The sequence below is a fragment of the Rhopilema esculentum genome, chromosome 8 (genome assembly GCF_057945365.1).
Source record: "Rhopilema esculentum isolate cy_ngs chromosome 8, ASM5794536v1, whole genome shotgun sequence".
NCBI lineage: Eukaryota > Metazoa > Cnidaria > Scyphozoa > Rhizostomeae > Rhizostomatidae > Rhopilema > Rhopilema esculentum.
In genome coordinates, this window is record NC_142822.1 from 3445407 (window position 1) to 3910336 (window position 464930).

The 464930-nt window shown below is 35.9% G+C and overlaps 25 protein-coding genes, 2 long non-coding RNA genes and 2 pseudogenes across 43 annotated transcripts; 15 read left to right on the forward strand and 14 right to left on the reverse strand.

The window, feature by feature from the left end:
* Nucleotides 1-1337: 1337 nt before the first annotated feature.
* LOC148959809 (uncharacterized) lies at nt 1338-14985 on the reverse strand. Of its 3 annotated transcripts, XR_016143920.1 has the most exons (6): nt 14893-14983; nt 9115-9230; nt 7116-7227; nt 5694-5894; nt 2898-3036; nt 1338-1466 (listed from the first exon to the last, which is right to left on the reverse strand). It is a non-coding gene; the product is annotated as an uncharacterized LOC148959809 (long non-coding RNA). The 3 variants fall into 3 exon arrangements; XR_016143921.1 differs by lacking the exon at nt 9115-9230 and having other exon boundaries at nt 14893-14985; XR_016143922.1 differs by lacking the exon at nt 5694-5894.
* Nucleotides 5757-21671, forward strand: LOC135694853 (transcription elongation factor A N-terminal and central domain-containing protein 2). Of its 5 annotated transcripts, none has more exons than XM_089109645.1 (5): nt 5758-6274; nt 15666-15720; nt 16076-16179; nt 16822-17154; nt 19421-21671. In XM_089109645.1, the coding sequence occupies exons 3-5, from the start codon at nt 16078-16080 to the stop codon at nt 19616-19618; spliced, it is 633 nt and encodes a 210-aa protein (XP_088965771.1). In that variant the 5' UTR covers nt 5758-6274; nt 15666-15720; nt 16076-16077; the 3' UTR covers nt 19619-21671. The 5 variants fall into 5 exon arrangements, with proteins under 5 accessions (XP_088965770.1, XP_088965771.1, XP_088965768.1 ...); XM_089109642.1 differs by lacking the exon at nt 5758-6274 and adding an exon at nt 15050-15169; XM_089109644.1 differs by having other exon boundaries at nt 5757-6274; nt 15666-16179.
* LOC148959810 (uncharacterized) lies at nt 8173-11266 on the forward strand. Its single transcript, XM_089109646.1, has 2 exons — nt 8173-9232; nt 10461-11266. Exons 1-2 carry the CDS (start codon nt 9202-9204, stop codon nt 10946-10948), a joined length of 519 nt encoding a protein of 172 aa, XP_088965772.1. The 5' UTR covers nt 8173-9201; the 3' UTR covers nt 10949-11266.
* A 273-nt stretch (nt 21672-21944) lies between the features above and the next one.
* LOC148959811 (receptor-type tyrosine-protein phosphatase delta-like) lies at nt 21945-58646 on the reverse strand. Of its 2 annotated transcripts, XM_089109634.1 has the most exons (29): nt 58631-58646; nt 44259-44732; nt 42075-42365; nt 41213-41515; nt 40729-40986; nt 39946-40236; nt 39193-39486; nt 36165-36446; nt 35547-35843; nt 35116-35315; nt 33867-34590; nt 33070-33179; nt 32267-32477; nt 31731-31830; nt 31011-31451; nt 30363-30591; nt 30055-30142; nt 29681-29754; nt 29240-29374; nt 28791-28910; nt 28417-28571; nt 27704-27839; nt 26961-27107; nt 26302-26398; nt 25980-26056; nt 25321-25455; nt 24337-24462; nt 23568-23722; nt 21945-23277 (listed from the first exon to the last, which is right to left on the reverse strand). In XM_089109634.1, the coding sequence occupies exons 2-29, from the start codon at nt 44320-44322 to the stop codon at nt 23076-23078; spliced, it is 5742 nt and encodes a 1913-aa protein (XP_088965760.1). In that variant the 5' UTR covers nt 44323-44732; nt 58631-58646; the 3' UTR covers nt 21945-23075. The 2 variants fall into 2 exon arrangements, with proteins under 2 accessions (XP_088965760.1, XP_088965759.1); XM_089109633.1 differs by lacking the exon at nt 58631-58646 and having other exon boundaries at nt 44259-44849.
* An 8718-nt stretch (nt 58647-67364) lies between these two features.
* On the reverse strand, nt 67365-73194 carry LOC148959812 (uncharacterized). The gene is made up of 3 exons (XR_016143923.1): nt 73067-73194; nt 71140-71232; nt 67365-70451 (listed from the first exon to the last, which is right to left on the reverse strand). It is a non-coding gene; the product is annotated as an uncharacterized LOC148959812 (long non-coding RNA).
* A 101-nt stretch (nt 73195-73295) lies between these two features.
* On the forward strand, nt 73296-153333 carry LOC135695131 (uncharacterized). Of its 2 annotated transcripts, none has more exons than XM_089109636.1 (35): nt 73296-73401; nt 77365-77497; nt 77780-77907; nt 78188-78243; nt 78686-78766; nt 79653-79783; nt 80519-80622; nt 89356-89392; nt 90342-90541; nt 91347-91426; nt 92400-92615; nt 93281-93421; nt 95410-95482; nt 96068-96178; nt 96446-96756; nt 98003-98114; nt 98798-98890; nt 112788-112995; nt 113501-113607; nt 114632-114766; nt 118173-118292; nt 120668-120823; nt 121553-121663; nt 122079-122164; nt 123864-123936; nt 124404-124473; nt 124948-125105; nt 130273-130440; nt 131314-131400; nt 132541-132648; nt 141567-141653; nt 143262-143330; nt 146381-146461; nt 150356-150493; nt 152061-153332. In XM_089109636.1, the coding sequence occupies exons 2-35, from the start codon at nt 77431-77433 to the stop codon at nt 152097-152099; spliced, it is 3942 nt and encodes a 1313-aa protein (XP_088965762.1). In that variant the 5' UTR covers nt 73296-73401; nt 77365-77430; the 3' UTR covers nt 152100-153332. The 2 variants fall into 2 exon arrangements, with proteins under 2 accessions (XP_088965762.1, XP_065070185.1); XM_065214113.2 differs by lacking the exon at nt 73296-73401 and adding an exon at nt 74512-75115 and having other exon boundaries at nt 152061-153333.
* On the reverse strand, nt 99465-107975 carry LOC135695140 (uncharacterized). Its single transcript, XM_065214123.2, has 3 exons — nt 107771-107975; nt 101109-101768; nt 99465-100316 (listed from the first exon to the last, which is right to left on the reverse strand). Exons 2-3 carry the CDS (start codon nt 101569-101571, stop codon nt 100048-100050), a joined length of 732 nt encoding a protein of 243 aa, XP_065070195.1. The 5' UTR covers nt 101572-101768; nt 107771-107975; the 3' UTR covers nt 99465-100047.
* On the reverse strand, nt 101777-107751 carry LOC148959813 (uncharacterized). The gene is made up of 2 exons (XM_089109641.1): nt 105790-107751; nt 101777-105157 (listed from the first exon to the last, which is right to left on the reverse strand). The coding sequence occupies exons 1-2, from the start codon at nt 106268-106270 to the stop codon at nt 104571-104573; spliced, it is 1068 nt and encodes a 355-aa protein (XP_088965767.1). The 5' UTR covers nt 106271-107751; the 3' UTR covers nt 101777-104570.
* Nucleotides 153334-153553: 220 nt separating the features above from the next.
* On the forward strand, nt 153554-166234 carry LOC148959814 (uncharacterized). The gene is made up of 5 exons (XM_089109635.1): nt 153554-154755; nt 157766-157889; nt 158595-158824; nt 159190-159243; nt 159870-166234. Exons 2-5 carry the CDS (start codon nt 157803-157805, stop codon nt 163864-163866), a joined length of 4368 nt encoding a protein of 1455 aa, XP_088965761.1. The 5' UTR covers nt 153554-154755; nt 157766-157802; the 3' UTR covers nt 163867-166234.
* A 1727-nt stretch (nt 166235-167961) lies between these two features.
* LOC148959815 (uncharacterized) lies at nt 167962-183628 on the forward strand. Of its 2 annotated transcripts, XM_089109624.1 has the most exons (10): nt 167962-168461; nt 171838-172127; nt 173505-173635; nt 176106-176154; nt 176997-177149; nt 177937-178028; nt 178663-178747; nt 179281-179367; nt 180383-180469; nt 180980-183628. In XM_089109624.1, exons 2-10 carry the CDS (start codon nt 171846-171848, stop codon nt 182201-182203), a joined length of 2190 nt encoding a protein of 729 aa, XP_088965750.1. In that variant the 5' UTR covers nt 167962-168461; nt 171838-171845; the 3' UTR covers nt 182204-183628. The 2 variants fall into 2 exon arrangements, with proteins under 2 accessions (XP_088965750.1, XP_088965749.1); XM_089109623.1 differs by lacking the exon at nt 167962-168461 and having other exon boundaries at nt 168482-172127.
* Nucleotides 183629-183778: 150 nt separating this feature from the next.
* LOC148959816 (hydroxymethylglutaryl-CoA synthase 1-like) lies at nt 183779-189009 on the reverse strand. The gene is made up of 6 exons (XM_089109625.1): nt 188853-189009; nt 187204-187639; nt 186540-186665; nt 185998-186334; nt 185430-185612; nt 183779-184299 (listed from the first exon to the last, which is right to left on the reverse strand). Exons 2-6 carry the CDS (start codon nt 187628-187630, stop codon nt 183918-183920), a joined length of 1455 nt encoding a protein of 484 aa, XP_088965751.1. The 5' UTR covers nt 187631-187639; nt 188853-189009; the 3' UTR covers nt 183779-183917.
* A 2379-nt stretch (nt 189010-191388) lies between these two features.
* On the forward strand, nt 191389-225411 carry LOC135694554 (uncharacterized). The gene is made up of 24 exons (XM_065213351.2): nt 191389-191751; nt 198219-198467; nt 199257-199535; nt 200262-200604; nt 201261-201647; nt 202161-202354; nt 203068-204898; nt 211667-211914; nt 212372-212618; nt 213596-213843; nt 214435-214581; nt 214830-214968; nt 215829-216067; nt 216435-216649; nt 217209-217242; nt 217910-218017; nt 218363-218432; nt 219179-219278; nt 219717-219806; nt 220313-220459; nt 220880-220922; nt 221099-221163; nt 221499-221586; nt 222178-225411. Exons 2-24 carry the CDS (start codon nt 198276-198278, stop codon nt 225226-225228), a joined length of 8505 nt encoding a protein of 2834 aa, XP_065069423.1. The 5' UTR covers nt 191389-191751; nt 198219-198275; the 3' UTR covers nt 225229-225411.
* Nucleotides 225167-231946, reverse strand: LOC135694560 (serine/threonine-protein kinase STK11). Its single transcript, XM_065213359.2, has 9 exons — nt 231464-231946; nt 230847-230930; nt 230399-230488; nt 229951-230083; nt 229533-229669; nt 228871-228998; nt 228096-228153; nt 227436-227602; nt 225167-227108 (listed from the first exon to the last, which is right to left on the reverse strand). Exons 1-9 carry the CDS (start codon nt 231778-231780, stop codon nt 226990-226992), a joined length of 1233 nt encoding a protein of 410 aa, XP_065069431.1. The 5' UTR covers nt 231781-231946; the 3' UTR covers nt 225167-226989.
* A 147-nt stretch (nt 231947-232093) lies between these two features.
* Nucleotides 232094-238670, forward strand: LOC148959817 (kelch-like ECH-associated protein 1). Its single transcript, XM_089109748.1, has 6 exons — nt 232094-232983; nt 234998-235183; nt 235644-235833; nt 236446-236718; nt 237282-237447; nt 238041-238670. The coding sequence occupies exons 1-6, from the start codon at nt 232390-232392 to the stop codon at nt 238336-238338; spliced, it is 1707 nt and encodes a 568-aa protein (XP_088965874.1). The 5' UTR covers nt 232094-232389; the 3' UTR covers nt 238339-238670.
* A 720-nt stretch (nt 238671-239390) lies between these two features.
* Nucleotides 239391-243611, forward strand: LOC135694559 (uncharacterized). The gene is made up of 2 exons (XM_065213358.2): nt 239391-241130; nt 241920-243611. Exons 1-2 carry the CDS (start codon nt 240274-240276, stop codon nt 242395-242397), a joined length of 1335 nt encoding a protein of 444 aa, XP_065069430.1. The 5' UTR covers nt 239391-240273; the 3' UTR covers nt 242398-243611.
* A 149-nt stretch (nt 243612-243760) lies between these two features.
* On the forward strand, nt 243761-256289 carry LOC135694556 (tyrosine-protein kinase SYK). Of its 2 annotated transcripts, none has more exons than XM_065213354.1 (13): nt 243761-243880; nt 246492-246910; nt 248266-248785; nt 249867-249935; nt 250196-250369; nt 250840-250949; nt 251378-251444; nt 252070-252151; nt 252477-252525; nt 252901-253041; nt 253940-254080; nt 254462-254574; nt 255032-256289. In XM_065213354.1, exons 2-13 carry the CDS (start codon nt 246506-246508, stop codon nt 255114-255116), a joined length of 1956 nt encoding a protein of 651 aa, XP_065069426.1. In that variant the 5' UTR covers nt 243761-243880; nt 246492-246505; the 3' UTR covers nt 255117-256289. The 2 variants fall into 2 exon arrangements, with proteins under 2 accessions (XP_065069426.1, XP_065069425.1); XM_065213353.2 differs by lacking the exon at nt 243761-243880 and adding an exon at nt 244038-244343.
* A 1217-nt stretch (nt 256290-257506) lies between these two features.
* LOC135694565 (protein SMIM7 homolog) lies at nt 257507-260938 on the forward strand. The gene is made up of 5 exons (XM_065213369.2): nt 257507-257629; nt 257972-258013; nt 258437-258486; nt 259943-260033; nt 260745-260938. The coding sequence occupies exons 1-5, from the start codon at nt 257598-257600 to the stop codon at nt 260758-260760; spliced, it is 231 nt and encodes a 76-aa protein (XP_065069441.1). The 5' UTR covers nt 257507-257597; the 3' UTR covers nt 260761-260938.
* A 2549-nt stretch (nt 260939-263487) lies between these two features.
* LOC148959818 (melatonin receptor type 1C-like) lies at nt 263488-264666 on the forward strand. Its single transcript, XM_089109793.1, has one exon. The coding sequence runs from the start codon at nt 263488-263490 to the stop codon at nt 264664-264666; it is 1179 nt and encodes a 392-aa protein (XP_088965919.1).
* A 9591-nt stretch (nt 264667-274257) lies between these two features.
* On the forward strand, nt 274258-301938 carry LOC135694564 (cAMP-dependent protein kinase catalytic subunit alpha). 3 transcript variants are annotated; one of them, XM_065213364.2, is made up of 11 exons: nt 274258-274383; nt 291896-291957; nt 295056-295184; nt 295815-295913; nt 296357-296439; nt 296721-296798; nt 297155-297203; nt 298120-298215; nt 298573-298695; nt 299342-299506; nt 300084-301938. In XM_065213364.2, exons 1-11 carry the CDS (start codon nt 274299-274301, stop codon nt 300207-300209), a joined length of 1095 nt encoding a protein of 364 aa, XP_065069436.1. In that variant the 5' UTR covers nt 274258-274298; the 3' UTR covers nt 300210-301938. The 3 variants fall into 3 exon arrangements, with proteins under 3 accessions (XP_065069436.1, XP_065069439.1, XP_065069438.1); XM_065213367.2 differs by lacking the exon at nt 274258-274383 and adding an exon at nt 277721-277839; XM_065213366.2 differs by lacking the exon at nt 274258-274383 and adding an exon at nt 291563-291777.
* A 1249-nt stretch (nt 301939-303187) lies between these two features.
* LOC135694563 (lysine-specific demethylase RAD23B) lies at nt 303188-313944 on the reverse strand. The gene is made up of 11 exons (XM_065213363.2): nt 313785-313944; nt 310823-310901; nt 310416-310501; nt 309894-309956; nt 309059-309189; nt 308021-308091; nt 307575-307702; nt 306874-306943; nt 305844-306001; nt 304885-305064; nt 303188-303868 (listed from the first exon to the last, which is right to left on the reverse strand). Exons 1-11 carry the CDS (start codon nt 313848-313850, stop codon nt 303758-303760), a joined length of 1143 nt encoding a protein of 380 aa, XP_065069435.1. The 5' UTR covers nt 313851-313944; the 3' UTR covers nt 303188-303757.
* Nucleotides 313945-316939: 2995 nt separating this feature from the next.
* On the reverse strand, nt 316940-338421 carry LOC135694558 (trafficking protein particle complex subunit 13). Its single transcript, XM_089109750.1, has 13 exons — nt 338317-338421; nt 333678-333746; nt 332481-332580; nt 331340-331424; nt 330236-330360; nt 329321-329393; nt 328934-328978; nt 327067-327327; nt 326248-326337; nt 323758-323858; nt 323161-323239; nt 320858-320932; nt 316940-320305 (listed from the first exon to the last, which is right to left on the reverse strand). The coding sequence occupies exons 1-13, from the start codon at nt 338387-338389 to the stop codon at nt 320198-320200; spliced, it is 1284 nt and encodes a 427-aa protein (XP_088965876.1). The 5' UTR covers nt 338390-338421; the 3' UTR covers nt 316940-320197.
* A 1336-nt stretch (nt 338422-339757) lies between these two features.
* Nucleotides 339758-360286, reverse strand: LOC135694561 (glutamate-gated chloride channel alpha). 2 transcript variants are annotated; one of them, XM_065213361.2, is made up of 9 exons: nt 360201-360286; nt 359397-359457; nt 355075-355184; nt 354077-354144; nt 353161-353378; nt 344521-344603; nt 343327-343464; nt 341307-341656; nt 339758-340578 (listed from the first exon to the last, which is right to left on the reverse strand). In XM_065213361.2, the coding sequence occupies exons 2-9, from the start codon at nt 359432-359434 to the stop codon at nt 340354-340356; spliced, it is 1230 nt and encodes a 409-aa protein (XP_065069433.2). In that variant the 5' UTR covers nt 359435-359457; nt 360201-360286; the 3' UTR covers nt 339758-340353. The 2 variants fall into 2 exon arrangements, with proteins under 2 accessions (XP_065069433.2, XP_065069432.2); XM_065213360.2 differs by lacking the exon at nt 360201-360286 and adding an exon at nt 359552-359696 and having other exon boundaries at nt 339759-340578.
* Nucleotides 360287-363912: 3626 nt separating this feature from the next.
* Nucleotides 363913-371987, forward strand: LOC135695037 (uncharacterized). 2 transcript variants are annotated; one of them, XM_089109755.1, is made up of 2 exons: nt 363913-364114; nt 370833-371987. In XM_089109755.1, exons 1-2 carry the CDS (start codon nt 364033-364035, stop codon nt 371258-371260), a joined length of 510 nt encoding a protein of 169 aa, XP_088965881.1. In that variant the 5' UTR covers nt 363913-364032; the 3' UTR covers nt 371261-371987. The 2 variants fall into 2 exon arrangements, with proteins under 2 accessions (XP_088965881.1, XP_065070049.2); XM_065213977.2 differs by lacking the exon at nt 363913-364114 and adding an exon at nt 367020-367251.
* A 13954-nt stretch (nt 371988-385941) lies between these two features.
* LOC135695034 (exosome complex component MTR3) lies at nt 385942-388935 on the reverse strand. Its single transcript, XM_065213971.2, has 2 exons — nt 388705-388935; nt 385942-387288 (listed from the first exon to the last, which is right to left on the reverse strand). Exons 1-2 carry the CDS (start codon nt 388877-388879, stop codon nt 386627-386629), a joined length of 837 nt encoding a protein of 278 aa, XP_065070043.2. The 5' UTR covers nt 388880-388935; the 3' UTR covers nt 385942-386626.
* A 20-nt stretch (nt 388936-388955) lies between these two features.
* LOC135695019 (DNA repair endonuclease XPF) lies at nt 388956-428541 on the forward strand. 3 transcript variants are annotated; one of them, XM_065213953.2, is made up of 31 exons: nt 388956-389288; nt 390733-390829; nt 392304-392386; nt 392936-393058; nt 393529-393586; nt 394559-394671; nt 395214-395253; nt 395917-396030; nt 397209-397301; nt 397683-397738; nt 398828-398881; nt 399102-399171; nt 401614-401672; nt 402243-402262; nt 402918-402992; nt 403370-403431; nt 404527-404599; nt 404910-404959; nt 406510-406592; nt 407712-407805; nt 421096-421170; nt 421482-421544; nt 423403-423540; nt 423978-424064; nt 424457-424542; nt 425263-425350; nt 426313-426393; nt 427275-427334; nt 427661-427756; nt 428035-428078; nt 428403-428541. In XM_065213953.2, the coding sequence occupies exons 1-31, from the start codon at nt 389107-389109 to the stop codon at nt 428524-428526; spliced, it is 2541 nt and encodes an 846-aa protein (XP_065070025.2). In that variant the 5' UTR covers nt 388956-389106; the 3' UTR covers nt 428527-428541. The 3 variants fall into 3 exon arrangements, with proteins under 3 accessions (XP_065070025.2, XP_065070027.2, XP_065070028.2); XM_065213955.2 differs by lacking the exon at nt 428035-428078 and having other exon boundaries at nt 428403-428527; XM_065213956.2 differs by lacking the exons at nt 388956-389288; nt 390733-390829; nt 392304-392386 and having other exon boundaries at nt 392945-393058; nt 393534-393586.
* On the reverse strand, nt 413095-417659 carry LOC135695026 (uncharacterized). Its single transcript, XM_065213964.2, has one exon. It carries the CDS (start codon nt 417302-417304, stop codon nt 415901-415903), a length of 1404 nt encoding a protein of 467 aa, XP_065070036.1. The 5' UTR covers nt 417305-417659; the 3' UTR covers nt 413095-415900.
* A 3437-nt stretch (nt 428542-431978) lies between the features above and the next one.
* LOC135695031 (retinol dehydrogenase 12 pseudogene) lies at nt 431979-432956 on the reverse strand (annotated as a pseudogene).
* A 2859-nt stretch (nt 432957-435815) lies between these two features.
* Nucleotides 435816-437335, reverse strand: LOC135695032 (retinol dehydrogenase 11 pseudogene; annotated as a pseudogene).
* A 1943-nt stretch (nt 437336-439278) lies between these two features.
* Nucleotides 439279-460867, forward strand: LOC135695024 (nucleoporin NDC1). The gene is made up of 22 exons (XM_065213962.2): nt 439279-439561; nt 440380-440500; nt 441878-441979; nt 442549-442711; nt 443519-443573; nt 444166-444231; nt 444690-444761; nt 445698-445734; nt 446280-446328; nt 447083-447212; nt 448115-448204; nt 449030-449111; nt 449313-449474; nt 449616-449696; nt 449994-450043; nt 450491-450541; nt 451707-451770; nt 454955-455013; nt 456276-456317; nt 457705-457819; nt 458360-458411; nt 459777-460867. The coding sequence occupies exons 1-22, from the start codon at nt 439445-439447 to the stop codon at nt 459838-459840; spliced, it is 1824 nt and encodes a 607-aa protein (XP_065070034.2). The 5' UTR covers nt 439279-439444; the 3' UTR covers nt 459841-460867.
* The last annotated feature ends 4063 nt before the right edge of the window (nt 460868-464930 follow it).

The window sequence follows — 464930 nt, forward strand, 5'->3', positions numbered from 1 at the left end:
AACAAGGTTGGCTCGAAGCCCATAAAGCTAAGCCTCCAAAATGTTAAACAGGGTCGGTTTAGGCCGAGACAAGCTAAGGCTATACGATGTTAAACAGGGTTTGCTTAAAACCTATTGCAGTGGTGTAACAAGGCATCTATAACAGGGTTGCGACCGTTTAAGAACGAGAATAACGATAAGCTGTCTCAAAACAACACTTTGTTGTAAGTCGAGCAATAGTTTTCATATAATCATGTTAAACTATGATATTTAAGCTTCTTCGCCAAATAATTTTACTAGCAAAAATTGAATTGACTGAATTATCAGTATGTGCATCCACACCTAGCTACACCACTGTATTAATGACCTTTTTAATCTTCAAATGCAAATAGTTAGCGAGACATCCATTTAAAGAGGGAACCATAGCAGATTTGCTTTCTGTTTTGACACTGAAAACATTTCAAAATAGGGTGTCGGGTCTTTGATTCATTCTAATACCATAATCTTCCTAACAGGAAATCGACGGATTTTTAAGGTTTATCGCTTAAGATGACTGTGCGAAAACAACAAGGAAAAATTAAAGGTGAGTCAAAGCCAGTTTTAAAAATGATAGTTGAGAAAAATACAATAAATAACTCAACTTCCTGTATTGAGGAACTGATTTAGTGCCGTCATAACTAAATATCAATATTTTTTCCTTTTACTTTAACTCGGGATTTACTGAAATGATATTCATGGTATGATAATAATGATAAAAAAGATAAACAAAGAAACTAAATTCATATCACATTAATTTTTAATAAGCATTATGTTTATAACTAGTTTGGTGACACTTTTCGAACGTTGTTCCTTCTCCATCATCTTCCCAAGAAATGCAAAAGCAACAATCCACGCAATTCAATCCAAATTGGAGGCACAGGTGAAAGCTGTAAAGATTTTTCAAGCTTCCCTGTTCTTAGAATATATCTCCATAGTTAAATGTGAACCACTAAAAGCTACCATGACAGCTACCAAGCCCAGCAAAACATTGAAGAGGAACTTTCAATTAGGAATAACAAGCTATGGATTATAGATAATATGGACAGAAAGGATTAATCAGCTACAAATGTACCAAAAAATTTAAGTCTTTCAACATTCAAAAACATGCTTGATCCGCATAGTTAATGTTTCATTGGATCTGTTATTGTATATTTATTTTTCATACGATTGAAGTCTTTAGTTGCAGCATGTTGAGCTGTGAAACAGCCGTAGTAAAGATATCAAAGCCGAAATTTGCCGAATTTTCAGAATAGTCACATAGGCTCCAGACATCTAATGACTCGCAGCGATATATTACTAACAACTTTTTATTCAATGGAAAAATAAAGTTTAATGTTGAAAAAAGTTTGACAATCATGGCATAAAATACACAGCATTTTGTCATGCAAGGATTTTCAGCCGTAGTCTTGAGTAAGTCCAATTGAATCTCATCAACCAAAGCAATAGACCTAGTGGCGTAACCAAGTAATTGACGTTATATTCATCAATGAGATAAGTGTGCAGCAAATTAAGGACAGGTCACCCCATCATTGCAAGAGTTTACTAGAAATATTTCAAAACAGCTACAAGAAATTCAATAAAACACTAAGCCTTAAATTGAAGTTTATAGGTAGCCGGCAGATAACAGTAATGTTGACTTAAAACATATCACAGAGTTTCAGGTACTTTTTCTTCAGGTACAATGCAGAAATCGTAAGTATGGTCAACGAAAACAAGTTTGGAGTACCACACCTACATCACATCCGGTATTCACTGTTGGTTGAGGAAGTTTGGAAAATGTAAAATTAAGTAGGCAAATTTCACGATTCAAACAATAAACAAAGAAACAAGACAGCAAGGAAGAAATCAGAAGGAACAGCCTTGGCCCTTGTATGGCTCTGTGGCATTTTCAGTTGCTTCTGTCATTGGCTAGTTACATGCGGGTGAGGAAAAGCCAAATTCATAATAAACCAGGCTTATGGTAGGTCTGCATTTACCACTTCACGCCTACTCCTTTCTTTCTGACGAGAAACTGCACGGTTTTTCTTCAAAGAATTGAGAAAGAAATATGTGACAGAACCAAATATGTTGCACGACGGACTTCCTGCTGGTTGCAAGTCTTGTTTGGCATTTTCTGGATCCACATTTACATCACACAGGATTAAAATTACAAACAAATCATAGCAGATATATCTCTTGCCTTTAAGGTGTCGATATTCTTACAGAAGGCAGGTAAACTCTGCTCTCTTTGTAGAGTGTCGACAGAATAAGGACTAGAGTAAAACTAATGCAACTGCCCATTGTAGAATATCCAATGTATGAAGTTTCAGTACCCTTGATTACCTTTTCAAGGCAAAGCAAGTCTTATGTCAAGGCGATCAAAATGATAAAGGCGACGTTTGTTTTTAGATGTACAATGCCTGCCAAAAGTACTTGGAACACCCAGCAATTTACGCTGCATTTGATATCTTTCATTCCTTTCATGAAAACAATTACTTCTTCTGCCCCCTTCCCCCTAAAACAATGCTGATGCTTTAGAGAAAATATCATAAAAGAAGCGCAAAAGAAAGTGCTTCCTAAAATCAAAACCGTTTGATAGTAAACCAACATTGTTATGTAGGGGAGAGGGGGAGGATTGATTTTGACTTTGGAAATTGACGTCAGTGTTCCAAGGCTTTTGGCAGGCATTGTAGTATGGAAGTATATATCCTGTTTGAATGAACTGGTTCACAAACACTCATAGAAATACGGTTATGATGATTTAAGACATCGATAACATATCCAATTTCTAAACAGCAATATTTTACAAAACTTTTCCGTTTCTTTGCTTTCATAAAGATTTACATCACCTTGCTTCTGCTTCATAAAAACTTCTGAAATTACATAGAGTAAGTGCTTACCACATTAGAAGGCAATTGTCCCATCTTCACTGACGCATTTTTCATTTGTAGATGTCAGGCACACTTGCCTGTCAAACCACAAGTCAAGTCCTATAATATATCATCGTGGAAGCCAGAAGCATGGCAGCATGCTGTTTTTCTAAAATGACAGAAAATGAAACCAAAATAGACAGAGGGTGAAGTTCAAAGTTGGGGCAGGTTTAATCATGAAAATGCATCCAGTTTCATAGTAAATCAAGAGTTCTATTTGTTCTAAATGTTGTTCTGGAATTGCCAGCTTCTATTAGCACAAATTTTTAGTCTTTTCTTGCTTATTTTTGTAACCAGTGCTTTCAACGTTAATAGTTCATATCTGTTGTTGAATGCACTTAAGCTACAGAATATTTTTAGCAAACAAAACAATCAAGGATAAATAATATCAAAGATCAAGGATGTAAAATGTCTATAGTTTTGTTTATTGCAACATTACTCTGAAACTTTAACAAAGAGTATTGATATCTAGAACTGTGTAATGAAGATATCTGCAGGGTTTCATATGCGACTTGGAAAGGGTTATTGCACAGCTCTAAACGTCTATTCCTTGAAGCAAAAAATGTTTTGATTGCAAAGGGCTAATGCGAAATGAAAAGTGTCTGTCTGTTCATCTGCCTGTCAATTAGACTGTTGAATGCTCATCTGCCTGTTAAATAAATTACTTTCTACCAACAACTCGTCAGTGTCAAAATAATGATTCCCATGAACAGCCTCAGTCAGATTATGTCTGTAATGTTTCTACAACAATTAGCTAAGATTATGATATGTTTCATGTGATTTGTGCCAACATGCCTTAACAAGGATAAGCTGCAATCGTTCAATAGTCTGCCATGTGTTCTTCGTCTGAAAACATCAGTATAGGCGATGGGCGTGGAGACGAGTCTATCCAGTAAGATTACTTTAAGTTTCATGTTTCTTGCTCAGACTTATTTTAAACACAAGCATGAGATTTTTTGCATTCTGTGAAGTACTATGCAGACAGTAGCAAAACTTGCTTTTAAGTTTCCTGATCGATTGAAAAGTAAAGGATTATAGTGGATTGATTCTGATTCAAGAATAGAATTTAAAAGAGTAAGAGCACTTAATATACAGATCGTCGTGTTTTGAGGTCTAGAAATAGATGCCATTGCCTAATTCCAAGAATCAGTGGATTCTTAATACCTATTACTTTTGACATTAATCGATAATTTTATCTGTAACATGGGAAAATGATCAATTTAAATCCTTAGTTGAAAAGGCTGTGACTTTGAAGCCATTTTAATCCCAACCTTTTGCAAGCAATTTTCAAAGAAATAGTATGTTGTCAGCAGCTCTGAAAACTATAGAACTATGGGTAGACCTTCTTAATATCTTAAAAAAACAACGAACTTTCCTCCTTTCCTTTCATCTTGTTGACCTGTTTTTTCTCATAAATTTCAAAAGAGTTCATTTGAAACTAAGAGTTCATTCGAAAGGGGAATATTTAGAGGACGTGCGCAACAATGCAAAATCCTAGCTTGCTTCTTGCTGTTAGATAAATCACTTTTTTAGTAGGGTCACATACATTTTTAGCATAGATAAGCTGTGTGATATCCTGATATCGTTGTAGACAATTAAAAGATATGATAAGATGAATCAGTGAGCTATGTGACAGGAATTTACTAAGCCTAATGAGCCAACTCTCTTAAGGGCAATCGAAACCTTAGGCTAGAGTTTGTCAAGAGCAGTTTAATTGGATTATCAAAAATTCTTATTGGCCTGATTCATCATTTCATTTAAATTCAGGCTCTGTTTTACATCATAACCTCTCAGTTGGGCTGTTCTTTAAGTCATTGTACACAATTATGGGCCGACCTTTCAGCCAGACTAGGTCGAAAATACTTTAGTAGCAGTTGGTGATGTCATGTGTACGCAGACAAATGCTTTCTGTGTAGTAAACAAACTTAAAAGCGACATTACGCTTTAAGAGACATCAGTGAAGGATATGGGTAAGTGTGGTTCAGTTAACCCATGCCTTTGAGATCCCAATTTTGGCAACTGTCAAATTCACCTCATTACCAGACACAGTCCATATACTGTATAACAAGACTAGCTAAGGTTAAAACTAAGAAAGCAAAATATTTTTAACGTAAAATTGATGTTACCTAAAGCCCTGAATAGGGTCTGACAGGTAGCACGAGGGTCTCTCTAGGGGAGGAGGGAAGATCGTACTTGCTTTTCTTTTCCCTTTGAAAAAATAAACTGTTACTTACTTCTTTTTGAAAAAGGGACTTTTCAGGCTTTGTCAAAAATTAGCATTTATATTTAAAGTTCATTGGAATTTTATCTCCCTAGGCCCTACTTATCAACAACCTGGATTTTCATCATTAATCGAGAAAGAAACGCTATGCTATTGCCAGGCAAATCATATAGGTTATAGGATAATATCAAACCCTTTTTCAAATTTAGGTACCATCTACCCCCATCTTACTATGCAACCTAAAGTTTCTTAATGCGCTAAATTAAACATAATCATTGATAAATCTGCGTTTACGTTACCTTTTGGCCCCCATGGTGCCAATACTGAAATATGATATTTTTACTTTAATGCTTAAAAGGATGTCCCTAGATAATATGTTCCATCATCCTATTCCATTTTTGCAACTCAAAGACCTTCTTATACATATTTTACCCATAAGCCAGAACTATCAAAAATATAAAAAGAGTAAACTATTTGTTTGGAAATGTTTCGAATTTCCAGCTAGACTTTCCCTAATTTTTATACATAGATTTAACAACACCCACCGCTTGGTTCTTGCAAATAGGATGCTGTAGCACAGGATTGCACATGATTGACCAATCACAAGTCTTTGATTAAAACGCAATTACTCATTTGTCATGTCTGGGCTCTGCGCCCTTATCTGAAGATTGTCGAGCGTCTCCAGACGAGGCGTACTGCAGAATGCAATGCAAATCAGATGTAACTAGAGCTGTAACTAGAGGCAACTGGAAAAGAAATGTGTGAAGTGTCTGGATTGAAAAAACTTATCTTGAGTTTAAAGTATTGAATAAAATTAGACGGAGACAGGTGCAGTGTACTTAGAAAGGGCTACTGGCAATGAATGAAAGATGTGTTACAACTTAGTTCAGTATTCTAAGTATGAAACTACTTGAAAGGTCAAGATCACCAGCATTCTTGATATAAGAGACATATCAATGGAAAAGGTGGTTGCCAGATAGAGCCCATATTCAGAGGCGTCATAGCAAAGCTAGGAACACTGAAGTTGACGATACAAAAGCTTTTTCTTACATCGTATTTGGTACAAATATTTGCGGGTAGGAATTGGTTTCGCAAGTACCCATGGATGTGGGAAGAAAAACTACAGGTGTTGTTTTTTGGTAGATTCAGACGCAGAATTATTTCCATCATTGTGCAGCGTTTAATCATTTTTCAGGAATTTTTTGTGGCGTTGAATAGAAGGAGGTGTTTACTCAAATAAGGCATTTAACAGAAGAAGTTATTTAGTAAGAAATTGAAAAAAAACTTAAGATGCTAATTAGGGAAAATATTTAAGAGATAGACCATTTGGATTTGTATGAACGAATACTTGGCAGATTTAGATGATTAGAAGCTTAGACTATACGGCTATTCTAAATAATGACAATGTAATTCAGAATGTTGTTAGAAAAAGAGGAAATTTGAGCCCACTTTGTAAGTTGGATGGTTTTACAAGCAGGGAATAAAAAACACTTTCTGAATCTAACAATATAGTAGTAAATGATTTGCAGGGAAAAACACATGAGAAGCAGGACTTTTTGAAAAGTTAGACATTTATTTACAAGTTTCGGTGAAATAGGGAAGGTGTTTATGGAAAAACTAGGGATCTTGTAGGAATTCGCTGGAGGCAATTCGATCCCATTTTCCTCTGTGGCAACATGTAGCTGGCTGCAAAGTGAAAAGGTATGTACCTAGAAATCAATGGTCAACTAGAACATTGATGTTTCAAATGAAATGTTATCGTCCGAGGACACTCTAACCTCCTTTAGATATGCAAATTTATTGTTAACGTAAAACATCAATTTTGCCTAAATTTCGCTTCTGATGAAGAAAGGTTGTATTGCGATAGATCTGCCAATCATATAAAATGATAAAAAGCTCATTTTTGGAGTGGATTAGCAAGGGCAACAAAAAGGCCTTTTGGCAACACTTTCAAACCGCATTCTTACCGCATCTTTTTCACCCGATTCATAAATCTTCGCCTCTTACTTTTACACTCGTGGTATTTTCTTTCATCATTTTCAATGGAATCTATGGGCTGACATGAGGTCAACACTTCACCTGAAAGAAATAAAAGGACTTATTCAAATGTGATGACTTTCATGAACAGAAATATTAAAAGATTCTCACTCTCAACAGATAATTCAGACATATTGTTGAAACTCATTCTATCATAGCCTAAATCAAACTTGCGTAAGCATTTCTAAAAGTCCAAAATGAGAGCCATACTTGTGATATAGGTATTGCTATTGCAACTGCAAGTTCAAATGTCTCTTAACAAACATAGTTTTGCCAGTTTTTGAACAGACCTGAAGTAAAAACAAGGGGTGTTTTCAAAAACTAACAATTGTGGGATGTTAGTGCTAGATCTCATGTGATGAACACAAATAAGTGACTAAGTGCAGATTAAACTAATTTGTATCATTTTCTACTCTTTTATTTCGCACTTTTACGCTTTTGTCTATATTTCCAGTGTGGCAATACAACAATGGCGTCGTATTTCCTATGAAAATTAAGAACTGCATTCTCGTGTGAGAAGATGAACAGAATTCGAGACGGTCAAGCACATCATCATCTATCAGACATTATCACCAATGCACTAAAAAATCTATATTTTTGCAAATGATTTTGACACAACATCATAAAGAAACAACTGTAGGTTTGATTTTATTGCTCTACACGACACTGTTCATTTCCACAACCTTTTTCTTGAGTCTACTAAACATAGAAAGCTATTACACATCTCTATGCCATTACCAAAGTGGTGCCATGACCATTATTTGTCAAAACTCCCTGTCCGCTTTTGTGGCAGGCAAAGAGTTCACCTCTCTATGCGAGCTGAAAAAGTTTTTCCTTATTTCGCAAATTTATTAAATATTAGCCTAGCTTATACCAATCTGTATTGCCTGTTTGTTAATAAAAGTGTTTCTACATCGATAAGAATTTCAAATAAATACAGAATGCTTAAAAAGGAAGGGTTTAAATTTTCTACAAATATATATGCAATCATAACAGAGACTCTGGTATTTCATTTATTTGAAACACTAGATATGGTAAAGTCGTTATCTAAATACTCTACAGAGCTTTTAGGAGTGGCGCCAAACGAATCCTATTTTTTTAATATTTTATTCCTAACCACATAAAGAGTAACAAAGAGGGTGTTAAGAGAAGTGTTAGAAAAAACTCCACCACGAAATTGCAATCAAGCAAAGCATATAGCTACCCACAGCCCAGAAAGGCGTCATCTTTTTTCCATGGTAAATGTGCAAAAAACTATAAAAACGAGGTGTGAGCAAAGTGCGTCTAAGGGTGCTAGCTTTTTTTCTTAATATTAAACTTTCCTCGTGAATGTATGACCACAATCTTTTTTCTCTTGAGTTGATAATATACTTGACAAACGTCCCAGATGTCAAAATTTCAAAGTGAAAGCAAAGTTTATGGTATTTAGACTTTATTCAAGGATTAAATCTACAAAGTCTTTATCAAATTGTGAGCCACAAATACAACAATCTGGCTTGGCAATTTATTTTAGAATACACTGGCTACATTATCGTTAGGGCTAGTTCTCAAAAAGCATCTATTATCTTTATCTGAAGAAAGGCATTATCTGAAGTAGTTGAAGCTCAGTTACAATTATAGTCCACATAAATACTGTATCAATCACAGTTCAAATAAAATTTTTGGGGCAGGGTAATGTAATAAAAACAAAAACAATTGATTACCGCATCGATAGCAAGCCTAGAGAGAAAAGTTTTCAACGTTTGGTTTTGGAAGAATAGATACGCGAAAATGTACTTAGCACACGCCTCAGCAGAGAGACGTAGCAGATAAATACGCAGCCATGCAAAACTATCCTTTTATGGAAATGGCTGGTGACCAGTTTAAGACAAACAATTTACTTAATTTGCCTATGGATATCAAGCCTTATCTGGCATAATCACAAATCACCTGCATTTGACTGCCTTCTTGACCAGTTTGACTTAAGAGATCGATCTTGTCTGGAGCTTTAAAAGTCATTATCCATTTTTGATTACAATGGTCTCCCAGTATCTGACCAAATCCTCCTGTGAGTATGGAAACATAATTTGCCTTAAGATACATTTACATATCTACAGTTAATAAATCTAACTGCTTTAAAGTTGCATGGAATTTTAAATGCAAAAGCTGTTGGATTAACCGTGGATTAATTAGCCAAACCATGCTTTCAAGGAACAACCACCGAGAAATACATTTGAATACAAACTGTGAAAACTTTAAACTTTTTATATATAAGGCATAAAAAATGTTAATAAAATTGAAAAGTAAAAGCATAAAATTTAACAGAATCAAAACGATAGCTGCATGGCATTAGGTGGTGGCGAAGCTAAAAAGAGAAAGTCTTGTTTTATAGAGCTTTATATTTAGTAAAGCAGTCGTTTTACGATCCAAAACAAAAAACGGATAAGCAACAGGCCCACGCCACGAAGTTTAAGGTGGGGCCCAAGGCTAGCGAAAGTTGGGGGTCAAGGCTTCTTTCACCTTCTACTGCAGCTTGAAAATCATTTGCTTCGCAAAAAAGCGGGGAGGCCATCACCAACCTGACCAACGTCAAAATTAGGGTCCGAAAAAACACGATGAAAAATATATACCCAGTTCCTTCCAACGTAAGAAACAAAACCGCCCCTCAAAGAGAACAGCCTCCTCGATCTTATAGGTCTAGAAAAACTGTTAAAACAAATGATTCTGCCATCGGTCAATACCTTTTAGACAACCCAAATTGTGCTAAACTCTATAAAGACGACATGTTTCGGATAATTGGCAGAGCCCGGTGGTCTTTCCATCTAGGAATTTTGGAATCGATCTACATGCAAACGAAAAAGCCGCTATTGTGTAGACAGAAGGAGTTCGTTTTCTCGTAGACTCCACTGGTGATTTTTCTTTAGGCACGCGGCACCAATTGGACAACTATACCGGTTTTGCGCTTGTGTCTTTCTGATTGGCCTATTTCTATCCACAACTGGGTATGTATTTTTATTCTGACGTTTTATGCTATGGGGAGTGTCAGACGAAAAGCTATTAGCCAATATGTTGTAAAATGTTTGCTTTTTTCAAAGCCGTTATGCTTACCATGAAGTCACGCTTTGGAAGACAACAGAGGCTATTCGCAAAGTTGTATTCTTAAATTTCTGCCTTCATTCAACAGTGTTCAATTTCTTGCGCTTAAAAGTCTTCCTATTTCCATGCTATAATCAAACCAATTAGAACTCTGGAAGCGGTTATATGGTTATGATAGCACGTTTTTCTGTTGTCCTTAGGGTCCTTTGTTTTTATCGATATTAAAAACATGGTACAAGACGATTTACAAGACGACACCACAAGAAGTGTGACCAAAAAAAATTATCTTGAACCAAACAAAGAAACAACCTCCTCCTTTGATAAACTTCTAGTAAAAGATAAGCCAGTATCAGTTCACCAAAGAAACTTGCAGTTGCTTATGATAGAGATATACAAAACCAAAAACAGTTTAAATCTATCTTTCATGGAAGATATCGTTTTCAAAAGAAAGAACATAACATATGATCTTAGAAACAATGATGGTCTTCTGGTACCAAGAGCAAATACAACTGCTCATGGTATAGATAACATACAGTATATTGGATGCAGACTTTGGCAGACGTTACCAAGTGAAACCAAAGATTCTCACACTCTAGAAATCTTTAAGGGTCTCATCAAGAAATGGACTACAGACAAATGCAACTGCAAGCTTTGCAAAACATTTATAGCAAACCTTGGCTATATCTAGCCAGCATTGTATTATTTTATTTATATTCTTAGATTTTAGAATCTATGTTAATAGGCTCTTTTTGTATAAAGTTGGCTTTAGTTAGCACTGCTCCTATTATGGTTGCCAACTAAAAATAAATTGTAGTATCATTATTATTATTATTATTAACAAAATTCCAGAAGACGGGTTCAGTTTTTTTATTTAAAGGTAGCACTAATGATAAATTGAATACAACTGCAGAACCCCCAAACTCAATGGTTAATGTCAGCTACGTCTCGTACACAGTTTTTACAAGGCGTGAGCTCGACGCAATTCAAGGTCTCATATTTGCTCAATTTTAACACAACGTAAAATTACTGGAAACAGCTGAACAGTCAGTGTTCGGTAGCAATCAAAAAGTGTAATCTGGGCTCTACGTATGCTATTTCTCGCTTTTTGTGACGCATTAGGGCTTTTACCAAATTATAGAGAATGAATTTTCTTGACAAACACCGGTAATACCTCGTAGATTCTTTTTCAACAATTACATTGACCGTTCAATCCTTATTTTTTTATAACCTCACCTTTACCATGCAGTTAATACGACTTTAGATGGTTCTATGTATTATTGGTGATTCCAGGTTTTGTAAGTTTGAAAGAAAAAGAACGAAAACAGAAATCTTGTTTTTGTTCATAAAACCTTCTCCATTTCTTGGGCAAAACCTTTTTCCACCACAGGTTTGTAGGTCTGTAGGGTTTTTGCGAGTCTGCGCTAAACATACAAAATTATTCTCGTACATCAACTTTTCGATTTACGACTTCTTCTCCTTCTTGTGTTATGGCATCGAATGCCGTAGACGGATCATGGTGGTACTTTCTCCTTCCTCCTTTTTTATTTCTTGCAATCTCGCCTAGTTGTTTTTTACCTCTAACACCCAATATCTTTATCATCCAATCGAACATATTCAATCTTTGCCTTCCTCTTGCTCGCTTCCCGGCCACCTCAGCCCCTATAATTTTCCTTTCTATCTCCCCTTCTCTTCTCTACTCATGTCCAATGAAACCCCATTGTCTTTTCCTGGTGGTGTTCGACAGTTGTCTTTCTCTCCAATCTTAGCCAAAACTTCTTCATTCGTCATCTTTTCAATCCATGAGATTCTCATCATTCTTCTCCAAAATCACATTCTATCGCTTCAAGCTTGTTCTCCATATTCTTACTTATTATTCTGACTTGCATCCACACAGTAGCACGGCTCAGATATAACACTTTAACAAACGCTTTCTAACACCCAACCCTGTCTTCCTTGTACACAAAACATTCCTCCTACCCATAAATGCCTTATTCGCATTTGATATCCAGATCTGATCTCCCATCGGATGTTATCCAACTGCCCAAGTGATTTACGTATTTATTGAAGATTATAAAACACTACAAAATTTGAATAACTAGCTGCAAACGAATTCTGATGCATGAAACCACCCCTTTAACATCTATTACAGAGACTTATACTGATAATCACCCAATGCATTAAATATTACTCTCTAAAATGCAATTACAGTATTTGATGCAATTGTTTCTGGAGTGAAAACCCTTATTTCTACCCGAACTTGTGCTAGCAGAAAGTTAATCAGGAATTTTAAATCAAATAATCATGAAATTTGATATGATATTCACATCCAGCCTGGCTGTGTTTATTGCTTTAAAAATTGGTTGCAGGTTGCCTGTAAGAAGCTGTAAGTTTATTGTTGATAATTCTTTTTGCCTTTTCTCTGGAAGTTACCAATTTTATGCCTTAAGGATTTTGCGTGTATGTTGGTCTTTATTTCGAAATGAAGTTAATCGATACTGGTCAATACAAAACGCACTTTACTTGATGCAAAACCAATAATCACCAAAAAAATCAGGAACAGGTTGGAAGAAAAAAAAGGTATAGATTTATGGTGTATGCCTTGTCCTATGCTTAATCAGGAAAAATAGTTAACTTTCAGAACGATTGTGGAAATGTTTCCGCATTAATAAAGGCAGCTCGAAACTAGAGTATTTTGATCTCTAGCTAATTAGCTAGCTAATATTTTAGACTTATTATCAGTAGGTCTTGCCAGGATGACTATAAACACTTGAATAATTATAATCTTTTTATAATTTGTCCATTGTCTGTGTTTTTAATAGCTTCATTGAAATATCTTAGCTTTTATATTTCTCTTTCAAGAAAGCCCTATGATTTTTCTGTTCAATGTAAACTTTGTATAATAATTCTATAGGAAGGGATAATTTGTTGGTTACTTAAAAGGAGTCGACAGTAATATGCATGTTTGTGTAATGAAAACAAAGTTCAATCAAAACTAGATTGACTAAATTAATAAGATCAATATTCTCAAGACTCATTATCATAAGGTCTTAATTAGGTGGCTTCAAAACCATGGCTGTTTGATGATGGAAATTCAGTTGATTTGGATTGTTCAAGTGACTGGTTAACATTTCACTTGAAGAAATATTTTTTAAAACAGCAAGTGGTTTCGAAAAAGAAGAACATTTTAGTCATGAAAGCTAAAATGCTAGTATTAAAAACTAAGGTAATAAAACACACTTTTTGAGAGCAATTTACATGGTCTTTGACACAAGTTGAAAAGTGGGGGAGGGCCAAGGAAAAATTTAACACCCATAACATAAGATTTTGTGAAAGTTATTTTGTATAGGAAGAAACTGGGGATGGCTATGGCCCCCCAGCCCCACCTTCGTTGGAGGCCCTGATTTAACGCAAAGGTACATGAAAATATTTTTAGATTGAAATCTCAATCCTACCCTGAGCATGTTTTCAAAGAATTTAAGTGCTCGTAATACAAAAAAAAATTTGGAAATGTTAAAACATTCGTTACAAAAGTCACACAGTTCATGTCATGTATAAAAACGATCTAGATATCTGATCATTACAAGGTGCTCTGCATATTAAAACCTAGGTGTCTTCCTATATGGAATATCTTCTGTTACCCCATATGCTATATAGGCTTTTCATTCAGACTTTCATTTATATTGCAATGTCAAGGATAAAACAATTTTACAAATTTTTAGGTATAAAATCATTATAGGATGCTAATTAACCCATAGTCAAAGATAAAATATACTTGAAGTAAAACTTGGAACACCAAAAAAATATTGCTTTAATGTTTGAATTAACTTGGTTTAAAACTTTTCATTAAAACCTATTTGAATGTAGAATTTTCTAGAAAAATTTAAGCAAGCAAATATGGCATACTGTAAAAGCTCTATTAAGCCCTGCAGGGAGTAGGGCTTATTTATTTTCTCAGTCCTAGAGAGGGCTTAAAAAGAGGGGACTTATTAGCGAGGAAGGTTATTAATTATCCAGAATAAAACATATAGAAATGCCACAATGCTGGGGGATTTCTTCAAAAGAATCAACATCAGTATCCACTTGACTTCTAAGGCTCCAAGAAAATCATGGACTTCATAGTTTTCTTTGCATAAAACAAAGAAAATTAATTTGTTGGAGTAAAGGCGGATGGGTTGGTTCCCTGTATTTGGGCAGCATATTTCTAATAAACAACCATTGTTGACACATAACAACGAAAAGGAAGATCATATAGTTTCTGTTATGCATTGTATAATAAAATTTTTGGCATTGGCATTAAAATGTAGAACCTTGGGCGCTGCTTCATAATATGTTCAGGGCTACACATGAACCAGTCACCAGTCTGCATTTAAGAGCCATTTTGTGCCAGACTTGCGGCGACCACGATCTTTTATAAAACTCCCCAACTGTATTTGGTAAGTTTTGGAGATCTGTAGTAATGCCAGGCTATGTATTGAAAATTTGCAAACCAGTTCAATTGGCGAGTCATATTTTTCTGGATAAATTTTTTCTTGAGTCTTGTGGCAACAAGCAGAAATCTAAGAATTGCACACTGGGGAAAATCTAGGGATTCTCTGTCCCTTTTTATAAACAAAATTTGAAATTAAAACTTACCCAGTAGAATCCATTTCTAGCTATTTGCTTCGTAGTGATAAAATTATTTTGCTTCTGAAAAGACCTCCATTTTGACTTTCCCATCAGAAATTGTAAGGGGTCAGCAATAAACTAGGGCATTGGCGGGACTTCAGAAAGAGGCCATTTAATAATTTCCAAACTGTTGCTATTGCTGTTGTTAGATTAAAACCGCTTTGAATTTTCTAGCACAGAAAAGAGATATCCCGTCTCATAAGTAGATCGCAAGAGGTTGGGGGACTCTTCCCCAGCTACAAGGGTGAGTGAATAAATTAAGTAAGCTTCTTTAAATGTAGGTACATCTGCATACAGAGATAAACTCCAACATCGTTCAGCATTGCTTCTTTAGTTTCCCGGTTATAAGATTTAAAGGGCCGTAAAAGTTTAACATTTATTGTAATTCTAAAAATCTAAACTTTCTAGGCTAGCAGTTTTGCTTTGAGTGGATCTGAACTTCTTGTAGGCCGTATTCTATTTACTTTCAGTGGCATTTTAAGAAATGCACTGTTGAGGGGAATAGGCCATGTTAGAAAACATGAATGCTTTTGGCATGCATGTTCATAAGTGAGCATTGGTGAAAACATTGTAAATCCAACAAAATTGCAAACTACTGGCCACACTACTAGTAAAAAAATTAAAGCACATTTTCTAGTACTTTGTAACCTTTGTGAAACTTATCAAAAAACTTGTTTTAGCAATGTTGTTAGATTTAAATTATAATATATTTTTTAAAATCATTCAAATATCAATTGCAGGTATTGGAGTAACAAGATTGCATTTATTTTGTAGAAAGAATCACATTTTTACCTGGTTTGTTGTCAACTTTTTCAAAGTCTGAAAACTTTTCAGTGTCCCACAAGGAGATGAATAATAGACCTCATTGTTTTTTTTATTTTGTTTTTGCATAATAGTCTCTGTTCATCACATATTATTATTTAACAAGGAGACAACTACTTCTTGTAATGACAACTTTAAGATGATATTTCAAAATTCAGAGAAGAAATATGGCTGTATTGCATTAACACTGAATTGTGGAAGAGATATGATATTCCCAAATTTACTTATTTTAGTTATGCCACTCTAACAAGTAGGTTTTTGGCTGCACATGTAAATTGGTAGTTTGTCAAACATTTTCAATGATCAAATGACTGTTTGTCTTTTTCAGGTATGGATGCATTTGTTGTAAAAACAAAAAGGCAACAACCAATTAAGATAAATAAAGAGGAAAAAAAGAAAAAACTGAAACAAGTTACAATTGAAGCATTGCCTGTTTGTATATTTTGTGAAATTATGTATATTCATAATTTCTTGCATTCATGCTTGAATTTGGTTATTTGAAAGCTCTAACTGCTTGTTGATAATATCATAATAGACCTTATAATCTTTTAGACTTTTTAAACTTTGGCAATAACTTAGAAATGGTTTTTGGAAACATTTTAGCATTTTATGATAAGCTGGTGTGATGCCTCCTTGTAGTTTGTTTAGTAGAACCATTTGTCAACTTAACATTTAAGAAATACTACATATCAGTCCTTTTTATCTCTATTCATTTAATTTTTGAAAAAAGTTAATGCTTGATTGTGGTTTTTGAGACTTATTTTCAGTGTAATATTGTTCTATCATACTTCGCAAATTTTAAAAGCTACTTAAAAGTAAACATTCAACCAACAATAGCTTAACATATTTAAATGAAAATTCTAAATTTTATTGCCCTCCCTTCAATTGATTAAAATTTTGAAGAGCACTATTGTGGTGACACTATGCTGGTCAAGTTTTTACAAAGTATCCTTGAAGACAATACATCATCAGTTTTATAAATTTTGTCGTCTACGTTTTGAAATGAAAGTCTTGGTATCTGCCTCTAGTAACTCTGGAATTAAATAATGATACATAGATCTTTTGATGTTTCAGAGAGTTGTGGTTGTTGAAGATATTGAAAGACTATCACTTATTTTACAAAACAGCAATGATGCTGCTGCACTTCATAATGCTCTTGAAGAGCTTTCCAAGGTGAAGCCATCAAAGGAAATTTTATTAAAAACCAAGATAGGACATATAGTAAACAAATTGAGGAAACATGAAGATTCTTCTGTTCAAAAAGTTTCAAGACAGCTTTTCCATGACTGGAAAAAGTTTTATAAGGAACAAAGATGTCGACCAGTTATTGAAGTAAGGAGTGATGCAAAATCAGAACTGACAAGAATGAAAGCAAGGAAACTGATAGCAGGTGCTGTTGGTATGGAGGTAAGCATATGTTACAGTGCAATTGTTTAATTAATTTAAATATACAACTAATCACCATCACAATCACTGAAAATAATTTGTAAGTTAATAAATCAATCAGGACATTAAAGTTGCTCTTGCTATTTTTTTGCATTAAATATGTTATCAAGAAAACTGAATTGGTAGTTGCATAATTTTGCCAGAATCAATTAAACTGTAAGCTGGAAATCTCATATAATATATTTCCACAGAAATAGTTTTCATTTGTCCATCTTCCTCATCACACAAAGTTGTTCTTATTTGTAACAAAATCGTTTACTGTTGGCTTTCTTTACATTTTATTTCACGTTGATGATCTAGATTTTGGTGGATGTAGTTTTACTTTTACCGTCGCAACACTTCTGTTTTTCTAAAAATTTTCGAATGAATCTTTGCCTCATTAACTCGATTCTCGTAAGTTCTTTTGGCTACAAATTCAAATCAACGTATGGGAACGAGCTCACTCAATCTTTTTTCTTGATGTGTACCACGAAAAAGCACAAACTGCAAAGACCACACAGGCTTCGGTTTAACTCATTGTTTACGTCTTTGTCTTCTTTGTTAAGCGTAAGACACAAAGGAAAAGCCACTTCATCCTTCTATGGAGCCTGATGTCCAAAGTATTTCATTCTTCATTTGAATTAGAAACAGTTCTTTGCTGCAGTTGACTCAAATCATGTACTCTCTTCCTTGCAAAAATTCTCCGCACCATACGTGTTAGTACCTGTCTTGCACTCGGATGCAATAGAATGTAAATGAAAGGATCTATGAACATATTGAGTCTGTATAAAAATAATAAACCAGATAATGGTAGTTTTTCTTTGATCTTCATAACCCCATAAAGTATGGTAAGGCTGATATCAGGGAAGATTTGAAAGAACAGAAAGGCGACCAGCACAAAAGTGACCATTCTTTTAAACCTGTTCCTGCCATTGCTCGCATTGCTCCTTGTTGTGCCAATGTTGTTTTTGAGGTTTCGACAGTATATTGTGGAGTAAGTTGTAACAAAGACAACAAGGAAGACAAGGTCTAGAAGTAGCCACACATACCTTTCAAATATAACTCTCCATCTGTCATGTTCCGTTATACTATTTATTGTTATAATAGCAAAGCCAATACCCCAAGTGGATAATATGACAATCTTATACTTGGAAGACAATACTCTATACCTTACAGGAAAGTTAGCGCATAGAAATCTGTCTATGGTCAGTAGGAAAATATTCAGATACCGAGTGAAATAGGCTCCGATATTCGCTGCTATTACAGTATTATAAATTCTTCCTTGGTACTTGAAGCCAATAGCTGATTCAGCATCACGGAGGAACCATCCAATTCCGACAGCGATATTAATTATGCTTATTCCTTTGATGATCAGCCATTGGTTTGTTCGACGAAATTCTGGTTTGGAAAGGACGTATAGACCAACTGAGTTGAATAACATAGCATGTAGCGATAAAACTGAAAAAGCAACTGCAAGCATTCGCTCCATAGTTGGAATAGGATTTGTAACTTAGATCAGCAGCTGTTGGAGACTGCCAGCACAGTATTCAGAGAGAAGTGCGAAGCAAATTGTTTTAAGCAATCAAAATGTAAAATTGTTTACTTTGACTGACGAAAATTTAAACATTTTGACAAGGCTACCCGAATTGCACATTTTGGTCGAATAATGCAAATAGAAATTAAATATGTTGATTGAAAACCGGAGGATCAAGATGTTAAATAAATCCTTTACAAGTATTGGGATAATAATGACCATTACAACTGGACGTTTCTGAGCGCGGAAACTTTGCTAAAGCAATGAAATTTAACTATTAAGCAGGCTTTTTACTAAAAGAAGCAATGAAGTGGGTGTGAAGAGGAAGTTTCGAGTCTTGAGGTTGAGCGAAGGCGAGTTTACATCGTCGTTTGATGAACTTAATGGACCTAAGACTGAAAATGAAATCAAACCAGAGGGCAGCTTTTTGAGAACTCCTCTGATTTCAACTTTTGTTTTTTTGTTCCAGTTTGCCACTTTGCCAGTCATTTGTTTGGCTCTCTTACTTCCTCTCTGGTTCAAACTTTAAGAGCCAAAGAATCTATCGAGAACCAAATAAACATAATGTTATCTCTCATTGCCAATCCTTCTGGATATCTTTCTGGGATAACTCCCTCCTTCTTACAGCCCTAGACATGCAACTACTGCTAGAAACCTCGATGCACGAAAGTTTATAATGAATTTGTGTATAAAGAACAATAATTTGTTTTTTAGGTGACCCATAACATTCCAGAAATGATTGAAAGAGAAGTATTCAAAAATGCCAATAGAAAAATAGATGTTAATTACAAAAGAAGAATTCGTAAACTTGTTTTTGACTTGAGGAATAAGCAAGGTGACTATGATAAGTTTTTTGGTGATAAAAAACTGAATTCAAACCAAGATGGAGCTTTAACAGATCAAACTAGTTGAATACTTAGTTTTGTACTTCAAACGTAGTAGTTTATTTTATATTTCTACAAATTTCAAGATAAAGAATAATTGTAAAAAACCATGAGATAAATTATGTTACTTATTTGCGTAAAGACACTTTGTTATTCTTTAGTTTTGTTATTTTAATCTTGTTTGTTTTTCCAAAAGCTAAAAATTTTTGTTAGTTTGTTGTCGTTTTTAATATGATTGTATATATCTTTGTTGCGTTAGGAAATACAATTCCAATTTCCAAAGACTGAAATATTTCGAGATTTTTTTGTTGTGTTTTAGCAATTTGCACAATCTAAAAATCCTTACAATGATTATTAGTTAACAATCTTTTGGTGGTACAAAACTTGTAAATGGCTTTGAAAAAAGCAAACATTTAGTAAACTAAAGCTTTTCGTCTGACACTCTTCAGAGTTTAAAACGTCAGAACATAGATCGAAAACTCTACGCTTAGAAATATATATACCCAGTTGTGGATCGAAATATTATTAGTTAGTTTCATTGTTATGAAATATAATCATTCTAAACTATCTATCATCATATCAACATAAGAATCCATTTGATATTGTTTCTTCAGTTTCTGGTCTTAAACTATTCCATGGAATCAAGGTATTCGATACCCGATGAGTTGAATTGCTTTTCTATAGAGGATCAAAATGGACGGCATTTTTAGCATATATGACTAGGCATAACACGTAGCATGGCATACGGCATACCACATATCATTAACGATTAGTCTAATAAAAGTAAATTAAGTTTATTTATTATTGAAATGTTCTTTTACTACCGAATTGGTGTTTCCTAAATTTAAGCTCAAAATATCGTTAGCAATTATCCTTTTGTTGGAGTTAATCATAACCTTCACTTTTAAACTAACATTTTGAATGGCTACTCGATTTTTTTTCCTGAAAATAATATTTTCGATGCGTAGGATAATAAAGAAATGGAATTGATTTTAAAAGGAAGAAAGTTGCCTGCATACCTTGAATGTGTTTGGGATACCAATATACGCTTGTAATATTATTTTGACACGCAAATAAAGCATGTCCTCCCCTAATTGGTCCAGCTACTGGTTTTTTAATCTTTTTCTGACCCATTTGTACCATTGGTTTGTACTTCATCTCATGAGCTACCGTAAAATTTTCTTCTCAAACTGAGGGCATGCGAGAGAGGGAATATTTCAAGGGATTTATTTTTCTGCTTGTAGCACATTTGACTACCGTAGATTTATATAAATATTCTCTTGATATTATCAACCATAAAAATTATACTTCTCCAAAATCTCTGTTGGTGCATAAATCATGAAAATCTAAGAAAGTTGCGTAAATCTTTAACTGCAAAAAATGACACCCAATTTTTTTTGCAATTTTGCAGCAGTGAATCAAATTTAACACTGCTATCCTCTATAATTAGTATACGTACGTAAATGTAGTATTAATTATTCAATACTGATAACCTTTCGAAAAACAGTGGCCTGAACTGGAGCCGAAGGGTTTCCATAATCCCCATTTTTTCTGGGCCACTTCTAATTCAATTTAGAGTGGCTTTCTAATTAGCTCTCGCTTTGAGTGTTCTAAGTTTGAAAATCAGTTGGTGCCTTTCCCACTCAACTATATTAAACCATTTGTTTCGTAATTCATTTAATTACGAACCATTTGCCAAACTTTCTTAGATACACTCTCAGAATGTAAAGATGTGCGCTGTGCAGTCAAAAGGATGCGTTAAACAACAGATAACTTTCATCGAACACATCCAATAAAGAAACTACCGTCGCGATGTTAAATTAAAAGTAAGTTGCTTGGAAAAGCGCCCCGCGTAGTCAGAAAATACTGAAAAATAGTCGAGAGATTTTTTCTACCTGTTTTATATCATTTCAAGCAAACTTATGTCAAAAACCTATGGTTTAGAGGTGTTAATTTTTCCAATTTCATACTTTTATTTTTTGCATGAAACAGTGAATCCTCGCCTACAAAAAGTGGCCATCGCATTCTGCCACCACATGATGATTTTCAATCATACGTGAAGGATAAAAAGTATAAACAGATTGTAGTAATAATTATGGAAATAGCTAAATAAACAGAAATAAAATGTCAGAAAGTACAGTTGCACCTTTCCACAAAAACAGTAAAGAACGCAATACACAAAGAGAATTTCTTGATTAGATATGGATGAATTCGGATCAATTTGTGATCCTTTATGCGGGGCTCGTTGTAAAATCATTGATAAATGTTCGCCGATGAATTTGCAAGCGATGAAAATCGCACTTAGCAAATCCAAAACAAATGATCGGTCAGATTGAAAACAAAGAAAAACGATATAAACACAACATCTGTATAAACGGTATCAAACAGGTAAAACGAGTATTTAAACATTACATTAATTCATACACGATAATCACGTTTTGTCAACATTTACATTTACTAACTTTCTACATAAAAAGCTTTTAACAAGCGATATTACGATTTTTGGTAAAAAAATTTACCAATTTGAGAATATACCAAACTGCCAGACAATATGGCATATTCGATACCTGAAAATTAACTGCAGCATAAAAGAATTTAGCAATGCCTCTTCTTTGAACAATAAGACATAGAACAAATTATAAAATCCTATCCTTTACAAAGAAGCTCTAAAACCAATGGTCGAGGCAACACCAACAACACTAACAAGCAACAATCTTATTATACTCCTTCACTATAACGAGCAATCCGCTTAAAAAGAAGGTAACTTCCATCTATTCCTTTTCTAAGGGGGCAGGTAGGACATATCAATTTGCCATTTCTAAAATAAAATTTTTATTAATAGCAGTATAGAGCTCTAAACAATTCAAAGCTGCAAAACTTTGGAATTTTTGCCTGTTGGACAGCAATTTGTACATTTTTGAGCAAGATAAAAAGCTGTTTCATCTACGCCCCTAAGTTGCTTAATTATTCCAACCTAAGCAGATTTTGACTCAGTCATTTCCTATTTTCCAAACCTGGGAAATAAAACAGCAAACTCCACCCGAGATAAAGAAACATAACAACCTTTAATTACTTTACACCTATAGCTAGTGTCATACACATTGCATTCTCTGTCACATTAGCAGACTAGATTATCTTCGAGATAATGTGGTATACACCCTAAGGCCATGTGCGCCAAGAAGTCCATGTTCTCTTTCTGTTCAGCGAGTCATGAGACGACCCACAGGCTAAATAATATACGCTGTCTAGACAAAGCTTAATGAAAGATTATCTTAGCCACCAATCTCAGATCCTTGTAGTTTCCAATTGAAGGGACAACCTCAGCATGGCCTTGCAGTCAACGATACAGCTGTAGAAACATTCACAATGCCTCTTCGTCTTCGACAACTCGTATTGAGCTATGGACGGAGCGCTTATTAAAACTTTTTGTGACTGTTTCAGCCAACTCTTGTGTAATGAATGCCGGAACTGCATTGATCGGTGAATCATACCGGGAAATTAAAGCTCCGTAAATAATCAATAGCAGCCATGAAACAAAAACGATACTGTTCGACAGTTTGTACCATGAATGGTCTTTCCATTCGTAGGCTTTTCACAGTCCTGTGAATGTCTATAACGTTTTCTGCTTGCAGTCTTTCCAATACGATACTAAGAGCTATGAACACGCCAGATCTGCCAGCTCCAGTACTGTAAACAAAGAGAATTCAAATTAGGACAAATACGTTGAGGCTGTTTTTTTAACTTATGATGGCTGATGACGATGATGTTGATTATTATTATGATGGTGTTAATAAAGATGATGATGACGATTATCACCATAACGAGGCCAGCACAATGAAACTTTTGATTACGGTTGTTATTATGATTATGACGATATTTAATACTGTACATTGCAACTTTGCAACTTTTTATTGAAAATATTACAACTTTATTGTAAAGTTTGGAAACTATAATGTAATTAGACAACCGTTACTTACTTGCTATGGCATACTATTGGTCCCGAATTATTAAGTTCATTTTTCGACTTATCAACTTGTCCTATGAGTTCAAGAACACCCTCTGACGAAAGCGGTACACCATTTTTAGGCCAATTGATGTACTGAAATTGACGAATTGTTCGCGCTTCTCCATCCTAAAGGAAAGAAATATCTAATTAATTACCATCTACGCGGAAGAAAATAAAACTTTTCAGGCGCTAAAATCTCCGCAAATGGATCAATAAATCTACTTAAGTATATATATATAACGAAAATGGAATACAGAAAAAGAATATAAATTCAAGCGCTATCTCTAATATTAACGAGTTTCATAAGGGTTAAGTTCAGCGGGCTTTACACTAACGAGAGATTGAGCAAAAGAAATGAAGCAAAAAGGTCTGTAGTCTGGATATAAATATATTTCAAGAATTGATTCCATAAGATTAGTTTCACGACTCTAAAGCCTCGATATATGATTATCAAAACTTTTGAAGTATTACCTTTTGTCTAAAATGCTACAAACAAGTATCAGAATACATTGTTCGCTTAAGCTGAAATCAGACAGGCTTTCTACCAATTAATGTTTTGGGACAAAAGCCCTTTCATGCAATGTATTTGGCAATTAAATATAACGGCCGAGAAGAATTTGAAATAATACATTGTGATTTGCTAACAGACATGGGATATTTATCTACAATTCAAAATTTAATTTTGGGATTATTACAAAGAAGCGAGATTAAAACGCATTGAAAGATTTCAATCGACTCACCCTCGCATCCATTACTTTGAACTCTCTAACACAAAAGTGCGCATGTCTGGTCTCGTTTACAGGTTCGATGACGTAATAGAAATACCTTTCCGATTTCTCAGTTGGCCAGTACTTGTGACACATTTCCTAGAGCAGGGCAAACACAGGATTAGAAATAAATATCATGATCAATAAATGTTTACAAATGGTTAAATCTAATGATATATCTTCACCTCAAGAACGGCAACTTCCAGAATACAATGCCACATGTTTAGGCAAGAATTACGCCCAACACATTGCAAGGGATTATAAAAAGAACGACAGAATAGAGCGGCAAAAGAAGGGATCGGGTGGGATCTCCTTGTCAACTCTAGAGAAACAGCCTTTAAGCTGCGAAAACTACTTTTGGATAACTGCTCCTGGGAAAGTTTAAAAAGCATACCAACATTCTATTCTCATGTACAGAAAAATAATCCAGGGATGTCAACATAGTTATCATTCAAGATCATTCGAAAGAAGAGTGCCAATACACCAAGGGCCTAGGTTCGAAACAAACAATTCCATTCTAAAGAAATCAATTTTTCTTATTAATGAATATTAGACTTTGAGCTGTTTCTTTGGCATTCTTTTCGGATGCAACTGCAACTTACAATATTGTACTTTCTCAACTCTGTTCCCTAAATCAAATCTCTTTTGTATATTTTCCAGTTTTTTAGCTGAATCCTGAACTTTCTGGACTCCTCTCGTGCAAACTAGGATACAAACTTAAAAACTCTAAGCCCATAAAAATTAACAACAGCGAGATCAACAACAGCACCCTTTTAATTACAGTCAAACTTGATGTTGTATGCTCCCTGGCGGAACCGTGAGAAAAGCGAAAAACTTAGTTTGGTTCTCATTCCATCATCAGAAATGGTTCAATCTGATATCACTCCATATTAACGTCTCAGAAACATCAAGCTAACACAAACTATCATCGAAAACTAATATTGAGGTATCATTCACCTTTCCTTTGTCTTCTAGATTTGTAAGCATGACAATGATAGAGCAGTTGTGTTCCATAATCATTCGCCAAAACTCCTCAGTGTCTTCTTCTTTGGGGCCTTGAGAAGCTATGAATGCCTTCCTTTCTCTGTAACCCTACATTCGATAAAAGCAAATAAATTAGGCCTATGCATTACAATGCACTAATAGATTCACATATAAACATCGGTTTTAAATACCAACGAGGTTTACCGAGCCAAAGAAGGATGTTTGTACCAACTATTAAAAGATTGGGTGATTTATGAAAAGTCCTCGACTGACATTCGTACTATAAAATACCTAAATCAGTTATTTAATGAGCAAAATCACAGTTGATCAACTTGGAAATGCTGGCTTTTTTAAACAAAATCTCAAGCTTATTGATAAACTACCTGGTCATTGGCATTCATTAACTTTAAGTTGTTACTTTAATGTCAACCTTTAGCCTTGTTGGCTGTCAATTTAATACTGGCATTTATTCATGTTTTAAAAAAAGGGAAATTTAAATTCAAAATATCAAACCCACGTCTAACGAAAGTTACAAAAATTGTAAATAGCTGCAGAGGTACGTTAGTATAAATTCTGAAGACAAGAGAATTAACTCGAAGCTGAAAACGATGCTTGACTGAAGACGAACTTACATCAATGTAACTTGCGTTGACGTAATCGGATCCATCGTGGTTACGAATCTGTTGTAGACAGACACGATTTGATTCGTCTGCAAAAACAAATCATATAAAGCTAAACTTAAAACGACACAAGGATAAACGTTTGTACCTTAATAATACTTATATATCAAATAATACTTATAGTACATATAAATAATCAATATTTTTAACCTGTAAGCGTTATTAAATGAATTCCTTTTTAAATATTTGGCTGACAGTGTTTTACTTGTCTGTTTTTACTTTTTTGCAATGGTTTTGCAACTTGAACATAAAGAAAACATAATTATTCACTTACATGGAACAATTGACTGGCATCGATTCTTTTCCTTATTAATTGATAAATGTGCTGATGTGAAATTTCCAGTGTTCGGGACTGTTGCATCAACAATAACCTATTTGAAAATAATCATAACATAGACTTGACTAACGACCAATGTTCAAATAAAGCATCGACATTTACTGAATTACGTGCTACGACACGTTATATTTTCAAGCAGAAAAATTTCTAAGGAAATAAAAAACTTCGTGAAGAAGATATAGAGAAAACCCAAACATGTCAAATAACAAAGTTATTCTATGTTACATGGAGAATCGGTATTATGTGGGTTACTTTAAAGGCAATCGACAGAAATATAATTTAACATTAACAGCAATCGAAAGAAACTTAAATGGCTTCAGCAGTCTATTAATGAACAATTGGCCAATCAATGAGTGTGATATTTAATAAGCCACTGTTGCCTTTAATTAGCACGTTTTGCAAAACATGAGTTTTCACTGTGCCAAAAATAAATCTAATATTTGATATAGCTAGGCATTTGAAACGAAATAAAGTTAATATTGTTTAAAGCTGCTTTACAATTAAGGCCGAACACAGCAAATACGGTTGCTTGACAATTGTTATCAATCTTATGGATCAAAATTTAACTGGTATGTAAAAATGGTAATCTTAATTACCCTAAAATCTTCTTCTAAATCATCGCCGCCTCGTTTGTTAAGGCTTGTCAGTGTTTTGAAATAGTTGACGAGTTCACTCTCCTCCACCTCAGTCGATCCTGATACGATGGCATCCATGACGGCATCATGGACAAATATATACTGCTCCTATCAAAGCAAATGAACGTCGGCTATTTATATATAAATTTATACATATCTTTTTACATAAATTCCAAAAAATTCCCTGGTTTAGGATACAGCAATGTAAAGGAGGAGCAAACTGGAAATTGCACTGAACGTTAACTGATGATGTGATTACTGCTCATTGGATGATGTCATTACTGATCAACAAATCATTCGTTATCTGACTTTAGTTTCCTGTCAAAAGACAATATGCTCCCACATACTGTCAATCATTGACATAATGCTACTGTAAACAGGCGCCCCTCCCCTTAAGACAATCCCCGGATGCCTATTAGTAGAATCACGTTTATCATAATTTGAATTATAGAAACAGGTAAAAGGAAATCATTTACTATGTATTAGGGTTACTTGAACCATTAAAATGCCAGTTTTTGAGCAACAAAAACAGAATCCTCGTGCATGTCAGAATTGTTAAGACGATATGATTTAAAAATTTAAGCCCTATTTATGAGATACCCTTGGATTCTTCCTACCCTTAGATAAAAGCACATAAAGGTTCCACTTAATCTTCGAGTTGGTCTATGTCCAATATTGACACAGGAAAAACAAGAAACACTTACATCATTTTGAACCATGAAATCTCGCTGCGACCGAAGCATGGTCACATATCCATAAATATCTACTGTATTATCACTGTCGATCCTTTCCAGCATTGAATCAATTACAATGTAGCAGCCTGTCCTTCCAACACCAGCACTAAAAATGCAGAGGGTTAACTTAGCTTAAGCTATAATTGTATGATGGATGTTATTTATAAAAAATTGGCTATAATTGTATGCTGGATGTTACTTATAAAAAAGGCTATCATTGTATGATGGATGTTATTTATAAAAAATGGTTATAATTGTATGATGGATGTTATTTATGCAAAACAGTGTATGGTAATGGAAACAAGGGAAAAGGACTTAAGAATCGTACATTTCTGTTAAGTTTACTACAAAACATTCACACGATCTGAAACACTACCATACTTTTCAATAACATGCCGCCCTTTGACAGGCTTTGCTATCTGTAGATGCCACCTAAGGTCCATAATCTTTTTGCACAAATATTTAAAATCTTCTTCCCAACCCCCACTCTTTCTCCCTTTCTCCCTTTCTCCCTTCTCCCTTCTCCCTTCTCCCTTCTCCCTTCTCCCTTCTCCCTTCTCCCTTCTCCCTTCTCCTCCCAGTTATGATAGCCTTGCAACAAGGAACTCATTGGCACTAAGGAAAAATATCCACTCTGCTTTTGTTCCATTCAAATACGATATTTAAGAGATATTTCTGTTTACCTGCAGTGGACAATAATTGGTCCAGATCCCTCTTCGTTTTCCTTTTTGACTCTTCTTATAAATTTGAGTAGCGGTGCTGGGTTTCGTGGCACCCCTGGATCGGGCCAAGCTGTGAACTGGAACTGCTTCACCTCACGCGTTTCATTTCCGTCAACCTGAGGAACAGAAAAGGCATATACAGATTATAACTGTGACTCGTTGGAAGCAAATTTATTTCACTAGACTTTAAATTGATCAAATGGGGAAATTGCTATCATAACGATGAGAAAATACGTTCGGTTTATTTGTGGACTCCTTACATAGTTGCTTTCATGTAACAAGACAATACGAGTAATGTCGAAAAATCATCTGTTCCTGCTTATAAGAATACTAACCTCGGCTATCTGGAATGTCCTTTTCGTGTAGTTTGCAAGTTCCAGTTGATCGATTTTCATGACTCTGATTCGTCCATAATTAGCAATGTCGTTACTAGGCCAGTACTGCTCACATTTACTCTGCAAATAAATATTCACGCGTTCTTAGAACGATGTTTAAAATAACTGGTCATGATACCTTTTGGTGGCAGAGTGATTGACTTGAACATTGCATGTTGCCTGACGCCTGAACAAGAACATAAAGTTGCCTGATGATCGCATTATGCGTGAAAATCAGAGAAGCAGCTTAAAACCGCCTTTTTCTGTGCACCAAAAGCGTGCAACCTAAACATTGCATATATATTCTTTAAAATTCCTTTTCGATCAAAACAGGCTGACGGCTTTCAGAGGCAAGAGGGCCCCTTTTGAAGAAACCGTGTCCTTTTAAAATAAGTACTTATCAAACTCACCCTTCCTCTTTCTTCTAGTTTAGTCATCATAACAATCGTTCGTGTGTTGTTTTCCCAGCAAGCTCTCCAAAAATCTGCCACCGTATTTTCCATTGGTCCTTGAGTTGCTATGTATGCTCTTTCTTTGCGGTAACCCTTAAAAATAAAAGGCACATCTTTAATATAATTACCTTTAAAACAAACACCTCTACATACCAGCTCTGGATGCTGAGGAGATTAATTATGTTACTTAAAAAATTAGAATCATCGATCAAAAAAATAGAAATTCAGAGCTGCACCTATGTAAGCTAAAGAACAAAAGACTATCTCAGTGGTAAGCTGCAGAACAAAATCCATCATATAGCAAATGGGCATACCAGTCTTCGTGTCAAACCTTGTTATCCAAGACTGGTAAAAGTCCACACCTACAGAATTTTGAAGGAACCAATAGATTAAACTTACATCAATATAATTTCCGTTGAGATAATCTGAGCCAGGTTCACCAGTTGATGACAGAACTACTCGTGTCTTGTCGTCTAGAAAAAGAAAAAATGTTTACTTCATGGGAAACCTTTTAGTGCCTTTATATGAGCGATGCAATTCACAACATATAAATTGTAAATAATGAAAAGGAAAAATTGCCCAATGATACATCAAACTTGGAGTAGCAACTTAAAACGGTTCTATACTGTAAACCAAGAGTAGAAATGGTGCATAGACACAAACACCAGCTCATCAGGTAACAGTTGCTAAGGAAACTTTATGAAGTATCAAAAGCCAAAAATAATATCATAAAACACTTTTTAATAAAAGATTGACATGAAAAGGCGACTTACAAGCAAGAAGATTTGGATATCTATTTTTCAACTTGTTGTATGGTTGATTTGATTCCTCTGAAATAGGCTTCTCACCAGGTTTAATGGACTAAAAGGAAATTGCATCACAATCTAAGTTTCAAATTTACAATGAAACTAATTATCATTCACAACTACCTTACATAAAAAACAACACTTTTAGGTAAAACACACGATTAAATAAATGATTCAGAAAGAAAATGCACTGAAGCAGACTTTTGATCGACAATAAAAACACAACTAGACTGATGAGCATCAAGCTAAATCGAAAGCGTCCTTAAGGCAATTACCTCGAACTCTTGAATAAACTGTTCAAAGTCTTCAGTTTTGAGAAGATCCAGTTGTTTTGCGAATTCTTCTACGGGAATTGGTGGGTGGCTCATCATTTCAACTGTTGGATACGTCATACGATGCATTTCAACTAAATCCTTAGGTTTGTCATATCTGACTGAACCACTTTTCTTCTGAAGGAGGATTTTGCTGGATTCCTCGTCGCGCGGTGGACTGGGCTTTCGTCTTCTACAGAGGAGAAAAACATAATGCATATTTGTTGTACAGTTATGCTGATAAATTTTTCAAAAAAAACAGCAGTGCAACACTGCAGTTAACACTGGCTGTAGAGAGAAATAAGAAAGAGCTCAGAAAATACATATATCATAATAGAGGGAGGCATAATGTGCTTTGGATACAGCCGTTGGTTGATTGGATGGCAGAATGGAATATGACCCTAGAGACATGAGGAATGGAGGATAATATGCAGTGCTAGGTATATGTTATGATTGGCAAATATCCCAATACCAAAATTATGAACATCCGTTTATTTTGTAAATGTCCTAAGGCCCTGAACCTAGCCTTTAGCAAACCCTAATAAGATTTCTTTAATAAAAGAAGCGTTAAACGCTGTCCTAAACCTAGAATACACAACAATTTGGACAAACCTTATGAAAAATGTCACAGCGCCAATAATCAACAGGACAAAGATGACACCAATTACGATAACACCGATCAAAATGCCATTACTACCACCGCCAGAATTGGACGCGGCGGAGCCTTCCTGTTTAGCATTTGTAACTTTCTTGTCTGGCTCAGGCATGGGTAAAAAGACAGAGTCTGTGACTGGGCTTGTTCTGTTGACGTATCTGGAACCTTGTCTTACGTGTACATTAACAAATAGTCTGTATGTGTGACCAGGACTGAGTTTCTTGTTTTTATAACCCCCAATCTTGTTTCCTTCTCCAACTAAAATACCCCGAGGAAGTTCTGCTGGTTTCAGTTCTGCAGTTACGTATGTTTGTGTTTTTATAGAGGATCGTCTTTTTCTCACTCCAGCTGAGGTGCCGCTTTTTTCTCCGAGATCCAAGACACACAAATGGTAGAACCTGTTGATCATTAAGGTTGCCATTTAAACAGGTGTGTGAAATATTTTATCTAAAAACTAAGCATTGCGACTTTTAACGGTTTCGATACACTAACCCGAAATGAGAACTAATATATTTCAAAATGGTGATATAATAAAGTTTTTTCAGATTGAATACATTGAACTTGTTTATATAATATTTTGTATATACAAAAACTAAATAGGTTAACTGACAATTCCTTGACTCGAAAACTTTTGTAGTATTCTAAAATGGTGAACATAAAATACAAGAAGCGCTTACGCTATTGGCCCATTAATGTCTGAAGCAGGCGACAAAACCACTGATATGAGGTTGTTCTTCACAATTTGCACACTTCTAGGGGGCTCGGCTGCTGGTGGGGCTACAAACGCAATAACCATTAATAATTTTATGGCTGAAAACTTCACAACGTATAGAACAGCTTATAAAAAATCACTGTTTTACCTGTCTGTCATATAGTGCTCGATGGCGAAAGATGATTAAATGATTACTGATGCTACATTAAGCACTTAAGATGAACAGAATACGCTGAAGGAATGAAAACACGATAGCTGAAAAACAATAAATGCAACTTCAAATAATTGTCAAACATAACGCTATCTCCGGTAGAAAATCGTTGAATATTATGACGTTTAAAAAGACCGATCCGAGGTTCACAGGTAAGCTTCCAATGAAAAATTTTTTAAAGATAATCAACATTTTTGGCAGTCAGTCTCTCTTGATTATCTTAAATTCAATCGATTCGGATCAATGATGTAGCTACAAGAATGTAATGTGTTGTAGGTGTGTAAACTTACCAGCACTATTTGTTTTGAAGTTAGCAACAGTACGTTGCCCTATGCCGACAGTTGTATTAATCCTGACGGAGACGGTGTAGTGGAGAAAAGCCTGAAGGTTTCCAAAGAAGGCCGAGGTGGCAGGAGGTGTGATTTGCTTTTCAGCAAAGCTGCTAACCGTTTTGATCGTGCTTGTTTCATCTCTGTATGATCGGGAGCCCGCCACTGAGACCTTGGGAATATCAGAAGAGCATAAATTAGCTAAAAAAAGGATCTGTACATGAGAGCACTGACAAATATGGAAGTAGGTTCTTTAACCAGTTTGATATCGACAGGGCCGCTTTATTCTTCCCCTTTCAAACGCCGCTTTGAATTTTATTGTTCACACGATGCTCGTCAACACTAAAATTTATCATGATTTCTGGACTCTTTATCTTTTCATCGAAAAAATTTTCTAACTTAAAAGAAAAATACAAAACTGTTGAAAACATTGATAAGTCGAAAGATATCTTGTCTCAACACAGAATCAAGAAAATTGTTTATCCTTCCTATGACCTATGAGCCAAGACGTAAAGATATGCCACAAACAGACAAACAAACAAACAAACAAACAAACAATGAAAGCAGGGCGTGGCCTAGGAGTTGTAAATGTGATTTTTTTGCTTATGAAAACATTTTCCCAGTCGTTAATCGCACGACAGCCGTTCATTTGAACTCCAGAATATATCCGAGGCATAAAAACAGACACAAGTTACTTGAAAAACATTTTTATTGCTAAATTATTGGCAGTTGAATAGGAAATAGATATTGCAAAAGGCAAGTACCTTGTAGCCAATTATTTTGAATTCGGAAGCTTGTGAAGGTTGCTTCCATTCAACATATACTGAATCACTGGTCACATCACCAATCTCCACTGATGGAACGACGGGTAACTCTGCAGGAGAGGAATTATTAAGCTCAAAAATGTGACTGCCATTAGTAATGAAACAAAATCGAATATTCATTAAGGCAATAGATAAAATTCAAAGGATGGTGGAGAAACTGGTGTTTTTAACAATATGGATTGTGAAGTCACAAAGTGCTCAACAAGAGATCTAGATATCGGCTATTAGGAGGTCATAAGAAAATAACAAAAAGCCATAGTAAAAAGAAATGTCTGAACATGTTAAACACATGCACAACTTTATCTTTCATGTCCCAATAGAAAATAATGTAGCAGACAATAGCCATGATAATCTATGGGTGCACGTTTGTGAATGCTGTGTTCACCGAAATGCATGAAAAACATGTGTCTAGTGTCTCTCAAAAGTTGAAACTGACCCATGCTGTGGCCACTACACAAAGTATACAGATTTGCATCTCATTTTGAAGGCAGCGTGTTCATACAGATTGCAGTTAAAGCTGCCAATGAAAGGCTGACATGAGTTCAACTGTTATTGCTAGGTGATTGGTTAAGACCAACCTAATTGTCTTTGATTGGTTCAAACCAACTTACACCTTCCTTTGAAGCATGCTACTTGTAAGGACACACTCACTACCTTTAACAGAAAAGTTTTCAACTATATATATTTATATATTTATATAAATAAAAAGTATGCAACTGAATTAACAAAGTTCATACTTTGATCATCTGTCTGCGATCTCACTTCCAAGCTTGAAGGGCCTGGTCCGACAGAGGTGAAAGCACGGACACTGAACAAATACATCGTGTTCACTTGGAGATCCTCGACAATCATTTCGAGACGCGTATCACTAGAACCCGCTGTTAACGTCTTTCGCATAGTTTCTCCTCCAGTCACTTTCTTATATCTCACAACATACTTGGTGATTTTTCCATTACGCTGCCATGGATCAGGTGACTCCCATGTGACTTTAATTGAAGAAGCCGACCCGGTTACTGCACGTACATTTAACGGTGGCCCAGTCGGCTTTCCATCGGGCATTTTCACCCAAGTCTGTGCTTCTGATGACCAATCTGTTGTAGTTTCAGCTGACACTTTGAAGCAATACCAAACACCATAGTCCAGGTCGTTAAATATCTTGGTTCTATTCGAGACACTGACGTAAACTGTCCGTTCACCAGCTAGGCTGTCGTATTGAGAAATGGTTTTGCCATATACAATCTTATATCTAAGTACGGCCATCCTTGGCCTCCAGACTAGTTTGAGACTCGTGCCCGTTTTGCTGAGTAATGTAGTTCGCCTGATCACCGGGGCTGGGGGCAGACGCTTTGGGGTCTTAACGTAAACAGCATGGCTTCGAGCCCCATCACCCTTTAAAGTGTATGCAGCAACGGTGATACGGTACGTCGTTGAAGGCTCCACATTTTTAACAACAACTGCGTGCTGCAAGACAGAAATTAATTTAATTTTCAGCGTATTTCAATACTTCTAGCTAAATATTGGACTTCATATAACTTACATTTGCAGCAGTGTGTCACTATAAAATGCTTTGCACAACTTTTCATTAATATTATGCTCTCAACGAGCACCATTGAATGTTAAAAATAGGATAACTTCGCTAAGCGTTCAAAGATTCTTTTAAGATATTATTAGTTTATAAAGACATTTGTGAATACAACGAATTTGTATTTGCATTCGCTTCCTAGCATCCGAAGGTAGGAGCACTGAGAAGTTGTGCTGATCGAGCAGTGTCCTGGTCCTTCCTCTCGATGTGACCACACCTCGGGACTCCTAGACCTAAAACTACAGAGAGCTGGCGACTCTCCCCACACTACGTGAAAGTTAGGTCGTGCCAGGGCCTCGAACCACCGGCCTTATGATCTGTAGTCAGCGCCTCTAGCCACTGAGCTATCCTCGCATCTAAGAATAAATTTCACGCGCAACAAAAGATAAACAGCCACTACTTACGCGATCTTGAGAGCTGTCTGCATCGTAGGAAAATGGGAGGGTCTTGTCGGGAATAACCTGATAGTCATCGGTGACTGGTAAATAATACACAAAATACCCTCGAATTCTTCCACTCTTTTCAATTGGTTCTTGCCAGCTCACAGACAACGCGGAATCATTCAAAGCCTGGGCTAGAATATCTCTTGGAGCACCCTCTGGCACTGCAAAACAAATGTATTTATGTTTCATTGTTATTTACGTTTAACATATGCGTCAAAGTTGCAGGAATTTACTTGAGGTACTGGTCAAAAAACCCAAAAGCGTATTCTTAATGTGAAAATAAAAAACAAAGCAGCTTTTACCAAACATAATGATAAATTCTGATTCAATGAGCTAATGAGGCACCATCAAATACTCAAGTACATCGGGAAGATATAACAAAAACAGCATACCATCTTCGTCCGTGAAAAGCTCAAATTTATTTGTCGGTGGTCCCTCTCCTTTCGAATTTTTTGCTGTTACCCAAATGGTGTATTTAGTGTATTTACGCAGGCCAGTCAAAAGAGCAGACCTTTGGGCTCCATCAACTGAAAGTACAGCAGGTGTTGCATCTCTGATAGGAGTATACATGATATTGTAGCCATTGATAATTCCGTTTTGGTGACGAGGAAGAGGGGGTTGCCAGAACACTTTGATCGATGTAGAGCTTCTCGGCCGGGCACGGGCACTTTGGGGTGGTCCGGTTGGTTCTTCAAGAAAAAATTGAGTCAGCGATCAAATTATTCACAACCTTAAACAACAATGAATATAGTTTTCTTTAATGCAAGGATTTTTTCTTGAGAAGGACAACTAGTATCTTCAAGCAGTAAGCTCTTTGTTATAAATAGCAGATAGTAGTGTTTGCAAATATCAGGAAGGAAGAATACGAAAACTTAGCAGATATTCCCCTATTAGTGGCTCTCAAAGCAGACAATGGGCATATTTTCTGCGACCACATATATTTACAATCGTTTAGAGACCCTTAGAAAGAGCATTCACTCATGATATTTAAACTATACAAGTAGACTTACTGTCTTCGAACGTCGTTACTTTTTGTGGCTCGGATGGTGGTCCTATGCCACTGAACGACTTGGCCAATACATAAACTGTATATTGTGTATACGGGGATAATCCAGTAAGGACAAGTGACTTTGAGCCAAATTCAGCAGTCTTGTTGAAACGACCAAAACTTGACTCGTATTGCACTTCATACACGTCTAGGCCACTTCCGTGGTACGTTGGTTCAGTCCATGAGACAGATATTGATCTTGCTCCCATTGCCCTGGCAACAACGCTTTTAGGTTGACCAGGAACTAAAATTAATCAAAGGAAACATTAGGAAGATGTAACTTACATAGAAATACCATTACGCGGATAAGATTATTGCTAAGAGACCTTACGGAATAAAACCTTTGTTTCCAGTCAAACGGAACTGGAAATAAATATTATATGCACCTATCGGACAAAAATGATGAGATCTGCAACATTAAAACGGAGAGTGTTAAGTATATATGTTTTTCTAAAACGCTCGCAACAGACAAGTTTATAATAATTTCATCTTGCCGCTTCTAGCGGTAGTGCAAAAGAATCTAATGTCTGCAATATTCAATCTGAATTTCGCTTTCTTTTGTAAGAAATAAAAACAAAAATTAACATGACGAGAAAAACTACAGATCGCAAAATCGTTTTGGGAAACAAGGAATCACTGATTTGGAAAATTCATCGATCGGGCACAAGAAAGTCTGCACGGTGGCCGCAAATTTATAAACGTCACGATTGAAGATCCCAAAACACGCAACCTGTTTGAAAAAGTTCAAAGCAAAGACTGTTTATTTTCTCCAGATATTGTTATCTTTATTTTCAAAACCGTTTTACAGTTGGATTTAAATGCGAGCCAAGCTGTTTAAGTGCACGAAAACAGATTTTTGTACTAGGTTCTTAATGCGCAATTATTCCCATTCGAGCACAATACTCTCCGAACGATTGCCGTCTGCATCAAAGGCTTTGCATATGGATCATTAACTGTAAACATGCTCAAACTCTATCAATAGGTTTATCTGCTACACGATGTGAAGTCTTCTTTCTTACATGCTAAGCGCATATGGGTGGGCGTCACGCCTAAACATAATCTGCAAATGCAATAGCTTTGCACTGGTAGCAAGCTGCACAGACGTTTAACAACTATATCGTTTGTACGAATCCTTTACGATAACGGCACTTCCCATTCTTTTACGACATGAATTCCGGCCTAACAAAATATTGGATACCCGATTTCGAAGCAACTGCGTTTTTACAATCTATATCAGAGTAATGCGATTGTTAAGGGTGGATTTTTGTGAGCTGCAACGTAAAGTAGCTGCCGAAGGATAAACACACGACCGAGTGTGAACCCTGCCAGTGTCCAGACCTCTGATCGAATGCGACTCAAAGAATACAATTAAACATTACTAAAAATGTGTTTTCATCTTCAATAGATTAATTGCATGTACTGTTATCAGATTGCGGACAAGTTATCTAGAACACAACGAAATAATCCACTCGATGATATCAGCATCGTTTTGAAAATATTACAGGGCGGTGTGGACTGCAGCATACAGTTTAGGCCTATGATGTTCATGATTTGTTTGCGGTATGCAAAGATAATGGAATGGAGATAAACACAGTTAACATCATCGAATCATTGGCGTGGTTGCCAATGAACTGAGGTGGAATTTTCTTGCTTTCGTGAAGATATCTATCAATTACTTGTAGTACATGAAACTGATACATTCTCGTTTTGCTAGGAAATGCATACAAATTTCTAAAATGTCTCGGCTTAAGAAGAGCTTGATCCTTTCACAAAGGGTAAAACGCACACAATATGCACTAAACAAAGTAGGAAATTGTATCATTTCGTACACAAACAAGGTTAACTTTGATCCGAAGACAAAATCGGGCTGGGATGCTGGGGTCGCAATGTAAAGGCTTTGGAATAAAGCATGTAATTCATTTTATTAACCACGAATGTTCATTTTCATTAGAAACTTTTGACAGACTCTTTCTAATCTCATGGGAAACTTTCAATCAAGCAGCTTCTACAAGCTAGGAACAAAACAGTGGAAACAAGTGTTAAAGAATCCGTTATTCATATCTCACTCATCTAATGCGATTGAAGGCTTGTTCAGCTCATTAACGTTACAAAAGCTTATTACCCTAGTATCTTTTTACGGTCAATGCCATAATCGTTGTTATTAACTATGGTAAGCGCGAATCAGACGTCAGGAAGTCTTGTATTCTGAACCAAATCCTATTCAATGCATTTATTTCTAAAGAGCATTTACACTGCTTAAGACGACAGCTGCGGAAGCTGGTTATCTACATTGCACGTTACTGACATCAAATCTTGCTTATAATCAAAGCTAGCTTTCAAGAACATGTCTGTTTGAGTAAGCATGTTGATTGTACTTAAGCGCTAACTTTTCTTAAAAGCGTATTGTTTCCTAATGTTCCCCTGTTTTCATTACCTCAAAGTTTGAAGAAAGACCATGTGATTTGTATTAAAAACAAAGTTTTGAGCCCGGTATGGGCTGATCTGGTAGCTTGACCAAGTCAAGAAAGATAAACTTCAAGTCAAGTCAAGATAGGTATTGTACATTAGTCCTGGACAGGGACTACCGTAATGCCCTGACTTAAATTTGTGATACACAGTTGGCTTCAAGTGCACCTGTCAATCTCAATTGCATAAAATTATGATGCTACACAAACAGATTCTGATAACATATGTACGTACAATTAAATCTGTGCTGAGAGGGAGTATCTCAGAAGTGTATTCATTGAAGTTTCGTGCACTAAATTCAGACTTTGTATTAACATACGACTTTTCGTATAATAAGTATAAACTCAAGGCCATTGATTGACTGCCTAGCTCATGCTTTATCTAACAGCTAATACATAATTATGTAATGTTGATAAATTTAAGGATTCATATCTTGCAGTACCATTTTGTCTTTGACGCTTATTATCATTTCTTATGATTTGCATGGCTACGGGGAATTAAAAACGAATTAGCGAAAATCTTACCACCAGCCTGTGCCTTCACAACAGCTATTTCTGACAATGGTCCTAGCCCCGCAACACCAACAACCTGAACTCTAAAATAATAAACCATTCGGTCCTCCAGCCATCCTATTAGCTTCCATGTGCGTCCAGCATAAGCAAGAGACCAGTCTGACAGCTTCTCCGTTCTGTCTACAGTATAGTATACTCTGAAGCGCTGTATGCGACCATTTGGTACAAGGGGCCTATCCCAAGTTGCATTGAAGGATGTGTCACTCACACCTTTTCCAAGAAGGTTAATTGCTGGGGTTTCAGGAGCTGAAAATGATTTGCAATCATAATCAATAATTTGCAAAGCGGATAATAAATGCCTGACAATGAATGTGTTTTAAATAATTTTGTGATTAATGTTCTTTCAAAAAAAATACAAGACTATTTTTGCTATATTTTTTTAACCAAGAAAACTCTTCCTTCCAACAATAGAAAAACCGAGACCAATTCTCACCAATAGAGCATGGGAAGACGGATAGATCTCTCTATTGTTTACAAATACCTTGAACCATTTAATTGGTTGCATCAAAACACGAGAAACAGTTGATATATTGTAATGAAATTATTCAAAAGCCAAATCTATTCTTTTACACAGCTAAGTCAAAACAAATACCTTCAAAAAAGGGCAATTGAAATTAAGAATGAACAAAGAAATATCAGTGAACCACAACACATTTTTATAGCTTCCTGGGTCACTTAAGTAAAACAAAACAAAGCTGAACTTACGAGCTTCTCCACTAACAAAGTAATCAATCTTCCCTGGCCGGCTCTGGCCTGCATCATTAACAGCAATCACTTGAAACTCACAAAAAGTGTAAGGTTTGAGACCCCCATATGTAAAAACCATTACAGGTGCTTTCACAAGCTGCTGGCTCCAAGCAGTTGTTCCCTTGATCCTGTATTTTATTATATATCCTGTGATTGGATTTCTTTCACGATGATTTGGACTCCATGTTACTGTTATTGATGTCACAGTTTTGTTAACAAGCCGAGCTTCAGATGGTCTAAAAGGCTTTGCTGAAAATCAAAACTTTGCATCAATTGAAAGAATTTTAAAACATCCTTCAAAAAATTCAGAAAATAAAGTCACCCTGAAACCTCTTTTCATTGCAACATAAGATTTTTTAAGAACAGAATAATCACAATAAATTATAATAGCCCTTTATCTATTCTTTGAGAATAAGTTGCACATCTGATTTCACCTATTTCCAACAACTTACAACTTGTTTGCCTACCAGAAAATCTTTGAGGAATGATAAGTTCATGACCAAATACTTAAAGACATGCTTATCCTTAGCCTTATTAGTAGAGGCAGTTGTCTAAATTACCTTCCAACACTATAAGCAAAGCTAAGAAGCACCAATGGCTTAAAGTTGGAAAACTATTGGTATTTGCAAAAACCTAGCATATATATATCAAAATGACAACAAAATCATGTGCCTTTTGATCTATGATTTTTGATCTTGGAAAATAAGCAAATACAAAGAGCAATAGCAAAATTCCACTTACGCCTTACAATGACTTGTGATGTGCTCTCAGCAGTACGTTTAGCATCATTTCTTGCTTGACATGTGTAATTGGCTGACTCCCGGATATATCGAATATGGAAATAGCCATCAGTGCCACCTGCCTGAAGCATGCCATTTTTGAACCATGAAAAGACTGGCTGGGGTTTTCCAGTTGCAGCACAGCTCAAAGTCACATATGATTCAGGGTCCACAGTTATATCTTGCTGGGTCTTTGTGAAAGTGGGACTGATTCTTATTACTGGAAAAAATTTTAACACAAAATGTTCATGCTAATGAAAAAGCATTAGGATGGCAAGCAATAAAGTATGGAGATTTAATATTTTGCTGCAAAGATGGGCATGACTTTCATACTTTCATAAAGCAATCTTTTTGGAATTGGCGACAGTCTAACCATAGAGGTCTTTTAGATTATAGGTATAGGATGCAGTCTTGCTACTTTAAAAGTTATACAAACTGTTGCATACCTTCTCGTTCTTTAACAAATATTCCAGCTCTTCGAGATACTCTACTCCCAATGCTGTTTGAGGCCTCGCATTCAAACAGTCCCATGCCTGTTCTAGTGACATTAACAATTTTCACACTGCCATCAGAGAGTAATGATACCCTAGGATGTGACAAATTAAGTGGCCTATTGGAGACAAACCATTTGATCTGTGGTTGTGGATTTCCAGTTGCAGCACATCGCATTATAGCTGTTTCCCCTTCAATAAGGTAAGCTGACTTTGGCGTGACTACCAATCGAGGAAAGCCACTTGGCAGATCTTTTTCTAAAAGGTACAAAATAATGTACTTTTAAGAAATTCTATGCTCATCAGTTTTGATGTAAATTGCAGGGGTGGGCTCCTAGTTTTGGGAAACTGTTGGTTAAAACACATTTTTAATGATTTTCTGTTGGTAACTTTTTTCATTTGTCAGTAAATTTGTTTGTTTCTGTGAGTTTTGCCCCCCCCCCCTCCCCCCCCCCACCTGAAAAATTAATTTCCTCCACTGGAATGAGACTGCTAAAGTCTATCAAAAAATAAGGTTTCTTACTAAGCAACTAAATCACAAAGACTTATCATCAAAAGACAAACATAGTTATTTTATCAGCATTTTCCTTGAAAAGCCTTGTGAACAGTTTCAGCATTCAGCAAGGAAAAATATGGGATGTTTGTGGAAGTATTGCCAAATATGGTAAGAATTGCGATTGGCAAAAGATGCTACATAAAAACCAATCTGAAACATCTGAAACCAAAATCGAATAGCTAATCAGCTCTGGTCATATTTCATCTTTACTACCAGGCAAAGATTTGCATGTTACAGCATATATATTTGTTTTCTACAAACCTTCCTTGACTGTAAGCCGGAAACCTTTCCTTTTTGTAGTTCCTTTCTTATCGCTGGCAACACATTCATACAGTCCATCAGATCTTCCAACAAAAAGGGGGCGTATCATAAGAATACCACCCTCCGTCCAACTGAGTTTGTATGGTGGAGGTCTAACAATAGGCTGTCCATTTATGGCAAATGACACTGTTACATCATTCTTGTCAGTTCCTGTTACTTTGCAAAGGAAATACACTTGGTTGTATTTCACTGCATAAAGATCTTTGGATAGGTTGACTTCAATCTCAAATGCTAGAATTAAAAAATCAATTCAAGTTTTCTATTTTGTTTGATTACGATTAAGAAATTGTTTGTATTTTGTCAAGAAGAAACTAGATAGTTGTAACTATAGTTTCTTTTTTACTGGTACAATGCCTACTCTAAATGGACAGAAGAGAATGTTCATTTCTGGAGGGGACAAAAGCAATCTCTTTTCGGCATGCTTGGTACTATCCTAGCTTATAAGATATACCAATCCTTTTGCAACATATAAGATATACAAAAATTGTTTCCCTTCTTTTAGCTCCTAAAGCTAAGTTGAGTTGTACTGAGTAGGCTCTTACAGAAAAGAAAAAGGCAGTAAGGAATGCCAAAGATCAATTTCAATCTAGAATTTAAGAAAATGTTAATGGACTGACAGAAAATCAAATATTGGGTGCCAAAAGGTAATTAACATTAGGGAATTAGGCTGCTAAGCAAGATTCATGTCACAGAAGACAAAGAAATCTTGAATGTTGACTCAGATATTAGTTATCCTCTAGCTGTAAATGAAGGTTGGTAAGGGAAAATCTAATCCTTGGTTTCTGATGTGATTGGCCCCGATTTAATAGCTAACCATAATAATCATAATTAGAGCTATCTGATACCACAATGAGAGTGCCCCAGGCAAGATCAAACAATATGTTGCAAGGATTTGCATAGCTTTGCTGACAGGGCAACCAATTTGATTTCAAAGATTCAAAGAAGCAATTCTCCGCCGCTGATGGACTGACTATTCTAGGGTTGGCGAAGAGGGTCACTCCATCAATGGGAACATAAGGAATTTTGGCAAAAAATCCTGTCCGGGTGGAAAAAAAAGAGCGATGGATAAAAGAGCATTCCAATTTCATGACTCTCCCTCACTTTTTCAAACGTCTCGTGGAAAGACACGCAACTTTGGCGATAGAAATTCTTTTAAGTTTCGTTTCGGGTTGGGGATTTTAGAAGGTAAGCTCGCAATAAGCCCGGCGTTACAGTTCAGTAATATTTCGTGAGATCTAAGCCAGGATGAAATCTCTTATCTTATTGATATGATATTGACGCAAAAGCGGGCAATTCTTTTACTTTTACGTGTCAAAACATCACTTGGAAAAACAAAGTAGGGATCCTCTCCTGGCGGGTTTTCAGTAAAATGTCAGGTACTACAAGGTAGGTGACAGAGGCAGGGAACTGTTCTGAACTAACTGTTTCGTGTCCGTATTTACTTTGGTAGTCATTATCCGAATGAAGTTGTGGCGGCTAGTCATATGGGGCACCCTTTAAACATAATTTACTGAAGATCAAAATTCCACACCCTCTTTTAGAAAAGATTTCATTTACGTTTCAATCCTCAAGTGCGGGACAGTCGATTAGGAAAAGGAATTTGAAGTAAGTTTATTTTAAGTTTACTCATGTCCGGGATCGGATTTCTAGTTTTTTTCAGCCTTGCTTTTCGAATCCTACCAAAGCCAAATTGATTTAAGCTGGGGTCGTCTCGCGATGATTCACTGCCATTAAAAATCAAACTAGCCAAAAACGGTTTAATTTATCCCAAATCATAACAAAAGGTAAGAGTTTGGAAGGACACCAGTGAAGGTTTATTTTTTTGTATCGATAAATCTCAGTGGCCTTCTTTTTATACGTGTGTACCTTTTATGTGAACTGAAAATTGACAAATGTTTCTCAAGGAAAGCTCACGGGAAGCAGATGGCAACCTTCATTTTCCTTGTTAGATATCAAATTTCTCAACTCGCACAAGAGTATTTAGTTTGACACTAAATGGTTTATTTGGGGCAGAATAAATTTATTACCCTTATTTGAGTCATCGATGTGTTAGCTCAACGATCAAAACACGACCGTTATTCGACACGTTTGCGTTTAGTTCTTAGGCCGATATAGCTTACTCACCATTTACTTGCCAAGAATTAAGCCAAAAGCACCATAAAATGAGGATTACCAATCCTTTCTCCATCTTTAGATTAATCAACCGAGATTTGAGTAAGTAGTATCCTCATTTAATAGTGAACTCTTTAGTTCGCCAGAATATCTCCTTGATTCTTGACAATACACTCAAGCTTCCCTACTTCATTCGATATCGGATGTGGTTCACGATTACGATTTCCTGTGTTCTCAGTTGCTCAAAACCTAACAACTCCTTTTGATTCTTTATAAAAGCGAACGCACGATAGCACGAGTAAGCTGTTTCCACTGGTGGTTTTCATTCAAGAACTGGAATTGTTGCAGTAAGATCTTGATACTCAACTACAAATCCGAAGCAGCGGCTGAGCGACAAAGCTCCCAGATTCAGATGTCAATTTGTCAATAATCCTCCTTCTGCAATTTTTCTAGGCTTGATATCTTCGCAGCCACCAAACTAGTTCCCTAAAATAGCAAAACAGCTAAATATGCAGGATAACAACAAAAATTGATCCTCGTCTTAGTAACTACCTCGTCGAAGCTTTCAATGACTTGTTTTCTTGACTCAGACAAAAACGCATGCCCACTATGCTCATTTGCATAAACTAATATCATCTAACAACCCGGAGGGCCAACAATTCAGGGGGTAAGCCTTTCAAAATTGACAAGGATCTTGAATAGATTTTTGAACAAATTCATAATTTACCAGACTAAAGATGTTTTTTATAATCTAAATAAAGCAGTTCTCTATTACGGAGCTTGATTTACCGTTTTTATAACTAAAAATAAGATTTTAAGCAATCAGCTCGAAGTTCTACTTGCAATAGGCAGCCTCCCTGAATCCAATTCAAATAATAATCCGTTGTATTATTGACAAGGGTTCTAGAGGGCACGCCAGATCGACATGGGAAATGGAGATCTCGATGACGTTGGGCGGACGGTTTTAGATGCGAAAAAATTTGAATTTTGGACTTTTTAAGAGGCCGCAATATCGGGAAAATCTTGCGAAAATATAAAATTGCGTTTCTATTTTTCAACTCGGAAATCTTATCTTCGACACTCCTGCTATTGTTTCATTTTCCTTCGAAGAACAAAGATAAAAATTTAATTTCACAACAAAACATAGCATTGTGAAACTGCGTCATTCCGGGTCCGGTCCTCAAGTAACTGCGAACAAAAAATCCAAAGGGGCGGTGCATTGGAATAATCTCAATTGTTCCAAATCAAACATGGCTTTTATCATGCACCCCAACGCAGCATGGAATGCTATGAAATTCCAACATGAAATTCACAAGGACAATTCACGCCTATAGGTGCTGACCAAAGGGCAAATTCTTTATTGTAGGGGAAAAGCTGGGTTTCGGGCTATTTGACTTTTTTAGGTTTATTTGAGTGTGAAATTCCGCCTTCGAAGGAAATTCCGTCGTGAGGCTTAAGCCCCCTTCTACACCTTGCCTGTTGCCCAAACAAGCTTTTGTGCTAATGTCGTTGTTGTTTTCTATCGTAGGCCTTTGTTCTTAGAAGAATGTCACACTAAAACGCTTTCACGGGGTTTTGACTAATTTATCTCTAAAATTATCGTTCATGCCTTGAAAACGACAAAAACACGCACTAATGCCCTGCGCTTTGCTGGTTTTTATTGTCAGAAACCTCAGGAGGAATCTAATCTTTGTGGTCAGAACATGATTCTAAATAAAGAATTTCACCCAGCAAGCGTATATATGGCCACTGTGTCAATGTAAAGCTAAATGATAGGTCAGAAGTCTAAAAGTTTTTCCCAAAAAACTCAGTGCTTGAATAAGCATGCCCAGAAATATGAGACTAAACGTTATGTCATATTTGGGGATTAAGCAGCGCTCTTTGCCTGATATGCTTTCCAAAGGCCTTGTGGGAAAATCTAGCAGAAGCACCATACCGAAAAGCTTTCCGATAAAAGGAAGTACATGAATATTTTTTCTATAAATCAAATGCATAGATATATGTGTACATGGCGATGCTCCTATTTTTGTTTATGAATCACTCAACACCTTGAAATAAATGTTATAAATAGGCATTCCTTACAATTATGAGCTACATAAACGATTTGCCAATCTGTCACCACTTCATACAGTTGCTAAATCAGGTAACTAGACAGAGTGGCGAACTGGAGCGCCGACCAGGATCAAGGAGAAAGAACATCCAACAATCTACTTTACGACACTATATCTACGTTAATCTTTTCCAGAAGGCCTGGCGAGGAATGGTACAGATGGTATTTTTGCATATAGGCATTTTGGACAGAGAATACCTTATTAAAAAAGGCGTGTCACAACATTGAGAAAATTGATATAAATTTGCCATATCTCAGTATGCCTTGTAATATTATTTTGATATTTGGCTTATTCCAATGCATCTCGTTATCCCTTCTTGAAGAGACCATGTTAGAAGAGTGTACACCCATGTATTGTGTAAGAAACTTGCTATAGGTAACGTACTGTACATTTAAAAATTTGGGAAGGCATAAAAGACTTAACAGTACTTTATGAACTAATGCTTAAGAAGCACTTTTATTTTGGGATAGTTCAGAAAATACATTGAACCAAAAATAAATCTAGGGTCACAAGTGTGCAATGAGTCTCTCGTACTCCTCCGGAGCGACCGATTTTAAAAGTAAACAACATTTGATGTATACTTCTACCGTGTTCAGTTTCATCCCATAATCCTATTGTGTACCAGACATGCATCAAAAACTAATATTTGATACGTCTCAGTGTTAACGAATTTTACGAATGATGCCAATAAAAGTTTAAGGTGACTGTCCTTTTGCCCCAAAACGCCTACCAGTCAAATTCATGACGTATAAAGGTCATCACGCTCTGATATGGTCCTATACTATACTTGTACCAGAGCAAACCACAAGCTTCAGTTACACAGTTAGACAAAATAATATTCTTCTAAAGACAAAATAATTCGTTTTATTTAGTTTATTATATTATTATGATCAATATATTAAGGTACCAAGCTGGGTGTGATATCGTCACATTGTAACGCGTATCCTGCCGATCAAAAACTTAAAAATTTTTATATTCATCCCAAGCTGCAAAAAATTCAACTAGATATAGGCCCATCTAAAAATACGTGAGAGTGTCGGTAGTTTTTGAGGTTGGTTTATAAAAGACTGCGAAGTAGTGGGTAAAGCTTTTTTTGTACCTAAAAGTTTTTTATCTGTCGTCGCTGCTGGGGGTGAATTGTCCATATCGTTTCACTTTTTCTAGAGAAAAGGTTCAAGTGAAGGAGGAGGGGGGACTAGTTGTCTAACAAATCCCATGGCTTGATTCTTCCAAGAATATTTCGAATGTTATTGATTGAACAGCTGAACTGTCCACGAATCCCAGGAACACGCCGTTGCTACGCTATGAGCAAAATGATGGTATTGCATTTCGTAATCTTGACATGACGTTTGTGACATAATACAAACGGACCATGAGTCAGGTTTTCCTTTCTCTTTTGTTTACAACAGAAGAGTTTGAGTGGTTAAAACACAGCAAGGCCACTGTTTGAGGAGTCACTCCAAAAGAGCTAGAAAAATTGACATGGTATGTGAATATTTGGTGTAACGTGGAGTGGCTTAGAGACAGAATGGAAAGAAACTTTGGAATATATGGTGAAATTACAAAATAACAAGTAATTATGAAACGCTCTAGGTGTCCGCTGCCTGTAAATCTCTTCTACAAAGCTGGGACTACAGGGCAGAATATAGAACTATTTGTCCGTTTTCGGAAGGTGTCTGTATTGGAAGGTGTCCGTGATCGGCAGGTGTCCGTTATTGGAAGGTGTCCGTTATCGGCAGTTGTCCGTGATAGCAGTGCCGTCGGAACGAAATTCATATTGGGGGGGGGCTGCCCATTTTTTTCCTTCTCATTCAGTACACTGTTATAAAGGAAACATACTACAGTTTGACAATTATTGGGGGGGGCTCCAGCCCCCCCAGCCCCCCCCCCCCCGGTTCCGACGGGCCTGGATAGAAATGTGTACCTATTATTGGCAGCTATCACACTATTTCCCTCTGAGAACTTAAGGTTAAGGTCCATCGTTATAAATATTGGAAAATATTGATAGGAGTAAATATCTAATCATAAACAACTTGCAAAAACTAACGAAATTCTGGACATTCTAGAAATATCCCAAAACATCAGTACTTGGAGCAAAGCGTATTGCCAAGTTTTTTTCATCAATGACAGGTATTTCGAACTTAACCAATGACAGCATATCTGTTATTTGTTACATTGAAGCAATGATATCATTGCTTGCAAGCCTCCTATCAATCTCAATTTATATCATCATAAAAGATGTTGACATCTTAACGGTCCAACTTTACAATTACTCATTGACAGGGGCCGTGTGCAAATCTCGAAACAATTGTGCACTTTCCAGTGTCCAGGAACTGTGCAAAAGCAGAAGCGGATATGTAGCTAACAGAACTTTTGTTAAAGGAAAAAAAGGACTCTTTTTATACAAAGTGTTTGATGAAAACAAGAGTCTCAAAACTGAGTCAAAAATTAAGAAGAGGTACAATAAAATACAAGGAATGGATAAATAATTCGTCACTGGTTTTGTCTTTATCGTCACTGGAAATGTGTCTTTTGCATTATGACAACTGAAATATGGCTAAAATGCTGCAAAATCACAATATCACCCTCAAAAGGGTGTCTCTATACATTGCCCTTCTTATGCCTTTGCTAAAAAGACCTAAATGAACCAAGCATAAATCTGAAGGTGATTTTCACTAAATGTATATAGTTTCTGCAAGAGATCTTAGCATGAACACTGGCGTCGCCGGCCTAAAAAACTGGGTAAGCCAAAAGAAAATTCTCGACCACGCCCATCAGACTCTCAGAACACGTGGGAAAATCTTTTTTACTTTTTTTTATCTGTGTCGAAATTTTCGAAAAACTTACTTTCTCAAACAGCATTTTTTTTGCAAGAACGAAAAAATCAATACCGACATATTCAGCCACCCCCTGCGTCGAAAGTTTTTCAACGGATTTCGAGAAGTTAGCAACCCGACCTCTGGGAAAGCTGGGCTGGACATGTCAACTCCAGTCCACCCCGTGCTGACGTTACTGAGCATGATATCACTTGCAAATTTGTTGTTTTGGATTTTCTTCTGCAATTAGATAGAAAACTGCATCCCTGCCACTAACTGTTATTGCAAAACCCCAGACCCAGAGAAAAAGAAACTCAAATACTTATTTTAGACAGTATATAAAGGTGAAAACAAGGAACAGAGATGTGAAAACCGAAGAGTCTAGAATAAAAGTAAGGCTGAAGCCATAAAGTCCAAACAACTTGTTTGTGTGCAACAATTTTTTTCAAATCTGCAAAGTATTCAACAAACAAAAAGATTACATGCTTATTACAGACAATCATTGACCTAACGGTGAATCCTGGGTACTCGATATTCGCACGATTAGTTAAAAATCCAGACAGATAACACAGAGGAAGAAAAACAATGAGCTGATAAAGTCGCATGTTTCTAAAGTACTGTTTTGTGTTTTGAAATGACGTGTACGAAACCCAGGACTTTCTTGCCAAGAATGTGCGAGGAAAACAACTTGTGTACAAGATGTATGTCACGTGATAACTGAAAACATATATAATTTCATCAAAGGTCAAGCGAATGTTTTGAGCTTTCTATAAAAGAAGAAAATCCTGTTGGCATATTGATGTGAAAATTCTAACGCCAATACTCATACATTAAAAAAGCGAAAGACAAATAGAAAGATAATAACTTCGTGGTATTGAGGATGAAATTAAAGTCGTTGCCATGGCGATAGAAAACAGAGTAACACAATTCGGTGTACCTCTCTTGTGAACCTCGTTTATAATACATTTGTCCCGAAGTCACATCGACTGATGGTTTACATGATATTCATAAATGTTTCGATTTTTCCATGAAATTAGCTTTAATTAATTTGCTCAGAGCTCTCTGTGGGGAAATGACGTCACGAACGGGGATCAATGTATAGCCCAAGAATCCAGTACATTCTTGAGAGGGTTTTTAACTAGACCCCTTGATTTGGTGTTCTATCAATATTGTTCGAGCGACTTCCTTTTGCAAGACAACACTTCTCGAGCACATGAATAGTCGCACCTAAAAATTCAACAACCCTTTCCTCCATAAATTCGATGCATGAAAAGGTGCCAAACATGTGTTTACGAGAAGGCAACCCGTTAGACAAACAAAACTCTTGAAAGGCAATTTCACATCTTTAAATAGAAACATAATCTTTCGTTTGCATAAGATCGGTGTTCAGGAAGCTTTGTGCAAACTACGTGGGTTTTATGGATGACTTTGGTTCCATATGATTTCTCCCAGTTTAAATAAAGATATAAATTAGCAGTGTTTAAATACTTCACAATCCGCCTTACAAGACTTAATTAGTTGCATCATACAAAATCAAGTTAACGAGATGATTTCATGAGGGTAGAGTCAAGTCTTTGCATAATCCTAACAAGGACTTAAATGTCTTCCTGAAAAAATTGATTCACCAATCTTTCTATTTTTATGAAAACAGCCCAAAGAAGCGGGTACCTCCGACGGTTCATTAGCTGGCGGATAACTAACTGTAGCGAGGGCCATTTGAAGAGAGGCGCGGCCCGTAAAAAGCACGCCATAAGTACAAGAAGATCAAGGGCCATCAAGGTTATACAAAGGTTACGATTAATTTTAGATCAAGTGGCCGTTATGCCACAAATAAATCATACGTGAATGTCAAGCATACGTCTCTAAAAGCTAAACGAAATTGGAAAACCAAAACATTCTTCCTGTAGCTTGTCCTGGCGTTCACTTACAGGTATTTCGCCAGGAAATCGCGTATATAAACGACTTGTTTGCCATAGCCAAATTATGTAAGAAGCTATTTGTTCCCCGTTAGGTAAATTTCATTCCCTTTTACTCCCTATTAAATATGAATTTGCATGATAAGACATGTTTATGAAACTAGCACCCTGGGTTCCAGGCTGCCAATTGGGCGTTGCGGGAGAGTGCGGAGGAGGAGAGAGGAGAAAACTCAGGTACTATGAAACTAGCAGCGGAAACAGGGGTCATGCCCCCCCCCCCCTAAAAAAGCCTTTATACAAAATCTTTTGTTATGGACCTTTAACTTATCCTTGTCCTCCTCTTTAAAAATTACGCGAAAGCCCCTGTGAACTGCAAGGTTACAACAGGAACGACATTCCACTAATCAACCACGCTTCCATCATTCGCAAAAAACAAGTTTTTTCCCATTCCCAAGGTCTTTCTTGGGGTGTGTAGAAAAGTCAATAATTCACCTGTTACTATATTATGAAATATCTACTATCAATACTCTAATCCTTTCCATGTCCGTATCGTTAATACAGCCAGTTAATACAACAATTAAGCATACAAAACGCACACCTTTTATACAGGAAGCTTTTTGCTGGATAGATTCTAGAAAGAAAAACTTTAGAGTTTATCGGAAAAGCACAGGACGAATCGTCTGTCGTATCATGCATCACAAACCGGACTTTAAAAACAAAATTTCAATGGCTGTGAGCATCAATGCAGCGTTGGCTTCATTGTGGTTACTACTATGAGTTATTGCTTTTACGTTGAAGCACGAATGCTAACCATAACACATGTGCCATAATATGTAATTAGTTTTGAAACATTTAATCTTAAACACTGGGTCATTGTATACCTCGTTGGTGGCGCACGCTCTAGATTCGATGGTATTGCCCTGCGTACTTTCTCGATCCGATCAATCAAAATATTACGCTTTTTATCACAAATTATATCATTAGACCCTCATTATGTCATTATTAAAAACTTTGCTTCATATTGGTTTGATCAAATCTATTAGGAAAAGGCAATAAAAGGAGCATTGCAATATTGTTGATAAGGTTTTCCGGAATTGGAGAAAGATGCCTGGTTGCGAGACAGTGATGATTGGGATAGTAATATAAATTAAAGTTTTATACCATGAGAAGGGTGCAATCTGCCTTAAAAGGCTTACCACCCCTCGTAGTTAGTTTGTATGTATGCAAGTCATATTTTACCTTGGATCATCCCCAAACCTGTATCTTTTTAGAGTTGCTCTAAAAAGATCGCTTAAAAATCGATCAAAATAAAGGGAATCATTGTGATCAGACACTTTTGATTTATCGCTATCCTGATTGGTTAAAAACCAAACATTACTACGAGAGTGGGTGATGGTTAGCTCGGAGCAATTCAATCCACCTCATTGGCTTAGAACCATTATTCCTTTCTCTCTGATAGGTACTCCTCTGTTTCTCCGCTCCTATCTTCTATTTCCTCGCTCGAAAGTTTGTGGCTCTGGTACAGAGGGCATCCTTATGCAAACTAAAAGTCTGGTTCCTTGGAATAACGATATAATAATCACTATTGCGATCTTTTATTCGTTGTCCGTACAGAATTCGTAAAAGTGGGATTCCACTGTATATTCTGTAGCTGCTGCTTATTGGCCCTTATTGTGGGCCTGACACACACAAAAATTTGTACGACTTTTAAAGCTCAGCTAAAGAGCACCTCCCGTCAATGTATGCCTCCTAAAATATTTATACAACGGACAAACAACTTTGTCCCTAGCACTTAGACAACGGATACCTCCGTACAACGGACAGTAGCTATGTTCGCTAGTTGGAGCTTGCCATTTAATGTACATATTGATGAATGTTCTGTGTATCCTCTATTTGCAGCAAAGCTCCTGAGAGTACATTCGTATGACAAAGTACATTCAATATCTTTTAGAGACACATTTAGAATAAAAAACCAATTGCTAGTATTTATCCTGGAAGGCAAATCTGAATCTTAAGTTATTACATTAGTGGTTAGATTCTGATTGCTTTCTTGAATTGGATAGAGTTAAGAAAAGTATTCGAGCATTATGATCAATCTATTAGCTTGGCAATATTTGTTGAAGAAGCTAACATATTTCAATAAAGTTGAAAGATCAGATATAATCTGGGCGGTACACAGTGAAATAAAACTACGTTAATAAAATAGCTTATGAAATTTCTAGAGGTTACATTGTAATAATCTAAAAATTTTGAATATGAACCAGGGCATTTTAGCTGGGATTTTTGCCAGTGGCCAAGAACGAGGCTCTTTTGAGCAAAGGGAGACAAGAAGTACGATTGTGCCGTCGAATGTGCTTGTTTTGTGACAACACCCTTTGGTTTAACTGGAAATCCATTTCAGAATATTTTTAACTTGAGATTTTCAGATTGCAAGAATTACTGGGATTTGGTAGACAAAATAAAGCTTGGATTTGTTTAACGCAGTAGTTCCCTCTTGTCACTGCTCTTGATTACCAAGACATTCGCTGTCTTAATCAGAAAAGCAAAAAGTCAAACGAGCTTGAGGACAAAGACGATAGATAACACTACTGGCCTCGTCCCTCAGTACTGCAGACGACACGGGCCTCGGTCAGGTCATAGAGTGGTAGCGATAATTATGTTACTAGTCAGTAGTCAGTACTAACTCGTCAGAAACTAATTCACAAGCAAAAAAAGATCTGTCTTTCCAAATATGCAAGACATATTGAACAGCTGGTTTGACGAACCAGAGTCAATGATCTCTGGATTACTGAGGCCAAGTTATCAATTTAAACGAGAAGGCACTTAATCCAGCATGGGTTTGATTAAAGAATGTCCTCAAAACCGGAGCTACTAAACTAGCGTTACATGCTCTTTGCCTTAGTGGAACCCAATTATCCCGTGATCCTCGGTCCAGTTGCATATTTATAGAAACCAAACTGCATGTTTAGGAGTGCCAAAAACCCAGATTCACAAAGAATGCAAAGCAGGACCAGACAGGTAACAGGGCCAGACGTTTAATGCAGCACCAAATGATAAGTTACCAACATGTGTAGATCGGATATAGGCTTGTGTTGGTGCAAGACATTTCAATATATGGCTCTCAACAAGGTGTTTCGATGTGAAATATGTTAAAATGAGCAACAGGTTAAATAATTTAGAACTATTAAACTATTAGCAGAATAGGTAGATATATATTTTTGGGATATGTGTTAGAAAAAGGTTGCTTGGAGTTTAAAGGGTAGACTGGAAATATAGAATAGAAGCTGAAAAATGGATGATTTAGATGGTTTTATATAGGCGTTGTTTGGGTCTTAAATTGGACCCATAGCTTTTTTTTGAGTCATTAAATTGTACAATTCCTTTAATGGGGTCATGAAGTTCTGAAGTATGTTTTGGGTGTTGAATATGAGAAAAGTTAGAAAATAAAAAAAACATGATTCACAAAAGAAACGCAAACTTACTTATTGGGTCTATTTTTTGTGCTATAAATTACTTTTCTGGGTATATGGTTTGTACCACCATCCTGAGCACCTATTAATATGATCTTAATTTTTCGGAAGTGATAATCACTTTAGATCTTCCATCGACTCGTTTATTTGAGTAGAGCTAGTCCGTAGCTTGTTACGAAAATTTGTCATTTAACAGTTATTCTAAAGGAATTCATATTTAAAGTACTGGTGTCTGGGACATAAAAGGCAAGCAAAGGCGACTTAATCTTTCAAATTGCAAAGTTTACTATTTTCGATGCTCTGTGACTGTTATTGAAAACTTCATAATTTAAAAATAGTCGAAACAGAACAATGCTTCTAGTGAGGGACAGAGTGGAATAAAAGAAAATTAACGAAAAGAGCAAATATTGAATGCGTTGGAATGCTAGAGGTGCGTGTGGCAAGTTTGCTTGGGAATTTCATTTTGTTTACAAAAAATAACAATATTTACAAGCAAAATACCACAACATTGCAATCAGAGGGAAAAATCTATGCAAAATTAATTTAAGGTTTTAGGCGTTAATAAGGGGATTATAGCGAATAATGGTCTGGTAAATAATGAATTGTTCTACAACGACAGACCACGAATCGCGAGTAAGATTGTCGCGTTTTCGAAGGTGCTTTTATTTCTAATAAGAAGTAATTAAACTGTTTTGCTCTTCATATGAAATGCCTCGAAGTAAACAGGCTTTTGTCTTCCTTGTTAGAATGTGGTTTCTGATTTCCACTATCAACGTAGGTGGAAAAAAGAGATAAAAGCAATGAATTTAGAAGTGTACTGTCCAACTGTGAGTAGATAACGGGTGAAAAGAAAAATGTCTGCTTAAACAGTGTTTTACAAATAACGCACTTAACTTCAAATTTTGCTTGAAGAACGAAAAAACCTTACAAAATGGTTGAAAGCTAAGCACAAAGTTTTACTGAGGGGGTTGATGCAGTAGGGTTGATGTCCCTTAGGTAAGAAACCTTTATTTTCATAAATACAGTATACTCGTCTAGTCTAAATCAGTACCTGTCGCTCTTCTGTGTTGAATAAGTTGGTCAACACCACATTCTCCCTGTTTTGTACGAAAATTTCATATTAAGGGGCGTCATGATTTTAGTTTGTAGGGGGTTTGGGTGGGCAGTCAGGGGTGGGTGATTGATTTGTGCACGTTTCGGACGCTTGTGAGGGATGCTGACCCCTCTCTCACGACACAGCTATTCATACTCATGAAATTAGGTAACTGACCCTGCGACCTTCTACAGAGCAATAGTACCGAATATGATCTGTAAGGAGATTTCGACAAGATCTCGCACGTGGACAGTAGATCAGTGGGACAGTCATTTCCATCATGTTTCTCGGGTCCAGTCCTCCTTGTGCCAATTATATGGCATGCAAGCATAGGCCTTTCCATAGCACACTTTGCACACTGGTAAGCACGCACTCCAGAGAAAGTTGCTTCCCATAATTTTTGAGAAAAATAAGGAAATATCATGACAAGAATAAGATCATGACAGCTTGTGAATAAATAACCAAACAAGCATAAGTTTTCCAAAGAACATCACAGGTTCTGCTGCTGGTGCAAATGCTTATCAATGTGACTTGGATGTTGATTATGCTGTTTCAACTGTCAAGTTGGCATAATCATGATCATAACTAAGAGATCATAAACTGCGAGCTTTGTTCTGCAGGAAGATACGGTTTATCAAAACGCATTCAGTGGGAATAACCACAAAAAGTAATCACCTTATTTATGAATTAATCATTCCATATCCTGATTACTGTTTATTTAGACTGAATTCCTTTGCATTATTATTACATGTTGACTCAAATTGTGTACAGATGTACTTTATCGACGATGTAAATCAATCAATCATAACATGAACGAAGCTTTTTACACTAAGCTCTGAATGGCCTGGCATGCTTATGAGAGAAAACAACGTTTCTTTTGACTGGAGGTGGTAGGCCTGTTATTGTTCTACCCTGTTTTCAAAGGATTAGAAACGACTGAGCATTTGGATTACGTTTTGGTTATTAAATGGTGCTAGAGTAGAGCGAAGGCAGTCACGTACATTACTAGAATACCACTGCCTGAAGAATGCCTTGAGGTCATCAACGTATCTGTGTTGACGTGAATGATGCCATGCAATTAAAAAGTTCAGAACAAGAAAATATATTTATTATCAAAAAGCATTAGACATAAGATCGCTAGTAGAAAAGGAAACATCAAAAGCAAGTAAATTTCGTCAGTTTGTGACTTGTCACTAAACCATAAAGGGTTTTCTTATGAATTTTCTTCATCTCAACAACACTAGTAGGAGACAACTATAATAATGAAACGTTTGATATTCCGTTAAAAATCCAACTCATGCCTTTTGATACTTTCGATACATTGTAAAGATAAACTATCACAAGACGGCAAAAATAAATAGCTAGCAATAAAGATTTAAGAGAAAGAAGGAAAAAAACAAATTTATTTTCACACAAACAAGCAAGAAGCAGGCATAAGGAAATGAATAGTGCATCCCTGATGCACGTGAGAAATTGAAAAGGCATCAGAATTGAAAAAACGCAGTGTACACTGTTCGTAGACTTTCTATGTGAATACTCGGCAGGAAAGCACAGTCGTGAGAAGCTTTTTGTTATGTCTGAGTAAGGCTACTCGTGTGAATGACCGTTATAGCTAAGAGACTCTTGCATAAACAAGACGTTAACAACAAATGTCTCATTGATATGTTGCTTCATGTCCTCGTGACATCACTGTGAAACTCTTTTTACGTAGCAGCATAGTCAATGGTAGCAGTGGGCTCTCACTCAGAAAGAAACTGCGCAATGTCATGCCGCAAATAAAGGACCATTATTTAGTTTTTAATAATCTATATAATATACCTTGTTTTCTATATAAACAACAGAAGAAGCACATAGGGTCTTCAATTGTCTTTTGCACGCCCCTTCCGGAGGCACACGCAAAGAAACGGTGAGTGCTCTCATCTTTGTAACAGTTAGATGACGTAATCGTTTTCAATTTTAACTACTTATTTGTTGTGATATTGGGAAAATAAACAATCTATGGCATAAAGCTGGTAGTCAGTTTGATGGGTCGAGGCTATTTCTGAGCCAAAGACGCGCTGATAACTCAAGAAAAGCTTTTTTAACGTAAATATTGTTACCACTTTTCCAAAGTGATTCTAGAATTCAAAGGAAAGGCGATGTTAATTAATTTTTAATCATAAAGTGAGGTTGTGCTCATTTTCAAAAGATAAAATGTTTTAACGGCAGTGACAACTTTCGCTACGAAACCTAGATTATTTTAAAAAGGCTACAATCAGTCATCCAAAGGGTCTGAATCGTTTCAACACAATTACAATGTAAGTAAGCAGAATCTGCAGAGCTTCTTGTTTTTCTTTGGAATATTAGAGACAAAATGGTCCTCCGCGGAGGTCGACACCCACAATGTGCCTATGACGTCATAGCTGTTTAAATCTTCTTCACGAAATGACCCGAGTGACACCCGGTAAAATATTCAAAAATGAGGAAGGTCAACACGTGTCTCTGCCTACTAGAAGAGTGTATTTTCTAACTAATTTGTGCTTAGTCCATAAAAGCTTTTGTATCACGAAAGCGACAGATTTGTTAGCTATAATGACCAAAATCTAAAGACCCTAGGGTAAAAAGCTTGTTTTTCAAATCATAACATTGTCGTGTTTGAATTTGGAACGAAGTTACATTTGTTTACTACATATTTTTGTCTGTTTTTGCTGTAGTTTGCGATAATAACTGCGGGAAACGAGATCAAAACTTAAACAAAAGAGCACGGCACATATTACAACAGGTATATCAGAAAAGTCGAAGGATGATCTGCTAAAGGCAGATGGCAGAGCACGGATGGAAACGATTAGTAGAACCTCAATTGAAAAGAAATGTTTTACATTTCCTTTCTTCTGCTATCTCGCATCAGGTTTAGGCATTTGGAGACCTATCAAACAGTTATCCATAAAGCATGCAGCATATATAATTCAAAGACGGCTTTAAAAAGGAATCGAACTTACTTTAAGTCAATCCACTTTACTTATGATCAATCTGGTTAAGGATTCGTTGAAAACTTCAAAACAACTGGAAAGAGAAGAGGAATGTGATATCAGAAACAAATTGAACGACGATGTGGATTTTTAGATAGTATTTATGATGGCCCTTCACTATCAATCAATATAGATCGACGAATAACAATTAAAACGACATACCTAGATCTATTATGATGTGTCTGTTACAACCAGAAAATAGTTAATCAGGCCTATGTTGTGAACTAAGTAAATTGAAAGGTTGACTTTGCAATTAAGAATTTTGCCACAGAGCTAGTTCGAAATGTTTTATACAAAACCATAATCGCAGAAAACATCGTGTTTTTATGCAGAAGAAATGTGGACAATGTCTCGTTTTCATTTTAAACGCTCTCTGGATCGAGACAGATCAGTGGTGCCTGCCTATTTGCTATCGCCTCTTTTTCCACGGCATAAGCTCCATTCAAATGTTGGGGTTCTTGAAATATTCAGCTCTTTCGTGTGTTAGAATGCCACGAGTTATTTTAGGCTCAGTACTGACTCCTTACTTTAGTATGGATATGTATTTTTGTTTCCACATTATAAGAGGATTAGGAATCACGATTCGAGAGTATTATGATATGTCTGATTTAGCACCATTATCAAAACATCACGATTTTGATACTGCCCAGCTGAGTGTAGTGAGATACAGTAAGATATCGCACAGCTCTTCTGAACCATACTGAACAACTTAAATCGAAAATTACTAAATATAAAAATAATAAAAATAATGTAAAAAGAATAATTTAAAAGAACCATAATTAGTATTAGGGTCTCAACGGCTTTAAAATGTAAATTCTAGCATTTGTAATTCTTTGTTAACCCAAACAGCTCTACAGTGTGAAAGTATTCAACGATGATTTGATGTCGCCAATGGTTGGGTGTTCCCATCTTCAAGCATCTTCTTGCAATTTGAGCACTCTAAGCACTACCCTGCGTTGGAAAATATATTTGCAAATCTAAGCTAAATTTTGAAGGTTGTCGACTTGTAGTTTGAGCGTCTGCCTTGTAATCAGGTCCATCACTTAAAACATTGACAACTCCTTTTCTACTTAATTTACTTTGGATTAATTTCCGTGTCCATTTCTACGCTGCTGCTTCTAATAAGAGAAAATTCAAACATTTACTGTTTTTTTCCGGTGCTCTACAGAACCAACGTATTGAGAAACATCAATTAAAAATAGCAATTAACTGAGGTTTTAAAAATGTTTGAAAAATCTTGTCACTCGAAATGAATGTTTTGGGATCGAATAGTTACATATCAAAACAGAAAAAAGCTTAAACGTCTAAAAGCACTTCCCGTCCTTTCATGTAGTGAATGAAAACAAGAAAAATGATATGAACTTTCAGGAAACTATCGGTTACAAACGATTGAATGAGCCCGTGGCACTCAAGTTTGATCAGATAATCAAACAAGGTTAACATGTTTGAATGTAGCATGGTTATTCTATCATCTTATTTGCCAGACTCATAACAACTGCATATCTGATATGCCTCGGGGAAGGGTAGCAATGAGTAACTGCACGGCAGATGACAAATCAACATTTGATTATTTTGAGTTCTGCGTGAAAGCAAAATTTACTTGGCCTAAACAGAGCTGATTATGATCAATAAAGGTGCCAGAAAGAAAGGCTCCTAAGATTACTCGAATTAAATTAGGAACAAAAATTACAACAAATAATACTCTAGGATGCCCAATTAGAGGGTGTTGTCATGGCAGGGGACAGTGGCAGCGTCAAGAGGTATGGGGTAAGATCTTGCTTGACATGTAGACAAATTGGGAAAAGATGAATCACTTGTTTCGTTGCATTTCGTTTTGTCTCCAATAGGATATTTACAACTATCATTCCCTATACACGTGAGCATGACCACATATGTTAACTTAACCCTATTCAGTGGTGGCGCCAGGGGAGGGCTAGGAGGGGGCTACAGCCCCTCCGTCGGAAGCATCTAGCCCCCCCCCCCCCCCATCGGAGGAAATTTTTAGGTTATTATCGGAGCAAATTTGACAAAATAGCGTACGAAAATTGCTTATTTTAGTCATTTTAGCCCCCCTGTCGGAAGCTCCAACCCCTTTGTCGGAAGATTTCTGGCACCACCTCTGACCCAATTCTGTGCCCGACGTATGCTATCAAAAATGAAAGTTTTTATGATTCGGTTTGGTATACAGGAAAGTATACAGGGAGCAACACTGTAACTGGTTACTTGAACATGTCACTTGCATTAAACTTAGTATAAACATAAAATTGAAACAGCTTTAAAACTGGTAGGGCGAAAGAATGAAAATTCTGTGAATTTGCAAAGCTATTTTCATTAAGAAATAGAATAACAGTAGGGGCAAAAATAAATTCCTTTCACCCCCTTCCTCTTCAACTCCTTTCAAAAGAACTTAATGTTCACTACACCACTGGGTTTTTAAAGAACTGAAAGCAATGTTGGGTTGGAAGCCATAATTTGCAATTCACTTTAAGGGGAACGAGGCTATACCTCGACTTCGACAGAGACGATTCATAAGCGGATATTCAATACACCAAGCCCTTTAGAGCGAATAGATCTCAATCTGTTTCTGATGTTGAACAGGCCAAATAATTCTCTATGCTTGGAAAGTGAAAACATATATCTGCGTTAATTTGAACGAGTGCAAGTGGCCTCCCCGCTCCTTATTTAATAAGGTTCGACAGTTTTGAAGCAAAATTTATACGCTGTGAATGCATTCATTAAGCCTGGTTTCGCTAGTGGTATGACCTGGTTCTCAAAGGTCCAACAAGTTTATTTTCGAAATTTGCAAATACATAACAAATATAATATGACAGACAAATCTCCCTGTTCAAAATGACAATGCTCCCTTAGTGAAGCATAAAACGGCTCAAACATGATTCCTTAATCAATTTTGGTCAAAGCGCTCAAAACTACTATGGAGGTCATATTCTCGTTAGTTTTGCAATTGTGATGAAAGATAAATGCTCAAAATGCTCTTTTCAGCCATGGATACGGTGATACATTGATCGTTTTGTGGGATTTTCTTTACCGAAAGCTCCAACTAGATCCAATTGTCTCATTCTTCAGTGGCTATTTTAAACTAACGAGATTGAGGATGAATTTGATACAATTAACCAGAACTTGCGATTTCAGCATAAGTTGTCTGATCAGTTACGTGTATTGATGCTTAAAAGAGAGTGACTGACATCATCAAAGGCCAAACTTCATTTGTTAATTTGCTTAATTTAGAACTGACTTGCTTGGGCTCATTTGGCAAGATATGCAATAACAATGGGCCTACTGTTTGTTCTGCTGAATATACTTTCTTTAGGAAATTTGTTTCTGGAAATATCGTGCAAAAGGTTATGATGTTCCTTTTTATTCAGTTTAGATAAACAGCCCTATGTAAATATGTGGAAGGATGAACGTTTATAAAAAGACCACGTCTGTCGTTCACGACAGGCACCAACCTAAATTCTTTCCCTGAACATTATTGATTCTATCACCTTTTAGTTAGCACTGGCATGAGTCACCCTGTCCAGGCTTATTTATACAATAGAGCCACGCCCACTTTCTCTCAGACCCTTCCACTTCCAGTGCTTGCAACCTCAGCCCCCTCCTACAAGAGTACAGTACCCCCCACCCCTAGTATTTGCAAGTGTCCTTTTTAACAGATCTCTTCGATGACTTGTTACCATAATAGGTGCCCTTCCAAGCACCGTGCCCTTCTTCGTTATATTTGCTTACTATGAGAGAAATTAAATGAAACTAAAGGCCAAAAAGCGAGACGATTTTGAGAAAATTAGGTTTGAAAACGAATAATAAATTAGGAAATTAGGAAAGTCTAATACAAGTCTAATACCAACAGGAAAGCTACAAATTAAGTAATTTACAATGAAATAAGAAGCAATGAACCCCGCCCGCATGCTACGCTGCCTGGAGTCATTTATTTCATTATAAAGACTTGTCAGGAACGATATTATTCTGCACTAGAGTATACACCATATAAAATGATATAAAATTTTCAAGAGCATCTTTAACTTGCTGTTGCAATTCAGAATGAAATTTTGAGGGCAGGACATTAGAAGGAAAATAAAAGCCATTCGACTGAACCTTAACGACCCCCACATTGCTGTAATGGAGCAGGTCCCAGGCCCCCTGGGTAATGCATATAGACTTCATGTTTGTGGACATGTGTTGTAGTGGGATTTCTGTATGACTGGCTCATGTTTTGCCTTTCACCTCGATATACAGGAATATTGTAATGGCAAACCACTGATGTTGACCCGTTGAGTAAGACCATTGCCCAATGTTTATGATAATTTTGGCGCCAAATTATGCAGCTTAGGTCGTAATAACTCAAGAGGCGCGGAATTATTTAAAAACTGCCTTTTCTGCTTCAATTAAAGATTAGTATGATATCTAGTGCCTTTCTCATTACAGGGACGATTCGGCATAGACCTATACCACTAAACAACGGCAGATTTCCAACCCATTAAAAGTCTGTCGTGAGATCAAAGGATTATTATATATGATTTAGCCCGGTGGTATTCCGTATAGACATGCTTCCGAATAGCATTGATGCAAGCGAAGAAACAAATGCGGGACCCTTGACGGGATTTCATTTCGCTTCTCAATGAATAACGGAGAATGGATTCTTTATTAGTTAAAGGGCCCCAATGTTGTTGTAAGCATCTATTGTAACAGTCCTTGGCTATCATACCAAATGAGCGCGCGGTTTTGTGAAATCTGCGGTTGCGTAAATCCTCAAATTGTCCCCCCCTCGAAAAAGCCGCTCCTCGAAACCCCCTCCCCCCCCTCGAAAAAGCGCTCTCTCGAATAAGCCCCCACTGCTACCGTAAATCCTCGAATTGGCCCCTTCGATTTGTTGATTGTTGCCATCTGAGGTAGCCTATGCTCCAGACCCCTACTTTCAAGTTAGGGGTCTGGAACAGAGGCTAATCTGAGGCTGCCTTTGGCGTTTTATCGAATCACCGCAAAATTCATTCTTTTGGTAGCAAAGTTCATAAAATGTTCATAAATGCTCATAATGATTAAATGTGCATAAAGAAATTCCTATTAAAATATATGAGGCCTTTTATTAATGTCTTCTTAATGTCTGCAATAATTCTATAAGCCTCCCCCTTTTAAAAGCGCCCCACGAATAACCCCCCTTCCAAAAATATTAAAAATAAATAAGCCCCCAGGGAGCAAAAGCAAGTTTGAGGGGGCTATAGCTCGCTTTGTCAGCATAACGCCCGTGGACAGACTGGTTTGCGAGGCTTGCAAGTTTGCATCAAAACCTAATACACTCTATACATCCAAAGGCTCTGATGTCATGGTGTTTGTTTTGTTTCGCCTAGCTTTGTTCGTACGATTTTAGTGGTAATGCGATTTTATTTCAATAGTGAAGACGACTAAATACAGGAAGACAACAGCACTAAATTAAAGCGAATAATAGTTAGGTGGATTTGCAAAACATTTTTTAATAATAATCATAGTTGATTCTGGGAAATAGATTATGATTTCGGCAAATTAATAGCATATTTTTCGGACGGAGATTTAGTGATGTCTTCGTAGATGACAAGGAAAGACGTGGTTATTGAAATTAAGGTTTGCCGCCATCTTTCAAATCGGTCTTTGGCTCACTTTAAAAGACCTAATAAATCTGAATTCTTGGCACCCGAACAAAATATCTACGTCATTTAGCAACAAAACATTATTAGAATATACAGGATAAAGAAGAATTCGTATATGTAAGGCTGCATTCCTTCTGGTAGTAACATAGAGTTCCGAAGATAAATCCACTAGATAATTTGCTAGAATCCAATGAGATTGTACTGTGAATTTGTAAAGATTATCTAGATAAATAGAGTATTTCTCTCGCTGAAACAGCTCTCTTACCCCTTTCTTACATCAGCTTTAAATATGTTTATAGGGGTAGCGTACAGTGGTTGTCTTACAACAGTACTTTATTTACATAGTGGATTTCGAAATATAGCAACTCATTACGTCACAGGTACTTCTACGGGGCCTGGCAACTACAGTTCGAATTCTGATGACAATTTTTGTATATTTCAGCAGTGTATGTTTTATTGACTGACATTATAAGATAAAAACAAGTTACTTACAAAACTTTCCTCGTAATCTACAGATAGCTTACAAAATCATCAAGTATTGAATTCAATCTCTGTCAAATCATCAAAAAATGCATCTAAACAAGACAAACTGCATTCCCATTCACTTTGTTTACTACGACAGTTGTAAACAGCAGCTACACCGCTAATATTCGAATTATTAAATCACTCAAACAAGACTATAGATCAATGCAATCATGAATTGGCCTGGGCGGGAATCTGAACTTTGTTTGTCTAAAGTAGGAGGCAAAACCTTGTTATCTTCTCTATGGTAATGTTGTTATCATGATTCAGGGGGTAAGCAGCCTCATCTCCAGGGCACTCACCTTTATGAAGCCAAATCGAAAAACTGTCAATACTAGGAAATCTGTTTAACTAAGAAAAAACGAAGCAGTAGAAACCTCTCTCTTTCACAAAACATGTTTCAAGATTTCATTCTTAGGTTTTTTATGAAAAACTTTGGATGGAAAGTAAGGCCCTTTTACGGAAATATCGGATGTGCATATAGAAATTCTTTAAGGTTTCAATTTTTTAACTTTTGTCAAAACCTTGCAAGTGCGAAAACCATACTTTCCTTAACTTCTAACCATACTTTCCTTATTTTTTAACCATACTTTCCATAGCTTCTATGACTTACAAAGCAAACGGCGAGGGCGTGTCCGTTAAATTGTTGAGCAAAATGCTCCTTGATTAGCTGAAAAAGCCGTCGCACAGCCCAACCATTAATTATAACATTTGTGATTTTTAGACTGCACTGATCGTTCAGTACGATTAAACAATTTCATAGCGAATTTCATAGCTCTTTCACGGCTCTAGAATGAAACTAGGCATGACCAACGATCGATCATCAACACATAAAATGCTATGTTTACTCGGTAGCGAAAATCTCTTCAGCCTGTCTCCCTGATTCTCTTGAATCTGGAAATCAAAGAAGCGAAATAGCATAAATCTGCTTTGGATGTTCACAATGAATGCTTATTAAAGCATTATGCCTCTGCCTAATACTGCTTAATAAAGTGTTCAAGTTTCATTGCATTGCTCTGTACTACACTAAAAGATTGAAAATCCATTGAATTAGACCTAAACGTCCAATAGATAAAATTTACCAAGGCACCATGGACATTTGTTTTTGCTCAGATGACAATAACTGTCTGGTGAGGGAATTATACTATATTGATTTCCCGAATTTTCGTCGACAATTGATAATCACATCAAAGAAGGCAGTTCGCAATGCATCTTGGTTACAGCTACGTGTTTGTCTGCTGGTACAGTGTCTGCCAAAGTGTTTAGTTGCTATTATGAGCACTTTCATTGCTTTAGTTCAAATTTATACATAAATTTTGGCTTTCATTAAAATTATTTAAGTATACACAGTTTTTATTTTAACAATCAAGTGGTTAAGTAATTTTTGTTTCAGAACTTTATAATTTTATGTTCAACATTCTGGTTAAAAGTTTAAAGCTCAGGGTATGACTAAAGTGGCAAACTTTTATTACGGATATTTGCTTAACTTGTATCTCGTTAAAAGTCAACATATCATTCAAAAACCTTTGAAAGATGAATTGAACGATAAAATACTACTTTTGAGAAATGATTTATCTCTTTAAGGACTGGAATAGATGAATGATTTTTAAAAGATAAAAAAATGTTGTCTTACAGGGGATTACATAAGACGACAAACTTTTTAAAGTTATCGTAAAGATTCTAAAGATTCCTCTCGTAAAGTTTCTTATTTTAAGTTACCTCTCTTTGCATTCTTTTCTTTCAACTGCCATTGTTTTTCTGCAGGTATCAATCTTGAATTATGTCCCATTTAAAATTAATTTTTTTCATAAATCAACCTCTTTTGAGTTTTACTAATTTGGGTTTAGCGTCGAAAGCATTTCCTTCTCCGTATCTTTGGGTTTGGTTATCAATTTCCTGGCATTACCTATCTCATATAAAAACGATTCGATTTACATGACCTCTTTAAATAGAGAATATTTCCGCTCGATTATCTACAGTGAGATTTTGAATTATCTCCAAAAACGTCAACGGACAGAACTACTGACTGCCTTATTGGCTGTTCTATGACCTTTTTTCTTTCTTTTTGGCTCTGAAATAGGCCAACAATTTCTCAGCTTCACACTGGTTTCTAAATGGAACAGACAATAGCAGAACATCTTGTACCACGTGTGTTCAACAACAGCTGTTGCCGAATCCCGAGAACAAAGTTCTTACGACTTTAAAGTAGAATTGATAACAATGTTCTTGGTTCATTAACTTTCTCATACAGGACTATAGCTGACCAACAGGAAAGGTGAATGACGCATCCTTCCTCATTTGCTCGCCTTCGTTTCCCAGGGGGGCCTATAATCCCGTTTTGGTGCCAAGGTTAGGGCGGAATCCATGGCGTAGATTGTGAACGATATTGGGCTAATAAGCAATATGGCCACTGTTCTCCGTTAAAGTACTTTATTTTTTGGAATCATTGTTTTTGGTTTGTATGTTGGCTTTACCCAAACCCTATGGCTTTTCAAGTTTTGCGGTTAATTACTCTTGCCAATGGAGAGAAGGCACCAGAATTGTAAAAAATTGGTTTTTTATCCCTTTTATTGATTTCGTTGGATTTAAAGCGTTCCCATTTCCAACAAAAAAGGCAATTATCTGTCTACCTACCTATTCTATTGGGTTGAGAAGTAAATATACGAGCTTATCATATAAACTGATATTGCAGAAGCTATGACTATATGTATGAAAATTAATTTGTTTCTTTATGAGAAAAAATGCCTGGGGTTTGATTAGAAAGTAAGTTTTCAAAGTAACGATCAGAAATGAAACAACAAGCCACCACCAAAGTGAAATGGTGAGTGACGTTATGTGTTGGTGAGTGAATCACTGTGGTGAACTTTACATTTTTCATTCGTTACGGTTTGCAGGGATCGAGATATCATTATATCTTAAGAAACACGCTCAGCAGCTTCAAGTGAGCTTGTAATCACATTTTGCTTATCTTGCCAAAAGATAACGCTAGGAGGGGTTCATTGATAAAGATTAAACAATTTCCATAGTGGCTGGGCACTTTAAATAGAAGAAGGTAAACAAGTTCTAGGAGGAAAGAATTTGCGGGTTGTAGGCAAATCAGCAATTGGCTGGCTGCCTCCCTTTGCTCTCTAGTTTTATTCAATTATCCTTATGCTGCTACATGCCACAACTAGCAACAGTTAAAATCCAAGAAGGGTACGACCCACTAGAATGCTTAGAGCGAGGGGGTACTAGGTTTGTGGTGTAAGAATTCAGATATATGAAAACCTTTCTGCTATAAACAGAAACTTTAAAAATATTTGTGACTCTAAGCACAAGATATAACTTAGCTTCAGTGTTCACAGATCCAAAAGTTGTTGGCAATGTCAATTTATGCAGGAACAGGTACAGAGAAAATATCCATGGCACTGAAACAATTTCTCTAAGAACAGTTCTTTTGTCTAAAACTTGACTACAGTGATTTAGAGATAAAAAAAACAGCAGAGAACGCAAAGAAAAATGAAAACAGAAATCAATTGTTTTTAATCAAGATATGGAAGATATTGATATAGAGACAAAACTGTTTGTAGAGGCTGATAATGTAATGAATTCTCAAAATCGTTGCTAGGCCGTACTGATAACACGTTCTTCAGTTCTTTAAAAAAATGTCAACAGACTTTTTATGTCGCTCTAATGAGAAACATTATTTTTTACATGATCATTGTTTGTAAGAATATTCAGGCTCAGATTCATATAATTTTTAGGAATTTTATAAAAATATTGCTCAGCCTCAGCTCACATATTTGTGTATCATTTTCCAGCAGTAGCCTGATTTGCTATGTTCACAACAAAGAATAGCATGACTGACAAAACCCGTTCTACAGTTTTCAATATAATGTCATCAGAGTTTATCTATTGCATTAGTGTGATAGAAGACATATCTAAATGAGAATGACTGCCAAGACAAGCGTGGATAAACGATATTGTGTACCAATTACATCATTTCCCAATAACACAACCCCAGTGCAACAAGACATGTTTCACCTTGCATTTATCAGATTGGATAATGAGAAGGCAGGCAGCTTACAGAAGCTTCTTCATATGAGATCTTATCTAAAAAGTGGGTCAAAGGCATCCCGTTCCCAACATTTGCAGTTGAATCAAAGGATCATTGAATAAGGACCTCATTTGAATATCATAATCTATCACAACAAAGAACACACTGTCTGCCTCTGCAGAAACTACAAAAAAATACCCTTGCAAATTATTTCAGCAATGATTCGCATTACCAAATCGATATGACCTCGTTTTGAGGCGTAGGCGGGAAAAAGAGATTATGAGTTGAGGAAATCCAGTTATTATGTTCTCCTGCAACACCTTCTATAAGGAAAAACAGTTGCAAGTCAATAGGAAACGACGAAGATTAAGTCCGATTTCTTTCGAGGAATTTGACCCAAGAATTATTGCTCGTTAAATTCTTATTTAGAAAATCAATCAGGAAAAGGAAGTTTTAATTGGTTTGGATTTTTCGGTTCCCATCATTTTAAAGTATAATTTCACAAATATGAACCGCTATGATTTTGAATTATCTGCTTAATATTTTTAGAGAGGCCAGGTTTAACGAGAGAAGCCAGGTTTAACGAGAGATGATAACATGATAACATTTGGCGGTGAAAGAACCTGAGTTTCCAGGAAGTTTTCCAACAATCATACAAACAAAGTATGTTTTGCATTTGGAAATAGAATTCCAGGACAATTTGGAAAATCTTCACCACCAGATATAAAAATGAAAATAGAATTCTCACTTAAGCATCCACTAATTCTCAAAATTTGCTTCAAGCATATAACGAATGAACTTGGTCTTGGCTTTAAGCCCCCACAAACACTTTTCAGCCCCCTCAGTTAATAATATTATCAATGTTACATGTTTATGCCCCTGCTCTCTTATCACTCCTTTCCCGGTGCAAACTTTATCTTGTACGAAATTTAGATACAAATTTCAATTAAGATGAGAAAAGAATGTCCGAAAGACTTCTAAAATTTTATCTCTAGTTTCTATAAGAGTTTAAAAATTGCATTCATTCAGAACAGTTCCTGTTGCGTAGTCAAATAAAACGTATGAAATGATCCAAAAGACTTTTTCTTCTAGATAATTCAAATGCAATTTCTAAGCTTATAACATTTTAAGCTTTTAAGCTGATGAATTTCATTTAATGTAATACCAATCTACGTAGATAAAAACCTGAAAGAATTCACAATAACTCTCTACGAATCGAAACTAACTATCAAAAGAAATCACTAGGAAAGAAAAATGGTTGGCCAAGGTGATTGACGATTAACAGTTATTGAAAACAGAGCTTGTTCGGGTGGAATAAAAACATTTATCAGTTTATCATGTAACATGATAATTGATTTCAAAATTTCTTGAAATAATTCTTTAGCCACTGTAATCGTATGAGCAACACAATTTAGTTATCTGTGGAGAAAAAGATCTAGCAATAGGATGGTTAATGAAGCCTGTTTGCTTATCAATTCTAGGTCAGAACATACTCAACTCCCAGTGTACAACAAATCAAAGGAAGAAGACCATCTTGGCTCCCGTGTGAATGCTCCCTCCTTCTGTATACATAGATACTTTCTGGGTAGTTAAAATTCTGGCGGAGGCAAGACGGTGCATAAGAGACATCATCATTAATGTAATGAAAGGAAATGATTTACTGGGAAAGACAAGATTGATTTCAACCCTTCTCTAGATATTCACCTCAGATTTTTATTTGCACTTAAAACACTCTAGCTAGAAATAAGCTAAGGTTGGCCCAGAGATGAAATACTGCAAGTAGTAGATAATGTCTACTTGAGGGACCTTTGTTAATTGTAGGAAGAAGGGCCTTTCAATCACGGCATTGCTTTTGATGAAGTTAGGAAAATCGAATTTGTTGTTAAAATGTAGAAAAGACTGATAATGAAATGTAGCATAACTATTCTTAGCGAAGTTTTTGGACATGTTATGTAATTTGCAGGTCATTTTAATTGCAATATATCTGAATTATCTCCACTTTCTAATTTCAAATTTTCTTTAAAAAATACCCTTGGCTTTATCACCAGCTGATTATAAAAGCAGCACTATGTGCCGCTATGGGCCTAACCTGCTCAATAAATGTGTAGGAAATTTTATCAATTTGAGAATACATTGAAAGTGGTATATTGAAAGTAACTAACTTCCAGTTCTTAATATTTTGATCTTCAAGAGGAAGAGGTTTTGTAAAATAAACTTTAAATACGTCACATTCTATCGATTACATACGTCACATTCTATCGATATTTACAAAGAATTTTGTTTACCTACTCAAATTCCGTGTTTTATGAGTCGTGTTCATTTCGCCTGTCTTTAACCCTATTACAACTGCAATCAATCTATCTCACCAGGCCAAAGAACTGCAAAAAATAGTGGATTACAAATGTTTTCTAAATGAGGATTTCTTCGAGTGTATTGTTTATCTTGAACGATTAATACCTAAATTATAGGATTATCTTGAAAGCACGAAAAACAAAAATTTTGTTTCCACATATATGTATGTTTTCTGTGTTTCCCAAAACAGTATAAACAAATTCCAAAACATACATTTTCTTAAGTGCTGTTTTTCAACTGCTTTGCACTCTTTTCAAACTTTTAAAACAAAATAAATTTGTGTTCGTTTCTCAACAATATTATCCTGCTACGGCCAAATCTGTAATAATGATGTATCTTCTATACCATCAGAGCCTAGAAGCATGCGCTATGAGTTTTGCTATGTTTACAATGAATGTTGATCCTCTGATCTTGTTGACAAAGAATCGTTTCCAATTTTCAATGAATGTCAGAAGTCCAGCAGTTTTTAAATAAACATTAGATTCGAAATTCATTATGTGTTACGTTTCAGTCAAAAAAGGGTCTAGCGATTCAACTCGAAAATTATGATATGAAGCTATGGAGGAACTCAGTCAACCTTTTCCCGCCCTTTTTTAAAATTAGAAGACGTATGTAGATTTGGTTGTCGTGCAGTCGAATCATGGCTGCTTTACAAACACGAGCAAAGATTCTAATTTTTTTTCTGCAACGCCTAAATGTATTTAAAGTTTCACTGGACAGTAAGTTTATGTGCATAATTTGAAACACGTTATCACTTGGTTCGTTATGAGTGGTTCAAAATCTGTCCCATCTCCTCTTTGTAGTTTGGATTGAAAATATGCCTATTGGTTGATCCAAATCATTGAAAGGATTATATGCTATATTCTGAGAGCTTCCAATGGATCTTATACTAGATACAGCTGAAGACATCTGCCAATATTGGTTTGGTAATCGATATCAGGGCCCGCACCACCGGGGGGGGGGGGGGGGGGGCTTGTTTTGGTGGCCATGTGCGAAGCAAGTAGTTTAAAAGCTGTATTAAAAGAGGTAGGAAGCCTTGGCCCCCAACGTTTTTAGTCTTGCCTCCCCCCTCCACTTTCAAATTCGTGGCGCTGGCCCTGTATATGAAATCTGAAAAATACATCACACATGTCCACCTTACAAAGCAAAAATAGCTTTTTCTGTTGAATTTTTTTGTGTCGCCACAGTTACAGTGGCCTATAGGTGCTTGTAGTGTAGCCTTGTACTGTACTATATGTACTGAACTTTTAATTTAAAGAATCTTCTTTTTGCCTCTAATCTAGCCTTGTTACGGTGATGGATGTTTTTCTTATCCTGGGCATAATATTCAAACCACCACCTTCAATTGCAAACTCTGTTGGTGCAGAATCTAATCTCTTTTTTCGACGGACGTCAGATTTTAAGACTAATCTAGGTTCTAGCTATTGTATGCTGTATCTCCTATTCAACTCGCCTGAAAATATACTTAGTCTTTGTCTATTATATATTTCAAAACTATTTAGGCATAGATCCAGATTTTAGTTCTTTTCAGGGTGGTTCAAGATACGAAATAAATATATTTCAATTAAAAGGAGTTTAGGCTATACAATTTGGTAACTGTTAATGAATAACTTACATTTAGCTTGAAAAATTGACAAGTAAAGGCGTATGAAGACAGTTTTGGTTATGATGAGGAGATTTCCAACTGTAAAATCATCTTTTTAACTTGACGTTAGTCGTTACAATGATAGTACTTTGAATAAAACAATAAAGCACCTTTGGGAGGGGATAAGCCTAGTTTTAGAACCATCCTAAACGACTTGTCACATTAATAAAACAATACATATTCATGACTTTAGAATCTACTTAAATCTCAGTTACCTCTGGCTTGAACAATGTCGCTTCTTTTCGATGCCAGACAAGAGAAACTTTTGCAGCTCATTATTTATTGCTTACTAATGTTGCATCGTTTATCTTGTGGCTGAAACAGAGTTCCCATTAACCTAAAAGGCTTCTTTTGGAAGTGTAGCAAACTGAAATAGCGGGATTTAGATAGGTACTTATCAAGCACGTGTCTGGTTTCAGATATTTTGACCAGTCCTAATGCCTTATCAAGATTTAGCTCCGCAAGAGCTCAGTTTTACGGCTCCAAATGCGATATGCTTCATGGACACGTTGAATTCATTACTCAAGATTTATAAAAAATTCCAAACAAGGTATTCCGCCTGATTTTTCATTTATAATTCATATGTCATAGTTGAAGAGACAACAGCTATTGAATAGATAATACAGTTATATCAAGGGAGCTTTTAGAGAGAGCTATTAACAATTTATGAATCTATTGGACGTGTAGTTTGTCATTATAAGACAGTATTAGGCTTTTCTTTATATGCAAGTAATTATTCAGTATTGACAATGTTCAGTGTGCATGGTTTAATGATTTCAAGCACATTTTTTTGAGAGTTTGAAAGAAATAGCTTTATATTGGAAAAGAGTAGGCAAAAAGATAACTCACAATGATTTAAAAATCATTGAAGCTACTGGCTGAAAGATTTTAAGAAATGGTATTATTACAGTCATAAGAAATCATGCCATACATGTTTTTTAAATAGGCAATACAAGCTCAGCCGGTCCCACCATGGTCCCACGTGTTTGATGGGATGGAATGTCTCCATTGATGGGATGCTATTTTACTGATTTAACGTTGTACTGCACTAAAATTCGTACTGAGTCAATTTTCTGTTCTAATTCTTCCTTTCTTTCCAAGAGGGTAAGGAATTTTTAAGAAACTTTGGATTTTAAGAAATTGTTTACCTATCTCCGTTTTATCATCTCTTCGGAAGTGGCCAGCCTTACGTCAATGAATATGGCTTAGTGTTAATAACTGAAACCACTCGACGAGAAGTTAGATTATCTTTCAATATCAACCTTCAAGGAATAAGCTCTAGATATCCTTTCTTGAAATCTGGTCAGCAAACCTTTTCCCTACATCAAATTTATCACAAAACATAGGCCACACGTGAACAGGAGTTATTCCATTCGAAAAAATTGAATGTTTTTTTAAAACTTAACGTGTACGCTGAGCACAGTGTCCGTGCCGCACGGGGCCTTGCGTCCTTCAACACGAATGGACGTTGCCGGTTGCGTTCTAACCTTTTCAAAGTGCTGTTTAAAAAAGTAAGATTCAATGAGTTTTGAAACAAGTCTCTTTAGCTTCTTTGTCGGAAAATTTATTTTGTTGTCCCCTCCTCTTAGTCCTCTAGAGTTCTAATCACTGCCACGCCCCTGGAAAGAGTTTTTGCGGCCATATTGGTCTCTTGATCTTCGCAGCTACAACAACACAACGGTTGCTACCTTGGAAATCAATTGCGTTTTTGAGTTGAGAATCAAAATAAGCAAAACCCATGTGGCTAAAAAAACGCGAAAGCTGAATGCCTTTTGCATGAAAAAGACCTTTATGTATCTACTTCGAAAATTGAGTGCCTGTAGTCTGGAAATGTTTGTAAAGCTCAGCTATGGTTATCATGCGATAAAGATTTTGCGCCGAGATAGTAGGCTTAGCTGTAGGTGTGATGCATGTTGTTTTGCTGTCAGCCATGGTAATTGGTGTTAATTGATAAAATATTTAGGTTTATTCTTAAACAACACAGATCTATCAAGCAAAATATGGATCAGGAACCTGCAGATTATGTCTGCCTCGAATGCAGTCTCCGATTCAAGAATTCAGGAACTTTTGAAAAACATAAAAGAAAGTTTTGTCAAGGACAAGGGAGGAGCAATAACAATACATGGGCACCCTCTCCAAAAAGTAACAGGAGAATATCGAATGGTCAGCCAGAATTTCCTCTAAAAACCGCATCTAGTGCAGATTTTTGGGCAGGCAAACCTGTATCAGATCGTCTTGTTATATCCTCTCCAGCCATTTATCAGGTACGAGTCATTATCTCAAGTCAAGATTGATTTGTCTTTAAAGTTTTGGAAAGGCTCAGTTCAGTTCAGCTCAGTTTCATTAATTTTAAATTCGTCGACATACAAAATTCAGCATCGAAATAATAAGAGGCCCATATCTTTTCCTCATAGTTTTAATGATATATATATATATCATCATCATCATTATCATTTTTGCTATAGCTGTCAAGACCCTGGGCACCCCCAATTTTGCACAAGCTCCCGCCACCACCTGTCATTGGTTGCTCTTCTTATTCTCTCTATCTCCCATCCTCCACTTCATTCCCTCTGGTTGTCTTCCCATTGCCTTCTTGGCCTTCCTCTTCCTCTTGTCCCTTCAACTTTCCCTTCAATCAAAACCTTTGCCATCGTTCCTTTTCTCATCTGGTGGCCATAGTACTTCGCTTGATGATTTTTCCTACTAATTTCGGTTTCTTGCATAGTATCTCTGTTACTTTTCTCCATACAAAATCATTAGTCTTCTTTTCCTTCCACGAGATATTCATCATTCTTCTGTCACATTTCATCTTGAAGGCTTTGAGCTTATCCATACTTTTCTGACTATGCAACCAACGGCCTTAGTGATCTGTAATCTGTTCTTCAAGCTGACTCCTTTGAGAGTCCAAACAGCACCAATTCTATATATATAAATATATATATAAAGAGGTAAAATCTAAGCTCTTGTTTTTGCAAATTTGCTCTTCATGGAAAATTTATGTTTGCATGCTTTGTTATTGGAGGTTTGCAAGCAGAATTATGTAGATAAAATCACTTTGCATGTGAAATATCTTTTATGGAACAGCCATACTCTGCAGACTGATCCAAGAAAATGTTTTTTTCCACTTACCAAGGACCCAAAGATTTGCTTTAATAAAAATTTACCCTTCCATTCATGGTTAGAAAAAGAACAACCATTCATTCCTGGTTAATAATCAATGGCAGACCTACCAAGTGTCACACATTCTGTGTGACATGCACACTAAAAAGACAAAGACACGCAGAAGACACGCATTCTGCCTGAGACATATTTTGGTCTACCCTTAAGCTCACAGGCACCAAAGCAAAATTCTCATGCATTCTGCAATAAAGCTCTTGGTTTATTCAATTTTTTTTCATATTTTATTCCAAATCCTAGCAAAAAGCCTCAGTATTAACAAAGAATAGCAAATGACCTGATAACAGCAAATCCACACAGGTCAGGTGATGTCATTTTTATCAAAGAGCTAGTTCAATGTACTCATTTCTTTTCCTCCATTCACGAAACACAGGTTAGCTATATCTCAACTATGACACACAGTAAATTGTTTGGAAATGTACTAGAGGAGCATAATCTCCCTTAATCAACAGAGAGGGGTGAGTTTTCTTTGGAGTGACATTTGGGGTAGCAGTTATGCCCTCATTCCTCTCTCTGCACTTCTGGTTCTTAATTCAGTGCACTTTTGCAATCTTTGGTGATGTCTTTGGTGATTTGGTGATGAGTTAGGTATTGCTTTAAATTCTTTCTCAATAAAAACTGCACAAAATTGACAAAAACAACACTGAAAATTCAGAGACGGAGAAAAGTGTCAAAGCATGTTCATCCAAGTACCATCTCAATGTAACCATTTGGGAAAGAATAACATCTGAATACAAAAATGTTTGTTAGGATGATTTTCATTGGGTATTACACAGCCAGCCAAAAATCTCAAGAATCACTATTGTTCACTAGTGAGCAATTTGTCTAAAGCAGAAAACAATAAGAAAATAGTAGGTTTTAAAGTATATCAGGTTGGTGCGGTTACACTGCAACAATCCTCTACAGAGTGACTCCAGAGTGTTTTTGATATCACCTCCAGAGCAGAGTTATTTTCATGTAATTACTTGACTGATGATGTTGGTATCCTGGAAAGGGATCTCTGTTACAAGCGTTTACTCAAAGTGTCGTTTCTGAAAAACTAGAGGATGAGGTAATGGAAAAGTTTCTGGAGCTACAACTTGGACCCCACTTTTGTGGCAGTTAGGATTCATTCTGAACCCATCCCTGATGTTGTGAGCCTATGGCAGCCCAAACATTTTTCCTTCCTTTTCACAAAACTGAAACTCAAACCTGAATCATTTTCAAAACTGAAACTTGACAGGTCTGATATGGACTATTATTATATGCAATTGAACGTATAACAATTTAAAAAAACAATCAGCCAAACCATTTTGCACATCAGTGTTAGTTTTGAAACCTATTCTGTACATTTTAGGCAGCTGATACAGTTAGAAGACCAACCTCTAATGGTTATGGCAATCTAAATCAATTAAATGTAGGCATGAAGTTTAGTTCTGTTCTTGAAGACCTGCAACTAGAGAAAGGAAAACTGGAGGAGCACAAAAGAGGTATGTGTTAAAAAAATTGTAGAAATATGTCAGTTTTATGAAACATTGTAAATCAATAGCTAGATTCCCTATAAAAAGCTTCTTTGAGGCTGTAGAATTTTGTTTAAAAAGTATGTTGTCTAAATTTTGAATATTTATTAGAAAGATAGAGAGTTCATTAGAACCAATTTTGTCAACTTATAATATTATATACTTGAATATTTACTGAAGTGCAAAGTTGTAATTCATTTATTGCCTATAATGTTTCTTTTAAGTCTATTTTCCTTTTTTTGAATTATGTAGCAATTCAAGAGAAGCTTGCAAGAATTCATGGAAATGGAGGATCTGCAGATAAACAGCTCAAAATTTTGAATGAGCAAGCCAACCAACAATTTGTTCAAAAAGAAAGAAAAGAAAGAAATGCTGCAATGGTAGATAATAAACCAACTAATATACCAGATTCCTGTTGATAATTTACCCATCCAATAAGCTAAATTTACATAATCAACATATCAAATGCAATTTTTCAAAAGTTTAACCTGTTCTACTCCATGAATTTGAAATTTTTGGTGTCCATGTTTTTGCATCTGTTGTTTTCTGCTATCTTCAATTCTTTGTTAGCTCCAACATTAATGTTTGGTAATTGGCAGAGCAGAGTGTGAAATATGTGTGATGTTAATCTTTGCTGTGATATGAAACTTTTATTTTTAGGAGGCTCATCTGGAGGATCTCCAAAATTCCATCTTGAAACATCAGCACTTATCAAGGTTAGCAATGGTCCTAAACCCTTGGCCTGAATGTTCTGAATATGTGAATAATGAAAAAATGAACACATTATGGGAAAATATTTTTGAATTTAATACATAAATCTGGAAATCATTAACCATTTTTGCTGCAGATCAGATTACTTTCTAGACATTTATCAGAGCTGTCACGATTGGCACAAAACATTTGAAAAGTATACATCAAAGACCAAAGTGCTCTTCAAGATCAGGTTCTGGAAACATTTTCGAGGCCTCTTTCCCTGGATAATTGAAAATGGGTGAAAAGGGTTTTACTATGACATTTTAATAAATATAATCCAAAAATCTGTTTTGGAGTTATTTGCCATTTAATATCATTAGATATTTTGGAATTATGTTTTGAAAGAATAATAGTAGGAGATATTATATTCAACATAATGTAAATGCCTATCTTCTTGTCTCTTAGACATAACGGTGGAAAGGAATACTACTTGCATCCTTCTTCATCAGAAAATGATAACACCGGGTTGCTGTTAGCTCATATAAGGTAAAACATTTAGATTTTGCAAAGTAAAGAATTTTTAATCTAGGCCAATGACTATGTTAAATTGACAGTACTGTAGTTGATTTTCAAGTCTGATCCCTGAACCATGGGATGCTTTTTTACGTGGCATTCCTATCCCATTTCATTTTGTCAGCAATTTATGGCATCTTCTGCTACCCAAATTTGGATCTATTCCATTTTTGCCTTTTCAACTCTTCGCAACTTCATTTTTCTTAGTTCATAACACTTTGCTCTTGGTAAACTTCTTCTTATTATTTTTACAAGTATATGAGACACTTCATGGTTCTTGAGAAAATGAGTCTGTACATGCTTTAGTGTAAAAGGCAGAGGGTGGTTCTAAGTTGAAACTGCAATTCTTATTCTTACCATGTTCATAAGACAGCTATAAATGAAGAAATAAAAACAGAAAAAGAATAGATGTAAACGGTGAATTATTTATTGTCTTATATACGTCATCATTTATACCTATTTTCGACTTCTTATTCTCACTTATTCACACTTCTTATCCTATACTGCACCATCGTCTAAAATGCCTAAAACATTGTGTAAACTGTTAATCCTTAAAATGGTGCAGTAATCTCCTGTATTCTTTGCTAAGTTCATTTTAAAACTGTTTTATGGAGAATAAACTGTGTTTGTGTTTTGGAAATATAGATGTTGTGAAAACTATGCACATTGCTTTACTTTTTAAGTTGAAATGTCATACAAGTGATATCTGGCAAAAAAGTTTCTCTGCTATAGTACAGTGTCTCTTTCAAAGTACAATTCCTGTTGGTTGTTTTGTTCGACTTGAATCTGTTACATATACAGTGTAACCATTTAGTAAAGAATGCATCACAACTTAGCTGAAAAATATTTTCAATGGCAGGAAACTGAAGAGGCGTTACATGGAAGATGGTGGTGACGATGTTCGAATATTTGAACTCTTTCATGGGCTGGAGAGTGATATTTACAGAAATAGACAACCCTCTTCAAGAAGTAGACACTACAGAAACACAGGTTTGTTTTTAAGAATCAGCTATAATTTTGTGTTGTAAAACCCGATAAGTATACCCAACGTTTACTATTCCTAGCCACTGTGTTGGCGTTTTCCCCAACCAGATGTACCTGGTAGCTACCGATCTCTTCAGGTATAACCAAGGGGTAACCATGTGCCGCTGTAGAATAGCAGGCATGAGTTCGCGTCTGGATTTAATCACATGATCTACAGCATAGAAGTCAATTGTGCCTGCTCCTAAGCATCCTCCCCGTTATGTGTGGATCAAATCATCCAAGTCAGATAAAGGCTAGCTGTGGTTATTACCTCTCGAATGAAAGATTCTGAATTTGGTTTTCAGTTTCTGACATGCCCATAAAGTTGCAGTTTTCATTCGAATGGTGTTTACTGAAGAAAAAGAAGATGAAGAAAGAAGAATATTGTTCACTGTTGGCTTTTTTTGACTTGCTGCTTGCGTTCTTATTAACTCTAATTGTATTGTAAGATGTTTGTTTGGAAAGTTAAAATGTTTCTATTTGTTTGTTTATGCGGTTTGTAGTTCTACGAAGCGATAAACGTATTTTATTTTAACATGTACGACAGCTATTTGCTATCACTGACCTCTCACTGACTTCTTTTTTTTGAACTGATCTAGCTTCCAATTGTTTGTATTGCATATCTTGTACCTAAAGTAGAAACACTTAATATCACATAAAAACAATAAGTAGTAGTACCATATAATGTGTTGTTCTTCCTAGAGAAAGAGTCTGAAATGGTGCAACAGCTTCAAAAACAACTTCAAACAGCCCAGCAGACGAATGAGTCACTGATGAAGGAGTTACAAATTCTAAAAGTCAGTAGGGTATGACATCTTCTCTATTTTTCAATTTGAAGTTTCTTATGGAATAATGCTAAGGGTACAATGTACCTCGAATTCATGTTCTTAAAGGGCATGCATAATCGTACAAGCCCATTGCACGCATAAAAGGCAACAGACAGATGCTAACGTATGGGTGGTATTACGGTTACTGATTGGCCAATTTTGACTGAGAGATGGCTTTAGCCACCTTAGTTTATGTCGATTGCCTTTAGCAAGACAATATGATTCTCTTTTTAGCGTATTTTTTCTAATGGCGTACTTTTAGGGGACTAAATGCCAGACACTATTCTTGCCTCAGGATAATCTAAATGTCTTTTTGAGGTCAGTTTTCAAACCATGGTTCCTTTGGAGCTTCTGGTTTTGCATTTAAAAGGAGTATCTTCAAATTAAAGCAAATAGTTTCACTTAGCAATATACCTTTTCAATTAGATAATTTTGTGTGAGCGCAATATGTGCAGGATGTTCCTGATAAACTAGTTTACCAATGTCATCTGCATTCACGGATAGGCTTTGAAACACTTTGTGTGAAATGTTTCGTATAAATGCATTTTTTAATGTTACATTGACACAGTATTATATTCTGGGATACATGAAAGTCTCCTTAAGCATCTCATAAGGAATGATAAAACTACTATTTCTCGGACTACAGATTTTCCTCGTACTACAGAGACATATAAGTCATAATAGTGTTTACAAGAATCTATTAGATATACGTCTTAATTTTTATGGGAAAGATTGCTTTTACTATGTGCATGTGCTTTTATGAACCGTCTGTATTGACACTATAATTAAAAAGTCGCTGGGTAGCAATATTGGTATATAGTTTGCCTCCAGCGGCCTGCTTTTAGTACAAACATACGAGAGCCGCAATGTACCTTGCTTGAACGGTAAGATGTTCTAACTGAATGAGAAGTTAATTGCAAAGTCAAAGTCTGCACATATTGTGGATTGGGAAAACATTGTTCTTAAAAATTGCGCAGCGAATAACAACTGGTTTGAAAGGTAGCTTAGATACAAAACTGTATTTACCTTTGCAAAAGAATGAGCCGGATATTAACCATACATTGGCCTATTAATTTGACTCTAACTTCATTGGGTAGGCACCTTTGCTAGAAACCCGAAGTCTAGTGAATGGAATTCACAAGGCTCTAAATGTCTGCCGAAATGCTCATTATTTAATAATAGATTGATTTATAAATATAACAAAGTGTTATAGCTAGTCTTTGGTGTTTAGAGTCATCTAAGCTTGCGGATAGATATTCTTTGCCATTTTCTTGCACATTCCAGAAAAGCCTATTGTGCTTTTATATTGTCCATCTTGGAGACAGTGGGAGCACTATGAGAATATTTGCTTTTTGGTTGTGTTGTGATTCCGAAGTATTTCAGAGCCTGGATAACATCGCGGAAAAGGGAGGGGATGTTCAATTTTTTTTGCTTGTTTCAATGATGTATTAAACCGTTATGGTAAAAAAACTATAGGGTAAATGTTTTTGGTATTTTGTGTTGAACATTTTCTCCACTCAATTTTTCTTTTCTTATGATTTTCTGTTGAGCAAATGTGTCATTTGTTTTTGTCCTTGCTGGGATTTTTGTTGAATGCATGTTCCATTGCATTTTGTTTCGTTTGAATTTTTTTTGTTGAGTGAATGTTTCATTTTTTATCTTTATTAGGATTTTTTATTTTTGTCTTCTTTGGAGTCTTTGAATGTATGTTCCACTCAGTTTTGTCTCTTTTGGGACTTTTTTACTAAAAGGCAAAATAGAGTCTGTGATGGCATGTTTATTTTTTAAATTTTTAGTTGCCAAGGCTGTAAAACTATCCAAATTTTTCTAAATTTGCAAACATGTAACTTTATCATTGAAATGAAGGAAATTGAATCCTTTCTCTTATCCTGTTTTTAAACACACATTATTACACCAATCCATTTAAACGGAAAAGCGGTTGTTTCGTCATATAGACACTATTCAAGGATTGTTGAGGCCTCGTAATCAGAGTTGTGCTCGTCGTCATCGTTGCTCTACCGAGGCTGAAGGCTTGCTTCGAGCCGTATCGTACTTTTCTCTTGGTGTTTTTAGTTCATTGACCAGAAGTGGGAAGATTTTATGCTTGTTGATTATATCTGCACGGCCTAAAATCTCATTACTTTGATTAGAAAACTTTGAAGGATGTTTTTCACTTCACATTGTTTTCTTGACTTCTAAATCTAAAGTTGTCTTTCATTTGAAACTTAGAAACCAAATAAACAAAAGACAATTTTGATTGAGGGAAGTAAGTATAAAAGCTTCAATCGACTGAAATTAGTTCAAGAAATGAATCTAATTCAGGGTTAACCTAATCTTGATTTAAAGCCTCTTTTAAGTAGATAAACTTGCCAACTTGGATTGCTTCATGTTGGAACTAAGCCCATCCTTGCAGATATTAAATCTTCTTTGATTTGTTGTGATATTCTTGGTAATTCTACGTCAATGATCCTTTATTCTACAACTAATGAATTGGGAGAAGCAGCAAGGATAAAATGGAAAATGGACAGTTTTAATTCTTTTGGTAATTTGATTTTGAAAAGAGGAAAACCTCAGAAGATTGAAAGATGACTGAAATCTTAATTCAATGAATGGAATTGTCAGAGAAAATGTAAACAAGTTTTACAAATATACTCGCCTAGGAATTCGTTTTGTTTTTGTATTAAGAATTGTTCGTACCAAGTCTTTTGTGACTTGCTTCTCTTACTAAATCGAGATTGGTAAGAGCCTGTGATTCAACCATCAGAAAACGATGTCCTTCATTTTTTTGTTTTCTCTTTTGCATTAGTTCTACATAACGATACAGGAGTATATGGGGTTATCTCAATCCAAGGTGGCTACTGTCTGCCTACTATTTGATTTGCTTTAATTTACTTTGCCATTCTATCTTTTGCTACTCTAAGCTGCCCTATTTTGGCTTAAAATACCCTATTTTATCCCATCCTATCCTATCCTTTCCTAGCCTATCCTATTCTATCCTGGCCTACCCTAAGCTATCCTATCCTATCCTGTCATATCCTATCCTATCCTATCCTATCCTATCCTATCCTATCCTATCCTATCCTATCCTATCCTATCCTATCCTATCCTATCCTATCCTATCCTATCCTATCCTATCCTATCCTATCCTATTAATCCTATCTTATCCTATCCTATCCTATCCTATCCTATCCTTTCCTATTCATATCCTATTCTATCCTATCTTGTCCTAAGCTATCCCATCTTATATTTCCCTATCCCATTCAATCTTATGCTGTTCTACTCTATCATATCCCGTCCTATTCTATCCCATTCTATTCTTTGCTATTTTACCCTATCCTACCCTATTCTATCCCATTCTATCTTATGTTGTTCTACCCTATCATATCCTATCCCATTCTATCCTATCTCATCCTATCCTATTCTACCCTATATTATCCTGTCCCGTTCTATCCTGTCCATTCCATTTTGTTATAAGCTGTTTTATACTTTGCCGTGCTTGGCAAGTAATATCTTTCAATTCTAGGCCAAGCTGTTTCATCCTATATTGTGCTTGCTTTAGGTGAACAACTCTAATGGAACTGCTTTTCGGAGGCTGAAGCCGCTTATTTTGTTTGACTTACTTGTGGCGCCATGTAAAAATGGAAGCTGCCCCGAGAATAAATCTTTGGTTCTCTTAAGCATTGCAAAGTCTGGCGCCTGTTAAATAACTTCATATTTAGCAATTTAAAAGTGTATCTTGTTATATGAAGATGAAAGCCTATGATCCAAAGAGCGGTTTTTCCAAGGCTGCCACTAGGATTTCGAAAACCAAACCCTATCAGGCTTGCTTCTGTTTTCCCAACATGGAAATGGTTTAGATTATGCAGATTGGAGAGTGAATTTGTATTGCTTTGGCTTAATCTGCAAGCATTCGTTTACATAGGATTTTAATGGGGTCTGCAGAAACCTCAAGGCAAATTCCCTTAATGGATAGAGACAAGATCGAAATCGCCCGTGTTTGACCAGGAAAAGACACTAACAATAACCAAGTTGTGTTATTAACTCTATTTACTCAGGACTTATTCCATAAAGGTATGGGCAGACAAAGTTAGATTTTGTAAGCAGCGTGTTTGCCGATTAAAGCACCTTGAAAGTAACATTTTAAAGCCTTTTGTTTTATTGCTATTTTTGAAGTTAAACTGAAAAGAGAAAAAAGCATTTGCAACAAAAACTTTTAACTTCACATATCACTTAAATGTCTCCTGTATTGTTTTTGAAAGCAACCAGCAGAAAGTTCAGTTGTTTTTTAGCCAAACATTTAAGTTGTCATTGTCTCCTTTCTTGAACTTTTTTCGACGTCCCAATACCGCATTCCTTTTATAAATTCCCTGAACGTTCATGAAATGTTTGACAACTATAGTGACGTGTCTGTTAGAGGACGAGTCAAATAGATGGAGGAATTTCAAGTCTTTACTTGAGATGTTACTTAGGTTAACCATTTAACAATCAGACTAGTTAGTTTTGCACAAAATAATATCGTTGAAATAAATCGTTAAAATGATTCAATATTTAGACAAAGAAAGTATTATAATTAATATTATGTTGGTATTTTCAGAATTTGTTTGGTCTAGAGATAAATTTGATAAATTTAAACACATAGCTTGTTTAATTTTTGCTTGATGACAATCGAGTAATCAACGATTTTAATGTGACAGCTAAATAACAAAGGGTTTTCATTTTTAGGCAGAAAAGTAGTCGTTAGAAGTTTCCATGCTATTATTAATATGAACGCAACTTTCAGTGTATGAGGCGTTTTATAGATGCAATTTCCATTATTGTGTTCAAAGGGAGCGTTTGTTTCAGGCTAGGGGCTTGCTGGAGCAAATACAGTCCTGGTTCTTGCTATCTGGTGAAAATGCCAGAATTCGGCCCGGACATTAACAACCGACAATACAGCCAGCGGGTCCAAAAAACTTGCTAGATATACAGAAGCAAGACAAACACAGGGATCCGAAAGAAAGCTTGATTTTGGGGCTCGAAACATCGAGTTTGACCGTTGAGATTATCTATAGAGAGTGCTGTATTGTCCTGTAATGTCATCGTCCACGTAGTGTCGCTGATCACCATGATTCGTGCCACGTGCTTTGATGGTTCACTACTGAGCAAGGCGGTCGGAACTTCCACTTGAAGCAAAAGCTGTGGAGGATCCTCAGAACTTTTAAGTGGATGGTGCGCCTCCTGGCGTGCTGGAAGCATGCACGGTTTGCATCAGAACTGCTTGGTGGTCCCAGTACAGGAAGCTCTTATGAGAACACACTTTAAACGAAGTCTTCATCTCTAATTTTGTAAAGCTTACAGAGAGTCTGGATTGCGATTACTACTTTGTTTACCAAAACAGGCCGTGTCTGATCAAACTGCATGTTAAAATGATGTATGAATAATTGACAATGCTTTAAGTACTGTACCTGATTGTGCATGGAATATTTTGGCGCACAATCCACTGTTATGCTTTTTTTCAAAGCTCATAATTTGGAAATTAAGAAAATTATCTTTTAAGAGCTTAAAGATGAGCTGAAGTTTTCGATAGGAATTAAGCTAGAAAGAGAACAGACGGTTGATGCCTCAGGTGCTCTGAATCGATACTTCTGGCAATAACTACACTTCCACTAAAATTACGTGTCATTCTCCGATGCTGGCGTCTTGTCACTGTTGACACAGAAGGGCAGAAGCGCCTCCGTTTTAAGATGGTATTAACCAAACTGCGGTTTTTCATTCAGATTCGTCGCTTGATCTTTTGACTCCCAGGTCATGTTTATATATCACTAGGTCTAGCTTCGTTGAAATGCCCAAAGGAGCAACCCCAGCAATCGGATTACACCGAAATGCCTTTTCTTCATCTATTAACTTTCGTGGTTGCAATGTTGCTATGTATCGTTCTTTGATCGTGTTTCAGTTAGTTTAATGCTAGTCGATAAATTAAAAGTTAGTTTTTAGGAACAGAAACTGGATTATGCCATTTCATTATGTAAAAAGCACCCCACCCCGGTCTCGTGCTGAGTCCAAAGGGACCATTGGTTTTCCCATGCCCCTTGTGCCCAACATTTCTGTTGGATTTTAGGATGACGAAAGCCAGAACGAGATTGTAAATTGATGCTAAAATATCCACGGAAATAAATATCCTATGTTTTGAAGTGCGAGGGATAAACAGATGGCAGCTAGTAATCTTCGTCTGAGATGAGTAGTTGACAGCTCAGCAGGAATGATATCTTGCCAGACTAGGATAATCTTTACAAAACATGGCGCTATCAAAATTGTGTTTATCTATAATACCCTGGGGCTGGAAAAATGCTTCCATTTTTGACTAAATTGCTCAGCGATCATATGTTTCGAGACAGTCTATCACTCATTCACAAAGGAGTTCCGCCCCAAAAAGGAGCATTTGCAGTGTCTTTCCGGGTCACAAGCAGCTCCCTGTCCGTACTATTTTTCTTTTTAATGATTCGGCGTAGCTGTGCTAAATTCAAAAGAGTTTTGGGCGCAGTGGGGCTAACTGTCTCACTGGGCCGATGGACATTAGGCCCAAATCAAAGTATACTGTTTTAACCGGACAAAGTACCCCTTTTAAATGCAGCGAAGACATAGGCTGCAGATACTCTACAGAAAAATAAATTCAACCGCCCTAGAGGAAGATCTTTCTATTGCCTGTTGTAAGAAAATTGTAATCTAAATAAAAACCTAGGGTGGTCATGTCCTGCAAGTTTGAGAAACCGTACTTTTCTTTTGACGCCATAACTTTTCTTTGTACCCACGGCTGCATTGACTAGACAATGCGCCGTCTTGTCCACATAAAATCCCCCTCTAAACGCGGGATAATCAGTTTAATTGCATGCACTCCATAGTCAAATGTGATCTATACCTTGAAAGATATAAAGATCGGACAGCCGACCATAAGACGGTCTGACGGTGTTTTTGTCCGGAAGCATGAAAACCCGATCAGGAAAGAACCGAGCCACAAGGAATTTAACGTCGAGACGCAAGTTGCAGCTATGATAACAGTCTTTTTACGGTACTTAATGATTGGGAAAAGATTGTCTGATCCGAGATGAGATTATCTAATGCGATTTTTTACAATGATCCCTGAAAAGAAAGGTATCCACTGAGACCGAAAGCTCAGCTTTGCTTCAATACAACACTATTCGGGTCACCTTGAAGCAGCATTTGCAATAAGAGGTCCAAAAGGAGTCGTATCTTAGGCCCAGAACTGTGTGGAGAGTGACCCTAAAGAAATAAAATATAATGCTTAACTCCGGCCACACCTTGTGCTCTTTTATAACCATTTCTTAACCAGGTAACACGTATTTTGTTTATTGATAAAAGGTGTCATAAGGGTTTTTTGACCTCTGTTTCACATTTTTCAGCGCAGTGGGAGTGGAACTCTTCACGGGGCCGAAGATAAAATTTTTCCGACAATTTCCAAAAACGTAGCGTATTTTCCCAAATTTCTCAGAAACTTCGGGTTTGGGGTAAGGTGTGTACCTGCAACTGTGCCCCTAATTTCGACCATGGTTGAGACTGACAGAAGGAACCGGCTCGTTTCTTTTCTCAAGGAAATTTGCTTTCATGCTGTATCCTGTATTCTGCACCCAGAAAACAAAGTTGCCTGTATTCTGTACCCGATGCTCCCACTCGTTCCCTAAGGAAAACGGCTTCTTTGCTACCATTACCTAATAATTGGGCAGGAAATATTTAGGAGTTTTTGCTCCTAACCCAGACACTGCTGGAATTTCTTTGGTAAATATAAGTTCACAATATATTAAAAGTTTTTGTCAGAAATGATAGATTCTTTAAATGTGTAGACGTCATTTTATTATTTTATCTAGTGCTTGTTATTTCGCTGTTTTCCTCAAAATTATTTGCGCAATCTTTTCTATTTGTTATTTGGAATGTGAATAATTTATTTTTAATTTCATCTAAAAACTTGAAATGTAATATAAAGCTTTCTCGTGTATTTTATTGACAATTATACAAAAAGAATGGCTTGAAAGTGAAACATTTTATTTACCGCGAAGAGAAAATCATGATAGGTTTTGGAAAACTTAGTTTTATCTATCTCAGCCCATCCGAGCTCGCCATCGTTAAATTGACGGAAATTATTTAATCGACTGTACCTTTAAAAAAAATATTGGTATGTCGAATGAAAACTAAGCATATTTCAGTTTTATTATTTTGTTTGGGTGACATTCGAAATAAACCATTAATTTCACGTTGTTTTTTGGACCGGCATCTTTGTACTAATTTAATGAAAATATTTCAATACTTTATGGCGCCTTCCATGCTCGGAATATTTTGGCTGCATCTAAACGTCTTCCATTGACTGTAAGAAGAGTAAAAGTTTCCATTATGACAGAACCATGAAAATACTTATTTAGGTATTCTTTGTTTTAAGTTGTTTACATCATTTTGACTTTCTGTGTCGTTTTTGGCTGTCTATTTATTTAATACACTTAATATTATGTAACTCATATTTATATTCTTGCTCAATGTCCATAAAGAATCATAATTGATACTTTCTCATAAGGTTATGAGTTTGTTTATCAAATTGACAGTAGATACATCGAGATGTCACGAAAACCCACCTGGTATCTTTTAATAACCTTTATTCAAAATCATACCAGTTTCGCTATACCTTATGATAGTTTATTATGTAATTTTCGTTTTTTTCATTGCTCCTAGGAAAGGCAGCGAGAGTATCGGTCCAATCAAGTGGGTGGTGAGTATTAATACGTCTGGAATTTATTTTTCGATGGTAATTTGAGCTAATAGAACAGCCTTATTTGATATCATTTTCAATCAGAAAAAATCAGACTTTACTCTAATATAACTAATTTTCGTCATTAGAATAGAATCGAAAAATAACTAAGTTAATAACTTCAGACATGTGTTCTTTAAGAAATACTTTCATATTTTCTCTAAAAATTTAAAAAGGAAGAAAATCTAAAGCTTTCAAAGTGGTATGATTAACATACATTCAAGCTACTGTAAATCTAAGTTGAAGTTTTAAAGCTGTAGGGAAAACTTTTATGAATAATTTGCATTGCATGTATGAGCCTGGCTATTTTCTTAATTTATTCTTAATTATAATAGTGGCTTCAAAGTCTCAATATTCTTATAAGTTATATTCTTATTAAAAGCATGATGCTAAGTGCTTTTTGAGAAAACTTATAAGTCGATTTTGAAAAAATCTTGGTAAAAGAATATTCTCTTCAGTTTTTTTTATCGATTAGGTACAGTTTTTCTTATTTCGTACATGTAATAGAGATTTTTTTGCTTGTCACGATTTTGCTATCGCATCAATGTCAACAAGTTCTGTCAGTTCTAAGACATCAACTAAGGTAGCTTGTTATAAATTTTATTCAAAAAACATGAAAAACAAGAATTTATTTCTTTTTAGTTTTTCTCTTTTGTTTATTAAAATTTTAAATGAAAATCAAAATGTTCGAATCGAAATTTCTAAGAGTTTCGTTGACTACGACTTCCATGGGCTTAGAGAACGTCTTGCCTTTCTTGCGAAGAGCTGCACCCCTTTGTGAAAAACTGTGAAGAACTGTTGATCTTAATTTGATGACTTTAGCAGACATTAAACATCGATTTTTTTTTTGCCTGCATCGTCTTACTTCGGTCGCTCTATTTTCTTTTCTAAATTAAAATAATATCTTTAGAACGATCGGTGCCACACATTGATATTGGTAATTTCCACGAGAAAAAACTAATGGAAATGAGACAGGAGGCTGAGATATACAGGCAACAACTAGAACTTGAAAGGCTTAAGAACGAGTTGCAGAGTTTGAGGGGTCCTGTGCCAAACCTTCCTCAGCTACCGGCCATTCAATATAATCAATCGCAACAACGACATAGCTTGGTAAGTAGTGATCTAGAGAGTTTCTTGTGTAGTTATTTCAAACTGTTTTGTATTTCCAGCTATTGTCTACCAGCTGCAATAGATCATGAAATTTATCTATGTAGAATATGTGTTGCGTGAAAATTTCAGCCAAGTCTGTTCCCACTGACAATTTTGTGTCGTTTCTGAGAGAGTGTAATTGCAAAAATGCAAGCATTTTCAGGAGCAACCAAGCCATTTAATTGAGGAGGCGCTTTTTAAAAAGAATATTCAAATATTCAACCAATTTGCCAAATTTTGAAATGCCTTTTTTTTATGACAGAACAATTTGCGCATCTGTTTTGCCATATCATAGTCAACATGGCATCATCACATGAAAAATCATTATTCTTATTTCACGTGTCTGTCTGAAAGTGCATTTTGAACTCAAGTTATTTCGATCTAACATCCCATGAACGGTGAACTGAAATATTCCTATCCAAGGGAGGTTTTTTTTGCAGGCAACCATTTGCCTACCAGTTTCCATATCTCCAGTTTTTAAAACTCGGTGGTTCTTGCATACGTTTTTTTAATTCTTGCATGAATTATTTCAATTTTTTCAATGGTGGCTCTCAGGTGCGGCATTGGTGCATCTTTCCTGATTCACCTGGTAGTTTTTATTTTTTCTATGTTAATTTACCACGGGGTTGTCATGATCTATTGCTCCCCGTGGTATCAACGTCGTTGTAATGTTTGTTGAGTAATTAGTAGGTAGCGTAATAGGTAACTTGTCTTGTAAACCTTTAGTGGAATATATAAAAAAGAAAAAATTTTTTCAACTTGGTAGGTCATGTCGGAGAAGGATATGTATCAAATTTCAAACGAAAAAACAGAAGAGGCATTTCAACCAGCGCCTTACGACCCAGGGTGAGATTTATTACTGTTTAGGTTTGATGTGAAAGTTATAAACGATTCATTGATTTTGAAAATTACCAGCAGTACAGCAGTGGAAAGTTATGTATAAAAATTGTGAAAGGTGAAAAAAGGAACAAAAGAAGCTCTGTCATTATTGACTGTGTTTAAAGAAATTTTTCGGTTCATTCTAATAAATTCTAAACATGACAGAGGTTGAGTGGTTTAAGATCAGCAGCTATACATTTCATGATCAAATTTGTTGTTTAATTCCTGACATGCATGATTCATGTCTTTGAAGATTATTGTCTCCTATGTTTTTATTTTGCATCATTTTTACTAAAAAGGGAGATTATTTTGTGCTGTGATCAGCCTTATTTGCAAAACTGGTCTTCCTGATATGAGGTACCTATAAATTCGAACTATGACGTCATAAAACAACTCGATCAAAATGCTTTGTAAAAAAAGGACGGAAAGGTTAATGTTGATGTTTTTAGATAAACAATCGCAAAAACATACTTGGTGTCATATCAGAGGGTATTTTTGTATTTGTTCCTGGTTTTTTGAGACGAGATGTGCTTTCAAAGAGAAGAAATATGTTTAAAGAAGAGATAGCAAGAAGGGATTAATACATAATACTGCAATACCTTTTATAGCATAGCATTTTTTTTCTTATCAGCAATATCGAGAGTTCTAAAGCATCGCTATATACGCAATAAACTTCTTATTTTTCAATCCAATATTTTGCAACTATATATTGCCAATGTATCAATTCATGCCTTTTAAAGAAAATCCTAGTGTTGCCAATGTTTGAGTTCGTGTAAAATGACGCGTTTTAAAATGTTGTCTTTGTTTCGTAAAATTACCTCATGGTACGTTTTTATGACATCATGGTACGTTTTTATGACCTCATGGTAAGCGTTTCTTCGTTAAAATTTTTCATTTTATCTATTTTTCTATTTCGCAAAGTACAAAATTTCGTTTTCAGAAGTGGTTTCGCGATTTTCTGGGATTTTATCTGCGGCATAACACAGGCTACAGATCAATGCAGAATCGTCGTTACGATGTTCAAAGAAAGCGAGGCTGTGTCCGACTCGAAAGTTTTACCTGCCGTTCCTTGCAGTCCTTCAAATGACAATGCGATGCCCTATGCAAGATATTCCGGCCGGATCGCGATTCTCGGAATTAAGCAAATCTTCCCAAGGTAACAACCTGAAACTGTAGGCATCTTTGCAATGCTTGCTAATAAGACGTAGTCAGCAATAAAAAGGTGTTTAATTAGCCATTGCTTTTGCTGAAAAGAATATTCTACCCGGTCGCAAATTTTATAAAAGCAGTGGACATGTGCGTTTTGAGTCTTAATTATGAGCAATGGGGGGGGGGGGGGTTGGGTTGGGTTGGGTTGGGTTGGGTTGGGTTGGAGGAAAGAAATGCGAGAAGGTAAAAAAGAGAGGAGAAGGCCAATTTGAAAGGATGGTCAAAGCCTGGAAGGGGCTTGGATGAAACAATCTAGTATAGAACTCGAATTTCTGGTGTTAACGGGTGTAATCCCAAACACCAAATCGACACCCTGAATATTCATGAATTGTATAAGATTTCTAATGCACCGTGTAGCCAATGATACAACACCAGTTAAGACAGTGTAGCCAATAGCGACTTTTATTTGTTTGTTTTCTTTCGTAATCCATTTTAAGAGTGATATAAAGGCCCTTTTATAAAGATACTCTTAATTATTTCAAACACACTATACGAATGATTTTGAACTAAACCAATGAAGAAAATCAATCAACAAGAATCAAGTCAATCTTTTTATTACCAAATTTTTTACCAATTTTGGGGGTTTTCATCATTCTGACCTCTTCTTTGTAGGTGCCTCCCTTTGCCATCATTGACTGTTGTTGTGCAAGTTCAAATGGGCAGTGAACGAGACGTTGTATTTGAGGCTATGCAGGAGGTCGGGTGGAGTCAAGTCAACATATTTGATAGTTTCAGTCAAGTCATCGCTGGAAGGTATTTCTAAATCCAAGGTTTATAGATGCGGATAAACGCTTCCTTATCCGATATTCGGTATGAGCGGGAACGGAAGGGAAATCCTTAAGATTTGTTCACGCGAATGTAGAACATTTTCATGCATTTGCCAAGAATATGCCTTTGAATAGAAATTAACGCATTTTTTTTTGCTTTTGCAAACGAATGGGCTTTCCAAATCATGCTCAAGGCAAAAAAAACAAAGGCAACAACTAAATGTTGGTGTCAGGAAATCTGACAGGAATTCTCAGCCTCGGTTTGAGATCACTTATTGTGAGCTACCGCGAAGCCGAGGTTACTGCTTACTGCGAAACGTTTACTTCTGGTATCTTCTGCTCAAAGCCACAGCAATAGCTGTGCAATTTCTAAAAGCTTTACTTTCTTGCTAGTACCTGTTCTTTTTTGTTTCGTTCCGCTCTGGTTCGTTTCCCCTTTGGATAGGACTATCACTGCAAAAATAAATTTCATTAAAGCATTGTATGGATTTATGCTTGTGCGTGAAAAAAGATCCTTCAGAATGTTTCAAAAGGCAGCTAATATTTCAAATACGTCATGTTGAAGAGAAAGGTTAGTACCCTCTGGGCTTTGTTGCCAAATGCAGAAGTTGATATGTGTAATAACTGTTTTATATCCAATATAAGTAGGTGTTGTGGGTTTTGGAGCCCACTTGAAGACTTCGTTTGTGTCATGAACGTGAGCTCAAGGAACAGTATAACTGTTTTGTTGTTAGCAACTCGTATTAAAAATAGACCTGTTGTGAAAGGTGGCTCTCCACTCTGACGTGCGTTGCCCAACGGTTCTTTAGGTGTCAGTGTCTTAGGGCAAGAGAAAAATTCTTGCGACCACACTTCTAAGGCTCCAAAATTAAATTTCATGTGCAAACAATTTAGCCATTTACACTTGTCAATATGATTTTGTAATCGTCTTCTGAATTGTAAGGTCCCCTTCCCTTCCAAACAACAACAGAGGCTCTGCACTTATAGATAAATGTAACAATTACCATTTCTCTTGGCCTTGGCTTCACTTTCAACATATCAACTTCCTATTTACCCTTGTGCAAGTAGTACGTCTTATGGGTCAGTTCGTTATCACCCAACCGATCAATGAGCTTAATGAGTCCCCTTAAGTTTGTTTCATGTTTTTTACATAAATGATCATTCAACCCTGATTTTTTAATGCCTACATTTCACACGAGGTCAGAAGCTCTACTGTTATTTTGTTGTCATAACAATTATCAATGCAGTTATTAAAAAATAATGGAGTTTTTGACAAGGAGGCTTGTGAACACCGTTACAGTCTATCAAAAGTTGGGCTTAATGTCTCTGTATCTGAAATGTGTAAGAATGCTAATCATACTTCTGATGATTAAGTGATCATTTGATTATTAAACCATGGTTTGCCGTAACAAGATAAAGATATTTTATTTTATCTTGATGTTATTGAAGCTGCTTTTATCATTCCGAATAAAAACGCACCCAGCAAGAAAAATCCGACTCTTTGCAGGAAAAGTAATGGCTCTGTCCTACACGCATTTGTTTTATAAACAACTGTCTATAAGAAATTGAGCTCTTACCCTTGACCTTAAGAAACTACTCGAAAAGCCAGGATGGAAATTATTCTTTTCAACGATCATGCACCTATTTCTTGTTCAATTGAAATCTTGGCGACCGATTCATTGTTCTATTTCATGTTATTTTGTTACATTTTTGTGTTTTTAAGATTTGCTGTTAAGAATTTGGTATTTAAGAATCCTTTAAGAAACTTGTAGTACTAAAATCAACAAAAATATTGACAAACTGAAATATAATCTTGAGCTTTGTTTCTCAACAAAAAATTAATGTAGTTTGGTATCACTTTTAAAAAATTTCTATAAAAGGTTGAATGGGTCTTCTTAAAATCCTTCTTTCATCTGAGTTAGATCTTATTCTATACTCGCGTTTCCAGATTCTCTAATGAGATTTTTCATTTAGATGGAAGATCCCTGTAAGAGTGCCTCCAGTGGCACCACAGCTGACTGCAGCTCAACTAAATGCAGTGCAACAGGTATGACCCTTCCATTCATGGATACGTTGTTTTGCCTCGCCGTATTATTACTAATGAGTTTACAATTTTTATTCGTATATAAATGTAGGCTCCCACGTAAATATTTGTATATAAGGTGAAAATGTAGGCTTCACGTAGAGATTTGTATATAAGGTAAAAATGTAGGCTCCCACGTAGAGATTTGTATATAAGGTAAAAATGTAGGCTATCACGTAGAGATTCCCTCTGAACTACAGATTCCAACTGTCCTACTTCAGGTTCTTTTAATCTAATCTATAGTTAGTCTGAATGAGTGCTGTAGCTTGAAGCGGAAATATCACAAAGTCTTTGCAGTGAAGCACAATCAGGTAGACAAAAGAGCAAAGCGTGTCCGATTTACTTTCTTTACTGATGGCAACGATGCAATGCAGCTTTCGCCTGTTTGAAACATGACTTTCCAAAAGTTCTTCAGCTAGCCACCTGCTTATTCAGTTTTACGTGACTTCTATGCTGATATTGATGAATACATTTAACTGTAATGTGCTTGCAATATTGCTAGCAGTATCACTAGCTTTCTTTGCAATCATCTGTAACAATATTTTTTAGCTGGATGGGTGTGAGTTGTACTATCGACTAATTAATGCAAGAGATGTAGAGTCACAAGAAGGCCTGGTACTAGCCTCGCAACAAACAAAAGCTTACAAGTATCCTCATTTGGTACGTATATCTTAAAATGGCACCCAGCAGTGGGAAAGTTTTTCAAAGAAATTCACATTGTCCTTTATGAAGTTTGGCACTCCTCAGAGTACAATGATAATGACCAAAATGTGAACAGATTTTCCAATTCACTTTGGAATCCTTATGTCCATGGAGTTTAATTGACCTGTACCAAAATACCAGTTCTAGATGCACCTTTATGTGTTCCAGATTTGATTTTATTTAATACAATATAGATAGATGAAGCTTCAGCTTTTTTAAATTTAGGATCACAAAGTCGTTCCACTTTCGAATGTATCCCTTGAGCCCAGAAGACCCATCATCTCAAGAGCAGACAGTCCCCCGGTGCGAAAGAAAACCAAAGCGAAAAAGCCGAAGACTCCTGTTCAGTCTCCTGAACCCGCCACTCCTCTGCCAGTTTCATCATCACCTATAAGAATTGCGTCATCAAGAAGAGACCCGACACCGAAACCTGCAATTCCGACCCCAGCTGCTCTGCCGGTACGAAACCCTACTCCCAAGCATCCGTCCCCCATATCAGAGCCATCTCCACAACAAGAAGTACCTGAGATTCCAAGGTAATTTTATACGATATATTCTGACGACAAAATTGGGAATGCAATACAGAGTTGGACCGATTGAAAAATATTTCGAGAAATAATTGCCTTGTCACCTTCTTGGTCTAAATTTTCATTGTATTTTAAGCACAAGACTGAATGTTTCACTTGAAAATATTTGGAAAGTTTAGAATTCAGTTTCCTCTTATGTCATTTTTCAAATGAATTGAGCTTCTTCGAAGAGAATGCCATTCTTTCCAGAGGTCAAACAGTTTCAAGGCCCAGTTTCAATCGCCACCATTGCTCCAAAAATGTCTCTTGTCTTTTTTCTTGCACTGCGAAAGTTTTGAACAAAATGATACAATATTGACAAGCATCTAACTAACACGTTCTTTCCGCATTCACAAAATTAGTAAACTCTGCTCCAAAATATCGTGATTTTGGATCTTGTAACTCAGTGGATTAACAGAGCGAAGCAGACTAGCCCGAAACAATCTGAACCCTCTTGCTGAAAAATCTTACTGCAAAGTTTAGTTTTACTGTCAATTTGATTTGTGATGTCAAATATAGTGACAGAAGATATCTGCTTCGCTGTCTAAATTCAATTTTGATGAGCACTGTGTTTGAGAATCCTGTTTTTTTACGTCTTTTAATTGTCACTTCGTTAAAAAAGGTAGACCATTTTTCTCCGCGTAACAGATTAAAAAATTGGGGGGGGGGGCATATTTAGAAATGTTTCCAGGAATATGTTTGCAAAGCATTCTTTTTAAAAATGTATTTGATTAGTTTGGATTTTTTGAATGAATTATCTTGTTCATGATGTTTTATAACTCTGCACTTTTTATTACTTTTCCGAATGATGGCTATCACAATTGTGACTTATAGTAATTTCTAAATAATGCTTTGATCGTTAAACGAACTTTCTATTTTGTTCCAGTTTCATTGAATATTCGTTTTGCATTAATTATCATTAAGCATTAATTAGTATCTTCTAAATAATGCTTTGATCGTTAAACGAACTTTCTATTTTGTTCCAGTTTCATTGAATACTCGTTTTGCATTAATTATCATTACCAGATATAGCAATTAGGTTGCCCAACACATTCTGAGCTATTTATGTCCATAAGCTTTATTGCAGTTAAAATATGTCATTTTGTTTTTAAATGAATTTCAGTTCGAATTTAAACAAATTGAATGCCAAAAATACCCCAATTCCTGTACCAGTTTACCCTTAATCAGTAAACGCGTAATGCATTTCCTTTTTTAGCGAGAATGAAGCCAATGACAAATATTTTCTTGGCTTTCAATTCGATAAACTGTATGATGTGCATGAAGCCACTGCTCGATTGCAAATCACCATATTTGGAGGAAATGGCAAGGTACCTCAACTTTGCTTTTAATCGGAGCTCTTTACATGACGTTATTATTAATATTTGATATTTCTAAGACTTAAAAGCCTTAAAACAAGATTTTTGCGATCAGATAAACACAAGTGAATTATTTACCGCTTAACTGACATGGACTTTTAGTTTTCTTATGCACAAATCATAATCAATTTTCTTCTGTGACTATGAACGAACTTAGCTTTGAAATGTCTCAATACTGTCGTCTTCTTGCCTAGCAATAGACCTTCCCCTTATTACGTCATGGCGCAATGCATTCTGGTACTTGTAGATAAACCCGCGAACATTTGTGTATGTTTTCTACGGCGATCAGACGAAGCTCTGTTGTTATTCAACGCGCTTTGCTCAAATTATCAAACAAATCATGGAAAATACGGCAGAATGTACCATCGCCGTAGTCTTAGAAAACATAATCCAATGTTCGCGGGTTTAATTACAAGTACCAGAATTCATTGCACCATGACGTAATAAGGGGAAAGGTCTATTGGAAAAGTGTACGTTTATCAGCTAACATGAATTAGAAAATAATACCTGCTTAATGCATTTTATCTCTCTCTTCAAATTGAGCATCCGCTTTAGATTACTCTGCGTTCCCTTTCTTTCGCTTGGCAATCACATTTAGGCTACAATCCCCTGTCACTTTCTCTTCTACATTCTAGGTTGCAAAGTCTGAAAGTGCCTCCGCCTCAAAACGTACACTTTACTGCCGAACTCCATTTTTGAAATCAGTATTGGCATTTGCCTTGCAAGAGGTATGTCTTGTTTAGATTTGAAATGGTAATAGAGCTGCTTAGTGTTTTGAAATGTTTATGAATATGTACTCTATAAAATATCACCAAGGGTGGCAAATCATGCTGGTTTGTTACAAATTGGCCTAGAAATGGGCTCATAATGTCCTCTCTATCAAATCGCTGTAATTTGGTAGTGGTTCTGATTTATTAACTAGGCCAAAACAACAGTAATGCATTAGCAACACGGGCATTGAGAACTTTGCACAGTTCCAACAGCAATACTGGACCGGGATATATTGTATTCAAACCACAAACCCTGTTAGCTAGATATCATACATAACAGGGAGCTTTGAAGTGAACTTAGCAAGTCACCACTTGCCTCGGGTCAAGGCCAGCCCTTCTCACAAATATGGCATCGAGCTAATTCTGCATGATCCGACAACCAATGCATTTGTCAAATGCACCCGAAACTTAACCTAGTAAATAAGAGGGACGTTTTTGTGCTTTATAACAGAAACGCCCTTCTGTTTCTTTGGGCCAATAAATAGGCCTGTTAGCAGAGAATCAGTAAAATATCAGAAACGTCCTTTTTATTTGAAAAAATTGCCATCTAAATCACAATAGTTTTTTAAGTAAAGTACTTGACTAATTTCTAGGGAAGATGGTATAGTTCAATATTCGTCGCAAAACTAATATCTCTTCGATGCTTAGCATATTGCTAAAGTGTCATTTAGTGCATCAATGCTTCTAAGTGCGTATGCAGTTTACTCATACAATGACTATTTAGGCTATTCCTGTTGCACTTACACTGAAAATGCTCAAAACATGCAACTAAGATTATATTTCATTCCGATATAAACCGAGTCATTGCAACAGTTTCTAGACGATTGATTCTATCTCCTGATGTAAAGAACTGAATAAACTATACGCATTGCTGATAAATTTGTTTGATATTTTATTGTAATCGAACCCCTATCTCATTTAAACAAACAAAACTATTTCTTTAAATGCTTCTCTGTCTTGGAAAAATGGAAAAATTACAGCCTAAGGTGTTTAGAACCCCTCATTAAGATGTCAATGACAATGATGGATGTGCTACCGTGCATTGTATTGATGTCGTAAGCAGCCTGCAAATGATACTTCATAACTCTCTTCCCCATTTTTTCCCTTCACAAATCCTACACCTCTTCAGGTACAAGGCCTTTCTGCGAATTTGCGAGAATCCTTTTCTTACATTTCCACTTGGTTATGTATTCTCTGCTATTCTTTACTGTTCTTCCATTTTCATCTTGTTCTATGCTGGAGTTGTTCGATTCTACCTTTTCAAGGTGATATTCACCAATTTGTTGGCTACCGTCCTTGAACACGTATCGCCCTGGTCCAAGCATTTTGTCCTCAGCAAACTGGCCTTCATAGAAATTATCACCAAATATCAGTTTCCCGTCACCTGTGTAGGCAAACGCAAAATCTTATTTGGTATTACTCAATGGCGTTTTTTTTGGTATTACCTGATCACAAGTTATATACCAGGGGGAAAGATTAGGCACAATTCACATTTAATTCATTCACAACAAAGCATATAAATCTTGTATCTCGGGTCGGTTCTCAGCTCGACAGCCAAGGCAGTCTTTTCTGCTGCCTCTACAAGGCCAATATATCACCGTATTCTATCTAACCGTATATAAGCCATTTTACCTAACTTCAGCGTTATTACCCTCGCAAAAAACGTTTCGTATGGCCCCACTTGCAACAAATTTTCTTTTTTGTTTAATATTTTCTTGAAACTTTCCGAATTAACTGCTCATTTTTATTGTATTTATTTCCTCAGATATCTAAACTAGGTTTTGTTTGTTTTTCTTTTGTTTATATGTTATAGATTCATTTCAATAAGATATTGTTGCAAGTGACGCCAAGATTACTAATACTTTATTCTTAGCTTCTCCTCAATCTCCAGTACTCATACAAACATTCTATTTTCTACCAGCATATACATACTATCATACTAAGGCTCTACTTTTTTCATGCCTCCGTCCACGAATGCTAAGTCTCATCTTAGATGATTTAATAGCAACGTCTTGCACTTTACTTGCCGTGGGTGAATTCGAGGTTCCTTGGCAGAATGTTGAGCCTCGTTTGGTACTCACTTATATCAACCTTCATCTTATTTTATACACACGCACATGCACAGAAACAATAAGTTAAGTTGTTAGCACATCTCAACCTACACATTTTTTCTTACCGTGCCGCTTTCCGTTTTTCCATAGCCCTTCATAAACCATCATATCCGCGGCGTATTTGTAAGTCCCTCGTCCGTGCCTTTGGTCATTCACCCATTCCCCTCCGTAAACGTCACCGTTGCCGTAAAAGTATACGCCAAATCCATGCCTTTTATCATCTTTCCAGTGTCCTTCATATTTTGACCCGTCCGGATACATAAAGGTTCCGCGTCCGTTTTTCCGATTGAACTGATACTCGCCAACATATACCGCCTTGTTCTGCGAGTTGAACACGTATTTTCCTTTTCCGTGACGCAAGCCGTGCTCATATGTTCCTTCGTACGTATCCCCGTTGGGTAATGTTGCCTTGCCTTTGCCGTGGCGTTCACCCTGCGTGTTTCTGTCTCCTTCGTAGTTGTACGTCTTTACGTGCGGTCCTTCGCCTCCTTGAGTGGTTAGATCATCTGTATCTGAACTCTTATCCATGACATGAAATTTCAACGTAAATTAACTAAAGTATGAAATGTTTTTCCTGCTTTATAACTGTTTTTGAATTTAAGCTGATAGCATCATATCGTTTATCTGTATTTGCTCGGTTCAACAGCTTACGGAGCCTTGTAGTACAGTTAAAGGTACTTCAGTTTTGGAGTCTTATCTTGTTGTTGTCTTGAGTCTTGATTATTCTGTAAAATTGACAGGTATTAGCATCTGTGAAAGAACATCTGCATTAGTGTTACAAGGCAAAGTTGCCATGACAAAAACACAACGCTAGTTCTCCTAAAGAAAGCCCAAAACATGTGACAGTTTCGTTGAATACGAGGCGTGGTAGACTTAAATGTGTTGTTGCCATGGCAAACGTAAGCCAGGTACCAGAATGACATTAAATATGCATAAATAGAAACTTACAATTTGCTACCTATTCGCTTAAAAGAATCGTTTTGCATTCAAAATATCAACAAGCAGATCTTGGAGCTGACAAGAATTAAGCTGGAGCTTTGAATCTAAATAATTTGGAAGCTTTTTTTGCTTGTGTTAATGGAAAAGATAAAAAACAAAAAATTACGTCTTTTTCAGCTTTCCTGCTAAAAAGGATTTTTAGAACCTTTCTTCAGAATCTCTTTTGGCCTTACTAACATTTTCTCATAATATGACATATGCCTTTTCTATACACCTTTTCTAAAAATTTTAAGTCTGTTACTATTGGAAATGAAAAAGATTTTTAAGAAATACCGGACATTGCATTAACTCCGCCCATGATGCATTGAGGGGATGTACTGACATCGTGTAAACTTATTGGCCAGGTCCAGGCTCCACTTACAAAAATTTTATCTCTATCAAAAATTCTAAGTGCAACAACTGCTTTTTACTTTCTTCTTCACATCTTCTTTACAATTGCCTTCCAACTTTTTCCTCTTTCCCGCTTCTTTTTTTTATTTCTTTATTCGTCTTTTCTTCCTTTCTCTTTTCTCTCTTTTCCCCTCTTCTTCCTCTTCCTACCCTCCTTCTTTCTTCTAATTCTTTTTCTTTTCCTCTTTCCTTCCTTCCCCTTTCCTTTCTTTTTCTCCCCCTTCCTTCCTCAATTTTTCTTTTCTACCCCTTTGCTATTTTCTTCCCCTTGTCTCCATCCTTCCTTTCTTTGCTCTGCCTTCTTCCCTATTCCTTTCCTCGCACATTTGTGTCTCGCGGGAAAGCCACATATGCTTTTGTGTGTCTCGCGGGAAAGCCACAAATCACCATTCTTTTTTGTTAATTGATGTTGTTCAGCGTGTAGTACGTCGAATGAGATAAACACAAACTGTTATACTTAAAATGTGACCTTGTACATAGAAAAATTGAATATCGTAATGATGTTTCGAGCATAATTCTTTGACAGGTAAAAAGAATAGATAAAGCAACGGTTCAAAAGCCTCTTAAATGGCGTTTCGAGCAAAACTCTTTTGATTGGATAAAGAGTGTAGGAAGAGCAACGGTTTAAAAAGAGAGCAGAAGGGTAGATTCGAATGAGAGCATATATATAACGCAGAGAGAATAAGGCATAGAGTGTAAGGATGAGATGGAAGAGATGGGGAGGGGGAAAGCAAATACATTAAATAGTATAAATTATAATGTATAGCTACATTATTAAAGATAGTTGTTATGTCCATTTGGAATGAGAGTACCAAGTATAGGGTTACTAAAGATTGTTTGTTAAGTCCGTTTGGAGTAAAGAGTGTCAAGTTTAAGGATTCCAAGTTAGCAAGTAAACAGTATGTAAAACGCATTAGTGTTCTTGCCTAAAGTTCTTGTCTGTCAAATGTGAAGATTTGATATCCCTTTGCTGTCATTTGTGCATCCAGATGGTTTTTGTACGTTTCCCTTTAAATTTAATTACCTTTGCAGAGATGTCACAGCATTGGACAAGGTCAGCGTTTTAAACCTAATAAATTGAGTGGGTTCAACGGAATTAACCCGATTAAACCAGGTGCCCCTAATCGTACCGCTAGCATATTTTCGTCCAGAAATTTGTGTATCTTGATTGATTCTTCTATGAGCCTTGATTTAATAAATTTACGGAAATAAAAATTATTAGAGATTCGATAAGGCCACCCCTAAATTTCTCTATCTCTTTCTTTCATATATATAAACAATTTAGTAAGCGGAAATTATTTATGGTAAATCAAAAGCCTCTTTATTGTTTACATTTTCTTCACTATTTGTTTCAGCTTTAGGTACTGTATAATCTAATTCTAAAAACGCAATTGGTCACTGCATTTGCGGTGCAGAAAAATGAGATGAATTAGTAAATGATCATGAACTAAAATTGTTTTTTATTGTAAATGCACTAAACATACAAGTATCGATAATTTTGAAAACAAAGTTTAGACTGCAGGTTTGATTGAATGGGCCACTTTATTTGTCAGCATTTTCATATGAACGGGATTTATAACGGATCGGATTTAAAACATCATCGCTATTGAAAGAGTTTTTCTTCCTATTTCCTTTCGTCTCTTTTGCTAGGAAGCTTCGGTTGGTAGGGCATCTCGATTATCAGGGAATCTCGATCATCAGGGAATCTCAATCATCAGGGAATCTCGATCATCGGGGTATCTCCACATCAGAAAGTCTCGATCAGTAGTAATTTGTCATTTAAAGACCTGTAGTTTCGAAAGAAGCGCCTCCTCGACGAGCATAAAATAAAAACAAGTTTTTTATGAAGAGCGTAGCACCTACTGTTTTCTGCTTACGAGAGGCGCGTGTGCCCTTGGCTATCTTTCTTAGCGCAAAGGTTTAGCTAGGATCCAATGCGTTTGAAGCACACCTCTCCTCTATGTCATTTCTCAAGGTTTATTAGTTTACATCTCCAGCCTTCGGCATTTCAAGGACCACTTTTAGTAACTTATGCCTTTCAATACCAAAGATTAACACTATGCTACCAAGTCAATTAAATTGTGTCATGTCTGAAGGCGAATCAAATAACTACGAATTGCATAAGAATGACTCTAGATTTATATTGATGGCTCATCTTCTTCATTTTTGTTTCCTCCATAGCCACGAATTTTTTTATGACATTTCCATGTTATTATATATTCATCTGTATTGGCCGTTTTATCTTTTTGCTTATTTCTATTGTTTTTTTCATTTTTATTTTCTTGTTCTTCTTTATCACTCTTATATCTATGTTGCTCTGTATCCTCCGCCTCCTTGTCGCTCTCTTCACTCTCGTCCCGTTCATAGGCGTTCCTTTTCTCCTTTCCCCGGCTCATATCCTCTGGACCAGCCTCTTCTGAGTGACGTTCAGACTCGGTTTCGCTCTCATAATCCGCGCTATATTCGGCCTCGACATTTTCGCTTTTCTTCATATTTGCTTCGTCACCTTTGCCATCCAAACCTTCATCAACTTCAGACTTCTGCTGTTCATCTTCCTCCTCTGCATTCTTTTCTATTTCTTTTGGGTCAAGAATCTTTTTACTTTTCACATATTCACCGATTTGTTTACTATTATCCTCAAAAGTGTAAGTTCCTGGTCCAATCATTTCATCCTCTACAAACCGACCTTCGTACGTGATTCCATCAAATACCAGTTTCCCTTCACCTGCAATTTTGAAGAAATTTTTTTTAAGTTCTTCTTCCAGTGAATGCCATTCTATCTACGCAAATTTATCCCAAAACGTCCTTCAGTGAGGGTATATATTCATATTTTTAAGAATGTTATCGAAGTTGCTGCTTCAAAATCTTTCAGCGTCTATCTATGTACCTTTCAAAATTCTTTCGGCCTATTTTTTGTCATATTTAGAAAACCTTTGAGGACATTTTCTGCTGGGGACATTTACTAATGACTTTGATAGACAATGTTTTTACCCGTTTCTCAATTATAAATAAAAAACTGCCATTTCACCCTTAACTTTTATCTTGATGACATATTTACAAAAGTACTGGTACTGCCTGGATATCTCCCAAATAAACATATTGCTGATATGCATTTCGGCATTTTTTTCAAAAGATAATTAACTTCCAAACAAGCACAGTGAAACCTCATATTTTGCCCAGGACACCTGTTGGACCAGATTTCCTGCCCGGTGAACAGAGGTCTCTGTTTCCTTGTGTCTATTGGTCTGGCGATTAGACCTTGAGAAAAATCAGACCATTTTATCTTTTGTCTGCAATATGATTGGCTATTTTAGCATTTGTTTCACTGTAGTCGTAAAATGTAATAATTATAATTACCGTGACGCTTTCCTTTTTCCCAGAACCCTTCGTATGACATCATATTTGCTGCATATCTGTACTTCCCCTTCCCATGCCTTTGGTCGTTGTTCCACTCTCCCCCATACACGTCCCCGTTCTTATAATAATACACTCCAAAGCCGTGTCTCATGTCGTTCTTCCAGTTCCCCTCGTATCTTGACCCATCAGCATAATAAAAGGTCCCCTTGCCATCTTTTCTGTTAAACAAATATTCCCCTGTGTACATCGCTTTGTCTTGCGACGTGTACACATACTTCCCCTTGCCATGCCGTAATCCATGCTCGTAACTTCCTTCGTAAACATCACCATTCGAAAGGCAGGCCTTACCTCTCCCATGTCGCTCCTTGTTATCGTTTCTTTCGCCAGTATATTGATAAATACTGACACTTTTTCGCCGCTTATGAGCTTCTTCGAAATCGCTTATTGCAACGTCCCTTCCAGAATCGCTGTCAGAGCTCATCTCTAGCAACACAACAACCCAGTATTTTTTATAGCAGCAATTTCAAAATGTGTGTTTCCAATCAAAACTCTTCGACACACTTTTGCCGAACTTCGAAATATTCTTCACCTGAACATTTGTTTATGCAGTCGCTGGGTAGCTATCTCGAGCTTTGCAAGCCGCCAACCTGTATGCTGTATGCCGACACCTGCTCTCATCCTTCTGACTAATTTTGCAATCCTACCAACAAGTGCAGGTCATGACCTGCTAGGCCCTCCCGGCCAGCTCTTTTTCGCTACTTATTTTGATGACGTAATTCTACATATTCAGATGAGAAGCACCCTAGCGATGTAGCATCTTGATACAGTGGGCGCAACCAAATTTATGTTAAATTTCAAATGCCATCGCTCTTCAAAATGAAGATGCTTCATATAGAAATCTCCATATATTTTGTTTCGTTTTTGTTGGGTCAATACTAAAATCTTAGTGCAAAAACGTAAGCCTGTTTCCAATCTCTTTTCCGGCTTCCTTAAATTTGCTCCGGACACCTGGTAGCAGAATTTGTTCTTTTAAAGAAAGATGTTCTTTATACCTAACTATTACAGTAATGATATTGCGATATGAGCTTAAGTTTTATTTTTATTTATTATTTCAAACCTTCCCTCACCAATTACCGCCACCGTTTAATTAGAAAAACCCTTCCGATAATTTCAAGATCATGAGGTCTTTCCTGAAACTTCTCTTCTACAAAATAGCGTTAACTTCAATCATTTACTAACTTAATTAAAGTTAATAACGGCTATATGTGATCTTCATATCAGTATTTAATTTTTTAGATTTGAGTCTTTTTAACTTTTTATCTAAATTTGATAATAAAGTTTGCTTTTTATCATGATTCAAAGCTCGATAAGAGCAATTTTAATCTTAGATTCATATATAAACTTTATTTCAATTTTCCACCGCATAAATCTTCAGTTACTTACAGCATCTAATTGCTAGTTAATTCCAACTTTTTCAGAATTCTCTAATACCATTTTATTTCAATAGACCCATTTGTAACTTTTTTTAAATAATATTCTGAATGTTAGCTGCTAATTTTCCCTTCGCCCATTTATTTTTGTGTATAATTGTAAAGATTGCACTTATATATTTGTTCACTAGACAACCTTTTATTGCTTCGTTTATAGCTTTAAAGGGTCCAGCAATGTTGTCAAGCCCACTTATTAGATATTTACGATTAGTAGCTTTCTGATTATTTTCATAACCAGCTGAGTTTTCTGCTATTGTAGTCTCAGATTCTCGATGTTTTAGGATCTTCAATACAATCTAATATATTTTCGACACATTGTTTCCATATTGTTTCGACAAATCATCCTTTTTTTTCGTTTCTTGAATCAACTTCTTTTTAACTGCCTGTGATAAAGCTTCCATATCTCAGACTTGCTCTATTCGATTCAAATCACTGTTTAGTTGTAATATCGATTGAAGCTATTTGGTTTAAAAAGAAGATCGACAACAAACCTTTCTCTGAAGATCATTCACGTGTCTGTTTCCATTGATTGGTTTATCTTCCAGTTTACTTAAAACACTGTTGTTATGCTGAGCTTTAGCTGCTGCCGTTCAGTGATGACCCATACTAAGCAGCTAAATGTCTCTTGTCTCATACCCTAGATCGACAAGCTACCACTTTTCACAATTTGTGTTTCACCTCGCGATCAGCCTTTGTACACGCTGATTGTTTTGGAAAGAAACGATTTTCTTTTGGAATTGTGGATTGTTATGAGCTAGTACCTGTAGCTGCTCATTCTCGTAAATTATAAATGAATTCAGAATAAGAAATTTCATTCGAAGCTGTTGTCTGATTCTTGCTGAATATTTAATCACCCAAAGACCGATACTCGTTTCTTGCCTATCCATTTACGTAATGTTTTAATTCTCTTCTATTTATGAACAGCCAGTCATTGCTCAAATCATCCAAGCCTGCTAATATGAATATTTTCAGAAGTATATCCATATATTTATGGGTATCTTTACATGATATCTATACATGAAATTGTATAAGTCGTGTAGTTAAAAACCACTACAAATGCAAGCAAATCACTTAATATTAAACCTAATGATTACTATTTTTTCTTCCACGAAGTGGTATCATGACTTTTTGTCCGGAGAGGAGTGGCTGTTGTCAGAATACTATGCAGAATCGCTCGTTATTTCACGCCACCACGAGAATTTTAGCCGTTCAATGTCGTCTTTGCAGTAGAAGAGAGTTTAAACGTGCCTTTTATAAAAATGTTATTTTCTGATCAATATTTTTATTCATGACAAGACTATCAGAGTATTTTAGGGTAATTGACATCCACGAACCCAGACCATATCTCTTTGGGGGTTGAATTAAATGTAGCCAAATGTTGGCTTGGTCAACTTGGCCTCTTTGGCAAAAACTGAGGCCAATTAAGATGATTAGTTTTTCATTTGGAGACACTCTGATCAAGGCCACGCCGAATATCATATTTGAAAAAGTAAGTTAACAGTTCATATAGACTTATATCAAAAGAAGCAGCAGAAGAAAATGCCTTGCGGTATAATACAGTTTGACAAGCTGCACTGCAAACTGTTTTTATTAACAAAACAATCTAATTTGATACAATACTACTTTTTATCGTAGTATGTTTTGCGTAGTCAGCACTGTATCGGTTTACAGGTTGTTTTCCATTGCCTATAGTTACTCTTTTACCTCAAGTACCTGTTACTTTCTGTGCAGAATGCGAATAAGTGAGTTTGTTAGTTGGCATTGTGTAAGAAGGACTTCCTCTTTCTTTACATCATTGCTCTAGCCGTTAGTAAGGTCATGTGACTTTCTTTCACCATCCTCATATATGAAGTTTCTTTAGAGTTGGCTATCAAACTGGTTACTTGCAGATGTTTCAAGACTTCAAATAAAATCATCTTTTCTTACCACAGAGCTTTTGAAAAACCCACAAGTTAGATTTCTTTTTCAAAGTTGGATTAATGAAGATTAAGAAGGTTAATTCTACAAATTAAGACTCTTTTTAATTTAAAATGAGGTGCTAATTATTAATTTTCTTATCAACCAAGAAAGTGGTAAAAATTTTAGTTCCATGGCCTAAATAGCCTGCGTATGCATAAGGTGATATCAATACTTGGATCCTAGTGAGAAGTAATTTGGGCGATACATGGTGGTTACTGCAGATCAGATGTAGGTAGGGGTCATACATAAATGACGTCACCAAAATTTGAAGATTTTTAACCCCCCTCTTCCCTGTCACCAGTGTGTCACCCGCTTTCTGACCCCCTTTGTATTATATTGCCAGTGACGTCACTTCTCGTGAACTGCAGTTACCCCCCACTTGCTAAATATTCATTTAAAAAGAGAGCAATACAAAAAAAGCATATTTATCACAAAAAGTTGCGGAAATTCAATTTTGCAATAATTGTTTTTTCAAAAAGTTGCGAACATTATATGTTGCGATAAATGAAAATTTTTTAAAAAAAATTTAGCATTCTTGGTTTGCTCGGCGAAATTTCCCGAAACGACCGGACTTTCTGTCAAAAACTCAGGATGTAGAAATTAGCATACCTGTTTCGCTAAATATCTACTTTATATTTAATAAAATAAAAGTTCTACGTATCAAAGTCGGGTGTGATTTAGACAGTTGTAGATAGGGGCATAGCCAGCAGAGGGTGCTAGGGAATGTGACACCCCCAAATTATCGATGTGTAGGTAGGTGAATCTCTGATGGTCTACAAAAGATGGTCTACAAAATCTTTACTTGTCAGTAAAATCGTCTATCGGTAGGTAAAATAGCACATTTTTTGTCTTCAATGCTACCACAATGACTGTAGAACGTTTCGCTTTTTTGATAGATTACAATTTTTACATGAAAACAAGGAGTATGTATGGACAATAAAAAGTTATGATAGGATCATGGGGGTAGTCGTCGTGAGGTATCGTAAAGCAGTTCTGATGAAGATTTCGAAGAGAGTTTTTTCTGTACCTTTATATTCTGCTGGAGATAAACCTGTTGCTACTAACCCTTCCTTTATGCAAATAGCAACTTGAGTCTGTCTCCTTATAGATATAGCTCAATGCAATTTTCCTTAGAAGAGATGATCCCACTTTCACCAAGGTGACATCACCAATTCCCTACCAGGCAGATTATTGATTACTCTTTCATAACTGCAGTAAATCTGCATAGAGCTTCGGCCAATTAGCCGTTGTGGGCAAACTCCTCCAAAACATATCAATACTTCTTGCTAACAACTTGAATGCCTTTTCACAATTTTGCAAGTTTTCATTGAATACATAATGATGTTTCCAGCATTTAAAATCCTCTGTTCATAGAATTTTCTCGCTACCGGCAGGTTGCGTTAGAATCCCGGTCCTTGGTTCAGTTTGGAAAAAGGGCGCCATATTTTCAAGTTGATTAATTATACAGGGCACAGAATCAATATTTGGCTAATTATTATGTAACAGTATTTTTTACGACCCGAGGTGTCGACCTTTTATTATTTTTCCTTTGTTCAGAACGTCCATCAGAAATGTTTTTTACTGAATCGCGGAACCAGCGTAACTACTCTTTCACCGTCGGTGGTGTACAGTCTGTTAATTAACGCTAATTTCATGTTATCTATCTTCAAGCTCTGTATGATATGCCCGCATTTTTATGAGAAACTTAGCCCGAGCTCAGAATATTATTGATTTTTGTACTAAAAGTTTCTTAAAGGTTCCCTAAATACCAAATGCTAAAGTGCTACGTTCAGAACACAAAACAAAACATAAGATAGAATGATATAGAACACTTATTTTTCGCAGAATAACGGTGCCTAATCCTCATAAGGAACCATTTCACTCCACTTCTTTAATAGAAGGAGTTCGAGCAGTTTCTCGAGGCTAGGGGTGATCAGTACTGTGGTGTTTTAAATTTTCATTTCAGGGGTCAGGAACATGTAGTCGGATTTTAAAATAGTGTGTAAGGTTGTTGTAGTTAAGGGTAAGCAACTATGATATGAAGGGTAAGCTAACTATTGTATAATGATTGGTTGACTATTTGTGCTGGGTAAGCTGGTAAGCTATTGGCAAGGAAATACACGTTTTTGTGTTAAAAGTATCCATACGAGAAACACGAGGCTTATCTCTGTTGAAAATGAAGATGGAAACTATGCAGGCGGTGCTTGGAGAACTTTTTTAGGGAACGAAAATGTTGTTTGGAATAAAATGTTTAGAAAAGAATCTACTTTTTAACAATGTTTTCACATCTCCAAATGTTTAGTGATAACATGTTAAAAATATGTAAGAACCATTTAAGCTGGAAAAAAGGTTATATTCAGGATAAAAGACAATAATTAGTTATCGGTAAAACAGTTTTGTGGCATACGCAAAATTTAGACGAGCTTATGACAAGACATGGGAAAGCAAATGGTGAGACGATAAGATAAAGGTGGCTTGTGGATGGAATGTTTTTTATCATGTGAAATATAGCTGAGATGCATGCAAAGTAGTGGTTAGCTATTGGTGAGCCATTGTTACGTTGCTAAGCAAGATGTAAGCAATTGGTAAGCAAATGGGAAGCAATTGATTAGCAATTAGTGAGCATTTGATTAGTTATTTGTGAGCAATTGGTAATTAGTAGATAGGCATTTTTTGAGCAATTGGTAAGCCATTGATGAGCAATGGATAAGCATTTTGTGAGCAATTTGTAAGTAGTTGATAGGCAATTGTGAGCAATTGGTAATTAGTAGATAGGCATTTTTTGAGCAATTGGTAAGCCATTGATGAGCAATTTGTGAGCAATTTGTAAGTAGTTGATAGGCACTTGTAAGCAGTTGGTTAGTAGCTAGAAGGCAATTGATGAGCACAATTGGTGAGCAATTGGTAAGCCATTGATAAGTAATTTGTGAGAAATTAACAAGTGGTTAGTAAGCAATTGATTAGCAATTAATGAGCAATTGGTAAGCAATTTATTAGCATTTGTTAGGCAATTTCAAGCAATCGGTAAGTCATTGATTGGGAATTGATGAGATGTTGGTGACATGCTTTTAAGTATATTTTAGTTTTTGTCAGTTATTTTTTTGTCATCAAATTGTGTTTAGGCCGAAATTGCTCACATATATCATACTACTACTGAGAATACTAATTTTTAAGTACAGGAAAAAGAAACTTTAATACAATAGTATGATTAACAATGATAAAAGCAAAAAAGGTATATGATAGAAATATTACAATATTACTTGAGGATTAGTTTTCATTTGCTGTTGAAGAAAATAATTCAGACCAATGATAACCAAACATTTGATTTTGGCATCTCATTTTTTCATTTCAAACTGTCATTTCATCTGTGAAACCCTTTATTCATATACCGTGTCAAAAGTTTTGAATGAATTTGGGTTGCTGAAGAGCTGTTTTTGAATGATTATAAGCGACGCGTTTGAACTTTCCACCATCAAAAAGATGTGTAACTACGAAATTGCTACCATAATGGTGATATCATTGTGACTTAAAGATTTCGTTCATTTTCAGGTGCAGTTTGCAGAGCTCACGCTTGATGCTAAAAGCTTCGTAATAATTGAGGTTTACACAACTGCCTCTGGAGGTTTTCTCGCTGTGACGCAAGCAGAGGATGATCCAGAGGAACTTGCCTGCTGGACATTCATGCCTTTGTGCCAGCCGTTTGCAACTTCAAAGCAGGCCTCGCGAAATTCACGAATGTCAACAGCATCGAGGCTAGGTTCGCTGCTCTTTTCTGCGAATAATTAAAAAACTTAGCCTTTTCTAGCAGTTTAATTCGATGAAATTCTTGTCCTTAGCGATGACATACAAAGTTTTTATATTTTATGAAAAAATGGGTTTATTTACCTTCTTTTTTTGCCTTTCTCAACCTAGGTTATAGATGCTTACAAAATCTAAATTTAAAAAATGCTATATACGTTTAGGAGAATGTATTAAAACAGTATAGATGGAACAACAGAAGCTAAAAAGTCCTTTGAAAGTCAAGAAACCTGTAAAGGATTGATACATATTCATGATTCCTTCTTTTTTCGGCTTGCCTTTGTTCTTCGTAGTGTCCTATCTTATACTGATATAATTTGGTGAAATGGATGTAAAATTAATTGAATAATTAGATGTAAAAACAATCAGGAGTATTTGCTATTCACAATTTTTTTTGCTGTTGAATAACTTTTGAATTTCTTGAAATATGATTAATTTTATGATCTCCGTTCTTAACTGTGTAGATGAAAATGAGACTTACAACCAATTGAAGGCCAACACCGGAATGCACGAAGTAGGTCTTTACAGCCCTCCTGTGTTAGAGCCACGGCAAATATTATCAGGTTTCAAGGTGAGTACGAACCCTGTCGTTACATGGGCAAAAATCCTTTAAATTATGCATTTTTATGCATTTTTATTATGAATATTTCATATTTATAATATGGCAAATTATTTTAGGCTTCTATTTAGATTGCAGTAGAAAAACACAAAACAAATTTATCGTATTTAGCAATGCAGTATGGTTCTCAGAATAAAGCCTTTAGGCTTTTCAAACGAGTGTCCTTTTCATCTGCTTAAAAATAAAGTTAATTACCTACTACGTATTGTCTTGGAGGCTTGTTGCAAAATCTATTAGTTTTTTCAGCTACAATCCTTGCCAAAATAACTGGAACGCCTTCCCATTGCAGCATGCAAATAAACAAAGCAAGTCTAAAACTACCTTACCTAAATAATGACTGCCGCTTCACAAATTTCGGCCCCCTCCCCCCGTACAATGTTGATTTATTTACTCAATACTTTCATACAGCTATCAGTGAAGAGAAGTTTTTACCCTCAGGATCAAAACAGCCAAATTGAGCAACATTGTAATGGGGGGTAGGGGGGGGGGGATTTTTCAAAAAAAGCTTCAGCTTTGCGCAATTGTTCCAACAATTTTGGCAAGGATTGTAGCTATTTTCTGAACACATTTTAACAAATAACTGGCCCTTAGTTTTGTGCAAGTTTACTGTACTTGCCGTATAGTATAAAATATCAAAAAGTTATGGCAAAATTTATAAGGGGACGATAAATCTGGATCTTGTTGCTCAAAACAAAAACATTTTGCTGCTTGTCTTTTCAAATGTTTTATGAACAAGAATTATTCGTTTGTGTACTGAAAATGGTTTTTTTTGTAAGATTGGATTGTGTCATGTTGAAACGTTTAATGTTGGGCTCTTTGACTTTGATTTGCCCGTCATGAAAATGGGTGTCTGTTGTTTCAAAAACAAAAGTTTATCGAAACAAATTAACTGGCAGAGAATCTTGATGCGAAATTTTATATTTTGATCATGCTATGTATTTTCATTCTAACAAGATCTATCGCTTTTCTATCGTAGAATCCTCAAATATTTGATAGCTGCGAGCAGTTTGGTCCTGCCTATATAACTTTCTTCGTCTTCAACAAGCAGGTATTGCCACCAGCACTGCCATCCGACCTGCCTCAGGTTTCCAGCGAAAATGAATGCCCCGAGGTAAGATGTTTGTCTAGAGTTTGTCTTAGAAAATTGTCCGGCGGGTCTATATTTTCGAAAGATTGTCGAGAGTTTGGTACCTTTTTAAAGTCAGACGATAAAATGTCTGGAAAAATCAGTTAAGTTCAATGTAAGCAGTAGCGGACTGGCCCACCGGGGCCCCTTTTTCCAAATATGAGGCTTTCCTTTTGATGTTCCATTACTAATAATGGACATCTCACAATATGTCACAAGTAAGGTTAAACAGGCCGTATCCACACTTTACCAGATTCATTTAATATCGGATTTACTTCTTATCATTACTATCTATCCAATATAAAAACTGAATCCATTTAAGACTGAACAGGTCTGTCATAGTGTGAAAGTCAATAGAGGCAGTTGCGGCCTGGCAGGGAGGGGCCATAACCCCAAGCTGTCTTTTTATAGGGGCGCAAAAGCTTGTAAAAGACGTCAAAAGCTCCAAAAGGTTTGATACAGAATCAATTATACGACCGACTTGTCTGGTTATTAGGTCTCTTGGAGACCAGCAGAGACAAAGAAGACACGTTAAAATTCAAATTTTCTGAGGGTGCATGCCCCCAAATGCAATCCACAAAGTATGCAGATATCTTCATTTTCTGCGCAGTAGTACGGGAGTACAGCTTGAAAATCCTCACATCTTATTATTTGCTTTGGTTTAAGCAAGATTTCAGTCTTTAGCCTTTGGCTAGCCTTTTCTATAAGATCAGAGAACAAAAATATTCCTTTGATCATTTATTTCTTAGATAATTCAAAAATTAGATAATTTGCCTTGCGCATTGTTTATGTTGTAAATAGCAACTGGGGAAGGATGGACTTTTAAATTCTCTTAAAATCTAGTATTACTAAATAATAATTTTTTACTTTTCCATAAATCTAAGACGGGCAGTACTTTTGTATATAAATATAAAAATAAATCAAGGTGGCACCAAAATTCGATACGGGCGTTGATGAGAATCAACTAATTAATTTTATGGCCTTAAGTTCTTCGCGGACGGTTGAAAATTCTGAGCCAATCCGCCACTAAATGTATGTGTTTGTCATGTCATTTTATGATAGACGTCTGGTTCGATCCAGCTATCACACTGGGATTTTAAATACAAGGATTAAAAGCAGTGTGCTTTTATTGATTGCAGTTTCATGCACGATCGTTGAAGGCGCTGATGAAATGCTGACATGAATTCATCCATCTAACTATTTGATTGGTGAAGACAACCTGCTTGTACTTTGATTGGTTAAGAACCGACTAATATACATGCCCTCCCCGAGTATCCTTCCTTCCCCATATTTGTGACAGGTTCATTACATTGGGTAAATATTCAGATTAATTGCAGCATACCAAAGAAAAATAAATCCACATTAATGCAATCATTCATATAAAAGTAACAACAAGTTAAATGAAAAATATAATGTACAAAAGTGAAAGGAATTATCGAATTTTCAGGCTCTGTCTATTTCAAAGCAAATTTTCAATCTCTTTCTACTTCAAAATGAGTTTTCGGTCTCTTCCATAGTTTAGCAAGACAAAAAATAGCTAAATTGTTATCTTTAGAACAATGGAATTTCCGAGATTACATATACTGCGTAGTAGTACGCTGGTCGAACTACCGTATCTCTCTAATGAGCGCTCTCTCTCCAATGAACGCCCCTCTCTAATGAACGCTCTCTTTAGAGCAAAAATTCGAATGACCGTCCCTCTCCAATGAGCGCCCTCCCAAATATAATGGAAACAGATAGAGACCAGCAAATCCTCGAAATAGTCAGTCATCAGCTAAACATATTTAAGAGAAGCTATGCTGTTTGAGCTGAAAAAGGTTTGCTTCAAATCCTGACAAAACCAAACAAAAATCCATTTGATGGTTTTGAAAATTTAGATATTCAATTTGCAACACCAGTTCATATACAGATAGACAAGGGTTCCGACTCACAAGAAATTGAAATCTTGCAAATGTTCATTAGAGAGAATGTGGTGTGTAACCGGCTGAGAAACAATTATCGAGATAATGAGAAAAATTTTTTCCCACCGGAGACAGTCTGCTTCGCATTAAATGTTATTAGAAATTGTGAATTACAGGAGTATCACAGGAGCAACGCCTTGATTTAAGTTGTTTTACTTGGTGTCTAAAGGCGAAATATCTTGCTTTAAAAATAGAATTGTTGTCTAAAAAAATATTTGTGGAAAGCACCTTGTTTACCCCTAAAAAGGCTTGTCTCAAGAATGAGACTGCTTGCAGACACCCAGAAATGTAAGATAGATGAACCAGTTTTAATCGAGTTTAATTTCTTAATTTCTTTTTTTCTTAACTGTGCTTAAGCTGTGTCTAAATTTTGCAAAATCAGATAACAACATAATAGAGGATAAGAAAAATTAGTTGGATAATAACTGCTGTTTGGAGTTTGTCTGATATTAGTTTTGGAAAGGCTGCTAAGGCACGTTTCTTCTTTTTATGATTTGATAGAATGATGCATTCGTAGTAAACTGCCTTTACTGACAAATAGAGGAATCTCCCGATTAAGTTAAAGAACTACATACAGTTTTAGGGTACCCATTTGGCTTTTTTGTTCTTTCGATTTAAACTACTGTATATTACTTTCGTTAACTTTATAAGACGTTAAGAAAACTGGCCAGGATTTTGTTAGAGGCACGATCACAGAATAGGAATGTCATTTCTATTCTGTGGCACGATATACTAATCTTTTCTTTCGATTCAACCGACTATTTCATAAACTTTTCTGAGACTGCAATTTTAAGGAGACTGGCCAGGATTTTGTTAGAGGCTCGATATCCTAATTTTATATCGTTTCAGCCAATCTTTGGCCCCTTATTAAATTCTGCTTTGTCTGTTTGACCATTTTATACCAACTACTGAGCAACTGTCAAAAATTGGGGTGTTACATCCCCACACTACCCTGGTAGTCACACCCAATCTTATTTTGGACCCAAAAAATCTATTCAAAGATTGCAGCTTTCGTTATGTGAAAGAGTTTTTCCGCCCAGGATGTTTGAAAAATCTATTCAGGATTTTTGTGACGTCGATAGACGAAAAGTCTTGAAATGCTAATCAAAAGGTTTGAATCGTTAGAAGGTATTATATCGTCGTGTTAAGAATTTATATGCCTATTAGTTAGCAAAAACACAGCAAGAAAATCATACAAATTTTACTTTTCAAGCTGCATCAGAAAAATTTCTTATTGATAGCAAAGTTAACCACCGTCTTGAATTGTCCTAGAGCTCAGCATTTAAAATTGAAGCTTTAGTAAATGTCCTAATTTAAAGCATTTTCCACACCTCTTGACTGAATATGAATTCATTTTATGATTGTTACAAGTAATTTATGCATTGATTGAAAAACAGTTGTAACATGAATCTTTTCTGATACATTTTTAGAGTGCATGGATACCTAGCGAACGGAAAGAGCCTCTAGAAACACCCTACAAGAATGGTGATGGATTTGAGCTTTATATAGATGCTGGAAGATTTTTCCCTGACAATTGTGCCTTTGTCAAGGTGATTGTTTATAAAGTTATCGTGTTTCAAGAAACTAGGGCTAGTTCACATGGAAACTGTTGCGAACCCTTCCACATCGTTCCGTTCCAAAATGTGAATTGATCTGGGCTGCGAAGGAACGACACATATATTTTGAAACCACGAATTTAATGATCCGCTGGTGGGGCAAATACTAAGTAATTTACTGCTGACGCGAGGTAGTCAGTGTGGGCTTTAAGGCAGATTTCTCCTTCACGCTATGAACGGAAAATGGAAAACGGTATACGGTACAAGCATGCACAGAAGATATTTTGGCATTCAAGAACGGTACGCTTACCGTACCGCTTTCCGTTTTTGAAAGTTGAAGTCATATCAAGGCAACTTTTTGCCACAGAATTCGTACCGTTTGACCTCTCAATCAATTATTAAGTCATAACATTAGCAACAAGCTGTGCTTCGAAATAAGTTACAATCATTCTGAAATACTTGAAATAGTATTACCTATTATCGGTGGATTCAGGCAAGTTTTAGCCCCCCCCCCCCCTTGTAAATGCAAATAATGAACCCTTTTCTACTTTTTGCTATCCTATTTGAGAAATTTTTCGAGAAGGCCCCTCTTGTATTTTACATAGGAACACTTTTAATTTCATAGTTCCCTGGGTGGAACTTTCCTTTTTTATTTTTTCTTGAAACGTGTTTCATCCATATGCGCTTCTCGTATTTCATTCTCTTTTAACTTTTCAACCTTCTTTCAGAAGAAAAAGCATCATTAAATTGTTTAGCATAACCTTTAGCACTACCGTTTTCCTCGTTCCATCCATACCGTGAACTGGAAATCCACCTTTAATTATTGATTTCAAATGTTTTTAATTTTTTGCCTTGCCTATAATCGTGCAGTATGTGGACATCATTGAAGCCTAAGTGGCTGTAATTTTTTGTCTACTGACTGGCTATCTCTTGTTTTTCCTCCTTTTTTAAAACAGTACTTCAAGCTTTTGCTAGACATATTTTCATTGTTCAGTCAAGAGTGTTGTTTTTCATTTTCTATTTCTATTATCTATCTGTTCACGTATTTTCCCAGCCTACTATCCCGCCATACGTCAGAATTGATAAGACTTATGTGGTCCTAATTTTTATGTCTCCTAGCTTGATAGGTATTCTAGATACTCCTTATCTAAATTTTGTAGGATGGCATCATAGAGCACTTTAGAGGCCATGAAAAAAATCACGTATTTGGCTTTAAGCTGTGTTTTTATATACCAGCTCAAAGCAAAATAGTTATATTTGTATTCTACGAGCTCAAAGCAAAAATGCGCATTTTGCATGTATGTTGTTCCGCGTTTTCTGTGAGTTCTGCGTGTTCTGCGTGTTCTGCGTGTTCTGTGTGTTCTGCGTGTTCTGTGATTTTCGCATTTTCGATCTGGCCATGTGATATCTGTCAATTAATTTCACATTCCTCAAGTTGACCCATGTATTTGAAGATTAAAAAAGCTATTACAATTAGAATATAGCTAATAATAGATAGGATTACAAAAATGAATTACAGAGTATTTAAATAGCCCTTGAATTTAGTTTTAGACTTTCAGTTGAATAACCTCAAAGTGTCTTCAAACTTTGCAACATATTATGTTTCTTTTTCTACCTTAACAACTTGATTCAATCTGTCTTTCGATCTTTTACTTGCTTTTGTTCAGAACTCTACTGCCTTGATTTTCCAATACCATCTACTAACGATACTACAATACTATCTACTATCTAATATCCTAATTTTAAAGACTCTGTAAAGAAGAAATCTAAAGAGCGGTTTTTGGCTAACTAATTGATGAGCATATTTTAACTTTTGATAAGCTGTATTTACACTACACACAATCGGAGCTTGTGTTCCCGGTTAAAGTGTCCCAGGCTAGATTTGGCAACGCAACTATTACGGGTTTTACCCAGCTTAAACTTACCTGCATCTTCTGATGAGTTCGTCCTGACTTATTTTGTAAAAATGGAGTCTAAATATAAACTTGGGTCAAAACAAGAAGGAAATAAGCAACCCCATATCAACGCTTACACCATAGTTAGGCCAAATCTAACCTAGATTAGTTTCACCCAGAACAAGCCCTGGTTGGTTTAACCCGGGGTGAATTAGGGTTAATTTTTCCCGGAGTGAGCCTGGGCTCGTATTTGTATAGTTTTATTTAAGCGACAGCCATTGCACCGCTTTTAAAAGACTTCTTCCTTGTTTCGTAAGATAAAACTTGTTCTTTACTTATGTAGCTCTCAAGACTGACTCCATCCACCCTATCCATTGCATTAATATGTCTGGAATATCGTTGATTCCATAGGACCTTGTTTATAGTAAACCAAAGTAAGTAATGTTGCATTCTTTCATCTCATTTGCTCAACAGGTCTTATGCCAGCTGTATGATAACAAGTACACGAAGCTCAAAGATGAATATGATACGGATATTGATCTTGATTTGAATCCGTACAATCCAACATTCGATCTGAAGTTTGAATTCAGGGAGTTTAGTTATCCGCCGACAACAACGATGCTCTTTAAGGTTATTTGATTTACTGCTATATTGATATTGTAAAATTCACCGTAAAAACACATTTTAAAGAGGGTGTGCGTCTTGTGTTGCTCTTTTTTTAAATATTGCTTCATGTCATTTTTCTGCGGCGCTTCATATCATTTTTCCATCATTTTTCCTCCGCCAATATGATGTGTATATGCTCAACTGACTGTGTATATGAAAGTTTATTCAATCAAACTTTGAGGACCTTTTTGTCATGAGCATGTGAAAAAGTCAAAACCTGGGCAATCTTAGGATATCATGTGCGAATAAAGGAGAGGCCACGATAGCAGGCTGCTCGACGGACTCCGGAGGAAATCTTGCGACGAAAAAACGATAAAATAGTAGTGTATAAGGAACACCGCAAGGCGACGAGAATAAACAACAACCAAAGCATGTACAGCTTTGCTTATACGGCATCCAACAAAGCATAACAGACCTGCAAATAGTATCTTCATTAATTCTACCAAATAAAGAGAGACTATCATTTTTCCTACTGTCTTTGCCTCAGACCATAGAGCGAAAAGGTGTCCACAACGTTCCTTGTAAGTCGTTGTTTATTCTCGTCGCGTTGCGGTGTTCCTTATACACTACTATTAGGATATCATGTTTGCAGTAATTCATTGCTTAACATATTCATAGTATAGTATATTATATATTAGATTATAGAAGAATTATTGTGAATTTGGAGCAATTGATTTTTATTATTCTTTCCAGGTGTTTATAATAGACTCAGTCACCAGGCAGGCTTTTCGACTTGGCATGGCTGTTTTACCTGTGTTTGTAAAACCCGGGACTTTTGACAGAGCTGATGACCTAGATTCGAAGGTATATGTTTTTTACCGTTTCATAGTAAAAAGACTGCCATAGTAACGTGGACGGGCGCTATTAGAGTAGAATATTGTGGAACGGGATGAAACTAGCATATTGGGAAGGCAATAACACATTAATTGGACACTAGCAAGGATTGTCGTTGGTTCATGAAGCTTTATTAGTATTTCATCAAAGTCTTCAAGAATGGCTAAACATATCCTATTTACAAAGACCGAGATACAACTTTTGCTTTGGGGTGGGGGTGCAGCCCTGATAAGTAAGTATTTTGCAAATTTTACTTAAGTTTTTTAAGGGAGCCAAGGCCCCCCCCCCGCCCCTCCCCCCGATATCTTGGACCTTGCATATTTATCTTTATTCATCCTATATAGCCGCGAATTTGGGAAATATTGACATGTTACTTTCATTCCAGTTTTGCTTAAACGAAGGATGTTTCCAATTGAAGCTTTATAATGAACTGAAAAATGTAGACCGACTTACAAGGAGTGCTGTAGAAAGGTTTGTGGACACCTTTTCGCTCTATGGTCTGAGGCAAAGACAGTAGGAAAAATGATAGTATCTCTTTTGTTGGTAGAATTAATGAATATACTCTTTGCAGTTCTGTTATGTTTTGTTGGATGCCGTACAAGCAAAGCTGTACACGCTTTGGTTGCAGCTCCACAGTTTCACGCTTACAGTTGTAGGCAACAACAACGGGTAACAACAACAAAAGCATCAAAGAATTTTAACTTGGAACCGTTCTTTTCCACATACGAAAGCATGCTTGTATTTTCTGAGAGCATTATGTTGTCAAGAAAGCTTTATTTTAATTCTGTTAATAGACAATGAAAACCGTATACTTGTGTTTCTCATTGTGCTAATTGTGATTTTCATTGTGATACTTGTCATATTCATTGTGACACATATTATACTCGCTGTAATATCAACTATTGTACTTGTGATACCAATTATGTTACTTGTTATACTAACTGTGATTCTTGTGATACTGATTTTGAAACATGTGATATTAACTGTGGTTCTTGTGATACTTATTTGGTTACATGTGATACTCGTTGTGATACTTGTCATACTCATTGTAATACTTTTGATACTTATTTTGAAACATGTTATTCTAACTGTGATTCTTGCGATACTCATTTTGAAACATATGATACTCACTGTGATGCCTGTGATACTTATTTGGTTACATGTGTTACTCACTGATATACTTGTCATACTCATTATGATACTTGTGATACTCATTTTGATACATGTGATGCTAACTGTGATTGTTGTGATACTAACTGTGGTTCTTGTGATTCTTATTGGGTTACATGTGTTACTCACTGTGATACTTGTCATACTCATTGTAATACTTTTTATACTCATTTTGAAACATGTTATTCTAACTGTCATTCTTGTGATACTCATTTTGAGACATGTGATACTAACTGTCGTTCTTGTGATACTCACCGTGATGCCTGTGATACTTATTTTGTTAAATGTGTTACTCACTGTGATACTTAACATACTCATTATAATACTTGTGATACTCATTTTGATACATGTGATGCTAACTGTGATTGTTGTGATACTAACTGTGGTTCTTGTGATTCTTATTTGGTTACATGTGTTACTCACTGTGATGCTAACTGTGATGCTAATTTTGAAACATGTGATGCTAACTGTGATTGTTGTGATACTCACTGTGATACTTTTGATACTTATTGGTTACATGTGATACTCGTTGTGATAATTGTGATACTCATTGTGATACTTGTGATACTCATTTTGAAACATGTGATGCTAACTGTGATTGTTATGATACTCACTGTGATACTTTTGATACTTATTTGGTTACATGTGATACTCGTTGTGATAATTGTGATACTCATTGTAGTACTTTTGATACTTATTGTGATACTTTCGATACTTATGAAGAAACTTCGATACTAATTCTTATCTCTGTGACACTTGACATGGGTATTTAGAAAATATATTTGCATACTTGTGAACAGGGCTATAGTGTTTCGTCAGATCATGATAGTTTGTATAGTAAGTAACTGCAAAATGTCACAGTAGAAACGAGAGGGCAAAATTTTTTAAATGCAAGACGTTGAACAATATATAAAGAGCTGATGTTCATTATTTAGAATGATGCCTAATCATTTGCCTAGCCTTTCGTTTCGTAAAGAAAGATTTTATCTTGCTTTCATAGTCCTGTTCCGTGTGCCTCTTTATTAGTCAGGATCCTCCGAGCCCCATCCTATCCAGATGGACAACCAAAGCAGGTATGTTGAGTAATCTTTATGCTTTACCAGCTGGTCATTTTTATGCCATGTTAAAGGCAGTCGACAGATACTAAAGGGGCTTAAGCCATCTTTTAGTCAAGAATGTTGACTAACAGATAGCTTAAGCAATTTTGCATCTGTCTATTGCCTTTAAGTACGTGATTGTTGATAAAATTGTTCCTGCTTTTTCTACCTTTCTACCTTTTCTACCTAGCATTTGCATCCATACATACTGTAGTTTCAGATTATTTTTAATTTTAAAATCAAATGATATAGAAACAGCCTTGTCTTTTTACTAGCCTCTCCTCTTTCCTTTTTGTCTCATGTCACCTAATCAGCGCACTGCCTCACATCCTATTTGCAGTACTGCAGTGATAAATTTTGGACTCCCTTTATCTTACCTATGCATATGTCCACCGAATTTGCTTGTTATCAACAAATGAATCATTCTTCCTCGTACCCCGTAGGCCAGTGATTTTCTGGAGGACCAGTGGGAAAGTGAAGGGCTACTTGTACCAAAGCCAAAATACACCGACGGTATTTTTTTTTTTTTTATTTTTCTATTTTCCTGTTAGTATCATTGCTGGTTGATGACAACCGACGTTTTATCGATGGCAATTGGTATGTGCAGCATGTGGTATGTGCAGCATGCCATCATCTAAGAAAATTAATTTTTGTAGTTTGTGATAGAATATGAATTATACTGATCTGCAGCCTATTGTCCGTGTTTCAATACCTTCTTGGTTTATGAATTTTCATCCTTTAAACTTGAAATCATATTTCGGAAGCTATCTACAAAGCAAATGGCCAGGGCTAGCCATTTGCTTTGTAGACATTTTCAAGGATAACTATTGACAGTCATTACAAATGAGTCACGCGTGTTGACGTTTACCTGTCTTTTCAGGGCCCACAATCTCTGATGCTTGAATTTAGAGGAAGTTGGAATCAGGGTAGAGAAATGATAGTGTAAAATTAAGTGTAGCGTTGTAGTTTTTCCTAATCTATTTGTAGGAGTGTATGAGTCAAAAGAATGCAAGCCTAGCCTTTCTGAATGCCGATTGTTGCACGCTTACTTGAATCGTAAATCAACATCAACAAGAGAAGCAATGAAGCTTATTACTGAAGGGAGGAAATCCAAGAATGACCAAGGTCTTATTGACACTGTTAAGGTAAAATTAGTTCCTTGTTTTCTTTTTATCAGTACATAATCCAGATACAAACAAAACTATGATTGATCTTTATAGAATCCACTTGTTACCATCACCTCAGGATTCAAGATACCTGACCAACAGATTCCAATCAGTTTTTTTATAAAATACTTTATAAAGAACACGCATAAAGGTAAGCATTCATAACAAACAGTTTTATTGAAAGTCAGGGCATAATCTCAAAACTTAAACAAGTAAATAATCTCAGAATTGTTGACAAAACATTACTTTCCAATTAATAGATGATATGTTGAGTTTCTTCATTATTAAAGTTCAGGTAGATAGTGGTGTACCCTGGGTACCAGACTCACTATATAAGAATATTACTGGTACCCAGGGTAATAATGGTGTGAGTTCCAGCAGTTTCCGTACAAAATACGTCTGTTAGTTTTGCAGAGTAAGCAGTTGGAACATGCATCTAAAAAAAAATTTTTCTAGCTTTAAGTAAAAGGCTACAAATCATATTCCGCTAATCCCATCTTCCGAAGCAGTCCCTGTTTTCATGACACTAACTCGTCGATCTTTTTCCCAGAACAAGCAGCAATTGGGTACTAGCTTCTTTGCTGTGGCTAGTGCATTTTTCTTCAAAATGTGGCAAACTGTGAAAATTGAGTTTGGGTTGTTAAGTTTTAAACTTTAGTTTATAATTATGGGCAAGATTTGTTGCTGCTAGGAGGACTGGGTCATATAACTTTGTAACCCTGTGGCATTGACACCTTACCTAGCGTCTACTTTTATTCATTTATGTGATTGGCTAGTTCAACATGGGTGTCTTGAAATCTAGGCGTGATGATATAAAATTATTTCCAATTTTGAAATATCAAAAAACTGCAGATAAGGGGGAAGATGCGCTGATATTGAAATACCAGTTAGCGATTTATTGTCCTTTTGGAGATTCAAAACTGGGAGAGATCTGCTGCAAGAAAATGTAGTGAAGATTTATTTTTAATCTTATCATTCAAAAAGGAATTTCTTTTGCTTTTTTTTCTTGAATAATAAGTTAAAATCTATTGAATGATAACCTGCCAGGGGCCTTATTTTGCCGCTAAACTGTTTGACTCGTTATCTTTTCTTGCAATATTCAATTATTCACCATGCTATAGAATAATTTAGAATATGACCAGAGAATATGACCTGGATAGTCTTGATCGAAGCAATGTCTTCTCAATGATGTGAGAAAAATATTTTAAGCTCCATGTCTGTCTTAGTAGATTTAGTAAAAGGTGCGGCTTTTAATTATTTGCAGTTTCTGTCTTCTAGTTTGACACGCAGCCCAATAGTGCAATCGTTGTAATATCTTTGCAATGCCTGAAAATGCCTTACCACTATCATGGATTTTCCCCGATATCACCAAGTATCCCTATTATTTGAATTCTCCGAATACAATTAGGATTGAGTTTCCCCAATCTTATTGGGTCTTGCCATTATCATTGTTTTCCCAACATATTATTGAGGTTACCCAATATCATTGACATTCCCTTATATAACTGTGCTTCCCTTCCATGATTATCTGATTAAGTTTCCTCTGTATATCATCGAGCTGCCCGAATTTTCTTTTCCCAGTGTCGTCGAGCTTCCTTTTACCACTGAGGTTTCCCAATGGCATTAGCTTTTTTAATCGTGTTGTTTTCCCAGTAACATAGACTTTCTCCAATAACATCGAGGTTTCCCCAATCGATTTATTGTGCCTACATTCCAACTATTGAAATTAAAGAATAAGGTTATTTTCAATGATTTTTATATCGCTGACGTTGACAGAATAGACAGTAAAAACCTTCCAGCAAAAACGCAATAGAATGGTCAAGCTAATTTCAACCAGGCTAGCTCCGCAAGATGTCCATTCCGATCATTTTTTGTTTATCGCCTGGTGTTTGGTATCTTGTATATTTACTATCTTTCTTTAGAAATTTTCAAACAAGCTTCTAATAAGTTTTTGGAAACGTGCCATCGTTATCAACAAAGTTCGACGACAAAATTCAAAGAACAAGCGGTTATTTGAATATTCTGACGGTGAACTACGAGTTATTTTATTCAGGTCCATTATGAAGCGACATTTAGGCTCTTTGCTTTAGCAAGAGTGTTTCGACAGTAAGCAGACATATCGTGACTTTTTGAAATAGTGATTGCTCAACACGGCGTAAATTCCGATGTTTTGTACCTCGCAGTTTTGAATATTTCCTTTCCTGAAATATCCTGTCCTTTTTTGAAACTTTTTAATGTGTTTAAGTTTCTAATATTTCTGAATTTCGTTTGCGGAGACACGCCAACAAGACTGTAAACATCTCCTAACGGTTAGAAGCATCTTTGGGATCCACTTTAGGGTTTTTCTGGATAGTCTTAAAAATAGATTTACCTTTTAGTGTAACGAGAATTGAGCCTTGTTATGTGCGATTCGTTCACTAATAAAATCATCCTTGACTAACGTGTCATTTCCAAACCCAGCGTGTCTTATTTTACGTGCAGAGAACACGGAGCCAGTGAGAGAGACAGTGTGTTGCCTGTGTAACTCTGATGTGAACTGAACTGAACTGAACTTACATAAAAATTAACATGCTTATATACAGAAATGAATTAACACTAATGCTGTAAGGAAAACAAAGGATAGGAAGGGCTAGGCTAAGTGTGAATAGTTTATGAATTGAGATTTAGGTAGATGTGTAGGGTTGATGAGGGCCTAAACAGTGGTGGCGCTAGGTTTCCTCCGACAAAGGGGCTAGCACTTCCGACGGAGGGGCTAATTTTTTTAGAGAACGATAGGGCTAGGGGGCGACAAGGAATTGTAAGGGTACTGGAGACCGAAGGCGAGCGTTGCGAGCCGAAAATTCGGGGGGTCCGGGGGTACTCCCCCGGGAAAATTTTGGTGGCTACACCCATTAGATTGGCTAAAAATGCTATCAAAATGGTGTAATCGTGTTTTTTACTACGTTTTTTGACATATTATTAAGGGCACGTATTAATCGTATTAAAAGGACTTAAATATTAAAACGTATAACATACCACGTTCGATTTGCTCTTCGTCTTGAATTTTCGAAATTTCAACTTCTTGTTCTTCGGGGTCTTCTGTTGTTCTTTCAGTTTCAAAATCATTAACCTTTCGTTTCTTTGGAAAAGTACCGCCTTTTGATTGAAAAAATGTTTTTATTTTTCTCTGCTGCGAGTCCGTTTCAACTATTGCCGTCGTAGGAGCAGTCCTTCCCATTGCAGCCAAATCTTTGTGCTTGGACTTCGTGTGGCGGGCAGCGTAATCATTGTTAAATACGTCATTACATATACTACATCTAACACTGAAACGGGTAACATTTGTTGCCATATCGCTATCGCACAAAAATATTCCGATGTTGTAGGTTGGTTATAGCAAGCAAGATTTGGACGAACTGCACTATCCATAACATAAGATCAAATTTAACAGCATGCGGAAAACACCTGGTACTGAACATCTAAACAACCAATTCAAACTTCTTATAACAGATTATTATTTACCATGAAATTGATGTGTCGATGAGTTGTTTTGGGATGAGCTTCCTGAATTCTGATAACAGTCCTTTTAGAAATTTCTATTTCCGCCAAAACTTAAAAAATTCGCTCCGACAAAAAAAATTCAAGCATAATTTATCTTCCGACGGAGGGGCTAGCCTCCTCCGACGGGGGGGCTGTAGCCCCCCCTGCCCCCCCTCTGGCGCCACCACTGGGCCTAAACAAAAGAGAGGAAATGTTGACATAGTGATATGTTCGTAGAGTGTAGTGATGAGGTAGTGATGTGAAGAAATTACTGTAAGTAAAATAAACAAAGTAAAAATGGATGGCGATAGGTGAGGAAAAATTAGAATGAATGGAATCACTACATAGCTCCCCCCCTAGAATGCAAGCGATAGCGAAGGATTCGATAAGTGTTAGTATGTGGTTAGCTGCGAATAATTAAGACGATAGAAATATACGTATAAAAATTACTTAAATGTTCGAATGTCTATTTGTTCGTTGACTTGCTTTCGTGTACCTTGCGAGGGTCTGCAAGCAGCGATGAAAATTGCCTTGAATTTGCGACGTAGTCCGATGTTGTGCAAGGTTTTGTGAATAGGTTTACCAGGAACCTGCGATGAGTGAATTGCCAAGGTTTTGTGAGTTGGGTGACCAAGAACCGGTAGAGTTGTTTTGCCAAGGTTTTATGAGTAGGGTAACCAAGAACCTGCGAAGAGCGTGAGACACTGCCGAGCACCGGAGAGTGCCGTGGAGCTGCCGAGGATGTGAGGCGAATAGAGACACTTGTGTCCGAGTGCTGTGTTGTCTAGCTGAGCTCGAGTGTGTGACAATCCAGTTGAGTGAGTGAATGTAGCTGACAAATTCGGTTGAGTTGAGTTGGGTTGAAGATAACGTCGAAGGATGTTGTTTTTAGCCATGTCGGGTCACGTCGTGGTCACCATTTTTAGTGTAACGAGAATTGAGCCTTGTTATGTGCGATTCGTTCACTAATAAAATCATCCTTGACTAACGTGTCATTTCCAAACCCAGCGTGTCTTATTTTACGTGCAGAGAACACGGAGCCAGTGAGAGAGACAGTGTGTTGCCTGTGTAACTCTGATGTGAACTGAACTGAACTGAACTTACATAAAAATTAACATGCTTATATACAGAAATGAATTAACACTAATGCTGTAAGGAAAACAAAGGATAGGAAGGGCTAGGCTAAGTGTGAATAGTTTATGAATTGAGATTTAGGTAGATGTGTAGGGTTGATGAGGGCCTAAACAAAAGAGAGGAAATGTTGACATAGTGATATGTTCGTAGAGTGTAGTGATGAGGTAGTGATGTGAAGAAATTACTGTAAGTAAAATAAACAAAGTAAAAATGGATGGCGATAGGTGAGGAAAAATTAGAATGAATGGAATCACTACAACCTGATCATCATGTAGCAAACGAAGAAAATTTATGTTCTACAAGATTCAAAAGCTTTAAACACAATTAACAGAGGAAATTTATACAGAATAATAGACCTTTAAAGCACGATTCTACCTTCCTTACGTTCAACTGTTCTCGAGTTCGTTCGGTGCCTCGTTCTCCCTTTGTCTAGCAAATCAACTCTTAACTAAAATTATCTTTTTCGAATTGGTATCCAATTACCTTGCCTTTTTAGAATTTGCTGAAGAATTGCCAGAACTGTCCAAAGGCGGATTTGATGTATTTAGCAAAATACAGCAGCAAACATGGTGTCGTCATTTCAGTGGACAGCGCCCAAAACCTTCCTTGGTCTGGATTCACTTTTGCGACATACTGTTTTTCACCGCCAGCATCATTTTACAAGGTGATGTCTTAAAAAATTTCAATTGGTTCCACTGTTTAAGCTGGATCATCTATGATTTACGAGCAAGCGAGTCTTCTTCTATAGTAATCTTGTATAAGTGAACTAAAATCAAACCCTGCCTAGTTTTCATTAGTTTTCTAAGTAGGTTTCAAAGCTTTTGGGGTAATGTCCGGAGAACTGATGGACTCCTTCGGTTTAATCACGCAAGTCACAGTTCTACACAAGGCAACCAAATACAAGTTGTGTAATGATCAATTTCACTTAGGAAAGTTGTCTATGAAAAATTAAAATTTTTCCTTACTTTTCCTTACAAATGTTCTACTCTTCGTTTCCAAGGCACTTAAAATTTGCAGTTAAAGTAAGCTGGGTTCTAAATTCGACCAAATGAAGCGATTCCATCAATGATGTCATTTTAGCCTCTTTCAGGGAAAATTTCAGGGAAAGCACATTTTTCACAAGTGCCCCGATTCTTTAGAAAATGTTTTGGATGTTATTTTTATATAAATTTTTTAGATCAAGTAGATATATTCATAGTAAATTGTTTCCCTATCTTCAGCCTCGTTTGTTCTATATAGCGTAAAGATTGTCTTCCTATTAATTCACTGGTATTGGGCCATATTTCCAACACAAGGTTTAGATGACCAGGAATATTTGTCCTGATTTGAAGCTCATTTTATGAAATGCACCACCTAAAGACTATAGGATTAGGCCATAATAGGATTAGGCCATAATTTCATTTTGAAATAGTTAACAAGGCCAAATTGTTTCTGGGGTCTTCCATCTGATCCCCATGTGATAGACCACTGCATTATTTTCGATTTTATGTTCTAACGCTTGCATTCGATGTAAAGCACGCATATCTGGTTATTTCAGGGTAAACTCGATGACCCGGCGGTCCTTGTAACAAAGCTCGATTTGGATGGATGCATTCGACTCCCAAAGTGGGCGGATGGAATCAAGGTAACCCTGCTGTACATTGTCCTCAAACCAAGTAGCTTTCAGTGGGCAAAATCATCTTTCTCGAACAATCTTTCCCCCTGTTATCAAGCTACCATTTGGCACCAGTTAGAGAGTTTGTTTTTTTTGACAAGTTTCCATTCTTCACAATACTTTCTTTACTTAGATTTTTAATAATATTAAATGAAATGATCAGTAAAGGTTACTTTGCACAGCAGACCGATTTGTACGCCTCTATGACAACGTTGTAAAAACATACAAGCATAACAACACAACACACAACATAACATAACATGACATGACATGACATGACATGACATGACATGACATGACATGACATGACATGACATAACATGACATGACATGACATGACATGACATGACATGACATGACATGACATGACATGACATGACATGACATGACATGACATGACATGACATGACATGACATAACATAACATAACATAACATAACAAAGTTACCGGCAGTGGTTCTGTTCATGTCGTTGGGGATGAGGGTGTTTGCCAAGCCAATGAGATATTGCTCTTTAGCTCGACGAACACTCTCTCGTTTGTCGTTGAAGTTGAAGTAATGGTGTAATGGCAAGGTCGTTGATGGTATGAGCTGGGCTGCAGAAATGTTCTACAACACCGGACTTGTCTTCTTAGGTTTTGTTGACGCATAATTGCTTATTCAATATATTGTCTCCGTTTTGCCGATTCCATCCGCAGTTGGCACCTAGGGTTTAACCTTTATTGCCCTGTAACCTATATTGCCAGCTATACATTTTCTGAAGAAGTGGGGTTATGACTCGGTTCACGAAGGTCTTTAGTTTTATGGGTTATGTTTTCACTGATGGGCCTGAAATACTGTACCTTAAAGGGAGAGGATCTTCCTTCAAAACTTTATTCGACGAAACACTCAAAGCAAAATATTTCTATGAGGTGATATGTCTTTACACGGCTAATCTGTTAAGTGTTATTTAAAAAGGGCTATCAGCCAGATCCTTATTTCCGTTGAATTTCCCTAAAAATTTTCGATAGACATCATTTTTCCACCCACGAGCTTTTTGTTGGCCAAAACCACTGACCCTCTGCCTAGGACATCGCCTATGCTACCTAATATGATACTGAATTTCTTGCAGGTATTTCCAAGAAGAAGGTCTCATAGCAATCTTGTCGTAATCGTCCACCTTTATGAAGTGGTGCTTTCACAAAAAGAAGGTCGTATTGAGTTCTCCTTCGGAGCTCAGGTAGCGTATTTGTTATTTCTACATCACTTTGCAGGGCCGCCGGACGCAGGCTTGAACGGGGGGGTCAAACGAATGAAAAGGGCACGAATTTATTTTTCTGAAATATTAGTAAGTGCCAAAAATGGTACAGATTTCATTGTAATTTAGAAATTGATAAAAATAATGACACATGGTGGATATGGTGAGAGCTATCTTCGCTGAAAGTAGACATGGTTATTTTCTCCATTTAGGGACCATGCACTCTTGATCATAATTAATTGTATAGCTTCACTAATGCGTTTGTTGCTGAAGACATGCCAAGGGAATTTTCTCGCGAAAATGGCAGTCTCCTTCGCAGTTAATATCATTCATCACAGGAACTTAAGTTTTTTGCATCAAGACCAAGTAAAAATTTAAGGAAATTCAGTAAATGGTCCTCCAACAATGCCCAGAGTTATGTTGTTTCACCTAGTTTCTTAAGGCAGAATATCTGGCATTGAAAAAATACACGCAATTTATTTATCAGAAAGGGGCACTTGTTTATACTTTTTGCAAACAGGGGGGCCTGTGCCCCCGAGCCCCCTGGCTCCGGCTGCTGTGCTTTGTAGCTTAATGACCTAATTATTTTTCTTTTTAAATATTTGCATATCTTTAGCAATATTTCCTCTCTGTTGCCAGTTTAAAACGGACAAAGTTTTGCAAACATAATCACCAACGAGGCACGACAGAGGGGCGTCGTATGAAAGGTAGTTCACCTAAAAAGAGCAACAAATTTTTTTTGCAATCAAAGTAGAGATTCTAGTTGTTCTGTGCCCATTGCGCGCTCAGTGCCATGTTGTACCAAAGGTGGAATGAACTGACCGGAAAACTGTTTTAGACTAGTCCAAATGCCCAACCTGTTTTGGTACTTTCGCCTTTTTATTTGTGATCATTCTCCAAGCTTTGACAAGCAAGCAAATATGCTATTTTCTTAGATATTAATAATGCTAGCTAACTGCAGTGCTGTGAATGGTACTTGACCCTTTTTACATTTTCGGATATGATTGGCACCCACCACTCCTCTCGCAAGCAAATATTTTACTAAGTGAGCTAGCCTACTTTTATGGCTATAAATTTGTCATAGATTGTTTTGTGGTAGAGGGCCTTTGTCATAAAGCTGATGAGTTGTGTGTGAGCACGAAAGCTTCGCCTGAAAAGTCTCAAAGAAGGTTCACCCTTCATAAATTTTAGGATGGCGCTTCTATTAGTCTTTACTTTTTCTGACACAAGCAACAATTTTAGTTGTGCCGTGACTGGGATATTGGTTGGAATTTTATTCAGTCGTGGTGAAGTGCCTTGTCACATCAGATCTCATGGACATCACCGGGTTTCGTGATATTTGTGGAATTAAAATGCTTCGTATTGGTCTTCGACCTCTCCACTTTATTTATCACGAGAATACGGAGGGGATTGAGGCATTATATCAGCCTTAGTTCTGGCCACGACACGCAGATATCTCAATGTGTTCAAATAGACGACTGTCTTAGATATAACGTTGGAATTAAAGTACAAAATCATAACCAACAATTACAATAATATAAATAGTGAACAGTTTTTTGGCGGTACAGAACTAACGAAAATGCCGCCATTGTGTAGACAGAAGGAGTTCATTTGGTCTCTTGGGCTCCAATGGTAATTTTTCTCTAAGCACGCGACACTGATTGGTCAACTATAGTCAACTATACTAGCTTGCATTTTTCTGATTGGTCTTTTTTCGATCCACAACTTGGTATATATTTTTCATCGTGTTCTTTCAGACCCTTATGCTGACGTTTTATGCTCTGAGGAGTGTCAGACGAGAAAGCTTTTAGCCAATTTAAATGGTTAATTTTAGATAAATTCGATAGATAGATATATTCGTTATTGAAGCTACAGATTCTTTAATCAGTTTTATGATTTCTAAGACAGCTAAAGTGCTAGACAGACGATTGTGAAACTTTTTACATCGATCTGCTTCAACATTGATGAACTTGCTATTCTTAAAACATATCCATAATTTATAACAAGGTGAGAAGGGAGGAAATAAATGGGAGGAGGGTGAGGAGGAGAGGAGGGGGCGATGAAGATAGGGGAGAAGGTGAGGAAGATAGAGTGAGAAGGAAATGGGAGAGGAGGAGCGGGGAGAGGGACAGTGGAGAGTGGTAGGGGCAGGGTAAAGGGTGGGGAGGTGAAAGGGGAGAGGAATTCTTGTACTGAACATGCCAACAAGCCTGTGTGCAGGTTTTCTTCAATTCACAGGCCCCTAACTGGAGATGAGAATGAGGACTGAAAATATTGTTACGAAAGGGGGTTCATTTCATTCTTAGCAATGGTGTTCAAGTGCTGATGATGTATTTCAGTTTCAACTGAGCGCATCACAAATGTTTTTTGATAGAGAATTTCGACGTCTGAAACCGCTATTTATGAATTCCCGTTTATTAAATGGCAAAAAATATGCTTGTTTCTAGACATAAGCTATAAGAATTTTTCATTTAAACCAGCAAGGAATTACAAGGAATTACAAGCAACGAAAAAGTAAAACTTATGAAAACTAGTAAGTAAAGTAAAGTAAATTAAAGTAAAGTATAACTAATGAATGAAAGAACGACAAATTAGTTGACTTGGAGTATGATGCCTAAATCGAACGGAAAAAAGTAATAAAATTGATTATTTCTAAATAAACCAAATGGTGAAATTAAATTAAACTTTGTAAAGCAAATGTCATCATTAGCTTAGAACAGTTAACAAAAGTTCTTATCACGATAACGAGCTTGAAAAGTTTCTAGAGAGGTAATTTCCAACCAAAGTCTATTCAAATTTATTAGGTTTGAATATTAAAAGGTTTCCTTAAGATTTGAATAGCGTTTCGTAATTCTTTGCAAGTCTACATATTTAAAATTTTCAAAAGAAAGGAAAAGTGAATTCCCAGGGAGCCATTTGTTGAAATCTTTAAACGAGAGAAAATGGGTTTTTAATTTTTTAGTGTAATTCTGGAGGAGCTATCTTGATATAAATTAACTTGATTATCGAAACTGATCCCAGGATTGTTGATAGGCAACAGAAAAGGCAGAAGTAGAGCGAACCTGTGGGCGCGACTCAGTTTCCTAACCTAACCTAATATGATGAGAGTGACTACTTTGATTTCAAGTGCTTCGGGTACAAACGACATTGCTTATTGGTTTTCAATAAAATGTTTTATTTCTAGAAACGTTGGTAAATGCAACATGTTCGCTACTTGCGATCAAATAGAGTTACTTTCTGCCATTAAAATACAAGATAATTATCTACCGTGGCTGAATGTACAAATCCACTCCTTTCCGCTATGTTTTTCTTTCTTCGACATCTTGCCTGACTCCATCATATACCGCTAGTTGCTTGGCTCTATACCGTCATCTGTATTTTCGCACTTCCATTTCATACATTCACAAGCCGTCGCTGATGAGAGTTTGACCATTCTCTTCACCGTATTACCATCCTGTAAACAGTTAACACGCACTGTTTTGAATGTAATATTCCTAGGCTGACATGCATTGCATGTGTATCCGTTATTGAAGTCATAGCCTGTCAGGCATTGGCCCTGGCAAGCCGTAACCGGTATGAGAGCTTTGCACTGTAAGCCATTCTCCCTGTGACTGTACCAGTAGATGACTGTCTTAACCATACAGCTTGAAGTAGGCTTCTCTTGCAATGCAGTTCTGCATTTGATCAGGATCATAACAAATAGTAAAGAGATAATGACCTTCATTTCTTGCCGCTTAGCTTGAGAGTCAACAATTTGGTGCTTCTGTTGTTACTTTTCCTGAATGCTCTGGAAACTGAATTACACCAGGCGGCACCACAGCATTTATACCCACAACGCAGCCTCGTTCTATTTTTAATTAATACTCTAGCGACTATCAACCCATGCTGATATCGTACTGCGAAGTGAGGCAAAAAGCCGTGTTTGTCCTATTGAAAACGAGTTTGTCCCAGTTTGTCTAGATGTTTGCATTGTTTTAACCTCGATGGATAGTTAAAAGACAAATGTTTTAAGCTAATTTTCAAATGATTTAGTAGCCCACCACACCCAACAACCCCCCCCCACCCCCCCCCCCCCCCCCCCCCCCCCACCGCTAAATCCGTCCCTGTATCTTAGGCACAGAATAGATATTCTGTGCCTTAGGTGAGAGTTTTTGCATAATTTCTAATCAGGGCAGCAGAGATGTTTCGGAGTTCCAAGGGCAAAGGGCACGGCCGAAAGTCGAGGCTCCCAGCGAGAGGAGGGAGCAGAAAATGTTTGTGACCACACCCTTCAGATAAGCTTAAAATGCATTACAGAATATTTCTTGCAGTCATTTCTTGCAGTCATTTCTTTGAGTCATTTCTTGCAATCGTTTCGTTTTAAATATTATACTTTCTCGGGCATACTTTAGCTATGTTTAATTAATGGCTTTCCTAAAGTGGAATTCATTACTTATCAGGCCTCCTAGGGCAATTTGCTTATCATGGATATCTTTTCAAAACTCTTTCAAAGGGAAGGCAAGCAAATGGGAAGTGCTGTCATTTCTGCAGAAATGAATGTGCATTGAAATGAAGCGATTTCTTGAAAGAATGATTCCAAAATTGTTCGGGAAATGAATCATGCTCGTTTTCCAGACATACACTAGCCCCCGTTTCAGGGTCATTGCACATGCGCATTATCACTCGAACACTTTTGCGTGGAGAACACAATCTTTTACCAACTTTACGCCTTCTTCGAGGTTAATAAGTTGTTCTATTCACATCAATCCGGCTTCAGAGCCCTGCACTCAGTTTTGACGTGCTTATTGAAAAATAGTACTCATTATTCGTACTCATCAAAATCTATAGCCGAGATAAATGAAGCAGTTAATTCAGGCCTTTAAAGGCTTCAGATTTGGTTGGAAGGTAATAAACTTTCCCTTAATGTAGCCAAAACGCAAAGCATGATCCTTGGTTCCTCGAGTAATTTGAAAAAATCATATGGACAATAGAGATCCTGTGATCAATCTCCACATAAACGAGGACAACCTAGATATGATTTGATCAAATAAGTATCTGGGCATTCAGATTGATTCAGAACTTAAGATGAGAGAACATTTAATTTTTTCTATAGGCAAGATTTCCAGAGCAGTGGGCATGCTTAAATATGTTGAAAAATATCTCCCATTGGAAATTGTAAAAAACATGTATACAAGTATAGTTGAACCGCATTTCAGAAACTGCTGCTCGTTGTGGGGTTGTTGTGGAGAAACCCTGCTCGATAAGCTGCAAAAGCTGCATAACCGTGCCGCACGAATCACTACTAACAGTTCTAACGATGCATCATCCCTTCCATTGATTGGAAGCCTAGGGTGGTTGACTATAAAAGAAAGGATTGAATTTGAAACTGCAATTGCAGTTTACAAGTCTCTCCAGGGATTAGCTCCTGAATATATGCAGCTAGTGTTTACAAAATTGTCGGAAAACAGTTCACGGTCTCTCCGTAATACAGACACGGATCTTAGAATTCCTCGCTTTGCAACCTCTTACGGGCAACGTAGTTTCTCATATCGAGGTGTGAATGTGTGGAATAAACTAAGCACTGAAATAAAAAATGCCCCTTTACTGGCTACTTTCAAAAGTTTGCTGAAACAATCTTTGAAAAATCAAAGGGTGTGAGAGTTCTTGTACAGCATCAAACATTTTATTTTTTTATTTTTTACCTTACCAGAATAACTTGTATATCAATTTTGGTTCAGTTTAGGTTTTCAGACAGGACACATTGTAAATCAGTTGTTATCTTTTCATTACTGAATGTATTACCCTGTATAAATAATTAAAAATCAAATCAAATCAAACCCTGGCGGGAAGTTCAAGAGTTGTAATCTCCCAGACAGAACAGCTGTGGGAATACTGTTAGTAATGCGCATGTGCTATGACCCTGCAACACTGACGGTATTACTAACAGTGCAATTACTAACTAATTCCCAGAATCGGTTTTCGGCCCAGAATAGTGAGTTTTAGTAAACTTGCTTTGCCATGAATGCAGAGCCGTTGGTATTTAGGTGTGTGCATACCCTTGAAGTAACAATGCACAAGATAGAAAGATTAAATACTGTAAGGAGGATTTTATACGGACGCATTTAGGTCGCGTCGAAATTAAATCAATGAGTGCGGCATAAAAGCGGCATGAATGCAGCAGTCACTTTAAACGTGTTTTAAATGCCGCGTTAAATTCAATTTCCGCCAAAGTTACGGATAATTGCGCCAAATTTGAAGAGAAACAAATACAAACATGGCTCCTTTTAATCAAGACTTGACAGTAGCGTCGGTTTTGTATTTTCAGCAGAGAAATAGTCACAAGAAAAGCAAATTTTGGCGCCATAAATCTGTAAGGCAACAATCAACATGTCCTGATGCACCTCACAATCACTCCCCAATCTCTCGGCTTCCACTTAGATTTTTGACTAGCTAATATTTATCAAATCAATTAAGAACTTCCTTGTGATTCATTTGCACTAGCTTCATCGTCAAGTCCAACATAACTTCGAGAACACCAGAGTTGCACCAACGCAACACAACAAAGCAACGAGCGTTTGCCAAATGTGATATGCACATGCGCACTTTGCCGGTCTTTGCATAGTCATGTGATCCAGCGTTTTCAGTTCAACAAAAACTCGACCTTATAAAGCCATGCCGCATTTACGTCACGGGAATAGAAGATATGAGAGGAAGGGCGGAGGAGCGCCTAGCACCTCTACATATGTGCTCGAATTTTTGTGCCTCTGGCCCCCAGGGTAGACATCATAAAAATATATTGATAGAATCTTCGACTTTTCGCGCACATCTAAAAGAACATCATGAAATACCAAAGTAAGCTGAATATGTTTAAAATTGGGCGATATATGGCCAGATACTGCCAGAAAAAGGGCTATGGCCTAATTCTTCTAAAAGAGAACACCCATCACTAATTTATTGGTCACGTAAGGCCAGTTTCAAAATGATAGAATCACATAACGAAGTATGTTTTGTTATATTTATTGTTTGTCCTCTAATATTTTTTAACCGAATCTGAACGAAATATTGGGATCATTTATTGAACAATTGTGCACGGGGTACGCAAGGGCGTAACTCCTGCTTGTCGCTTAAAGGCACTATGTCCCGACGCACTTTGCTGGCCAATTAAATTTCCCATTGGTTGGATTACACAATAGACCTATTATTACGTATCCAATCGTAAATGTAAGGCTAAATCTCAATGTTTTCTCGATGATAAACACGTTGCAAAGCCAATTGTTAACTCTGAACAACTGACTGACGGGAGATTTTAGCATTTTAGCTAAATTTCTTTAATATTTTAGCTATTTTTTTAAGAGTAAATTTGTCGCTCAGAAAAAATACCTGTTGAGGACTTGTTGTCACTATGAAACCGGTATGAGACGCATATAACCAAAGGTAGAATAAAGGAACTTGATATCATACACCCAGACTTTAGAGCCCCGTTAAAATGATCTCATCATTTCACTGAACATATGGTTCGATCGACTATAAATAACTTCTGTGTAGTGATCTTGTTGGAACGCGCCGATCTACCCCACAAAGAGATTTTCGTCGACGATAAGTTAATCGCCATGTTAAGAAACAGCAGAGTAGACAACATTGGAAATTTCCTCTACAGAAGACTTGCTTTGAACTATGCAACAAGCAAAGGAAGCCGACCAGGCCCATACATAACAGGATTATCATTTTCTACCAAAAAGGTCGTCGTGCATTTTTGGGAAGTTAAAGGAAGATTTTTCAAAAATTTAGGGAAACGTATCTTAAAATTGAAGGGCCAAAATTGTAAATACGTGGAAACAAGGACCGATATACCGGCTGCTGTTCCACTGATTTATCAGGGCTGCCCCCCCCCCCCCCCCCTCCTAAACAAAAAGTTGTATCTCGGCCTTTGCGTGAAAAGGTTTATTGAAGACCACGAAAATATTGAGAAACGTGGTGGCTCTCGTGGTCATTCTTGGGGTGGCTAAAAACTTCGTCTAAGATAGATTTTGACCGAAGGAAAATCTGTTGCAATATTTTCAAGCTTTCATTCATGACTATGGCCCACAGTTTTAGCGATTTTAGACATGAAATAGGAAAGGTCTTAGAAAATGCAAATAGCAATGTTTTAGAATAACCGTTTTAGTGCTGCGCGTTCAATAAGAATTTTCTACATTGAATAAGAAATCAAAATAGGATTGAAAAATTATTAAGAAAAATAGGATATATTATTTTGAAAAATTCCATTGTGCAAAATTCTAAGCATTTTAGAGATAATGTGCTTCTAATAAAATCGACTCTAGACTTTAAAATCTTCCAAACTGGGCTGGATAGGAGCTAGTTAAAAACTATTTCTAATAAAATTTACCATTACGTCTAGACAGGCCCGTCGTGAGCTATTGTGCTCAAGGGGGGGGGGGAGGAGGAGGGCCTGTGTCTAGAGTTTCAAATTAGATGCTTCGATTATTTTTTGCCATCTAGAGGTGCTTTGTCAATGAATTTTCAAACTTCGGCAAATAAAGGATCCTTCTTTCACTTTATTAGCAAATTGGACCTTAACATTCCCCTTGAGCCTAAAAGCTAGTTATTGCGCTGCTTACACACAACTAACTTGAAACTAATCAAGAACAATCCAGCCTTGTCTACAAGAGTTTTGAAAAACTTAGAACAGCCAGCCTGAAATTTAAGTTACTGGTTCTTTTAAAAAAGATTGTATAGTTGCAATTATGGTTGTTCAAATAATTGTGGTTTTTCAATAAAGAGTAAATAAAAGTATGAACTTAATAAATAAAGGTATGATTTTTAGCCAAAGACCCGAGCGAATACAAATAGGCTTCAATTAAAGCAATATATGAGTTCTTATTCAATGATTATCTCTGAATTCGATATCTATTTGTTTCAAGGCATGGACCGTTGTTCCAGTTTGCTACCAGGAATACACCTATCATGGCTTGTTTCAAGTAGGAATCTTCCACGATGCCCCATCCAACGTGAGTGTTCTTTCAAGACTTCAGTGCGAATAGGCAACATACATTTAACTATCTAATTTTAATAATAAATTGTTTTTTATGATGCCTAAAGAATATAAATTTTCGATTCAAATTACGAAGATACCAGGAACATTGCCATGCAATAGGGGCCGCAAAAGTGTTCAACGCGGATCGACCTTCAGGCTTAGCTTTAACGTAGTACTACCCTGGGTACCAGACTAACTATATAAAATAATAGTGAGTCTGGTACTCAGGGTAACGTAGTACAAGCATCTATAAAAAGATTATCCAGGAAGTGAGCCCATCAATGTCATACCATATTTTCATCTGTATCCTGTATTGACTGGCCTAGGATGAAGGCGTTGATTAAGTCATAAGTAGATGAAGGCGCCTTTGATTAAGTTGTTGCCGTGTCTATGTCGTATTATTTTCTGCGCAGGATGCATTTTTTCTCAGCCGGTGATACAATATAAAAACAGATATAGGTGCATTTGTAATTCATTGTCAACAGAAATGATGACTGCACCTTTCTTTATCGACTTGGTATTTTTTGCTTCTCCTCGTTTCAATCGAAATTGAGCTGTGGGTATTCCAAGTATTGGAGTTTCTTGAATTATGGTGGGGCAGTAGGTCGGGAAATTTTTTTTATAATATCTATTAAAATTTTTGATTAATTGTAATTTAGATAGTTACATTTACATTTCAAAATAGTTTACTCTACACCAGATTAGGGATTATCCAATTATCGGGTTTATTTTCCTATATATGTAAGGTATTAATTGAAAAAAATAAGCTACAAAACTGGCCTCTACTTGTTTTTGCAAGTGGTTTTTATGGTTCCTATTCCTGTCATAAGAATACCTTGGGTCGAACAAACATATACATTTATATCAACTGTTATATAAAGTTATTATAAAATGTCCGCTCTTTGTAATCATAATTAATCATGTTTTCACTTTGATCAAGGTTGTATCTTTTTGGATGAACTGAAAATGAGAAGTGCATCTTTTGAGGGTCTCCCAGGGATTGATACTCGTTCCCGTATTCCCATTGAAGAAAAACCAACCAATGTCCCCATGTTCCCTATCAAAAATAAAAAAATTCCCTTTGTCTCTTTAAGGACAATGATCATTATGTAATTTTAATCATTATAGACACTTTTGTGCACGCAATTATTTCAATATACCAAAATTTTGGCAAAATCAATAAACTTGGAATGTGATGAGGGCTTGATATCAAAGGACTTTTCTGTGCTTAGGCATCAAGATATTTTATTTAGATTTAACATATTTTTGTTTGCTTGAACTTTTTCGTTCTAAATAAAACCGTTTTGTTGAATCAATGTTTTAATGGCAAATATTGTTTCTAGGCCCACCCTCTTAATAGATACTGGAACGATGCCTTGTGACATTTGACTTGCGGGGAAGGGGTCGATCGTCACAAGCGCGTCTGTTTCCAAACTCAAATACTGAATAATGTTGATGAATTTAATTCTGTTATGATTAAATGAATTTACTTTGCCAAGTATTGTAGCTGCAATATTCATCTGAAACGTCATAGCAGATATTACCGAATCAAAATTTATTTCTTATGTTTTTTTCTTAACAGGCAATCATCGACCAGATTCAAAATGAACCATTGGCTCAGACCATCACGAACCTGCGTCGAAAAAAGATCGTAAGTGCCTTCACTTTTTACTTGATGCTTACTGGCTAATAGGATGTTTTTAGGAGCCAGGGTCTAGTTTGCTGATTTAAGCTTTATGAGAAGATAACCTGAGCGCACTAGGGAAGCAGGAAGGTAGCAACTTTACATGTTCTGAAAAACAATTAACACAAGACAGGGCCAGGCAATTGAATCATTTCTAGAATTTCAGAGTTTCAGAGAAGCAGAAATGATCTCTCTAATATATTTGGAACAAGATAATTGTATTTTCTATCACTGTAGATTTGGTAATAGCTTATGAATAGGGGTGCAAATTAGGGGACGTGGGGTATCACACCCCTCCCAATTTTTTCCAACCAGTCGGTCCCAGACTAAATAATAATTGTGAAAAGCTTGTCCTTTCTACGGCTCTGGAACTGGGTTATAACATTATGGCAAAAGAGATTATTGGTCCATTGACTAACCAGACTAAAAGAAATTGTGAAAAGTCGGTCGTTTCTACTGCTCTGGGAATGGAACGTTATAGGCAAAAGAGAATGTTGGTCCATTGACTAACCAGACTAAAAGTAATTGTGAAAAGTCGGTCGTTTCTACTTCTCTGGGAATGGAACGTTATAGGCAAAAGAGAATGTTGGTCCATTGACTAACCAGACTAAAAGTAATTGTGAAAAGTCGGTCCTTTCTACTGCTCTGGGAATGGAACGTTATAGGCAGAAGAGAATGTTGGTCCATTGACTAACCAGACTAAAAGTAATTGTGAAAAGTCGGTCCTTTCTACTGCTCTGGGAATGGAACGTTATAGGCAAAAGAGAATGTTGGTCCATTGACTAACCAGACTAAAAGTAATTGTGAAAAGTCGGTCCTTTCTACTGCTCTGGGAATGGAACGTTATAGGCAAAAGAGAATGTTGGTCCATTGATAAGCACGAAAAAATTGTCAAAGAGGATAGTCCGGCCTCAGGCGCGTCGGTCCTTGCCAATATGTGGAGCTTATTGTTATTCGTTCTACAAATTAGTGCAAAACATAGATCTATGGTATGAAACGACTATCTGGAAAGTTATTCTTATCTTGAACATGAAGTCAATGTATTATTGTAATCAATTTATTAATCGATAATATAGTTAGCAAATAAATTGAGTACCAAAATGAAAATATGTAGTTTGATTGTTAAAACTATGTACTGTGTTTTTAACAATCAAACTATTATATTTTCATTCTAGTACTTTATTTGCTAACTATATTTTCCTTATTTTGGATGAAGTACCACATGCAACGTCCATATCTGATTTATCCTCTTTTAAAAACACCGTAAAGGTAGGGTTCATTTAGTTTTAGCTTTGCATGCAGTTTGTTTTAGCATTATTTCGTGTTGTCTAATGCACCTACGTTCGTGGGCGTGACTTGAGAAGACAGAAAGATTCAATAAAGGCTAAAGTAGAAAGATTCAATTAGACAGCCGAATTGTCTGGTTATTAGAGTTTTAGGAGGCCAGCAGAGCCAAAGGAGATGCCTTAAAGTTCAAAATTTCCCTGAGGAGCATGCCCCCGGAACACCCTAGTAAAATTCCTCCTCAGCTCATTTCCCTGTGTCCCTTCAGTGCCGTATTCTCCACACAAAAGATTTATGCTTTTTACTTATGTTACGCACAATGCCTGCCAAAAGTCTTGGAACACTGACATCAATTTCCAAGGTCAAAACCAATCATCCCCCTCTCCCCCACGGAACAATGTTGGTTTACTATCAAACGGGTTAGGATTTTAGGAAGCACTTTCTTTTGCGCTTCTTTTCTGATATTTCTCTAAATCGTCAACATTGTTTGAGGAGGAAGGGGGCGGAAGTAGCATTTTTTTTTTCATGAAAGGAATTAAAGATATCAAATGCAGCGTAAATTGGTGGGTGTTCCAAGTACTTTTGGCAGGCATTGTACATGTTTTCTAAAAGTAACAAGTGTAGCACACACAAAAGGTCAATATTTTATCTGGTTTACTTAGGCCCTCTCGTAGTACTAAAGGCCTACAAATATTCCCCATTTTGTTTTACCTAAATGCCAAGGAAATGAATTACCCATTTTACCAACTCTTGTCATTTCCTCAAAAGCTGTCTTCGTTCATTTTTCTTCGTTCATTTTCCTTCATTGAATTACCACAACAAATTCCTACATTGGTAGTAATTAATTAAATGCTCGTAAAGAAAATTCCACTAAAATAAACAAGGTCTTTTACTAATGTCTTCTTAATGTCTACGATAATTTTGTAAGCCCCCTCGTATAAGCCCCCCTCGTATAAGCCCCCCTCGTATAAGCCCCCTCGAATAAGACCCCATTCAAAAATATCAAAGATAATCAAGCCCCCACGGGGCTAATTCGAGGATTTACGGTATACATCAATGTATACAAGGGTAATACAAATACATAAGGTTACGTCATGTCAAGGGCAGTGCTCGAATCATAACATGAATACAGGATGTGTCTAATTATCCGAAAGTGGTACTTCCTAAATGCGTATGTTGACAAAGATGCGATTACATGTGTGGGGCAACATCACTAAGAAATGCTGATAAACGACTGTGACTGAATGGATAGGAAATTGAATGAATGGAATTGGTGAAAGTCTTAGCACGAGATTTGCATGGCCAAACATATAGAGTATTACAAGTTTAAGTCGGTTCTTCTTTTCACCAAAACAATAAGTTTCTCTTTACTACGCGTCTTTACTACGCATAAGTTTCTTTTTACTACGCAATTTCTTGACGATCGTCTTCTGTGACGGATTCAAGAGGCAAGGATTGGGGGTGGGGGGGGGGTGGGTGATAGATTATTATTGGATTTTGGTGTCACATTTTTCAGGTGACTGGAAAATGATGGAAACGCCCATTATTAAAATTATATTTCTAACTTCAAGATGAAGAAGATAAGAAGCTGATCACCGAAGGACAAAAAATATGGGGGATGTCACACCCCCTACACCCCGTCCCGGTAAATCTGTCCCTGATCATCTTAACATTCTTCTAGTGGGGATCTGCCTTAACTTTTTTTAAGCTTTGTGATCTTTGTTTGTCTCCAGATCAAACTGGTGGATGGTGCATCCATTTTTATTAGAATCGGTGACACTAGAAGAAGAGAAGAGCTTGAGGATCCCTCAAAGGTTAGTAGATCTGCGACGTTGCTAAAACGAGGAACAAGCGGAACAACCTAGTAACAAGCGGAACAACCCAGTAACAACCCAGGAACAAGCGGAACAACCCAGTAACAACCCAGGAACAAGCAGAACAACCCAGTAACAAGCGGAAATGTGAAGTTATTGTTTTGTAAATAACACATGGGGGCGTTTATAAGCCAACTCTCTAAAGTTCGTGTGGGTTAGCACGTGCACTATCAAGAGGCCGTCAAACACTTCCGTTATGTAATTTTTTGGCAGTTCGCGGCCATTTTCCCTCCTTTTCACACAACCGTACATAGTTTGATGGATCAGAAAACCTGTCATTGTGGTTTTTTACTCGAATCAAACACCGACATAGCAAGGCAAGGGCTGGTACACAAAAAGCCCAAATTGACGGGTCGAAAATTGAGGTGGGGGATAATATTTAGAATATATTAATGGCAACCGAAGGGGCAAAAGGACCGGGGGGTGTGGGGGTGTCACACCTCCCCGATAGTATCTCAATGAGAAATTTCAGGTAAAATCTCAATAAACTAACAACAAATGTTGCCAAGTTTGTACGAGAAATAATCAGACAAGGCAAAAAATTGGAAATTCTCCTGTGAACTGAATCAAAACTCCATTTCTAGGCATAGATTTTTACTAATTTCTTTTGATTGTACACTATTAATTGTCGCATTTTTTATGTTCAAAATACAGTCACACAAAAATGAAAAAAATAGAATGATATCTATAAACCTACATTTTCAGTAGAGATTCTTCCGAGTTTCTTGTGAGTTAATAACAATCTTAAAAAGTACGTCTATTGGGATGAAGATAGATTTTCAAAAATTAATAAACGAGGAAGAGGGCCTCTTCAGTTTTCAACTTCAGAGTAAGCCTTTATTTGATTATTTCTGGGCAAACCATCAGTTTCTCGTAGGCACATCAATGTCATTTTCTCCCCAGGCGATTGAATGGCACAGTATCGTGAACTAATGATGGCAAGGTGACAAACACGCAACCAATGTTTGGCGTTTTCATCATCATCATAAAAAATTAATTTATCTAAATACACTTAGTTGAAGAGCCATTCTTACATCAGCTATTTACGTTAATCGAGTGCTTCTTCTTACAAACATAATAAGCAACAATTTGCAGCAGATTAAACAACAGTAGCAACATAAAAAATGCGACAATTAATAGTGTACAATCAAAAGTAATGAGTATAAATCTATGCCTAGAAATGGAGTTTTGATTCAGTTCACAGGAGAATTTCCAATTTTTTGCCTTGTCTGATTATTTCTCGTACAAACTTGGCAACATTTGTTGTTAGTTTATTGAGATTTTACCTGAAATTTCTCATTGAGATACTATCGGGGAGGTGTGACACCCCCACACCCCCCGGTCCTTTTGCCCCTTCGGTTGCCATTAATATATTCTAAATATTATCCCCCACCTCAATTTTCGACCCCTCAATTTGGGCTTTTTGTGTACCAGCCCTTGCCTTGCTATGTCGGTGTTTGATTCGAGTGAAAAACCACAACGACAGGTTTTCTGATCCATCAAACTATGTACGGTTGTGTGAAAAGGAGGGAAAATGGCCGCGAACTGCCAAAAAATTACATAACGGAAGTGTTTGACGGCCTCTTGATAGTGCACGTGCTAGCCCACACGAACTTTAGAGAGTTGGCTTATAAACGCCCCCATGTGTTATTTACAAAACAATAACTTCACATTTCCGCTTGTTACTGGGTTGTTCTGCTTGTTCCTGGGTTGTTACTGGGTTGTTCCGCTTGTTCCTGGGTTGTTACTGGGTTGTTCCGCTTGTTACTAGGTTGTTCCGCTTGTTCCTCGTTTTAGCAACGTCGAGTAGATCTGGCAATATCTTACAGAAAGCGCCACTACATAACACTATTTCAAATACTGAATAAATGCTGGAACAGAGAGAATTATCCTTGCAAAACCTGTGATTTAGAAAGATCAACTTCTTTGCAGTTTTCTCTACTGACTTAGTAAAAGAAGCTCCCCTATAAGATCATTGCAGTGGTAAACTCAAATCACAGGCTTAAGTAAATTGTAATTTGTTGTATAAGCGTACGTAATGCCTAGTACCCGCTGCGACCGAGAGAGCGCACATGACAAAACGCCATGTTTGCACTCCGACCCTGATCACAAAATAGCTGTGCCTGAGTCAACAATAGAATTGCTTAATTCCCCTTTAACCTCGATTTCATTAGACGAACTTAGCCATGACATATTATCATTAATTAATCAGATATAAACGAATTATGATACATAATTGAATTTGTTCACTATCATGGGGCATATCGTCCCAAATAAAGTTGTCTACTTTCATTCTTTTTCAAAATTTCCCCGACAGATACATGCTAAGCCTCGTATAAGTTAACGCATACGCTAGTTTTTTCAGGCTTCACCTGATAGGCAGGAGTTCCCCTTCTGCCTAATTCCTATTCTGTGCCTGAGTCAACAATAGAATTGCTTAATTCCCCTTCAACCTCGATTTCATCAGACGAACTTAGCCATGACATATTAGCATTCATTAATCAGACATAAACGAATTATGATACATAATTGAATTTGTTCACTATCATGGGGCATATCGTCCCAAATAAAGTTGTCTACTTTCATTCTTTTTCAAAATTTCCCCGACAGATACATGCTAAGCCTCGTATAAGTTAACGCATACGCTAGTTTTTTCAGGCTTCGCCTGAGAGGCAGGAGTTCCCCTTCTGCCTAATTCCTATTCTGTGCCTGAGTCAACAATAGAATTGCTTTATTCCCCTTTAACCTCGATTTCATTAGACGAACTTAGCCATGACATATTATCATTCATTAATCAGATATAAACGAATTATGATACATAATTGAATTTGTTCACTATCATGGGGCATATCGTCCCAAATAAAGTTGTCTACTTTCATTCTTTTTCAAAATTTCCCCGACAGATACATGCTAAGCCTCGTATAAGTTAACGCATACGCTAGTTTTTTCAGGCTTCGCCTGAGAGGCAGGAGTTCCCCTTCTGCCTAATTCCTATTCTGTGCCTGAGTCAACAATAGAATTGCTTTATTCCCCTTTAACCTCGATTTCATTAGACGAACTTAGCCATGACATATTATCATTCATTAATCAGATATAAACGAATTATGATACATAATTGAATTTGTTCACTATCATGGGGCATATCGTCCCAAATAAAGTTGTCTACTTTCATTCTTTTTCAAAATTTCCCCGACAGATACATGCTAAGCCTCGTATAAGTTAACGCATACGCTAGTTTTTTCAGGCTTCGCCTGAGAGGCAGGAGTTCCCCTTCTGCCTAATTCCTATTCTGTGCCCTGATCTAACCCCCAAATTCAATCCGAGGCTAGTACAAAATGATTTATGCCTAATAAACTACATAATTAATAAAGCGTGAAAACTAACGCAAGAATTTTAAAATATATTGATCTATTTGCTCTAAATGAGATACAGTCCTCAACTGGAATGCAGTTTTGCAAATTATATGTGAATTTCAGTTAATTATATCATTGAAGTTTTTTTGCTTATGGCATCTGTTTTTCTAGATTGTAAACATACACTTGTAAACTTGTAAATTTGTAATTTTTTGTTTTGTGTTTGAACTACAAGATGAATTTGAAGGATTTGAAATGCTCTTGAGCCTATGAAGCTGTGTTACTTTAAGGCCTTTCACCTCATCGTAGTTTTGTCTTAAATTAATAAGTGACATCCATGCAGACTAGAAAATTGTGTTTAAAAAGTGATAGCTGTATAGCAAGGTTCTTTGATATTGCTGTCAGAATTAGAACATTTCTACCTCAATACTCTTAAAGCAGTGGACTAAAACTTTAAAGATGGTCTTATTTTGATTGACAGCTTACAGTTCGAAAGACGTTTCTCCCAAGAGGTAACAAATATTTAAACGTCGCACAGTCGAAAAGATTTGCCACCATCATCCCCCCTGACCAAAACGCCGAGGAGTACGGAAAAGTGCTTGCTTCAAAGTTCAGAATGGTGAGAGCGTGTATTTACATCTTTGTGATGTTTGTAAATAACATTGTTTGCTGCGATGTAGCTATCATCATTTAAAGTTTACTATATAGAATACATAATAATAGCAAAATATAATACAATACAATACAATACATTACAATACAATACAATACAATACAATACAATATAATATAATATAATATAATATAATATAATATAATATAATATAATATAATATAATATAATATAATATAATATAATATAATATAATATAATATAATATAATATAATATAATATAATATAATATAATATAATATAATATAATATAATATAATATAATATAATATAATACAATACAATACAATACAATACAATATAATATAATATAATATAACTTTAATGTAATGTAATATAATCAGTGGCGGCTCGCAAATGTAGTCTAATGCATAAAACTTTCGAATTGCACATGAAGTAACGTCAGACCTGGTATGGCTTCGACTTCGCCGAAATGTCGTCTGGAACAAGGTCTTTTTGTAGAAAATTGTTTACGTTGCAAATCATCTTGAGAGCGGAATAAAAGATGCGCTCAAAAATACTGAGCTTGAGTGCATGGTGTAAGCGGGGTATTATATACCTTTACAAACCTATTGTTCTTTGAATAGCGGGTTGAATCATGTGATTGGAAGATATCTCCTATCAGAACGTAATAAATTGTGCTCAACACAGTAACCTCGATGCGAAGAGGAGGCGAAGTAGATAATCTAAATTTACACCAATCTTCCTTCTGGTTTTAATTTTTTATATGCAGTCGTTTGTTCAACGCAAATGGCCAAAACGAATCTTGTATGAACTATATAAACAACCGTTCCGTTGTGAACCTTGTCATCATTTTGTTTATTTTCGTTTTCCCCTTTTCTTTTGTAAGTTTTTCTTTATCCTGGCTATTTAGAAAGCCCTCTGTTGTTGTTTCTGGATAGACATAGGGATTGACATAACAGTCTCCCAGTCTTCGCCATTTTGCATTTTAGCAGCTCTTCGTCTGTCCATGTAAAAAATAAACGCTTATCGTTGCTTGCACATGTCTCCATATCATATCATATCATATCATATCATATCATATCATATCATATCATATCATATCATATCATATCATATTATATTATATTATATTATATTATATTATATTATATTATATTATATTATATTATATTATATTATATTATATTATATTATATTATATTATATTATATTATATTATATTATATTATATTATATTATATTATATTATATTATATTATATTATATTATATTATATTATATTATATTATATTATATTATATTATATTATATTATATTTTATTTTATTTTATTTTATTTTATTATATTATATTTTATTTTATTATATTATATTATATTTTATTATGTATGCTATATGATTAATGATATATTATACAATAATAGATAAGTGCGATTCGATATTTGATAATATACTTGAAGAGCTGATAGATAGAGAGTTTCAAATATTTCCAAATTATCTTTCTTTCAGCGTTATACTGAACCATTTCTCTTTTTCTCTTCCTGTAATAGCTCGCTGGCCAAGCATTCCAGTTTAGAATACCGAAATAAGAGAAGACTATTTTTTGAACGCCACTGCTTTCTCTACAAAGACAAGTATTTAGAATGTTTACGTATTAAACGAGAGTTCTACAGCATGTTAAAGGTGTATATAAGATACCTTGCACGATGTAAATATTTTGATCAGAAATCTTCAATTTTTCCATAGCTTCTAGCTCTGTTGAAAACGTGCTTGGTGACTATATTTCGAAAAGATCTTATTTAGAAAATGACTTTTTCGTGTATTTCAAAGTCACTTTCGAGCGATACGATAACAGTGCTTATAATGTTGAATTTTTAAGACTGCTACAGCAATTATTGCATAATACTGTTTTCAGTATAAGTCAGTTGACTAAAATGAATTGTGCCAAACTGGATGTCACTGAACTAAAGCATATTTTTTGTTAACGGTAGAATTCTTTCTGATATTAAAATACAACATTAGCGTTAAGCTTAATCTGTTTTGTGTGTGTACATTTGTTGTTGTAAAAATGTTAATAGAGACTTTTAGCTTTTTTAAAATTATTTTGCGTACTTTTTAGCATACCGGTGCAAGTTTATAATGAAATTTTTTTTGTTAGGCCTTATAGACACACGAATTAATTCCTACTTGGCGGGACAACTTGGAATACCTAGGGCACCTGTCGTTATTCTTCTTTGCGAGGTATACAGGCCGAGATAACTTCTAATAACAATATTGTAGTGAGACAGCGAAAGATGTGATAAATTTTTATGCTTACATTAACAGCATGTTTGTGAAATTTTGAACAAAGAAACTTTTTTGGCCGGTTGCCTTTGTGAAAAAAATTTTTCATGGATATTCACTCGAATAATATAAGCTGCAAAGAGCCGACAATTTCGATCCTTCTTGGGTTCAGGCTTGACAAGTTATTCTCTTATACCTATACAAGCTCTAGTCAAATTGATACTGTGCAATGATTTAGAAAATGGTGTCACATAGTTGGAAATAAGGTATGCTGCCTCTTTTAGCTCCTAACAAGCTCCTGCCAAACTAAATCTATAGAAAGCGATATTGGCCTAGTTCGTAATATATTATTTAGAGATGACACACCATGATGTAAATTGTTTATGTATATTATCTATTTTGAACATTTGAAATTAATACCCAAATCTTTTTCTTATGTTATTGCTCTCTCTTCATTCCTGATATGGATGGTTCCCCTGTTTCTAGTACCTTTTCTAAATGATTTTAAGAAGTTAAATTAAGATAGCCACCTCTTTATAATTAAGAAGGTGTTTTTGCATTCATCTTACATCGATGAAATGTAACTCAAAAAAAATAATTTTCGATAATTTTGTGATGATTTTAAAGTTAATGAAAATGAATGAAGATGTAGTTGCACACGGAATCAGAAGAGTCAAACATAACATACAAGTAAAACTCTAAAGAGGGCTGCTTTTTGAGTAAGCCACCCTATGCAAATTAACCGTATTTCACAAGTACATTCCTTGAAATGAGCTCCTTGGATGTTTTTAGAAGAAGTTGTCCACCTAACAACCATAACTAACCTGAGAATGGGCGAGGATTGTTATTTTCTTCATCATTCTCCTGATATGTTTCGTTTTTCTAAGATATTCCCCTTGGTGTCTGTTCATTCTTGCTAACAGTTGAGTTGCACATAGATGTATTCATTTGCTGTCGCTGTAGCAGTTATTTTGTTAACTCTAGTGCTCGATTGCGCAAAGAATTCATCTGAATTTTGCTGAAAACATGAGTCATTCAGCCAGAAAGGGTGTGCAGGGTAAGAGGCTCTGTGAAAGTAATGCGTAGTCACACACTATATCCTTGTGGAAGTGAGCAATGTCATCTTTAATAATAAATGTGAATATATAAGAATCAGGAATATTTTTGTCTAAATTACAATCAAATATCTATCAACGACTACAAAGTTCATTGATTTTCCTTCCCCATCCACACAAATTTTTTCGTTTTTGGAAGTATCATGGCTTTTGAGAATTGGACTTCCGTTTATCTCAGGACGCTGTTGTTGGGTTATCTGTAATTTCTGTATGGCCCATCTTACGCATTCAATGAATTAGTTTGCTAGCTTCTTGGAATTTTTTCGAGCCATCCAACTTTCTGCTACAAGGTTAGGAAGTAATGGATTTTAGACATAAATCTATTCTAAATACCCTTCTCTATAAAAGGGAGATAGTGATCCCAGAACAGTTGTGTTTTTTAACATCATCAAACTCAAAAAAGTAGAGAATTTAAACTCCCTACAAAAGAACGCAGATTTCTAAATGTTAAAGACGCAGTTCAACATTTAACAGGAAAAATAAGGGTAATGAAGAATTCAGCAAGATTAATGAGGATGCATGGGCTTGTAGCCTGGTCATAAATGTGGTCTGGTCTTGTAAGATCATGTATGAGAAAATTGGGGCATCAATCTAAATTAAACAGAAAAAGCGGGTGTATGAAATAGTTTCTTGTTTATTCTCTCTACGGAAAATTCAGGCAGCTTGGAATTTTTGCTTTATAAGGGGACTCCGCACAACCCCCTGGACATCTCCCTGGACATCTCGATTTCTCACCTGCTCCTATGTGGAATTGGTAGACATTTCCATTCAACCTCGTTCTCAGCTGCTCAGGCCCCACTGATATCCGAAAATGGCGTGCGATCTTGGTTGGGTTCAGCTTTGCATGGTAAGCTTGTTCAGTTTTACCTTAAGCATTTAAGCATAAAATTTATTATACATTTTTTTGCAAACGAGGGATAAGGTCATTTTAAGTCATTTTGTGTACAGGAACATAGTTAAGACAGATTGATTGACCTAAACAGAGAAGACACCTTGTTCCGGAATAATCTGTCCGCATGCTAATCGACAAAACATGGCAGCATACTTGGAACTTATTCGGTACATCAAAACTATATGCTTCTTTCGTATATTTAAATGTCCCGGTTTTTGTATTTGGTCACGCATGTACCTTTAAGCTATTGTGTTGCACGCTAGAGACGATAGGCCTATCTATCTATTATTTACTGTACATTAACCTATAAATAGGCCAGAGTGCAAAGTATTTTTTGTGCGCGGGGAATTATTTTCTGTCGCTTACGCTTGCGCGGGAACAGATCATGTTGCAAAATGACAGGTTAAAAGCTGCGGGATTTCATTTTTAAATAGTACTTTTAGGGCTCAAGATTAGGCTATGCACGGAATTCACACGAAAGTCCATGTTCTAACTGCTCGGATAAATCTAAATTTGCAAAAATGCGTGGACAGCATATGAGCAAAAAGTTATTGCGCGGGGAACGTACAATGGTTAGTATGTTAGTATAATTAAGTTAATTAAGTAGTGAAAACAAAATAAGATAAAAGAAAATATGAATAATAAATATTTTGACAGTGTGACCCCATGAAGAGCATGAATGAGGGTAATATTGTAGTTTTACTGCAAATTTAACCAGGAGCGTGAGGGGGCTATTCACACCATCCACAGGTCCTTGATTGTACACATTCTAGAATGGTCCTATGCCATTTTAACCAAGCTTGCCGTGTATACATGATCATTTTAGGCACATTTTACCCATGTAGGACACCTATTTCCTTTCATTTGGTTTGCAATTTCAAATTTTTTGAGTGGGTAACCAACTGATCTCACACTCTGCATCTGTCATACTCTGCAGTCTGGTCAATGTGTAGGTTTGGTACAGTACCTAGAGTTAATAGACGTCATACTTATAAGTTTCAAGTTTCATATAATTATCAATCCATCCTACATTCAATTCTACACAACTACAATACAATTAAATAAATTACGATGTTAAAATTAAATACAACAATGCTTACAAAATTACAAACTAAATAAAGAAACAGACATTACATGATTGTATATAAGATAGATTGATTAAGGAGGAGCACTCTATATAGATAAACTAATCTAGAGAGAGCCTTTGGGACATAGAAAGTCTAAATTTGGTCTTATTTGCAATGATCTCATATTCAACAAGGCTCTATGGCAATGACATGCCAAACTTCAAACTTTGTTTGAGGCCTGAAATCATTCTTAGCTATTTTTAGAGTTAATATTGTTCGTTTTCATTATATATATAAAGATTTTGTGTGTGGCAAAAAGGCACACAGATGTGTGCACAGGCAAAAAATTATGAGCATGCAACAAAGTTTTCAGCCTGAATGTCATGTATTCAAGATGCAAATATTTTCTAAATGTACTGTCTAGAAAACACAAGATGCAACCCATCTCAACTCAGGGATCCTTAACGAGTAATTTTGTCCCAGTTAATGAATTGAGCTGTTAATGGCTGAAACCTGATAGATAATTTCTTACATGCTTTATACTAGACCATGTTGAACCTTAGGCAGATCTTTTTTTGAAAGAAAGTAGTGGCAAACTGCTTCTAGGATAGTCAAGTTAAGCCTTTAAGGTCATTAGAAACATATAAGGCTACATTAGCTATGCGCCTCTCTGTTTGATCCATTTTAATTTCTATTAGTGTTCCAAAAATACCTTGTTCTTAGCATAAATTTTTTAAACCAAAACATTGCAAAAAATTAATGTTTCAATTTTGTACTGAAGTTATGCATTAGAGCAAACTATTTGCATTTTCAAAATTTTTGCTGTTTACTTTATTTGCAGTCAGAGCCTGCTTTTTCAATGAAGTTCAATTAAAAAACCAAAAAGCACCAGATTGTAAAATGAGAAACATTAACTCACAAAAGACATGTAGATTTTTCTAGATATCTTTTTTTATTTTCAAAGGCCCATATCACTTGAAAAACTCTTTCCTTATCACTCCTGGTTTTATCAAAATGCATGGCTTTTTGTGTCACAACAAGGAGGCTGTTATCACAAAGCATATATGTAGGAATGTCTTCCTGTTTACCCATATACAAAACATAAAGTAGTTTACATTTCACATAGTAGTCTTAGTTTCTTTTAATAAACAAAAAAACAGTACAGTATGATCAGGGATGCAAGAACAAGTGGGGCTCTCACTCAAATAATGTTTCAAAAACAATACTAAAAGTAGAAATTGGCTTCTTGTAGCATTAACAAATTAGAAATCTGCATATTGTTGTGTATTCATTTGAATACTGTATCGTGTGAATAGGGTCTGAGGCTATGTCTTCACAGATATGTTCTGCAAATGTTGCTTTTTGTCTTAATGAAAACAAATTCAAGGTCATTTTGCAACTACTCAAATATCATTGCATTTTCAAAAGATTCCACTCTCAAAGAGCTTATGATGTTCTGTGTTTTCCATCACAGATATACCCTTTAAACAATGGGAAAATGTGACATCATCTTATCAAAGCAATAGGCTTGCACTCTACCAATTTTTTTATGTAGACCGTAAGTAAAAGTTCATAAAAAAATGTTTTAATTTAAAAAGCAGATATATCATGTTATCAAAAAATTAATGGTATTGATTATCTCTGCAAAGATGGTTTAAGTTTTTTAAACATTGTTTCAAAGCATTATTTTGTTTGATGCTAATATTATTTTACGTTTTCGGGGGGTCAATCAATTCCTCTCTATAGCTGCTTGAGGGCAAGACCTGTTTACAGTGTTGTTTTGAATTGTTTGTCTTGCCCTGACTTCAAATTTCCTGCATTTTCAATAATACCTGTTTTCAATTTGGAGCAATGCTATTTGTCAAATTCTAGTGCCTATTTTTAAATTCGTTTTCTAGATTTGGTAGTATTCCCTTTTGCTGATGTGGTTTAAAAATGACAACAATAATTGGAGGAAAGCTCATGCAAATAGACAAATCTGCCTTTAGAAATGTGGTGAAACACACAGATACACACAATCGGGTAAACACCTTATATTATTCTATGCTTTATTAAAATGGCTTCTATTATTAGACTTGTTTATTTTCCTTAACAAAGTTCTCTTATTGCAAGTTTTTTGATAAATTCTTGAAAATATCAGATCAATTTGCAGACTAGTTCTTAGGAATCCTTGGAAATCTTATGATGATTGGGAATTCCTCTAAGATTGATTCAAAATCTGCACACTGAATAACAAAAAATGTTTAAATGTTACCTATAAATTATTAGAAACTTTTTAGAACTGCATGTCATTGCCTAAAAATTAAGTTCATAGCCACTCTTTTACTTTGCCATTCTTTTACTTAAATATGCTTGCCAACGTCCAGTTTCATTTTGAAAATTTGACGGCTGTATTTTTTCATTTGGAAATGAGAGAAAGACAAACTCTACTAATTTTATGGAAAACGTTATTTTCTGGAACTTTAGGGAAAATAGCTGTATCCTAATTGTTTAATGGTTGAGTGATGTTTCCTCAGTTTTTGTGAATATTAGAACTCCAAACAGAATCTTAACCAAATCTCATTTTGATTAACTCTATTTTTTGTCAACAATCATATGCAAAATCACAACAACCATATTTGTTGCAACAACCTTTATTTGCCTTTCATTCTATTGATGTTTTGATCAACGATTGTATTGGGTTATCAGATATCCAGTTGTAAACATTTAAAATCGATCCATGCATAGATTAAAGAAACAGATGAAATGTGGAAACAATACGAGAAGGGTAAAAATGCAGACCGGAGTGACGATGATGATTATGATTACCACAGAAGTCGCAAGATTAAGAAAGATGATAAATTTAGAGGTAGGATGTACAGTGACGATGTTAGAGATAGAAAGCAAATTGCTGCACCTACAAAAGCTGGAATTTGGACCAAAAGGCTAATGGAATTTGAAGAAAATGATCCAGACAGGTGAGACTGCATTTTGCACCTTAACATTTTAGTTTCATTATCAACGCTTAGTCTGTATGATTTTTTTAATTTTTATGTAGAAAGTTAAAAGACGTTTTTTCTAGTAAATTATAGCACGTTTATATATTTGAAAAACTTGATTTGAAAAGTTCAAAATGGACTTGATGTATATTGATAAAAAAATATGATTAGATAAAAAATAAAAGTAATCAATAATATGTACCCTATGAAGTCATAATAGTTCGTAAATTTTGCCTTTTGCTTTTTTCTGCTAATTTCTAATGTTTTCTTTCACTGTTAGTTCTATCTCAGTTTTTGATGTGCATCTATGCAACAAAATGCTTTATAACTGTGTCTGTTTTTAGATGGGGACATTCAGGATTCAAAGAGCTTTATCCAGGAGATTTTGACAGTGCAGAGTAAGTCAGATCTGCCATTTTTATATCAATGTAAACTTGTGGGTAGAAACCAGTTAGAGTTTCTCCATTGACTATAAAGCTAGTGACTACGTGGTTTTCTTTGTGTATGGGTTTGAAACGATGAGGTAATAATGTTGAAAGTTTCGAAATAGAGATCACGCAGACTGGTGAAAAGATAGAAAAATATATGATGCATTTTAGTTCCGTTTAAACTGTTAATTTGCATACAATTGATTTGGTTGAAATATATTTTAGCGCTGTAGCAAAATGTCTTGAACTAGCTGAAAATTAAGCTAGTAAAAAATACTTGTTAAAAGTAACTACAATTGCAGAAAGACGGTTTTGAGATTGCCCTTTCAACTTTTAATTGGGGGAAGAGGATTGGTTTCAATATTTGTTGGTCTCATGGCCCGGATTGTAAGTGAATGTGAATGGAATTGGGAATACGAAAATGATTTTGTATCCATTCAAGAAATTTTATTCGAAAAGTGATGATGACGAAGAGTGTCATTTACTCGTGATTTATATTGTGACGAGTAATAGAGACGGCAAGGGGGATGTAATCCTGACGAAAATGCCCAGCCTAACCTTAAAGCTTATGAGTGAATCAATTTTCAATTTTACAGAGAGCAAGATGCTATCAGACCAGAAGAAGAGACCAATGACAATGAAAAAGCCAATGAAGATGATGATGATAAAGATGATATTGTTGAAAAATGGAAAAAAGGAAGGTTCAGACCAAGAGTTGAAAACCGTAGACCGATTGGTGGCAATTTTCGTGGTAGAGGAAGAAGAGGAGTTGGAAGAGGTAATTTTGGGGGAAATTTTCAAAGAAGTATTTTAGATGTTAGGCGTCAAGAGGGCAGGCAAAGAAGAGACAGAAGAGAGCGGCCCAGATCAAAAAGTCATGAAGCTGATGATTCTGGTCGTAAGAGACTTCCTGGACGCTTTGATAGAAGAAGAAGTCGAAGTGAAAGCCAGGAACATGCCCTTCTTAAAGATGGTGAAACTGCTAATAGACATGGTAGAAAAGACCCTGTTGAAGAAAGAAGTAATAGAAGACCTGGTCACGCCGGTCAAGACAAGCCAATTGCCACAGAGAGGAAAAGAAGGCCTATTGAATCAGAGTATAAAGGAGGTAAAGCAGATAAGAGAAGCCGTAGCAGAGAGGGTAAGGGAAGGTTTGAAAGTGATGGAAAGGCTATAAGCGGTGAAGGGTGCGAAAAGACAGAGAAAAAGCAAGGTGATACGTCAGCTAAACGACCTAACCAGAGGTGGGATCAAATTGAGAAAAGTGAGGGAGATCTTATGGGGTTGAAGAGTGATGCCAGGGAAAAAGAAACAATAGACATAAATAGGGAAGAAATGAAAACCGAGGCTCAGGAAAAATCTTTCAGAGGACGATGGGATGAAAATGAGGATGATGACGAAGATGCCGGAAGAAAATTGCTAGATACATCAGAGGGTAGATATGTTAGAGAAAGGAAAGATGGTGAAGATGAAAACATGCAGCAGAAAGCAGCGAAGGTTGACATGTTTGGACGAGATATTTCTAAGCGTTATGAATATATTGAGAAGAAAAAGACCAACAATCGACCTAGGGAGGCTGTTCAGAAAGATTATGATTCGAAGCGTAAGGGTGCAAAAAAAGAAGAAATTGCAATTGTAGAAAATAGTGAACATCCTAGTTCCATGAATCGGGTTGGAAGTGTGGGGGAAGATGTAGGTTCTGAATCCGATAACGATATTCGAAAAGAAAAAGAGAAATTGAAAAAGAAAAAGAAACACAAGAAAAAGGAGAAGAAGAAAAAGAAACACAAGAAGAGAAAAGAGGAAGACAGTGGTAGTGCTGATTCTGATAAAGAACGTGATCCTGTTGCAGGTGATACAGCTCATGACAGTAAACGGACAGAAGCAGCCATTGCAGAGTTGAATAGGATAGAGAAAATCCAACAAGAACAGGAATTGGCAAATCCGGTGGATGATCAACAGAAGCCAGGATTCTCCATTTCACTGGACGCTGAAGCAGAAATGCGAGAACGTATCAAATTGAAAATGAAGAACCGCTCAAGGTCTTTGAAGAGTGAGAATGTTTTGAATCTGGAAGCGTTTTCGAAGAATAATGAAGACTCGATCCATTTGAATGAATCTGCAAGGGAAGAGAAAAATGAGCACATTGTTGGTTACATGGAAAGAAGCCCTGAGTTGGCTGGCACAAAGATACTAGAGTTGAATGCCTCTGAAGGTAGGGTTTATAGAAAGAATGACAGATTGAGTAGGTCGGCTCGAAAAGAAGGATTAAATTCAGATAATTCTGAAGTGTTGGTCATAAGTTCAAATAAAGAGCATTATGTGCGTAGTATCGAAGATTCTCGAAGGTTGTCGGATCATTCAGCTAGTGGGGAAGAAAATAGTTTGGAAAGGACATCTCGCTCAAAAGCTCGAGGAGAGAATGACAGAAAAAACCAAGAGAGTAGCTCGAAAAGAAAAGCGAGAGTTGTAAAAAGGTCAGATTCAAGGGAAGAGTCAGAGTCCGAATATCATCAAATAGCGCGACAAAGTATTGGCAAAAAGAGAGGGAAAAGAGAAGTGAAGGAAGAGAGAAAGCGCAAGATGGACGATGATCAGAACAGCTTTACCTCTGATGAAGAAACAGAGCAGGTAGCAAGAAGGAATCGCAGACAGAAAAAGGAAGAATACGGTAAGGAAAAGGCGCACAGGGACGCAAGCAATGATTTTCATAGTAGTGATAGAGAGACGCGAAAGAAGAAGGTTGGTAGTTCCCTCGGTCTAACATCAAAAGGAAAGAAGCACAACTCGGATTATTCATCTTCAGAGTCGATTGAAGTAAAGGGGAAGAGGAACAGAAAGGGAGAATTGCGTAAATATCAAAACGATTCTTCAGAGAGCTTTTCATCAGACGAGGAAGCGCCTAGCAAGCAAGGAGGTAGCTATACTCGGAGGGGAGGAAAATCAAGAGAAAAGGATGAGAGGTCCGTAGCCAAGAAAAAGAGAAGTAAGGGATTTGAAAGTGAATCAGAAGATGAAACAAGGAGAGTTAAAGACAAGGAGAATTACAGTAGCAGGCGAAGAGGAAGGCAAGACACAAAGAAAGTATGGAGGGAAATAACTGCCAGCTCTAGTAATAACACAGATGCGGGGAGTGGTAATGAACAATCAGACTCGTATGAATCTCGAAAAGGGTCAAGTAAGCAAGCATCAAGAAAGAGGAATATCGAAAAACAGTCGCGTGAAGGTTTAATTCACAGAGATTATGACGATAGAGAAGCCAAAAGGAGTAGTAAAAAGGAGGTAAAAAGACAAAAAGAACACAGCAAAGGGAAAAAGAGACATTACTCAGATGGGGACTCAAGTGATGATGAAGACAGAGAACAGAAAAAGTACAGAGATGAAGCGAAGAGTAGGTACCATAAAGCACCTAAAGAGAAGATTAGGAGGAAGAGGGAGAGCTCAGCTAGTGGCCTGGAAGATCTAGATAATGAAATTGAGACGAAAAAGATAAGTAAGGAAAAGAATAAGACTAGGAATCCTAAGAGAGGGGATGGAGGTAAATATGAAAGTGATAGTGATTTCGAAAAGGTTAATGAGCCAATGAATGAACAAAAATTCGAAGCAGAAGCCAAGAACAGCTATTCAAAATTTTACGCTGACGATGGAAGCAAGTCCCTGAAGCGTGGTGGGAGGTGGGATGTTACACGTGAATCAAGGGAAGTTGAAGAGCCCAAAAGTGGCGGTCAAGGTATAGGATCAGAGGTAGTTGCAGGTAGAGAGACAAGTCGGAAGCTTGCACCCAAAATACGCCAAGCAAACATTGATGAAGACGATCCGTATATCAGCTATGATAAGAGCTTGCTTGCAACTAAAAAGGATTCTAGTGATGCACTTAGCAGCAGTATACTTTTACCATCGTCAAAGGATGGGTTCAATATCATTAGTCAAAAGGTTAAGATAATTAAGAAGGCAAAAGATTCTGGTAGCTCAAGTGACGTTTCATTGTATGGAGACATTGATATAGAAGCATTATCAAGAAAAAGAAAACATGTCAGAAAATCAGAAGATAGCACAGCCGTAGTGAAACTGCAAGATCGCGCTCACAAGCAACGTAAAAGTGTTGATTCTGATGATTCGTCATCTGATGAAAATGCAAAACCCAGCAAAAGGGAAACCAAGGGAAGACAACTTAGGGACAGTGAGGAGCGAGATTCTCGCTTGCATAGTACAAGCTATGAAAGTGGCAAGAGAAGCGCTAAAACACGTGCGAGCAGAGAAAGTTCACCACCAAGAAGAAAAAGTCATCGTCATCGTAGTGATAGTCGTAGTTCTGCATCCGAGAGGGAAAGCAGTAGAAGGAGGCGCTCGAGAGATATGACACGAAAGAAACACAGGCGAAGTCGTTCACCCAAGCAAAGATCTGCAAGTCATTCTTCACTCAGTAGCAGTTCTAGTGCTGAACGCTGGAGGCGTGGTAGTAAATCAAAGAGAAGTGACGCCAGAAAGAAGACAAAGTCTTCAAAGACACGTGACAGGGACTATAGCAGCTCTTTTGAGAGTAGTACTTCTTCATCTTCAGGTGCAAATCGCCCGAAAAAGAGGCGCAAATAAAGACGATGTGTTGAAAATCGATTCACTGAACATGGATTTTTCGTGAAATTTCCAAAGAGAAAACAATGCATATGCGGAAAAAACGTCACGGGAATTGTGAATAAGCACAATCTTTTTCATAAAAACCGCTAAGTACTTGAAATTGCAATAAGCGACACTATTTGTGCGGTATTGATAGGTTAGCATAGACACTAGACATGTTGCTTAGTGTATGACAAAGGTAGGTGCATACGAAGGTAACCAGGCAGATAAAACAGGCAAAGCAAACCCAATAGAAAGATTTGTCTTCCATGCTTGTGTATATTCTTTCTTAGTCTAGAACGTAACTTGGTCTTGTTGAGTTCTGCTTTAGATGAAAAACACGTCAGATGTCAAGCATGAATTTTAATTGAATATTTCAACAATGCAAGCTTTTAACTGGGTCGTGTGTAAGCATTAGAAATCAAGGTTGAAGCAAAAAGCAACTCCGTTAAACCTGTAGTTTGATTTAGCGCATATGATTTAGACAGTATTTGGCGTGACTTCCCCCTCCCCCCCCCCCCCCACCTTCAAGTGAGCACAAACATCTCTGTTGGCACTGGTCATTTATTTACTTATGCAACCCTAAGTAATGCCATGTGTTTTGTAATTATTTATCTTAATATTTTTTGTAGGCACCTTTGTCACATATTGCAACCCCCTAACCTTAATAAGCTAATGAATAAATTTTCAAAGTGACCTTTTGAAGCAATGCCTCCCTCCTCCAAGAAAAGCCCTCTTCATGGCAAGTTTTCTTTCACCACGATCTACTCTTCGTCTCCATCTTCCATTCCCAATTAAAAGCGTTCAAATTTAGCCAAAGAGAGTTGAATCAATAGCTTTTATTACGTTTTTGTCAGACCTCCTATTAAGATCTTATTAAGATTTATATTGCGGTACGATAATTTTTTCTCGCTTTAATGAAGTTTTTCTCACTGCTTCTTGGCCCTGAGATTTTCGACTAAAGTTTTTCCGCCTTAATGTTGATTTGTTGGCGTGTACAATATTCAGAAACGATGGGATTTGAAAAAAGTACAAGGTATAGACTGTATTTTGATGGCATAAAGAACACATCGCTGTTTCGCGAACTTTTCGCATATTAAATGGCACAATATTAAGCAGATTTTAATTTTCAGGAAATTTTGCAAATGTGAAATATATTTTGTCTGAGAATAGCAGGTGTAGAAATAGGATTGTTCTGCCTAATTTGCTTAAAGTATTGAAAGGATTTCTTTAAAACTCCCAAAAAGTATGAATTCCAATCAACAAAAAGACACTGCGGAGGCGTATCATGGGCAGCGTCATGTTTTCCATATCTGCGAAGACCGATTTTATTGAATTTCAGCACATTTACAAATGAATACCAACAACACTTAAATTTTGGAAAATATGGTGACCTAAATTAAGAATGCTTCCTATTTTCGCTTTGACCTAATTTGGATAAGCTGTCGAACATGAAATTAGTTAAACGAGAAAATCCCATATTTGTGGCCACTTTCTTTTGGTTACGTTATCTAATTTCAAGAAAAAATGTGGAGTTTTGGGTTTCTTAGCCAGGTATAGTCCTTCCTCGTATTCATATAACTTATATCGTTCAACTTCTTAAAAAGGATTAACCCTGAATATGTTTTGTCTTTGTATGTGAAACACTTCATTTTCCGAACTCGTGGTTAGTAGAAAAAACCAACGCATCTTTTGAAACAACATTTGTACTAGCCGAGTAAGACACACATTTGGCAACAACATGAGCCAGGATTTTAGATTTTAATTCGCTCAGGCAACTTACATTGGTTTCGGATAGGTAGTATCAAAATCAAATTTCTTGTATTTTCTAGCGATTGATATACACAGCTCTTTGGGTTTTAAGGTAGTGTGAAAATACACCAGGATTAGACATTGCACAATAAACACGTTATAGCCAGGAAAGGAACAGGCCCTATTAACTGCGAAAACCTTGCTTTCAAAGTTGAGGCAATTTTCAGCAAAAAAGCTTCATGTCTAGAGATATTTAGACGGGGGCAGCCCATTTGGAGGAGCATTATAGCACGGAAAGGAGCCACAGGACCAAACCTTGGTATCAGATCTGCATACCTGCATGGGTACGCAAAACGTTTGAGGCAAACACACAGTGCTTCAACTGGCCCCACTACCACTCCATTTGAGCCCTTGAAAACGTCTGGAATGTGTAATGCAGCAGCGAGCCTTTTTGTTATTTAAACCGAAACTTGACCTCACACTCATCCTCTTGCATCCCATCCAGGTCAAAACGTTCATATTTCCAATATGGAAGTCCAACATGCAGATTTCCGTGTCTATTTGCCTCTTGAGAAACAAGGAATTCATCATCATCGATCACCTCGTCATCGTGCATGAGAACTAACATTTCCTCCTCCATTTTCGATGCAAAATCAATTTTGTCGTCTTCCGTTAAATTGAACACGCGAATGGGCGTGCCTCAACTCAGTTAGTACCCAGACCTCCATGAGCCGTCTTCACTTCAGTCGTCTTGTTTGCCGAAAGAATCAAGTACTAGTTTCGTCACTCGTCATCCTTCCAGCAATGACAATGACCAAACATTGTCTTGCAAGAGCCCGCAATTTTTCTTGCCCAATAGATGACGTTATCCAGGAATTACTTTCTAGGGCCTTATTGTTGCATGGCTCGCAATAAAACAATCACCCCTTTATGACAACTTATAATAGAAGATACGGATATTGTTGCAATAAAGGTTTTTCTTGGTGAAAATACAGGTTGTACTGTAATACGGAATCTATAGAGGGACCTAAAGAAAAAATCGTACTTGACTGGAAGTTTATGATTCGGCGCACGGGTAGAAGTTTCCAGAAACAGTAATTAGGAAATCTTCTATTGAAAATCCGTAGCATTTCGATTGAACTACTGATTTTTTTCTTTGATAAAAGCCACTGTTTCCTATATTTTTTAAGCTAAAAACAACTATATATTAGAGCTCGTTCCAAATCTTCGATTTTCTGAGAAATAAACGTGTTAAATGTGCTGAAAGATAACATAAATTTTTAAAAAAAATTGAACCACTAGTAAATTTATGAAAAAACTGCCTTTGTACTCAGTCAAAATTCTTCTGCGACTGTTAGGCATCTTTGTTATTCTCGTAAATCAGAATAATGTTCTTTGGAAATCAGAACAATGTTTATTGGAAAAATCATGCTCGAAATTGTTCAACTCGAAATTGCTCAGCCCCAGATCACATATTTAAAATATTTGCTCTTTTTTAAAATGTTATGAGAATTTTTTGATTGCTATAATTGCTAAAAAACTTTCGTGCGTCCATTTCCTCATTATGGCATAAAGTTTCTTACTGCTATGTTGCCCTTGAAGGCAATCTGTCACGACGATGATTGATTATAAGAACAAAGGGATTTTTAATTGTTTCCAGTCCTCCATCAATTTTTGACAATGTAAAAAAAATGGCGGAGCGCTGGAATCGTGTTTAGGCTATTGTTCCAGCTATTGTTCTCGTTAACCAATCCAGAACGAGACAGATTGCCTTTAAATCATACCAGATTGGAAAGAAACAAGATTCCTTTCAATTTATTTAGACTTAAATAGAACAATTGTTTAAGAACATTAAGGCTGGAAACCTTTTTGGTATTCTTATAAACTGATTGAGTGTAGGGACGTGGACTCTTGGTTAAGTTCTTCGTTAAAATCTTGGCAGAATGCGATTCTGCAAGAAACTTCTACAAACACTGTGCCAAAGACAAAAAATCTACTAAAATCTACTTAAAGACCTCGCAGTGTATTATGTAATTAGCCCATTCAGGCTTCAGCTCATTTTGAAAGATCTTCTGTCTCATTTGTGGAAGGTTACTCTTATCATGTAGATGACTCATATTTATCAAAAATAGCACAAAACAATGAATGATCTAAAAAGCGAAACAATCTTAGGTTTTTCCAGAGTTACTCTTCACATACAAAATGCGACAGGTGTTATTGAGCAACACTGGGTTAGCCCCAATTCAACTTTGCTCAATCAAGAATTGATTTATTTGCACGGGTTTTCTTGTAGATTAGATCATGAAAGATTGATGTAAACCACCATGGGACCCTGGATGATGCGGAAAACAGTAGGAGCTCACAATTTCCTTTTCGATGCATTGAATAGGGCTTCAGAAAGCTAAACTGTGTGCTGAGGTAGAAGCTTTGCTTTTTAAATAAAAAGCGGTCTGTATTAGACTCAAATGTCTGCTGCAACGACGATCAGATTTTTAAGGAGTTCATTAAAATAATACGAGGTGAGAAAACCACAAGGAGTTTTAGGGCAATCTAAACTGCTGCAGATGTGGCCCTCTGCACATCATGCTTTGAATCCTCAGTCGGAATTCGCGTTCAACACGGAGGTGAAATTGGTGCTATTGTTTATTCTCACTTGTCGTTGACAGAAACTATCGATGGTATCGGTGAGATAAAACGCGCTCAATTTGGTGCAGATATAAATCCAGACACGAGAAAAACAACAGTGGCAGAACATTTCTTCTGTTTTACACGGAAACGCAAAGAAAAGACCAACTATCTCAGAAGTTATACGCAGTTTTATGGTAAGTTGTTTTTGGTTTTTGTTTCCAGCAGGAAGCAGAAATATTAGATGCAGACTTTGATAAATCTCAGGAAACCCACCAACCCATTCGGTCTCAGTTTTTGATATTGTAAAATCTTTACTCGTCAGTAAGATCAGTCAAAAAGACAAGAACCTTGCTGAGTATTTGCAAACTGGATGCCTACTTTCTTCATGATTATGGGTTATCAACAACGAAGTCATAGTCTCTAATCATTATTCTGTCTATGCTGATCATTTTCAAATATCATATCAACGATTCTGGTGCGGGCAAAATTATCTATTGATATTTCTATTAGTTTCGTTTTGTATTTGTTTATTTATGTACAGAACGTTACTTGCTATAGGCCTAACTAATAACAAACGCAAAACGATTTCAAGCCAGCAGATGTTATAGAAAGCCCACAGAGATCGTTGTAACTGACGTCCGGGATGCGGCCTGAGTGTGGAGATCAAAACCAAATGTGCAGATATATAAAAATAAAATTTAAACGTATTTTTGTCAAATGTTTCGTCCTAGCTAGAAGGTTGGACTATGCTATTGCATTCTTTTAGCTGCCACACCTATGGCCACACCCTATATTTTGTGATAGCTACCCTCTCACATGGACAACATGGATTTAAACGTGATCTACGGTAAATCTATGGGTCAGTTCATATGTCAATATGCTACGTAAAGGATTCGCTTTTTTAGAACAAAGGGGTTATAGGGATTTCAAAAGGTGATTCTGGATTTATAATAATGGGTCTAGTTGCGCCAAAGTTGTCACTTTCAGTATCAAAGTCTTCGAACAAACAAGTATGGGCTGCCACAACCCGGGAATCACTGCGAAGCCCTGAAATCTTATCATCGATAGCCTATTTATGGTAAAAAAAATTAAAAACTGCACAAATTTCGAAAGCAATGCCCAAGTGAAAAGGACAATTGAACTCAACGAAGGGCGCTTGCACTCGCACCAAACGGCCTTTACCAACAACCCTGTGTAGGCTCGTTGGTAGAGTCAAGGCGCCTGTGTCAGGGGGTAGCGGGGCCAGTAGCCCCACTTTCTTACAAGTGTCTTTATTGGTTGGAACTTCCAGTGTCAATTTAAATTTTCTGCAGTTGGCACTTTCATGGAAACGAATATGAGTAACTTGCAGTGGCCGACGTTCTATTTTTCCGATTACCTGATGAATATTTTGTGTGTTGGTCTCGATTTGCAAGTTCTTAATTCGAAAGCAGCAGGAGCTGTATCAAGATTACCAAGAGGGGGGGATCCAGGGGTCAATGCCCTATCCTAATAGCTGCGACTCTGTTGACCCTGCTTGATACCAGCGGCGTAACGGAGGCATCTGGGCAGGGATCACGGAAACGGGGCGGCTGAAGAGGCTTTAGCCCCCCTTCCCGCCCAATAATTTCCAAAATGTACTTAAAACCACACAAAAAGATGCTCTGCTCTCGGTTTTCAGCATTTTTAGCAAAAAGTTGCCCTAAAACGTTTTAACCCCCTCATCTGTAATGTTCTCAGCGGCCCTTCATCTGGGACCCTAAGGAAAAACTGAGACGAGACCCATATTTAAGTATTGCAAGAAAGTTCCATCCATCACTGTATAGAGCATGTCAAGCACACAGCCAGATGTAAAAAATGAGAGCCCAAGCTGAGATATAGAAGCTTCAGTTGAATGACATGGATATAGAAATAATTTGATGGCCCCTGTTGGTCAAGTTTGGCACAAGCTTTGGCTGCAAATTCTGAAACTAGTTCGTTTTTCAGTTTGAATTAAATATGTTTGGTTATGAAATATTATCCAATGAATGATTATCTAAAAATTAGTCCATCAAGAAAACAAACAATCTTTATATGCATAGACATTGTCACGCCGGCAAGCTGTGTTACATTAAACGAAATTCAGCTCCTTTCTTAGAGAGTTTGCTTAGGGTTTTCAATTCATTCAAAACTTCGCTGCACACAGCACAGGCAGCAACGGTTTTAGGGACTGCTGGGCCCGGGGCCAAAAACATCTGCGGGGCCCTTGTTCTTTTCTATCTTTTTTTTAGGTTTGGGGGCCCTTTTGGCTACCATAAGCGCGGGCATGGGGCCATGGCCCCCGGGACCCCTTGGACCCCCTCAAAACCGCCACTGAGCACAGGGACTCTCATATAATATGCCTTAGCTTGTTGCGAGGCATAGCAGCTGGATATGAATTTAAGCCCATGTTTTTCTTTATGGAGGCTTTTAAGAATTAAAGCGTAAGTCGTTTTTTGAGGTGGTATAAATGACAGTGTGGAAAGAAAAGCATTTTCGGACATTCTAGCACGAATTTACAAATGAATTTGATGGTGCAAGTTCTATTGCACGTGTTCATTTATGAATTAATTTTTCTCCGGAATATCAAGATTATTTTTAGATAGGCCTGAAGGGAAGGGGCTTTACACATGATAATATACAATATTTTTATTAGGCACTTTGCAAAATCCTGACACATGAGTTCCTTAATTTTTTACCAAATTTTGATACAAAATGTTTCTTAGCGACTGTATAAACACAAAGACCTAATTATACCGCCAGTCACTACATTTAAAGCATTATTTAGCATTCATTGAGTCAACAGTAAAAAACCGCCACCGCCACATTTTTCGTAGGAGCCCAAATTATATATAGAAATAACAACTCTGAAATTCCTTATTTCAGGAAACAATTCGAAAGCACGAGGAAGATACAGTTTGATAAATCAAATCAAACATTAAAAGTTTGATAATGAGGCACCAAATTTTTAAAAATTATTTTATAGGTTTTAGGTATAAAAATTGATGTAGTTTTAGTCTACTCGTCTGCCCCGTTATTTGAAACAACCAAAGAAAGTTTAGAAGTTTTGAAGTATGATGATCTAAATTAAGCAGCATCTTATATCCGTTTGGCTGCGTTATAAACATCGAATGGTGGAAAATTGTTGTGAAATCATAAAAGCAACCAATTGTATCTCCATAAAGGCGGTTTGTTATGGGCGATGACTGTCATATGTCCGGCCAAATGTCGTTTGATTATTTATGCTTCCTTATGAATTCAAAATCAAATTAATACTTGTAAGAGTGAATAGACGAAAAGATTGCCAACCAAAATGTGTGTGCCATAGGGATCCAAAAGCGAACTGAAGAGAATGACAATCCGATTGGCTGATTTAATCGTGTTTGGTCCCCTGTATTTTTGTCAAAACAAAGTTTGATTTCCTGCTTCGGCTTAAGACTGTCGCATGGCGGAAGATGTGGTCTGTGCTGAAGGAAGACTGAAAGCGCTTGTCCGTCTTAAGGGGACCTATCTGATACTATCGGGGATTTTACCCGCATCCTTGCATTAATGAGCTGTTGATATGTTTCATAGGGCTAGCAATGATGTTGATATATCCAAACCAGACTGGCTTATGCAGCCGGGACCAGGACGACAACAAATCCACGATGGGTTTGTCAACAGATTCCAACTCGCTTGCTCCCAAGAGCAATTCCAACACAAGTTATGGAGAACAAATATACCACATGGAAGATATGCATAAAAAAGAGGAAAAGGCAGATCCCGCTAAGACTTTAGAATTGCTTCACAATCCACATATGTGGAATTATGATGACTTTTCTTTTGAGCAAATTGGTGAAGGGTTTTTTGGCAATGTGTACAAGGTGAGTGTAAAGGAATTTTTGCCGACTAACCAGCTGACAACTGTGAAAAACTCCAATAATATCTTTTCTCGTTCGTTGTTTTGGACTGTAGACTCCAATAATATCGTATACGTTACAGTGCCTGAGTCAACCAAAATTTAATAATTTCGCCTCCATACCGTAATTAATTTTGTATTCCCCTGTCAAGCAGCAGAACCTGGACAAACCAAAATAGCTTTCTGTGCCAGGTTTGAAGTATATTAATTTTTTTTTGTTTTCTTGTGAAAACTTTGCCAGACAAAAGGAGGCATAATGAAAAAATGTTATCGTTTCACTATTTGCAACTTTTTGTAAATTTTGTGCTTTGAGTTTGCAAGTAGTATTATTGATAGACAGGAATTTCAAATCTAGGAATGGAGGGCCAATCTTTTGAAACCGTTTTTGAGGATGTTTTTGTAAAGATCTATATCAGTTGCCCACAGCATCACCGGGTAGTGGATATTTTGAAGTAAAAGTTTTGTAGATAAGGCCTAAGAGATACTTGAAACGCTAATTTTCAAAGAGATACTATGTCTTCCCGAAGAATGTTTTTTATTTTGTTGGAATTTTTATTCGACAAAGAATGGGTTTTGAAGCTCTGGAAAGGGGAGATTACATGAACTCTTCTCAGCTAGATTACAAGATGAGATTCAATTTTGCTAATTTTCTCAGTTGCAAATAAGAAGCAATAGGTTTTTAATTCAAGGCATAACCCAAAAACTAAAGATACCTTCCTTCTTGAGAGTTTTGATAATGTTCATCTTAAGATTTGATGAGATAGTATGGGAAATACTAGAGATTGTTCAAAAAATTTTGAAGCTTAGAAGAAAACTGAGAGTTTAACAGAAGAGGCATTTTGCAGGGCTTCCAATCACCTCTAAATTTGGATAAAAAGAATGTTTGCGTAGGATTTTCTCTTGTTTAGCTGCCCATGTGTACATATACATATTTTTTAAAGTTGTATGTTATGAAAATTACTGTCTAGTTATCTTTCATAATGTGCTTGATGTCATATAGGCAGTGCTTAGGTAATGCTTTTGGTGTATATAGCAGGACAGACAGTTCTAAATTGTTACTCTGAGCTTCCTGTTTAATGAAACTGCCATGCTCAATCAGGCGTTATCATCAGGCATTAGGAAGAGTTGTCTAATAATCACATCAAGCATGAAACTCAGAGCAGTAAATTAAAACCATCCTGTTCTATTTACCAAAAGGGTATATAAATGGTCATTTGTAATTTTTTTAGCTTGGGTGCATACAATATCATCCACACTTAAGTCAAAGTTTTGGTAGTCTGAGACAACAGTATGGGTTATGTTTTCACTGTTTTTCTCATTCTCCCTTATTTTCTTTTCACAGGTAACCCATAAGCTAACAAGTCAGGTTTTAGTGTTAAAGGAACTGAAAAACACAACTGATGAAGACCATAAGACAATGTTTTCAGAAGAAATAAAAGCAATGCACAGACTTTGTCATCCAAATGTGTTAAAGTATGTGGTTTCATGTTTTTTATATCTCATTGTTGGGATTGTTTAGAAATAGGTGTTATGAGCTTTATGACATTTTTAAACAGCCAAATGAATAGTTAAGAAACATTCTGTATCATCCTGGGAAAGAGATTTGGTCTCTTGAGCTGTATCAAGAAGCAATTTAAACCCTTTTCATTGTATCAAGTTTTTTCTAATTAATTCTCCAGGAAATACAATACATATTAGTGATTTCACATTTAGCTTTTCAATGAGCAATAAAAACCTTAAGTGTATTGGTTAGGTACCAAAGCCCCACCCAAAATTGTTTAAGAAATCAATCTAAGTTAAGCATATCATGTCTGAATTTTTTGCATTTTTCTACATTTTGATTCCTCACCTCCAACAAAGATTCACTGTCTGCTAGTTGTATTGTCTATCAACTTGAGCAGGTTATGGAATTTACTTGATTAAACAGCAAAGGTACCCTGGGATACATTCTGTTTAGCATTAAAAGCAACATATCTTGTTTTCATGGGGTGTTAGCTCCTTCTCCTCCACCAGGGAGAGGGCACTGGACTACCTTTGTGTAAGAAGGTATGCTACACAAGAAAATGTTACGTATGCCACCAAAGAAGAATAAGAAAATATATATCTTTTCTAAGCTTTCTTAACTGCAAACAGTTTCTAATGGTTCTCGAACCCTGAGTGGGTTCTTGAGTCTAAATAGTGCATATTGCATTGTTTTTTGGAAGCCTTCCTGCAATAGGAATAATTTTATACTACTGAAATATATCTGGCTTCCAGAGGCCATTATTTTATAAATTTATCTATGATCTTTCCATCTTCCACAAACCAGGATTTTCAAATATCCAGTGTTTAGTTTTGGTTGTGGTTAACCAGTTTTGATCAAACAAAATCTATCCAGTGCAGATAAGATCTCATTCTACCAAAGGTCTTCAGCTTGGTTTATTTAAGGAAAGAAAAAGGTTTTTGTTTAGATAAGGAAAAACAGTTGTTTGATTTTGTCTGCAGATTAGTATTGTCAAATAATCTTGTTTTTTGATGACAGAACAGTTAAGAGCAGAACAGCTGTGCAATGCAGCACCTCTGCTCTTCAGTGGCATAACTAGAGGGTTCGTCAGTGCGGTAGCACTACCAAAAAGTTCAATAAATAAAAATTTTAGTGTAAAAGGAAAGAAAGCTTCCATTCACACTGATTAATTTCTCCCTTTCTATTGACATTAATTAATGTTCAATAATCTTGTTGAAATCGATTTTGTTGAAATCAATAAAAATAATTATTTTCTCGGCTTGAAAAGTATTATGTGTCATTTCTAATACAAAGTGCTTCGAATTTCACTCTTTTGAAAAAATCCTGGTTATGGCCTGTTTTCCCCATTTTTAGTCTACTGACCTTTTTTAGGTCTTTTCAGGTCTGCTGAGCACTTGAATTGTAAGCCTAATCTCTTCAGTTTAAATACAGGCTTGGATATTGCATCTATTTCACTAACATTTTGAACATTCTTCAGTGGGTTTAATAAGTGTTGCTGAGACTCAGTGTAATGACCCTATACTATGTAGTTATTAATTCCTATATGACTCATGGTACCAGGAAAACAGGGACAGTATATTTTTAAAGGGGTTAAATGTCAAAGAACCACAGCTTCTGAAATATTTCCACAAGTTTGGTGCTTATGGAGGGGGCTAAGGGTCACACTATTCCCCAGGTGCTGTGCCCATGGCTGGTATGTTAGTTGGATTTGTTTTCCTTAGAATGGAAAATATAGAACGTTGAAAACGTAATCAATTTTTTTCACGAGAATCAACCATAGATAGATCACCAATAATTTGGTTAAAACTAATTTACTTTGACTATTCAGAAGTATATTGAAACTCCAGAAGTTTTTGTTGAGTGTTAAAAGACTACCTGCGAAAAATTGACAGAAAAAGAGCTAAACGTAAATATTTTGATGGGATGTTTTGACTTTAAAGAAGTCGTGACAGCTGACTGTCTTTCGGCATGACGAATTTTTTTTCAAATAAGTCTATAATTTGAAAACTCTTAATTTTAGTTTCTTTTGAAATCTTCTTTTTGTTTTGGTAGCACTAATGCTATTTATTCACACTATACAGCGTGTATTGACCTTGAGGGCGTGGTTTTTGAATTGCCAATCCCATCACCTGCACCCACATTGCTGTCCGTGTTAAAGTTTAACAAACCTTTAAGTCGCCCACTTATTCACCGCAGATCATATAAGCTCCATGTGTTTCAATGTCTACTTTTCCTACCTTCAGTGTTTCTCTTATAAAGTTAATTTGGATAATTGTGTATGTTACGGCCTATAAATCAGTATTTCTCTGTGATCTCTTAACGTTTTCAACTCTGTGATTGTGGAATACACAGATGAACTGACTTTGAATGTATCTAGGCTGTCGTTATACATCTGTAGTTCCTATCTCTGTAACTCTCTATGGTCTTTTAACTTTTCAGATGCGAAGGGCTAGCATGGCACAAGAACAGCCTATGTTTGTTAACTGAAGTAAGTATAATTCGTTGCGATTTCGCATTTGAGATCTTTCACCTAGCTATTCTTAACGAGAAAGACAGTGATCTGCTGCCAGGGACGCCGACCAATGGGCAAGGGCATTTGAAAAAAATTCACAGCTTCAACTAATTCTTTTGTAGCTGTCATTTTATTTCGATTTTCTGTAGGCATCTTGAAAATTTTGTTGCAAGTTTTGAGAAACTTGGTCATGAGTACGACACTAAAGTTGGGATTTCATATGAATCTCTTTGATAATTCCAAAAGGCCGATGTCAAGGACACTTCTATGAAAAGGGCACTTTGGCCCCTTTGCCCCTTCTATCAAAGGACAAGAGGGGCTGTTGACTCCCCGTGACCCCTCTCCGGCGTCCCTGACTGCTGCAGGAGACTAGGAGCGAAAATTTGTTTTTACCACCGCACCGTTGATTATAAATCTACCAACATATTGATTTTTTAACCTTATAACTATATGTTGTGTAAACTTGATAATAATAAGGTTGCATTTGCATATAGATATCATTTTAAGCTCTGTTAATCTTATTTGCATTTCCTTTCGTCGGTTGTACAGACCTCGGCACCGACCATATCCCTCAAAAATTGTGTCCTTGCGGAAATAAGTCTCTTAGGCATTTGCGAGCAGTGGCAGCTCTGCGTGAGAGTCAACGAGTACAAAATACAATGTAACATGATTTAAATACGATAGATTTATCTTATGAATTTTTTATTTTCACCCTGTTGTATACGAATTGAAATTCCTGACAATATTGAATTTAGTTTTTTCTATGCCAATAAAGCGATTCTCAACTGAATAAATTATTCCTTTTTGTTCACTTTTAGTACATTACTGGTGGATCCCTCGACGATTTGCTGACAAAAAAGAGCCCCTTATTAAGCACTTGGCAGGCGAAGTTATCCGTCGCGCTCGAAATTGCCCGTGGCATGCATTACTTGCATTCACAGGGTGTCATTCATCGAGATCTTGCATCGAAGGTATTTATTGCTAATCAATTCTTTTCGTGGATATCTGATTGGCGAATTATTGAGTGACGCAAGGCCCACTTACAAAACGCTACTAAAAATTTCCAAATTAGTTATTTTATTTCAGAAATTTCCCTCCCCTGGAGGAAGTTTCCCAGTTTTTCTTTTCTTCACCTTGCAACTTACACTCCGAGCCCGCTGCCAGTTTGCAGTCTTTGGTATGCGCTGCCAACTGGTAATTGCATTATTTTTGCTACAGATACACTGCATTTCCCAGTACATTCGAAAAACTTAGAAGATGAAAAGGCACACCAAAAACTTTTATGTTAAAGAAGCATTGGCATGTGTGAATTGAATGCTACAGGGGTGAATTTAGTTATACGAATGACTGCTGACTTCGTCACACAAGTCACCACATACTTAAATTTTCTCAATCTACAACACTCTGTACATTAATTACTTTTCCGTTAACCTGCAACTATGAAATATTTGTCTTAATGGCAGTGGCTGCATATTGATCTTAAATACCGTCTACAGTTATGCAATGTTTCCTGTTACATTGCAAAGTTGATGCTTTCAAGGTTCTTATTTGCTAAAATTGCAGGGCTAGACAGATTTTTCTTTGACGCAGTTTGAATAGCATTTTGTTATAAAGGATCGATCAACGTTCAATTGATCGACAAATATTAACATGAAAATCGTAAGGATTTACATTCTTAGTCATCCAAGCATTTGCCATAGTTGTAAAAACCAGTCTGATGTCTGCAGATATAGCAATAGAGTTTGTTTTGCCCTGCAGAACATTTTGATTAGACAGAAAGACGATTTTGGATTGCAAGCGATTGTTGCAGATCTCGGCCTCAGTCGCACAGTTGCAGGATTGGCTCTGAGGTAGGTGCCCTATGCTTTTTTGTGCTTTTTTTGTGCAAATTTGCTTAGATAAAGTGTTGGTTTATCCAGAAAGTAGATGTCATCTGTGCACTATCTTATCAGAATTGTTGGGAGAGGATTCGTGTTTTAATTTTATTTTGTGGTTCAGGATGGTGGTTTCACAGACAATAAGCTATGGCAGATGAGGAAATTTCTCCTTAATCATCGGCACTTCTTTAGCCCAGTTTTAGTTTGTATTTAGACCCTTGCCCCCATATTTTAAAACTGTTTTTGCCAAGCTTTTCATGCAAATTTTCCAAGATTTCCATTGACTAATTAAAAGCAAGGTAATCCACCAGCACTGAAAATCACTCGAATTTTGTCAAGCTATTTTCCTCTTTATCAAATGTATTTATTCTTATTCAAAGTTCCAGCATTGCACAAAACAGCAGAATCACATTATTTTATGATAATAAAATTGCTTTTGGCATGTCGGGCTAGAATTAAAATGATGAAAGTACAACCAGTTTGTGTGAGTTTTAAGTTTTAGATACTCAGATTGAAGGAACAGTTTTGTCTTGGAATGAGAATTTTTTTGGTAACCTTCGAAACGATCCTTGTGTGGATATTTCTTTCTATTCTCTTTCTATTCCAGCGAAGACGAATATTTTTTTGAAATAGTTGGATCTCCTTATCACATGGCACCAGAAGTTTTGAACGACAAGCCATACAACATGAAAGTAAGTTCAACTTATTGATTCGATCTCTAGCTACTTGAAATCGTTTTCTCACGTCTAACGATTTTGTGATCTTTTGTGTAGTCTTTAATGACCGCAATTAAAAAATATTGTGTAAGTCTGCTCTTTGAGTGGTTTCTGACTTAATGTTAATCCATAGATTTATGTCTTCTCCGTGAGAATTTTTCGATGCACCAAATGCACCCTATCATTCGAGAGGGGCATAACACATGCCTCTATTTTTCTAACATTACTTGTAGCCTTGTACTCTTTTATTAATTACAAACTGATAAAAAAACATCCATCTTTTGCCGAGATCTTTAAAAAGTTCCATAGCATCATTTTATATTGTACTTCAAAGACCTCTTTGCATTATTTTAAGACGATAAAGCCTTTAGGTGAAAACCTTACCCATTTCTGAACGATTTACACCTAAGGCCTCTTTGCTCTAATAAGCAAATTCTCAGCGAGGCTTCTCTAAAAGGCTACGCTTGCTATTCTTTCTGTCTGATATAAATTTGTTATTCTTATTTTAGGCTGATGTTTTTTCGTATGGCATAATGTTATGTGAGATGATTACGATGTGTCCTGGAGCAGATCCTGATGATGTCCCTAGAAGTGATGTATGTAATGCATACTTACTTTGTGCCGAGTTCTTTTGTATATATTGTGTCTTCATTTTTATTTATATTTTCAGTGTACATTACACAGTTGAATCCAGGGTTCTGAAATATTAGGAGAGTCTAGCCTTCTTGCTTACTTTAATTTATGCATAAGGCTTCAAATTATAGCATTTTAAAGTAGTCTGTCCCTATTGTGCTCAACTTTCATTTCACTGGAGTGAAATTCACGCACCGTTGAGCTTGATCGATAGTTAAACGAGTTAAATCAGAATCAGATACAACATTGATTCCGGAGCTTTTGAATCAAATGGCTGTGTTTCCATTGCAGTGAAGGTGTGGCTAGAATAAAGTTGGTTCTCGTTTGGTTTGTGCGACATGTATCAATAGCGAAAGTAATTAAATCAATTCTAGTAATTAAACTAGCTCCCCTACGAAGCCCGCTACGCGGGCTTGCCAGTGGCCCTACGGTAGGGTACTTAGATTAGCCTCGGAAAAGACAAGAGGTGTATTAACCTCGACTGCTTGCACTCTTGTGCGCATTAAATTCGTACTCCTGTGACTAACGCTAGGAAGGGGGAGCCTGATAATCAACATTGAAAATAGCACACGAAAAAATACGTGGTTTTCATCTAGATGGATATATATTTGTTGTACACTGGCTTTGTTAATTAAAAAAGAAATTTTAAAGTATTAACGGTTGAGCAATATAGAAGAAAATATGTATTTATGAGTAAAATATATCAATAAATCTCAAGTCTGGAGTAAGGGGTTTTTTAAACACCTTAAGTTCACGAAGATTCATTGAATTGGCTGCTAATGTTTTGTGGAATATAGCGAAGCTGCGTTTAATGGCTGAAAGATTTTTTGCGCCAATGGTTCTTGCTTTCGCGTTTTTTAAGAATAACTTCAAAATAAGTGGATTTTTGCATTTAAATGTTTTTCACAAATAGATTCTAACCTTTTTTACAAGCAACTAATTTTTTAAATATTTATTACTTCTTCTCTTCCTTTGTAGGACTTTGGATTAGCTGTGGAGAATTTTACAGAAGTTGCTGCTGACTGTCCGTCGAAATTTCTTGACTTGACCATCAGATGCTGTCAGGTATTTAATAGGCTTTTCTTTTTTTGTTTTGATCAAATTTTCTTCAAGCGCATTTCAGACTAACTGTTTCAGTCAGCTTGCTGAAAAAACGGTGTCTTTTTCCAATAGTAGCACCTTTTTGTTTGAGCTTTTAGACATGTTATTTAATTTTCTCCCATTTGTTGTCTAACCAGTTATTCTAACAATGCTGGCTCCGACATGTTTTTGGACATTTGTTATTAGCAGACACTTCTTTTCTCCCTTTTCCTTTCTCTTTTCCCTTCTCTTCCCGTTACCCTTCCCTTCCCGTTATCCTCCTCTTCCCGTTACCCCTCCATTCTCTCCCCTTCCCCTCCTAGATTTGCATGAAGATAAACAATTTTAAGAGCTCATAAATCCCGTTTTTCCCCATATTGAGTCACTGATCCACCCAGTTTATTGGATGTGGCCTACAATTTTCTTTGATATAACCGTCGTATATAATTATCAGTGCTACTTTATAAGCATGATATCAAAACTCCGCTTTGATAGATGAATCCCAAGGAGCGGCCATCATTTCAAAATATTGTGAAGGCATTGGATATCATTCTTGACAAATTCATCGAAAATGACGAAGAAGCACAGATCGAGGACAAAACAAGTTTTGATTACGTCATCGATGCCAGCCTCATGTGCACGTGTCGCTCGTTTGAAAAGGGCGAGGTTATTGACGACACGCTAGGGGTTGAAAACTTTAAAGATCGTTTCGGGTCTGTCCGAATGAGAGCATCGCGACGAGTTATAAAATCCAAACTTGCTAGATGCCCGCACTGTGGCGGAAGAATTTTGAAAGGTCAGGGTATTGGTACAGAAGACGAAAAAGGCTCGGAGGTTGAATCAGAGAAAGGGACTTCGATACAGGCTGTAGTTCCCCTGAAGAATGAAGACAGTGCATCCTCACCAAGGAACGAGTTCATTACTGGCGCATTATTGAATGAATCTCAAGGTACTCTCGAGCTATCACAGCTTGTTGATAATACTCCCGGTAAATTGCCAAGGTTTTTCAAAAACCTTCTCAAATCTAAGCGAGGAAAAATCCGTTCGAAAGATGTTAAAAGGAGATGGCGAAAGAGTTTACATGATTTATTTTCACCAAATTCAAGTCATACTGAAGCCGCACTGAAAGCAGAGCAAGTTGGATGTGAAAATGATGATGTCGCGTCGGTCCCTGCCGGTATGGGGGTTTCGCCAACGCGGACTGACAAAAGCGATAAAGGCGAGAAACAAGATAAGCCCGAGAAACACCGAAAATTAAGTAAATTTCGAAGGAAATCGGAGCATAAAACTCAAATCGATTTACGCAAAATGTCTTACAGCAATGATGACTTTGATAGCGGCCCTTCAGCATCGAGCTCTACGGTGTCCAGTCCACGCTCACCTAGTGCAGTTGAAGATGTAGATTCAGGGACTGTTACTGACGAAAATACAAAGACGCTGGCCCGATCTTTCCCTTTGCAGTCACACGTTCCTCAAGAAGCATCTTTTGCGAGGGCACTCGCTGTTTCCGTCGATTCTTTAGATAAGCTCGGTATCGGCGAGTCTACCGAGAAACCTCGCGATCGTCGGTACAGCATGCCGAGCCGAAAAATGCGTCATGGTCGAACCCGTTCGGTTGAGTCACCACACCCACCGCTTCAAAAGAAAACCTCCAGCTCAAAGCTTCTCAGCTTTTTAAAGAGGAAGTCTTCTGGAAATCTACGCGAACAAAAGTTGTAAAGTAAGAATTAACGTTGAAAGAATATAAATGTGCTACTTATAAATAATAAAAAGTTTAATTCATATATCGATATTTTATGTTAAATTGTACAGTTGTATGATTTAATAGTCTGATAATTGCTCCTGATAATTTGAAGGGGCCCCACTTTTTCCGATATAATAACCCGTGTCTACTGACATCAGTATCAAATCACACCCCATGATGCATTTTTACAACTTTCCACACCACCCAGCAGTTTCTCCAGCAATACCACTTGTGAATATATGTAAAATTCTTCGGTATTACCTCGCGTTTCTTTTTCATTTTTAAAAGTGTGCATTTGCCAATTTCTTTGGAATGCGATCTTTTGAATTATCACACTCAGGAATCTTCATTTGTTCAACTTTTCTTGATTTCATTTTTTAAACTGTAGACCACATCACTACCGATTGGAGCAAAGGATTTTTATTTTCCCTTCACTTTTTAGCCTTTCATTAGTTTGTTTATTCAGTTTAAATGGTTGGAAAAATTTTTTACATGTTGATTTTGCAATTTTTGCAGCCAACACCGCTCTTACTGTAGTCGTGGGCGAATTTGAGGCCTCATTGAAATCGTTTGAAGTTTGTAATTACATTTTTTAGATGCGTAGATACTAAACTTTTGAACTGAAGTATAGAGCTGAACTGGCCAGTTATTCAAAATAGCCTTAACCTCACGTAATATTTTACTAGCTTGTGCATTCCAAGAAAATATTGTCTGTACAGTTTTAGGGCATTGTGAATTCCTTTTCCAATTCGGATAGTTGTAACCATCCCAAAGCTGTAGGCTTTAAAGTTTTATGTGAATTTTTTGAATTCAGGCTCCTCAAAGCTTCCAAATTAAACATTTTCGATATCTGGCCAGTTCCTTATGTTATGTCACTGGCTCTGCACTATCAGTCATTAGTTTTCTTCATAATTTATTTCGTGGACTATTGAATAATTAACTAATTATTTTTGACAAGCTTTCTGTACTTAGATCAATGTAATTCTGTAAATAACTAATCTAATTCGGGGTTGTATAGTTCTAAATTATTAACACTAATTTATAATTTTATTGTAGAGCGTTCATAAGTATATATCATGAATAATACAGGCATTCAATAGGAAAATGGAATGCAAACCATAATAAAATTGACAGGCTGATTCACCTTGTTTGTAAACATCTGAATAGTCAAAAACACAATGATAAATTTGTCAAAACATCAATTTGTCTAATTTTTCTTGCCTTATTTTGCCCTTTGACTCGCATATTTCTATTTTCCTTCAAACTTTGCACTATACAGCAATCTTCTTTTCTTTTTTGGGCTTCCTTTGATCTTGGATCAGGTCCTAGATCGAAAAAACAACACTTGCTCTGCTCTCCAGTCACGATTTCTTTCACATGCCTAACGATTTTTGTCAGTTTTTGACATTGTCTTTTGACATTCGACCAAAGTTTGAAAAACATGTCTCTACAATTCCAAACTACATTGCATTTTTGCTGAGGATGTATCTAATATATTACACTTATGTAATGTACAGCCAAGAGAAACACGACAACAAGATTTGCCTGTCCGAAAAAAGGTCAGTATTCCTCTGAATTATATTAATAAACTACAAGGATTTAACAAATAACACTCTTTCAGTACAAAACTGCAAAAGAAACCAATAATTTTATTTAATCTAAATAAGTAAAGGTACAAGGCAATGATAATCATAAAAATTCACATGATTTTTCTAATGATTCTGATAGCTTTATTCTTGGTTTCCGAGAATATGACCTTCGAAACTCCTTATCAACGCTGGTTAGATAGTAAGTTCCTGGCCACAAGTAATCAGTGGTTGCAGCTGGAGTGTAGTTTGGTAGATGGTGTATTTCTTCTCTTCTTTTTAGAATTTTCACAAAGTCCTCTGGCTCAATTTCTGTTCTTTCATTTAGCCGTGATTTCACAGCCTGCATTTGGTAGATTATGCGTGTAAGTTTTGGACGAAGATATTCCTCAGGACAAACTTTCAGAGAAAACATTGTCGAAGCAAGGCCAGATCCATATGAGAACAAAACAATTCGCTTTTTTACAAGTTCCTCTTCATCAATACTAAAAAAACAAAGAATAGAGTTTACAGAAAAACTGGTTGCAGCTTGATTTTAAAAAGCATGCAGCAGGTAATTTATTTTCATGATTCTTCCTTGCAAAATTAAGACATAGTGACCAAAAGCTTGTATGCTTTAAAACTGTCTGTACTTGATGCCAAAGTGCAACTTTTTCCAACTAAAATTGGCCATTCAATTAATTAATGTAAGGTTAGTCCCATGTTTGGTTGACTCTGTTTTCTTATGTATTTCATACTTATGTAGAAAATTGTGTTTTCATTTAGAAGTTCGTGGAAGCTATTGCAATAGAGTGAAACATCAGTTTTTGGAGCCCTATCAAGTCTTGGTGAAATCCCTACAATGCCTGCCAAAAGTACCTGGAAAACCCAGCAATTTGCGTTGCATTTTATATCTTTCTTTCCTCTTCTGAAAAAAATTACTACTTCGCGCCGCTTTCCCTAGAACAATGTTGATAATTTAGAGAAATGTCATAAAAGAAGCGCAAAGAAATCGCTTCCAAAAATCCTAACCTGTTTGATAGTAAAACTGCATTGTTCTGTAGGGGAGAGGGGGATGATTGATTTTGACCTTGGAAATTGACATCAGTGTTCCAGGACTTTTGGCAGGCATTGTAGCCTTTATTTAGTTTGAATCCATTGATTAAGTAGAAGCAGTAAGTTGATTGTGCAGCAACAGAATAATGTGCAGCAACAGAATATGGTATACATACTCTTGGCTAGAGCGATATTTTGATTATTATATGAACATGCACATGCCTTTCCTTCCATTTAGAGAAAAACCCTTTATCGCCATATCGAGTGATACATGCCTTGCTATTCAATCAGCCTACTTCTCACAATAATGTGGCAATCATAGAATCAAAACTACTTTGGGATGTCTTTGATAAATCTGGAATTAGAATACTTCAAAACCTTGGAAACTGATAGAACAGCCTTCAAATTTTGCAAATTTGACTTCCTGCTGCTTTAGAAATCTTTAAAATAATTTTGGACCTTAAAGACAGTTGAATTTTTTGAAAATTGTTTTTTTTGCATGTGTGATGTTTTCCACGCCTTTTATTACAAAGACTGCTAATGTGAGCTTTTAATGACCAAATTATGATGTGTCACTTACTTGATTAAGATACTGGCAAGTCCTGAATATAAAGATGGTGTATACATGTTGCCAGTGTTTTCAGCCAATAGCAGTGATGGCTTGGTCATTTTTTTAAAAAGCTCCTTACTGCACTCCACTGCACATTTTTCTATTTCTTTGCTTGATTTTTGATCTGTCAAAGTATCTTCCAATTTCATCTCCCTACAACAAATAACAGCTGATAAAAAATTTTCAATGCTTAATTGATTACCTGTCTGTGCATGTTGTTTTTACTTTCTTCAAATTAAACTTATTTCAAACTGGTTTAAATTACTTTCATTTAAAACATTACATGGTAATTATACTAAAATATTCATACTTCAATCAAGATCTTGAAGTCAAAGATGTTGGAATGATATCTACTTTGAGAACAAATTGTCAAATTTTGATATTTAAATGTCTATGACACATTTAATTTCTGGATCGCATGTAACCAAAGTTTAATTGCACTGCTTTTGTCCAGGTGCTTATTCAAACAAATAAAAATGAGCCAACTTGCACAAAATTAGGCTAATATAATAGGAAGTCGGAACACATTCAAATGTACCTGTATTCCAAAAGACTGCTATATTTTGACTTTTGCTCTTCTGTTAGTTCACCATCTTTCAAACTGAACAGATCATGTAGCATCAATCTTCCAAAAGATTTCTGTACTATTTTACAAAATGGTGTGTGAAAAATGAAGTAATTAAAAGACTCCATATTTGGATCACATTGCAGATCTTTATGTTGCCTACGAAAACTGTTCTTGTATAACTGATAGCACTTGTCTAAAGCAGTGAAGTAACATTGAATGGACAGCTTCCCATCAACAACTGGATACTCAGAGACCATATTTGGTTTGTAGAAATCATAACAATGCTGCATGTGGGTACCTCTTAGTCCTGGAGACAAGAAAAGAGAATTGATTATTTTATGCAGTCTGAAAGTCAATCAGTGGTACAGCCTACTTGCACTTTCCCCTGCAAGAATTGTATCAGGCCCTTTGAGAGAAGAAATTTCCCATCCCTTGACAGAGAGATAGTTGACAAAAACAAGAAACACGATAGTTTAAATGAGAGCAGAAGAAGGTAAACTGAAAATACTCACCTCTATCAATGACAAGGGGTGCATCCTTTCCAACAAGAAAAGCGATAGCTCCTGCCCCTCCAGTACATCGTGCATTTCCTTCTGCATAAATGGCAATGTCTCCCATCACCACAATTGCATATCTCCCTATCAGAGCAAGTTTGTTATGACCATATATTCTAGAGGAAGCTTAATATTCACCTCTTTGATTATGGTATTTAAGAAAAATCTGATAAGAAAACATGTGCCGAATACATAAGCTTATAAGTTTCTAATTCCACATGGGTAGCAAACTGAAGTTTAAACAAGTTAGTTTTCAGAAAGTTCAACAACCTTGTAGGTTTTTTCATTGCAATTTGAAGGTTGTTTTCTCCCATTTAATTCCATTCTCCAGGTACCATAATGACTAAGACTAAGGCAACAAAATCAATATATGAGGTATCATTAAACTGAAATGACAAATAAAGAAACAAAACCCAACATTAAAAAATTGAGCATTGCATACTGGAACCTGTCTTTGTGCCTCAAAAAGAGATTCCCTTAAGAATATCCCAGTTATTCATTTTTTGCTACAAATAAACTGCTAAATTTCCTGGCTTGGAATAATATTAGAACCATTCATAATTCCACATTCAATGGTTTATTATGAACGGCTGTTTTATTATGAATGTTTTTGCATGCTTACCATCCCACGCACTACTCTCAATCCAATTCAGTGCATTAAAAAGTGCTGCTGTGCCACCATAACAAGCATTTGTAGTGTCAATCCCTTCAATGTTACTGTTTCCTGATTTCTCAAACAGTTGCATAAGAACAGTTTTAATCGATTTTGATTTATCTATTATTGTTTCAGTTCCTACTTCTAGCCTTCCAATATCTCTTGGGTCAATTCTATTCTTCTCCAGTAGACCCTTGACAACAGTCAAACAAAATGAATATATGTCCTCTTGATCATCACAAAATGACATCTTTTTTTGCCCTAAACCAATAGTGTATTTTCCTTGTCCAACACCATCATGCCTTTCAAGTCTGTCTTGTGAAACAAATGTTGATGGAAAGTAAACTTCCATTGCAAGAATGCCAACATTTTCTGGCCACCTTTCTGCAGACATTGTAAAAACCTTGAGAAAGAAAAAGCCGGTTATAAAATGGTTGCCTTTTTCATCTAAGTGTCACAATCTGTTAATCAATTACTTGAATCTGTTCATTCAAATCCTACACGCCAAGCAACTAATAATGATATTTTTCTAAATCAGAAAAATACCCTTCAATATGGCCTTAGGTTAGTTCGTTATTTTGGAGCAAAATGCTGGAATAACAGTCCCTTGGAGATAAAAAGTTCACCATTTACATTTCAGTGACATTAACTGGCATATTATCCAGAAAAGAAACTGTATGAATTGTAATTCCAGGCCTAGGAATCATGAGGTGTGGTCACATCAAGAGGAAGGACTAGAACACTCTGAGTGTCCTAAAAACTACCTTCCGATGCTAGGTAGCAACAAATACTAATACAAATTTACTAAGTTTTTCCTTGCAAACTTAAAACTTTTTTCTTTGGAAACAAATACTGATCATGAAAAGTCCCCATTTAGCCTCTGTTCGAAGTTAGATGCATAAATTGTTCAAAGAAATTTTGAAAGAATTAGCTAGTCAATTATAAATAGGGGGTGCTCTCTCCTTGATTAGCCTAGTTACTGAGAGAGCCCCTCCTTAAGAAATTCCCCTACGTACAATTTATTTGTCTTCTTGATGTAATAACATATATTGTTTCTTTTAGATTTCTTGTGTAGTATTTATCTTGTTTTAATTAGTTAAGCATGTTATATTTAATTGTATTTAAAATTTGTCTTTTTGGATTGTATGTAGTGGAATTTTAAAATTATATGATAACGGAAACTGAAACTGAATTTGAAAGAATAAATTTTAAAGCTGAATACAACTATTTCTTCCATTGCTCTGAATTAGATTGGCAATTTTATTCTATGGTGTTAATAATGCCTTGGAAGAGAAGTCCAGAAAAATATTTTAAAGTATTTGATGATTTATGACATTTGACTATTTAGACTGTACAACATATATGTTAAGAGTTTATCTTCTGTTCTTTGTCTTCTAATGCATTTATGTTTTGATCAAATTTATGAAAACATAGATATAATTTTCATAGATCATTCACCAGCCAACTGTTTCATCACATTGTCTTGTCGTGTTTAATCTTGTCAAGACTATAAGTAACTTCCTTCTTTTTTGTTACCTGAAACCATTTTCCTAACTCGCTGTCTCAAATCGAAGAACATTCGAGGAACAAAAAAAGGGAAATTCGATAATTCCTACCTTTCTTTGGGACACTGAAAAAGATGTTCCCCTCTATCTCAGAATTATTTCTGGTGCGACTTTGGGTTTGTCACAGCGACGTGTTTACACCATTCCAATTACATGACACACTTACGCAACAATTGGGCCTAGCTTTATATGATAGAGCAACCTTTGAACCCTGTTTCCAAACCGCGTATGAAGTGGCATGGGTACCAATTGTTGCTAAAAATAGAAATCTCTAATTTAACTTACTTCATATTTGGTAATTTTTTGGCAAAATGAAACGTTGCATTCTTTTTGCAATCTTGTTACTAAAAATATTACACATTTAATAACTAGTAACCTCAGTTGGTATCAGTTGGTACGTCTGAATCGGCCCGATCAGCCGGATAGAGGTCTATGAATTAGCTCTGCTATAAGATCCCTTCCCAACAATTTGGTTCTTTTTTAAAATTTTCAATTTCATTAATTTAATCACTTGGTATCATAAATTATGGTAAACCTAGTCCAATTCATGTAGAGTCACGTCGCCCTTATGGAACGATTCGATTTTTCATGAGTTCTGACTGTGCAATGATAAAAATAGATATGAAGGAGTTTAGGTTTGTTTATCTTCAATAAACGCGCGAAATTATTTTGCTGACGACATTACTTGAACCCTTTGCTAATTATCATTGTTTAATTTTGTTTTTAAAAGCTAGGATAATATTTTAAAAGTAAGCGGAATGTAAACGAAAAAGTTGTCATTAGACCTTCGACCCTTCTTTTTTTCCTGCACCTCAACTATTTTGGTCATTCCCTCGGTCGGTTTTATAGCTAAAACAAAATCAACCCCCACAACGTGTTTCTTCATCTCCCAAAAACGAATATTCGTTGAAACCCAAACAATAGCTTGCACAATTTTCATTCACCGGGATTTTTTATCAGGAGCACTTTCATTGGCCTAGTGACTTCTTCGATGGAACGGCGGGCTCCCTGTTGTGATTCTCAACAATTCGTGAGTGGCTGAACGTGTGACACGTGATAAAGTCTCATTCAAGTATAAAAACCAAACTCAACGAAAATGGCTCAACGAAAGTCTGATTTGATACTGCCGAAAGATAAAGGTAGAAGCCCATGGGGGCACTCTGCACATAGACATACGGGGGGGGGGGGGTAAATCCAAGAAATTTAAAGGCCACCCAAAAATATCAGCTCATTTTCAATAAGACCCAAAAATATCAGTTTTACTTATATCTTGTACCCAAAAATATCACAAATTGGAATTTTGGGTGAGATAATATGACATAGCTGTAATTTATAAGATCTGCAATTCAAAAAGCCGTAAATAGTTGCAGTTGCCATTACCACACATGGAGCAAATGTTCAATTTGGATATTCACAACAATTGAAACTATCTCTAGCATATTTCGTGCCATATAAAGTTTACAGTGAGTACAAAAAGTAGCATTAAAATTTCCAAAGAGTATGGTAGCATGACTCCCGACGTGACTTGAAGTGGGTAAAATAAACCTCAGCGAATTAGATCCATGAACAATACATTTGATTCGGATATGGAAATCTCACGAATGCCCAAAAATATCAATGTTTCTAAATTTGATACCTAGAAATATCAGAATTGTATCTACTATTTTCGCAGGACCCAAAAATATCATTTCTGACAAATATTTAACCCAAAAATATCACTTTTGGCAAACATTTGACCCAAAAATATCGGACTGACCCCCCGTATGTCTGTGCCAAGTGCCCCCCTGGAAAGAAGGAAAGAAGGCAGAGTGCCCCCCTGGATAGAAGGAAAGAAGGCAGATCATAATTCCCGGTTTTTCTTCATTGTGCGCTTTTCTGCATGCCTAAATTTGAGTCGTTCCATAAGGGGCGATGGCCTAAGTTTCTCACTAAGAAAAGTAGCCTGTAGTAATGTTGCTCGTGCAGAAAGAGATAAAAGCCGATAAGACTGTCTTTACACAAGCATGTAAATTATACAGCAAAGAATGTGCTTGTAGTAATTTTATTTTATAAGGAAATACCAAAAAGCTGAGGAAACAATTTTTACTGAAATCGTTCCATAAGGGGCGAAGTGACTCTACTTTTTATTTTATTTTTTATTATTCATAATTTAAATTGTAATTATTTTTGGTTGAAATGAAAACTCTTATGTCTTATGTCTTATGTCTTGTTTTGTTGTATTACCACTTCAGGTCCCACGGAGCGTTGAGAAAAGTGGGGTCTAGAAAAAAGGGGGGGACCTAATAAAAACAACAGGCTTGACTTTAGATCAAGATAAGAGAATTTAAAAAATATTCTTGTGACAGAATTTGAATATAGAAACATTCTGCACAGAGCTACGCCCATCTTGTCTTCATGTATTTTATTTTATCGATCTATCTTTTAGAAACAATTATAGATATGAGAAATTGTATACCCTTTGCTACTGAAAATGTAAACAATACAGTTTAAATGATTATATTTGTTTATTATAAATGCTATTCTCACATGCATTGCAAGACAAAAACGTCACATTGACGGCATCACTAAACAAAGGAGAATGACGTCCGTTGCACGAGGCACCCTGTGATAGCTGATCATTTGAGACAGCATTTCGAAAACAAGGGCCGTGAAGTTGGCGGTGGAAAAGAAGACAAGTTTTAGGACACAAAGCGAATGAATTAAATAGAGCGTTGTTTTTCGTTAGATTTACATATGCATTAAACTGCATTCTTGGAAAATCTGTTAACGAAGACTTGCAACCAGCGAGTTTGGAAATTCCATGTGGTTGTTTGTAAAGGAATGTGACGAAGAGGCAAGTGGCACGTTTTCAAGAACAACATAACTGAATTCGCTTCTTCGAACAAGAGTCACTACGAATTTCTCGAAAAGTTTCAACCCATTGCGGGTTGCAAAGGATAGGAAGTCGAAGGTAAGTTACCGGACACGTCTTTGGCCTATCTGACAAGGGGAAGACCTTCTTTATCGCCAGTGTTTGACGGACCGTTATCAAGAGAGTTTTGGTATCCATGATATACGCGACGAAAGATATTATCTTGAATTTGTTATTGCAATAATATTGAAATGTTCTGAGCGATGTTTGTCGAGTTAGGGTCGATCAACGACAATTTTGGGAACGTAAACTTGGCCGCCTCTGCTCTCATGAGGGGTTACGTCATTCCAGCACAGTTTGCCAAAAGGACCGTTGTTCGTGTGCTGCCGCCCGAACTCAGAATTTGATACTTGCTCACGTGGTCCTGTTAAAGCCATCTCTATGGTTGAAGCACGGTTCTTACAGCCAATTATAATGGAGAAAACTTTGCAGACAACACAACTGGCTGTGTTCTAAAATGACCAATTAGATTCTAGCTGTTGTTTGATTCTGTCTTCAGTACCAATTGGAAGGACTTTCAAATTTGCATGCAATGGCAAGAATCAATTGACTGAAACTCTACTTAGGCTAAAATGTAAACATTAAAATTAGCTTATTATAATTTACCTTAATAAACTATGAAATATTATAATTTTTATGTTGTTTTGCTTGGAAATTGCTTAATTCTAACTGTTCATGCAAAGTAAAACCATAAAGAGCAAACTCTATTGATTAATAATTAATTGATAAAGTTTTTTTAATTGAAATGAATAACAGATGCATAGTTGATAGCTTTTAATGTTTTTAACTGGTATATCAGGACTAGGTTTTTGGCATTTTGATGTTGGGCACAGTTGGGCACATCCAACAGTGTCTTCTAGGTAATGCATCCCTTGCTCCACAATTACAATAAAATGAAAAAATTAATGTTCATTTAAAACAATAACAAACGTTTAATGTTCGTGAATATAGCAGTAAAAAAACTCAGAACCATCTGTGAGTGTAAGTTCATGAAATAATTTAAATTCATACTTTTTCTTTTTGTATCCCACATCCCTAAAACTACATTTATGCAATATTTTATGTATGTTTAACATTTAGTTAATGATAAATAATTAGTTTCTTTATTAAGAAATAATTTTTGTCTGGTTTTTGCTACTTTGATCAAAACACTTTGTTGTTTAGATTAAATTAATTGTTCTAGTGACATTTAAAGGTGCCAAATGATGACATTACTATAAGCTTACATTTTGGTATGAAATATCCTACAGTAACTGTTTTCTATTCTAATTATTGATTGTTAAAAAAAACTCATAACATATATTTGAAACTATGCATAAAATTTTATTATAATGTCATATAGCAGTTTAGTATATCAAATAAAGTTAACTTGTACATATATCATTTAGATTTAAATATGTATGTTATGTTCTCTTTGTATATGATACTAAAATAGGACAACTCTTAAACTACACTGCTAGATCAAAATGTCAAAATTGATTAAATTTGGTTTGATACAGCTTAGGGGCTAGACAACAACACAAATTACAGTATAGTGTTGTGACATCACCTTTGCAAAATAGCATATGGTTCAAATAGTCAACCTTTAGTATTGACCTTACCAATGAGTTAAAGATAGGAAGAATATCAATGGCCAAGAAAAAAGAATTATAACTAGATCTGAATCTCGAGTAGAGATTTTCGAAGAAAGACAGATTTGTGCTCAACTGCACAACAGAGAAACTGTTGTAAATCTCAGCATTGTGAAAGCAAAACTTCCTGATCATTATCATTGGAAAGCGATTCATGGAACAGCATTGGCAGACTTCTCTTTAGAGCATTATTGCTACCATTGCTTTATGCAGCCAGTGTTGATCATTCAGGCCCATCCTGAGTGTCAGACAAGTATTTTCAACTGTACTAGAAAGAGCTAGAAAGAGTTGAAGTGCAAGCTAAGCAGAAATCAATCCTGTACTGTATTTGGTCTGAGATGAATTTTAGGCAGCTGTGAATAAGCTGTTTGGCTTTCATTGCTAGTCTAGAATTTAGGAGAAGATCTGCTTGAAAGAAATAATGTTTAGAAGAATTTTTTGAAAGAAATATATTGGAATGTCTTCCTGTTTGCTCTACTCACTTGCACATTTGGATGTGCCAAACCATGTTAGCAACAAATGAAGGCAGATGTGCTTTGAAGCAAAAATTCTTGGTTTATTTAAGACAAGGCCAATTTAGCCTCAAGGGACATGGTCATGGTATTGATAAAAGATGGAACTTAGAACCTCACAATTACTATGGATAACATTTGAGCTTGAGGAAATCTGCAGAATAAAGTCATTGTATGTTGGCAAAAATTTGTAGCAATTTATCTGGCAAGTATTACAAAAGCTTCTCCAACACCTTCATTTTAAAGGTTGTGGGCATCCTGGGGCTTAAAAGCTGCTAAGATAAAACTAAGAAAAAATCTTGAAAATGAAATTTTTTGAAGAAACTGCATATGATGACAGAGAAATACACCAAAGTCCTTTGTGAAGAATTTGAGTTGCTTTTTAAGCAACCAGGATTATTTGGAGATTTATTGGTTGTTTATTTGGTATCCCACAGTTGATTGTCGGTAGGTAAATGTTGTAGGTAAAGCACAAGTCATCTCTACAGCATGAATTACTCAGAGAAGCACTTTGAATTCAATAGATAAAGATTCCAAGCATTGTCTAAGCAATGGTAGCACGAAATAGGTCCATGGAAATAGCAAAGAATTCGAAAAGAGAGATAATGAAGCTTCAAGAAGATGAAATAGTACAATCAGCAGATTCACAAATATACTGACAAAATGCAAGATCAAAGTTTACAATGTATTGTGATTTGGAGTAAAAGGATGTATGTATTCTTATATACTCAAGTGAAGAAATTTTGAAAAATCATAGTATACAAGTCAATTTTTCGTTGGCTGAAATGACGATTTTAGATCACTTCAGTGATGGGCGCTAACGAAGTGATCTTTATTATTACATGTGATTGAAAAGGGATCAACAGTTTACCAGATAAGCCTACATAAGCAGCAGAAAACAAAACCGTATCATTGCACATAACCTTGTGTGATAAGAGGGGACATGATTCTAGCACCGTCACTGGTATCTCTTGGTTTGCATTAATTGAAAGCTATATTGATCATAACCCGCTTACGTCACCAAGTTTCATTTATCTTACATTTGATGCGAAGCCTTTGACCAGCTATTATACGTTCAAATGCTTTAGACATTGCCCAAATGTTGGATTTTATCAATCGACACACGGAAAGATGAACATGAAGAAGATACAAGCGAATTTATGCAATTATGAGTTGATGTTCGAAACATATTGTCTACAATGGTGACAATAATTTTCAAAGAACTCAGATCATTTGCTATTTTACTTGTGACGCAAAACAGTAGACAGAGATTTAGCTACAGAACAAAGAGAACTTTTCGAGCTATTGCGAGCTGGCTATGAGAAGGCTGTATACTCTTGGTTAATGTTCCATGAAGTATTAAAAGAGCCAAGCAAAGAATCTCATGGGTATGCCGGAAGAGAATTTCGATAGTGATTTTATTTGTTAGTAAAATTACGAAAATCAGGTTTTGATAAGATTGAATGCGATGTTTGTGCAGAAAGAAAGTCAGCTGGGACGTGTTAATGAAAAATGTCGTGAAGCAAGCTTGGGCGTCATTCATTAATGACGTAGCAAGAATGGAGGAGAGGTATAGGCTAAATTCCGTACTTTTAGACGTGTTACAAGAGAGAGAGGATGTCGCGTGTCTTATATCGACAGTCCATGCAAAAAGCAGTGTCCGTAAATAAATGTAGAATTTATTGCACAAATTTTGTCCAACAACACAAAATATCTCAAAGTGAAGAGAACTGCGACGGCAATGGATGTTGAGGAGGAAATAGAAGCTGCTGAGCAAAGAACTATGACCATGTATTTATATACATGGATTTGATGCTGGAAAGAGGAGTCTCTGGTTTAAGATGATACCTGGCAAGGGAGGGGAGGGGGGGGGGGTCCAAAGATTTACTTTTTTGTACACTGCTATCTAATGTATGGCCCCTTAGAGGAGATGCTTAAACTGAAAAAGACCTTTAAACCTCTTTTTCTGTTGATCGAATAAAGAATTACGGAGAGCAAAGAATATAATACAGATCGATCTTATTGTGTGAGTATGGTTGAGGGTGTATCAGTCATGACTGGCCCTGAAAACAGCCAAACATGGTAATCGTACGCATTTATTAGCTGTTATGCGATTACCAGACATTCCCAGAACCTTCCAGAGGATATAATATTCAGACTCGGCAGACAACAAAGACGAATAGCTCGGCAAGCATATACTGCCAGGGCTCCTCCTTCTTGAATATCTTCGTTGTGCATTGTCGAATATTGCCAGGAGCCCAATAGGTATGAGTCTTGTAGGATCGACAATTTATCAAATGCCAGCCTGGGTTGCTGCCAATTTCTATAAGCTAAAATATGTTTAATTGACCATTACTGCTCCTACAACATAAAATTTGAAAATTTTGCGGGATTCCCGTTCATCGTAAGGAATTGGCAGCATGGTTTTGTTATACGCACGCTTGAAGCTTCACTATCTATCGAGGATAGTACCAGGTTTCCAGTTGCCCATAAGAGAGTCAACCAATGTGTGATTAGAATTTACCAGTTCTCGAAGCCTGTTGGCCGCCATTATGAAAGTATAGCTGTTAGCTAACTGGTGACATTCAATGTCCCTAAAAGAAAAGAGATCAGTTAGTTTGAGACAAGCACACTTGTAAACAATTGGTTTGCTACGAGCAAAACCTCAGTATTACCAAATTTGTGTGTTTCATCAGATAGCTCAGTACATGAAAGGTACTTTATCATTGCAGCTGTTGAATGCTGTGAACAGTTTCGTCCTGGAATGCTCAACGAAATATGAAAGTAGATATTTCAGAGATGTTCCTTTTCTTGTAGTTTAAAAGGTCATTATCATCAAGAGCAGAAAAATTATCATCACTAAGAAAATTATTTTAGGAACAAAGATTGAGATGCCAAGTAGTGATGCCCTGAAATTGAAATGATTACACAATCATGAAGAAGACAACAACGATTTGAATATAGAGCCATTGCAGTGAAGTCTGAAGCAGATATTTGCTCGCTAACACATTCACCAGAGCCATGGTTGTTTGTCACAGGGACGAATTTCCATGGAAAGAATTTTATACTGAGAAGCTTAAAAATAAGCTAGGTTTCTACATTTTGAGCTGTTCTTTTACTTGGCGTAACAGATTTGTAAGACTTTTTATCATCCTTGTTGATTTTCGTTGCAGAGGCTGACGCTTTTAAATGTGAAGAAGTATGTTTAATTAACGTCAGTGCAAGATAATGTCAATCTGCTTGAAACTGATTTCGGAAGTACATTTCCTGCTCCAAAGATACCAGGAGGAAAAAAGTATTTTGAAGAGTTTGTTATCGAGAGATTTTAAACTGTAAAGCCAAGAAGAGTTCAATTTTGAGACCTGTACCAGAAAGATTTTCTACACAGGTGCCGAAAACCACAAAATTATCTCAATAGCTTACCAACCCAAATACTGTCACAAATAATATTAGAATGCAGAAGAAAATAATCAGATGACGAATTTCCTTGTCCTAGCGTATTTATGTCATCAGACAAACAACATATTTTCATTCGTGAACGTCATTGCTGGCAGAATTTTAACCTTTGAAGGATGATTGAATTTGAAATTGTACTGCAGAAGCGAGGCTGGTAGTATCACCAGCAAAGATGATTATAATAGAGTCAGTAATATTAACAGAAAACGGTATATGAATACCGAGGTACAGGTATGACGTCTACAAGCATAACCAGACTATACGATTGCCAGAGACAGCATGAAAGTAACAGCAAAGTTCGCAAGTAGATTCTGATAGCTTTTGAACAGTTTTTGTTGTGTATTTCTTTTACGGATAAGTAGCCAGATGGCAAAGGGCATGCAGACACTGTTTCGAGGTAACAGCTTGGCAAGCAATACGATAACGTTCACTTGCAATACCTTTGCAATGCTTCATGTTATCAATGCTTCATGTTGATCAAGACAAGCATTTTAACAAAAAGTGGATAGGAACATAGTGAATAAGACTGAAACAGTATGAAATATCAAGTGGCCTTCAGTGTTGAATGCCTAAAAACCTAAGTTTCCTCGGATGGTGTGGTTCTTTACGCGGTACAGTTCTTGGTATTGCTCTTTTTAGGCAAATTGAACTAAGTTTTCAGCATTAAAACAGACAAAGAACATGTATAACTTGAATTGTGTTACTTGCAAACACTACGTTGGCACATAAGGTCTTTTGTCCCCAGTCCCTCGCAAGTATGGCACATTGCGTCAAAGAGTTGAAAAAATATTGTGCCTAAAGTCTTGTAGAAAATAATGGTGTTGTGCATGCCTGACCAAACAACTGAAACGGCATTCTGGAGCAGTGCAAGAGCTCTTTTTGAATCTACTATTCTTTTTATTTGCAGATCCGTATTTTTGCACCGCCTGGTAGCATATCATATAGCTCTGGCGAAAAATGAAGAATGAGTTGCTACTGGTGTAAAGATGAAGATGTTGCCCGCAGCCTTCTTTTGCAGCTGTCCAAACCAGAGCAGAACGGCAAGGAGAGTTGGAAGTATGAAGCAAGCCTTGATTTATGTTACTGTACGCCGTGTGTACGGGAGTATCACCGGCTCAAAGCAGAGTTCATTAAGAAATATCCCAGCCACGAAAAGGTAATAGCTCATGAACGTGGGCGTTTATTTTATAACCGTAAGAATCAGCTACGTAAAAATCCAATGTACCTGAACCGTCGACTTTAATTGATTGTGCACACATTTTTTGGCTTTCTTTTGTTTGGTTTATTTAGCCACTCAGCTTGTAGTGGTTTCTTTTATTCTTATTGTATTGTCATTCACATTCAAACAAATTATTTTTCTCACAGTAATTTCGCACCATCATTTCCTCAACACGACACTTCACAAACATTTCACTACGCCATAATTTCAATTGTTTAGGCCCATTTCTTTACGCCTATCCACACTTCTCACACTGAACCTAGTCCTTTCTTTCCGAGGCAGTTTCATTTTTATCCGTTTCCCTTTTTTATATTGATTAATTTTTCATGTTTCATGTTGAGCCAGGAAAAGAGCTATTTAAAGCTATCTGCTAATACGATATCGCGCAAGTTTTTTAACAAGATATTTTATATGCTACCTCGTAAATTTATCTCTCGCCGAATGTTCCTTCTTGTTTTATGCATTAAGTCGGAATCAAGGCATTTGATCCTCCGCGAGCAGAAATCTTTATTCACATTTTTGTTACTTTCAGAAAGATTTTGCTTTATTTCTGTTGTGTCGAATAATGTCGAATGACGCAGTGCTATTGCCGCCTATCTTATCAAAACGATTTTATACCACACTCTTTGTATTTTAAAGAAACCTGTTTTGCATGTTTTGATGCTATCTCTCTAGATATTAAGGTTCATATCTAACTGCTTAAATTCACCGCATGCCCTCTTTTAGATTTTATATCAAGTCGAGGTGGAAAGACTTCACAATCATTTCCTCGATACGCTGAAGAAAGACATGCAGTCACACAGCTTTGACCTCGCATACGACTTTGAAGACTTTTTGAAAGTGCCGGTATTCGAGATGCTGCAGTATCCGTATTTGCTATTCAACGAAGATTTGATGAAAGTTTTTACAGACTGTATTGTTCTGCTGGTGGAAAATGAAAAATTCATCGAAATTGATGAGCATTTACCTGGTGTATATTTGCTCCTCTTGAACCCTCGGTTGGAGGTAAGCTTTCCCGGATTTGTATGCTCGCTTCTACACGACACGATTGGTAATTATAACCGAAGAATATACACCCAAGTGTCGTGATTTTCTTACCCTCACTCCCCTTGCGTACAGGCTCGTACGCTTTTGAAAAAAGACGTTGACAAACGTTGAGATGTTGTTTATACTTCTTAGTCATTTGATGATGAATTTCAGCCCTTTTTTGTTTATTTGATATTAAAGTGTAATCAAAAAATTTGAGGGTGTGCGTAAATTTTTTCGAGAAACTTTCCTCTTCTCCTGCACGTGGTTGTACGCTATTTTGGACCCTGCCCCCCTTCTGAGGGTACGTGTTTTATGGATACCTTCTTTTTGCTTCAGAATTTATGAATGAAAAAATTCTGGCTACAAAAACATCACAACGTCAACATTTACACTAGAGCATGAGCAAAGGCCACATCTCATTAATATTCCATTCGAGGAATCGAACGAAATTGAAGCAAGTTCGATAATCTGATCATGACATTAGTGATTAAATTTTTCATCCACAGTTAACTTTGCAGTTTAACCCTAAATTTATCAGAACTTTGCGCTCCCCCTTCCCTTTTTACCAAAGCTAGAGTGATTTCCTCAAAAGAAGGATGCCCTCTGACAAGGATAATAGGCTAGGTTGTTTACGAGATCAAATTTTTGCCATGAGTTCACCCTTGAATCTTGTTTAAGCTACTTTTTGTTTTTTACACCAAGGTTCGGAAATGGGCATTGCAAAGTGCCAACAAGCTTGGTACAGTTTCGATTGAGGACTTCAACGAACTTTCACCTGTTATCAACTGTATTCTTAAAGTCGTTTTGTACGGCTTGATGGATCAGTCAGATTTCAACACAGACGATATTCCAACTACTTCGATCACTGAAAAAACGAACCCTGCCCCCCATTTGTACTTTCCATTATCCAAGAAAAGCCTGTGGCTTGGGTTGGGCGCCATTTTCAATTCGCTCGATGAACACGTGCTGCGCATGGTATTGAACGTGAAAGGAAATAGTCAAGTTCTTGGAATCTTGAAAGGCCTGTTGGAGAGCGAGGAAGAAGGTAGGACAAGGAATAAGGGGGCTTTTTAGTGATTATGACATTAAAATTGCTTGATTGGTTTTGTAGCCAGAGGGTAATCTTGAGAATCATTCAATCTGGGTTAAGCAGGTTTCCACATTATTGTAGTATTGTGAAGTATCATCTGATAACTAATTCAGCAGCTGTGCTGTTAAGCTGTACACGATCACGTAAGGCTGATCACGTGTCCCTCTGTTCCTTGAAATATGTTTTTCGCTTTTTGCTGTTTTATAAGAGTTTGAATTGCTCATCCAAATTGTGACAGTAAAGAGTTATTTATTTGTAAGAATGCGGCATTTGGACGATACATGTTTTATTTTTTAGTCAAGAATGATGCAAAGCAGACGATTGATTACCATTATAAGTTGATGTGACGATTAGAAATTGTCCTGAGCTGCGAATTCTTGAAAGGTTAAGAATTTAACTGAAGATCAAAGCATGCTAATATTTGGTTGAATTCCTTTATGGCTCTTTTTAGATTGTAGATTAAAAATCATTTGATTTGCTGTGCATATTAAGCAACAGTCAACGGTCGTCAGAACGTGTTAATGAGTTGATAATCTGCAGTCTCGTACTATTAGCTCAATTTTATTGTAAAGAAAACTTGAAATTCTATCTAGATGATATTCTATCTGCAGATGCCATCGCTGCTTTTTGGCCATTGCTATTCTGCCTGAAAATACTTATGCAAAAGTTGGAATCAACCTTCTGGTTTCTGATGAATCTTGATGACGCGCCTAGAACAACTTTTAGACTTGTTCTTAAACATCCTAGAAACAGGGCCTACTTGAAATCTCTTGCTGTCAAGAAAATAAGTACGAGTGAAAACCCAAGCGTTGGAAACGATTCATCCTTTGAGGAAATAGCACTCAGTCAGCTTATAGACGACAGAGAAGATGTAAGCCGGCATTTCAACCCTTTCTTCTGGATTCAGCCCTACATTGTAGCTGTTCTTGACTTCGAGTATATCGCTGACATAGTCACACAAGAAGTGGTATCATATTTTGTTCTGTTAGTCGAAAAAAGTAAGTCATATTTTAGTCTCCTGTCGAATTAGGGTACCTCTTCTGTTAATGTTATTAAAAACAATATCCGCATAAGATGCAGCAAAATAGGATGATGCAGAAAAATCTTTGATCTTTGGAGATGTGTTCTTTAATTAAAACCTAATAATTTAAGAATTGATTAAGTTTCTTATGAACCTCAATTTTCTGTTTCTTATAAAAATGAGTGTATAGCTTCTACATGTCCTGCATTTTTGGCGTCTGTTGGTGGCTCTCTCGGGTATCAAAAAATTCTTAAAACTTTTCATAAAAGCACCAGTAGCTTAAGGTTTTTAATTTTCCAAAGATGCTAGAAATTCGACTTGTGCAGTGAAATTGTTGCTTATAATTTTTCAACTGGAACCTGGATCCAAGATGAGGATTATTACGAGAAGAAATTAGAAAAAATCCCAACCTAACTTCTACTTCAATGTAAGCGGCTACCTTGCTGCATAATGTTGTTTTGTATATAACTAATAACGATTTTTTTTGCAGGTGAATGGTTTTTGTCACATGATTTTCCCACAATGCTAGATGTCACTGTTCTTAAATGCCTTTTTTCCTTGATCAAATATCTCGTGGACAAAAACCTTTTGTGCTTGATCAAAGGTGTCAGTTGTAATTGGCTGCAGATTTTACGTCATCTCCGCTTCGAAGGGTCGGATTTTGCTGCTAAGATTCAGTCAAAGGTGCGTATTTCGATTCGCAGATAAGGGGGGCGTGAAACTAGGGTCGACAAAAACAGTCAATTCCCGATGGTTCAAACTTTTTTTAAAGAAAGAAAATTTTCTTTCTCGGGTTTGAAAAAATTCAAATTGTTATACAGTCCAATTATTTAGCTTAGATTGTGTTGTAGAAAATTGGTAAAATAAATTGTTTTGTACTCGAGATGGATTTTTATGAACTTGTTATAAAGTTACATTTTGTTAAATTCGATTTATTTTAAAATTCTATTTCATTACATTGGATTCTCATCTTCGTGGAACATACACGGTAAGCTTACAGCTATATAATCGACTACTGGATAATGCTAATCGTCGACAACGTGGTATAACACCGTGTGATAACTGATTGGATGAGATGCATTTCCAATGAGATCAGTATATAAGTATGGGCCTAAAATGGATCAGTAAAACTTATAGTGGCCGACAAGAGAAAGTGGTTATGATTGAAAACGTTCTGTTTTGCTCTTTTGTTGCTCAGTTGCATACTTCGTCAAGCTTTTAAGACTTAAAACACTTTAAACAGTAAGACAATCACTGAATTTCAGTCATAAACAATTTATTTGATATGGTATCCTTAAACATTGGAAAGTATTGCTTTTAGGCTTGCAAGCATTTCAGCCACAATTTTGCCTCCCAGTTAATAAAAGATAATTATGTAATCTCTTTCTTTATCTCAGAGTTGGAATCGCATTTCGATGAAGTCTCACACCATTTTGGTGTCATTGCTGAGTCAAGGAGAAGCGTTTGCAGAGTATAGATCGAGGAAAGACTATGAAAAACTCTTAGACTGGGTAAAATGCCAAAAATTAGGCCACTCATCCGATCCTGACATGGTTGAGAAATTAATGCAGTATCTACAGCGTATCCTGAAACATTTAACAGAAATAAGCAACCCGAGTTTGTCTGCATTGAGCATACGCGACGATCAAGGCAGATTATTTTCAGCCTCTAGCGAAGACAACATGAAAACTAGTGCAGGTAGTTGCAAGTCGGTTGAAGATCGTTCGGATAGTCCAAAGCCAGGATGCTCAAACGAGCCTATTTACATATCTGACAGTGATGAAGACGTTGTTGCCAAAGAGACTACTAGCTACCCGCATTCAAGCCCGGAAAAAAGTGTATTTGAACCGATTTCGTATATTGATGATCTTGATTATTCAGAATGTGAAGAAGAAAAGAGAGATGACGAGATTGATGAGGCTGATGATTTTTTTGTTCATAGGGTGTTCAAGTTACCCTTGAAAAAGTCGTATACCGGAAAGCAAGATAATGCATCATCTGATGACGAAAACATGGAAGGGCAAATTGATGGAGAAAAGCCATGGCAAGGTGATACCAAACCGAGGCACAGTAAATTAGCAATGTCTCCCTTAAGAAACGTTGATCAAATACCAGTTACATTTGCTACATCACGGACATCAAATGATGGCAAGGAACAGAAACGGAGTCACGCCGACTCATTCTCAAGTAGAACAGTTATGGCAGAGCTTATAACTTTAACTGACAGTGAAAGCGATGCAAAGAGCCCTGTTCTGAAGATGAAAACTCCAGTTCGATATACGTATGGAAAAGCTGCTAATCATGTTAGGAATTTAGGCTCGAGCCTAACCGTGGAGGAAGAGAATGTAAGTGAAAGTCGAACAGCAAAAGATAAAAGCCTGTTTGGCAGCAACAAATCTTTGCTAGACAGTGTAGCTGATAAGTCTTCTGAGAATAGAGTTGGATTAAGTGAACAGAGAATGGTAAAGGAGGAAAATCATGATTATGATCAGTATGAGGAGCAAGGTTCGGTAAATAGTGATAATAAATGCGCGAAAGTTGCGGTAAATGAACGAGACGACTTAGCATTTTTACAGTCACTTGAAGTTGTCGACAGTTCCTCTAGATATAATGCATTTGTGAAGCATAAAGAGATAAAGAAGGAGACAAGCAATTTACTCCCTGAAATTTCCACAGAAACAGTTACCGTGAAAAGGGAAGAGGAGTCAGAAGATAAAGCCGAGGATAACAGTTCCCGCGGTTTAATCACAGGTCCAATGTCACTTGAAGTATCTACTGCAAAAGAAATACCAAACCCTCAGCCTCCCAAACATCGCTCGCCTTTTGAAAGCAGGGGGGCTTTCGAATTCCTTACAGGGTTGCGAAAAATGGAGATCACTGGAGATCATCCAGGTGATGGAAATCATAATGACGTAGAATTTTCAGCTTCAGAACAATTAGAATCACCACTTGATGCTGAGCAAGATGAAGATCTTAAACTGGAAAGTCAATTAAAAGAAACAGATCAAGCTGTTGAGAATACTAATGAAGAAGTTTCAAATGAAGAGGGCAGAGAAACGGAGAATATCAACTTATCAAACGAAGTTTTTCAAAAAAGGAAAAGTATATTGTACGAGCAGTTTGTTAAGAAAAAGGAGCTTCTTGCCTTAGAGAAACGAAACGAGGCTTCCAAAGGGGCTGCAGCTAGTGCTCATGCTTCTGATGTAGAAGCGGAACATGAAGAAACAGGTAATATAATTTTATATATTAGCGTCATAATGTAAATGTCATCATTTCAACGTCTTCATGTCAACGTCGTCACCTCAGTGTCATCATTTCAACGTCACCATGTCAACTTCAAATTGACTCTGAAATAATGCAATGTTTGGTAGTTTAATTGAGCTCAAATGTCAAGGTGATATTCTCAGCTTAATTCCCACTAAGGTTTTGGCTAGTCAAAACGCCATATTCTCGCTGTTCTGCCAAAGATTGTTGCAAAAGTGTCCAGGCGAAAGTAGATTCCTGTGATAGTGTTTACAGATAAAAGAAACAGTTGATATTGTAGAATTGTTTATCTAGAAAGAAGAAAGTTCCTGGAAGAGATGGAGATGGAACTATTCAAATGAGAGAGTTATGACTAGTAAAGAACAAAAATGTTTCCAGAGAAAAAATTCTAGAAATTTAGCGAACGGAAATATACTCAGAGAAAATATCCTGTGTGAAAGGGCTCTCCAAGAAACATCCCCTGCAGTAGCCCATAATATCAGTAAAAAATAGTTTTAAAAAATTGTTGGTAAGAAGGGTCCTTAGGAAATGTAATTTGAGCAAGCAGACCCAGAATATGGCTGAATCATAGAACGAGAGAATCTGCAACCTTAAAGATTGAGATACAGTATACAGGTGGCCATGAGATATTCTCCCAAATTCCACGCAGCGCTTCGACGCAGTTTAATTAAGTCAAAAAATCCTAGTTTCTAGTCTTGCTGATCGGTTTTATCCTTTAACAGCAGTGTTTAGCTTTAACAAGCAAAACTGTTCTGTTGTGCAGATTGCACATCGGAGAAGCTTCCCAGGAAAGATGATCTTGGTCTTTGAAAGATGATTCAGTAGTTTCTCCAATAAGCGTTCCCTAGGTAGCGGATTTTTAAAATGCGTGTCTCGTGGTAACTTCTAAACTGACCATGATTATTGAAAAGTTCCAGCATGTTACGATACAGTTGGCCTTGAAAGAGATATCATATAGAGAGAAAGATTATAACTTGAAGTATCTAATGATATTTCTTCTACGAAACAGAGCTCTGACTGCAGATACTTTGAATTGGGTATCAACATACTCATTATAGTGCCAGTTGAACATGATCTCAATGTTAATATTAGAAAAAAATATACGATCGGATTTTAGTGCGTTAACGTGAGTTGGCTTGTTTATTTCCAGACAGATTTATTACAAGTCCCAAGACATACATGTTGGAGGGTCGATTTTGAAAACAAAATCTGCGAAGTTGATCTAATATTGTTATTGGGTCATATTACAGAGACAGTGGTCTGGCTTTTCAAGAATGATGGAAGATACCACTGGCAGGGGTCGAACTCAGGATTAATTGTTATATCAGAATAAGTCTGACTTTTCTGCTTTTGGAAAACGCAGTCCTCGGTGAAGATTTGATGCAGATTTCTGCAAGATTGGGAAGACATATCTGTTTGCATAAGATGAAAAACATAGTATACTGGCAGGAAAAATTTATTAACCAAGATACTGTTATCTGTGAAGTGGTGGCTGAAAATTGATGGAATATGTGTAAGAAAATTGCCCTATAAAAATTGTCTTTTCAGTGAAAATTGCTAGTCAAAACTTCCACGAAAGGAATTTTACCCGAATGGTCTACCAAGCTATTTCCTTGAGCGAAAAATTACTTTAGAAATGCCTACCTGCAGAGTAGTTGTCAAGAGAATATCTGTTGAAAAAGGATCAATAGGAAAGTTTGCCTCGATAATTTCAAATGAAAAGTGACATCTCAAAATGTCTTCGAGACAAAAAATCATGGAGAGACTATCCTGTGATAAGGCATGTGATGAATGTTCCCCAGGGAATGCCCATTGAAGAGAGATCAACAGATAAAAGTCCCCCAGGGAATGCCCATTGAAGAAAGATCAACAGAAATGTTTTCCTTGATAATAATTTGATTGAAAGTTTGATCTCACAATGTCTAGGAAAAAGCATCACAGAAAAAGTGCTCTGTAAGAATATCTACGGTGAATGCTATTCAAGGGGAATCTCCACTGTAGAAATATCACCAGAATGGTTTCCCTTGATATCGTTTCCAGCGAAGGTCTCAAACATCCATAAAAGAAACATCACGGGAAAGGTGTTTTGTGATAATGCCTGCAGTGAATGTTTTTCCAGTAAATGTTCGTTGATGAAAGATCGTCAGAAAAGATTGAGCTGATTTTATCTGAAGTTTTAATTGCGTTTCATGAATATTTTCCAAAAAAACATCACGGGAAAATTTGATAAGGCCTGCAGTGAATGTTTCCCATGGAATCTTCACTGAGGAATTATCACTAGCACAGTTTTCCTTGATAATGTTTTGAGTGAAAATTGCATCTAAAGTGCCCATGGAGGAAACATCGCTGGAAAAGTGGTAAGACATGACGTCAGTGCTGTCCTAGGGAATTTCCATCGATGAAAGATCACCAGAGACGATTTCCTTGATAATGTTTTAAGTAAAAATATCATCGCAAAATGTCCAATGAATAGAAGACGGAAAAAGTAACCTGTGGTAAGGCATGTGGTCAATGTCCATAAATGAATTATAACGGGAAGGATGTCCTATGATAAGCCCTGTCTGTATTGAATGCTGTCACAGGGAATGTCAATTGGCGAATGGCCAACAGAAAGGTTTTCTTTGGTTACGTTTTCAATAAAAATTGTATTTCTAAGAGTTCAGGAAAGAAATATCATCACAGTGATAGTGAAATATCATCAAGTGTTCTGTGATAACCTAACTACGGCGATTGTTGTCCAAGAGAATCTCAACTGAAGACATATCACTAGAATAGTTTTCGTTGATAATGTTTTTAATGAAAATTGCATATCCAAAACTTAAATGAAAGAGACAGCACTGGAATGTTTCCTGTGGTGAGGCATGTGGCCAGTCTTGTCCTAGGGAATATCCACCGATGAAAGATCACCAGAGACGATTTCCTTGATAATGTCTTAAGTGAAAATTGCATCTTCAAGGGTTAACAAAGAAAGTTTAATGGAAACTTATCATGTGACAATACCTAGGGTAAATGTTGTCCCAGGGAATGTCCTTCGACAATAGGTTATCAGAAAACTTTTACTTGATAATCACTTGAGTGAGAATTGCATCTTCCAGTGTCTACAAAAGAAGACTAAAGAGAAATGTATCATATGGCCATGCCTACGGTGAATGCTATCCTAGGGAATGCCCTTCCATAATATATTATCATAAAGTCTTAATTGATAATGTCTTAACAGAGAATTGTATTAATGTTTTTTGAATATGCCTGCAAAGGATACATCATGAGAAATGTTTTACTTGATAATGTTTTGAGCGAAACTTTATCACAAAATGTCCGAATAGCAAACATCACATAGAAAGTGTTCTGTTGTAATGCCTACAGTGAATGTTGTTTCTAAGGGAATGACCATCAATGGGAGATCAACAGAAAAGTTTTACTGGATAATGCTTTGAGTGGAAATTCCATCTCTATGTTTCTATAAAAGAATCGTAACGAGAAACGAATTATGTTACAATGCCTTGGGTGAATGTTGTCCTAGGGAATGCCCATTAATGATAGATCATCAGAAAAGTTTCACTTGATAACGTTTTCAGTTACAACCAAAGAGTTTAGAAAAGGGACGTCACGGAAAAAGTGTCCTGTGATAAGGTCTGCAGTGAATGTTGTCCCAGGGAATGTCCATTGGTGAAAGAGCACCAGAATAGTTTCACTTGATAACGTTTTCAGAGAGAATTGTGTTCAAATGAGTTTAGAAAAGGAACGTGACGGAAAAAGTGTCCTGTGATAAGGTCTGCAGTGAATGTTGTCCCAGGGAATGTCCATTGATGAAAGATCATCAGAATAGTTTCACTTGATTACGTTTTCAGAGAGAATTGTATTCAAATGTATTTAGAAAAGGAACGTGACGGAAAAAGTGTCCTGTGATAAAGTCTGCAGTGAATGTTGTCCCAGGGAATGTCCATTGGTGAAAGATCGCCAGAATAGTTTCACTTGATAACGTTTTCAGAGAGAAATGTGTTCAAATGTGTTTAGAAAAGGAACGTGACGGAAAAAGTGTCCTATGATAAGGTCTGCAGTGAATGTTGTCCCAGGGAATGTCCATTGGTGAAAGATCGCCAGAATAGTTTCACTTGATAACGTTTTCAGAGAGAAATGTGTTCAAATGTGTTTAGAAATGGAACGTGACGGAAGAAGTGTCCTGTGATAAGATCTGCAGTGGATGTTGTCCCAGGGAATGTCCATTGATGAAAGATCATCAGAATAGTTTCACTTGATTACGTTTTCAGAGAGAATTGTGTTCAAATGTATTTAGAAAAGGAACATGACGAAAAAAGTGTCCTGTGATAAAGTCTGCAGTGAATGTTGTCCCAGGGAATGTCCACTGATGAAAGATCATCAGAATAGTGTCACTTGATAACGTTTTCAGAGAGAATTGTGTTCAAATGTGTTTAGAAAAGGAACGTGACGGAAAAAGTGTCCTGTGATAAAGTCTGCAGTGAATGTTGTCCCAGGGAATGTCCACTGATGAAAGATCGCCAGAATAGTTTCACTTGATAACGTTTTCAGAGAGAAATGTGTTCAAATGTGTTTAGAAAAGGAACGTGACGGAAAAAGTGTCCTGTGATAAGGTCTGCAGTGAATGTTGTCCCAGGGAATGTCCATTGGTGAAAGATCGCCAGAATAGTTTCACTTGATAACGTTTTCAGAGAGAAATGTGTTCAAATGTGTTTAGAAATGGAACGTGACGGAAGAAGTGTCTTGTGATAAGGTCTGCAGTGAATGTTGTCCCAGGGAATGTCCATTGATGAAAGATCACCAGAATAGTGTCACTTGATAACGTTTTCAGAGAGAATTGTGTTCAAATGTGTTTAGAAAAGGAACGTGACGGAAAAAGTGTCCTGTGATAAAGTCTGCAGTGAATGTTGTCCCAGGGAATGTCCACTGATGAAAGATCATCAGAATAGTGTCACTTGATAACGTTTTCAGAGAGAATTGTATTCAAATGTATTTAGAAAAGGAACGTGACGGAAAAAGTGTCCTGTGATAAAGTCTGCAGTGGATGTTGTCCCAGGGAATGTCCATTGGTGAAAGATCGCCAGAATAGTTTCACTTGATAACGTTTTCAGAGAGAAATGTGTTCAAATGTGTTTAGAAAAGGAACGTGACGGAAAAAGTGTCCTGTGATAAGGTCTGCAGTGAATGTTGTCCCAGGGAATGTCCATTGGTGAAAGATCGCCAGAATAGTTTCACTTGATAACGTTTTCAGAGAGAAATGTGTTCAAATGTGTTTAGAAATGGAACGTGACGGAAAAAGTGTCCTGTGATAAAGTCTGCAGTGGATGTTGTCCCAGGGAATGTCCATTGGTGAAAGATCGCCAGAATAGTTTCACTTGATAACGTTTTCAGAGAGAATGTGTTCAAATGTGTTTAGAAAAGGAACGTGACGGAAAAAGTGTTCTGTGATAAGGTCTGCAGTGAATGTTGTCCCAGGGAATGTCCATTGATGAAAGATCATTAGAATAGTTTCACTTGATAACGTTTTCAGAGAGAAATGTGTTCAAATGTGTTTAGAAATGGAACGTAACGGAAGAAGTGTCCTGTGATAAGATCTGCAGTGGATGTTGTCCCAGGGAATGTCCTTTGAAGAAGGATCGCCAGTAAAGTTTCATTTGATAACGTTTCACGAGAGAATTGGGTTTAAAAGTGTTAAGAAAAAAGATGTCTGGGAAAATGTGTCTTGTGATCAGGTCTGCAGTTAATATTGTCCCAGTGAATATCCGTTGATGAAAGACCACAGGATAGTTTTCCTTGATAATATTTCTAGTAAAATTTGCAACGCAACACGCCCATGTAAGAAACATCACGGGAGAAATGACCTGTAGTTGGGCATGTGGTTGTCAGTGTTGTCCAGGGAATGCCCATTGATCAAAGATCAACAGAAATGTTTTCCTTAACAATGCCTATGGTCCAAAGAAATCCCTAATATTGTTTCCATTCAAAGAAGTTTCCATTCATGCAATATCACCAGAATAGTTTTCCTTGATAATGTCTTCAGTGAAAATCGCATCTCAACATGCCCATGAAGTAATTGTCAAGGGAGAGGTGTCCTCTGACAAGCCCTGCATTGAATGCTGTCACAGAGAATGTCTGCAGACAGAAAACTTTTTATTGATAATTTCTTAAGTGAAATCAAGATGTCAAAGTTTCTACAAACAAAATATCACGGGATAAGTTTTAGAAAAATACAGAAAGAAATGGTTAGGGGAAAGGCCAGTTGATTGAATTTTCCTGGGAAGTGTCATTTAATGTCCCTTCGGAAGAAAGTTTTCCAGAGTTACTAGAGCAATTGTCATTTAGGGAATAAAAGCTGTGTGAGAAATGACTGGGTATATTTCCTATGCACCTAGCAAGGAAATTCTGACTGATTTTTCGGGTACTGTTTTTTCGTGGTCGATTTTTCGCATAATTGTATTCAGAGAGCTTGAATTCTACAGCCTGATTATGAGAGATTTTGTCCCAACTAAGATTCTTTGTTTTATTAGAGTTTATCTTGATCATCGAGCGTAACAAAGCCGATGAGATATTGTCTTAACATTTTCCTTAAAGCAAGGCAAAAGAAACTCAATGACCAGCTAATAAAAATATTTTAAAATTTTAGGAAGTAATCGTTTGATTGCTTAAATTAGTTTCAATTGAGATACAAATATTTTGTTGTAAACAGACCAAATCAGTTATCTGTATTTCTTATAGTCACCAAAAATGACCAGAGGGCACCGCAAGAACACCTTCCAGACGTGAAGAAATCCAAGGTTTACAAAATCGACCATTTACTCAGATATATTTTAGCCTGGCACCCAGTTTGGTTGGGCAATGAACAGGAAGATGAGCTGTCAATCATGTTGCCATGTGAACCACGGACAATCACAAACCGTTATCAGTCATACGATGATTACATGATGACCATGTGGCCTCTCGTTCTCATCGAATTTTTTGCGCAGGTTTGTATTTGAAGTCCAGCAGTATTTTTCGTGCTCCGTTTCAGTATCAATTTTTTTCGGTAATTCGCACTGATCTGCTAACCCAAATTATTGTCATATTTCTTGTGCCTATTTTTTGTGTCATTTTCTTCGCTGTATTTTTTATTCATTATTTTAATCCATATCGGTCTTTTCAAGCTGGCGGTAATTGTAAGATTTTGTTCGAATTCAGTGGAAATGCCACCTTCAATCATTCTCTATCTCACTCGAGCCTAAAAAAGATAAGCTATGAAAGTATGCTACAAGACATATGATTCGTAAAGCTCTTTCAATTACTAAGAAGTAAGGTAAACTTGACCGTTCACTTTTGAAGCAATAATGGCTGTAGCGTCACTATAACTAGGTCCTTGTGCTGTCTGTACTAAAATATATGAAAAGCGTGCACATTTATGGATGATTATTTCTTTCTCCTTTCCAGATGATACGTGATTACAAAGAGCGTGATAAACAGCCCCTGGACTACAAGTTCAAGTCGTTTGAGCCAAATGTGAACTCCCAAAACTTTCGTATCGTTAACTGTGGATGTCTGCGAGAGAAGGATTCGAGCACTAGAAAAGAGCCAAACGAGTATGATCTTGTTATTCTAAGAGGTGGTGACGAATACATCACTGAGACATTTGGTGTGGTTGAAGAAGTCGAGAAGACGTCTTTACGAGATGACGAAGGTAGAGTGCTTTTGGTCTGCCTCTCGAACTTGGTTACCACTTTATACAAGTTTTATACCACTTTATACAAGTTTTATACAAGTCCTCGTCGCTTTTGGCCTTTTCTCCATTTTGGGAATCATTTTTTAGTGTTTGTTCATAGGTCACATCACACCACTATTATTTCTACAACGTAATGGTATGATGATAAAATTATAAAAGGGCGTGAATAGATTTCATTATCAAGAACACAAACATTTCTTAAAATCTTCCCTCGTAAAACGCCAAACATGGGACCTAAATATCTCTCATATGTTCCAATTTTCTCTTATTGTTTAAACACTGAAAAATTCTGCAGTTAACTCAATTTTTTATCTCTTCATTGAAAGCAACAATACTATTAACACCCCCTGCTCCTTTGATTCTGACATCCAGATGTATTTAGTTCTTGCCCGCTAACAATTACTATTTGCTTACAGCTAATAATGATTAGGTAACACTATTACTGACTTCATTTGTTGAATTTTCTATCATAACATTGCAATATTTCGTAATACTTGTACTTAGTCTCAGGGACGGATTTAAGCGACAAGGATTGGGGGGGAGGGGGGGGGGCGGGAATGTGTTGGATATTGATAGGACTTCGTGCCACACCCTTTAGGTAACTGGAAACTGACGGAAATGCCCATTTTAAAACTCAGTCTTTAACTTTCAGATGAAAAAGATAAGAAGACAAAGAAAGAAACTTTTCAAACCAAGAAATGCATTTTTACACCCCCCCACGCCCCCTGCATCCCCTACACCCCACAACCCCCGGTAACTCGGTCCCTGCTTAGACTGTCTGAGTAGCAAAGCTTGAATATGCCCATTCTTTCTTCACAGTCTATGTTTTGAACATGGTGTTTATTTTTATGTTGAGGAAACAGATTTGAATGTTTTCTTCTTGTAATCTCGGAAGATGGTAACGCTAAACTATGATATACCATTCTAACCAACAGATGACAGTGGGAGTTTCTCATTCACTTTGGTGAGCCTGAAAATTAAAGTTGCAAATTTACAACCTTCAGTCCGGATGTCGTCAGTGCAGATAGAGGTTGTCACATCTATGGTTTCACTGTACAGAAGATGGGAAGCCCTGTTGGGGATACGACGGTCGTTGCTCGCGCCGGATATACTGAATCCTTTTAGGAAGCAGGTTTTTGAAATATCAGCGAATAATACTGCTTCTGATGAGCTTGGCCTCACGGTAAGCATTTCAATGTCCCTTTAAGAAAGCGTTTACGGTTTCATTTCGAACCGAACTAAAATGAGCACGGTTAGACCTCCCGTTTACACGGGACCCGTCGGAACCGTTCCGAATGGAACTGCTAGCCGTACCAAAACAGGTTCCGTTTGTTCCATTTGGAACAGTTTCAAAATTGCTCGTGTAAACGAAGCCTAAATGTCATCAGTCTTCGTCAAAATTGCCCACTCATTTAGACATCTATACTCCTTTGCACACCTCTAAGTCAATAATTTATGCAGTCACCCTTTCCCTTCCTTCACTCGAACCAACATTTTTCTTATAGTGACAACCATCGTTCACTTGCTACAACTACCATACGATAACTCATTCCTATAAAGCTTCTTCGAATTTTGGGCAAAAAATTCACAAATAGTGGTTAATCGCATCTTTTTTATTCTTTGCTTACCCATGTTATAAAATGATTCTGGTTTGAATTCGTGATATTTTGGTATGTTAAGAATCAATTTTCTAAAAGCACATTTATGCTATGGCTGCTATGTTTGCTATGGCTGCTTGCACCGCTTATATTATGGATGCCGTTCTGTCTTGCAGTACAACCCAGGTCAAGCCAGTGCCATCGCTACAATCACCAGTGCAATTACAGAGGCATACCCTTTGCCTAAGGTGAGACTATTGCAAGGACCGCCGGGAACAGGAAAAACCCATACTCTGCTCGGGCTTATCAAAAATATTTTGAAGGTGAGGTTTCTTCTTATGACATCACTAAGTTGAATTAGTACCTTTTCGGGCTAGTTTCCCAAAGCCTCATAATATTAAAACGTTCCTGTTATAGGCAAACTTATAGTCTCCTGAACTGATTTATAACATATTTTTAGAACATTGTAAACGATTCCAATAGGAGGCTGATATACAAATCAAATTTTATTTTACAGGTTACGCCATTTTTTCACAAAAACACTAACGTTTGTATTATTGTTATTTTTCAGTCTTTGGCGAAAAACGAAGAAAACCCCCGAATATTAGTGTGCACTCCTTCAAACGCAGCTATTGATAGTTTACTGGTCAGGTTGCTGGAAGATCCCCCCCGGCTGGAGCAAAATTCTTCAACGCGTTACAAGAAGCATGGTAGGTTTTGTATCATACGAAAAAAGAAATATGTTAGTACCAGCAATAAACCACGAGGCATTTAAAGTTGCTGTATTTTGCAATGGTTGCAGCAGCCTATTCGTGGTTTTATCCAAATGCATCGAATTTTCATTCCTGTGTGTTACTCCATCGATATGCTGATCGATATGCCGATATGTCTTAGACTCAAACACACTTCCCATGTTTCGTCAGTTGATCCGATTTTGAAATCCCCCTATTTTCTGTCAATATGTAATTGTTTGCTTATTTCGTATTTTCTTAGTACCAAACACCTAGTCTTTACGTACATTATTTTCATTAAACCCGCCCTTCAGTCAATTCTTTTTGCTAAAAACAGTGTTGAAGTTAGCTACAGCTGGATCCCCAACAAAGCAGGCATACATGATTATTTCTACCACAACAATCGGCTCCTTAATGAAGGTAACAGCGACAAGGAGAGGGGTAATGAATTAATCAAACAATGCCACCCCAATCCCCCCCCCCCCCCCAGAGAGGAGTTTGTCATGCTAAAAGCATAATATTCAGTGCTGAAGTACACGATACAAGAAGTAATTTCTACAGTTGTCTGTTGATCTTGAAACTCAAAGTAGCATCTTAGAATAATCCTGTTCTATACACCAAAAGCGTGCACAGCTCTGCCTATACAACATAGAGCACTTTATGACTGACAGGAAAACAGTAATTTCATTGTTTCCACTTAATCTTGTTTTAACTTGTAATATAACAAATCGGTTCAATTAGACTTAGGCTAATGAATGCAAAAATTAAGAATGTAGTCCCTACGTTCCTGCAGAATAGCATACATGTGTAACGTTTTGATTTTCTATCTGCTCCTCTAGCACATTCAAATTGTGGGGATTTCAATCTTCTTCGCGTTGGCGACTCGCGCCAGATGAATCATACCGTCGCCAGATATTCGTTAGAGAACCTTATTGAAATTGAACTTAAAAAGCAGAAGAAACTCAGCGATCCTGCAATCATTAAAGAAGAGCTGCACAGAACTTTGCAGAAATTGAAGGTACTCGATAAAGAATGCACGAAACTAAAGATGGCAATGGATAGAACTAAAAATGCTGAGGTACTCGAGATTTTTAATCCACAATTTATTATGGATTTTTTATTCGTAAAATCAAAAATCTTTCAAGACTTTAAAAACTTCAAATTAAAGGTAGCGTGTAGTACGCTAATTCGTTATTTTTTAAATCAATTTTCGGTTGATTATGTCCTTTGTATTGAGTAAAAAAGTTTATATTCAGAAAATTGTCATGTTAGAGAGGTGGTTTATTTGACATGACAATGAGGGCTTATTAAAATTTCTCACTCCCGGGATTGGGTTTGCAACTCTAGGATTTGCGGTTCATTATCTTATGGATTGTGAATATGCAAACTCTTGTTTGCAGTATTTGTTACCCCATTTATGTGACTCGATATTTCATACTTCACAGCTGAAAAAGAAACTGGCTGAAAGGGAGCGTCAGCAAAAATGTTCCGAATACTTACAGCGAAAACTGAAAAACGCGGGGCAACGAAAAGACCCGCGCTTGGTAGAAAGAGAATCGAGAGCTTACTTCTTGAAAAATGCACACATAATATGTTGCACGTTAAGTGGAGCCGGTAGCAAACACATGGTTAAAGCGTTTAGAACTGACAATGATATGAGGTAAGGGCTTTGAAGCTTGATTACTCTTGTTGTTTGGCGTCATTTGGGTCAACAACAAAGGTTACCCACAACTTTGTTTTCGTGAGGCCTGAAACGGTGAAGAAGACGTTTATTTATAAGTTTGAAAGTGGACCTGATATAGTCCAGAAAGCGAAGTTTTAAAACTCCAGTCTAGCGTCTACAAAATTTTTTAGGTGCCAGTCTTTGCAAACTTTAGGTACGAATCTTTGTGAAATCTACTCAATTATTAGCATAGGTTTTATATTCATCCCTGAGGTTGTGTAGTTTTGGACGAACAAACGTTTATTAAGGATATGATGTCCTTGGAGGGAAGCTTTGCTTTTTTAGCAAATTATTTACTCTAATTCCATGTAAATAGATTCTTAGGAAACAAGTGAAAAGAGTTTTTAACTTGCGCTGTACATTGTGTGGAAACTTTTGGTAATTTATAATTTATCTTGTAAATGTTCTAGATTGGAAAGAGTTGTGTTAGTCGCTGGATGAGAAATTCTTAAAAATTTTGATTTTGCAATTTTGCTAACTTCTTATTTTGTTATAGGGTAGCACCGTTTGCATGCGTTATAATTGATGAGGTAAGACTCGTTTTTTAGAAAGTAAATTCTTGATAACTACAGTTTTATCATTTTCTGTTGATGATGAACTTCAGTTTGCCGAATTCGCGATCATAGGTGCAGTGGTTCTCTTTGCAAGCTGCAATTCTTGCCAAAATTTGAGAAAACTTGCAAAAAGCTAAAGATCTTTTGAAAAATCTCTCCCTCCCCGTACACCCCATTAAAACGGCACTCAATGATACCGTTTCGATGCTGAAGGGAAAAGCTTGTCACTGAAAGCTGTACATAGGGATAGAGAAAAGTATTTTTTGTAGGGAAGGGTCTAAATTTGGAAGCATATATAATATATCGAGAAAAAAGTCCTATACATGCCTTGTCTGTTAACATGACATCAGAGAAGGCGTTCCAACTATTTTTTAGCAAGAATTGTGGGTTTTCATTGGCATTTTTCATTGAACAAGCTAATCGAAAGGTCTCTTAAGGTAACTTTGTTAAGCACTTGGGGTTTAACACTTCTGCTATCAACAACTTGAATATTGCTCTGTGTGATCCTTTGCACATAGAGACCCATTAAACTGCTGAAAAATATGCTTCTTTGCATTGTTTTTGCACACTGAAATACATGACAGCAAAGCGTATGTATATTCAAGGAATTTAATTTTTTATTTTTGTTATCGTTTCATGTTAGGCTGGTCAGTGTTGTGAGCCTGATGCCTTAATCCCCATGCAGTATGGAGCATCTAAGCTTGTTCTGGTTGGAGACCCAGCTCAACTTCCAGCAACCATCTTATCGCAGGTATGGCTCTTGTAAGCTTTTTTGCTACCAGCTCTAAAACACATACGGTATCGGTCACTTTTGAAGTGTCTGACATTTTTTCATAGGCCATATTCTTCTTACAAAATGGTTGTATTTGTGTTCAAGCTTCATTTCGAAAGCTTAATCCTAGTTTAATCTTTCTCCTTTTCCCTGTAAGTTTTTCAGCTCACATTTTCTGTCTTTGGAGATGTATCCCTAGAAATTCCTCAACTTTGAACAAGCCATTGTTGATGTCAAATCAAGGGCGAAATGTTGATTTTATATGGCAAGGATGGTAGACGATGTTAACTTAACCGTTTAAGTGTTATTGTATTGCCGTTTTAGCGTGCGTCAAGATATGGTTATGGACAGTCGCTCTTTGAACGAATCCACAGGGCATTAATCGAGCACTCAGGTTAGTGTGCTGTTTAACATGTATTGTGATCATACAAACTTGCACACTGAAGTTAAGAAATATTAAAGATAGTTTATTGGGGTAAAGATAAACCTAAGACATGCTGACAACTTATTCAATCATACTTTTTTATTTGTATTGGCATGAATTTGGATTTGACACGCTTATTAAAGTTTTGATCAATATAAATCTCGCGATCAGTTTGTTGAGATGTCCAAAACGACTCTATATATATATCTAAGAAAAACATTTCCGTGGCTAGACCGGGAAGAAACATTTTGTTTATTTTCATCCATTTGTTTACAAGAAACTTTTGTAGCTTTTTTTCTGAAATTGAAGCAACTCTTCTGGAAGTATAAAAAATCACTAAGTTCTCCCGTTTGTCTCTTTGATATTATTTTCCCCGAAATCTATGATTGTGGGTAAGTAAACGAAACGCTAAGATCTTCGATGCTGGAAAACTGCCTTTATTTTGCACCAAGGTCTGAAGGATTCACTGTTCGGAGTTGAGAAATTATGCTAGGAGATTTCTTATAACATTTATGACCAATGTATAAACCGTTTCAAATGAAGTGGCTGTAATACAAGATAAAAAGACCTTCCTTTTTTGTATTTTTATCACTCACGTGATTATTGTCACATTTTGATGCCTTTCACAGTGTTGCAAAGTTGCTTCATTTCATGCCTCATTTGTTTATTTTCTGAAAAACAATCTTAGTATTTATCTGTGATTTATCTTCTTCTAGAATCCCCCGTCCTTTCATTGCAAGAGCAGTATCGCATGCACCCTGCCATTTGTGCATTTCCTTCCAAGAAATTTTACCAAGGCAATCTTATCACTGCAAGGTAAAGGCCGGTAATTTCCGATCTGTGTGTTCTGTTTTTAAAAGAAGTAGCTGTGTATTAACGACCAGGCTGAGAAGAAACCTTCTTGCTGTAAGATATAAAGATATATTGCAACTGAAGTTCATTTTAGAGCTTTGTATACGCTACACGTAAACAATTCAAAGAAATTCGGTAATGAGAAGATCCAGGCTCTAGTTTATCTTTAGAGTTGAACTATTTGAAATAAATAGAAAGTGCAGATGTAAATATCTTTGCTTTGATACTGTGTGAATATTTTTATATTTAGCAATCTTACGGTTAGCAATCTTTTCCAAAGACCCGAAATGTCTTTTTTGATGAGAAAGTTTTCATTCCTATATCTTGATTTTCAGCTCAAGCCTTATTTGAATCCTTTAATTTTCCCCTGTCCACAGTATTGAGTACATGATATAATTCTAGGGAAGTGGTTCAGAGAAGAATACTTCCGGGCATAAAGTCTTTTATTGTCTTGAACATCAGTGACAGTGAGGAGACTAGAGAAGCCGAAGGGTATGTTGCTAAATATTTATGCAGTAAATTATCACTTTCTTTAAACTGGTATTTCGTTACTTTGGATTTGTAATCACAGATGACGTCAGAATAACCTAGCGATGTATTTACCGAAGAAGTTCGACGGATGGTTTTTTAAGCTAGCATTGACGATGGACTTTGTCAACAGCTTTAGTTGATCCTACAAGTTGAGCTCCAGCAGGCTGGCCTGTATGAGCTATAGGTTTCGACCACAGTGAATACATATTTATGAGCATGCATCTTTTTTAGCATGCCCAATCAAGTGTTCCGGCATTCCCAGAAATAAGTTAAATCAAATAGACTGAAGATGCAGAAAAATGTCTTTGACCATTAAAGCGTCATTTTTAAGCGGTTTTGTAATTCAAAGTGCTTTATTCGTTAATCTTCCTTGAGTTTATTCGTTAATCTTCTTAACACTTGGGCATTTCTTTTATTAAACTTCCTCGTCATGAGTCATCCATCTTTTCTACTTTCTGTTTTTGCAGTGCCATCCACAATCCAGAAGAGAGAAAATACGTCACGTACATATCCAAAGAGATTATCAAGAAAGGCATTGTCTTGCCAGAGAAAGTTGGAGTGATAACCCCATACAGAAAGCAATTACAGAAATTGCAATCAGAAATGAGCATCGGGTAAGAATTTCAGGCTGCACTATTGCAATTTTAATACAGAGCTTAACTGCCAAGGGTATGAAGTGCCAGTTTCATTTCACTCGTTTTAAATTCTGCAAATACACAATGAAATCTTATTTTATACTTAGGTAACTCGGTTCATTTATAAACCATTTATAAAAACACACACACGATCAAAACTTTTTCTTAGAATTTTTGATCGTGTGAAGATTTCATTGAATTCTTACTGAGGAGGCTGCCGAAGGGCAGCGAAAATTCTAAGAAAAATTTTTAATCGTGTGTGTATGTTTTTAATTATGGTTTATAAATGTACCGAGTTACCTAAGTATAATTTTTCATACAACACACGGGATCTCTTAAAACCCTTGGCCCAAAAAGCCAGTGACCGAAAACACAAATTTTATTTTATTTTACTTCTAGCCAAGAGTCAAAGATTGAAATCAATACAATTGATGGCTTCCAGGTGAGCTTAGATGCTATTTATAGACTTGATTATCAAGTATTATCAAGTATTAATAGCACGTATTGTCACGCTGATCACGATTTGTTCCCTCATCAAACGGTGTTTGCATTTATCTTTTATTTTTTCACTTTAATTGTCACTTCTTTTGCAGTCATTGTATCCTTTTTATTTTTCAGGGAAGAGAAAAAGACATCATAATTTTATCTTGCGTCCGAGCTCAAAAAGTGAGAACCGGAGTCGGGTAAGAAAAGCATTTTAAAAGCTAGATTTTGATCACACTTAATTGTTCTCTGACTTTATTTGACTTGAATGTTTTCTTGACTATTGGTAACCAGCCTTATCTTATGATTTTACACTTTGAACAAAACCAGTTTAGAAATGCGGCCTTTGCTGTTAAGAAAGCATTGCTCAATTTTGCATTTACCAAAGTTAACAACTTTACGTTCAGGATTTTAAAGTAAAGTTCTGTTTTTGTTCAATTCTATGAGAACAAATTTTGTTTCTGCATTAGAATTGCCATAGCTGATACACCGCAGGCAATATGACATTTTCAGTTGCAAATGTATTTTCCTCCAGGTTTCTTCAAGACCCACAAAGAATGAATGTCGCCTTGACGAGAGCAAAGCATTCGTTGATCGTCTTGATTCACTCAGATTCTTTGCAGGTATAGCTATAGAATTCGTCTTAATCATGTGCCTTTAATTTTCAAACTCTAGCTAGGTATAACGTCAGTAGGACAAATAATCAGAGTTACAAAGCTGTTTTTATCTGCATATGCTGTTCAGTGTCATCATCTTCGAAGATTTTGATTACCAAGATTTTGATTACCAAGATATTTTATGAGAATAGGCTGCAAGTAGGCGGGTCCGAAGCCTGAGTATCTTTTCGGACTTTAGACATTTCATGGTTCAGAAAAATTAAATAGACTTCATATCTTGATATTTGGGATGCTCCAAAATTTCTTAAAACACTACGACTTGCAATTTTTGAATGTCACAATTCTATCACATTTATATAGTTCCTTTACCACTCTTTGGTCTCCTGCTTCTCTACTGCAGACCCACTTTTATTGCCCCACTCTGAGGAGAAATTTGCTTTCATTGATAGAAATTATTTTCAAAACTTTAGTACAGTGCTAAAGCTGCAATGGCTGACTGATGTTCTTATGCTTAGAGCTAAATAGTGTTGTCGTTTTGTAGATGATCTTTACTTGATTCCCATACAAAATCATCTTAATTGATCTTTTAAATTTTAGGTTGACGAAGATTGGAAAGACATGATTGACTTTGCACGTTCAAGAGGCCTCTTCTTCAATATAAGTTCTTTTGATCAAATCGAGACTGCTGTTTTTTCGAGTGTGACAGCAAATGAACGTCTTGAAGGTTCCAATAAATCAAAAACTCCTGGAAGCAACCTTGAAGAAAACCGATTGGAATTTGATGCTGCGTCAACTCCATTGCAGTATGAGGACCTCAGTGATGAAGACGTATCTGATAAACTACCTCATAATAACGAGCCGAATCGCGAGGTCACAAAAGTTGCTGATCCACGAATAAGGACAAAAGCAGATGCCGCACACCGAGGTCGTAGCCCTGGGGCTAGTAATGACAGCCGACCAAGGTTAATGTCACAGACCTCTAGGGATCCTGATAGTGACAGCCTCGGGAAACGAAGTCATATTCGACATGAGGTAAGATTTCCACATCGCCATAGTGACGGCACTGATTGCAAAGATAAGTGTCTCAAAGGGGTTTCATCGCCTAAAGACGGTGAAATGTCAGGTACTCAAGCTGAGCAAGCCCGGAAGAACAGATGTAGCAAGTTTCCTCACAAACACAGCGATGGCACAGAATGCGTTGACAAATGCATGAAGATGGCAGGAGGAACAAGTGCCAAGGTATCTGTATCCCCAGGTATTTCCCCTAACGCTTATGCAAGTCAAGTTGCCAGATACAAAAAACTTCCACATACACATAGCGATGGTACGGAGTGTATTAAGAAATGTTCAAAACTAAGAACAAAGCCGTCGTCTTCATACTTTAAGCTACCTCATTGCCACGGGGATGGAACGAAATGTGAAACCAGTTGTAAGCGCTTAGAAGAGAGGGAGAAACTTAGAGTTGCTAAGGAGGGTCCAGCGCAGGTAGGGCCAGTTGATGAAGAGGGTGCTCAAACGAGCATCCAAACGGGCAATTTAAAAAGTTGCAACCAAGGGAAGCAAGAAGCAGAATCGAGCACAAGTGAAGTAAAAATGGACGTTGTGTCTTCAACTGCAAGCGACAGTGTACCTACGACTGTGTTGCAACAAGTTAGTACTGCAAATATGACCAAAAGCATTGCTAAGTCTGCCTTATCCAAGCAAGAAGATCATAACCGCGAAACAGAAACAGAAAAAGTTCAAGAGCTCTGTTTATCCCCAGAGGATTTTTCAGCAGATTCTAATCAGCCGGCCTTAGCATCTCAGAATAACCGGAATGGCGATGCAAATGAAAAGGCTCCATCTTCTAAAACTGAGAAGAAAGGCGAAGCAGACAGTGAGAGTTTGGAAAACGAAGTAACCACAGGAAAACCGGCCCCTACAGAGACATCTGCTGATGTTAATGCACCTCCTCCTTTACCCCCAACTCAGCAGCCCGCCAAAGATAATCTGCCACCATTACCCCCAACTCAGCAGCCCGCCAAAGAGAATCTGCCACCATTGCCTCCAAGTGATGACGGCAGCAATGACCAAGAAACACCGATGGAAATTTGTTTTGGCGACTCGAAGAACGGTATTAATTTCATAGATGAGTCCAACAATGTTCAGAATGAGTTGCGGTTGCGGGCTGCCTTATACGCAAAGCGCAATAATTGCATTGAGACACAAAACCAAGTCTCACAAGGCTATGCGGGCTACAATTCATATGTTCAATGGTCTGCCAATAACCAGACTGGCACAGTGCATGATAATGGGTATTATACACAAAATATGCAAGGAGTGCAAGGCAACCAATATGCGATACAGAATGTACAGCAAGGTACCTATTTGCAAAATCAATTTCAACAGCAAGGGGGTCCCAAAACCGGGAATTCATTTGCACCCCTCTCTAATACGTATACACAGGCATACAGCGATGGAGGTGAACCAAATCCAAACACGAGTTATGATGCAGCATCTTTAGATGTCCCCATTGTGTTTACAAATGGGGAAGATGTAAAAAAAGGACAGAGTACGACAATTTGGAATACACATAATAAAGGGTCAGTTGTTCAACGAAATGGCGAGAAAGGGTTTCATGCAGACCACGGACAAAGCATGTATGGTAGTGAGGTTCCTCAACACGTTATTGATCAGAGTCACGGTCGTGCTGATGGATTTGCGAAGCGAAGAACCATGCAAAATATTGATGATGAAATTCACAGAATAAGAGTGTCAACAGACGGCGTGCGCAAGCAAACGTTTGATGCGGATTTTGTTGTTGTTGCGGAGAAGAGGAAAAATATGGAGAAAGCCAAGAGAGATCAAAATGAAGAAAGTTTGTTTGTGCAAGGGTCTAACAGTCGGCAACCTGGCGGAAAGACAATACCCGAAGGGTTTTTCGGTAGTGCAATGACCAAGAAACCAAATCGACAACCCTTTTTGGGTGCTGATAGTAAACTTCAAAACTCGGCTGACGATATGAATAATTTTTCTCAGAATTTTTCTAGAAAGCGCGAAGCTTCTCAATTTCAAAATAATAATGCTTTTTCTGGGGTAGGCCCAAATGCAAAGAAACAAAGGAAGATGCCTGTTAACAAGTTTTATCGACACGTTCAAATAGCGGAAAAGAACCATGCAAATGGAGTAAATCGTGACCAAGGGATGGTGAATACAAACTCTCCACTTTTTAATGAACGGAAAAATTGGAAAACGGGTCTAGAAAACCTTGAAGATATGAATGAGCAAAATGGGAGAAGTACAATCCAACAAAAGGATGGGAGTTTGGATGCTAAAGATGCAGGTGTGACTACTTTCAGTAAGTTTAAACTGCGAGACTTTCGTATTTCACTAGAGCGAACCGACAGTTTTGAGCATTTGCAATCGAGAAACGTAACAGAAATATCGCCAGACCCAGCGAAACGAATCGTGAGAACTTTAGGAAACAATGACCGTGAACATCAGCCGAATTTGACAAAAGTTGAAGAGATAACGAAAAGAATCAAGGAACGAAATGCTTCGCGTCATCGGACAACACAGCTAGTTGAAAGGCAGGATAGACAAAATATGATGCAAGGAAGAACTTATTTTCATAGAAACAAATTTAAACGTAGAAATAACATGATCTAGAGTAGCTCAAATATTTGTTGGGTTGGGTTCCAATAAGGTGTTTACCATCTAGATAGATAAAACAGAGGTCAAATTCCTGACGAGACCATATTTGCTTAACCTTTCATATTGCGTGCCACTTTAATAGACAGAGCACTTTCTGAAATGGGAAGGAAGATGTTATTTTACAGGCTGATTAGGGCTTAGAAAAAACAATCACTAATATTGTTTTCTTGCTAAGACCATTCATTTTAGGCTTTAGCTCCATCTTAGGCTAGTGCACTTGAGCAGAATTTTTTTTATCACAAATAACTGTGGAAACCCCCTAAATTGACATACCTGCTATAAAAAGCTTACTGTTCCATAGTTTATTTTATTTGTTTTGGGTTTTCACCATCCAAAAATATTTCTCTGGTTGAGTTACGCTACGCTGCTTTATTGCTGTGGTTCTATTGAGTTACATTATCACTGGAACAGTTCACTTGCCAAGGCTGGAACCATGCAAGTCATGAAAATAATAGAAAATAGAGGGAAATATATAATTCAGCCAGCTTAAGGGAGGTTTTCTGCCAGTGATAACAAGGATGTTTCTTTTGGTGTTTGTTAAAGGTTTGTCATTTTCAATTTTGTTAAAATTTGTTTGCTAATGGCTTGTAAATAATCCAGAAAAACTTTGTATAAGATTCTTTAACTGTTTTGGGCTTTAAAAATAGCATGTTCTGTTGGAAAGACTTATATGCAATGAGAAACACACTTTTAATGTTGGTTGACTGTATCGTTGGTACAAAAACTGCTCTAGAGTTTACTTCTGAAATATTCAGGGCATATACACCAATTTGACTTACGGCCTCATTTTGAAAAATTCTTCAAATTCTTTTGTAAAATTTTTGACCTCAGATTCAGATTGATAGCAATGATTTTAGTATACTTGGAAGTTTTCATCATGGTCTTGCTCACGATGTTGATTTAATGACAACATAAAGATAGAAATTTTATAAGGGATTTGACCGTGATTGGCGACTAGGGGGGTAAATTTTCACCCGGAATGATTTTTGCAGTCGGAGTTTGCAAACTTTGTTCTCTGTAAAACCTAAAGTACAAGCAGAAACAATATTAAATACGGCCTAAAATTATGGTGTTAAAACCAAATCTGAGCTTTAAAAAGTTGTATAATCAAGTTTGGAGAAATTTCCAAAACCAGCCCGTAAGTTGAATTGTTGTATTACGGAAGGAGAAACTGCTAATTGGGTGGAATTGAGGCAAAACTATTTGGGAGACCAGGGCCAATCTTAAATCAAGTGGAAATGCTGCATAAACTTCGAAGTTACTAACAAATCAACCTAACAAAGCAACAACTCACTGTTTCATACAAAACCAGCACATAAAGTTAAATCATTCCTTTACAGATGAACCAGCATTATTAAATGATCACTTTAGCTGGTCTTAACATCATCACACTGTTTAAAGATTTGGTTGCAGACAGTTTAGGGTTTATGGTTCAGCACCAATTAACAGTCAATTCATATAAATAATCTATTTTGGGATACAGTATGGATACAAGCTGTCAGTTGATTATATATACAAAAGATCTAAGAAGCACACACCTTACCAACTCCAAACAGATATCTAACATAACTGGCAAAGCAACATTTTAAACTTAAATCTAACTGTAAACATATAAAAACAGAAGCCATAATTTAGTTTTTGTCATTTGGAACTTATAAATGTCTAAAAGCGTTAAATTTGTACAATTCTAATTTGAATATAAACAGAGGTAAAACTTTACATAGATTTACAATTGTTTGGCGTAAACTTGCGAACTTTGACAGTTTTCTTATTGGATTTTGAATGTGTTGTGTTATTGCTTGGCTCATGGATGATGACTGACTCACCATTCTCTCCTGAAAAAGAAGACAAATAAACTTGCAAAATTTTTAAATGGGAAAGCCAATTTTTGGGTTGTGTTTTGTCTGCTCACAAATATGGCAGTCTCGGTCCAGGTATAACAAAATCTGCTGGCATGCTGGTAATCTCATTTCTTGCAAAGTTTATGGTGCTGTACGAGCCATTAAATTTAGACCTTACAGTTTTAACAAGGACCTATTACCCATTTGAATATAATAAATACTCTTGTGAATATGCTTCAGGAGGTTGTACTATTTTTTGAAAAAGCATATGTAAATTTTTTGAACTAAAGAATTTTTGGTTTATTAAAATGATATACAAACCTTGATGCAAAACATCATCTGAAGAAACCGTTTCATCATCTGTCTCTTCCAATAAGATTTCTAAATAAGGTACAACTGTTGTATTTCGGTTTGGGTCTTCTTCATATCCAGCTAATGGTGGAAAAGGTACTTTATCTTTGGTCCGAGTGGGCTTCTTACGAAACCATCTAAAATTGTTTAAAAAGTATGTTGTATGATACGCTGTAAACCAATGATCCTTTATAACAAATTCATTGTATATACAAATTATAAACTAATATTTATTTTATTGATAAAATTTAAAACCTTTTGTAGGTTAAAATTTTTTGGTTCTTAGGGTGGTATGTCTTATCATAAACTATCATTCAGAATATTATGATCTAATAAATATTAAAGGCAGTACCTTATTAAATGCAGTTTCATAATGGTTAATGCTAAACTTGAATTTCTAGAAGCAAACTTCAGTTTCAGTAGAGTTTCTTGTGGGCTGTATATTTGAGAGTTTAAAGCTATGTGTTAGGTAATGCCCCCAGTCCAGCAGTAATTGATTCAAATACACATATATTAAACAAGACAAAATATTAACTTACAAATGACGTCTTATGTCTAACTAGAAGCCCCTAGTCCAGCAGTAATTGATTCAAATACACATAAATAAAACAAGACAAAATCTCCACTTACAAATGACGTCTGATGTCTTGAATATTAAAGCGAGTTTCATAATCTTTGTCCAACATTCCTAAGGAGAAATTCAGAATAAAGTTCCAAGGCAAGGAATAAAATTTAGATGAAATAAAGTTGATATACAGTTCAATTCAAATTTATATAACAATTCAATTTAGAGCATTAAATTGAAAGAGAATCCATGGGTATATATATATCATGCTGTTCTTGGAACAGCCCCACATTCTATTCAATATTGTGCTAACACTCTTTTATCTATACTTGGTATGCAGGTCTGTTGCTCTGTTAATACTGTTTCTCATGTATCATTAAACATACCACAAAAAAGGAAGAACATTTAAGAAAAAGTTACAGACAAATGTTGATATTAAAATGATAATGGTATTCATTTTATAGTTGTACAATGCTTAGCTAAAAAAACTAAAAGTTGGATGTTCTTCCATCAAAATAATGGTCTAACATTATTTCTTGTTTATTGACATTATTCATTTTAATATCATTTTTTGCAAACTTTTACACATCTAGAATTTCACATTTATAAATTTTCACACATTTTCTGCAAATATTTCACATTTCCTGATGTCACATACTTAAATATCAGGAAATTGTGATAAGACACATTTCTAATATCTCATTGGGGCTCTTTACACCTGTCTTTAAGAAATAATGTCGGACAGACAATTAATCAACAGACAATTTGCTAGCCTTCAGAAATCTTTTACTTAAATACCTTTATTAAACAAAATAACACACAAACATAATTCCATTATACCTTTAAGAAGACCACCTAGTGTTTCATCTACTTCACTTGGTATAACCAGTTCGCCTTTACCAATATTTTCAAAAAGCCTATAAATGTTTTCTCCTTCAAAAGGATACTTGCCAGTTATAATGTTGAACCTAGAAATATAAAAATTATTTTTGTGTTAAGTATCCAGGCATATCCAAATGAGGCTTGGTTTATAGGTCACATTTTAGTTGCATCAGCAACTCCACCCCTATTGAAATGAGATGTTACTGCCACTTTGTTATATAAGTCCAATTGCTATCAAATTTAATTCTCGTTGCACCTCTGTGTTTCCTTTTGAAAATATACACAAATGCCATATAGGGAAATATACTGCTTTTAGTTGTCACAGCTCCTTTCTTTCTTATAGGTTGAATCCTGTTTTATCTAAGCTTGATTCTTTTCAAGTCACTTGATAATATGTCATGATTCTTTCCAAGTCAATGTGCTCAAAACATCGTGTTTTTAACAGTCTTTTCATTTAGATACTTAATTTTTTACTCATTATATTGTCACTATTTGCATGAAGTTCATGCACCTGACATTTTTTATTGGATTTTGTTTTAATAGAGTTCATGAGCTTAATGACATTTCTAGCGATATACAAATATTTGTTTTGAATATTGAGAACAGGTTGCCAAACTTACAAAGTAACACCAGATGCCCAAATGTCTATTTTAAAACCAGAAAACTTATCAGCACCATTTGCAATCTCTGGAGGTTGAAATGCTGGGGATCCTTGGCTTGTATGACATGTATCATCAGCAGCAAAAACATCAAGTTGCTAGAAACAAATTCAGCTTCAGGAGTGCAAATCAAGTGAAATTTGAAAGGGTGACATACAAAATAGAATTATTACTAAGCAAGAGAAGTAAAGTCTGGTTTATCAAATGGATGTATGAAAATCTGTAAACTAAAATGATGAAAATTCTTTAACACAATTTTTTTCATCTGGAAATTTCATCTGCAAACTCACTCAATTTAGAGGAATGTGCAGCAGTTTATTCTTATTCGAGAAACAAGTTGAATGGATAAAGTAAGAAAATCTCAGTTTCTGGAACAAACCTCAGCAACTCCAAAATCTGATATTTTCAAAACATCATCAGTAGCTATAAGTAAATTTGAAGGTTTGATGTCTTTATGCACAACGCCTTTGCTGTGTAGATATTCCAAGCCATCAATTAATTGCCCGAAGTACCTTGAAAACGAAGGAAATGTAAAATTTTTTGGCTTATTTATATCCATAAGGTTGAAAATTACTGTTTACTTGTCTGTCATAAAATGTTTGATGCCGTATAGGCAGAGTTGTACATGCTTTTGGTGTATAGAGCAGGATTGTTCCAAGGCAACTTTTTGCTGGATAAAGTGACAAAAAAATTAGACCATAAAAAGTAAATCTGTTGAAGACCTGTTTCCAGTTACACGCTGCTTATAATCACTGTCTTTCAAGCAATATTGGTAATGGCTATATAGAGTCTAATGATACGGGAACTTTATACACAGTATGTCTTACCCATGTGCTTGCCACTCTGGGAATTTGCTCTCTTTGAGTCGTTCTAGCATCTCAAACATACCACAAACACAGTACTCCATTACCATATACGTAATTAAGAGTTAAGAAAGAGTACCTTTTCAATATCATGGATGTGACACAAATATTAAACTTACATAAAGAATTTTCATTTTAAAAAGATAACCCATCAAATTAAGCTGCAAGATGTTTGTTTGGTCAATCAAATAAAATTGATGTAAATTGATAACGAATCTCAGTTTGTTTTGACAGCATGCTCCTTCAACTGTTTTTCTTTGAAATTCAAAGAATGTTGATAATCATATTATAGTCAATTCATATTATTTTTAATGTTTGTTAATTACAGTGAATTCTTTTACATTTCTGATATCTGATTCACATGCACAAAAAGTGAATATATGTTGTTTTTCAAAACAATATAAAAGGATATATTTTTTCTTTTGGCTCACTGTAAAGGACATCGACCAGGTTTATTACATTTTTGTGTTTTAATCTTTTTAGCAGCTGGATTTCCCTACAAGATAAAGAAGAATTAGTTGAGGCTTACCCTAATCAACATATCACAAGACTGTCAGAAACAAGTTGAAATATTGCAAGGGGGTGTGGCTCATGATCTCATAAAATATTTCTTTGATTTTGAAACCTTAAAATGGATGTTTACAGTCAATAATAGCTATGCATTCATAATACTGAATATCTTAATTATAGAAAGGTAACAAACTCCCAGCTCACAAGCTACTTTTACAAACATTTACTAATGGCATATATTCAGAGGAAAGCATTTTTGAAGTCAGAGGAACATTAAGTTTAAAATACTCTCCATACCAACTACAAAAAAGACCAGATTGCCGTAAACAGGGTAACAATGTATTGATTTGCTGTTGTTTGATTGTCAAGTAAAAAGAACACTATGAAAAGAAAATATTTACTTCAGGAGAAGGATAGGGTTCTCTTTAAGGTCTTGCATATTCAAAGGCAAACAATACAGTCTTGGAAATCGCACCATAGTTTATAGCAAAAAAAATTCATAAACATTCATAAACAGACCTTCTGACGTTATCCTCTCCTCGTGGAATTTTTCTCAGCTTTTTCTTCTTCATTATTTTTACAGCTCTTCGGCACAGATTCTCTGTATCCAAGGCTTCTTTTACCTTTCCGTAAGACCCTTCACCCAGTTCGTCACCCATCAAATATTTTCCAACCATCTTTGCCTTCTTTCTTTGTCTTTCGTAAACTATTTGATCGGATGGAACACGGTGGATTGCAAAACTGAAGTCATCGTCAAGCTCGGACCAATAATCGCCGCCATCATCCGAGCCCATGAGAAACTTCGCCTGTTCTGGAAATGCAATGCTGTCCATCATCGTTACGAGTGTTTTGTTGCGCGAATAGATTTATTTCCATTATCATTAAAACTGATAATCACAGGCAGCCATTTTGCTGCTTTCTACAGAGTAAAACGGAGCAACACGATAACTACATTCATGCAGCCATTTCCCTTCGTTTGCATTGCAATAATAGTATTGTGTCCTTCCGTGGCAATGGAGTCCCCGTATCCGTATTCCTGTATAATACCGCGGTTACACGCGGGCAAGAATCTCAAACCAATATGACGCAACAAAATACCTTGGTTGTGCGTAAATCACAATCCGGTACCGCAAAATGAATGAAATTCTTGTTAACATTTAATCACTTTTGTAAAGATGAATTTGAGAGAACAAGACAAAGATGTAGAACTGTATCTGTTAATTTTTTTTGCAATAAACTGTACCGAAATTTTCAACCGGAGATGAGTTATTTTCCAATGCCAAAAACAACTGTATTTTATACTAAATAACCATCGAAACTGGTAAAATTGTGTTTGAAATATGTTTACTGTTTCACTGTAAGATGCTTGTGGCTAACGCGGTTATAACGCAGATGCACAGGAGCTCTCTATTGTTGTGGATGTTGTTTTTCATAACACAGCCAAGATGGCGCCGTCGCCAGTTGTTGCCGAAATGGAATTCGATTTGACGGACGAGCACATGAAAGGAGCGTTTAGAACTATGAATAATCTTCGAAAAGACAAGATGATGTGTGACATAGTGCTTTCCATTGATGACCGTGAGATTTTCGCTCACAAACTAGTTCTTGTATCCAGTATTCCGTATTTTTATGCAATGTTCACCAGTGACCTGGTTGAGAGCAAGCAGACCAAAATAACTTTGAAAGGAATGGATGCGACTGCAGTCGAAACATTGATTGACTTTGCTTATACTGCTAATTTAAACGTATCATCTCATAATGTCCAAACTTTGCTTCCAGTTGCAACAATTTTACAAATGACCAGAGTCCAAAAAGCATGTTGCGAGTTTTTGAAGGCACAACTGGATGCCACCAATTGTCTAGGAATTTACGCTTTTGCCGAACTACATGGCTGTCTTGACCTAAAAGCAAATGCGAGAAATTACTGCGATAATTATTTTGCGAAAGTTATTAAGCATGAGGAGTTTTTATCCTTGCCTCTCGAGAGAGTTTGCTGGTATTTGTCACATAGTGAACTTTGTGTCCGTTCAGAAAATGAGGTAAATATGGTGTTCATTATTTTAGAGATTATTTTTTTTTAATAGAAATTCTTAGTTTGTAATTACGTTTTTAATATTATGGTTTGATTAAAGTTTAATGTTATTGTAATAAGTTTATTTCATTTATATAGTGAAGGCCCCTCTAGGCCTATATGCTGTAATGAAAGTTTTTAATAGTTGGCTCCTTCAAAAATCACCACTGCTGAAGGGCTACCGATTAAATGACATGAAATCAAAATTAGAAATGTGGCATACACTGTTGCACAGCCGAAAAAAGAGCATGGCTTGGATGTGGCTTAAGTTTACAGGTTTCTTTAACTTTGCATAATGCTTTCTAAAATTTGTTTGCAAAAGAGATGGAAAAAAGTGTCATCCTAAATTGAGTGACCCTCAAGAGAGTGGTCCAGTGAGAGACTGCCAAGGTAAAACTGAAAGATGTGCTGAAATAAATTTTAAAATAATTCTTGCAGTCATTTTCTTGCAATTCTTAAGATGATTTACCATTTTAGGCCATTTTTAGGTCCCCTAGACCTCAAGGTTCTTAAGCAATGTGCCCCCTGTCCCCTTCTTGGTAACATAAAGCTTGAAGTCATCAATTAGGATTATCAATTCTTTTTTTAAAAACAATCTAAAATCATTCCTTCTCTTGCTAAACCTTATGATTTTAATAACAGTGCCTAATGTGGTTGTAGGTAAGCTAAGTTTCAACTTTCAATCATTGAATTTTCCCATGAGGGGAAAAATTGATATAGGGTGGATGAGCACCAAAAGAAAAACATACACAAGCTCAAGAATCACTGGTAAATTTGATGCATACTTATCATGAGGCAACTCTTGCACTCCTGGGTAATAGCTTTCGCACTCCAGAGATCTTGTTGAAAACTGCCATGAAATCTAGACCAGAGGCTGAGGGTGCATCTTAAAACTAGATCTACTAAACTTTATTCTGGGAAGGTTGATAGTGATGGCGCATCTGGTATTTTATGATGTAAATTAGGTGCAGGGTGTTTGAATGCCCAACATCTTGTCATAATTGGCCATGCTCCTTAAATGGAGACAAAACAAAACAAGCAAACAAAAATTCTGACTTGCCAAGTGCCAAGTTATGGCCTGCCCTCAACAAGGTATCCAGTCTGAATTAATAGGGCACTTGCATGCCTGAGATTTTTATGAAAAAAATCATTATAGCCCCTAAAACAATAGAGCTTCTGTTTGCATGCTGCAGATCTTGGGAGAAATTGATGTATTTTACACAGTGGTGGGACCAAGGGAAGGGCTAAGGGGGGCTACAGCTCCTCCGTCAGAAGCATCCAGCCCTCCCATTGGAAGAAATTTTGGGTTATTGTAGGAGCAAATTTGACAAAATAACATTCAAAAGCTGCTTATTTTAGTCATTTTAGCCACCCTGTCGGAAGCTCCAGCCCCTCTGTCGGAAGATTTCTGGTGCCACCTCTGATTTTACAGAATCTGAAATTGCAATGCATACCAAACTAGCAGCTGTCAGGTAGTTTTTATGCCAGACTGGAAAGTTTGGCACTTTTTCCTAAGATCTCCAATAAGGCAAGACCATTTTATACCAAGTTCAAGTGACCAAAAAAGTGATTTCTCCCAGGTGATTTCTAGGTGTAAAAAGTTGTCTCGTCTTTAACCAGTCCATGTGTGTTAGAAATAGGAAGGCTGTAAGATCTTAGGTGCACCAATATCATTTCTTACATACAAGAGATCATGGGGAGTAACTCTATTTGCAAGCCATTTGATTGGTAGAAGAAGCTTTTTAGTATACATAGCTCAAGAGACTGTGCAGATGCAAGCTCATCATCAGTCGCCGATTTTAAGAAACCTGAGTTAGACTTACATTTTTGAGTTAAAAGGGAGAGAGTATGGTAAAAACATGCAGGAGACAAGTTTAGCAAGCATGAAACTTGAAAGTTGCAACTCACAGCCATACGGTTTAGCAATGATTTTCATTTTGATTAAGCTGCCTGATATCATGTAGCAAGTTTAATTTTTACAGGTTTTCTTGGCTGGTATGGAGTGGATCCAGCAAAGCCCAATTCAGAGAGGAAAATTTTTGAACAGAATTTTAGAAGTTATTAGATTATACCTACTACCAAAGTCATTCTTACAATGTCAGTTGGACAGCAATCCTTTTATAACATTTGAAAATGGCTGTAGAACTGCAGTTGAAGATGTTCTCAAGGTATTGGAAAAAGTATTTTATTATCTTTCATGCTATTTTCTATGCTAACAACTAATTTCTAGTGATTTAATTTGGAAAGCATGTTAAATATTTATTTTGCTTCCATTGGTGAATTACATAGAAATAATTTTAAGGCCATGGTAGCAAAACTGTTCAACAGACTTTAAAAACTGCTTACAGCAATGTAGAAAAATAAAAAAAACAATGAACACCTGAGCATGCCAAAATAAAAGTTTGATTACATTGTTGATACTTGATGTCTTGCCCAAGTTCCCAATGGCTTTCTAAGAGTTGCTAAACTAGAAAGTCAATTATTTACAACTGTTGTCTTAATTGTCATTTCTTAAGTTAAACAAAATTAGTGTTTGTAAATGACACTGTATTTCAAGTTCCTCCAAATAGGTCAGCATGACATTAGACCGTTTTTGGGTAACATTTCTCACCTATATCTTGTCTTTAGGACCTAACCAGCAAGGTTGAAATAACACAAAAAAGGCGAGTGCCACTGGGAGCAACTGTTATTTACTCAGCTGGAGGCTACCTGAAGCATTCTTTAAGTGCATTAGACAGTTTCAATCCTGAGACTGGTGAATGGCACACACTGAAGGAGCTTCCGAACCCAAAAAGTGGAGCTGGTGCTGCTTTTGTGGGTGAGTTATGGCAATCTGGATTTCAATCCATAGATGCACATTAGGTTATTAGACTAAACTTCACTAGAGCTAGAATATGGAATCTGTGAACAAGGAGAGTCTGCTCTCAAGAAGAGCAAGGGGCAAAAATGCCAATACCTCAGATGCCCCCTTGTTGCAGGCATCCTTGCTGAGAATTGTTGTGACTGTTTATTGCATCCTTAGCATGGTTGCATGTGTAATTTCAGGCATAAGTTGGTTTCAATGTGAGTAAAATTTACCATTATGTTTTCACTGTCTTATGACATATCAAATATGTAAACATCCAACAAATAGGGGCATTTTAAGACTAGTTTTCTCTTAGATATTTTTCTTGGTTCCACCCCCAAATAGCAAGACATTTAATGTGTTTTCCTGTTGGCTGGCAATGAAGGTTTTTAGCTAGGAAGGTTTTTAGCTACAACAATATTGTAATCAATGTTATATTCAAGCCAAATACCTTGATATAATCTAGGATGGTCGCTAGGAATTTCATCCAAAATTTTTTAGCTTATCCCTCAAAGTAAATTGAAGACAAAAATTAACTTAGCCTGTCACTGTCAGTTACCTTGGTAACACTTCCCTCTTTACAAGGTGGTCAGTTGTATTTGGTTGGAGGACGCAATAACTCTTCAAATGGCAACATGGATTCGGATTCAGTGGAGAGATACGACCCGTTTTACGACGAATGGTTGCAGGTCGCATCCTTAACTGTTCCTCGAAACAGGCTAGGAGTCGGTGTTGTGGATGGCGTTGTGTATGCTGTTGGAGGCAGTGATGGCATGATGCATTTGAACTCAGCAGAAACTTATGACGTTGAAGAAGACCGATGGACTCAAGTTGCACCCATGACTACGAAACGAATAGGTAAAACTTTCATCGCCAATAATTCCTGATGAAACCCTATGTACCCAAGTCCCTTCCTCCAGCCTTAATTTATATGTTGATACCTTGGAATTGGCTTTTAAGTCTCATCTCTGAAAAGCAAATCTCTAAAAAAGTATCCTTTGCTAGTTACTTTGTGAAATTTGCGTATTATCGTGCTTAGATCGCTTGTATTTATTTACTTACGCATTTTAAGGAATAAAACATCAGAAACGTCTTCCATAGGATTTATCTACCATTTTTTACATAAACTGTCCACGCAAACACGCCTTGGTCTCCTCAAAGATCTAACGGTATTCGAAGACCTTTACAATAATGCATTGAATCCGGCTCCGACAGCATCATCTTGCAAGTAGCTATTTACATTTAAGTGGGTGTGTCTCAGTTGCTGGTAGGTGTGTCTCAGTTAGTACAGTATCAACTAAAACTTTAACACACCGGCTGGACTCGATTTCTGTGTTTCCCATGATAGAAACATGTTAATCATCTATTAATTTCAAGCCTCATGAGGATTCTAACCTCCCTTTATCTTATTCAATCGATAGGTGTTGCGGTTGCGGTGTTAAATCGTCTTTTGTACGCCATTGGTGGATTTGATGGCGAAAACCGCCTTCGCAGCACTGAGTGTTATTGTCCTGATACAAACAAGTGGTTCCTAGTTGCTTCCATGAATACACCTAGAAGTGGAGCCGCGGCTGCAGCATTCCACGGGTATGGTCGTAACAACTTGCTTTGCTTGAACCCACCATACTAATTCCCTCTCTTACGATCGGAATGATTGTTGTGGACATCTCAGTTTATATTCAGCTTTTCTCAAAGTCAGATATTTAAATTTTCTTTCATGGCTTTGTAAACCTTATTTCTTCAAAGAGAACTTCTGTTTCGTGAGCCAATTTTGTGTATCCTTAAGTGTGTAAAAAGTGCAATTTTAAAACGCATCTCCAAAAATCATGTTTATCAATTGCCAATTCCATATTCCTAGAAATCAAGGGAATCTTAACATGTATTTCTAACACAAAACCAAACTTCAGGACAGAAATTAAAAATGGAGATATTTTGTCTCCGTTTTTCCAGCCATTTTTGTATGAATGTAAACCTTGTCCCTTTCTCATTATCACCAAACGCCTCATACTGTGATGAAAGTTGGAAAATAGAAGCTTTTAAAGATGCAACTAAGATGCTCTGCCACTTCTTTGCCATAGTTGTACTTTTGACATCAAAGTTATTTCGCCATAACGAAGGCTGTTTCTGGCGACTTCTCCGCTAAGCGCTACAGCTCATCATTTACCCATTCCTCCCTGCAGGAAACTTTATGCTGTTGGTGGATATAACGGGATAACTCAACTTAACAGCGCAGAATGCTACGACCCAGAGGAAGACAAATGGACAATTATTTCTCCTATGAATTGTCACCGTAGCGCATTGAGCGTAGCGCTGATCGACAATCAGCTTTACGCACTCGGCGGCTATGACGGTGAACATTTTCTGCCGAGTATCGAAATATACAATCAAAAAAGAGATTCCTGGGAAGTGATCGAATCAAAGATGCCGGTTGGTAAGAGTGGGGCAGGTGTCGCTGTGGGTATTAAACCACCGATCTAAGCAATCTGTACAATCATTCTAATCACTGTCACCGATCACCATTGTTGATTACTCAATCAACAATCAATACAGCAGTCCATGTATAACCATACTAGCTAATTATGTTAGTAGTTGGAATACGTCTGTGAGCACCGAAACACATCGACTTTTTACCGTGATTATCACCATAACGTAATTTTCTTGGTTCATACATAATCGGCCAAGACCTAAACCAGCAGATAAGTTTTTAATTTTCGCAACCATGAGTCAACATTTCTACTCAAAGCTTTTGCTTTTGAAACCTAATAGTCAAACAAATTGCGTTTTTGTATTTACATATTTGAATTATTTATAAACATTAATGTTTTGAGCCCTAAAATGTACAAAACAATGAAAAAGATAATATTTTTAACCGTTTAACATTCATGTGCTTGGAAGTTTTTACTAAGGGGAAGACTCTAGACCCTTAATGGTTCTGTTGAGATTTGTTTTGCATTTTCAATTTGATACTGTGCTACCGTCCTTTGGCAGCTTTTGTTATGAAATTGGTTACAATGTACCTTGACATATTTGAATGAGAATAATTTTGCCGCATTACCTTGAGTTGTTTATAAAATTAGTATTAATTAGGTTGTCTTTTCAAATATTCAATAAAACTTATTGGACAAGCGTTTATATCCATTGGTTGGGTATAGAAAGTAAACTCTAGAATACGTTAAATCTAGAAAACCTTGAATTTAGAGTAAAATATTTCATTTTCTACCTTTTTCTGTGTAAATATAAATTGTGTATTGCATGTTATTTAAGCACAAATATCCTGTAAATAGATTTTGATATGAATCAGAACAATATGACAAACTAAGCCAGATGGATTGCATTTTTGACGTGAACCTAGCAATCAATGTAAGAGCGTCCTGTCTGCTCATCTTCGGCAATTTATTCATATACAGCAGACTAGAAAAACAACTACAGAAGTTATTTACAGCTGGCCTACTATTTACACTTTATTTAAAATAAAATCCAATTAAAGTTGTAATGTTAATTTGAAATTGTCACATATACAAGATAATTACAAGTTAAGGCCTCTCCTGTCAGATACACAATTTTAAAATGTATATTTTGCAGAGCCTACATTTGCAATTTTTTCCGTTCTAGCATTTAATCAATTTTTGAAAATAGGAAGGATAATGATTGATCTGCTTCTCGCAGTAAAATCTGCCTCAATATTTTTCAAGGTGATATTATGAGTACTGTTGTTTTTTAACATGCAGAGAGATATCCATGTTCTTAATCGTCTTGCCATCTAGAGATCACTTAAGAATTGATATTATTAGTTCTGGTTTATATTAGTCTAGCGTTTTACACAAGCCTATTATGTTGACTGTCTTTGCACAAAGATCGTTTGCAGCTTTCCAGAAGACGTTCAACGTTCAATACATTTAGCTAATTCAGATACACTGCAAAACATTTTGATCTTCCACTAAAAGTTTTACTTAGAGGAAATTAATTTAACGTAAACATGTTCTGGAAAAATTTACACTTTCATCATGCCGTACCAGATCACAATGAGTGTTACTGTATCCACATTGTACAGGATGATGGTCTTGTATGTATACAAGACCATCTTGAAGAAATTGGATTGCACTTTATTTTGACTGCTGTTCCTAGTATCCTGTTCGATGTTCAGTGACTTTCACCATAATAAAATAGTCTGTGTCAATAGAATAATATTGTTGCATATAGACAGGGGAAATATATTGTTGCAAGGCTTTCTACGTCTAATGTTACCGCAGAGCTAAATGAAAGTTCTTGTAATATACCACAATACCACAACAACAATCTTCTGACTTCAAGCTCCAGACATTTTTTCGAATCCTTTATTCTAAAAACAAGATATTCGAACACCTCATTCCTAATCTTTTTTATGCTATTTTTTCTGATGAACCTAGACTTAAGATGCCGCCACCCAAAGCAAAATCACGTTCAAAAGCCGCCACCAGTGGAAACGGAGGCAAGATTTGTTCCTCAAAGCCAAAAAGAAAGGAGCCAGATAGTGATGAAAAAGCACCCAAATTGAAAACCACAAATACATCGACCTTGAAAATCTTACTTGATCTGGATAACGACCATAAAGATCTAGCAGAGGAGACCAACAAGGTGCAGAAAGAGCACAAGGAGCTGCTTCTACGTAAAGATTCTGAGGCAACAGCTTTAGATCAGGAGCTTGTAGAAAAGGAGGCTCTTTTAAAAGAGTGCCTCAGCCTCCAACTGGAGGACGCGGAACAAATTGATTTCGCGGTAGATGAAGTTGGTGGAATTTTTCAGGACCATGATAAAAAGACAGATGTAAAAAAGCTTGCGAAGCTTTCTGATGAACTTATAAAGGATCTTGTTAACCTAGAGAAACGTAAATGGGAGATTAGTGAATATGTTATCAATGAAATTAATAGACATAATGTATATAAAGAATTACGAAGAATTCTAAACAGAGAGCATCATGGGACGAAAATATCATTTGGAAGAGTTTTCTTAAAAGCAAAAATAAAGGAGTTTGAGCGTTTGATCGAAAAGAAAAACAAAGAGGTTGATCAATTGAAGGATGCTAGAAATGTCAGTACTGGGGATTGCTGGGAGCGGGCTGCGGAGAAATATGGCGCAGAAATGAAGGAATGGATGGAGGAGAAAGGCCGGCTGGAAAACGAGTTTCTTGATAAAGAAGAGAGATTGAAAAACATCAAGGAGTGTGAGACATTCGTTGAAAATGATATTGTCAACAAGAAAGCGAAAATCGAACGGCAGTCAGAAGTAAACAGGTAATGGTTCATTTGTAGACCTCAGTTGGAGCCTTCATTTAATAATTCTCTTTGCATTTTATTTGAGATACAAATCATATTTTTTCATTACTTTCCTTTTTTTAGATTTAATAATTTCAATGGCAACATTTACAATAAAACATTTTGTTATGCAGCCCTACTTCCTTTAACACCCACCGACGATTCACGATTGTCTTTCCAATTAAGTTGTTTCCCGTGTTTCAACAAATGTTTGGACGACTTTGTTTCGAAGTCATTCCTGTTGGAAATAACAATATGGAGCCTTTAGCCACTCCCATCCAAGTAAACCTGGTAGTTAGGTTTCAAAATATGTAGTTAAAGGCATTGAGTCATGGTAAATAGGCTTTGTCTATAGGGGGTCACTTGGTTTCGGCGTGATCGTTGCTGTTTCACGTGATATTGGCATCCGTTGTTGACAACTTGCTATTGATGGAAACTGTTTTGTTAATCAGTACGAGGTGAGTTCATGTGACCAGTTTGAGGTCAACCAATAGCATCGCAGTCATGAAAATCGTGACTCAGCGGATTTTAGCACTTTGGGTATACCCAATCCATTTTATCATGACTCAATGCCTTTAAAAGGCAATGCGCCCATTTTATATTAAGTTACCTTGGTACTACACAGTGCCTGTTCTTTATTTCCCTTCTCAGAGGTCCTTGTATTATTGTACCTGTTAAAATGCCTTAGAGACATTGATCAACTAGCTTTGTGCATGCACCGTGTTTCACGATTCAATTAGCTAAACTGATATCAAAATTAATTTACAGAAAACAGATATTCAATTCAGTAGAGTTTAAAGAGTTGATGGAACACAGAGATGGGCTGATCGTTCGCATTGAGAAATCTCTGAGTATTATAGAGGACACAAAGGAGGCTTGTCGTAACGCAGTTTTGAAGTCAAATGAATTGCATTTGAATTTGCTCAAAACTCAAAAGAGAGTGCAGGAACTGACTTCAAAAGCCTTTGAGCTATCAAAAGAAAACGAACAAGAACGAATGCGAATGATGGAAGCAAGTGCCAAGATGGATTACGTCAGCCATGAGCTGAATGGGAAGAACGGTGTTTTGTTGAGACTTGAAGTGGATATTGAGGAACTGGAAAGCAATAAAGAAATGTTAGAAGAAAACCTAAACCACTGCTTATTGCAGATTGAGAAGTATGAGGAAAAGAATGATGCAATGGAGAGAAGAATTAGCCAGCTGAATGATCAATATTTCTTGGATACATATTCAAAAAGTCCCTAGTTGTCTTCAATAGATTGAATTGTTAAGGACTGAATTGCATAGAGGCTATAGAAGAAGTAGAAAGATAGCTAGTAAAAGAGAGCTTTAAAGTAAAAGTAGATAATTATATATATATAAATATTTGTAAATCAATCTTTGTTGCTTCATACCTTAAACATCCATACTTAGACTGAATGCTGATCAACGCTTAATACTTTCTCTTCGATCTTACATGTTAGCTAACAATATATACACAAATAAACATGTACATATATACAAAACTATCTGATTAAAATCGAATCTGCTTAAACAAAGTAAATGAACTTTTGCAAGAATAACTACACTGATAGAAACTAAATCAGAACGTTAAGTTACACTGAAAGGCATACATTTGCAATTTAACTGTCTGCTTTATCCCATTTTTGTTTGATTCTTAAAGATTCTGAAAATTCTGCTTATTTCTGCTCGTTTGGTAGGCTCTTCCAAATCTTTCTGTTTGGATTTGATTATTTTTCCATTAATGTGTATCTTTTCTCCACTAATATTTGTCTGGTTTTTTCTGAGCTATAAAGCATGGAATTTTTCAAGCTTGCAATCATTCCATTGTCTTTTAACCGTGATAACGCAACTCCGGTTTCTTTGCCAAAAAAAACACCTGACCAGGGATACTTTTGGACAATAAGCTAGTGTATTGCCATCAGCCCAGATATAAAATATTGCTGGCTTTAAGAAATAAATAATTTACGTTGCTCTCTCAAAGGTGTCTCTGCATCCTTTTTCTGTAAGAATTTCACTAGCAGCAACAAAATATTAAAATTTAGCAACTTGGTTAGAGGAAAAGTAACTCAATAGTGTTTAATACAAAATCCTTAGAAAGCAGAAGATTTTTGTTCTTTTTGTAATAACCACCTAGCCTATACTGCTACTCTGAATCGTCGACAATGCAGAATGCAAGGCTAGTGGTTCTATAAAACACTTCCAGAGCTTCGTCGTGACAAAACTGCACTTTTAAATTCGAGGCTGACCATTCTTACTTGAAGCCTCTATAAGAGCGTCCTGAAGCCTCGAAGTTTCTTGCGCTCTTTTTCATCACATACAATGAAGAATTCCGTTTTTGTTTGGTACGACGACTAGGATGTGCCTCGACGATCATATGAAAAAGATTGAGAAATGTTCTGCAGCGGTCTTGCGAATCTACAAGCGTCGAAACTACAAACTACAAATTCTCCGAATAACTCCTTTGCAAATCTTAATCCAACAAAGAAATGCATGTTTCACTTCTTGTGTTTTCTAACCACAAGTCAAATAAATAAGTCAAATCTGCCATCACCTTGAACTTGTCTTTCCTTCTTAGAAATAAAGCCATTTTTTCCGCAACCAGCCTTGATGATTCAACTTCTAAATATTATCTTGACTGTCACCCAATACCCATCTTTCTTACAGGAGGAAACAACGCAGGGAAGGGGCAATGCAGGGAGGAAAAACGGGGGTGAGCATGTGTGAGGTAATGTGGCTTTTCTTTTGCCCTCTAGGGTACGAAAATTGTAAATTTGGAAAAATCGTCCTTTTGCCTTCTAGGGTAGAAAAATCGTCCTGTCCACTTCATAGTCCCTCCCTAACACCTATGATAGTCATAAAAGTCTGGAGAAGCTTCTGAATAATTTTATGATTATGATAATTTCCGTCTACCAATGCGGATATTTGCCATGGTGATGTTCTCAGGAAATGCTTCTACGCATGCGCTTCCACTGCAGAAAGCGATGCGGAAAACAAAAGCTGGCATCCGCCTTGGATTCGATGACACACGAAAGTCCTGAAATTGAAGAAACAAGGAATAGGACTGCCAGATAGGATGTGGACAGACGAAATGCAGGTTTATTTAGCTGGAATTATCTGAATTTATTTCAATACATACCTTTGGAAGACTGCACTCCTTTTGCTGTTTCTGGTGTTTGAACTCGATTTAGGTATGTAAATCTTTTATTCTGTAAACCAGAAGGCAGTTTGGTAAGCTTCTTCTAAACTAACTGCATACGAGACTAACTTTATCTGAATAAACAGCCAACTGAAAGGGCTTTGTTTTGATAGGGAACCAATATTTCTGGCACTAAACTGAACTGGGAATTAAGAGGGCAATCAGAGCTTAGGAATTTGGCAATAAATAAAATGGTACGCGATTTACAATTTCGCGTTCTCGTTTGCACATTCGGAGGGTTTTGGTTTGGTGTAGCAAAAGTAGATTTGTAATGCAATAGCCAATTGCAAAAAAATAAAGCCACACTATTGAACTTTGTTTAAGTTGCTAAAGAATCCTAGGAAAGTCTCTCCATTTTCAGAAAACATATTGGTTGTGACAGTGAACACACTTAGGCCTAAAAGTAGACATTCGAGAAACTTGATGAACATTCGAAGCAAAAACTCTTTTTCTAGAGAACAAACTCAATATCAGAAAAAAAACTCAAAACAAAACATATATTAGGTATATTATTAAGCCATACCCACCTGCAATATTTTCAATTTCCCGCAAAATTTTTAGAGAAACAAATCAAAATCGACACAGCACTCGAAGCACACATTCGACTGGAAAAACTACCTTAAACTCCCATATTTCTACTCGAATAACTTTTTCAAATGCGAATAGAATTTTCTGGAGGTCTTTTGAATCTCTGACACTTTGGAGTAATATTCCGAAATTGACCCCCATACTGAAACCTTATTAACAGGTAAAAATATGTGATTGTACTTAAATAACTTTCTCAAATGTGAACAGAATTTGAGGAAACTTCACAAAACATCATAAAATAACCTATCATACATGTTTCTGAAAGTCTTTTGAATCTCTGACACTTTGGGGTAAAATTCCGAAATTGACCCCCATACTGAAGCCTTATAACACGTAAAAACATCCCGTTGTAATTGCAGACTCCTGCGCGCAGTCATTCCAGAAGTTGTCCCTCATTTAGCCGTCGTAGCTCTTACACAGTTTCACACTGCTATGGCAACAGAGCATGTAAATGCAAACAACCTTGTCCATTTGAACCATCAATTTCCGCTCCAGGAAACAGCCCGACCAGCAACTAGCGGCGACAAGTCCAGCTGGTTTGACATTGCAAAGTTGCCTCTTTATATCACTGATTGTATTAGGGGTACACGTTTTCTGGTTGATACCGGCGCAGAAGTGAGCTTCCTCCCACCAAATTGTGTTGAATACTTCGCTGTGCTCATTTCTGTTTGCAAGCTGTCAACGAAACCTCCATTGCAACATATGGTGAAAAGTCTCTCACTCTAGACACTGGACTGCGACAAACATACCGCTGGATTTTCACCATTGCAGACGTACCCTTCCCCATACTTGATGCCGATTTTCTGTCTTCGAATGAACTGCAAGCTGATGCTTTTCAGCGTAAGCTTCTTGATGCCCGAACAAACCTATCCATTCATGGTATTCAGTCCAAAAAACCTTCACCATGTCCAGTTAATGCCATTCCAGCAGCTAATGGTCCATACTACACTTTACTCCAACAATTTCTGGATATCACATGCCCATCATCCCAGGAAACTGCCATAAAACACTCCATATAGAAGAACACTTAGAACATTTGCGCCTTTGTTCCAGCGCCTTTCCGAATATGGCATAGTGATCAACCCCGCAAAATGCAATTTTGGTCAAAAATCTTTAGAATTTCTTGGACATCATATTTCAGCTGAGGGTATCTCACCTCTTCCAATAAAAGTTCAAGCGATTCTCGGCATTGCAACACCAACATCAATAAAAAAACTGCGAGAATTCCTTGGGCTTGTCAATTTTTATTATCGCTTTATGCCTCACTGTACACAAGTTCTTCAACCTTCAACAGATCTTCTTTCTCCAAAGATTACAAAAGAACCTTTGACAGCTGAAACCAAATACCATTTGCAAACAGCCGAAACCAAATACAGCACTCTTAGCCATCTACCTAGCAATCAAACACTTTGGTTATTGTTTAGAAGACCAACAGCTCCATGTTTTGACAGACCACAAGTCCCTCATGCATGCCTTGTTATCCTTTTTATAGCCCAAGGGTGTGTTCGTATGCAAATATTCTACACCATCCTAATTGATATCCCTTTTTCAGTTTTTTAGGCCAATATGTCAGATCCAAATGCCCAGTCTTGGTTCCATGGAAGAATATCTAGAGAACAGGCAGAAAAACTTTTAAATGAACATTCAACACAGAATGGAAAATATTTATTGCGGGAAAGCAGTACTCAGCTTGGTTCATATGTTCTGTCAGTTTGTTATAATGGAAATGTTGTTCATTACCAAATCTTGAAGAATAGGGATGGAACTGTAGGAATCGCGGATGGGCTGAGGTTTCCTGGACCTGTTGAGCTTATCCATCATCATGAAGTGAATCTAGATGGGCTTCTTACCAGGCTGACTATCCCATGTGAAAAGCCAGTGGGTGTAAAGGCAAAAGTTTATCGAAATATAACACATGATGATTTGGAAGAAGCTTCAAGAGCTGCCCTTTGGGAGGCTGCAAGTATTGATGTAAGTATGATTGTCCTCATCAGTTAAACATACAGAATTTCCCCACTCTTAATTCAAAACATTCATTATCTGGCCTAGGTCAGGGCAGGAGCAATTTCTTCTGGTCATTCAATTAAACAAGCTAAGCAGTAAGCAGTTACTTGCTCTTCAAAAGTTTTATTGCAATTTTTAAGACAGAACAAATTGTTAGTAGATTTAAGTGGTTGCTATGTTACTTAGAGGCACAAATTTGTTCTGTAACTTCTTGCAGTTTTCAAAGCAACAGTGCAATTGAATCTTCCTTACAGGGGCTGTCAGAAGAAGAGACATCTTAGTACTTAAAATTTTACTTTGAAATTTCACCAAGCTTTTCAAGAAGGTACGGTCACAGCAATCACTCCACTAGCAACACAGGGCAACCCCATGCATAACTTTATCAAGCTGAAAATTTGTTCCTTCTTGAGAAAAAATTGAAAAATGGGCTTTTTAATTGCAATGCTCAGCTTCTGCCCCCTTACATTTTGTGCTTGCTCAAAAATAATTTTGAGGCCAAAAGTCCTCAAGCACTGCATCTTAGCCTTAAGACTAAGCTTGCCAACTTCAATATAATACATTGTAGCCTCTGTAGCCATTTGTTGTGAGTTGACCGTAGCCTAAGTTTTGTGGCATTTTCTTGATATATTTTGGCTAGAACTTTGGTAATTTTAAAGAAAGAGGCTTTCATATAACAATACTGAAGAACTAGAGCTTGCCTGAGTGGATCAGAACTATAATCACTTGATGTGTCCATCTTACCAATGGCCCACATACAAATTTTGGCCCCACATGTAGAGGTGAGGTTGTGCAAAGTACCTTGCAAGATAAAATTTTTGTTACGGCATCACTAAGCTAAACTGTTTTCTTCATTATTGGAAATATAATAAGGTTGTAACTTAAAAAGTATATAGGATGATATAAAAAATTGATTCAGATTCAAAATCAGCCAGTTCAGTTCAATGACAAGCATATGATAGATAGGGTCAAGTTTTGGCTGGAGAGGCCCTTAAAATCTTCTCTATAATCTTTTGAACATCGAAAGATGAATCAAATGAGCTTGTTCCACATATTCTGCGTTAAAATAAAAAGCAGCTAATGTTAAAATAAAAAGCGGCTAGGCAGGCAGTAAAGGCTAAGAATAACACTTAGACAACCAAGTAAAATATTTTGTTTTTTGTGTCTAGCTACTTCTCAAGGCATTTTTATATGCACATATATCAACTTTTTAGAAACTTATTGATATTTTTAGGGTTTTTTACCTTCTTCTTTTCTCCTTTTCTTAATTTTTTCCTTTTTTATTTCAATCATCCCTAACTGGCATCAATATCTAACTTCTATAGAGTGAAGAGGCTGTTTTGAAATTCAAAGTTGAAGTTGAAGATTTTGTTGGAAATATACTTCACAAGAAGCAACAGTGGTATCATGGAATTATCCCCAGGGAAGAGGCTGATAGACGTTTAGAAACAAAAGGAAATCCAAATGGTTGCTTTTTGTTTCGTGAACGAGGTGGTGGTAAGAGCGAGTATGTTTTAGGTGTATTACACGATGGAAAGGCATATCATTACCTGTTCTCAGTTGATGCTGAAGGCAAACTTTCCATAAAGGCTGGGAGAAAATTCCTTAATTTGATGCAAATTGTGGACTATTATACACAAAAAAGTGATGGACTGCTATGTAAATTGACGGTGCCGTGTGACATCAGTAGGTATCAGGTAACCCCTATCTTACCGGAGAAGCAAAATATTTTACTTGATCCGGACATTCAAAAAGAGCTTAGGCGGAGAGTTACAAAGTCAAAGGCAACCTATAAGCAATTTCAAAAGCCAAGAAGACCGAAGTCTGCAGCTGTTGCTGTACCAGGTGCGTGCAGCTTACATTTAAATTCATTTGTCATCGCAAGTTGAAGTCTTTCAGTAATTTCATTTCTGTTCATTGAGACTTTTGCAAGTAGGGTCGCTGTAAGTTGAAGGTTTAACAAGAAATGCATGGGACGGGTTTCATTTCTTGCAATTACTGGTTTCAAATTCGTTTTTTTGTTTATATGGATATTGTTTAAAGTTGTCGCCTGATCTTTTCACATACGAATAGGTTTTCAAATCGAAAGGGAGTCGTTTTCTTCAATTTTTGTTATTCGTAAATATAACAACGATAACGGAAATCCTCGATTAAGCCCCCACCCTCAAATATGTCTCCTGGATTAGGCCCCCATCATCGAATAAGTAAGTACCCATGGATTAAACCCTGACCAACTAATACACTCCTTCTCCCTAATTGCGCCCCTACCTCCGAATCTTTTTTAGCGAATAAGCCCCCCACCCCCTTGAAGATCATTTATTTCTACTCGAAAAGAGGTCGATCTAGCTGCACCGTACGAATAGCTTATTGATGCAGATTGTTCTGGTGATGATGGAATTGACACGAGAAGTTTCTTGCGTAACAAATGATTTTGCAAGTGATATTCGCATTTCTTCTCTTGAATATACTTGGCAGTCTCATGTGAGTTTATTGTACGGTAAAGAAAAACCCCCTTGAACAAGACCCCCTCGATTAAGCCACCATTCAAACATCTGTGTTTACAAATATGCCCGTGGGGGTTTTTACGATAGTGAATCTGTGACTGAATATGTAAACATTTGAAAATGCCTTTCAGGGTTAAATCTTCACAAAGCGCAATGATTTTAAAATGAAAAACTCCCGCGTGGCTACCTAGCCAAGGATTCGTTTTTATTTGGATAAAACTGCACTTTTTCGAATGTGCCTAGCCTATGTAGAGGTGGCCTTAGCTAAATTTTTAGAACCTGAGAATAAATGAGAATAAAGGCGAATAAAGCATTCTGGGCTCTTTCTTTTCGGATTCTGAGAAAATGGCCCAGTAGCTACCAGCAATCTTTTTGAATCTTTTTCCTAGCTTTTTCTGTTGATAATCAATGATTTCTTACAGGTGGTGGTCAAAGCCATTTAACGGCGGAAACACCTCCTCCTGTACCTTCGAGCCCAAACCGGCCGCCAAGTATGTCCAGAGTTCACTTCTATCAACATTTCTAAACTAGAGGCTTATGAAATCTTCCTGCTAAGAAATAACTTTGTTGTTGTTCTTTTTAAAAATCACGCTCCTTCTTGCTGATTGGACAGGGTTTTGCCTGTACAATGTTTTAGTATATTCAAATTTATCAATGCTAAGCTGTCTTGCCTTGATGATCCTGGTTTCAAACAATCATTTGTAATCCATACTCCGTGCAATCCGAATTGATTAATCGGATTAATTTTCAGTTGGAGTTCACGGCCACGACATGGTGGATGGTAGCAATGCCTGGAAATATGAGGGCATCTATGATAGCATAAAGGTAAAAGGGACGGAAGGCTACGAAAATCCTTTCCTTGGGTCGAAGGAACCTCGAAAACTTGTTGTTGAAATCAAGAGGCTAAAAATACAAGAAGAGTTGGGTATGTTCATGAGTTGTCGTTGTTGTTGTTAAAAATTGGAGGGAGTCGTGAGTTTCAGATACTATAGAGGACCGCCATTTATTAAAGTTCTATATTATTTTTTATTGTAGCTTATTGTAATATGATTTTTAAAGCCTTTCAATACAGCATTTCAGTGTGATTTTTAATTAGAAATCTTTCGCTGGTGCAGCTAAGAATGTATCAAACGAAAGCGAAGTGTATTAGGAACACTTGTTGTTCAGATGTGTCAATCATAAATTTTATTCACTGCAGCACATGTTTGGACTTTTTTTATCATATTTGATTGATAACCAGATTCCGACCCTTCTTGGCCAACAATTTCGTTGCAGTTGTGCAGGTCAGGTCTCTTTATCATGTTCGAAGAACGAGCAAAATTGCATTCCTTTTGTTGTTGATTTTGGCAGTAAAATTCGCAATTACGATAAAAGAGATAATGATGGTGGTTTTAGGCCATGGAAACTTTGGGTCTGTCATGAAAGGTATCTATATGATTCCAAACGGAAAGTCGATTGCTGTGGCTGTTAAGACCTTGAAAGAAGAAAATATTCCAAATCAACAGGTTTGTGACTTGATTTATTTCAGAACATCAGGGCTATCATAGAATCCAAGATTCTTTAAGCAACATCGACAGTAGACAACATCGTCAGTTTCATAGTAGACAATTTTCTTTATACTTCAAAAGAAGAATAACACACCAGTTGCATTTAGATAGTTGTTGTAATTGTATTACAATGGCTTGCTGATCAAGGCTTTTAGACAACCATGCAATTATCTTCTCTTCCATGATTAGTAAACAAATCACGTTATGTTAATAGTGACCTCTAAAACATGTTGCATTGCAATATATCTTGATATCGATATTGTAAGGTCTTCTGTGTCTTTAGATAGTTTATGAAGAGATAACCAGAGAGGTTTTATAAAGCTTGATTTTCAGAAATATTTTAGATATATAATTTGAATCATTCATTCATGACTCTTGTGTTTTAGTCTGAAATCATACACGAGGCAGAGATCATGGCAAAGCTGGATCATCCAAACATTGTTAGAATGATTGGTATGTTTACTTTATGTATTGTTTTTCAATATCATTTTTGAAATCTATATAAATAAAGGTATGTGCATTGTGCTTACATAGCTCAAATGTAATTTCATCTAACGCGTCAAGATTGTTATCCACCCACTGCATTGATAACATTGCTTGTAAGATATCATTTAAGATGTAATTTACTATTATGATAATGTAAAGAAAATTATTTCATTTATTATAAATGTTTGAAACGTGGTACCTCGCACACGGCGTTTAAGTTATGCTTTTGTGATGTCACAGAAGGGATGAAGCTATGGAAACTTTATTTCAATTGTGTCATCATGTTTTCAGTGTGTATCGAGTTTTTTCCATGATTGTGTCTGTAACCTATAAAATTATTTATATATTCTGTTTGCAAAGGTTTCATGGTAATGCTAAGAGTTATCAAGCTTAAAACGGCTACTGTGATCTGGAAATTCGAGTCCTTAGTTACTTGCAGCGTAAAACCAACGACATATGTTGTAACTTTCCTGGTTGATTGGTGATGAAATATAAACAATCTTCTTTAAAGATTGATTATGCAACAGTAGTTGTTGACCCCACTTACCCTTAAGTAATGAAAATGGCCTCAATCTCAAACCTATTCTTTCAGGTGTAACACAGGGGACTGAAATGATGCTTGTTATGGAGCTAGCTCCCGAAGGACCACTTAACAAGTATTTAAAAAAGCACAAGTAAGTAGCTTTTGATTTCTGCAAGTAGAGTTTGCTACTCGTTTGTTTGGCAGTTTGTTTGTTTTCTGTTTTGTTTGGCAGTACCTGTATTTCCTGCAGTAGATATCCACTCAATAGGATTGAACTAGCATGAATTATCATTGCTTTACGTTGATGGTCCGGACACAAGAATATTGTTATACTTTGTTGCTTCTTTTTGGCATTGCAAGCAATTAATGTAGGTATACTTATGAATAATGCAATGAAGTTGTATCGAGATTTGCTTTATGTCGACTTCAATGTTTTTGTGTTTGTTCATATGCAGTTGAAAATCCGTCTCTTTTAGAAACATGGCATTTTTGAATATTCTCATTTTGATGCTACAAGTTGACGAGGTGGGCCCCTTTAATCGCAATGTTGTACTGTTTATCTCTTTGCAGATGATAGTAGACATGTCACCACTATCATAACTATGTCACATGTCGATAAACGTAATGTCAGGGGACAGATGGCACATATATTTTATGCACATACTGATTTTATTCGACCTTTAGCGATTACATTATCGCTGATCTTAAGCTGATGTACGATTGAACTTTTGTTAAATATATACATAACTACGTTAAAAATAATTTGAATTTTAAAACATATTTTTGTATTCAATTTCCTGAAAAAATATTTAAATATACTTCGTTCTGTGATCTTTTCGTTTTATTTTAGTTTTACTTTACAGTTTTTTATTTTCAAATGTCGTCATATTTCGTTTTTAGGGAATGCAGTATCTGGAATCACAGCATTTTGTTCATCGTGATTTAGCTGCAAGAAATGTTTTAGTTGTTTCTGAAAATTTTGTAAAAATAAGTGATTTTGGGATGAGCAGAGCGATGGGGGCTGGAAACGAGTATTACAGAGTAAGTTTGCTCTAGAATGTTTCCCTTCGTCTAGTGATCCGTCTCTCATAGATCCTGTTCATAGCTAACAATTTTCGATTGTTTTTAGTCTTGGCTCAGTCTGTCATCTAATATTTATTCCAATTCGTCGCTTTCGGTCTTGCACTGTCATATTCTGTGCCGTATCGGTATTATTTATATGATGACGAAGTATAAAGTTAGACAGATATTGCTGTTATCGTTCCGTGTGGTCTTATAGTAAAACATTAAAGTTACTGGATCTTAAGTCATGGGTGGACATTCTTATGATTCTCTGCCCTGAAACACTGACAATAGTCAAATAGAGACAAACTGTTTACAGTGCTGTTCCTACCTTTGCATAATCACTGATTTCCCGGACGTTTTTGACCTGATATTTCGCCATTCTATCCATCCAGTTTCAACGTGCTATGATTCAGGCTAGAGAACATGTTACGAGCTCTCCCTTAGCTATGAACAGCATTTAGGCTCAAAACAAGAACTGCAGACTAGATAATCTTTTCTTGATCAATCGAAAATTTCGCCTTGAAAGCGGCATTTTTCGTTTGTATATCTTTTGTTTCGAAATTATCTGCAAATAAACATCTCTCATTTCTCGGAAGTTCAACTGTCTTACAAACAATAAAGCCCGATTCTTTATTGCACTGTAATTTTTTTGCGGGAAACAGAAAAAGGAAACGAGATATATATGCTTATTTCTAACAAAATTTTAAACGAGAGGCGGTAGATTATCTGTCAGAAAGCTGATAATTGGCGTAGCAGCCCTAATTGATAAATTATAAATTATATCTATAGATTATACCTAGTTGTTTTATTAATTAAAAATGGTTTTTTGACGGCCTCAGTTGATGCTTTAAAGTTGAGCAATTTCACCTTGCAGGCAGAGCGTGCTGGCAAATGGCCTTTGAAGTGGTACGCCCCTGAGTGCATCTTCTACTTCAAGTTTACCAGTAAAAGTGATGTGTGGAGCTATGGTGTTACAATGTGGGAGGCACTAAACTATGGAGCAAAACCGTATTCGGTATGACGCGTTTTGAGGTTACACATTTGATATATTCATGTTTTTTTCAGTAAAGGACCTTTGGTTGTAATGAATATAAATTGATACCAAAAATGCTGGGAAATTTCCATCTTTTCTCCTAACAATACTACAAGCTCTGGAAACTTTCTTAAAATGATGTAACAAGATTGGGTGTTGCACTTAAATTTGTTTTGCCTGCCTTCCAGACACTCTTAAATTGTATGACCGCCATTTCTTCTTGACCTTGTCCTACCGAACAATGAAATAGTGAAAAGATTGCTGCCTGTCTTTCTGATTTACGGCTACTTTTTAGATGAATATTTTACAGCAATGAATTCTTGTGAGTGAAAATAGTTTCCATGCCAACTTATTGTTTTGCAGGGCAAAAAAGGACAGCAACTTGTAGAAGATCTTGAGCGTGGGTATCGACTAGAGTGTCCGCTAAACTGTCCCAAAGAAATTCACAATATAATGAAAAGGTGTTGGGAATGGCAGTAAGTGCATTGCTGAATTAATTTTGTCAATTTTCTTTCAATTATTTTTATCCAATTGTTCATCTTCTGTCGCTCCGATCAATTCGATACATTGCATTCCTTTCCGTTTTTTGACTGTTCTAAGTTTTCTATCTAGTTTTTTAAAAGGCCTTGAAAAAAGCAAACATTTTACAACATACTAAAAGCTTTTTCGTCTGACACTCCTCAGAGTATTAAATGTCAGAATAAAAGTCCAAAAGAACATCATGAAAAATACATACCCAGTTTCGAAATGGACAATCAGAAAAACGAAAGCACGTGACCTGTAAAGTTGTCCAATCAGTACCGCGTGCCTATAAAAAGTCACTACTGGAGTCTAATAATTAAGCAATTTCTTCCCTCTTTCCGGATGAGATAGGTAGCGATTGTGTTCTGGTTTTTTCTCATGTTTTTATTGAGTCTTTTCTTCTATCCACAGACCCGAGAAGCGGCCTACATTTCATGAAATCGGCAATTCCTTATTTTCCTTTATCGAGAAAACGAGGAGAAAGCATACTCGATAAACCGTATTTTTGGTGAAATTTAGAAATTGTGAAATTAGTTTAGAAATTGGCATGGTTTTCTATCGACAATGCATTTTTTAGCATTGTAACTTTATATCTGGGTCCTAAGTCATTGCTCAGAGTATTGTCATATAATATGTCTGTAGCAAATCTTATTCAGCAAAGGTCAGTAGTTTGTATTGTAGATTTTTTGTATATAAACCATGTCCTTTGTTATTTGTAGTGAAGATCTCACTAGAATAAGAATCTTAAAGGTTTTTATGAGCCGAATGTTTAACGTGTATACCACAAATATATCAGAAAGTAAGTTGTAAAAGACTTTAGCATTTATGATCATATATGAGAAATTTCTGTAAGAATTAGGAGCAATACACTCAAAGCTGATAATAGTTAATTACTAAGCGTCGAAATTGTGTTTTTTGTTGCTTTAATGTTGACGGCAAATAGGTATAAAAATATCCGATTGTGTATTGTTTATAGTAGCATTTTTTCCTGTGATATTACTTTTCATGAACCAACAGAATACAAAATTTCAGCCTATGTGTCATCGTTGTTATGACTGTCGTATTCCTAAGATCGTGGCAGCTTGCTTTTCGTACCAAACTTCGTGGGTACTCTTAGAGCATAAAAGCCAAATGTATTCCGTCTGTTGTTTTGAAGTTTTTTTATTGTTTTGCTAGAAAAATCAGTATATGCAATGAGTAAAGGATGAAAATTTATCCCAATTTTGATCACAATTTTGGTCAGTAGTGAGCCCAAGCCATGAAATGAAAGCTTTATTGGGTGATGCAAAAAGCTTGGGTATTTGACAGTAATCGTTTATGTGATAAGTGATTTAACAAGACTTTTATAAGACATATTTTACCAACCACTAATTGTAATGACTCTCAAAGTTAGTACATATTTTTGCCTGTGAGAACCGTGTTTTGGTATCTACTTCGTAACTTTACATCAAAGACCGTTACAAATCAAACTCATTTTTATGGGTGCGTTCGATATTTTTTATTTTTTTTAAATGGGTTAGCTGCAAAAGCAAAATTCATAGATCGACCCTCGGCTATTTTAAAAATTTTACATGAAAGACCAATATACCAGTAAAGTACACTAAGCTAATTCTCCAGCTTCATACGCATTTTAACATAATTTTCAATAGTAATGATGCATCATTATTGCAAGTACCTTTTTTGTATGAAATTTCACATCTTTCAATGTCTTATAGCATATCGATTGAATATTGGCTATACTTCTCCAAGGCATCTCTATTCCCAATGTATGTGTTTGAAGTAAATTCCAAAATTTCCAACAAATGATTTTGATCATATTAAACAAACTTAATGCTATTTAAACTTTGCAGATAGCTTATTTTTCTTCAGAGGCCAGTACCTCTCTCGTGAGCCCAATCATTATCTAAAACTATTGAAGAATGATGTGCATAAAGTTGAAAAGGATATTTTATAACTGTTTTAACTGTTATCGTCCACATAGACAATGAACAAAGGAGGGTCGCATGAACGCTCTGATCCGTTAATCCATATGGTGAATCCAACTCGGATCCGCGCCTCCCAGAATTACCTTAAAACCAGGGGCGCCTACTCTGGAGGGGCTGCAGGGACGGCTGCCCCTCCTGCCCTCATCGAAGAGGGGCAGAGAGGGCAAGCAGTGCCCTTAGATATTCACTCTTAAGAAAGGATTATAAGATCTTGTGGATAATTTATGACTGGTTTAGCCACTCTCAATTTGTTTGTTTCCATTAGAAATTCAAAAAAAAAGAAAAATCTCCCTCTTTTGCTGTCGATCTTTGATAACGGAAAATTAATTTACAGACGATGATATTGAACTTCAAAAACCAACAGTGTCTTATAAGATATTGACTATTTTGCCCATCATCAAAACTGCAACCATTGAGTATTGAGGCTAAGCTGACAACCAAAGTCTTACAGCCAGCGGTGCCAGCCCATTTAAAAATGTCATGATTTTCGTAAAACCAAAAATTTAGTAAAACCATAATGACAAGGCCCATTAATACCCACTTGCATGTAGCATTTTGTCAACATTATGTATATATTTGGAGACTTTGATTGAAAAACCCAAGCTGTATGGGTGGAACAGATCCATGAAAATATTTTTTTCATCACAACATCACAATATAAACACTTGAAAGTGACCGTCTTTATCGTTTAAAAAAAAATTTTTAAAGAGCTCCTTGACACCCCATTTTTTAATACCTCTCTTTATTTTACGCCCCTTTTTCGGGGATTTACCTTAATTTTCCTATGTGCAATAACAAGATAACATAAGAGAACTCTCTTATGTTTTCTTGGTAGTTATCACCTAAGACCATCCAACTCAATTCAGAACAAAATCAATTATAGAAATTGAAGACGAGGCAACAAACAATGCACTTCATTCAAGATCTTGTTGGCAAATTGTAAATCCTGATTCGTATTAACGTCGAAAAGCTACTGATAATAATACAAAAAGATGGCAATATTTTCAGATCTGGTCATATTTTGGTGAGTTTTTTAACTGGAAATAATTAATAGCTTTAAGTAGGTATGCCCTGGTGCTTGTGAACAAGCGGTTAAGAAACAAATGTCATTCTGAACGTAATTTTATTATATTGGTTTTGTATAAAAAGTTTGTAAACGTGTATTGGTTAGGCGGCTATAATCTATTAAAATGCCTTTACCTAGCTGACACATTTAAAGCTTCGCCTTTTTACAAATTTAAGCTAATACAGAGCTTTGAATGATGTGGAATGAAACAAAGACTATTCTTATTTTGATGTTTGGAACCACGCTTAGGAACCATTATATCAGATGCGTAATTGTTAATGTGTTGTTGCTTTCTTTCAGTACCCTTATGGTCAATGCCTGTGCAGTTCTTAATTTCAAATTGTAAGTCATGAATACTTAGCTTATTTGATGAAATAATATACATGTATTCAATGTGATGCTAATAGAACTCAAACCTACAAATCAACTGTGCTATTAATTTGAATAGCTTCAAGCAGTATCATTATGGTGTCATTTTGAGTTAAAGTGGGCAGGAATTAAAAAAAGAAATTATCGTGGATTGAATGTAACATGAGAGGAATGACTTTTAATCCATATTTATGACCAATCAGGAAAAGCTGGAATCTTTTGATGCCAGCATCTTTTGATATATATTGCTGGCATCTTTTGAAATTGTATTATTTTGCCTTTTAAAATATTTTATATATTGTCATAGATTTTTTTTAAATTTCCTTATTACTTCACTAGCATATTGATTGCTAATAGTAAGTATGAAAATGCATTGTTATTTCATTTGGTTTTCAGAAAGAAAAAGCAAACTGATGATTCATTTGTTAATGAAGAGCCCAATGCAGGTGAAATATGAGCTGTTACATTTGATTGAGTTGCTCCACTTGCCAATTGAGTATTTTTTGTATTCTGTAGAGGTTTTTGTTGTACTATGATAAAAAAGGACCAATTTTTCAAGGGCAGCTGCCCCTGTTGCCCTAGTGGTGTGGGGGCAACTCAGGGACACTAAAGTGCCTTTTTCGAAGAAATGGATTTCTGAGCAATATTAATTCAAATATGAATATTTTGAATACTAATAAAATCTAGGATTTCAAGCATCTCTTGATTCCTACATGCAAGACAAAAGTAAATATCTTCCATTTTGATGAGAACCGAGAATCGATTTGCAAAGCAAAGTTCCCTTTAACTTTCATGATCATGCTGAACAGATTTCAGATTGTTACCAACATTGGCTTGCATATGTTTGATATATCAGTCAAGGCTTCAATGGTGTCTTAAATTCAAACAAAAGTGTAGCAACCGGGGGGCACAGTGGGCACGTACCCCCTTTTCTAAAACTCAGTTTACCTTCCCATTCGCAGCTCACCGAGTTGCACTTCTTGCTAACTGCATAACCAAAAAGTTCCCTTGAATTGCTTAGGTGCTTTACGAAATGAGCAAAGAGGTGACCTTTTGAGGATATGATCTGAAATGTTTTCTTTTCAATCTGATTTTAAAAACACCAAAAAAACAAGCCCACAATAAGGGTTACCAAAAGGCCATGGCCCTTTGGAAAATTGGCCATGGGCCTTGAGGTTTAAGGTGCTCACAAGGTTTCCAGTTTGTAAAAACAATTTTTGAACTACTTATTGATCTACCAATATTCAGTAAAATTGATAAAATAATGTTTATCTATTTTCAATCTGGTTTGAGTATGAGAATGGCCCTTTGGTTTGAGTCCAAGCCATGACCAAAGAGTCAGAAAAGTCACCAACTATAATTCCAGGCATAAGAATCACAAGTTGTGGTCACATTACAGAAAGGTCCAAGGACACTCTGCTTGATAGGCTCAGCTTATAAGTGTCCTGAAACTATTTTTTGATGTAAGGTTTAAAAAAATTAAAAAAGCTGCAAAAAATTGATTTAGAAAGTACCTATGATGTAGTGATGTGCAGAGGAGGATTCTTGATTTATGTTGTGATTTGAAAACCTCAAATAGCTCTTAACAGGAGCTAGGTCACTTTTAGTAACCAGGGGAAATTTGGCAATTAATATCACAAAGTGTTTCATTTTGTTACTTGCTTGAATTACTAATATTTTGATTCTATTTATTCTGTCTTAATAATTAATGCTTCTTTCTCAAAAACATCTGCACTAAATTAATAGTGAATGTTATGTAAAAATTTGTATTAAACCTGAAAACTAAAAGAAATTACTCTGTCTGAATATTCTTAGCATGCCCAAGGTTTCCAACACCTAGCAGTTAAATAAAGCACTTTCTGAATGATATCGGCTGACATATTTAGTCTCTTTGTATTCCAGGTGACAAAGTCAGAGAGTTTTTGCTAAACCTCAGACATTTGAGAATATTTATTGGAATATGGAACATTGTGGTCATTATATTCATGTTTATGTAAGTTTTCAGTATGATGTTTCAAATGATTATCAATCAAGCAATTTCTAACATTTCTAAAAAAATTATATTACATTTAAAGCCACTTGCATTATTGTTTTTGTATTTTAGTGAAGATGGTTTTTAAGGAACATGGAATTTTTCATTACCTATAAATTGTAACCAACTATAGCTAGAAAAATATGATTTGCTTGAAAATATAAATAATTTTAGAGGCAGCCTGCAGAGTTCTGCTTTAAGGGATCAAGCAATGTGTATAACTTTCCAATTAATAGCGATGTGAACTATGCGTAGAATTGTTTTAAACAAGACAAAATATTAATTAATTTAAGATCTTTTCAAGGTCAGAATAAACATCGTCAAAATCAACTCATAACATTATTTCCAGACCTGTTGCTAATTATTTTTCGTGAAAATTAATTGAAGAAAAAGATCAAGAAAAAGAAAATTTTCGTGGAAATTTTCCACAATCCTTGTTATTCCAGACCCTGTCCCATCTGTTCCAGACTTTAGAGTAGTCAGCATAGAGAATTTGGAAATAAAATTTGTTCATGTGCATGCAAAAGTGCATAGAAAATGCTAGAGAGTACTTTTTTCTGGTATTTGAAATCTTTTGCTAGCCCCCTTGTTGTAGTCTAGCACAAAGTTTTGTTGTGTTTTTATTACCCAACCTCAATTCAACCTCTTAATAGCTGTTATTTGCTTTAACAGACTGTTTGGTTCATGATAAACAGAGAAGAAAAAAAGTTTGCCAGAATATAAAAATATCAGTGTCTTTCACTCCAGAAAACCAGATGCCAAGTATTTAAGCTCAGAGGTATGGAACTAGAGAAACTTGAATCACCAATGTACCTTACATATGTTAATATTAATAGTTTTGTAATGAAATGGCTTTGTTCTTTTTGTGTCAGAATATTGCTTCATGTTTACTCCTTGAAGACAAATTAAGTATAAAATCAGTATTGTAAAAAAATTGTTGTTTGTGAATATGCCTATCGTCAACTCAGTTGGTGCAATCTTTACTCATCTACAAATAAACAATTATATGAAAGAAAAGATAACTGTTTAGCTATTTATGGGCTGAGGTAAGAATTTATTTGGACTGAGGCACAAATATCTTTTACATTCTTTTTTTGCCTATGAGATGAAATCTCGAAACTGTGGTATGTTAAAGTGAAAGAGTTTGCTTTTTTGGTAGTAAGATTCTGACGAAGCAGTAAATACATTGAAAATAAAAGAAAGATATAGGTCAGTGCTTTTAAGCGTGCACTAAATTGCATGTTTAATGTCCTCCAGATCTCATGGTCTTTCAATTTTTTCTTGCAGCTGAATTTTTCCTTTTTAAGCTCAAAATTTGTGGCACGTTCTTTGCAGCAAAACAGCTGTTTCAATTGAGTATCTTTTTAGCAATAATAATTCTCTGCTCTTTGTGGAGAAAAATTCCCTACGTTAAGTATAACATTCCTCACATTAATCTAACTTTTTAAATGAAAATCCACATAGTTGTTCTGTTTAAATGAAACAATGGTCTAATGAGAGTTGCATTATATTTTTTCAATTTGGTCGAGAGCATATAATGTTTTGCCTCCCCCCCCCCAAATTTAACAAGGGAAATGAAATTTTACAAAGATGTGGTTTTGCATTTGAAGTGTAACTCAAGATTAATTTAACACTTTACACAAACGATGATAAGGGTATATATGCCCATACATACCACCTATTATACATTGCTGTCTATGGGGTGTTTTGTGGATTACTTAATGGCAAATATTCATGACTCTGCACACGAGATATTTAATACTAGAATAAGAGCAAAAATGAAAGAAATATTCCAAAATTGGTGCTGCAGATCACCAATCTTGTCAAGAGGGAGTATCAAAGGCCAAACCAGGAAATAATTGATCCTCAAATCACGTATCCCGGAACTTCTTTTCCTGACCTGGGCATGAAAATTTAGCAAGTTTGTTAGAATACAGATTTGGTTATTTAATGTGAATTTTATTGGAGAAATTGAAAACATAACCGAAAAGCTGTGAAAAACCATTTCAACCCTGATCTCATCTAAATAGAACAAACATTGGCAATTCCAAACCTCTTTCACTCGATTGTTGCGACACGAATCAAAGAATAGGACCGTAAGATGAGGGCAGTGCACTCACCATCATTGCCATACCTAGATGTTTGTGATTGGGGTGAGGGGGCGTTACGTGATGTCATAGACCGATAAACGGCAGTCTATTATACCAAATAATTTGGGGGGGAGAGCCCCTCTGCCCTCAGTTGTTACACTTACAAGTCTGATCACTACCCTGTTTTACCGACATTGCAATTCACCTGCTTATCACTCTGGATGCATGACCGCGGTGTCTTGGAACAACGTCTCAGAAAAACAGGTGCAACAGCAAATTTACTTAGCAAACCACTCAAAGTCGCACATGGATGCATCCATTATTATCATAAATTTTAGTTCTTTTAGGCAAACAGTAATCATTATTTCGAGTTTGAAACTACCGACATTAAATGCTTTTCATTTTTTGTCACATAGCAAACAGAAGCTAACAATGTCTTCGGAAATCATATAGACGCTTATCACATTAAATTGTGAATTCCATTTCGCCATTTCTTTACCTATCAACTCAGTTTTGAATTACACAGGTTTTCAAGCAGATGTAGCAGTCAAGCAAGCTGTCGGCAAATCTCTTACTGATGGATGCATAGTAAAACAGTCATATTTTGTGCAATTCTGTTGTGAATCTGGAAATATTGCAGAAATGGTGCCGGCTTTTGAGCACTCAAAAATCGATTATCTCTGTTTGTGACTATCGTCACAGCAAAATTTTGCGCGTTATTTTGATTTATATTCCAACCGTCACAGCGTAGGACGGCAGATCAAGTTTTTTTTGCAAGGAATATCTCAGATTAATTGGAAACCCGTACGTTTGAAAGCAGACCCGTCTGATCTACGCGGTTATGGTTTGGTGCTGTCGAAGGTACTTCAAGTTCAACGCCTGTTGAGAAGTGCCTTGGATCTAACGACTAATTGCATTTTTGTTAAATGGCCTTGGATTGATTGTCTGGTTGCAAAAGCCGATGGAAAGCTGCCCACTGTTTGGAAATGCAAATTTGTGTTATAGAAAATATCAACAAAAATGAATCAAGGAATGGTACCCAGAAGCGAAGCAGTAATTCTGGAAGATTAATTAGTAAGTCAATATCTATTAGCAAACATTTCCATAGTGTTGGATAAAGCTGTAAAAGAAAACAAGAGGAGTGCATACGTGTTGCTTTTCACGTAACAAGAAAGGTCATCGAGAATCATCAGAGATTGGCAATGACTATACAGGCAGCGGATAAGGCGGGAGGAGAAGAAGAGTAAAGATAAGTTGGTTTGGTGTTTTAGAGTCAAACGCTGGTGCAACCACGGAAAATATTTTAGATTTGTAAAAGTTGCAATATGCTCGATACTTTGGTGACAGTGAACGCAGCAATTACTGTCTGCACTCTTGTTGTAGGTACACTCATTAATGTTCTTGTGATTTATGCATTCTTGAAGACCAAGTCTCTTCAAAATGTGAACAACTTTTTTTTATTTCAGCTAGCCGTTGTTGACCTCGTTAAAGCTTGTTTTATTCTCCCTGTCAAGGCGTTCAACCAATTTGAGCAAAAATCTATTGGAAGCGGCTTTCTGTGTCAGCTTTCGGGAGTTGTTTCTGCTTTCACCTATCTTCATTCCGCCATTTTGCTTTCTGCTATTGCTGTCGTTAGATACTTCAAAATAGTTAGGCCGATTCAATATTCTAAGATTTCTTCACGTGGCCGTGTCATGTTTTTCTCTATCATTCTCTTTCTAACATCTCTCTTGGTGTCCTGTCTCCCAGTGTTTGGAGTTGGCGTATACCATTACAGTGGATATCACGGAGTTTGCTTTGCTTCTTGGTCCGATATCAATATACCGTATCGGATAGTCTTTTATTTCGTTACGATTGGCTTATGCTATTCTGTTCTGTTTGTCTGCTATGGGAGGATATTTTGTATTCTCCGAAGACACAGGCGTGTTGTTGTTTTCAATCTAACGTCATTGCAGCTGAAGCCTGTTCGGAAGTCAACCGAAGAAAACGGAGAGCCTAATGACACCAATAGCATCAGCCTTGTGCATCGAAGAAGATTTGAGGAGAAAAGGATAAACGAAGGAGGCAAGGAAATCACTACTGCTGATAACGACATAGAATCACATCCCGTTCGCCAGAAAGCAAACCAGCAATCTTCAGGTATGCAGACAATGAAGAAGTTCCAGAATGACGTTCGCGTCACTAAAATGATGTTCACTGTGGTCGTTGTATACTCAATATGCTGGTTACCAGCATTTTTCGTTACTTTTCTTAGCTTGTCAAAGGTTGTCGTTGTCTCTCCAAGCGTTTTTTACCTCATTGTGACTCTGGTGGAGCTCAAAGTCTGTCTGAATCCTTTGATCTATGGAATATGGAATTATCAGTTTAGGAAAGCCTTAAAAGCCATATTTCTGAAAGAGTTCAATGAGGTATCTTTCGGGAAGGGTAAGGTAGAGCCCGCTCATAAAAACAGTCAGCAAACAGAGAACGTTTTGAAGAAAGGAGAAAACGATGATGCATTGTGAATAAATATGATGCTGAGCTTGCCGAATGAATGAATTTCCAATTAGGTTTGCGATTGCAGCTGATGGCAAATAAATATTTGCGAATTAAAAAATTCGATTGCAGTAGGCTTATCTTGACCATATATTTATCGCATTTTAACTGTTTTTTGTAATGTAAAACAATTATTGTTGCATTGAAGTGAAACTAATAAGTCATTTTACCGTGTATTTATCGCATGTAAACGGTTTTTAATGTAAAACAATTATTGAAGTAAAACTAGTTAGTTATTTGAGTATATTTTTAAGGAAGTAATTGGCACTCACCCGAATCCCAAGAGCTTGAAGCTCGCGGAGGGAGGAGAGATTTTGTGGTTATGTTACAGGGTTTTCATGACGAGCAAATACACTAGCACTGTAGTTCTGTGCAATCATGCGAATGGACAACAATTCTGTGGCATAAAGTCTTCCTAAACGCCAATTTTGTCGCATAACAGAAGCTTTGGCAACCAAAGCTTTTAAAGGACAGATATTTTTCTGAAATCAAGTATTCAGGCCAAAATTTCCCTCAATTTTTTACAGTAATACAGTCTTGTGCAATTTTTTTTAAACCACGCAACAGAGGCAAAACTGCTAATCAAAAAGTACGGTAAAATATTAAAGATTACGCAACTGCAAGTTGAATTTTCAAAATAATTGTCTAAACTTTAAAATTGATAAATATTTAAATCGAAATACTAGTAAGATTACCTAGAATCTTTTCTTTTTTTCAAAAACGTTTTGCAGAATTTCCCAAAAGTTTTGCAGCAATATCATCCTCTTAACTCATAGGCCAAAGAATAACTTAGGTCGGTCAAAAAGGCGGTATTCGGAATATTTCTATATATTTGTCTTTGAAAGCTCTAAATAAAGGATATAAATGTTATTTTCATTCTCAGTTATGTGTTCAATTAAGTTTCTGCTTCAAACTTTTTTCTAAACTAAGTTTCAATTATTAAACGAGTATATGTATTTGTAGATTGCGGGCCTGATAAATCTAATTGGAATAACCCGGGTTAGCACTATTGATAAGCATAGAAAAAGCTTTCCTAGCCTAACGTTCAGAATCCAGAGAGGGTATTTGCACGAAAACTTTGAAATACCTATATGCCTACAATATTTGAAACTTATTGGCTTGCGCAGCAGTGTTTGATGTAGCACCCAAAACATCAAACCAATAGTTACACGCTTCTGTAGTATATAAATAGATATATATATATATATATAGTTTGCCTTGAATCTGATTACAGTTTGTCTTGATGATTACAGTCGCAAAATGTATACCCATTATTATGATACTGAAAACTACCCTCGTGCCTATACCTATCTTTTAAAATTGTACCTAACAAATGGCATATCCCTACTGTAATAAAGTTTGAAATTAATGAAAATTACTGCTCACCAAGTGCTTGTTACCATATATGCAGAGGTGTACACGCTATTTCGTGTATATAACAGGACGATTCTAAGTTGCTACAAGTTTCACGGCTAATGCGATCATAACGCATAAACTGTTCTAATTATATATTTGTATATAAAAACTGTTCTAATGTTCTAGTAAATATCTACTGCTCTAATTATTTTAATTTAGGAAAATTTCGTAGTTATGAAATTAAAATATTACTTTCAAAGGTACCTAATATATGTATGTATGTATTTATATAAACACTAAAACTTAAGTCATAAAGCGAATATAAATTCATTGGTATTTAAATTGCAGCTGTAGAAGTAAAGAGTATTCAATTTCTTTACGTCCTAGTTTTGCTTATGAAGCTTTTTATATTTTGAGTTGCCCTTGAAATTTAAATTTGCTATTTATAAGCTTCGTGTATTATATATTTTCTTCATGTTTTGATTCCATCAGTTTTTAGATACGGCTCCGGTACTAATACTCTCCTGTGAAATTCCTATGTATTTTAACATTGTGAAACCGTACTCAGTTATTGTATTTCGTAGATTTGTCAATAGGCAGTTCACTTTTGCAAATAGCGTACGAGATTTGCACGAAAACAAAAGGATTTCAAGGAATTTTCAGACAAAACAATTCCACCAAAGTTGTACGAGATTTTCGAAGAGTGATTCTCTCATCCAGAGTCAGGAAAACATTACAGTCACACGACCACTGACCGGAGGAAGGTCCACGAAAAACAATAGAAGCTCCTATGACACACCCAAATCACGCCTAATTTCTATTGCTTTGTGAGGAAGGTTTGTCTTCTGGGATGTTTTTGTCTGGAGGAAGGTTAACAACTTTTCTTGACTCTGCTCTCATCTTCAATAGGCGCGTCTAATAACAACAATGTAAGAATGGAATCTTCATTTGAAGTGACATAGTGAAATTGCAGTTAATGCCAGCTAGTTAACTATTTACTGCTAAATGTTTAGTTTTAATCATAAGATTCTAATTACAAGTTTACACAATGATGCGCGTAGAAGAAACTGGTAAAGGAGACCAACTCCTGACTCGTATGTTTTACAGAGCCTGCATTTACAGCTAAGTTTCTTGAATCAAATTATGCAATGTTTGAATCTTTGAAGTTATTTTCATTTTCATCAAATCAGATAACATTTCGCATAATCTTAAACATCTAAGGAAACAATAGAATCATAGATTTGTTCTCGTATTTGAGACTTTAACTTTTCCCTCAGGAAGGTAGTGTAATGCCTGCATAATGTACCGAAATGTTCCCGGCTTCTTGCTTAAATCTTGTGTTCCTTTTAAAAATATGCATCAGCATTAGATACGATTCGCAAGAGAATGAACCTTGATTTTCACAACACGCATTGCCAAAGGTTACGTGCCTTTGATTTTTAACACAGCTCAACTTGGCAGGGAACGTCTAGATAAATGTTGTTTTCTTCAAAATTTCAGTTAAAAATTTAGACATTCTTCGAGGAAGAGCCCAGAAGGTCACACAGTCAAAGACTATGAGAAATCCCACTCAACACAGAATGAGTTTAATTACAACGCTCTAATCCACCTTAATTTTTGCTTTCATAGAAAATTTGCCAAAGCTTGAGAAAATTGCCCGTAATAAGGATGAACACTTTAGTGGACTCATCTTCAAGGTTTATCCTAAGAAGTTAATGTATGAGATTTTTGTCAGGTGTTTGTGAAGTCAAAGATAAGGTACTTGTATTTCAATAAGGTGTGTTATTATCCTGTCATTCACGGAATCTTATCAGTTGCATTATCTTAAATGACACAGCAATAGCATGCATGTGTTTTCCTGTTAATATATAATCCTGAAGTTAAAGATTTGATTTTATTATTAATTTTGCTCTTTGCACGCGAGAAGAGAATTTAAACTTCATAATTAGAATGCCAACTTGCAAGAAGTTTCGAAAAATTTTAATTGTTTTAAAATTTTGCCAAACAAAACAATGAATTTAATGGCTCTGGATTGGTGGCTGTTGTAAATTTTTATCTTCCTGACACTAAGAGCATATTGATGATTTCCCACGGTCAAACTAAACTGAGAGTAGAAGATGAATGACCAGAGTCATGACGTCAAAAAAGTATGTTTTTAGGATTTTTGAATTCTGAATACATAACCTAAAGAATGCAACATTAAAATACTGAAATGTAGACAATTAGCTAAATGTGGCAAAAATTGGCTGTGAATTTGTCATATTAACACAGGCTCTTCCCTAGCAAATCACTTATATTTCGTCTTTGTTTCAAAGTCTATGAATTAGTCCAAAACACCAGTAAACCAAAAGTAACTGAGTTTCGTCTCAGTCAGTTTCATCTTGCTATATCTCAGTCAGTTTGCAACAGAATTGACTCATATTGCGCCTTCCGAGATATTTCATGCTGTTATTTTAAGTTGTGTGATCAAAAATTAAAGTTAAAAGCAAGAAATCTTATGACGTCACTCTTAAGAATTTTATAGAAGAATGGAGTGGAAAGTCTTCCCGCATAGACTTTGTCCCCCATATAGTCCTGCTTCTTGGTATGGATGCTTTGCGGTATGCAAGCCGAAAGTGGATACAAAGCTTACAGGCGTGCATTAATACTCAGGAGGGGTACTCCCTACTTTTCTATACGGCGTGGGGGGTTCATGTCAATATTTGGGGTCTGAGATTTTAGAAAAAAATATATTTGGGGTCTGTGAATTACAGGTTAAGAGAAATTCATTATTTGGGGTCTGACAATTACAGCTTAAGAAAAATTCAATATTTGGGGTCTGAGAAGTGAAAACGAAGTTGTAAAAGAAAACCAAATATTAGGGAGAATCCTTAAAGAAAGGAATCCTTAAATTTTAAATCTTGAAACATCTCTCTTGGTTATTTATTGTTTAGGGTATTGAAAATGTTGTGATATTCAATAAAATTTTACAAAAATGATAGTCCAAAATATTTAACATTATTCAGGAACTCAAAATTTTGAGACTCAATATTTGGGGTTCTTCAAAACTGTAACTCAATGTTTGGGGGTCAAAAAAAATTGCTGACATGAAAAAGTAGTGAATACTGGGCACTAAGAATCCTTACTGAATAATATAATTTTATCTCTTAACAGCTTTTTCAGTATATGATAAGATGAAATTCACGCCTAGAATTTGAAAACTTGTTGGAATTCAACAGACAGAGTCCACGGATAGAGTATTTATCACAACAAAGTTCTTCGGGAGCCTAGTTGTGCACCTGCTATCGGTAAAATATGGAAAGTGCAGTCAGAAGGAGTCGGTGTAGAGACTATCAAACAAAATAGACAATATGAACGATCTAAGTCCTCTTTAGGAAATTTGAAAATCTTTGCTGGTTGCAAGCAAGCTTATCAGATTAAATACTTGTTTAGAACACAACTTCCGAAAACATCGTTATTGCATCTTATGCAGGGATTTCTTTAATACTTTTCTGTAAATGCGCGAATTTCACATGCTAGACAATTTTTTCGTTATTTTGCTATACACACATATACTGCTGATTCTACTTAAGATAATATAACCCACAATCACTCTATCCAAAGATCAACGTCACAATATGTTTTAATATTATATGGACGATTTAATGAGCTGCTCGCTAGAATAAGTTAGCTGATAGCACCTGCAAATGCGTCCTGCTTATGTCCACTTCGCTGTGATCTGCCGTTAATCTGGAGCATATCTAGATGATTGTCAGACGTTGTAATTGATTGTTAGAGATTCTTAAAGCTTCAAAATCTAGGATAAGTCTTTGTGATAATAAAGACTTCAAGTATTTGAGATCTAGGAGAAAATCGGATTGATTGTCAAAGGCTGGATCTAAAACTGTAACGCTAAACAGATTTAATTTCTTAAATGTTTCTGGTGCATTATTGCTAATCTGGGAAGAACCAATGTAATTTTCATAAGCAGGTATGAAAGCGCGTATGCATTGAAACTGCCAAACCTTTATGACCGTTATTGCAATTTAGGCTACGTTCACACTGCTCCGTATTCGTTTCGCTCTGTTTTTGTTGATGGAAACGCTGTCCGTTCACATTTATCGGTTTTCAAATTAATACGATTTGAATACGGTAAGTGTTCACACTACTCCAACGAAAACGTTGTTGGTGGCCTCATTTTTGAAAAGAGGCGTTCACGAATCCTCAACAAATTAGCGTCATTATCAATGAAATTAAATAAAAGCAAATCGTGAAAAACTTTTTTGTAACAGCTTCCAGTCCATTATGAATTCTCAATTTTAAAATTTTTGAGATTTGGTTTGCTGTAAAGCACGCATTTTGTTGCCGTTTTTAGCGTATTCAAATGTCTCCGTTTTTATTCGAAATTATCCGTTTTCATTAGCGTCTTCGAACGACTCCGTTTTCACAGCAGAGTTGTGTGAACGCAAGGCAAAAACGGATTAGTTTGACTCCTTTTTCATTTGAAAACGAAGTAGTGTGAATGGGCCATTAGGCTCTAGCAGACAAAGGTGTTTTAAACCAGTTTTTTTCCTATCTGGTGTCTGTTCATATGGATTGAGATCCAGCCCACAGAGTGATTTGTTATTGTTATTGTGCTCATATGAATCATTTAGGCCGAAACGAAAATAACGTGTTTACATGGTAGATTTTATTCGTTTTTATTTCATTTCGCCTCATTATTAAATCTTATGCATGCCTAAGCCAGTGCAAAAGAAAGAGCTGAAGTCATCCATCCCCGAGTTTTATTTCACCTCATTGATTTCGCCTCTCTTCGTGTACACTCTTTTTTTTATAAGAACAATTTTATAAGAACATGAGCCTCAAAACTGGTCAAAAGTTAAGAACAAATTAAGAAAAAGTTGAGGCTGAGCTTCTGCAAAATGCAATTTGAACAACGTTTTTCTCAAAATCGAGGATTTTTAGCGATGTGTTGGTGCTTTTTCGGTGAATACTCAAATTTGTCAGCAAATTAAGGCTGTCTCACTCACTTTGTTGGCAAATGAGGCCTGAACACCTCCTTAGAGCGAAAAAGCTAGCAATAGCACTGCTTACACCCTCTTAATTTAACAAATTAAGAACAATCCAGCCTCAGATTTTCGAAAAAATTAAGAACAGTCAGCCTGAACTTAAAATTACTGGTTCTTATATAAAAAAGAGTGTAAAGGCAGCAGTTTGTTTTACCAGCAACCGAAATGAAACTCGTGTTTGCATGACTTTTCATTTCCTATTTCGGGTAAAGTTTTCTTTCGGGATGTCATGTAAAGGTCGTCGTATTTACCAACGCATATCAAATAATCCATCGGGATCACAATTTTGCATCATGTAGAAGTGATGGAAACCATTAAAGCGCAAGGCAACGCGTATTTGCGTCATCGTCAAGGACGTATTTTTTCAATCATACAGTTTTTCTCTGAGAATATCCTTGCTATGCCAGGGACTGCATCAAAGTGCTGTACAAGCGCAATTTTAAGTAAGATTTATCGCTAATATGTAAAAACAACGCTTTTTAATATTAGCCCTATTTGTGTTTATTATAATCATTATTGTAAAAATTGTCAGTTTATTATCATGTTGGCAAAAATTAATAAGATAGCTAAACGTGATGTATGCACTTACTATTAGCTTACAAAAGCCAACTAAGAACAGCGAGTATAAACCAATATTAAGGAATCGCCATAAAACAAGAACTAGCTTACAAATTATCAAAATCCAAATGCACGGATATAAAATCGGCACAAACGGCTGTGGCATTCATTGGCATTCCAATTTCTGATTCTCATTTTAAGTTCCCTCAGGAAAGTAGAACAGTAAGCAGAGAGTGTCTGCCTGCGATATTTGTTGCACTCTGATATGTATTGTTTCAGTTCCAAATGAAAATGTTTCTATATTATTTAGTAAGAACTCGTTCGAAATTTTATTGTACGATGATTAAAGATGGCATTTGTTTTCATTTAGCTTCATTAATTTGTCACAAAACCACTTGTTTATTGAAGATGAGTCATTTTCAATCTTGGTGTCCTTGCACATGTTGTCCCAATCACAAGTAAACATTGTGATCTGCAAAGATGCTGATTTCTATTTTCTCTACGTGTAATAGGAAGTTATTTTAGAACCTGTTCAAAAATATTGGTCCAAGAGCAGAACCTTGTGGGATACCGAAATCTACATTATCCAAAAACGATAGGTACCATGAACATTTACTTTCTGTCTTCTGTTGTGTAAATATTCTGAATCAATATAAACCTGGCCCTCAAGCTTACAAATGCTTAAGATAGACACCAAAAGGTAGCACTCTTACATTTCCTTCTCCATCAGCAAGAGAAATTTTTTATTTTTCCGATAGTTGTGTTAAGAGAGCCTGCTGAGAGCTACAAAGTAGAAGGGAAGAATTTTCCAAGAGTCTCTCAAAAATTTTCGAAAAGTTCAGTGGAATACTGATTGGCCTAAAATTAACCTTTTTAAGTTGTTTCGTTCTTCTTTTGCAAGGTAGAGATATAAAGACAGTTTAGCTGGAAACATTGAATTTTAAATACAATAATTAAATGCAGTACGTAAAAGATCAAAGAAATTGTCTAAAAAATTTTAATGAATTCTGGGAGGTTAAACTTTAGGCAGGGCTGCTGAGGGGTTATGGTGGCTATAGTGTCTTGAGTGAGGGGCCCCGACCCGCGATGTAGAGGAATCCAAGAAAATTACCTTTTCTGAATTCGTGATCTATCTCTTTCTTATGCTAACTCAGGCCCCGTTCACATTGCTCCGGATTCAAATGAAAACGGATAAAAAAGTATCCGTTTGTGCCTTGCGTTCACACTGCTCCACCTTGAAAACGGATACTTTTGAAAAAGAAGTCTTATGAAATCGCAAAAACGCAATGTGAACACCGAAAACGGGTACTTTTGAAAATGCTAACAACAACAACAACAACACAGCAAAATACTAAGACCGCGCCAATTTGAACAACTTTTCTTAACATTGCTGATTCACTCGAAGTTAGTACACTACTTGGAGGAATATTATTGCCAGTGAGTTGTTTAAAAAGTTTTTTAGCAGTCGCGAGTGCTGTAAACCAGTTCGTGGCGTTTTCCTTTTTATACAGAGCGGAGCAATGTGAACGCTTCATCGTTTTCACGCCGTTATCAAATGTATCCGGAGCAGTGTGAACAGGTAAAACGGATCGATATGAAAACGGATAAAAATGAATACGGAGCAATGTGAACATAGCCTCATACTTCTCTCAATTTCGTTTAAACATGTGATATAAATGTCAATCAAACAGTTCGATGTCTTTAGATTAGCTTAAAATCATTCATTCGTTTAAAATGTTTTTCTATTTTAAAGCATAACTTTGATTATTTTTATTTATTCCGTTTTAAAATGGAGTTCATTAATTTAGAAGCTGGCTGCTAGATCTTGAAGTCCTGGGCGATTTGGCCTCCCTTGCCTCCCTGTCGGCGGTCCTGACTTTGGTAGGGTACTTTGATGTTCAAGACGCGACTCCGAAGTGTCTGCTACAACTTTTGAGGGCAGCGTTAATTTCTGTTCAAAGTATAGCAAAGGTATTGCATTTAATTCTCCTTAAAATAGTTAAATCTATCTTAACACTGTCCGCACGTTGAAGTTCTGCTAGTCGGAACAAAAGGGGGACTAAAAGGAGAGCGAGCCAAATACTTTCCCATGCAACTTTAAGCTAAAAGAACATTTTAAACATTTTAGAGATATAAAATGTAAAAATGTACACCGAAAATTTTCTGATGTAGCTATTAAGAAGTCTCTTGTAGAGGTTATCTGTTGAGTCATTGCCGTCATGACTCAGAGGTCATTGGTACCAGGAAATAGCAGACAGCTTCCCTTTGGTTTATTGCAGACGTTGCTAGATTTCAAAATATCATTATGACGCAAGCTTTAAAAGTAGAATCAATGGCAATCGCTGAAATCATGTCTGAGAGCAAATGCTGAAACTAAACATTGCTGAAACTAAGAAATTTACAGGGCAAGCAAACATGTGTATACAATCTTGTGTACTTAAGTGTGTTCCATGTTGCGCAATCTGAGTTGCCATTTGCGTCAATAATCGACTTGTATTTACCCTCTTGCAATTTCCTGTATCGAGGGAATAAAATGTTGTTACCTTGATGCGCATCACTAGAAAAATACTTTTCAAAAGGAAACCACCGGTCTATTGATCTCTCGGAACTTAGAAAATAAAGTATAAAGTATTTCGTTAATGGCGAGGTTTGATAGAAAGATTGCTGCAAAGACAGAGGAACGCTATTCAGAGAGAGGGGTATCGAATGCCTCTAGCTCGAAAGGTAACTATTTGATGCACATTTGAGCATCTATAATGATGGTTTTACTTTCTGTCTAAATTTTGTTTTCAACAATGGACCTTATTAACAACAGCGCATGTTGCAATAACAAATTTTACCCTGTATTTATATGCTTGCGGTATTTTTCTTGCTACATTTTTTGAGCGGAGCAATAAAGCACAGAACATACTTTCCCAGACTTAATGCTATGATACACTAAGGAAACTGAAGAAGCTGGATATGTTTATTGGTCCACCTTGGCCAAAAGCTTTTCTGAAGCAACAAGCAAAGCAAGTGGCAATTCCACCAAATTAAAGTACTTCCATGAAAGGTGCATGAGCTTTCCACGGAGAGCTTTGCCCCTGAAAGCAAGGGACTTTTGAAATCAATATTTAAAGTTTCTTCTCAAGAGTGCCATCCAATAGGGTACCATATAGGGTACTTTGGTACCATAGTTTTTTGTGCAAGTTTGGGCTTCTTGATTGGAGAATTGAAAATCTCCTGTTTCTCTGTACTCGTCAATTCAATCACCATTATCATATTTATTCACCTTATCTGTCAGCAGATTGAGCAATTTCATCCTCTCTTACTGCTAAAACGTCGTTTAAAATGTCTTTTCTGTCGGTCCCATGCTCTAAAAGTTATTCATTTCCCAATGTCTTTAAAAAGTCACGAATCATTTTCATGTTTCCAATGTTCTCTTCGTAAAATAATTGATAATGGTTGCTTATTTCAATATGATTGATTAATCGTATTTGTTATCTTTGTGTTGTACCTTTTTGCTTTGGGTTCCAAGGAGGTTATCTTTCCTAGATGAGTGTTAATTTGATTAAACCTTTTCATGTCTGATGTACCATTTCCGGAATTTGCGGGGGTGTGAGGTGGGGTGGGGGGGGGGGGAATCGCTCGCCCCCAGCTTTTGCTTAACTAACAGGCAGTTATCCAACTTTGAGATGATCATCTATGAGTGTGATACGTCGTAACGGTAGAGGTTGAAAAGAGACCACCATTTTCTTCTGTATTCAAATCAAAATTCCATCTCCTTTTATTTCCAATCTCTTGATTTATATACTTCTATTAATTATAATTGACATATCACGTGATTACAGTTTACAATATGATTGGTCCTGTTAATGAGGGGGAGGGGGGGGGTTGAGAATAATTTTTAGAAATGGTACATATACAGGAATTCAGTTGTTGGTGTGGGGGCTTCTTCTTGAACAATACTTCAATAAAAAGTGGGGGTTATCCTATTCCCCCACACTTCCTTCTACTATCTAATGCACAAATACAGCCACAAAATCAGCCTTGACTACTTTTTGCATGGTCTCGTTTGAAATTTTATCTCTGCAGCAGTATATCTCTGATCAAAGATGCAAGAGATCAGAAGCAAGGAACCTTGAGCATTGTTTTCCAAAGTTTATAAGTTCGTTTTATTTTTTGCCAAAATATCTTTTGGCTAGTGTTATCTCCTCTTGAAAATATTGGAGAACATCTTCACTTAGCATCACCAAAGATAGAAAAAGAAATGCGTTAGATACCTTTGGAAGCAAGTAACAAGTCTTCGCTTGCAAAAACGTCTTAAGAAGTTTATGTCGTGTCCTGCTCGTGTTGAAGGTATTCACTTTAGGCTTTCGTATGTGGGATTTCGCTGTCACGCAAGAAAGCAATAGAATTATCCTATTAAATCTGTTGTTCCAAAGGTATAAGAGAAAATAATTACGGAGACAAGTACTCCTTACAGCAACATCCGATAATCAAAAATAGACGTTTTTAAGTTATTCCTTGGCATTTAATGTGGTCAAAAATGTAAAAAGTTTTTCTAAAGGAAACAGAAACCCACCGCCAATATCTAATTTAGTGAATAGTGACAAATTATACAAATTTAGCATCAGGGAATTTATTTTGGCGGATATATTTTTTCCACAATTCGTGGGAATCTATTTTTGTGGATCGGTGTGAAAGTGTTTTTGCGAATCTTAATTTCACGGATGGGCCAAAAGAATAAACTAGTAAAGTTCGCCTTAATGAAGTTTTATGGCTATGAAGATAAGGCATATACTCTAAAAATGCAAAAACATGGCACCTTTTGTATTCTCGATAGATCCTGCTGGACTAAGCTCTAAACTTCAACATTTCGATTTGAGCCTTTTAAAGAAGCGTTTGTTGTCACGTGACCAATGATTTCATTTTCTGCCGTGTACAGTGCCAGTTTTTATATGTTTTCGAAGTTTGCTCCCTGCAAAATAGATACTACACTACCTACTGTTATCAGTATCTAGGGTTAATAAAACATGTCGAGCAATCAAAACAGCAGGAAGACAGATCTTTTATTGTTTTGGAAGCGATGATAAGGCAGAACACCAACATTGTTTACATTATGTCTTTTGAAACGAAGCAACAAGCGGCTATAATTAGAATACAAAGGTCATCTGGTCATGCATAAAGGTCGGACTGAAAAGATGTCCTAGTCCACCACGAGAGTGATGCAACTCAGAACCTCCTGAATTCAGTAGCCCTCTCATTTGTTTTGGTAATATCTGGACCCGCACAATGTTTAGTTTATTACTCTGTGGTATTTCCGTAAAACAAGGGGGAACATGCTCAAGAAAGAGGATGCGGGAAAATCCTGTACCATTTCATGTCAGATCGGGCCGCGAGCCTTTTTTACATATACTTTACACAAGGGGGGGGGGTGTCATTTTTGTTTTATATCCAGCCTCGAAATTTTACCTTAAATTTGTCTCAGTAAAAGGAGACATATTGTCCCAAACCTAAAATCAGTCAAAAGAATAAAAAGTTCACATAACAGCAGATGATCGGTTTTTTCTGAAACTTTACTAGTACTGTGAAAAGCTACGCCCTTCACTTTACAAGTCAGCCTGGAATATGTGAAGAGTAGCACATTTTCCCGCGGTTCTGTTTTTTCTGGCTGCAAACATGCCCAATCGAGGAAACCAGCATCGTTGCTCATTCTAACCTTCAAATTCATTCTCTTGGTTGGTAAACTCCAATATTGGCGCTGCAAATCAACCAACTCCACTTCCAAGAACGTCAGAACTGGGGGCACCAGGCACAAGTTATTGTTTTTCTGCGAATCTGTTGGAATTGAATTTTGGAGGAAATTTTTGTAGAGTTTTAAAAATTATAAAGAGAAGAGAAATGTATAAAAAGTTTGAACACATAGCAAGCCACTCCATAATTTTAAGCAATTGTATGAGCTACTGTCTGCATTACTTTGCTAGATTTATCATGCATAATAATTGAATACGTCTTGTTCCCCTGCAAAAGGCTTTGGGTCCGATTGTTCCTAGCATACATATGGTCCGTTTTTTATCGTCATCTAATGTCAGCATACAAATTAGCGTAAGTGCGTCAAGTGTTCAGTATCTGAATTGGCCGTGATTTGCACCAGCAACCGGGTTAAAATGGGGAAAGAGAAAGAAGCTGAAAAATTTAGTAAGTGCTTTTTATTACAAAGCCTTTTATTGATAACTACATGTCTGTAATAGGACACGTCATTCGTCATCCTTTGCATTCTTTGTGGATTTTCGGGTCACCAAATGCTTGCTGACTGACGGTCGAGCGGCCTAAATAAATAAAATGGTTGTCTACAGAAGAATGTCAATTAATTTAATTTATGCTTCAAATCAGAACCAAATGTTACATTTGCCTTCAAATATTTGTTGCCAACAATTTCATTGTCTCCAAAGAACATCCATGGGAATTTCAAACAACCAAATAATAGACAAAAAACAGGTTGTCACAATCAGGCAAACAAAATTCGATGGGATCGTGGGTGGGTTGAAACATTAGATATTTATTCAAGATACAAACGCTTCCACGTAGTAACCCATTTGTTAAATTTAGAGAGAGCGATTTTGTCTTTTGATTCGGTTAGGGAATTTCCGAGATATTTTCAGATTACCCTACTCGGTGTTAAAGAAAGCAATAAGCAGGTAGCAATGTACTTAATGAATTTGCTTTGAGGTTCCCGCTTTTGAGATTCCGATAGTAGAAGTGTGCGCCTGGCGACCAGTACAAAGAAACGTTTCAAAATACAGGGCCCGCTAGTTTCTTTCCGTTATGCGTCAATATAATGAAATATAAGAGTTCTTATCTGATGATTAGCACATTTGTGGTCGCGATGCGCCCGTTTAACCCCTAATGGTCACTACATGACCACCTAAAGGCCAACCTTCCAAAGATTTATAGAGTTGCGGATGGCGTTTTTTGAATTTGTGAAAAGTTCTTATCGACAGCGATTTCATGAGCGAAAAGAATCAAAACATTGGTTTAATCAAGGAATTTGCAATTCCGTCTGCAATTTTCGACCTAAATATTTATACCTGCGATGTTCAGAGCAGGGACTCCTCCAGGCAACAACCAAAGTGTACAAGGTGGCGAACGCTAGTTTATCTGGCAACGCCCTGAAGGGGCATCTGGCAGTTCTAAAGCTCTAAATGTTGATCCAGAAGTTCTCTTTTCGATGCCCTCTTCCTGTAACTTTTTATAGCTTTTCAGATTAAAAAGAGAACCCGTAAGGATGTATTTCCTTCTTTTGCACCATTTTTGCACTTACATAGAACTGAACCATTGGCATCCCATCCCCCCCGAATTTTATTATCAAAGACATCCCAAAGAAGTTTGATTTTGATACTCTAGTTTGTTGCAAAATCTTTTCTAAGTAAAATCAGGTAGGGAATCAGGGCCTTGTTTTTATAAATAGCAGGACAATAGCCTATTGTTTTCAATAATTGAAGGTCACTGTGGCTTGGGGGGCCAATTGCCTCCCTGACCGAACAAGCAATTTTCATCATTTTCCAAAAATTTAATCAAAATTCTCATCAATGTCCTCATCAAATTCAAAACAAAAGCCAAAGATTCATTGGCATGAACATTGTGTGAACCTTAATCAAAGTTTGTCAAACAATAGTCTAGATTTTGTTAAAATTTAGTACCTTTTCCATTGTCAATAATGTGTTTAACACTGACTGTTACTAATATCCCCCCATTTGTGGCAGTTTTCTAAACCCTGGCTTATACTGACACTTCATAGATAATAAAGGCCATATAGTGGAAGAAAAATTGGGAGGGGGGTCAGGATGGCACTGCTAAATGGCCAAGCACTTTTCATAGCTCAAAGATGTTTTCTTTCCCAGGCTCAGCAGTGCTTAAAACCACCACTGTTTCAGTTTTTAGTCTCTTACTGCAGTGGTATGTATATTTATATGGTGCCAGGTAAGATATGCAACATTGTTGCATTCTAGGGAAGCTACAAAGGCCACACCAGACCTTCTTGGTAAATATTTGAAAGTCCTTTGATTGTAACATTGCCAAAAATCACTGTTGGTTCCTGTCAAAATTAACATGCTTTGCAAAACTTGTCAGAAAAAAGACATCAGCAATATGTTTATGGCTTCTTCGTAATGCCTACTAGTTCTAAAGTTGCTAGAAAGTATTCAGTTTTTAGCAGCCCCCTATGCTGGAAAGTAGCTCCTTTTAGCAATGTTGAAAGTATGTCATTTTTTATTTATTTTTAAAGTATTCTGACAAAGACTATAAATGGGATGCTTTTTGATTGTACGAAAAGGGGTGCATACATCCATTGTATGAAGAAAAGCTATTTTTTACGTGCCAAACAAATATCTTCCCATATGATATTGCAATAATTGGCTTCCTTAAACTGCATTTTAGCAGGGGCATGGACTACAGACCATAGTACAGATTGAAGGGTGAAAAGTTTTTTTTGGTGGGAGGTGGAGGGGGGGGGGGCTAAGCATGCTAAAGGTCAGATATACCACTTCTGCAATCCTTGAGTTGGGGTATAGTGTTACAAAGAAAAATGGGGTTCTAAAAAAGTCTCAAAAACAAAAGCAAGTAGTCACTGTATTTATAAGGACTATACCCACAAGCACTTTACTTGCTGCATATGTGGCTCCATCTGCCCACATATGTGGTCCCTAGATACTTTTTAAATCACTGGCTGAATAAACTACCATTAACCAGTGGACGTTGCAATTTTTTACAATTGGACATTAAGTTGCTTATTTGCAGACTAATGCAAAATTAAGAAGTTGAAATGCTAGCTTATCTAAGTCAGATTATACAGTCACAGTTTACTAAAACTGTTTGATTTAAAGATGACCCAAATTATTGATGGATGGTTTGGTGAATTATTTATTTCAACAAAGCATCAGGCATTTGAAAAAAATTATAGTTAGCGAATTCTGAATATTAAATTCATCAAGATCATGTTCTTCTTTAAACTATTTGGATTGAATTTTTACAGCCACAAACTAATTATTTTATTTTGACCTCTATGATTAAATATTGACTTTTTCATTAAATTTGAATCTGGAAATCACAGGGAAATTTTAACAGGTGTTTTTGTAACATGTTATGTAACATAATAACATGTGGATTTGCAGAATTTTCAGCTGCCAGAGTCTAACCTTAATCCAAGCACGATCCAAGGGCAACAATTTGATTAGAGTTTTTCAACATATTTTAGGTTCATCCTTTCAAATTTTACCCAGCCTATTAATCCTCTACCAGTCCTTGAAGCGTTTATCACTTGTGTTTATAACTTTCAGTAAAAAAGTCAAATGTAGAGCAAGTGTCTAAGCTGATAATAAGAAGAAAATTTGCATATTACTTAGATAATCGAATTCTTGTGTGTGGCATCGTCTTGTTTGTCAGCTAAGACTCTTAATAAGACTCTTTTCTTCCTCTCCAGATTCTTTCTCGATCCACCATAAGTCTTCAGCAGTGGCCTCGCTTGACCTTCCAGAATAGCGGGTGGAAGGTCATCAATAGAAAAATTTACCCATGAAAACATAGATGGAGTAGAATTTAGGCCCCTGGTCTTCAGTGCTCCATTCTCTTAGCTTTTACGTGTTCTATAGCGCGAGGCCATTTATTTTTTGATTAGCAAATGAAAGACTAAATGGACCGTTTTATTACCAAAATCTTGTAAGGAATAGTGTATGTATAAAAACGGAGAGCTGGAGCAGTAGAGTAAACAGGGTGGTAAGATTGGAAAGGGGGGCAAGTGCGATTTGGCGAGGGAAAAATGGGGGCCCACTCCCTCCGAAACACCAGAAAATGAGGTGAGGAGCATCTGTCCTCTCTTATCTCCCTCTTACTACGCTAATTAGCTGGAGAAACGCAGACCGACTGAGAATAAACCAATGAAACAAAAAGCGGTGTAAAAGTACTATCGTTCTGTTATTTGAAATTGTATAGATTATTTAATGTTAATTTTTACAAAAGTGAACGTGAACGTACGTACGCTAATTAAGACTAACATAAAGCAATTTTCAAGGATTGCATAAGACATATTACGAGCTACAAAAAGAGCACGCGCAATTGTTTTTGAAGAACAAAATTTTTATCGAATTCTTGAAATGTATAATATTTTTGTGCTGTCTTTATTGATTCTAGGAGTCATTCCAGATTTAAGGCCCTCGAAAACTTAATGGTCTGATGCTATTATTGGTAGTTCTGGCTTTTGTAATGCCAAGAGCCTTTTTGAGTCTGTTAAATTGTTCTTTGTCGTTTTCTTGCATTGTTCTTCCATTTTTTGCCTGACTGCAAAGAAGTCTTGACCTTGGTTCAAAAAGTTTCCCTTACTGTAATAATCTTATCAGTGATAAAGGCTGTCTGCTTATTTATTGTCCACAAATAGATTCTATTGCCATTTTGTAAAAATTGCTTCATCCAATGTTTTGTTAATCTGCGACCACTTCGACATAAGGCAACTTCTATGAATTTTAAATGAATCCCAATGGCGGTATAGGCAACCACGAATTATCCTATGCTTAAAAAGACATTGCTTTTATTTGTATGGAACCTTAAAAAGTTTTACAAAAGCGGAGACATGTAACTTCTTACTCAAAAGTGAAAAAGGCTTTATTTATTAAAAAGAAAGTTTGATTCTCTCAATTTTGTGGCCTAGCTTCTTCATGATGTTACGCAATGTCTTTTTGTCTCTAATCTTTTATTATAAATAGGACCGTTATATCTGTTATTGTAATCAAGCTTTTGGGAAAGCTGAACCTATTTTTTCTCATTTTTGAGCCTAGTTTTCACAGCTGATACAACACTTTATTTGTTAATAAACGGAGTACAGGAGAACTAGAATAAACGATTCACCGAATACTTACGCCAGTTTGAATAAGGGAAAAATTTCCCACATTCAAAGACACAAACTTCCCAATTTTAAACCTCCGATTTTACATCAAAAAGTTATTGTCAATATATTATTTGCTAAGCCTTGTTTTTCATCACTTGATTTATAGAATATTAAAGTAGGAGAATAAATCTTCGATTATGGTGCTGTTAAGAAGCTTCTAGTATTTTCTTGTGTTGGTTAATGTATATAACGTGAAACACGACTTCTTTCAAGAGGTTCGCTGTCAAATTTTTAGAGGGTGTCAATGATAGCTTTAGAATGAAAATCTTACACTCCATTTCAAAAGAAAATGCTTAATAAGAACGCCGAGGTTTGATTTGCTATATAATAAAAATAACGCAAGAACATGCCCAGTCTCAGATAAAAAATTTCAAGAAGAGACAATGTGCTTTTGAAAATTTACTCTCCTGTTAACAAGATTTTAAACCGGAGCTACTAAAAATGTCATGCAAAACTGCCATTTAATGGTCTTAGAAATAGCTTACAGAATGTTGACGTTTAAAAATCAAATTGAATTAAGAGCAATTTTCAAGGACACCTAAGCCTCTAATAAGAAAATTAAGAACACCTAACCTTGGCAAAAATTATCTGGTTCTTTATTAAAACAGAGCTAAATTCTGAGTACTTATGGCTTTTTGCTTGCGTCAAGACTACTGTTATAGGTCCTGCTTCACCGCGGTAGATGTATTCCTTACATAATAATTGTGCAGTTATTACGGAGCCCAAAATATATTCAAAGCAAAAAACCACAAAATTTCACTTATTCAGCTGTTCATGTGGATTCTGCAAGCATTTCATACCAAACATTGGTTGCATATAATTTTATTTTTATGCATTTATCATTAAGTTTTAAAAACGAGAGTTTGTATCAAATTTGAATAGAAGACAAAAAGCTCCATCAAACTCTTATCAGTGTTGTAAGCAAGATTTACGCAAAATTGCAAGCTCTGTAAAGGCTCTTGCTCAAACGACATGCTTGTCTATTTTATTTTCCAAACCGGCCTGATATCGTACTGCATGAAAATCTCAAAACAGCTGCCGCTAAGCATGCTGGTTAAGAGCCTTTTAATGTTAGTGAGGCATTTCAATTTGGTAGGGCGAGTGGATCAACGGAGGCGAAAGCTCCCGGTTATTCAGCAGCGGTGCCCTTTATCAAAGCTAAGCTAAAAGCTATATTATCTAGATGCTTGTGCGATCTTTTTCTAGAATTATTTCAGATAAACCATTAAGACAAGAATATCATTGTTAATTTGTTGGTCTTAACAGAGCCAGAATCTGGTCGATTTCAGATTTGGATTGAAACCTACTTTTACGTATTCTATTTAAGCTAAAACAGGTTTTATTTTCGATTATCCTATGTGATTTCAAAGACTGTTATTCGATAAACGTGTGTGTTATCCGATTTCTGCGCATTGACTCAAAAATATCTTTATCTCATGAAACAATAGAGTTATCTTTCTTCTTAGCTGATATTAAGAATTTTTTCCACCCATTTACAGAGGTGTGAATTTTTTTCTAGCCACGGATATTACCTTTGCCAATTTGGAGTTTAAATGCACCAAATTGTCAGCTTGCAAAGCAATCTTTCTTGCGATTGTGCCCCCTTTTTTATTATGTCATCCATTTAGTGATTAATTTCGTTGGATGCATGCAAGAATATTCACCTGCGTTAAAAAGTCTGATCAATGACATCGATCGCTCTGATTGACAAGTACATCACGTGTTATAAATCACATAGTTAATCTGCTATAAATCATTGTTAGTGGATTCTATCAAGAATGGATACGAGAAAGCACTCATACATGTTACATGCGCGTTATACTTCATTCGTTAGTTACAAGCAAAAGGTCCTCTTTAGCTATCGAGTGTGCAATTCTACGAGTTTGCAATTCTACAGAAAATGGCAGGTGTGGGATTGTGACAGAAAGTCTCTGAAATTGCCATTATATTCAACATCATTAATGTATGAGATATGTACCTCGTATTTGTTTGCAGATGTGATCTGAAATCTCAGACAGTATCCCCGAAAGTTTTTGGATTTAACCTGCATAATTCGGTTTTCTGTGAATGAATTTTAAATGATAGATGAATTTTGTTCAAGTTTTGCCTAGGGTCTGCTCATAATCCCTTGAAGGCCGAGCAAAACATTTGCTTTCTTGTTGAATCTCCAATTTTTTGGTAATAATGACTTTTTATCGATTCATAGTGCATCATTTTCTTAATGACTTTGCGATGATCTTACTAACTATTAACCCTAGTAGTGCGGGACACAGGTCATTTTGTGTGCACAGAACAGCCAGCACATACAAACATCAAACTAGGCTATGTGATTTAGAGCCTTACTGCAATCGGTTGTTTGTTGATATTTGAATAATGACACGTTGATATTTGGATAGGCCTTTTATCTTTGTGTATCAGCACTATGAACAATTTGTAAAGAGATTTGAAGCTTCAAGCGCTCTATTTAGATTTGCGTGGTTCATTCCTGCCTTCCCAAAGTTTCCATCTTTTCAGAGACCACGCGATGTTTTCCTCAATAGCCCTCTCGTTGTTAGAACATCTTTGGATAAACTTTTTGTTTACCCCAAAGTACTTCATCTCGTGTGCTCAGTAGACCCCTTCACAGCCACCCATCATGTTCTGCCACTGCCATTACCAATGGTCAGTAGCGGCTCCACGGTGGGGACTGGGGGGACACGTCCCCCAAATTTTGTATTTCGTCTAAATCCGATGAGAAAGTGTTGGGGGAGGGGTAACATTTTGGCAACGTACACTTTTTGATGTCATCCTTTGATTTTCAAACTGCCTATACATAGCCAACAGTTAGTTATAGGCATTCCTTTCAGGTAAAATTGGCTTTCCTTGTTTGTAAAAGGGCGTTTTCTAGTGCTAAAAGGGCGTGGCTTGATTTTTTTGTTTTGTCCAACCTGTCAATAAAATTCATTTTTTTTTCATTGACCAATAACGTAACATCAATTTCACTTTTTGGCTTTGAGTTTAATAAATAGTAATACACACTTTAAAGTGTTTATCGTTGTCGTGATCGAATGTCAATTGGCTTCCATTCTTGAATACGAAAGAAGGTTTGAAAATTTCATCTATTCGGTCTCTTACAGAGGCCTTCCATCGGGCTCTTTCAAGTTTGAAGAGGAATAGATGGGGAAGGGAGATGCATGTCTTAATGCCACACCAATCTAGGCTTTCTTGTGTTTCTGGTGATAGAAAGTGGATGTGTTTTCAGAGACCCAGAAAGGGTGTGATCGAAATAATCAAAGCACATTAGCTACCCCTTCGCCAGCTATTTGGTGGCTGGCACTGACAATGCTAAATTTAGAAGGAGATAGCTTGTAAAGTGCATTATAGATTAACGTTGTAATAATTGTGTGTAGCACTTCTTGTGGCTGATTACGGATGGGAAAATGTAATTTAATGGCTTGCAGAATTTTTTCTGTAGTCAGAATAATGGGTTAAGATATTTTTCATGGGTAAGGCTCCATGCACCTGAGCTATAGAGGCAGATGAGAGTAGGAGAAAGGAAACGATCAGATAGTCCTAGAAAACTTCTTGCAAAATTCAGTGATGTGGTAGTTCCACCACTGAATCTCATCCATCAGTTTCTCTAAAAAAAATTGCATAATTTGCCCTTTGGATTGATAGACTGTTCACCAATCTTTGTGGGGATTATTTGACTGTAGCCATGCAGGGAATTTACATGCAAAGAAGAGAAAGAAGCATAAAAAAGCATTGAGATATAGCAGGAGTTCATGATGATGTTTTGCTTGGTCTAGAACAGGCCAGTACTGACGCAATAGGCACACCCACAGCAAGTCAGAAGAGAAAGAGAAAGAAAAAAAACAAACGTTAACTGGAGGAGCTTATCAGTGACCAGGGGCGGATTTAATCAACAATGATTGGGGGGGGGGGTGTTAGACAATAATTTTGGTGCCACACCCTTCAGGTCACTGGTAAATGATGGAAACGCCCATTTTTTAAATTCGGCTTTTAATTTTAAGGTAAAAAGGATAAGAAGTAGTGGCGTAGCCAGGGTTGGAAGATTGGAGGGGCAAAGAGAAGTAAATCTTTGCTGATCAGACTCTAAAGAATTTGGGAAAACACCCCATTTTGTAAATGCGTTTGGAAAAGCTATGGCTTTTTACCTGGCAATTCCCCTTTATACAACGTTATATGTAGCTTTTTGTGGCTGACCCCATTCTACAACTGTCTATTTACTTCACAATTCCTCTAACGTTTATATTCTGAATTGTGTAGGGGGCGGAAGCTCTACGTGTAAAAACTGATTTTCTAAAGTTCTAATCAAATATTTAAAAATGATAAACAGTGTTCAAAAATTGCAAACTAAGTCCGTTCTGCTTTCCCTGACAAGCATTTCAGAATCCAGTCTTTAGCTTTTTAGCTCCTATTTATTTTATCGGGATTGTCTAAAGAGCGTGAAGGACTTTTCTATATAAACCTTAAAACGTGGAATAAATTGTTAAACATTCTTTAGAGGTCCAGAAGAGGGTCCCCTGCGAGCGAAGCGAGCAGACAATTTTTACGACGACGCCCTTGAGATAAGCTTAAGATACATTTTAGAATGTTTCTTACAATCATTTGCTTGCAGTCTTTTAAAACGCTTTAGTTTTGTCTGAAATATAAAGTAATCCCCCTAAAGGTACTAATTCTATTGGAGATTTGCACTTTTCTCAGACATCGACTTTCTGAGCGGCCGCTCCCAGTTGGCGTGGGCCCTGCACCATCTGTCTATTGTTCTATTCTCAGTCTTCTATTGTTCTATTGTATTGATATCAGTTTGGCCAAATTTGCCCGAATCTACCAACCCAGAAAAGAAGATAAATAAATAAAAATCTTGGCGTTACTTTGTTACTACTGACTATCAAAAAATTATTTTTACCGAATGGAACCAAATTTACCGAAGGACACAGAAATATTTGGGGGGGGGGTGTCGCACCCCCTACACCCCCCGCTAAACCCGTCCCTGTCAGTGACACTCTTTTGATATCAGCGCCTTTTCTGTCCTGGCACCCTCACTTGGATGGCATTTTCTACAGAAGCAAATGGTTTCGAGATTTCTTGTTGGTACTAAATCAAAATCAAGAGCCTTCTCTGGTAAAATTGTATCATGTGTCAAAATTCTTTACATTTTAATGGAAGAATCGCCAACTGAAATTCACAATGAGCTCCAGACCAGTCCTATAAAATATTGGTTATTTTCCTAATAATATTAAACAGGTCTCGAATAATGTCCACATTTCCGATGTTTTTTCATGACAAAGTGTTTCTTTAGTGCTTGAAGCCGTATAAAAAACAATTGTTTGTTTATATTGATCTGGGAGGGTGTTATTGCCAAAAATATGCTCTTTTAATTCCATTCATAAAGTGGTAATATAAGAGGTTGCATATTGTATAAAGTTTTTGGCAAAGTCATTTGATAATTTTACCCAATGATATCATGCCGTAAAATCCCAGGTATACCCCCCGGTTATAAGCCCCTCTGTTATAAGCCCCCCCCGGTTATAAGCCCAGCAAATTGACAACACAAATTTCCTCCTGGTTATAAGCCCATATATATATATATATATTTTTTTTATTTTTCTTTTGTTTTTTCTTTTGTTATCACGAGTTGGAATCTTGTGGTAACTTCAGGCAGTTTAGACAAAAAACAAGACAGACAGTACATAGATGGATTTCTATTCGCGTTTCTATTTATGTTTCATATGTTACATACAACGGTATTACGTCGTTGCTTTTCTAAGCATTCTTCTAATTTTACGCTCAAGTGTCTTAACTGCATAAACATGATACTTGCAAGAAGTTTCAATGCAATCTCCTGATACCCATGTACCTTCTAGAGCATTTCTAGGTCCCTTTGTAACGACTGCTTCAACAGATACAAGTTTTCCACAACTAATCTCTGGAGTCAGTCAGTGCATGAGCCAGTAAATCGGGAATATGGCTAACTCCATCTCCTTCTTTAGTTTTTTCTGCAATAGCGTTTTCACTGTGATGATTTTCCGGGTCAAGCTGACAAGTTTTGATGCAAAAATTCTCCCGGTTATAAGCCCCCCCCGGATATAAGCCCCCGGCTATAAGCCCTCAAAAATTGGCTGTGAAATGATATAAGCCTAGGGCTTATATCCGAGATCTTACGGTATTAAGCCTCCGAAGAATTCTTGGGGCCCCTATTTGTCTGTGGGCCCCCGGGCCAGGGGAAGTGCGGTCCAGGCTCAAACCCAAGTAAACATGTTAACAAAGTTTCAAGCACCTTTTAAATAAAAGCAAGAATCTCTTTCTGAACCTTCAAGTTGTGATCAAGAATCCAACGGAATCTACCAAGGATATATCAGAAAATAATAGAAAGAGTTGTCTTGGTCTACCCTGTTATTTATTAATAAATCTTGTATTTCCCGAAAGAGTAGCAAGGTGTGACGACATCAAACGTCTTTTTTAGAACTGCTTAATTTTGACCACATAACTTTAAAGAACAGCATAAAGTAATGCTGAAACTGCAAAATCAGTTAGAGATTCTAAAAATTAGATGCGATATGACGAAGGAAAAATTCCTACCTGTGCTTCAGCAATATGGCCAATATGGCGATGTCTCAAGCAATTATAATAATAATAATAATAATAATAATAATAATAATAATAATAATAATAATAATAATAATAATAATAATAATACTTGTTTATACAGGATACGCCTTTTCAGTACAAGTAAAGTACTGCTATCAATAAGGGTCCTGTTTAAAGAAACTATTGACAAAGTAAAAAATTTTAAAAGTTAAAATACAATACGATTATCGTGCAAAGCTTAGATAATCTATTTTGCGTTTAAAGTTTACAAAGAAAGATTCGTTCTGAAGGTCGGATGACAATCCGTTAAAAATTAGTGCTCCTTGAAAGGCAAACGTTTTTCTTCCTGCTTCTGTTTTAACTCTTGGCAATATAAGACGTGAGCCGTTTCCTCGTGTATCCTTGCCATGATTAAAACGCTGAAACATGTTTCGCAGTGGTGGTGAGCAACGTCGATCGATACTCGTTTTTTACGGATTTGATCCAATGTGTCCATCTTCAGGGTCGTGTTCTTAGTAGGAGCTATGATCTTATGGGCTCTCTCTTGGATTGACTGCAGCTTTTTCTTGGCACTTTCACCTACGCTTAGATAAATGGGATAGCAGTAGAGTAACACAGGCCTTATCATAACGCTATATTTTTTCTCCGCAACAAATGGAGAGATGTTGCAACGAATTCTTTGCAGGAGTTTTACCCGACTTGAGGCTCGCTTGTAGATCTTGTCAATTTGCATACTCATTGTTAGGTGACTTTCAAGGGTGATTCCCAGATATTCATAGCTCGTAGTTTGGTTTATCGGAGTGCCATTCAGAGAGACATTACATGACGGTTGTTTCGCTAGTTTATGACTTGTACCGTAGATAACGAGTTCAGTTTTGCCTTTTTTGAGATTCCGTATTAGATTATTGTTCGCAAGCCATTTACCAACTAAGTTTGCCCCTTGATTCAGGACTTCTTCAACAGCCTCTACCGATCTTTCCGAGAAGAATATCACTGTGTCATCTGCATACATAAAATTTTTGCATTTGTCCAATACCAAATGAACATCATTTATCAAAATGATGAATAGGAGAGGCCCAAGGATTGATCCTTGAGGTACCCCATATGTCATTTGCTCAGTTTGTGATGTTGATTGATCGTAGCAGACAAACTGCTTTCTGTTGAATAAATAGTCTTCAAACCAAGCAATTTCTGTATTTTGTATGCCATAACATCTTAACTTTTCAAACAGTGTTCCATGATGGACAGTATCGGAAGCTTTGCGTAAGTCCATAAATAATGCGCCTGTGCAGTAACTCTGTTTCGTGTTATTTCGGATTTGTTCAGTGAAAAGAGTTACTGTATGCTGCGTTGATCGTTCTCGTCGAAATCCAAACTGACTGCAAGAAAGGAGGTTGTTACGTTCTAGGTACTCTGAGAGTGGGCGAAATATTAGTTTTTCATTTAATTTATTTTAAAAATCGGTTTTTAATCGTAATGGATCCTCCTTGTCGTTTTGCTTTGTTCCTGTCTTTGTTCTTGTTCCTATCTTGAACGTGACAAAGATGTTTTCAGAATTTTTGAATTTTGACTAACTCGCAAAAAATCGGGCGAGATATCGCCAATAAAAGATTTGAAGTTTTCTAGCTGATTACTGTTATTTTGGTTCAAGAGGTTTGATGGGAAAGGGCCTCTGTCCATGTGGACAATCTCAGCCAACTTGTTACACATTTAACTGGCTTAATCCAAATTCACAAATTCTAAAAATAGATTTTTGTGACATCATCACTTAAGAACTCTATATTACCAAAAACAGGCCAGTTCATTTTTTGCCCAGGTAAAAATGGTGTTTCAACGACAGCTTCCGGTATTTTGGTACTGAAACTCGTTTGTCAGTACCACAGTGTCGTCTAGAATATGACTGATCGCCGTTAGCTGGTGAACGCCCGCCGAAAGCCAACAAGGTCTTATGTTGTTGTGAAATTTGGCGCTGTGAGGCGCAGTGACGTACAAAGCCTTCTATAGCAACGCTTCAATTTCGAGTCTACAAAGAACCACCTGTTGTCAATATTTCGGTTTACTTATTCTATTTACTCGGATTGAGTTTGTGTTAATCTCCAAGCGTTTCATAAAATCACTTAGGCCCAGAAAGATTTTTGAGACTGCGGAATCTTTTGTTTTTAAAGTTTGTCCTCCAAAAAAAAATTACTGCACAACTGAGCGATCTCATATCATCGATATATTTTCATGCTTAGTGTTCCCCCGTCGGGATTTTCACTCGCTGAATTGACTGCACTTCTTGGGAATAGTTTCACCGTAATCAACCAATAACTGATCGAAGTTTCTGATGGCCAGCCAATGAGATAGGCTGATTTTGCTACTTGGAGACGCTACTTAAATGCTGCAGGTCGACATCGCGCGAAAATACTTTTAAATTAGTTGCTAGGACTAGTCAAAAATATAAGTTCTGATATGCTTGAAGTTTTATGCTCAAATAAAGCTGTAAAATTTGCAAATTAGGACGAGTTGAAATTACGAAAGCTAGCATCAGCTCAGCTCCCATCTTCCGTAGAAGGCAAGCATGGGTAACGCAGCCACAGCAAAGAAAGGTGATTCAGAAAATGCAGGTGGGTTTTGGAAGACGGAGGCAAGAAGTGGCCTAACCATCCTCTCAACATGTTTAAATTGGCATTTAAACTTTGCTTTAAAAACATAAATCTAATAATTTCGTTTCATTTTACGCAGTGAAAGCCTTCCTGTCTCAAGCCCAAGAAGACTTCAAGCGAAAATGGGAGAATCCTTCTCACGTAAGTCAATATACTTTGAGTTTGAAATTTCTCAGACCACAAGTTGTGGTGTTTCAGAATGAAGATGCCATTTTCCGAAAGTCCAAGGTTGACAGCATCCCCAGCGAGTGGTAAACATTTGGAGTTGATTGATATCGCCTTTATTTTTAGAAAAGATTTGCGGTGTTTAACTTGTTATTTGCTAGTTTTTGTTCTGTGCAATTCCATCTGCAAGGTTGAAACCACAGTCCCTGCTTAAATCGTAGGATATACAATAAAGTTAAATGCTTTTTGTGTCCTTTACTTGCAAAATATAACTTCAGCTCATTCGGAAAACACCAGTTTAGTAAGACCTTCTAACTGAGTCTGTACCTTAATTTAGAGAATAGTTTCTTACTTTTTTCAAAACGAAATAATAGACAGGACGGGGTTAATTAAAGCAGCAGTTAGATTAATGTCTTCATGGAAATAGGCCCACGGATATAGCTGTCTCATTTGAAGGCTTTTAGTTCTTTTGGGACTTTTTCTTTATTATTTCGATTGTTGATGATAGTATTTTGGTAAATATTAAAACTTGCCTGAAGGTTTTTTGCATTGCTTGTTATGAAAGGCAACATTTTGTTGAATTGTATTAAAACTTTGACAAGAATTGGCTGTACATATTTTCCCCACCCTTATAGCAGTTTGTTTAAGAACCTTGTATCTCTCGCACATGCTGTTTCTGTAAACTTCAGGTAATTATTTGGTAGTTCAAAAAATAAAAAGTGAAATTTTTTATCCATAGTGAATTGCTTTTTGCTAATGAGTTGTAGAAAAAATGTTTTGGGATCTTCAATTTCTAACTGGAACAAAAATTTTTACAGACCTCCATATGTATCTCAAGGACTGGTGCAAAGAATTGTTTTTTACCTGTTGTGTCCATTTTAAACTCTCCGCAAGACTGTTTCAAAATTTCTAGTTTTTGATGCCCCTTCTGGAAATCTCTATTTTATGTTTGTATATCAATACTCAATTACTTAAAAAGCAGTAAGATTCAGTTTTTTAGTCATCTTATGGGTACAAATGAATTTCAACCATATCTTGAAGCCCACCATGTTTCAAGCAAGGCAAAATTATGCCAGCTTAATTTATTGTGATTTATCTAAAGCAAAGTATAATTAATTTTTCTTGTTGTGTTTGTTTAAAATTAACAGGTAATGTAAACAAACTGGGCCATTGTTTCTAAATATAGAACAACTGTCCTTTTGATGTATGTAGTTGTGTGTACATTTTGGTTTTGTGGTATATTTGTACCAGTTCAAGCAGGAAAATATTTGCTATTTCTGTAAATGTGTCAAAAAGCAACAGCCTCTGATTTTTCTCCATAAAGTTCAAATCAATGAATGCCACTAACTGCACCATAAATAGATTTGAATTGTTTGGTTGAATAGCTTCCTTGCAACATAAACTTCCTGCCACAGATTTAAACAGTACCTTTTTTCTCAGCATCACTAAACAGAAACATGTTTAAGAGTATTCAGCTTCATTCAATATGATTTTATTAGCATTCTTTAGATGTTGCAGGTGTAGTTTGTTGGTTTTACATATCAAAGTAGTCTCTACAATTTGAACTTACGTTTATAAAATATCATTTTAAAACTGAACTTATTTCGTTACCTGCTTATTTTTATCCAAAATCCTTGATAGACTGAATTTTCCTCAGTTTCAAATAAATAACTTGCCAAATTCTAAAAATTATGGAATTTGTTGTAGTTAATTTTTTTGTCTAGTAAGCATTTTTATTAGTTTTCCAAAACATTTTTTAATAATATCCAAAACATTTCTTAATAATATATTTATAGTTATAGCATCCTAATCTAACATATTGAAAATTTGTGAGGATGTTTTGATTTTTTTCATATTTTCAAAATTATCTTTATTTCTCAACCCTAATATATTATTTTCTAAATCCTATTAATTTTGACTCAGTTTGTCAACAAATGGTTTTTAAAATATATTTTCTCACAAAATTTATGTATTTCATAAAAAAATATATTGCAAGGAATTTTACAACACACTTGAAGTTTTGATGACCTATTTCTACTCTAAAACCAATCAAAACAGACAATTATATACATTGGAGATTTTGTAATGAGACAATGCAGTTTTTCTATAGTTTTTCTAAAAAGTGGGAAAATTCCAAAATCATTACCAAAGTAAAATGGTACTTCCAATTAGCTGTTTTTGAGCCTAACTATAATGTCAAAGCAAAAGATATAAACTTGTATAGGTGGAAAAGCTCATGTCCCCCCTTGAAATCTTCTACTATACAAAGGGTTTTGGTGGTTTGTAATTGGTCAGAAATAAGGAACCAAACAAGCATGCCATTTTTCCTCTTGGGTATCTTTTGACCCATATCTGGATATAGATTTCCTCTTATGCTTTTGGTCATTGTCAAATTATAGTACTCTGAAGAGTGTCTTATGAGAAGTACTTCATTATGATCTAACTGCTTTTTTGTTCTATTTTCCAACATTGTAGTACCATATCAAAATAGCATCAGGACCAATTGGTCAAAATTTTGAATCAATGTTTTTAACTTTCCTGTTACATTTTTCTAAATATTCTATGTTTGATATTGCTTATTCTTGCTTTGTAAGTGTAAACAGCAAACATTCCATTCTACGTCTAACAAAAATTCTGTTCAAAGTTTAATTAAATCTTGATGCTTTAATGAATAAAGTTATTTCTTTGATAACTTAAAAGATGGAAAGTAAATTGTTTATTCTAAATGTTGATGAAGTTTGGTTCCGCAAGAGGGCATATGAATCTTATCCAAAATTAATTCTGAAACTGTTCCAAAATTAAAGGATGGCACAGTAAGCTATTGATATTATATTTATGTTCTTAAAATCCTTTTATGCAAACCTAATCACTTTAGCTTTCTTCCTTCTAGCCTAGCTCCTTTTATATTAAGTAGAAACTTTGTGAACTATGGGCTGCCATCCAACACTTGATTCCGCTCAAGTTTCATAGTTCCCAAACTCTGAGAAAACGTCATGCACATTTGTCAGTAATTTGCTGAATTGCACCCAACTATTTGTTTTAAGTTACAATAAGCAAAAAAATGAATCTTACAGAACACAGCATCATTGGACCAATTTGAAAGAAAGAAGACCCTTGGAACAGGCTCATTTGGACGTGTGATGTTGGTCCGGCATAAGGAGCATGGAAGCTATCATGCCATGAAGATCTTAGATAAGCAGAAGGTGCGATTTTTGCATTATTGTGCCATTACATTTATCCTGACAAAGAGTAAAAATTTAAAGAGAACAATCTGCCTTCAAACTAATATTTTGTTCTTCAAATAATTTATTTTGCAGAATAAGAACTATCATCTACCCAAGTATTGGCTTTTTTACTTTTGCCATAATTATTCACATAAATATATTGAACCGAAATAATAGAACTTAAATAAAAAATAAAAGTTATTTCTGCATCAATAGAAGTCTTTTATATAACTTCATGCCTGTATGTTCAATAATTATGGTGAGCCAAGATGAGGTCTGAATCACTGCCCTAATTGTGCATGAGATACAAGCCACTCCACTTGGATTATGGTTGTGTTTTTGACATTTTTTTACATTTTGTTCTATGTTACTGTTTAGCTCTATATATGGACACTTCAGTTAAATGAAAAAAAAATGGGTGTATGCTCAATTTAAATAAGGAGATTTATTTAGCCTTTTTCGCAATGTCAGAACTATATAAACCAAGATCTCAATCTAGATAAAAGTCGCCAGTTTCTAATTGACTTTATGCTTTTGTAGTATTTTGTAGTATTGTCTCAAAAGTTGTCAAGCTGCATTTGCTATTTAATTATGTTTGTTATTGTATAGGTAGTGAAACTCAAGCAAGTGGAGCACACGCTTAATGAGAAGAAGATTCTGCAAGCCATAGAGTTTCCATTCCTCGTTAAACTGGAATGGCATTTCAAGGTACAACTGGCTAACACTCTTAGTTTTAAAAATTTATATCTGAGATAAAATCCTTTTTATGACAATACTGTCATTTGAATTTTTTGTTTAGCTAGGAGTCTAAACAAAGCAATGCCTAAATTAATGAAATATGGAGTTAATGACAGTTTTCCAGTTAGTAACCAAAACCTTGCAAATTATGTTTTGTGTAATTTATGTAAAGCTGACAGAAGTGACCTGATGCTATTTTAAGCCATTTAAGCATTTTAGAGGCTCCATGAATAATCATTTTTTTAGAATGTGGAGAAGAGCTTTGGAAAAACACCTGCAGCCAATATTCTTATATCACACCCTCCTATCATACCCTCCTGGCCTGTGCTAGTTTTCCCTTTTTATCATGGGTCCCCTCTTGTTTTCAAATAAGCACTGAATATCTACTTCTATTTTTGCGTTTATTTTTCCAGGACAACTCCAACTTGTATATGCTTTTAGAATTTGTTCCTGGTGGTGAAATGTTCTCTCATCTTAGACGTATTGGACGTTTCAGGTTTGATGTTGATCATTTTCATCAAAATTCAATATATATATTTAACTAATAAACAATGTCCATCCATGTATTTGGGTTTTGGCAATTGCAAGCTGAAACTATGCTCCATTTATTTATTGCCTTATGTAAGGTCACAACAAGTTACCTAAGGAACCTGAACAGTGAAGTTATTTTCTGTTTGCTTTCTAGGCAAATTATAAGCTTATTATCATAAATACTACTTCTGTAATTAAACATTAGTTTGTGAGTTTATATTTGATGTTTGCTCAATTTCTTTTTAGTGAGCCGCATTCCAGGTTTTATGCTGCACAAATTGTTCTGGCTTTTGAGTATCTTCACTCTTTAGATATTATTTACAGGTAAGCTTCAATGACAATATCTATTTACCTGTTTTTGTACACATTTTTTGTACATGTGATAAGCATCCATGATGATTTCAAAATATATACTTATTAGATGTTTTGATTTTTCATATTTGAAGCAATTTGGCTGCTTTCCTCAATACATCTCTTTGGGAACTGTCTGGATACATGCTTAGTTTCCTAATGATGTAGGCTATGTCACTTGCTGCTTTTAAGCGTCTTGTAACAAGCACATGAGAGCATTCGCATGCGCTCTTTCGAAAATATATGCATTAACAGCTAGAAAGTTTGGAAAATATAGATGAAAATTGTATCCTTCAGTCCTTGATTTCATATTTTGTTCCTAATTGTAGAGATTTAAAGCCTGAGAATTTACTAATTGACGAGAAAGGATATTTGAAGGTATTGTGACCATCTTTTCTTTTTCATATTTCTTTAATATTCATTCTAAGTTTTCCTCTGTACAGAATCAATCCTGAATATTCACCAATATTGGCTGAAAAAAGCTGTGTTACAAGTTCATTAAGGGTACCTATATCATAGATCACACAGAGGATGCCAAGCACAGAGGACACCAAGCACTTGCAAACAGCTAAAATATATGCATTGACAGCTAAAAAGTTGTTGGAACACCTAGACGAAAGATCTTCATGGTTTTCAAATGTTGTGTGCCTCCCCTCCCCCTTATTACAATGTTGCTTGATATATATAGCGTGATGGTCAGTGACAATCTAACTAGCATTGGAATCAACATTGCAAGGAGGGTTGGGCAAATATAGTAAGAGTATTGATGTCTTTGAAAAGTTAATTTAATCCTGGGGTGTCAACAGTGGCAGACACTTGGTCAAATATTGGGGGAGCAAGCCTATTGTTTTAATAAGATGACGTCACATTTCCCATTGTTTTAGAACAAAAGACCATTGTTCTCTAAAGTATTGGGGGGCGGTCGCCCCCCCCTCGCCCCCCAAGTGTCCGCCACTGGGTGTCAACTTTTGGACTTGAATGTTGTGGTGTTCCAACTATTTTTGGCAAGGATTGTAGTTGACAGGTGCTGCAGCACACTTGTTCCTGCAGTGCTGCTATTGAAGGTCCTGGGGTTTGTGACAAAATAAAATCTGGTACTGAGTTAAAATTGAGACTTAGAAATGAAATGATTTTGTTTGATATTTTAATCAACTTAGTTTTTCACCATGTAGCTGTTTTTTCTAGATTGTGGCAATACCTTCTCTTTAAATGCTTTTTGGGTATCCGATGTTAAAAAATCTTGCTGGAAGATGTAAACTTAGTTTTTAGTTTACTTCTTTCTTTCTTTGTCCAGGTTACAGATTTTGGCTTTGCAAAGCGTGTGAAGGGCAGGACATGGACACTTTGTGGAACGCCAGAGTACCTAGCCCCAGAGATTATCCTTAGTAAGGTATGAATTTCCAATTTCATGCAGTCCCTTTCATTGAAAAGATAAGTGCAGTATACTTAACATAAGTAGGGCTTTTGCTGTGGAATACCTTATGTGGATTAAAACTTGAGGATGTAACATTATGTGCTAGTGCTTTGTAGTTTAAAAAGTGCAAGACATTACAAATTTCAAAGTAAGGATCACTAGCAACATGTTCTCAAATGCAAAACTTTCAAGAGAATGTACAACGTTTATTGGTAAAGTTTTGGAGAGGTTGAGGATTTACAACCTTGTTCTCTAGCGTAAATGTGTAGACCATTTTGACCTCGCATTTGATTTCTGTAAAGGAAAAGTAAATTTATCATTATGTCTTTATAGGGGTACAACAAAGCAGTTGATTGGTGGGCATTGGGTGTTTTAATCTATGAAATGGCAGCTGGTTACCCACCATTTTTTGCCGACCAACCTATCCAGATCTATGAGAAAATTGTTTCTGGAAAGGTGAGAAGATTGATGCTACCATTTCTTTCATGTATTCTTTTCAGGTTTTACCTAATCTTCGTAATTGTAGAATACAGTGAAATTTCACCTGTTCTATAAACAAGACCTATAGAATATTTCTTGTGGCACTGGTTCCATTTTGGAGCAAAATAGAACAGGCTCCGTCTTCTCTTCTTTTTTAAATGACACTGGGTCAAAAAGCTACTTGTTTTTAAATTTTTTTGGTATGTAAAACAACAATTACAAAAAAAAGAAATGTGTAATTTTGATTTATATAGCTTCTTGCTCATTTATTTATGTTTTAATTTTTTCCTTTTCACAATAACTAAAATTTAGCATTGCAGATATATACCTTAACTAGATTCTTTAACAGAATTTAGAAACAGTCTCTCTAGAGTCAAGATCTGATCTGTGGTAACCCATTAGTGCCAATACTGTGTTGATTGAGTTTCATGATGAAAATTATTCAAGCATACGGTCTGCCTTTTGCTACAATACTAGCCAATAATAGTCATGATGTTAGGTTACATCCAATTGATTGAAAGCACTTAGCTGCTTTCAGGTCTACAGAATCAAAATCGTCTGGGTGCTTAAAGGAATTGTATGTATTACTCATGAAGTAATATACGTTTTCTTCCTGTTTCAGATGCGCTGTCCATCACATTTCACTCAAGACCTTAAAGATTTGCTGAAAAATCTTCTCCAAGTTGACTTAACGAAGAGATATGGTAACCTGAAAAATGCCGTGGCCGATATCAAGAACCACAGATGGTTCTCGTCCACTGACTGGATTCAGATTTACCAAAGAAAGGTGAGCTGTGTTTTGGCATGTCTGAATGAAAATGATTTTTACACGTCTATTTGAATGAATTGGTCAAATGTACAATGTAGAACTCCAACTGGAGGTCAAGAACAACTAGATTACATCATTAGAAGTAAGCTGTAGTACCATCTGTCAGTGACCTTAGATATTATTTTTGTTGATGTATTGTATAGTTTGCTACGAAGGTAGTTTTAAGACACTAGAGAGCTATATTTATCAAGTAGTATCGAGCAGTGTCATATCCTCACTCAGATAGGTTTGGTCCAGTCAGGGATTCGTAGTCAGTGTACACAACCATTGAGCAACCCTCGCACCTTTGATTATGTTAAGGTTTGTGTTTTAAGTGCGAGTTTTCTTGCCGGTGCACCTTGTCATACCATTGGCTATGATGTCGATTTTTCGTTTTTCTAGGCTATGGGTGACAGCCGGTTCTATAATATTAGAATTTTGTCCTCAAAGCATTCTTTTGTCTTTTGAAGTGTACTTTAGAAAAATTGGTCTTGTTTTGTATGTCTGTTAATGTCTAATTTGCAGCCTAGCCTGAAGTCTTATTTTTCTTCAAAAGGTTGAAGCTCCATTCATCCCCAAATGTCGTGGTCCAGGTGACCCAAGCAACTTCGACGACTATGAAGAAGAAGCGCTGAGAATTTCCAGCACAGAGAAGTGTGGCAAGGAGTTCGCGGATTTCTAAATGACTTTCTGTATGTTTTGAACAAGGGAGTTACTTGATTCTCTTTATGTGATGAAGGTAAAACCGACTTTTCGACCGTGGGACGATTATTTCGAGGCTCGTTGCTTTAAAGCCATCTGAAGGAGAGATACTACTATTCTTCAGTGTTATTTTCATTTTGGTGCGTTGTCAGCCTAACAAGTTCATTTTTAACCACGACAAACTGTAGATTCCAATTTCTCAAACACCCTTAGATACAATTCCGAGTTCAGAATTAAACCAAGATAGCCCTAATCTGTACATGTCACCCCCATTTGAGTGTAAAACTACATTTATCAGATGCTTATTATGCAATTCATCAGCAAATCAACAACCCTTGTTTGCAAGCTAGGACCTTGTTAATGAAGTCGATTTAAGTAATTGTTTTAAAAACAGAATTAGAAAATTTACTGTGCAGTTTTGTGAACGAATAACTTTCCCAGTAGTAGTATGATTTTGTTTGGTGTTGGGTTGCTTGCATGGAACCAGCTAATCAATGGCATTAACTTTTCTTTTACGTTTTAAGTTGGTATCTAGTTTCAAATAGTTTGTAAACACGAAGTAGGGATGTATACCGAGGAAAAGGGCAGGAACTAATCGAAATATTTGATTCCAAGTTACAACCGCATTACAGAACGTAGGGGAAGCCAGCCAGTCATTTTTCCCTTTTAAGCCGTTTGTTGATCTCAAAGCTAATATTGTAAACAATGGGATATAAGCAGTTATCGAAATTGATGCTTTTTGAAGGCTGGTTTCTACGTAACTCGAATACCCATGAGAACGACAGCGATGTCGATGCCTCAAATCGCTTACCATTTTATTGTAACGGATAACCACTTGTTGCTAACTGAGATTTCCATGATTGCAGCTGTTCAAAAAAGGGTTTTAGGTTTTGTGCCATTTAAGGACAGGTAAGGAACTATTGGACCTATGGGACAATGCAATCAGATAAAGTCATAGCTTTCAAAACTCAACAGTGAATTTATGTAAAACTATTGCAGGCACCCTCTTCGCTATTATTTTTTACACGGAAACCAGCCTTAGCACTGGTATTGTGTATTTGGTTATAACCCATTTGAAACTGCCTTAGCAAGAAACCTGAAGCTCTGAATTCTGTCTCTATTACCATATGAACTGAACGACTAGACATGGAGTCCCTCAGACGTGCTTTTAAGCTCAAGATCCGTTATTGTGTACCATTTGTGCTTCTATAAGTTGTAGCTAAAAGGGTGTGTTTCATTGTCATGATCGGGGAAACAAAAAGCCACATCAATTAGTCGAATTATTATCCTGGCAAAGATTGTTTTTAAGAAGCTTCGCCTTCTTAGGCCTTTTAATAGCCAATAAAGGGCTGTGTTTGTGTTCGCAGTTTGACTTTCGCTGTTTAGTATGCCTTCAAGTTTTAGTCTGTTTAAAGAATGTGGACGTTAGTTGTGAAGCATAAAATTGACTCATGAAAGGCCATGCAAGAAAACTGGCAATTAGTTTGGTAGTATATGTTCTTTTAAAACTCTTGATGGTTGGAGTATTTAAACAGTGCCCGGAATATTCTTAATGTTTTTTCGAGATGCCAAATTAGATGTTACGATTATGAAAAATTTTAATCCTTCGTTCGTTATAGCAAGCTTAACTTAATAAACACTGTAAATTTTGCAAGATAGTATTTATGCAAAACTTTGTTCATAGAAGCAATGAAGAATACTCATGGAAATGATGGGCTTTAAATGTTTCTTTTCTTTGAAAGAATACGATGTACCAACATTTGTCTGTTTGCCTTTTTCCATGCGTATCAATAGAGTATTTACATTTATTTTACGTTCTTCCTTAAAATGTGCCGTGTCTTAAACCTACAGGGTAATTTTTGCTTTGCATGACGTCATGGCTGCGAAAGCCTTTTTCTCTTTGTTTCCAATTCGTTGCTTTTCCATGATAACCTCTTTGTTACTGAATGTATCCAACCATCTTGGATTGAGTTAGATATTGCTGAATGCCCACTCGAGGCTTTATTTTGGGCTCTGAAGGAAATTTCTATTCAAAGCCGCAAGTTTTTCGCATCATTGTTGCATATATCTGACATTATTTGGGATTCTGAGATGATCCCCAAAAAGTAATCAAAACGTGAACCCGAAGCGCGAGAAAGATGTTGAGATGGCGGCACACTTTCAGGTATTATCGCTTCCTCTCAATACAGCTTTTTGTAAAATTATGTGATTAAATCCCTGAGTTTATCAACTACAAGTCATGTCCGTGATTAACTCCACATATGAATTAATTCGTGAATGACATCCCATCAATTTAGTACTCGTTTTTAAGCGGCGAAAGTTGAGCAAGGTTCTCTATTCTTCAGTGTGACTCAAAGTGATCCATTGCACATTACCAGTTCATGAAGACCATTCTAATGTGATTAGAGACAAGAAGGGTCATTCTACCAACTTTTCAGCATAAAATTTTTCACGAAAAATTGGATATTTTGCAAAGCCTATAGCCTTACTTTTATCGTCAAAATCAACTGAATTATTTCTCTTGTCTCAGGAACATTTTTATTGCACATTTGATAATGTGATTAAGAGTCCAAGATGAGTAACCCTACGCAATTTTTGGGCACAAAATTTTTCACGAAAAATTGGATATTTTGCAAAGCCTATAGCCTTACCTTTATCGTCAAAATCGATGAAATTTCTCTTTTGTCTCAGGAACATTTTTATTGCAGTAGAGACCGGAAAGAGTCGCCCTTGCAAAAATTTTATGTATTGAAATCTTTTTTGTAATACAAAATTTTGCTTTTTTGGTTGGATTACATTTGCTTTAATGGACCATACTTATTACTGTCATATATCTTATTTTGCTTTGACCCTGATAGGTATAAGCATTAGGAGAATGAAAGAACAATACCAAGGAGTATGTTTTGTTTTAAGGCCCACATTGTTTCAAAGTAGTATACAGTATAAAAACAAAGAGCATTTACGTGCGGAATTCATTGTAATACGCGAATGACAATCTGGTAGGAAAGAAAAAGAAGAAACACAAGTATTTACTTTATAAAACAATTTGCAGCCTACAACGAAATAAGCTTGTTCTTCTATCGAAAAAGTTTATTGTAATCAGCAAGACGAACGGTTCATCATTCTTTTTGTCATGAATAGCTATCAATGTTTCGCTTAAACATGGCCAGCAAGTTAGAATGCTGTCAGCAAGTTTGAATATTGTAAAGGTAGATATAGATCAACATATTAGGGGCAGAAGTATTATTGTATTCTGCACGTATTCTTCGGCTTACAAAGGGCTTCGATTCGGGTTTAGCTTTTTGAACCGAAGCTTCGTCAAGTCCCTTCTGACTCAACAAATAGTTCATTCAAAATGTATAAAATTATCAAGTTAAATAGCGGTACAAAGAAAGCCACGTCCCACTGGCCTACACTCATTCGTTATGATTACTGTGGAAAGTTAGACCCATAGTTCTTCACAGTCATGTCATATGCAAGAACAGTCTTTGGTATATTATTTCGTGACAAAACCTGCAATTTTGGCCTTTAATCATCAAATCCTTGAGCGAGAAGGAAATTTGCCGCAAGATTTTCGTTTTTCTCACAAGCAAAATATGCCTGTATGACCAGATGCTCTGGAAAACCAAGGGCTTTTAACTGCAAAAAACCGAGAGAGTTTATCAAAGTGCATGAAAGAAAACAGTACTGGTAACAATACAGCTAGCCTTGAATCTTCCAGCATGGTGAAAAAATTGCTGCCGTTACCCTTCACGGTCGACTTTTTTCTGAAGATCACCTGCCTTTAAAATGAGTCAATTTCTTTCAAATAAAGTTGGCGGGCAAAACTAATCAATTTTCATTGCAACTTAACAGTCTTTATTACACTGGCAAATGTGTTAAAAATTTTGGCTGTTTCCAATTTACACACTAAACAATTTTCAATTTCAGCTTGCATAGCTGATCCACATATTATTCATGCGAATACAGAGAAAGATATATTGTATGGTTAAGGACAGAAACGAGAGAGCCTCAGTCACTGGACATCGCCATATAAAATCGTTAGATAAATCTGATTGGAGATGTACCTTAATTACTAATTGCATCCTAAATATATTGTAAATAGTTGGCTCTTTAAAGCTCGATACAAAGCAAAATCTTCTTGCTAACAGTAAATAGATTACGTATTATTTATTAATTATTATTCCAACTAGTATCTCCCTATTATTAGTCACACCCCACTAACAAATATAAAAAATTGGCACTACCCTATAACCAGCGCTGCATCTTTGAACCATTTCATTACTCGAGAGTACGAAAGAGATTACTTCATTCAACAGAAGCCATTATCTTTTGATAAATTTTTTCCTTGGATTCATGTTATGGATAGGAAATATCTGCTAATCCTGACAAAATTACGGAGTCAGTTATCAAGGAATCTTAGAACGAAAAAAACTAATCGACGAGGATAAGCAAGACACTTCCCTCGAAAAAATTGAGTTCCTTCAAAAACATTTTTGTTTTCTTTGACTCAATTTTCAGTAAGCACAGTCCTCACTCAGGGCTGCACAATTTTCAGGGCTGCACCCTTTATAGTGTCCAACCCTCGCTCACAAGATAGCGCCGAACCCTCACTTACACAGTATACATATAAAAGCAATCTATCAATGGCTCACCCTTTCAATTGCTTCCTTCTCTTGTGGCGTGACACTAATATAATTGACACCAGAACCAGTCTGCACTTGTGGGCCACCCTCTGGTTGGCCAGCGACTTCAATTCCTTCGGTTACAGCCTCTTCCCCAGTAACAGGCTCGTTCAACATGCCAATAAACCTCTCTTGATTTTGACTGATGAGCTGCAAAAAAAGTTTCATTAAAATCAGTAGGTGTTGTTTCAAAAAATAAACAAATGACAGATGGTTTGTCCCAGAGCTGCAAAAACATCAAATCCTAGGAACTAGGCTCCGAAAAACTTTCACGCGTTTGCTGAAAAATGTTATCTAAAATCAACATACCAACAAATGAGCACAAGTAAGAAAATATAATATTTTGTTTCCAATGAATTTGACAATGAATGTTTCTTATTATCGGTCAGACAAGCAATAAACTTAGTGTTTAAAATTATGGTACATTAAAAGTACAAATAAAGAAAGAGGAATATGCTAAACATTTTCTTGAAGCTTACTCAATTACTAAGCAATGCAATTTTTAGAGATTATTTATACAATATTTTGAAATACTTTTGAAGGCAATAAATTATAAAATTAATTTATTTGTCTTAAAAAATAAATGGATTCTTCCGACAATATTGTTTAATGTTTGTTTTTAGGAGGGGGGGGGGGACAATTCATTATAAGAGAACTCAACAACATACAAACAAGCGATAAAACAAAATTCTTCGGTAAATATTGAATTTAAAAAACTATTTTTACAGCTAATGTTCATTCAGCTATCTTCTTAACTTATCTGGCACTGAAATTTGTTTAAGTGTTTTTTCTCAATACATTTGCAAGAATATATTAGCAAGCCCATTTATTAAGTTTTATCAACAAGCACTTCTTGCCATTCGGATTGCTACCCACCTTTACACTGTTATTAGGGAAGTTATGCTTAGCTGCAATATAAAGGTACATACCTGAAGCAGTTCTGGGTTTGCTTGTCCAAGTTCTTGAAGAAGCTGCGGCAACACGGCCGGATTTGATTGCACTGCGCGACGCAGAGCCAAGAATTGTGGTTGCTGTTGTAAGAAGGTCAATGGATCCCCTGTTGATTCAGCCTCGGATACCATTGAAGCTAAAAAATAGCATTTCAAGGAAAACAAAGATTTAGGGACGCTGAAACAATTTCTGTACAGGTTGGCTTTAAAACAAACCGGATAAGAACTTTCAAATTATACTGACGATATCTTTAGCTGTGAATGAGACAAAATAATTCTGCGGTAAAAGATGACTTTTTCAAAACATTCCTGTAGCATTGTGGTAGAGGGATCCACAATCTGACTTTAAAGTCCTTCGACCATAATATTTCGCTTTCCCCAAAATAACTGCTTAATTTCAGTCGCAAGCTTATTTTTGGCGAATACAACGAGCCAAAACTCTGTGTGTCTTACTATTATGATTTCATCCAACTGCCAGCAAAATTTGTCACGTAGAATAAATACCAGGAAGAACGGAAACATACATATAACTGTGAGATGAAAAAAATATAACTTGTAAGGAAGAATCGTGCGGTTGACAGGGCCCTTGTTGCTACCAATCAAGGACACCTAAGCATTCACGTCATTGAAAAGTGCTGGTTAGAGACGATCATTACTTTGCCTAGACAAAACTGAATTATTTTTTAGCACAGACAGAAAGAGTTCTGTTGAAATATATTCTCAGTTCTTTGATGTATCAAACATCATTCTGTTATAAAGGTTTTAGCATCACTGCATACCATTTAGTAGCAAAATTAACAAAAGTTTTGCTTTCCATATAAATAACAGCTTATTAGCCACAACAGACAGTTCTAACCAAGCACTGGACCAAATTTGAAAATCTTTCGAATGTCAAAAGAAGAGGCTTCCAAGTGCATAGAAAATGTTATGGTCGTCACTTATACTCATAAAAGGGGAATACGATGTATGATGAGAAACTGAGTTCTGTTGAGAAGAAGAAGAGTCATACCATCATCTTCTGTTCTACCGGTTGAATCCGCTGCCTCTTGAGTTTCTACCTGGACGTCAGGAATCGATCCCTTCAACAGAAAAGAAATTGTAACTTAGGTATTAAGCTTCCACACATTTCGGTGAAACTCCTACAAAAGGCCCTTTTTGGCATGGAGAATTTGAGAGTTGAATAAGAATTGAAAAAATATATTGAGAGAGAATGTGACACGACCAGGGCAGGATTGAAACCCACGACCACACCGTATGTTGTTGCTCTACCAACTTCTCCAGTTATTGTAGCTGCGATGGCCCGTGGTGTGGAAAGTCTCCCGTCATTATAGCAGGTCCGGTGTGCATTGCACTGGATGCTGCGATGGCTCCACTGCGTACTTGATACAGGGGGGGGGGGGGGGGGGGAGAAAAGTGTATGAATGGCATGGATTTGAGCTTGGATTTAGAAACGTGACCAGGTGGCTTAGTTGGCACTTGCAAGGGCCTTCGTTTCGCTGGTCACGGGTTTAACTTCAGCCCTGGTCGTGTCACAAGCTCACATCTTCTCCAGTATAGAATACTTTGGATGGAATTTAATATTCAACAACTGATTACATTGGCCTAAACGAAAAAATTCGTCCAAATAAATTTCCAGCTTCTGCTGCGAGCTAGTCTTTGCTCTCTGTAAAATAAAGTAAATTTAATTAGCCACTCAGTAGCGCAACAAACCGTCATTAGGTATTCAACAGCTCTGTCTGGGTTGTTGAAGCTCGCACGCAAGGCTCTTACGACCTTATCTCTTTCAAAACCCATGGACATCATCTCGAGGACCATTTTCTCGTAGTCTTCACCAACAACTGCAAGGCAAGATGGCAAACTTTAGAGCTAATAATGCAATGATCTGCAAAAATAAAAAAATATTCTTGGCTTTCTAGCTACCATTCTTTGCATATGACTGGCTGGATGGGAACAAAATGGAATAACAACCAAAGTGATTATATTTGTATAGGTACTGCACGTCAAAATTCGTGTTTCTGCAACAATAAATCGGATGAAGAATCAGTTTATGAGAGCTTACAATGAACAGTTTAAGCAGTTCAATAAGGCAGCATCTATTTTTTATACAGAAGACATGAAAACTCTATATAAAAACATAGAAAAGAAATTGTTCTCACCGAGAGCTGATTCAGCACTTAATAATGAACTCTGGGGTGTACTATCCGTTGTGGTTGTTGATGTTGTGGAGCTAATTAGGGAATTAACAAGATTAGTTCATTCGTTCTGCATCACTATCGGATAATGATCGCAGAAAGGCAGGTCTATTTCCAGAAAAAATATTTTATTAATGAACATCTTTTAAAATTCACATCATGTTTAATTATAGACACATCTGTTGAATAAACACTTAATTACATGCCTTGTAGCAGGCAAATACAGTGAGCATGCCCCGCTGGTGCACTTATTTTAATAGCAGAGATAACTTAATTGAACAGGGAGGAAGGTTGCAACATATCAAAATTGTCTGTTTAGGATTGTATTTAAAAAAATCCACAATACCACGAACAATGAAGGAATCTTGAAGCCCTTACTAAAATATATATAATATCAAAATTGCCCTTACTAAAATATCTTCAAACTAAAATATCAATATTGTCTGTTTAGGATTGTATTTTAAAAAAATCCACAATACCACGAACAATGAAGGAATCTTGAAGCCGTTACTAAAATATATATAATATCAAAATTGCCCTTACTAAAATATCTTGAAACTAAAATATCAAAATTGTCTGTTTAGGATTGTATTTAAAAAAAATCCACAATACCACAAACAATGAAGGAATCTTGAAGCCGTTACTAAAATATATATAATATCAAAATTGCCCTTACTAAAATATCTTGAAACTAAAATATCAATATCGTCTGTTCAGGATTGTATTTGAAAAAAACACACAATACCACGAACAATGAAGGAATCTTGAAGCCCTTACTAAAATATATATAATATCAAAATTGCCCTTACTAAAATATCTTCAAACTAAAATATCAAAATTGTCTGTTTAGGATTGTATTTAAAAAAACCACAATTAATACCACCAACAATAAAGGAATCTTGAAGCCCTTAAATGTAACAGCAGATTAAAATTCATTGTCCCCCCATACTTATGACAAAAGAACTGGTACAAGTAACTTATTGAAATCTGATTTGATTTTACCTAGCCTGAGTAGTTGTTGTTTCTGTGGATGAGACAGTAATAGGTTCTGCAGATTTAGCTTTTTCCTCCTCCTTTTTGTCATCAGTTTTTGATTCGCTTGTTGGTTGTGCAGGAGTAGCAGCAGCTGAACTCTTTGCAAATAAAAATAAACATTTATCATAAAATTATCTGGATCACAGCAGAAATACACCAAATATAACATAAAAAGCATAGTCAAGACATTCCTAAAGATTCAACTGAAATAACACATCAATCGTCAACAGGATAATATGCAATAGAATTAGCACAGACTGAGTCAAAAAATTCAAACAAAATATACTGATTTAAATTTAAGTGTAATTTGAGCTTGGCAGACATAAAAAAATTTCCCAAATAAAAAGAGGTATGCTTGACACAAAAAGAATTACATTGTCTTGCAAATCTCAAAGTACCTTTTACATAATAATAAGCATCCTATCAAAACTTGGCTTGATTAAAGATATATGCATGTTCTACTAATATTGAAATAGCAGATTCCACAAGCACAATAGAAGGATTTTTACTTTTAACCAATTATTTGAAACATTACATATTTAATGAATGAAATATATTGTGATGAAGATCGGTCTTAATCCAAAAAAGCCTAACGGAATTTGGGGGACCTTCAAATCCAAAACAGGATATTTTGAAAATCTGCAGCACTAATTGTTAAACATAATTTACTATTACCACTAAACCATGTACTCTCTTTATTTAGTAATTGCACTTGTTGACATCTAGCTACAAATAAATTAATCAATTCCTGATTCAACTTTATTTGCGATCTTTATTGGCAGTATTGTATTTTCTTTCATACCTGTGATGCAGGGGTTGCTGTAGTTGCCGAAGGAGTTGCGTCTGATGTTGCCTTTGGCTTGGGCTGTCAAAAATATTTTGTTGAGTATTTATAAAATTAGCATGAGTCTTAAAATTATGATTAGTAGCAAAAATTGAATCAATAAAAATATATGTTCTGGAGTATTCCAGCCTACCATATTGACAATGATATGCATGCATGGTTCTATTTTGCCTTGGAAATTGTCATTTCTAAATGACAACTTAAAATTGACAAGCAAAGAGCAGGATGGGTTCTTCCAAAGTTCAAAAATCACAGGTCCTCATTTATTAGACACTGTTACATTGCATGTCCTCTGGAAGCGTAGTTCACCCGATTTAAAAGGTCATAAAATATTGAGGTGGTAAATGCAGACAAAAATGGCACTGCAATTACCCCCTGCCCTCCTCTTGATAGGCTTGCCTATAAGCAAAGCGTAATTATGAATCTCTACAAATCTGACTTGTTCTACATCCCCTTGAAGAACACAACAAGCAAACTTACCTTAGTAACCATAACAACCACAAAGTTTTTCACAGGATCTATTTCATACTCTTTAATCATAAGTTTTCCATCTTCAAGAATCTTGCCTATTGGAAATACGAAAATCATAATTTTTGAAAAATTGCATAGAAATAGCAAAGGTTAAATGCTGTAGGAGGCATGCTGTAGGATGTACGGGATTATAAATACACATTAATTTAAACTGGAATCATTCAAATATTAAACAAAAACATTTCACCTGGAAACTAAATTATCAAATGTTGACTGTACTTGCAATTTCCTGTTAAATTTAACCTGTTCATATTTGAAATATTTGCAAATTGCCACATAATTTCAAGAGAAAACAAAGTGAATGCACTTCTCAAATGAAACCATTAATTGTTTCTCTTAAATTGTGCTTCACATACCTGCATATATTAGTTTTTGTCCATCCACAGGAAAATCGCTCCCTTTTTCTTTTTCTATTTTTCCTTTCACATCCTTCACCTGCAATTATTAACAAATTGAAATCTTAATGAAGCAGAACCTTCAATTTTACAAATAAACCCTTATTTGAAAAAAATTAGTGACATTGATAAATAATTATTTTATAAGTGATAAAATATAAGTGACAGTTGGTTCCATTGACAAATAATTCTTTTATGAAGTTAAATTTTCATAAATGATTATTTGCAGAAAAAATATTTCTTTATACATATTTTCTGTGTGAACCTATTCACAAAGTGATAATTGAAAACAGATTTAGCACAGTATTCCTTTCCTTTATCATTCTTTGTCATTTTCTACTAGAAATTATTTTCAACTGAAAAAATATTAAAAGAAAAAATGTTCCTTTTGCCAAAGTAGAATCTTATAGACTTCATTGATGCAACTGTGAGATTCTCATGAATAAGCTGGGCTTACATATTGCTACAGTTAATTGGCTTTTATTATATTTTCTCAACTTAAGCCTTTGGAAACAAATGACACTGTAGACAATATCTACATGTTCCTACTGAATTCTCTTTATAAAATGATTAAAGGTTAAAAAAACAAATTAGGACTGTTTATTGTGGACCTCTGCAATCCCCATTGTTAAGAAGTATAAAAAAGATTCCAAATGGTTCCCATAGTAAACATTGTATAATTCATTAATGGCTCCAGGCAGGTAAAAAGGGAACCATTCCGAAACTTATCATGCATATGTAGATCTTTGCTTAAGATCTGTAGATCTTATCTTTGATATTAACTTATTGAAGGAGAAAATTCTATTGGTGATAACTTATTGAAGAAGAACAGTTTAAAGTTCTCCTTTAAAGTGCAAGGGAACTGAAATTGGTGTAAGAAAGAACCAACAACAAAAATTGGGACTGATTACAAGAATGCTAATGATGCTTTACCAGTATTTTCACCAGAAAGATAAATGCAAACAAACATCACACTAAGGACAACTACATAAAATCTTTAATTCTTACATAAAATATTTTGTCCAAGCATTTGGGGCTTTTTTGAAAGGCTAAACAACTCATTCAATATTTATTTCAAAATTTTATGATATATGCCATTTAATTTGAGTTGCCTAGAGGATACATATGAGATTGTTGCACTGAATGTATTTATGTAAATGAGAAATGTTTAAAAACAGGGCTTTCAATGGGGGGCGTGCGATAGCGTGTGAGCGTGCAGGCACGCGCCCAAGGTTATTTTTTAGATCGATTAGTTGTGCACCCAGTGTAGTGATAAATATTTATCTTGAAGAGCACGATTACTCTTCTATTTATAGAAACGGAAGTTTGACATTGAATCCTTGTTTCAAGCTTTCCTTATTCTTGAGCCATTCCCATTGCTGGCTTTTATAGATAGTTGGCTTTTATTAGCTATGCTTGTAAATATTTTATCTTATACATGTATAGCTATTTTATACCTCTTTTATGCCAACATTGTAAATAAAGAGTTAATAATAATAACAATAATAAAGAATTACTCTGGCCCACATCGCTTTGGCAAAAACGAAAACGAAGGTTTTCCCATTACTCTGTTTTGTCATTTTGTTTGTGCCCATCTTGAAAGAGCTAATTGAGTCTGTTTTTGATTCTCTCATTAAAACAATTAGTTTTTAAATAACTCTGTCCTCCAATGACTTCGTATTCGCTGTTCCCATTAAAAGGATTCATTTTCAAACAACTCTGTTATTTGGTTGATAACTATGAACATCATTATCAGATGTCTCCGTTCTTGAGCGCATCAATGGGAACACAAAATAAAAAACAATTCATTTATTTCCTTTTTCCTACGAAAGCGGAGTAATAGGAACAGGGCCTGATTTCCAACGGACTTACACATTATTAATTGCCCCTCTGCCATTTGATGGGTACAGGGCCTTCTTTTCGTTCTATTTGCTAAAGCTATTTCTGTTTGTTTTTTCCTTTAACTTTGCTGAACACAATTGAAACTTTGCCATGTTTCTAAAGTCACTGGAACCTCTCTATGTCACACAGTGCCCTTCACGATAACTCGTGAGGGAAACATGAACATAACTATACAATGTGCAGCATTCAATTCATTTATTAAAAGTTTTGCCAAGTTTAATGACTCAATAGAAAAAACTTTTATCGCACGTCCCACTCTTATCGCGCAAGTTTTTGGCCGCACGTTGATTTCTGAACGTGAAAGCCCTGTAAAAATATATTATTTTGATAAAAAATAACACCAAAAAATGCAAAAACAAGCACATTCAGCCTCGAATTTCACTCATGTTTACATTCAAAATCTAACGCAAAGACTACTGTATGCAAATTTTCTGTTAAATGGGGGTTAATGTCAGTGAAAATGAAGTGAATTATCATTAATGTTCTTTAAAGGCTGGTTTTCCACCAAGAAAGCATTCATGTGCCATCAAGTCACAAGGCCAAGTTACAGTAAAACAACGATTTAGAGATGCAATGATACAGGGAAGAAATCATTTCATACTTCTACATTGTATTGATATATGAAAAAACTACCCCAATTATCTATGTACCCATACCACTTTGCTTTTGCTTTATTAAATAAACTTTGCTTATTCATGATTGTGGGATTTTTTAGAACACACTGGTGAAAGAAGATTCACTTTTGCTAAGTTTTTGTCAAAAGCTCGAACACTCTTAAGTTTCTCTACCCTCCTCTGTTTTGCTTTCAATTTTGTTCACATATCGGCTTCAAAAATCCATAAGAAATGTGATCTAGTTATCAAGTATAAAAAATTCCACACGCTTTAAAAAATTCGACTCGGTTTTTTCTCTCAGTTCGAATATTAACGAATTATTGCTTTCATCATCACGTGCATGCAATATCGAATATTGCAATTAACAATAAATTCCAAATAAATTAAAAATAAATTATAAAAAATACCAGATCTTCATCGCTGACTTCTATCTTGAAAGATTTCTGCTGAAGAGTTTTGAATGTAATCAGCATCTTTACAAACTTTTTAAGACAGATAATTCTTTTTAAGCGACTACAAGAGCTTCAACAGTTGACTAGGCCGTTCAATGGAACATATTCGTCATTATCTCCCGATTACGAGGCTATACTTTCTTGAAAACTCGCTGTTACGTCATGACTGAAATCATTTGGAAATTGCTCGAAAATCATTTTATTTTACTAACCGGGTGCCTTGCAATGATTTTTAAGACAAAAACATAACCTTTTTTAATTGATAGTCAGAAATCCAAAGTTTAGGCTTCACTGTTGCATTTTCAGAGCAACTCACAACTCTTGGCTTCTAAAGTACATCAATCACATTAGCAAACATAGAATTAACGACTGTCCTAAATGAATTTCTTAGAGTACATTTCTTTCTCTTTTAGCTAATCTGGCATTCTTCACCTTCATATTCTATGGCATAATGACGTAGCATGGTATGCTTTAAGTAAGTTTCTTAAATTTTATTGGCATTCTGCACCAAAGTTGTCACAGTGCTACCTACTAACGGCATGGTGTTAGAAGGTCTATGCACATTATTAATCTTCCATGTAATTCCTTATCTTGTCAATAAGTTTGGGTGGGCAAAACTTTTTTGAATCTTTGAGATGAAAATTTGAAACTGAGATAAATTGATATATTGAAATCAGATCGTCTTCACATCAAATGAAAACCAATGGACAGAGGACTGGGCCTTGATGCACAGCCCCTGCCTTGACTCGTTAGGAGGGCAACAATTATCAATTCTGACACGGAAAGTCTTTCGCAAGTAGGTCTATGGTGAGACGTAGGAAGCACCGTAAAAGTGAGAGTGCATGGCAATTTTTGAAATCTCATTTTCGTGGTTGTCTTGAAGGTTTGCTTAGATGTCATAGGATCGTTTCCTTTTCAAACAGGGGTGGCGCCAGAAATCTTCCGACAGAGGGGCTGGAGCTTCCGACAGGGGGGCTAAAATGACTAAAATAAGCAGTTTTCGTACGTAATTTGTCAAATTTGCTCCGACAAAAACCTAAAATTTCCTCCGATGGGAGGCTAGATGCTTCCGACGGAGGGGCTGTAGCCCCCCTAGCCCTCCCCTGGCGCCACCACTGTTTTCAAATATCCGCTTCTTTTATTCTGGAAGAGCTGTAGCTATTATCTCTAAGTTCTAGCACTGGTCCTAAACAAAGGAACCGTGGAAGAAAGGGGGGGGGGTTGGAGGCTTAAGTTTAGCAACTTTGGTGTTCAAGCCTTCGAGCCTGCCATGAAGAAGAAGTAGAGGTCAGGGAGGGCCAATTATAAGCTACCCTATCCAACAAATCTTGATTTCTAGAAAACTTGCAGGACCTTTTTGTTTTTCTCTAACATTCACAACTTTAAGGAATTACCGGACCATATGACGTGCTTCCGATACCTGTTTCTATATTTTCAAGGGAAAGAGTTATTTAAAAAGGTAAAACTTGACACACTGTTTTCTGTTTGGGGCTCTTTCATCTTTAATTAATATTCAATACTCGGTCCAGCCAAAACGCTTTCATACTTTGTTATGTCCTTAGATTCCTGAAGTAAATGACCACGAAATAGCATCTGCTTAAGGAAGCATGAGTACTTTATCACAAGCTAAGAAAACAGTCTATATTGGAATGTTTGTTGGCGAGATAAGTCTTACTTGCTGTCTATTTTGGAGATAACTGTGTACTATACTTTAAAAAACTCGATGAAAACACAACTAGACAATAACCTGCATGATGAAGTGTCTTTTATCGGCTTAGTCTCTTTCATTGGAATTATTTTGTTTTTTGTGAATCTTTCAAAGAGCCACCTGTCATGACACAGCTAAGGAAAGCTACTTTGTTGATATGTTGGAATATTCATATGAATAAGCACATTGTTCGATGCTTTTAAAGAGCGTCTATTTTCAATGAATCCGGCCAATTGGTATCGTATGATTCAACAGCCAACGTTTTGCTTAGGCCAACGCTTCTTTTTGGGCCAAAGCTTATCAAAACCTTTAAATTAAAGTCTTTCATTAGCATCTATACGTAATATAACAGCAGAATTTAACAGTAGGCATCTTAAGAAGCGAATAGGGGAGCAGAAATTGGGTTCAAAGCACCTTGAAGACTTTGGCCAGGGTTGACATATTTGCATATTTTATATCAAATTTTGCATTTTTAGCATAATTTGTAGACGATTTGCATATAAAATTTGCTTTTGGCATATATTCTAAACTTGAGAAAATTCTTACATATTTGAAATAAATTTGCAATATCACACAAAGAATGTTTTTAATGGCTTCTTTATTCAACCGAGTTGACATCTTTCTTCGCTTCGTTTAATAATTATTTGGTATAAGCTGGAAAAGGCTTTTCTCAGTATTACCCTTGTTTCAATCTTGAATATGAGGAAACAAGGTCGTACGAAAACTCATTGCTGTATAGTGAAATCGCTGTATACGTTTTACAACGCCTTACTTCCATTCAACAAGAACCTTTTGTGAAAACCAAAGGGAAATTTTCCAAAAACTAGTGATAAGTACTATTATAAAGACAGATTTATCATACATCCATATAAGGAGTCAACGTTCTATCATACCATTCAGTGCTGCAACCAATTAGATATGTGCATACTATGTGGCTAAGGGCTGCTACAAGGTAGGGCATTGATGGTTACGCGGGTGTCCTGTTCCAACAAGGTTATAGCAAGATGGGCGTTGTCAAGAGAAAACCCAAGAACAAAGTCAATATAAATTTGCAAGACAAGGAGCCTGGATGATTCTTAAAGTTTTTATATTTACTGAGAGCCCAAATTAGTGACAATTTGCAGATATCAACGTGTTGAGAAACGTGAATGCAAGATTACGACCGATTTTTCCACACATTATTCGTACCCCCGGTCAATCATCAAAAGCTTTTAAGGTTGCAAGCTGCTTAAGAAAGCGTTGCTGATTGGCTGCTCTGGTCAAGCATCATTCTTTGATTGGCTAGTGTACGCTATCGAAGCTGCTTTTAAACATTAATGACAATAACTTGAAGCTACAATTATCAACAGCAGGTGAAGGTTAGAGAGGGAATTATCAACCCGGAGCATCGAAAGATTCTGGATTAGTTAAACATGGCTAGAATCTTAATTTGCTTCTTGCTTACGCTTGTTCTCTTGGAGACATTGCTGCAAACTGCCAACTGCACAAACCACACTACTAACACAACACATGGTAATGGAACTAAAAATGGCACAGGTTCTGGAGATCCAAGCTCAGCATCAGGATTCAACTGTAGCATGACAACAGTAATCGGTCTTTTCGCGGTCATGGCTCTCTTTGGCTTCATTACCCAGTAGATGCACAAACTGTTCAGCAATCTAAAGAACTTATTTAAACTTGATGGATATCACAAGCTCGCCTATTGTCGTTGAAGATTAAGAGGGAAAACTTCGTGAAGGAACTTTGCGTCGAATTGCTGACACCTGCCAAGTATTTATGGCGCATTTTTAACTTAAAGGGGTTTTAACAGTCTTTCTAGGAAGTTCATTGCTGTAACAGTAAACTTGGATATCGAGCTCTGGAAATTCTAGATTTTAACATATTTAATCGATATGAAAATATCATAGATTTCATCGTCAATTTGTGATTTTTTGTAGCAGCTCTCTTTAGGCGCTCGCAAGGTTTGATTCGTACGGTTTGAACAGAGATTGACTTTGGTCTTTCTTCAGCTTTTCATCATGCTCACCAGACAGCCTCATTGGTGAACTTAATTACAGAACAGATAAAGTGGTTGAAAAAAGGGCACAATGAATCGATAACTTCCATATTCAATCTTCTTTTGAGAAGGTAGAGTCTTTAATTTCAACGCTGCCTTAATAAAAGATAGTCATAGAACCCACCAAGAACTTCATACCGATGAAGCAGCTTGATTTTCCTGCCTGGTTTGAATTGGAAATCATAAAAACAAGATGTTTAAATTTCATCCTGTTAATATTTGAATGCTAACAAACCATTAAATTATGCATATGTTTTTTAAAACAGCATGTCAACAGACGCATATACTTCTAGCCCAAAATGCGCTTTTGAATATTTGTTAGTCAAAACCAAAAACGTTCTACTTCCGGTGGCTCTATTGAGAATAATTAATCGCTACAATAAAGTTGTAAAAGGCAGGTATTGATGAGGGCTGGAATTGACAACACGGGTGGGGATATTTGTAGGCTGTGTGCATCCCCTGCTATTGCAGTTACGTAATTTAATCGAATCGTCGAATCATGCTACTAATCCAGTTTGTTTCATGCAAACAGGTAATAATCTTGGAAGGTTTCCCGAAATTTACCGAAGGGCCTTGAAAAAGGAAAATCAGATTGATCCAGAAACGTCCTCTGAAGATTAAAGCCTAAAATTATGTGTCTGCGTCTCTTACAAGGGCCTCCGACGAAAGGGGGACCGGGGAGGAACTTTTTTGCAAAACAATAAAACTTTTGAAAAATTATTTCGTAATGATTGTTAAAGTCTCCCTTGCTCCCCCCCCCACTTTCCAACCTGCGTCAGAGCCCATGCTTACGACAAAGACCCACTTATAATTGCCGGAAATAACAAAATAAAAATCGCTACATCTGAGGTAAAGTCAAATCTAAAATGAGAAAACAACATCTCCAAAAATTGCCAGTGACAAATAGAGTAAAAAGGAATGGATAAGATATAAACAAAACATATATTGCAGCGTCACCTGAAAGGTGATACCGGGGAATATTTTCACTATCAGCAAGAGAGGCCCGAGAGCTCACTAGATAGGAACGTGAATATACCTGTGAATTGGTAAAGATTTTAAGAAAAAGAAAGCTCTCTAAATCAATATAACTCAGAAATCATTAATATCAAAAACATAAATAATACAGGTTTTCTCAGTTCTCGATTAACTGAGGCTCTTAAGACTCAATGGAAATAATGATGGTTCGTCTATAGTCTAAAGATTCATTTAATCAAGTATCGTACCCCATTGTCGAAGGACCAGGGACATACGAAAATTCAAAGCAGAATGAATAATCAATTCTTCTTACAAAATTAAACAAGTTTTGTTTTTCTCTTCCTTAATATTAAAGCGAATACATGCTATTTCAAGATAAGGTGCTGTTTTTATTGGATTAAAACTACATGGCTCTTTGTGTTTTAAAGCAATAAAGACTTTGATTTCAAGCATCTAATATGATTCAATTTGGAAAGTAGTTGTACAGTATACTTTGGGCAGTTATAACTTTGGGCAAATTATAACTGACAAATTTTCAAATGTGTCAAACACCCACTACAGTTAAAAAACCAAGGGCTTACAGTTAAAGTACAGTAAAAAGGGTGTAGCCTGCTGGCGAATGAAGCTGTTCAAATATCGAAACCAGGGGCGTCGCCAAAGGGGGTACTGGGCGGGAACTTCTCCCGCAACACTTTGTCTGTTGGCACATAAAGAATTTTTGCCGGGCAAAAGAAGAAATTTTGCTTTCACCCTGTAACATTTTTGCAACAATTGTAACCTATTAACATTTCTGTAGTAGTTCAACTTTCAAAGGATGGCACTTAAGTGTGAATTTTGAAGAAGAAACGCATGAAAGGAGCATATAAGATTATTTATCTTATGACCACACCCTTAAAGAATGAGACACGTCTTTTTTTCGGGAAAAATAGCTTTCGCACTTCTCTGAAAAAGTGTTTGGGCTTTGCCCCTGAACGACACACCAATCTTACGGTGTTCTTCAAATTCCTGAAAGAATTGTACCAAAATACCGACAGGTTAATTATTAGCCGGATGGCTACAGATCTTAAATGACATCAAAAAGCAGAGCGGAATTGAACATATGGCAAAGCTTTTTAAACAAAACGTCTACCAAAACTGTAATTTGCTTTGAAAGACCAATCTTTCCAAAATGAATAATGCATACATCACTAGTTATGTGAACGCTTTATATGATAAGGGCACCAGTTGGAAAATAGCTGGATACCATTGAGAAACCAACAAAAAAGCTGCTATTCTCTACTAGTTATTCTTAAACTGTGTCACTGTGACAAACTCAATATAATGACATGCTATTGCGGTTAATTCAAACTTAGGGAACCATTGAAATGACGGCTTATCAAATTTAGTGAAAGCGCCTATCAACTTTTGGAAAATTATCTAAGACAAAGGGAAAATCCCCACACGAACAAGGCTTTGTGTCTTCTGCATCAGTCATCCCGTTATCCAAACCCTTCCATTACCGGACTAACGGGTTTGTTTATTCTCTTTTACTTGTTTAGGTTCAAATTAACTACTATGTAATCCATATTTATCATTCAAAATATATCAATTAATCATAACGCCCTCAATAAATTCAGAACCAAATTCTCGTCACCGAAAAGGCGATTCGCCCGTCCCATAAACTATAACTTGCCCAACATTATCAAATTCGTTCACTTTCGTGCTGTTCATATCCAAGATTCTGATTCCGCTGATATTCTAGGAATAGGAAACAAAATAATAAACTTGCACATTTGGGTTGAGAATAATCTGCATAAATGTAGTTGATAACATGAGAACAAAAGTCAGGTAGAAGAAATATGCTGAAAACGAAGAGTTGATCGATTGACATTTCCGTCAATTTGAACACCTTCGTAATAATTTTTCATTTATATGCATCGTCGCTTTGCATCGCTCCTGCCTACTGTTCACTGCTACAGTTTGCAAATCTAAATCATATATTACTCATTTCGTATCATTCGTCGTCATTTTTCGTTGTTTTCTCTAATGTTCAGAAATATTTTTACAGCTTATTTCTACAGACTTCATAATGCATTTACCTCCTGATATCAGTTAAGCCTTAAAACCCAGCTAAACACAACGCTAAAAGTAAGAGAGATGCTTTGGGGGGGTTACAGGCTACAAAAAACTAATCAAAGCCAGGAATAAGATAAACCAAGAATATTCACGACAAATAACTGTGAAAGAACAAACATTCTGGCAAAGATGTAAATCACATTAGCAAATGACTTTCTACAGAACCTGTCGTACCTGTAAGCCAGTGCAAGTTGGCACAATACTAAGGTCTAGATCTATAGATGAACCAGGGGGTAGTGGGCCTAGAACCTACAAAGCAAGAAATGTTTTCCGATATTAGAGTGAAAATCGAAGTGTAAATGGTCGGATGGGTACTTATTTGGTAATACTTAAAAATGTCCTTAAAAATTTCTTCTTAATTGAAAAACTGTAATGAAACGAAAGAAATGAAATCTTATTTGCGTTATACTTCTAGACATCTATATAACATCGGTGGCTGCATTGCAAAAACAATTTTTGGGAAAGGCCATTTTAACATTAGGCACCAAAGGTAAATCTGATATCCTCTAACATTCATCGAGAGAATGATGGACTTCTATGACGGCTAATATGAAAGGTTCTACGCTGCATTTTGGAGACTGACTAGAAATGTGTTATCCAAAGAGCTATCAACTATTTATATCATTTGTAACGTACAGGGTTTGTAGATTTTTTCTAACTTTGTTCCACCTGCTAATATACTGGCGGGTTCACCTCGCAATAGCCGGGAAGACCAAAAGCCCTGCAGCTCTCAGCCGCAACCTTTTCATTGACTTCCAGCACACTTTTTGCATAAATCAAAAAAGGCGTATGTGCATAAATTAAAAATGATAGCAATTCAGTCAATCAAACATAATACCACTATGTTGTAAATATACTCTCTCCATTTGTGAGAGTTAACAATTTATACGAATAGAACTTTAATTGAGGTTTGTTAATTTTTAATGGGCATTTCGATATACCAAAAGAGTTACAGCACGCTTCAGGTGACATTCAAAAAAACCATTACATGTTTCGGGGCTTGAACTGAATGCAGTTTGATTAAAGATGATATTGAAGAAAAAGCGAGTGCAGATAGAATTTTATCATCATTTTAAACTCAGAAACGAGATATCTGTTTAAAAAGACGAGTTAGAAAACTTATCTAAGATACCCTGAATGGACCACAATTAATTAAGCCTTAGCAGAATTCAAATCTAAAATTATGCTAAAAGGAAACACCAGGAGAGATAAAGTCCAAAGCAGTTATGAGGGCATCATTAAGATTGATCTTTAATTTATACTGGCAGTGACGTTCGACAGAACCATATGAAATGAAATAAATATTGCGCAATGACAGCCTTTAGAAACCTATAAAAGATAGTCATCTTCGTTTTGAAAAACTGATAAACAACTTGAGCCCAAAGCGACATAAATCCTTTTGATGAATTGCAATAGTCAAACGCTTACTGAGTTTTCGTTGAAAATGCAGCTTTCTTTTTAAGATGTCATAAAAAGAAGGACAATTTTACTTAGGCTAATAAGCTATTCTACATTGTAGGGTATAAATGATCGCGTTAGATGTTGGCACTGTAATAAAGTAGTAAAGGATTTCTTCATGAAGCTAAGGAAAACAAAGATTTTTCCTCCTTCTTAACTCTTAACTAATTTTCATCAGATTTAAGTGAAGCTGAAATCGGAAAGCTAATTATTAAACGAAATCACTCTCAGGTATCCTCGCAAGTTGTTTAAAGTTTGGTCTCTAGTTTCTTCGAAAATGTCCCTATTGTTAATCCAGAATTAAACGAGAATATGTTGATGCTGGAAATATTCTGTTTATGAATCCTAACGTTGGCTTCTGGAAACCGCAATCTCAAATATCGTTTATGAGAAAGCTGAGATGAGCGTTAGCGTTAAATAACAAAAGCCAGGATCATAGAAATGGAATCAGAGTTAGTTTACTTTAGTCCGTTAAAACAACGGGATTTGAAAAGTGTTGAAAAGAAAAAGCATTTACACTTGTTAGGGAACTTAATTAATGACGACTGAACCTTAGAATCGATGAAGAATGCCTTGGAAACGAACTCTGAAGCATGGCTACTAGGTCAACATCTGGTGATGTTTACGATAAATTATTCATGAAAAAGTGGTATTGACACGAGCCATGTAATTCTCTGATTAAATAGAAAAAACGAACCAAAAAAGCATCATCTTCTAGGGAGATTCGACCCAACTAAATGATGTTATTCGTTAAACATAAGTATTTGTCAAGTTCATTGCAAAGAAAGCAAAATATAGCTTAATAAAAATCCAAGGCTTTCAAAAACCGATCTTTAATGACATAAAAACACCGGACACCTCTAAGTACTGATGAATTATTTGTCTTCACTGCAATAAAAGCAATCAGACAACAGGTAATATTTTGAGACCTGTGTCTATAAACAAGACAATAATTCTGGTTCAAATATTACCCGGTCCAAAGTAGGTCCAATTCAAGAAATTAATCAAATTTATCTCACCTTTCCAGAGACACCACTCCAAAGTAATCCTCCGCTCTTAGGATCAGTTAAAAACAATTTAACCTCCATTTTTGACTCCCTGTTGGAAACACACGAAGTTTTAGCATTCAAGTCATAAGCAGGTCAATTCAGCACTAATGTTATAGATTTTGTTATAACAAACATTTCTACAACACATTGATGATATTTTCCGTTTCAACTTCATAAAAACACAGCCATAAAAACACGTTCATAAAAACCTTCAAGAATTAGAGTGATTGTCAAAAATAGCTGGGAAACCTCAACTTACAGAATGCAAACTTACAAGGCAAGGCTACATTATGTTCTCAACTTTCAATGTTGCTTCTAACTTTTGTTATTCTCACCCGCTACCCCTAATACTGCAATGCTGACTTCTTTTCTCGACACCTTCAAACAGCTTTCATTGATTTTTACTCATAACTATCAAATGTCGAAATTAGGCCAATCTGACCAGGGGGGGGGGGGGGTTAAAGTAACTACTTCCTTTCATAGTCTTCTGATAATTTAGAGCTACAGCATTTTTCGAGGTACTGACGAACAAATTTATTCAAATTTTCATCAATCAAAAAAGCTCACCCTGAGTTACGCAACGAGCATTTCAATGTAAATTCTTCCTCTAACTTTACTGATATTGGACACGATTCAACCTTCAATTCAACTTCTTGGGGCACTGGTTTCTGAAAACAGAAAAAGAACGGACAAATAACTGAATGTATTTTAATAAAAATTCAAAGGATACCTCACTTCAGCTATCAAAATATACTCAAAAATTAAAATCAAGAAATTGAGTACAATTTAAAGTTTTAATCACAAGAAACTTTGGCAAAGACAAATTTAAAAGTGCTGATTTTTTTATCAATATTTGAAGAATTACTAAATTCAGAAAACAGAGAATCCACAAATGTTTCTTTAAGCGCTGGGTTTTTCACAAGTGAAGTCTTGACTATGTACAAAACTTAACATGTCATCAAAAAAGGTTACCAATTTACAAAGCCTCAGTATATTACTAAATTGACTGCAAAACAAAAACATTAGACGCGGATGAACAAAGACAGCTATGCCTGATAAGTACTGATGGCAAATGGTTAAGCTAGAAATGACACCCTCATACATTCCCATGCAGTTTAAAACTGGCAAAATAGCAAAAGAAAAGAAGCAAATTCGTAAGGTTAAGGCTTGGATCTTTAAAGTCTACATAAGATCTTCATATCACAGTTGCTGATGCTAATGATAAAAAAACTGAAACAAGCTAATAATGACTATTTCACACGAAATGAATCTGTGGTGACTCTTAGTCTAGCTGATTTTTGCTATAGTAAATGGAAAAGGGGCAATACGAAATCATGCAAATAAACTTTATTTTATGAGCTTTTATGTTGTTCTTTGAGTCGAAATTTTGGTCCTAAGTATAATTTCAGAACAAAAAATCAAAATGGCGCATAAATGGGCTGCATGCAATACCAGATCCTTAATTAATATAGTTAATTGATTATGTATATTCAGCTAGAACACACTCAGGTCTCCATATAACAGCACAATAGAACTTGGACGAAGAGCACTTATACAAAAAGCAGTTTATCTATTTTCAAGCAAATCTATCAATCTTAGATCACAGCTGCTTCACAACAGCTTGTGCTTGTAGGAATAACATTGTAACATCAATTCAGCCATTTAAGAAATTTGTGACTTGAAAATGTTCAATTTACCAAAGCCTACCAATATTGGATACACTCTTTGCGAACGACATGTTTAAAAATTTATTCAAAATTAGAAAAAACCAGAGAGTCTCAAAAATTCAGATTTACGTGTAATATTGTCCTTCAAAATGCTTAGAAACAATTTTTTCTCAAATAATGTAAAACCCGAAAGAGGCCTATTAAATGAAAAAAAAAAGGTTCGGTATCCTTTTCCTTGATTTATAATTAATGGACGACAACCGCAAAAAATGCGAGCAAAAGTCAGTACAAATCAAAACGAATAATACTTAAATCCAACGGGCAGCACAATTGTACAAACAATAAATACAATGAACCAAGCAAAAAATATATTCACTTACAAAAGGAAAATAACATAATCAAGAGTTTAATGATCACAAACATTACGTAATAGAGACAGTAAGAACTTTAAGCGTTTTCTACCAAAATTGAGGATATTGTTTTAATAGGTATTCTTGTATTATACTAATTCAAACAATCATATGATTATCAATCCAAATGCTTTATTGTACAAGCCTCTTTCTGGAATGCTGGATTTTTTTGTTAGGCCTGAAGCATCTCATACAGAAATTTCTATAATATGACTTTCTAAATATTTTATACTGCAGCAAACAAATCAAAATATATTTTCAATAATACAGCTGAGTGAGTATATATTCCGATAGCATGCTATATTTTCAAAAATATTTTGTCCTTTAAAATTTCCTGGTAGCATGCGGTCAGCCTAGTAAGATTTTCAAACCTTTTTAAGGATTTAATTATATATTTCTGGTGTTAAGAGCGGCTTTCAACTGAGAAGCGTCGTGAGGTGAATAACTGCAGCAGACCGAGTAAATAGGTTTACAGTGACAGAAAACCTGATCAAATTTCCCGCTTGTTTAAAGATTGTTGACCTGAACATCTTTAACAAAAAAGGCTCGCTTTTTAAGTGGGTGCCTGATTATGGCTGAATAAAAAAAGAAAGATTGTCGAAGTAATTCAGCCTTCGTCGTTGCTAAGGCGTCCACCGCCTAGAAATCTTCAACAAAATCGCATGATTCTAACAGCTTCTAGCCGGCTGAGTCAGACAGAACTGCCCGATCCGAATTTTAGATTCTTCTAACGCTAACAGCGCAGGTCATATGGGACTTGATGGACTGCAAGCAACTGTGACCTCCCGCAGTCATGTGGAAACAATATGTTTGATATTGGAGAGTGATATGATACAGCACCATCGTAGACAACCTTTATGCCAACTACTATCCTAATGAAACATGGTTAAGGGTAATGCGCACTCGTCTCTGGCAATTCCAAATGAGGTATAGACTGTAAAGAAGTGAAGTTCTGAATTAATTTAAGAAGAATTACATACTGCTTTTTGTAACTGACTAGTCTGCAGTCGCCCAACTTCTCCAAAATTTGTTCGCCATACTATATCTAATTTACCAATGGGTGTGACATTCTGAAATGAAATTTGAACAATAAGATATTTGATAGTATAGATCAACCAGTGAATAATAATGCTAACTCTCGGATAAAAACAGTATTATTTGTGTATATTACCTGAAAAAAACTTGAAAAATAAAATTGATCAAAATTATCTTATATCTTTGAGATATGAAAGGGAATGATGGAGTGAGACAAAAGAGATTTAAGTTTATAACTAAGAGGTGCAACTTCTCCTAGACAAAAAATATACAGTCGAATCCCGCTTTAAGGAACCCAGTTCATTAGGAGCTCCTCACTAGTAATAACTTGAAAGTGTTGTCCTTTGGAAAACTCCCTGTTTAACGAACAAAGCTATTACGCACTTACGTTATTACGAGCTTTTTTCTTGGTCCCTACAATATACTGTATGTCTATGGACATTACAATATACATAATGTAATTAAAGGTTGGTGAAGGTATACGATCTGTATACACAAAGAGGAGGAACCTGCTAGAGAGGGCACTTGTCTTGAGCCAAGAACATTAAAGGTAGGGCGGTCACCTGGCCATTTTGTTAAGGAGTTACTGTTTCTCTGTCTCTAAACTTGACATAAAATTACCTCCGAATTCTATTATGTATTACAAATTCTATATAATTCTGACTAAACCTGTCATTCTGAGGTGCACTTAGATCTGAATATATAAAAAGGTATCGAGATTCGCTAATTTAATGCGATCATAAAGATATTTAGCATGAACCAACCTTGTTAATGAGTTCGACGGCGTACTCTTTTTTTGGTGCAAGTTGATATAAATACTGCCGAGTATCCATTGGGTTTAGATACGAATTTCCAAACGTAAGCTCGATATCATCGTTTTCGTCATCACCCTCCATGTCTGTGTCAGTTTTACATTGATTCAAATCAACAACGTCATAATAGCTAGAAGGCTCCAATGTTACGCCTACAATTGACATCAATGAAGTTGTGATATTCTGCACTTGGGCTTCCAGGTAAACTGTGTCCTATGTAAACACGAGAAATATTGCCTAGAATTGGAACCGCATTGCCAACTGGTAATATTACAATAGCCTACCGTAAATACTCGAATAAGCCCTCGGGGGCTTATTTACAAAAACGAGTAGGGGCTTATTCGAGAGGGAAAGTGCAAGAGCCATGACAAAGAGCAAGAAAATGGCAGAAATTCTTGTTGACCATTTGAATGGAAAAAAAGATAAACATGAGCATTTCGAGCTTCTAGTTACAACAACTGGTATCATTGAAAGAGTAACAAAGTGCTGTGTGAAGATCTAACAAATATTATAATTTTTTATCATCACAAAAGTCGCCTTTTGCTGTTTGGTCTCTAGTCGAAGGAAGTAATACTGTATAGCTATTGTCCTGTGGGGGCTTTTTTGAAATAAGATATTATTCTGCAATTATGCTTCCCTCGAGGGGGGGGGCCTTTTTGCAAAAATGACTTTTAAGGTGAGGGCTTATTTGAGAGAGAGATTTATTCGAGAGAGGGGCCTGATGAGCGTGGGGGCTTATTCGAGGATTTACGGTATTGCATAAATGGAAACACCAAATATCATCGTTCTGCCTTTAATTCCCCGGCCAAACCAGTGCAACATTTCGTCCAACCAATCCTAACATTGAAATTCCGGAAATTTCAGCTTTTGTCCTAACAGATCTGTCTTAATTGGAATTGTCTACGATGTACCAAGAAGTTGACGAATATATTATGTCTTTTGTTTGTCGTCGTACTGGTTATTAATCCTAACATTGTTGGCGACTTTTTGGGTATGGATGGACGCTGTTGGAAACTGAATATGGCGACAAGATTACAAAAAATGACAAGGAGCAGCTGTGTTTTCAGATCTATTTGAATTTCTGGATGACAGCAAAATGTGGCCGGCTTTTTGTCTCTGGATATGCGCGAACGTGATTTTGCTGGACTAGCTCTCCCAACATTGTGCAATATCTCTAACATCGTCCAACATGGGTGGCCAAAACAGCCCTACATTTATACTCAACATTGTTGGGATTTGTTTGATGAAATGCTGCTCCAGTTTGGCCGGGGCTTAGAATAAAAATTTTCCTGATAATTGGTAGTGAATTGTTTTATTTTCAGCCTAAAATTGGTCTCCGGTTAAGGTGAATGGGAATAAAAATCACTAATAAAACATATTTTACCAATATATTGCAAGAACTTTTAGCACCCACCCCAAGTCCACTGCAAACAATAAAGATTTGTGTTCAAAATTTCAAAAAATTATCGAAAAAATTGGACTGAAACTTTCCAATTGGATCAAAGAAGATATCACACAGAAGTATGATGTCATAAAATCATTTGCCGGGAAAATAATTTTACTTCGAATTCTTTGACTTAATATTTTGTAGAAAATAATTTGTACTTCATTTATTCAAAACTATGAAACGATTAAGAGCTTAAATATTCTACAAAATTCAGATTATTGACTATTGTAGTGAAAACTTCCAAAATGAAACGAGGTCTTGATGTTCATCAAAATATTAGTGAAAAGTGTCTCTTTGTGTCTTATCAGTGAAAAGTGTGTCTCTTGATATTAAAATTTGAAGTAAAAGGATAAAACACTCTTGGATACTTACCGAAACATTATGAAATTTTGTTTTAACTTCCAAAGGTTTCAAAACCTAGAAGAGTAGATCTATCAATAGAAAAATCCTGAGCTTCTAGGCTATTGTTCTACGCTTAAGAGAATATGGACAATGGTTAAGTGAGTCTTTAGAGAAGTGTCATAAAACAGATGCTGTAATTCGCTATAGGAATTTTAATTCGTAATCCTACTTATCTTGCACCCAACATTCCTAACATTATATACTCAACTTTGTTGAATCCAAATATATGGTCTATAACTCTATTATAATTTGATGGACTAAGCCTTATTTAAATTTGCCTTATCTAAAATTTGAATCTAGACTTCACTGTAGCTTTATATCTAATCTTCTGAAAGTCAATCATGTAAAAAAGTTTACCTGGAACTTGAAGAATTTCCTCATGCCAAGATTCTCTTCGTGGGTTATTGAGTAAGTAACAGCACAAACTAAACTACAAAGATAACATACAAACAAATGTAAGACTTTGTAGGACATTTGCCATTTCTTCTTTCTAAAGTGACAAAGAAAGGATTATGCGCTTCCCAAAAACTTACCTACATCTCAAGTTGGAGTACTGTCAATTGTTCGTATACAATAAAACACGGAGAAGATGGAAGTGTAATGGCAAACAGTGTTTGACAAAAAAACAAGTTTTTGTAGAATTTTTGCTACAAACAACAATAAAAGTCATTACATAACTCAGAGTTGCCCAATGATCAAATTAGGCATTAAACTTAGTGTTGCGACTAACAACCGTCTTGTCCTATACACCAACGAATATCCTCTGATAGATATCGTAATTTCTAGAATTGCGTGAATGCAATAACTTTCTGATCTTAATTAACAAATCCTGACTCCAGTTCGTTTTATAATCATCTACTTACGAATCAAAGACGCTCTGAAATTTGAATCGTTATTGTCAATAAACAAACAATACCAATCTATGGTCAGATTATAAATGCCTTCGTCACAGTTATTAGACTTTTGCTACTTTTCACAATATAAGTGGAAGCTATGTTTCTTGTATGTAGTATCAAATTACAGCATAAAACTACTTTGAATACCTTATGTCACAAGATTCAGACACTTTTAGGTCCTACAATCTGAGGATTTTTTCTCTAAGCACAGCTTTTCATAGATCTGAAATTTCATTTAACTTCACGTAAGTTGATACTAAATTGAAAACTTTAACAAGCTGAGTATACAGCCTTGCACCCAGTCCTACCCTTCGAAAGCCTTCGAATTGGTACTGAACCTGCAATCAACTACGCAGAATCGTGAATGCATACATACATGTGAGTTCCAAGTTCTTTTACTTCGTAGCCTATGACTTCATCAATACTCTCATCTGGGCCTAACTTCGGGTATGGAGAGCTTGCTGAGAGTTGAAATCTCTGCGAGGAGGTTTGCAAATCAACCTGAGAAGAGCAGCATATGAAGTTAGTTGAAAACTGTAATGAAATAAGGACCGTAAAGCAAGTTTATCTATCTATCCTGTTCCTATCTTGTATGCAAATCACTTTAAAAATTTTTTTTGAACTATCTAAATTCATCAAGTTCATGAAATTTCCATTAGATAACTTACTGCCATAGCCCTTTCTTTAAACAACTCACCTCATACATTCAATTTTGTCTCTGCGATTCTTATATAGACCGCATTAATTTTCAGTTGTATCAGAGTAATGTTAATTATGATACCCTTAATTGTTGTTATGATATACTTTTCTGCTTTATGTTTAGTTGAAATTTAAAATGTTTGTGTATGATGTGCAATTTAAAAACAAACATGAACTGAACATAGGACGTCATTCGGGAGTTTTGCTTTTACGAACCATTATGCGATGATGATGACGATGATGATGATGATGATGACAATAATGGTTAGAAAGACTGATGATGACTTACAATGATGACAATAAGCTGACTGTCGGTGACGACTGGTTATGATGACAGTTACAATGGTTATTTATGATGACAACGATGACAATAGTTATTGTATTGTATTGTATTGTATTGTATTGTATTGTATTGTATTGTATTGTATTGTATTGTATTGTATTGCATTGTATTGCATTTTATTGTATTATGTTGCATTGTATTGTATTATGTTGCATTGTATTGTATTTTATTGGTTGCTACCTAGCTTTCGAAGGCGGTTTTACGACATTGAAAAGCTACGCTTATCGAGCAGTGTATTGGTCCTTTCTCTCGATGTCACCACAACTCATAATTCCTATCCCTGAATTATAGATAACTAGCAACTGACCTCACTCAGAGAGAGAGTTTGGCCAGGTCAGGGGCTCAAACCACGGACACTGGGATCTGCAGTCAGTGAACAACCACTGATTAACATGAAGATAACGTAGTTAAATATCAAAAACTTGCAAAAATGCAAACCTTTGCAACGACGTCTTGAACATGTTGATTGCTGTCGTTTAGAACACTCAAATAACAAGAGAAGGTTTCTCCCAAGTAGATGCTCCTGATCGACGAAGAAAAAAGGGTTGGGGGCAGATGTTTGCAAACGTTAAGACAATGAGTTTTAATTGTGTTGATGTCATTGTAATTGGTAAATTTCATATTCAGCTTTTGTGATTTTTCAAAGTTTTTTGTGAATTATCAACCATACTGAGGAAAAGCCAATTTTTGCCCATGAGAGAATAAGGTGTTAATCCAATGATCCTCTCTAAGAATGCATTCCTCTCCAAAACTTTACATTAGACTGAAATGAAACTTTCACTGAATACTCCATGGGGTACCTCAATTTGATAAAAAAAAGGAAGTGTTAGAAAATTTGTTATCTGCTTCGTGACAATGTATTTTGCAGTTTGAAATCTTTCAACAAAGATTATGAATAGTCGACTTTGTGGCTTCTTCGGATAAAAAAAATTCCATTTAATTATTTTGAAAAATAGTTTGTGTGGATGTAACTGTAATTAATTAATTTCATATCTAGCAGCAATTCTTTCGGAGCTGACTGTTGAATGTAAACGGTAAAAAGTCTTCTTTTAAACCTTTTTTATATATTTCTAGACATTTTCAGCACAACGTCAGTGTTTGAAATCATTAAAGAAAATAAAAGTTGCAAAATAGTTTCTGTAGTTTCACAGGCAGTAGTATAAGATCAGATTAAAAAAAAACAACGCAATCATAGTCAAATGTTTTTGTCCAACACTCCTCAAATAATATTTTATCAAAATGATGGCAAGGTTGACTGCTTGCCTTATAAATTGATTATTATACATTTTCATCTCATAGAAGGACTATCAGTTGATAGGAGCATTTACCTACAGTAACACTGCTAAGTCTAACCCTGAATTTTTTGCCATCATAAGTGTGGAAATTTAAGCTGAAATATCGGGAACATTGGAGACAATTATTCGCAATCGATATAAAAAAGATTCACATGTTAACATCTGGCTAGCAGGCTGTGTACACCTGCGGGAAGTAGTTTGCGACATGAAGCCCAAATATAATTATATAGCGAAAACCAAGATCCAATAACATAAAAGGATAATAAACTTTAATTGCATCTCACCCAAACGATTGCGGCAAGGACAAGAGTTCTCCAGAAGAGAAAAGTTCAATTCCTTTAATGGCAGCGACATCTGACTTAAAATCGTTTTCAAAACATTCACCTAAGAAAAAACGCATATCGTAATATTTCAATTATGACATAATGTTATCTGACAAAAAAGATTAGAAAAATCCTAACACAACATTATGGTAACATAACTAAAACCGTAAAATATAGTTTTTCAGGAACTCGCAATTGAGTTCAAACTCAGTCATCAAAATGGCTTTCGCGTTAATCTACGTATAAATATAGAACAGTTATTTAAAACAGCCATCATTCAGTCAAAATTCGTAGTTTTATCTAGGCAAGTTTGGGTAGCATTTTAGTTTTGTAGAATGACGCTCATTTAAAATGTTTTAATTTCAATGGAATAGAAATAGTGCTGTCTAAACGTTCCAGGACATAATTTTGTTCTCTTTCAATTCAGTAATAGTTTCGTACAGATTTTTTTCAATAATACATCAGTGTTGAAGACAGCTGAAAGAATATCTGCTTTTGAATAGTTTCAGAAATCGCAAAGCTTTCATCCATTTACCACATATATGTGGGATCCAGACGTCAATACAGACAAGGCCAAATGTAAGAGCCTTGATGTACACCGCAGGTTGATTATAGCTCTCCAAACGGCAATCCTCGAAGAATCACCTTGATAAATTTTTGCTAATGTGGGAGAGTCTTAAGTGGTTCATCTTTTTCCATAAACGCAAACTGTTAACAATTATATTGAGTCGGTCGATGCTCATACTACAGTAAGACTGCTATAGAAGCTATTCAATTAGTCGCCTAGTTATTCAATCAATGAACAATACAAGATGAAATATTTTTATATCAAAGACAGTTAGGCTGGATAACAAAACGACGAGGATTTCGTCGTAGAAAGTGACTTGCCCAAATGCAAATGTGAGAGTAAATTACAGAGGATTCTATTTGCTACCTTGACAATAACAAACATGCATTTTAACAAAAATATTAAGCAATGGGACATTGCCGAGGGCTTTGGCAAGGGCTTGGCAAGGGCTTAGGAGAGGCCCAGGCAAGGACTTTGACGATCATCCCCGTCAAAAAAGCCCTCTGTTAAAAAATTCATTAAGCACAGTATGGAGCTCTACGTATGCTTGAAAGAATGCAGCTGCCTATATGTAGACGTGCATAATTTACCTGGTAGATCTTGTTCTTCACATGTCACCTGCAGCAATGGCTTGATTGTTGGCCTTGTCAATCTCATTACTAAGAAAAAAAGTAAATATTGTGATACACTCGACACATTAGTTAAAATCAGAATGAACTCTCCAATAATATTTTCCTAGTGACTAATCATAGTTTTATGACAGCAAAAATAATTATATTTTTTGGAGAATAATAAAAAGTATGGCTACAAGTCAAGGCAAGTTTTGGCTAAATATTGAACAATATTTATGAAATGAGCATTAAATTAAGCTATAATACTTTAGTATGTTTTATTTTGAGATATCATACAAACAAAAACGAATTTAAGAGACAACTTTAATAAACGAATTTAATAAAAAAAGTCAATCAATTGTTGCTTAATAAATAGTTAATTCCTGCAGAAATTTTAATATCTGGTATTTCAAAGACTAATTATTTCATTCAGTACAGGATCTGACTGACTACTGCATCCATTTTCATAACCTTTAAATATTATTCAAAAAATTGATTACATCTTACAATTAGCCAAGTACCCAAATAATGTGACAATTAATTTAATGGAAGACCAAACACTGAGTCATATAAGCCTATCAAAAAGCTTTTAAACAAGCCATAGGTAAGGCAGATGCTCTAGAAAATCCACTTGTCAATAGCTAAATCATATTTTTAAAATGTTTCAGTTTAATGAACTGAAATTTTTACTTGCTTCCTTTTACTCTAAAATAAGACATTACATTAACAACTTTCTATTACTCATTCATTTCCTTTTCATTTCCTCAATCTTTATACCTGTAGTAGTCCTTCGAGTTAAATAAAGATATTAAGAAGTACACTGAAGTAAATGTTATAACTAAAGATAGAAACAATTTGCAGAGCTGCTCGACGAAGAAGTTGTGTTTGGGCTCCTCAGGTTCAAAAGGTAAGTTCTGACATCTCTCTTGAACTAAAGAAAACAATATGTTTCTCTCATATTTTCTGAGTAATTATTCCAGCTTTGTACAGCACAGAAGAAGTAGAAGTTTTGTTTGCATATTCTAATTTACTTTTCGGAATATGCAAATCATTATGATTTCTAATGTTATGCTTAGAAAAATTGGGACATTTTGGTGAATTTAGCACAAAAGCTAGCAAGACAAAGGCCAGGCAAAATTCTGTATGTCACGATCCCTTACCAAACAAGAATATTTATAGAGACCTAACAGAAACAAATGTACAGACCTAACAAACTTTTTCCTTGCCTTCTTGACAAGTTTTGTTGTCCTTCGTGCAAACAGTGTGACTGGGTTAGCTTTGTACCAGAAAGACCATCCCAAACTAAACTGCTGCAGTGGAGATGGCTTACTAAAAAGAGCTCTATGAACTCTGTCAAGTTTCTTTTAGGAATGTTTTTCAATATTTGCACTGATAATAACCCTCCCTTTAGGATATTTTTTGTTTGCTTGCACTGCTCCTCCCAGTCAAGGTTCTCACCTATTTTGATTCCAAATATTTTATTTATTGAATCCCTTTTATATTTTTATTGTTATAAAAGAAATTCTGGTAAACTTTTAATCATCCTGTTCATTTTTTGTCCACAGCTGATCAGCATGAAATTTGCTTCTATCTGCATTCAGACCCATTTTGCTAATTCTATATTGACATTAGGAGCAGTGCAATTTAAAGTGAGTGTGGAGGCTACCCAAAACCCAAAATGACTAAAAAATTGGTCCAAAATGAAATGATAAATTGAAACAGAGTACAATTTCTTCTCCTTAAGAGTACTGATTAAGATAGGTTGCAAACCCTGGCCATCAGACCTGATCTGGCTCTCAAGCAAATTATTTGATGTGAGTTGAGGCACCATGTCTGTTTTTTAGTGCTGCTTTGTAGTTCTAAAGTTGCTTGTAGCCAAGAAATTGAATGTTTTGTAAATGTGGTTTGATCTGATGCTGATAAATGCCGTTTAGTCAAGTTTAGTTGAAAACAACAAAGAATATCAACCTAGGTCATGTTGCAGTCTGACCTGACCTGACCTGACCTGACCTGACCTGACCTGACCTGACCTGACCTGACCTGACCTGACCTGACCTGACCAGCACTGACCTGACCAGCACTGACCTGACCAGCACTGACCTGACCAGCACTGACCTGACCAGCACTGACCTGACCAGCACTGACCTGACCAGCACTGACCTGACCTGAAATTTTTACTATAAAGGCCCAGTTACACAAAAGAATATTCAACAAGAAAAATGATATTCTTTGATAATTCTTGTTTGCATTCTGAAAAAGAATTGTTCAAAGAATAATCTTATCACCTCACATTCCTTTTGTTACAATATTATTGTCAAGGAAGAATTCACTCTCTCTGTCCTATTTATACATAGATGTGTAAGACCTCTGTCTCTTTATCTACTAACACCCTGATATTTAGCAGTAAGTAGTACATTGGGAAGCTAAACTGCGCCGATTAAATGAGAAAATTGGTTTGAAAAACTGCACAGACCAAAAAAATCCCACACAATTTATTTTGCAAGGGGTTTGCCCTGGCACGAGCTATAGCCTTCGTCTCCAGGAAAAGCTGACACAATAGTTTGTTAACATGTGCTATATAATGAAACAGAAATCTCCTATTTATATCTATTTATATGCATGTCCCTGGGAATGGCCTGCATGAAAATACCTGCTGTGAAAAAACACCAGCTACAGGCACCCTTTTTGGAGGATACCATTCCCATCAGTTCAGTTATTAAAAGCTGACAAATCTTTTTACCCTGTTCTAGAGATTGTCATCCTTGACATTTCCAGACAACTTAGATGGTGTCATGCTTGCTTTGGGCAACAAAGCTGGGCTACGATATTGTCACATTTATTGTCATATTCATCTGTTGTCTAGTTAATTTTTATTCTGCATTGTGCTATTTTCATAATACTGACATAGTGGGCAAAAGAGCTAACCTGTGTTGTATGTAGGCAATAACCCATCACACTGAACTAGCTCTCTGATAAATACAACTCACTGAAACTGTGCTGATTTGGTGTTATCTAGCTATTTTGCATTCTGTAGCTACGCCGTTTAGAAATCAGAGGATTTTAATAGGATTTGGGAAAATCTGTTCTCAGACGAGTTCTCAGATGAACCAGAAGCTCTTCAAAGAGAGTTTAGTGTAAAACTAGTTGAAACTTCTTCAGGTGCAGGCCAAAAGTTCTTTAAAATATATTTGAAGCATCCCATAGCTCACCTGCATGATTAATCTATTAAGTCGATTTGCTGAGGAAAATAAACTCAGCAAACATAAAGTATGCATTCTGAAAAGGCTGCAAAGTACTAGGCCATGTATGCCAAATTTCTGTGATTGTACAATCTCTGATACTTCCCTTAGGGCTCTGACATATTTTGCAGACCTGCCAAGTTTCAGTTTTGAAATTGAGAGAGTTTTTTGAAAAGGTAAGGAAAATTTTTGGTCTGCCATTGGCAGATCTTAACTGATCCAAAATGAGTGGAAGTGGGTGGGGGATTGAGGGGCTTTGTTTTTTGCCATTTTATTGATAAAGAATTTATAACAGTACATAATATTGAAATAATTAAATCTGGTGCGCTTGCGCAAATGATTGCAAAACACACAGAACTGTGGACTAAAAAAACTGGAGAAAAAATGAAAGCGTATGAGCAAACAGAACTTGAAGTGTAACTGCTACACCAAATTTTACTCTCGAGAAAAAGTTTATCCACTCTACCATGCTCTAATTGCAATCAGCTGTAGGTAAACTCTAACTTAAGAGAGACTATGCTCTTCCTGTATATTTCCAAACAATTTACAATGTGTCATAGCTAGTCGCTGCTATTGAAAAATTTAAATAAGTCAAGAAGTTTGTTGCAAAATGTGTGAGAATTCTGCTTTGTTGCATGTGAGCATGAAAAAGGACTGAAATGTGTGTGTCTCACAGAAAATGCGTCTCACAGAAAATGTGTGAGACTTGGTAGGTCTGACTTTTTCTTGGGTACATAGATTGTTTTGTTTGTGATCTTATTTTAAATCAAATGTAATTTTAAGCTACAACTCAGTAATATGTCTAAATCAATATTTAAAAAATATACAAATTAAATTAACAATTCTTTATAGTTTTTTAATACAAATTTACAATAAAATCGTTTAGTTTTGCATAATTGCATGTAAAGGTTGCCTCATCCCAGTTTTCAATTAATCTTTTGAATTGGATCAGATTTTCTGCAGATTTTATTTCCTGTGGTAAGCCATTCCAAATTTGTGATTGGCATAAGATGAATTTTAGTCATCGTAATAAAAACGTAGGGCTCGTTTCTGTTTATTTTCGATCTTATCCATAGATCTAGCCGAGGAGAACACTTAAAGGGGGCGGTAGTTAAAGTTAGAAAAATATCTGACAACGGTCAATTGTTAAAATAAAGACAGTTAGGTTAAAATTCTAGCAATGTCAACAGCTGTTTTGCTGTATCTGTACTAGTATCAATCGCTCTTTAATTCTCTTTCAAGTCAGACAAGTGAGAGAAAACTTTGCTGTTTGTTTTTGCATGTGTAAGAGAATAAAGACAAAATGAAGTCTTGATTCAGGTTAGCCATTTAGAAAAATACTTAATACTGCTTTCTTAATGATATAACAAGTGACATACCTTTCAATGCAAGTAACTGGTCTTTCTCTTTTAATATATCTCCTTGGATCGGTTTATTTTCCCACCGCGCCATCTTGTTTTTTTTCTAAAATTGAAACTTTTCAAATCGAGGCTTCAATATTTTCTTCCAAGCTCCATACTCCTTCAGATTGTTCCATCCATCACTCAAGTTTTCAGTAACATAAGAATGTTACTGAAAAAGATAAGATATAGATACGAAGGATTTTGGTTAGCAATTATAATCAATTTACTAAAAATTGCACTAAAAAAGTGTGCGTGTCAGAAAACATTTATGACCCTATTCATCCAGGAATAAATTTCGAAAAACATGATACCTGAAATCCTGAAAACATAATATCTTCGATTGACATACCTGCACTGGAGCGAAGAGACAAAATGTATGGTCCTGTTCCTTCTTCATAAAATTTAACAACGAGAAGTCACATCTAGCAATTCATTCTAGAATTTTTCACTATTTCCTTTAGGTCAGACCCCTAATCATATAAAATAAGGGTAAACAATTTCAGGATCTATATTTTGAAAGTCAACATTTATAGATGAGTAAATTAAGTATGTTTAGAATCCTCTGAAGCACCCTAATCTGGTCTAACAGTTCAAAACACCTACTTGAAGTTCCTATTGGGTACCTGCTTGTGACTCAATCTCGTATTAAAAACGATACGGGAAACTGAAGTTGAAAATAAAGGAACAATCCCGTTTGCCCTAGTTTAGGGAAAGCACATTTTCTGTTCCTAAATTCAATTTCAGGCGCAAATCTCGTGGAGCGTCACTGGTGAAGTGACAGGTCTGTTTGATGGCTTTGATTTTAATAAAATATTGCGAAAGCCAAGTGCCTGTTTACAGCAATCTTTCTTTGGATGTTTCTAAACTATATCTCGAAAATGAGAATGAAATGGAAGGTAACCTTTTAATTTGGTCTGTATTACCGAACTGAACTTATTTCTTCACAGGAAGCTAATTTTACCTTGCTAACTCTAAATTACAGAAGCAGGCTTTAGACTAAGTAGGGTATCATCGATAAAGTAAAGATTCGCGAATACGGTAAGGGCGTGATTCTTTGTTGTACCAAATTTGAATTTCAAGAATTTTTATAAATTACTTTTAATTCATTGAATCTTATTAAGAATGATTACACGACGTCATGCTTGTGCAAATTAAAGATCGCAGAGAACTTTTTGTGCTCTTAAATCACTGTTTATGACACAAAACAAGGACAAAAATTGATTTAGGAAACTAATCGAAAATTGTAAAAATCGAAAATTCTGTTCGTTTATTTTTTGTAATTTCTGCTAAAAGAGATATGTTCAATCTACCTAAAGTCTTTCATTGTATTTCATAATAACGACCATACACCTACTGACTTTACAAACCTTGGTCACTTAAAGCGACCATTGTACATATATTGTTTGTAGCATTGTTTTCATGAGCTAAATAAAATTAAAAATTCAAGATTTGATTGCTCTACTGTTTGAAAGATCTTTTATGATCCTTTTAAACTCACTGGGATGTCATTGATGAATGGGACCAAAACTCCTTGATAAAAATACATTTTGCTCTGTATAAAAAGCACATACTCACTAACAAAATGTCAGCAAAAACTCACCAAATTTCATAAGAGCTTTATAACGGAGGCTAAGTAATTATAAAATAGTTTTTGGCCATAACAATTTTGGTGCGATAAAAAGCACGGAAATTTTAGAATTTGAAGACACATGAAACGAACTGAATACATACACAATATTTAAATTCTAAGAATTCAAGATTTAACTATTATGCAAAAATTAGCTGCAATTAATTTCATTCTTTGAATGGATATTAAGTGCAATATTGATAACAAATATAAAGTTTTTATATATTTAGTACTGTATATTGAATAATAAAATTATTGGACAACTTAATTTTAAAATACTAAACGCTTATAGCTTTCATGTTTCTTTTTTCCTCGCTTCGTGAAGATTGCTGCACATAATGTATTGGTTCTTTAGAATAATTTTGAAATAACTGACCATATTTGTGCTAATCAACAGTATCCTCGTGTAGGCGATGAAAGGCAAAATATATTCCATTGAAAATGACAAACATTGTAGGAAAAAGAATGCGTGATAATTTGTCGATTCTGTGGTTTTTTCTTCCATCTTTTTCCTTTTTCTCCTCTGGAAAATCTTCCTTCTTCTTTTCTCGAGGCTCCTCTTTTTCGATCATGTTCCCCAGTCCAGTGAAGTCATAAAGCTTGATGTCATTCTTCAAAATGAAAACATTCCTCGTTACAATTCTGCTTTGAAATAAGATGAATAGATCATGGTTGTAAAAGATCCATGCGTCCTAGTGACGCACGATAGATAAACCTTAACGTTAGAAGAAAGCTATAGAAATCAGTCTGATCACAACAAGTCACAAGTGCCAAGTTGCGCTTAGTTCCAAATGTGATCGTGATTACAGCTCATTTTAATCTTTATTTCGAATTTAAATTTAAATTTTATTTCGAATTTAAGTAGGAGTCAGGAAATTTCTGGAGACAAGCAACCTATAGCTTTCAGAGTGAATTTCACAGAAAACTCTTTTTTCCTTGATTGCTTTTTTCGATCTAAATGCACAATTTTCCAATTAAAGAGATTATTTTTTCAAGTAGCAAAAGACATTTCACGCGCAACACGGAAACTTAGCGTTTTGATGAAAATATCTTACCATCATGAAAGGAGTTTTTGCCTTCTTTACGACAAATAAGTATTGTATCATTAGCCTTGATCAATGAACTTTCTAAAGTAACTTTTGTTTGAAACTGCACGTTTCTGTTGAAACTCTGTGTGAGAATTAAAGAATATTGCAACATTGTTATTGCAACAAACAGTGGGCGATATTGAGGGATTAATCATTGCAGATTTGTCTTCCATGCAACAGTGCATCGTAGCTGAGCTAATCCTGTCTCTACGAGGTTAAATCAACTGTGTCAGACAAAAGTGTCTGGTTACCTTGGGTTTTCCTTTGGAACGCTTCCCGTTGGATTGAATGGCATAATGCCCAACCAATGCATACTCAGCAAGTGCAGCAAAGACAAATAAGTTGCACATCAGCAGGTAGTAGTCAATACTTCTGAAAAGCCCTGCTGGAGGAGAGTTATTCCTGATGTTGTTTGTCATGGTAACGATTGTAAGCACAGTTGTTATTCCCATGGCAACCCGCGCAGGAGTTGATTGGTAGTCGATCCAGAATGTCATCCAACTCAATATGACAATTAGAATACATGGAAAGAAATCTCTAAGGAAGTAGAAGGCAAGGTAACGGTAGAACCGAAAATGGAGTTGAAGGTAGTCGTAGTTGCCTGCAGGGAAAAAAGACAACATAACAGAAAAATAATGCAATGATTCCTAACAAATTCAAAAAATTTATGAAAATAATTTGCATCATTTTGAGACAACTTACCTTCGAATTGAAGGAGGGGTATCTTAAAAGCGCTAAATAACAGTAGTTTCCCACCTGATACGCTGCGAGTAAGTGGAAGAATGTGGATAAAACATAATTGAACGGACTGAATCTCTAGCCCTACACTTCTGACCGCCCTGCTCTAGGTGATTAATTCAAAGCAGCAAGAAGGAAATATGCTCACTACTACTAATACGTCACACGCAGCTAATACTGCACAACGCGTCTCACAATGCCACGCCAGTTCTTTCTATCCTGTGTCAGTTAAAATAATCTATTCAATGTTTGTGCTTCTTTTGAGAAATCCAGTTTGATTCCGATGCTAGCCAAATCTTGCCTTATCGTGTCGAAGGCCTTACTCGTGTCTAGCAGTAAAATGTAGATGTTGTAGTTGCTGGATGTTACAACTTTCTCTGCTAGCATCTTGATTGCAAAAAACTGTGCGGCAAATATAGGTAAACATGCTCAGTGGTAGATATAATGAACGATTTCTGCCTCTACATATGCCTTGATAAATATATCTCGCCTTTCTTAATTGAACAACTTTTACCTCCAAATATATTCTCATGAAATAGGTCTACAAATATGCCCCTGTTGGATTTACATTACACCAAGTCTTTCTTCATTATATAATTGCAATAACAGAATGTGTCAATCTTTGCAGGCCTGATGATATTACCAACACGATAATCTTTCGTGGTTTTTTACCGCAAAAGTACATTTCTTGACTAGAAAATTAGAGCTTCTGATTAACATAGAAGATTTTATTCAATAAGATTGCCTTTTTATATAGAAAGCAAACAGAATGAACTGTTTCAAAGTAAGATATGATCATCATACACTTTTTCCTCAAGCACTGCAAACATTGAATCTAATCAAAAGGCTTATGTAGCTGACTTTATCATTAAAATTTAATTTTGTCGGTTCGTGCTATGCAGTTTTGTAGAACAGAAACTGCAGAGAAAGAGAAAGTTGATGAAAGATCAATTTTCAATAATGTATCATCTTGCTGCCTGGTGCTAAATAGAATGTGTCCCAAAGGCATTTCTTGGAGAATTTGAAGTTAGCGAGCTATGATTGCGTGAATTTTCATTAGCGAGCCTTAAGTATTTATCTAAGGCCCCAGAAGCAAAAAAACGTAAATTCCTCGATATTGTCAATCCTTTTTAATCTGCTTTAAAGCATGTCATCAACCCATAATCTATCAAGGTTTTAAAGGCCTCTTTTTGTCAAATCTTCGTTCCAAAATGGGACACAACAAGTATGTATATTCAATCCATTTTCGTAGCAAGATGAGATGCAACAGATACAAAACTGTATCATACAGTTTGATACTTTAACAAACGGCACCATCAACACTTAAGGTACAAATGGCACTAATATTGTACAACATAATACGGTACAACATTGCATAATGCAATAAGGTAAAACCATACAACACGAAGCAATGCAACATAACAACACATAAAACGATAGTAAGATTCAAGGCAGTGCCAATCACAACACAATAACATAGAATTAGATAGCCAAGAATATGTAATCAATGCCCTACGAGAGATCTCAACGAACCATCTCTGTCAGTACTCTTGATCGTTGCATTGGCTGTAAATTTGACGATGTTGAATTCCTTCATGACCAGCTTTCCCTTCAGCTGTTTTAATGGTTCTTTATCCCACATCAGATGAACAAATTGGTTGGTGTTTACCACTGAAAAATAAAGCAGGTAAATTTACAAGTATGAAATATTTTTAAGCCAACGTTATCTAGAAGAGAAAGCAGACATGTCGAAGTTTTTTCAAGTCTTTGAAAATGATAAATATTGTTGTCCGCCATACTTTTCAACACAGGCACAACACAAAGCTCTAAGAGCCGCGAGAAAGTAAATGAAAAGTACTTTAAAAGGCAGCTTTATCAAAAAAGAAGATAATAGTATTATCAAGACAGAAAGAGAATTGACTGCCTTATCATCTGCCTACATTTTTTTTAATTCAAGTACAAAAGGTTTTTCTCAATCAAAATTTTTTCACTCAAAAATGTGAACTCTTTATCATTCCATCAAAATTTATTCGATAATTTAAATTTAAACTTAAATTGCAACCTTAAATTTAATAAATCAAGCGTGTTAGCATAAATATCAAAGGAATTTTCAGTAATATTTTTTGGCAAAATATCTTCCAGATAGATCAAAATAAAGCACAATCTTGCATGTTTTCTTTTTCTCATTCAATGTTGTGTTTGGTTATATAATCAATGACAGCTTTTATTATATCATCTAATCTTTTGAAAAGAAAAAACACTTAGCTAATCGCCCAGTTTTGCCTGTTAAAAGAGACAATAATGTTTGCCAAACGTCTTGGAACTTTCTACTTAATTTCTAAATATTCGTTAACCAGCTATGATATGACGTCTTCGATCGATTTTAGAGCTTTCCACTCAGTATAGCATTTCTGTATGTTACCTTGATTTCTAGATATTGTTTCAAAACATCCTGCTTTTAGGGATCATTCTGAAAACCAAATTTTTAAAAACTAGCACCTTCGTTAAACGGATAATATTTTTTCCGCTATTGTTTGTGTTGTTGAGGGAAACATGGCATTAAATAAACCTTTAAGAAATGTGAGATTAAAATTTTAAACTGACCTTTAAAAGGTTTGAAAATCTTGGCTTAAAATCTCTAAAATTGAATCCATAGCTAAGCTCTTCAAATCCGCTAAATGAATCTTACCCAGAAATGATTTCAAAGTTATGCTTTTTTGTACTTACGTGTGCTTATTTCAAAAGTGCAGTTCTGGATATCAAAAGGGTAGAAGTGCAACTCCATCAAACAGAGAGAAACCAGAGTTATTCTACAAAAAAATGCTTTCCATCAAAATTTAATCTAGCCCATAAAGTTGAAAGTTATTTCGATAGTTTTGATTCAGGTGTGAGGATGGCCATGTGACCAAACTTCTACTTCGATTGAGTGGAGTTGTCACTTGCCAGCTCCTGTAAATCCAGGCATAGGAATCACGAGGTGTGGTCACTTAGAGAGGAATGTCCAGAACACTATCTATAAACAAAACTTTGTGGTGTCTTAAGAAATAATTTCGAATGCTAGATAGCAATACAAACCACCAAAACAGACCCTAATACAGATGCAAAAATCCATATAAAAACATTAAGAGAAACATATTAGGACTAACTACTTCGAAAACGTTCGGGGAGAATTATCATTTGTTTACACCGTCTTTCTACTTTCAATTTTCATATGATGCGTTGCATAGGAATACGATGCGTCCATTGAAGTTAGAGGTATTGACTAAATCTTTATCATATTTCAATATTGAACGTGTAGTAGAAACCAAACACCTAGCACTGAAGCTAACCTTTCTTTGACTCTCAGCATTGAAATAATTTTTTTCCTGATGTGGATCGTAACCACCGTGAAACAAAGAATGATTTGTTTGACTGGTTTCTTGTTAAACATGATTTTAATGAGGATACTTGTTTAGATTTAAAAAAAAACATAAACATATTTAATGTGTTTTTCAAGAAGATATGGTTCCATTTTATTGAGAAAGCTACGAGACTACAAAAACATTTACAAAATCATTTGCAATTTAATAGATATTATGCTTCGCTGTCCTCCAATGTCTTGAAGATTTTAATTTAAGGAAAACTGATTATGATATGAAAGAAGAACAAGTTTTGTCCATTCCTTCTGTGTTGTTGATATTCTGATTTTTCTTATGGTTTTAATAATGCTATGATTATCAAAAGTATTGTCTACAACTTAGGTTCCTATGCCAGGTTCTATGAAAAGTAATAAATTTTGCCATATATCAGCTTCACTGTGCACCAATGTAATTTATGGCGTAGTAGTTGAGTGATTATTCATGAAATCAAGTCTGATGGAATGGAAACGGGAAGTACTGCACATAAACACTTCTTGCAGTCACGATCTTAGCGTCATCAGCAAGTAAACCTTTTTAAGGTTTATTTTAGGTTTATAAAACATTTACCTTGAACCAATAAACTGCCTAGCAACGTTAGTTAGCGAGCCTTGGACAAACTAAATCTCTTACTGAAACGACTGTAGATTGAGAACTCAAATATACTTTTTCAGGTAATTTTCTTGCTCTTTGATCTCATCTTGCCGCAAAAGGCATATGGACGAAATTTAATCAACCCATTCACGTAAAATCGTAGTTAAAATTGAAATCACGAATTATCCAAGTGCGAGGATGATTTATTCGCTTAAACGAAAAATAATCCATCTGCTCATCACAGCCCCTGTATACCGACTTTCAGACAAGCTTTGTTTGTATAAAACAATACTTGTAATTATCAGAATGACGCAAGGCGAACAATTTTTGCAACATACTAGCAATACGTGCTGGTTGGTGACATTTCTAGTTTCGATTCCATCAATAATTGCACAGCAAAACAGTGTTTTCGTTGCTTGTCACACCCAAGGTGAAGAAATGTTGTATAAGAAACCTAAATTTATCGTGAGACGGAAAATTCATGTAATGAAATACAATGAAATTGTAGGATCAGGGATTGCGAAACCGGGGAAAATATCACTCTTACAAAGCTGACAATTTTTCAAAGATTCATAGAAATCAAAATTAATCTATGCACAAAGAAAAGTAAGGGACCCTCAATTCAAGCTTACATGAATGGTATTCAGAGAACAATAGGTCTTCTTTTCATGCACATTTATCGGGTTTTCAGAAGCCATAGACCCCTAATTTTCTTTCTTCTCTAAAAACTTGATCATATAGTTAACAGTCTTAGTAATTGTGTCTCATACAAGGCTCCCGCTACCTATTTATGCCCTCCAGCTATAGTTTCCTCGTTTACCTGAACCAACAGTACACGGACTGACAAATATACATCAACTAGTTACAGCCAAGGATGATTAATGCGTACTCCTCCAGGAAGAGCACAATATTTCTATAGCAACCAAGATCTCTGTTTATCGCTCTGTACTTGTAAGAGCAGAAAGGCAGCAAATCTTTGAACAATATTCTCAAAATATATGGATCGATCGAAAATTATGCCTGAGCCACATGAGTAAGTTGATAGAAAGTAAGAAGATGTTTTTGATGAACTAGTTAAAGAGCAACATTAGGGTTAGAAGAGACATTGAAAGTGGAGGTCATTTGGCTTGTTGAATTCTATTCCAGATGAGACCTCTTTGCTTAATATTCTATAGAAAGTAAGACTTCTAAGAGAAATAGAAAAAAGCATAATATTTGTACTATTTTTTCACAAACATACATTAGCTTTCATACAACCAACATGGTTAGGTTTAAACTCAAAGTTATAAACCAAGTTAACAATTTCATTTCCTTTGTTGGAAAACAAGTTGACAGCTGTTCTGCTAATATTTCGTAAACTAGACTATTGTATAAAGAACATATTTAGCAACACTCAAATCTCTATCATCTATTTTTAAAAAAAACGTTGCACAAAATTAAAGGCTCTGATATTAACAGGTACCAAGCGCAGATTCTCTGTTGAAGTAAATCACCAATTACCTGGCTTGATTCAATAGCAGTGTAATGCAAATATTTCAATCACAATGTACATTATCAGGCAACAAAAAAGATAAAAATAATTTAGGTGACATAATTGTTAATTGCCTTTTTGCATTGCATGTGTGATTAAGAAAATCTAAACTGAAGAAATGCCTTGTTATGCAGAATAGTGTACTCAGTCATTTTCTCCTCCGAAAATAGCATATTGAGATCAGAATTAATATATATTAAAAATTGAATATGGGGAAAATTTTTTTTTATGTAGTTCTATTTGATAACTGAAAACAAAGGTTATTCATTAAAATTGTAAATAACCTGCATTGCCTTTGAAATAATATTTTCTGAACATGAATAATCTGCTGCAACATTTAAGAATATTCAAAATTCCGATGTCAGAAATCATTGCGTTGTTCAAGAACTCTTTCTCTAAACTGTAGACGAAAATTTGTGCCATTCATACAAAACATTCTATTTTAGCAATTAATGCAAAAAAGAAAGATTTATGTTTATAGCGTCAAATGTTTGTAATGAGCATGTACCGAATGCATCATAGACCAGTCAGTTACACACATGGTCTGTATCAAGTATTCCCGTCGACTCTGGCTAGCCCATAGACAGCCTTAGATGCAAACCACTTGTATTACAAGTGAAGCCAAAACTCAACTGCCATCAACCGTAAACAGGAATATCAAAAGCGTTTCTCCTTACTCTACTCTTAGGAGAATTTGACCATTCCTCTTCCATTCTGTCTCTTTTCACAATGCAGCGCTTGTCTCGCGATCGAAGTCTTTTGAATACGTTGAGTCGCTTTTTAGGCTGAGGTCCATTTTCGTCAGGTGAATTCTCTTGCGTCCGAGCACATTGGAAATGTTTGATGATCTGTCGGATCATAGTTTGCTTGTATCCTTTGGGTCTTTTATATTTAAATTGAGCAAATTTGGAAAACTAACATACGTGTTCTCTGTTACGAAAATGCAAGAGCATTTATAGCGGCTTGTATTCCGATTAAAAACAGCAAGAATATTCAGGTACGTTGAATAGAACTTGTTACAGTATTTTCAACGCACCTTACGCTTCGACTTTTTTGCTTTGCAATGAGTTCAAATGAGATATCTTCTTGTACCAAACGATGAAAAGTTCTTGCATATGATCTTTAAAACGTCGATGAGGTTTGCAAAGACCTTCCAAGCTGATTCCTTTAAAGTGTGGCTCTAAGTTGGTATTCCAATACAATCAATTTAAATATGATTTTGTATCATGAGTCTGCTTCCTATTCAAGCAGGAATTTCAATGAGTGGAATGTGAAACCGCAATTTTTATATGTCGTTTGAAAATCGCTAGAAATTTATGATTGCGTCACAGTGTCAATAATTGATAAGCACCTTGCACGTGTACGTCTGAAAAAATGTTGCAACTAGACTTTGCCAGATTATAAAGTAATTTCTTTTCTTTTGGAGAAAAAATCTGTTGTACAGTGTGAAATCTTCAAACACACAATTAAAGAACTCTAGACACGATCTTTGGCCAAAGTCAAGCTCATTCAAAAAATTGTTTATACTTCCTTCTTGAAATATGTGCTCATGATGTAGACCTTTATGTTGACGACTTTTAGGATGTATATCATCAGCTTGTTAACGATGTATATCAGCTGGAAGCAAAATGTTCTTCGATAGAAGAAGCCTTCCTTATTCAACACAGCACAGGCCTATAATCATCTGAATTGATTGGCAAACCTTCTCTTATCATTATTTTCATCATATGTTTTGAGGACCAGGCAGGATTTCGTATCTTGTGCAAATCAGCTTTGTAATCCAAGCAACGTTCATTACGGTTCTCTGATGGCAGATGTTGGCTCGGAGATCACAGCGTAACTAAACAAGATCGCTTTTCGAAGCAGCAACTAAGCCACTTGCTGTTTGCCAGGATGAGAAAGCTTCTTTGAGGATCAAAACAAGGTTGAACACAAATATCTCAAATGATGAATAAGAACGACTAACTTTGATCATCCACCAGTCTCCTTCACTATTACATTTATTATTAATCCATGAGTTTGTCCGGCAGGCCTTCAAAGAAACACGCAGTTTCCTTCAACACGTAATGATCAGTTGCCAATTAATGAAATTTTCAAAATTCTGTCATGATATCTTTAAATGACGCAAATATAATCTCAATATAAACTTGCGGCAAGTCCTTCCTACAAGGCAATATTGACGAAAGAATCCTGGCTATAGACAGTCGAAAATAAAACCAATGCAAGTTGCTTACTTTCGTCAAAGATAATCGGCAAAGTCCTCCTGATGCAAACTGCCTGCCATGATTTTCCAACAGTGCAATAAATTATGATTTCAAGATTCTATATAGCCAAAAACCAAATCAAAGCAGAAACGCAGTATACAAATCAGCTGCAGTGCTTTCAGTGAAGAGCGTCAAATAAGCAATCGAACATATTGAATGCCATATGTTGTAAACCTGGAAATTCCCATTTACCTTGTCAACAAACTGTGTGCTGTCTCAATTAAAAGCATTTCAAAGCTCATTGTTTTCAAACAATCTGCCAAAGGTTTATTTTGTGAAAATGGCTTGTGCAAACTTTGTGGGTATTACGTCAAAGAAATATGCAAATATCTACTGTTATGATATTAATTCACAACTTCTTTGCAAAAGTTCATGCAATTTGCACCAGTTCAATCAGATTCAATAGGAACAAGTAACCAATGATATGCATGAGCTTCGTAAGCAATGTTCCATGAAAAGTTACTTGTGCTACAACATGAAATTCTTTAGGTTTTGTAGTCCCTAAGAGCTGTTTCAATCTTCTTTGGCAAAAGCAAGCCAACAAATGTATAGGCAAATATACGTCATTACGCGTACGCGTGTCTTGTATGATGCAAGTTATATAGAAACGTATATTAGCGCTAGTGAGTGATCAGAACCTGGGCCTTCTCATACTCCAAATCCGCTCTGCAATTGTCGAGCAGTTGTTAGCATCCAGCTATTAGCGATAATTAAACTGCTGTTAGAATACCTCAACTTGGGCTTCCTAAACTGGATTTGCACGAAGATCTCTTAATGACACGTAATTCACATTTCCTTGGATAATCGTGTATTTTTTCGCGGAAAACCCAGAGAAAACTCTCGTTCGGCACCTAGAAAAAGCCTAATTAATCCCAAGACACGAAGCAAAAAGATTTAGGCTTCAAGCAATTTTTTTGCTCAGCACGAGCCCTGGTCTTGAATGAGCAACTTTTCTTAGAAAACCATAAAACGATAAGTGAATAAGCTGGTATGATTTTAATAAAAAACAGATTGAAACAGTTGGAAGCCTAAAACATATTTGATTCTGCTGGACATCTTATCATTCCGAATAATAGCAAAAAACACCTGCAAGCTGGCAAGAACTTAGGTTAATCAAAACATTGCCAAATGTTTGATTTATTAATCTTCACATGTTTGTACAGCTAAAGGTATTGGGACATAGTGACGTCACGAATCAGCCTATGTCTAGATTCAAGGTCTATAGATCTTGGTGCACAGGATATTAGATGAAAATTTTCTTCCGAATCATCGAATATGTATCCTTTCATTAGCCTTCAATTAAAAATTCTTAGGTGCTTTCATCCGGTCAGTTAAAGAAAATTCGATTTGCGGATTCATATATATGATATCATAGAAATCGGAAGTGTTTTTCACTGCTGAATTATTTTGCACACAAATCTTGAATTACCGCTTAAGAACTGCTTGTGTAGAGTATAAAAATATGGGTTCAAACAGTATAAACCACGCTATAGTCATTTCCAGTAAAGGGTGTTGTGAGGTGATATTAACTGTGTGCCTCGCACTTCTTCAAACATCTGAAAATTATCAACAAACTTTCGCAGTGCTAGTGCTGTGTCCTGAGAAATTATAAAATTGTTTGAAATTCTGCATGAAATTTGACCGTGAATAGAGGGTGAGAGTGACAAGTTAACATCTTTTCTCTAAGAGTTGTCGAGTACAACATAGCTAATGCATTTAAGCCTGTCTATAATCGTTATAATTGCATTATTATTAGCCCATATCTAGGCTACTGCATAATTATTGAAGCTAAATTTTTGACTTAGACACGTTATACGAATAAGTGAAAAAGAGCAAAAAACATTGTTTTTGTTGAATTTCCTTTTACAAGCCTTTTGCATTGGATTCAACGTAAATAATGACAATTCTTTTAGGTTAGATCCTCGACAAGCAACAAAAACAGTGGAAATTGTATAGATGCCGATAAAACTTAACACATCATAGTCATCGAAAAGCAAGTTTTGCTACGTATTTCTTCCATGAAATAGCGAAACACGAATCCATACCTTTTTGGTAAGGATTCAAAGCAAATAAAAAAAACTTATTCTGGTCCCTAAACGATAAACCCTTGTATGGAAACTTTTACAATACACATTCACAATTCCTGACAACAAGGACACGACTAGTGCGAGGATGGCTCAGGAGTAAGGTTTGCGGACTACAAATCCAGGGGCCTGGTTATGAGTTCCTGATATGACCGAACTTTCACTGAGAGAGAGGAGAGTAGCGAGCTCTCTCCAATTCCATGAATCACGAGGTGTGGTTACATCGAGAGGAAGGACAAGGACACTGCTCGATAAGCATAGCTTCTACGTGTCCTCAGACTTACCTTCGAATGCTAGATCGAAACAAATACAAATACATGGCTAGTGAGTTTAGAATTATGCAGATGGAAACAGATGATTAAGTAAATAGAGTTCCTAAGTGATGATGATACAAAAATCTATTTTTAGAGTTTTTGAATTTTGACCATATAAACCCAAAGAATGCAATAAAATGTTTCTTTATATGCAAAATCACTTAAATATGTCAACAATCAAGTGAGATATGGCTAATGAAAGATCTGAAGTTGATAACTGACCACTGTTATTTGGGCTCTACCAAATTACAGAGGTATTGTAGGGGCAAGAGCCTGCGCTCGGGTGCATTACCGTCGAGAGGGGGTAGCCAGGCTTTATCCCTGAGGTCCGGTTCTCAAGAAGGGCCCGCAAAATATTTTTCTAATGTTGAAGCTTTCGGATCTTGCCCCTGCACCACTACTACTGCACAGGGGCCCGTGTTGTTTATAGCCCCAGGGCCAGAGCTGGCTCTCAACGGGCCTGCTCATGTGGCCACATCGCAGCCAATTTATGTAACATTTAACTGACTTTGCACGTTAAAGCTCCGGTCAAACGAACTGAGCATTGCACTGAGCAACATTCAACATTTGGAAAATCTACTCAGCTCTGCTCAGCGCACTGCTCAGTACAGGACGGTCAAACGCACTGAAAATTACACCCAACATTTCTTTGAGCAAATATTGATTAATGTAAGTGCCTCCACAATTATACATGACAATTTTGCACCAAAATATTTCAAATAAAACAGCCTTCTTAACGTTCTCGAAATGGCAATGTTTTATGACACTCTCAACATTTCAGTTTGCTGTCAAACATCTCTGAACAGGACTGAGCAGGGCTGAGCAAAGCTGAGCAAGTGGTCGAATGAATTGAACTTTTCACTGAGCAAGCATGTCGAGCGTTGCTCAGTGAAATTAACGGGGCTTAAGACATAATTCATGACGTCCCTTCAGGATATGGATCACAGATTCAAAAATTCTAGACATATTTTTGTGACATCATCACTCAACGAATCTATGGCAACGAGGAGTTATTCATTTCAAATGAATAAGGGAGCCGTCTAAATCGCCAAAATTAACGGGCATGCGCAATTCATTCAATCAATATTGCGCATCCTGTTTGAGTTCAAGGGCTCTATTCAATATATTGACAGCAAGCGCAGCAACAACAAAAACAAAAACAAAAACAACAACAACAACAAATACCTTTGAAAGTAAATGACTGTTCCATTCAGATAAAGATGCGCTCCTTCAGTGTTTTCAGGAATCTTTTGCAGCTGTCCTTGCCTCCCGTGGGGAAAATAGATATCTGGTCTCCAAAATTTGTGCCCTTGAAGTGGTACGAAGGTGCCATGATCAGTTTTGTCGACAGCCAACCTGTAGTCGTGCCATTGCATTTTCAAGAAGAAGTCAGAACTGTAATGCTTAAAACAGTAAAACATAGTTGGTAAATGCAAAAACATGGGGCGTTTTTATGTAAAAAAGGTTTATGAATTGCTTGCTTGCTATTACATTGTGTTAAAAAAACAGAAGCAAATTCAAAGCGATGGTTCATAATAACATGCATAACAACATACAAAAAAGTAGCCATCTTGTGACCTATTATTGCATATTTATTAAGACTTTCTGTTGTTCTACGACTTGTGCCATAAAACATAATGACTTGATGAAAGCTTATATCTTTGAAAAAAGGTGAAGAAATACAGTCTTTGGATTCGTAATCAAATCTGGTTTTAAAATCAGACAGTTGAAATGTTATAAGCTTTGAAAATTTTTCTGCAGATTGACGAGCTTATCTGAAGAAGTAGTGCTTCATGTGAATAAAGAAACGAGTCTGAAAAGGATTCGTCTACAATCCTGGACGATGTTGAGATTTTTTACTCTATCCCGCGGTTATCATTGGTGCCTCTGTTATTGAGGGGCGTGGGCCCTAATTTTGAATGATGGAAGGAGTAGATGCTAGATTTAACATGCATGCTAACTGGCACATGTTTTGGGGTATGTCTCGACAGCCTTATCCAATATTAAAGTAGGTGTGTCTTCTTACTGTGACAAAAGTCAAAACCGTGCCATCTATTGTACAATACGAGCAGCAAAATTGATAAAATTTATTGCTTCCTACCATATGTATTGATTGATATGGAAACATGTCCAATATTGAGATTTGAACTGTCACGTTAACAGGTGTATCTAAAAAACAAGAAGTCTTTGTACAAAAAGCTTATGCAAGTTAATGAATGATATCTAAATTTTGTTTAAACTAACTACATACTCAGTATTTCGGTTTTGCTTTAGATTTCATTTGTGTTGCATTTCATTGCTGTTGTTGCACTGATTTAAATCAATGCTATTGTATTTATAAAGGCTTTTTTCTCAGTAGTGTAGCGAATTTTGTTAAAATACAAATTTTGATATGAGTATGATCCACTTTCAAAAGACATCTTTGTTAGAGAAAACATGTCATGTATGTGTTTGGAGTTACGAAACAAGTAGGTTGAACGTGAATCAGCTAGAACTTTTCCCGTGTTAAATCTCTAATATCTATAGAGCAATTCAACAATACACTTGAATAGATGAACATGTAGATCACAGAAGCAAAAGGAGAGGGCCTTCATTTCGTTAGTTAACCTACTCTGAAGATTCCTCCTGAAGAATTTTGCGTTATTGTTGTTGCTGTGTTCTGTAATTGATTGATTTATATTAACTTTCTTTTATTCTAGTAAAATTTGAGCTCAATCAAAATCAAATCAACTGTTCACAACCCTGTCAATTTTATACGGAGAAGGACAAACATGTAGAGTACAACTAGCGGTCATCAATGCAGAAATAAGATATTTCATCCTAGAAGTTTTAAAATTCTAAGTTGCAAGGTCTAAATTTTTCCTCTGTGCAACTGGTCAATTTCAAATAAAACGTTTATATTGTGACTTTCTATGTGTATAATTATGATGTATTTGACAGTTTCTAAACAGTTTCGAAATCGACACAATAAGTCCAGTTTATTCATGATTATTCTTATTATTATTGCAATGTTGAAATGTTTTTCATAATTGTTTATAAAAGTATATCATAAAAGTATTGTATATTATAAAAGTATTATTTTGTTTATTTTCCACTTACCGTTTCTCACTGGTACCAACGAATAATCGTAATCATTCTTCAAAATGCTGAGTTGCTCTTTAATCTTTGTTGAATTCCATATTCCATAAATACAGTTGAAACAAGCAAGTCTTGAAAAAAGTAATGCAAAAATTAGTCTGCGTGAGAATTTGATGCGTGAGAGCATGAGAAGTTATAGTAGAGAAAACTTTAAATTTAGTTATGTATTTATCGGTGCTGGATTTAAGCGAGATCTATTTATTTGATGCTTCTCATTACTTTGGAAAAATGTTGGAATCAATGTCTTTGAACCTTTATTTTGCTTTGAAGGCAAAGGATCACCTGGTTTGAGGAGCATAAAACACCAATTTCTCTAAACTTTGTCATCTTCATTCTTTTTTTAGAGAGCATTATACATTCCTTTTTCTCTCATGCATCAAAAGATATGCAGAGCTAAGAGCCTGAAGAGGGAACAGAAGATGAAAAGCAGTGGACTAGAGAGAAAAATGAAGAAAGGAAAAGAGCAAATGAAGAAGGAGACGAAGAAGAAAGAGAAGAAAGATGAGAAAGGAAAAAGAAGAGTAAAGAGAAGAAGAAAGAAAAGGAGAAAAAGAATAAAAGAAGAAGTAATAGTAGACGATAAGAATAAAAAGGAGAAGGAGATACGAAAGGAGGAGATAAAAAAGAATGAGAAGAGTGAGAAGAAGAGGAGAAAGGGAAAAAGAAGAGTAAAGAGAAGAAGAAAGAAAAGGAGAAAAAAAATAAAAGAAGAAGTGATAGTAGACGATAAGAATAAAAAGAAGAAGGAGATACGAAAGGAGGAGATAAAAAAGAATGAGAAGAATGAGAAGAATGAGAAGAAGAAGGCGAAGAAAATGAATACCATAAAGGAGAGGAAGAAGTGAAAAAAAAGAGAAGAGAAAGGGGAGATGGAGAATATGAGACAAGTGGTGAAGGAGAATATTAAGATGAAAAATATCTGTGATATTGTAAAGAAACCGGCATTTCTAAAAAAGGTAGCTATAGGAGACAAATGTCTTCACAGGTTAGCCTCTTAGCTCTAAGGTACGCTATCGTTGATAACAAAAAGTCATAAACACATAAGAATTTAAACCCATTCAAAATCATTCATCTCAAGGCAGTTGGAAACAAACATGTAAACTCCATTAATCATCTTTGATAAACTTTAAAATTCTTTTGTCTATACTTCTTTTAAAGATTTGACTGTGTGTTATTTGAAGGTACATTTTTTCTATGTCCAGTAGCTTTTTTACTTGAATCTTGGCCATTGCCTTATAAACCAAGTCAACAGTTTATGCATTTATCTGCGGATGTCCTTGAGCAGGTTTAATAGATTTGCTACGTTTGACAAATAAAATCGAAAACGGAATCAGGCGGCATGTCTGAGTCTCAAAGTCAATTCAATGTATGTATTTTTTATACTATAGTCAATTCAATGTATGTTTTTTCTATACTACAGCCAATTCAATGTATGTAAGACTATAATTAGAAGCCTAATTAACTTTTCTGCTGAGCTCTGCATCCACCTGTACCTATAATTTCCTTGTTATTCCAAAAAGCACAAGCTATGTCTTTGTTCTCTTCAGATTAATTATTAACTGATAAAGACAAAACAAGGAAAATAGACTACTAGCTTCATAATTCAAGCTTCTTACAGGTGCAAAAAATTAATATCCGTGTACGTTGGGGATTTTAAAAAAAAACCTCCAACGAGTGTTTTGCCTCATTGAAAATGACAAGGAACAGGAGAGGACTGGCTATAGATCCTTGGGGAACTCCTGGGTATACAGGGTGTGAAAAAATCTAAGAAATAAATTATCTCATTATATTTTTTTCTGTTTTTCCTTAACTTGCATGTTATCAACTGGCCTCTATTTCCCAACTCTTCTTTAGGTCTTTTCGGAAATTTTAATAAGGGTTGTAAATGATCAATAAAACGTTACATTGGTGTTTCAATCGAAGTATTTTAGAATATGCTTATAATATTAGATACATCTTTTATGATTCATTTCATAACCATAATTCATGTACACTCGTATGTATACTTAACAAGAAATCACGAAAGAGCTTCCATTATACCTTGGATGTTCAAATTGCTTTTACTCGATCTTCCTTTGCAAAAATTGCATACATTGGCGTAAAATCAGGGCTCCTGAGATCTACCTGACCTTAAATATTTCTACAGTGCATTTTATAAGATTTTTAATTGTGATATGAGCAATTTCAAGAATCGAAAGATATCAAGAAGGTGAATCGAAAGAAATTATTGTCATCTATGATTCCACTTGTACCAATGCAATTAAGCAAATTGTGTTATAAATTATGATTTATTTCAGGATCAATTTGGATATGGATTTCAGGATCTCTTATTAGACACCCGGGGGGGGGGGTGAGGCTTATTGCTTTTCAGTACTTTAAAGGGGGTCTTATAAGAGAGGGGGCTAAATTAAAATATTTTGTAATAAAAATCATTTATAATGATAATCTAATTTTTTGTTATTTGCGAAATAAAAAACATCAAATCAGCCTTCTCATCATGTTTCACCGACTTCGCCTACGGCACATTGCGCACTGACATGAAAGATTGTTTTCCAACGGTCACGATCTCTACTAGTAGCATCCAACTCGGCGAGGTCAAGTTGTGACCAAGTTATCCCGCCACCGTTTCTTTGGTTTTCCTTTTTTTAATTTTCCTTCAACAGCACCTCAAAGGCAGATTTTTGAAAGGCCCACTTTAGAGCGTTTGATGTGTCCAAATAATTTCATTACTTTTATTCTGTCACGTTGCTCTTGATGGTTGATATGATGGGGGTAAGATTGGTGGTTTTCAGCAGGTCTTCAATTTTGAAATGATCGATAAGTCTATGATTGGTCATAATCTCATATTGTGATTCTGGAAAGTTTCCATTGTTTGCTGGAGCTTTTTAGTCCAAATAAAACATTCCATTCCATAACAATCAGCCTTCTATATCAATTATATTGCCATCTTCGTCATTATAAATTATCAGTTCTATAGTATCTTCTTGGGCCATGTCGCCTTCTGAAATCGAGCATTCGAAAAGGTTGACTTCATCCCTCGGAGTACCAAAAGCCTGTAATTTTAGTAGAAGGCTCTCACACGGCCCGTGATTAATGCACATTAAATCTTTGTCTTCGGATCCGTCGTGACTTGAAGAGATATGGTGTGAATTTTGATTTGATGCGAAGTCTTGAACGACCAATTAATAAAGTGAAAATCTCTGTTTTTGTCAAGTTTACTTATTTCAGCATCGGTGAAAATTTGGGAGGAGGGCTAAATTGAGAGGGGGCTAATGAAATTTTTCCTTCTGAAAAGGGGGAGCTAATAAGAGAGAGGGGCTTAATTGAGAGGGGGGGAGGCTAAAAAGAAAATTTACGGTAGTTAATGCAGTTGCTGTAAATCCTTTAGCTACAACCTTGCAGCTTAGCTTCCAAGTTGCCCATACGTCAATTTGCATCCTATGGTATGTCATCTTGCATTTTGGTGTAGTTGCAAGTCAATGTGGATTTTGGGTTTTCTTAAAACTTTCAAAAGAACTACTTAGCAAATTACGTGGTCGAAAATTACTTAAGTGAAGCATTTTTAAAAAACATGAAGAATGTTAAGCAAATTTCCATCAATGCGTAAAAGAAATTGAAACAAAAAGATGACGATTCACTTTTATTGGGGGCGGGGGGGGGGCTACTCGTCAGTGTGGAAGCAGTCAGCGGGGTCTGCCAGAAAAATCGATTTGTCAGAAATCGGACCATAGATTGGTAATTGTTTTCCACATAGCAGGGCTCGTGCCCTAGGTATTTTTTGACAGGTCCAGCTCATTCTTGTATTAAGAAGCGGCAAATCAAATGAGGTGATTATAGTAGTCGAGATTCTTCAAAAGAATCTTCTGGTGCGCTTAAATGACATTTGTTGCAGATTTAACAAATTTTTCTATTTGGAATCTTGTGGATTTTTGGACTAGCCCCGAGGAAATTGAAGTCGGTGTAATCGTTCTACAGAGTACCTGATGCATAGACAGAACATAAAGCTAATGCCGAGCTTTCATGATTAGGATACAGATCTACACTGCCCTGTGTAACTATAAATTTATTTTTCTGCAATGATTTAATAAGTGGCCTTAATCTTATGTTTTTTACAGGTTAAAGAGGGCTTTGTCTTTGATAAAGACATGCTAACTATGTATTTAAATAGCTCTTTTTTCATTAGGAAACATTTCATAGCGTAATCTATATTAGGGCTTACTTATTATAAGAAAACTTGTTCACAACATGACGGATGTCCCTTGTTAGAAATTGTTTATACTTACAGCATGGTAATCTGCAGCAATCCTTTTGCCATAGCCATGATTTTGAGATGTCAATGTTGATCTGCAAGTAAGATTATAATTTAATCACAACTTAGTTATTTCATGTATCGATAGATGAAAGCAGAATGCATAAGGATTCAAAATCTAGAACTTGCCTTTAACTAACTAAGCAGCTACTGGATTAATGACGTAAATTGTGATCCACCAAGCTAGCACGACAGCCAGCGTATACAACGTCGTCAACTATTAATTTTGTGGAAACAAAAACCTGCCGAATTGAGGGAAGGCCATCAATGCATAAATATTTGATGGGGCGCTGAACAGAAGTGATGCCAAATCAACAGGTAAGCTAGGGAATTATTATTGAATCTTTGTCATTCAAGTGCTGGATTTCTATCGATAAAAAATACATTAAGTGGTGGCAATCGTGCCTGTCTGTATACCTTAATGGGTATACAGACAGGCATGCTGTGGCAAGGGGCTGAGGGCTGTGGCAAAGGGGCTGGGGGCTGTAGCCCCCACACTGTTTTTGCTGAGGTGTGATATTTCAAGGTTGTGACATCAAAGAAAATGGTAGAAAAACTACTAAAAAGTTTGCCAATTTTTCGAGAGCCCTCTCATCCCAAATGTAGTCTAGCGTTCCTGACAGAGCAGGAGGTTGCTAAATTGCTATTCAAAGCCCGATTTGCTTTTGGTCTGTTGGGTTTTCTAGATATCGCTATTAATATTTTAAGGTACTTCTATTCATATGTTGCAAATTAAATCAAGAATTGTAGACAATATCCCGTAGACTGCTTGTCTCACCTAAATACCAGTGATTATCTTTCATTGAGTCAGAATCAGCCCTATCTTTAACACTATCTTGCCTTCCAAATGATGTGCTGCATCTCTGTCTTTGGGCGGGTAGCTCCTGAAATTTTAATGGTGTAAAGTGCTAACAAATATGCTAAATTCGAATTGATAGTGATTAATACTGCTTTATGTCTAGATTGGAAGAAATTGCAACACAATTGAATGTTAAAATTGCTCAATTGAGCTCAGAGCCACTATTGAAGGAGAACTTGGTTTTCTATTATCCGAAAAATCTATATTATTTTGGAAAGATTTCATAAGAGCCATTTTTGGAGAAAATTTCTCGATCAAAGTAGACATGAAGACATTTAAACTTTACTCATTTTCCAGTCTAGAAAAAAGGATCCTTTGTTATTGACCACACCCCTTCAAATACTACTCATTGGAAAACCAAACCCTTTCAATTATTTCTCGTTAAAAAACCATTTAAATTAGACAATAAAAAGTTTTCTAACAGCTTAAGATTTGGAAGGAGTTACTTTCTACTTTAAAAAAATTAAGCCTTTACAGAATCTCTTGCATATCTCCGTCCTTGATTATGCAATCTCACTGTGATCAGCGATTTTCAATACAGATTAATATTCAGATGAATTAGTACTAATGTAGTATAATTGGGCTTTAGCAAGAGAAAATCATAGTTTAGAATACCTTATGTTAAACATGAGCTATTTCAACAAATTTTTTATCAAACAAATCTTTAAGATACGAAAAGCTGGCAATGTAACTGTGAAAAAACTCTATTTTTGTTGCTGTTTTGCTGGTATTAAATTAATCATTGTGCTTCCAAAATTTACCAATTATGCTGTTTAGTGTTTTATTGTTTGGAATTGCAATAAAATGAATGTGAATGCTCTTATGTATAGATAAAGCTTAATTAATACTGTTTTACATACATTTTTCAGTAAGAGAATGGCTACGAATAATATTGATTCAGTTTTAATGTATTTCCTTCCAATCCAAATAAAATTTCTTCTGCTATTGATGACGTCCTGGCGGGTTCTGTTATTTTGTTCTGTTATTTTGTCATAAATTGAATTGATTTTGCAAGAAGATTATTTAAGAATATACAAGAACTGAAATATGGAGGTCAAATTTTCAGACTGGGTAGAGTTCTACATATAATTTATTCTAAAATGATATTTTGCAACATAATAGATTCGCTTAGTTGGGACAGCTGCTACGTGGGACAGATTTTTGGATCATGTTGTAGTCCCACTTATGGCTGCAAATGACAAATGAGGGTCTTTTAAAAAACATTACTGTATGTTGTCGTATTGGCACCAATTTCATGAAGGAATTGTTGACATCGATTTGTTGTGATTACTTAAAAGGCCTTTTTTGTTAATTACGGAAATCCCAAGCAGAGTCTTGGGGCAAGTTTTAGGAACATGCTTTTAGTAGAAAAAAGCTTTCAACATACTGTAAATCTCTCCTAGTTTTCGCCTGTTTTTGGAAAGCGCTCATTTGAGGGGATGGGATAATGATTTATACTTTATTTCTATTGATTCCAGGCAAAAATAATACTAGATAGTTTGAAAATCAGTTCGACGTAAGCTTCTTTAAAGAATATATCATTTAAGTTAAGTTTATACCAGCCAAGGCCCCCCCCCCCCCCCGGCATCTCGGTCCTTGGTTGGCATATCCTTTCCTTTCGTCCTTTCGATAAATTAAAGACATTCTGTCCTGAAACTGAGCAAAACACAACGCTAAGAAAGTCCGAAGTAAAATCCTAGCAAAAGAACTAAAATGATTCTACGCCATTGCAATGCATCATGCAGCAAAAAAATGAGATGAAACGACGATGAATAGCATCAAGTAACTAACCGACCTTCAAAAGATTTATGTATATACTGAGCAAAATAACGTTAATATCAAGCACGAACAACGTCTCATATCATACTATCCTACGTCTTCTTCCTTGTTTTTTTTTCATAAACAGGTACATGCAGCTTGACGTTTCTTTGGCATCTTTTGAAGATTAAAAGATAAGCAGAAATAGGTGTTGTGTTTGTACTGTTACGGTATTTTTCAAAATGCTGCAAAAACTGAAGAAATGCAGTAGACTTCGGATATATTTACTTGAAGGTGAATTAAGATTTCAAATCTTGTTGAAAAGATAAGAATGAATCTATTTTAGATATCTTCAAATAAAAATTCTTTTCTTGTTTTTAGAAAGTCTAAATACGGATATATGTATCTGGGTAAGCACAAAACTAATCAAAATTTTACTTCAATTCAGCCCCTCTGGTTAGGCAATTAGGATGGTTATGCGATTATCGCTATATATGAACAATACTTATGTAAACAATGCTTATGCTTTTTAGATAACTTAAAGCATCCAACAGGTTGAGTCCTTTATCTACATTTGTCCTGCCTTTCTCTAAAATATTAACGCTTCAATTCTCATTCACTGAAAACCTGGGTCCAGGCTCATGCTTTATAAAAAAGATATATTTTTCTATTGATAATCGATAAGAGAAAAAATATCTTATTTTACATAAAGTGAGTCTGGTACCCAGGGTAATCCACTAATAGTGATGTTCACAATTAAAGTAAATGTCATACGCAGGGGCGTACTCACCGGGGGGGGGGGGGGAGTATGGCTGTGGTACACCCCCACTTTTTGAAAGTTGGTCGGTAAATTTTACGGATGGTCGGTAAATGTTATGGATTGTCGGTAGATGCGTATCTTGACTTTATATATTATATAAGTGTTTATTCATTGACTAGCAAGAGCTGAATTTTGGTCGGTAAGTTCACCCGTTTACACCCCCCCTCCCCCTCCGAATCGTCAAGGTACGCCCCTGGTCATACTATACACAAAAACGAAGTGCATAGCTTCAAATTTCATTTTGCAGTGAACCAAAATTATTTTAATGGGAAAAGGGAGGTGGTTGAATTCAACATTGAAAATTCCTCGTATTCAACTTCGACGTTAGTATTCTATGTCTCTTGGCAGTGGTTGGAGCTGTTTTGGCCTGAGACACTGTACTTGATCGCGTTGAATCTGTATTGTTAGCAACAAGATGCAAGGAGAGATAAAAACCAGCTTTTGGAATTTGTAAGGATTATTAAAAAGCCACCGACCACCTTAAACTTCTTAAGTGGACCTCCATTTTGAAAATATTCAAAAGCGAATCCGAAATAATTCTAATGCTATGAATATTTTTTGCAAATGGGGCAATGCACTCTTGCAAATTGCGCACAAGATTTCCACGATTTTCAGGATTTCCAGGATTTCCAGGATTTTCAGGTAGAACAACAGGATATCCATCAAAGGTGTGCGGGATTTCCAATTATGATTTTGCCCCTCGCTATTTGCTATTCCCTCAAGGTTTGTGCAGAAAAAATACACTCAAACATAACCTACGTCATAAAACGGAAGTAAAAATCTCAAAAAGTAAGATCTAGTCTAATGTTTGCAGTTTCTGATACTCGAATTTTTTTTTTAAATTCTCTTTTACGTAAAGTCTATGCGCAAGTGTATGTTTTCTTATACTGTTTGTGCGCATATTACCCAACTTGTTAGCATTAAATATTTGAAGCTCTCTAAAACCCACTGATATGCAAATTGCAAACAATTGTCTATCATTTCGAAATGTGAGTCTTAAAATGCTTAATACTGCTTTAATTCGATACAGAATAGATTCTGTGACGTTTTAAAGCTTGAAATTTGACGGTTGGAAATATACAGATGTAGCTTTGGAAATGAAGAAGCAACGATTTGCTTGTGGCTCAATAAGTATTTTTGAGAGTTTCTTTCCAGTAAGCAAATTCACATAAAATGCTGTCACCATTTCATAGTGGAAGATGGAATGTCAACCATTCACCAAGCCATTGTAGTGGATTGATTCTGAGTTCTTCATGTGAGTAACAGTATCGTAAATTCCTTTTTGCGTGCATCACTGGTTGGGAAACAGGAAAAGGCTGCAAGACGCGGCTATCTCTGGCATGGCTCTCACTGACACTTGCGCATTTGCAACTGCAATGACCGCTGTTTTCTTCCTAGAAAAAAGGTCATCTTGTTCAGGGGTGGATCCAGAAAAAATTTGAAGGAGGGGCAGTTGGTAGTGGGGGCGCTAAAATATTTGCAAAAATTGGTGACGAGAGTTCGCTGTATACAAATATTTCAGATCCATTTTCGGAATAAACAACATAACTTTGAGATAATTCTTGAAACAAATTAACCTATCGGTCTCAGAAACTTTTTCACTTGGTTCTCATTCTTCAAAAGGGGCGCACAATTTCCAAAAAAAGGGGGCCAGACTTGCTTCAACTCGTTGAAGGAGGGATAACTGCCCCAAGTTGCCCCCCTTGAATCCGCCATTGATCTTGTTTTGTTTGTGGTAGCAGAGAATTTTTCAGATTTATGTTGCCAAATTTTATGTATCAAAATGCCATGAATTGTTTGGTATTAATGATAAACGACATTTATAAAATCAACATCAATATAAACTATTTTTCGAATAACATCGAAATACAAAGAAATTGCAAACTTTATATTTGTGAAATTTAAGAAATTGAATAGAGTTTCATCAATCAAGCCTACATTGTGCTAGTGTATTTCCCTTCCTACGATCTTTTTGTGGTGAAGACAGACAGTAAGATAAACAAAGCTTTGAGCACAATTCATAAGGATGACTTAGAAATAAAATCAGGCACAGAATCTAAAATATTTAAAAAATTGAGGCTAGAATAAATGACTTTTCTGTTCAGCAGCTCATTTAAACGCATTTTTAAGTGTATTTCTTATGAAAATCTACAAAGTCCTTGATAAATTTATTGACAAAGATTCACCCTCTATAAAGTTCTTGATTAAGCACATCTAGGTAAAAGTGTTCTTAGATCTCTTGATATGAGCATAGCAAAGATGGAATGAAAAGTACAATGGGACATTCTCTAGAAGTATATCGTATGAGATCATCATACTTTCGAAATGGCCGGACACGTTGAAATGCGAAGACTAACCAAGCTGCCAATGCTGTGATTCATTAAAAAAATTTGGTGCATCCCAATCAGTTACTAATCGGATTTATTTGGATTTTGTTGTCAGCCTTGAGTAGCCACGGAAGGGGATATGAAACGTTGTAAATATGAACGCTTCAACTATCTTGGCTTTAAGAATCGACTTCTTAAGCAACCTGTTTAGAAAAAGTCAAAGAAACGTATTACCTACGTAATGTAATCTTAAAACGACGAGAAATATTTTTTAGTTAGACATCGTCGAGAGAACTATAATTATGGGCCAACGACATATGGCATTTTTTCAGAATAACCTCCTTGTTATGGCCTTGTTATAGGATCACTTTAAAAAGTATAATTACAATCTTGGTTGATCTTTATATTTTCAGTTTGCTGTTATATTTATTGCTATTTGCTACTTTAACTATTTTAGAATTTGCATTCACAAGTATAGAGATTCTGAATTGGCTTATTCAGTTTTAAATTTATTGACATTGCTGGTCATAAGGCCTCAAGAGGGCATTCATGTCTCCTCTAAAGGAATGCCTTAGACGTACAGTTATTTCCCCCCCCCCCGATTGTCATTCTAGTTCGAAGACCCTTACGAAATGTTTGGGGCCCTGACATTACGCTGGATCGGCGGAAACGCAACCCACCCTGGTCACCAATATGCTACGAGGTTGTTAATCTTTTGAAAAGTCATCTTCCATTTCTCTGCGAAAGAAATTGCCAAGAACAGCATCATGAAACAAATTTCTTTGAGAGTATTTTATTTTATATGGTTAATATAAATCAGGGCAGACGTTAAACTTACTCCATCAGCGTTCCGCTACTGCCTTACTTGACGGATGCTACAACACTCCGTCACTTTAACATATGGCAATGAGCCATGGTTGGTATACCCAATTCGACCGTCAACTGTAGTTATTCAGTGTCTTCTTCTGTTGATGTTCGTCGGTTTAAATGACTTGACTCAACTACATTAAAAACCAAGTGATGGAGTTCAAGTAGGGTGTTCAAAAGAGGACAGGCATGCATAACTACTACTGTTTGTACATCTTGGCCTTTCATCGTGCATCTCTATCATCCTGTATGATTATATTCTACATAGTTTGGTATATAGTACTTTTAAAGATTTTAGGTCATCTTATCAGAAGAGAAGAGAGAGATGATGTTAAGTAAGAAACAATTGCCTTTGATAGGTGTCAGAGCTTCAAAATGCAGAAAAAGCAGCAGTGTGCCTTAAGCAGATTCTTTTTTTCTATAGCAACATTTCTTATCTTAAATGCTGTTTCATGGAAGTTACCAAACTTTGGCTTCTCTTCCTTGTATCGACGGCTGATTGCTTCGGTTGAGTTTAAAATACAACAATTATTTTCTGTGCTTGGCTACATGCTATTTCAAAAAATGGCTTAGCATAAACGAAAGCATCCTGTCCAGCTATTAAGGAGCAGAAAATACCTCTCTGCCTGTCAATTTGCCTGTCCTAGGCCCTCTAAGCCTCCATCTTAACGTCGTTCTCCCACCCAGCCACCTTCTGCCACACATCCGCATGTACATACAAAAGCTATGCTACCGGGAACATCGACTGATCATTCATGCCCTTATAGTAACTTCATGGACCCCTGTCGTTGTTTAAACACCTTGAAAATCGTTCATTGACTTTACGTAGCTCTTTGTTTACTATAACCCCATTCACATGGGATCATGACAGCGTTATTCATGCTCAAGTTGACATTCAGGTCTGGGGAAGATCAGATTGTGGTTTGGGAATCCTATCGGATCAAAATTGCCAACGAATATTTGATCTATAACAAAGCAGCATATTTGAGATCACGTTTCAAAAGAAGACACTAACCGGTCCTCTGCTAGGCCAGTGTGTATCAGCACCACAAAGGCAAGTTCCCAGTTGAGCTCAAATGCAACAGATAACAGCAAACAGACAAGATGCAGAAGAGAAACTCGATAATGCGAGCATTCTCATTTTCAAATGGAGCGAACAAAGATTCTTCAATGCAAAAGACGAAGTCAAGATCACTTGGTAAGGGCATCCAGTAGTATCACAAAAACTATATGTTGAAAATGGCCAGTTCCATTGTATCCGAGATTTTGTACTTTAGAATCATTCAAGAAATTTTTTCCTTATATAAGTTTAAGATATATAGATTGTTTTTTATATAGAAATGTGGATAGAAAGCTGCATATCGGAATTGTTACTGAGGTATTCTGGGAATACTCGCTGTTCCATGAAGGCCAATGCGCCTGCTCTGTTTCATGGAAATTGTCAGTTTTATCAACAGCTGCAATATAGTTAATCAAAATATGAAGAAAAACACACTCTTCTCTGGGAACGTTTACTTTCCTTAACAAACTTGATTTTCAAAAAACAAATCCTTCTTGGATGCCTTCCGCCAGTCGAGTATATGTTTTTTCACGGAAGGCATATCCTCACTTCATTTACTTGAATCCGAATAAACATCGGCAAGGAAATACCTAAATCTCTAGTCAAGCTCCAACCATAGATTTTGCATTTTCATCGACTAATTTTTACCAATAGTAACAATTATAGACATGACTTGGGAAACCTTGAAACGATGACGTCACACAACGGTATCACAGAAAAAGTCTAAGAAGGTGCTAAATGCCACGAAATTGATCATGTTTTATTATGTGCGTTTCATCTGATTTCTTTCTTCGAATCTAAACTCACAGAAGTTATCAAAATTCAACATCAACCTTTATTTGAGAGGAAATTCAGTACATGTGGCATATAGTCGATCTTATCGAATCATTTGACATAATTTCATATCTGAATTGTTTACCACTCCCTCTTCGTAATCATTTCTTATCATCTCCCAATTCTTCCTTCATTTCCTCTGGTCGTCAAAAATAGAAAGCTAAATTGTTGAATGATTTGAAGGTTGTCACTTGGTTATCACAAATCAAATGTCAAAAATCAGACTGGAGCCAAGTGCCGTTGACAAGATGGGGACTCAGCTCTCTCTGAAGGATTTTGAGGGACAGAGTCCCCGAAATTGCTTATACTTGGTCGTGCGAATTCCTAACTTGGTTGATTCGTATGTGAACCTACCCCTCATTATAGATGTAGTTATTTTTGTGGGAGATTACATGTTACTATTTATCACAAAAGGAATTGTATCAACACCACAACTTCCCTCCGAAACCTTCTATGAAGGCACCTTTGATCACGTGTACCCACTTTCGTCGGAACCCCACCCGACCCTGTAATGCGCGTGGTTTCATGAATACTGCCAACAAAAAGAGTTTCCGATGAATCATATTTTGTGTGTGTGACTGAACTTATTACAACGCTCACTCGTAGAGTTGTCAAGGGATGACGTCACAAAAACCTATTTTTAGAATTTTTGAAATTTGCTCCCATATTCTGAAAGAGCATCATGAAATGCCTCTAAATCTTCAAAATCAGCTAAAGGTATCACAAATTGGCTGAGATATGACCAGATGAGCACAAGCTCTGACCCCATTAAACCTCTGTAATTTGGTCTGAGTTCATAACTTTATATCCTGGGTACCAGACTCACTCTATATAAAAAAAGAGCAGGAGAGGCTGCTTATACTGATCAATTTTCGGGGTAAAGGAATATCCAGCTAATATATTTGCCACCATTATGTAGACTAAAAAGTGTTAATTTCGAAACCCACTCGCATCTACCGCGGGTTACCCGCGAACAGGAATAAAAGACATTAGTGACATCTGTTTTCTTCTTGGGTGCACCTGCAGACATGAAATAAATCCGCGGCGGGTAGTTTGAAAAACAATATGCATTCATTAAATTTGTAAACAACTTTTTTCTTTGATCAGAAAACCCTTTTCAATTAAAAATACGGCCACCAAACCTGAATACGACGGCACCATAGATTGAACCACCAGAAAACGAAAGTGTATCCACAAAACATCATTCGAGGCTAAAGTCGTGTCATGTTATGAGTCATCTTCCTGAATTAGTGTCAATGTGATCACGGTGGTTTAAATAGAGTTATTGCTGCTTATTGTGCGCAATAGTTATGAAAATGGTCGGGTTGTGCGGAATGGGAGTTGCATTGTAAGAAAGATTGCTGGTAAGTGTTCAGTTTTACAGGTTTAAAGTTGTCGATGAAGTTTTTCCACAAGCAAATATAGAGTGATATTGCCTATTATTATTGGTTGTCATCTATAAAGCAAACATTTATAAGATACAAGAATGGTTTATTAAAAACTTAGACCGTTCTGCATTTAGGCCACAGTTTGTTTGTTTGCAAAATAGGCGCATGAAGGATTGATGCTTTGGTTAGATTATGTTTATGCATCAGTTTGAGTTCATTTGTTATGAAGATAAAAAAATTATATATCATAGAGATGGGAATGCAGGTGGCAAAAGTTTGGAAAAAATTGACTGCGCTTTGTTGCGCTCTAGTGAGAATTTTGCTTGGGCGGGTGTCACGAGGGCCTACAGTCGTAGGGTACAGTCAAATGTATTATAACTCAATAAACAAATTTCCAAATTATCGAATACTTAAATCATCAATAATTAGGCTAAATTATCCTGAATGGAGAATTTTTGTTGAGTAGCCAACTCGGGCTAAACACTAGATTTCTGTATAAATTCTTTGAAGGGAAAGGTAAAAATGACCTACATGTTTACTTGGACCAGTTCCCCTTTTTTCTTGATAATGATTTCACTTGACCTGCAGTGTATCATTTTTTGTGCTCTCTGACTCACAATGTTACAGCGATTGCAAAAAAGGAAAATTTTATCAATGATATAATACGAAAATGGGGATTTGTTTAAATTAAGTGTCAACAGAAAGTCTACCGCTCCCCAAGGACCACGTCTTGCCCCAATTCTACCGTCAATAGCCATAATTGACTTGGCTTGGGATCATGAATATGGACGAGAACTCTTAGTAGTCACACTTCAGATGTTCTGTTCCAAGTTAATTGATATTATAATGTTTATTAACCGATTAGCAAAAAAGTCAAGCAAATGTCCAACATTAGTTGAAATACTATTTCTTATCTTTGTTCTTATTTACTAAAAAGCCATTGCTTTGAGTAAAAATAGCCTTGCATTGGCTTCGACTCAAAAGGCAATCGGATAACAACTGGTGGTTTTTCATTCTTTCAAAGAACTTTCTGTTTCCTTAGAGCCCGTTTAAGTCAGCATCAGCATGCCTCAGGCCAGTGCAGAACAGTTGGTGTTCTTTTGCTACCACTCTATTATTTTCCAAGCAGGGACAAAGCTACAGAAATTGTTGATTGGGGAAGGGGGTGCAGATTCCTGCATTTGCCTAAGGTGTGACTGTTGGCAGTAATACAACATGGCCAAACGTCTTCCCGTGAAATCGTAAGCAATTTGAGAATACACAGACATTCTTTGATAGAAATGAAGTTTGGTAGGCATGGATTTGTTGATCGCTGTTAATTTATAGCCTGAGTTTAATCTATTGGAGCGATAATTTTGCTCCATTTGGCACTCTCTTGCATCCCCCTCTAGCTACATTCCAGGCGATCTTTCAAGCCCTCATTTATTTTCGATCCTTTCTTTAATTGTTCGCTAGTTGCAGTTATTCTATCTAATAGTGACCATTGCTTATCCTTAGGTGATAAAGCAACAATGGCAATATATTGCGAAAATGTCCTTTTGCCAAAGCAAGTGACGCATTCGTTCTATGCAACATGGCTTCACTGTTACGAAGAACTGTTCGATGCATCACTGACTGGCAAGGCCTCTCATATAAAATTCGAACTAGGCACGACTTTAGGAAGAAAGGACAGTAGCGAGACTCTAAGCCTTGAAAAGGCAACTTTGTGTGGAATTTCTTTAGATTGTGACTTGAGTGGCACCTATACTCAAACAGAAACTATTCATTATGAAGAAGAAGCAGAACAAGAGGTAAAAGGCAAAGATGATGGCAATCCTCAGGCTGAAAATAATGCAACCGAAAGCTCAAAATCTTCTTACACATCAGGCAGATTGTTCGCTGGGCGAAAGAAAACTTACAGATTTAGCTATAATGGTGATATATGAGAAAGAGTGCTTATGAACAGTACCTTGTAGATCAGTGGTGGCGCTAGCTATTACAGGATGGGAGGGTAATGAGCGTGGCCGGTGAGACCACGCCCCTTGCCTCGTTTAAGAAGAAATATGTAGACTAATTACCCCTCCTCATACCACCCTTTGGCGCCGCCACTGTTGTAGATCATGATTCATAAAATTGTTTTCTTTTTCTATTGTACTCTATGTAGGTTATCTTATGTTGATATACGAACAGAAAATACCAAGCTTCCCTTTCAACCTAGTGTGAGAGCTTTTCTGAATGGCTTAGGTATCAATCATGTTCTTTAAAAAGGAATAGTCAGTAAGAATTTTGAATAACAGTGAAGTCGATAAGCAACCAATTTACTTGAAGTATCTTGAATGCTGAGAAAAGTTCTATTTGTTACGTGAAGAGTTTGGATCATTTCAAATATAGCTGATGACGTTGTGTAATTTTAAATTTTGGCATACCCCTAACGTGAAGTGGTTTGTGTCTTCCATGCAACCGATATTTGTTATGAATAAATTGTTGTAAATTTGTAAATATATTAGTTTGATGAAGTTATTCATTAAATAAACATCGTTTGTATGCAGACTGAAAATAAATTAACAAAGTAGAGCAGTTCAAAGTAAACTGTGTCTAGAGTTGTATGAATCTTCTGCGTTTAATGTAATATAAAGAGAAATCAAATAATATATATTTATCTAATATATCGAATCAATGTTTCTCTTTCATCCAGATTCTCTTCTAACTTGGTTTTGGCACATTTTATCACGGGCAAAAGGCGATTAACTATGATTTATCTCAGAGCCTGATGATTAGCATGCAATGATAAATGAAATTGATATTTTGTTACTTTTGATTCTCCTGACCAAAGTCAAATATGCAAAAAACAGTTTTTTCCCCGTACAATTCTTCGTATCGTAGAATCTAAGCTTCGAAAACTCCCGAAAACTCCCTAGAACTCCCGCAAAATCCTGCATACTCTCGTCAACTCCCGCGAACTCTTTTCTTTCTATGATACCTGATTGCCCCCCCTCCCCCTCCCCCAATATTTTTGGGCGATGCGTTATTGGCCATATCTTCGTGCGTGAAATCTTCAAATCTCGAAAGCCTGATTTCGTGAATTAAGATTCCTATGTGAAGCGTGAAAAATGAGTTTTCCTTGCGATTTGTCGTGAAAAAGCTTAAACTATCCGTGCTGATGAGCAATAGCTGATATTACATTTATTGCTTGCGTGAGCATGAAAACCCAATTTCTTAATGCGTGAATCACAATCACTATGGGGGTGGCTGATTACACATTCTCCTCATAAGAAAATACACATCATATCAGGAATCATGCAATTGGTTTGGAAATACAAAGCATCCTAAATGGCAGTTAAATTTTGGCAGTTAAATTCGAGAAACCCAAGACCGGCGCTTTGTGTTGCCTGAATTCCTGCCAAAATATTTTGCACCATTACACATTTATTAGGGCAACTCTAATAGCAGAAACTGTTCAATTCATTTTAAAATTTAAAAGCCACAAGGATATGAAGTTACAAAAAACTTTGGGCTCCTTGGGTAATCTAACTAAAAATGTCTCTTCAAGGCACTCTGTATGCTTATCCATAATCTTCCAGCAGCAAAGAATTCTATTTGGTTATATGGCCGATGCGAAGGAGGGGAGCTAAATAAACCCCAAACATGATAAGAGAATATACATCGATTCTGTTATCTCAAGCAACTTTAGCGACTCTTGCTCAAGTGGTTAACTGATTAGTAGCTGCTTACATCTAGGAATGAATGGTTAGAAATGAATGTAAGATTTGCCAAAAGGAGAAAAATGTACCATTAAGCATTCGTCGAATTTAAAAGTACGTCCTTGCTGCTTGTCGCTTTGAGATGTAAAAGAAGTGTCTACGGAAGTCTTGCTTATAAATCTTATTTCGATAGATATATATTCTTTGTCCTATTTTTCTTGACACTGTCAAATTATATCTCGTTCTGCCATAATAATTGGTGTTTTTCTTGGAGTTTTACTCAAATCATGAGAATAATCGGGGGGAGGTGGTTGGATCTGGGGGAGGCTAATCAGAATAATCTGGGGGAGGAGGCTTTCTTAGTTAAACCTATACTGTATCTTTATAATATAAGAAAACAACGCCAATACAGTGTTCTTTTCCTTTCTCATGTACGGGTCAAGCAAACAAATGAGGATAAAGTTAATAAGTTTACGTAAGTGCATTTGCTTAGCAGGAATTATTTCAAAATAATGTACACTGTTATCTAAAACTTCCAAAAATTAATTAAAATGGGGGTTGGAATAATAGGGGGTTTTCAAAAATTTAAAAAAATTAATAAGCCGGGTTGGGGGGGGGGTACGATTATCCGGTACTCGAGAGTACGTCATCACCATTAGCCTGCGCGCAGTAGACTCTTCGGGGGAGAAGTGTTTGAGGCTGCGCGCAGGCTACATCATCATAAATTTCGAATGGTGTCACTTTTCGTATGCAAACCCATCCTTACTATGGGTGCCAAAGCCTCAGAAAGTCAAAGGATGAACAACGGGGAAAGGAGTTGCGAAGGAGAGTGACTCTCTGAGGATCTGATACCCAGGGTAACCCAGCCTTTGTCTAGCAGCTACGCTATCTCAATCTTTTGTCCAACTGTATTCTCTTGATATAGTGCTATTTTGAATAGTCTTTGAATTTGGACGAAATAATAGAAAGAACATCATTAATTACCTCTCTGTTAAAGGTAATGTGTCCATATATAAGGACTGCGTATACCCAGCTTGTCAAGCCACCCATCAAAATAACGGTTTGCGATTGGTTAGTCTTCTTGCGATGCAAAACTGCTCACATGAAAAGCTGACCTCGCAGCAGGATAGATAAACAGAACGACCGTAGTGGCTGGGGCGATGACATGAAAAATCACATGTTTCTAAAAAAACCCCGCAGAGTCGCTTGCTCTACCTGGACACATTACCTTTAAATGTACAAAATCAGTTAAATGTAATGCCAATCGCCTAAGATATTGGCACGTGAGCACGGGGTCTTCCCCATCATATCACAGTGATTGGGCGTCTGTCTAAACTTTATGTGAGCCAAGTAAAAGTAAAGTATTACGTTGGCAAACTAAAATTCTTTCATTGGCTTTTTCTTTACCAGCTTTTTATAGTTAACATAGTTAACTGATTTCGTACTTTCAGATGTACTTTCAAATGTTTTCTTTCACCCCTTGACTGTTCCTATGATGGATACCCCAAAAAGGGCCGCCCCCGCTGATTGTTGTCTTTACTTAACCCTGGATCCAGTATAGATGGAATTGGAAGAACATTGACGAATTATGAATACTTTTTTCATAGAAATCTTTATTATCCTTTTTCTGCTGCCAGTTTTCCCCAGTGCGGCGAATATTCCAAACGATAGTAAGTGCGACTTGAGTGTACCCCCGTCATTGAACAGAGTGCTTATTAGGAAAGAACAGTAGGAACAGTAAGCTCCATGGAGCAATAACAATCGCTGTTAGGGCACCCATGATCTCTTTGTTGCAAAATTGTTATGAGATGTTAATGTTAATTTGCCGCTATGCTGCACAAGACGACCACAGTCTGATCAGGGGTATCTCGTTTCTCTTGATGGACCACTGTTGTTTGTATCACTTCGACCGAAGCTGCTGACAAAGGGATCATGCTTATGTGACACTGCTTCAATAAGGACCAATTTGTTGCGAGGCGAACACTACCAACCAACGGCAAAGTTCAAGGAGCGGCAAATACCGCCTGTTTGCACAAGATTGTTTGGGAAAAACTTGATAAGGTAAGGGTTTTTCACCAATGTCAATTTTCCTTAGGAATTCCAATTAATTGTCAATTTGCTAACTTTTAGATCTAGTTTATCACTGTTTAAAAATTCAAAAACACAGGTTTCTACAAACTAAGAGGGTTCAGAAATAATAGCTAAATCGTGCTGGTGCTGACCAACTTACTCGGATTTTCAACCAAATCCAACCGTTTTCAGATCAGGAGCTGGGGAGGAATTCCACGATGTCACTGCCCGGAGGTGTACAAGGGGTTTGCCTAGACTACTTCCGCAGTCCGGTCTCCTTCATGACTCTCTCAAGATTACAGGAAACCGCCAACATATTTGCTATTGTAGGTTTGATGCGTTTTCTCGTATTTAGCAAACCTTAAAAAACGAAAAAGACATTTAGCACAAAAACTAACAAAAACAGTTTCTCAGGAAAACAATGCGTGTTTCCCCCTAAAATACTCTTTCTTGTTTTATTATGATGGTAAAATAAAGGGATGATTGATTACCCAGAGGACTGTAACTTCCTGGCTGATGACCTCTTCTTGAAAATACGTCATCCTTTGATCCCAACCAATAATTGATCCTAACAACATACCGCAAATATCTTCTCTGGAAAAAATGCTTACTTGAAAACCACACAGGACCCAGCTATTCCATCGAACCATCGAAGCATATTTGACAGCTATTTTCGAAATAGCTTTTGTCCATTGCGCAAATGACGCACTTCCAATGTTATTGCTTATATCAATTCATGAAACCTCTGGCCACAGGGGCGTAGCCAAATTGGCTGCGAGGGGTGCCAAACGTTTTTATCGGCAAATACAAGACAAATGTCTATATTCTAAGTATACCATTTATTGCTCCAACTCTTAAAAGAACAAGCTGAGGCTGAGCCACTATTAAATTTAATTTTGAAAAATATTTTACCTCAAAAAAGAGAAGTTTTTTGTCATCTAGGGGTGCTTTTTCAGTGAATTTTCAAATTTGTCGGCAAGTAAATGATGTCTCTAGGTAGAAATTGCAAACTTTAGCAAAATGTAGCACACTTGATATCAATTGCACTGCTTACAACCAGAGCTGCGGAGAGGATTTCTGGGCCCCGGGCCAAAACGAAAGAAAAAAGCAAAACACACCGGAGGCGACCCTTTTAAGGGGTCCGGGGAAATTATTTGAGACGATGGTTGCTAAAATTGCGGCTATTTTGGTTGCTGAAATTGCGATGATGGTTATTACTTCTTAATTATTTTCAATATAGTTGAAGTATGACTGGTATTCTATCGTCACAATGCATGCGTATTTCTTAAATATAGAATATGCAATTCTTTACATTTAAAAGTGGAAAACATTGAAATACCAAATTTGATCAAAACGGACACGCTCCACCAAATAGATTTTCACTATTCAAATAATTTGAAAAACTTTACATCTAGCAATCAGAATGGAACCCTTAAATGTCAATAAAAAACTAGTTGTTTCGATCTTGGAAGAAGCTCGTTTAGATGAGGGGCTAGATGTCTCAAAAAATTGAAGACCAAGAGAAATCAGTCAAGTTTATCTCTATCCTCAAGTGAAACCAGGAAAAGGCCTTTGGTAAAATTCAAGATAATGTCGGCATTGTTATTATTGATAGTGTTACAGCAAAGATGATTAGGTGATTCATGTCGATTGGCGAGATATGGGAGGGGTTCAGTATTGTTTGATTATACACAAGGTTGAAGGAAGATGACCTAGCAAAAAAGAGCAAAATTCTGCGCAGCAAAAAAGGATGACATATCCCCTAGCATCACTGAGGAGTCACTTTTTCTGAGGAGCATCAACAATTGCAGCTGTTGAATAAGCATTTGAATTTGCAACGCTTATTTCCCAATGTTTTCATTGCATTAAGGTTGTTTCTGACTTTGCTTGCTAGTGTTGCATCAGCTGAAATATCATTCAAATTGTCCAAAGAAACTGAAATTTCCAAAAATTTTACTAAAGCTCCATAATTGACCCTTTAACAGATGTAAAGACTTGGAAATTGTTTTGTTAACTAACTAGAAAATTACCTAAAGCTACTAGCTCTGTTTGACAAACATAATGGGGTTTTAATACTGTTGCTGCGTCCAACTCATTTCATTTAAAGGTTTTTTTCTATCATTGACAAGTTTTTATAGTGGAGACACTGAATTGCTAATTATTAATTGTTTTATCAACTGCACTGCTTACAAAGGAGTCATGGGCCCCCGGGTCAGCGACCCTCCTGCCCCCTCCCCTCTCCTCAGCACTGCTTACAACCTAATAATTTGAGAACAAACTAAGAACAATCCAGGCTCAGATTTTCGAAAAAGTTAGGAACAGCCAGCCTGAACTGCAATTTTCTGGTTCTTATTAGAATCTTATATGACCCAAGATTTCGCTGGAAGCAGTTTTGTCACGTTGCATTGTGGGCAGGCCAAAGTTTGAATATTGGAATATTCGATATAATTCGAATTTCCTTTTGAAATTCGAATTGTCAGACCATGATCAGACGCTGGGAATATTGACTAGATCTGTAATCATGGTTGCGTTTTCCGGATTTGGCAACTTGAATCTCTGTAACCCAGTTGCTATGGTTTCTCCTTACGTAAGTGTGGTTTTGCGTTTTGATAACCCACACGCAGCCCATTAAGTGGAAATTTCTCGATATTGAGTGTACAATTTAAATTGCCATGCACTTAACCATAAAGATAAGAGAACTCTTTAGACTTTTTCTATGGACATCATAATTTCTCTTTCTTACTCCATGCTACGGTGCCGGGCATTGCGAATGAGCATCTGTAGGGTGTCAATCAATGCAGCGGTTAGATCTTCGCCAAATATCTGACTGGGGCATGTTTCGTTAATTGTCCAATCTGCACTGGTTAACAGGGCTTTCATTCCACATACATTAGAGTTGGCTGTTATTTGCTCATTAAGATCTTAGGGGGTACCAACCCTTTCTCCAAGTTGCTACTGGCCTCGTGCTGATAAGGTACTTCTGCAGGATATAGTATCTTACATCAATATTACATCTCTAGAGCATTATATTACATCAATAGTTTTAGTATACTCAGGTTTTTACTGTATAATATAACAGCTCTTTTTACATGAGTATTTTCAGGTTATTCTCAATATATTCTCAATATAATTCTTCTAACAGAATATTCTCAATATTTTCTGAAAATCTCTTTTCAGGAGCAGTAGCGTAGCCTGGGTAGTAAGAATGGTAAGGGGGGGGGATGACTTAGGTGAGTTCAATGAGAGAAAATGGGGATCCACTCAAAGTTAAAAAAATATTACGGTCGCACGGTCACTGACCGGAGGAAGGTCCACGAAAAACAATAAAAACTCCAATGACACACCCAAGCCAAACCCGCTTTCTATTGTTTAATGAGGAAGGTTTGCCTTCTGGGATGTTTCTGTCTGGAGAAAGGTTAACAACTTTTCTGGACTCTGGATCCACACTTCTCTGAACGCCTAAAAACGCCATTTTTCAAAAAGACTTATTGCCATTGGGGAAGGGAGCATCTGCCTCTCTTGCCTCCTCCACACTACGCCATTAGCTAAAATCTTGATCAGTGATAATTTTTGTTTGCGGAAAAGGTTCTAGGAAACATGGTCTTCAAAAAAACTTTACTTTGTGGACGACAAAGAGGGAAATGGTTTTTTCTTGTGGTTACCACAAAAGCCATGATAATTCCCCCATTCTATCTTACATAATTTTTCTACAGATTAGTGCATTTAGGCATGCTGCTGAGGATTTGCCATCCACCTTTGCGAATTAAAGGATTGATTCTTACAGGGACAGCATGTCTCCCATAATTATATCTTATATTCCTTGCATGCCTCTTACCCGTATTGAGGCCCAATGTAGGTAATACTTCCATGGCAATAGGAAAAGGCTTGTCTTATAATAGGAAACAGTTCATGGGCTACACTTAGGACTATACTGCAGTTATCAACGACGTGATTCAGAACCGACAACTTGCGATCTGATTAAAGAAACTGGAATTACTGTGAAAATTGCTCTTCCCTAAAAGATATGCCGCTATAGAAATTTCTGTGAATCTTTGGGAGCCTGGATATTCGGGCTGACTAGAACACCAGTGGTTAATACCAGTCTACATAAAGAGATAGCGTCGGTATGTACAAAGAAAGAGCATGCCTTCAACACAACCTCGTTTAATCTTTCTTTTGCCCAAAAACATCAAATAATTTGTAATATTGGTAACCATACAGTTACTTCAGCCTTCTGTTACAATCGAGAAGAAAGTACCCTGTCTTGATAAAACGATTTTGTGTTTCTGCAAGGATTTATCATTTCAAACACAATGCTCTTTTTGTGAATAGAACGTATAGACAGTATGAAGTTCTTAGAGAAATCGTGAGCAAGTGACAAAGCCATGACGAGATTCGAACTCGTGACTAGTGGCATTATACGCCGTTGTGCTACCAGTATCCTGCCCTGGTCCTGTTTCTTACTCACATATTCTCCCAGTACATTTTCTCAAATCCTGTTCTGCACTCACCTTCATAGTTCTTTTAAATGAAGCTTTTCAATCTTGGACAAATATTGTTAAGACTTTTCAAGAAAGGTTGATGTTTTCTCTTTCCTTCGAAAAGACCTCCCCCCAAATCGAATGCTAAATGCTTATTTTTGAAGCATGAAAGATTGCACTACGTATCCAACATTGATTTGGGAGAAACGGGGGATACGGGATTTCAAGGGCAACATAAAGAATTGCAAAAATTGCATTTTGTTTCGACAATTTTGCCCGATATTGCTCCCTTTGGGTTTCTAATATGAGCTCCTCGGGGCATTTTTCACTTTTTTGAAGCTTTGTTTTACTTTCTAAGATTTATTCATTCCATTCTCAACAACCTATTAGCCACTTACTCTCTTGCGAAATCTTCGTTCAAAGTTTCACAATACAATCGATTAAACAGTTCCATCTTTTCTTCTCCTTATTGGACGACCATCAAAGGTGTGAAAGGCAATCAAGAGAGCTCTCATAATTTTCCGAACGAGTTTAAAGGGTAATTACTGAAGCAACGTCACAATGAACAAGCTTAAAGCCAGTTATAACCAATTAGGTGACACGTGATTGAAGGGGTGTATAAGTATGTACCTTGCAGTTAATCATTTCACGAATATCGAGATCTAGTGTGTAGTAGACATTAGCAACCTTGTGCCAGTGACAAAAAAGTTCAAGGTCGGCCTGTTTAAAAGAGAGTCGGTTTGAAATGGAATACGGTAAGATTTTTAATTAAAAAATTTTGCCACGAGTGGTTGCATTTAAAGCGTCGCTTTATCATATAACCACTTTTACTTAAACAGAGAAAATACGATATTGTTACTAACGTAATTTGTTGTCAATGTAACCACAATCAGTAATTTGCCTGTTATCAGAATTCCAACATTACCATTTTACTTAGATCTTTTAATCATATATCATTCTCTAATTCAACGCAATTATTTTTCTTTTCTTCACATATCCACCGCAAATAACAGCGGTCACGCAACTGTGTCTAGTGCTATGTTTCCAAAAGTATGAAATGATATGACATGAATCCTAAATGGTCTACGCTTTTTTATAAGAACAATTGGTCCCAGTTTCAGCCTGGCACTTCTAATTTTTCGCATAATTTCAGCCTGACCTGTTTCTTATTTAGTTTCTTTTTTTTGTAATCGAATTTTCTGTGCATCGTAGTGTCTGGGCGTAACCTATGCTGGATAAAGTAATGTTATTTCGCTTATCGCTTTCTGTTTTTCTGTTGCTATTCTTTCATTTTTCAATTATTTCTTTTCTTTGGTTTTGTTGAATTTCAGCCTGTCTTGTTTCTGATATTGTTAATATTTTTTAAGCAAATCTCAGCCTGATGTTTTTCATAAGGGTTGTTCTTATAACAAAATGTGTATGATGGAATAATTTCACGTGAATCCTAAATGGTCTAGCATTGGGCCTAAAATCAATTACTGAGTATTGTATAAGACCCATGGCTGTTATTTGCATCTACAAGTAGCATAGTAGCATCTACAAGACCCAAGCTCCATTCTTGTAAGGGTGTCAATTTTGTTACATTTTTATCGCCCTTAAGAGTCAGCTTCAAACATGTTTTCTTACAAACATAAACGCATTTAGAGTTGTAATTTTCCCTATGAATTTCTAAACACGTGTTTATATCTCCGATTTGAAATTAAGGAAATATTAAGTAGATTAGCCCTTAGGAACTCAGCTGATTATTCAAATTAATTTCCTGGATAAGAGCTTTCAGTAATATTGCAAATATCCCTAATTCGCAATTTTCGCAAAATCATCTGCGATGGAACACTTCACGTAATTACGAATATCACGTAATTAACTATCCAGCTTAGATCAAAATTTCTTGAATTCAATGCAGGGCGTAATTGTAATTCATTCTTCATTAACCCTTTTTATCTATATTTGTCTCAGTATACGTAAGTTAATTATAGCTGTCAAACCTGTTATTAATTTCCATACCAAGTACCTTATTTGTAAAAATGAACTTATGAACTGGGGATTGTTCAAGGGGACTTTTATTCAAGATGATTATTAAATGGTAGATTTATGAGCTACCAAGATTATTCAACCAAAAAATACGGATATCACTTTGAAATCCTTATCTTGTGCAAGAAACATATTAAGTAAAATCCTTTTTATCTGACAATTTCTCCTGTATCAACTGGCAGTTCAGAAGGTGCGGCAAGATAAACATCCTCCGGGCAGGAATCGGAATAAATTGATCCTCAAAGGAGGCTTGCTCGAGGATGAATACTTGATAGAAATAATTTGGAGATGAAGGCTTCTTTTAAGTGGGACCTGATCGAGGATACCCGTGTCACTCGCTGATCTTTACAAATATCTTGTGTATAGCAATCAGTAGTATTGCTCCCATAGCGCAGAGATGCCTTTTCCACTCTTGTCTCCTCCGCAATGACCGTTCCTCTTCGCAACCTGAACTGAATTCTTCTTTGCAGTAAAATTGACTTCCCATACGTATTAAACATTAAAAAAAATGTAAGCTTCTCAAGGTAGAGGTTCCTGTTAATCCCTGGGAATTGCATTTCGCTTGAAGTAATTTGAAAACAAAAACTGGCAATTTATTATTTAGTCTAACAATTCAACTGCCTCGCCACTTATTATTAAGAGTGATAGGCATGCCCCCAGTTTCCCAAGTGAATTTACACATTTATCATTAAATGTTAAGATTACTCCAATCAAAGACTATATGAAGTGTTTCTAATTGCATTTGCTACTGGGTACCGTTGTGAAACACTTTTGCACATTTACTCCAGCCCCCCGATCCGAAAAAGGAATGCATGTTGTGGTCGTCCTAATTATATTTGAAATCCTGTTTCTTTTCTAAAAAAGGAATTTCCTCGACAGCATAATACATCTTACCAATCTCTGTTACATCTCGTTTCCTGAATTAACTCGTGAACCTGTTGAATCACATCGTATTTGAACGGTCTAAACCAAAGAGCGCTGACCCTGAGGTTTTTAAAACAGTGACTGTCATATTTACATATTGACCCTAATAATCTCCTAGTTCAAAGGCTTCTGAACACGGATTACGCACAGCAAATCATTTCGGTGTAAACTTTGGGCTTCCTTTCACATCCAAGTTTGCCGTGTCGTAAACAGATCGTTACAGCAAGGAGAAGGGTCGAGTTATTCCCTGTTGTGCCTATCTTCGAAAATATATTATTGATGATTTCAAAGAGTATCATTGTCAAGAACCAGTCAATGTAAGTTATACAAGTTTATCGCCGCTGTATTTCCGCTTAGTAAATGTAGCAGTTATAGTAAGAGCTGGTCAAGCCTCTTTTAAGCCGAACAGTCTCAGTTACACTGCTTTCTAAACTAGCAATGTTGGGGTAAAATGTGTTTGCCCGATATTTCCATCTGAAATTTGGTTAGCTATGATAAGGAAAAACTGCAGAAATAGTAGGCTGGGAAATTTATTTTCATAATTTCCGATATATCTATTTGAAGGGATTTGAAAATTTAGTTGGAAATTGGCATTGATTAACTTACATTTTTTTTATAAGAACCAGTAAATTTAAATTCAGGCTGACTGTTCTTTATTTTTTCGAAAATCTGAGGCTGGATTGTTCTTAATTTGTTCCTTTATTAATAGGGTGTAAGCAGTGCCATTGCTAGCTTTTCGCTTTAGGGGGGTGTTCAGGCCTCATTTGCCAACAAAGTGATTGAGGCAAACTTCATTTGCCGATAAGTTTGATATTTCACCGAAAAAGCACCCACACATGTCTAAAAGTCCTCGTTTTTGAGATAAAACGTTGTTCAAAATTGCATTTTAGAGTAGCTCAGGCTCAGCTTGTTCTTAATTTGTTCTTAACTTTTGACCAATTTTGATGCTCGTTTTTTTTAAATTGTTCTTATAAAAAGAAAAGAGTGTATTTAGGACGCCCCTCAAATATGAGATAGCAACACAAGTCTCAGCACCAGGATTTGAAATTATGAAAGATCGTGGCAATCTGTAAAATGAAAAAACCTCATCGAGTTTCATATGTTTGATTTGACTCGATATGTTTAGTTTCATGAATTGGCTCTTTGGCGAATAATTTACAATTATGAAGATGAATGACCATATTGATACATTTTACGTGCTGGAAATTATACAATACAATTTAGGCTGATATATTTTGATGCCAAGAAAAGAATTCTCAATAAAAGGTTACTCTAAAGTTGAATAGCAGCATCACCGCCGCAGAGGAATGTATCGAACAATCTTTTAAATCTACAAACCTGAAAACGAACTGTTCATACCACCATCGCAAACCTTAATAAAGGAACAAAAGAACCAGGATTATTTGATTCGAAAAAGGAAACAGTTAACGGCCGGGTTATGTTCATATAAGCTTTGCTTCGGAACAGAAGATTTATGTTGAATTGAAAAGGATCGTTGCCCATTTACAGGTTTGCAAATAAACCAGAATGTATTTTTGATCACGGAAGCAACTCTTCGTGGAACGGGTACCTCCGAATTCGTCTTTTCATTATAATTTTTGATAGGTTTGGGGTTATATCAACCCTTTCCCTTCATACTGTACATAATGGAGTGGGAAAATGATGAGTTTAAAGCAACTTTATGACAGAAACAGGCGAGCTACTTTATACATTCGCCTGTTTCCTTATATCAGACAGAGCAGCGGTTAGCGAAAGGGGTTCTAGGCTCAATCATAAATTTTAATTAGAAATTAAAATCTTTTCTGCAATTTATATATGATTAGTTTTAGTGTGACATTAACCATTAGGCCAACCTAATTTACTGTGACATGCACCTTCAAACCGTAAGCCATATTTGTCGCTCAGGATCTAGGCTGGAAGCAGTTCCCCCGTGCAGAAACATTTTCTCTAAAATCCCTTTCATTCATTACTTGCAAGTCCCTGAAGAAGGCTAGGGAGGAGTGACGTAAGGAAGTTCAAATTTGAAATAAGGCGATCACCATCCTCTGGCGATTCGCACCAGAATGCACAGTTGTTTTTATACAATCAGCTCGAAGACACATTACTTTCTTTGAATCAAGGCATCCTGTGTATTAAAAAAACCGAGCAGTCTTTATTCTGATAAAGAAAGAATGACTTGGTAAATAGTACGTCACAGCCTTTCCGTTATTTTCATTGCTCTGTTTGTTGCATTGAAGTTATTTTTCTAAGTCCGTTCACATTTGCCTGAAAATAAATTCAAAATAACATTATTTGTTAAGGAAACAACGGTTCCGGTGCAACTCTAAATACAAATATCTTAAGGGTGTACATTTTTCAGTGAATTGGACAGCTGTTAGACAAAGTCCGGTATTTATACTTTTTGCGGTTCGAGGCCTGTACTTGCCTGCAAACTTTTTCTCAGAGAGGTCCGGCAGGCTTTGGATATGCATCGAATGATTTAATTACATGCCAGAGCTTATAATCTCTCAAGGATCTCTCAAGGATTTCTATAAAACGCTAATTCCTTCAGTACTGATGTCTGCTTATTTTTCGTTCTCCTGTGGATGTATTTGTAAACAGATCTTGTGATTAAAAGGCCTGCAAGAAGTGCTTCTCAAGAATCGAAAGAAGAATAAGCAAACAAATATTTTCAGTTAAGTCTGTAAAGTGGATTTTAAGAGATGCAAAGTCCTCTAATCTCTTTCCTTTTTATTTCAGAAACGGACTTCACCATGCCAATGTCAGATGATAGCATCTTGCTGCCAAAGCCAGTTATAGACTCCTGTTATGCATCTATCTTCCGCTGTTACCAGGAAATGTTTCCAGCATCATTCAGTTCAAAAACAGCACTGACAAAAAAACTGAGCATTAGCTATGATCTTAGCACGTGCAGACTAAAACCTCTGGGGGATGAGCCAACTGGGATACCCTTCTCACGGTCACCAAGGAACTCTCCAAGGTCTTCCCTGAGGGAATCGAAAAGCAAGAGTCCATTGCAAGTGATGGCTAGCTTACGTAGAAGCTTTCGATGAAATAATTAGACGTGCACTTTTCTGCAAAATGATGCGACAGCTGCTTGTGTTGCTGCACAAATGAGAATATTTTCCAGCTTCCAGCAGAAATTCTTGGTAACAGTAATCGTAATATTAAAATGGTAGTAACTAATAATCACAAAAGCTTAAATGATTCTTTAATGACTTAAAGGCAAACTGCCTGGAGATTTGTAATATTTAATTTGGCTAGTTAGTTATTGTTCCTCGTGTAGAGTCAAAACTTTCATTATGAAAGATAAAGTATGCAGGCTCTTGTACAGCACTTGATGAGTTCCTGACTATAACAACAACACTATCAATCAAAATTTTTCCATGTCATCAGTTCCCATATTTTTTGCGCAAGGCCCCAAGAACAGTTCTTGATAGGCCTGCTAGATGATACTATGAATTTTCGGCTAAATTTTTTTCAAATGTAGTAAGCTTTTTGGGAACTTTTTTAGAGGGCCAGCTGAATATCCAAGCACTAAAAAATAAACTTATTGTCAATGTTTGAATTTATGTATACGATTTTGGTATTGGAAACGAAATTTTTTTGTTTGATTGGGGTCCATATCTGCTTTATGCATGAAGATGCATTTGACAGGATTTTCTATTAGATAGGTAGCTTAAACATATTTTGTAATGGTTTGCCCTACACCTAAAGAGTAATGGCCTGCCCTAAACAAATTTTCTTAATTGAAAAGGCAGTATAGTTTTCTGTTTTTAAGAAAATTATGATGCAAATTTGTACAATATTTACAAAGTTTATATTTTCTACGAATTTGAAAGGTATTTATACGAATTAGCTGTAATTATGATTCATCATAGTGGGACTTAGCATATAGCTTAAAAATGAGTCTTTTTTCTTTTTCTCTCTGTTGTGCAACCCAAAAATCAAGCTTTTTATGTATTGATTGCCACAGGGTGATGACTATCAATTTTGAACAACTGTCTTTAGAAGAAAGTCGACAAAAGAGCAGGAAAAGACTAAAAGGAAATTTGCAGTTTGCATGTGTTATAAAATTTTACACCGACATTTATGAAAGTTTGTATCAATGCAAGTCCTTTGATGAGAGTTGTTGCTCCTCTTTTTTAAGGGAGCCATTTACCAAACAATCTTGCATCACTGCATGCATTCTTATACAACCTTCAATGCACTTTTTAATGAAAACTATGTTTCTTTCAGTTGCTGCTGTTCCATTCTGGATCATACAAGAAATTCTGTTAAGCGAAGGCAAATATCCTAACATCAAACATCCTCTTAAAGGATCCTGATTGACTTCCTCATATGTTGGGTCTAAAGCAATATAGTCTTCATCATAAACTAATGAACATGCAGTTACCAAATCATACATTTCAATCCCTGCATCAGCTAATGCTAAAGATGCACTTATTATTGCCCCAGAAAGAACATCTCCGGAGCCTTCTAACACTTTTACAAAAACTTCAACTTGAGATTTTGGAAATGAATCCAAACAGACAGCACAAAGTAAAGAAGTTTCCAGTAGATCTGAAAGCCTTTTTGTCTTTGATTCTTCAGCTTTCAGCTGCCGTGTTGGTTGTGAAAAGGGTGCAAAAGTTACATCACAAATGATTCTCCCTTTCGTGCTAAATTCTGTTTTTCTCTGAGACTCCCTTGGGCCATAAACTGCACATATTACTTTGACTCCATCCTTCTCAAAATATGATGAGCCTTTGGCTTGGGTGACCACTCCTATGATTGAAAGCATTGTTAGAATTTCTTAAAAACAAAAAGGCTGATGTAAATCATGAAAAATGAAAAAACCATTGTTCACCTTGGATTTTAGTTCAGTTTAGTTCCATAATTTGAGATTCCACTACCCACAATGCAACATGTAAAAACTAAACAAATCTACCTTACACAAATTGAGCAAAATCGAAAGAAACATACTACTAGATAAACCACCTTATAACAACAATGGTTGTGAAATACAATGAAATTTAATTAACAAAATCTAAAGAAGCAAGAAGTATTGTAAGTTGGGAATTTCTTAAGGAGGAGCTCTCTCGGGAGCTAGGCTAATTGAAGGAGCCCACCCTGTTTCAAAGATAATTATCAAAAGCAGCTGATTCCTATGTTAACTGTTAGCATTCCTATGGTGGGTAATTGTTCTCCAAGATAAAAGTTTTGATTTTTCAATGAAAGCTATAAGCAGATGGTAAACTTCTGATTTTTAAAGAAATGTTGTTCCAGCATTTGGCTCCACAATAACACACTAATATAAGAGCATATTGCAGGGTCTTTCTGAAATACAAAAATGCTATTTTTCGTGACTTGCTGTGTACCATATTTTTGATGAGATTCAACTTTTGGAAGAGGAAATAAAAACAAGCAGAAGAGAGTTCATAGATAAAAGCAAAGGTTAGATAATAGAAATTCACAGCAAAAATAATAAAAACAAATATTATATTTCTAAAATAAGAAAGTTTAGGTGAAATGTTGCTTAAGCACTGTTCAAAGGCACTAAAATGCTCTGGTTTTCATATGTCAACAGGCAGTTCATTGTAGACTTTCGCTCCCATGAAACAAAATGATTTGAATGCTTATTTGGTTGTAATTTTGGGAAGCTTTAAAAGGCATTGATTGTTTCTTGTTTGCTTTTTTGATCATTGATTTCAATAGAAAAAATTCCTGGAGGATATGCCACCTGATCCTGATTTTCTCCATGCTGCTGTCAGGATTTATAGTGGACCTGCCTGTTCTTGAAATGTCATAGCTGTTCAAACATTTCCCCCGTCTTTTCATAAATCTCACTCATTTTCAAAACTAAAACTTGACAGAAAACGGTCATCAATTTACTGACAATAACACTGTATGGTCTTTTGGAGCTTTCAGTTGGCAAAATGCAGAATTTCCTGATGATGCAAAAAATTGTTTAAGAGGCTATTATTGTACTTTGGTAGCGCAAAGCGTAGATATGCGTTCGAAGTGAATACATGTGAATGACGTGAAGTGAAAAATGATATTGGTTTCCACAATATGTAACTACATTGAAACTTGATATTGGTATTTGAATTCACGGTAATCCAACTTGGGGGAACTAATACCATGTTTTGGAAGTTGTCACTTGTAAGTGGGCTATAAAAAGAAAAAATGCAAGAGACTTACCAGTTCTTAGGTGGACAGGCCTAATTTCCTCAACCTTCCGGCCATCTGACCTATGTCCATGTACATCACAGATTGGAATTTTTTCGCTTATCTTTTCGTTCTCTTGTTTTATATAGAAAGAGTATGGTTTACTTTGGACGGAGCCCTGCCTGCCTCTGTCATCTTTTGCGATCATGGTTCTTGCTTTTCTGACAGTTGTTTCACCTTCTCTCGAAATATCTACCCTGTCTGAATAGCCTCGTGTGGACACACTCGCGCGAAAAAAAATAAATGGTGGACAGAACAAGCAACGGAGAAGGGGTGTGTAGTGCAGCAAAAGAAACGTTTATGAAGTTGTTTTAAATTTGTCAAGCCTTTCTTCAATTATTAAAGAAAATCTCTGATGCCTTTTGGCTGGAAAAAATGGCCTCGAAGAACAGCGAAGCAAGTACCTCAACCCCTCTCGGACCAGATAACGTAACCCAAGAGCCCTCGGTCTCGATTGTTGCCGATTTAAAAGACAGTCCGCATTTTCAGTTGCTAGAACACGAAGTCACAGTATTTGCTGATTTGCAAGCAGAAGATGGTCTTGTAATAACTGGAAAGTATGCATACAAATTGAGCATTATGCTAAACATATACCTCATACATAATTGGAAAAGTATTTTTGAGTCTGCCGGTTTGCCGGGCCTGACAAAAATAATCTTGCATGTAGTATTAACCCTTTCCTAGCCGCATTCCCTGATGCGAATGCCCTTAAAAATCTGCATTCCTGAGGAAAATGATCTTTTTCAGACTCCATAGTTTAAACTCATTTTTATACATAGAGGGGTAATTTTTCTATTAGGACAACCACATCTATTCTTAAAGAGAATTGAATGAAGAATTGAAAAGTCAAAGTTAGGGCCTCAAATTATGTTTCAATAAAATTTTCAAAACCCACCAAAATACAATACATACAAAAATGTTTTTATTTATCTCAAATGCCTTACTATGATAATCCTTCAAACATTTATTGTCCTTTTAATCCAGATATTGATAAAGTTCTTATCAGGTTCTGAGTTTGATGCACACAATACAGTCTTTGGCAGAGGAACAATTAGAATAATATTGGCTATAACCAATATGCCAAAGTAAAGCTTGGGGTCTTCCATGTTCGCCGCCCATTGAGGCCTATCACCATCATAAACACCAGCCTGTTCTGTCTTGAAAGTTCGATTTAGATTTGTGTCCAATGTGCTATCTTCTCAAGGATTACTTTTTTGAAACAGTTGAAAAATTAAAGAATTTCCAATAGGATTGTAGCTCGATTGTCAGACCAGCATTGGGCAAAACTTCCACAATCAGCTTGCTCTATCGGTTGGCCTAAAACATCCCACTTCTCTTTGAGCATTTTGAAGCGAAAATTGACAAACTTTCCGTCTTCTTCATTGGATGTTTCCCCAAATATTTCAGGAAACGCCTCATCTTAATCGTTTTTAGTACGAGTATCAGTATAAAAACTGTTATGTTACTCAGAACCACTTGCAGCGATTGTGATTGTACAAGGGCTGCCTAACAAGGATTGCTCATAGATTTTGTATTATGAACCATGACAAAAGTTCTGTCAATCAAAAGTTTGAACCTTTGTCTTCATTTTTATATAAGACAAAAGTAGCTATAGTGACATTGTTATGCTATTCAGAGGGTTTCAAATAGATGCGTCACTCAAACTGCTAAAGTGGTTCAGTGTTCACACAGGGCATCAATGCTCAAACCACTAAAGCAGTTCTTGGCCAGGAAAGGGTTAAACGAAAGACAACTCTGAATTCTAGAATAGGAATGTTACATCAGCTGTTGCAGTATGGGCACAGGCAGCCAGTAGCAAACGAGATTGGTCAAACAACAGTAGAAGGAATTTTAGAAACTGCTAAATTATCATGAAATGATTTGGGAGATCAGTTATATAAGATAGACCCCAGTAAAAAATGTATGCATCTGATATATATTTCAGACTCATAATATCTTGATCAAATGTGTTGATTTTCTCCTTTCTGTTTTTCTTTGCAGAGGACTTGGTGTTGAAAGACTTCTTTTGAGTTTCATAAGAATTTATTGTGATCCAACTTTCCTTGTTCTTGTTCTTAACACAACTAATGAAGAGGAGGTAAGACTTCATTTGACAGGATAAAGGTAGACTTTATATAATGCAATTATGATATTCCTCAAATGTGGTTACTTGAATTGAACTGTACACCAGACTTTAAAAGGCACCAACTTTTAAAGGCTAAACTAAACATGCATGCCTCATATCTGCTGTAAACTATTTCAATTTTGGTCAAAGAGACTCTTTGTACAGCGTTTTCCTGCTTTCATATGGTTTTTTTGAAAGCTTTTATTTGTATCAATCATGTGCACTATTAATACATATATAGCAGAGTATGAAGAAATTCCTTAGTTTTGCCATTATTTGAATGTTTCCCTGGTATTCTGGCTTCTTTTACCCCCTTGTTAATCTTTTAAATCCAGAAAGGTTTTATCAGGAAACCAATTTATTGATGCTAAAAGTTTTATTGGATAATAAATGTATACATGTTGTACTATCCTTATTTAGAAGCATTGAGGTTAAAGTTTTCAACTTCTGAAAAATAATATCAAAACCAAACATTTATCAAACTATGCCACAATTTAGTTATGTATTTTGACACCCAATATTGTGACTATTATCATTATACAGTCCTAGCCTAGAACTCCTGCACATGCCTAGAACTCTAGAGGCATGCTTTCTATCGCACGCACCCTTCCACGTTTTGAATTACTATTCTTTTTCTCTTTCCTTTTTTCATATTTCTTGTTTATTTTCTCTAAAGTAATTTTCAATTTCTTTTGTGTGGGTTATATTGATGGCATTCCTGGAGACATTTTAATTCTTTACTTTGTTTCCATTAGGCCCGGTTTTGATTACTCCGTTTTTGTATGTCTCTGTTCTCACTCCCCGTTCTTTGCGTATTTTCTTGAACACATTACCTCAGGCCACTCTGTCTTGGTCAAAATGATAATGTGGGTGTGGTGTTTCCATTACTCCATATTTGTCCGTTCATATACTTTGCTCAAGCTCTTTTTGAAACTGAGACTGAATGACTCAGTTTTCAAATGCTTCTTGTCTTCGCTGTTAATGACGCATATTCAAATGATTTTGTTTTGAATGACTCCACTTTGAACAGCGTTTTTGATTAATTTCAGTTTGATATCAAATGAAACTCAGAGTTTTCAAGAAACCTCTTCTAAAATTGCATTAAAACATTTTGGTTTTAGGAAAACCTCATACACTTTTTCAAACACACCTTTTAATACAAAGGTGACCAGTCTTCATAAAAATCGTAAGGTCTCAATTTTATGGATTGGACATCATCACATGCCATTGCACGCCTAAACTTTTCAAGGCGTGCGATTACCAGCACGCCACCAAATTTCATATTACCAGGACTGATTATATGGTGTTTATTACAATATTTTTGCATAGATTTGGTTTATATTTGGTATTGAAAATGCTTTTTTGCCATTGGTTTCAATTTATATCATTTTCATGAGAACATTTCAATTTTGTTTTTGCATTAAATTGTACCTTTATTTTCTTGAAGGGATTTTTTATGGATGAATTGGAAGCTTGTAATGTACCACAGCAGCCAAAAATTATTACAAATGAAGTTGGAACAAATGAACGGTAGAAAGTTTCTTATTGATGTAATGTTGTTGCTTTGGCAAATTGATCCCTAATTGATTCATAACAAGGCTCTGAACCTATTTAAATGTATGTGCAAAGTATGTTTTATTTTATGGATAAGGCAGAAGGCTTTCATAAAACGTGTTCCTTTTAAAATGTTTGTTACATTGGTTCAAAATCTACTTCTCCCTTTGTTTCTGAAAATTTTCAGAGTGAGAAAATTTGGCTCAATCTATTGTATTAATTTCTATCAATTATTTAATTTTTTATTTTTCTTGGACTGTCACAACTTTCAAGGATTAAGTTTCATTTTGAAATTAATCTTTATTATAATTTTGTTCTCATCCCAAGGCACCCTTGTTTATTAGTCAATTTTCATCCACAAGCCAAACAATGACTCCTGTATTACCCTCTACTTTCTGTTTTAAAAATTACTTACTAATTCTTTAAACATATAAATAATATTTTCTGCTGTCCACCGTACATTGCTTCAAGAAGATTACTCAATTTTTATTAATTTAACTAATTGTCAATTTTTTTTGTCTGCAGAGTTTCAGTGTACATGAAGGGTGGAGTCCTTTTTGTTACCTCCAGAATTCTTGTTGTGGACATTCTCACTGAACGTCTTCCTACGCATCTTGTTACTGGAATAATAGTTTACAGAGCACACAAGTAAGAAGTTTATTTTTTCTTTAGCAACAAAGACTTCTCATTCCTTCTGAGCTGAAATAGATTTATATTTATCAACATTTCTTTAGCTATGGCACCCTACAAATGCTATCACTGTAGATCAATTCCTTTACTTCAATATTATGAATCTAGCAGTGTTTATATTTAGAGCTGATCAGAGGTACAAGAGAGTTCCTGTACCAAATGTTAGATGGGTGCTCTTTTGCAGCATTATGCACTTTCAAAACTGTCAGATGTATGAGTTTCACCACAATAATAGCAAATTCACAGAGATTATGGATCTCCTATAGTCATTTCCACTTACATTTTCTGGTACTTTTAAGGAGAACAAAGTTTCCTTGTCAATCAATATCGCTTCAAGCGCTATATTTACCACAATCAAAAATCATTCTCTAAATAAACTCATAGCAATTTTCACAGTGTTTGCTTACCTAAGGTTTTTCTGTTGTTAGAATAGTTGAATCTGGGCAAGAGGCCTTCATTCTTCGGATGTATAGACAGAAAAACAAGGTATGTTTAAATGCTGGTTTCTCTTTTGTTTTGCAATAATGGCAAGGAAGCTCGCATCAGAGATACAAGATGCATCCTGGGAAACCAAAGATGAATGTGCAAAGTATGTTTGTTAACAATTAAGTTCATAGTCGGAAAAAAAATTCAGTTCATTGTAAGAAAATTTTTAATCATTTCTTTGCAATATCTTCTATGATGAAAGCTAAAAATCTTTAAATTCACAAATCAACGTTACAAATCGAAACACGATGGAGAAATCTTAATGAGAACTCTTTGACAAATGTTTGTGGAACTGTTGAACGTAATATTTTCATTCAGCAGAAAATTTTTCTCTCGTATAACATGTTCCCAGAAAAAACTATTCTTTTCAGCCATCGATCGAATTTCATTTGTTATATCTATCTGACGTATATGTTCTTACTGATCTTTTTACTTCAAAAAAATAAGATCTAAAATCACTACAAAATGTAGTACTAACCTTTGAAAAAAGCAAACATTTGAGTAAACTAAAGCTTTTCGTCTGACACTCTTCAGAGTTTAAAACGTCAGAAAATGGATCGAAAACTCTACGCTAGGAAATATATATAGACGAGTGTCAGACGAGAAGCTTTAGTTGACTCAAATGTTTGCTTTTTTCAAAGCCATTTTCAAGTTTTGTACCACCAAAAGATTGTTTGTAGTACTAACCTTTATTCAACCCTCCCTCTTTAAGAAAATGTTTTCCTCTCAAACTCGTTTGAGCAGAATGAACCTAAAACGAGGCCTCGAGAAAGCAGACACAGTAAGTTAGTATCCGATATAGGTAAATGTCCGTTTTCGCGAGGCTACTTGCCAAAGCAAAGAAGTTAACGCATATAAGATATTTTTAAAGGAAACATTTGTTTAGAGTTGTCAGTTAATTCTCACTGTGATTTGTAGCATATTCAATACGACCGATCCAAGGTTGTGATAACTATTTATTTATCCCCTCAGACTGGTTTTATCAAAGCATTTTCCGATTCTCCAACGTCATTTACTTCCGGGTTTTTCCAAGTCGAAAGAGTGATGCGAAACCTGTTCGTTCGAAAGCTTTTCCTCTGGCCAAGGTATACCATACTTCTTGAGAGCTATGGCTTATCGTCATCATCACTGAAGTGTTTAATTTAATGAATGGCTTATGTTTAATTGAGTAGGTATTGTGTAAAATAGACCCCAGTTGTTATTAGCCATTAAACGTGGTTTGGGTTTTGGTATCAGTGGTTATGTTCGTGGTTTAGTGGGAACGGTTTGCTTTTGCAAACAAAACAAAGTTTTTCAAGTAGCTACTGGATTCAGTCCTTGATATTTAATGATATGATGTTGAAGAAAGCAAAACTGAAGGAAATGCCCTTATCGAAATTTGCTTATCTTAATGTGGAAAATTAATGCAAACTTAACATTGTAATTGATAAGAATTTCCTCCAACACTTTACACATGGTATTTGTATTTGCCTTTCTAAAATAATTGTTTTACCTTTTCCAACATCGCAAAATCTTGGAAAACCAGACCTTTTGTTAAAGTCGAAATTTTTGGAGTCAATTTGAAGGACCGCAAATTAAGTTATTAGGGAGATCTTATCCGAGTATACATTTCTTCTTTTGATCCTAGATTTCACGCCTCTGTTGCCGACGCCCTTGAGAAAAATAAGGTTTGTTACTTAGCATCTGTTCCAAGGGTGTGTTTGTGTGTGATAGGGCAAGAGCCCTCCTTCCCTTAGGTTAAAGATTGTCAGAAATTAAACTTTTAGCCTGTAGACCTAAAGTAAAGATCTGGGTTTCATCCGGACCGAACAGCTTGGAATCGAAAGTGAAGACTAAGTAGAGTTTAATAATGGTAAAATAATGTCTTGGTGGCAGGCAACGCTTTTTTACGCTTTTGACCCCAATTTGATTGTGTTGAAAAGTTTTGTTCTATCCTCTAACATCATACTATTAGTTTTATAACAAAATATTTTTGTTAATTATGAAGAAATTATTGCTCCCCGCTTCTATTTTAAGAGGAACTGTTGCCATTGTGTATTTCTGAAATTCAACTAGCTGCTGTCCTTGCAGTATTTTTGAGAGTTCCTGTTTCAAAATTTTTTTATTGCACCTTAGTATTATGTGTGTTGGCAGCCTAACTCTGAATGTCGAGGTTAAATGGACAACTGTTAAAGAGTATCTTTTTTAAGTAGCTGAGCGTACTGTTAACATTTCGTTAGCGTAAACTCTTGTTATTTTAAAATACATAATGAGAATTTCTTCAACGCTCATTTCTTAACAGATTGGAATCAATGATTGTTTTTTATGTTGATTTACATCTCCTCCCACAGCCAGACGTGGTTGAGTTACATGTGGATCTCACTCCTTTAATGACGTCAATACAGATGGCAGTTTTAGATTTACTCGGATGCTGTCTAAGAGAGCTAAGAAAATCCTATCAATCGGTAAGTTAAACTAGATTCTGGCTCAAGTATTTGTCAAGTATCTCAAATGTGATCGTTGATTTTGACTTGCTCCTTATACAATTTCTATACAAAGACATGTCTTGCGAGAGAAATGATATATTGCTCAAATTTATGTACACTATTTAATAAGCAAGACAATATATAAGACTACACTTATTTTTTCTATGAACGCTTTAAATTTTGTCCAGCCAATTTCATTTTTAACCTGAATATATTCTTAACAGAATCCAGAAAAGTTTTTAACCTTCTTCCGGCCAAGCAAATCTTACTATAAAACCTTCCTCATTTTTAATTTATTTAAAATTGGCGAGTTCAGAAAATTTGGGGCACTGATCTAGTCTTGATCCCCTCTCCTTGCAAGTTTTTTTCCCAAAACCATTTTCAAAATTGAAGCTTGTTCTCAGTTATAGATATTTTTTGAGACAGATGCAAAGTTACATGCTTATGTCAATTAATAACAAAAACTTGTTATAATTTGAGTATATATATATAAAAAGTTAATGCCTAAAGTATACCTTGCAAAATAGTTCTGCAAGCACATTCAACATTATAAAACAGGAGGTTTATTGATGTTATTTGATTTTATTTATATTTGTCTGACTGTATTTTGGAAGCCAAAAGGCAACACGATTTCTTCAACTTCCTTAAGTTTCCAAATTTTTTGTCACCCATCTCAATTTCTTTTGTTTGCCCAACCTTTCTCCGACCAGTGGCCGTGTGGCAGTAACTGACTCTGATGCTTCAATCATTCTTATTTGTTTCAAATTTGGGGAAGATCGTCCTCCCTCGAAATGAATGCAAACAGGCTTTTGAAAAAACGAGATATGCCACACATGCGATTATCTGTTATCAACATTGCAAAAGAGGCAACTGCTGAAAAATGAGACACAAGCATGCGAGCTGAGGCTGAGCTTAATTCTTACTATGTTCTTAGAAATGAACCAGAATATTCTCATAGAAAACCTGGTAGTCTATGATAGCTGTTAGGACTACCTGCCTGACTGGGTCACTGGCTAATTGGATTTGGCTGCTTTGTATTGCTGTAGTTTGCAGCTGCATTTTTATGTTTTTTCTCTCTGTAGGAGAGCTACCGTTAAAATTGTTGAACCCTTACGAACTTACTGATTTTCCACTTCTGCTTAAATTTTGGTTTTTAGCTTGACCCTGATGAAATGACTGTTGAAAACTGCATTGGGAAGAATTTTGATAAATTTCTCAGAAGTCAATTGGATCCTGTTTGGCATCAACTGGTAAGAAGTTGCCATCAACTTGACACAAGTGCGTCAAGAGATGGCAGCCCTTCTGTTGCCATCTCTTGACGCACTTGTGACGCTAGCGAAATGAGATTTTGTATCATAGATCTGTGTAATAAAGAAATCTATCGCAGCTCAAAAGAAATTGGTGATTGGTAAACATGGCAAACAGTATCATTCTCTTACAGAAATGGTAATGATGATTTTAATGATTGCCTTCTGATTTTTCGTACAATATAAAAAGACATGTACTATTCGTTTGAAATATCTTTAGCATTGATGTACAAAGTCTTTCAAGATAATTTTTACATCCGTTTTACATATATTATCATGAATTTAGAATATTTAATAAATTCTTACGATTGTCTTTTTCAACAGAGCAGCAGAACAAAAAACTTGGTTTCTGACCTGAAGGTTTTAAGGACTCTTCTTGTGTATGTATAATTTAAAACCGTGTAGATATATGTTCATGATTTAGAGATATGTCTCCTCCTAGGCACAATTTCCATAAAGGGATTACGTAAATATTGCTACTCTTTTTACCTGGCAGCTTACAAAAATGTGGCAGAATGTTCTCAACTGAGTTCTGCAATTTATTAGTTATATTTTAATATCAGATTCTTTAGATAATCACCCCGTTTTCACTTAACTAAAAGAAGGGGGCTATTTGGTACAGATCTTTCTGGGTTACTTGGCAGTTTTCCTCACGTTTACTTTAAAGAGAAAAGGAATGGAGTCAAAATAAGATTCAGTTACACATTAAACTGAATTAAGAGCGGAACTTTCACGCCAGGCATGTGCATTAGCTGATCATTTATGATCAGTGGCCATAATCCAATGACGTTAGAAGGCCTATATCCATCACAAAATTAGCAGTGTTTTCAATTGTAACTTAATAGTATGAAAATGCGATTTCCATTGTTAATGCAAGTGCTATAAACTTTTTCTATACCGAACCATTAAGTTGCGTTTTTTCTTTGTGTAAATTGGATCATTAATTCCTAATCATTGATCTATTTATGCACCTTATACAGTGGCTTAGCGAGGGGGAGGCAAGAGGGGGCAGACGCCTCCAAAGACGCCTGCGCCAGGGGGCAGCGGGGGCTGTGGCCCCTCTTGCACCTGTGAAGTTTAGTATTTTTCTTCTTTTTACTATTGTTTTGCCCTTTTTCTTGGCGCTTCCCCCCTATTGCTCTTGTCGAGTGCAGGCTTCCATGCCCCCAATGGCAAAAAATCTCTTGAAAAAGGTGTTCTGGTGTTGTAAAGGGTATGGGCCCCCAATTTCGTACTCATCTCGCCTTTTGCTCCCCCCCCAAATCTTACTTCCCGGGCTACACTACTGACCTTATACATTCTTTTTCATGAATTCTGAACTTTTTAACAGAAAAACCTTTTTTATTTTTCATGAGGTTTATCACCAGGATTTCGCTCCTCTTACCTCCCTGGACATAAATTCTCAAGTAGGAGTTTCAATACAAAAATCTTTTTTAGCATCTAACGCATTAAACTTGTTTATCTTTTAGGCATCTAACGCAGTATGATGCTGTTACATTCTATGCGTTTCTGGAATCATTAAGGTACGCTGCTGATAATCCAACTTTAATATCTATTTTCTGACGTACCCTCACTGTTATCATCACGGTGTGCAGCCATTCTCCAGATTTTATATTCTTTACAAAAATTGAGCAAAAATCACTGCATTGCACGTATTACTAATATCAGAGTATCGCAAGTATTTTGTTGTCATTATTTAAAAAATCACAGTTCTCAAGTCTTGCTTATATTTTTTCTTAAAAGGGCAAGTGAGAAAAACTCGACAAACCCAAGCCTATGGCTTTTTTTGGATGCAGCAAACAATTTATTCGTTGTAAGTGTATTGCAAAATCTTTTTTCTCCTGATGAACTGGTCTGTTTCTGGTTACTTAATATGCAAACAATCTTTTGATGGTACAAAACTTGAAAATGATATTTTTCAAAACAGAGGCTGAGTGTGATGTTTTTCTAAAACGCCTTAATGGCCTTCAACAAGCCCTACAGTTTACATTTGAAAAGGAAGAAAATAACTCCTTGCCATTTCTAGATGTTTTGGTTGAAAAATCTGGCACTGGATTTCTCACTAGTGTATACCTTAAACTCGCATTTTCGGGGTTATACACTCGATGGAGTTCATTTTGCCCAAAACAAAGAAAAATCCGCCTCATCAAAACGCTTATTCATAAGGCAATGATGATTTGTTCCGAGCCTAAACTCGACTCGGAACTTGAACAACTAAAAAGGATTTTTCTGGAGAACGGCTATCCATAGGATGTCATTTCAGTTTACATTAAGGGGAAGATAGCAAATTTCTCAGCTGACATGAAATTTGGTCCCAAAAAGTGCCTGGTCTATCTGAAACTACCTTGGATCGGTAACAGTTTCTTGCGTTTTGAAAAACAGATAAAACAGGCCATTAAAAAATGTTTATTTGCCGTGAATCTACGCATTGTTTACTGTACAAAAAGGCCCTTCCCTCCATTTAAAAGGATTGCGTTCCCATCTCCCAAAAGAGTTCCGTTGTATATGATTTTACGTACCAGTGTGATTCTGGCTACGTAGGACGCACTGCCCAAAGATTGGAGAATGAAATCAAACAGCATGTTCCGTCTAGTCTAGTTTTAGAAACAAAACCCATCCTCAAAGAGAACAGCCACATTGGTCTTGAAGATCTAGAAGTGCAACTAAAACCTGCGATTCTGCTCGAAAATTTACTGGAAAACATGTTTTGTATTATTGGTAAAGCCCGATCGTCATTCCATCTAGCAGTTTTGGAATCTATCTGCATTAACACGAAAATATCGCTATTGTGTAGACAAAAGGAGTTCGTTTTCACCTTAGGACTCCATTGGTAAAATTCTCTATAGGCAAGCGGCACTGATTGGCAACCTCAACAGTCATGCGCTTGCATTTCTGATTGGCCTATTTCGATCCACAACTGGGTATATATATTTCCTAGCGTAGGGTTTTCGATCTATGTTCTTACGTTTTAAACTCTAAAGAGTGTCAGACGAAAAGCTTTAGTTTACTCAAATGTTTGCTTTTTTCAAAGCTATTTTACTTCATATATTTTACGCTATTTTCTTCTGGAAAAGGTCTCAGTTGAATCTTGAAGCTGAGTTGAAATTCGTTAAATCATATAAAGTTACCGACTTTGAACTTCTCTGTTTCTTCAGATAAGCGTAGAAAAACCTGCACTATCTCGGTAGTATAAGCTTTTGCTTCTTATGGCTCTCAACCTTTGTCTCATACATTGATTAATGTTGGACCAAAATAGGCTTGCATAGAAGTTTCTCCATTGTCGTGAAGATCAGCAGAATATCAAGAGATTTATTTTTGCAGCTGGTTTCTTATCACAGTCACCCATAATTGGATCACTGACTTGAAGGAATAGACTAGATTTAGCAGAGTAACTTCTGGATTTGCAGTGCAGCATTTGTCTGATTCTGTGAAATAATTTTGTGATGTGATCTCTGAAGTGAGTCTGTGAAATGATTTTGTGAAATGATTTTGTGAAATGATCTAAAAAAGATTCTATAAAATGTTTCTAGGAAATGATTCCGCGATTTAACTAATATGATCAACTGGATGATCATAGATGATGTTTTATGCTCTCTGCATCACAATAGATTTATGCGATTGTTTTTAACGATTAACGAGTTTTGTGCACACGTATGACTGGCTGTGGTTCGTGATCTTTGACTGGCTGAGTGTATTAGTAAACCCATTAGAAAGTCTCATTTCCTGAAAAAAGACGAGCTAGAAATCGTGACGTAATTATTATGAGCATGCGACGCAAAGCTGCATCTATTCCACCATTTCAGACTGTAAAAATTGCTTTGAAAAAGCAAACATTTTTAAACATGTTAATAAGCTTTTCGTCTGACACTCTTCTGAGTATAAAGCGTCAGAACATATATCGAAAGCTCTGCTTTAGGAAATATATATTCCCAGTTGTGGATTGAAATAGGCCAATCAGAAACGCCAGCACATGACTGTTAAGGTTGCCCAATCAGTGCCGCTTGCCCATCGAGCAATTTTTAAATTCTGTACCACAAAAAGATTGTTTGCAAATTTCAGACTTTCTTTACACTTTTACTATGGTAATTTTGAGAACAAAAATGTTATATGGAAATGTCTCACTTTAAGGGACTAGCATTTCAGACATGTTCTGGTGTTCCCAGCTGCTGTTCTTACCCAAACAGTAAAAAATATGATTTTGATTATTTATAGTTTCTAGCGTTTCAATTTAAGTTTAACTCTTTTCACTTTGTAGAATGCAAGAGCTCGAATATTTGGGATAACGAAAAAGAACGAAGGACCTGGGAGTAAAAGGTACTGTTGGTCACTGAAATTTTATTTCTTTGCATTCAGGATTGATAATAGACAACTTTTACCATAAGATGATTAACCAGGGTGATCTAACAGTTAAGGAAGGGATCGATTTGAATGATCATCACACAATTACTTCAGCTTCAACGACAAACGAGATTTAAAATAATCCTTTTAATCTTGTGTTATGTACAAAGTAATGGTGACAAGAGGGAAAATTTCTTTTAGAATAGATCATACATCGAGAATAACCAATGGGGCTACAATTTAAGATCTTTAACTAGTCCTTTGTTTTTACTATGATTAAATATTTGTTTTCTTATCTTTATTTTTAGTTTTTGGAATATTTATATTGTTTTGCTCCTCGCCGTTTTGCCTTGTTTCTACCTATTGCCTATTTAAATATTTCTTACCTTATCAAAGGTATCAAGGGGGTCGAGAAAGGTATTTCTCAAGACACTAACGCCTAAGCAAATGGCCCTTGTATTTCTAAGTCTCCATAAGATGTGCTCTTTAACCTGACGTGTTTCAAGAAATACCCATCAGAAACCTGTCTTTGCTTTTGTTTCTTAGATCAACGGAGCGACCTTCTGGTAATGTACCAATTCATGAATTATATAATAATAATCATAATCACACTATCGTTTTTATGATACAAATTACGCCAAAAATGAATCACCTTCGTATTATGATTTATTTCATTATTGCGATCATCATTAAAGTCTCAATTTTTGGAGCTTTTAGTATCTATTGGTAACTATCCAGAACTGGGACATTCTAGTGCTTCCTATAATGTCTTCTACGGAGTTGGTTCACTACTGCGTTGTCTCTTTATTCACTCAAATATAGGGTGCAGATTATAGACATGTTCGGTAGAAATGCGATGCTATAAAAGCTTGAAACTGTACTAAAAAATACGCAATCTTAATCTAAATACGCCTAAAAGGTTAACCTTGTCATGTTTAAAGTAAAACATTCTTTCAAAATGAAATTCTTTTTGATGACTGGTGGATAAGTATTAATTTTTTATGTTAAAGTACCGTTTTTTAGTTATCTTAGATCATAAAATGTTAATATTTCTAAGACGCTCTTCCTATAGCTATACTGTAATGTATTTTATTTCATTCTTATAAGCAACTTTTGATGTATGATTGAAAAAAGGCCTCACCCTTTCTTTTTACTCTTGCAGGTTTTAATTTTTAATGCTGTAATTTCTCAGTCTTAAATGTAAAGCATATTTTTTCACAGAAATCGAAGAAAGTCCTAAGTGGAAAGTGTTGTCAGAAATACTCGAGGAAATTAAATCATCCTCTGCAACTGCAGGTAAATTCATTTTTGACAGAGAAATTTTCCAGAGAACGCACATGTCTTTAGCAGATGTTTTGTATTCTAATGTAGAAAGGAACTGTTTTCTTGTAGTGAGAAAAGGGGGTTCTATATAAGAAAGGAAGTCCTTGAAAAAGATGAATCGATATTTGCTGATATTGTCCGATATTTTACATGATATAAAGAGATTTAAAAGCAGCTTCTACTTTTCATAACTGATACTATAGTTTAAATTTTTTGGGTTTTTTTAATCATTTTGAGGTAGCTGTTCTCACCAGCCCTAACTAGAAACAGCATGAGTTGTTTTGCTACCTCTCTCGCATCTTTGTCGAAATCCACTTAAATGCAAAATTTGGAAAACCCTCTCGTTGCAGGTATTGAAGGCCCAACCCTTGTTGTTGCGAATGACGAGAGGACATGCAACCAGCTTAAAGAGGTACTTAAAAAAACCTGAAACTATTGGGCCTATAAAATAGGTTTATTTCATTTTTTGAGCACGTTAAGTTTTTTCAACAGCCATACACAAGCTCATCTGCTTTGAATAGAATAAGTTTCTATTTCAAAAGCGTTTGTTTTCACCTCAAAACTTTGTCTAAATCTAAACTTTATTACCTTCAGACAGTCCTAGGAGTTTCATAATATAGGATAAAGGACAGAAAGGTGAGAGTGATAGTGACAAGATTCCTTTACTTTTCTTGCATTGGTAGCTGAGGGAGCCACCCTTCCATGTTATGGATAAGATCTTAACCGTCAATTATCATTTGGAAAAATTGAATTCTGGGGAAGTGCCAAGATAGAATGCAAGGATATGTTGAAGTTGAGCTTGGTCTCATTTCGTAGAAATATCTCATTTTATCAGGGTTGAATGAACATATTTTCATATTGAATGTCAATTTTCATTGTTTGCTTCTGTTATCCTCTATTATTCTTTCATTTGTTGAAACCTCCAACAGTGAATATAGATATTGTCTGTCTTCGCTAGAACCCTGTCATTTAAAACTTTATCTACTCTTAAGCAAATCAACATTAATAAAGTTTTTCTGTTAATTTTCTTATTATTTGCCATGAAATTGATATTTTTCGCTTGATACTATAAAGCTTGCCACTTGCTTTTATTTTATAACTGCGAATTTTTAAATGATTTGCAACCATACCTTTGAATAAAGACACATTTTTGTTAGGAGATGTCTTCATGATACTTTTATGGCGCGAAATATAGCATGGCAAGATACAGCGTACAGTTTTTATCATATAATCAAGACTGATTAGGTTTAAGACTTCTATATATTGTTGATGGTAGATTTAAAATCTTAAACGGCTTGTGTTGAATTAAATGGTTGATCGTAGCTATTTAATAAAGCTTTCATTTGAATAATTCTCACCCCCTACGCCCTCTGTATCACACCAGCCAACTGTGACTCTTCTTTTATATTAAATAGAACTATAAGTATTCAAGCAATATTTTTTGTGGTATAAACATTTTATCTAAAACAGTATAAATATTCTTTTATGTCTTTGTATTTTCTTGCAGTACATTTCAGGTGGCGGGAAAAGGCTACTGGATAAGATATATGAGAGGACATTTGGAAAAAAAGACGACGAAGGTTTTTCTTTAATTTTTTTCTAGCAATTGTAAACGTGATTTTAGTCGCACGTTTTACATTTTAATTTCCGGAATATTCTAATTTATAAGGCCGGGTGTTTGTGTTATTCAAACAGCAAATAATCTCAATTTGCTTGCAAAACCTCATACCACTAGACTAGTCGGCCTTTGTGCTCAAAATTCAACTCGGTCCCACCTTCTGGATGACACACAAGAAATTATTTCTTTTCTGCAAGTTAGAAACTTGTTTTTTTTTCATTTTTTTTGGCATTCTCTAGAGCTGAAACATTTCTCAAATCTTTCAAATGTAGGACCTCCAGTTGCCAAGAATGGAAGATTTGGAAAGAAACGACCAGAAAAGGTTATTGATCTTTATTTCTTATTTCTACGTACCGCTTTAGTTACCCTCACAAAAGCTATGCGAGTTTGTTGAATTTTCCGAATACTGCAGAAATAGCGGTGAGGCACTAGGTTCAACCAGTAGTGGTAATAGCACTAGGCTCTTCATAACTTATTCCTTCGCTGATCTTGGTGCATATTTGCCGAACGGTTTGACCATTTGCCCAAGTTTCTTCTTTGTCCCCCTTTCCCCCTTGCTCCTTACCCCCTAAAATCGTCAGTTGGTTGAAAAGGTATTGTACCTTTGAAATTTTTGTGTAATTTTTTATCCAAATGCAACTGTATAACGTTTGAAAGTTGCTGCAACACTGCTTTCAATAAAAAAGTTTTGCATTTATGATTTTGAAGTTTATAGTCATTCTTACTTCTCAAATTCGTCAGGGCTAAAGGTGATCTGTACCTAGTGTTGTGAGGGTAAAAGAAGCCCTGTCAAAACCCTGCTACATCATTAAGCTTCTCTGCTTTGGCCACTTGCTATATACTGCACCCCCGGTGTTCAAGTATGTAGCTATGAATATTTATGAGAAATGAAATGTCTCTACGCGAAATCTTTGACCTATTGCAACTGATTTTCATTGTACTAGAATTGACATTAAGTAGGCTGACATTTGTGAAAGCAGCCCTTTTATCTTAATGACGCACAATCAATATTTTCAAGCAAAATATTGTTATTCATTTGGTCTTTGACATTCCGTGAGTTTTTCTTCAAGTTTGACCGACGGAAGAAGTTCAACTTGGGTAGTTTTAGACCACGCAGCGCCAATCCACCAACTAGGGTAGCAAGAATCTATCAATAACGACGACCTGTATAAATCTAACATGACGATTTTGAACATGATAATAAGTAGTTGCAACAAAATGGTTGGCCAGAGATAAATTTACAAGGGGGGTCGAATTGTCAAGTTTAGTGACAAAATCAGTGAATGCTCCGAAACCTTTTGTTTTCCAGTGTAAACAATTTCAATTTCCTTCTAAGTTTCCAAGCACCAGAAAATATAAAAAATGGAGCAGCCCCCATCAAACCCCTCAAATTCCCCCCCCCACCACAAATGTCACCCATGGTAACTTGTAAATGAATTTGCACCCAGATATGTACTCAATTAAAATATTTCCCCCGAAGGGTGAAGTAACATGCTGGCAAAGCAAATTTAACGTTATCGTGACTGCATTGTTTTTCTAGCCTCCTGTAACCTTTAGCTACAAGTTTTGCTACTTTTGATATAATCTCTCTGACTGTTCACATGGTTTACTAAGACCTATCAATGCAGTTGTATTGCCCCCTTAGAACTCCTTGACCTTTTGCAAATAATTCACGCTGATGAATAACAAAAAAACAGTAGTTAAGTTATAATGTTTACAAAATTGCTCAGTAGGAAGGCTCCATCGTACAATCAATTTGTCACAGGGACAGCCAAAATACTCTGTTTGTATTTTTCAGCACATAATTTCTTGTTTTTCTATCTAAAAAATTTCGAAATTTGATTATTTTATTCCTGTTGCTTGATTTTTTAGAATAGCAGCGAGCAAAGCGAAAAATTTCAACTGAAAATTTTGCCCGATACTTATACAATTATTCATCCTTTGAGAGGGAACAGGTGAGTCAATTGACCACACAATACAATATCTTTACTTTACAATATCTTACAATACTATGCTATGCTATGCTATGCTATGCTATGCTATGCTATGCTATGCTATGCTATGCTATATTATACTCTACTATACTATCCTATACTATGCTATGCTATGCTATGCCATGCCATGCCATGCTATGCTATGCTATGCTATGCTATACTATGCTATACTATACTATACTTTGCTATGCTATGCTATGCTATGCTATGCTATGCTATGCTATATTATACTCTACTATACTATCCTATACTATGCTATGCTATGCTATGCCATGCCATGCCATGCTATGCTATGCTATGCTATGCTATACTATACTATACTATACTATACTTTACTATACTTTGCTATGCTATGCTATGCTATGCCATGCTATGCTATGCTATGCTATACTATGCTATACTATACTATACTTTGCTATGCTATGCTATGCTATGCTATGCTATGCTATGCTATGCTATGCTATGCTATGCTATGCTATACTATACTATACTATACTTTGCTATGCTATGCTATGCTATACTATACTATGCTATGCTATGCTATGCTATGCTATGCTATGCTATACTATACTATACTCTACTATGCTATGCTATGCTATGCTATGCTATGCTATGCTATGCTATGCTATACTGTACTATACTTTGCTATGCTATGCTATGCTATGCTATGCTATGCTATGCTATGCTATGCTATGCTATGCTATGCTATGCTATGCTATGCTATGCTATGCTATGCTATGCTATGCTATGCTATATTATACTTTGCTATGCTATGCTATGCTATGCTATGCTATGCTATGCTATGCTATGCTATGCTATGCTATGCTATGCTATGCTATGCTATGCTATGCTATGCTATGCTATGCTATGCTATGCTATGCTATGCTATGCTATGCTATGCTATTCTATGTTATGCTATGCTATGCTATGCTATGCTATGCTATGCTATGCTTTGCTATGCTATGCTATGCTATGCTATGCTATGCTATACTAATACTATTCTTTACGATACTTTGTTAAACTATACTATAAAGTTTTGAAGCGAAATGTTTTATTTTTTTATTCATTTTATTTATTAAGCGATCCATACAGTCTGATGAAAACTCTCACGGAAATGGAGCCTCGTTTTATTGTTATGTATGATGCTGGCATGGAATTTGTCCGCCAAGTCGAGGTTTGTTTTTTGCTTTAGTGGTAGTTGAAAAGTAACCCGTTGGAAGAGTTACCCATTCTTAATTCGATTTGTGGATTTTGCTTCCGCTTGTCCTAAAATTCCTTGATAAAACTGTATCCTTATTGCGACTTTTCTTATCTCGAATTTAACAGGTCACTTAGCTAGCAATCCAGAAATTTGCATTTTATTTGCGAAATACTGAATCAATTCAAAGGCAAACTACTAGAATGAATCGGAATCCTTGCAGCTGGAAGTGCTTTTTTAAGTAGCACGAAAGTTTCAAATTTTATTGCGCAGTCATCTGGTCTAGCATAGAAGTGTACATACGTCATTTAGTCAGTAAGAGAATGAGAAAAAAGTTGTCGCTGCAAGCAAGTTTTAATAATATGCTTCATGTTTTTATAAGCGACCATCTGTGCAAGCCATTCTTCGACATTAACTGTATGAAGAAAAAGTGTATATTTAGCTTCGATGGCAGATGTTCCCTAGCCATCAGACGTACGAAATTGAATCTTTACAGCGGATTTGCAAAGTTCCCGAATGATTCTATTCAATGCAAGTCTGTAATCTTGCTTTCCACGTTGATTTGTTTTCGTAGGCTCACATGATTACATTACTGAGTAGGTGGCAGAATGTTCAAGTACGCGTTTAATCACAAAGCTCATTCACGCAAATTTATCTCTGCACGTCTCCGCACCGCCCCAATTTTATCTTGCGTGGTTTTTTTATACGTTTCAAGCACATACAAGGGTGTAGACTGTTCATTTCGCGCTATTAATATTAGATTTGCTCAGAACAATTTAGTCAAATGATGACCAACTCATTATCTTTGCCGCCCTTCGGAAGGAAAAGTACACCATCCCGTATGAATGGATTCTAGGCTCATTCAATCAGTAAAACTACGTTACCCTTGAAAATATCAACCTCGCTGAAATGACGAATTATAATGATGATATCAAGGGACAAATCATTTCATTTAAATCTCTTCCACTATTCGTGGAATTCCTATTGTTATATCTGAAAATCCCTAAAAATCCTTTTGTTTTGTGGAAATCTCATGCGCTATATACAAGCGTGGGTTGCCCCTCAGCCTTACTTTACCACTCGCTAAATTCCTACAGTGCCATGCATCTGTCCTAAACTTTTTAGCTACCTCTCTCATAGCTGTCAGTGATTCTACTGTTTTCTCTGATACGCCTTGCTTTTTTGTTTCCCCAATCATAACAGAAAGAACCTTCGCCGTGATCCCTTCTTGAAGATTAACAAAAACTATCCCTACATCTTAGAGTTAACTGTTTGTTTCGATTCCAACGCGGACATAAACAAGAAAACACGACAAATAAACTCCTCTTTTATCTAAATTGCAACAGCAATTCAAATCTGCCACTTTTTGGAATCTTTTCATGAGCCTTTCTGGCATCTTCGGCAATTTCTGTTCATTACTCATTCATTTCATTAGAATGTGTGGTTCTCTATCGACCAACAACACTTGTCAGCAAAGCCATTCCTATTACTTCCCACATCATTTCTTCCAAAAACAAACCATTAACGAACCCCGAGTTACATTCTTTTTATTTTTGTCAGTGTGTTTGTTTTTGTCAGTTTTTTCTTTACACTTGATTTTTTATTCCCGTCATTTAAACTCGGGGTAGACAGTTGCAAACTATCAATGTAGCAAAGAGGCTATACGATTATATGATTGAAATAATAATGACGATTATGTTGACTGTGTTGATGGAAGCGTTGACAGCAATTATCATTTTTCAACATTGATACTTACATTGATACCATTACTTCAGACAAGTTACCGTCAGTATTGTCATGTTGTAGGAGTTGCGGATGACATCATAACAAACCCCCGGCTCCATGCTTTCGGAGGAATACCTGTTCCTTTATCCTTAGACTTGCAAGATGTGTCGTACATTTGATATAAAGCAAATGACACAGTAGAGCAGGTGGATTCAAGATTTCCTTTTTGGCCGATATTCAAACTATCTTGAAATGAAACGGCTTGCGACTATCTTATCTTGTGAAGTTATAGAGTAACAAGGCTTAGTATCTTTATGCACTGGTAAACAAACGGATCAACACCCTTTCGTTTCAGATCTGTTTCCTTGTAACGTTTCTCTATAACGTTATCTTGTGAAGTTATAGAGTAACCAGGATCAGTATCTTTATGCACTGGTAAAAAAATGGATCAACACCCTTTCGATTCACATCTGTTTCCCTGTAACGTTTCTCTAAAACGTTATCTTGTGAAGTTATAGAGTAACCAGGCTCAGTATCTTTATGCACTGGTAAACAAATGGATCAACACCCTTTCGATTCAGATCTGTTTCCCTGTAACGTTTCCCTGTAACGTTATCTTGTGAAGTTATAGAGTAACCAGGTTCAGTATCTTTATGCACTGGTAAACAAATGGATCAACACCCTTTCGATTCATATCTGTTTCTCTGTAACGTTTCTCTATAACGTTATCTTCTTAAGTTATAGAGTAACCAGGCTCACGATCTTTATGCACTGGTAAACAAATGGATCAACACCCTTTCGTTTCAGATCTGTTTCCTTGTAACGTTTCTCTAAAACGTTATCTTGTGAAGTTATAGAGTAACCAGGCTCACGAACTTTATGCACTGGTAAACAAATGGATCAACACCCTTTCGATTCACATCTGTTTCCCTGTAACGTTTCTCTATAACGTTATCTTGTGAAATAATAGAGTAACCAGGCTCAGTGTCTTTATTCACTTCTAAACAAATTGATCAGCTACCTTTAGATTCACATCTGTTTCCTTGTAACGTTCTCAGTTTGTCATTCCAAACATGATTCTTGAGCTTTGTGAATGTCACTCATAGTTTGAATTTCACACATAATAATCGTCGATTAGAAATGGCGCCTTCAGATGCCCAAAAAAATTAGGATATAATGGCACTGATCACCCACCAAGAAATGCTCAATAATCTTTCTTTTAGAGAAAGATTGAATGAAAATGATTCCTTTCCACAATTTGGCATCTATCTTCTGTTTAACTGATGTAGGTAAACAGAAAGAAACTCGAAGTTCTATTGCATTTGTTAATAAGTTTCGTGTTTGTGTTGCTTAAAAGTAGCTCTGTGGTAGAAGCAGAAGCTTTTAGAACTTGATTAACAAAAAAGATTAAGAAAACCTGAATGCTAATCCCGAGCTTAGTTTTTTTAGAAAATTGAGTGTTGCTTAAAAGCCAACTCCCATAACATTTTGTTACATTGCATTTTGTGGATGAGATGAACGTCGATTTGTAGGCCGATTGTCGAGCTATTTCAGCCTTCCTTTCAATGAATTCATGTCGTTTTTGTCTAGTTTTACTTCCAGAAAACCTTGGTTTCTTTCTAGTTCGAAGTCTGCTATTGTTTCTGTCTTTACACTGTGTTTTATGATGCCTATATCCCTCATATTAACTTAATTTTTTCATATTTATTAGGAAATGACGTTTTTGTCAAATTCGTTTCCTTTCGGAAACACTTTCCCTAAATTTCGGGTGCTATAATTTATTCATTCATCATCTATTGTATTAGATTAGCTTCTTCGAAACGATTAAGTAAAATGTTTGGAAACTAGATATAAACCTGACTGGATTTGAGCCATTATAGGAAGCGATGTGCACTTCCAGCAAAATGCTTTGAAACACGCCTATTATCTGACGCCCTTTCTGTTTAATTTGCAAATGTCAACAAATTTAATAAAATTATTTATGAAAATTTTATCTTGCGTTTAGAACCATTTTGTTTGAGTGCGTAATGATGCTAACTAGCTGCTTTCAGAGTACCTGTTGTCATTAGCAGGTTACAGCCGTAATCAGTTTGTGTGATTCTCATCCTGAAAGCATTGCTACTCAAATACGTGGGCGTAATGCTGCATCGCGTACAAGTAGTTTCTAGGAAATGAGTTGACCTTTTCAACTACTAGGGACACTGGCGCTAATACTCAATGTCATATCCAGAAATTTCCTCTCCCCAAGATCTACGATGATAGGAAGTATATATTTTCTTGAGATTCACCTCAATAGCAACATCGTTTTAGGAGGAAATGGAGAGGAGGCGGAAGTATTGGGGAAAATAGTACGAAAAGATTACGAAGTTGTTGGCTGTTCCAAAACTCGTTTGTCAAGCATTGTGATTCTTTGAAAATATATCGGAATTTTGCATGAATTTTTGTTCCTTATTAATTTGTATGTACTTCCTTATTAGATACAGATCGATAGAGTTTTGTCTTTGAACTGATATCGTATTTCGCAAATAAAATGCAAATTTCTGGATGAAGTGTGAAGTTCGAGATTCGAAAAATCGCAATAGGCGTACAGTTTTATCAATAAATTCAGTCTTGATCCTGTTAAAGACAAAAGTCTAAAAGGATTTAAAAGATTTTGTCGGATTCAATCATGTGTGATTTATTCTTTTACACGATACTCTCTTCACTTCGTGCCAAATTAGCCAGAATAATCAATTTAGACTGTATTCACTATCGTGTCCGTTTAAACGAAAGGCCAATGTGGTCGCGTATGGTACCGTATTGATTGAATAGGGTATCATTTAAAAGGGTTTCTTGAGTAGCAACTTGTTTATGCTTTGTATCTTAAAATCGCCTTTAAAATGCTAAAATTCAGTGCTGAAGCATTAATCATTTTGTTGTGATAATCAATTTTGGTTTTTTGTGCCACATGAATGTAAACAAAATTATTAGAGTTGTGAGATGTTTGGAACGGTGTTTGTGCTAAATTGATCAAATTCTGAACTTGAAATTTGCATATCGTTACCGCTTTAATCAAATTCTCTATGTTTACAATATTTTTATCATTTCCTGTGCCTTCCAAAACCCATGGAAATGTGTAGAAACAGGCTCTTGTTCTGCTGTTTGAGGCTAATTTTGTATTAGGAGAAATAACCGGAATTTAATGCATGCAGGTTGGGTTACTTGAGATGGTTTTTCTTGTGGTTTTTCAATGTAATTTTTCAGTTGGTCTTTCAATTTATAACTTTTCATCACTACAGTATTTAAATCAACATTTTTCCAAAACTCTCATAACTTGCCAAAATGGTCGTATGAATTTTTCTGTTGATTTTAAGCTGATAGAGTAGGAGGTTTTTAACAACAAAATCTCCTAGCGCAAGTGCAAATTAATCATCTTTCTTGATTTAGGAACATTTCAAATTATTTTCGTATTTGCTGTGAGAGCAAGAAGACCTGCCCTAAAATTAAAGTCTTTCAGGAATATTTCAACTTTTCTATTATAAGAATAACACCAAGCGGTTTATATGATAAACCCTTCTTAGGTTTCAAGCCATGATCACAATTGGATTATTTGGATTATCGATTAGATTATTTGGATCATTGAGTTGGATTGATTTTCTGATTGTTGAGATTGATATTATTGAATTGAATTGTTTTCAGAATGTTGAATTGGATTGTTTTTTAGATTTTTCAATTGAATTAGTTTTTTACTATCGAGTTGGATTGATTTTGAAGCAATTAGGTCGAATTGATTTTGGAGTATCGAATTTGATTGATTTTTTTTATTATTTAATTGGGAATTTTTAGCGAAGAAACGATCGGTTTGCTAAAGCAAATAATGCTTTCATTGTGAATTATCAAGATGCAAATCAAATACCTGTTCATTGATCAAATTCAAGCTCCAAGTCGTTGCTTTCAACAACGAAATTTTGGAAGAACGGCATCTGAGCATGTTACACAATTCAGTTTGCATTAAACGATTCATATTATAGATATATTATGGTTTTTGTAAAAGCCATGTTTGAAAATATTTCAAATGCAATGACACAATTACTCTTTACCATATCAGTCTTGCTGTAGCCCAGTGGCGGCTCCAGCCTGGGAAAAATGTGGGGGAGGGGGACAAAAGGTGTGTTAGGCACCAGGCCCTTTTGGACCACGTCCTTTTTTACCTTGATTGAAACATTCTTTTCCGGAGGATACAAATCTCTGAAGAAATGTCATTTAAATGTGACGATCTAGATAACGTACAAATCCCCCCCCCCCCCCCGAAGTTTTCTCATCAGGTTTGAAAGAATCTCAAGGACCGACTTTCTGAAAAAGTGGGGGGGGGGCTATTCCCCTCATTACCCCCCGTGGCTCCGCCACTGCTGTAGCCCCTCCATAGATATATCTTAACAGCACATGTCATTACAAAAACAACTGTTAATGTATCCCAATATAAGTCCCTCGAAACATTCCTATCAACAACGATATTTTTCTGTTGTTTTAGAGTTTCTTTTCATGATGATAACTTTGCCTGTCTAGTGTCTACAACCAATAGTAAGGTGTCTGGTTTTCGTTTTTATCTGATGCCTTGTTTAGTTTGCAGTATTTTTATTGTGCCGGACCAATTATCCCTCGGCAATATTGAAAGAATACCAGATGGGGACCGTAATAGACTTGGAAGGGGCTGCAAAAATGCCTTTTTATGGCGAGCTCCAAATGCTATTTTCCAGCCATTTTCTTTTTTTTATCAAATGATGCTTCTAATCAAGTGTTACGATTGTGTTTTGATGTAAAATCCCACGACAGGCAAGACAAGAATTGCTTTGTAAATAACAATGCAGTTCAAAGATGCCAAACATGCTGTTACCTTAAAATTAACGGCGATTTGTTCTTTATGCATAGGTTATAACCACGTGCTTCTTTTCATACACAAGGGTGCAAGGCCATTTATACAACCATTGCTTGAGCAAGCTATCAAAAGGTTACACATTTGTTTAAAGAGATTTGCCAGTTATGTACTTATAAATTTGTTATTTATACACATATTAAGTTTTTTATACATAAACGCTAAAAACGCAAAAGTTTATTCTAGTTATTATCAACTTTTCTAGATGTTTTATGAATCCACTATGCACAAGCAGTTACAATTCATAAAATCCGTAAAAAGCAAATGCTACTAAGAAGAAGTGCACATTGCTCAATTTGTATTTTCCGGGTTTTCTCTTAACTTTTTTACATTAAAATGTCCGATAAATTTTTCCAGTTCATCAAAAATTTGAGGATGGGGGGCTATGTTAACCCCTTTCAAATGCGAATGCTACTAAGGACAAGTGCACATTGCTCAATGTGTATTTTCTGGGTTTCCGGGCTATGGTAACCCTCTCAATGGTTTTCGTCACTGTTGATCATCAGGGTTGTGGCTATAAGGGCCATGGCTATTGGGACCGTGACCACTGGGGCCATGGCTATTGGGACCGTGACCACTGGGGCCATGGCTATTGGGACCGTGACCACTGGGGCCGTCGCTATTGGGACCGTGACCACTGGGGCCGTCGCTATTTGGCCCGTCATTATGGAGAACATCGTTGACAAATCTTCAACTTTGTTGGGAAATAAGGATTTTCTGTAGCTTTCTTGTCAAAAGAGAGCCGGACAGCCCGCTTGAGCACAACAGTTAGCGACGGCCCGTTAGTCATAGCAATCCGTACTTTTAGGCCACAGTTACAATCTACTGGTTGAACTAGCAAAAGTCCAATCCGTTAATAGTTGTGCAGTGATTGGTAGATAAACGTCGATTTTCAAATCCATGCACCTTTAGTTTGTATGCACCTAAAGCTCTGTATTTCAAACTTATTTCCATATTGATTCGTATTATATCAAAAAAGATACTTCATAAATTTGTATATTGGAAAACATTGATTGGTGTCCAAGCTAAAAGATCTCGGTGGAATAGTTGTTATACTTCAATGCTGTTGATATACTTTTAGCAACCCTTTTAATGTGTTTAATACTTAATTACTATCTAAAACAACGTTTGAGTGAGTTGTTTAACGTTGAATGCTTGTGTGAACCCCGCCTAAAGTGGAAGGAAATACAAATATGAACCAAAATGTTGATACTAATCGAAGCGCAAGTGAATTCTTCTTTAATTATTTTGCTCTTGATGGTTAATTTTTGAGGTTTAACCAATATCTGTTGTGTTTGCAGTACGAACGGTGCCAATTTTTTGCCCGCATGTTACAACTACTTTATCAAAATTCTATCCCCTGTGCTACACGTTAAAAAAATCACTTGTGTGTCTATGAACTATTAAAAAAGTTGTGACTAAACTGAATTTATTTCAAGCGGAAACCCCAGACGTTCCTGTCAATCCACATAACCTATTCAGAAGTTCTCGATTCCTTCGTTTCTCATATTCTTTGATTTGTTCCATTTTTCTCCCTTCTTCTTCGAGGTCCCTGATGTAACGTTTCGCGACTTTCAGAATAGTTATCTTAGCCGCTTTTTTGTCGTTTTCCAGTTCGGGGATGCTCTCTCGAAGCTTCTGAAAACGTGAGTGCATCTCTCCTCTTCTCTTTCGTTCTACGTCATTGTGAAGAACGCGTCCATCTTTTAAGGCCTTCTTGGCGTCTTTGGTCGCCTGTTGCCTCTTACTAGCCCTCGCCTCCCGTCTACCATGACTTATTGAAGCGGCATTACGATTTGATGAACTACCAGCAGCCAACTGGTAGCCAAAGCCACCTGCTACTGCACTCTCTCCTTGAATTACGGGGCAGAGGCCAGGCTGAGTAAACATCTGACTATTAAGATGTCTACTATCAACACCGCTAGTCAGAACATCAATACCATTGTGATTATGTAGCAAGTTTAAATCAGTAAGATTGTCTGACGTAGTGCCATTCTTAATTATACCAATATTGTTGTTATTGTTATTATTATTATTATTATTAGGCTCAAATAGATTACTACTACCACCCGCTTTGATAATCATGTTGTCCTGCTGCATGCAACTGAAAAAGTTGTTACTCTCTGTTTCGTCATTATGGCTACAATCAGAAACTGAGCCGTCACTTACTGGCGGGAAGGGAAACATGGTCAGCTCTTCTTGGTGAATCGTGCTCTGAATCGAATCAACAAGAGCTGGCGTGTAACACGGCGGAAGGTAGATCCCGAGCTCACACTTGTCTTCATTCTGACACTTTACAACAACGGGCGTTTTAGTAGAGATCAGATTCGGAGCCTTTGGACTGAGAAGTGTAACCTCTCCTCTATTCGCCAGCCCTACTTCTTTGAGGAAATTTTCAGAGAATAAACTCGTAGGGCATTTAGGCGAAAATAATGTCACTTTGCTGTGCGGTGATTTGAGACCTAGCTCCATTAAAAAGGAATCCGACAAGCCTTTTTCAGGTCCGGTCAGTAAATCCTCCGCGCCATTGGCTTGAAATATCATGTCTAAACTTTCCAACTCGGAATAATTTTTTGAAATAGGACTTGCATTAAAAAGTATGCAGGAATTTGTTCCATAAGGAATCTTTAACTTTCCGCTGTCGGAAAAACTCTCCAGCCCGTTACTCCATTTTGTAGAAGCCGGAGACTGGCGAGGCGACAAAACGAATTTGTACATATGCTCAACGTCTTTAGGTGTTCCGAGATCGAACATATCTTCTCCGAAATCTTGAACTACTATCTCTGGTGGCTTTTTTTCCTGTGGGTGTCTCTTCATCCTTGCTGGTGAATGAACCATATTGAATTTCGCTGCCTTTTACTGTCTGTTTTATCACAGAACCTTGCCATACGCTGCTTTCATCTTGATCAATGTTCAAGCAGGAGCCAGTTCAGCGTAAATTTCCGTAACGACCCGTGTTGTTTATCTTCTCAAGCCTAATTTCAACCATACATGTACGGCAAATATTGCTAGCAGGTCCTGTGTTATGTACTTCGGCGTAAATTCTTCTTTAGCGCTGGACGTAGTTGCATTTTAATTATTGTTTAATTATTAATGAGCATTGCCAAGGACGGGGATTCTGCCGATTTTTCTTCAATTCAACCACAAGTAATTGGGCAAAGCAATGTAAATGCCGTAGAAATCTGTCACCTTATCATCATTTTTAATACAGAAATATAACCACATATCCCATTGATGGAATTAAATAGCTCTGAGCAAAGCACGACCATCAGTATAACCGATTATAATTATAGTCACTACCACCAGCAGCACCGTTATTTTCATCAATATCAATATCAATATTATCATTATTATTATCAATGATTATCATCAATTTCAGTGTCAAGATGAAGCTCATTATTATCATGATCAGTGATCATCATCGATATCAGAATCATTTCAATCAATCATTATCATCAATCTCAATATCAACACAATCATAATAATAATCAATGATCAACATCATAATCGCCAATATCAATATCAAAATTATGATCATCTTAATCAACCTAATCATTAAAATCAATAACAAAATCATCATCAATCGACATTATCATGATATTAATGTCAATATCAGTTTAACAATATCAATGCCAACAGCACCATCATAATCAAACATAATCAATTAAAACCATCCACATGGACATTTTTATCATCATAATCATCAATATTATTATAATCATCAATTTTAATGTCAAGATCATAGGAATCATAATCAAGATGATCACCATAGTCACCTTAGCCAATCAACAGTATCAGTGATTTCATAATCAATATCATTAGAACCGAAGGGCAATTCACTCTTGCAAATAACAAATTAGATGTCCTCCAAAACAGAACGCTTTTTAGAGATTTGCAGATAAAACAACAGGAGTTTTTCCGAATGTGAACGAAATTTCTAAAGAGTGAGTTGCCCCTCGATTAGAACCATAAACATCACTTTCAACACTGATATTTTCATTGTTGCTGTAAACCTCAATAACTTTATAGAATGTAAGTTGACGAGGTAAAATGAGCTTCTTACTTCAAGTCCTGTGCATGTAAACTACAATCGCCGCCAAAAGTCTTGGAACACTAACGTGAGTTTTCAAAAGCAAATTCAGTCACCCCCTTCTCTCCCCCTAAGAACAATGTTGATCTACTATAGAAAAAAGAAAAGGGTTATGTAGTACGCTTTGTATTGTGGTTTGTTTGATATTTTTCTGTACTTTCAACATTGTTTCGGGGGAGGGGGAGGGGGTGGAGTAGCAGTATTCGGGAAAACAAATGAAAAATGGAAAAGCACAACAATGTTGGGTGTTCCAAGTAATATTGGCAATTATTTTTTTACCAGTAATTAAGCGTTTTTAGAGCCTGGTATTAGTTTTGCCATTAAACTTAGTTAGTGAGAAGAACACACGACAAAAGAACATAGTTTTGTATAGTATGCTAGCCTGGCTTGGAACCCTGGAGCTATTTTTCTAAGCAATGTAATGCGGCTCACAAAGCATAAGACAGATGCTTGTTAGAACTGAAAACGATGTATCGGATAGAAGAACCTGAGCCTCGTAACATTGGAAGTGGATTGAAGATTAGGTTTTATCATTTTCTTTTCTTTTTTCATGGTATCATTAAACATGTTTCTCGCAAGTATAGCCAAGAATATGGACACCTCTTTTTTAGTTCTTTTACAAAAGTTGAATTTTTACAAAAAATAAGGTGCTACTCTCTTCATAATTATATATGATCATTGTTTTAAATGGAGCACACTAAATTTTTTGTCAATGACGTGTTTTCTCTTTTTGTCAGTACGCTCTGTGTGCTGTTTTTGTAGACATTATTCAGGGGCTAAGCTTAAGAAGTAGGATGGTATTCAAAGAAACTTCACTACAAATTTATTTTGCTGACCCCATTGTTTCTATCCTATTCTTGTACTAGACTTCCATTTTAGATTTAATTTTCTCTGAACTAATTTTCCTTCTTTTCTCCATCCTTGTTAATTTTGAACACTTCCATTCAAATACGTTTTTCTCCTCCATTTTTAGTTCTTGTGCTTTCCCTTGAGTTGAGATACCAGATTTTCTTTTGATATATTTCCGAATTCAATGTTTTACGTCACCAGTGCATCTGTTTGTCAAACAGTGGCCTATTTGACCTTTTTTTGAGAAGGCTGGGATTATTAACCGATTTAAATCTGAATGAGCAATGGAAAAAAACTTGAATTGTGTCAATGAAAAGAATAGATTTTACCCGTTTTTTTGTTGACCAGCAATTAATTGGCCGCAGATTCAGTAGCTGACAAGTTGAATAGAGGTTATCTTTTTGTTTTTAATCCTCGCATGACCTCTTGAATGATAACAGGACAGTCTGAAGGCTGCACAAAAGCAGCAGTAATTATGCTTGGGCTGTTTTATATTTGAACGATCTTGTTACACCTGTTCTCAGTTCTCAGTTTTTAAGGTATCTGTACCAAATCTTTGCCAGGTATCAATTGCATAGCGTAGACTACAATTAATTTTCTTCATATATGATAGAGAGAATTGCCGCAGGCAATGGTCAAATATTTGCTCATTCTTGATAATCGGATTCACAACAATTGAAATGGCAATAACCCACACATAAAAAATATAGTTCTTATCCAAAAGTGATTGTGCCCTTGCCTCAGGCCTATTGCATATAGCAACTATCATTTATCAAGTTTTTGAAGATGCGAAGGAGTTATCTACTATCCAGGGAGCTGTCACAAAACGTTCACGTAATTTTATTCTATCTTTGTATCAACCAGTTTTGTTAGTAGTTGGAAAAATGGTTTTTATAAAAACAGCGCAAGTGGTTATATGATATACCCTCAGTCATCTCGGTAACAGCTGCCACTACAATGGCGCAGAGACATATACACACATGTAAACCAACCGTAAATAAAATTTGATTGGGAAATCATTGCTCATTACCAAGGATACAGATTGAATTTGTTTCTTCTTGACCATCGTAATGTTCGTTGTCATGTTGGTCTTAGTAGTCAAAATCCCCATCTTGGTTCCTTTTAGTGCGGTCTGAAATTCATTTCTGCCCAGTCTCTCCATAAAATACGACTATACTCTGGATACAATTTCTCTTAGATGAAATACCCAGCATTTTAGATGTATCCCACTTTATATACTTGGTCAAAGTTGACATGGGCTCGATTACAGTGATTCCTACAAAAAAGAGCCTACTTTCTCCGAATTCAGGCTTTTTAAGATCTTTAAAGGTTTTCAAGGGTGTATGTGTAAATTGCTGAATTTCCATCAATGATCTTGGTCATCGTTGCTTGGTAACTGTGGTAGTTTCTTGTTACAAAATTTAGTGTTCAAGGGACAATGTCCTATTAGATGAAGGCCTTAAAATTTTTTAAAGCTGAAATAGGGGCTGAAATACTAGGTGCGTAACCAAAAAAAGGTTGGCCTATATTTGCTTGAATTCTTAGAACTTTCTTTGCAAGAATGCACTATACTGCTTTTGTAATGCTTCTGTTCTTCTTTGATTATGTGGTAAGCTGTAGTTAAATGATATTGCCAATTCATTCCACTTTTTTAGTATGCTTGATTTACAGAGAAATATTTCCATGTTAGGTTTACGCGACATCAAGGCCTGGAGTTCAGCTGCGAGTCTATTTCATTATTTACTCTGACTCTGTGGAGGAGCAGGTACGTCATCCAGTTGCCTTCTTCTTATCAGTATTCTTCTATAATATTCTTAAACCCATCAGCCTATGCTTGTCGAGTAGTGTTATGCCAAACACCGCCTTCTTCTTGTCTTACTGTCAGTTAAAACTGTCATACGTAAAGAAGATCGTCCAAAAAGCAGTTTGTCGTATGTTATTGTGTTTCAAGAGCCAACAGAATCACTCTGAAAACCCACTTGTCCATTCAGTTCAGTGCTATAAATAGTGATTAAGAGCTTCAAGGCTCTAAAGCTGGATATACTGCACAGATTTTTATGTACATTTTTATCATAGCGTTACCTTACAACTCTACGAGAAGAAAAAGAGGCTTTTGAAATGCTGATTAAACAAAAAGCTGTAAGTTGATTTCTTTCTAGCATTTTTCAATCTCTTGATATTTTAGACATAATGTAAACGTTCACTTAATTTTTTTGGTCGTTTTTTGTGGTAATACATCTTAGTATTAGTATTATCAAGTAACAAAGTTTAAAGGGTATCAAGTAACATAGTTTTAAGGTTTAAATGCAGGCAGTAATGTGTTTTCAGAACTCGTATCTCCAAATTTTATGAACGGTTTTGACAAGTGTGTTGCTTATGAACGAGCTGCTGCTACAAAAGTACGTCTATACCCCAGGCTTTGAAAGTTTGCCTGCAAGAATATATTTAAATCTAGTGTCTCGTTGTTCTCTCTCTGTTCTTTTTTCAATCCATACCTTTTTAAAATGATAAGAATATTGCTCTGATTTGGCAGCTGCAAATTATGACTTGTTCACAACCATGTAGACAATTGTACTGCTAGGCTTACCCTATCACCCGAGTCAGCAATCACTAGCTTTTAAAACCAATAGATCACAGCTTTGGTAACCGTGCTAGCTTTTGTAATATACACGGGAAAGTTCTTGCAGCAGGATGACCCTTGCTTCTTCTAAACATGCCCGTAATGATATGTGATGTCAAATGCAAAACATTCACAACTGGCAAAAAGCTGGCAAGTAGAGTGGGAAGCAACAGCAGTACGCTATTGCTAAGCTCAACCGCACAGCCGCTTCAAATCGTCGCTCTTTTTAAGCTCGTAATTATAGCTGTGTGTTACCTGTTTGAGAGGTGTTATTGCACACCAAAACAAGGTTCGGAAGTTTCCTTCAGAAGATGAGATTTAGCAAAATTAGGGATACAAAGACCTGCTTTTAAGCTGTACTCGAAGGTTTTTAACTGGTATTAACGAAGCTGTACTACTAAGGTGCATAGACGATCTGATCAGAAATAACAAGAGCGGTTGAGATGAATATCAAGCCTAATTCAATTTTTTTAAACTTCCCTGTATCTGTCATATTCATATCTACTAAAGCAAAATTTATTTTTTGAATTTGCAATGAGATATTTTGATTTAGTGGAGATAAAATTAGACGTAGAAGTAATGTAAGACATTAAATGCTACGAAACCCCTCACTTTCTCTGATAGAATGAAATACCTTGCAAAAATCATCTTAAGATTTTCTTTTTGAAGATACAGTCGTGTTAATAAAGGATCTCTCTCTCTCTCTCTCTTTCTCTCCCTCCCCCCCCCCCCCTCCCCCCTCTCTCTCTCTCTCTCTCTCTCTCTCTGTGTCAGTGCAACTAATTTTGATGGTTGTTCCTACATTTTAGGTAAAATTTCTGCTCTTTTCTATTCATTGTATCTGAAAAACTCTTTCGGTGGATTTAAGGTTTACGATTTTTTTATAAATGTGTATATACTTCAGTTTAAGCTGAACACTCAGCTCCAAAGCTGTTCGTCTTCGAAGACAAATTTGCAATGGTTTTTCTGTATGAACATTTTCTACTTTCACATAAATTAATATACCGCTTTGAACAAGTGTCTTGCTACTTCGAAGAAATCTTTCTCTTCGTGTGAATGAATGATGAAGGCGTATGCCGAAGAGGTGTCAGGTTCTGTAAACCTGACTGTAAGTCTGATAAAAAGCTGTGCTCATATCAGTTTGATTCATTGAAGTTTGAAAATGAAATTTTTAATCATTTTTAAAGGGCAGCCATACACCATAAAAACAATTGAGAAGAACGTAGCAAAACCCTAGCTTCTTTATAATATCATAACTTCTTCTATATTGTGCAAGATTTTTTATCAGAAAGATGCTGGATAAGGTTTGCAGGCCCCCTCCCCCTATCTGTTTCCCACCACGCCACTGCTATGCTCTTTTCACGATGTATTTTACAGGCTATGGTTGTTCCGGAAGAGCGGGACGGAAAATCTGATATCGCCAGTGAACTTCTTCGAGATTCCTCTAAAGCTGCTGATGCAGTCAGTTCCAGGAAAGCAGGCGGAAGAAAGGATGACAAACCACTGCAAAGAAAAGTGGGTTTTTAGTATTTCTGGATTTATAGTTTTGCATTTTACTGTATTTCTTTGGGCCAATCTACGAAGTATCACCTTTCTATTATTATAACCTCCTATCCTTTTCATCGTGGCATTTAAAAAAATAAGTATTTCAGTATGTTATGTGTTGACAGAAAGATCTTGTTATCTCTCTTGGACCCTTCATCTAGGTAATAGGTTAAGGGTCACCGAATGGTCAAGAGCAAGGAACAAATCAAACAAGCCGATTTTTCTCTCACGTGACTTTCGATCCGCATCTGGAGAGTGTGAACGAAAAATGCTTTAGTGTGATATGTCTCCTTTTATCCATCCTATCTTCAAGTGTTTTAAGAATTGTAGAATTGTAACAGTATTTGGTAAAACTTTTTCTCAGTATCATATTTTACATCATCATCAATCTTTGTTCTTGCTTATAGATAATTGTCGATATGCGCGAATTTCGAAGCGAACTTCCCTCTTTGATTCATAAGCGAGGGATTGACATAGAACCAGTAACTCTTGAGGTGACACTTCATTTTCATAAGAATCTTTTTAATATTTGTTTATATTCCTTGCTCTGATTCATAATCTGCGACGATGACGACTCTAAAAATGTAAGTTCACAAAAAGTCTTTGTATGATTCGAAATACCTCGATATGTGTAAATTCATAGTTTTTTGCAAATAGCTGACAATAATTCTTTTGTATATTATAACTACCTTGTCACATAAAAATTCTGTTTCTAGCTTATTGTAATGTCATTTTGCCACTATGTCAGGTAAAAAACAGACATTTTTAGACAGACTATTGAAATAGAAAAAGGTTTTAATTAATCATGCCATTGATTGGTTTAATCAGTTTGAATCCATTTGATTCACTGCTCGATTAATCAGAATTGTTCTCTTGTCATACTTAGGTTGGTGACTATATACTGTCACCAGACATGTGCGTTGAAAGGAAAAGTCTTTCTGATCTAATTGGCTCCTTGAACAGTGGAAGACTGTAAGCTTTACAAATATAACATCGTATTATTTATCTTTATCTCGTATTATTGAATGGATTCACGATTTCATTGACTCTGCTCATAGGTACTTGATAATGAATTCGTAGTATCCCTGAACACTTAATTCCCTCTCACAAAGTTCCACTCGCTCTCATCTGTATGTGTCAAACTCTGCAACAGAATAGCAATAACTTAGCGATATCTGAATTGTTATGAGAAGAGGACGGGAATGGCAAATTTTTCTTTCAAGGCACCTTTTTACCATCTCGTCTGCCACAATGACATTTTTCGTGTTGTCGTATGTCAGAAAACTTTTGCTGGAGTTAGAAAATACCCTGGAAAGCATTTTCCTCCCGAAATGCCAAAGATCCTGCTCCATTTTTTAGTCTCCAAAAACTTTTTTTGCTATTTTGACATTAAACTCTTCAAAAGATACTCACGACCTGGTAGTTCATGCTAAGGAAGACATACTTTATTAATGCACGTTGATTTAAAGCTATAGATATCATTTGTATTGAATATATCTTGAGAAACAACCATATCTTATATGTTTTGACGTAGGTCTATCAAAAACATCAAAATTTTACTAGTACTTATCTCAAATGGTTGCAAATCTATTTCTGTGTTATAAACACTTGTAGATATTTTTCATCGCCTTTATTTTCAAGTCAGACATCTTATCTCATTAACTGAGCTGAACAAAAAACTTTTTTTTACAGATATAATCAAGCATTAGCAATGACTCGTTTTTACAACCGACCTATATTGCTTATTGAATTTGATCAAAACAAGTCATTTTCCTTACAGGTGAGGCATTTAAAAATGTTTTTGTTGACTCTTGCTCTCTTTGAAATCGTTATTATGAGCTTCGATGTTTTGCTTTACATGCAAAACTTACGGTATAAATATGTAACCAGAAAAAATGTTATGATTCTCTCATATTATTCTGAAAGGTTGATCACACTGCCTAGCTCTTTAAGGAAAATGTAGACAAAACTAGTTGTCTTGGTAATGTATACTTAAGTCTTGTCAGGAAAAGTGAATCGTAGAAAATTAGAATCTGTGACGTTTTTTAAACCAAAGCTATTGCTAATCCCTTTTTTTGCTAATCTTTGGTATTTTCCCCATTTGAGAGCTTCTATTAGCATGCATTATCGATTCTGACCGTCGTAGCTGTAATTTATTTCTTGGTAGATTTGGGATACTTCTCCTTTTGTCCTTTAAAGGCAGGGTTCCGCTAACGAAAGTAATAGAACGCTACCCGCTTGTTCCACTGATTCTGTACCGTTTAATATCCACATCTTTGCTAAAACTGCATTTATTGTACATTAAACACCTTAACTTACATTATTGAAGAAATGAGTCTTTCAGCTAAAGCAACTGAACTGCAAGTGAACGACTCTTGCATTCAGATCCGCACATCCACCTTCATAGTGTGAAAAAAATTGTTTATTACAGTCATCTCTAAAGGCAACATAGCTTGTGCCTATAACTGTTATTTTGCCTGAAGATCACATTGAAGTATCAACTTAAATCGTTGTCATAGTTGCAAAATATACGCAGTCCTTTGAAGAATTAAACAGTACGCTTAGGGTATTAATAAATGCCTACTTTCTCAAACCATTACATGTTATGTTAAATCGTTTTTATTTTATAATGCCTTATGCATTGTGAACCAAGCAATTTTTTAAATCTTGGCAGAATTGATAACATTTGAAAACGTAGGCCGTTCTTGCCATGTACCCATGACCATTAAATTAATTTCTCAGTCCAAATCATCGTTGGGAAACGAATTATCAATACAAAATGTGACATCAAAACTCGCTTTACTCACTCTGCATTTCCCAAAGGTTAGTAAATCATGAATATTTCTTGAAGAAATAAAAGTTATCTAGCATAATGTTCCTTTCTGTAATAGGCCAATCAGAAAAACGCAAGCACAAGACCGGTATAGTTGACCAATCAGTGCCGCGAGCCTAAAGAGAAATTACCAATGGAGTCCAAGAGAATGGTTACCAATCAGTGCGTTTTTCTGATTGGCCTATTTCGATCCACAACTGGGTATATATTTTTCCATCGTGTTTTTTTCGGAACCTATTCTGACGTTTTATGCTCTGAGGAGTGTCAGACGAAAAAGCTTTTAGTATGTTGTAAAATGTTTGCTTTTTTCAAAGCCATAGACAAAAGAATCTTACACTTTAAAATTTCAAATATTTGATTTCCATTTTGATTCATTGCCAATCACCATTGCCAATAATGTTTTTTTATGTTTTTGTCAGAGGCATACTGAAGTCTATTTTAAATTTTTTTACTTTTATTCACATGACCTGAGAAAGCACTTAATATAAATCTTTGACTCACAAATCTATGAAAGTTTTAAATATCAGGGCAAAATTAGTTGTGTAAAATTTTACCAACTTATGAAGTTGGCAGCAGCTTTGTCACACAGTGAAAAAGCAAAATGCAAATACTCTACTGAGGGAAATTGAATATATTCAAAAATAATTTTGTGAGTTCTAATAGAAAATAATTAACTGTCATATGTATATGCTACATGATGTTATAATAATGTTCATATTATGGAAACTGAATGCTGTTATGATTTTCAAGAGAGGATGCTTATACATGCATATTCTAGCTTTGAATATATTTTTTAGACAATTCAGATATAATTCATCATAAGCAAATCCACTAAGATTTTAATAGAAATTCGTATTTTTTACTGATTCAGCTAAGAATTATTTGGACACAAAGCCCGTATGCAACAGCAGAGATATTTGAAGACTTAAAGGTAGCTTTCGTTTACTGATATCAATGCATGTTGATATTCAATTGACTATTTTTATTTATAGAACGATTGTCTGTCAGTCATTTAGCATTATTCAGGAATCATTAAAATACAAAATTAATTCCAGAGAACTTTCTTTAGCAATAATTGAATTCCATGACATGTCCTTCCAAACAAAATTGTCCGCAAAATGAAAATAGATTGCAAGATGCATGTGCAAGATCAAATTGGCAATATTGAAAGAAATAACATTGATTTATATCTAATTTGACAAAGCTTGCTTATAAGCATTTTAAGTCTTTGCTTATAAGTATTTTTTTGATTTATAGTCAAATTATCCTGATCCCGATAGTGAAACAGCAATGGCTCTTGGTTTGGATTCAGATGAGGTTGCTTCAAATTTGAAATACAATATTAGATCTCAGGTAAGCATACAATTACATGGCCTTCCAGTTTTATTTTGGAAATATAAGTTACTTTTCCTTCTGCTTTATTCTCTTGAAGCACTGGATTACACTTAAACACAGCATCTCTTTCTTGGAGTTAAAAGTCTTAATTTTGTTTTTCATTTATGTCTCAATACAATATTGCAATCAAATTGGCTTTTTAATGTCACTTAGCAATAACTGTGAATACATTGCAATGTTGGCATAAAATGTTTGTTGGTATTATATACAACCCTGTTTTTAAATTTGTATCCTAGGATTTTCTTTGCAAAATGTCAGGTATAAATTCCAAGAACTACAGGTAAGTGTTATATATTATGTAGACATATAGCTTGATTTTATGGTAAAAAATATTACTTAGAAACATTCTTAAAAAAACAGTCAATTTCTGGGTTTTTCTTTCTCTCCTCGTGTTTTGTTTCCAAAGCCCTGATTATGTGATACTCTCACCAGAGAGAAAAAATAGCAACCCTGGCAGTTATTTTTATTGTATTTGAACCAACCGTGTATACAGATATTTCTAAATTTTTATTTAAATCTTTAGACCCTTTTGTGGACTGTAAAGTTTGTGATTGACTAAAATGAAGCGTATCTTAGATTTTAATATGATTATATATTTTGCTAGGTTGATACTCAATAAAGTGAAAGACATTACAGAACTTGTTAGCCTAGAGGAGGAAACATTAGCTGCAATTCTAGGAAATTCACAAAATGCCAAACTTTTATATGACTTCATTCATAAAGAGTAGGAAAAAAATATTCAGAATGAAATATGTAATATAAATATTTGTAGTACTATGAAGTTGGCATGATTTTTAAGACATCTGTCTGTCTATTTTAATAGGTTTGTGTAGGAAGAAATTGATTGCCATTTTTCTTTTTTCTTGCCTTTGAAATAATTTTGCTTGGAATATAGATAGGTAACACCAAATATTGCTCAAAATGTTGTGACTGTAAGCAAAATTGTATTTTAAATGGGACCTAATTGAGCAGTTTTGCTTCTTTGTGTTTAAATTTTATATGATTGTCAATGGCAGTGGTCTAAGCCAAGTTACAGCGAGTTATTTGTAAGTGAACCAAGAACAAAACATTTTCTATTTTATATTCTTACTCTAAATATACAACATTGAAATTTACAAAAGCATTGTTTTATAATTATTACTATTGTAAAATGCAATATACAGGCAAGTTACAACTCAGAAACATTTTCTGGAAGGCAATGAGTTTATGTCAGTCCAACATCTATCCTGCATTTGTTATGTCAGCACAACATCTGGCCTTTGAAAAGGTCTGACCAGTCTTGTTCACATTTTCAGCAACAGGTCTTTCATTTTGTTAAATACCTAGGAAATCAGTTGGAATGTTAACTTTTGTTATAATGCCTTAAAATTCCTCATGATTTTCAGCACAAGCATGAATTTTCAATACTCAGTGCAAAAGCAGCATGTGTCTAGTCAAACAAAGCATTGCATCTTCCAAAGTGCTATTGCATTTCATGTAAATAAAACTGTTTGGGTAGCATGATTGGATCATTTAAATGATAATAGCCAATAAAATAAGGTTATTTTTTTCATTTAATTGATTGCTGTATGAAAAGCTTATTCGGATAAAAGTTTAGACAATATCTTTTTGGTTTTTTCCATTGATGCAGCAAGTGGGAATTGAAGGGATATATCCTCCCACTTTAAAGAAAGATTTCTTTTTCTCAGATCCCTGTGTTTCTTCAGTCACATTGGGTGTGTATTAACTACCATGTGAGATTCCATTGAATTCTTGGGTTTATTTATTTGATTCAACCCAATAACACCTCTTCTATCTGCCCAAATTTATCAAGAACTGTTTTCTGCAGAGATAGGGCCTTCCCCTTTGTTATCATTTTGCCCACTTTTTCAACATCAATTTACAGAGACTTGCAAAGTCACAAGGTTTCAACCTTTTGATCGGCAACTACCAAGATTGGCATTCAGGAGTTGTAAACTCTAGAGAGCTAGCAACCCTGCTTTGTTACTTCATTCTCTTTTTAAACTGAGTCCTTTTTATAATTAAGCATCTTTATGTATTTTGTATAAAGGCTACTGTTTCATCCTTACCAATTGCTCAGTTATCAGAAAAGACTTTGTGATTACCATCTGCTCTTTGTTGTCACTGTACCTCCAAATATGCATTGCTGTGCCTGCAAAAGTGGTTATTTTTTAATTGGGCTGAACCAATTTCTTCTACTCTCTTGCATTTCTACTTGCATTTCTGCACCAACACATCTTGTGCAGAAGATTGAAATAACATACCTAATGAATATTCAATAATACAAATTATTTTATAATTACGATACTTAGAAATCAAAGATAATTGCAGAAAAATAAGTACAGACGTTTGTCACTTTATGATTGTCTCTTTATACCAATGATTAGATTTATTTACCTAGGGTGAGCTAAATCATTTTAGTTATTAATTTATTTGCTTTGAAAAAAAATGAGATGAAAACGTCAAGGTTGTGTTAATTACCTCTGAGAGAGTTGCAGTATCTTCCATTTTCATCGCCCGTGAAGAACAACCCTTCTGTAAAAGATATTTCATCGGCACGATCTAAATTAACAAACAAGTCGCCAGTTAGAGGCAAATATATCGTGTCCCCCTCTTTTGATTGTTTGAAGACACCAGTTTGGTAAACACCGCTGTCTCTTACAAAATGAAGAAATCGTCTTTTATTTTCAGTTATGCTTGCTATTGCAAAACTATCATGGTCGTTTTCATCTGTAATCCGTTGCCGTTTGCGACAGTTGTGGCCTCGGTTAAACATGTTTTGTCCCATTTCAGCACTATTTTTTTCAAAGAGTGGACACTTTAAGATATTTTCCTGTACTTCCATATTCAAGTTATGTAATAGTGGACTTTTATCGATTTTTCTCATGAATTCTGCACAAGAATTAAACTCATTTGGTTTCCAAAGGCCAAAGACGAGATCCTTTTGCGATTTTATTTCCAGCTTTTATATTCCGCAAACGTACAATTGCGAACTTATTATTTGCTAGCAAATTCTTGAAAAGATAACTTGCTAGTGAAGTTAAAATCGTTTGTTCCTATTAAAATACTGCCACCATGAACAATCAATCTTCTCACGTGTCGTATGTTGTTGTCTCTTAATTTTCCCGCCAAATACCAACGTGCCTTCGCAGCAAACACCTTTTATGCCCCGCAATCGCAGTGAATTTTCCCCTCTATTTTGTGAGAGTCCAAGCGAAAAATCATATCGGTAAAAAGTGGTGTAATGATTGGGAAATGGAGAGCTTGTGCTAAGAAACAAACCTAATCTACTCACTTACTCAGAGGTCAGAAATAAACACATCCCTCGTCTACTTATTTAAAAAAATTTTAAGACATCCTTGCATCTTATTCTAGTTCATCAGTTTTATTAATTTAAATTTATCAACTAGAATTATGTTATTTATGAATGTCCTTTCAATCTCTTTCTAACAATGCTTCCACTTCAGAAAAGGACACCTTTAAGAGATGAATTCAGATGATTTCAAGGCAGGCTACAGAAATTGAAACACTACAGAAATTGTCAAGGTAGTTTATATTGATACCACATTAAATGTAAACTTTATAACCTTTTTTAGCTTGGCCTTTTTTACCTAATATCATCAATTTTAAGAATTGCATGCTAATTCTAAGAAGGCAAACAAACTGCTTGCCTGCTAAAGGGAAATCAAACCCCTGTCTTGAAAATATTGCAGTAAAAATTTTTTTCTTATAGTCAATAACTTTGCTATTTCTTTATACAGTTGAGATTATACAGAAAACTATGAACAATCACAAAAGCTGGATGTAAAATTTATCAATTACAATGACATCCACATAAAATTATTTGTTAAATGCAATTATTATTGGTCAGATGGGACCACCATTTTTGTTCAAAGATTTCAAACAGCAAGAAAAAAATTAATATTGCAATGATGATGAACAGAGTACAAACATTTTTCTCCTAAAAGCAGAAAATATCTGTTAGTCATAAATCTGAAATGTTCATGGATCATATTGGCCTTAAAAGTGCTTCTGACTCACCCCCAAAACACTGATTGCTAGCAATAGAAAGTGGATTTAATCAAAAATGCATTCATTTATAAGAGTTTCTAATTGAATACTGGTCTTTCCAAGTCAACCACATATCATGTTTACCAAAGAAAAGGTGAATAGTTGTGGCTCATTCTAATTTTGTAGCTTCCATGCTGTATTTCCATAGTTTGTCTGTGAATTTCTTGTCATCTGCAATTGGAGACAAGGGTGTGATTTCACAATCTGCAAAGTAGCTACCAGAATACTTCTCTATACCCTCTGAAACAGCCAAGCATATGGTTGTCTGTGCACCTTCTTTAGAGGTTTTAAAGAATATCATTCTCAAAGGCTTGATTATCTCCCAAAGTTTTTTAAGATAAGGATGATCATAAAAAAAGTAACGAGTTATTTCTGTTGCAATAACCCCAGGATGAAGTGAATATGCAGTGACATTTTTGGCAGAGTAACGCCTGCTGAGTTCTTTAGCATGCACAATGTTAGCAAGCTTTGATATCTCATATGCAGTACTACGAATATATGACGTTTCATTGTGAAGATTGTCTAAATCCTTGGGAGATGCCCACATGTAGACCAGGGAGGATACATTTATTATTCTGCTAGGTGCAGACTTTTTCAGCAAGTCCAGAAGTAGTTCTGTCAGTAGGAAATGCCCAAGATGATTAACTTGGAAGTGCCTTTCGTAACCATCTTCAGTCCTTTGTAGTCCACCAGAACCAGCAAAATAAATGCCAGCATTGTTTATCAAGACATCCAATCTTGATTCTGTTTCAAGGATTCGTTTAGCAAATGCACGTACTGACTTGAAAGATGCTAAATCTAGCATTTGCAGATACACCTCTTCACTTCCACTTTCTCTTTTAATCTCTAAAACAGCCTTCTCGCCCCTCTCCCTGCTACGACAGGCAATGATGACCTTTGCACCTCTTGCTGCCAAGTCAATTGCAGTTTCTTTGCCTATTCCTGTATTGCCTCCAGTCACTATGACAGTTTTGCCATCGAGTCGCGCCTCACTCTTGCATACACCACCACTGAAGTACTGATCGGCGAAATACATCGCTATGGCAGCTATTAATATTATCACAGATGTTTTCAATAAACCCGCCATCGTTGTTGTTTAGTTGTCCTCACGCGGAAGTAGTCGAGCGTCTCGTACTGAAAAGGAGATTAGCTTCATGCTTTCAGATACTTTTTGAGGTCTTTTAGTCTTTCTCAGGGTTTTTTCAGATTCAGTGGCGTAGCGCACGATGTGTACCTTTAAGTACAAAACTAAGGGCCCCCAAACGTTTGGGCCTGGAAGGGGCCTCAGAGAAATTTCTCGAAAAACGGACTTTTGGATGGAAGCACATGTTTCTAGCAAGTATTCAAAGCGTCATCAAAATGAGCGTATGAATGGGCATGATTTGTGATTGTGAGCAACCATGAAATAATGATGTAAGTTATGGCATCTCAATTAGGTTTCTTTTTAATGCACATCTATATCCGTCAAGGGCGGATCCAGACATTCGCAACATTCACACTGGCGAACGTCAGATTCGGTGGTACAAAAATTAAAAATGGCTTTGAAAAAAACAAACATTTGAGCTAAACTAAAAACAAACTAAAAAACAAAGTAAAGCTTTTCGTCTGACACTATTCAGAGTTTAAAACGTCAGAACATAGGTCGAAAACTCTACGCTAGGAAATATATATACCCAGTTGTTGATTGAAATAGGCCAATCAGAAACACGAGCACATGACTGTAAAGGTTGACGTTGACCAATCAGTGCCGCTTGCCTATTGAAGATGTTGCCAATGGAGTCCTAAGGTGAAAACGAACTACTTCTGTCTATACAAAAGCGGGTTTTCGTGTTTTTGTAGATAGATTCCAAAACTGCTTTGCCAATAATCTGGAACATGTCGCTATTATATTTTTTGCACAATAAGGGTTGTCAGTGACGAAAATTTGCTTGACTCCTACTACAGCGTAAATTTTTTCTGATGAATTGCCTCGCATAAACGTGAAACTGCGCGTATGACTTACAACACAGAACATACAATTCAACTTAAGCCATAAAACTGGTGCATTCGAATGTTTTTGTCATCTCAATCTTCTTTACTGCTGGTGCTTTCACATTTTTATAGAAAGTTGATACGTATTAAAAAGACTTTCTATATAGCAAGTATGTATTCAATATAGCAAGATAAAATAAAGAAATTAATCTTGAACTTAGATAAAAGAGATAGAGTAGGTTTAATTACTCAGGGTGGTAAAGAAATTAGTTTTCGCTAAAGCAATTTTTTTTGTGGAATCTTCAACAAATTTGATCAGGTATTAATTTTGCGGATGTACCGAATACTGCACAGGAAATTATAAAAAATCTCCCGATTTTCAATATTCTTAGGTTGGAACGTCTGTCATTTTAGAATCTTTGTTTACAGGTAATGTATTCTAACTGATAAATATGCAACCAAAATGAAACTGATGTTACGTAATATTGTGTATCAGATCATTGTTCATTCTCAATGTCACTCAAAAAGGATAAATGATGGAAGCATTCTTCCGGGCTACTGCTCAATGTAGGCCCCCACAACAGCACTAGATAATGGCAGCAAGTCGGGCGCGGCCGCATTTGTATCAGGTTAAAATCACTTTCCCGCAGTGACGTCATTGTACTGTGATATGCTGTCTTCAATGGTCTGACTCCAGAAACTGCTCTCTCTGTTTAGCAAGAACCTATGGATGAAAAGCACCCTTACAGCCTCTAAGGCCTGTTTGGCCGAACACCAACTTCTTGAAGGCAATGAAAAAATTCGAAAAATTCATACAGATGGTGGTAGGTTGAACAGTTCCACTGGATTTCTATCTACAAGCCTTGACTTAAGATTATTTGTATTACTGTCAAGTAACGGGACAGCTACAGAGGAATGGAACTTTCGATGTTATCGTGAGACTGCTCGAGCGTATTGTACCTTGTTTGGCTTGTTTGACTGAACATCAACCTATTGTGCAATTTTCACTGCCTTCTCATAACAGTCCGTGAATTCTTTCAATATATTCGCTCATTTCTTGCAAAAGTCCTCTATGAACCTATCAATTATGTGATAAGCTTGAACGATGTCTTGGATGCAGTGGCGTCGTGGCCGGGGGGGGGGGGGCAGGGGGGCGTCGTCCTCTCTGCTTTCAAAATTTGACGGATTTTCGGAAAAATCATTGATTTGTCGGAAGATTCTCAAACTTGAGTTGTGGATAATCCTCAAACTTTCAGCGACATAGATTACTTGGACAAAAGTACTTACCGTAATTTCGAGGGCCAATTCCCTTTTGTAAAGAAAATACTATATATGTTTCCACAAATCAACATGATTTTTCAGGATTTGCCGATTTCTACCATAGAGTGATTTGCTGCTCGGGTTTTGTCAGCTAAAATCCGAAGTTTCAAGGGCTAAATTTGGTTATGGAAATTTGTCAATATTGGTCATAAAATAAGTCTTTACTTTATATTGAAGACCGGGACAGTGCCAATTTTGTGCCTGTAACCAGATTTTTGAAAATTTGTCCCAGATTTGAAAGTTTATGCAGTTATGTTGTGTAAGGTAAAACAAGGAAGAAGTTGATCAAAACCATCACTTTCCCCCAGTGGATATTCAAATCAAGAAATATGAGATTTTGTTATTGAAATTTGCTTCAAAGAATGCAATTCTCCAGTGCCTAATGTGAATTTTATCAATGGAGTCCTAAGGTGAAAACAAACACAATAGCAGCTTTTTCATGTTTCAATAAATTCTAAATTCTATCACCTAGACAATTTCTGAAGTGTTTTCCGTATATTCTTTACATGGAACACTTCTAGTTTACTGCAGGTTTTAATAAACTTATTGTCATTTTTAATCTTTGGTCTCTAGTAGTGTCAAAACTGTCTAGTCAACAGAAAAATAATTTTCCAGGAACAGGATGTGTAAAATCTAGCAGGGAAGAAAAACAAAATTATCTTCTTTAAATGCTGAAGCAATGTAATGAAATGTACCTAAAAGAGAACTATACAGAATGTTGATGAAAATGCATTAAATGATAATGTATTTCTTTCAGACAAGCAAGTTTCCTTCATTAATCCAAAACTTTCATGCCATTGCTGAAAAACCATCCCCAATGACTTCATAGCCAACATTTTTATGGCTTCTGTTTAAGCCATGATGAAACTTTTCCTTTTCAAATGGATATCCAAACCTTGATATGAGCCCAATTTAGTTACGAAAAAGTGGAATTAAAGTAGATGGAGTGCATTTGGTCTTACATCGTTAAATAAAATGTTAGTGTGCGTTTTAGAAAAATTTATAGGATCTACAAAGCAACCTGTTTAATCATAACATTGTTGCTTCCATGCTATATTTCCACAGTTCGTCGATGAAATTCTTGTTTTCTGCAAACTGAGAGGAATATGCAAGTTTACAATCTTGAAAGTAGCTTCCTGAAAATTTCTCTATGCCCTCTGACACAGCCAAGCATATAGTTGTTTGTGCACCTTCCTTTGGTGTTTTAAGAAATATCATAGCAACAGGCATAATCATCTCAAACACTTTTTGCAGGTATGGATTCTGGTCAAAGAAGTATCTGAACATATCAGTACATGTTAATCCTGGAGTTAGGGAGTATGAAGTAACATTGTCAAGAGAGTGTCGTCGACTTAGTTCCTTTGCATGTGCAATGTTAGCCAGCTTTGAGAATCCATAAGCTCCCCGATTGCTGTAAAATGTTTCATTTTCTAGATTATGTAAGTCGTTGGGGGAACTCCACAAATGGAGTTTGGAGGACACAATAATAACTCTGCTTGGTGCAGACTTCTTCAGCAAGTCCAGAAGTAGTTCGGTCAGTAGGAAATGTCCAAGATGATTAACTTGGAGGTGTTCCTCATAACCATCTTCTGTTCTTTGTGGGGATGGTCCGCCGAGAAAAACTCCAGCATTGTTTATCAAGACATCCAATCTTGATTCTGTTTCAAGGATTCGTTTAGCAAATGCACGTACTGACTTGAAAGATGCTAAATCTAGCATTTGCAGATACACCTCTTCACTTCCACTTTCTCTTTTAATCTCTAAAACAGCCTTCTCCCCCCTCTCCCTGCTACGACAGGCAATGATGACCTTTGCACCTCTTGCTGCCAAGTCAATTGCAGTTTCTTTGCCTATTCCTGTATTGCCTCCAGTCACTATGACAGTTTTGCCATCGAGTCGCGCCTCACTCTTGCATACACCACCACTGAAGTACTGATCGGCGAAGTAGATCACTATAGCAGCTACTAATATTATCACAGATGTTTTCATTAAACCCGCCATTGTTGTTGTTTAGTTGTTCTCACCAGTGGTTCTCGTGCGGGGTAGCTGAATGTCTCGTACTGAAAAGGAGATCGGCTTCATGCTTAGCGCCTTTTGAATTTGAAAGTTCACTGTATTTCGTTTTTTTAGGTCAGAGTTGCAGGCATTTTAAAACTGAACCCAGTATTGTTTTTCAACAAAATGTTACTGCAAAGAGCGCGAAATTTATCAGTCTAGAGTGGAAAATCGCGTTATAGCTACAATGCCCGCCAAAAATGTTGAAACAGTCCAATCATCTTTCTACTAAACGTCTCCCCTCCCCCCATATACAATGGTTGGATTCCGACTGGAAAACGACAAAAAATGTATGTTGGAGCGCAAATTGTGTAACCAATGTTTAGCGACATGTTCATCTTCCTTCGCAACATTGTTTAAGGGGGGAGGGGGTTCCGTCTGCTTGAAATAGTGGAATGAACTGAAAAATATACATTTGTTACGAGTACAATCTCGGTGTTTCAACTACTTTTGGCGGGCATTGCGGAATGAAGAAGACAGGAACAAATAAAATTGGATGAAAAGAGTAGGATCAATTATCTAAGGGCAACCATATACGTTGGTAACAAAGTTATTAAAAGCCAGCCAATTTTTTAAAAGTTTTTCATGTTCGAATTGAAAGATGTTTTAGCACTAGTTGTTTAAAAAGATGTCGGTAGAGAGAAACAGCAAATTTTCATGTCGTTGTTGGTAGATTTTATTCACATACTAGTCAAGCTACTGCGTTCCCTCGCGATATGATTTTGCTTATAAAACATCAGGTTTTATATAAATGTTGATTAAACCATAAAAATCTTTTTTGTCATTCATTATTTCTTGTTTCAAAACAACTGCAAAATAAATAGAATAACACACCACTCAGTCTTAGCACTTCATTTGAAAACAGTGCAATTCTCAAAGGTACACTGAAGTCAAAACTCCAGCTTTATAAAATCATATAATGACAACAGGGGTGAAACTTCACTATTTTCATTAGAGGGATATGAAGCTTCGATGCCCGACCAAAGGGCGTGTCATGTTTAATGGAAGAGCGTATCATGCCTTAACATCATTTTTAGGGCACATCGCCCCAAGGGTTGAAATCATCGGGGACCCCGAGAGAAAGTCACTAAGTAGGTTAGGCCTTCAAACTCGGGCTGTTTTTCAAAGCCAGAAAATTTGCCTCTAATTTTTCTGATGTTGGCTATAAACATTTGCTTCCAAAAACAAGCATTTACAAGGCCTGTCTTTTCTAAAAAAGAAAAAAAATGTTCTTCCCTTTCTAAATATCCTAGCTATAAAGAGAGCATTTGAAAAAAAGATTGAAGAAGAGTCTCAATTTGATCACAGTTGAACAACAAAACACAGCTTGGAAATTTTGGAATTTAGAAACAGCTACACAGACTAAAATTTTTCAACAAAAATAGTAATCCCATAAAAGAGCTTCAATTTTATTTTCAGAGTTTGATTATATTTTCAACTTTCGGTTGCTCCGTAAGGAAGTTAAACACTTATAGACACCCAAGCAAAAAGTAAGTATCTCTGAATTCACCATAAAAAAATCCCTCAAGCTTGTGCAAAGAAAACCCTTTTTATTGGGAATATTTTCCAGGTTTACCTATCATCAAAGCTCAATCTTCGTGTTTTCGTAATCATGGATATTGTTCAGTATTAGAAAAAACTCGATTTTTTTTGCAATTCATATCTTAACTACAATTCCTTGATAAATGTTCTATTATTTCCCGCTCGAACTGTCAAGGAAAAATTTAGCAATCATAACAAAAGATTTTGAAAAATGCTATATTATTTTGCAAAAATATGGCCCGATTCTCCCGACCGATAAACTTGCAGCCATAAATTTGCCCGACAAGATCTGCTTTTTTGAAGATTGGGGGGGTGTAGCACCCCCTCCAATCCCCCAGCAGTTTTGCCCCTGAATGACAAACGTCTTTTTGTTTCAGATTTCAATGTTTTATCAAAATATACAGAATAACCAAAACGCTCTCGTGAATTTGAATATGACGTGTAAGAAACAATTGATACTCTTTAAAATAAAACAAACATATATAAAAAGCATCGCAGATGTGAAAAAATGTAAGATTTTCAGCTTACGCCGTAAGATTTCTCATTAAAATGTATAATAATAATAATAAACAATTGATACCGAAAATAGTTCTGAGTCTGAGTTCTGCTTCGACTTTGAGCATGCTCGTTTTCAAAGCGAGGTTTCTCGCCATGCGCGCCAAATAGAAAACTGCTTTATACGAAAAAATGGCGGCGTTGAGTGGTGGAAGTTGGGGAGCCAACTTTCAGTCATTTTACAACTGGAAGCAGACACTTGAAACTGAGAAGTGGAGCAAAAAATTCCGAAAAATAGATGATAACCAGGTAATGAAAGAAATTGATTTGAAATGTAATTTTAAATTGAAACTTCCATTATATCACACCACAAGCCAACAAATAACATATCCGGATTCATTGGACGTGTCCCTCGATACTCTTTCATATTTTCTCCTGATGCAGGATTTTACTTAAAATCTAATTTTTCATTTCATTTCATTTTTCCATCAATAGCCTAGTGCAAGACAACTTGTATACTTATAAGCAGCCACTGAGGAACTAACTAAAACAAACTAAATGAAGCAGTACGAATAAACAGTAACATATGTCTAAAAGAACGTGACTACGACTACAAATAAGGCGAATAAAAAGAATTCATAAAGGTTGTACATTTTACATGAACAATGTTGTACAATCTATAAAACTACACACCGAACAAGTCTCCTTTAAATTTCCATGGTAGTTTTTGCACCAAAAAGTAGTAGGTATTCTAAAAACATGAAACGTGAATCATTCTAAAAAAGAAATTGAACTTTAGTTAGTGGATTCCTCAAACAACCAGTCCATTGTTCATTATCCTCTGTCTTGGTCTAGTCTGTACGTTTGTGCTAAAGTAAAAGTGTCAAAAAACAGCACTTAAAGTTCAATGTTCAATCTGCAAATGAAGTGCTGGATTTTTGTTACAGGCTTGAAGCATCTGGAGATATATGCCAATTGCCTAGGCATTATACAATTTTTTTAAGAAGCCAGATAATTTTTGCAAAGCCACCATTTTTTATTTGTAGACAAGTGTTTTCAATGTTTTTCTTGTTTTAGCAGTGACTTTTCAGCAAAATCTAGCTTGACATCTTTCATCTATATTTCAGGAACTGAAATGGAGAACTGGAGCAGCAACTTTCTGGGCAATGGCTTTTATGCCCTTTATAGTAGGACTTCTTCATTTGACATCCAGTTTCAGAATCTTTAGCCCCTTGCTTTGGATTGAAGGTAAAATCAGTCAGTATTGATGTCCTTAAAGAAATATGCAAGAAGGAAATGAGTTGACGTAGAACCCTAACCCTAACCCTAACCCATGTAAATAATCAGCAAAGTCTATGAGGGTCACTGTGCAAATGACATTTTTTGGGTACATTTGATATGGAATATCCCTTTCTACAGTATTTACTTACATATCATATAGAGCCATAAAAAACCTAATTCTCAAATCATTACTTCATTCTCACACAACTTCAACAATAGATATCTCTGGTGGCATAATGATGAAGAAAAGCTTATGACTATTGCCTAGGATCTTTACTAAGTCTAAATCGATGTTTAAAATGTATAAGATGCAGTCTTCCGCAATCCCATTTGCTGCCAACCATGGTGACTCGATGCCATGGTCATTTGGTCTGGGTTTTGTTGCATACAGGAGTTGTCGCAACAGCTTTTCAAAGTGATTATGGTGACCCAGTATGGTGGATGAGACTAGTGAAACACATTAAAATGATGAAAAACATATAACAATTTATTGTTTTTGTCACTTTATTAGTTTACTGCACTTTGGTTAAAAAACAAACAAAAAATTAAAAAACAGGCATGCAAATACAGTACCGTACAAGGAGGCATGTACTGGCACACACCTTTTACAGGAAAGCCTGGTATGTACTGATTAACAGTCCCAAAGTTTAAATGGATTTTGTGGCATCATGGGCTTTCAACCTTATTTGCACACTGGGATAATGGTGGAAGGTGGTCTTGTGCTGCAATAAACTCAATTGTGTTTTCTTAGCATGCAAACTGAACACGTAGTTCCACTTTAGTACAAATTTCAATACAAAAATTGGTCTAGGCCAGGGAAATGAGGCTTGTTAAATCAAAGACAAAGATATTTTGTTTTATCTTGGTGATTTTAGATGAAATTAGACCCTTCACAACAACATGATTACTCAAAAATTGTCCTGAAAACTGTAAAGAATTTTTCTGCTCATAATTTACATCAATAAGGTAGGTTTTCGGTGTTATTTCTACTAACTGTGCTCTGCAAGTTTGGTGCATCCTATCTGTTAGCATGGACTTCATTTTATTTGGCATGACCATCCTTTTTCGAATGAAATATAAGGATAAGACTGTGAAAGGAACCTTAATTATTTGTTTCCTTCCATAAACATACAAATACAAAAGTTTCCCATAATGAGCAAAAATATAAAAGTTTTCTTATTCCATATTGGTTTTCCTATTCAGTGCTTGTTGTTTCACCCAAGCAACTGTCACTCAACTGGCATTTTGCCATTCAGGATATCCTTTATTACACAACCCTTTAAAGGATCGGTTATAAGAGCTGTTTGTCTTTTGCTAAAGTTAATGCCACTGTTTTTCTTTCAGATGCTATCACTAAAGTGCTCTCAGGCTGGTTTCTTGCTTCTGTACTAGTGATCCAAGTTTTATGCATCCCTCTACTGCTTGTCCATTTGAAATGCACGAAGGGTAAGTTACAATGCAAAAGTAAGCATTTATGCCCTGACACTTGTGCCCTAAATCAAAGTTGTTCAATAGGTCATGTAAATAAGTTCTGATTTATGTACAATCCCATAACCATTAGAATATTTAATTTTTGTTTTAGTTTTAGGTCAAATGCCAAATTAACATACTGGCTACCTCTCTCAAAAACCTTTGAACAAAGTGGGATTGTCAGTCTTAGCAGCTGTATGATAATAAGATTGTGATAATAAGTACCCTATTAGATATTTCAAATTCAACTACAAGTTACTTCATGTACTCATTACAAATGAAACTCTTAGCAACCACTTAGAACTCTTGTATAACACACCAAACCATTAATTTAATCTGGATCTTTTTGGGTCAATCTAGAAGGTAAATCTTAATTCACATGATTATTGTTAGTGTGTAGCTGGCCTTTTCATGGAAAATTTTACAATATCAAGTGAGGGACCAGGGTGATTACCTGCTTGAAATGAAAAGTCCTGTGTTTAGCTACACACCTCTATCAAAAATTATGTTTTCTTTTTAATTACAAGTTTGATGGTCTCTTTCAGTTCAAGTTGTTCCTTTGGAGACTAGATGGAAGCAAATTCTGTTCATTTTGCACCCAAGACAGTTGATCTGGATATTGGCTATAGCCACAGACTGCCTTATTCTAACAATAATCTTCATGAGTTTGATATATGACAGCATTGCAACAAACCTTTGTAAAAATGAGTATGTTATTTTGTCTCTTATTTTGCGTTTATAATTCAGACCCTTTATAATTTCATTAATCTCTACTTAAAAATGATATAAACATTTCATAAGAAATAATAAATAATATTTCAACTTGATTTTGTGTACTAGAACAGATAGAACCAAAATTTTACTTTTGGGCACTAGCTTTTTCATATCATCATAGGGCTCAAAAGATAATTTTGGAATTTTGGATAATTTTGGAATATTTGAAGAACAGATGGTCCATCCAATGTTTTGGATGTAAATGCATATGTTTCTAAGAGTATAAGTAAATTGGTATCCATGGCATCACAAATCCATGGAAGTTCAGTTTTTAGGGCAATTCTATTGATTTTCTAAGGGCATGGATTTTTGATTTAAATAGATAGATATTGTAACTTTTCTTTTATAGAACTGAATGGATATTAGGGATAAATATGATTAAATGAAAAATGAATATTCATGCTTGATTTCAGGAAATTAAGTTATAAGGGGTTTGCAATTGTTTATAGTTGAATAATAATGACTTTTCTCAAAAACAAGTCTTCCCAACCTGACTCTATTATAAACCTGGTACTTGCTGCACTGTTTGCAGCATTAAATTTGCTTTATGTTGACATATTTTTATCCAAGGATCATTTGTCTGTAAAAATTGCTTATAAGCTTGCCATCCCATAAATGTTTAATTGGCAACGATCTTAGAATTGCAAGCAAATCTTTTGCTCAAACTGTGACCTCCTAAAGAAACTGAGTTACTAAATCAGAAATGGTGCTTTCCACTAATTTTTGATCATGTATTTTCAGATCTAAGTGCATCAGTCTTTTCAGAAATTCTATGCTTTTCTATGGTGTTCTTTGTGTAAGTACAGTTCTTGTTTGTTTTGCTCATGTTTTTTCTCTTGTTCTACTATTCCTAAAATCATTTGGTTAAACAGGTAAATGTGATTCTTGCCAGTATTTACATCTTCAGTTGGAATGCATAGATAAATGTTTATATTTTATAAAATTTTCATATTAAGTTTGATATTTTTCATACTTTTTATCAAGATAAACCAGCTGCAAAACTGCCAATTGCAGATAAAAGCCCCTTTTGCTTTCAGGCTCATGTTATTCAATCGTTTCATTTCCTGAGTAAATATGTGATATCAGAAAACTCTTTTTACTTGTCTGCCAATATTTTTCTAGGACCTTAAATGACTTTATATTTCAAATGATATAACTTAGGCCTAAAGCAATACATTATGAACTCATTTATTGGTTAAATATTAGGCGCTTCAATCTTCTAATTGGCTCCATAGATTCAGGTTTATGTATCAACTATCCCAGCTTCTGTATCAAGCCCTACATGTGCTGCATGCCATGGTCAGTTTTTTACCAAAAGACCTGGTATGTGATATGTGGATTTTTTTTTTATATTCACTATGATTTTTTATTATCCATTACCTTTCTAGGGTGTCAGGTACGGAATTGTGTATTTCAAAGATAGCAACTATGTAATACAATTTCCAGTCATTCAAGTAAGTGGTTTTTGTTCTATTTATATTTAATTATTGATGTTTTGATTTATTTAGAGATTGATTTAATATGCACACAACGCTGCATTTATAGGTTAATAAGAATTTTGCCATAGTTTTTTTCGCAGCTTTTTTATTTTCTTTGCTGTTTTCAAATGCTCATTATCTAGTGCTGTTTCAAGTGTTCTTCTAGTCTAGGGAATATTTTAATTTCTTTTCACTTTTTAATTTTCATAGTTCATATCTTTGCTATAGTTAGCAATGTTTTCATAGCTTATATCTTTGCTACAGTCAAAAATGTTTCTGTTTAAAAGTAAAATCTCTCACCATATCTTGCCTTCTTAGCAAAAAGTAATTTCAATTTACAAATGAAGATTTTATGCAAGATCATATTGAATAGTATTATATTGAAAAGCTCCTTTCTTACGAGTAGAGCTGATTGCTCCTTTCATCATTTCCAGGAAAAAAGGTTTTTTAGAACGCGAGCAATCCTTCCTAGCTGCTTCAAGAACTCTCTAATTAGTGCAGTTCAGGTGATTTTTCTGCTACATTTTTTATTCATTTACCTTTTTGTCAATTAATTTGAGAGACACTTTCAGACCTTTAGTTTTCATGAAATCAGAAAACGTCAATTGGCAAGGTTTCTAGTGAGCTAATACTCTCAGACACTACATGAGCAATACCTTATAGCAAGCAATATTCTTGAAAAAAGTACAAGTAAGGTGTTTAGGCAAAATGTGTATACTTGGAAAGTTTTCACTTAAACTACATAGTTAACTTATTTTAATGTTGTGTATAATGAACAAAATGCAATGTTCTAGTTTGATTATAAAAATTTCCTTAGTGGAAAAATCCAAAGAAATGGTGGTAATAAAGCCAACATTATTCATGAAATAAAATCAGGATGTTTTTATTTTCACTACTAGATCTATATTTATGAGACAGTGATGCCAAAAATATTTTTAGATTACGTCACGATATTGTATTAACCCCTTATTTTGGTTTATTTTCCGATAGTACTTCCCAGTAGACACTATTGGACAAACTTCTTGTCGTGTCAATCGCGTCAACCTTGCTTCTTTAGGGTTTGAAAGCAGAGAATCGATTTTCGACCAAATCACTTGTTCTGCTGTTAGGGAGTGCCCATTATTGAAAGGTTATATTAACGGGGATTTCACAGTATTTGTCTTGTTACACATGGTTTTGTATTTTAATATATTGATACGGATGTTCGCATTATTCCTAGTTTGATATCTTGTGTCATTTCTCTGTTTGGCTAGAAGTGTCTTGGAGTATCCTTTTGTTCTTATTGCCATGCAATCCAGACATCAGCAGCCAAATTTTCCACTGCATTATAATAGCTTCCTTTCTCATTCATTTTTGAAGGCCTTGCTTCGTTACCCAGCACGATCAGAAGTATCTTGAATCTCCTATTTGCTCTTTATTATTTTGTTGTTTATTTGTTCTAGTCTCTCAAAGTCTTCTACATTTTGAATATACTAGTTGGTAAGTTTAAAATAAACTTCAAGGTTTTTTAAATGCTAAAATTTCGAGTCACCTCTTAAATAGTCGAAATTGTTCTCGGTAAAAATTTATATTTAAGTGTTGTTATGGCTTGTCGTTAAGTTGCATTTTTTGAAATATTGCTTCCATCAAACCATTTAGCGGCGTCGCCACGGGGTGGACTGTCCACCCCAGTTTTCCCAGTGGTCAATTTTCTACGTCCTCGAAATCCGTTGAAAAACCTCTGGGGAAAGGTTGATCAGATCGATTTCGATGGCGGCTGGAAAAGTTGGTTTTCCCAAATTTTTGAAATTATGGATCATAAATGCTAAAAATGGCATGTCCCTCGTTTTCCGAGAGTTTGAAGGGCGTGGCCGTGAAATTTTTCTGGCCACAACAGATTTTTCGGGCTGACGACGCCACTAAGACCATTTCCTCTTGAAACCCTGTGTTTCCCTCTCCTCCTGTCTGTTACGTTCATTAGACCCGCAGATATTTTAGCCTCTTTGTGCAAAATTTATAAGCAGCTCAATAAATTTTCATTTTAGGCCTCAGTTTTGGTCTTCTCATTAACGTCTTTTCTGGATATGAAAGCATGTAAGTGGCCAAAAAATCCTGCTAAATCATACTTTGCTAACTGTTTTGAACGAGTCTTTCTGTAAATCCTATTGACAGAACTGTACCGCCAGTGTGTTTTCATGGTTTTTGCTCTTTTCACGTGAATCCTATCACGGCTATTTAATTGTTAGAGCTTCGACAAACAAGCTTTAAGAGGTTTTTAAGTTCTGACTTTTCGGCATAAATTACTTTTGATGACAGAAATAGTCCGACCAAGATAAAGAGAAATCTAATTTTAGGATAGTTTTGGAAATTTTTCAAATCTATTACAGTTTTTCTGTCAAATAAATCAATAATGGTTTCTCTTGTTAGCATTAACTACAGCTAAATCCCTTTTGGTCAGACCTTCAAAGGGGATAAGGAAATGGTTCGACTTAGCGAAAGTTCGACTTGTCCAAGGTACGACTTAAGCGAAGCTTTTTGACACGAATAAGGTAGGGAAATCCAAGGGAATTGCAGATGAAAATCAGAGTAATCCGGGGTACAACTTAATGGGGCTTTTAGTAGTGTGCAGGGGCGGACACTTGGTCAAATATTGGGGGGCAAGCCTATTGTTTTAATAAGATGATGTCACATTTCCCATTGTTTTAGAGCAAAAGACCATTGTCCTCTAATGTATTGGGGGTTGCCCCCCTCGTCCCCCAAGTGTCTGCCACTGAAAGTGTGTTATAGAATAAAGTACTGAATATACTGCCCAGTGAATATCATTAAAATTTCTAAAAATTGTTTTTAGGTACTCATTCGCCCTGAATGCCCTTTCAATAATGAATTTTTCATTTGTGTGGCTTTGTATGGTTATTGGTACAGCAATAGCAATGATATTAAACATCGCCGAGTGCTTGTTCAAGATCTTTATTACCCAGGTAATTGTCATCCTTCATTGGTATTTTCTCGTCGATGATGATCCCCTTAATGTAAGTCGAATTTTTAAAATATTTATTAGGCTTGTGAACGATGATGCCTATTCGTTGTATCATCACCATAACAAAACCTCGCTATTGGTAGTGCAGTTATTTTCGCTTTATCTAATGACCACAGTATCTATGTTAAGCTTTAAAGGTCCCCTTTCTGAAATTTGTTAATTTTTTATGTAAAATTAGTACTCGGAATTTCTTAAAAGTTTTATCATATTTGCGGACGGCAAAGTATCGTAATGGTGTTTGATCACAAAATATCACAAAATATCGCAAGATATTGTTGTGGTGTTTAATCACAAAATATCACAAAATATCGCAAAATATCGTTATGGTGTTTAATCACAAAATATCACAAAATATCGCAAAATATCGTTATGGTGTTTAATCACGAAATATCACAAAATATCGCAAAATATCGTAATCTCCAATGCGATATAGCTGTATGATGACAGCTAAATGATTTAACTAAAGATAATAAAGAATTTGATTTTGGTCCATAAAATTGTGATATAAAAGCTCATATGTCTTTTATCCCAGTTCACAAGTTAATAAAAGCAAAGTCCAACTTTTCAGTTTTCGTCAGTTGAAATACAACATTAAGGAAAAAGTTTCACCTGTTGTATCTATTAATTATCAAGACGAAATTTTTTTCCCTTCTGCAACACATTCAACATGTAGAAAGTTTCCTAACATTGCCAAGAGTTTCTCAACTGCTTGGCGGTTAAGATCTCTTACAAAAATGCGCGTAGAAACTTTTTTTTTTTTGTAAACCTAAAAGTTTTTCTGTTTTCTTTCGAGTCAGGTTCCAAACCTGTTTCAAAAAATATAATTGCCTCATATTTTTTTAGTCATATTCATTCTTGTTGGAAAAAGATTTCATCAGTGACCATCGATTGCTGCTTCAAGAAGCGTTGTTGTCAAATAACCAAGTTCTTAAAGTAAGTGTTCAAGGGTTTCTGTATATGAGTAAGTGTTAAAGGGTTTGTGTATATAAAGTCGCGTTTTTGATCGACCCAAAGGCGGTGGAACCATCTGGCTCAAGTGGTGTCTAGTGAAAAGCTTGTCTAGACATTTTTATGGCAGAGGATGTTAATTATGATAACAATGTGACTGCTGGTTTTTCAAATCTAAAACATTTCAGGATTTTATCTTATATTCTTATTTATATCTCCTAGCACAAAATTTCTTTCTGAACTGATTTATTAAGTTTTGATTCAGACCTTTACATGAATAAAAGATAACAACAGGGCCATTAACTGCATCGTGTAAATGTCAAAAAATCCAAATCTTGTTTAGGAGTTCAAAAATGTAGCAACTGGTGTATGGTGCTGAATAGAGACGGTCCTGTTGTGATTTTGGATTCTAAAGCATCGTCCCACTAGTGTCAAATTGCCTTTGAAATTTTAACTTGCAAAATATTATGTTCCCTACCTTGCATTGTTTTACCTAAACGGAATTATTTAATGATAAATCGGCCAGCCTCTCTTATACCCGCACAGATTTGGAAGATATTTTGAGATGTTGTACTAACTTGATAATAATAGCTGCTATCCTCAATTATGAAGCAATTAGAAAGATGATAATGTAACAGTGGTTGAAATAGGCTAATAACTAAACATGATTACAGAAACATATCAACGACCAAAATTCACTCGCTATTATTTAAAAATACTTAGGGTCATTTGAGAATACCTTCTCTCTGCTATGCTTTTTCATGTTAATTTCTTCACTTCCTACTGACAACTTGAAACTTTCGTCGACAGCATCTTGGTTTTCTCGATCTTTGCCACATCGGAAAATTTGATGAAAAGCGCAGGAGATCTATTTTTGCAATTTCTTTACCAGGTGCTTTTTACCTTTTTGCAATCCCTACCACCAAATGCTTATTTGTTATAAAAACGAATTTTCCCATCTTTTCTTGTTTGTTTCTTGGTTGTGTATTGTACTACCTTGATATTCTTTTTATTTGATCAATAGATGTCATCTTCTTCACTTATTTACACACACGTACGATCTTTTGAATTAGTTTTAAACGTTTCCAAACAGGAGGCCATCCTGAGAACTGGAATCTGGTCCTATCCCAGTACCTAACAGCAATCGAGGAATCAGTCAAAAAGTTTCATGAAGCTAACTCACAGGAAGTGAAAATTAGGCAGACAAATGTTAAATCGCCATTTCTGGCAAGTCCTTCTCCTTCAAGTGCGCCAGGTTTGTTTCTATATTCCAATTTAGTAGTTTCTTTTAAATAACCTATCTAATATCCCTTACACTTCCGCAACAAAACACTTTCTCTTCTTCAAGTTGAAATTGTATTTCTCGTTTTGACGTACACATTTTCTTCATTTACAGCTGTTACTTCTCCAAAAGCATTTCCATCGGCAAAAACTGCTTCTCTCTTCTCACCAGTGAAATATTGGGACTCAACCGAAGGTGAGATCATTTATATTTCATGCTACTGTCTGGTTTCTGAACCAGCATTTAAAATCCTGATAGACAGAAAGTTTCTAGGATGCTTCGAAATTTTACCGTTTTTGCATATATGAGTAACAGTTAGGATATTCTTTCAGAAGTAATGGCTTTAAATAAGTATTCAACTGTGACTCCTTTGTAGAACTTATTACCTTTGTAATGTAATTTAACTGAACTAAGTTTAGTAAAGATAATCACAGTTTGTTGATAGATAAAATAAGGCTCGATGCTGTATGAATCTGTTCGTATTTGTCACAGATGTTTCAGAGATAAACAAGAAACCAAGAGCTGGATACAAAGACCACAAGGTTTGTCAATATTCGGTGCTAAAAAGAATTAGATTTGACCGTAAAAATTTGCCAGATATTAGTGGCAATGCAATTTGTGGATAACATTCAGAGAATTACACTAGACTGGGAGGGAAAGGAGAAATTTTGTCATTTGAATTTGCAATTTTGATTTAAAAAGCAATTTGTAAACAAAGATCAAGGGATGAAAAACTTAAAAATAATTTCAGGATTTCGGTGGTTGAATAATGTGCGATGTAATATAAAAATAAGCATTTTTCTGCCTTCACTTGCAGTATTCCTAATTTCTTTTTTAAACTTCTTTTTTTCTTCAATTACCTTTAATTCTATTGTTTTATTATACGTGTTACTTTATTGTCAAACTGATTTTGTATGTATATCTTCTATATTGTAACATTTTGTTGACATTTGATATGTTACTTCAAGTGCAGTTTGTATTGCTTTTAGCAAATTTTGACGCAAAAGAAGGCAACCTTACTGTCATGGCTGTTTGAAGAGGTTTTTTGATTGCTAAATTTCTTTCATTTTTATTTGCTAAGTTTCTTTCATTTTTATTTGCTAAATTTCTTTCTATTCTAATTGCTAAATTTCTTTCTATTTTAATTGCTAAATTTCTTTCATTTTTGATTGCTAAATTTCTTTCTATTTTAATTGCTAAATTTCTTTCATTTTTGATTGCTAAATTTCTTTCATTTTTAATTGCTAAATTTCTTTCATTTTTATTTGCTAAATTTTAGTACCCAAGGTGTTGCCAGAGCCGTATTGAAAGCATCAAACGATCCCACAGTCGATCGTTTTAGTTTTTTTCCAGTTTTATTGAGGGTTTTTTCTAGCACGTTTTCATGTATATACCTACCTTTTTTTCGTCACATGACCCAGTAAGTCTAGATCAATGATACCTCTAGGCCTGGGCAGAAAGAAATTATACTAGATCATTTAGGGGAATCTTTTCCTTATGCTAAGTAACAAATTCAGTGAACAAAAGAATAACTATTGACAGATTGCAAGTATTTGGTCCATTCCTTCCATTCGCAGGGTTTTTCCAGGTGCTATTTGGCTTCAAATTGTAACTCCATTCATAAAAGAAAGTAACGGATTTCTTAAACAAAATGAAAAAAGCTCAAACCAAGTAATTAGTTAGCTATGTTTAGCTAACGTTCAAGACTATGTATTTCATCTTTATCCTTATAGATCATCTATTGTTTTGTATAGGTTTAATTTGACCAAAAATCGTACTGAAGAACTTCTTTTTGGTTTATTCTGTGGCCTTGTATGGGTCTTCTACTTCTGATATATATAGTTGCCAATATCATTTTTTTCCAATTGCCTTTAATTTTTAGTAGCCTTTTGTATAAGATTCAAATGATTGAATTGTTATTTATAGTTTTTTTATCTCATGGCTAAACTGACATTCTAAGTTAAAAACAGTTTTACTTGTGTTCAAAAGTATGGTATTTTGTTATTTTACTATGTCATTTTATTCACTATTTTATTCATTTACCCACTATGTTATTTTATTCAGTGTTTTTTATTTTATATTTTGTTTCTGATTTTTGACATTTAACATTGTTTCTATTTAAAACGGTAATTTTTACCAGGAAAAATATTTAATCATTTATGATATTTTATCATCACCTTAATTGCTTTGTCCAATTATTTACAGCGTCCCGATTACAAAAAAGAGTCCCTTTTTCAAGATCAACAATTAGTTCTGTGGGCCCTTGAAGGTGACAAAAGTTTTGATCTTTTCTTTTGATTACTTCAATAGAAATCAGTTACTCGAGTCATGGAACCGTTTTAAATGCACACAATTTATATTGTTACATATTCAGAATTTCTTTTAGTTTATCCTTTTACTTGGAGGATTTTTGTTTTCTTTGGCTTTAACAGAATTTTTGTTTTCTATGGAGGATTTTTCTACGTCTGCTTAACCATAGTTATTTTCTAAAGTTATAAAACGGTACAGTCAATGTAATTTGGGCTTCTAATTCGGGCTTCATTTCGGGCCAGTTATTCGGGCTTCTAAATAAAGATCAAATTTTCCAATTTCACAAAAATTCCTTTTATCCAAAGCTTGTCTTTCAGGATTCAGTATGAGTGACCATTTTTATCCGAATTAAGAAAAACCGAGTTATCACTCAGTCGAGTTATTGGGCGTAGACTTTGTAAATATATTCACGATATGTAATATGCTGTTTAGTTTTGAGATTTTAATAAGATTACCTAAAGGGTTTTGATGAGAAAAGCGATCCCTGTTGTCGATACATTGTCGATTTCCGGTTCGCAACAACAGGTGTACTCATTCATCCCACTTTTGCTTGCGATAAACATGTCAGCTTCACCAGTTTCTTTACCAATAATGACAGCGCTTTTATTGATCCTCTCATAGCATTTCAAGGCTTTTTATATGACCTCCACAACCGTCTCAATGATCATAATATTTCTTTTCAATATTTTCAAATCACTAAGAATACTTTTAATTAAGGACTATCTGTGTTCTGTTTCTGCCCCGCCCCTGAGACAGTAAATGAAAATATTTTCAAGATACTTCATAGCTGTTAGTTGTTGGTTCATAATCGCTGGTACTCCATCAAAGATTCCTAACCACGGGTTTTTTAAAGCATTAACAAAAAGGGCAAAACTGTTGAATTCATAAGTCCTAGAAGCCCAAGAAAAATCTTGAAATATGTGCGTATGTGTTTGAGAATTTAAGCCCTATAGTCTGCATACGAATTCTCACTGATCACATGCTACATCGAATCAGCAGAATCGCTAGATTTTGTAACTTCAGGCGCGAGAATCTCGAGATGCGTTCATATCGTGACGAAACAATCATCAGAGTGCTGGCAAGTAAAATATATGGAGAGAAGAAGAGCTGTGAAGTGGCCCGACAAATCACCTAGGAAGTTTGGGTACTTATTAGACCACGAAGGAGGCCTAGAGGTTCAGACATTAACTGTTAACTGTCAACTGAAAACTGTTAAAAACTTGTGCTTTGAAGTTAAAATAATGACCTGAAGTACTGTGTGTAACCCTGCACAAAAGATTATGAGATAGGATTTCTTGGAACACCAAAAGACTTGATAATTTCATTTTGTTTCTTGGACACATCTCCCTAGAAAAATGTTGCTAGTTTTGACAAAAATCATACAAATCGTATGCAAACAAACTTCCCATTTTCGTGCATCATTTTGTAGTCCACTAACGATGTTCCATGGAGGAGAAGAAAACGTCTGAATTCGTCCTTGAAAACATACATTAGCATGCCAGAACATTTGGCATTTATTGTAGCGTTACGCTTAACAGAATAATGTTCTAAGATAAGCATTTTCATCACTTACCCTGGCATCGGCATCGCAGCATTCCCATCATTCTATGCGTGACATTTCGGAAAAGAGGAGGGTCAGATCACCAAATCGTGTTATGTTGATTTTATAGGTAGAGTTTTTTGAATTTTTGAATTTGGACAACATAACCGAGAGGCTGTCATGAAAGACCGCTTTCAATGCAAACCAGTTTACTTTGTTACACATTGCCTGCGATATGGCCACTTGAGCACAGAAACTTTTTGTATCATATCAATATAATTGGATCTTTGTTTTCAAATAAATCAACCTGCTCTATACCTCAACGAAACTTTAATATATTTAACCTATTTTGGTCTTTAAGAGGTACTCGCACTTCTATTGTATTAACATATGCCAAAACAACTTTTATTGTGTTGATTATATTTTTATTTATTGCAGCAAGATTAAACACATTCAATTGATACATTCAGAAAATATACTGATTTTCAATGTATCCTGCTTAAAAACGTCATTAAACCAATAACACGATTAGATAAACTTGAAGATTCTCTATAAAAGAAAAGGGAACTTACCGTGAGATTCCGAATATAGTCCCCAATTGCCTTTTCCTTGAGTCGATGTGGGCTTTTCTAGCTTCAGTATTTGCCTTTCCTGTGATTTTCTGACATACACCCTTCTTTCCACAATGGTTGCATAAGTTTATCAGCAACACGACCGATCTTTTCATTTAGGCTTGAATAACTGATTTTCTTTTTCACCTGACATTGAGTCAATCCAATTTATAGTCCACCCCCCCCCCTCCTGGATATAGTCTCCCAACATTTAAGCTTCCCAAAATAACCTTTAAACCTCTATACGCCGTGAGCTTATATTCGAAATTTTACGTTATAAGAAAGAAAGAGAGACAAAAGGCACATGCAGAACGCTGATTTAGGTTATCAATCTCTTTGTTATTTTACAAACGCTTTGTTTTTTAGCAAGTTTGACATATATTCTTTTAAGTAAAGTAATTATAGCACGGACAAAGCAGGTATACCAGCTCTTCAGGAGCTGACAAGGACTTGAGGATAATTTTTCGAGGTTCCTTGCCGAAAGTAGTAGCTTGTCGATGTTTCGGTACATCCGAGTTTAAAGGCTGCAGGTTTTGGCGGAAAATTTTTAAACGGAACTAATTAGTACCCAACAGTGCTCAAATTATAAAAATCGAATGATAAGCCAACTTTATAGGAAATACACGCTGAGGTTGGTCAATTATCTTAATTAATATTGATGCAAATCACTTGAGATTTTCACGCTGTGTTCAAATTACTCACAGGCACGTTTTAGCGTCAAAGTTTTATAGTAGCAGATGGTACAGGCTCATGTGCAAGGGTCGCACAAAAATTGTTTCTGTTCAGGTTAGATTAGTGATAATTTGGATCATAATCTATGTTTAGGTGTAGCGGAAAAATATTTTAAAAAGAGGCAATTTTCAACCAAGTCGAATACAGCATAATTATTCTTTTTCCAAATCATTATGTAATCATTATTTGGTACTATTTTCCACTTTGTGTATCGTTACTGAACTCTTTTATTTTGACCTCAAGTTTATTTTCACTTCAAGGTCTTTCAACACTAATAACGGCATCATTTAGTGAGGATACATATGGTGTTGTTCAGAGGGTAAGAAATGATTTTAAAAAGTTCATTATTATCCTAAAATTGGACTCGAAACCTTATAATTTAATAACTTCACGCCAGGAATCATAGGTGTTTTGAAAAGTCCTTTAGAGAACTTTAGAGACCTAAATTTTTAAACAAAACATGTTTGTCGAGATATCACGCATGATGAGATTTCAGGTTTCAGAGAAGTGTATTTTGCATTTTCAGTTATCTAGTGAACTTGATTCTACAGGATAATTAAAGGCGATTTTTTATAAGTGCTGTTGAAGTTGTTGCTGTTGTTGATGCTGATTTTATAAGTCAACGAACTTCCCTGTGATCACTCTCTGTCCGTCAATTTTTGTACGAACAAATGCTTGAAACCATATTTCAATTATAATGTTGAATTCCTTCAAACACTTCTTTATTTGCAAATAATACCAGATTTTCGTCCAAATTTATTGTCATTCGGGTGCAATTTCGATTCAAAACACGTCAAATTACTGGCCAAAAGAAAACCATAAATCCAATCATAGCACTTCTTAAAGGCTTAAACCTTAGATTTTTGGCTTTCTTATAAGTTTGGCCGGCGTCTAACTTTCATTTTGGACAAAATAGATATATCCTTTATAAAAAATGGTGTCTGCACTTAATATTCCCTCCTATGGTAGCCCTTGATTGGCCCTACATTGAGAATCTATTTACTGCATTCAGTATGACAGGTGAAGGGAATATTTACAATTAATCGGGACTTCACGAGCTAGATTTACAACTATATGGGTTCTCGCCTGACTGATACGACAAATGACTTTGATCCCTGTGTTACCGAACGAAGAACTATAACCCTCAGAGCCATGCTTCGATTTCGATTTCCTATGCAGGAAAGCATACAACCACTCTGTTTTGTCGAAAATTAGGCCAGCTATAAATACACTCAACTAGACAGTGCAACACAAGAATGGCATAGACGTTTTTCTTGGTATCCCAGATCCTAGGCAATATTTGTTCATATGTGTGTTAACCCCAAGTTTTCATATGCCACAGAACAGAAATATGAGCTGTGTATAGTTAAAAACCAATTAATTTAAAGATAATAAAGCACATATGATCTAAAACTCAGTAAATATTACATCCGTAAATGCTTATAAACAATTATTTCCTGCCTAGAAATATCGAACTTTATCAACTTCAGACTATATAAGCCTGAACCAGGTTAAAACACCAGGTACCCCCGTTGACAGAATACTCAACTGTTATGTCTTACATTATTTGCTTTTTTCTAGATGCTGCCAGATATCTTGATTATCCTCATGTCCTATCAAGAGGTTTGTTTTACTCACTGAATGGCCTTTTAGAGCACTATATTTAAAGTTGTATTTGATCCAAGCTCTTAGAACCCAGAAGCGAATGTTTTCAAAACTTATTCAGTAGCTCTCTTGAATAAAAGAGGCTTAAGGTACTGAAACTTGCTACAAAAATTGCTGCATAATTGCAAAACTACTTTGAAGTGATATGGTCTATCTTTTTCATTAGGTCTATACTTATTCATACACAAAGCTGTACCCCCTGCATCTATGTTGCGAATTATTTTAAGAATATGACATCATAAAAATCCGTTTAGGGATTCTTGAATTTTGACAAAGTAACCTGCAACAGTGCCTCTATTTTATCTCTCCCAATTGCTGATTTTGCACTTTTAAGAGGTATTTAATGGTGCTCTTTAAGGTAATGTGGTCAAATGTAGAAAATTCTAAGATGGTTATGACGTCATACTTTAGTTCTCCAGTTTATTACTGACATCTGTAATCTTACGTTCTCAATAAACAGCCAACTTCCACCCACTTCAGTCTCAATAAGCGGCCTTTCCTAATAAGATTTTTCTTTAAATAAAATAACTTCTTCATAAAGCATTGTGTCGAGCATTTAGCAAGATTGAAAAGCCGATCGTTCAATTGCTGCTCTTGAAAAAGACTTCCTTATTGGTCTGTGTAGTGAAGTTGAATGAAAATATCGAAATATATGAATAAATCCAGAACGGATGCATTTGGCAACAAGAAACCTTGAGAATAGGAACCCCTCCAAAAGAACCCTGAAATCTGTATTTTCTCAAGTTACAATATACATGAAATAAAAAGAAGTTATGCAAGCCATCTACAACAGTTTGCCAAATTACGGAGGGGGGTTGGGGGGGGCGGTGATGGTTAGCCCTATGGTTATTAAGTCCCCTGTACTTTATTCTGTCTACAAAAGAGGATCGTTAGATATTTTTAAGCTTGCTGAATCATTTTACATAAAGCACTGTTTGTTATGCATTTGTATATTTTATTGGCTTTTCTATATTTTTCAAAAAAACATTCTCTTTCATTCAGAATTCTTCTGGAACTCCTTATAAATTTTGGTCCTTTCTTGAAATAACATTTTGTTCCCTTCTTGAGCTTCCATGATCTGCTGAATTTAATCTTTTCGCTAAATGATTATTCACCAGATAACTCTGCAAATTCGATGCATCAATCAAATTTCTTCCTCTTCCTTATTTGTACCTAAACTCTATGACAGTTTTACTAACTTGCACCGTGCATGTTTAAATCTACACCCTTGCAGTCATTACAATCCCCCCCTCTTTAATTGGATCTTGATATACAATGTTTTCTCCCAAAAGTTTTATCTTTTCAAAAGTCAATAAAGCACCATATTCAACACTTTTTCTTGCAGACAATTGAAAAATTCTTGCAGACTTCTATCGCTGATGACAAAATGCAAGTAAATAAACTCAAAGATTTCCAAAAGAAGAAGGCGGCGACAGGCATAGCACAGTCATACAAACTAGGTAATCCTCTGTAACCATAAGCTCTACCATTTCTATATTTATTCGTATTTTCATTGGTTTTCTTCTATGAGTCTTTCGCATATCATGTAATTAAAATTCCCATTTCATTTACCTCAACCAAAAAAGTTTTTGAAAAGTATTTTAGACGTTAATTGTCTTTGATTTGGTGTCTCTTCAACAAGGAGATTTATGACGTCACATAAACTTCGATTTCTGAGAGATGTTGTAAGGGAGAGTGTCAATTCTTTGCAGTGCTTGAACTATCGCTTACCTTAGACAAGGGTGATTTAATCATTTATCATTGTTTTCTCGTCTTTTCTTCGATATATCTGTACTTAAGTTAAACTGTGACGTCACATTTAACTCTGATCCCCAGGTCATTGATTTAATTTTGTGTGTTAGTATGTGGGGGTGGAAAGGCATAATTATTTTGCAGTTCTTTAGAAGTTCCACCGTCTGCACCTTGCATAAAGCTATGTCTCTTAATGCGCCAGGACTACTAGACGCCCCTTTTTACAGTGAATTTTTTTATTCTCCTAGCCGTTCAAACTGCAATTTACAGAATTACTTCGAAATTTGGATGTCATCTAGAGTGAGTTAAGACAAAATCGACTTCATTTATTACTTTTTTCATTGCCGGTTTTTACTTCTCGTTAACAATCTCCTCAAGATCCTGTATTACTTCATTTTTGCATGTTTTGCACTGTCCTTTTTCCAATAACCTTCGAACTGAACGAAATAGCGTATTTATGGTTTTCATATTTATAAGATTTTTGGAAAGGTTCAACAGCTTGCCAAGTCGCCTTTCTTCAACCTGTTTCTTGATGTCATACAACTCAGATATTTCTGCCTATTTAATTGGCTTTTTCCATATTATTCATAAAAAACAAGCTCTTTTATACGGAATTCTTCTGGAAACTCTAGAATATAATTTAAGTCTGCTTTAAAATTCAAAATACGTTAATGGTTTTAGAAAGAAATTTGTTTCAAAACAGCGTAATGTTTTAGATAAGTTTAGTTTCTTAATCTCCTTGTAAGAATTGTGCTTCCACTATCGATAATCGCTTGAAATTTGCTAATCCATCCCAGCATACGCATGTGAACTGCCGGTAACGGCAAAGTGATTTGCGAAAGATTCGATTAATATTCAAACACACAACTCAAACGATTAATATCAACCAATAAAGTAGTGTGGATTTTTTGGATTGTGAGTTTCCTGGCATTAGCAAAGGTTTTTCCATGTCACGTTGGGCTTTTTGAAAACATCTTTTTGTTCATATCAGTCTACAGTCAAAACCACGCTTGTAAATCCAGAAAAATCTTAACACAAGGATTTCCCCTAATTGTGTAGACAAATTTTGCTGGGATAGCTGTAAATGAGTCAGACATGTTTGTAACATTGTTTGGGCTAATAGGAGGGGTGAACCTTAAGGACCCCTTTGGCACCCCCTCCCCACAATCTCAGGAACATGGCCAATACCCATTCTTCTCAAAGTCGTAAGTGACCGTGTGAGGTTTTTGCCTGCCCTTACCGCACGCATAAGAATCATAACCAATGGCCTTTTACTTGTTTTCTTCAAAGCCTTGAAAATATAACTTTAAAATTTTTTACAAGAGCAATTTTATAAGAACACAAGCCTCAAAATTTGTCAAAATGTTAAGAGCAAGTTGAGACAGAGTTTCCATAAGCTTTTAAATCATTGGCTTAGTTTTGAACATTGCAATTAAGGACAATGAAACATGGATTATTTTTATTAAAGACTTTATGTGTGAAAACATTTTCATTAAAGAATGTATCTTCATAGCAGGGTATATCTTTTGCTAATGTCATTAAAAACAATACCTTTCGTGTCTTCATTCCTTTTCAATACCCCTGCATCCCTCAATTGTTGAAGACTTACAAGTTACCATGTGCTACTCTTTACCTACCTTGGCTGACAACAAGATTTCCTTCCAGCTCGGTAAGAATTCCACGTGAATACCGAAGACGACTAGATGCCTTCATTGAATTCCGTGAATAAAAAGCGCCGAAATGACATACTTCTCGAGGAGCAAAGTACTAGTTCCGTCTTCGAAAGGAGGAAGCTTTGGAAAGCGTTTGATTAGCACGGTTAGTGCTCGACTGGAGGAAGAGAGACGGCTTATTGTGTTGTTTTAAAAGTATGAATAATGCTTTGGGGTACTAGAATCTTGCTTTCAAAAAAAGTTGTCAATTATTCAAATAGCTTTATTTTAGATGATCTAATTTTTTGTTAGTGGTTAGAATTGTCATAATCTTGTTGAGATTGAGAAAATAAACCTGTTTACCTGGTTTCAATACTGGCTTTAGTTTGCACATACTGATTACCGAAATTCGCCAAAGTGAAAATGCGATTAGCAATCGGTATTCAAGTTAGTTTGAATTAAAAGAAAAATATTTGAATAATCAGGGGATCAAGTTATCGAACTTAAGCTACAGTATAGTTGCAAAAACTCAAATTAGCATTTACTTGTCCTTTGACAGGGCCCGCGCCACGAATTTGAAAGTGGGGAGGGGGCGAGGCTAAAAAGTAGGGGGTGAAGGCTTATCAGCCCTTATACTACATCTTTAAAACTACTTGCTTCGCAAAAAAGTGGGAGGGCCATGGCCAACCCGCCCCCGGTGGCGTGGGCCCTGTTTGAGACAGTGATATATAAATTCCTAATTTCTTTTTTTTTGTTTAGATGCTTAAAAACAATACCATATTTGAGAAACAGATAATACTGTAAAACATTTTCGTTGCTCCAGTGTCAACTTAAGCATCGCATCAGGTATTAATAACTGATATGTTATGATTTACTCTTCAAATGCTTATCTAGTCCGCTCTCCATAATATTTATATGGTAAAATTGTTCTTATTTTGACCAGATACGACTGATGGACCTTTCCGAAAAAGAATGATTCCATCATCCTTTGCTTACGCAACTGGATTTATGTGACGCCTTAGAATTGAATATCAACAATGTTTCTTTTGTACATGTAATTCCGTTTTACAGACTACATTTTCTATTCCCTGATAATAGTGTGTATATTTTAATTTAATTTTGTCTCTTCTACAAAAACCCACGAGTTTAGCCTAGTTCCCTGTGCTAAGCCTAAGTCCTGTACTACAGGCAGTTTATCATAATGTCATGCCATTGAAGATCTTCGGAGATGAGACAAAGCTGTGAATAGAATTTTCTTCCTTGTTTATTTGCTTCTTCACTCCTCAAAGCCCAGTTAAGTAAGAGCCTAGAAAAGATGACGTTCACATGACCGGCGACCGTGAGGATGGCCAATGAAAAGAAAAGAATCTAGCTTGCCACACGCAAACCACACCCTTTTTTCCTTGTTTTTCTTAAAAATATCTTCACAGCTTACTTACGGATATCGGCCAGAGTAAAGATAGACATTATTCTGTAATCTGAGTTAGGTCCTTCCATCGAGATATCTCTTCAAAAGAAAGTCTTTTCTTAAAGGACAAGTGACACACTTTTCACCCTATCTTTTCTTTTCATTAACTTATAGATCATCTTTTAGAAGTAAGTTTTTCCTGGTTTGGAACAAAAAATTCTAATCAGGGGGCGCAGGGCGCGCGATTTTGCTTTTTATCACGTCACCATATGACGTACATTGTGATAACTCAGAATTTTCCTGTAATTGATAGAGAGTTTACGAAACACGACGCGACAATTCCAGACGAACTGTATTCGTTTACAAGCGTGTTGTAAACGTTAATATTGCACTCTATACCAGTAGCAGCAATAACAAATTATCACAATCTACGTCACGGTGTCACGTGATTCATTTCCCGCCATAATTTCAAATGGGTTTTTAAGTGGGAAAACGAAATCAGAAAGGAAAAATATTTCAACAACACTCTCATACAGCATTTTACTCTAAGTTAAAAGAAAAAAAAAATTTGGCGCCAAAAGCGTGTCACTTGTCCTTTAACCTGCTTTGAAAGCGAACAGGTGTCATTTATTATAGTAATTCCCATGTTTTCGCCTTTCGATGAAAAGCACGCTAATATCAAGTATAATTACGAACTGTCATGCTGTATAGAACCAATCAACATTGCTTGCTACTGCGACTTATCGGCTGAGAACATTTTGAAAGATATCCGCTAAGATTACGATGGCCTAATTACCCTGGGTTTTAAACGAGGCTTTCAGTAATACCCAGTAACAAGAACACTCAGGAAACTCGAAGCTTAGCGATAAAAGTGAATGTGAATCTTTGTGAAATGCCTAGCACCATTGATATATTATCCTTTCATTAACCACTCAGCTTGCAAGCTTATTCTTCAATTACGTCATTCACTTGTTTCGGTTGCATGGAGATTTGAGAGAGAACTTCGAGTTGTCCAAAGATTGATCCACTAAGGTTCAAAAATTAAAATCTCTTGAGTGCATCGAGAAATAAAGCTGTCAGTGATATTTGAGTGCCTTATGGTTTTATGACGGATCATCTGATGAATTTGGATTGCAAACAGTGTTGAACTAAACCACGAGTGCATAGACGTTCCTTTGCAAAAATCTGATCTGAACAGAAAAAATTGTCACACAGTATTTTTGTTGTACTGGAGGGAATTTCGCTTGACACCTCTGCGTTTTTGTGAGCCTTGATTTGGCTGTATCTGAATATTCAAAGCTTTCCATATCAAAGTTAACAGGGCCTTTTATTTAGATTTTAGCTGATCAGAATGGTTTGTAATTTAACAGACTGCTTTCAAATGTGTCTAAAGTTAGTAAGAGCTTTTCACGACCTAAATAGCATTTCTTATCGACATGAAATGATCTTTCTACAATTGCTACATCCAAGATATAATATGGAATTTTCTTATTTTATCTTGCTACATTGTAATCGAATTCATTTTTCATTCTGACTAATGTCTAGCATGGCGCAAACTGAATTAGAAGTATGATTTAAGAGTCGCGATGTTTTCATCCTTCCTTTGTATCTTACCCTATAATATCTGAAATTTGTTTTCAAAAAGCAAGTTGGTGAGATTTGGACGAGGCTTTTGTTTTAGTGACACGGCTCGCTGCCTTCGATCGTGTGATTTCCCTTTTGGGCGCAGTGTGATTTTTATATGTCTGAGTTTTCCTCGTAACTTTAAACTTGAATTAAAGCTCTATTTTTTTTGCTTCATATTAAAACAGTGTGATTCCCTCGTGTAGCTGCTTTCATTACATACTGTTATAACAGACAGAGCGAGGTTTCAAAGACCATTGAAAAAAATACTATTATTAATTGCACTCCCACCAGTCTGCTAAAATTTTGCTATATTGTGATTTTTGCACTAATCTATTTCAATTTTCTTGATGTGGTTTAAAGGCTCTTAAAGAATATCTTTGAGCTCGAGATTAAATACTTGTAGAAATGTAATCTAGTGTGAAAGATTTGTTACTACAACTGAAATGGGACTCCTTTGAATCACGTAGATAACTATTCCAACTGAAATATGTTCATAGAATGTTTACAAATCAGGTTGCTTTGGACCCTAACATTTTCTTTCCCCCTGCAACTTGCTCAACGACAAGGAACTCTAACTCATTGAAGATCATGCCTAAATTCGGAAGGGTTGATGCTGTAAGGTTTCATTTTTTATTCAATCGTTCCTGTATGGGACAGCCTGCCAGAAAATATTTGACGCAGGCAAATTCGGATTTCTTATACAATCTATGTCGAAATCATCTCGATGAGTTTTAACGTTGTAGTTGACTTGGCGGACATTTGTATGACCCAAAAGGGTTCTTAAATGTAATGACGATGATGATGATGATGATGATGATGATGATGATGATGATGATGATGATGATGATGATGATGATGATGATGATGATGAGGATGAGGATGATGATGATGATGATGATGATGATGGTGATGGTGATGTGAACATAAAAAAACCAACAGTTTACATGTAAGTAATCGAATATTCAAGTGTTTAATCAAGCAATGTGTCCTTCATGAAAGAATTTATGGTAGTAGGGATCTAGGACAAGAGGACACTTTTCTTACAAAGATGAAAGAGAGGGGGAAAAGGACAATGGAACAAGAATGAATCATTTTATATGAGACTGTAACTAGGAAGAAAATTGTTGTTTTGTTGTTCTTAGGCTATTTCTGTTCCATCGTATATCGACGGGTAGGGTTTACTTGTGAGGTTAGAGAGGTATCCTTGGATCTTCTCTAAGTTTGCTGAGTAATGTGTTGAGAGCACTTGAAAACAACCGACTCATGTCGTAGAATGGCTAAATATAGATTCTCTGCAGTGATGATAAACTGACAATAAATTTAGAAAACTTTGATTTATGCATCATGTTCCTTATAAAGAAAAGGAAATGTGTAAACTGAAATGGCTCAATAAGCTCTGTTTTTCTTGAATCGCATGCAATGCAAACTTACCATTATTGTTAAATTTTGATTACTACATTAAAATAAGAAAGTTTTAGCTGAATTCATATCGCAATAGATGAATCTATTGATGTTGTCAAAGTCTGGTTGTTTACTGGTGCAGTGCAGTGAAAAAGTTCGGCGCGAATTCAGAGAGTTTGGGAAAGATATTTTTCTTGTTCCTAAACACTGGCGTCACACCCGGGGACTAGCCTCCCGCTATTCTATAAATGTTCGGTTTTGCGGAGATATTCAAGTGGAAATTTTCTCAAATAACAGGCCTGTATCTAAATTTTACTTTCTCTACACTGCTTGAAATATGTAAACAATCTTTGGCGGTACAAAAGTTAAAGATGGCTTTGAAAAAGTCAAACATTTCGAGTCATACTTTAGATTTTCGTCTGACACTCTTCAGTGTATAAAACCTCAGAACATAGATTAAGACACTATGCTAGGAAATATATATACCCAGTTGTGGATCGAAATAGCCCTATCATAAACGCCAGCACATGACTAAGATTCTCTTCAATGCTTATTTAAAAAGGTGTCCGAGAATTAGTCACTTTGGCCCACTCTCGAATCCAATTGCCACGACGCAACCATCCTTCAAAGAAATTTTTCTTGTCAAGCTCTGGCTGGAACTTCTGTTGACTAGCAATGTTCCAACGATTTGCATCATCGGAGTGATTGATATCTATAGGAATTTTCAATCTT

What these genes read in the sequence shown, in the direction of transcription:
- LOC148959810 (XM_089109646.1), top strand. Translation starts at nt 9,202, where the DNA reads ATGGTCTCCCAGTATCTGACCAAATCCTCCT. An exon ending in GTATCTGACCAAATCCTCCT is followed by an intron (nt 9,233 to 10,460) that starts GTGAGTATGGAA and finishes TGTTGTCCTTAG; the next exon opens with GGTCCTTTGTTTTTATCGAT.
- LOC135694565 (XM_065213369.2), top strand. Translation starts at nt 257,598, where the DNA reads ATGGCAATATTTTCAGATCTGGTCATATTTTG. An exon ending in TCAGATCTGGTCATATTTTG is followed by an intron (nt 257,630 to 257,971) that starts GTGAGTTTTTTA and finishes GCTTTCTTTCAG; the next exon opens with TACCCTTATGGTCAATGCCT. An exon ending in TAATGAAGAGCCCAATGCAG is followed by an intron (nt 258,487 to 259,942) that starts GTGAAATATGAG and finishes TTTGTATTCCAG; the next exon opens with GTGACAAAGTCAGAGAGTTT.
- LOC135694560 (XM_065213359.2), bottom strand. Translation starts at nt 231,780, where the DNA reads ATGATGGACAGCATTGCATTTCCAGAACAGGCGAAGTTTCTCATGGGC. An exon ending in GGAGAGGATAACGTCAGAAG is followed by an intron (nt 230,931 to 231,463) that starts GTCTGTTTATGA and finishes TTTATCTTGTAG; the next exon opens with GGAAATCCAGCTGCTAAAAA. An exon ending in TGGGCATCTGGTGTTACTTT is followed by an intron (nt 228,999 to 229,532) that starts GTAAGTTTGGCA and finishes TTATATTTCTAG; the next exon opens with GTTCAACATTATAACTGGCA.
- LOC148959818 (XM_089109793.1), top strand. Translation starts at nt 263,488, where the DNA reads ATGCTCGATACTTTGGTGACAGTGAACGCAGCAATTACTGTCTGCACT.
- LOC135695131 (XM_065214113.2), top strand. Translation starts at nt 74,852, where the DNA reads ATGGATCAGGAACCTGCAGATTATGTCTGCCTCGAATGCAGTCTCCGA. An exon ending in AAATATTATCAGGTTTCAAG is followed by an intron (nt 113,608 to 114,631) that starts GTGAGTACGAAC and finishes TTTCTATCGTAG; the next exon opens with AATCCTCAAATATTTGATAG. An exon ending in AAAGCCAAAATACACCGACG is followed by an intron (nt 124,474 to 124,947) that starts GTATTTTTTTTT and finishes ATCTATTTGTAG; the next exon opens with GAGTGTATGAGTCAAAAGAA.
- LOC148959816 (XM_089109625.1), bottom strand. Translation starts at nt 187,630, where the DNA reads ATGTCTGCAGAAAGGTGGCCAGAAAATGTTGGCATTCTTGCAATGGAA. An exon ending in ACCCCTTGTCATTGATAGAG is followed by an intron (nt 186,335 to 186,539) that starts GTGAGTATTTTC and finishes TCTTGTCTCCAG; the next exon opens with GACTAAGAGGTACCCACATG. An exon ending in AGCAGTCTTTTGGAATACAG is followed by an intron (nt 185,613 to 185,997) that starts GTACATTTGAAT and finishes TATTTGTTGTAG; the next exon opens with GGAGATGAAATTGGAAGATA.
- LOC135694556 (XM_065213354.1), top strand. Translation starts at nt 246,506, where the DNA reads ATGTCAGATCCAAATGCCCAGTCTTGGTTCCATGGAAGAATATCTAGA. An exon ending in GAGCCCAAACCGGCCGCCAA is followed by an intron (nt 249,936 to 250,195) that starts GTATGTCCAGAG and finishes ATTAATTTTCAG; the next exon opens with TTGGAGTTCACGGCCACGAC. An exon ending in ATGGAGCAAAACCGTATTCG is followed by an intron (nt 254,081 to 254,461) that starts GTATGACGCGTT and finishes ATTGTTTTGCAG; the next exon opens with GGCAAAAAAGGACAGCAACT.
- LOC148959813 (XM_089109641.1), bottom strand. Translation starts at nt 106,270, where the DNA reads ATGAGCTCTGACAGCGATTCTGGAAGGGACGTTGCAATAAGCGATTTC. An exon ending in GGAAAAAGGAAAGCGTCACG is followed by an intron (nt 105,158 to 105,789) that starts GTAATTATAATT and finishes TCAAAATTGCAG; the next exon opens with GTGAAGGGAAACTGGTATTT.
- LOC135695024 (XM_065213962.2), top strand. Translation starts at nt 439,445, where the DNA reads ATGGCGGCGTTGAGTGGTGGAAGTTGGGGAGCCAACTTTCAGTCATTT. An exon ending in CATATGGTGTTGTTCAGAGG is followed by an intron (nt 455,014 to 456,275) that starts GTAAGAAATGAT and finishes GCTTTTTTCTAG; the next exon opens with ATGCTGCCAGATATCTTGAT. An exon ending in TCCTCATGTCCTATCAAGAG is followed by an intron (nt 456,318 to 457,704) that starts GTTTGTTTTACT and finishes TTTTTCTTGCAG; the next exon opens with ACAATTGAAAAATTCTTGCA.
- LOC135695037 (XM_065213977.2), top strand. Translation starts at nt 367,158, where the DNA reads ATGCAGAAGAGAAACTCGATAATGCGAGCATTCTCATTTTCAAATGGA. An exon ending in GACGAAGTCAAGATCACTTG is followed by an intron (nt 367,252 to 370,832) that starts GTAAGGGCATCC and finishes GCTTATCCTTAG; the next exon opens with GTGATAAAGCAACAATGGCA.
- LOC135694563 (XM_065213363.2), bottom strand. Translation starts at nt 313,850, where the DNA reads ATGCTGATTACATTCAAAACTCTTCAGCAGAAATCTTTCAAGATAGAA. An exon ending in AAGTGCTGAATCAGCTCTCG is followed by an intron (nt 307,703 to 308,020) that starts GTGAGAACAATT and finishes CTTGCCTTGCAG; the next exon opens with TTGTTGGTGAAGACTACGAG. An exon ending in CAAACCCAGAACTGCTTCAG is followed by an intron (nt 305,065 to 305,843) that starts GTATGTACCTTT and finishes CTTTTTTTGCAG; the next exon opens with CTCATCAGTCAAAATCAAGA.
- LOC135695140 (XM_065214123.2), bottom strand. Translation starts at nt 101,571, where the DNA reads ATGGATAAGAGTTCAGATACAGATGATCTAACCACTCAAGGAGGCGAA. An exon ending in GAAAAACGGAAAGCGGCACG is followed by an intron (nt 100,317 to 101,108) that starts GTAAGAAAAAAT and finishes TTGCCTACACAG; the next exon opens with GTGACGGGAAACTGATATTT.
- LOC148959814 (XM_089109635.1), top strand. Translation starts at nt 157,803, where the DNA reads ATGACAACAATAATTGGAGGAAAGCTCATGCAAATAGACAAATCTGCC. An exon ending in GAAGAAAATGATCCAGACAG is followed by an intron (nt 158,825 to 159,189) that starts GTGAGACTGCAT and finishes GTCTGTTTTTAG; the next exon opens with ATGGGGACATTCAGGATTCA. An exon ending in GGAGATTTTGACAGTGCAGA is followed by an intron (nt 159,244 to 159,869) that starts GTAAGTCAGATC and finishes TCAATTTTACAG; the next exon opens with AGAGCAAGATGCTATCAGAC.
- LOC148959817 (XM_089109748.1), top strand. Translation starts at nt 232,390, where the DNA reads ATGGCGCCGTCGCCAGTTGTTGCCGAAATGGAATTCGATTTGACGGAC. An exon ending in CAGTTGAAGATGTTCTCAAG is followed by an intron (nt 235,184 to 235,643) that starts GTATTGGAAAAA and finishes TCTTGTCTTTAG; the next exon opens with GACCTAACCAGCAAGGTTGA. An exon ending in GCGGCTGCAGCATTCCACGG is followed by an intron (nt 237,448 to 238,040) that starts GTATGGTCGTAA and finishes TCCTCCCTGCAG; the next exon opens with GAAACTTTATGCTGTTGGTG.
- LOC148959815 (XM_089109624.1), top strand. Translation starts at nt 171,846, where the DNA reads ATGATGTTGATATATCCAAACCAGACTGGCTTATGCAGCCGGGACCAG. An exon ending in TGTCATCCAAATGTGTTAAA is followed by an intron (nt 173,636 to 176,105) that starts GTATGTGGTTTC and finishes TTAACTTTTCAG; the next exon opens with ATGCGAAGGGCTAGCATGGC. An exon ending in TGACCATCAGATGCTGTCAG is followed by an intron (nt 180,470 to 180,979) that starts GTATTTAATAGG and finishes CCGCTTTGATAG; the next exon opens with ATGAATCCCAAGGAGCGGCC.
- LOC135695034 (XM_065213971.2), bottom strand. Translation starts at nt 388,879, where the DNA reads ATGATCGCAAAAGATGACAGAGGCAGGCAGGGCTCCGTCCAAAGTAAA. An exon ending in GCCTGTCCACCTAAGAACTG is followed by an intron (nt 387,289 to 388,704) that starts GTAAGTCTCTTG and finishes TTTCAATCATAG; the next exon opens with GAGTGGTCACCCAAGCCAAA.
- LOC135694558 (XM_089109750.1), bottom strand. Translation starts at nt 338,389, where the DNA reads ATGGCGCGGTGGGAAAATAAACCGATCCAAGGAGATATATTAAAAGAG. An exon ending in CCGTCGAACTCATTAACAAG is followed by an intron (nt 326,338 to 327,066) that starts GTTGGTTCATGC and finishes ATTTCATTTCAG; the next exon opens with AATGTCACACCCATTGGTAA. An exon ending in TGCTCGTTGCGTAACTCAGG is followed by an intron (nt 323,240 to 323,757) that starts GTGAGCTTTTTT and finishes TGTTTCCAACAG; the next exon opens with GGAGTCAAAAATGGAGGTTA.
- LOC135694564 (XM_065213364.2), top strand. Translation starts at nt 274,299, where the DNA reads ATGGCGAGGTTTGATAGAAAGATTGCTGCAAAGACAGAGGAACGCTAT. An exon ending in CAGAGATTATCCTTAGTAAG is followed by an intron (nt 298,216 to 298,572) that starts GTATGAATTTCC and finishes ATGTCTTTATAG; the next exon opens with GGGTACAACAAAGCAGTTGA. An exon ending in AGAAAATTGTTTCTGGAAAG is followed by an intron (nt 298,696 to 299,341) that starts GTGAGAAGATTG and finishes TTCCTGTTTCAG; the next exon opens with ATGCGCTGTCCATCACATTT.
- LOC148959811 (XM_089109634.1), bottom strand. Translation starts at nt 44,322, where the DNA reads ATGGAGAAAGGATTGGTAATCCTCATTTTATGGTGCTTTTGGCTTAAT. An exon ending in CTTCAAAACAAATAGTGCTG is followed by an intron (nt 31,831 to 32,266) that starts GTAAGTTTACAC and finishes TTGCGTTTGTAG; the next exon opens with CCCCACCAGCAGCCGAGCCC. An exon ending in ATATCCAAATCTTCTTGCTT is followed by an intron (nt 29,755 to 30,054) that starts GTAAGTCGCCTT and finishes TTCTTTTTCTAG; the next exon opens with ACGACAAGACACGAGTAGTT.
- LOC135694554 (XM_065213351.2), top strand. Translation starts at nt 198,276, where the DNA reads ATGAGTTGCTACTGGTGTAAAGATGAAGATGTTGCCCGCAGCCTTCTT. An exon ending in CTGCTAAGATTCAGTCAAAG is followed by an intron (nt 202,355 to 203,067) that starts GTGCGTATTTCG and finishes TCTTTATCTCAG; the next exon opens with AGTTGGAATCGCATTTCGAT. An exon ending in CAATCAGAAATGAGCATCGG is followed by an intron (nt 220,460 to 220,879) that starts GTAAGAATTTCA and finishes TTTTACTTCTAG; the next exon opens with CCAAGAGTCAAAGATTGAAA.
- LOC135694559 (XM_065213358.2), top strand. Translation starts at nt 240,274, where the DNA reads ATGCCGCCACCCAAAGCAAAATCACGTTCAAAAGCCGCCACCAGTGGA. An exon ending in CGGCAGTCAGAAGTAAACAG is followed by an intron (nt 241,131 to 241,919) that starts GTAATGGTTCAT and finishes ATTAATTTACAG; the next exon opens with AAAACAGATATTCAATTCAG.
- LOC135695019 (XM_065213953.2), top strand. Translation starts at nt 389,107, where the DNA reads ATGGCCTCGAAGAACAGCGAAGCAAGTACCTCAACCCCTCTCGGACCA. An exon ending in AAGCTTTTCCTCTGGCCAAG is followed by an intron (nt 394,672 to 395,213) that starts GTATACCATACT and finishes TTTTGATCCTAG; the next exon opens with ATTTCACGCCTCTGTTGCCG. An exon ending in GAAGGACCTGGGAGTAAAAG is followed by an intron (nt 401,673 to 402,242) that starts GTACTGTTGGTC and finishes TTTGTTTCTTAG; the next exon opens with ATCAACGGAGCGACCTTCTG.
- LOC135694561 (XM_065213361.2), bottom strand. Translation starts at nt 359,434, where the DNA reads ATGGCTATGGCAAAAGGATTGCTGCAGATTACCATGCT. An exon ending in CATATCAATCAATACATATG is followed by an intron (nt 353,379 to 354,076) that starts GTAGGAAGCAAT and finishes TACTGTTTTAAG; the next exon opens with CATTACAGTTCTGACTTCTT. An exon ending in GTTCCAAAGGAAAACCCAAG is followed by an intron (nt 340,579 to 341,306) that starts GTAACCAGACAC and finishes TTCATTTTGAAG; the next exon opens with AATGACATCAAGCTTTATGA.
- LOC135694853 (XM_089109644.1), top strand. Translation starts at nt 16,078, where the DNA reads ATGGATGCATTTGTTGTAAAAACAAAAAGGCAACAACCAATTAAGATA. An exon ending in TTACAATTGAAGCATTGCCT is followed by an intron (nt 16,180 to 16,821) that starts GTTTGTATATTT and finishes TTGATGTTTCAG; the next exon opens with AGAGTTGTGGTTGTTGAAGA. An exon ending in CAGGTGCTGTTGGTATGGAG is followed by an intron (nt 17,155 to 19,420) that starts GTAAGCATATGT and finishes TTTGTTTTTTAG; the next exon opens with GTGACCCATAACATTCCAGA.
- LOC135695026 (XM_065213964.2), bottom strand. Translation starts at nt 417,304, where the DNA reads ATGGTTCATTCACCAGCAAGGATGAAGAGACACCCACAGGAAAAAAAG.